At 44.4% G+C, this 576716-nt stretch overlaps 6 protein-coding genes, 1 non-coding gene and 3 pseudogenes across 21 annotated transcripts; 7 read left to right on the top strand and 3 right to left on the bottom strand.

The window, feature by feature from the left end:
- Window positions 1-7902: 7902 nt before the first annotated feature.
- Window positions 7903-9507, top strand: LOC138441760 (elongation factor 1-alpha 1 pseudogene; annotated as a pseudogene).
- Window positions 9508-15683: 6176 nt separating this feature from the next.
- Window positions 15684-21375, bottom strand: PROP1 (PROP paired-like homeobox 1). Its single transcript, XM_069591873.1, has 2 exons — window positions 17788-21375; window positions 15684-16833 (listed from the first exon to the last, which is right to left on the bottom strand). Exons 1-2 carry the CDS (start codon window positions 18070-18072, stop codon window positions 16495-16497), a joined length of 624 nt encoding a protein of 207 aa, XP_069447974.1. The 5' UTR covers window positions 18073-21375; the 3' UTR covers window positions 15684-16494.
- Window positions 21376-45938: 24563 nt separating this feature from the next.
- LOC138441195 (zinc finger protein 354A) lies at window positions 45939-72456 on the top strand. Of its 2 annotated transcripts, XM_069591819.1 has the most exons (6): window positions 46057-46259; window positions 46432-46573; window positions 47269-47356; window positions 52370-52496; window positions 53436-53531; window positions 70442-72456. In XM_069591819.1, the coding sequence occupies exons 3-6, from the start codon at window positions 47324-47326 to the stop codon at window positions 72004-72006; spliced, it is 1821 nt and encodes a 606-aa protein (XP_069447920.1). In that variant the 5' UTR covers window positions 46057-46259; window positions 46432-46573; window positions 47269-47323; the 3' UTR covers window positions 72007-72456. The 2 variants fall into 2 exon arrangements, with proteins under 2 accessions (XP_069447919.1, XP_069447920.1); XM_069591818.1 differs by lacking the exon at window positions 46432-46573 and having other exon boundaries at window positions 45939-46259.
- An 8636-nt stretch (window positions 72457-81092) lies between these two features.
- LOC138441567 (mitochondrial fission factor pseudogene) lies at window positions 81093-81789 on the top strand (annotated as a pseudogene).
- A 17982-nt stretch (window positions 81790-99771) lies between these two features.
- CLK4 (CDC like kinase 4) lies at window positions 99772-121542 on the top strand. 6 transcript variants are annotated; one of them, XM_069591835.1, is made up of 15 exons: window positions 99997-100135; window positions 103176-103336; window positions 104134-104200; window positions 106888-106946; window positions 108053-108275; window positions 109361-109451; window positions 109852-109918; window positions 113287-113403; window positions 113495-113661; window positions 113868-113962; window positions 114211-114340; window positions 117090-117172; window positions 120057-120136; window positions 120857-120947; window positions 121029-121542. In XM_069591835.1, the coding sequence occupies exons 4-15, from the start codon at window positions 106894-106896 to the stop codon at window positions 121167-121169; spliced, it is 1338 nt and encodes a 445-aa protein (XP_069447936.1). In that variant the 5' UTR covers window positions 99997-100135; window positions 103176-103336; window positions 104134-104200; window positions 106888-106893; the 3' UTR covers window positions 121170-121542. The 6 variants fall into 6 exon arrangements, with proteins under 6 accessions (XP_069447933.1, XP_069447934.1, XP_069447937.1 ...); XM_069591833.1 differs by lacking the exon at window positions 104134-104200 and having other exon boundaries at window positions 99951-100135; XM_069591838.1 differs by lacking the exon at window positions 109361-109451 and having other exon boundaries at window positions 100009-100135.
- Window positions 121543-142288: 20746 nt separating this feature from the next.
- COL23A1 (collagen type XXIII alpha 1 chain) lies at window positions 142289-529605 on the top strand. The gene is made up of 27 exons (XM_069591878.1): window positions 142289-142773; window positions 169036-169102; window positions 454519-454563; window positions 478136-478143; window positions 479756-479782; window positions 503516-503542; window positions 504965-504991; window positions 506342-506368; window positions 510423-510539; window positions 511533-511568; window positions 511926-511952; window positions 513596-513649; window positions 514616-514660; window positions 516056-516133; window positions 518432-518485; window positions 519094-519138; window positions 519958-520047; window positions 520816-520878; window positions 521172-521228; window positions 521495-521521; window positions 522457-522519; window positions 522603-522656; window positions 522818-522844; window positions 525639-525692; window positions 525958-526044; window positions 527981-528019; window positions 528460-529605. Exons 1-27 carry the CDS (start codon window positions 142483-142485, stop codon window positions 528460-528462), a joined length of 1539 nt encoding a protein of 512 aa, XP_069447979.1. The 5' UTR covers window positions 142289-142482; the 3' UTR covers window positions 528463-529605.
- On the top strand, window positions 170740-170812 carry TRNAK-CUU (transfer RNA lysine (anticodon CUU)). The gene has a single exon. It is a non-coding gene; the product is annotated as a tRNA-Lys (tRNA).
- Window positions 363657-364473, bottom strand: LOC138440323 (nascent polypeptide-associated complex subunit alpha pseudogene; annotated as a pseudogene).
- Window positions 529606-534562: 4957 nt separating the features above from the next.
- Window positions 534563-559656, top strand: PHYKPL (5-phosphohydroxy-L-lysine phospho-lyase). Of its 6 annotated transcripts, none has more exons than XM_069591841.1 (13): window positions 534563-534696; window positions 535512-535630; window positions 536912-537071; window positions 539952-540026; window positions 540628-540715; window positions 540793-540909; window positions 542395-542477; window positions 542730-542955; window positions 555974-556128; window positions 556491-556580; window positions 558287-558417; window positions 558942-559022; window positions 559420-559656. In XM_069591841.1, exons 1-12 carry the CDS (start codon window positions 534638-534640, stop codon window positions 558989-558991), a joined length of 1353 nt encoding a protein of 450 aa, XP_069447942.1. In that variant the 5' UTR covers window positions 534563-534637; the 3' UTR covers window positions 558992-559022; window positions 559420-559656. The 6 variants fall into 6 exon arrangements, with proteins under 6 accessions (XP_069447942.1, XP_069447941.1, XP_069447940.1 ...); XM_069591842.1 differs by lacking the exon at window positions 534563-534696 and adding an exon at window positions 534741-534989; XM_069591840.1 differs by lacking the exons at window positions 558287-558417; window positions 558942-559022; window positions 559420-559656 and adding an exon at window positions 557176-557707 and having other exon boundaries at window positions 534593-534696.
- A 106-nt stretch (window positions 559657-559762) lies between these two features.
- HNRNPAB (heterogeneous nuclear ribonucleoprotein A/B) lies at window positions 559763-566489 on the bottom strand. Of its 4 annotated transcripts, none has more exons than XM_069591851.1 (8): window positions 565725-566489; window positions 565418-565648; window positions 564526-564694; window positions 563699-563857; window positions 563395-563526; window positions 561422-561539; window positions 560637-560777; window positions 559763-560368 (listed from the first exon to the last, which is right to left on the bottom strand). In XM_069591851.1, the coding sequence occupies exons 2-8, from the start codon at window positions 565624-565626 to the stop codon at window positions 560298-560300; spliced, it is 999 nt and encodes a 332-aa protein (XP_069447952.1). In that variant the 5' UTR covers window positions 565627-565648; window positions 565725-566489; the 3' UTR covers window positions 559763-560297. The 4 variants fall into 4 exon arrangements, with proteins under 4 accessions (XP_069447952.1, XP_069447953.1, XP_069447955.1 ...); XM_069591852.1 differs by having other exon boundaries at window positions 565892-566487; XM_069591854.1 differs by lacking the exon at window positions 560637-560777 and having other exon boundaries at window positions 565892-566489.
- Window positions 566490-576716: the final 10227 nt, after the last annotated feature.

Raw genomic sequence — 576716 nt, 5'->3', positions numbered from 1 at the left:
ACTTTTTTTCTACATTTCTGCCTCTTAGTCACACAAGACATTTTTTTCTTAAACTCTAAGTTGCTATGGCAACAAACTACTTCTTCTAAGACTAACTTTCTTTAAGCCCAGAGCTATTGATTACACAACAAAATAACTCCTCTTGCTCAAGGGTATGTTTTTTCTTAAGCTTCATACTAATGATTATATAACAACAATGTATCTTGCTTGAGAACATGTTTCTCCTTCTTAAGAACCTTCTGGCCAATTCTGTTATCTTAAGATGTATATTGTGGGAGTGGATCTGGTAAGACCTTTCCAACTTTGAAACATTCTTTTGATCTATTGTTAGTAACCAATTGAAAAAACTATATAGCTCCCTTGCTAAAGACTAGTGATAGGGCACTCTCTGCCCTCTTCTGAGGTCTGTGTTAGAAGCTTTCTCTATCCCTTTTTCACTGTAATAAAACTTTTGCCATAGGAAACTCTGAAGCCACGTCTCTGATTTCTTAGTGAAATTCTGTCCTTTGCAGATCACAAGTCTGACCCAGTTCACCATAAAGTTATCATTATCCCAACCTTGAGTTACTGTTTCTTCCAAATCTGAGACTGATTACCTGTATTTACCAGGTCCCATGAACTTCAAAAATATTGACTTGTGATAGGGATATCTCCCAATATCTCTAGAAAATTAGTATTCCTCTCCTCAACAAGAAACCTATGTGTACATAAATTAACCAAATATAAAGGAGTCAGTTGGTTACAACAATAACAACAAAAAACTCTTTATCTTTTTCACAAATGGGGAAATGGATATAAAAGTACTATAACTTCACTATAGAAAAGGAAAGGACTCCTAGAGACAATTTACAGTGGAGAAAATATGTATCCAACAAACCCATAAATACATTCAGCTTCACAGATAACAAAATAAATGGAAAGTAAACATATTATAAAATTTCCTTTCATGTGAACACCCACAATGAGCTGTGTGTCTTGAGATGTGTGTCTCAAGAACTGTTGTTGCAAGAATACATTTTCCAGCATTCCTTGGACTGGGTTTTCCTCATTAATATGCAAACAGTCAAATATGCTCTGTCTAAAAAACCAAGAGAGTTCCAGAAAAACATCTATTTCTGCTTTATTGATTATGCCAAAGCCTTTGACTGTGTGGATCACAATAAACTGTGGAAAATTCTGAAAGAGATGGGAATACCAGACCACCTGACCTGCCTCTTGAGAAATCTGTATGCAGGTCAGGAAGCAACAGTTAGAACAGGACATGGAAAAACAGACTGGTTCCAAATAGGAAAAGGAGTACATCAAGGCTGAATATTGTCACCCCGCTTATTTAACTTCTATGCAGAGTACATCATGAGAAACACTGGACTAGAAGAAACACAAGCTGGAATCAAGATTGCTGGGAGAAATATCCATAACCTCAGATAAGCGGATGACACCACCCTTATGGCAGAAAGTGAAGAGGAACTCAAAAGCCTCTTGATGAAAATGAAAGAGGAGAGTGAAAAAGTTGGCTTAAAGCTCAACATTCAGAAAATGAAGATCATGGCATCTGGTCCCATCACTTCATGGGAAATAGATGGGGAAACAGTGGAAACAGTGTCAGACTTTATTTTTGTGGGCTCCAAAATCACTGCAGATGGTGATTGCAGCCATGAAATTAAAAGACGCTTACTCCTTGGAAGAAAAGTTATGACCAACCTAGATAGCATATTCGAAAGCAGAGACATTACTTTGCCGACTAAGGTCGTCTAGTCAAGGCTATGGTTTTTCCTGTGGTCATGTATGGATGTGAGAGTAGGACTGTGAAGAAGGCTGAGCGCCGAAGAATTGATGCTTTTGAACTGTGGAGGTGGAGAAGACTCTTGAGAGTCCCTTGGACTGCAAGGAGATCCAACCAGTTCATTCTGAAGGAGATCAACCCTGGGATTTCTTTGGAAGGAATGATGCTAAAGCTGAAACTCCAGTACTTTGGCCACCTCATGGGAAGAGTTGACTCATTGGAAAAGACCCTGATGCTGGGAGGGATTGGGGGCAGGAGACCTGGGAATGACCATTCCTGGTGCATGGGACAAAATGGTCATGTAATGCCCCCAAACCAAGGTGAGATTCATGATCTTGAAAGGGCTCTGCCCATTTGAAATTGGCACTTGCTAATATCTTTACAAAGTTTAAATCATGGCCACTGAAGCTGCTCACCTTCAACACTCCCTGAAAGGAATTCAGGGTGGAAATTAGGAATGAGGCACTCTGTGCTCTGGAAAAACTGCCTGAAGAGGACTTCAGATAGTTAGACACTTTCAGGAGATTTTTATGAGCCTTGATTCTTGCATCGTCTCATACCCAGAGAAACACTAACATTATTGACAGGGGCAGTTGCTTTGGCTATTAAGGAAAAATTAAAGTTAAAGTCAAAATAGATTAGCTATGAAAATAAGTAGGTGACACTATGGTGTGATTTCAGACAAGTCCTTGTATTGTTAAGAACTTGAGTTTTCTGAGCTGTGTCAGACTTAAGATGCCATCAGACATTCTAAAAACAAAAATGCCATCAGCAGGTGACTACAGCCTTATTTTTTAAAGGTCTTTTCTTATAACTCTTATATATTGTGACAATGAAATTGCTCTGGATCATATGTGGGGGGAAAAATGCATAATGACCAATAGCCACATTAAGGGTTAAGACCTACTTAGACAAACCTAGATAACTGGCTACCTGGCTACAAGTCTCCTCTTAAAATTAAGATTCAGGCTTAAATCTTAGGCTTAACTTTTTCTGTTTTGTCTATTAATGTTCAGGTTGCCATTCCTTCAATTACTTCTGAGTCCATTCCTTTGGAGAGGATGACCCAAGCACTGACCCTGCCTGGACCACAATCAAAACTGTCACCAAACATAACTTGGTTCTTATTCTCTCTTTGACCCCTAGTTACAACAACTCTTTTACTGATTTATAACCTCTGGTTTTTTTTTTTTTTAATATCTGTTAAGTTTTATCTCCCTCAGATGACAACAGATTTACATGAAGATAATTATGATGCAGAAAGAAAACCCATGCCCCAAAAAGATTACAGCTATTCCTCTGAACAGATCCTGCAGGAATAACCACAAAAGTCATCCTGGGGCCCCTTAATAAAACAGGGTGAAAGCTCTGTGACCCTAACTAAGTAGGGTCTATGAGCAGAAGACTGTCCATCTGTCCTTCATAACCTCAATTAAGATTTCTTGGGGTTCATGTCTCTCAAGGAATACTTGAAGTAGGAGATAGATGGGCCACTGGGCTAAACAGCTGGTGATTATCAAACAAAGCAAAACTGAAGTTTTGTCCTCAGCCAGATAAGAACAACACCTAGTTCCCTTCCTCCATTGATATGGAGGAAATACACTGACAGGGGGGAATTTGTTGCAGTGAAAATGGAAAAAGAGGAATGAGTTTTTCCCTTTCCTGAGAACAAAGAAGATAAAGAGAACAGTAAGCAGGCCTGAACATTTCTAGTTTTTTACTTGTGTGTGTGTGTTAGTAGCTCAGTCGTGCCGACTCTTTGCAACCCCATGGACTGCAATCCACCAGGTTCCTCTGTCCATGAGATTTTTACGTACCTACTCCTAAATCTGAAAGTCTGTAACTAAGCTTGCTTTTCTGCCCCTTAACTCTGCAGGAGCTACAATTCACATTTTTCCCTTTAACTCTATGCTAAATACATTCCCTATCTGGTGTTTACCTTTACAACACCCTTCCCCTTGTAGTTCCATATCAGAAAGAAGGCCTCAAAGCTACCAAATGGCCACACTCAATTACTCGGTTACTGACGCCAGTTTATGACCATATTTGAAGCAATGTAAGAGGAAGAAATCAAGATCCTATCACCTTTATTCCCCATCACAGACTCCTGACTGCAAGCTCTTGCCTTATATAAGCCCTTAGACTCCTCATGAAGGCGGGGGTGAGGGCCAAGGTTCCTGAGGCAAGAGCCTACTGTGTTCCCCTCTCTGCCAGCTGAGAATTAAAGCCACTTTTCTGTGTCCTCCAAACTTTGTCTCCATATTTCTCCATTTGGCTTCGGTAGGCAGAAAAGGCCAAGATTTTGGCCAGCAACAATTTCTGAAGAAGGAATTTGGAAAATCCTGAAGCTAACTGACAAAATTCAAAAGAGAGAGAGTCTTGGAGCTGCTCTTGTTACTGGGACTTTCGGTTCAGCTTTTGTTTCTAGTGTAGAAAAGAGTGAGCATTTTAATTACAGGAGAATTTGAGGGAAAAAATACAAACCTGACAAATAGCAGGAGGATTTGGCTAGGAGGAGTCCCTGTGGGGAAAATCCACCCAGTACAGTCTCAGAGCCTGGCACTGGGACCCCTACTCTGGACCCAGTGCTTTGAGGGCCCTCTTTGGTCCTCATCCAACTGTCCCCATCTCTACCAGTTGAGAAGCTCTTGGGGTCCATGATGCTTGCCACCTTGAGCCCTGGCTCCTTCTCCCTTAGATTTCATACCTAGGTCCCCTGTACCATGATTCCCTACCCAAATGGCACTGATCTTGCTTCCTGGGTCTGTAAGACCTATTTCTAGATGTTATCCTCTGAAGTGCAGCTGAGCCAAATGAGGGAGACATTGAATCAAAGAGGACGCTGTTTGCGCTGGTGGATGGTGGCGATTGCACCTAGATATGCAGTCTGGGAATTTGAGTGAACTGGAGAAGTCTCTCACACAGGAGAAACTAGTGTCAAGGTAGAGACAGCACAAGCTGGAATCAAGATTGCTGGGAGAAATATCAATAACCTCCGATATGCAGATGACACCACTCTTATGGCAGAAAGCAAAGAGGAACTAGAGAGACTCTTGATGAAGGTGAAAGAGGAGAGTGAAAAAGCTGGCTTGAAACTCAACATTCAGAAAATGAAGATCATAGCATCCAGTCCCATCATTTCAAGACAAATAGATGAGGAAAGAATGGCGACAGTAACAGAGTCTATTTTCTTGGGCCCCCAAATCACTGTGGATGGTGACTGTGTTATTGACTCCAGGCTCACTCTACTCACAGCAAGACAGGCCAATGAATCCAAGAGATGAGTTGTTGAGGCAAGGAAAATGACTTTAATCAGGAAGCTAGCAGACTGAGAAGATGGCAGGTTAGTGCCTCAAAATAACCATCTTATTGGGATCTGGATGCCAGATTCTTTTATGCCAGAGAGAAAGAAGCAATGAGTAACTAAAGTCAAAAGGCAGAATAAAGAGGGAGAGGCAAAGGGGAGGTAAAGTAAAAGGGTCTTCAGTCTTCCAAAACATCTCTAAGAGAATGGCCAGCCTTTGGAAGGGGTATGTGAATCTCTCCTGTTCACAGGTGGGCAGGGACAAACTGTCTCTCCATGAGCTGAACAAAGGCATTTTACTTTACAGTCAAGCAGAGAGGTAGAGTCCTCCAGTCACTGAGTATGATTATAATAACAAGAGCAATGAAAAGCAAGTCAAAGGAACAGTTTCCAACATAGAGTCAGAACTGGCTTCCTCCTTGCAACAATTTTAGCCATGAAATTGAAAGAAGCTTGCTCCTTGGAAGAAAAGCAATGACATTAAACCTAGTTGGTCATTAAACCTAGACAGTGTATTAAAAAGCAGAGACATTAATTTGCTGACAAAGGTCCATTTAGCCAAAGCTATGGTTTCTCCAATAGTCATGTACAGATGTGAGAGCTGGACAATATAAAAGGCTGAGTGTCAAAGAATTGATGCCTTCAAATTGTGGTGCTAGAGAAGACTCTTGAGTGTCCCTTGGACTGCAAGGAGATCAAACCCGTCAATCCTAAAGGAAATCAATCCTGAATATTCATTGGAAGGACTGATTCTGAAGCTGAAGCTCTAATACTTTGCCCATCTGATAAAAGCTGACTCACTGGAAAAGACCTTGATGCTGGGAAAGACCGAAGGCAGAAGAAGAAGGGGATGACAGAGGATGAGATGGTTGGATGGCATCACTAACTCAATAGACATGTTTGAACAAACTCCGGGAGATGGTGAAGGACAGGGAAGTCTGGCATGCTTCAATCCATGGGGCGGCAAAGAGTCAGACATGACTGAGTAACTGAACAAGAAAAGAGACATCAGACTAAACAACAAGAGACGCCAGGCAGGCAGTGGACGGGGTCTTCCCATGTTGTCTTCCCAATTTTGGGAGCCAGAACCCCCAGGTCTGGAGGAAAAACTGAAGATGTGCAGGGAGGGACTCCTCTCAAGACCCTTAAGTCTACAAGCTCAGAACCTGGAGACCTGGTCCTGCAACCTGAAGGCATCGGGTATTGTTTGCACTGGGCAGACAGCCAAGCTAGATCTTGGGACCAAGAAGTGTCTGGAGCACTTAGAAACACATTGCTTGAGCTCTCCCAGAGAGCTGAGGCTGGTAGAGCTAGAAGTAGCCTAAGACTCAAGTCCCCAGGTGTCTGGGAGGGGGGCCTCCTGCAAGATCCAGCCGACCTGGATAATTTCTCACATAAGCTGAATGTTTTAACGCCTCTGCTTTCTTAGACCCGGTTGTTTTACTGCATCACCATGCTCGCCCCACACGTTCCCAGTCCAGACCAGAAGGCTCTCTGGGACTGCACTTCCCAGCCCTCTTAGAGCATCCCATGAGCTCCATGGTCCAGTCCAGCAGTCTTCAGTAGTGAACTGAATGCCCTAATTGGTTTCATCACCAGGAGCCCTGAGCTCTGCTTCGCTACCCCAGAGCTCCTACCCTCTGCCTCTATGCTGTGTGCTAAGAGGCTTTAGTCATGTCCAGCTCTTTGCAACCAGATTGACTATACCTTGCCAGGCTCCTCTGTCCATGGGATTCTCCAGGCAAGAGTACTGGAGTGGGTTTCCATGCTCTCCTCCAGGGGATATTCCCTACCCAGGGACAGAACCCAAGTCTCTTATGTCTCCTGCATTGGCAGGTGGGTTTTTTTTGTGGGTTTTTTTTTTTGGTTTTTTTATTTTTTTATTTTTATCACTAGCGCCAGCTGGGAAGCCTATTCCAGGCTCATGTCATTTGGCTTTCAGAACTCAGATTTGAAGCCTGCTAGGAATGAATCTTCCTGAAAAGCCAGAAATTTAGACTTCCCAATGAAAAGACAAATTCGTGACATCTTTACCCTCACCTGGCTACTTTTCCTCTTTGGTTGATGGGGATGAGGGAGGGGATGTTGCTGCTTAAAAAACAGTTTTTGTTCCTTTTCTTTTCTATTTTTTTTTTAACCCTAACTGGGGCAAAGATTGCAATCTTCTGCCAGGAAGATTCCAGTCTTCCCAGGAAGGGAGGACAGAGGAATCCAAAGAGTTGAGGTATGCCTTGTCTTGCCTCCTGGGCTTTCTAAGACCAGCAGGGACACTGAGATGCCTTGTTAACCTAGCCAGCCTCAGCCCCTCAGTTCAGTCTCTGTACTCAGAGAGGCTGATGGTGGAGGGGGTCAGTGATGCAGAAATACCCTCTGCCTTCCTTCCCTGGCTCCTCTTCTCTCCCTTGTAGTGGGTTTGTGGTTGGGGCAGCAGGTGGGAGGCTGAGAGGCCTGGGGAAGGAAGGAGTGAAAAGCAGAGAACTTGACCATCAGTCTGCCAGCTCACCCTGTCCCCTGAAAAAATATAAGGGGCCTAAAAGTTGAGAGGTTTATTCAGTGGGAATCCTGAGGACTTCAAGCCCAAGACACAGCAACTCAGGTGACCTGGAGAGAACTGTTTCTCCAGGTGGGGGGTGGGTGGGGGCAGGTATGGTGAAGATTCAAACAAGGGGCAGGTAATCTGAATATTAAAAGATTAATTAAGAAAAACTATAACCGGGAAGGGTTTTGAATTCATCCTGGATTTGCTTCTGTGACTTTATCCCTTATCTTGTCACTTTTGTTATTATAGGCATACAAAATGGCCTGCCTCAGTGAGATAGCCTAACCCTGCCTACCTGGGGTTTCTGAGGTGACTCTGTGGTAAAGAATCCACCTACCAGCTTTTTCACAATGGGTTTGCCGTCAGGACACAGGTGTTGTGAAAACCACCATTAAACCTAAGAGAAAATGGGAAAGGAAAAGACCCACATCAATATCATTGTCATTGGACAAGTAGATTCAGGGAAGTCTACCACAACTGGCTATCTGATCTACAAATGTGGCTGGATCGACAAGAGAACAACTGAAACATTCGAGAAGGAGGCTGCCGAGATAGGAGATGGTTCTTCAAGTATGCCTGGGTCTTGGAGAAACTGAAAGCTGAACGTGAGCGTGGTATCACCCCTGATATCTCCCTGTGGAAATTTGAGACCAGCAAGTACTGTGTTACCATCTTTGATGCCCCAGGACACAGAGACTTATCAAAAACATGATCACAGGCACGTCCCAGGCTGACGGTGCTCTCCTGATTGTTGCTGCTGGTGTTGGTGAATTTGAAGCCAGTATCTCTAAGAATGGGCAGACCCATGAGCATACCCTTCTGGCTTATACTCTGGGTGTGAAACAACTAATTGTTGGAGTTAACAAAATGGATTTCATGGAGCCACCCTACAGCCAGAAGAGATATGAGGAAATTGTTAAGGAAGTCAGCACCTACAAAATTGGCAACTCTGATACAGTAACATTTGTGCCAATTTCTGGCTGGAATGGTGATAACATGCTGGAGCCAAGTGCTAACATGCCATGGTTCAAGGGATGGAAATTCACCCATAAGGACAACAATGCCAGCGGAACCACCCTGCCTGAAGCTCTGTATTGCATCCTGCCACCAACTCACCCAACTGACAAACCCTTGCATTTGCCTCTCCAGGATGTCTATAAAATTGGCGGTATTGGTACTGTCCCTGTGGGTCGTGTGGAGACTGGTGTTCTCAGACTTGCCATGGTGGTCACCTATGCTCCAGTCAGTGTAACAACTGAAGTGAAGTCTGTAGAAATGCACCATGAAGCACTGAGAGAAGCCCTTCCTGGGGACAATGTGGGCTTCAATGTCAAGAATGTGTCTGTCAAAGATGTTCGTCATGACAATGTGGCTGGTGACAGCAAAAAGGACTCACCAGTGGAAGCAGCTAGCTTCACAGCTCAGATGATTATTTTGAACCATCCAGGCCAAATCACTGCTGGATTGTCACACAGCTCATATTGCTTGCAAGTTTGCTGAGCTAAAGGAGAAGATTGACCATTGTTCTGGGAAAAAGCTGGAAGATGGTCCTAAATTCTTGAAATCTGGTATTGCTGCCATTGTTGATATGGTTCCTGGAAAACCCATGTGTGTCAAGACCTTCTCTAACTATCCTCTCAAGGGCCATTTTGCTGTGTGTGACATGAGAGATGGTCGCTGTGGGTGTCATCAAAGCAGTGGACAAGAAGGCAGCTGGAGCTGGCAAAGTCACCAAGTCTGCCCAGAAAGCTCAGAAGGTTAAATGAGTATTATCCCCAACACCTACCACCCCAGTCTTCATCAGTGGTGGAAGAACAGTCTCAGAACTGTTTGTCTCAATTGGCCATTTAAGTTTAATAGTAAAAGACTGGTTAATTATAACAATGCATCTTCCTCAGAAGGAAGGAGAATGTTTTGTGGACCATGTTTTGTGTATGGCAGTTTAAGTTATCAGTTTTTAAAATCAGTACTTTCTAAAGAAAACAACTTGACCAAAAATCTCACAGAATTTGAGACCCATTAAAAAAGTTTAATGAGGAAAAAAAAAATCCACCTACCAATGCAGGGGACACAGGAGATGTGCATTCAGTCCCTGGATTGGGAAGATCCCCTGGAAAAGGAAATGGCAACCCACTCCAGTATTCTTTCCTGGAAAATCCCATGGACAAAGGAGCCTGGAAGACTGCAGTCCATGGGGTCTCAAAGAGTCAGAGGCGACTGAGCATGCCTGTTCAACTCAGCCCACCAGTGACCGAGGCGAAACTAACACATCCCCCTGCCTGAGGCTTGCAGCTCTAGAAGATACTTGCAAGAATTGAATGGTCTTTTTACTTTGTTTCCTCACCTCCCCCATCTCTGATCCATAAAAGAATCTGGCATCCAAGCCCCAACAAGATGAGTTTTTTGAGTCACTAGCCTGCCATCTTCTCAATCAACCAGTTTTCAGAATAAAGTGCCTTCTTTATCTCAACACCTTATCCCTCAGATTTATTGGTATATCCTGGTGCTGGGAGCCAGCACGAGGAGTCTCGCCTGTGGCAAAGGTCATGAGGTTAAGGGGCCCGACAGGCAAAGGCGAGTCGGGCCTTAAGGGAGCCTCGCTGGATCTGCTCGTGCATCTGCCCCAAAAACCAGAGTCTGCCTGCCTTACTGCATTATGCCTTTCATCTATATTTCTGACATTATAGGGGGCACTGTCCCCCGCCACCTTTCTCTGGAAAATTAGAGTTCCAGTTAATAGTTTCCTGCATATAAAAGGAGTGTCTCAGCCCAAACCTCTCTGCTGGCAGACTAGCTTGTGTGACAGGATTACCCACACTCTTGCTACTACATACATGATTGTTTACAACCTCTCAACCATAAACCGCACAGAGAGTTTGGAATATTTTGAAAGTCTTAGTTAGTATAGGATTTTTCTAAAGATAAAAGTCATGTTGGTGAAGGGTTTCATTGCTGAGTTAATGAATGATTGCTGCCAGGCCTCTATATCCTTAGGCACCTGGGAGTATGTTAATTGATGTAATTGGAATGTAGAAAAAGAAATATAGTAGTTGTGATGTTAACAATACTAGACTTTTGAGTTAATGAATTTTCTTTTTGTTATAGATCACTGTACTCCTCTTTCTTTGTTATAAATCATTGTGTCCTTGCTATGTAAAAATGTAGCTTTATCACTATCTTAAGACTAAATAGATCTTAAGGAGAAATAAGTTTTCTGATCATTTAACTTTTATCAATAGAAAGAAAGGTGGGGCCATAAAATGTTAATTGGTCTCCAGACCAGAAGATATTGTGAACAAATATAAGACCCTTGTAAGAACAAAGATATGCTGATAAGGGTTGGAGCAGCTGACCCTGCGTCACTCTGTTTCTTATATTTATCTCTATGTACAACTAAAAGTATAAAAGTGGACCTGGAAAATAAAGAAACGGACCAGTTCCTAGAAAGACTGGTTTCCCCCATGTGGTCTTTTCTCGTTCTCTTCTTTTCTGGCTGAATTCCCATCTGGAGCGTGGAGGCTTGCCACGTCTACTTACTTGCCCTGGCTTCTAAGACCCGCGCTAGAGGGAGCCCAAGGCGGGGCACCCTTCTCTATTCAAGCGGGCGCCAGTGGCCTACGTAGGTGGTGCAAACTCCTTGTCTTGGAGTTTTATTGGTTTTCCACGTAAACCAAGTAATCAGCCTCTTTTTCTCCACTAATTTTCCTACTACACTATTCTTTGCTAATCTCTCTTTATATCTGTAATTAAATAAGTTATTTCCTAGGATGCCGACTCCGTCCCCACTTCGAATTACCCTGGGTCCACTGGGGCTGGACCCTGGACCCTGGCATCCTGGGGCAAGCAGAGCAAACTTGGGCTCATCAACAAAACCAGATCTCTCGTGTTAAGGGATTTAGCACTCTGATGCTGAAGCTGAAGCTCTAATACTTTGGCCACATGATGTGAAGAGCCAACTCATTAGGAAAGACCCTGATGCTGAGAAAGATTGAGGGCAGAAGGATAAGGGGATGACAGAGGACGAGATGTTTGGATGGCATCACCAATTCAATGGACATGAGTTTGAGTAAGCTCTGAGAGATGATGAAGGACAGGGAAGCCTGGTGTCCTGCAGTCACAAAGAGTTGAATACAACTAAGCGACTGAACAATGTATGGGAAGATACAAGTGTCCAGGCTTACTGAAATCATTTCTTTCATATGTATCTCAGATATCTGGAACCAAATGCTTCTTTTGATTGTTTGCATCCTTAATTCCTCATTAACCATAAGGGGTAATGGATGTGGCAGTTGGCTGCCTCCTGTGCTTTCTCACATCCTACCCCAGGTCCTCAGCCCTGGCTGATGGCTGCCAGATAGCTGGTATTGTTTCACTTGGGCTCAGAAGTTTACATTTGGAAGGCTGGAATCCCTGATGGCTGTGGCATGGCTTGTTTATTGGTATAGCAGAAAATATTTTATTTCACAAAAATATTTCATTTCACAACCAGCAGGAGACAAAAGGTGAGGGGGACCCCAGGTACATGCCAATGCTTGTATGATCCTGGAAAGCTACTGAGAGAACCAACTCTGGAGTATAGAACCAAGAATAGATTTTAAAACCTTCAGTTCATTTCAGTTGCTCAGTCATGTCTGATGCTGTGACCCCATGGACTGCAGCACACCTGACTTCCCTGTCCATCATCAATTCCTGGAGCTTGCTCAAAGTCGTGTCCATCAAGTCAGTGATGCCATCCAACTATCTCATCCTCTGTCGGCCCCTTAACCTCCCACCTTCAATTTTTCCCAGCATCAGGGTCTTTTCCAATGAGTCAGTTCTTTGCATCAGGTGGCCAAGTATTGGAGTTTCAGCTTCAGCATCAATCCTTCCAATGAATATTCAGGACTGATTTCCTTTAGGATGGACTGGTTGGATTTCCAAGGGACTCACAAGAGTTCTCCAACACCACAGTTCAAAAGCATCAATTCTTTGGCGCTCAGCTTTCTTTATAGCCTAACTCTCACATTCATACATGACCACTGGAAAAACCATAGCTTTGACTAGATGGACTTTTGTCAGTAAAGTAAGGTCTCTGCTTTTTGGTATGCTGTCATAGCTCTTCTTCCAAGGAGCAAGTGTCTTTTAATTTCATGGCTACAGCCACCAACTGCAGTGATTTTGGAGTCCAAGAAAATAAAGTCTGTCACTGTTTCCATTGTTTCCCCATTTATTTTCCATGAAGTAATGGGACCAGGTGCCATGATCTTAGTTTTCTGAATGCTGTCTTATAGATATGTACATAAATCCCATCCCGTAGAGTGTCAGTTGACTTCCCTCCTCAACCAGGAGACAATTTACCTCCATTTACACATTGATTTCACTATTTCTTATCTATAAATATGTTTGCTCTTTGTCCTATGAATTGGCTTTGACATCTTTATCATTCTTTGCCTTATTAGCAATGAGTTAAATAAAATTTTCATATCTGTGAGAGTCATGATTTTACCTTTTTCTGAGAATTATCTTTTAATGAGACAACTGCAGTAATGTTTGTGGTGGTAAAACGAAACAAAGTATCAAATCAACTGTGAGTCTCAAATGACAGGTGAATGGTTAAGTGGCTCATAAAACTGCCAGTTAATGGAATGAAAACAGTAAACTATGTGATCCACTTGAAAGATGTTTTTATATCTATATCCACTTATGGTAGGATCTCATTTTTATTTTTAAAAAGGAAAAAATTAGTGTGTGTATATCTATATATTTTTCTATGAGTAAATTAAGTTGTGGACAGATACACACTACTAATGTTGTTTATCTCATGTTGAGTTGAGTTTGCTTAACATGAGGTTTTGTGAATAATCCAGTTAATATATATAAATAGATATTAAAGGTAATATATATTCATATATATAATATATATGTCTTATATATATATAAATCTTTTGAGTTGACTGTTACAACCAGCATACTTAACTTTTGTAAGTTATAAAACTCCTATTAAAATTTTTTTATGGTATATGAAATCTAGAAAAATGGTACTGATGAAACTATTTGCAGGGCAAGAATAGAGACTCAGACATAGAGAACAGACTTATGGACACAGATGGGAAAGAGAGTGGGACAAATTGAGAGACTAGCTTTGAAATATATAAATTACCATATGTAAAATAGATAGGTGATGGGAAGTTGCTGTATAACACAGGGAAATCAATCTGGTGTCTGTGACAAACTAGAGGGGTGTGGTGGGATAGGAGGTGGGAGGGAGGTTTAAGAGGGAAGGAACATATGTATACCTATGGCTGGTTCATGTTGATGTCTGGCAGAGCCCAACACAACATTTTAAAGCAATTATCCTCCAGTTAAAAATAAATAAGTAAATAGAAAGATTTGTTTTATTAAAAAAATACCCAGAAGTTTCCTGAGGAACATAAGAAAAGGCTGGGAAAAAATGGCAAGATTCATCTTGTATTTTAATAAGGAAATTTAACATTTTAGAGATATCAATAATCCTTATAATGTTTGATAATTAAGACTCTATGTAACTGATACCAGAACAGAGAAGCTAATTGGTGGAAAAGAATTAGGAGTCTACAACTGTCCCATATGAGAACTTAGTATGTGGAAAAATGTTTTTACAAACCAGTGTTAAACTGTTAAACAAATTATTTTGGAAAAACCAGTTAGCTGATTGAGGGGAAATTAGATGACTATTTTACTGCACAAACTAAAATAAATTTAAGATGATTCAAGGCATAATATTTTGATCCAAATAATGAGGAAAATATGGGTGAAGCCAGGAAAAATAAGGGGAGATCTCTCACCTGTGGTTCCTGAAATACTAATAAAAGATGACTAGATCAATACACAAATATACAAATAACTCAGAGAAGCAATGCAGAAGAGAAAAGAAAAAGTAAATTGTCAATAAACATGAAACTATCTTCAACTTTCACTAGCAATTGATTAATGAAGACTGAAAAAAAAATAACCAGCAAGGAAACATCACTCTCAGGGAACAACTTTTCCAAAATGATCAATGTCAATCATTTTTGATACTGATACTGATATTTTGAGAGGCATGCAAACCAGTATTATCTTTCTGGAAGGCAGTCTGGCCCAAAGGGATAATTACATGGAAATGGAATTGTCCATCACAGAGGTTTTGACATTTTTTATGTACTATCAATACATATAAAAAATTGTAAACAAAATCCCTAGAGGCTTGTTTACTCAGAATTCTTCTATGGACCTACCCATAAGTGAGGTAGGCCTACATTTAAATAAGCTATGAGTAAAATAAGTACCTTATAAGCAACAAGGTATATAAACGACATCACCAACTAGACCACACCACGTTTCTGTTGGGAGAGCTCAGACTAAGGCACTTCACCAGGAATGACCTCTTACGAGCCTCAAGACTCATGGTTTGCGAATGGAAAAGTCTGCCCTTAATCAAATTGTTCCTTCTCTATCAGAAACTGAAACTGAGCCTCTCTAAAACTGAGTTCCTTTTTGTGAGTTTGTGATTAATCTCTCTATTCAAAACTTTATTCACTTTTATTCTGACCTCAGTCCTGTGTCAACCAAACACTAATCAATCAGAATCAGACAACTAAAATTGCTGTTGTCTATAACATTGTCAATGTACTAAAATTGCTGCTGTAGGTATTACTATTAACACACAAACTCAGGTTTGTTTCTCCAGAGTAGGATAAGCTCACATATGCCCCAGGCATGGACCACCTGACTAGAGAATCATAAACTAGAGATAGTCTTATTTCCACAACTATGATTAGCAGATGTCACTGAAATGTCGCAAGATGATGATTAATCTCAACTTATTTGTTCTTCTCCTTTAAAAACACCCCCAACTCAAAGACCAAGTTGCAGTGGATCTGACTTGCCTCCCATTCCCTTGCTTGGAGCCCTGTGATAAACCCTTACTTTGCTGAAAACATTCACTGTCAGAGTTTGGCTTTCTGTGCCACAAGAGCCTTTGCTTAATAACAAAACCACATTCAGTTGACTTAAAAGTTAGGTTGAAAGTAACACTGAAGATTCTTACAGGCTAAGTATGTGTTATATCAGTTATTATTTATTTATTGTTTATTGTTTATAACACATTGAAGAGCTAGTCTTGTATTATCAAATGTGCAAGGCCTGTTGGAAGTGGGAAAGACTGGACCTAAGGGAACCAAGAAGGAGGATTAATTAGAAAATGTGGGCCAGTAAAAGCAAAGTGTCTGCTGGAATAGAAAGGAGAGGAATAAATTCAGGAGCTGTTTTCAGAATGCGTGCATGCTAAGTCCCTTCAGTCATGTCTGACTATTTGCAACCCCATGGACTGTAGCCCACCAGGCTCCTCTATCAGTGGGTTTCTCCAGGCAAGAATACTGAAGTGGGTTGCCATTCCCTTCTCCAGGATTTTCAGACTAGAATGAACAAAAGTTAATGACAGGTTTGGGTGGTGGTGATGGGGAAGGGATGTATAAGTAGACTTATACATCAAATGCCTTACTGAAATCAGCTAGAAACAACAGAGATAAAGGTTCTCAGCTGTGATCTCAATGAGTGAAACCCACAAATTCTATACCCTACAACCATTTCCATTCAGCAGCAGCAACCATTGCTTCCCTCAATTCCACCCTTCCACCAGTCACCTACACTGGTGTTTTTTACCTACATCTTCCAGTAGTTTCACCTCCGTAAATTTACTCAGTCACCTTAGTGAGACTTTCATCATAATCTCCCATTTCTACATTCCAATCTCTGTGCTACCCCTCACCATATTTTTACTTCACCCTTAGAAAGAAAGGAAATCACCCAGTTTTCTCTGTTTTGTGAGGGTCACAGACTGGGAAATTACCTTATCAGTACTTGTTTACTTTAGTTCCAAGACTTTGGTGGCTCAAGGCTGAGGGGAAGCATGGGTGGGGGTGGAGGGCAGGGCAGATGACCAGCAGGGGTTGGGTGCAAGTTGGGGTACCAGTCTTCAGACTGGTAGGGTCGAGCAAAGGAACTACCTGTGGAGGACTGAGATGGAAGAGCATGGTTGTAGGGGTGAGGGAAGCAGGTCATTGGGGGAGGTGGTGTTGGGTAGGGGTACGGACAAGAAGGGGGCTCGGGCAAGAAACCAGAGAAGGTGGCAGGAGACAGGTGGGCCAGTGGCTGGAGCAGTGACCGCTCTTGCTTCCTCTGCTTAGCTCTGCGGTTCTGGAACCAGACCTGAAGAGGGGGGAAGAAGAGCCACATCAGAGCCTCTCTCTCAAATAGGTGGTATTATCACACGCACCCTCTCTCCTTGAAGACTGAAGGTACAGGGCATAAAATCCCCCCACATCCCCAGAGGAGGCAAAGCTCTTGCGAAAGGCATAACTGAGCCAGGCCTAGTGACAAAGTGAGACCACATCATTCCTCCAGCCCATGTCTAAATTTGCCCTGCTTCAATTTTAGGTGAGTAAGAAATGTCAACTTCCAACAGGAAAGAGATAAACATGAGAAAATGACATTTCCCTTCCCCAGAGAGTGGGAAACTTCCCTAGGGTTATTAGAGTTTAAGACTATGGATGAGTTTAATTGTCATAGACCAGGTTGGCTTTAGGGTATAGTTTATTCTAAGAGTAAGATTCCTAAGATATGGTTTCCCTCATGGCTCAGATGGTAAAGGATCTGCCTGTACTGCAGAAGACCTGGGTTCAATCTCTGGGTCAAGAAGATCCCCTGGAGAAGGAAATGGCAACCCACTCCATTATTCTTGCCTGGAGAATTCCGTGGATGGGCTACAGTCCATGGGGTTGCAAAGAGTCAGATACAGCTGAGCAACTAACACACACACACAAGATATGGTTAGAAATAAGGGAGTATCAGGCTGATCGAATTTCAAGGCCATGGTTAGAGACAAGGTTACATATGTATAGGAATAGTTAGGACTGCTGTTCAGGTCACTAGTAAGGTTGGGCGTCAATACTGGGGCTAGCTGTTGGAATTCAAGTTAGATTAGGTTAAACTCAAGTGACATTCCTGGTACAGATGAGGTTACCTTGACTGTTGGATAAGACTGTTCTGGTGAAGGTTTGGGTTAGAGTTATAATGCCCTGAGAATTTATGCCCCAGTAGTTCCCAAGCACCGAATCTGCATTTCTTCCTGGGGGGTGGAGGCGCGGAATTCTGGGCCATCACCTGGATTCTGGCCTCACTGAGGCCTGTGTCCTGAGCAAGACTTTCTCGTGCCCAAATGTCAGGGTACTGGTTCTTCCCAAAAGCTGACTCCAGCTGTTCCAACTGCGCTGGACTGAAGGTGGTGCGGTGACGGCGCCGGGAGTGTGGCCGACCCCTCTGTCCTCCTTGCAGGGAAAGCTTTGGTCTTCCCACTCTTACACCAGAGAGATTCCGGTAGGGCTGAGTGTTCATGTCTGAGGAGGAGAGGGGGGCGGGGAAAGGTTGCTGCCGCAGAGACCCATCCATCCATCCCAGACTACATATGCTGGAATCCCCAGAGTGTTGCTCATACACTCTGCCCCAGCCAGAAATTCTTCAGCTTTCAGAACCAGCTGAATCTAGCTCAGCCTTGGCTCCACTTTGCTTCTGAGTCCCATAACTCAGGCTGCCATCTCCAGATGAGGTCCACACCTCAGACTCGTTTGGGGCATTCACACTCTTTCTGCCTCACTTCTGCACCCATATGCCCACTTCCTATTACATTCCCCCAGATGTGTCCCCATGTAAGGCATGCCCCTCCACAGCCTTCCACCTCTCTGAGCATACATACCACCTTCCTGGATCTTACCCTATGTACCTTATGTTCACTCTGACACCGTAACAAATTGCCCAGGTCTCTAAGACCCCTATTACTTGCTCCCTGCTCTCATGGCTCACATGCAACTTAAAACTTTAGACTGTTCCCATCCTATACCCTTCACTTGGGAAGATGAAACATCCCTCCCTCTTCTGCTCAGATGCACCCTCCCCATGCATGCATTTCATCTTCTCCCCTATCCCACTGCTGGCCCGGCCACCAGGCTGCAGGAACCTGAGCTCGTGGGAAAGGCTTGCCTCTTCTCCCTACAGGCTTACTAAGCCCCCACACTAATTAGTCTGAGAGCCAGTCAGGGAAGAGAGAACAGGAGCAAAAGGAAACACCTGGAAGGCACACACTGAAAAAAACATGTCTGGAGTGAAGATCCCATCCCCATGGGGACCCAGGAGGTGGTCCCCACCTGGTGCTCAGTGTCCACCTCGGCCCCCTACTCTGCTCAGATCCAAAGCTCTGGTCCCTCCAGCTCTCTTCCTCGGAGAAGGCTATGCAGTCGGTGAACTCCGAGGTCAGGAGTGAGGAGACAGATTTCAGCTCTGCCTCTGCCCTCTCAGGGCAGGGCCTCAGTGACCCAACTCTGTAAAGCAGACAAGTTGTACCACCCCGTCCCTTCTAAGGTCCCCTTATTTTTAACATACTAGGATTCTGGGTTTCTGTTTCTCCTCTTCATCTTCCTCATGGCAAACAGTTGCCCCATGGAGCCCACACACCGGCTGCTTCCTCAGGAACACCACCCAAAAGATTCACTCACCCACCGAGGAGGTCACAGTCTCAGCGGCTGGGTAGCCCTCGGGCCACAGGCTGCTGCAAACTTGCTCCTTCGCTTGCTTAGCCTGTTCACTTCTCCCTTCTGTGTCCATGGCTCACAAAAGAGACCAAAGACAGTCCAGTCCCGGGTCCTAAGTCTCTGATTCTGGATCAGTCTTTCTAAGTTTCTGTTCCCCTCTGTGCCTGGTATCTTGACTGTTCTCCCTCTGTTTGTGCCTCTCTCTGAATCTCTGTCCTTAGGTAAATATATGTATAGATACAGATAGATATCTCTGCCTTTCTCCCTCTCTCCTTTTTTCTAACTTTGGTCTCTAATTTTCCATTCCCTTGCTTAAGTATGCTCTCCTTCTGTCTGTCTTGCCCTCACTCTTTTTCCTCTGTTTTAGTCTCCATTTTTCTCTCCCTACTCCTTCTCTCTGGGATGCCGTTCTCTCCCGTTGCTCTCAGCTGCCTACTTTCCCAGCTTGCAATCCCACACTACCTTTTTTCTCCCTGAGCCTTGGAGGAGTGACCTCCTCCTCACCCCTGTGGGCCCATCCAATCACTGCCTGGTCACCAGAGCCCCCATCATCAAGGGAGGATCACAAGCCGGATGAGAGAAGGTGCTCTGTTGGAGGGTCCAGGGACTGGGGCCAAGAGCTCATATTCCCAGAAGGCCAAATTCTTTTGTCCTTTTAAATCCCCTCCTGGGAGCAGACAGGGGAAGGAGGAGAAAATGCATTCTGCCTGAGACCCCTCCTCAGAACCCCATCATGAGAAGGGAGAGGAGGTACAAATGGGGGCCAGGAGTAGGGCCTGCCTGGTATCTCATTATACAGGTGATTCCTAAAGACTTCTTTCTAGGAAACTAAAAAGCTAAAAGACACAAGTACATTCTGATCCCTCCGAGATATGTTGATTCTCAGAATACTCTGGACACCCCTTCAGAACAACATAAAGCATAGGATGAGTCTTCTGGCAAACCATCAGTTCAGTTCAGTTCAGTTGCTCAGTCGTGTCCGACTCTTTGCGACCCCATGAATTGCAGCACGCCAGGCCTCCCTGTCCATCACCAACTCCCGGAGTTCACTCAGACTCACGTCCATCAAGTCAGTGATGCCATTCAGCCATCTCATCCTCTGTCGTCCCCTTCTTCTCCTGCCCCAAATCCATCCCAGCATCAAAGACCATTGTTCTCAAATATTCTCTGCTTTCCTTTCCCAAATGTCACCTCCTTATTCACCCAGAACCCCCCAGGACTCCCTGAACTTCCAAGGTTGTGCAGAACTTAAGAGTACCCTGACCCTGAAGAACATCTGAATTCCAGGTACATCCTGATTCTCCCAGACCCCAAAACTCTGCAGAAGACTGACATGTGATTCTTCAAGGAAACCTTGACACACCCAGCCTCCCTGAGCAGTCAGGACACCCTGACACCTACAATAGTCTGCTTCTTGAGATTACTTAGCTCCAGGAAATACATTCTGACATCCCTAGGACATTCTGACCCTTTAAAGACAACCCAGTATCCTAGGACTCTAGGGTCCTCTAGGACACACTGAAACGTAGAACATTTCACCTCTACTAGGAGATAATCCCTGTCACCCGCAATGAAGTTTTGAAATCTCAATATAGACTGAATCCATGAGAATACCTTATTAGTCTTGGAACACACTGTACCCATAGGATCCCCAAGGTCATGCTAATCCTTCAAGCATATCTTTAAAAATAAAATTCAATTCAGAAAACATGGTAATCTTTTAGGATTCTTAAGATTACAATATGATCCATGGATCAGAATAATAAGCAACACATGAAAGCTTGTTAGAAATGCAAATTTGGGAACCCCACTTGAGTCCTACTGAATCAGAATCTTCACTGTAACAAGATCCCCAGGAGAACTGACTGTACACTTGTCTTCATTAGCTCTGGCTGCCATAACAAAACACCAAAGGATGGGTGGTTAAAACAATAGATTTCCATTTCTCACATTTCCAGAGTCTGAGAAATCCAAGACTAAGTTGCTAGCTGATTCAGGTCTTGAGAGCCCTTTTCCTGGATTGCAGACAGCCAACTTCTGTACCTTCACAAGATGGAAAACTCAGTCCTGGTCTCTATTCTTCTTCTTATAAAGATACTAATCTGATCTTGTGGTCTCACCCTCATGATCTCTCTCAACGCTGATCACCTCCCATAGGCTCACCTCCAAATATCATTGCATCATATTGGGTTTAGGGCTTTAATATATGAGCTGATTGCTGGGAGAAATATCAATAACCTTAGATATGCAGATGATACCACCTTTATGGCAGAAAGTGAAGAACAACTAAAGAGCCTCTTGATGAAAGTGAAAGAGGAGAGTGAAAATGTTGACTTAAAACTCAACATTCAGAAAACTAAGATCATGGCATCTGGTCCCATTACTTCATGGCAAATAGATGGGGGGTGGGGACTGGAAACAGTGAGAGACTTTATTTGGGGGGCTCCAAAATTACTGCTGATGGTGACTGTAGCGATGAAATTAAAAGAGGCTTGCTCCTTGGAAGAAAAGTTATGACCAACCTAGATAGCATATTAAAAAGCAGAGACATTACTCTGCCAACAAAGGTCTGTATAGTCAAAGCTATGGTTTTTCCAGTGGTCATGTATGGAAGTGAGAATTGGACTATAAAGAAAGCTGAGCACCAAAGAACTGATACTTTGGAACTATGATGTTGGAGAAGACTCTTGAGAGTCCCTTGGACTGCAAGGAGATCCAACCAGTCCATCCTAAAAGAAATCAGTCCTGAATATTCATTGGAAGGACTGATGCTGAAGCTGAAACTCCAATATTTTGGCCACCTGATGTGAAGAACTGACTGATGGGAAGACCCTGATGCTGGGAAAGACTGAAGGTGGGAGGAGAAGGGGACAACAGAGAATGAGATGGTTGGGTGGCATTACTGACTTAATGAACATGAGTTTAAGTGAACTCCAGGAGTTGGTGATGGACAGGGAGTCCATGTGGCTGCAAAGAGTCAGACACAACTGAGCAACTGAACTGAGCTGAACTGAGAGGAGACACAAACATTCAACTCATAACAACATAAGAGTCAAGAAGCAGTGTCCAAGATGTGAAACTTCTCCCTCAACCCCAGAATATACTAAGACCTCCTGGAGGAACCTGAGCCCCATGGCAGATGAACCTCCCAAGTCTCTTGTAGCCAACTTGGTCCCACAAGCAGACACTGAATTCCCATACTCTTGCTGCCTCAAGAGACCCTAATCTTATAAGGGAACTCAGATTAGCCATCCAAAGCAGCCTGATAATCCCAGGACACTCAGATGGTACAAAGAAACACTACTACCCTGTTTCCCAAGGACACTGAGACATTACAGGTTTGACTTAACAACCCAGAATACCATTATCTCTTAAGAGGCTGGGATGCCGAGAAGAGTTGGTTTTCCAGGGCATCCTGTTTTCTACTTCCAACACTGACCTTCAAGGAAGACTGACACCCAGGATATTCTCACTGTACAAGAGGCAGGATGGTGTGGTGGGGAAGAGTACAGGTTCTGGAGCCAGACTGCCCCAAGTTCTTATATCAGCTATACTAGTTACTAGCTATGTGATCCCAAGCTAGGCTCATTGCTTATATCTCTGCACCTCAGCTTTATTATCTAGGGATAATAATACAATTAATTCTCTCTATGTCAGGTAGTTATATTCAATGAAGTCATGATAAACACTTAATCAGTGAATACTGAACCACTGCTATTAGGAGAAATAGGTTCCTGTGAACCTCTGCTCACACTGTTATTGGTCAACCAATCAATACATACCTTGTTGTATGTGTGTTTCTGTTTAAAGATACCTTACTTTAGTAAATTCATTAACATTGAACTGATAGCAAATAGCACTGTACCAGGTGCCTGAACAAAGATTATTTTCTCCATTAAACACATCATGGCCTTCCTGCACTTAGGAACAGTAGATATCATTGCAATACCATGCTTGGGAGCCATTCTGAATCAAAAAAGCAAGAGAGTTCCAGAAAAACATCTATTTCTGTTTTATTGACTATGCCAAAGCTTTTGACTGTGTGGATCACAATAAACTGTGGAAAATTCTGAGAGAGATGGGAATATCAGACCACCTGACCAGCCTCTTGAGAAATCTGTATGCAGGTCAAGAAGCAACTGTTAGAACTGGACATGGAACAACAGACTGGTTCCAAATAGGAGTATGTCAAGGCTATATATCATCACCCTGTTATTTAAATTATATGCAGAGTACATCATGAGAAATGCTGGGTTGGATGAAGCACAAGCTGAAATCAAGATTGCTGGGAGAAATATCAATAACCTCAGATATGCAGATGACACCACCCTTATGGCAGAAAGTGAAGAAGAACTAAAGAGCTTCTTGAGGAAAGTGAAAGAGGAGAGTGAAAAAGTTGGCTTAAAACTCAACATTCAGAAAACTAAGATCACAGCATCTGGTCCCATCACTTCATGGGAAATAGATGGGGAAACAGTGGAAACAGTGTCAGACTTTATTTTTGTGGGCTCCAAAATCACTGCAGATGGTGATTGCAGCCATGAAATTAAAAGATGCTTACTCCTTGGAAGTTACGACCAACCTAGACAGCATATTCAAAAGCAGAGACATTACTTTGCCAACAAAGGTCCATCTAGTCAAGGCTATGGTTTTTCCAGTGGTCACATATGGATGTGAGAGTTGGACTGTAAAGAAAGCTGAGTGCTGAAGAATTGATGCTTTTGAAGTGTTGTGTTGGAGAAGACTCTTGAGAGTCCTTTGGACTGCCAGGAGATCCAACCAGTCCATTCTAAAGGAGATCAGTCCTGGGTGTTCATTGGAAGGACTGATGTTGATGCTGAAATTCCAATACTTTGGCCACCTGATGCGAAGAGCTGATTCATTTGAAAAGACTTTGATGCTGGGAGAGATTGAGGGCAAGAAGAGAAGGGGACTACAGAGGATGAGATGGTTGGATGGCATCACCGACTCAATGGACATGAGTTTGAGGGAACTCTGGGAGTTGGTGACGGACAGGGAGGCTTGGTGTTCATGGAGTCGCAGAGTCAGACATGACTAAGTGACTGAACTGAACTCTGGCCTGTAGTGTTTCGTAGAGAAATCAGCTGATAGTCTTACAGGGGTTCCCTTGTAATTAACTCTTTAACTTTCTCTTGCTCCCTTTAGAATTCTTTCTTTAATAGTTAGTTACTTTTATTACACATAACGCATCCTGGTGTAAGTCTTTTTGGGTTCATCTTGTTTGGGACCCTATGTGCTTCCTGTATCTGAACATTTTCCTTCTTTAGGTCTGGGAAACTCTTATTCATAAATTCTTTAAATATATTTTCAATCCCCTTTTCTCTTTCTTCTCCTCTTGGAATTCCTATTATGCTTAGATTGGCTTGCTTTATATTATCCCATAGGTCTCTTACATTGCTTTCATTTTTTTCTTTTTCAAAATTTGGTTCTCTGCTTCTCTGATTAGGTAATTTCCATTAGTCTATCTTCCAGGTCACTTATCCTTTCTTCTGCATTGTTCATTCTACCATTCATTGCCTTGAGCTCAGTTTTCATCTTGGAAAATGAATTTTATAATTTTTTTGGCTCCCTCTTACAGTTTGTAGTTCCTTTTTTACAGTAATCTGTATTTTCTTCAATAGCCTTTCTTAATTCCTTCAGTATTTTCATTACCTCTCTTTAGGACTCAGTGTTTGTTAGACTGAAGAGTTCTGTTTCATTGCTCAAGGGAATATTCTTGGTCTTTTGACTGAAAGTGCACCCTCTGCTTCTTCATTTTGTTTGTATTTCTCTTATTATGTGAGTTTATGAGAAACAACTATTTACTGCAGTCTTGGAGGGCTATTTATAAGCGAGAGCATCCTTGTGTGGCTGGTGTGGGTTTAATATTTTTTTGGCATGAGGGCTGTTTTTGGTTTGGATGCTTGCTGTGTCTTGCCTCAGCATGTGCTGGCTGATATCCCCTCAATAGGGGGCATGCAGGTATGAAGGCATACAGCTTGTGCAGGTTCCCAGGAAGAGCAGGGGCTGAGGCTGGCTCTCAGGCATGGGTCGCTCTGCAGCAGCAGTGGTAGCAGTGGCAGATCACACATGTGGTTGGCACCAGGTTCCAGGGCCCTTGGCAGCAGTGACAGGATGTGTTGTCTCCCAGGAAGGTGGGGCAGTGGCCTGCAACACTCATAGGTGCCTTGGTAGTGGCACTGGCAGTGATCCACATCCACCTCTGAAGCTAAGATGGCAGCCATGACTGGCACCTGCCCCTGAAGCACATGTTGGCATGCCCTGCCACTGCAAGCAACTGGAGAAAGCAGCTCCTATGGCAGGCCCACCCCCTATTTGAGTATCCCTCAATGGTCCCTTGTATCCCTGAGACAAGAGAAATACAAACAAAATGAAGAAGCAGAGGATGCATTCTCAGTCAAAAGACCAAGAAAAAGCCAGGCCCAGGCTTCTCCCCATACTCCCTCAGTTGTGGTGCACTACACCCTAGCTCCCTCAGGCTGTCTTCATGTACCTAACCCCAGTCCACTCCCCAGGGTTTGAGCTCCAAAGCCCAAGCCTCAGTATCCAGTCCCCACCCAGTGCAGTCAGCCAGTGGACAAGTGTCTCAGAGTAGTGAGTGTCGGTTGGCACCGACACTTTTTGCAGATCTCTCTCTCTGCTTTGCCTTCTGCACACTTGTTTCTGTGCTCTTCTCTAAGGCTCCAAAACCCCCTCCATTCCTTATTCTCACCAGTTAGGGAACTTCTCAATGTGTGGAAACATTTCCTCTTTCACAACTTCCTCCTAGAGAGGCATTTTGCTGTGAAACTAACACTGATCTAAAAAAAAAAACCAAAAAACTATTAAAAACATTGGTAAAGGTAATGCTAAAACTAACTAAAAAACCAAAATAAACAAACAAAAAAAAATGTTGGTTTGGACAAGAAGATGAAATATCCAATTTAAAACATACTAAGTTTGAGACAGAAAACAAAACAGAACAAACACAGCACCAAAATCCACTCTCACCTTGTCTACTGCCTAAAGAGATCAAGCCCTGAGCCTTTGGAGTGGAAGCACTGACTCCAAGACCCTAGACTACCAGAGAACTAACCCTAGGGAGTATCAAGTACTGAGAATTCACACAAAGGGAGCCACTTGAATACAACATCTGGCATTACCCAAAGACCAGTAGCACCCTGTGCAGGACACCTACTCTAAACAACAAACAAAACAAAAAATACAAACCCAATCATCAACAGGGAGGATTACCACTTCACTTAGCCTTGCCCATCATAGGAAAAACAAACAACTCACCACAAATCTCACCCCATATGAAGCTTACACAAACCACTGGATCAAACTTAGGAGGGCAGGAATCAAAAGGAAGAAAGAATTCAACCTTGAAGCCCGACAAAAGGAGACCTCAAACACAATAAGTTAAAAAAAAATAATGAAAAGGCAGAGAAATACTACACAAATGAAGGAACAAACTAGAAAAACAGAAGTCCAAATAAATGAAGAGGAAATAGGCAAACTACCTGAAAAAGAATTCAGAATAATGAGAGTAAAGATGATTAAAAACCTTGAAAACAAAATGGAGAAAATGCAAGAATCAATTAACAAAGACCTAGAAGAATTAAGGAATAAACATAGAGACAAACAACACAATTACTGAAATTAAAAATACTCCAGATGGAATCAATAGTAGAATATCTGAAGCAGAAGAATGAATCAGTGAGCTGGAAGATAAAATGGTGGAAATAACTTCGGAAGAGCAGAATAAAGTAAAAAGAGTGAAAAGAACTGAGGATAGTCTCAGAGACCTCTGGGACAATATCAAATGCACCAACATTATGAGAAAAATTTTGAAGAGATTATAGTTGAAAATTTTGCCAACATGGAAAAGGAAATAGTCATCAAATCTAAGAGACACAAAAAGTCCCATACAGGATAAACACAAGGAGAAACATGCCAAGACACATACTAATCAAACTAACAAAGACTAAACACAAAGAAAGAATACTAAAAGCAGCAAGGGAGAACCAACAAGTAACATACAAGGGAAACCCCATGCACTTAACAGCTGATCTTTCAGCAGAAACTTTGCAGGCTAGAAGGGAATGGCAGGACATATTTTAAGTACTGATAGGGAAAAATCTACAACCAAGATTATTGTACCCTACAAGGATCTCATTCAAAATTGATAGAGATATAAAAACCTTTTCAGACAAGCAAAAGTTAAGAGAATTCAGCACCACCAAACCAGCTTTACAACAAATGTTAAAGTGGCTTATATAGCAAGAAATACAAGAGAAGGAAAAAGATCTACAAAATGAACCCCAAACAATTAAGAAAATGGCAATAGAAACATATATATCAATAATTACTTTAAATGTTAATGGATTAAATGCTTCAACCAAAAGACACAGATTGGCTGAATGGATACAAAAACAAGGTCCATATGTATGCTGTTTGCAAGAAGCCCACTTCAGACCTAAAGACACATATAGATTGAAGGTGAGAGGATGGAAAAATACATTCTATGCAAATGGGAACCAAAATAAAGCTGGAGTAGCAATCCTCATATCAGACAAAATAGGCCTTAAAGTAAAGATTACAAGAGATAAGGAAGGACACTACATAATGATCAAGGGATCAATCCAAGAGGAAGACACAAAATTGTAAATATCTATGTACCCAACATAGGAGCACCTTAATACATAAGACAAACACTAACAGACATAGCAAGGGAAATTGACAGTAACACAATAATAGTAGGAGACTTTAACACCCCACTCACATCAATGGACAGATCATCAAAACAGAAAATTAATAAGGAAACACAAGTCTTAGATGATGCATTAGATGACATGGATCTCATTGATATCTTCAAGACATTCCATCCAAATGCAGAAGAATACACCTTCTTCTCAAGTGCACATGGAACATTCTCCAGGATAGACCACATTTTGGGTCACAAATCAAACCTCAGTAAATTTAAGAAAATTGAAATCGTATCAAGCATCTTCTCCGACCACAACACTATGAGACTACGTATCAGTTACAAGAAAAAAACTGTAAGAAACACAAACACAGGGAGATTAAACAACACATTTATACATAACAAACAGGCTACTGAAGAAATCAAAAGAAATCAAAAATTTTCTAGAAACAAATGACAATGAAAACACAACAACACAAAACCTATGGGATGCAGCAAAAGCAGTTCTAAGAGGGAAGTTATAGCAATACAATCATGCCTCAAGAAAGAAGAAAAACAACCTAACTTTACACCTAAAACAACTAGAAGAAGAATAACAACAACAACAAAACCACCAAAATTAGTAGAATGAAAGATATCATAAAGATCTGAGCAGAAATAAGTGAAAAAGAAATGAGAGAAACAATAGTAAAGACCAATAAAACTAAAAGCTGTTATTTTGAGAAGATAAATAAAATAGACAAACCTTTAGCCAGACTCATCAAGAAAAAAGAGAGAAGAATCAAATCAACAAAATTAGAAATGAAAAAGGAGAAGTCACAACAGACAATGCAAAAACACAAAGGATTATAACAGACTATTATGAACAACTGTATGGCAATAAAATGGATAACCTGGAAGAAATGGACAGGTTCTTAGAAAAGTTCAATCTTACAAGACTGAACCAGGGAAAAAATGGAAATTATGGACAACCCCAATTACAAACTCTGAAATTGAAGCTGTGATCAAAAATCTCCCCAAAAGCAAAAGCCCAGGACCAGATGGCTTCACAGGAGAATTCTGTCAAACACTTAGAGTAGAGCTAATGCGTCTCCTAAAATTCTTTCAAAAAATTGCAGAGGAAGGAACACTTCCAAACTCATTCTACAAGGCCACCATCACCCTGATATCAAAACCAAATACAATACAAAAAAGAAAACTACAGGCCAATATCACTAATTAACATAGAAGCAAAAATCCTCAACAAAATTTTACCGAACAGACTTCAGCAACACACCAGAAAGCTCATACAGCATGATCAAGCTGGGTTTATTCAAGGAATGCAAGGATTCTTCAATATATGCAAATCAATCCATGTAATACATCATATTAACAAATTGTAAGATAAAAACCATATAATAATCTCAATAGATGCAGAAAAAGCCTTTGCAAAATTCAGCACCCATTTCTGATTAAAACTCTTCAAAAAATGGACATAGAAAGAACCTACCTCAACATAGTAAATGCCATATATCGTAAGCCTACCATAAACATTATTTTCAATGGTGAAATACTGGAAACATACCCTCTAAGATCAGGAACAAGACAAGGGTGTTCACATTCACCACTGTTATTCAACATAGTTCTGAAAGTTCTAGCTACAGCAATCAGAGGAGAAAAAGAAATAAAAGAATCCAGATCAGAAAAGAAATAAAGCTCCACTGTTTGCAGGTGACACGATACTGTACATCAGTTCAGTTCAGTTCAGTCGCGCAGTTGTGTCCGACTCTTTGCGACCCCATGAACCGCAGTACACCAGGCCTCCCTGTCCATCACCAACTCCCGGAGTTCACCTAAAGTCATGGCCATCGAGTCGGTGATACCATCCAGCCATCTCATCCTCTGTCGTCCCCTTCTCCTGCCCCCAATCCCTCCCATCATCACAGTCTTTTCCAATAAGTCAACTCTTCGCGTGAGGTGGCCAAAGAACTTGGAGTTTCAGCTTTAGCATCAGTCCTTCCAATGAACACCCAGGACAGATTTCCTTTAGAATGGACTGGTTGGATCTCCTGGCAGTCCAAGGAACTCTCAAGAGTCTTCTCCAACACCACACTTCAAAAGCATCAATTCTTCGATGCTCAGCTTTCTTCACAGTCCAACTCTCACATCCTTACATGACCACTGGAAAAACCATAGTCTTGACTAGATGGACCTTTGTTGGCAAAGTAATGTCTCTGCTTTTGAATATGTTGTCTAGGTTGGTCATAACTTTCCTTCCAAGGAGTAAGCGTCTTTTAATTTCATGGCTGCAATCACCATCTGCAGTGATTTTGGAGCCCCAAAATATAAAGTCTGACACTGTTTCCCCATCTATTTCGCATGAAGTGATGGGACCAGATGCCATGATGTTTGTTTTCTGAATGTTGAGTGTTAAGTCAACTTTTTCACTCTCCTCTTTTACTTTCATCAAGCGGCTTTTTAGTTCCTCTTCACTTTCTGCCATAAGCGTGGTGTCATCTGCATATCTGTGGTTATTGATATTTCTCCTGGCAATCTTGATTCCAGCTTGTGCTTCCTCCAGCCCAGCATTTCTCACGATGTACTCTGCATATAAGTTAAATAAGCAGGGTGACAATGTACAGCCTTGACGTACTCCTTTTCCTATTTGGAACCAGTCTGTTGTCCCACGTCCAGCTCTAACAGTTGCTTCCTGACCTGCATATAGGTTTCTCAAGAGGCAGGTCAAGTGGTCTGGTATTCTCATCTCTTTCAGAATTTTCCACAGTTTATTGTGATCCACACAGTCAAAGGCTTTGGCATAGTCAATAAAGCAGATATAGATGTTTTTCTGGAACTCTCTTGCTTTTTCCATGATCCAGCGGATGTTGGCAATTTGATCTCTGGTTCCTCTGCCTTTTCTAAAACCAGCTTGAACATCTGGAAGTTCACAGTTGATGTATTGCTGAAGCCTGGCTTAGAGAATTTTGAGCATTATTTTACTAGCATGTGAGACGAGTGCAATTATGTGGTAGTTTGAGCATTCTGTGGCATTGCCTTTGTACATAGAAAACCCTAAAAATAGTCTCAGAAAATTACTAGAGCTAATCAGTGAATTTAGAAAAGTTTCAGGATACAGAATCAATACACAGAAATCACTTGCATTTCTATATACTAACAATAAAAAATCAGAAAGAGAAATTAAAGAACAACCCCATTCACCATGGCAACAAAAACGATTAAATATATAGGAATATGGCTTCCCTGATAGCTCAGTTGATAAAGAATCCGCCTGCAATGCAGGAGACCTGGGTTTGATCCCTGGTATGGGAAGATTCCCTGGAGAAGGGAATGGCTACCCACTCCAGCATTTGGCCTGGAGAATTCCATCGACTGCATAGTCAGTCCATGGAGTCACATAGAGCTGGACACAACTAAGTGACTTTCACTCACTTAAATTTACCTAAGGAGACAAAAGAACTGTACACAGAAAATTATAAGACACTGATGAAAGAAATCAAAGACAACATAAACAGATGGATAGATATTCCATGTTTCTGGGTAGGAATAATCAATATTGTGAAAATGACTATACTACCAAATGCAATCTACACATTCAATGCAATCCCTATCAAATTACCAATGGCATTTTCACAGAATTAGAACAAAAAATTTCACAATTCATATGGAAACACAAAAGACCCAGAATAGCCAAAGCAGTCTTGAGAAAGAAGAATGGAGCTGGAGGAATCAACCTTCCTGACTTCAGATTGTACAACAAAGCTACAGTCATCAAGGCAGCATGGTACTGGCACAAAAACAGAAATATAGACCAATGGAACAAGATAGAAAGCCCAGAAATACACCCATGCTTCTATGGGTACCTTATTTTTTACAAAGGAGGCAAGAATATACAGTGGGGAAAAGACAGCCTCTTCAATAAATGGTGCTGGGAAAACTGTCAGACATGACTGAAGCGACTTAGCAGCAGCAGCAGGGAAAACTGGACAGCTTGAAAGAATGAAATTAGAACATTTCCTAATACTATACACAAATATAAACTGAAAATGGAATAAAGACCCAAATGTAAGACCAGAAACTATAAAATTCTTAGAGGAAAACATATACAGAACACTCGATGCCATAAATCAAAGCAAGATCCTCTATAACCCACCTCCTAGAGTAGAGAAAATAAAAACAAAAGTAAACAAGTGGGACCTGATTAAACTATAAAATTTTTGCACAGCAAAGGAAAAGACAACCCTCAGAATGGGAGAAAATAATAGCAAGTGAAACAACTGACAAAGGATTAATTTCCAAAATATACAAGCAGCTCATACAACTCAATGCCAGAAAAACAAATAACCCAGTCAAAAACTAAACAGACAGTTCTCTAATGAAGATCTACAGATGCTTAATAAACACATGAAAAGATTCTGAAAATCACTCATTACTAGAGAAATGCAAATCAAAGCTACAATGAGATATCACCTCACGCCAGTAAGAACGGCCATCATCAAAAAGTCTGCTGCTGCTGCTGCTAAGTCACGTCAGTCGTGTCTGACTCTATGCGACCCCATAGACAGCAGCCCACCAGGCTCCGCCATCCCTGGGATTCTCCAGACACTGGAGTGGGTTGCCATTTCCTTCTCCAATGGATGAAAGTGAAAGTGAAAGTGAAGTTGCTCAGTTGTGTCTGACTCTTTAGTGACCCCATGGACTGCAGCCTACCAGGCTCCTCCATTCATGGGAGTTACCAGGCAAGAGTACTGGAGTGGGGTGCCAGTGTCTTCTCCATCAAAAAGTCTACAAATGATAAATGCTGGAGAGGATGTGAAGAAAAGGGAACCCTCTTACTCTGTTGGTGGGAATGCAAATTGATACAGCCACTATGGAAGATGGTATGGAGATTTCTTTAAAAACTAGGAATAAAACCACCATATGACCCAGCAATCCCACTTCTAGTCGTATAACATAAGGAAACCAAAATTGAAAAAGACACATGTATCCCATTGTTCATTGCGGCACTATTTACAATAGCTAGAACATGGAAGCAACCTAGATGTCCATCGACAGATGAATGGATACAGAAGTTGTGGTATGTATGCACAATGGAATACTAGTCAGCCATAAAAGGAACACATTTGAGTCAGTTCTGATGAGGTCGATGAACCTAGAACCTATTATACAGTGTGAAGTGAGTCAGAAAGAGAAAGGTAAATATCATATTCTAACACACATATACAGAATCTGAAAAAATGGTACTGAAGAATTTATTTACATGGCAGCAGTGGAGAAACAGACACAGAGAATAGGCTTATGGACATGGGGAGAGGAGAGGATGAGATGCATGGAAAGAGTAACATGGAAACTTACATTACCATATTTAAAATAGATAGCCAAAGGGAATTTGCTGTATGGCTCAGGAAACTCAAACAGGGGCTTTGTATCAACCTAGAGGGGTGGGATGGTGAGGGAGACTGGAGGGGATTACAAAAAGGAGGGGATATATGTATACCTATGGCTGATTCATGTTGAGGTTTGACAGAAAACAACAAAATTCTGTAAAGCAATTATCCTTCAATAAAAAAAATTTTTTTTAAATACTGAGTTTGAGATACCTAAAGAGATACTTGCTGAAGGATAAAAATGATACTGCTAATTCTGTCAATTAACATTGTGTTTGGTATGTTAAATATTGTTATACTATTATTTGCTAGAAATTTTCCTATAAAAATATTACAGTTACTAAAAATTATTTTAATTAAAAAATCACCTGATTATTTAATAAATAAATTGGTTGTCAGTGGCTCATTTTCCAATATAAGTCCTGGTAACCAAGTATATACTAACTTGTCTTCTCTTCTGTATTAAAAAAGCTAACAAGTGCATTATTGTACTTTTGTAAGTTTTGTAAGATGTTGACCCTGGTGAAACATTAAAGTATATACAGGACCTCTTGTGTAATATTTCTGATAATTGCATGTGAATCAATAATTATCTCAAAACACAGTTTAATTTTAAAAATAACCAAAGAATAAGGGGATAGGTTATAGGTAAAAAGCTCAGGGAATCTTTTCTCTGTCTGTGATGAAAGAATTCTATTAATAGCACTCTATTAATAGCTCTATCCCCCAGGTAATCAACCAAGAAGTATGTCTACTGTTTCTTTCTAAGATCTTCCTGGTGGCTCAGATGGTAGAGCATCTACCTGCAATGCAGGAGACCCGGGTTCGATTCCTGGGTAGGGAATATCTCCTGGAGAAGGAAATGACAATCCACTCCAGCACTCTTGCCTGGAAAATCCCATGGATGGAGGAGCCTGATAGGCTACAGTCCATGGGGTTGCAAAAAGAGTCGGGCACGACTGAGCGGTTCTTTCTAATGGATCTTATTTATGGTTCTGATTGCCTTGGTAACCTGCTCAAAAGATTCATCAGCTGAATAATGAGGCAACATTGCTTAAGATAAAAATGACTCTTGATTGGTAAAGTTTATTTAGACTAGGAAAGTCTCCTGCAGGATCCCTGGAAACTAAGCTATGCTCATAGGTTGTTACAAGATACATTAGATTTGATGGGGCCTAGGGCTTCAAAACCATCATGAGTCTTGCTTCCTTGTACTTGAGCTATCACCTGAAACATCCAAGGAGACAGCTACTGAACAGCTATATGCACTTTGAAAAGACTATTCCCACTGAATGGAAATGTCTGACAAATACCAGCTGGCACATTGTGCTCCTTGTAGTCAAAGCATAAATGGAACAATAAAATGGTGTGAAATCAGCTGAAATTATGGCTGCTGGGCCAGAAGAGATATCTGGATACTTGGTCAGGATGATGGCCCTAAAATGAAACCTATCTAACCTTAACTATATATTCTTGGATAGAAGATATAAGATCTAAACTTTTCTGTATGTTAAGATGTATGGGCATATTTACTAATCATAATTTTCAATGTTTTCCTGTTGGGATGGAGAATGCTCACTTCAGCCAAGAGACTGTTTCTCAGATTTGTCCTTCTGTGTGGGCTCATTTTTACCTGGTGTCTGGAGTCCTTTAGAACACATAGAATCACATGCCTTATGAGCATACTGCTTTGGGCACAGGAGGAAATCTGTAAAGGATATCTTGAAATCTTTACAAAATATATGCTATGGTACCAAGAGATTAACATGCCACTGTTTGCTGCTATTTGATGTTTGCTAAACAAGTTATTGCTACGTGATTTTTGTTAATGAAGGGAACTCAAACTCTATGAATTTTTCTTCTTTAAAATATTATTCTTGTATCAAACAGAGGTAGCTAAGGTTGAAATGCTACTAGAGGTGATTTAAGACTAGAATTGTTTGTTGATTTTGTACCACTAGGTCACATTTCTTGGGCGGAGTATTGCTGAGCTGAGAAATGAAAGAAATTATTAATGTAATGTCATCAGTAACATGAATGAGAACAGAATAAGTGTGGATTACTTGTCAGAACTTGATCAATTGTAAATGTTTCAAAATATGGGCACCTTAAACCAACCAATAATTTTTGCTGAAGCTCCAGTATTTTGGTTATCTATGCAAACAGCTGACTCACTAGAAAAGTCCCTGATGCTGGGAAAGCTTGAGGGCAGAAGGCAAAAAGGGTGTCAGAGAATGAGATGGCTGGATGGCATCACCAATGCAAAGGACATGAACTTGGGCAAACTTTGGGAGATGGTGAGGGACAGAGAGGCCTGGTGTGCTGCTGTCCATGGGATCATGAAGAGTCAGACATAACTGGGTGACTGAATAACAACAATAGGACAAAATTAGATTTGTATTTCAAAGTTATTAACTGGTATAGGTACAAGGCAGAAAGCAAAGAGGAACTAAAGAGCCTTTTGATGAAAGTGAAAGAGAAAAGGTGAAAAAACTCACTTAAAACTCAACGTTCAAAAAAACTAAGATCATGGCATCCAGTCTCATCACTTCATGGCAAATAGATGGGGAAACAATGGAAACAGTGGCTGACTTTATTTTCTTAGGCTCCAGAACCACTCTGGATGGTGACTGCAGCCATGAAATTAAAAGACACTTTCTCTTTGGAAGAAAAGCTATGACAAATCTAGAAGCATATTAAAAAGCAGAGACATCACTTTGCCAACAAAGGTCCGTCTAGTCAAAGCTATGGTTTTTCCAGTAGTCATGGGTGGATGTGAGAGTTGGACCATAAAGAAGGCTGAATGTCAAAGAATTGATGATTTCAAACTGTGGTGTTGAAGAAGACTCTGGAGAGTCCCTTGGACTTCAAGGAGATCAAACCAGACAATCCTAAAATAAATCCACCCTGAATATCCATTGGAAGGACTGATGCTAAAGCTGAAGCTCCAGTACACTGGCCACCTGATGCCAAGAGCCAACTCATTTGAAAAGACCCTGATGCTGGGAAATATTGAAAGCAGGAGGAGAAGCAGATGACAGAGGATGAGATGATTGGATGGCATCACTGACTAAATGGACATGAGTCTGAGCAAGCTCCAGGAGATGGTGAAGGACAGGGAAGCCTGGCATGCTGCAGTCCAGAAGGTCACAAAGAGCCAGACAGGACTGAGCGACTGAACAACAACAACAACAGTACTGATTACAGATATATGTTGTTACGTATTAGGCAATTCAATAATTAAACATTATGATGCAAGGATTGGAACCACGGGGATGATGAGCAGTGTGACCCCTAAAGTCTACTGATAGAATGAACAGTGTGCTGCCAACTGGGATCATCTGAAGACACAGAGTTGTGGTCAGGTACACAGCTGAGCATGATGAACATAGCGTTTAATGAGAATGTAGAGTCTCTGCTCAGAATAAATTTCTAACAGCATGAAATAACTGAACTGAGTTGATAAGTTTTGATATCAATTTTTATCAATCTGAGTTTGAAACAATTCAGCCAGGCCTTACAAAGGAATTCCCTACCTACAGAACCATTGTTTGACACAACTAAATTTACCAGGGGAACTTTCAGTTCAGTTCAGTTCAGTTGCTCAGTCGGGTCCGACTCTGCGACCCCATGAATCCCAGCACGCCAGGCCTCCCTGTCCATCACCAACTCCCGGAGTTCACTCAGACTCACATCCATCGAGTCAGTGATGCCATCCAGCCATCTCATCCTCTGTCGTCCCCTTCTCCTCCTGCCCCCAATCCCTCCCACCATCAAAGTCTTTTTCAATGAGTCAACTCTTCGCATGAGGTGGCCAAAGTACTGGAGTTTCAGCTTTAGCATCATTCTTTCCAAAGAAATCCCAGGGTTGATCTCCTTCAGAAGATCTCTTTGCAGTCCAAGGGACTCTCAAGAGTCTTCTCCAACACCACAGTTCAAAAGCATCAATTCTTTGGCGCTCAGCCTTCTTCACAGTCCAACTCTCACATCCATACATGACCACAGGAAAAATCATAGCCTTGGCTAGATAGACCTTAGTCAGCAAAGTAATGTCTCTGCTTTTGAATATGCTATCTAGGTTGGTCATAACTTTTCTTCCAAGGAGTAAGTGTCTTTTAATTCCATGGCTGCAATCACCATCTGCAGTGATTTTGGAGTACCCCCCCAAAAAAAGTCTGACACTGTTTCCACTGTTCCCCATCTATTTCCCATGAAGTGATGGGATCGGATGCCATGATCTTCGTTTTCTGAATGTTGAGCTTTAAGCCAACTTTTTCACTCTCCTCTTTCACTTTCATCAAGAGGCTTTTTAGTTCCTCTTCACTGTCTGCCATAAGGGTGGTGTCATCTGCATATCTGTGGTTATTGATATTTCTCCTGGCAATCTTGATTCCAGCTTGTGCTTCTTCCAGTCCAGTGTTTCTCATGATGTATTCTGCATAGAAGTTAAATAAGCAGGGTGACGATATACAGCCTTGACGTACTCCTTTTCCTATTTGGAACCAGTCTGTTGTTCCATGTCGAGTTCTAACTCTTGCTTCCTGGCCTGCATACAGATTTCTCAAGAGGCAGGTCAGGCGGTCTGGTATTCCTATCTCTTTCAGAATTTTCCACAGTTTATTGTGATCCACACAGTCAAAGCCTTTGGCATAATCAATAAAGCAGAAATAGATGTTTTTCTGGAAATCTCTTGCTTTTTCCATGACCCAGTGGATGTTGGCAATTTGATCTCTGGTTCCTCTGCCTTTTATAAAACCAGCTTGAACATCAGGATGTTCACGGTTCACGTATTGCTGAAGCCTGGCTTGGAGAATTTTGAGCATTACTTTACTAGCATGTGAGATGAGTGCAATTGTGCGATAGTTTGAGCATTCTTTGGCATTGCCTTTCTTTGGGATTGGAATGAAAACTGATCTTTGCCAGTCCTGTGGCCACTGCTGAGTTTTCCAAATTTGTTGGCATATTGAGTGCAGCACTTTCACAGCATCATCTTTCAGGATTTGAAACACTCAACTGGAATTCCATCACCTCCACTAGCTTTGTTCGTAGTGATACTTTCTAAGGCCCACTTGACTTCACATTCCAGGATGTCTGGCTCTAGATGAGTGATCACACCATCGTGATTATCTGGGTAGTGAAGATCTTTTTTGTACAGTTCTTCTGTGTATTCTTGCCATCTCTTCTTAATATCTTCGGCTTCTGTTAGGTCCATACCATTTCAGTCTTCAGGGAAACGCAAATTAAAAGTACAATGAGATGCCATTAATACTCAATTAAAAGGCAAAAAAACAAAAAAGAGAGATGACAGTACCAAGGATTGGTGAACTTATGGGACAAGTGGAACTCTCCTACATTACTCCTGGATGTATAAAATGATACAATCACTTTGGAAAAATACTTAATAGTTTGTTTTAAAGTCAAACATTCCCTGTTTTTATGTACTAAATGTCTATGTCCCCTCAAATTCATATGTTGAAGTCCTAACCCCAATGTGATGGGATTTGAAGATGAAGCCTTTGGGAAGTAATTAGGGCTTAGATGAAGTCATGAGGGTGGGCCCTCGTGATAGGATTAGGGCTTTTATAAGAAAAGACACTAGACAGCTTGCTCTCTTTCTCTTTCCTGCACTCACAAAGAAGAGGTCATGTGGCAACAGCCTTCAAGTCAAGAGAAGAGGCCTCAGAATAAATCCACCATGCTAGTGCCTCAATCTTAGACTTCTCAGATCAGAACTCCCCAGGACTTCATAGCCTCCAGAACTGTAAGAAATAAATTTCTGTTTGTTAAACCACTCAGTCTGTGATATTTTGTTATGGCAGCCCAAGCACAGTACTACTCCTACCCCACAATCAGTTGTTCTATTCTTAGGTATTTACTCAAGAGAGATAAATGAATCCCCACCAAAACACCTGTGAGCCAATGTTCATGGCAGTTTTATTCATGGTAACTTGTTATTGTTGCTATTCAGTCACTCAGTTGCGTCTGACTCTTTGTGAACACAACGGCTGTATCTCGCCAGGCTCCTCTGTCCTCTACTATGTCTCAGAGTTTGCTCAAATTTATGTCCGCTGAGTCAGTGGTGCTGCCTAACCATCTCATCCTCTGCCTCTGCCTTCAATCTTGCCCAGCATCAGGGTCTTTTCCAGTGACTCAGCCCTTTGCTTCAGGGGCACAAATTATTGAAACTTCAACTTCAGCATAAATCCTTCTAATGAATATTCAAGGTTGACTTCCTTTAGGATTGACTGATTTGATCTCCCTGCAGTCCAAGGGACTTTCAAGAGTCTTCTCCAGCACCACAATCTGAAAGCAATCCAAATGTCCATCAACAGATGAATGAATAAACATTGTACATTTGTGCAATAAAATACTATACAATAATAAAAAGAAATATCAATATACAGACAAAATTATACAAAAGAATTAAATTCAAATTAATTAAATAAAATTAATACAAAAGAATTAATATCATAAATATCATGTTGAGGGAAAGAAATGAGACACAAAAAGTACATACTACATGGTTCCATTTATATGAAGTTTTAGAACTGGCAAGACTAATTTACAGCAAAAGATATCAGAACAGTGTTTGCTTCTGGGTGGGTCATTCTGAGTGGGAAGTAGTTTGAAGGAATTTCCTGGGATGATGAGAATGTTCTATGTTTTACTTGGGGTCAAGCAAATTTATCAACATTTATGAAAATGTATATATTTAAAAATCTACAGTTAAAAAAGAGAATAGATAAACTAAGAAGCATCATTAATAGGCTGCTTAAAGTTGCTGCTTTGGCTAGTTTGTGATATTGTGATTTATAAAACAAGTATATATATATGTGTGTGTATGTGTGTGTGTGTGTGATCTTCTTCCAGTTTCCCAAAACCCTTGGGATTTCCTAACTGATAAGAGTGATAATCAAATTCCACTGACCTTCAAAGTCAGAGTCCCTGGGGATTTCCAGTTTCTTTCCCAGATCCCCAGATTGGGAAGTCTGTTGTGGGGCCTAGACCTTTACCAGCAGTGCAAGAACCTCTTTGGTGTAACTGTTCTCCAGTTTGTGGATCATCTGCCTGGCAGCTCTATGGTAGGGCTAATGACGACCTCCTCCAAGAGGAGTTATGCCACAACACCACACCTTCCAGGACTGCTGCTGTCAGTGTCTCTGTCCCCACAGTAGGCCACTGCTGACCCATGCCTCCGAAGGAGACCCTCAAACATTCACAGGCAGGTCTGGTTCAATTTCTTGTGGGGGTCACCTCTCCTTTTCCTGGATCCTGGTGTGCATAAGGTTTTGTTTGTGCCTCCAAGAGTCTCTGGAAGGTATGAGGTTTGATTTTAACAGGACTGTGCCCTTCCTACAGTCTCACTTCAGCTTCTCCTTTATCCTTAGACAAAGGAGTGTCTTTTTTCCAGTGTCTTCCAACATCCTCCTGTCAATGGTTGTGTTGCAGCTGCTACTGCTCCTGCTAAGTCGCTTCAGTCGTGTCCAACTCTGTGCGACCCCATAGACAGCAGCCCACCAGGCTCCCCAATCCCTGGGATTCTCCAGGTAAGAACACTGGAGTGGGTTGCCATTCCCTTCTCCAGTTGTGTTGCAGGGAGGAAGCCAATTCTGACTCCATGTTGGCAACTGTTTCTTTGACTTGCTTTTCACTGCTTTTATTATTATAGTCATACTCAATGGCTTGCCTGGAGGTCCCAGCCTCTCTGCTTGACTGTAAACTAAAGTGCCTTCGTTCGGCTCCTGGAGATAGTTTGTCCCTGACCACCTGTGAATAGAAGAGATTAACACACCGCTTCCAAAGGCTGGACATTCCCTTGGAGATGTTTTGAAAGACTGAAGACCCTTTCACTTTACTTGCCCACTGCCTCTCCCTCTCTATTCTGCCTTTTGACTTTAGTTCCTCATTGCTTCTTTCTCTCTGATCTATAAAGGAACCTGGTATCCAGACCCCAGTAAGATGGTTATTTTGAGGTGCTAGCTTGCCATCTTCTCAGTCTGTTAGCTCCTAAATTAAAGTCATTTTCCTTGCCTCAACACCTCCTCTCTCAGATTCACTGGCCTGTCGTGCAGCAAGCAGAGAGAGCTTGGACTCACTAACAATTGTTCAGTAACTAGTTGAGAGTTTGGTGTTCTTGCAGAGATGAGCAAACGTCCCTTCTACTCCTCAAATTCTGGACAGTGACTCCAGCCATGAAATTAAAAGTGGTGTTGGAGAAGACCTTTCAGAGTCCCTTGGACTGCAAGGAGATCAAACTAGTCAATCCTACAGGAAATCAACCCTGAACATTCATTGGAAGGACTGATGCTAAAGCTGAAGCTCCAATACTTTGGCCACCTAATGTGAAGAGACGGCTCATTGGAAAAGACCATGATACCGGGAAAGATTGAAGGCAGGAGGAGAAGGGGGTGAGAGAGGATGAAATGGTTGGATGACATCACTGACTCAATGGACATGAGTTTGAGCAAACTTCGGGAGATAGTGAATGACAGGGGAGCCTGGTGTGCTGCAGTCCATGGAGTGGAAAAGAGTCAGACACGACTGAGTGACTAAACAACAACTACAAAGAGTGATAAATGTGTCTTTTGATATTCATAACACCCCGTTTTTGACCACACCAGATCTTATATTCTGGTGCTTCTCTGGTGGTTCAGATGATAAAGAATCTGCCTGCAATGTGGGAGACCCAGGTTTGATCCCTGGGTTGGGAAGATCCCCTAGAGAAAGACATGGTAACCCTCTCCAGTATTCTTGCCTGGAAAATCCCATGGACAGAGGAGCCTGGTGGGCTATAGTCCATGGGGTTGTAAAGAGTCAGACACAACTGAGCAACTAAGCAGCAGCAGACCTTTTGTTAATGAGGTAATTTCTGGAAAACACCTAAGGATGGGGGCTAACTGCCAGAGACCAAAACGTTATTAGAGGGTTGAAAGTAGCCCCACCCCATTCTCAGGGGAGGAAAGAGGGGCTGGAGATTGAGTTCAATCACCATGACCAATGATTCGATCAATCATGCCTATGTAATGAAAGCTCTATAAAATTTCAAAATGACTAGGGTTCCGAGAGTGAATCTGTGGAGGTGCTGGAAGGGTGGTCCTCAGAGAGAGCAAGAAAGCTCTGCATCCTTCCCCCATATCTCACCCTATGAATCTCTCCCATCGGGCTGTTACTGATTAACACCCTTTTCTAATAAACTGGTTAGTAAGTAAAATGCTCTCCCAAATTCTGTGAGCTACTCTAGCAAATTAATCAATCTGGAGGAGGGGGTGAAGAAACTTCTGATTTATAGCCAGTATGTTGGAGCCACAAATAACAACCTAAACTTGAGATTGGTGTCTGAATTGGGGGTGGGCCTAGGAGTGTGGGACAGTATTGTGGGACTGAAGCCCTAACTTGCGGCATCTGATGCCATCTCCTGGTAAGTTCAGTTCAGTCGCTCAGTCGTGTCCCACTCTTTGCGACTGAACTGCAGCACTCCAGGCTTCCCTGTACATCACCAGCTCCCAGAGCTTGCTCAAATCCAGGTCCATCGAGTCAGTGATGCCATCCAATCATCTCATCCTCTGTTGTCCCCTTCTCCTCCTGCCTTCAGTCTTTCCCAGCATCAGGGTCTTTTCCAAGGAGTCAGTTCTTCACATCAGGTGGCCAAAGTACTGGAGTTTCAGCTTCAGCATCAGTCCTTCCAGTGAATATTCAGGACTGATTTCCTTTAAGATTGACTGGTTTGTTCTCTTTGCAGTCCAAGTGCCTCTCAAGAGTCTTCTCCAACACCACAGTTCAAAAACATTAATTCTTCGGTGCTCAGCTTTCTTTATAGTCCAACTCTCACACCCATACATGCCTACTGGAAAAATGATAGCTTTGACTGGATGGACTTTCATTGGCAAAGTAATGTCTCTGCTTTTTAATATGCTGTCTAGGTTGGTCCTAGCTTTTCTACCAAGGAGCAAGTGTCTTTTAATTTCATGGCTGTAGTCAGCATCTGCAGTGATTTTGGAGCCCAAGAATATAAAGTCTGTCAGTGTTTTCATTGTTTCTCCATCTATTTGCCATGGAGTGATGGCACTGGATATCATGATCTTAGTTTTTTGAATGCTGAGTTTTAAGCCATCTTTTTCACTCTCCCACTTTCATCAAGAGGCTCTTTAGTTCCTCTTCACTTTCTGCCATTAGCATAGCATCATAACCTCAGTGTATCTGGGGTTATTGATATTTCTCCCAGCAATCTTGATTCCAGTTTATGCTTCATCCAGCCCAGCATTTCTCATGATGTACTCTACAGACTCTTTTTGACCCCATGGACTGTAACCTTCCAGGCTCCTCTCTCCATGGAATCTCCAGGTAAACTGTGTCACAACTGAATTACAGCTTGCTGGGTGTTATAAAAAAAAAGACAGGTCTGACATTTAACATCATCTCCTGTAGATGAATATTGAGCAGAGCTGAAGACAAAGTTGACATCAATGAATAAGCTCATTATGGCTCTCTGGTTGGCATCCATTTAGAAGTATTTTTCACATCATCTCTTGCAAAAGAACAATGCTTGCTTTAAAAAAACAAGTGGGTATGTGCCATTTAAAGCATTCAGTATTGTCTTTATCAGAGCCCTCATTGCTTTGGTCTCACCATACACTCTTTCTCAAAAGCAGTGCATTATTCAACGGTTTGTTGACTAGATGAGAAGTGAAGTGAAGTGAAAGTTGCTCCATCGTGTCCAACTCTTTGTGACCCCATGGACTATACAGTCCATGGAATTCTCCAGGCCAGAATACCAGAATGGGTATCCTTTCCCTTCTCCAGGGGATCTTCCCAACCTGGGGATCAAACCCAGGTTTCCCACATTGCAGGCGGATTCTTTACCAGCTGACCCACAAGAGAAGCCCAAGAATACTGGAGTGGGTAGCCTATTCCCTTCTCTAGTGGATCTTCCCGACCTAGGAATTGAACGAGGGTCTCCTGAATTGCAGGCGGATTCTTTACCAACCGAGCTATCAGGGAAGCCCTGACTAGATGAGAAGTCACTATTAAATTACCACCACTCGCAAATTGTTGAAGTATCTGGTTCCAGAGGCTGCTTAGGGCCTGCTGCTGCTGCTGCTGCTGCTGCTAAGTCACTTCAGTCGTGTCCAACACTGTGTTACCCCATAGATGGCAGCCCACCAGGCTCCCCCATCCCTGGGATTCTCCAGGCAAGAACACTGGAGTGGGTTGCCATTTCCTTCTCCAATGCATGAAAGTGAAAAGTGAAAGTGAAGCCGCTCAGTTGTGTCCAACTCTTAGCAACCCCATGGACTGCAGTTTACTAGGCTCCTCTGCCAGAGTCCAGCTCCAGCAGCCAGGGAATCAGCCTGAAAGGGTGAGCAGTGTTGGCGGACAATGATGTAGCCTCTGACTCATAGTATGGAACTACATGTTTATTTCAAGCTTCAGGTTCTCTTTTATACTTTGACAAAAGCATTAGGTCAGAGGCTTGACATTTTCAGTCTCCCCCATCCAGTTTTACTGTCTCCAGAAATCACTGTTGTCCTTCAAACAGAGTTCCTGCTTCAGCGATTCTCTCAGAATCAGCTTTACTATTATCTACTTTCTCTTATGTGTCCTATACTTAACTTGTGATTACATTGTAACTCATGCCACATTCCTCAGTTTATTTATTATCTTTCTAAATCCTGTTTGCCCCTAGCATCTTAAGATCACTATCTCTTAAAAAGGCTTCTAGCTTTTCTTAATTATTCCTAAAACCCTAAACTCAGCAAACTTCTTTTGCCATAATTTCCCTCACAAACAGGTCTCAGAAAACAATCCTTCCCATGGCCTCAAGCTGCGGCCTACATGCTCATCCTAGAACATTCTTTGTAAAGATCCTTGAACAAATGTCAGTGGTTAATTTATAGATTATTTTCTGGGCACAATTGCAGAAGGTTTTGTGCTTTCTCATGCTTCTCTCAAGCACCTTAACATTCTTTCCAGCCAACTCAACCAAAGAAAAGAAAGAACAAGTCAGAATCACAAGGCCTATCTCCTTCATCCCGAGGCCGTCGGTGCCTGCGAGATAAGATGGGGTTAGGGCCGTGCCTCCATTTTGTCAGTAATGCCTAATACGGCTCCCAAAACTCCTCTGTACATGGGATTTTCCAGGCAAGAGTACTGGAGTGGGGTGCCATCACCTTCTCCCGCTTAGGGCCTGTAAACCCCATTTTTAAGAGAAACATGACTGAGGTCAGGGAAGCCTCATATGTAGGGTCTTTCAGTAATCAGGGAACAAGTCTTCCTAGAAAAGATTCATTTCAGTATTCCTAGACTGTGGTACTCCAGAGTTTAACACCACTGGGCACTGCATAATTTTAAGAGTCCTCTGGTGACTGGGAAGAGGGCTATTTGAAGAGAAGTAAAAGAGAAGAGGACCTTCCTTACTCAGGAAAACAATGGAAAGTGTAGCCTAGACATTAATTCCCTTACAGCTAATTTTGTTGAAAGACCTTAGGGGAAATAGGTTTGTTCTTGACGGTGATCTACTTGACCTGACTATCATTTACACAGTTGCAGGGCTACAAGATACTGTCCTCGATGAACGTCCGTTTCCTCCCGGAAGAACTGGGAACCCAGGAGTCAGCAGCCCACAACAAACAAGTCAGCGACGACAAACAAGGGTCTGGGTTTGGGCGAGTGAGGAGCTCAAGGAGCTCTCTCCTCGCAGACAAGCGCAGAGAACTACACGTCCCAGAATCCTTGGGTTCTCGCGTGAACTACATTTCCCAGAGGGGTATAGCGACAGTCCCTGCCCCGCCCCTCCTGTACCTACTTGGGGTGCCTGGCTTTTGCAGCTGGCTTGAGCAGCCACCCGGCCTGAGGTTGGCCCAGGTAGCACCTCGGGCGAGTCCAACCCCAAGCTGCTGTCAGGCTGTGGCAGTTCCGGAGCCTCCCGCCTGCAGCCCACGGAACCCCAGAGGCCTAGGCGAGGTGAGCGGCGGAGGGTTGGCGGGATGCGGGAGGGAAGACCCGGCCTCGGGAGGATGCGGCGTCGGGGCGCGGGACACAGGCCCAGCAGGGGCGGGCTGGGCCTTTGTGGGCGCCAGCAGGCTGTGGGCCGGGTGTCTGGGCTCTGTCCGCCTGACGCCACCGCCTCCCACAGGCGTGCCCTGAACGCCACAAGTCGGACACTTCCTCCCTTTTGGCCGGACTCAGCCATCCTCCTGCTTCCTCCAGATAGGTTCCCAGCGCGCTACCTGCCCGGCTCCTTTCGGCGTTTGAATTGCTCTGGGCCGGCAGTAAACGTGAGAAAATAATTTCCTTTCCCTACCATCGCCGCGGCTCTCCCTAGTGACAGGCTTGTTTTGCCTGAGAAGTGAATCGCCGGCTTCCCCCAGTGGCAGAATCAGGACTGGAATCCAAGTCTCTGGTTGTCTGTACCTCGTTTCTCAAGACAGCAGCCTCCTCCGCCATAGGAGAACTGATCCTTTCCCTTTCCAAAGCAGTTTTCTCTAAAAATCTGGAAATTGTTTCCTTACAAGGAGGACGACAAGTTGGGTGGGAAGACTCAAAGTGCAGAAAAGTTGTCACATATGCATGCAGGGAGTTTAGAGCAGATGCCAGCCTCCCTGGCTGTGTGGACTGGGGCAAGTTGCTCCCACTCTGCCCTCAGTTTCCTGATCTGTAAAATGGGGGCTGACAGTGTCAACCGTGCTCAGTAATGCAGGTAGTGCCTGGCACTTCATGAGGCTCAAGGAGTTGCTGCTGCTGCTGTTGATTGAGTCCTAGGACGTTTTTCACTGAGCCAGGGAAAGAGCTGGGCCTGGAACAGGATGACCCAGCCCTTCTGTCTGGTCCTGTCTATCCCTGGCTGCTTCTGACTTCCTTCTCTGAGGGCACTTGGCATCATTCTCAGGGAGTGTAAATGATTCAGAGCTGCTGATTCAGAGGGGTGGAAAAGAGAAGGGGCTTCCTCCTGGCTCGCTTTGTCTTCCCTCAGATCTGGCTTCTGGAGACTTCACCCATCCTCAGGAGACACTGGCCAGAAAGAAGACATGGCTGCTGAACAGAGGGAAGCAAGGTCTCAGGTGAGTTCATTGTCATCTCTATCTTAGGGACAGGTGGAGTTTTTTACCCTCAAAGTAAAATTCTCTATCCAATACAGTTTTCACCAGGATTTGGTGAAAGAACTCTTTCGCCAGGATTTGGCGAAAGAACTCTTACAACTGGTCCACCGTGGTGGATGATGGGTTCAGTAGAGAATATTTGCCTTCCCCCTCCCCACCCCACCCTCCCCATTCATGTCTATTGCTTCTCTTTTTTTTCCCTAATAGATGCTCTTTTAGTCATTAACCTCAATTTACTATATGATTACTGGTTTGAGAAGTAAGATACCATATGTCTTATACCACTTGGGGTCAGAACAAACATACACCCTTGGCAGAGTTCCTTTCTGACATAACTCCCTTTGCTCACTCATGTCCCCTCCCTACCCTTGGCCAGAATGCTTTTCTTTTTCTTTCCACCCCTGAGAATCCTCATACTTTCCAAGGCTTTGCCCAGTCCATAGTTTTTAGTTTTTTCTCCTTCTTAACTTTCTGGATCATGCAGCTTGTTTCCATCACTGTCTTGAAAACTGATCTTGACCTGCCATTTTCATCTTTATGCTGTGAAAATAAGAGTGGGACTCCATCCAGGTGAGCCAATGTGCAAATAAAGGATAACCATGTTGGAGGGGACATAGATGGAGTAGTCTCTTGACTCCAAGAGTAGAGAGAAGACTCCTCAGGAAGCAGCAGTGAGAGTTCCGTAGGATATTGGTAGTGGAGGGCAGGGTATACAGTGATTACTGAGTGGTTCTTTTGAACTGTATGGCCAGGTTTGTGCCCGTCTTCTCTGTTGCTGTTCATGTGCCTCAGTTTCTTCACCTGTGAAAAGAAAACAACAACCATCCTACCTCCTAGCATAGATGAGAGGATCCTGGGAGTTAGCGCATGGAAAAAGTTTTGATCAGGGCCAGGCACATAATAGATGTTCAGTATGTGATGGCTGGGAGAAGGCAATGGCAACCCACTCCAGTACTCTTGCCTGGAAAATCCCATGGATGGAAGAGCCTGGTAGGCTGCAGTCCATGGGGTCGCGAAGAGTCAGACACGACTGAGCGACTTCACGTTCACTTTTCACTTTCATGCATTGGAGAGGAAATGGCAACCCACTCCAGTGTTCTTGCCTGGAGAATCCCAGGGACTGCGGAGCCTGGTGGGCTGCCGTCTGTGGAGTCGCACAGAGTCGGACACGACTGAAATGGCTTAGCAGCAGCTGCAGCGTGTGATGGTTGTGGTGGCTGAATGATATTAATATAATATATGATACTGTTATTGTTGGTAGATAGAAATGACTGTACAATGGCCTTCCTTTACTCATCCTCATCTAACCATAGTAGGTAATGTTGCTAGGGAATATCCCAAGGGCTTTAGCTTACTCTCATTGTTTTAGCAAAGTAGAAGTTATTACCCCCATTTTACACTTGCCGCTGAGGCTCAACAAAGTCAGGTAATCTGAAATCAAACCCAGGTTCTAAGTTCATGTTGGTTTTCGTCCAGTCATTCCTCTTGTACCTCTTTTCAGAACACAGGGCAAACCTAACCCCCAAGTTACCAGATCTGTCTGCAATGGGATATTGTATATTTTCTGGACCCGTGAAATGTGGTGGTTGATATTCTGCAGCTATGGCTATGACCTGCCTTTGCACATTTGGCTTGCTTTCTCATAAGGCTTTCACATTCCATTGCAACAGAGCCAAGCAGCTCTCTTGCCCCAAATCTTCCCTGTCCCTGTGTATGAGTCCTATATGACATTTCTCCCTAACCTCACCTGCTGCCTGTACATGAATACTGCATGGCTGCTGCTGCTAAGTTGCTTCAGTAGTGTCAGATTCTGTGCGACCCCATAGCCGGCAGCCCACCAGTATCCACCGTCCCTGGGATTCTCCAGGTAAGGACACTGGAGTGGGTTGCCATTTCCTTCTCCAACGCATGAGAGTGAAAAGTGAAAGTGAAGTCGCTCAGTCATGTCCGACCCTTCAGGACTCAGTGGACTGCAGCCTACCAGGCTCCTCTGTCCATAGGGTTCTCCAGGCAGGAGTACTGGAGTGGGTTGCCATTGCCTTCTCTGTATTGCATGGACTTGTGAATAAAACTCAGTGACAGGATGTTTAAGACTAGAGAGAGAATATACTCACCAAGTGCTGGGTTAAAAGAAAATTTCAGTTACTGTCTTGTCTCTGCCATGGATAAAGTATATGCCCTGGATCTTATGTTCCTCATCTCTAAAATGAGGATTAAACTAGGAAATGGTATATAGTCTTGTCCAGCAACACTTGTTTCTTTCATTGCTCAAATTATTCATGCATTTTTCCTGTCTGCCAATTGGATTGTTATTTCTTTTGAGCACAAAGATCATTTCTTGTATCCCTCCCCTGTGCCAATAAATAATCTTATTATATGGCACTTCATGTTAATGTTAAAAAAATTCAGAAAATAAAAAATACATATATAAAAAAGAAAGTAAAATCACTCTTACCCCAACATCCCCTGGGCAAAATAATGGCCATTCCTTCAATTTTCTATGCACCTTTATTATTTTTTATGTATTTATGTATGTATGTGTGTGTGTATTTTTCTTTTCTTTGCATTGTTCACTTAAGACTTCCTTTTCTCTCCTTGCTGTTCTCTGGACTTCTGTATTCAGTTGGGTGTATTTTTCCCTTTCTCCTTTGCCTTTCACTTCTCTTCTTTTCTCAGATTTGTAAGACCTCCTCAGACAACCACTTTGCCTTCTTGCATTTCTTTTTCTTGGGGATGGTTTTGGTCACCACCTCCTGTACAGTGTTATGAACCTCCGTCCATAGGCACTTCAGGCAGTCTACCAGATCTAATCTCTTTTAATTTTTCTTTTTTTTTTAAATTAAATTTTTATTTTTACTTTATTTTACTTTACAATACTGTATTGGTTTTGCCATACATTGACATAATATATACATAAGATTAAATTTACCACTTTAACCATTTTTGAGCATATAATTCATTGGTATTAAATACATTCACATTGTTGTATTACATCATTACTGTTTATCTTCACTGTATGAATTATCTCATTTATTTCTTAACCCTGTGAGATAGGCATTGAGAGGAAGTTTTGCAGAGCGGTTAAGTATGAAGCCTTGGATGTTCCCTGGATTGAAATTCTATCTCTACCACTGACCAGCTGTGATATTGTCACTTATAATATGAAGTATATATTTGGTCTTTGTCCTTGTTTCTGGTACATAATTTCCAAAACCCTTGTGATTTCCTAAGTGATTAGTAATAAATGATTTTTATCCCTGAAATTACTTCAGAGCAATGAAGGCAAAATGGATGTGCTTTGTTATTCATAACAAGCCCTTTCATTCACACCAGAGTTAATGAGGCGACTTTTGGACCCTACCTAAAGATGGGGACTAATTGCCAGGGAACCTTGATTAAAGGGTTGGAACTTTTAGTCCTGTCCCTCTATTACCCACCCACCACCACCCTAGGAGATGAAAGTTGAATCAGTTGCTAATGGTCAATTATTTAATCAATCTTGCCTATGTAATGAACCTTCATGAAAATCCAAAAGGGTTCAGAGTTCTTCCAGGTTGGTGAACATTTAAAGAGTCAGAGAGAATGGCAAATCCATAGTGCACCCCTTCCCTGTTCATCTCTTTCATCTGCCAGTTCCTGAGTTACATTCTTTTTATCATAAACCAGTAATCTAGTAAGTAAATGTTTTCCTGAGTTCTGTGAGCCACCCTGGCAAATTAATCAAACCTTAGAAGAGGGTTGTGGAAACCTCCAATTTATAGCCAGTCAGTCAGAAACACAGGTAACAACTTGGATTTGTGATTGACACTGAAGGGGGCCAGTGTTGTGGTACTGATCCTTTAACCTGTGGAGCTGACACTATCCTCAGTGTCAGAATTGAGTATCATTGTAAGACACCCAGCTGGTGTTGCACAATTGCTCGGTGTATGGAAAACCCCCCACATCTAGTGTCAAAAGTGAAATAGTACTGTATTAAGAGTCAAAGAGACTTACAAGAGGAGTGATTTTTTTCCTTCATACCAGCTTGTGACTTGGATAAATTTCTCCTTTGCTTTCTCATGTGTAAAATGGAGACAATTTCATAGGGTTGTTGTGAAGACAAAATAAAGATTTATGCTAAAGATTAATATAAAGCTCTAAGAGTAGTACTTGGCCTGAAAAAAGCTTTCAATAAATGATAGGTGTTTCACTTTCCATTGTTACTGTCTTCAAGTTTCAGGGAGCACAAAGATAGTGCCTTAAGTTATGTAAACTAATCCCTCTCAGTGATTATTTCTGTTTCCATTTCTTTGCTGTTACTAGGACGATAATAAACATCCTTTTATGTACATTTTTGATCACTGTTCATTATCAAACAAATACAGTAATTGGAGCCTTAAAGAATATGCACATTTTAAAGCTTGTAATGTGGGTTATCAAATCGCCGTCAGAAAGATTATTCTAATTGACACCCCCACTAATGGCATTAATACCGCCACACATCTTTTGTAGTGGTTAACAGGGCCTGGTTCATACTTCACGATGCTGCTGCTAAGTCGCTTCAGTCGTGTCCGACTCTGTGCGACCCCATAGACGGCAGCCCACCAAACTTCCCTGCCCCTGGGATTCTCCAGGCAAGAACACTGGAGTGGGTTGCCATTTCCTTCTCCAATGCATGAAAGGGAAAAGTGAAAGTGAAGTCACTCAGTTGTACCCTACTCAGTGACCCCATGGACTGCAGCTTACCAGGCTCCTCTGTCCATGGATTTTCCTGGCAAGAGTACTGGAGTGGGGTGCCATTGCCTTCTCTATACTTCATGCTACTCAATATATATTTGTCATAGGTCAGTTGTTCATTAAACAAATGATCTGGAAGTTTCACAACCCAAAATAGTATAGAAGCATTTCATGGTAGCCCGTCTACTACCCACTGCCACCTTTTTCACCCTGTGTGATGGGTGGTCCTGGCTGAGCTGGGATGGCTTGTCTCTGCAGGTGTCAGTGACGTTCGAAGATGTGGCTGTGCTCTTTACACGGGATGAGTGGAGAAAGCTGGCTCCTCCTCAGAGACACTTGTACCAAGATGTGATGCTGGAGAACTATAGTAATCTTGTCTCCTTGGGTAAGGAACTGTCCCCTGTAGATACAGAATTCAAAAATCTGGATACCTCAGTACCTGATTCCCTGGATAATTGCCCTGGGTCATTTAAAAACTTTATCTGAGGTGGGTTTTTTTTTTTTTTTCTGCCTTAGCACTGTACAAACTGGATCTCCATAAATAAATCCAAAAAACTTTTTCCCCCTCATAGGCATGGAACTGCCCCATGGGTGGGACAGTCTCCAGAGCTGCACATTAGAAATTCCCTCATTGTAGGCACTTCCCTTGTTTTCCCTCTAAGACTGAGCTATGATGTGTTCGTTCATCTCTTAACAGAGCATCCCTCAACCCTCTTCTTTGACCCAACACTTGCTTTTCTCAATTCTCTTTTACAGAGGTGAGCAAACTTTTTATTTAAAGGGCCAGGGAGTAAGTATTTTAGGTTTTGTGGGCCATATATGGTCTCTGTAACATATTCTTTTTTTTTTCCAACCATTCTTTGCTCAAGAGCCATACATAAACAGATGGTAGTCTAGATTTGGCATATGAGACCCATAGTTAACTGACCGCTGCCATCTTTCAAAGGGGTCAGATAGTGTTTCTTATTTTAAACAAGCTTCTTGATATATAATCCTTTCCATAGATACCTGTTACAAATGTTAATTTAGTCTGTATATGTAACAATGCATTTAACAGTGTATGCATATTCCCTCTTGTATAGAAAACTGTTTTCCCCTATTAATCAAGGCTGCACATTTATCATGCCTCACTGACATACAACTAAATGTTGTGTTGTCCCTTGCCTTTACCGTAACATACCCCCTGCCATTGTGGGGTCACAACTTAAGCACCCCACAGAAGTTCTTTGTATCATCCTTTGAGTTTTCTACTCAGATTTCAGATTCTTCTTTGCATCAAGGCAAAATCAAGTCTTTTTATTTTCTTTTTTTGCTCTATGAGCAGGACTCCTATTTCCCAAACCCAAAGTGATCTCCCTGTTGCAGCAAGGAGAAGATCCCTGGAAGGTAGAGAAAGAAAACCTTGGAGGCTCCTCTCTAGGTGAGTGAGTGGGGATTCTCTGCAGGCAGCAGTCTGGTAAATGAGTGGGTGTGTGACTTGAAGAAGATGGTTAGGGAAGTTTTTCTGGCTTCCCAGTGCCCAAGAAGTAGAGAAGGGATGCTAAGGCCCCCATTTGCAAGCTTCCTCTTTTTTCTCTGATACTTCACAGGTGAATCTCTCAGGATCTTTTTTCTTATTCTTTCCTAGTGTTTCAAAGGAGAGCTGCATTTTCAAGTATTCATTCAGCAAGCTTAGAGTATTGAAGGAACTGCAGCAGAATCATTCTGACTGAAACCCAGGGTCATGGGAAAAGAAAGATATGAGGAAGGAAATAGATTAGAAAGCCAGGTGGGGGCCACACTATGAAGCGCTTTGGTTCAGGTCTTAGGGATGGGAGCTGTCCATGGTTGACTGGAAAAAATTCAAGGATTTTAAACCAAAAAATTATATGGTCCTTGGTATTCTAGAAAAAATGGCCTCAGTCTGAGACACTATAGATAACCTCTGGTAAAATCATACCTAAAGATGCTGAGCGCATCTACACTGAGATAACACCACAGTCATAAAGAGCGAGCTCTGGTGGAGGCAGAGCTCCAAGGCATGTAAGGGACTAAAAAGCAAATTAGGGAGCATGATTATGACATGTCACCATTTATGTCTAGAGAAACTTACATGTATGTTTGTCTGTATGCGTACTAAGTGTCTTAAGTCCTGAGAGAAAAGTCAGGGAACACCCAACCTGGTAACTAGTTCCATTTGGATTAGGATTGAGAATGGACATGATGAAAAGTGACTTTATTTACATGTAATATAATTAAAATTTTCACAGAGAATATATTAAGTCCTTGTTTTGTAATTTGAATTTAATAAGAATGGTCATTTCAGAAACATTGTTGGGCTCAGATTTGAAGTGAGGAAAAACTAGAGGTGGGAACCTTCTGGAGATTATTGCATAATGTAGGCAAGACATTACCTAGAAGGCACATGCAGTGGGTTCAGAAGGAAAAAAATAGGGGCCCCTTTTTTAACGCTATAGGACAAGTTTGGTGTGGGATGGGTTTCATTTGAGATGTGAGCAAAATACAGGTACAGATTACCGGTAAACAGCTGTAGAAGAATTTACGAGTTGGAACTGAACAGGGAGGTCAGGGAGGCGTCAGTGCGAAAGTGGCATTTGCAGCCTTGAACTGAGCAGGTAAAGGAATAGAGGAGTAGACAAGAGTCCCGGGAAACCTCAGTGTTTCTGAGATGGGTTAAGAGGGAAGAATCTGTGATTGAGCCTGAGAAGTCACCAGCAGATGGACTGCAGGACAGGCTATATCCATCCCTAAAGCCCACACACCTTTAGAACACTTTCTTCCTAAGGTGAGATCATACAAGGTGAGATCTTCTGAGGTGGAAACCATACTTGTCTTTGTTTAAATCTTTTAAACGAATCTTTTGGGAGAAATACACTGATTTTGTGGGAATTTCTGGAGACCACCACAGAGTAAACAGAGAATTCAGGCAGCAAGGAACCAGTGGAGAGTTAGGAAGGATATTGGTCCCACTGTCAGGCGTGAGCTGAGTCTGGCATGAAAGATCAGAGGAAGAAAAGGAAGAATTGTTCCCTTTCCCTTCACCTCAGGAGACTCTGATCCATGAGGAGTTCCCCTTCCTGAGTGAAGTATTAGTTGGATTAAACTTAATAGAGAGTATGACCAGAGTCCAAAGCTGTCCACAGAGACCCCAAGGCCACATAGCAGAGATCTGGAGTCCTTCTCAGGTTTGGGAGGTTGAAGGAAAACTCTGAGTGGGTGTCTGGAGGAAGTAAAGATGTCAGGGCCAACCAGTGTGTGCGTTTCTCTTGATGCAATGAACTTCCTGTCTTTGGTCAAAGGTGGCAGTCAGATGGGGTGTCCTGGGAGTGCTGGCATGTATTGTGTCCCTCCTGCACCCCTGGTGAATCACCCCCTTCCTGGGCAAAAGTACCCTCGGAACAGTTTCCTTCCAAGAGGAACTCACTTCCTTGTGAGCTCAGGTTAAGGACCTGGATGTTCTTGGAAGCACTTCGATTATTAACTAGACCAGAGCCAAAAACCAACCCTGTGACAGAAAACAACCAGTGACAGAAAAGCTTATGCTTCCAAGGTAGGACTCCTAGGATCTCTGCTGCTGCTGCTGCTGCTGCTGCTGCTGCTGCTGCTGCTGCTGCTGCTGCTGCTGCTGCTGCTGCTGCTGCTGCTGCTTATTCGCTTCAGTCATGTCTGACTGTGCGACCCCACAGACGGCAGCCCACCAGGCTCCCCCGTCCCTGGGATTCTCCAGGCAAGAACACTGGAATGGGTTGCTATTTCCTTCTCCAATGCATGAAAGTGAAGAGTGAACGTGAAGTCGCTCAGTCGTGTCCGACTCTTCATGATCCCATGAACTGCAGCCTACCAGGCTCCTCTGCCCATGGGATTTTCCAGGCAAGAGTACTGGAGTGCTTCTCCGCCTAGGATCTCTAGTTGCCTCCAAATATGTTTTTTAAAATATTATTTTCACTTCAAAACTACTCACAAATAGGAAAAACAAACAAAAAGGGAAAACAAACTGTCATCCCTGGATCCATATGTTTTATATTGAGAGATAGGAGGGAATGGCTCAAAAGGTACACATCTCATCTGAGTCTCTTACTTAAGAAGTGAGTCCAAAGTCTATAATCAGTTTTCTGAAATATTATGTATATTATATGTGTGTATATGTGTATAATAGTGGTTCAGCCACTCAGTCATATCTGACTCTTTGACTTCATGGTCTGCAGCATGCCAGGCTCCTCTGTCCTCCACTGTCTCTTAGAGTTTGTTTAAACTCATGTCCATTGAGTCAGTGATGCCATCCAGCCATCTCATCCTCTACCATCGCCTTCTCCTATGCCTTCAATCTTTTCCAGCATCAGGGTCTTTTCCATTAAGTCGGCTCTTTGCATCAGGTGGCCAAAGTATTGGAGCTTCAGTTTCAGTATCGGTCCTTCCAGTGAATATTCAGGGTTGATTTCCTTTAGGATTGACTAGTTTGATCTCCTTGCAGTCCAAGGGACTCTCAAGAGTTTTCTCCAACACCACAGTTCAAAAGCACCAATTCTTTGGCACTCAGCCTTCTTTATGATCCAACTCACATCCATACATGACTACTGGAAAAACTGTAGCTTTGACTATATGGGCTCTTTTGGAGAAAGATATCTCTTTTTTAATACACTGTCTAGATTTGTCATAGCTTTCCTTTCAGGGAGCAATCTCATTAGATTGTTGCTATAGCATGCAGTGGTGTATATATATATATATATATATACACACAGGAATAATGTGATTAAATCAACTTGAACATCTCATGAGTTTGGTTTACACCCAATGTAAAAATATTCTTTAATTCAAAAATTTAAAAACCCAGTGATGATCTGGGTAAACAATTCCCTCCAATGAGAAAGTGCTTTTCTTTGTCTTTTTCTCTTCCTCTGTGTATTTATGCAAGAATTCAGGGCAGATTGAACCTGGCCAGATGGTCAGCTGAGCAATCATTTGTGGGCTGCCTTCAGCTTGCTGAGATCTGTTGGGGCTGCATCTGCACAGAGAGTAGGGGTCTTGCTGTAGAGGATATAGCAGCAATCTAATGAAAGAGCATGCAGTGGTTTTAAACAGTGGATTCCTTACAAGGTGAAAGTGTGTTTAATATGTTTAAGTTAGTCTTGTTCTTGTCCCCTGCCCTCCCCTCCTGCCACCAACATCTTTTTTCTTTGTAACTGCTAGAATGGTCTATTTAAAATGTAGATCAGGTTATCTTACTCTTATGCCCAAAGCCTCCTGTGGCTTCTGTCACATAGACCACACTATAAAGCCCCCAGCATGGCCCTCAGAGGCCTCTGTGGTCTGGTTCTGGCTACCCTTTCACCTTCATCTCTTTCCTCTCTGCCCTTTGTTGGAGAACTCTCATCACCCTGGTCTCTTTGTAGTTTGTCAGGCAGGCCAAACAGGCTCGCACCTCAGGGCCTCTGCACTTGCTTTTTCCTCTCCTGGGCCATTTTTCTTCCTGGCAGACAGGAGTCCATATGACTCACTTCCTTGTACTATATAGGTTTCTGCTCAGTTGGCACTTGATCAATTAGTCAACAGCTCATCTGAACATGGTCTTTTATCCTCCACATTCTTTTTTCCTTCACCATACTTTATTTTCTCTGAGTACTCCTCAGTGTAAAATAGTACATATTTATTTATTATCTGCTCTTACTCTGGATTGTAAGTTCCCTTATGCTGGATTGTCTTGTTTATTTCTTTCCCATCTCCTCAGTACCTAAAGTAGTGCTTGGTTAAAGTCAGCTTCCAGTTAGTGAATGCATGAATGACTTGGGTAGGTAGTGGTGACAGAGCTAGAAAAAAGGGAACCAGTTTCAGAGGTATTTGGCAGATAAAAGCAGCAGGACTTAGAGATGGATCAGATATGGAAGAGAGAAGAGATGGAGTTGTCAAGGATGCTTTGCTTGGTTTGTGGCCTATTCTGGGATGGACAGTGATATCATTCACTGAGATAGTGGTGCTAGGAGATCAGATTTGGGAGTTAGTATAAATATGGTTTTAGATGAATTAAATTGAATCATCTTTTGGTTGATCCAGTTATTCAAGTGAAGATGTCAAATAGTCTAGTAGATTTAGAGTTCCATCCCTCATAATATACACTGAGCATTAAATGTGAAGATTCTGTCACTAAAAGCTTGAGTTTAAGTTAACCTGTAGAGTGGATTCAGGGTACAGTGAGAGCAGGAAAGAGGATAGGACTCAATCTAGAGGAAACTGGCATTTCATGGCTAGTTAGAAATGAACCTGTAGGGACGATAAAGATAAGGTGTACTATAGAAGGAAACTCAGGAGTCTAGTGTCATTGAAGGCAAGGCTCATAAAGGATGGTATCAGTAGAGGTGGGGAAAATTAAATGAATTTGAGACTTATTTAGATGTTAGAAGAAATAAGTCTTGGTAATCGATTAACTGAGGGAGAAGTATGAAGGATGCCTTTTAAAGTTTTTGATGCAGAACTGGTGCCATTTATAGAAACAACACGTGCCATTTATAGGTTATACAGGTTGGAGGGAGGGAATAGTCATAAATTCAGTTTTAGGCATGTTGAATTTGAGCTGTCTTTGAGACATCTAATTGCTGTTTTGAGTAGGATGTTGTATAATCAGGTATGGAGAGTAGAGAAGTCTTGCCTGGAATATGTCTGTAGATGAGCCTGGCCTGTGGAAAGGGTACAGGGTGAAAAGAATTGGGGGCCTAGGACTCAGCCCTGTGGAACTCCAAGGATTAAAGATCAGGTAGAAGAAAAGGAGTGCACAAAGGAGACTGAAAAGGTGCAAAGGAAACTGAGGCTGCTGGACCGTGAGGAGAATGTGGAGGCGAGCTCAGGCCGAGAACTCCGGCAGCTACCTACTGTAGCTTAGGCAAAGAACTTCTCAGTGAAAAGGAGGAGTCACTATCGGCTGCTGCTGAAACGTGAGTTAGGTGAGGACTGAAGAGCACATCTTGCTTCTTTCACATGGAGGTCATTGTTGCCTTAAAGAGAGTGGTGGTAAGAACAGAAGCCGAAAATGAGCCCATGAGAGGTGCGTGAGGAAATGAACACATGTAGGATACTATAGAAGGTGAGGTGTGATGAGGAGGCAGCAGCAGCAGCTGGCAGAGCTCTTATATGGAAATATAAATACTTATTTCTTTTTTTCTTCTGTCCACTCCAATTATATTATGCAACATACATTATTCTACCCCTTTCACTTGGTATATATTGAAGCTCTTTGCATGTCAGTTCATAGAGAGCTTTCTCACTCTAAGGAGTAGTCCTATGGTCTTTGGCTGGCTCTCTTCTAGGCAGAAGAGGTGATTTTGATTGTATGTGGCTTTGGGTAATGTTAACCCAGTTAATCCAACTATCCATCAAAGAAATCTGGTTGAATAAACTGGGTACATTCTCACCAAGAACTTCTTTGCAACTGTAAAAAGGAATGAAGGGAGATCTCTATAAATTCCATTGTGGGATGATAATATTAATAAGTGAGGAAAAGTGCAGATAGCAAAGAAAAGGAGATGCCAAAAAAGAAAAAGTGTGTATTTGCTTATATTTAAAAAAAAAAGAAAAACAAACAAAAAAGGATAAAAGCAGATGAGTAAAGAACCCAGCTGCCAGTGTAGGAGACACAAATTCCATCCCTGGGTTGGGAAGATCCCCTGGAGGAAGGCATGGCAGCCCACTCCAGTATTCTTACCTGGAGAATCCTATGGACAGAGGAGCCTGGTGAGCTACAGTTCATAGGGTTGCAAAGAGTCAGACATGACTGAAGTTACTTAGCACGCACACACGTATCAATAAAAAAGGTTATCTGTAAGGTGAAAGAAGGAAAACAAAAAAGATGAAGAGAATAAGGACAGAATTAAATAAAACTGGAAAAAGTGTTCCATAAATATTAAAAGCAAAATGAAACAAATGACCCTAATAGTATATCATGTTGTTGGTTTAGTCACATAGAGAATTATCTCAATTGCCTTTAAATCACAGCAGTTTAAATAAAGATCCTTAGTGGTTTATATCAATGTTATGATTTATAATAAAAAATATATATTTGGTGCATGAGTGCTCAGTGTATCCGAAACTTCATGGACTGCAGCCCACAATACTCCTCTGTCCATGGAATTTTCCAGGCAAGAATACTAGAGTGGGTTACTTTTTCCTACTCCAGGGGATCTCGCCGACCCAGGGATCAAGCCTGCGTCTTCTGCACTGGCAGGAGGATTCTTTACCCCTGAGCCGCCTGGGTGCAGTTCGTAAAACTGTGGGCAATCCTAGGTGATGAGAGTCCCAAAGGTGTCTTTGTTATGTTAATAATGTTTCTCTTGGACCCTACCTTAGAATGGGATTTGGTTTCCAGGACCAGTCATGTGATGAAAGGGTTGAAACTTTTGTACCACACCAGGGAGGGGAGGGGGCCTGGAGGTTGAACTAGTTGCCAGTGGCCAATGATTTAATTAATCATGCCCATGTAATAAAGCCTCCATAAAACCCCAAAAGGACAGATTCAGAAAGCTTCTGAGTTGCTGAACATGTGGAGATTTGGGGAGAGTGATTCACTTGGGGAGGGCATAGAAATTCCATGCCGTTTCCCCATACATTGCCCTGTACATCTGTTCCATCTGGTTTTTCTCAAGGTGTATCCTCTTATACTTAACTGATGATCTAGTAAGCAAAAGTGAGTTATGAGCCACTATAGCAAATTAATCAAACCTAAGACGGGGGTCGTGGGAACCTTTGGTTTATAGCCAATTGGTCAGAAGTACAGATGAGTGAAGAGGAACTAAAAAGCCTCTTGATGAAAGTGAAAGAGGAGAGTGAAAAAGTTGGCTTAAAGCTCAACATTCAGAAAACGAAGATCATGGCATCTGGTCCCATCACTTCATGGGAAAATAGATGGGGAAACAGTGGAAACAGTGCCAGCCTTTATTTTTTGGGGCTCCAAAATCACTGCAGATGGTGACTGCAGCCATGAAATTAAAAGACGCTTACTCCTTGGAAGAAAACTTATGACCAACCTAGATAGCATATTCAAAAGCAGAGACATTACTTTGCCGACTAAGGTCCGTCTAGTCAAGGCTATGGTTTTTCCAGTAGTCATGTATGGATGTGAGAGTTGGACTGTGAAGAAGGCTGAGCGCCGAAGAATTGATGCTTTTGAGCTGTGGTGTTGGAGAAGACTCTTGAGAGTCCCTTGGACTGCCAGGAGATCCAACCAGTCCATTATGAAGGAGATCAGCCCTGGGATTTCTTTGGAAGGAATGATGCTAAAGCTGAAACTCCAGTACTTTGGCCACCTTATGTGAATAATTGACTCATTGGAAAAGACTGTGATGGTCGGAGGGATTGGGGGCAGGAGGAGAAGGGCACGACAGAGGATGAGATGGCTGGATGGCATCACTGACTTGATGAATGTGAATCTGAGTGAACTCCAGGAGTTGGTGATGGACAGGGAGGCCTGGTGTGCTGCGATTTATGGGGTCACAAAGAGTCGGACACGACTGAGCGACTGAACTGAACTGACAGATGATAACCTGGGCTTGTGACAGATGTCTGAGGAGGCAGGGGGAAGTCTTATAGAACTGAGCCCATAACCTGTGGGATATGATACTATCTCTAGATTTTAGTAGGAAATGGCAACTCCAGTATTCCTGCCTGGGAAATTCCATGGACAGAGGAGCCTCCTGGGCTACAGCCCATGGGGTCACAAAGAGTTGGATATGACTGAGCATGCATACTAGGTATTATAGATAATGTTAGAGTTGAATTGTAGGACACCCAGTTGGTATCCAAGAATTGTTTGTTGATGTTTTAACCACCCCTGAGAAGCACATTGGAATTGGAGCGAAGAACATTTACCATCTTACAGGCAAAAATAACTTCAAACAATTATGTTGATTTTGGTGGATATAGTAAAAGTATGTGGTTGGGTTTACAGGTGGAATTCTTATCTTTAAAAATGTGTTCTGAAATAGTGATGAAATTATATAATAGGAACAACAATGGAAGAGATGTAAGGGAGTTATATTGGGTTGGCCAAATAGTTCATTTGAGCTTTTCCATAACATCTTACAGAAAAACCTGAGTGAACTTTTTGGTTTTCTCAGCCTGTTCCAACAAAGTACCATGATTGTGTGGCTTTAAGCAACAGAAATTTATTGTCTCACAGTTTTGTGGGACCATGCTTTCTCTGAAACTCCGGATTGGGTCCTTCCTTGCCTCTCCCTACCTTCTCATGGTGACCAGCAGTCCTTGTTCCTTGGGTTGCAGCTGGGTCACTCCAGTCATGCTTCTGTTGTTATTTGGTGTTTCCAGGGGTATCTTGACATGATCTTTCTGTGCATCCCTGTGTCCAAATTTTCCAATTATAAAGACACCAGTCATATTAGATCCCACCCTAATCACCTCATCTTAACTTGATTGAATCTGTGAAGTTACTATTACCAAATAAGGTCATATTCTGAGTTATTGGAAGTTAAGACTTCAACACATCTTTTTGGTGATACAGTTCTACCCATAACAAGGTAATAATTGTAAGAGCATTAGTAATTGTCGATGCTGGCTTGGCCATTCATTGTACAGTTCACTCTACTTTTGTACGTGTTGAACATTTTCTGTAATACAAAGCTTTAAAAATTAGAATTACAAACAATAAAATTTTTAAAACAGCATTTCTCTTTTTCATCAACATATAAACATTATGGAATACATTTTCAGATCTGTAGTCCTATCCCCATTGTGGTATTATGTATAATTCTCAGCAAATAGCTCCCTCAGTTCTCTGACTGTGGAAAGTCTTGAGACTTCAGATGCATGTGACATTTTTATAGGAATAATTTTAAATCTGACCACCTGTAGAATAAGGTAGGGAAGGATATAGGTCTGGAAAGTTGACTTGGGTTCAAAGATTTTAATGCTGCCTTTAGCCTTCACACTACCTCCATCCATCTAGCCTATGGCTAAGCCTTTAAAATCCCATTTTAGACATTTAGACATTTCTTCCCCAAACTTTTGACCACACCTGTATGCCTTCCCTGCTTGCACTCACTACTATCTGAGGGTAGTTTGGATGCTGTTCTAAGCTCACATTTGTATCCATTTCTGTCTTGTGTTTTTGTTGTATAAATTATCACATTGCAATGTGATTGCCTACTCCTTTTATGTCTCTGATGCAAAAATAGTGAACTCCTTCAAGAAGTTAACTGTTTCTTTTCATTACCAGATCTGGAATGTTTTGTGGATCATGTACCTAGGATAGAGCCTAACATATTGTAGGTGCTTTTTAAATATTTGAAGAATGAGTTAAATAAAGTACAATCAATGCTTTTTGAAATAAGAGTTCTATATAGTAAGAAGGTTAAATTTGGTAGGAAGTAATATTGGAAAGGTGAGAAACAGATCAAAGGATTGAAGGTCAATAGCAATAGTCACTTGGAGAAGGAAATGGCAACTCACTCCAGTATTCTTGCCTGGAGAATCCCAGGGACGGGGGAGCCTGGTGGGCTGCCGTCTATGGGGTTGCACAGAGTCAGACATGACTGAAGCGACTTAGCAGCAGCAGCAATAGTCCCTATAGAGTAAGAAGTTCCCGAACTTGGATGTATTAATGATGGTTGTTAGAAACATCTTAGTGATACAATTTAAGGGGATTTGATGACTGACTAAGCATGGAATACAGGAGAGAGAAGGTTCTGAGATGAAACTAAGAATTTATGGCAAAGGAGCTGAGGAGGTTATGATATAATTCAGACCTAGGAAGCACAGAAAGAAAAGTTTTAAAGGAGTGCACTGGTTTCAGATTTGGACAAACTGAATTTGAAGAAAAATACACAAATGGAAAATCTAGCAGGCAACTGGTAGTAACTCTCTAAAGTGTTTTGAGAGTCAGTATAATCATTGACATTGGAGGTATGGGAGTGGATGAAATCATGTGGGAAGAGAAGATTGAAGAGAGATGCACAGAGATTCATAAGCACCAAGGGAAGAGAATCTAGACCTAATGCCAGGTTTTAGTTGGGGTGGTAGTCATTGGCAAAATCACCTGGTCTCTAAACTTCTGACCTAAGTTATAGCCTTGTTTATGACATAGCTCAGGCCCAGGCTTGACTCTTGAGAAGAGCAGAAGTTGAATGCACTTAAGGAGACACATCTGTAGACTTTTCAGAAACTTTAAACAGATTGTAAAGAACAGTTGGGATGTCCACAATCCAGGACTCATGTCCCCTTCAGCAGGAAACATGTTTGGACTAAGGTATTGCCACTTGAAGTAGAGTGAAATGAGTTTCCCATTATTGGTATGGAACCTTGTAGCTATAATTATTTCCATTAAAAAGTTAAAACTGCCCAAATCTGTTTTTCTATTCTCCTTTAAACAAAACTTTTCAAAAGCATGTCTATACTTGATGTTTCTCCCAGTGTTTCTTTTGTGCACTCAGTGGGTCTTTATTCCTGTTCCATGAAAAGTAGTTATTAAATCCCAGATAGTCTCCATCTTGGCACAATCGGGGTTAAGTTTTTAGTTCTTAACACATACAGTCAACTAGCAATTCCAGTTCTGTTAGTAGGTGATAAGAATGCAGTCACCATATACCTTTAACTATTGCTTCACTATTATTTACCATTTTCTGTCTTGCTCACTGCACTCTAGTAGCCACACAGCCTCTTTGCTGTGTCTCAGAAGTCACCACACTTCGATATTTGCTGTTTCCTTCGCCTAGAAGCTCTTGCTTCACACATCCATATGGTTGTCATTTATTTACTTATTATTTGTCACACCTTCACACACACAGACACACACACACACACAAACAAAAATCCAAGGTATAAGCTCCTTAAAGACTGAAATTCTTAGTCATCACATTCTCTACATTCCCTAGAACTTTACCTGGCCCATAGTAGGCACTTAATAAGTATTTGGGAATGGAAAGGATGTCTCCAGCATATGAAAAGATAACACATACACACACGAAAAAAAAATGTAGGGCTCCAGAAATTGCATGTAGTTCAGCATACCTGGCAAGAAGCCAGGGGAAGGAGATGAGTTCCAGCCTGAACAAAGGTTAGATCATGACAAATTTTGTTCACCATGTTAAGTAGTCTGTATCTTATAAGTTGAAGATAAGTTGGAAGATCTTAAGGAAATTTGCAGCATGGTAAAATGTGAATTTTAGAAAGATTACTCTGTTACAATGTGGAGACTGAATTGGCAGAGAGCAAGACTATACAAAAAAATCTTCATGACCCAGATAACCATGATGCTATAACCATTCACCTAGAGCCAGACATCCTGGAATGAGTTCTCAAGTGGGCCTTAGGAAGCATCACTACAAACAAAGCTAGTGGATGTGATGGAATCCTAGTTGAGCTATTTCAAATCCTAAAAGATGATGCTGTGAAAGTGCTGCACTCAATATGCCAGCAAATGCAGAAAACTCAGCAGTGGCCAACAAATGTGGAAAACTCAACAGTGGCCAGAGGACTGGAAAAGGGCAGTTTTCATTCCAATCCCTAAGAATGGCAGTGCCAAAGAATGTTCACACTACCACACAATTACACTCATTTCACACACCAGCAAAATAATGCTCAAAATTCTCCAAGCCAGGCTTCAGCAGTATGTAAACCATGAACTTCCAGATGTTCAAGCTGGATTTTAGAAAAGGCAGAGAAACAAGAGATCAAATTGTCAACATCCACTGGATCATCGATAAAGCAAGAGAGTTCCAGGAAAAGCACCTACTTCTTCTTTATTTACTACGTCAAAGCCTTTGTGTAGGTCACAACAAACTGTGGAAAATTCTCCAAGAGATGGGAATACCAGACCGCCTTATCTGCCTCCTGAAAAATCTGTATGCAGGTCAAGAAGCAACAATTAGAACCGGACATGAAACAATGGACTGGTTCCAAATTGGGAAAGGAGTATGTCAAGGCTGTATATTGTCACCCTGCTTATTTAACTTACATGCAGAGTACATCATGCAAAATGCTGGGCTGGATGAAGCACAATCTGAAGTCAAGATTGCCAGGAGAAATATCAATAACCTCAAATAGATGACACCACTCTTATGGCAGAAAGTGAAGAAGAATGAAAGTGAAAGGAGAATGAAAAAGTTGGCTTAAAATTCAGCATTCTAAAAACCAAGGTCATGGCATCCAGTCCCATCACTTCATGGCAAATAGATGGGGAAACAATCGAAACAGTGAGAGACTTCATTTTGGGGGGCTCCAAAATCACTGTAGATGGTGCCTGCAGCCATGAAATTAAAAGATGCTTGCTTCTTCGAGAAAAAGCTGTTACCAACCTAGACAGCATGTTAAAAAGCAGAGACTTTTGCTGACAAAGGTCTGTCTAGTCAAAGCTATGGGTTTTCCGGTAGTCATATATGGATGTGAGAGTTGGACTATAAAGAAGGCTGAGCACCGAAGAATTGATGCTTTTGAACTATGGTGTTGGAGAAGACTCTTGAGAATCCCTTGGATTGCAAGGAGATCCAACCAGTCTATCCTAAATAAAATCAACCTTGAATATTCATTGGAAGGACTGATGCGGAAGCTGAAACTCCAATACTTTGGCCACCTGATGTGAAGAACTGACTCATTAGAAAAGACCCTAATGCTGGGAAAGATTGAAGGCAGAGGAGAAGGGGATGACAGAGGATGAGACAGGTGGATGGCATCACCAACTCGATGGACATGAGTTTGAGCGAGTTCCAGGAGTTGGTGATGGACAGGGTAGCCTGGCATGCTGCAGTCCACAGAGTCGCAAAGAGTCGGACACGACTGAGCAACTGAACTGACTGAAGTCTAGAAGTGGTGTTGGTTGTTGTTAAGTTGACCAATCATGTCTAACTCTTTTGCAACCCCCATGGACTGTAGCCTGCCAAGATCCTCTGTCCAAGGGATTTCCCAGGCAAGAATACTGAAGTGGGTTGCCATTTCCTTCTCCAGAGGATCTTCCCAACCCAGGGATTGAACCCGTATCTCCTGTATTGGCAGGCAGACTCTTTATCACTGAGCCACCAGAATTAGGATACTATGGTAGAAACATTAAAGCATGAGAAGCAGGGTACCATTTAGGTACCCAACTCCAGTGCTCAAGAGCTCTAGTAAACTTGTTGGTCATAAAACAGCAGTCTTTACATACAGACCTATATAAAGGTATAGGTCTCTAACTAAGGCAGGGTCTCTAACTTTACATTATAAATGACAATCCACAATTTTGGAATTTTTCTGTCTTTTTCCCAGCACATATAGCCTGCAACCAACAGGCAAAGTACTCCAGTTTTATAACTGCCTCCCACTCTTCTACCCAAATAATGTTATTGAAAGTTGATATTTAGCAAGATTTAGATGGACAAGGAATTTGGAGGGTATGAACAGAAAATTTAAAAAAAAACAAAACAAAACAAAAAAAACCTCTTCTTTCCATAACAGTAAATAGGAAAGATGAGAGAGATTTTGAAAGAGCAGAAAGATTTTGTGATTGGCTAAGTGAAAAGAAGCTATTATTACACTAAATATACACTGTGGGCTTTTCCAGAAGATGTGATCCCTGATTGAATGAATGATTTATTGATACTTAGTTGTTGCTGTTTTTTAATGAGTGCTATTCTCACTTGCCCTGCATGGCAAATACCAGTGCCTTGGAAAAGAGGAAAAGAAATAGTAAAGACGGGTGCATATAAAATTAGTCAAAGATAATGTGTAGAGTGAAGGGAAAAAAATCCCAAACTCTAGAGAAAGCAATTTTTAAAGGGGGAATAGAAGAAGTTACCCATGAAGGAAACTGAGAAGTTGACTCTAGTAGAAGAAAAGAGAAAAGTAGAATATATTATGTTCACCAAGCAGAGACAATCTGTACACAGATTGTGAATGTCAAGTAGAAATGTCAAAATACAGTAAGATGCAGAGGAACCCTTGAAATGGTTACTCTAACCCAGGAGAAAATAAATAACTATATGTATACCTGTTCCCCTGGCAAAATTTAATATTCAGTTAGTTGCATCCTTACCCAGTTAAAGTTTATTTAACTTAATTCTGTTCTTTACCATGTTATCATGTTAGCCCTTTTTACCTTTTTTATATTTGATCTTTGACTCTTTTGTATGTTGCTTGCATAACCTCTCTTGCTTGATTCATTAGCAAGGTTACTTTTCTATCTTGCAGCCTTTAGTTTCATGCCTTCCTGTTGTTACCTCAGTTCAGTTCAGTTCAGTCGCTCAGTCGTGTCTGACTCTTTGCAACCCCATGAATCACAGCACACCAGGCCTCCCTGTCCATCACCAACTCCTGGAGATCACTCAGACTCAATGTCCATCGAGTCAGTGATGCCATCCAGCCATCTCATCCTCTGTCGTCCCCTTCTTCTGCCCCCAGTCCCTCCCAGCATCAGAGTCTTTTCCAGTGAGTCAACTCTTTGCATGAGGTGGCCAAAGTATTGGAGTTTCAGCTTCAGCATCATTCCCTCCAAAGAAATCCCAGGGCCGATCTCCTTCAGTTCAGTTCAGTCGCTCAGTCGTGTCTGACTCTTTGCAACCCCATGAATCGCAGCACGCCAGACCTCGCTGTCCATCACCAACTCCCGGAGTTCACTCAGACTCACGTCCATCAAGTCAGTGAGGCCATCCAGCCATCTCATCCTCTGTCGTCCCCTTCTCCTCCTGCCCTCAATCCCTCCCAGCATCAGTCTTTTCCAATGAGTCAACTCTTCGCATGAGGTGGCCAAAGTACTGGAGTTTCAGCTTTAGCATCATTCCTTCCAAAGAAATCCCAGGGTTGATCTCCTTCAGAATGGACTGGTTGGATCTCCAAGGGACTCTCAAGAGTCTTCTCCAACACCAGAGTTCAAAAGCATCAATTCTTAGATTGATCTAATTCCTTCCTGTTTGAAGTGCCTCTGAAACCCTCTCATTGCTTCTGTATGTACTGTCCTGGAGGCAACTGCTATAAGTGTTTGAATCGTGTGTATGTGTGTGAAATTAATATATAAGTTATTGAAAGTATTTGACATTGTTCAAAAATTTATATATAAATTGTTGAGAAAGATTAATAGAACATTTTGTATATAATTCAGATGCCATTAGGAGGATCTGTAGGTTAAAAGGGCATGCTAATCTGCTTGCAAAGAATACTTAGGATAGAAAAGGAAAGTGAAATATATTTAGATATAGGTAGATAAATAGGTATAATTACATGTATAGAATATATATATATATATATATGTACTGTGGTGAGTGCCTATAATAAGAGGAATGGACTGTGTAAACTCACAGTACCCCTGTGTTTACTATTTACAATAGCTCGGACATGGAAGCAACCTAGATGTCTATCGACAGATGAATGGATAAAGAAGTTGTGGTACATATACATAATGAAATACTGCTCAGCCATAAAAGGAATGCATTTGAGTCTGTTCTTATGAGGTGGATGAACCTAGAGCCTATAATACAGAATGAAGTAAATCTGAAAGGAAAAACAAATTTCATATATTAATGCATATATATGGAATCTAGAAAAATGGTACTAATGAACCTATTTTCAAGGCAAGAAGAGAGATGCAGACATAGAGAACAGACTTTGGACACAGCAAGGGAAGGAGAAGGTGGGACAAATTGAGAGAGTAGCATTAATGTATGTAGATTACCATGTGTAAAATAGCCAGTGGGAAGTTGCTATAGGCACAGGGAGCTCAACCTGGTGCTCTGACAACCTAGAGAAGTGGGATGTGGTGGGGGTTGGGGAAGGGGTTCAAGAGGGAGGGGACATGTGGATACTTATGGCTGATTCATGTTGTTGTATGACAGAAGCCAACACTATTGTAAAGCAGTTATCCTCCAATTAAAAATAATACTGTTATTTTCTACAAAACAATTAAAAACACTCAGTTAACTTTTGAATGGATTCTGACTGATACAAAGGAATTTGGCATGAGGGAAAAGGGATGAAGACTTTCCAGATTATGAATGATTATACAAATAAGAGAAATCTCATGAAGATAATTTAAAATTCTGTCATGGGCTTTGGACTCTGATCCCAGACTGCCTTTTCCAATTTATGGCTCCCCTTTTAATCCTTCTTCTCCATTTTTCCATTAACTGATTCTCCTGGTCACTCTTACACTCACCCTCTTTAAATGGGTTTGTTTAGTATTTTCTCCACCCTCTTGTTTTCAGCTTCTATTGGCTTATTTCTCTGTACTGCTTAATTAAATCTCCTAAGTTTTTCTTATTATCTTTTGGCCAGATATTGAGACCTTATTTGAATACCATCAATATTCAGTCTATACATTTAGTAGCCAAATGATGTATCACATGAAACATTTTCAGTTTTTTCTCTCCTCTCCAGGATGGAAGAACAGTTATAAAACCACAAAGTCAACTCAAACACAAGGTCATTCATTTCAGGAACTGATAATGAAAAGATCCAAAAGGAGTGGACCCTGGGACTTCAAATCAGAAAAACCCTGCAGATATGAAGGCAGATTAGAGAAAAAGCAGGAGAAAAAAGAAAGTGTGCAGATAGTTTCAGTCACTCACAAGAAAATCCTCACTATAGAGAGAAAACATAAAAATACTCAATTTGGGCAAAACTTGAGCCCAAAGTCAGTCTTTTTTAGGCAACAGGTAATCCCAAGAGAAAAAGCCCCACCAAAACGTGAAATACAAGGAAACAGCTTCAAACAAAATTTCAGTTTATTTAATCAACAAAAAACCAACACAGCTGGGAAACGTTATAAATGTAGTATGTGTGAGAAAACTTTCATAAATACTTCATCCCTTCGTAAACATGAAAAAAACCACAGTGGAGAGAAATTATTTAAATGTAAAGACTGTTCAAAAGCCTTTAATCAAAGTTCAGCACTTATTCAACATCAAATAACTCATACTGGAGAGAAACCCTATATATGTAAAGAATGTGGGAAAGCCTTCACTCTCAGTACATCCCTTTATAAACACTTAAGAACACATACTGTGGAGAAATCCTATAGGTGTAAAGAATGTGGTAAATCCTTCAGCAGAAGATCAGGCCTTTTTATACATCAAAAAATCCATGCTGGAGAAAACCCCTATAAATATAATCCAGGTAGGAAAGCATCTAGTTGCAGTACATCCCTTTCTGGATGTCAGAGGATTCATTCCAGAAAAAAGTCCTACTTATGTAATGAATGTGGTAATACCTTTAAGTCTAGTTCATCCCTTCGTTATCATCAGAGAATTCACACAGGAGAGAAACCTTTTAAATGTAGTGAGTGTGGGAGAGCCTTCAGTCAGAGTGCATCTCTTATTCAACATGAAAGAATTCACACTGGAGAAAAGCCTTACAGATGTAATGAATGTGGAAAAGGCTTCACTTCTATTTCACGACTTAATAGACACCGAATAATTCATACTGGTGAGAAGTTTTATAATTGTAATGAATGTGGTAAAGCCTTAAGTTCCCACTCAACACTTATTATTCATGAAAGAATTCATACTGGAGAGAAACCATGTAAATGTAAAGTGTGTGGGAAAGCCTTCAGACAAAGTTCAGCTCTCATTCAACATCAGAGAATGCACACTGGAGAAAGACCCTATAAATGCAACGAGTGTGGAAAAACATTCAGATGTAACTCATCCCTTAGTAATCATCAGAGAATTCACACTGGAGAGAAACCATATCGATGTGAAGAATGTGGGATATCTTTTGGCCAAAGTTCAGCTCTTATTCAACATCGGCGGATTCATACAGGAGAGAAACCCTTCAAATGTAATACATGTGGGAAAACTTTTAGACAAAGCTCATCACGTATTGCCCATCAGAGAATTCATACTGGAGAGAAACCCTATGAATGTAATACATGCGGGAAACTTTTCAATCACAGGTCATCTCTTACTAATCATTATAAAATTCATATTGAAGAGAACCCCTAGGAAGTAGAGTTGCATGTTTCTAAAACCAAAGCTTACCAGAATACATGAGAGTGATATAATAAATGTAATGGATATGAAAAACCTTTCTATAGTTTAGTCCTCATCCGATAATAAGTCCTAAGGACAAACCTATGAAATGCATAATGAGGAAGCCTGTCAGACAGTTTGTAATAACCTAAAATGAAGAATCCCTGACTGGAGACATTGACTTTGGGCATTTGTAAAATAATTGTTTTCTTTCTACAGCAGTGTAGTCTGTCTGTCATATGTAATTGTTATAAGCATCTAGGTGATGAGGGGAGGTGTGCACTCGATTTCCCATGGAAATAAATAAAATGTTAATGCTTTTTTAAATAACTGACATTGTAATAGCATATAACAGATGTGGTTAAAGAAATTATACTTTTTTTAGAAAAAAGGACCAAATAAAAGATAAAAATAAACTGTAAACTACCTCTCAATTTCTGGGGTTTGTCCTTCTCCTGACTTGCTGTCAAACTTTGTGCATGGATTTCATTTAAAAATAGAAATAAAAGTCTGTTCTCTTCTTCCTTTGTTCTTCTAATAATTGCTATAAACTGCAAATTTTCTACCCAGAATTTTTTCTTTTTTTGCTCTGAATTAATTTATTGTGAAATAATACTTTAGTACTTGCTAAATACTGTGAGCTGTCATCTTAGGGATATTAAATGGAAAAATAAGCAGTTTTCAAAGCTATTTACAGTATTTAATACAGTATTGAAAGTTATTAAATGTTTAATATATATGTATTTAATAATATAGATTCTAATTTCACACCAGAAGGGGCTGTCAAAGGTAGTTTAATGAATCTAGCATATGTGCCAAAATGTTGAAAGGTACATTGATCATGTCATAAAATAGAGGATGTTTTTCCTTCTTGATGTTCTTTAGTGTCAAAACAATTTCAGGAAAACAAAAGGAATAATTATAAACAACTCAGTGGTTGGTTTTTCTCCTAGCCTTGGGGCAGGTACTGTATTGCACACTGGAAACTTTAAGAAAAAAGTCACAGGCCTTTAAGAAACTATGAATGAAGTAAAGGGAATAGAGTTGAGGGACTATCAGATGAGTAAAGCAAATTATGTCAGTGTATACAGGTGTGGTTGTTTTAACAGGCAAATAGATTGTGAAAATATTTTGCAGTGCAAGAACATTGTAGCAATTTGGACATGAAGAAAGACTGAACCTAACTAAGGAAGCCTGCTCACAATAAACTGTGGAAAATTCTGAAAAAGATGGGAATGCCAGACCACCTGACCTGCCTCTTGAGAAACCTATATGCAGGTCAGGAAGCAACAGTTGGAACTGGACATGGAACAACAGACTGGTTCCAGATAGGAAAAGGAGTACGTCAAGGCTGTATATTGTCACCCTGCTTATTTAATTTCTATGCAGAGTATATCATGAGAAACGCTGGGCTGGAAGAAGCACAAGCTGGAATCAAGATTGACGGGAGAAATATCAATAACCTCAGATACACCACCCTTATGGCAGAAAGTGAAGAGGAACTAAAAAGCCTCTTGATGAAAGTGAAAGAGGAGAATGAAAAAGTTGGCTTAAAACTCCACATTCAGAAAATGAAGATCATGGCATCTGGTCCCATCACTTCATGGCAAATAGATGGGGAAACAGTGGAAACAGTGTCAGACTTTACTTTTGGGGGCTCCAAAATCACTGCAGATGGTGATTGCAGCCATGAAATTAAAAGACACTCCATGGAAGGAAAGTTATGACCAACCTAGACAACATGTTATAAAGCAGAGATTACTTTGCCAACAAAGGTCCATCTAGTCAAGGCTATGGTTTTTCCAGTGGTCATGTAAGGGTATGAGAGTTGGACTGTGAAGAAGGCTGAGCGCCGAAGAATTGATGCTTTTGAGCTGTGGTGTTGGAGAAAACTCTTGAGAGTCCCTTGGACTGCAAGGAGATCCAACCAGTCCATTCTAAAGGAGATCAGTCCTGGGTGTTCATTGGAAGGAATGATACTAAAGCTGAAACTCCAATACTTTGGCCACCTCATGTGAAGAGTTGACTCATTAGAAAAGACTCTGATGTTGGGAGGGATTGGGGGCAAGAGGAGAAGGGGACGACAGAGGATGAGATGGCTGGATGGCATCACTTACTCGATGGACATGAGTTTGAGTAAACTTTGGGAGTTGGTGGTAGACAAGGAGGCCTGGTGTGCTGTGATTCATGGGGTCTCAAAGAGTCTGACACAACTGAGCGACTGAACTGAACTGAAGGAAGCCTGATTACATCAGAGAAAGTTTTCCAGAAGCAATGATCCCTGAGTCAGGTTTTGAAAGAATAATAAGAACTATCCAGAGGTTGAGATAAGCTTTCCAAATAAGAGGAAAGGTAGAGATGGGTAATACTGTGACATCTCTGGAAATTCAAGTATAAAACTAATGATCAAGAGAATGGCAGATGTTAAAGTTTGAGTAGAAGGCAAGAGACAAGATAACAAAAGCCCTGTTTGCCATGCAAGGAAGTTTAGATTTTACCCTGAAATTGATAGTTAAAGACGTTAAGCAAGGGACATTGTTTTGGCAACAGTGTGTAGAGAATGTATCTAGGATTTATTCAAGCTGTGTAGACTGATGCCTAGAAATCTGAGCTATGATAATTCAAGTGATAGATGAATAAGAGTCCAAATTAAAACAGGAACAGCACATTTGGAGAGTAGGATACAATATATTAGAACAAATAAAATGGTGTTCAGAAGCAAATAAATGAGGTTGGTGGGTGAGAAGAAAGCTAAGATGGCAAATAAGTTTGACAGGTATCCTGTATATAGTGCATATGTCTTGTATGGACTGATTTTGAACTGCATGTTGTGTTGGTCTTTTTTACGTCTCCCTTAATGTAATTAGTTGTATTTTTTTCCCGATAATGAAAATTGAGCAGTTAGAGCTGTATTTCTGTTTTAATAATTGGCACTTAAATTCCTTAAATAGCAAAGCTAGCTGAAAATTGTACCTCCACAGAGATCTGAATAATTCTTTATAGTCTCTCCTATATTTTTGGCTGAGAAAAGACCAAAGTTGGAGGGGTGCAGGGTGAGGGTGGGGTATGTGCTAAACTTAGTCACATCTGGCTCTTTGCGACCCCATGGATTGTAGTCCACTAGGCCCTTCTGTCCATGGGGATTCTCCAGACAAGAATACTGGAGTGGGTTGCCATGCCCTCCTTCAGGGGTCTTCCCAGCCCAGGGATCAAACCCAGGTCTCCCACATTACAGGCAGATTCTTTACTGAGCCACCAGGGAAGCCTGGGGGGTAGGGTGGGAGAAGGTAACTGAGAATTGAAAGTCTTCTTTTCCATGTTAAAAAAAAAAGACTTTTTTTGGTCATAGTCTCAAGTTGTAAGCAAGTAATCACTATTAATTAGAGATTACTTTGGATCAGTACACATCCTCTAAAAATCAGCAGCAGTGGCCCCTGCATCTGACAGTTAGCAAGCTAATGAGACTCCAGCTTCTGAAAGTCAGCCAATTGTTTACCATCCCATGCCTGTAAACAAGTCAATCAGCAAATGCCTCAGTTCAGTAACTATATTTCTGAAAGTATGCCCATCAATAACAGCTTTATTCTAGTGATTACACTAACATAGTTGAAAGACTGTCATTCCATAAACACTCCTGCTTCTGAAAATCCACCAATCCTTGGACCAAGCTTCCCAAAACCTTGTACAAGATCAGCTGTGGCTTTCATTGGAGAGATTGTTCCTTGCAGATACAGCTCTCCTTTGCAGCCATATATGAAATTCATTTTTTCTGCAGCACATACCAAAGTTCAGTTTATTGACAGGTTGAAACCACTTCAACAGTTTAACCCCAATTTACTGTTATAAATTTAGCTTAATGAGTGACAAATACATTAATGATGCTATGAGACTATCAAATTCAATGTTTTCAATTTCTGTGCTGTTTGCTAAGATCTATTTTTTATTTGTGTATTTGAATCTTGAATGCAAACGTAGATTTGTGATTAACTTTCAGATCACTGGTTATCTATTAAATGAGGGGAAAAGTCTTTTGAAACATTTTTTGCAGTATGAAACTGTTCATTCAGTACAAAAAATGATAGAAAGTCAGTTATAAACAAGTATCTACTAACAGCTAAACCTAAGAGATATGTGGTTCTTCAGCTATCAAAAAAAATTAATTAAATTCAGATGAAAATAATCACAGCAGAAGTTTTAAGATTGTCCACATTGTGTATCATCATGATCAACCTTTTCAGCACAGATAACTGGTCAAACATTCCAGGAGTGTTTTCTGATTCTAAAATTGAAAGCAAATTTTAGGTGCCAGGATAAAATGCTACAATAATACAAAATGTAATAGCTCTGTTTACTATTACAGAGATTATTAAAGATCTAAAATACCTCATGTTTTTAAAACATAGCCCAACGTGCAGGTAATCACAATATCAGAAAAAAATTCCCTTTCCTTGTATGTTTTTCTTATGAAAAAGTCTTGCTTAGAAGGCTGCTGCTCACTTAATGAGTTAATGAGAAGTGTACTGCTTTTCATAGAGATAATACAAAATGCAAGTTTTGGTGTATACGCAGGAGTGCAAACAATTTAAAGTTGAATCAAAGTGTAGTGGATTCTATGCAAGGTGTTGGCTATCCTGCGCACAGTTCTGCACTTGTGCATTATTCTGCACAGACAAAATCTGACATTCTACTGACCCCAGAGTAATTATTGTGAAATTGTTGCATTACTTGAGCATTTAAACATTTAAGGAGTTAAAGAGTTTTTGTGATTTTGTTTGCATTTTATAATCTTCAATTTTCCAGCATTCAAAAACTTGTTTGGACTTCCTGATTTAGCTTCTATGCTGTGAACATCTTGAAAGTGATCACTCACATCCTTAGAACAAGAATAAGTTGGACAGGCTGAAAATCATTGACTTTCCTTTTATATTCCTGAGAACTGAGATTGCTGGGCAAATTGCAACACTGGTATGCAAAATCTGGTATGACAGGCATACCTGTATTCCAGAGAAATACAGATCTGCTTACCTGGAACAGAAACTACAGGAACCATGAAATGTTAGAAATATTAAATGCTCATTTTGATAAATTGCCAAAGGTTGAATGTGGACTGTCTTGAGAGTGAGAAATTCCTTGGGGGCTACAGTCTTAAGAGGTTGCCCACATTTCCTCTGCCATTAGATTCAGAAACTCCGATGGATTTGCGTGGTGGTGACCTGAGAAATACTCCCTCAGTGCTCTAAGAGATGAAGGATAACCACTGTGAAACACATCTAGAGTTCACCAAAAATGTCTGCTCTCCTGGGGAAAAGAGTTTACCAGAGTCTTATGCTAGCTGAGATAAGGACATTCCTCCTACTTTAGCCCCATCCAACCTTCCTGTCTCACTAAGGAGGGGGAAAAAATAAACATGGAGTTGGGGGGTGGGGGGTTATTCAAGGAAAAAGATTAGGAATGCTGCAGTCAGAGGAGAGAGCACAGGGCAAGGAACTTGGGAGAAAGCTGTACCACTGGATAAATATCTGTCCTAGACAGTCCCACTAAGACAGGTTTAATTGGAAAATTATAGACTCCACCACACCCTGACCCCCCCACCCCAGAACCTGCCATCACACCAGCAACTCTACAGATTACAGCAGAAGGAGCTACAAGATACAGACTCCTTGAGGAGTGTTCCACTTGCAGTGTAGGAGACCTGGCTTCCATCCCTAGGTTGGGAAGATCCCCTGGAGAAGGGAAAGGCTACCCACTCCAGTATTCTGGCCTGGAGAATTCTGTGTTGCAGAGCTGGACACAGCTGAGCGACTTTCACTTTCACTTCAGGAGTGTTTAGTGTTTTGTCAGTAGTGGAGACAAAGACAAGGATACTAGAGGAATTTGAAGACTCTGGCACCTATGGTTGCCCAACTCCTAGCCAAGTTAACAGAAATGTGGGATAAAAAACTATGACTGTGTGGGATTTATCCCAGAAATTGAGGATATGTACAACATAAGAAAATCAATCAATATAATGCACTGCACTGGTAGAATGCAGGCAAAACACACACACACCATCTTGATACAGGAAAAACGTTCCTCAAAATTCAGTAACCTTTCATGATAAAATTACAGAGCAAACCAGGAAGAGAAGGAAATTTCCTTCTATTCCTTAACATGATAAAGTACATTATGAAAAATCCACAGCTAATCTCATATTGAAGAATGAAAAACTGGCAGCTTTCCCCCTAAGATTAGGAACAAACAGGATGCTTGATTTTGCTACTTTTATTCAAGACTGTACTGGAAGTTGTAGTCAGAGCAATTAGGCAAGGAAAAGAAATAAAAGGCATTCAAACTAGAAAGCAAGAATTTTCTCAATTTTCAAATGACATGACTCTATATATAGAAACCCAAACAACCATCAAAAATCAATTTGAACTTTCAAGTGAGTTTACAGTGTTTCAGGATACAAGACCAGCACATAAAAATCAGTTTTATTTTTACATGCATGTAATAGAAAATATAAAAGGAAAATTCATGTACAATAGCATCAAAAAGGATAATGTATTTAAGGAGAAATTTAACCAAGTAAGCCCAAGACTTATACACTGAAAACTACAAAGCACTGTTGAAATATATTAAAGAAGACCTAGATGTAAATAAATGGAAAGAACATTTGATATTCATGAACTGGAAGACATAATATTGTTAAAATAACAATGCTACCAAAATGATCTACAAATTCAATACAATCATTATCAAAATTCCAATAGCTTTTCTGCAGAAGTGGAAAAGCAGATCCTAAAATTCCTATGTAATTGCAAGGGATCCCACACAGTGAAAACAATCTGGAAAAAGAACACATCTAGAAGAACATTTCCCAGGTTCAAAACTTACTACAAAGCTACAGTAATCAGAACAGTGTGGTACTGGCATGTAGAAAAATATGTAGTTTAATGGAATCAAATTGAGAGTCTACCAAAAAAATTGTAAAATTGATTTTTTACAAGAGTAAAAAGACTGTTCAGTGGGGAAAATAGTCTCATCAGTGGCTAATGCTGAAACTACTGGATATCCACATGCAAAAGAAAAAATGATTCTGGACACCTACTTTACAACACATACAAAAATTAACTCTGAATAAATCAAAACCTAAAGGTAAGTGCTAAAACTACTTTTAAAAACTATAAAATTCTTAGAAGAAAACGTAGGTGAAAATCTGCATGACCTCGAATTAGGCAACATTTTCTTAGATATGACACAAAATACAAGCAAACAAAGAAAATGTCAATGAATTGAACATCATTGAAATTAAGACTTTTGTGTACTAAAAGACACTGGCAAGAGAATTAAAAGGACATCTCATAGAATGGAACATGATATTTGCAAATATTTTCTAAAAGCCTCAAGTCTGAAACATTTTTTTAAAAATTCGTAATGCAACACAATTGAATTAAAAAACACAATGCCATTAAAAGGGGGGCAAAGTAGACACTTCCCTAAGGAAAATATACAAACAGCCAATAGCCAAATGAAAAGATGTTCAACATCATAAATCATAATGCAAGAAATGCAAGTCAAAACCACAATGAGATATATAAGATCCATTATGTGATATAATAAATCCAAAAATAGCACATGGCTATGTTTTAATAACAGATGTTGGTAAGGATGTGAAGAAATTGAACCCTTGTGCATGAATGATGGAACTGTTAAAAGGTGCTGCTGCTATTGAAAACAGTTTAGTCATGTTAAATACAGAATTACTGTAGACCAAGAAATTCAACTCTTAGGTATATACCCAAGAGAACTGAAAACAATTGTTTACACAAAAACCTGTTCACACTGTTCAAAGAAGCACTAATCATCATAGCCAAAAGATGGAAACAACTCAAGTATCTATCACTCAGTGAATAGATAAATAAAATGTAGTATATCCATACAGTGAAATATTATTCAGCAATAAAAAGGAATAAAATGTAGATACATGCCAAAACATGGATGACCCTTGTAAACATTATGCTAAGTGAAGGAAGTCAGACACAAAGGTTATGCATTGTATGACTCCATTTATGCAAAATATCCAGAATAGGCAAGCCAAGAGACAGGGTTTGGAGACACTTAAAGACACCATAAAACCTATCTGTAACTTGGTATAACTCTTGTTCTGATATCAGATGCCCTAAATATCAAACCTGGGTTTGGGCAAACTACGATTTTCCTTGACAACCTCGTGTCCCTTTAGTGCTAAAAGCTTTAGCAAGTGGATGCTGCCTTCCTGTGAAGAGGCCTGAGGACAGCAAAAAAGCAAATCATCCACATATTGCAACAAAGTAGAATTTCCGGGAACTTTATATTATCTAGATCAGCCTTGAGGATTTGTGAGAAATAAGAACTCTCAGTAAAACCCTGAGGCATTACTGTCCAGGTGAATTGGCTTTATTCCAAGGTGAAGGCAAAAATGATACACAATAGTCCATCAGCTGAAATACTAAAAAATGCATTGCATAAATTGAATTACAGTGGAACATTTACATCCAGTGGGAATGGATGTTAGTAAAGTATGAGTGTTAAGAACAGGGTGTGGCAAGATAACAACATTGTTTATTGTTCTGTGGTCCTCAGTAAACCTCCACCCTCAGCCCTCAGTTTTTCTCATTAGTAAAATAGGGATATTACAGGAACTATTCCAAGAAATGGGTCTTTGAGACTTGTAATGTCCTATCGTGGGCTTTATGCCATGAAAGGATTCTTTACTTATATTGCTTAATTCTGGGAAGGGGTTTTGAGGGATCTATTTGAATCAATGGATAGTACACTGTGAATTTTGTCAGTATCAGTTGGCAATTTTGTCTATAAGGAGGGCAGTAGTTGATTTAATAAAGATAAATGATCAGTGTTTCCAGAATCGGCTCAGAGACAGAGCTGATAAAAGATGTCAAAAAGGAGGGCCAGTGGGTGGTGGCCCTTGCTGGGGACCCTCCAGTGGACCCATGGGGACAGAAGTGGCTCTTAGTCCAGCACATGCATATTGAGGCAAGTTAAAGGATTTAATAGGAAGCTAAGAAGCAGAGAATGCCAGAAAGCAAGCAGTAGTTAGTATACATGTAGTGAGTGGGGCAGCATTTCCTTCTACTGCTGCTGAGATGGCAGAAATTAGTCAAATTCAGTAGGAAATGGAATACACCAAAGGTCAGTAAGTGAGGGTCCTGGAAAAATGAAAGATAGCACCAACAAATGCTGACCTGGAACAAGGATTCCAAGGAGTTTCAAATGCTAGTGTGATTATGCAGCTTCCAGAGAGAATTGTAGCAGGAAATAATGAACATTCCGTTTTCAAGACCAGCAGATTTCAAGACCAGACCTTACACAGTCAACTCCCTTTAAGCCTATGGAACTAAAAATACCACCTCCTGTACTTACCCTAAGTGAAAGACCACTACATTTTCTGGATTTAGAAGGACCTCCTCCATCCCCTCAAAATGAAGAAATCCATGCAGTTGGCAGGCTAAAAATAAAGCTCTCTATGAGTGAAAATGCTGTTCACCAAAATGGACAGCTGGTTAGAACTGACTCCATCTATGGCTTTTCAAATATATATGCAATGATTGAAGGAACTTCAGGAGACATGACAGTTGTAGATACAGCTTCATTATGACTACAGATAAACAGATGTCTGCAGCTTCTGGAAGAGGAGAACAAAGAACATGCTAAAAATAAATGGTCATGTATACTGTAGCATTCTGGCTGCTTAATAGCTGGCTCTGGTTTTGCTGCTAGAGGTAACTTCAACTCAGAAATGTTGTCTCAATAGCTGGAAATATAAAGAATTTGCAAACTTAAAAAAAAAAAAAGATGTCAAAGAGTCACTTAATTCATCTGGTTGGCTGCTTTGATGACTACTGTCAAATTCCAGAATTATTTTCCCTTTTCAGAAGAAAGTAATTTCAGCATGATACTACTTTAAGAAGAATTATTAGCGTAATATATGAAGGGCAGTAGAGGAACTAAGGAGAAAAGAGTGTGTGTCTCTCAAAGGGCCCAAACAACAGGGGATCAGTTCACAGACAGGAATCTCTTGTGAATCTCATTAGAGATCCCCATTATTTGAACTCAAGGAAGGGACTGCTTTCTAGTAGTGGGGTTGAGCATCAAGAGTGGCTCAGATGGACTAGAAGAGATCCATCTCAAATCTGGAGGAATGGTTCTCCAAGCTGATTAAGAGGAAGGATTGAGAAAAGCCCCTACAGTTCCTTGGAGCCCCACAACTTGAAATTGGGAAGAAGTTGGAAAGACCGGTTAGAGGGCTGATGGTGCCTGAAATGCTTGAGTCTGTTAACAATCTCTTTTCCAGTGTCCTCTTTGCACTAATAACAGAAACTAGGAAGGTTTTTGTTTCTTTTAGGAAATTTTATTTGCTGAAATTTAAGATTAAGAATTTTGGCAGTATTCCTTTTAGGTGACTCATCCAGAGTGTGAGAGAGCTGGTTTATCAGATTAACTAAATCTGGAGTGGACAGTTTCCCATTACACCCTGTTCATTTTTACTAGATCCTTGTTCAGACCATTAATAATCAGAGTTAAATCTACATGAGTGGGATCAACATCTGAAAGAAGACCAGAATTCTCTTTAAAATAACCTGAAGTTGATTATAATAGCGATGAACAGATTCATCAGATGTTTGTATGTAAGCATGAGTTTTGTTCCTTTATTCCAACCCTTAAGCTTTGGAAAAGTGCTAGGAATTGCCCAATGAAGTCATCTAGGGATTTCTTGGGCCTGATGGTATAAGTTAGAATGTTGCTCTCCTGGTTCTAATTCTAGACCTTTCAGGACTTTCCCAATCAGAAATTTTCATTCAATGCTGGCAATGGCCTTCACCAACAAGCTTATGATCTAACTGATATAGATCAAAGAAACAAGATTGGTAAGACTGACATTAAATTCCTTAGCAAATCTGTGAGGATCTTTGTTTACTTTGAGAAACACTTTGAAGAATGCTTACAGTTCAGTTTTAGTCCAAAGAATATAAAAATTTAAGAGTTTAACCTCTGGATTCTCAGAAAGCTTACTTAATTCAAAGGGACAGGTTCTGAGGGGTTCAGAAGAAAATGGGCTGAGGAGAGCTTCAGGAGGAAAGGGAAGTTCAGTGAGAAAATTAGTGTGGGGAAACTGAGGGTACAGAGGAGGAATAGGCAGTATAAAGGGGGAAGGGAAAAGGTGACCCTGGAGGCAGGGTCTGAGCACTAGTCCCCAGAAGAGGGGAACAAGACAGTGCTAGAGGCAGAGCCTGAGACAAAGAGGCTGGGGAAGAAGAACGTGAGTCTCCAGGAGCTATTTTATCTTTCTTTAATCATTTGTTTGCCTCAATTGATCTTAAAAATCTTACTTTGCAGAGAGGCAATTTTAGAACACCTGATCACCATCCTACACTGGGTCATTTGCCCCTTCTAACACAAACACAGGGCTCTATCATGTCAGGTTCTTAGCTGTGTGCAATAGAGGGTTGTGGTTTGTTTGTTTGTTTTCATCTCTCCTGTAGCATTTAGGAGGGCAGGAAATTGAGCTCAGAGCCCCACTGAGGTAAATTCGATTAGCTGTTGCTTGATTTCAAGTTTATTGTTTCTATGTCCAGATTGAGAGTCTGAATGAGTATATCTGATTCCAGAAGAGCAGTGAGGAGGCTGCAAATGAAAGCATCTGTTATTTTCTGGGAAGATTGTGTTATTTCTTTTGGGGAAACTCCTAAAACATAAGATAGAGGCTCAGACACCGAGAAACTGAAAGGATGGATGATGGGTTCTAGAGGGCCCTGCATACTTCAACGTATACAAAGAGGAATCACTGGAGACCATGCATGCCACCTGCCCTGGGATTTCCATTCTAATGTGCTGTGCTTAGTCACTCAGTCGTGTCTGACATTTTGTGAACCCATGGACTGTAGCCTGCCAGGCTCCTCTGTCCGTGGGGATTCTCCAGGCAAGAATACTAGAATGGGTTCCCATGCCCTCCTCAAGGGGATCTCCCAACCCAGGGACTGAACTTAGGTCTTCTGCATTGCAGTCAGATTCTTTACAGTCTGAGCCACTAGGGAAGTCCTTCCACTCTAATAGTTGACTTTATAGTTGTTGATGCCACAAAGCATGTGTTCGACTTGACAGTCAGCTAGATTGCCACACGGAGTTGCCATCTAGGTGAAAGCAGACACCAGCTTTAAAGGTCCCTGTAGGTATTTTGTCAAGGATACCATTGAGAAGAGTTGGCAGATCTGAGAGGACTGGCTGGCAATGAATAAGACAGAGAACAGGAGACATTGATCTTGGTCCAGAGAAGGTGAAAGTGGAACCAGCAAAAAGTGGACTACAGCAGCTCAAACAATGGGTAAACAAAATGTGATGTATCCATACATCATATATTGTTCACTCATAAAAGACATAAAGGGACAAACATTGCAGTATGGATGAACCTTGAAGACATTATGCTACGTGAAAGAAGCTAGTCCCAAAAAAGCCAATGTTATATGATTCCATTTATATGAAATGTTAAATAGAGCAAATCTGTGGAGACAGAAAGTGGATTAGTGATTGTTTAAGGCTGGAGGTGGGAGGAAGGAGTGACACTATTTCTTTCTTCTTTTTTTTGTTTTGTTTTTTTATATATATTCTCAGTATGCAAAGACATCACTTTTCTTTATTTTTTAAAAATGTAAATGAAATATTTATTTCAACTAAATAGCAAAGAATGTCAGACTACATATAAAAGCCATATTCAACTATATGCTACCAATAAAAGATGCGCTTTTTTTTTCATTTTTTTATTGAAGGATAACTGCTTTACAGAATTTTGTTATTTTCTGTCAAACTTCAATATGAGTCAGCCATAGGTATACATATATCTCCTCCCTTTTGAACCTCCCTCCTATCTCCCTCCCCATCCCACCCCTCTAGGTTGATACAAAGCCCTTGTTTGAGCTTTCTGAGCCATACAGCAAACTCCCGTTGGCTATTTTACATACGGTAATGTAAGCTTCCATGTTACCCTGTCCATACATCTCACCCTCTCCTCCCCTCTCCCTGTGTCCGTAAGTCTATTCTCTATGTCTGTTTCTCCACTGCTGCCCTGTAAACAGATTCTTCAGCACCATTTTTAAGATTCTATATATACACATTAGAATATGATATTTATCTTTCTCTGACTTACTTCACTCTGTATAATAGATTCTAGATTCATCTACCTCAAAAGGTGTGGCTGAGTAATATTCCATTGTGTATATGTACCACAACTTCTTTATCCATTCATCTGTCGATGGACATCTAGGTTGCTTTCATGTTCTAGCTATTGTAAATAGCGCTGCAGTGAACAATGGGATACATATGTCTCTTTCAGTTTCGGTTTCCTCACAGGGTATATGCCTAGGATTGGGATTGCTGGGTCATATGGTGGTTTTATTCCTAGTTTTTTAAGGAATCTCCATACCTCTTCCATAGTGGCTGTATCAATTTATATTCCCACCAACAGTGCAAGAGCGTTCCCTTTTCTCCAGGGAAGTTTAAATCATTTGTAAGAGGGCAGTCTTCCATGTCTTTGTTTTTCTCTGCCCAATCAACCTGCTTTGTTCTTTGACTCAGGGCCCTTCCCTCTGTGCATGCACATCCTTTAGCCAAGATGGATTTTCGCACAAGGGCCTTTGGAAGTTAGTAATACTTATTATGGTTTGGCATCCCCTCCCTTTTTGACCCCACAGAACCTTTCTGCACATGCGCAGTCAAGGTCTCCCTGACCCCAACGATGACCTCTTGATCTTTTACCCAGGCAGTGCTTAATCCCTGTCTGTCCCTGTCATTATTGTTATCTTAAAGTGTCCCCAAGAGACAAAGTCCAGCTATTTACCCTGTTCTTGTTGTTATTTCTATCTTGAAGTATAAACAGGAGGCTGGCTGTAAACTTCTGATCTGGAGTCCATCTATACTCTGCCTCAAGAAATATGAACAAGAGGCTAGTTGTAAATGTCTGGCCTGGAGCCCATCTATCTCCTGCCTCAGGTCTACACAGAAATGCACATGAGGAAGGACCACAGTTTTTAAACATAAAATCCAGTGTCCCTGTGGTTGAGGGAGGCAGGGGCAAATGCTCCTGCAAAATATTTAGGTAACTGGGATCCTATTTCCCAGAAGTTTTTCTCTAGAGTAGAACAATTTACAAAAAGCCCTAACAGCTCAAAAACCCTGCAGGCATTAACACGAGCCAGTTTCAAGGGCTCAGGTTGAATGCTTAACAGCACAGATCTGATAGAAGAGTCCCTGTTCCAAAAGGAATCAAGCTGAAAGTGAGGGAATTCCAGTTGGAACAGCTTGATTTCAAGTCAGGTCAATGTGCCAAAAGAGTACTTGAAGATAAACAAGGCTTTAATCAGAAAGGATAAAACTTTAATATAAAAATAATAATAATAACAATAAATAAATAAAAATAAAAATAAAAAAACTTTAATATAGATCCTGAATAAAACCTGGAGATCCGCAAAGCAAAGAGGGCAACTCCGATCCAGGAGAAAGACCTAACCTTCAAACCCCAGGGTCCCTAAGAAAAGCATCAAGCATCAGTGAGCTCAGTGCTGGTATCACAACTGTTTGAGCACCCACCTTCCAGTTGTTGGAGGTCTTCTCTGGATCCCTATGTGGGCCAAAAATGCTGACCTTAAATAGACTGACAGTTATTTCTCCAGCAAAAATGGGTTTGTTCATGATCATCAAAGAATTGCAATTTGGCATCAGCAACCATGGCAAGCCACATGAAATCTTTTGCAATAAAGAGAGAACTTATTTATTGGGGCAGGGTGGGGGTGGAGAAGGAAAAAAGAGTTCAAACTATAGTAGCTTCTCATTGATTGCACTGTAACCATCTTTCATTGACTCCTGCCAGGCAAGAGAAGTCTTTCACATTCCACTATGGTTGTAGGGTGTTAGAGCTCCCCCTTCTGGCCTCCTGCCTCCATTTTTATCAACAGTTGAGATTTCTGTGTATTAATTTTTACAGGCATCATCTTTTGGTTGAGCATTAGTAGGTCTTCTCAATCCTAAACCAGTGAGTTGTTCTATACAAGGTTCTAACTGTTAACTCATGACCCACATATAGGAACTAAAGAACCTCTTGATGAGGGTGAAGGAGGAGAGTGGAAAAAGCTGGCTTAAAACTCAACTTTCAAAAAACTAAGATCATGGCATCTGGTCCAATCACTTCATAGCAAATCAAAGGGGAAATGGTGGAAGCAATGACAGATTTCCTCTTCTTGGGCTCTAAAATCACTGTGGAATAGTGACTGCAGCCATGAAATTAGAAGACCATTGCTTCCTGGAAGGAAAGCTATGACAAACCTAGACAGTGTGTTAAAAAGCAAAGACATCACTTTGCTGACAAAGGTCCATATAGTCAAGGCTGTGGTCTTTCCAGTAGTCATATACAGATATGAGAGCTGGACCATAAAGAAGGCAGAGTGTCAAAATATTGATGCTTTCAAACTGTGGTGCTGGAGAAGACTCTTGATAGTCCCTTGGACAGTAAAGACATCAAACTAGTCAATCTTAAAGGAAATCAATCCTGAATACTCGGAAGGACTGATGCTGAAGCTGAAGCTCCGATACTTTGGCCACCTGATGTGAAGAGCCAACTCACTGGAAAAGACCTTGATGCTGGGAAAGATTGAAGGCAGAAGGAAAAGATGGCATCAGAGGATGTGATGGTTGGATGGCATTCAAGGGACACGAACTTGGGCCAACTCCTGAGAGATGGTGTGAGAGAGGGAAGCCTGGTGCGCTGCAGTCCATGAGGTCTCAAAGAATTGGACTACACTCAGCAACTGAATGACAACAGGCCTCCTGTTCCTCCTGGCAAATTTGCAACAGATGTTTCTTCCTTCACAGTTTCTTTGACAATATAACATGCTGCTGCAGCTAAGTTGCTTCAGTCGTGTACAAGGCAAAAAATATGAGAATTGCATCCCTTGTCCAATATTGCTTTCTAGGAGGAGATTATGAGTTTTGTGAGAACTCACTTGACTGTGTGGCCAACTTAGGGCTCCATTCACTAGTCCTTAAGGTGAAATATCCTTCAAGAAGGTCAAGACATTTGGGCCTGTTTGGGAAACTCCAAGTGATGCATGGGGCTCTGCCAGACCCCTTGGTTGTGTGCTAAGGACATGTTGGTAGGCCACTTAGGCAGGTGTAGTCACTGGCATCATGTCAAGATGTGATTGTAGCACTCCAATCTGGGCTCAGTGGCCCTTCCCCATGGGGCCTACTCACTGTGCCCTGAAGAAGATGCCCGGGGCTCCAGATGTTCCAAGGGTGCCAAGTCCTTCAGTGGCTCTCCAGAGATCAGGCAGAAGAAGCAGACCCAAACTCATCAAGGGCTCTAGGGGCTGCCACTGGGGTTTTCATCTAAGGGCAGAGGGCTTCCTGGGATGGAATGACCCTAACCCTCATTCATCCTGTCTCCATCCCCCATTTGCCACCGGATGCTAGCAACAACATTGCACTGTGAGAGAGTATAGAAGTCTCCAGGAGTCTCAGTGGAATACGACGACGCTCTGTTTGCATAATGACGCAGAGGTCAAGGGCATCCATCACCCCACATCCCCCTCAGAAACCAACCAGAGGAGTTGATGTGTCCCAGCTTTTAGAATGTGCTCAGGAGCGCCTGACTTACGCTCATAATTTCCTCTAACTATCTTGTACAAAGGAAAGAGTATATTTATAACTGATATATAAGGCCCTTGTCCAAGTTGGTCAAGTGTCTTCTGTGGATATGCTTCTATTGATCAATTCACTCTTGTTTTGTTGGGACCGAAGTATTTTACTTTTGAACTAAGGCAAATGCTGTCAACTTTTTTTTTAACTTGTATATTATAACTCATAGGAAGAAGGTTGTCACCCCCAAAATAACCACTGAATTTGGGAAAATAATTTACTTGTCCTTTTTTTTTTTTACTAATTTCAAGGAAAAAATAAGACAGAACTATAATTTTTTAAATTTTCATTGCACTTTTGTCTCTAGATTTCTTCCTATACATCAACAGGGCATCTTCATCCCACTTCAGGATCTAAGCATATAACATCCCCTGTCCTTGGAATGTTCTCCAAAAAGAAAGTTTTGGGGGGTCAACTTGTTTGTTTTTTAAATTTTTATTGGAGTGTGGTCAGGAAGATGCCCTGGAGGAGGAAATGGCAACCCACTCCAGTATTCTTCCCTGGAGAATCCCATGGACAGAGGAGCCTGGCGGGTTACAGTCCATAGGGTCACAAAGAGTCGGACACGACTGAAGCGGTTTAGCACACATGTAGTTGATTTACAATGTTGTGTTAGTTTCAGGTGTACAGCAAAGTGAATCATTTATACATATATCCATTAATTTTTTAGATTCTTTTCCCATATAGGTCATTACAGAGTATTGAGTAGAGCTCTCTGTGCTATACACTAGGTTCTTATTAGTTATCTATTTTATGTAGTGTATATTTTTTAATCCCAGTTTCCCAAATTACCCCTCCCCCTCCACCCTCGGTAACCAAAAGTTTGTTTCTACATCTGTGACTCTATCTCTGTTTTGTAAATAAGTTCTTTTGTAACATATTTTAGATTCCACATATAAACAGTATCACATGATATTTGTCTTGCTCTGTCTGACTTACTTCACTCAGTATGACAATCTCTAGGGGCATCTATGTTGCTGCAAATGGCATTATTTCAAGCTTTCATGTCTGAATATTAATAATATTACAATGTACCAATTTACATTCCCACCAACAGCATAGGAGGGTTCCCTTCTCTCCATACCCTCCCCAGGATTTATTGTTTGTGGATTTTTTGATGATAACCATTTTGACTGGTGTGAGGTGATATCTCACTGTAGTTTTGATTTGCATTTCTCTAATAATTAGTGATGCTGAGCATTTTTTCATGTGACTTTGGCCTTCTCTATGGCTTCTTTGGAGAAATGTCTATTTAGGTTTTCCACCCATTTTTTTCATTGGGTTGTTTTCATGATGTTAAGTCTCATACGCTGTTTGTAAATTTTGGAGTCACATCAGTTCAGTTCAGTTCAGTTCAGTTGCTCAGTTGAGTCCGACTCTTTGTGACCCCTGGACTGAAGCACGCCAGCCTTCTCTGTCCATCACCAACTCCCAGAGCCTGCTCAAACTCATGTCCATCAAGTCAGTGATGCTATCTACCCATCTCATCCTCTGTTGTCCCCTTTCTCCTCCTGCCTTCAATCTTTCCCAGCATCAGGGTCTTTTCTAATGATTCGGTTCTTCACATCAGGTGGCCAAAGTATTGGAGTTTCAGCTTCAACATCAGTCCTTCCAATGAATATTCAGGATTGATTTCCTTTAGGATGGACTGGTTGGATCTCCTTGCAGTCCAAGGGACAAGAGTCTTCTCCATCACCACAGTTCAAAAGCATCAGTTCTTCAGCGCTCAGCTTTATGGTCCAGCTCTCACATCCATACATGAAACATTGGAAAAACCATAGCTTTGACTAGATAGACTTCTGTTGGCAAAGTAACATCTCTGCTTTTTGATAAGCTGTCTAGGTTCATCATAGCTTTTCTTCCAAGGAGCAAGTGTCTTTTAAAGAATTTCATGGCTGCAGTCACCATCTGCAGTGATTTTGGAACCCAGGAAAGTAAAATCTGTCACTGTTTCTAGTCACATCAGTTGCAATTATTTTCTTCCAGTCTGTGGGTTGTCTTTTCATTTTGTTTAGTTTCCTTTGCTGTGCAAAAGCTTTTGAGTTTAAGTAGGTCCTATTTGCTTATTTTTGTTTTATTTCCATTATTCTGGGAGAAAGATTGAAAAGCATATTCCTGTGAACTATGTCAGAGAGTGTGGTGCCTATGTTTTCTGCTAGGAGTTTTATAGTGTTCCATCTCATATATAAGTCTTTAATCTATTTTAAGCTTATTTTTGTGTAGGCTGTTAAAGAATGATCTAATTTCAGTTTTTACATGTAGCTGTTCAGTTTTCCCAGAATAATTTGTTGAAGAGACTATCTCCAATATTGTGTAGTCTTGCCTTCCTGTCCTAATTTAATTGGCCATAGAGCATGGATTTATTTCTGAGCTTTCTATCCTGTTCCATCAATCTGTATTTGGTTTTGTACCAGTACTATACTGTTTTGACAGTCTCTTCAACAAGAGGTGCTGTGAAAACTGGACAACTACACAGAGAAGAATGAACTTAGAACACTTTGGGACACCACACACAAAGGTAAACTCAAAATGGATTCAAGATCTAAATGTAAGACCAGAAACTATAAAACTCTTGGAGGAAAACATAGGCAGAACACTCTCTGACATAAATCACAGCATCTCCTCTATGATACACCTCCTTAAAGTAATTAAAGCAATTAAATTAAAGTTATTAAAGAAATATCCTCTATGATCCACCTCCTAAGGAAATTAAAAAATAAACATATGGGACCTAATTAAACTTAAAAGCTTTTGCACAACTAAGGAAACTATAAGAAAGGTGAGAAGACAACTCTCAGAATGGGAGAAAATAATAGCAAATGAAACAACTGACAAAGACTTAATCTCCAAAATATATAAGCAGCTCAATGCCAGAAAAACAAACAACCTAATCAAAAAGTGGGCAGAAGACCTAACATTTCTCCAGAGAAAACATACAGATGGCTAATAAACACGATGCTCAACATTATTAGAGAAATGCAAATCAAAATCACAATGAGGTATCATCTTACACTGGTCAGAATGGCCTTCATCAAAAAGTCAACAAACAATAAATGCTGGAGAGGGAGTGGAGAAATGGTAACCCTCTTACACTGTACACATGTACCCCAGTGTTCATTGCAGCACTATTTACAATAGCTAGGACATGGAAGCAAACTAGATGTCCATCGGCAGATGAATGGATAAGGAAGTTGGGGTGCATATACACAATGGGGTATTACTTAGCTATAAAAATGAATGCATTTGAGTCAGTTCTAAGGAGGTGGATGAACCTAAATAAGTCAGAAAGAGAAACACAAATATCATATATTAATGCATATATGTGGGATCTAGAAAGATGGTACTTATGATCCAACATGCAGGACAGCAAAGAAGACGCAGGCATAAAGAATAGACTTTTGGACACAGTGGGAGAAGGAGAGGGTGGGATGATTTGAGAGAATAGCATTGAGGCATATGTATTACCGTATGTAAAACAGATAGCCAGTGGGAGTCTGACATATGACCTGCAGAACCCAAAGCTGGTGCTGTCTGACAGCCTGGAGCGTGGGGGGGAGAGGGGGGTGAGAGGGGTGTTCAAGAGGGAAGGGACACATGTATGCCTGTGATTGATTCATGTTGATGTACAGCAAAAACCACTACAATACTGTAAAGTAATTATCCTCCATTAAAGTAAATAAAATTTTTAAAATTATATAGCTTAAAATTTCCAAGAAAAAAAAATTGCGAGGAGAATAGGTCAAGTGCCAAGGTCTCAGATGCCAGCCAAGAGCCAAGCTGAAAGTAGGTCTTTCTGAAAAGAGCAGCTTCAGGCCTGCTATGTTAACACTTTTTTGCACATTGGTCTACTTAGTTTTCTATTATTGAGCTTGTTTTTTATAGTTTATATTTACCTGGAAAATAATCTTTGGCTTGGGCTTTTACATTAACTGTTATATTGTTGTCCATTAAATTCCATTTTTGTTCCTCATATTGTATGTGTCTCATTCCTAAAAATCACTCCAGTGTAAAGCTTACTTGTTAGTCTTTTCCAAAGAACAAGATCTTAGTTTTATTCTTTGACTTAATTTTTTATTTTTCTTTAACCTGTGCTTTGTCTTTATTGATTACTTCGTGTTTTACTTAGCTAGTTTTCTCTTATACAGTTGAACACCAAATTGAAATAAATACAAAACTGTAAAACCCATTAACAACTTTCATAGCAAAAAAAATTTTTAAAGAGCTGTCCCCTCATTGATAACATTGTTAAAAAAAAAACAACAACAGTGAAGTCACCAAAAAAAAAGCCCAAAAAATATTATTAAATACACTGTGGAAAAGGCACTTCTTTATAGTATGCGAGCTGGAACAAGAAGGCAGAGCATTGCCTTGCTTGACTTCAGGTGGGAATGTACACATTGATTGAGAAATTTTTTAGCTGCTGTGCTCACATCCATGAATGAGCATGAAGGCACTATGAGGATTGATTTGGGAGGAGAAAGGGGTGACAGAGGATGAGATGGTTGGATGGCATCATTGACTCAATGGACATGAGTTTGAGCAAACTCATGCTAGTGAAGGACAGGGAAGCTTGCCACGCTGCAATCCATGGGATTGCAAAGAGTCAGACATGACTGAGCAACTGAACAATAACAACAAATAAATTTTAATGAGTAGCTAAATTTGTAAATGGAGAATCCCCACAAATAATGAGGATTGGTTTTATGCAAGTATTTATTGGTATTTATTGGACATTTTTCCCCAATATATTGCAAAGAAAAGTTACAACATGAAACAAGCAAAACTGTGGAACTTTGTCCCTTATCATTCCTTCCTAGAAAGACAAGGTGGTGAAATAGAACAAAGAACACAGCCCTTGGATCTAGGGAAAAACTCTCACTGGTGGTGAATTTGGATGAGGTTCAGATAGAGGTCAAACACTAGCTTATGCAGTAGCAGGAAGCACTTGAATAGTATAGGGGCAATAGCAATTATAAGAATTATTGAGTTGTCTGCCTTGGGCTTCCCTGGTAGCTCAGAGGATAAAGAATCTATCTGCAATGCCAGAGACCTGGAATCAATCCCTGGGTCAGAAAGATCCAGGGAGAAGGAAGATGACTACCCACTCCAGTATTCTTGCCTGGAGAATTCTATGGACAGAGTAGCCTAGTGGGCTACCTTCCAAAAAAATCACAGAGTCAGACACGACTGAGTGACTACCACACACACAATGCCTTTGGTTAGCTGTTTTAAAAGCTTTAAAAAAGGAAAAAGACAAGATCAGGTCAGCCAGCTGTCAGCTTAAGGTACACTATAGAGTCAGCTGCCTTCTGTAACCACAGGGAAGATTGTCTTGAAAATTAGACACAGGATCTAATTTTAAGGGCCACAAAGCTACAGAGTAAATTGAGTGCATAGCCTAAACGGTCTTCTACTCTAATCAGAATTCTGAGAAGCACATCTCTAGCGTATTTAACACATTGCCCTTCCAATCTGCTCTCAAATCTTTATTTAAATATATATGTATCCTTGAAAATATGTAGTGTGGTTGGTGTTTTTAAAAATCTGCCTAAATGAGGTTGTGTTATAAATCACATTTTCTTGTTCACTCAACATTAAGTTTTTAGGTCTATTTGTAAATCAAGTTCACTCCTTTTAACTAATACACAATCACATACATTTTACTTATCTATTCCCCTAGCAATGGACATCTATGTTGTTTCCAATTTTTTCTTCCTATCAAAAAATGTCAAAATATCTTCACATACATGTCCGTATGGGGTTAAATGAGACTTCCAGTGGAGTTCTGTCTCATCTTCACATGACCAGCTTCTCCTCTTCTTTAGCCCTAAACTAAATGTCACATCTGCCAAGAACACTTCTTTTACCATCCTACGCCTACCCAGCCCTTCTCAGATATTCTTTTGGTTTCTAGTTTGTTTTCTTCATAAGATATATAAAGTGTTGAAATATTTATTTCCTTTTTTTTTCTTTCCCCACTGGAACCTGAACTCTAAAAAGGCATGTACTTTGTCTTGGGTGCTTTTTGCATCCTCAGAACCTAGGACAGTGTTTGGTATAAGTCAGTGCCCAATAAATATTTTATGAATGAATGAAGGCAGAAAGAATGACTAGAAAAAGGGAGAATGCTCTTGAGAGAAAATGTGAGGATGATCCTAAGGAACTTGGCTGGTTGAGTCCTAAGGATCTAAAAGCCAATAAGAAATTATCTGTGATGAGAAATGATTGGCACCTTCAGAACTGTGAATTCTGATACTAAAATATAAGTTCTTTTTGTTTCTGCACTGTACCTACCCAAGTATCCTCAAAATTTTAAGCCTATTCCTCATAAAAGCTACACAGTCTTTAGAAAACCAAGGAGAGTTCTGTGTCAATACTTGGTACAAAATGTTAGGAAGCAAGGATAGCTACTGCAGATAATATAGTATACAGGAACTGAGGGATAGAGCCAGGAATGGGAATTTAGAGAGGTGACAGGAAGCTCCAGAGAAGTTGACACCCTCTCTAGAAATCATCAGAATACTCTGAAGGATATTATACTTCCTACAATTACATAAAATATGAACTTGATACTCATAAAAGGTAAACCCAGAAGATTTGGAGACAAATATATGTGTTACACGTTTTCATATACAGGATTCTACAATATTCTTAAGAAGTTTAGAATGTAGGTAAATATGTTTTCCCTTCAATGGTTTCCCTGGATAGTTAACAGTTGAGACTATTGGTAGCATGTGTTGGCAAACTAATTTACTAACCTAGGTTCAATGCCCTTTCATACAGAAGTAGTGAAAACTGACAGTAAGATTGGAAAGATCAGTCTATCCTATTCCTAACACAACCTCTGAATTAAATCATTCTGGCACTCTTCCACTCCACACCTCATATACATGCTGCAAAGTGCATTGCGTATCAGGAGATGTTTCTGGCAGTGTTCTATGGGGCTGGATCCTGTTTCACAGTGTGCTGTGTGAATATCCCCACAACCAATCTCAGGAAATATTGGAGAAACCTGGGATGTTATCCATCTTCAGCAGCATGGGATGCATGGGAGACCCTTTATGACCTGCCGCTGAACAGTGAATATGGCACCCTGAGATCTTTGATGATCTTGATGTGCTGATGATAAACTAACTCATTGTTTCATCATGGGGAGCCTTCAATGATATATCATCTTGAAAAGTGGTATTTTTTTAAGGCAAACTCCTTTGGTCTTGCTGAAAGATGGACTCAGCCAGTTTTCCCTAATGGCTAAGTAAAGTAAGTTGCTATGTATCAATACTTTGCTATATGATTTGAAGCAGTCAGTAGAATGGGTTAAACACAAGAACTTTGAAGCAAGTAAAGCCTGAGATTGAACCTTGGTTCTGGTACTTGATAATTGTGAATGCAAGCCCGTAACCAATGATCACTTTATAGAGCTATTACGGTTATTAAATGAGATCATGTATACCAAATGGTTAGCACATAAATGAGTATAAACTGATAGCTAAAAGCACACAAAAACATACAATTAAATACAAATTATTAGTAATAACAACTTAGAAATTATAAACCCATAAAGGTTTATACCTTTGAAAAGGTTTCTCCATAAAAATGACAAGCTTTTGTTAAACTTAATTTACATAACGATACAGACTTTTACTCTGGAACTCTGCTTTTCCTATGTCTGAAGTTAAACCTGTAGAATATCTATGCTAGAATATACAATAAGAATATTCCTCTGTTTGTTCTTCAAAACTAAGATTTTCTTTATATATGGCTTACCTTAAGAGTTTCTTAAGACATACTTGTTCTTGTATTGAGATGAAAATACCAGATTACACAGTTTTTTTCTGGTGTTAGTAGTCATTGGTATTTAGTCGCCAAGTCATGACCAACTCTTTTGTGACCCCATGGACTGTGGCCCACCAAAGGCCTCTGTTCATGGGATTTCCCAGGCAAAAATACTGGAGCAGGTTGCCATTTCCTTCTCCAGGGGATCTTCCCAACCCAGGAATTGAACCTGTGTTTCCCACATTAGCAGGCAGATTCTTTACCACCAAGCCACCAGGGACACTTTGGTATTAGTAGTAGATTCCAAGAAATTTAGACAGATTTTTTTCATTAAATCCTCTGACTCAAGGTGTTCCCTTTCCAGGTAACTGACTTAATAGATTAAAGAGTTAAGATGTCACATAAGATTATTAAGCCAACTAGCAGAGGAATTTGGGGAGTAAATTTCAAACTTTGATTTAATTCAACTTAATTGAGCAAAACAGTCAAAAGCAGCTTTCATAAGCAACCTGCAAATATGTACTGAGTCGTAGCCACTAAGACACCAAAGATAATATAAATTAGGTTTCTGTCTCCATTCAAAGCACATAAGTTGCAGAGAGTAACTAGGAGCACCATAGATGTAATAAGAGAAATGCTACTCATATGACGTTCTCAGCCTCCTCCTGATCACAACACACTTTCAAATATTAGACCTTAATATTTAAGTGGCACACACATTTAAATACTCAAAATGACAGTAAAACAAGACAGCAACAACTACAAAGCAGACTCTGCTACCGGGTAACGTTTTGTGAGGTCTATTTATCCCTCTGTAGGTGTCCTTCCCACTTGGCTGTCTTTTAACTTTTTATATTGCTGTTTGAGCAAAACTGTGCACTTTCATGATCCTCATGAGACAAAGATCTTTCATGCTCCAGCAAAAATGGTAAGTTTTCTTTGATGCTAGCTTAATTTATGCCTCTGTATGCCTCAAGCTGAGTCCGACTTTACCTTGCAAGATGGCCCAGCCTACTCAGCTAAACATCCTAACTGATAAGATGTTCTTGAAACAGTAAGTATAATCAGATGTAGAACCAATACATTTCACTCTATGGGCAAAATTGGTCAGCATATTTTGGTGGCTCCAGGCACACCAGTGTGCCTTGGCCAGCTGTTTGAGGGCTTCATCTCTAACTGGAGTACTCAAGAAGAGGGAGCTGAGTGGGAACTAATGCAGTCGGGAACGGAATCTTAGAGACAGACATCGAAGGATGGCTGAGATTTAAAATTGTAAACACAGAAATGGTGGCTATTCCAGGTGAGGAGAATAAAGTTGTCTGTTTTATTCTACAGGATATCAAATTTTCACTTCCAACTTTCCAATTATCTTTTCAACTTCACTTCTTCACTTCTTGACATGGGATACAATCTCCATAACAATTCAGTTTATCCAAAGTGGGTGGCACGTGTTCTATGATATTAGATCATGAAATGGCATGCCCTCCTTTCACTCAATGAGGTACAAACTCATTCTATTTGGTTTAGGCCTACAACAGTCCCAACTCTGCCCTCTCATATTTGATTTCTGACTTTCTCTTTTATTCATGTTTGCCAGAACACAAAATCCTGACAGTTTTCAGCACCAACCCTTCCTGCCGCCTCTCTAGCATCTGTCACTGTCAGTCTTTTTCTCATTTAACCCCTTCTCTCCCTTACTCTGGGCTTCCTGGGCTTCCCAAGTGGTGCTGATGGTAAAAAAAAAAAAAATCTGCCTGCCAATGCAGAAGATGCAAGAGACAGGCGTTTGATCCCTGGATTGGGAAGAGCCCCTGGAGTTGTTGTTCAGTCACTAAGTTGTATCTGACTCTTTGTGACCCTGTGGACTGCAACATGCCAGGCTCCCCTCTCCTTCACTATCTCCTGGAGTTTGCTCTATTTCATGTCCATTGGGTCGGTGATGCTAATCTAACCACCTCATCCTCTGCCACCCTCTTACCCTTTTGCCTTCAGTCCTTCCCAGCATCAGGGTCTTTTCCAATAAGCTGGCTTTTCCAATCAGGCAGCCAAAGTACTGAAGCTTCAGCTTCAGCATCAGTCCTTCTAATGAATACTGGAGTAGGAAATGGCAACCCACTCCAGTACTCTTGCCTGGAAAACCCCATGGACAGAGGACTCTGGCAGGCTACAGTCCATGGAGTTGCAAAGAGTCAGACACCACTTAACGACGGAGCACACAGATCCTTACTCCTACCTTACTCTGACGCCAACTTTCGGTTCTCCTCTTCTTCTGATCATTCATTTTCAGGCTTTTTTCCTGCCCCGTAAGTGCTCCTTAGGGCTTAAATTTTGACCCTATTTTCTTACATAAAGCTCACAATGGGAAACGGTCCAGGGATTCTTACAACTGGGAAATATCTTGTTTTAACTGGGCTCACTAGTTCTCAAATATTATTCTCCTGGAAACCTGGGTTCGATCCCTGGGTCGGGAAGATCCCCTGGAGAAGGAAATAGCAACTCACTCCAGTACTCTTGCCTAGAAAATTTCATGAATGGAGGAGCCTGGTGGGCTACAGTCCATGGGGTCGCAAAGAGTCGGACACGACTGAGCGACTTCACATTGGTACTTTGAATAAAACCCACAGGGGTAAATAAAAGGGAAAACTTTGTTAGGGAAACTTTAGCTGCCAAATCTGCTCAGGAGGCAGGTAGGGAGTCTCAACAGAAACTTCTCTTTTTGTTGCTGTTTCTCTCAGGAGCATAGACCTTAAAAAGATAAGCACCTCTGAGCTTGTTTCCTAGGCTATCCTCTTAATTATCGGAGTCCATTTTTAGACAGGAAGTTGCAAGCAGGCTCAACTACACTATCCCCAGCACCAGTCTGGACCTGGTTACCGAGCCGATTTGGGGCTTGTCTCTTTCGTGATGACTGCCTGAGTTGAGGGATTGAGGGCCGGAGGAGAAGGGGACGACAGAGGATGAGATGGTTGGATTCCATCACTGACTCAATGGATATGAGTTTGAGTAAACTTCGGGAGTTGGTGATAGACAGGGAGGCCTGGCGTGCTGCGGTTCATGGGGTCGTAAAAAGTCGAACACGACTCAGCGACTGAACTGAACTGAGGTCCTCCGGTAGGCGGAAGGGAGGCAGCCAAAGTGCCATGGTGCGGCCCACTTGGGCGGAAGAGCAGGAAACGGAGCCTTCGTCGCCTCTGCTGAGAGGTGCAGCATTCAGAATAACCCCTCCCACAGCTGCAGGCAGGCGCCACAAGCTTAGGGCGTTTCCGCCCAGTTTGACCCAGGTGCTCCCAGAACGAAAACAATCTACGGCGCAGCCTCAACCAAAGCGGGTCTCAGGGCGCGGACTGCTGGGCGGGGAGAACTGCGTGGTGGAGGGCGGGGCCAGCCCTGACGTCACATGGAACCCGCCCCTTAGGGGTGGGGAGGGAGTGCGGGAGCTCTGTCACGCAGGCGCGTTTTCCTGGTGTGGGCGGTGCTAGAGGCTGCCGGGGGGTTGTAGGGAGACGGCGCTGCCGCCATTTTGTAGGGTGTTTGTCGCAGCTTTTGGAGAGAGAAGACGGCGGTTTGCCGACAATTCTCGGCCAAAGGGCCTTTTGTTTTTGCGGAGGTAAGGCTTCAGGCACTGTGTTCTGGGCTGGGCGGCTTCCCAGTTTTGTAAGTCTCGAAGCCAGGTGTCGGAAAAACGACGGGATTCGGGGCCTCGGCGACCGGGGTGCGCTTGGGACACAGCTCTGCTTATGACATTTAAAACCTAAAGTTGCCCGGGCGTCATAGTAGATTTAAAATCTTAGGGATAAAAGGCCTCGGCTCTGCCGCTAGGTTTTTTCAGAGCACCCAGGCCTCTCGCATCATGGCAACTTAGGCCGTGCTTCGTCCCGCCGGTCAGAGTGAGGACCTGTCTTGGAACCCTTCTAGAACCGCCTGGAGCAAGTATACTCCTAGGTCAAACCTTCCCCTGGGTACCTGTCCTCAGCTGTTGGTAGCATTCGGGGATTTTCCGGGGTCAAATCTCTTAAGTGCGCCAAAGGCCCTGGCCAAGTGCCCTGGCGGATAGGCTGGGGCTGTGGACTGGGCGTCCGAGGAACTGCAAGTCTGCGAGTTCAGGTGGAATTTAGCTCGTGCTTATGAGATGTAAATATGGAGAGACTCATCCATTGTGCAAACTTTTTAAAGTGGAGCGTGTCATTATTGCAGCAGATTTGCATTTCTGATGCTTTTGAATCACACTGTCTTTCATTACTTAAGCAACCGTGGTATGCTTATCCTGTCCTTTGGAAACAGCACTCCAAACTGACCGGGTCAATCTCCTGATCTCATTTTATAGCTATCTTTGTATGCTTGTGTTCCATACATACACCTTCAGGCTTTTTGTTATCAGGTACATCCTCTTGGAGCCATCTAATCATAACTTTAACCTTTATAGATATTTTAAAGCCATATATATAGATATAAAATTGTTGGGTAAAATAGAGTGTTAAAAGGCAGTAGAGAATCAGGTTTCCAAGACGGATATAGGCATATCTGGTGTTTTTTGTATCTGGTGTTTTTATTGGAAGATGTCTGATGGTTCTAACATGTAGAATTCTTACTAGTTAGAGGTAATGCAGTAATTTTAGGGGGTTGGGTTTTTGTTTTTGTTTTTGTTTTTTGTTTTGTATGTGAAGGAACTTAATTTGTGTAACCTGGGTCCGGGATTCTTTTCTTGGCCTCCTAAGAAAATAATTCTGAATAGCAGTGAAGGAGGGCTTCCTAACATGAATTAAAACAAAAGTAGTGAACTTGGCTAGAGAAATAAAAAACTTTGGCTCTCCCAAGACTGTTATTTTAATATTTGCACATTGATAACTGGTTATATAAGAATTACGTTTTGTTCACAGGTGAGCTAGTTTTGGCTGGCTGACAGTAGAAGGAAAAAACTGAAGCAGACATGTTTTGCAAAAACTATGTATTAGTCATAATAATAAGCATCAACGTCAGATGGGATTTCGCTTGGTATGATTTAAGAATGCTTAACTAAGCAATTTTAAAGTTCCTTTGTGATTAAAATACAGTTGGGGTAATCAAAGGGTCAGAAGAATTCCACTAAAAATAGAGTTCTTTTTATGGCTTTTCTGATGGTCTTTTTTGCTCCTTAATTTATAGTGTGATTTATTTCAGTTTCCCATATTCAAATGACCTATGAATAGGTCAAATCCAAATGCTCACTTACCAATTTCCAGTGAGAACCCTAACTAGAGTTTTAGAGCTTTTGTTTAACTTAACCAGTGCCTTGTCTGTCTTTTTTAAAGCAAGCTAAAAGAGAAGCTGCATATCAGAAGTATGTGTGATGGGCATAGCGTTAGAATCAGTAAGAGAAGTGAGTTAAAAGACCTGAGTATTAGTGGCTTCAGGCTTTGATGGCATTTTAGCTATATTTTCTTAGGAAATACCTCCCAGGAGATGCCTCATTTCAAAATCTTTTGTAAACCATTTGAAATCATTTAAGTTGTGTTACTTGAATTCATTTGCTTGTTACTGAGTCATTTGGTCAAACTGAAGGAGGTTAACTAAGCTGGCTTTGTTCCAGTTTACCTTTTTCAGCTCCTTGCTTGGTTGTGAAACTCAGGGCCTTCAACAGAGTTTGGACAGCTGTTAAAAACGAAGCTGCTTTGTGAAAGAGCTAAGATGTGGAGAGGCATAGAGATGACTTGTTAGAATACAGATCCTAAAAAACTTAATGAAGTTTGTAGGTTGCTGTCTGATTTCGGTGTGACCATATTCGTCCTTATAGGTTCATTTTCTTAGTCATGCCAGATCTACAACAGATATGTTTAATTTTAAGAAGGCTCCAGGATGATTTGAAAATAAACTTGTGGTTAGAAGAAATGAGTTCATAAAATGGCTTTTTATTGCTCTTCAGGTTCTCAGTTGAATACTGTGTTCTATTCACACCCTGAGTTCTATTCAAAGCTGAGAGTCATTCTCAGGATTTAGAGAATGGAACTCTTGACAGAGCAAAAGGATCTTCATTAGTGGCTCTTGCCTTTAAAACAAAGTCATCTCCTGTATTAGTATCCCTAAGTATTTCTCTGACTTCAGTTATTTGTGTTACAGTGTTTTGCCAAAGGTGCATTATACTTGGTGATACTTGTTTTAAACTAGCTCACCTTTAAAGTTAACATCAATAACTTAGAGTTTGATAATAGCAGTAATTTAAGAGGTTATTAGTAATTTACCATAGGAAAAAGGTAAGAAAGCTTCCCGGATGGTGCAGTGGTAAAGAATCCACCTGCCAAGACAGGAGACACAAGAGAAAGACTCTAAGCCTGAATCCTGACTCTTTATTTTTAAAATAGCAGTTAGCGAATGTTAGTTGAAGACAAGCACCAAACTCAGAATTTATCCAGAAGAATTGAAAAAGAAAGTATGAAGGTCTCACAGTGTTATCATTTAGTATCAGGATCTGTGTGCCACTTAGAATCAATCATCTGACATACCAGTGGGATAGTGCCCCCATGCCTTGAGAAACATTACCTACAAACATCTTAGAACCTCTGCGACCCCATGTCTTAGGTGTTTTTGTATTTAGTCAATATTAATGTAAAGTACCGTATTTACTAAACAAGCCTTCTCTGATTCCACAACTCACTTTTCATTTCCGTTAACAGATGCGGCATTCCAAAAGAACTCACTGCCCTGATTGGGATAGCAGAGAAAGCTGGGGACATGAAAGCTACAGTGGAAGTCACAAACGGAAGAGGAGATCCCACAGCAGTACGCAAGAGAACAGATACTGTAAACCACATCACCAGTTTAAAGAATCTGATTGGTAAATTACCCTTGAACTAGTACCATTTTAACACACATAGTTTAAATGATTTGCCATTAGATTGTATAGCTTTCATCTGTCAAATTGTTTTTATAAATCCGTCAACAAATACTCATTCAGAAAAGATCTCCTGAGTGTCTGTTATATGCTAGACATTACTGTGAGTAGAACAGAGTTCCTACCCTCATGAATCCATTTGGGACCTATGGGAGATAGTTGACCCAGTCTTGCTGCCAGTAACGGAGTGGTGTGAAACGAGACACAAAAGTGGTGATAGGACACACTCGAGTGAAGTGATTAAAGGACCAGCAAGTGCTTTCAATTTGTATGTGAATACTAGGCAGATGTGTACATTGGGCATTTATTTAGGGCTCCACAGATGAGAGAGAATGAAGGGTGGGGAGAGTTACCCAAATTAGAAAAATAGTGTGCCTGTGAGAATGTTAACATGCTCTGAGGATTAGTTGCTTATGCTGGATTGTAGATAAGACCAGTAAATATATTTGGGAATTTTCGAAGCTTGGCTGTTTTAAGAACCATTCCGTTGCGTAGGCAGTAGCCAGTAATTTAGGGAAGGGCCACGATAAAAATACCAAATGGCATGTGTCCTGTTTTAGTGTATTTTTACCAGTGTAAAATTTGGAGGTAATACATTTATGTAGAATTGGAGGAATTTTGTAAAGTTCCTAAATGATTAAACAAAGCCTAGGTGAGTGGTTTCTTTCATTTTGTCCTCCATTAATTTCCCTTTCTCATTTGTTTTTGTTGGTTCTATGTTTTCTCCTTGTTTTGTGCAGATGTTCCATTGGGACTGTTTGCCAGATTGCTTTCTAAATTAGCCAGCTGGGGTTACTTTAAAAAACAGTATGTAATTTTTTTCCTTTTCCATGCTAAAACAGACCTGTTCTGCAGAACAGTGAGCTTATTGGTAATCAATGCAGACTAATCGTTCTTTACATTGTATGAAAAGAGAATCTCTGCCAGGATTTCAATGACCTGAGCTAAATTAATGTACTATAGAGATTATCTGTATCCTATATTAAATACAAAATACTCTGTAAGGCATAACGTCATAATATTATTCATGTTTATTCATTATGTAGGTAAACAAGAACTGGTATGATTGATGAACAGTTCATTTATGTTATAATTGTATAAACATGATTGTGTAATAACCGCTAGACTAATAGTTTCTTCTTGGCACTAGAGATGTCTGGTGGTAGTTACTCTCCATAATCTGGAGTAGTCTAATAGTCTTTCTAAGATTCAAAACTTTACAAGAGTGTTTTTTAATAAAATTACTGAAAAAAATGAAAAATACAGAAATGTATGAAGGTAATTTTGATAGGATGCTAATCCCCCATTATTTGGATGTAAAATTATTTCTGATTATTTTTAAAAATACTTATGTGTACAAATCTTTGCCTCTGGTATTTCTTGCAAATAAATTCTAAGAAGAGACAGGACAGTTTAGAGTGACAGGACAGTTTAGAGTGTGAACTCTTAGAAGACTCTTGCTACATATTTATGTATTTTTCCAGAAAGTTTGTACCAAGTTATATTCCCTACAGCTTGCCCCTTCATTTTCTCATCAGTCTTGGTTATTTTGAAATGCCAAGAATAGTGTTTTGTTATAATTTGAATTTTTAAATTTCTGTTGAGTTTGTCCTCTGTCATATATTTACTGACCACTGAATATTATTTTTTAAATTGTAGTTCATTTTGAACATTATTTTTGTATTCTTAGCCTTTTTCTCTATTAAAGTGTATTTTCCTTACTGATTTATAAGCAGTTTTATTGTATATGAGTTACCGAACCTTTTTTCACATATATTGTGAAGTGTCTTTATTTTCCTGATTCGTAAGTAGCCTGTGAATTGCCCGGTTTCTACAGGCTTGATTGGTTAATTCTGCACAGGAAAACTGATGCAGCTGTGAACACTCATTTTGTACCCTTAAATGTCTTCCTGTAACATAGAGTTGTCACTAAATCCTGTCTGCACTCTTCTGACTGCAGCCCTCCAGGCCCCTCTGTCCATGGTATTTCCCAGGCAGGAATACTGGAGGGGTTACCATTTCCTTCTCTAGGGGTTCTTCCCAGCTTGGGTATTGAACCTGTGTCTCCTGCATTGGCAGAGGGATTCTTTATTGCTAAGCCACCAGGGAAGTCCCTGTAACCTAAGAATATCAAGCCTTACACAAGTGATTCTCAAACTGTAGTGTGAATAGGATCACCTTGGAGGTATGTTTAAAATGCATATTACCAGATTATTCAGTGAGCCTCACCTGAGGCCAGGGATCTTCATTTTAAATAATTCATTATTTTGATATTGTTAATAAACCATCCTCTGAGAAACGCTGTTTTAAGCTCTTCAGGCTGGCGTGCAAGATTCTGGATGATCTGTTCCCAGCTTACTTGCTTATGCATCCCTATTTGAAAATTGCGCTTGCTGAAATTATTTCCTAAGTAATATGTAGACAAACTCATCTCTGAGCCACTGTGGTTAAAGTGCTCTATAAATGTCAGATGGTAATATGCCATTTTTATCCCGTCTCGTTTCTTCTACTTTTTACTTTGTCCAAATTCTGATTTCCCTTTAAGATGTAAATCTTCTCTTTTTCATGAGACTTTCCGTGACCGTTTTAAGCATTTTGAGATTTTTTTTCCCCCTCTGTGACCCTAAGCACTCATACAGGCTTTTGGCATTTCCTGCATTGTTGAGTCATTATTTGTTGGCAGAGATTTTTGCCTCATATATATTTTTTATCTCCCACAGGACCTGTGTGGAAATAAAAAGGAATGAGCATAGCCTCATTAGTCTTGGCTATTTTGAAGAACTATAGTGAAATATTCACTGGGTGATTAGTGAATATTTTTAGAAATGAAATCAATCTGTTCATCCTGTTCACTCTGTCCATGTAGCCTTTATAATTCTGTAGATTTTGTTTATGTAATCTCTAAGCTTTGGTTGTTACAGGTTGAAGAAGTCCTCAGCTTTTTATTCTCATGGTATTACTTCACCCTGTCTGTGTTATTCTGAAGATTATGGTTATCAGCATCTCTAATCTCATGCACCAGTCCAGCTAAAGATAATTAGTGTTAGTTTTTTTTCTGATTAATTTTGGCCTTTTATGGGAAGGATGCCTTACAGGATTAAACAGGTGTGCCCTTCAGAGTATAGTAATGTCTAGCTTGATGTAGGTACCATGTGGTTCCAAGCAACTGATAGACAACCTAAAGTCTTACCCTAACATCCTGGATTGTTTCTCCAGTGGCTAGAACTTAAGGCTGACACTGGAGAAAGGGGAAAAGGGGTTTCTGCATCTCCCCAGCCTGGATTTGATGCCAGCCCTGTTGAGTAAGAGTTTTAGAGATGCTTCTCCTTTACTTCTGCCTAAACCAGCTCCCCTGTGAAAAAGAATGACAGCATATTCTGGGGAAAAGAAACCTATTGGTGAGGGCAATCTAGTCAACATCTGTCACGCCATTGCTTGTTAGGATTATTTTAGCTGATGTGTCTGACTGGGCAGGTGTCCCCTCTCTCCCTCAGTGCTCCATGTGCATCCCTCTTGAAGCTTCACACTCTGTTGAAGAGGACTCTCATCCCAGGTAGAGAGGGGGATGGGAAACTGGGCCAATTGAATGTGTGTCTTTTTCTTTCCGTCAGATCAAGGCTGCTTAACTGAAATCCACTTACTTCCTGAGGTCCATGGCCTCTGAAATATCTCGCCAAGTTTTGTTTATGCGTTTTTGCATTTCTTACAGGACAGGGTCCATATCTTTTATCAGAATTTCAAAGGGATATGTAGATTCAGAAGTTAAGCACTGTGGTACCAGGTGATGCTATTTTCCCTGAATTCTTGTTTATTTCTCACGCAGGAATGACAGGAAATTCGAAATACACAGGGAAGTAGGGGGTTAGGTAATCCTAAGCAAGCAATTACAAGATCTTTTTCCCATTTAAGAGGAATACATTTTAGATATCTTTGGCACGTGAAGCAGCCTTCAAAAACTGTGTTGTCTATTTCTTAGAGGATATAGGAAGCTGGGAATAGAGAAGATGGGATAGGTGAGGTGTAAAATTGGCACACACAATAGGATTTAGAATGTGCTCTTCAACCATAGCAAATCATTTTCCTTCTAGGGATCTTGGTTTAGCCATCTATAAAATGAAAGGGCTGAAATATATTTGATTATAGCTCTGATTCAGCTTTCTTGAGAAAATTCTCTGTGCCAGAGAAATCTAAAATTCACTTACATTATGAAAGGAATCCTTTTTGGCCTGTCTCGTATTGTGTATAGTTCTGAAAAAAGGAAGAGAGCTTAGTTACAGATGGGTATATCCTAAGACTGATGAGTTTCAGAAGAGCAGTTTTGTGATTTTTCTTTGGTCTTAACTTTGACCAGAAGATAAAGGGACTCTTAAGTAAGCACTGAATATGTTGAATGATTTGACTCAAACTATATTTCTTTATTTTCAAACTTTATTTCTTGATAGTAGTATATGTTAGTAGAAATATATGAACACATTTACTTGTTGGTTAAAGTAAAATTATTTAAGTTTTATGAGTTAAGTATAAATTGATCCATCAGTTTGTACTTTTTTCTTTTATTGAGTTAGCTGTTTAAACCAGCAGTACTTGAGAGAATGTTTTATTTTTAACCATACTATTCTAGAATGAAGAGTGTAATTTTTAATTTTAATGTGTTTGCAGTCATTATTTAGAAGCAAGGTCCTTGAATGAGAGAGATTATCGGGACCGGAGATACATTGATGAATACAGAAATGACTACTGCGAAAGATATGTTCCTAGACATTATCACAGAGACATTGAAAGCAGTTATCGAATCCACTGCAGTAAATCTTCAGTCCGAAGCAGGAGAAGCAGTCCTAAAAGGAAGCGTAATAGACACTGTTCAAGTCATCAGTCACATTCGGTATGATTCATTTTGTTTTTAGTTTGGGTGGATACTTACTTGTGTGTAAAAGCTCTTATTGGGCCAATAGTTTGGAAAAGTTTATGATACTGTATGAATATAATTGTGTTTAAATTACTTGAATCCTTAAAGGAAGTATCAAAATTCTTAAAACTAATCTGTATTTATTGCTATTAGTTAGCCCTCATTTACCTACATTTACTCATTTTCTGTAGACCAGATCGTGAGTTTCATAATTTTAATATTTAAAATATTTTTATGCTTTATAACAATCTTATAAAAAGAAAAGGCACCCATCTTTTCTTTCAAACTTTTTTTCTAAAAGAAACCTATTTCCCAATACTTGGAAACAAATATAGAAAGTTGCACTGGTGGATACTTAATCCTGAATATAATACAGTCCCATAGCACAGTGCATCATTATTGCAATTAGTTACATTGGAGTTCTGAAAGTGGGTGCTGAATGGGAAATTAAATGTCCAAAAAGCCTGTTCTTTTTTTAAATTCACATATCTTCACTTGTTTGATAAGTAAACTGAGTTAATTATTTTCCTCCCCAAGTTTTCTTCACTAGCATTGATTAGATTGAACATTGGAATTAACTAGCCTTTATTGTCCCCTTATATTTTAATCATGTATGTTTAAAAATATTGCTAAATAATAAATTTGTTGAACTAATATTGACATTTCAAAACATTTTTCTGACAAACTAGACATCCCAACTCACAGCATATGCTATTTTATAACAAGAGATTAATAGATCATGACATTTGCATTCTTTAAATTTCAGACTTCAATTAAGTCAGTATTTTAAAGAGACAATTGTGTTGTTTTTTTTCTATTGCCACTTTAAGTATCTTATCTGAAAATCTGTTCCTTGCCATGTTTTTCTTCTGTAACATAAACTGTGCCCTGTGAATTTCTGGGGACTGAATTTGAAATTGCTCCTGCCAACTGTTCGTGGCCTGGTGCTTATCTGAATGCCTGAATATCTCCCCGCTGAATGAATTGCGTATTCTGCCCTGAATTCACTCTGATATATTGATTGGCTGGACGATCTTGGTGCTGCCCACTTGCCGTTCCAGAAGAGCCACCGAAGGAAAAGATCCAGGAGTATAGAGGATGATGAGGAGGGTCACCTGATCTGTCAAAGTGGAGACGTTCTAAGAGCAAGATGTATAGAATATTTTTCAACACTTTTTAAACTTTGCAGACAGAATAATCTTTTTAAGAATAGTTTGTCAGCGGGGGGCTAAAGAACTCTTCATTGCTTTTTTGTTTTGTTTTTCGTGGGTTTGTTTGTTGTTCTTTTGTATTTCTTCTTTTCTATAGAGTTTAAATATTTCTACTCTAAAGTTCCAAAATAATCAGTGGAATTTGAGATTAGAGCAAGAAAGATAGCTCTGTCTGAATTGTTTTTGTAACAGCTGAAAATAAAATAATTTTGAGTGCTGAAACCTTAGTTATGCTTTGATAGAGATCATTTGAAAATATTCCACACTTAAGCTTTCATTGTTTGAATAACTGATAATTTGTGCTCAGGTACTTACACTTCTTTCTCCCCCCCTCACTTTAGATGAAATCGTGGATACTTTGGGTGAAGGGGCCTTTGGCAAAGTTGTAGAATGTATTGATCATGGCATGTAAGTTTGTTTTTTCTGTTTTGAATATTCTAATATTTTTGGTGGGGAAGGATCCATAATTTGGATGAAATTGAATTTAACTGGTAGCTATGTGTTTCCTGGTAGGTATAAGTATTCAAAATTTCTTTAACTGTATGATTTATTTACCATGAATGTGAATTTTGATCAGGCATGTTGAACATTATCAGATGGAGTCAGTTGAAATTAAAGTGAGTGGTCCAGTGAAGAGTTTCTGAGAACGTAGGCCCTTAGCTTTTTAAAAAAGATTTGGAGTGCTTTACCCCACTTCTGAATTGCAGAGACAATAAAGCATGGCTAATCTTGGTTAAAAAACCTTTATTTCCAAAATATATTATTTGCACATTAGGGTCAGCTTCTTAAACTATGAAGAAATTACTTAAAGCCTACAGAATAAAGTTCAGAGTGAGTTATACTAACCTTTTTGTTGCTTGATCCTCTCTGCTTCAGTTTTCATGTTTTGCCCTAGAATATGTATTCTGTGGTTGCAAGTTTTTTTGTAAGTGAAACTTGTAAAACTGTTGAGGGAAAAGTGCACATTTTTAAATTGACATCTAACTTTGTCATCATAAAATAGTTGAGGGTATAATTTCCAGCTTATTTTAGGTATTGATTTTTTTTTAGTAAACATGTATCCTTATGTTTAGGGGAATGTGAGTACAATAGCTTCATACTTCCTGTCATCCAGGAACAAACTTTTCTTGACTACTTAGAAATGCTTTTTCCTTGAACTTATTTTTATTCCACTTTTCATAAAGAACATTTTCCTAAATGTCTTGTTTTATCACCCTTTTCTCCCTACCACAAAGATGTGAACATAAAGTAACATTTTAAGATATTTTGAAATACTTTGACTTCGTGAAAGTGTTAGTCACTCAGTTGTGTCCGACTGTTTGTGACCCCATGGAGTGTAACCCGCCAGGCTCCTCTGTCCATGGAATTCTCCAGACCAGGAATACTGGAGTAGGTAGCCATTCCCTTCTCCAGAGGATCTTCCCAACACAGGGATCGAACCTGAGTCTCCTGCATTGTAGACCAATTCTTTACCATCTAGCCATCAGGGAAACCCCACTTTGACTTATCAGGGTTGCTAAAATAATCCAAAGAATTCCCATGTATTCTTCACCCAGATTCCACAAATTTAACATTTTATAGTATTTACTCTTTCATTCTCTATATTCGCGTATTATATGTATTTTCAAATTTTGTCTACTAATTTGCAGGTTAGATTCAGATTTCACTAATTGTCCCATTAAAATTTTCTTAAAATATCTTGAGATTCCAAGACTTGAGTATTTGAGACATTCCAATTAATAGTATTCAATTTGATCAAGTACACAAAGATCTGTTACAGATTTTGATACTAGACCTAAAATGGGTTTCACAAGGTGGCTCAGTGGTAAAGAATCTGCCTGCAATACAGGAGACCTGGGTTTGATCCCTGGGAGGAGAAGATCCCCTGGAGGAGGAAATGGCAACCCACTCCAGTATCCTTGCCTGGAATACCCCATGGACAGAGGAGCCTGGCGGGCTACAGTCCATGGGGTTGCAAAGAGTCAGACACAGCTAAGCACTCACCACGCATGGTTACTACAGTAGCATTAGCTAACAGTTACCCATCTTTCATTTTTATAGCTATTAGCCCTTAGAAGACTTGGCTGTACAATTAAACAGATGAGACAAGAAGTTTTGTCACAGCAGTTTTATAGTAATTCTTTTTTTAAATCCATTTATTTTTAATTGAAGGGTAATTGCATTACATGTTGTGTCGTTTTCTTCCATACATCAACTTGGATCAGCCATAAGTATACATAATGTCTTCTCCCTCTTGAACTTCCCTCCCCATCCCACCCTTTTAGATTGTCACAGAGACCCCGGTTTGAGTTCCCTGAATCCTATAGCTAATTCCCGCTGGCTATCTGTTTTACATATGGTAGTGATTATGTTTCCATGATACATGTAGTAATTCTTTTAAGCCTTGAGATATATACATCATAGGTTTTATAATCATCAAAATAATTTTTGAATGATTTACCAGCCTATAACTTCTTTAGGGCCTTCTTAAGCGAATTGGAAAGATTTGCTATCCAACCACTAGAAAAATTTGTTTGCCTCAAAGATTTTTCTTTTTTTTTTTTTGGACATCCTAGAGCACATACCTTGCCATACTAATCTTCACATCCATGAGGTTTTTTCTAACCTGAAAAGGCTATAGTGAAGAAAACAGGTTTGAATGCTGGCTTGTTTTCAAAAAGGTCAGCTTATTAGGAAGGAGGACAAAAGGAAGTTGCAGATTTGGAAACCTTTGTCCTCAAAAGCATTCAGAGATGTATCTTTGGCGGGGCGGGAGGAGGGTGGCTTCACATGGCTTGCAAGATCTCAGTTCATCATCAGTGATCATACCTGAACCCACGGCAGTAAAAGCCTGTGTCTTAACTACTTGACCACCACTTCCCTCTATACTTTGTAGGAAGTATTCCTTGGTGGCTCAGTTGGTAAAGAATCTGCCTGCACTGTAGGAGACCTGGTTCAGTCCCTGGGTCGGGAAGATCCCCTGTAGGAGGGCATGGCAACCGATTCCAGTATTCTTGCCTGGAGAATCCCGTGGTCAGAGGAACTTGATGGGCTATAGTCCATAGGGTCACAAAGAGTTGGACACGACTGAAGCAACCTAGCACACACATGCACATGGACGCCCCAGTCTAAAGCACACTGCCCTAGATTGTAGCTATTTCTACCTATTGGCATCCCTGAATGAACTAAATATTTTTTTCAGCTTCATGACTTAATGATGGTGTCTCTTTGCTGGAATTTTCTCCCAAATCTGATGAATTGACAGTTGTCTTTCAGGGCTCAGTTGTGTGTCTCCTCTTTTCTGAAGATGTCTAAACTGCCCTAACCCCAATCAATAGGTTCTTTCTTCTGTCTACTCCATGTCAAGCACTTGTAACCTTTATGATAAGTTGTTTGTATCTGTCTTTTCCATTAAACTGAGATACATAGGACAAGCCTTTTTTAATCACTAATATCTGTGCACCATCTGTCACAGTCAATCTCTCTTTGTGAATGACCAAATGCTTTCAGCAGTAGTATATTCTATTCAAGGTTTATATTTTTATCCTCCTTCTCCAAAAGGGGAAAAAAAATCTCAGTAAATTTAAGCTTTTGGAAACAAATATTAGCATTCACAGGTATTAAGAGACTCATCACTCCATGTAAAGTGAATTTTGTTCAAAATGTTTTAAAAACCATTAATATAGAGCTGCTATAATAATGCCCTGAAAGATTATTTTAAGACGCATGTCTTCAACCACCTCCTGTACATTCATCCTTCTCATTTTGTTTCTAAGGGATGGCATACATGTAGCAGTGAAAATTGTAAAAAACGTGGGACGATATCGTGAAGCAGCTCGTTCAGAAATCCAAGTATTAGAGCATTTAAATAGTACTGATCCCAATAGTGTCTTGTAAGTATAAACTTGGAACTGTGATCCATCACGTTATATGAAATAGTCAAAGTTCTAGGAACTGAATCATTTTTATTTTGATCTGTTTTAGCCGATGTGTCCAGATGCTAGAATGGTTTGATCATCATGGTCATGTTTGTATTGTGTTCGAACTCTTGGGACTTAGTACCTATGATTTCATTAAAGAAAATAGCTTTCTGCCATTTCAAATTGACCACATCAGGCAAATGGCATATCAGATCTGCCAGTCAATAAATTGTAAGTACACTTTGTTAAATTTTTAAATACCAGTAAATTAAAGTTTTTATTATATAAGTAACATATCAAAGCATTGTCACTAAAACTGCACATATTACAAGTAAAGATGAAACTGCTTTTGATTCCTACATCTATCACCAATCCTCCCATCCCCCAATATAGATTAAATTTGTCAGTGAAACTAATGTCTTTTTGTTCTTTTGTAGTTTTGCATCATAATAAATTAACCCATACAGATCTGAAGCCTGAAAATATTTTATTTGTGAAGTCTGACTATGTAGTCAAATATAATTCTAAAATGGTAAGTTAAAGACTTGTTTTAATTTGGGTAGTTATCTTTAAAATTAATTTAGCTTGATATGATGCTTGGATGAGAAATTTTACCTCTAAGACTAATTATATCCTGGTGTTTAACCCCAAAAGGATAATCCTTTGCCTTTCTCATGGGGTTATATTGAAAATCAAAAAGGCAATTCATGGGCAAGCCTTTTGGAATAGTGCTGTAAAGTATTTTATATATTGGTCTTTGTGTTTATTCAACTTTTCTAGAAACGTGATGAACGCACACTGAAAAACACAGATATCAAAGTTGTTGACTTTGGAAGTGCAACATACGATGATGAACATCATAGTACTTTGGTATCCACACGGCATTACAGAGCTCCAGAGGTCATTTTGGGTCAGTAGACACCAGACTTCCTGATACTTTAATTGAAAACGACATTTTTGTTCTGTACAGCTTCTATTGCGGGGGGCCAGGTAGTGGGTGGATAGTTGTGATTTTCTTAGCAGTGTACAGAAAATGTTTTCTGTTTCCATAAAAGCTGTCTGGTCATTGCTATAATTATTTTTCCTAAGTGGGAATAATATGATACCATCTGTAAAGATATTCCAAGTGGTCGTTATTTTTGAACAAGTCAGTCCTACGTGATGATAAGAGAACAAGTTCTGTTGGCTTAATTACATCATATTGTGGTTTTTGAAGTGATGGGAACACCTATTTTTGTCTCATCACTGAAGCTTGTTGCGGATGAAAATGCTGAAGATCTAGTGGGCAGACATCTGTATGCAGGGTGGATGATAAGAGGGAGCTTAGGGAAAGAGCATCTTGTGGCTCAAAATTTATAAGTTAATCACCAGGTCATGTTGATAGAGCTGGGAACTCAAAGACAGCTTTGAGGGGCTTGGAGACAGTGGGGAAAATTCAGATCAGGTGACACTGGGAGATATAATAGTTAAATGAAATAACCATAATACTTGGCTGAATATAAGTTTTGACTGAGGTTGGATAGTAAAAACATTTTCATGGAATCACTTTTTACCTTTTTGTCCAAGAAGACTGGTAGTTCAGAATAGGAGTATGAAATCAAGCTAATGATGTTTATCTAGAGTAGAGGATTGGTAAAAGTGTAAGGAAATTAAGAATATTTTGTAGAACTAGCCAGTAGAACTTTCCATGGTGATAGAAGTGTTGTATCTGTACTGTCCGATATGGTAGCCATTAGTAGCTGTAAGTAGACTACTGTGTACTTGCAGCGTGGCCAATTAATTTAAATTTTAGATTTAAATAGTGATGTGTAGCTAATAACTACTACATAGGACAGTGCGGGTTTAGAGCTTGTCTTTGAGGTTGATGTTACTAGGATTTCTGCTTAGTGTGATCTGAAAGAATCTGCTTCTGTTGCAGTAGTTTAGAAAGTATGTTCATGGTTGAGGACTGAAGGCTGCAGTGAAGGTAAGAGAAGTGTGTGGAAAGAGATGTGGATGGAGAGGTATTTTCAGAGCTTAAAAAGAGATAAACTTGCTGGAACGTCCCCAGTGGTTAAGTGGTTAAGATTCTGCTCTTCTACTGCAGTGGGTTTAGGAGACTTGAGATCTTGCGTGCTGTGCAGTGCAGCCAAAAAATTAAAAGAGATAACTTGCTGTGTTTTATTAATTTTAAGAAGCAGATTTTCTCCCACATTTTAACATATGGGAGAACACAAAACAATTGGCATTTTTTTCTTTGTTATTGGCATGGAAAACGGCAGTGTATCTTATACTCAGTTAATGGCCTTTTCCTAGGTTGGGTAAGATATAGTGATTCTTGGTATTAACACAGTCCCATGGGTGGCCAGGCTGTAAATAGTTGATACAAATCCGAAACTGGGGTTCTTGGTCTTCAGGAGAAAAAAGAAGAGATGGAAAAATTAGAAGCATTCATTATGTGTTTGTGTGAAGTGTTACTCCTGAAGATAAAGGCAGAATTAGATTGAAGAGGAAGTCGTAAGAGGAAGACAGTTGATCTTACATCTTGGGTGTGGGTAACAAACAGAAGTTGGGAAATTCTGGTAAAACTGAATGATGTGAAATTCCAGAGTGTTAGAGCTAACCCATAACAGAATGAGATGATGTACAGTGGTATGCTACAGAACGTTACAGTCATTTGCTAGAAAGCTGGACTGGGAGAAAGGAGTGATTGGAAAAGAAAACTTTTCATCTTAGGTCCAAGCTCTTAGTCATTTGCAAATTTTTTATGTGTTACTGTAAGTAGAAACAGACTCCATCTTCCATTTGTTCAAATGATGACACCCTGTGAGGGTTAACAAAAATGACCAAAGCAGAAGTTCCTTGCATATATCGTTCCTTCCTTTGTCTTTAAATTCAGTGATACTTCTAGAAGAAATTAAAATGTCTTTTAAAGTAGGTTTTTAGTACATTATTGTTGTATTAAGTACTTAAAACTTTGGAAGAGGAAAACATCTGTGGTTTCTTCGTTTCTTTCTAATTAAATATAGACTTAAGGCTAGGTGTCTTTTTCTTTTTTGAATAATATTACTATTGATAGTTCTGAAGGAGAAAGTATAATATAGAGCATGTATAGACAGTCTGAAAGTACATATATAGATACCTCTGTGTGAACTTTTAAATGACTGTATTTCTGCTTATGGGTGCTTAGAATATCTGTAATATCTATTATATATGTATCTATTATAATTCCTACATAATTTATGTGGTACAGTATTTCTTTTAATGGAAACAAACACAGATATCAAGCTGATAATTGATAGGGGGTTAGTAATTGCATTCTGAGGACAATTGTTGATCTATATTTGCATTAATGTAAAGTTTTATAGAACAGCCATGAACTGGATATAACAGAGTTCCTCTTTGCATAAGCAATTTAAAGACTATGAAACATTTGCTAGTCTCTTGTTTTACATAAAAAGCCTATTCCCCTAGGTTAAAATACTATAATTTGATATAAGGATGTGGAGGACTCAAAGGATACTGAATAATGTTTGCTATAAAACTAAAAACGTAAGCTGTGGATTTACTATCATTCTTCTAAATGGGCTATATAAAGAGAGCACCCACATAGGAAAAAATTTAGTGTATTAACAGTTAAATTGTTGCATAATAAAATGCTTGGTTTTGTTTTTAAATAGCTTTAGGTTGGTCTCAGCCTTGTGATGTTTGGAGCATAGGTTGCATTCTTATTGAATATTACCTTGGTTTCACAGTCTTTCAGGTATGTATTTACTAAATGTTATTTACTAATTCTTTGCTTTATATATGTATGTATTTTTGGCTGCAGTGGGTCTTCATTGCTATGCACAGGCTTTCTTTGGTTATGGTGAGCAGGGGTTCCTCTAGTTGCACTGCACTATAATGAGCTTTAAATGTTAAAGACCTGTTGAAGTTTTGGTTTCTATTTTGAAAAGTTGCCATTGTTTATCAGTAATCTTAAGATTAAAATTTGCATGTGCAAAATAGTCATCCTTTAAAACCATAATGAAATGAAATACTACTCTCAGTGAATGGTCATAATTCATTCTGCATGTGATTGAAGATTTTAAACACATGGTTCCTATTGAATATGAAAAACACGGTTCATGTGACCGTGATCCATTTTGTGTGTGTGTGACATGCTTTCATAAATTTATGTTAGTGCAACTATGGTCAGTTTTCATTCAGTTCTGGTTATGTTGCACTTGAATTCAGAAACAGTACGTTGTATCAAGCATCTGTGACACTTTAGGCACATTTCTAAGCACTACGTGTACAAAAATGAAAAGACAATCTCTGACCTCAAAGAGGTCATACACAAGATAGATAATGTAAGAACTGTTGAGTATAATGTGCTATTTGTTAAAATGGAACATTGTAAAAAGTGTGGTGGAAACCCAGAAACAGTGCACAGCTAAGTTTCCTTAGAGAAGGCATCACTGAGGAAAATAGAGAGTTTAATCCATGCTATGAGGAGGAGTAGGAGTTTGTCATAAGGCTAGAGTATGTGTGGTGGCCATATCAGGAAGAAGAAATTGTGTTCATAAATGCAGCGGGCATACAGAAAGGTACTCTAGTTGAGGAAGAATGAATAGTGCTATCAAGTGTTTTGGATAAATAGAAAAATAGTGTCAATAGGCAAGTACTGACACTTGTAGTGTACTCATTTGCCATAGAAAGATATTTGTTTTATCCTACAAGTCAGTTCAGCCCCTCAGTCAAGTCTGACTCTGTGACCCCATGGACTGCAGCATGCCAGGCTTCTCTGCCCTCCTGAAGCTTACTCAAATACATGTGTATTGAGTCAGTGATAAAATTCAACCATCTTATCCTCTGTCATCCCCTTCTCCTGCCTCCAGTCTTTCCCAGCATCAGGGTCTTTTCCAATGAGTCAGTTCGCTGATCCTGCAAGTCAGTGGTTTGCAGATACAGACTGGTCTAAAATGAAAATGATTTTGTACAGCTACCATTCTGGCTTTCAAATAGAAATTATCCCTCCTTGTTTTTTGTTGTTTGGTGGGTTTGGTGTTTTTTGTTTTTGTTTTTGTTTGGTATTAAAATGTCCCTTTTATGAGATGATAATAGTTATTTTTGAAAAAATAAAAGTCTTTACTTGGCAAAGTAAAAGGACAAAAATGTTATTTAGGTCTCCACATCTTTTCCTTGTAATTTTTCTTAATGTCTGAAAGCTCAAACTCTTGAAAGCTTCAAGTGGTGTAACCATTGAAGAATTTGAAATAGGGTTGTAATATGATCAAAGTATGTTCTGGGCAGGGTGAGGGCTGTTAGGGCGTTCCTAGCTAATTCTGTCAAGGTTGATTTGAGGTTATGACAGTGCAGGATGAGGAGGAAGCTGCGATGAATTAAAAGTCATTTAGGTGTCGGTTGCAGAATACATGTATTTACTACTGTGGGGCACGTCTTGCTGTAAAAGTACTCTAGATAAGTTTGATATCTAGAAAGTAACTGTTGTGCCATTCCTAGGAGGTGTTATCTGATTTTGTGGTAGTAAGCTGTAGGGTCAAGGGAAAAGTTGAGCATAGTGCATGCTTTCTTCATTCTGACACATAAAAAAATTTTTAAATGGTTTTATGGTTATAAATCACGGGATCTTAAGCATGGATTATTAACTTTGGTTTGAGATTCTGTTTATATTTGGATTCCACCCTCCAAAATGTCTTCAGCTAAGGTGCTTTGTGAAGATATAGAGCTTGTATTATTTATTCCTGTCATGAATTAAGAATATAATTTTGAGAGCAGTGTGCTAGGCACAGTAGTTAATGGGTTCAAAAAGCATTGCTCACAGACTGCTCTCCAGAGCAGAGGTTGGCAGACTGTATCCTGCCTGATGTCTGCTTTAAACAATGAAAAAGAATATGTGATAAAGACTATTTGTGACCATCCAAGCCTAAAATATTTGCTATCTGGCCCTTTATAGAAAAATTGCCAGCCTCTGCTCAAGGAGTGTACGGTTTCAGCTGTCAGTTTAACAGTTTATTCTACTTTAGCCAAAACTCTGTTACTATGTAATGTAAGAATAAAACTCACTTGGGTTCACAGCTCGTTTCCTCATTTATGAACTATATAATATTGAGCTAGTATCTTAACCTCTCTGAAAGTCATGTTCCCACATACTTAGCTCTGGGTTGTAAGAATTACTGGGATTGTATTTTTATTATCTAGGATTAGGAAGTGTTACAAGGTTGCTATCCATTCAGTAAATGGAGGTTAGTTAAGCAACTGATAAAATGAGACAGATTTTTGGTAATCTTCCCCAGGCATCTTAAACACTGCAGTAAATACAAATAAATAAGGAAAAACTGTTCAGTTTTACATTAAACAGATTATTCAAACTTTGGAAATCAACTCTACGGCAATAAAACACATTTTAAAAACCTGTTCACCATCTGCTATACAGCCCTTACTGATCCAGTTCAGAAAGACTTCAATTTTACTGGGCTTGCATTAGATAATACAGCTCATGCAGTTATAGTCCTCTGAAATGGAGTGTAATATGAGTTGTATAATTGTCTAACCTGGTCCTTTTACGGAAGCACTGTTTTGTTTCCCTTTATTGCATGTACAGAAATGGGAAGTGCTAAGTTTCTTTTTCCTACTTTTTTTAGACTCATGATAGTAAAGAGCACCTGGCAATGATGGAACGAATATTAGGACCCATACCAACACACATGATTCAGAAAACAAGGTATGTTTTCTAAGATTAAAGCCCTTGGGTACGTACAGTGGCCTATATTCACACTACAGAAAATCCATCTTTGTTATTGCTTATTCTGAAAACTTGTAGATTGTGGATTTTTTTCATGAAGTCAAGTTTTTTGAAAAGTAATTCAGTGTTTACTTTGTGATCTAGTAAATAAAATGGTGTTTTTATATTCAGGCTAACCTTTGCATAAATGTTTTCCTAGGTCAATACAAAAATAATACACAGAGTAGTAAAAAGACCTTGATTTTGGAGTCATATCAGTCTTAAGTTTGAATTCCACACTTTTGCTAACTAGCTATATGTCTTTGGACAAGATACTATATAAGAGGTTTCAAAACATAGCTTTACCACAAGTCACCCATAGAATTGTTAAAGATTTTCAGCCTCATTCCAGATCTAATGACATCAGAATTTACACAAATGGTTATAGGAACCTGTTTTTAAAGCTGGCATTGTTACACGTGGTATTTGGGAACAACTTAGGTGGGATACTAAAACCTTATAGGGTACAAGATTAAGAAAGATATAATTTAAGATATCTGATAAATAATTATTGTTGAGATTTTTAGAAATTGTGTGCTTATGTATATAGAGAGAGCTGCTTATGGTTCAGGGTTCTGTCTGTTACCCTGTTCTCTGGTGAGGGCAGGGTAAGCATGTGAATCTTTTTTTAAAACTAACCGAGACTTCTCTTTCCTGTAGAAAACGCAAGTATTTTCATCATAATCAGCTAGATTGGGATGAACATAGTTCTGCTGGTAGATATGTTAGGAGACGCTGTAAACCGTTGAAGGTAAGTTAAAAAAGATACGTGTTTTTTTTTTTTTTAACTTTTAAACTATTTTTTAATGTCCTTTAACATTTTTCTCCTCAGGAATTTATGCTTTGTCATGATGAAGAACATGAGAAACTGTTTGACCTCGTTCGAAGAATGTTAGAATATGATCCAGTGAAAAGAATTACTCTGGATGAAGCATTGCAGCATCCTTTCTTTGACTTATTAAAAAAGAAATGAAATGGAAATCAGTGGTCTTATTATACTTCTCTAGAAGAGATTACTTAAGACTGTGTCAGTCAACTCAACATTCTAATATTTTTGTAAACATTAAATTATTTTGTACATTTAAGTGTAAATACTGTATGTTTTGTATCAATAGCATAATTATCTTATTAAGCAAACATGGTCTTGATAATGAATGAAATATAAAAGCTAAAATTAATTTTCCTTTTTTGAGATTAATTACCATTTTTAAAAACCTTTGGAATATCCTTTGTGTCCAGTGATAATTGTGATTGACCTTGTGTTTTGTACATGAAAGTTGACTCTTTGAAGTGATTTTTTTTTCTTTTTTTGAGTAAAAGAAAATCTTGACTACTTCACTCTTAAATGACTATACCTCACACTTTTAATTTTTTTTCTGTAGTTGTTGAACAGGTAATAAGTATTCTTAATTCTCAGGCAGATATTAGAAACCAGATCCGATAGGAAATGTTTGCTGTTGAAATTTCATTAAATTTTAAGTACTGTGTTCTGTTTCCTTGGGTGATGTCAGTGGTGGTAAGTAGCATGGAAAGACATCAACTTGTGCATCGTGATAGGTTAAGGAAACCACATACACAGTTCATTTACGATTAAATGGGAGGTTAGCTTGGAAAGCCCTATTTTCCAATGGCTATTTATATCACATACATAGAAATAGAAGTTCTTATTACTGAGGTATTTAATGCCAAATCTTCTGGTGTTGAAACTGCTAGTATCTATTTCCTTATCATATGAAGTATAAATACTTAAACCTCAGCCTATGAGACTTTAAGGTTATTGTTAAGCAGCTTATATTTATGTTAACCTTTATTGGGGAAAAAAAAAAAAAACATGATTTGAATGGAAAACACCTGGATAAGAAAACTGCAGTTTTCAGACCCTATTTGGCTAACATGACCTTTTTGTTTGCCTGAAGGTATTTTTCCTTATTATTACTAATTTCACACTAAAAACGATATGGTAAACATTAGTTTTTTAAAAAAAAGTTGTTGATCAGTCTGCAAGGTAAAAATATTTTTGTTGTAAAATTCATGATCGATTATCCGGATACAGGTTTTTTGTTGAAGGTATGCCCATTTCTGAAGTGCATTACCAAAGACTTGAGTTTTATTGCTTTTGAACATTAAGTTTTAGTATGATAAATAGTGAAACCAAGGTGGGTTTCTGTATGGAATCCACTGGCAGCATTTGCACATACAGTAGAGATACATTCCTGAAGTTGGCTAGAAATTTTAAAGAGCTGAAATAAATTTTGGCAAAGCATCACTGCATAAATTATGTTAAGGCCCCTGATGCAGTCTACGTGTAATTGAACTATGTTATATGTAATAAGGTTTTTTAAAGGCGCATTTGATGAAAAGGTTTTTGCTGAACACAGTTATAGAAATTAAGGAGTCAGCCATCCTTTATTTTCCTCTCCATTTCCATACTGCTAGTGCCACCGAACTACCTAAGCATCCAACCTTTCCCTACAAGTACTTCCGAGTTCCCAAATGAATGTTTACATTCTCCCCTATCAGAAACTCAAATTTATTTAGCTGATACCAGGATATAGGAGGGAGGGGGAAGAAAATCACATTATTTCTTATGAATAAGTTAATGATTGCTAATCCCTTTCCTTTCTGAAAAACGTTTGCATTTTTTACTGAAGGATACTTGCTAGTTTCTAGGCCTAATTCATGCTGCTGCTGCTGCTGAGTCACTTCAGTCATGTCCAACTCGGTGCGACCCCAGAGACGGCAGCCCACCAGGCTACCCCGTCCCTGGGATTCTCCAGACAAGAACACTGGAGTGGGTTGCCATTTCCTTCTCCAATGCATGAAAGTGGAAAGTGAAGTCGCTCAGTCATGTCTGACTCAGTGACCCCATGGACTGCAGCCTTCCAGGCTCCTCCATCCATGGGATTTTCCAGGCAAGAGAACTGGAGTGGGGTGCCGTTGCCTTCTCTGGCCTAATTCATGGAAGTTTAGGAATTAAAATGAAACTTCAGTGAACTAGGTAGAAAAAGTTAAGTGGTGTGAGGATGGTACTCCATCACATGAGTGTCTACTAATTTTTCCTGTCTTCTGGAAACTTGGTTTCCTTTTGTTTTTTGGGTTTTTTTTGCTTTGCTGAGTCGGTTTTGTGGTGCAGCATGTGGGGTATTGCTGCCTAGGTAGCTCAGTGGTAAAGAATCCATCTGCTAATGCAGGAGATGCAAGTTCAGTCCCTGGGTCGGAAAGATCCACTGGAGGAGGAAATGGCAACCCACTCCAGTACTCTTGCCTGGATAATCCTATGGATAGAGGAACCTGGTGGACTACAGTCCATGGGGTCGCAAGAGTCAGACATGACTTAGTGACTGAGCCACACGTGGGATCTTACTAGGTTCAAACTTAAGTTTCAGACCATGAATTGTATATCTTTTTAACTAGGTTCAAACACATCATTATTAATCAAAATAGAAACCATTATTATCAACATGTTTTTACCAACAAGAAATAAGTTTATTCCTATAAAGTAAAAATACATGCTTTGGGATTCAGTAAATTTTTGGAAAGCATTTTCCCTGCAGAAAGCTGTTGAGATGTTTAAGAAGTCATTTGGCAAGAGGTCAGGTGAATGTGGTGGGTGAGGCAAACTTGGTAGCCCAGTTCGTTTAACTTTTTAGAAGTAGTTACATGATGTGCAGTCGGGTGTTGTGGAGAAGCACTAGACCTGTTGACCAGTACCTGCTGCAGGCATTGGAGTTTTCAGTGCCTTGTTGATTTGCTTAGCGTGCTTCTTAGGTATAATGGCTTCACCAGGATTCAGAAAGCTGTAGTGGGTCAAGTGGACACCAGAGCACCAGTGACATGACCATTTTTAGGTGCAAGTTTGGCTTTGGTAAGTGTTTCGGAGCTTCTCAGTCCCAACTACTGAGCTGGTCATCGCCAGTTGTTGGGTGTATAAAATCTACTTTTCATTGCACATAACAATACAAATGAGAAATGGTCCTTTAGTGGAAATGATGAGAATTTTTTTGACTTTCGGTCAGCTTGAAAGGCACCCACTTAACCGAGTTTTTTTTAACCTTTCCAATTTGTTCAGATGCCGAATAACCACAGAATGGTTGACTTTGAGTTCTTTGGCAGCTTCTTATGTAGTTGAGAATCAACTTTGAGCATCAGCTTTGCTGATTGCTCTCAGTTGGTCCTTGTCAACTTGCAATGGCTGGCCACTGCACTCCTCATCATCAAGGTTACTGTCTTTGCAAATGATGTTGCGAGTTTTCTCTGCTGTTTTATGACCTATTTTGAACTTGAATAAGAAAATTACTCAGTTTTCCTTTTTGTGTAACATCATCTCCCTAGTCTAAATATAAACAGCCAAATATTGTCATTAGAAAACCATAAAGCAAGGAATGCACATTAAAATGATGTGCATTTCTCATTTGTATAGCATAACCATATTTAAGAGAAAACCGCAATTAATTTTGCACCAACCCAACAGTTCCATGACCAGAGATCCCCCGTTCCCAGTATTAGAAGGTAGATTACCAGGTTTCTACTCTTGTCTTTTTCCTTGTATTTCTGAACTCATTTTCTGAAAGCACCAGGTTTTTATTTGAAAGTGTTGGGAGCGTCAGGACTAATGGGAGAGGTTTAGAGAATGGCCAGTGTATAAATGCACATCTTTTGTAACAATTTTCACTAATGATTTGATGTCTCATAATTTAGTATTTATAGAAATCTCATTGACATCAAACTTGGCTTTAAATGTGCAGCGAACTAGTTTATTTCCAGTGTTTAATGTGCTACTGCTTATTTTCTGAGGTCTTGCCCACAGTTAGGTACTGTGGTCATCTGAATTAAATTCACCCATTCCCATCCATTTTAGTTCTCTGATTTCTAAAATTTCAATGCTCAGTCTTGCCATCTCCTGTTTGACCACATCCAATTTACCTTGATTGATGAGCCTAACATTTCAGGTTCCTAAGCCATATTGTTCCTTATTTCATTGGACTTGACCTTCACGACCAGACAACATCCACAGCTCGGTGTCGTTTCCCCTTTGGCTCATCCTCTTCATTCTGGAGATATTAGTAATTGCCCTTCACTCTTCCCCAGTAGTATATTGGACACCTAGTGACCTGGGGTGCGCATCTTTCAGTGTCACACCTTTTTGCCTTTTCATACTGTTCATGGGGTTCTCAAAGTAAGAATACTGAAATGGTTTGCCATTCCCTTCTCCAGTGGGCCACATTTTGTCAGGCCCTGAAGGGACATGCCCTTCAGCTGCTCCACATTGCTAGATGATATGTCTGGCACTCTGGTTGTCCCACCGCTGGTCCTTGTTGAGTGTGTAAACCTTCACCAGCTGTTGGATGTTGATCATCATGCTGCCCAGGGGCTGAGGCAGAGGCCCTGCTGGAATCACAGGGAAGGGGGTCCAGGGAAGTCTGGAGCTGATGTTGGAGGCTGCGCAGGAGTGGACGGCTCCCTGCTGTCACTGCTGCCACTGGCCACCCTGTGGCCGATATGCTGCCCAGGACAGGGTGCCCTGGCCTCTCCACTGCCCATACTCTGCATTTAAGTTAAATAGAGTGACAATATACAGCTATGACATGCTCCTTTCCTAATTTTGAAATCGTCCGTTGTTCCATGTCTGGTTCTAACTTGCTAGTTGGCATGCATATAAGCTGCTCAGATGATAGGTAAAGTGGTCTGGTACTCCCATGCCTTTAAGAAGTTTCCTCAGTTTTTTGTGATCCACACAGTGCAAGGCTTTAGCGTAGTCAATGAAGCAAATGTAGATGTTTTTCTGAAATTCCCTTGCCTTTTCTATGATACAGGTGTTGGTAGTTTGACCTCTGGTTCCTCTGCCTTTTCTAAACCCAGTTTGTACATCTGGAAGTTCTCGGTTCACATACTGCTAAGTCTAGCCTGGAGGATTTTAAGCATTACTTTGGCATCATGTGAAATGAACACAATTGTACGATAGTTTTGAACGTTCTTTGGCATTGCCCTTCTTTGGGATTGGAATGAAAACAGCTTTTCAAGTCCTGTGGTCATTGCTGAGTTTTCCCCATTTGCTGGCATATTGATTGCAGCACTTTAACAGTATCATCTTTTAGGATTTTAAATAGCTTAGCTGGAATTCCACCACCTCCACTAGCTTTGTTCTAGTGATGATTCTTACGGCCCACTTTTTTTCTCACTCCAGCATGTCTGGCTCTACGTGAGTGATCACACCATCATGGTTATCTGGGTCATTAAGACCTTTTTCGTATGGTTCTATACAATCTTGCCACCTGTTAATCTCTTCTGCTTCTGTTAGGTCCTTGCCATTTCTCCTTTATTGTGCCCATCTTTGTATGAAATGCTCTCTTGGTATCTCTAATTCTCTAATTTTTTTTTGAAGAGGTCTCTAGGTTTTCCCATTCTATGTCTTTGCATTGTTTACTTAGGAAGGCTTTATCTCTCCTTGCCATTCTTTGGAACTCCGTATTCAGCTGAGTATATCTTTTCCTTTCCCCTTTGCTTTTTGCTTCTCTTTTTTTCTCAGCTATGTGTAAGGCCTCCTCAGATATCTATTTTTCATTTTTCTTTGGGATAGTTCTGGTCACCACCTCCTGTACATTGTTACCAATCTCCGTCCATAGTTCTTCAGGCACTCTATCAGATCTAATCCCTTGAATATATTTGCCACTTCCACTGTATCATCATAAGGAACTTTACTTAGGACCTGAATGGCCTAGTGGTTTTCCCTGCTGCTGCTGCTAAGTCACTTCAGTCGTGTTCGGCTGTGCAATCCCATAGATGGCAGCCCACCAGGCTCCTCCATTCCTGGGATTCTCCAGGCAAGAACACGAGTGGGTTGCCATTTCCTTCTCCAATGCATGAAAGTGAAAAGTGAAAGTGAAGTTGCTCGGTCGTGTCCGACTTAGCAACCCCATGGACTGCAGCCCACCAGGCTCCTCCATCCATGGGATTTTCCAGGCAACAGTACCGGAGTGGGGTGCCACTGCCTTCTCTGAGTGGTTTCCCCTACTTTATTCAATTTAAGGTTGAATTTTGCAATAAGAGCTCGTGACCTGAGCCACAGTCATCTCCAGGCCTTGTTTTTGCTGACTATGTAGAGCTTCTCCATCTTCAAAGAATGTAATCAACCTGGTGTTGACGATCTGTTACTGTCCATGTATAGAGTCATCTCTTGTGTTGTTAGAAGAGGGTGTTTGCTGTGATTACTGTGTTCTCTTAGCAAAACTCTATTAGCCTTTGCCCTGCTTCTTCATGTATTCCAAGGCCAAACTTACCTGTTATTCCAGGTATCTCTTGACTTCCTACTTTTGCATTCCAATCCCCTATGATGTAAAGGACATCTTTTTTTTTGGTGTTAATCCTAGAAGGTCTTGTAGGTTTCATAGAATCATTCAACTTCAGCTTCTTTGGCATTAGTGGCTGGGGTATATAGACTTGGATTACTGTGATATTGAATGATTTGCATTGGAAATAAATTCATTCTGTCATTTTTGAGACCACCCAAATACTGCATTTTGGACTCTTGTTGACTATGGCAGCTACTCTATTTCTGTGGCAAAGGAATTCTTTGCCACAGTAGTCGATATAATCATCTAAATTAAATTCACCCATTCCCATTCATTTTAGTTCACTGATTCCTAAAATGTCGATATTCAGTCTTGCCATTTCCTGTTTGACTACATCCAATTTACCTTGATTCATGGACCTAACATAACATTTCAGGTCCTATGCAATATCGATTTTTACTGCATCAGACTTTCACCACCAGACACATCCACAACTGGGCATCGTTTCCGCATTGGCTCATTCTCTTCATTCTTTCTAGAGTTATTTCTCTGCTCTTCTTTCCCTGTAGTATATTGGACACCTACCTGCCTTTGGGGCTCATCTTCCACTGTCAAATCTTTTTGCCTTTTCATACCGTTCATGGGGTCCTCAAGGTAAGAATACTGCAGTGGTTTGCCATTCCCTTCTCCAGTGGACCACATTTTGTCAGAACTCTTCACCATGTCCTGTCCGTCTTGGGTAGCCCTGCAAGGCGTAGCTCATGGTGCTGTGATCCAAGTGATCATGTGTCTCTTGTAACAGTTTATTTTAAGGTCTATTTTATCTGATATGGGTATTGCTACTCTTATCTTTCTTTTGATTTCTGTTTGCATGGAATCTTTTTCTTGCCCCTCACTTTTAGTCTGTATGTATCCCTAGATGTGAAGTGGATCTCTTCTAGACAGCATATATATGGTTCTTGTTTCACATCCATTCAGCCAGTCTGTGTCTTTTGGTTAGAGCATTAATCCATTTTCATTTAAGGTAATTATTGATATGTATTGGAGCTTCCTAGATGTCACTAGCGGCAAAGAATCCGCCTGCCAATGCTGGAGATAGAAAAGATAGGGGGTTGATCTCAGGGTTGGGACGATCCCCTGCAGGAGGGCATGGCAACTCACTCCATTATTTTTGCCTGGAGAATCCCATGGTCAGAGGAAAGTGATGGGCTACAGTCCATAGGGTCGCAAAGAGCTGGACACGAATGAAGTGACTTAGCATGCATACTGATATCTATTATCCTATTATCATTTACTTATTGTTTTAGGTTTGTTTTTGTAACTCTTCCTTACCTTGTATTTCCTGCCTAGAGAAGTTCCTTTAACATTTGTTGTAAAGCTGGTTTGGTGGTACTAAATTCTCTTAACTTATGCTTGTCTGTAAAGCTTTTAATTTCTCAGTCGAATCTGAATGATATCCTTGCTGGGTAGAGTAATCTTGGTAGTAGGTTTTTTCGTTTCATCACTTTAAATATATCCTGCCTCTCCCTTCTGGCCTGCAGAGTTTCTGCTTAAAAATCAACTGATAACCTTATGAGGAGTCCCTTGTAAGTCATTTATTGCTTTCCCCTTGCTGCTTTTAATATTTTTTCTTTGTGTTTAATTTTTGTTAGTGTGACTAATACGTGTCTTGGCCTGTTTCTCCCTCCTTGGGTTTATCCTATGTGAGACTCTCTGGACTTCCTGGACTTGGATGGGTATTTCTGTTCCCATGGCAGGGAAGTTTTCATCTATGAGCTCCTCAAATATTTTCTGATATACTTTTTCTTTTCTTCTCCTGGGATCCGTGTTATTTGAATGTTGGTGTGCTTACTGTTGTCCCAGAGGTCTCAGAGTGTTTTCATTTCTTTTCATTTTTGTCCCTTTATTCAGCTCTGCTTATTTCCACCATTCTTGTCCTTTATTCTGCCTGTTATTCTGCTAATGTATTTTGCTAGTGTATTTCTGCCTCAGTTGCTAGTATATGCCTCTAGAGTATTTTTTTATTTCGGTTATTGTGTTGTTCATTGCTGATTGTTTGTTCTTTAGTTTTTCAAGGTCTTTGTTAAAAATTTGTTGTATCTTCTTGACCCAGGCCTTCATTTTCTTTATCTCTGCCTCCATTCTATTTCTGATATTTGGGATCATCTTTGCTCTCATTATTCTGAATACTTTTTCAGGTAGAGTGCCTATTTCCCCTTATTTGTTTGGGGTTGTGAGTTTTTACCCTGTTCCTTCATCTGGTACATATTTCTCTATCTTCTCCTTCTATTTGGGGTCTTGTTTCTGCAGGCTGCAGGATTATAGTTCTTCCTACTTGTGTGTCTGCCCGCCATGGGTGTGCTTGTACCATTGCCTTCTGTAGACTTCCTGGTGGCGGGACTGTGCCTCTGCTGTGGTGGGTGGAGCTGAATCTTATCCCTCTGATGATCAGTGCTGCATCCAGTCGTGTGTTTTTTGCTGTCTGTGAACCTAGTATGGCTTTAGGCAGCTTGTCTGCTAATGGGTGGGGTTGTGTTACTGTTTTGCTAGTTGTTTGGCATGAATTATCCAGCACTGGCGCTTGCTGGCCATTTGGTGGAGCCAGGTCTTAGTGTAGTGATGGAAGCCTCTGGGAGAGCACTCACAAATATTCCAAGAGGTCTGGAGTTCTCTGGTGGTTCAAAACCCTGAACTCAGGTCTCCCACCTCAGTGGCTCAGGCCCAACCCCTGGCTGGAGCATCAAGACCCCACAAGCCACATGGCAATAGAAGGAGAGGGAAAAAAAAGAAAAAACAAAAACCAACCAACAAACAAGAAACAGACAAAACTCTAACAAATGGTGAAAGCAAAACTAAACATACAAAAACACATAAAGAAAGGCACTTTCACACTCACACAAAAAAAAAAGTCAACAAAAAAGAGCAATCAAATCAACAAACAAATCCATAAATGAAAACAAACACTAAAAACTAGTAAAAACCCCAAACCAAGAGCAAATCAAATGCAGAAAGCAAACTAGAAAAAGGCAAAGAAAGCATGGGCTGTGGGGATGCTGCTTGACACTGATCTCTTTGCAGAATTCTCTCTGCTTTGCCTTCTGCATACCTGTTGCTACAGTCTCCAAAGCTCTCCACTGTCCCTGCCAGTGAGGGGGCTTCCTAGTGAGGACAATTTTCCTCCTTCACAGCTCCTTCCCAAAAGCACAAATCTTGTCCCAATTCCTTCCTGTCTTGTTATGTGGACATGAGTTTGCCTTTTGGAAGTATGAGGTCTTCAGCCAGAGTTCAGTAGGTGTTCTGTAGGACTTGTTCCACTTGCAGATGTATTTTTGATGTATTTGTGGGGAGGAAGGTGACCACGTCTTACTCCTTTGCCATTTTGAAGAGACCCCTAAGTTACTTTAAAGTAATTGTACTTCCTTACTTGGAATTACTTATGGGTAATATCTGTGTTATAGGATGATTAAAAACATCTAGAAGATTACCTGGCTTTTAGTAGTCTCACTAGTAAATAGCAATTATGTACTTTGTTTTCTATAAATGCTTTAACCCAGGTTACTTCATTAAAAAAAAAAATTCCCAATAATATTGGTTGTTCCTCTTTATGGCACCAGGTCAGACAAAGCTACCAAGAATTCTGCTTTTGACTCCCTAGTATAGTAGTTTTTATTGTGACATTCCATGGAAATTGAAGGAGGAATAGAATTTTCAAAGAAAAAAATTTTCAACCAATCAAGAATGTCTGCTATTCAGATACATTTTCTTACATTCACTCCTTACCTGGATTCAGTTTGTTTTAAATGTAGTTCTGGAGAGAAGTTATATATAAGTAAAGACTTTAATGTAGGTTTAATTATAAAGAGCTGAAACCACCCTAAATATCCTTTGAGGCAAGCACCTCATAGCCTAGATACTATTAACAGCAGTTACATGTAATGAGATTAGTTAAAGATTAACTGTCATCTAGAGGAGTTCCCATGCATAGCCCCCCTTAGTGACTTAAAACGTTTCCCATTACAAATATAAATGAAAAAAGTTTTTTTAACTTAAAAAATCAGTGCTAATTTTTTAAATCATGAGCTTTGAAATGTATTTTTTTTGAAGTATAGTTGGTTTACAATGTGTTAGTTTCAAGTACACAGCAAAATGGTAATAAATGCATGGGTATATGTTTTATTTTCAGATTCTTTTCCATTATAGATTATTATATCAAATGTAGTTCCCACTGCTATACAGTAGGTCCTTGTTGTTTATTGTATATGCAGTAGTTTGTATATGTTAATCCCAAACTTCTAGTTTATCCCTACCTCCCTTTCCCCTTTGGTAATCATAAGTTTGTTTTCTATGTCTGTGAGTCTATTTCTGTTTTGTACATAAGTTCATTTGTATCATCTTTTTAGATTCCACATGTGATATAATATTTGTCTTTGCCTAAGTTAGCTTATTTAACTTATATGCAGAGTACATTTAACTTATATGCAGCAAATTTAGAAAACTCAGCAGTGGCCACAGGACTGGAAAAGGTCAGTTTTCATTCCAATCCCAAAGAAAGGCAATGCCAAAGAATGCTCAATCTACCGCACAATTGCACTCATCTCACCCGCTAGTAAAGTAATGCTCAAAATTCTCCAAGCCAGGCTTCAGCAATACGTGAACTGCGAACTTCCTGATGTTCAAGCTGGTTTTAGAAAAGGCAGAGGAACCAGAGATCAAATTGCCAACATCCGCTGGCTCATGGAAAAAGCAAGCGAGTTCCAGAAAAACATCTATTTCTGCTTTATTGACTATGCCAAAGCCTTTGACTGTGTGGATGATAATAACCTGTGGAAAATTCTGAGAGAGATGGGAATACCAGACCACCTGACCTGCCTCTTGAGAAACCTATATGCAAGTCAGAAAGCAACAATCAGAACTGGACATGGAACAGACTGGTTCCAAATAGGAAAAGGAGTATATCAAGGCTGACTATTGTCACCCTGCTTATCTAACTTATACGCAGAGTACATCATAAGAAATGCTGGGCTGGAAGAAGCACAAGCTGGAATCAAGATTGCTGGGAGAAATATCAGTAACCTCAGATATGTAGATGACACCACCCTTATGGCAGTGAAGAGGAACTCAAAAGCCTCTTGATGAAAGTGAAAGAGGAGAGTGAAAAAATTGGCTTAAAGATCAACATTCAGAAAATGAAGATCATGGCATCTGGTCCCATCACTTCATGGAAAATAGATGGGGAAACAGTGGAAACAGTGTCAGACTTTATTTTTGGGGGCTCCAAAATCACTGCAGATGGTGACTGCAACCATGAAATTAAAAGACGCTTACTCCTTGGAAGGAAAGTTATGACCAATCTAGATAGCATATTGAAAAGCAGAGACATTACTTTGCCAACAAATGTCCGTCTAGTCAAGGCTATGGTTTTTCCAGTGGTCATGTATGGATGTCAGAGAAGGCAATGGCACCCCACTCCAGTACTCTTGCCTGGAAAATCCTATGGACGAAGGAGAGTTGGACTGTGAAGAAAGCTGAGTGCCGAAGAATTGATGCTTTTGAACTGTGGTGTTGGAGAAGACTCTTGAGAGTCCCTTGGACTGTAAGGAGATCCAATCAGTCCATTCTGAAGGAGATCAGCCCTGGGATTTCTTTGGAGGGAATGATGCTGAAGCTGAAACTCCAGTATTTTGGCGACCTCATGCGAAGAGCTGACTCACTGGAAAAGACTCTGATGCTGGGAGAGATTGGGGGCAGGAGGAGAAGGGGACGACAGAGGATGAGATGGCTGGATGGCATCACTGACTCGATGGACATCAGTCTGAGTGAACTCCGGGAGTTGGTGATGGACAGGGAGGCCTGGCGTGCTCCACCAATTCATGTGGTCTCAAAGAGTCAGACATGACTGAGCGACTGAACTGAACTGAAGTTAGTCAATAATCTCTAGATCCATCACATTGCTGTGGCACTATTTCAATCCCTTTTCATGGCTGAGTAATATTCCATTGTGGATATATGCATATGTGTGTGTGTAGCTTTATCCACTCATCTATTGATGTACACTCAGGTTACTTCCATGTTTTGGCTATTGTAGATAGTGCAGCTATGAACATTGGGGTGCCTGTATCTTTTAAAATTAGAATTTTCATTGTTCCTACATATATGTCCAGGAGTGGGATTGCTGGATCAAATGGTACTTCTATTTTTACTCTTTTGAGAAACTTTGATATGTTTTTCATAGTGGCTGCACCAAATTACATTCCTACCAACAGTGTAGGAGGGTTCCCTTTTCTCCACACCCTCTCCAGCATTTATGTTTTGTAAACTTTTTGATGGTGGCCATTCTAAATGGGGGAGCTGATAAATCAGTAGTTTTGCTTTGTGTTTCTCTACTAATTAGCAATATTGAGCATTTTTTGTATGCCTGTTGAACATCTGGATATCTTCTTTGGAAAAATGTCTGTTTAGGTCTTCTGCCCAGTTTTTTACTTTATATATATATAGAGAGAGAGAGAAAGAGAAAGAGAGAGTGCTGTATGAGCTATTTGTACATTTTGGAAATTAAGCTTTTGTTAATCACATTGTTTGTAAACATTTTCTCCCAGGCTGTATGTTGTTCTTTCATTTTTTAATAGTTTCCTTTGCTGTGAAAATGCTTGTAAGCTTGATTAGGTCCCATTTGCTTATTTTTGCTTTTATTTCTTTTGCCTTAGGAGGCTGACTAATGCTATTATTCATGTAAAAGAATATTTTGCCTATGTTCTCTTCTAGGAGTTTTATGGTGCCATGCTTTATATTTAAGTCTTTAAGCTATTTTGAGTTTATTATTGTGTATGATGTGAGGGAGTGTTCTAACTTCATTAATTTACATGTGGCTGACTGTCCAGCTTTTCAACACTACTTACTAAAGAGACTGTCTTTTCTCCCTTGTACATTCTTTTCTCCTTTGTGAAAGGTTAATTGATCATAAGTGGTTTTGTTTCTGGATTCTCTATTCTTTTCCATTGATCCATATTTCTGTTTTTGTGCCACGACCACGCTATTTTGACTACTGTAATTTTGTATTATTGTCTGAATTCTTGGAGGGTTTATTTGTTTTTTATTCAGGATTGCTTTGGCAACTCTGTGTCTTTTGTGGTTCCATCTAAATTTTAGGATCATTTGTTTTACTTCTGTGAAAAATGTCATGGGTAATCTGAAATGGATTGCATTAAATCTGTAGATTGGTTCGGATAGTATGGCCATTTTAATGATATTAATTCTTCCAATTCAAGAACATGAGATATATTTCCATGTCTCTGAATCATCTTCAATTTCTTTTATCATTTATGTAGTTCTCAGCAAATAAGTCTTTCACCTCTTTGGTCAGATTTATTCCTAGGTTTTTTTTTTTAATGTGATTATAAAACATTATTTTTACTTACTTCTGATATGTCATTGCTAGTGTAAAGAAATGCAGCAGATTTCTATATATTAATCATATACATTACTGAACTAGTTCATCAGTTCTAATAACTTTTGTGTGGAGTATTTATGGTTTTCTATATATATATATAGAATTTATGGTTTTCTATAGAATTTAGTATTTCTAAATTCTATATAGAATTTATGGTTTTCTATGCTATATAGAAAACCATAAATACTCCACACAAAAATTATTAGAACTGATGAACTAATTCAGCTACCTGCATATAATGAAAATTTTGCCTCTTTCCAATTTGGATGCCTTAAAAAAAAATCCAGTGCTTTTAAAAACTAATGGATTTACTCTTAACTAAAGGCAACATAGGTAGGTACAGTTTTGAGAATAAATGCCAAGAACAAGCCTAAATGATTAGAGTATGTCATCAATAGAGAAGTTTTAATTTTAAAAGATGTTGCTATTTTTTATGTTTTTCAATTTTTTTAGAAACATTCCAATTATTTATGTATCCTCTACACTCATAGTTCAGTTCAGTTCAGTTCACTTGCTCAGTCATGTCTGACTCTTTGCAACCCCATGGACTGCAGCACGCCAGGCCTCCCTGTCCATCACCAACACCCAGAGTTTACTCAAACTCATGTCCATTGAGTCGGTGATGCCATCCAACCATCTCATCCTCTGTCATCCCCTTCTCCTCCTGCCTTCAACCTTTCCCAGCATCAGGATCTTTTCAAATGAGTCAGCTCTTTGCATCAGGTGTCCAAAGTATTGGAGTTTCAGCTTCAACATCAGTCCTTCCAATGAACATTCAGAACTGATTTCCTTTAGGATGGACTGGTTGGATCTCCTTGCAGTCCAAAGGACTCTCAAGAGTCTTCTCCAACCCAACAGTTCAAAAGCATCAATTTTTCAGTGCTCAGCTTTCTTTATGGTCCAACTCTCACATCTATACATAACTTCTGGAAAAACCATAGCTGTGACTAGACGGACCTTTGTTGGCAAAGTAATAGTAATATAGTCATAGTAATCCAAGTCTATGCCCCAAACACTAATGCCAAAGAAGCTGAAGTTGACCAGTTCTATGAATACCTACAACACCTTCTAGAACTATCACCAAAAAAAAAAAAATGTCCTTTCATCATAGGGGATTTTCCAATTTGCTGACATATTGAGTGCAGCACTTTAACAGCAGCATCTTTTAGGATTTTAAATAGCTCAGCTGGAATTCCATCACCTCCATTAGCTTTCTTTGCAGTAATGCTTAAGGCCTACTTGACTTCATACTCCAGGATGTCTGGCTCTTAGGTGACTGACCCCACCATCACGGTTATCTGGGTCATTAAAACCTTTTTTGTATAGTTGTTCTGTGTGTTCTTGCTAACACTTCTTAGTCTCTTCTGATTCTGTTAGGTCCCTACCATTTCTGTCCTTTATTGTGCTGCCCATCCTTGCATGAAATGTTCCTTTGATATCTCCAATTTTCTTGAAGAGGTGTCTGGGTTTTCCCATTCTATTGCTTTCCTCTATTTCTTTGCATTGTTCATTGAAAAGTTCATTTTATCTCTCCTTGCTATTCTCTGGAACTCTGCATTCAGGTGGGTAATCTTTCCCTTTCCCCCTTGCCTTTTCTTCTTTTCTCAGCTATTTAAAAAGCCTACCCAGACAACCACTTTGCCTTCTTGCATTTATTTCTCTTTGGAATGGTTTTGGTCACTGCCTTCTGTACAGTGTTACAAACCTCCATCCATAATTCTTTCAGGCACTCTGTCTACCAGATCTAATCCCTTGAATCTATTCGTCACCTCTACTGTATAAGGGATTTGATTTAGGTCATACCTGAATGGCCTAGTATTTTTTCCTGCTTTCTTCAAATTAAGCCTGAATTTTGCAAACAGGATCTCATGATCTCAATTACAGTCAGCTCCAGGTCTTGTTTTTGCTTACTGTATAGAGCTTCTCCATCTTTGGTCACAAACAGTACAATCAATCTGATTTTGGTATTGACCATCTGGTGCTGTCTATGTGTAGAATCGTCTCTTGTGTTGTGGAGGAGAATGTTTGCTACGATCAGTGTGTTCTCTTGACAAAACTCTATTAGCTTTTCCCTGCTTCATTTTGTGCTCCAAGGCCAAACCTGCCTGTTATTCCAGGTTATTCTATTATTATTCTCTTGACTTCCTACTTTTGCATTCCTGTTCCTATCCTGGGCTTTATACTGTTTTTGCCATCCATTTTACTTAGCCATATGTTAAAACCCCACAATACATTGCTATTTTGCCTTAAGCCTTCTATTATCTTTTAAAGAGACAATAGATGTTCTTTTTTTTTTTCATTTTTCAATCTTTTTCCTCTGTTTCATTTTGGATAGTTTCTATTGTTATAGTTTCAAGTTCATTAATCTTCTGCAGTGTCTGCTCTGCCTTTACTCCCATTCAGTTTATTTTTCATGTCAAGTGTTGTCATTTTAATCTCTAAATTAGATCTTTTAACAAAAATCTTTTGTTTTTCCTAAACATGTTCAATCTCTCCTCTTATTTCCTTGAACATATGGAATACTGATATAACTTTTAATATCCTTGCTATCATCTTTTCATTTCTGAGTTTGCATTGCTTTTTATCATATCATGCATCCTATTTTCTTGCTTATTTGTGTGCCCGGTGATTGTGGCTATTTGTTTTACCTTCTTGGATACTGGGTATTTTTATATTTACTTGAGCTTTATTATGCAACATGATTAAATTACTTGAATCATTTTGACCCTTTCAGGTTTGTGGTTTAAGCTCTATTAGACAGGACCAGAGCAGCATTTAGTCTAAGGCTAGTTTATCCCCACTACTGATGCAAAATCTTTAGAGTACTTTACCCATTGCCCTCTGAATTGTCAGGTTTTCCTTGCTGGTTGGTGGGAAGAAGAGCTATTCCTGGCCAGTGTGAGCTGTAGGGTTTGCTTCTTCTCTAATTAGAGTCTCATCCTTCTTAGCGGTTCTGTCCTGGCCCCGGTAGTTTCTTCACAAATGTGATGATCTCAGATGGAGAGTGCTCTCTCTGTCTGCAACTATGCTCTCCAGTCCTTTACCCTGCAAATTCTAACTGCCTCAGCTTCTCTGGGCTTGTAGCTCCTTCACCTTAGGGTGGCTGTGCCTAACTCCCCCTCCCTGCACTGTCACCTGGAAACATCTCTCCAGAGAGGAAGCTGGGACAGTCCTTGGGCTCACTTCATTTCCCCCCCATCTCCCAAGGATCACTGTCCTTCATTGTGATCACTGTCCAGTATCTTGAAAACTGTCATTTCATACAGTTTCTCTAGTTTTCTAGTTTCAGATAGAGTATATTTAGTCCTGGTTAGTATATCCATTTTACAAACTAGAAAATTGAGTGTCTGAAACAGTAAGTAGCTGTGAGCTATTAGTGGAACCAGAACTGGAATCTAGGCATTATAAGGCATTATACACCAAGATGCTGGTGCTTTTCCCATAATGTCATGCTGCCTTTTCTAGGTAACAATTACAATTTCCTTATGTAATTGAAGTTTACTCCTTTAAGCCTTAAAGCTTAAGCTAGCCATTTTTGTTGAAAAATTTTATAAAATGATTAAGTACTCCCTGCCTTCTTAAACATCTTCCCAGGTGGTGCCAGTGGTAAAGAACCCACCTGCCAATGCAGAAGACCCAAGCGGTTCTGGTTCGATTCCTGGGTTGGGAAGATCCCCTGGAAAAGGGCACAGCAACCCTCTCCAGTATTCATGCCCGGAGAATCCCATGGACAGAGGAGCCTTCTTAAACAGAGCATTTTGAACATATTTGAATCTCTACATTATTAATATTATTTATAATTTTCTGTCGTGGTTATCCACCCTATCTGACCTAAGTAATCCCTTTTTAATAAAATAGTTAATTAGTTTAATAGTTAATCCCTTTTGTCCTGAAACATCTGGACCCTTGACAATCACCAGGCTGGGACTACTGCACTTGCTGCAATTGTGATGGTAAAGAAGTGCTATCAGGTCCCTGACATAGTCCTCCCTTCCCCCTCTGTACTAAAATGGCCCTCCTCTCCCTGCTGATGAGGGTCAGTTACCCCTGTGTTCAGGTCCCTGGACACAGAGTTCAAAGTGCCCTGGGGGGCAGCCATAGCTTATAGTTGAATGGACTCTTGCTTGGGCCCTGGCAAGTGTAACCCTCTGGAGAAGTAGGACCTTCAACCCTGTAGGGCCCAGCTTTGTGAGGACAGCAAGGGTAACCCCACCACCACCACTGTGAGTCATGGGGAGTAACAGTGAATGGGGCTACTCTTGCTTCTACCCTTTGGTTCCTAGACCCACATATTATTGGGAAAGAAGCATCATTATCCCTCATTTAATGCATTGGCCACTTTCTGAAAAATGGCAGTGCAGTCTTTTAGTGTATTGACTCTGAATACTATGAGTGGGGGCTTCACTTGTGCCTTCAAAAGGTAGTTCTGGTGTTCTGTGAGGCTGGCTGCTTCTGGCTGGTGCAGGATGTAATATATAATATAACCAGTGTGTTCCATGGTCATGGGCTCACTCCCACACTTACTGTGCTGTAAAGTGGGTTTCCTGGTTGGATGCTATGTTATATAGAATAACTGTGGATTGCGGAGTCTATATAGACTGCTGGCTGAGGCTCTGCAAACAGGGAACACAAGCCGTTACCTAGAACAGCTATCCATCCCTGTGAAGAACAAATTGCTGGCCCTTCTGGGATGAAGGCAGTCTGAAGTAGTTGATTTGCCACCGAGTAGCCAGTTGGTCTCTCTGAGGATTAGTGCCTATCGCTGACAGGTTAGCCATTTCAGAGGCAAGAGTAGCTAGACTGACCTTGGTAATCTATATGCATGTTAGGGAATGCAGTGGATTCCCATACCCCAGATCTTCCCTCCACCACTCTGACTCAGCTCTGTGCCCTTAGGAGGCTGATCTCTGTTACTGCATCATCTGGGCTCCCCTGCCCTATAGGTTTGATCATTGGGAGGCCCAGCAGATCAGAGAGTAAGAGGAGAGATTATCTCCTAGCTTCTTATCTTCCAAGCCTTGGTTTGGCAGACCTGTCAAATGACACAGCTCCTTTTGAGCCGAACTTTGTTTAGCTCTGAGCATTCACAGGATTCCAACAACAGTTCCCTCTTCTCATTTCAGCAAGAAATAGTCATTGCCTCCTACTGTTTATACTCCAGAATGCTTCTTCCACATCCCCTGCTGGCTTCACTTAATCCGCCCCACCATATAAACAGTCTCTACAATCAAACTATCTTCAGTCTGAATACTGTCCCTTCCAGGGCCCTAACTGACATAAGATAGAGTTTTTTCTTCCTTGCCTCTGAAAATGATGTGTAGACAGTAAACAAAGATTCACCTTTCCTTAATTCACTTGACAAATATTTGCCAGATCCTGCACTGTTCTTTGAGAAAACAGTGGCGAAAAAGACAAAGGGGTAACTTTGTCTTGTTAATAAAGAGGTAACTTCAAACAGTGATAAATGATTCCCCTGAGTAATCCTTCTGAAGACTGTGAATGAAGCTTCCTTAGATTGGACAATCTGGGTAGGTCTTTCAGAGATAGTAAGGTTTAAGGACCTGAGGACCTTAACCTAAAGGAGGAGCTTGCTCAAAGATCCGAGAGTAGGGTATTCCAGATAGTGAGGCAGTAGGCAAGGACAAAGGCCAAAGGAACCAATGAGCTTGGCTTTTTTGATACACAGAAAGTTCTGGAATATAGTGAACAATACATGCAGCTGATGGGCAATTTGCCTATGTGTTTGTAGCAAGAACGAAGTGCCAGCTTATAATATGGTGTTGACCTCTTTTCAAAGAAGACAATCCAGTTTGCTGAGCAAATACTTCTCAGGCTATTTATTGGGCATACACTATATTTTAGCAAGTCCTTCTCTGTCTAACCACTCAACTGTAACCCCAAGTCATCTAAGGTCACAGCTATGAAGTTGCAGGGGTGAGGTGCCAACCATTTCTGTTTTACTCCATTCTCAGAAGTACTTTTCTCCTCCAAGTTAAGGGAGTAAGGAGGTCCTCAGCAGTTGTAAGAGCTTTGTAATTTGTCCAAAGAAGCTAATAAATCTGAAGATACCCAGAGAGGGAGCAGGAAGATATAACAGGTCTTCCCCCACAGAAAAAAAGCACTGCAGATTTGCCCACATTACAAAGATCCAAGTTGGTCTGTTGTTTTTATTTGACTATTACTGGAGTTAGTGGGAGACTATGTAGGACCAGTTTTAGGATATAATAGGCCAAGTAGGAATTTGAGCCAGCAGAGAATGCGCCTGACTTCAGTCTTGCCCCCCCTTTCTTAAAAAAAGACTGTTGTTCCAGCCACTTGATTATCACTCAGGCTTTCCTACTTTAACCACGTGTTAAAGAATATACAGAATCACAGTATAGCTTAAATGTGGTACATACTAGATGAATATTTTTGGCCATATTGTGTTTCCACTGGGCTTCACTGGTGGCTCAGATGGTAAAGAATCTGCCAGCAATGCTGGACACCCGGGTTCAATCCCTGGGTTGGGAAGAACCCCTGGAGAAGGACATGGAAACCCATCCCAGTATTCTTGCCTGAAGAATTCCATGGACAGAGGAACCTGGAGGGCTACCAGTCCGTGGGACCGCAGAGTCCGACACGAATGAGCGACTAACACTTTCTTGTGCTTCCATTACAGAATGAAGCTAAAAGCTCATCAAAAGTTGGAGTTCTTTCCCCCTATCTTTTGCACTTATTGAAAGTCTCAATTTTCTCAAAGGAAAGCCTTTACCTAGGTCAGTAATTGTAAGACTTATTACAATTGTCTGGCACATAATAAATGGTGAGAGTATTAAAGATTCTTAGACTCACGCCTCTGCCAGACGCAATCCCGATTAACTGCGTCTGTGTGACTGCACAAGAGGTCCCTTTCCGCCACCAAACGGCGCTAGGGCACCATCCAGAAACGATTCACTAAGTTGGCCCTAGGGTTTGAAGTTTTGAACTCTTAAAAAAAGTGTCAGAAAGGTTAATTCACAAGTCGAGGGGAATCTTCCCAAGAAATGAGTGATGCCGCAGCCAGCGGTGGGCTGCAGAAGGCGCTCTCAGCCTCTGGGTGCACCTCAGACCCCTTGGGATTTTGAAGCTGGAACTCGGGCTGGGGAGTCGCGGGGGTGCGGGAGCGGCAGTGGGCGCAGCCCGACGCCGAGAGCAGGTAAGGGCAGAGGTGAGTGCTGAGCGCTCTGGGCTCGCCCGGCGCGCTCGGGGGGTGCTCGGAGGAGCGGGCTTCCTTCCCGCTCCCGCCCCCTCGCCTCGCCGGGCCGCCGGGGCCGCTCCTCCCCTGGGTGGGTCTCGGCTCCTTTTCTGGCAGGGTCTATTTGCATAGAGGAAACTGCCCAAAGTGGCCGCTGTGGAGGAGCTGGCAGCGGGGAAGGGGGTGTGCGCCGCGGTCCAGCAGCTGCCCAGAGGCCGAGCCCCGCGCCCGGCCGACCTCGTGCCTCGGGCTCTCCCGACCGCTCCCACACGCTCAGCCTGCGTCCCCGGGCTCTGTGCACCGCCGGCTCCGAGAGCTCACGCTCGACGAGCGCGCCATGAGTCCAGGCCGGCGCGCCTGCGAGGACGAGCGGAACGGAGACCCGGCTGGCGGCGGCGGCGGACCCGTGAGCCCCGCGACTGGAGCGCGGGCCTGGGCGGTGAGCGCGCTGTGCCTGCTGCTCTCCGCGAGCTCGGCGGTCGCCTGCCTGCTGCTGGGCGTCCAGGCAGCCGCGCTGCAGGGCCGGGTGGCGGCCCTCGAGGAAGAGCGGGAGCTGCTGTGGCGCGCGGGGACTCCCGACGCCTTGGCCGCCTGGGCCGAGCCGCGGCTGGAGCGCCTGCTGCGTGAGGTGAGGCGCGGCGTGGGGAGCGGGGAGTGTCCGTGCGCCGGGAGCCGTGGCGCTGGGGAGGGGTCGCCCGCCAGCGGTGAGCGCCCGAGTGCGTCCCGGCAGGCTGCACCGGGAGGGGTCGGAGGCGGTGGAGGCTGGGGTGCAGGCGGCCGAGCGATCGGTCCTACAGTTCCCGCCGCAGCCTCAGGGTTGGCTTGCGGGAAAAACAAGCTTAGAAGGACTGTTTCGAGGACAAGCAGGGGGAGGAAGAGGAAAGACCGCGGACTTTGAAGTAACAGGTCTAGGGGCGAGTTTCCACGGGTGTGCGCGCTTGGACCGGTGGCTTCCCGCCTGCGTTAAGCGCCTGCACTCTTACCTGTGTCGGGATAATGAAGGAGCTCTTTCGGGAGGGGTCTGATGACTTGTCACTGGTAGCAGCTGCTATCCCCAATGCTGATATACTTGCAGAGGTGTGGGTCTCCAGCAGACCAGAGGATTCCTGGTGGCGGGAAACCTCTGTCAGACCCGGGCCAGGGTCCTTGGAGGGACATGGTCAATTCAGCCTGCCCTGTCCACCCTCTGAACCGTCAGGAAAGTGTTTCGGAGCAGCTCCATCTTGGGGGTGCTATGCTGTGCCTTGGTCTCCTTGGGCTCCGTGCGCACTCAGGGCGACGGAGACTTGGGGACGCCAACATCAGCTTGGCAGGTGAAGAGTAGAAAAAACAGGGCCAGAAAACCCAGATTCTAGTTTGCGTTGACTCCACCTGGGCGGTGCCGCCTGGGCATTGTGGACACAGCAGATCTTAAGTTTCCTTGCTAGAAGTGTCATATAAGATTCTGTGACACTTCTGATAAGGTTGCTGTTATACCTCTTCAAAGCAGAAGCCACATTCGGGACTTCAAACTTGCACCCATCATGTTGATCAAAACCTCCACCTTCTGTGCAGTGGGGCCCGTCCCAACAGAATGGTGGTGGTAGACTGGCCGGCACACCCTTGGCTGTGCTGTGCTCCCTTGCCTGAGCCATCCTCCACTTCCTAGGAAAGGCGGCTAACCGGAGATCCCAGCATACTCCCCAAAGTGTTAGTCACTCAGCCCTCTCCCACTCTTTGGGACCCCATGGACTATAGTCTTCTAGGCTCCTCTGTCCTTGAGATTTCCCAGTCAAGAATACTGGAGTGGGTTGCCATGTCCTTCTCCAGGGCATCTTCCCCACCCAGGGATTGAACTCTGGTCTCCCGCAGTACAGGCAGATTCTTTACCATCTGAACCACCAGGGAAGCCCTCAAAGGACATCCTTAACTACAGTGTGAAAAGCACTACAGAGTTTCAAGGTAGAGAAGAGGAAGGGTAGGCTTGTTACTGTGGAGTCCCCTGAATTGTGCTCATCTGTGATCTTTAGTAATGAGCTGTGTATCCACTGTTGAGTTGATTTGAGTTCTTTAAAGGGAGCAGGAGAAGACTGCAGCATGCCTTCTTGATCACCATACCTATTTCTTAGTCATTTTAAGCCAGTATTACATCTCTTCTATCTTGGTTTTGGACAAAATTGCTGCTTCGTAAAATGATTTTCTACGTTCCTCCTGAAAGTGCCTGTAGACTTCAGAAATCTTTCTGGAGCACTGCTGGCAACTCCTGGTATTGGTTTCATAGTTGCAGCCCATTATTTTTTGGCAAATCCTTAGAGACTAGGGTGTTGAACTGATTTATGGAAGGCTAGTAAAATTTCTACCTGTTAATGCAATAAGCATGGCTGTTCTTTTGAATAGGGGGCCCCTCTTACTTAGAAAAAAATAAACTACTAAGTTTGATTGAGTACATCAGAAATCCTGGTAAAACTTTTTATGAGGAACTTGCAAATTGTGTCCATTCCAACAGGGAGGAGGGTCCTAGGAAAGCAGCCACCACTGCGAAGTGTGGATTAAGTCCTGAACTACACAGATCATAGGAAAGACTGCAGTTGCTTCATCCTGCTTCCAAGGAGTTACTGGGCAGAGTATTCCATCTCTGTCTCTCTCCACCACCAGCCCCTTTTCTCTTCTTCAATAGTAAGGTGAAGGAAAATGTCAGATCCTGGGATTTTCACTTGAAATTTGCTGTTCCATTCTGCAGGCTATACCTTTAGCATAGGACACATCTCAGCTAACCAGACTTGATGTGGAGGAGTCTCTACTTGGAGCGTCTGAGATGCCATACTACAAGTGCTGTCAGGGTTGAGCTTCTGGCTGTTTGCGTGCCCCTGTGAAAAGGCATCTCTTTCCCAGGGCACCAGGCTGTTCCTTCTAGCCATTCTGCTCACAGATGTCGCTGGATGGGAAGTGTACACAGCCTGGACAGTGACCATGAGAGCCCCTGGCTGAGATGAGGGGACTGTGGGAAGTGCAGTAGTGGGAGTTGGTAATTGGCTTTAAATAGATCTGAATATAACTTAAAAAAAACTATTCAGTATGAAAGACAAACAAATGATGAACTGAAAAATCTCTTAAAGAAAGCACATTTGTACTTGAACATGTTTTTCAGTTCTAATTGTTCTCAGGAAGCATCCTTTCAGCCTGTGCTGAAGTGGTTGTGTATGTGAGGGTGCTTGCAGCTTGTCCTTTTACCAACAAGCTTGTTTTCAGAGAAGAGAAATCCTTGCCAACTATACACACTTTCATGTCAGAAAAATAAAAATAGGCCTACAAAAGCCACTGTTAACATGGAACCCACTGTCTTTGTTCCCTTGGGAACGGAACCCTGAAATAACTTCTTTGGGACTGATCGATGAGCCTGATAACATAAATACAGAAGCTACAAAAAAGAATATTCATGATAACTCATGATTATTAAAGACCCTTCCCATGGTATGAAATAAATGGTTTTCAGAAAATAAGCAAGACTTTGGAGCAAGAGTCCTTAACAATGTATCTTCAGTATGACCCCAAAATATAAATGTGAAACAAGCATCTGATATGATGCTTTTTAAGTGCTTTAAAAGCTTGCCTCAGTAATCAAACCTCCCCATTAGTTATACCTATAGTTAAAGTATTACAAAAGCTTAAATTTTAGAGTAAATAAAACAGCTGCTGCTATACCACAGTAAAAATTTTAATGCAAGGATTAAAGAAACATTTAGTATTAAAGGAAACTATTTCCAGCTTACAATGGATTTGTTGTTGGCTATTGGTCTTCCCTTGTCCAGACCAATCAGTTTGAAAACAAGAAAAACCCGAAGATTCAGGGGAAAATTCAAGCCCTTTCCTTCACTACCATCAACTATATATATATATATAAGTGAAGTTAGCATAAAACCTAGAATCAAATGGAGCTTTTTCGGCCTCTGTGGCAGCTTATCACTTGTCAGGATTGCTCTGTGGTATACTGGAAACGCTGTATAAATCATAGCTACATTTATTTCCTTGACATTTCCTGATTTCCAAACCAAAAAAAGTTTCTTTCCACTTACTTCCTGGCATGTTCACTTTATCTCTCCACTTTTTTTGGTTTTCTTTTTGCAACAGTTTAGGAGAGCTTTAAAATAACAGCAGCATGTTTAGAACAAGCCAACTGTCAGGGTATTCCTTTCACAACGTGTTTTGAAATTGTTGAATAGGACTTTTATGCATTGGCTTTAAAGATTTATAGCATCACTCCTGACATTGGGGATCTGTAAGCTGAATGAATTTATACCAGCAGGCAGAGAAGGGTAGATGATAAATGGGATTTCAGTCCCACAATTTACTAGTCCTGGCATCTAACCTCTTCAACTTCCTGAGCTCCAACTTCCTCTTTCCTAATATGATGGCCACAACTACCTATGCAGTGATGTGCAAATTAGGTAATGCAAAGTGTTGGTCAGTAAGCCTTTTGATGGCAAGTACCAGAATACCCTTGTGGCTCAGCTGGTAAAGAATCCGCCTCCAATGTGGGAGACATTGGTTCGATCCCTGGGTTGGGAAGATCCCCTGGAGAAGGGAAAGACTACCCACTACAGTATTGTGGCCGGGAGAATTCCATGGACTGTATAGTCCATGGGAGTCGAAAAGAGTTGGACACACCTGAGCGGCTTTCACTTTCATCAAAATACCCAAGTGTGATCTCTTAAACAATGCAGTTGTTGAATTTGCTTGCACAACCAGAGAAGCCTGAAAGGCAGGCTGCAGACCTTGGGTCTGTTCCATGACTTGGCCATGACTGGGTTCCAGATTATTATCTGCCATTCTCATGGCCCCAAGAGGGCTGCTGCAGCCCCAAGGATGTGTCATCACAAAAGAATAGCCAAGGTAGAAGGGAAGAGGGCAAGAAAAAGCCATCTTCTCGAGAGCCTTTCTCCTTTATTTGAGTCAGGGAAATGTCCTTATAGCCACCAGCCAGAATCGGGACCAGTGACCACCATCATCCTATCAAGGGTAATGGGCTTGCCACAGGAGACTCTGGCCGAGTTTGGTACATCCTCTGAGTCTGGGCATGTTGCCAGTGGAGGAAAATTGTAGCTTTGTGTGGAATGGAGCCTAGGAATGGCTATTAGGAAGCAACTAACAGTGGCAGGCGGTGCCCTAGAATGTTGCCCTATTAGGAGGACAAGAGTGGGGATAGAGGAGGGGAAAATCATCAAACTGTGGTGCCGCAGTTCTCATAACCATATCCTCTTCACTGCTGCACACTTTGGGAACACTCTCCTGCTGCGAAATTTCTGTTTCCTTCAATGTCCTGCTCTCCAGCTCTGCCTCTAGCCATAGTCGAAGGCAAGGTTGATTGTTTGGGATTCTCTCTGGCACAGTCCTATGCTTTGTAGTTTGTGATCTTGAACCCTTAAGCGCCTCCTGTTCTGATCCCAAAATGACTGGCTGGGGTGGGTGGGGATGGCGCTCTAGGGTTCTGCTTTCCAACTCCTTCCACATCATGGCACACACAAAAAATGATGACACCTGCGTATTACCGTGCAGTAAGTGGAAGAGGTTCCTCGGGCTGGAGGGAGCTGTCCTAGCGGCTCTGAGGACCGAGGAGAGCAGTAAACCTGAATCCACATGTGATGCCTTGTACCCATCAGATGTGCCCAGACAGCTCTGCTTCCCCTCCTCACCCCAGCCCCAACTATAGGCCCCCTTGGTTTTTTTCAGCATCCATATCTCACTGTGACCTCCAAATCCCCTTCTAAAGTGTGTACAGTTACAATCATGATCCCCAGAGCAGGATGTTTCTTTACCTTTATTAAGCATCATCTCATTAGGTTCCACCTTTCTAGTTGTCTTTGGATCCTTATTCTATCAAATAGCAATGTGACAGGACCCCAACTCTCACTGGCTTAATTAGAAAGGGAATTCATTGGCTTGAGTAACTGAAATGTCTGGGGATATGTCTGCTCAGGCACAGTTAGAGGTGCCTTGATTTTGTGTTTCTTTGTGTTGGCTCTGTGTCTGTCAAAGATCTGCTTACTCTTCCCATGAAATGGCAGAGCAGCTGCCAGCAGCTCCGAGTCCATATCCTCAGTGTTAGAGTTTCTCTTTCCCAATAGTTCCCCTGAATCACTCCAGTGGTCAATATGGTTTTTGCCTCAGCTGGTCACTGAGATGAGCCAGGCAGCGTCTCCAATCACAGGGTCTGGGGGTGGGGGATGGATCGTGCACCTGTGCACATCCGTGTGTACCCCACTGGAGCTGAAAGGACTGGGAGTGGAGGATGGTCCCTAAAGGACAATTTGGAGTGTGCTTATTAGAAGAGGAAGAAGACATGGGACCAGTCAAATCAAGCAAATGATCATCCAAGGAATAACAAGAGAGGGGCTTGGGCAACAAGCTGGAGCCACATACTGCAGAAATTCTTCCTCAATTACTTGACATCCAGCTAAAGGATTTTTGATCAAATGGGATAGGCTGTAGGTTGGTAGATACTTATTCTGTAGGTGTTTATGTATATTGATAAATCAGGGTTTATCTGTGGTTGTATCAAAATCTGTATTTCTCTGAATATAGTATGCTCACAAAACGTGAGCTTAATGAGTTATAGGATAACTTTAAATCTTAAAACTTCCCCACAACACCATCATGAATTTTGGAAGACAGAAGTTATTGCCCTTGTTTTACAAGGGAGAAATGTCACTGAGAGGAAGCACATGACCTGTTCTGGGCACACAGGCCAGGCCTAGGCTCTCTCAGGGCAGCAGAAGTCTTTGGCAGGAGGAGTGATAAGGGAGGGTGTGTCTTCTCCACCCTTTGTATGAGGTCCAGCCGAGGGTGGTCAGGACCGCCCGCTCCCAGGGCCCACCTTCCTCAGCCCACTTCCATCCGCTTCCCAGGGATTGTTCTCCCCATAAGAGTGTACTTGTGAGGAAGAAGGCTGTTCTCTGCCCTGGCTGAGGAGTGTTGGGGTGCCCTGAGTCTTGGTGACCTGGAGCAGTGAGGCCAGGAGGTTGCTCAGCTTTGCCTGGTGCTGTGGGTGATGGTGGCCTCGAGGGGCCTGAGTCTGAAGAGGAGGTACTCTGGACAAGAAATCAGCAGTCCACTGTCTTTCATCTGTTCAAGCTGCTGTTACAAAACTGGATGGCTTAAACAACAAATACTTATTTCTCACAGTTGAGGAGGCTAGGAAGTCCAGAATCAAGGTATCAGCAGATTTGGTGTCTGGTGAGGACCTGCTTCTGGTTCATAGATAGCTGTCTTCTCGCTCTGTCTTCATAGGGCAGACAGAAGGGTTGAGGGAGCTCTCTAGGGTCTCTTTTTTTGTTTTCAGTCAATAAGTTGTGTCTGACTCTTTGTGACCCCATAGATTGTAGCCCGCCAGTCTCCTCTGTCCATGGGATTCTCCAGGCAAGAATACTGCAGTGGGTTGCCATTTCCTACTCCACGGGATCTTCCCGACTCAGGCATGGAAGCTGCGTCTTCTGTGTTGGCAGGCTGATTCTTTACCACTGAACAACCTGAGATGCTGGCGTCTCTTTTATAAGCATACTAATTCCATTTGTAAGGGCTCCACTCCCATGTCCTAACCCCCTCAAAGCCCCCATCTCCTAATACCATAATATTCGGGATTGGGTTTCAACACATGAATTGCAGGGAGTGAGGGGCACACACATTCAGTTCATAGCAGCCTCTACCACCTGCTGGCTATGTGGCCCAGGCTGCTCCAGAACCTCAGTTCTCTACTCGTGACGTGGGGCTAAGAGCACTGCTCAACCTGTGGGGAGGGGCCATGGTGATTCAGGGAGAGAAGGGAGGGCTGGACAGAATATTCTGTGCAGCCCAGGGTGAACTCTGAGCCTTGGATCTCACTGTTCTTAAGTAACAAGGCCCCACAGACCTTTGGTATAATCCTGTACCTTCAAGGAGCCTTCTCTTTCACCACAAATTTCTATACATTTCCCCTTTTTCCCTTATAATTCTGACTCCTGACCCCCCACTAGGCATTGTTAGGTGTTGATGGGAGACAGAGTTCTTTCAAACCCTTTTCTCTTTGCTCAGGAGCTTCTCAACTCATCCTCCTTTAGGATGTTAGACCCAGTGTTGGGAATTAGCATGGCCTGCTTGGCAACCCTTCCCCTTCCTCCTTTTTTTTTTTTTTAAATTTAAATAACCAAGATGTATGCTATTCTAACATGTTATTGATGATCCCACCACCCTAAAACAAGGGCTATGTAACCTTTTGCATGATTTTCTCCAGTCTTTGTTTGGATGTACAGATTCATATATCTCTAAGTGTGCACACTGTTTACACCTTGCCTCTGTGTATTTTAACCTTTTTATCAAAAACATTTTTCCAAGTGCTGTGCGGTCCTTGTGGTCATGACCACATAGGATTTCATAGGTGGAATCTATATCCCTCTAATAACAGGATATCTAGGCCAGTCCACACCTTTGTTGGTACAGTACAGCTGATGGTTTTGTGGGGAAGGCATCTTACTTCTATTATTTTTTATGATGTAGAGCAACTGCCTAAAGAGGATTATTTTTAGGGCTTTGTATTTTGTCTTGATTTTGAAATGTCCAAGTTTGTCCGTGACGTACATGTTTATCCTCCTATGGAATTCCCAAACTGTTAAATCAAATGATTTTGTTATATCAAATTTAAATCATATTGTTAAATCAGGCTTCAAGTTTTATGATGGGAAAAGTGGATTCAATCTGTCTTTCGGTTGAGCTTTTATGTCAGTTACGTCTGTTGTTGTTGAAAGCCAAAGCAAAAAGCAAATGATAAAGAAGCCTGAAAATAAGATTTGGAAGAACTCTGAAGATTTCATTTCAGAATTAGGCTCATTTGTTGATTTGGTGCAGAATCGTCCTTAAGCAGTGCTGTGCGGAGCCGGGCACTGCACTCCGTCTGCGATGCAATTTCTAATTCTGTGAACAAATGTAACAGTGTTTGGTAAACTTCTCCATAGGCCACACACGACCTCCAGCTCTTCTCCAATTGATTTCTCCATGTGTAGAATCAGGATTAACCTTTGTTGACACAGGCATTTAGAAAGCCGCCCTTCATCATATCTGGAAACATATTTCAGTATTAAGCACCAACCATTGGGAGAAAAAAATAAGTTTGCAGATATAATTTTAAAAAAGTACTATGTCTGCCCTACCGGATTTTATTTTATCTTATTCTTTATTTTGGCTCAGATGGTAAAGAATCCAACTGCAATGCAGAAGACCTAGGTCTGATCCCTGGGTCGGGAAGATCCCCTGGAGGAGGGCATGGCAACCCGCTCCAGTATTCTTCCCTGGAGAATCCCATGAACCGAGAAGCCTGGTGGGCTACAGTCCATGGGATTGCAAAGAGTCGAACACGACTGAGTAACTAAGCACACATTATTTATTTATTTTTGGCCATACTGCGTGACTTGTGGGATCTTAGTTCCCTGACCAGGGATCGAAGCCAGACCCTCAGTGATGAAAGCTCAGAGTCCTAACCACTGGACTGCCAGAGAATTCCTTGTAGATATAGTTTTAAAGAAAGGCATGTCTATGTACTTCTGGAGGCTACAGGGGAAATGGTTAAGGGCCTTCCGGTGTACACCTTGGACAGAGGTTCACATATTTGTTCTTGTGGTATTTCTTAACAGCCCCATCCCAAGCCCTGCTACACAGGCTTCAGTCTCCCAGAAGGGGCAGTGACCAACTCCAGGTGGGAGTGGCAGTGTACACCCAAGCCTGGATGACCTGACTGAATCCCAGCTCTGCACCCTTTCTGCAGCCTCACAGCAGCCCCCCCAGGGAAACGATACCTTAGCTTTTCCTGTCAGTGTGGACATCCTCTGCAGGTGTTTGATATGTAGAGCAGCAGGGAATACTTTAGCTTTAAGCAGAACTGGGTTCACATCTGAATTCTGCCATTTCCCAGCTGTGGTGGTGTTGTTTAGCCGCTGAGTTGTATCCAACTCTTTTGCAACCCCATGGACTGTAGCCCATCAGGCTTCTCTGATCATGGGATTTCCCATGCAAAAATATTGGAATGGGTTGCCATTTCCTTCTCCCAGGAGTCTTCCTGCAGAGGATCAAACCTGCGTCTTCTGCTTTGGCAGGCAGATACCTTACCACTGAGCCACCAGGGATGCCCTCCCAGATGTGCAGATTTGGGTAGATGGTTGTTTTTCTAAACCTCAGTTTGCTTATCTACTAAATGGGGATTACTGTATTTGCCTCATAAGGTTTCTGTGGGGATTAAACCAGTTGATATGTCTGAAGAGCTCAACACATCGTATACATCCTGAAAATGGTTCTTTTTGTTGGAATACTTTCTTTGACTGAATCCAGAAGGAATGTCTTTGTCTGCTAATTGGACAGGAGGTCCTGTGGTTACAAGCACAATCTTAAGATCTTTTTACCACTGGGGTTCTGCCATCCTGTTAAGGACACACAGAACAGAAAAAGGTGTCAACATGTCCAGTCTCTGAGTCAGTGATGTGAAATGTGACTTGGTTGTTGAAGAAAAGCAGACTGCATTAGTTTCATTGCCCCATTTTTTTCAGTCTCTCCTTTGAGCAAAATGAGATTTTTCCATTTAAATTACAAATTTCAGTTTTGATCACAATAAAAATATAATTATTCATGAAAATTATTAGATGGATTTTCATTGTGAAAGGGCTCTCAAACACCCAATAAGTTTGCTTTAATTAATAAGTTAGTCTGCTTTCATGAATATGCAGTATGGCACAGGTACTCCAAATGCTCATGATTAAACCAGTGAGTTAAGAGGCCTCACACATATCTGTTTCGATTCATATTGGTAAATGAGAAAACCTTTGTTTTTCTGATGTAGTCACAAAATCGGGGACGTGGGAGTACCTTCCAATAGGTAATGTGAACTTTTAAAACAGAATTTGCTTCCAACTTTACGTTGTGAAATAAACCATAAAGTAGTTAGAATTCTGGTGTTTTCAGAAGACAATTTAAATAAAATCTATCAATACTTAACCTGGGCCTCCAAGGAGGATCATCACACAAAAACCAGGGTCTGTCCATTTACATAACTGGGCCTTTTTGTGTGATGTATGAGCTGTTAGCATCTTGTGTTCACACCCATCTTTTGGTTCAGATGAATGAAGGACAAGTTCACACAGCACTGGGATGTGTGTGTGTGTGTGTGTGAGGGTGAGCCAGTGCAAGGACTGGGAGAGCCTGAGAGTGTGCATGTGTATGGGTGTGTATGTGTATGAGCAAGTGTGCACACGTGTGAGCATGCTGCCTGTGTGTGTATACATGTGAGTGCACATATGTGTCTAAGTTATGTACGTGAATGTGTGCATGTGTGGGGGTATGTATGAGCGTGTGTATACACATATGCAGATGTTATGTTGTCTCGCTGATCATGCCTACTACGCCCATTGTCTTGCTATATCTCACTGTGCGCACTGTTTGCTGAACCCAGGATAGGCAAGGTGGAAACAGGGAAACTGGAAGAAAACTCAAAGAGCCATAGGAACTGCAGGCATGTTTATTTTCTCTGGGCTGGCAAAGCAGCCGTAGCAGCAGACATAACATGACCTCTCATAACATAACCTCTCCTAAAATAACATCCTCAGGGCTTTCCAGGTGGAACTTATATTTGCTTACAGAACAAAAGTAGCCTGTGGCCAAGCAAGTGTCTCATATCACACGTGCAATGCTATAAGTCATCTCAGCTGTTACATAATCACTATTCACAAAACATGGGGCAAGAGCACATGGGGCGAGAGGGCATGACCACGCCATCTTGGCTAACTTGTCTTTTTCCTACATATATGCACACGGGAGCTGGGAGGGAAGCGGGAAGGGCAAGACCAATGTAACCTCTTGCCTCCCCACAGAAGTTGTCCCACCTGGAAGCCTGGCACAACTCAAGCCATTGCTTCAGAGCTGGGAGACCTGGGTTTGAGTCTGGAGCTGCCTCTAAACTGACCACAGTGTCCTGGGACAAAGTAGTCAACTTTTCCAAGCCTCAGCTTCCTCCTCTGGAAAGAGGGTGATGGTGTCTGCTTCACTACGTTTCTGGGAGCATGGAGTAAGGCCCTTTCCCTGGGCTTCCCGAGGTGGTGAGGGGTCAGCACTGCCCTCCTTACCTCCTCCCTGCATGGCTAATCCTAGCTACGGGGCTGCCAGGGCTGCTAACATCAGCGTCACATCCTCCCTGGGGACAATTCCTCCTCCTCCTTCCAGCTCCTGTGATGAAGCTCACACCTTAGGAGTGGCCGTGAATGAGCTGAGCTGGAAGAAGCCCCATAGTATCACTCAGCCCAGCCGATCCAGGTTCTGCTGCTGATGTCTTCCTGGGCTTTTGTTTAATTAGTGCTCCCTGAGTCCATGCCCCAGACAGGTCTGGCTACTGATCATTCTTCCCATTCTTCTTCTTAAATATTCTCAAAGATGTCTCCCTCCCCTCACCCCCACCAACCCTCCATGCCTCTCATCACCTGTGGGCTCATAAGGTGAAAACGTCTCAGTTTGCCTGGCAGTCAGTGTCCTTTCAGCCTGCTCCCTGCCTCCTCTCACTTCCATGCACTTGGGGATAGTGGGGAAGTGGAATGGGGCAGGGGCAGGGGTAAGAGAGGGCACCCCATCTGTTTTAGTGTACTAGTGCTGCCCTAACAAATTACCAGAGTCAGGGTGGGGGAAAGAACAGATGTTTCCTTTCTCATCATCCTAAAGGCTAGAAGTCTGAGATCCACATGTGAGCAGGCTGGTTCTTCCTGGGGCCTCTCTCCTTGGATGGCCGTCTTCTCCCTGGTCCTCACATGGTCTTCCTTCTGTGTGTATATGTGTCTGAATCTCCTCTCCTTAAGGGGACACCAGTCATATTGGATCAGGGCCCATTATAATAGATTCATTTTAATTTAATTATCTCTTTAAAAACCCCATCACAAATGTAGACACACTCTGAAGCACTGGGGGGTTAGGACTGCAACACATGAATTTTGGCAGGGGACATGATTCAACCCACCAGCATCTAATTGGACTTGACACAAGAAATGCCAGATGTGCACTAAGGATAGGATCAAGAGGGCAGGGGTCAGCAAGAACAGGTGGAGCCCAGTGCGGGGGTGTGGAGAAGGCTTGGAGGCCCCGCGTGGGAGCAGTCGAGTGCTCTCTTCAACATACCGGAAGCCATGATGGAAGGAACTCCCTAGCGGTTCAGCGGCTAGGACTCCGCATTCTCACTGCCAAGGGCCCGGGTTCATTCCCTGGTTGGGGAACTAAAGACCCCACAAGGCACACAGTGTGGCCAAAAAGGAAAAAGAAAAAACAAAGCCATGATGGAAATTGTTCATCCCCCTCACATAGCTCACATAGGCGGTGGGATTTCTTTCTGTCACGCTGGTGTAATGAACCTTAGAAGAGGGGTTCTGATGGGAAGTGATGTGTGTGTCTTTGGAAAATAATGAATGGGAACATGAATTAACAATTCCTGGAGACTTGCATTTTGTTTGCAAACCACACCTTTCAAAACACACTTATGTATTTTGGGACTGAACAAGGACCCCTAAGGAAATGTTTGCCAATGTGGTTTATAAGAGTCATTCAGCATGCCAATGAAAGTCACTCATTAAACTCACATTCTTTAGAGAAAAGTTTCTGAGCTCCTGCCAAATGCCTGGGTTGGGCTAGATGTTCTCATTGTCTTTACCTGGCTCTGCCAGGATGTTTACCTGGCACCGTGGTGGAAGCTGAAGCTGAGGATGGTGAATGGATACCTCCTGAGCCCAGGATTCCTGCCCTGCCAGCCAGCCAAGCCTGTGGGAGCCAAGGACCTAGGCATCCTTGTCCTCCGGCTTTTGTTAGGTCATAAGTGACATGTAGTGAACTCCATATATTTGAAATGTATAATTTGCTGCATTTTGACACATGTATACACCTGTGAGATCATCTCCACAGTCAAGATAGTGAACACGCCCAAGACCATGACCCTCAAAACTTTTCCTCTTTCTTCCTTCCATTCTCTCCCTTCCATTCTCTCCCACCTGCCATCCAGGTATTGCTGATTTCTTTTCACAATTGATTAGTTTTCCTTTTTGTAAGATTTTTATATGATTGGAATCACACAGTATGCATTCTTTGGGGGTGGGGAGAGGAATCTGGTTTCTTTCAGTATGATTACTGACTCTTTCTTGGATATTTTTGCATACATTGTTAGTTCATTCTTTTCTGTTACTATTATTATATGGATTTGTCCATCCTAAAGGAGATCAGTCCTGGGTGTTCACTGGAAGGACTGATGTTGAAGCTGAAACTCCAATACTTCGGACACCTGATGCAAAGAACTGACTCATTTGAAAAGAACTTGATGCTGGGAAAAATTGAGGGCAGGAGGAGAAGGGGACAACAGAGGATAAGATGGTTGGATGGCATCACCGACTCGATGGACATGAGTTTGAGTGAACTCTGGGAGTTGGTGATGGACAGGGAGGCCTGGCGTGCTGCAATTCATGGAATTGCAGAGTTGGACACAACTGAGTGACTGAACTGAACTGAACCACAATTTTTTATTGCTTTCACCTGTGAGTGGATATTTGGATTATTTCAGTTGGAAACTATTACAAATAAAGTGAACATTCATGGACAAGTCTTTGTATGGAGTGTACTTTCATTTCTTTTGGGTATAAATACCTTGGAGTAGAATGGTTCATTGTCTGGTAGATGTGAGATTAACTTTTTAAGAAACTGCCAAACTCTTGTTCAAGACCATCTTATTATTTTACGTTCCCAGCAGCAGTATATGCAAGCTTCATTTGTTCATATAGTATGTCTCTTTTTTGGGAGGTGCTTTTAAGACTTTCTTTTTATCCCTGGTTTTAAGCAATTCAATTATGTTATGCCTTGGTGTAGTTTCCTTCGTGTCAATTTTGCCTAAGTTTTATTAAGATTCTTGAATCTGTGAGTTTATAGTTTTCCTCAAAATTTGAAAAATTTCTTGGCCATTTCTTCTTCAGATGCTTTTTTCTCCTCTCCTTTGTGGAACTCCAACTACATACACATAAGGCCACTTGAATCCAAAACTCACTGACATGCTCTTTTTAAAATAATTCTTTCTCTCTGTGTTCATTTTAGGTAGTTTCTATTACTGTTTACTAATCTTTTCCTCTGCAATGTTTCAGTTCAGTTCAGTCGCTCAGTCGTGTCCGACTCTTTGCGACCCCGTGAATTGCAGCACGCCAGGCCTCCCTGTCCATCACCAACTCCTGGAGTTCACTCAAACTCATGTCCATCAAGTCAGTGATGCCATTTAGCCATCCCATCCTCTGTCATTCCCTTCTCCTCCTGCCCCCAATCCCTGCCAGCATCAGAGTCTTTTCCAGTGAGTCAACTCTTCGCATGAGGTGGCCAAAGTACTGGAGTTTCAGCTTTAGCATCGTTCCTTCCAATTAATCCTTTCTGACCTGTTTTCCAACTCAGACATCATAGTGTTCATCTCTAGAATTTCAGTTTAGGTTGTTTAATATCTTTGATGTCTCCACTTAACTTTTTGAACATAGACCACACAGTTCCAATCCTTGTTTTAAGGTCTGTGTGTACTATGGCAGTTGTGGGTCGTTCTCAATTAACTGATTTTTTCTCCTTATTATGGGGCCTATTTTTCCTGCTGGTAATTTCTTGTTATATGCCAGACATTATGAGTTTTACCTCTCTAGGTGCTGGATATTTTTGTTTTTCTACCAATATTCATGAGCTTTGTTAGGTCATAGTTGTTACTTGGAAATAGTTTAATCTTTGGGGATTTTGTTTTTAAAATCCATTAGGTGGAATCAGAGCTACATTTAGTGTAGAGCTGATTATCCCCTACCCCTGAGGCAGGACCCTTCTTGGTCCCCTGCTCAGTGTCATAACCAGTGCTCTTCCCAGCCCCACGTGAGACCTGGGCACTGTTCCCTCTAATCCTTTCCTTACCTCAGGTCTCTTCACACACACGTGCCCTCTGCTGAATACCCAGTGAAGATGCTTGACGGCTTCCGTGGTTCTCTGTGAGCGGCTGTCACCTACCAGGCCCTTTGTTCTGCAAACTCTAGCTACCTTGGTATCCCTGGACTCCTAGCTGCCAGGTTCCACTCTTCTTCTTGTGCCACAGCCTAGAAAACTCTCTCCAGGCAAGAAGCCAGAGTAGTTTTTTGTTTTTCTGTGTCTTTGAGGATCATTCTCCTTCCTTGCTTTATCTCAATATCTTCAAAACCATTGCTCCGTATATTTTGTTTGTGGGATTTGTTGTTGTTGTTATTTGGATTTTTGACATTGCTTTAGGCAGGAGGGTAAGTCTAATCCTTCCTACTCCATCTTGCCTAGAAGTAGAAAGCCGTGATATAGCTTTAAAGATTTTTTAGAATAATTTTAGATGTATGTAGAAATATTGTGGGCTTCCCTCATAGCTCAGTTGGTCATCTGCCTGCAATGCAGGGGACCAGGGTTCGATTCCTGGGTCGGGAAGATCCCTTGGAGAAGGAAATGGCAACCCACTCCAGTATTCTTGCCTGGAGAATCCCACGGACAGAGGAACGTTGCAGGCTATAGTCCCCAGGATCACAAGAGTTGGACACAACTTAGCGACTAAACCACCACCAGAATCATTGTACGTGAATACATAACCATAGTGCATGCATGCTAAGTCACTTTAGTCATGTCCGACTCTGCAACCCTTTGGATTATAGCCCACCAGGCTCCTCTGTCCATGGGATTCTCCAGGCAAGAATACTGGAGTGGGTTGCCATGCCATCCTCCAGGGGCTATTCCCAACCCAGAGACTGAACCCACATCTCTTATGTCTCCTCCATTGGCAGGTGAGTTCTTTACCACTAGCACTACTTGCAAATCCCACAGAACCATAGTACATTTGTCAAAAGTAAAAAATTAAATGTGATGCAATACTCTGGAAGGCTCAATTCTAAGACTGCTCCTAAGATTACCATTCCTTGTTGTACACACTTTGTATGAGTCCCTCCCCAGGAGTGTAGGCAGAACCTGTGATTATGATGATAAGACTGAGTTACTCAACCTATGATTGAGTTACTAATCAGTTAACTGGGTTAATTTAAAAGTTTATCCTGGGTCTGAGTTAATTTAATTAGGTGAGTCCTTAAAAAAGATTGGACCCTTCCCTGAAGCATGAGAGGGTTTGTGGACAGGACCACATGGCAAGGAACTGGCAGCAGCCCCTAGCCAGCAGTTAGCAAGGGCTGGAGGCCTCAGACCACAAGGAACCACAAGAACTTGAAAGAGGACCCAGAGGTGCAGAAGCACTGAGTGACGCATTGATTTTAGCTTTTTGAGACCCTGAGCAGAGAACCAGGTTCATCTGTGTCTAGACTTCTGATCTCATAAACTATTAAGATAGTAAATTTTTGTTTTTAAAAACTTCTAATTTGGTGGAAAGTTGTTATGCAACAGTGGAAAATGAATATGATTGCTATTAACTAAAAAGAACCAGGTCAAATTCATGAGTAACAATAACCTACTATTCATCTAGAAAGATCTCAATAAAAACTAGTGTGAAAAACAAAAGACTCATGTGAAGGCCAGCATGAAGCCATGGACCTCTCTCATCACCTCCAGTTTTCAGGGTGCGTTTCACACTCTCATATTGTGGTTCAGTTGGAGACAGTTAGAATTCTGATCAAGAATGGATCTATTATATGAGAATATATTTGCAAATTATATATGTGATGAGGATATAGTATCTAAATATGTAAAGAACTCTTATAGCTCAACAATAGACAAAAAACCTAATGTAAAAATGGACAAGCAGCTTGAACAGACATTTCCTCAAACAAGATATGCAGATAGTCAGCAAGCACATGGAAAGGTGCTCAGCATCATTAGTCATTAGGGAAATGCAAGTCAAACCCATAATGAGATACCATTTCACATCCATTACGATTTGTTAGTGAGAATGGATCTTCATACACTGCTGGTGGGAATGTTAATTGGTTCAGCCACTGTGGAAAATTTTGGTGGGTCTTCAAATTGTTAAATATGGAGTTACTATATGACCCAGCAATTCTACTCCTAAATATACACCCAAAAGAATTTTAAAGTATTCAAACAGTACATGCACTTATACTTATGTTCATAGCAGCACTTCTGACAATAGCCAGAAGGTGGAAACAGCCCACATGATCATCACAGAATATATGGATAAACAAAGTGTGGTATGTATATACAAATGTAGTACTATAGTACTATTAAGCTGTAAAAGGAACAAAGTACTGACACATGATGCAAAGTGAATGAATCTCAAAAACGTTTTGGTAAGTGAAAGAAGCCAGACACAAGAGGTCACATGTTGTGTAATTCTATTTCTGTGAAACATCAAAATTAGGTCAGTCCATAGAGATAGAAAGCAGATTGGTGACTGAAAGGAGCGAGGAAAGGGAAGTTACTGCTTGATGGGCACAGGATTTCCTTTTGGAGTAATGGTAATATGTTGGAACTAGATGGAACTCCATAAAAGTGGTGGCTGCCCAACATTATAAATTCCCTAAAGGCCAGTTAATTTTTCACTTTAAAATGGTTAACTTTATGCTATGTGAGTTTTGTCTTAATTTTTAAAAAACAATAATCTGTTACAGAAAATAGCAAAGTTATATCCTAATCAGTAGTGAGTGAAAGCTTCTCAATTGTGTCCTACTCTTTGTGATCCCATGGACTGTACAGCCCATGGAATTCTTCAGGCCAGAATACTGGAGTGGGTAGCCTTTCCTTTCTCCAGGGGATCTTCCTAACCCAGGGATTGAACCCAGGTCTCCCACATTGCAGGTGGATTCTTTACCAGCTGAGCCACAATCAGTGGCTGCTGCTGCTACTGCTGCTAAGTCACTTCAGGCGTGTCCGACTCTGTGCAGCCCCATGGACAGCAGCCCACCAGGTTCTCCAGTCCCTGGGATTCTCCAGGCAAGAACACTGGAGGGGGTTGCCATTTCCTTCTCCAGTGCGTGAAAGTGAAAAGTGAAAGTGAATCACTCAGTCGTGTCCGACTCTTTGCGACCCCATGGACTATACAGCCTACCAGGCTCCTCCACCCGTGGGATTTTCCAGGCAAGAGTACTGGAGTGGGTTGCCATTGCCTTCTCCGACAATCAGTGGCAAGTGACTGTAATTCTGTTACCCTTTTTTTTTTTAAGTCTTTATTTAGTTTGTTACAATATTGCTTCTGTTGTTAACAGTCTGTTTTTTGGCCCTGAGGCATGTGGGATCTTAGAATCTTAGCTCCCCGACCAGGGAGCCAACCTGCACCTCCTGTATTGCAAGATGAAGCCTTAACCACTGGACCACCAAGGATCTGTACCCATTTTTTAAGTGAACCACAGACTGCATTTAGCTCTTCTCGCCAGTTTTTCTTCTAATGTTCTTCTCCTATTCCAGGACCCCATCCAGGAGACCACATTGCATTTAGTTGTCTTAGCTTTCCAACCTATGACGCCTGCTCAGTCTTTTCTTGTTTTTTATGACTTTGACAGTTTGAAGGCATATTGGTCAGGTATTGTGTAGAATATCGCTCAATTTGGACTAGTGTGATGCTTCTCATGATTAGACTGAGTTCTGAGTATTTGGGGAAAATCCATTCGGGTGGATTACCATTGTCACGACATCATGTCAGTGGTCTGTGATGTCAACATGACCTATCACTGTTGACATTAACCTTGGTCACTTGATTAAAGCGGTATATGCTAGATTTCTCCATTATAAACTTACTGTTTTCCTTTTCCTACTCTACATTTTGGAATTAAGTTCCTAAGTCCAGGCCATACTCAAGGAGAGGGGAATTTAGCTCTACCTACTGGAGACAGAAGTATCTACCTATAGTACTTAGAATTCTTCTGTAAGAAAGGTTTGTCTCTTGCCCCTATTTGTTTATTTACCCAATCATTTATATCAATATGGACTCATGGGTATTTAATCTGTTATTTAGGTTTTAATTCAATACTACATCCTTTATTTTGTTGCTTAAATTGTTCCAGCTTTGGCCATTCTGAATTCTTTCACTTTCTCCTGTTTCTTTGATGTACCTGCCCTCCCCACCCTTAAAGCGTTTCCTTATTTTTTGATACTACAAGATACTCCATGCTTGTCTTATATTTTTCCTGCCCTTGCTCTAGAAGCAGTCATTTCTCTGAGGAGTCATGGTTCTTTTCATTGGAGAATGGTATTTAGAAACCAAGATCTGGGTGCTGAATATGCTTATTGCTACTAGGGAGTCATTGGTTATAGGTCTTCTCTGCAAATGGCAAAGGCACAAAGAGTACATGTGTACTCTTTTATACTCACATAATTGTAATTATTTCTCTATGCATCTGTCTGTGTATATAACATAACATGACCTCATAGTGATGTCTCTGACCAATCCAGCACCACACTGTTCATTTTAGCTTTCCCCATTTGCTTATTTGTAACTTCTTTCTCTGACAGTGAGAAACCTGACTCCATTACCCATAGTTTATCTACTTATTTGCTCAACCCCAATATATATGCCTAGTAATTTCAAAATTGCCACCCTATACCCCTGTGTGAAAGTTATACCTACCAGAGTATTGCCTTTATAGGCAGTATCTTTGGTCTTCAGCTCACAGTTCTCAACTGAAACACTATTTTGCAAAGTGACTCAGGTCAACTGCACGTTTTTCCCCAACTACTTTCAGTGAGGTTATATCATGTAATTTTAATATAGTTACATTAATTTGTCTCAGTCTGCGTTCCATCCTGGACTTTTTCAACATCCTAGTTGTTTTTTAAAAAATTTGTATCCATTAAAGTTTCCTCTTTGTGATGTATGGGCCAATAGTTTTTGACAAATGCATGGAGTATATCCATCATCCCAGCACCATACAGAACAATTCTCTCACCTCACAGGTCCTCCATGAGTCTTTTTGTGCTTCATTTCTCCTGCTCCCTCAGTCTTTGGCAAATATTGACCTAATTTCTGTCGCTGTCATTTTGTATGGCTTGGATTTTTTACAGCAACTCTTTTTTATTAGACATGAAAAGTGCTTGTAAACAGAGGTTGTCTTACTTTGTGATTGAAGTTAGTCGATACCAGGGTTCTAGTCCAGTCCTGACGCTTACATTCCCCTGAGTCTCAATTTTCTCATCTGTGCTGCTGCTACTGCTGCTAAGTCGCTTCAGTCATATCCAACTCTGTGCGACCCCATAGACAGCAGCCCACCAGGCTCCCCTGTCCCTGGGATTCTCCAGGCAAGAACACTGGAGTGGGTTGCCATTTCCTTCTCCAATGCATGAAACTGAAAAGTGAAAGTGAAGTCGCTCAGTCGTGTCCGACTCTTAGCAACCCCATGGACTGCAGCCTACCAGGCTCCTCCGTCTGTGGGATTTTCCAGGCAAGAGTACTGGAGTGGGGTGCCACTGCCTTCTCCATCTATAAATGAGTCTAAAGCTTGTCCTAGCTTCATGGGATTCTTGGGAGGACTCAATAAGATAACAGTTGTTGGCACAGTGCCTGGCTCATAATAAGTAATCAATAAACGATGGTAATAATACTTTATATTTGTTACCCTTATCATCACCAAAATTGTCATGATCACGGTGGGATGTTTAAAAAGACTGTTAAAGAGACCAGGATATGCTGCTCTCTTGAGTTGCTGGTGGTTATAAGAATGTACCCATGGGCCCTTCCCTACAGGGATTGGAAGGAAGGCAGAGAGGATGTAACTATAGCAGGACTTTGATCTTCTGCAAGCCTTCCTCTGGTGTTTGTGGTGCCTGTGTGTTTTATCAGGGTTGATCCTGAAATTAGGGCTTCCTGAGAAGACAGAATCATGTCTGTCACTCAAAAATTGCACGAGGCAAGGACATTTTAGGGCTTCATTTTGGCTTTTCTCCTCCCCAGGATTTTTTTTTTCCCCCACTGAGAAGATATTACAGTGTGGGAAAAACTTTTTAAAAAGTAAATCACCATGATCCATACACCCAAGCGGGCAGATATTTTGGTAGTTGCTGCCATCCCATGGCTGCATTTTTACACAGATGTAAACATTATTTATTGTATCATAAACATTTTTCTGTGTTGCTACATAGTTTTCATAATGATTTTTCATGAAGATATGACAGTTTCATGATGGGGATTCATCATCCTTCTCTAAAATATACCCCCTGTTATGCAGTGTAATAGATCATGAATATAATTTTTTTTACTCCTAATGATTAATTTCCTTGGGATGTATTTCCTAGAGTAGGAATTTTCTGTCAAAGGATAGGAATGCCTTTGTGGCTTTATTTGTAGCACTTTGCAGAAATATAATATAATCCTTTTTGTATATTAATCTTTATTTCATCAAAAGGCAGCTGTTCAGGGATGTGATCAAATAACTGATGCAGTGTTTGAGACTAATGCTTCAATAGATCACTGATAAATTTTACCATCTGAAAATTTGGAAACCATGATTTTCCCTGATTAGTTTTCTCCCAGCTCTCACCACCCCTTCCCCCAACTCCAAGTTCTTCTCAGTTCTTTTGGAGGGAACTCCCAAAGTCTTGAGTCTTTTCTCTGAAATTCATTCTTTATTTACTTTTGGAGTTAGGACTTGTTTGCATATGTAAAACCAAGACCATATTGTTTGCAGATGCTGGGGTACGTATAAAAAGTTGAGGCTTTTGAGTCATTTTTACAAACCAGGACACAAAAGATTTTCTCAGGAATTTAAAGAAAAGGCATTGAAATAAAGATTATGGGATTGAGTTTCTAATACAGACATTTCACTTTTTTGTTCCTAGTCAGGTTGTTTCAACTCCAGAGTTAGGGACTCTAAAATGGGGAAAGAGTAGAGGACTAAGAGATAAAATTTTGCAGATTCACCATCTAATCCAGAAAAACAGATGCACAGAAGGAGTTAGAATAAATAACGAAACAAAAACTCAATCAGTTATTTGTGACTCCATCTACTGGCCTTAACAATACATTTTTCCCCCTTTCTTCAATAGGTTTCTGTTTAGTTTTTGTTTGAAGATAAGAGTAGCTTAAAAGTAATTGTGTTTCCTATCAGCATTTGATAAAGTCCCCTTCCCATCAGGGAGCTGCCCAGATGTGATGGCACTTGTTGAAAGCAAATTGTTTTTTAGCACTAAATTCTTTTGTTACTGAAAAAAAGGAAAAAAGAGTGTAGTTTCTAGTCTTTCTAGAAATGATAAAAACAGATGAGAACTTCTGGTTCAAATTGACTGGCTTAAACTAAAAGGCTGGATTATTTGTCCAAGTGAATTTTGAAATCTGTAATAGTACCTGCCAGTACAGTGAGGGGAAAGTGAGTTCTGAGGTCCTGGTCTTGTGCCTACAACAGGGCATCTTCTGTGGCATTCCAGTTCAGTGAGGATGGGCGTGGCTGGGATGCTTCCGAGTCCAGTGGGCATGGTGAGGTGGGGGTGGGAGAGGCGTCTGCTGCTGCTGCTGGTGTCACTTACCTGGTAGGAGACTGTGACAGCTGTGGGGAGACTTCTTTAGGTTCTCCGCCAACCCAGGCTGCTCTCAGGGTGGCTCTGAGCCAGGTGGGCAGTTCTAGGCAGAGGGTGTCAGGTTTGAGCAGGAGTGAGTGACAGGTGGGAGTCTGGAGCTGAGAACCTGGGGCCAAGAGGCAAGCCAAGGCCTTTGGTTGATGGGAGGGAGGGAGAGGATGGTGTGGGGAGGATAGAGAAGTTTTGTCGTGGTACTGTTTTCACAAACACCTGTGATAAAAAGGTTCATAATCGTACATCCTCCAGTTATACCTTGACCTTAACTCCAGCTCTTTTCAATCTCAGTCTTTGTGGCCCATCTGGAAAGTGAGGGTGAGGCTAGTAGGTTGGAGTGGAGGTGGAACTTGAAAAGTGCTTTGTAGGGACCAGAGCCTACCCTGTTTTTGTTTTTTTATCTCCGGCTCCTGGTGCTGGGCTGTTCAGCCCCATTTACTGATTGATTGATTGATGGCTGTGGCCACATGGCTTGCAGCATCTTAGTTCCCTGACCAAGGATTGAACCCAGGCCCTCAGCAGTGAAAGTGAAGAGTGCTAACCACTGAACTTTCAGGGAATTCCCTGTTTAGCCCCTTCTTGTGTGAAACTTCCAGGCTTGGTGGTCAAGGGCTCAAATCTGAGAGTGCCTTTCTTACTTCCTCTAAAACAGTGATTTAAAAATTACAGTTTTGTTTGTTTGCTGTGCTATTTTCCAGGTCTTTGTACTTGCATTTTTAAATTTTTATTGTTGAGGAAAATTACATTTTAAGGTTTGAACCTTCAGTAACCCTTTTAGTGGTGGTATGCATTTTTAACTCAAGTTAATACATTTGGGATTTGCTTTGCTCTATGTTTAGGAAGTTGTTTTGTTTTCCCCAAGAAAAAGGTTAATACTTTGTATATTCTTGTCAAGACTCGAGTCTTGGCTAGTTTTGGGATTATGGGTCATTGCTTCACTCCCCTAAATCCAGATATGGGGTTGGGGATTAATTTCTTAGTTTTTCCAAGCTTGTGTCGCCTGTGATGCAGGGACAATAATTCAGCCCTCACATCAGGTGATGATAATGCTAGGGCTGTACTGTGACTTGTCATAGTAGCAGAGCTGGGCCTTTTGATTACATGTCTATGGTAATTCTTTTCCCTTCAGCCAAATGTAGCACAGGGCTGGGCATGTGTAGAGATTCTTGTTAAATTGTGCTAAACCAGATTTCCTAGGCCAAGGTAAGAAAGAAGGAAAATATCGTCAGGTTGCATTAAGCCTAAGCCAGTGGGTCTGAAGACTATGGGCTAGAGGGGCTGCAGCCAAGGGGGCTCTGGGGTTCCTTGAGGTTCAATGGGGGCAGTCTCTGGATCAGGGATAGCTATTAGGAGTAAGCTTTTTTTAAAATTATTTATTTTTAATTGAAGGATAATTGCTTTACAATATTGTATTGGTTTCTGCCATAAAGAAACATGAATCAGTCATGGGTACACATATGTCCCCTCACTCATGAAACTCCCTCCCACCCTCTTTCCACCCCTCTAGGGTGTTACAGCAGAGAAGACAATAGCAACCCACTCCAGTACTCTTGCCTGGAAAATCCCATGGACGGAGGAGCCTGGTGGGCTGCAGTCCATGGGGTCACTAAGAGTTGGGCATGACTGAGCGACTTTACTTTCACTTTTCACTTTCATGCATTGGAGGAGGAAATGGCAACCCACTCCAGTATTCTTGCCTGGAGAATCCCAGGGACAGAGGAGCCTGGTGGGCTGCTGTCTATGGGGTCGCACAGAGTTGGACACAACTGAAGCGACTTAGCAGCAGCAGCAGCAGGGTGTTACAGAGCCCTGGTTTGAGTTCCTTGAGTCATACAGCAAATTCCCATTGGCTATCTCTTTTACATAGGGTAGTGTGTATGTTTCCATACTCTCTCCATTCATCCCACCCTCTCCTTCCTCCCTACTTCCCACATCCGTAAGTCTGTTCTCTATGTTTGCATTTCCACTGCTACCCTGCAAATAGGTTCATCAGTACTATTTTTCTAGATTCCATATATATGCATTAATATATGATATTTGTTTTTCTCTTTCTGACTTACTTCACCCTGTATAATAGGCTATAGGTTCATCCATCTCATTAGAACTGACTCAGATGTGTTCCCTTTAATGTCTGGGTAATATTCCATTGTATATATGTATCATAGCTTCTTTATCCATTCATCTGTTGATGGACATCTAGGTTGCTTCCATATCCTGCTGCTGCTGCTAAGTCACTTCAGTCGTGTCTAACTCTGTGTAACCCCATAGACTGCAGCCCACCAGGCTCCCCCGTCCCTCGGATTCTCCAGGCAAGAACGCTGGAGTGGGTTGCCATTTCCTTCTCCAGCTAGCTACTGTAAATAGTTCTGCAATGAACATTGGGGCACATGTGTCTGTCTCAATTGTAGTTTCCTCAGGGTATATGCCTCGTAGTGGGATTGCTGTGTCATATGGTAGTTTTGCTCCTACTTTTTAAAGGAGTCTTCATACAGTCTTCCATAGTGGCTGTATCAATTTACATTTCCATCAAGAATTAATATTGAAAATGACTCTACTACTAAATGCAATCTACAGATTCAGTGCAATCCCTATCAAATTACCAATGGCATTTTTCACAGAACTAGAACAACAAATTTCACAATTAGTATGGAAACATAAAAGACTCTGAATTGCCAAAGCAATCTTGAGAAAGAAGAATGGAGCTGGAGGAACCAACCTTCCTGACTTCAGACTATACTACAAAGCTACAGTCATCACGATAGTATGATATTAGCACAAAAGCAAAAATATAGGCCAATGGAACAAGATAGAAAGTCCTGAGATAAATCTGTACACCTGTGGGTACCTTATCTTTGACAAAGGAGACAAGAATATACAATGCAGAAAAGATAGTCTCTTCAGTAAGTGGTGCTGGGAGAACTAGACAGCTTTGTGTAAAAGAATGAAATTAGAACACTTCCTAACACCATACACAAAGATACACTAAAAGTGGATTAATTAAGGTTAATTAATTTAGATTAAGACTTGATGTAAGACCAGAAACTATAAAACTCTTACAGAAGTAAGTTTTGATTGACCCTACCTGGCCTCCCTCTGCTCTGGCCTCCTGTCTTCATATCAGGGACTGAAGGTCCCTTTGTCATTCCCGAATTTATATTTGAAAAAGTTACAAGGTAGAAACCTGCCACTTTCTATTCAAGGACTCCCAAGTAATTGCTTCGTGCTCATTTCTGTTTCTCCTCCCATTCTAAACCTGCCTATAGAATTTAATGATCGTTTAAAAACTGTTCTTGAGAGCACCAACACTGTAGATCTTTCACATACTGGCTTTTGCTGATTTTTCCACTTCTACCCCATGTTGTCCGAAACTCATCCTTATTTTTCCCCCCTTTTCTTCCTGATTCAGAAGTTGGAGGGACCAGTCAAGCTCCGGACAGTTCGAGAAGCACCGACAGACTGTGTCTGCCCCCCAGGTAAGTGGATGTTCAATCCTTGCTGGCTCCTGACTTCTGGAGACCTGGCCTTCTCTCTCCTGTCTGCTCAAAACTGCCAAAGCCATGGTCAAGAGAGTCATCTCAGGCTTCAGGCTATCTATGGCACCTTGTGGACCGTCCTTTCTCCCTACATCTTCGGCGGTAGGTGTGTCATAAATATTCAGGCAAAATTAACTGACTTGGTTAGATAAGGACAGTGGTATTGGTGGAGGAGCTAAAAACTCTTTGAGATGACTAATAATAAAGGCTCAAATGCTAGGAAAGTAGCAGCCATCCCTTTTTAAAGATGGGGAAAAAAAGATGGAGAAACAAGCATGAACCATCCATGCAGTGTTAACATTGTGTTCTTAGCTCTGTTTCAAACATAAGGGGGCAGATAGAGGGAATAATGGTAGAGGAAGAGGAAAGGAGCTGTAAACATGGTCTGATTTGTTCAAATAATCATGTCTCTTGGATTTGGGGGGTATAGACCAGGTGGCTGTGACTAGAAATGAGGATTTGTTGGTTCCTAGTCCATGTGACTTAAATCCTGATCCATATTAGGTCTTCTGGTTGTCCTTATTAGAGCTCTGCATGTATTATGATTGAGAATTTAGGGTGTAGTCTCAGCCCCACTGTGTTCAGGGTGTAAACTAATCCTCTCATAGAACCGTGTATAATACTAGTGAGTGAGTGAAAAATCATAACATTTCCCAGACATCTCACCATGCCAGACAAGGTGAGAGAACACAGGAGCTGAACCCAGGCTCCCTATTCCTTGCTATCATGCCTTCCATTAGACAGATTGCTTGGCGTTTCTGAAGCCATTTTACCTGGTCCAGAAACTAAGCTTGCTGCTTTTGCTGCTAAGTCACTTCAGTTGTGTATGACTCTGTGCGACCCCATAGATGGCAGCCCACCAGGCTCTCCCGTCCCTGGGATTCTCCAGGCAAGAACTGGAGTGGGTTGCCATTTCCTTCTCCAGTGCATGAAAGGGAAAAGTGAAAGTGAAGTCGCTCAGTCGTGTCCGACTCCTAGTGACCCCATGGACTGCAGCCCACCAGGCTCCTCCGTCCATAGGATTAGCCAGGCAAGAGTACTGGAGTGGGTTGCCATTGCCTTCTCCAAACTAAGCTTACCGATGGTTATTATCTCCAGGTTGGGAGATGCCCTGAGATTTGTACAAAGGTGGACCTGTGCTGTGGAAATTCAGTCTCAGTCTCTGGGGACCCAGTGGGAGTTGAGCTTGAGCTAGCCTTTGGTAGGAACTCTGAGAAGGAAATGGCAATCCACTCCAGTATTCTTGCCTGGAAAATCCCATGGACAGAGGAGCCTGTCAAGCTACAGTCCATAGGGTCTCAAAGAGTCGGACACCACTGAGCAACTTCACTTTCACGTTCTTTCTGAGATTTTAATAGGACAGAAAAGGACATGATAAGTAATGACATCATGAGCAGATCAGGAAGTCAGAAGTTGCAATTCAATGGGGGAAAAAAATTTCAGTTCCATCAATGAATTTCTGGCTGGTCTTCAAAATGTATAAAATAATCCCTTTGTTCCTTCCCTGTCCTTTCTGAGTATTGTATGGATGTAAAATCATGTGAATTATGTAGAGGAGATTTTTAAAAACTAGGAATTCCCTGGTGATCCAGTGGTTAGGACTCAGCACTCTTACTGCTGAGGGCCTGGGTTCAATCCCTGGTTGGGGAACTAAAAGCCCACAAGCTGAGCAGTGTGGCCAAAAACAAACAAACAAACCTCACAATGCATTTATGAGACTTGAAATCAGTTATGTGGGTTGTAGCCAGTGTTCTGAAATTTTGAACTAGCAGAGACTGGAATAGAAATACTGAGGATTTTGTTTCAGCTATTTATATTTGCAATTGCCAGTGTGAAATGGATTCCTTGCTGTGGGTTGCTGACTGAAAGTTTGAAAATCATCAATACAGATGATAGATGGAGAGGGAGAAGGGAGGCAGTGAGGCGACATGGAGCTCCCAAATATATCCAAACCAGGTCCAAATTTTGGCCAGCCATTCACTGTTTGTATCAGTAAATGATTCCAATACTGGAGTGGGCTCTGCAGGCTTTTTTGACGTTGTGGAGGAAATACAGGTCAAAGGCCAGGACCTGGAGACAGTCTTGTGTTCTGTCTTCCCCCAGGGACTTCTGACCCACCAAGAAGGTCTCTTGTGTGAGCTTGGAGGCTGAAAGCTGGTCAGAACCATGGTGACCTGCCCTTCTCTCCGGGCATCACTGTACTGTTGTTCATTGTCCGGGGGGCTTGTGGCTGTACCCAGGCCATCCTGGCAGGTGAGGCCAGCACAGCCCAGGGGGTGTGGCGTCACAGCCTGTCAGGCCCCAGTGCACACCCATGTCCTCATCTGCTTTTTCTCTCCTGTCATCTTGAACGGGAGGATTGATCTGAGCCCTTCAGACTAGAACCTTTTATCAGTGTGAAACCCCATAGGCTAGCACATTCACCTCTGCCATGAGAAGCACAGAGACCTTTTCCTCCAATACCAGAAGCCTTAACTCATTCCCCTTCTCTCTGGCTCTGATCTGCCCTCCAGAATTTTGGCATCTGGACACGGAGACCACCCTCTGTAACTTGGATCCCCATCTCATTTGAGATGCCCACAGATCTCCCGGCCCCAGTTCCTTCCCACGGCTCAGGGGACAGTGTAGTCTTTTGTCAGATCCTAGGATACAGCAGGCAGATAAGCCAGGCCAGAGAAGGGGGCGGCTCTTCTGTGTGTATTGCCCATTGTGAAGTGGGTGCTCGCAGAGCTCTGAGGCTGAAAGGAGGGGTAGGCTTTGGGCTGGAAGGTCAAGATTCTTCTCTTACTGGAGTCAGTGGTGGGATGAGTGACTGAACTGTGCTCTGAACTAGCCCTGTGACCTCAGGCAAGTGAGAGGCCCTTGAACTCTTTGTCTATAAAACAATATAGCTGAGGTTGAATTGTCCCCCCAGAAGATACGTCCCATTCCTAACCCCTGATCCTTGTGAATGTGATCTAACATGGAAATAGGGGCATTGCAGACATAATGAAGGATCTTGAGATGAGGTCATCCAGGATTTAGAGTAGGCCCCCAAACCAATGACGAATGTTCTTATAAGACACAGAGGTTTAAGCGACTCGAGACACAGAAACACCCAGAGGAGAAGTCCATGGGAAGATGGAGGCAGAAGCCAGAGAGATGCTTCTTCAAACCCAGGAAAAGCCAGGATTGTCAGCAGCCACAGAAACGGGAGAGAGGCATGGATGCAGTTCTCCCTGAGAGCTTTCAGAAGGAGCCAGCCCTGCCAACACCTTGATTTTGGACTTCCGACCTCCAAAACCATGAGAGAGTGGGTTTCTGTCATGTTAAGTCACCTTGTTTGTGGTCATTGGTTGTGGCAGCCTCAGGAAACTAAAATAAATGGGACTATTAATCACTCTAATTATGAAGTTGCTGAGATGATCAAAATGTAAGGGACATAGGAGCTTCCTGCACCACCAGGTGTGAATCAGGCGTGTGGGGCTGCCACCTAGGAGCCCCCTGATGCTGCTGTTTCTCATACACCTGCCCCAGAAGAGACTTCTCTTCCTTCAGCAGAGAGCTCCAGGCTGTAGATTCATGTAGCTTACCTGTGTCCCTGGGGATTCCAGTATCTTCTTTTCTTATGTTACTTATGTACTTAAATGTTTTAAAATGTGTTTAAAGTTTTTAAATGTTTATTTTTGAATAGGAAAATAATATGTGTACTACAAGTACTACAAAAGATGACATGTGAAAAATAATTCCCCTCCGCTTTTCTGCCCTGTTTCGCCTGCACCCCTTTCCAGGGGCCCTTTACCCATTTGCTGAGGTCCTTTTGAGCAGTCCTTTGCAATAGAACTTTCTGTGATGATGGAAATGTTCTTTCTGCTAATATAGCAGCTACTGCTAGCCACGTGGGGCTATCAAACACCTGAAATGTGGCTACTATAAGTGACAGACTGAATTTATAATTTTTGTTTCAGAATGGATAAACAAGGTCCTAATGTATAGTGTTATAAATAAGCCCCAACGGGAAAGAATATAAAAAAAGAATGTATGAGTGTGTGTAACTGAGTCACTTTGCTATTCAATAGAGATTAGCACAACATTGTAAATCGACTGTACTTAAATTTTACAAAAGCTTGTTTAATCTTAAGTTGCCATGTGTGGCTGGTTGCTATAGAGTTGGACAGCTCAGTTTTTGAGGTCATTTAGATCCATTTCAGTGAGTAGCTCCCCTCTTGGTTTTATGCAAATATGTTGTCCCTGTGTTGCCTTCTCGGTTTGCAGTTTCCCTCTGAGATGATCTGAATCAGTCCATGGATCAGAGAGCAATGCTGCCTCATTTTGGGTTAAATGAGGAATCCTATCAGGCTGTTGGGCAGTCCTATGAGGTACCGGGCCAGTCCTCCCCACCCCAGGGACATTTGAGTTGTTTCCCATCCTGTGTTCTTACAGACTGTCCTTCAAGGAAGTGTTGGGTGGGAAGGAGGCTTGTTGTCTTGCCCTGTCCCCTGCCTTCCTCTCGCTCTGTACTGAAAGTCATCACAAGGGAGAAACTGCTGCAGGGCTTTAGGTCACTGCGCTGAAAGGACAGGAGCCCTCAGTCTGTTTGGGGAGCTCCCTTCCCAGAGCAGCAATTCTGGAATGTTGCAGGAAGGGCAATGGCAGAGGGTGGCCCCAAAGTCGCCTCTGTGGGAGACTTGGGCACCACCTGGTCCCTACTGTGCTGTGAACACGTGAGCATCCCAAGGGATGGGTCGGGACTGGCACCCTAGAGCCTGAGAGGCCTGGGTTTGACTCTAGACTCTGCCACTTGAACAGCTGCCATGTAGGTACGGCCTGCACCTCCTGGACTTATGGACCATTCTGGTGTAAAAGCTCCTTGCCTTAACTAGCTCTTTTAATCATGTTAAAACAAAGAAACAAAGAGGAAACATATTAGCTCATACAACTGGAATGAAGAGATTAGAGACAGAGGTCAGGTATATCTGGGTTCAGGGGTTTCTCTCCATCTCTCAGCTCTTCCCTGTGTCATTTTCAGACACCATCTCCTTGGAGTGGGAAGGTGGCTACTAATGGCCCCAGCAGTAGATCAGACCTTCTGAGCAACCCCAGCAGGTAGAGTATTCTCCAGTCTCAAAGATGGCAGCATTGAGGAATGGGGAGTGTTATGGGCCAAACTGTATCTTCCCCAAATTCATGTGTTCAAGCGCTTACCCGCCCCCCACAACCCCCCCCCCCCCCCGCCGCCCCGCAATAGTACCTCTTAAAATAAGACTGTATTTGAGATGGAGGTCTTTAAAGAAGCAGGTAAGATAAAGTGCGGCCATTAGGGTGGGCCCTCATCCACTAGGACCGGTCTCCTTGTAAGAAGAGATTGGGCACAGACACTTACAGAAGGAAGATGACCTGAAGTCAGGGAAAAGATGGCCATCTACAAGCCAAGGAGAGAAGCCTCAGCAGAAACCAACCATGCTGACTCCTTGATCTCTGACTTACAACTTCCAGAATTGTGAGAAAATAGATTTCTGTTGTGTAAGTCACCCAAACCATGGTACTTAGTTTTGATAGCCCAAGCAGACTGATACAGGGAGTTATTGGTGCTGACTGGGCTTCCCAGCTGGCAATAGTGGTAAAGAGCCCACACCTGCCAATACAGGAGATGGAAGAGTGGCGGGTTCAGTCCCGGGGCCGGGAAGACCCTGCTGGAGGAGGGCAAGGCAAGGCCACCCACTCCAGTGCTCTTGCCTGGAGAATCCCATGGGCAGAGGAGCTGGTGGGCTATAGTTCATGGGGTCGCAAAGAGTTGGACACGACTGAAGTGACTTAGCACACATTTTTGCTGGGTACGGAGTTTACATTTGGAAAGATGGAAAAGTTCTGGAAAATGGATAGTGGTGATGTTTATACAACACTGTCAATGCATTAAATGCCATGAAATTGTGCACTTTTAAGTGGTTAAAATAGTTATTTAAACTTTGTCTATGTTTTACCATGGTTAAAGAAAGAAGTCCCAGAGCTCATCCTGATTTGCTGGCTTGGGGCAGATGCCTCTCTCTGGACACATTGATTGGCCAGGTGTGGGTCATGTGACCATCCTTTGACCTGAGGGCAGGCTGGTGGTGGGGAGGGCTGACACTAGCAGAATCATGTGTGCTGAGAGTGGGAAAGTGTGGTTACCTCAAGGACAATTAGGGTGCTGTTCTCAGAAAAAGAGAGAAGGGGTGTAGCTGGGTAGACACAAGTAATATATAACCACATTAGTCCCACTCCTGGGGGCAGCTGGCCAGACGTGTCCAGGAGCTCCTCAGCAGGGACCCCAGTTTTGACAAGAGATTTGCTTCTACTTCAAGCACGTAAGTCTTGTTCCTCTGTTGAACTGGTCCAACAGACAGTGCGGCTCCGTGATCAAACACTTGAATTTTGGACCCAGACTGCCTGATTCAAATTCTTTGTCCCTTACCAACTCCATGACCTCCTGTTGCTTCAGTTTTTCATTCTGTGAAGTGGGGTTTCTAATGGTTCCTACATCATGGAATCATGCAGGACTGAATGAGCTTGAAGAGCGTTTGTAACAGGGCCTGGCACTGCTTCCTGAAAGTGAGTTGGTGGTTAGGAACCCAGATCCCTTACCCCCAGGCCAGGCCAGATCCACTGTGTGCAGCCTCTTACCTTCCTGATTTTCACTGATGTCAATCAGTGCTGAACGATAGGGAGAAGGCGATTCAGAGTTGGCAGTTGGCTGGGAATATTCTAGAGGGAAACAACAGAGGCCTGGCAGACTTTCTTGGCATGTTCTTCTGGGACGTGGTGAGAAAATGCTAGTGACAGAGCCCAGAAGTAGGGAACTGGAAAGGAAAAGAAAACCTGTGGCCCACAAACTCTTGTCAGCCACTAATGGCGTATGAAAGACCTCATCATGCCAAACATGGAGCTCCATACAGTTTGCACTGGTTTTTAACCGGGCTCAACCTGCCCTAGAGAGTATTAGGAACTTTTCAGAAAAACAATTAATAGTTTTCATTTCCTTTTTGTGCCTTTTTGTGTCCTTGCATAATATCCCAGAGGTATGGCATGTGGTTTCCAAATGACAGGCACTGCGCTCGCAGTGTAGGTTTCCAGAAATTAATAAGCAGATTAATCATAGTTAGAAATCGGCTGGTCTGTGAAAATGTTTGGAAGTTTGAGCAGAGGAATGAAACTGCTTAGGAGAGCATGAAGTTCAATGGGGAAGTGATACAAAAGCTGGTACATTCTATGGCAAATGTCACATAGCGGAGCATAAATGGTCAGAGTTACTCTGTTCAGCCTGTTTACTGTATTGGTTGGCTTAGGAACTTGCTTCTTGTACTTTGAAGCAAAAAGTTGCTATCCCCTTTGAGTTATTTCTTATTTGTAGAGTTTTTTAAATGATACTTTTTTCCAACTTGTTAAATCCTCATTGACTTGTGTTTATGGTAACACTAAGTAGCTTAATGGCAGTTTATCCCACTATTCACACTGTACAAAGTTGAAGAAGATAATTTGTGTGTCTGATTTTTTTTTCCCCTGCCAGAACTCCCTGGAGAATTCATTCATTTGTTCATTCATTCATCTCTTCTACCCCCAATTTTGTGTTTGTCTTGTGGGTGATACTGTCTGAGATTGTTAGAGGACTTGCACCCCCAGTTGTTAGAGGGAAAAAGTCCCAGAGAAACTAAAAGAAGGGAGAGATCACCTCAGATCAAGGAGACCTGGGGGAGGAGACGACAGTTGGGCAGGGTTTTGAAGACTTGTTGGCATCTTAGCCATCTAGGGTTGGGGACACACTCCACAAGGTCTGGCAGCCTGAGCAGAGGCGGAGGGGAGCTCTGGGAGTGTCAGGAATTCTGTTTGGTTGGAGGGTGGTGAGGGTGGGTCTTCATTATGGAGGGATGTGGGCTTCGTTCCATGGGAGACGGTTGAAGGTGTGTCAGTAGAGTCCAGCTTTAAGAGGAGGACTATAGACACAGCTTGGTGGATGAACTGGACCACATCACCCACCGAGAGGGTGCTCAGGATAAGGCTGGTCTTGTCTTGCTGCCCTACGCATCCCCTGAGCCTAGAACAGTGCTGGAGTATGAAAGAGGGATAACAAATATCTGCTGAATGGCTCCCCTGGAGGAGAGGTCATGGGAACTTGAATGAGGGCCATGAGAGTTGATGGCAGGGAACAGCTGTGAGAGGCACCGGGCCGTGGGGTGGACAGAGCTCACAAACAGGATAGATGGGCACTGGAGGGAACAAAGATACACGAAGCTTCAAGCCCGGGGGGAGGAGATATCCTGAACAGAAACAGGAAATCCCCAAAGAGGGATTTAGAAGGGAAGATGATAACCATAGTTTTAGACAGTGATCTTATGAAACCAATTTGTCGATCCACTGATGGATGGAAGAAAATAATTAGAAGTCTTCTCTTAAGGCATTGTCTAGCCACTCTGAACCTATTAATTGTAAAATAGACTGTGTCCTATAAATAAAGGTCTTGAGGTTTAGCCATGTGTTGACCATTGGGATTTGAAGATTTTCTGTGACCACTAGAGGGAGCCCACTATATTCATTAAATTCTATAGAAATCTAACAGCATTTTTAAAAAGGATAATTAATGTTTTAAAAAATATATTAGAAAGTACACAAAACTCAAACCAAGAACAGTGAAATACAAAGTTAACCTTTCACTCTGGTGTTTTCTTCCTACTAAAACGGAAGATTGTCGAGAATTTTCCAGACTCCAGAATTGAGTGGTGTGTTGTTGATTTCAAGTGATGCTGATTATGTAAGTGGTAAAATAGCCACTAGCAAACATATTCCTAAAATAGTTATCCCATCCGACCAATATTTATTGAACACGTCTTGTTTAAACCCAGTAGAGACTTGCTGAAGCTGTGGGAAGACGAGCCTGCAAGTGTCTTGGCCATCTTGGCCAACTCCATGCCAACTGTTGGATGACAGGTGCAACTCTTCACTCTGTGAGGTGTCATATAACTTTGTACACTGGGATTATTAAATGTCTCACATATCAAGAGCTACGCACATGGTGGGACTGCCTTTTCCCAGGGGTAAGTTCAATGCAGTCATAATATTCCGTTTCTTAGTTCTTTTCTTATGCTAAAGTATATTCCCCGTGGACTGAAGGCTTAACTGTGAAAAATAAAACCATGGAGGGCAAGACAAAATACAATGGGTCACTTGTAAAAACTGTGAAGTGGAACTAGACTTTATGAGCATGGTACCGAAGTCAGAAACCACAAAGCAGCAGTTTTCAGCCAGGGATGACTTAGCCTTTGGAGGATTTTGACAATGTTTAGAGACATTTTTTTATTTGTCTCAACTTGAAGGGTGCTACTGGCATCTAGTGGGTAGAGGACAGGAAGGCTGCTAAACATTCTACAATGTACTAGAGAACACAAAGAATTATCCCACCCAAATGTCAGTGGTTCCAATGTTGAAAAATTCTGCTATAGAAGAAATGTTTTCTTAAATGTTTTAAGCTTAAAAGCTTAAATTTTCTGCCTAGAAAGAAGATTCCACCTTAAAGTTTACAGGTAAATGGTAAGCTGAAAAAAATTCAGTGTATATAGCAAGCACATTGCTAATATTCATGAGCTATAAAGCACTTTTGCAAAAGAATAAGGAAAAGCCAAGTATCTTAGTGGAAAAATGGACAAAGGATATGAGTAGGGAGTTCCTAGTAGGAAAATTACAAATGCTGGCACTTTCCTTTAGTGAATGCTTTTGGAGAACATATTCTGCTCTGGGACCTGGAAAAGATGGTCCACATCACAAATAATTGAGGAAATATATAGTAAAATGAGATGTTAGTTTTCACTGATCAGATTGATAATATTTATTTGTTTCAATCTTTCTGGAGGACAGTTTGGCATATAAACAGCATTTTTAAAAGCACAAACTTTTCCCAAGCATTTCCACTTCTAGTTTCAGGATATAAACTGACCACTGTGCACAGGTGGCAGTGATGTTTATCAGAGCATCACTTACGGTAAAAACGTGGAGAATAGCATTCATAGCCCTTTATGGGGGAAAGGCACCCACGATATTTCAAGAATGGGGAGAAAACTGATAGCAATATCACAGTGTGGACAGTGATGATCACTGAGTGATTAGATTTAAGCATCTGTTACCAGCATAATCGGGAACAAAAAGCAAAACAGCTGAAAGGTACGCATTCAAAAAGCAAAAACAGAGTTTGTTTCTAGCCCTGGGCTAGTCATAGGCCTGGCCAACTGTGTTACTGGGTCACACCCATCCTGCCTACCTCATCGTGTGCTGCGGTTGTCTCCTCGACCCAGGGACTGAACTCAGGTCTCCTGCATTGCGGGCAGATTCTTACCAGCTGAGCCACCAGGGAAGCCTAAGAATACTGGAGTGGGTAGCCTATCCCTTCTCTAGCAGATCTTCCCGACCCAGGACTTGAACTGAGGTCTCCTGCATTGCAGGCAGATTCTTTACTGGTTGAGCTACCAGAGAAGCCCCCTGGGAAAACAGCCCCTGCCTTATTTAATGTCCATGGTCCACACAGCAAGATACCTAGAATATCACAGGTGCACCAGAGGTGTTTGTATTTAATAAATATTATATTACTAAAGGATCTATTAAAGCGGAAAAGTGTGCATAGACACTGGTTAATATAGACATCCATGGGGAGAGATGGACAGTTCATCTTCTGGTGTAAAACAGACTTGGAGTTGAGTCCTGAATCTGCCATTTAGTGCTAAATGACCTTGGGCAGGTTATTTAACCTCTCTATGCTTCAGTTAGCCACTCTTTCATATTGATACCATAATCCTAAACTTAGAAGGTAGTTATTTGCTATTTTATTTATTCTTCATTCAAATGTACTTACCATGTTAGATTTTGAGGACACAGTGGTGAACAAGACAAAGTCTGTGCCACATAAAATTTACATTCCAAGTGTCATGGATGGGGTGGAGGGAACAGACAAATAAAAACAGATAAACGTACAGATAAATGAGATAATTCTGAATTGTGATGAGAGCTATGGAGGCACAGAGCAGGTGCTTCAGTAGAGGGTGCAGGTGGGTGCTGGCGTTGAGATTTTCTACTTTAGAAAGGGAGGTCATGGAGGCCTCTCTGACGAGGGAACATTGATGCCAAGATCTGCATAAGGAGAAGAGGCCAGGCACCCTAAGATATCCCAAGGCCCTAAGAACAGTGATTTGGTTCTTAGGTAGCCAAAAGTTTGGGGTGTCTTCTGGGGGTAGGGAGGGGTCAGTGTTTGAAGCAGGCAGGGATGGGCATGATGAGCAATCCAGTAGATGTGTCTGACCCTCTTGGCCACAGAGAGTGTATATTTCATCCAAAAAGCAGTGGGAAATCATTGCTGGGTTGAAATACTGGTGACATTGTCCAGTTTATGTTTTGAAAAGCTCAGGCTGATACAGAAGAGAGAATGTCTTGGAGGAGTGCCTGAGAGGAAAGTAGGAGCAGAGGAAGTGGGGAAACTACAGGGAAATTATTGCAATTGTCCAGACCAGATGAAGGCATGGTGGTGGTGATGGAAAGACACAGATGGATTTGGTGTGGATTTGGGAGACTACACCGACAGGACTTAGAGGTGGACTGAGTAAGGGGGAGTGATTGGATGACTCCTAGCTTTTGGATGACACCCCAAATTTTTGGGCAACTCAGTGGTGCCATTTGCTTTAAAAGGAGTGAACAGAATGAGGACTCTGTTCAGATCTGTCCATTTTGATGTGACTAGTGAACATCTTAGAGGACATACACAGTCAGCTCTTGGATTAAATGACACAGCAAAGGTGGGGGCAGCAGCGCAGGGCCTCACTTTGAGTGGGCCATGTGTCACAGTGTGTTGACTCTGAATGCACATGTTTTCATGTGAATTTGGCCTGGGCTGCAGTGTTGTCTTAGCCTGAAGTCTGGAAGATGTCTTTGTTCCTTACTGTATTGGTCAGGGTTCTCCTAGGAAACAGAACCAATAGGATATGTATGTCTATCTCTCTGTTTACTGGCCTGCCTACCTACCTACCTATGTAAACAGACTTGTTTTTTTTAAATTTATTTTTAATTGAAGGATAATCGCTCTACAATATTGTGTTGGTTTCTGCCATTCATCAACATGAGTCAGCCATAGGTATACATATGTCCCCTCCCTCTTGACCCTCCCTCCCCACTCCCACCCCTTCTCACCCATCTAGGTTGTAACAGAGCCCTGGTTTGAGTTCCCTGAGTCATACAGCGAATTCCCATTGGCTGTCTGTTTTATATAGTGTAGTGTCCATGTTTCTATGTGCCTCTTTCCATTCATCCCACCTCTGCTTCCTCCCTGCAGCCCGTGTTCACGAGTCTGTTCTCTGTGTCTGCAGAGAGACTTGTTTTAAGTAACTGGTTTATACAATTATAGAGGTTGGCAAGTCCAACATTTCTAGGATAAATTAGCAAGCTGGAGGCTCAGGAGATGTTCCAGTTAGAATCCTAAGGATGCTCTCTTCTTTGAGAATTCTCTTTTTGTTCTATTCAGACCTTCAACCGGTCGAATGAGGCCCACTCACTTTATGGAAGGCAATCTGCTTTACTCTAAGTCCACTTGTTTGAATGTTTATCTCATCCAAAACTATCCTCCTGGAGAAACACCCAGAATAATGTTTGGTCACATATCTAGGCACTGTGCATTCTTCCTCTTCTCTCTCTCTAGCCAATCAGTTCACTTATCTGCTTCCCACGCATTTAGGATCCAGTATGCATTCCATCTCTTCCCTGGTGGCTTGGACGGTAAAGTGTCTGCCTACAATGCAGGAGACCCGGGTTCGATCCCTAGGTTGGAAAGATTCCCTGGAGAAGGAAATGGCAACCCACTCCAGTATTCATGCCTGGAAAATCCCATGGACAGAGGAGTCTGGTGGGCTACAGTCCATGGGGTCACAAAGAGTCAGACACGACTAAGCGACCTCTCTGCACGTCTCTTCTCTTCATGCCTTCCGTACCTTGGTATTTGTCAATCTGATTCTTGCTTCCCGCTCTAGACCCATCTCTCAAATTGTGTCACCTTCCTAAGCCTATGGAATTTGTCTCTCAATCATGCCATTCACTTGGAACCTGCATGTCATTCTTTTGCTTGAAATGTCTCCCCTCCTAGCTTTTTACTGGAAGAATCCATATTCATTCCTCATGGACCAGCTTTGATCTTCCCACTTCTGGGAACCATCTTCATCTTCTAAGCAGAATTAATTGCCCCCTCCTCTGTGATCTGACTGTACTCTGGGGACCCCCTCAAACAATTCCATATTGTAGTTGGGGTCGCTTCACTTACCTGTCACCACTTCTGCCCCAGCCTGTGAAACTCTAAAAGGCAGGTGTTATATTCCATCTTTCCCTCACTCCTGCTACCCCCAGGATCATAATAGATCTTCCACTGAGTGTTAGATGGGGGTGGGGGAGGGGAGGAAGGCCAAACGCTGCTTTTACTATGGGAACACACAGAATTCAGCTCATATTATAAATACAGTTAAGTGATTTGTGGAGTGACAGTGACAAGTCTGTTAGAGAACTGTTACAGAGAAGGGATAATAAAAATCTATAAATAAAGCTGCTGCAGCCAACAACATCCTTCTTGAATTCCTCGTTGTCCAGGAACCAGGCGATCCTGTAAGGGCAGCTTCTCAATGCCTGTGGGGAAGCCCATTGATGGGATGTCCACCCCCTTCTTATTTTTAGACTTATCCTGACTCTCTTTCAGTTTTTCTCATACTTTCACCACGTGACTTTTTTTCTTGCGTATCTTAGACTGAACTCTAGCCAGGGTGCTCTGCTGAGTTCTGAGTTGGCCCCAGGGGCCAATGATTGGATGATTAAAGTTATTTGCATGTTGGTTTGGTGCTGGCCAGTGTCCCTTACACCTGAGTCAGATCCAGTCCTGCCAGCTTGCCTTGGGTACTTGCCTTTCTGTGTCAGAAATCTATTCCTTACAGGGAAAGAGTTTGAGAATCTCCCTGAGAAGCCTTCTTAACCATTTGCAGCTAATGTTTCTTGTACATTCTGTTCCAATCCCCAGATTGCCTAAACAGAGCAAGCTTTGGAAACTGTGTAGACTCAGGCATTCCCAGCCTCCTCCCGAGGTTGGAAGGCCTAGCCTCTGAACACGTATGTCTCCCTGAATTTCTTCTCTGTCCTTTGCCCACTGAGCCTATCCTCTTTCCCTCTTGTGGCTTCACCCTAGCTTGGAACCCACCCCCCCGCCCCCAACCCCCAAGTACCATCCTAAAGCTCGGACATACACAGCCTTCCAGAGGTAACGCAGGCATGCTCTGCCATGAACCTGGCACCGGTTGGCCTCAGCTTGCCTTCCATCCTGGTGGGGCTGGTTGAAGTGGGTGGCATGGACAGAAAGAACTGCCCTTGCTGAACTGAACAGATAGGATTAGCTGTGGCTGAAACACATGAAAGTGTCCCTCTTTCCCTGGTCTCTTAGTTCAACTCGCTCTGTCCCACTCTGCTGCTTCCATCATCATTTCTGTCCCTTTATAAACTTGTCTCGGGGGCTGGGCCCTGGGGTGAGCCCCCAGGCCTGACCAACCACGGGAGAGGCAGCTCTGGAGGGTAAATAACCAGACTTGCAGGGTCTGCGCTGTTCTGGGGACTAGAGATGGGGGAAGGAGGCTGGGAAAAGACAGGATGCAGGGCAGCTCTGGGAATCCAGCCAGCAGGAGCAGAGGGGCAGTACCCTGGGGAGTAAGAGGTGTCTTGCATGTGTCTGTATCAACTGTTTTTTTGGTTTATTACTCTGCCTGGGGTTCAGGGTCTCGCAACAGAGAGCCCTCCTGGGCAGCCCTGACTCCTGTGTCCAGCCCTTTACCTGGGGCTTCCAGATCAGGGTTGAGAGGTAAGAGCACCTCCCCAACAGGTGCCAGGGTGCTGCACAGCATAGGGGAGGGGAGTCTGGGTTTGATACAAGTAGACTTGGCTATGAATGCCAGCTGTGGTCGCCCACTGGCTCTGTGAACTCAGGTAAGTGATCTGATTCTTTAAACTCTCCATCTCCTTGTGTGTAAGATGGGAAAATATTATGTACCTCGGGGGTTTGTGCTAAGGATATACTGAGACAAGTTTATGTGGAAGTGTTTGGCATACCCTAGGCATCTCGTAATGTCTGTTCATTTATCCCTAGCGAAAATGGTCTGTGGTCCCCAGGGGGTGAGAGTCAGAAACAGACCATTATTACAGGGCAGGGAGTACTTAGTAAGTAAAGCCAGCTCTTTCCTTTTGTTGTTTCCTCCACAGAAAAGAAAGACATTTTTGCTTAGATTCTTGGTTCATTTAGTGTCAGCAAACCTTCTGCTTGAAGATGAAGGAAGAAAAACTCCTGGCTCCTTCAGGAGCCCTTGTACTTGAGATTCCTTCTGTTGCCTTATAGATTGTCAGCAGGTGTCTTGGTAAATCTTTTTCTCTTGGATGGCCCTGAGGTTTCCTTCCTGATCCACCAAAGCCTCTTCTTCCCTGCTCCACTGTTCTTTTTCATTTTTGTTTAGTCCAGCTTTTAGAAATAGGATGAAGGCAGCCAAGCTGCCTTCCTCACAAGGTTGTGATTTTCACGACATGATCAAGCTTGAGGTGCCTGTCATCTGGTCGTTTCTTTAGAAGTAGACTGTGTGGCCCACTAGCAGGGGAGCACAGGAAGGGGTTCAAAGCACTGGAGGCTGAGGTTCTGAAGGAAATGGGGACTCTAAGGAGAAGCCCAGAAAACAAAAGATGGTGTTGAGGAAGGGCCGGCTCCCCCATTGGAAGTGCACACTCCTCCCGTTGTGGGGCATTGTGAAAAATGCAGAGATGAGACCATGTGTCCCTGGGTGGCTGGGGGCAGTGGATGACCTGTAGGCAAAGCAGAGAATGGGCTGTACCACCCTCAGAAGGACTGGACGATGACTTTACCCCTGGGTGTCACCCCCGTTCTTGGCACTGCCTGCCCCACAGGTTGGGGTAAAGACAGACTGTGTTGGCCCAAGTGCTTGCAGAAGGGTCAGCTGTGCCTGGAAGCAGTGGATTTATTAGCTATGACCGTGGGGTCACAGTGCCCTGTGGTAAGGGGGCGTGATCTGGCCATGGATCTCGATACTTTCTCTCTGGGTGTGGAAGGGTGGGAGGCTCTAAGAAGACAGGGGACTGCCTCTTAGAAAGGCCAGGAGCAGCTGCCCAAGAGTGACCTCCCCCTCCCCTACATGACCCCCAAGGCAGAACTTGGGCTTAATGTCTACGAGGTCAAGGTAGTGCCCTCAGGCCGCCCCGGGCCTGTTTGCTCCCTAAAGTGCACACCCTCTCCTCTTGCCCCCCTCCCCTGCCACCCCTTTGGGATCCAGGAGCTCCATCAGGAGCTGGAGGTCGAGGGTCTGTGAGGGTCTAGTTCTGCTCCCTTGGGCACTCACCCTTCACTGCTGGGGGTGGTGTGTAGAAAAGAGCAGGAAGGTATATGTGTGGAGAGGGTGGGGGCACGGGGGTGAGGTGATAAACTCAGGAGGGAGGCGGTAGGGAAAGCAGGGTAGATCTGAGGTGAGAGAGGGGTAAGGGGGTGGTGAGAAGTGGAAGAGCGATGCGTGAACCCTGGTGTACCTGCCCAGTGTCTGTGGGGCAGGGACTCTTGAGCCCCCAGGGCTGGCTGTGGGAAGGTTCCAGATCCTCTAGCCAGAATCCTCGGAGCGACAACTCAGTTGGTCCCAGGTCCTTTCTTGAGAAAGGCTCATTTTCAACCTGGAACATACCATTTTCTTCTTCCTGAAGGTCCCCACTTCCCCACAGAGGCCCCCTTCTAGGCTTCTTTTATTTTTTAAAAATTATTATTATATAAGTAAGCTACTCTCTTAAAACTGTCCTATTCTCTCCCTCCCCCAGAGAAGTCTCTCTTGTACCCCCACCTCACTACCCTATCCAGTCCCAAGCCCTAGATGTATATGTTTGACCAGCTTAGTTTGCATTCTGCAGACCTTTTTCTGTGCTTCAACAAATAACATACATTGAAATTCTTACAGAAATAAAATAACGTGAGGTATTCTGTAAATTTTTTTAACTTCGCATTATAAGGGTACCATTCCCTATTGGTCCAACCTGAATGGGCTCCAGAGGTCCACAGACCACTCTTCATGGAGACCCATTGAAACAAACACCAGAACGAGACTCTAGGTGCCTGCCGTGGTTCTCAGTCCACTCCTTCCACCCTTCCCCTGAGCTCTGATCTTTTTGTTTCCCCTCCCTCTGCCTTCCTGGCCTTTTCCCACATTTCCTTTCACACCAATTGTTTTCACTCTTTCCTGTGTAGAAGTCTCTCTATGTTTCCCACTGCTCCTGGCGTTTCTGTTGTTTCTCCTGGTCAGTTCATCTGAAGCTATGCTCACAAGCGGGCAAGCGCAGGAGCTTCTGCAGGAGGTGCTAGAAAGGCAATGAATCCGCTCACATTTAATATTGTGTCCCTGCAACCATTAAGAGCTTTTGTCACTATAACATCAACATGTCTGTACGTCTGGTGTCTGCCTCATTATTTGTTTTAACTTTTTGTCAAATAGAAGTGACTACAGGCACGAGCACATAGCCTAAGTCTGGAGCCTGATGAATTTCCACAGCCAAAACACATCTGTGTCCAGATCCACAAACATGACCTGTTCTCCAGAGACCCCCAGCTACCTGTTTCTCACATAATAGACTAGGTTTGCCTGCTTTTGAATTTTATGTGGATAGAATCACATGCTGTAGACTATTTTGTGTCTTTAGTTGAGCGTTATGAGGTTTATCTATGTTGCTGCATGTAGCGGTGGATTGCTCGTTTATTTATTCACTGTATTATCGTTGGGCATTTGTGTTTCTTTCCAGTTTGGGGCTATTATGAGCAGTGCTGTTTTGAGCAGTCGTGTATGTGTTTTGAGGAACATATGTATGCATTTCTGTTGCATTTATATCTTATAGTGGCATCACTGGGCATAAACTATACAGATGTTAGATTTTAGTAGCTAGTTCCACGTCATTTTCCAAAGAAGGTGATAGTTCTGCCAAGCGTGTGTGAGAATTCCAGAATTCCAGGTGAGCAACTGAACAGCAACAACCGCTGCATCCTCGCCAACACTTAGCATTTTCTGTTTTGTTTCAGCCATCCTGGTGACGCTGCATGTCTGGGTCTGAACTGCCTTTTCTGTTCCATTATCCTGTTTGTCTATCCAGGAGTAATTATCACCTTATTTTAATTACCAGAGCTTCGCTGCTGGTATCAGGTGGTATTTTGTGCAGAACTGCCTTGCTGTTCTTGTTGTTCAGTTGCTGAGTCGTGTCTCACTCTTTGTGACTCCATGGACTGTATCATGCCAGGCCTTCCTGTCCTTCACTATCTCCCAGAGTTTGCTCAAACTCATGTCCATTGAATCAGTGATGCCATCCAATCATCTTATTCTCTGTTGTCCCCTTCTCCTTTTGCCTTCAATCTTTCCCAACATCGGGGTCTTTTCCAATGAGTCAGCTCTTTGCATCAGGTGACCAAAGTATTGGAGCTTCAGCTTCAGTGTTTGTTATTTTTAGGCCTTTGCATTTTCATACAAGTTTTACAAAATGTTTGCAACTTTGTATTAAAACAATGACAATAAAACCCCCCAACCCTGCTGTAGCTTTGAATGAGATTCACTGAATCTTGATAATAATTTAGAAAGAAATGACATCTTCACAATACCAAGGTCTTCAATTTATGAACATGATGTATTGTTCTGTGTATTTGGTCTTTAATTTTATTTGACAGTATTTTCAAGTTTTTAGTGTAGAGATCTTATACATATTTTATTATCTTTATTCCTAGGAATTTAATGGTTTTTCTAGATGCTATTTAAAAAAATAATATTTTAAAATTTGCTTTTCATGTTCCCTTGTTTTCAGTGTTCTTGCCACTTCAGTTTTTAACTCTAATAGTTTAATACTCTTTTAGATTTTCTGTGTATTTTCTATTATGTCATCAATAAGTAGAATTTAGTTTTTTTCCTATTCTTATATCTTTAGTTACTTTACTCATTGCTTTGGCAAGGACCTTCAGTGTGCTGAAGAGAATTATTACCAGTTCCATTGCAGGCATCCTGGTTTTATAACTGAAGTCAGAAGAAGCATTAAGTATGGCCATTGCTTTAGGTTTTTGTAGATATTGATCAAATCAAAGAAATTCTCTTCTTAGTTTGCTGAGAGGTTATTTTTTAAAGGTTATGATTGGATATTAAGACTTGTCAAGTGGTATTTCTATATTCAGGAGACGATTTATGATATTTTCTCTCTATTTTCTGTCAAAACACTGAATTACAGTGATTAATTTTAGAATGTTAACTACCTTTGCATTCCCAGAATAAACCCCACTTAGATGGGCTCTATTATTTTAATATGTTACCAGATTCAACGTTTTGTTTAGAGATTTTTGCATCTGTCTTCATAGAGAGATGGTCTGTGATTTCCCTTTCAGGTTGTCAGGTTTGGCTATCAAGGTTATGTTAGTCTCATAAAATGAGTTAGGAAATGTTACGGTGTTACCTGAAAGAATTTGTGTAAGATTTAATGTTGCTTCTCTTTTCAGTGTTTAGAAGAAATTACTAGTGAAAAATCCAGACCTAGGATTTTCTTTAGGTTTTAAATAATTTAATTAAGTTGTTTTAATAGCTATAGGACTCTGCTATTGTTAGAATTTTTTCAGATATCTGTGGAATAAAAAGAGCTGTCAAACTTAAAAGAACATACTTTATAAAAAATATTCATTTATTTCTTTGGCTGCATTGGATCTTAGTTGTGGCACAAGGATCTTTGTTGTGTCAGCCAGGCTCAACAGTTGTGGTGTGTGGGCTTATTTGCTCCTGTGGCATGTGGGATCTTAGTTCCCCAACCAGGGATGGAATCTGCATCCCCTGCATAGCAAGGGGGATTCTTAACCACTGGACCACCAGGTAAATCCTCTGCTTCATTTTTAATAACAAGTTTATTAAGATATAATTTATATATTGTATAATTTGTGTATTTAAAGTGTACAATTCAGTGATCTTTTTAGTATATGGACAGAATTGTGCAAATATCACCACAATCATTTTTAGAATCATTTTTGGAGCATTACTCCACTTGGAAATCCAGTTCCCTTTAGCCATCATGTTCTAATTCCTCTATCACTCCTAGCCCCCCGGAACCTCTCATCTACTTACTCTCTCTCTCTATTTGCCTATTTTAGGCATTTCATATAAATGTGGCCTTTTATGTCTGGCTTCTTTCACTTTGTATAATGATTTGCAGGTTTATCCAGCTGCATGTGTCAGTACTTCGTTACTTTTTATGGCTGAGTAATACTCCATTGTATGGATATACTGCATTTTGTTTACCCATTCATCCACCAAAGGACTTTGGATTGCCACTGTTCGGCTACTGTGAATAAAACTGGTATGAACATTTGTGAACAAGATTTTGTGGGTACATATGTTTTCGTTTCTCTTGGTTATATACTTAGGAGTGGAACTGGTGACTCATGTGCTTCATTATATTTTATTGCTAAACCATAATATGGAGATACCAAAGTATATTTAGCAACTACATTACTGATGGTCATTTAGATGTTTTCATTTTTGCTGTTAATCAGTGCTTCAGGCAGTGTTACTCAAAATGCGGTTTGTGGATGGGTGCCAGCCTTTGAAATGTTTGTTACAGATCTGTAACAAGATTTGGATAGAAACTGAGACTGTTTGGAAACTTTTATTGTCTTTTAACCAGTAATTTATGTCTGTTGAATCTAAAAATGTAAAAAATGGCCAATACTTTTATGGGTTTGGTTTTTAAATTTTTATTTTGTACATCATTTTATTGTATTTCACAAAAGTATTCAGGCAGTTCAGTCACTCAGTCATGTCCAACTCTTTGCAACCCCATACACTCAGCATACCAGGCCTCTATGTCCATCACCAACTCCCAGAGATTACTCAAACTCATGTCCATTGAGTCGGTGATGCCATCCAACCATCTCATCCTCTGTCGTCCCCTTCTCCTCCCGCATCTTTCCCAGCATCACCGTCTTTTCAGATGAGTCAATTCTTCCCATCAGGTGGCCAAAGTATTGGAATTTCAGCTTCAGCATCAGTCCTTCCACTGAATATTCAGGACTGATTTTGTTTAGGCTGGACTGGTTGGATCTCCTTGCTGTCCAAGGGACTCTCAAGTCTTCTCAAACACTACAGTTCAAAAGCATCAGTTCTTCAGTGCTCAGCTTTCTTTATAGTCCAACTCTCACATCCATACGTGACTACTGGAAAGGCAATAGCTTTCACTAGACAGACCTTTGTTGGCAAAGTAATGTCTCTGCTTTTTAATATGCTGTCTAGGTTGGTCATAACTTTTCTTCCAAGAAGCAAGTGTCTCTTAATTTCATGGCTGCAGTCACCATCTGCAGTGATTTTGGAGCCCCCCAAAATAAAGTCTGACACTGTTTCACTGTTCTTCCATCTATTTGCCATGAAGTGATGGGACCAGATGCCATGATCTTAGCTTTCTGAATGTTGAGTTTTAAGCCAACCTTTTCATTCTCCTCTTTCACTTTCATCAAGAAGCTCTTTAGTTCTTCACTAAGAGTTCTTCACTCTTAGTTCTTCACTTAACTGCCGTAAGGGTGGTGTCATTTGCATACCTGAGGTTATTGATATTTCTCCCGGCAGTCTTGATTCCAGCTTGTGCTTTGTCCCCCCCATCGTTTCTCATGATGTACTCTGCATAGAAGTTAAATAAGCAAGGTGACAATATACAGTCTTGACGTACTCCTTTCCCTATTTGGAACCAGTCTGTTGTTCCATGTCCAATTCCAACTGTTGCTTCCTGACCTGTATATAGATTTCTCAAGAAGCAGGTCAGATGGTCTGGTATTCCCGTCTCTTGAAGAATTTTCAACAGTTTGTTGTGATCCGCACAGTCAAATGCTTTGGCATAGTCAATAAAGCAGAAATAGATGTTTTTCTGGAACTCTCTTGCTTTTTTCGATGATCCAGTGGATGTTGGCAATTTGATCCCTGGTTCCTCTCCCTTTTCTAAATCCAGCTTGAACATCTGGAATTTTATGGTTCATATACTGTTGAAGCCTGGTTGGAGAATTTTGAGCATTATTTTGCTAGCATGTGAGATGAGTGTAATTGTGTGGTAGTTTGAGCATTCTTTGGCATTTCCTTTCTTTGGAGTTGGAATGAAAACTGACCTTTTCCCATCCTGTGACCACTGCTGAGTTTTCCAAATTTGCTGGCATAATGAGTGCAGCACTTTCATAACATCATCTTTTAAAATTTGAAATAGCTCAGCTGGAATTCCATCACCTCCTCTATCTTTGTTCGTGGTGATGCTTCCTAAGGCCCACTTGACTTCACATTCCAGGATGTTTGGCTCTAAGTGAGTTATAATACCATCGTGATTATCTGGGTCATGAAGATCTTTTTTGTACAGTTCTTCTGTGTATTCTTGCCACCTGTTCTTAATATCTTCTGCTCCTGTTAGGTCCATACAATTTCTGCCCTTTATCGAGCCCATCTTTGCATGAAATGGTCCCTTGGTATCTCTAATTTTCTTGAAGAGATCTCTAGTCTTTCCTATTCTATTGTTTTCCTCTATTTCTTTACATTGGTCACTGAAGAAGGCTTTATTATCTCTTCTTGCAATTCTTTGTAACTCTGCATTCAAATGGGCACATCTTTCCTTTTCTCCTTTGCCTTTCATTTCTCTTCTTTTCACAGCAATTTGTAAGGCCCCCTCAGACAACCATTTTGCCTTTTTGCATTTCTTTTTCTCGGTGATGGTCTTGATCCCTGCTTCCTGTACAGTGTCACGAACCTCTGTCTGTAGTTCTTCAGGCACTCTGTCTATCAGATCTAATCCCTTGAATGTATTTCTCACTTACACTGTATAATCATACGGGATTTAATTTAGGTCATACCTGAATGTATGGCTTTCCCTAGTGGTTTCCCCTGCTTTCTGCAATTTAAGTCTGAATTTGCCAATAAGGAGTTCATGATCTGAGTATTGGTCCCTGACAAACCGGAAGTTAGAATAAAAAACACAGCTGGCCCTCTACCACAGGTGAGTGGTACATCTGCTTGTCCATGTATGTTTCTGTGGGAATGATGGGCTGAGGCTACAATCAGAAGAACAAGAACAAGCTGTCTGGGATTCATTTGTGTGGGGGAAGGGGAGCTCCTCACCTCAGTTCCTCTGCATGAGTGAGGATGATAAATTGTAAACGCAGATAAATGGATAAACAAAACGTAGCATATACATGTGATACAATAGTATTCGAGTTAAAGAAGAAGGAAATTCTGATGTGTGCTACCACATGGATGAGCTTGGAGGACATTACACTAATAATCCAGCCACAATAGGACAAATACTATGATTCCACCTATATGAGGTCCCTAGAGCAGGCAAAGTTATAGAGGCAGAGAGTAGAATGTTGGGTTCCAGGGGCTGGCACGGCAGAGGAGAAGGGAAAAGAGCAAGTTGTTTAATGCAGTGGTCCCCAACCTTTTTGGCACCAAGGACCAGTTTTATGGAGGATAGTTTGTCCATGGACTGAGGTGGAGGGTATGGTTTCAGGATGATTCAAGCACATTGCACTTATTGTGCACTTTATTTCTATTATTATTATATCACAACTGTACCTCAGATCATCAGGCATTAGATCCCAGAGGTTGGGGACCCCCAGTTTAATGTATACAGAGTTTCAGTTTGGGACAATGAAAGAGTTCTGAAGATGGATGGTGGTGATGGTTACATAACAGTGTAAATGTATGCAATGCCCCTGAAGTGTACACTTAAAATAGTAAGTTTCCCATTACATATATTTTCATACCACAACCAAAAAAATGTTTTATTTTTATGGGCTCTGAGCCTCTTAGTTCCTCAATCACCATGACAGTCACTGTAGGATAAGGGAGTTAGAGAAGGCGAGGCTCGGAAAAAGAATGAGACCGGCCTTTACAGGAACAGATCACCTTTAATGTGGCAAGAAGGGGCAGCAGTCAGATTAGTGACCTGCTGCACTAACCCAAGAAAAGAGTAAGTATATATAGGCATATATGTGGAAATCTACTGTCTTAAGGGGGCCTGTTCTTCTCCAAGGTTGTTCGGATTAGTTATCTCTTAAATGGCTGGGCCAAGGAATTCTGGAGATCGGCCAGAGGCTGGCACTGGCTGGGAGTTGGGCGTAATCATTATGTCCATTTTTTCCTTTGGGTGACAGTTCTTTGTTTTGCATAGAATGATGGGGAGGACCCAGAGGGGAGTTTTAACTCCAGGCTATTTTGAGCCATGTAACTTTCCTTCAGTCACAATCTCATTTACCCTTACAACTCCTAGTAAGGTGGGCATTTCTCTGTCTACAGACAGGAAAAATTAGTCTTAGAGTGGGTAAGTGATTTGCTCCAGTGATGCAGGGGTAAGTGAGAGAGTGCCAGAGAGTCTTCTAGCCTGTTACCTCATTATATTGGTCTTCTCAGGCTGCAGTGACAAAGTACCATAGACTGAGTGGCTTAAAAAACATAAATCTACTTTTCACAGTTCTGAAAATCCAAAATCAGAGTACCAGTATGGTCGAGTTCTGGTGAAGACCCTCATCCTGGCTTGCAGACAGCTGCCTTGCTATGTGCTCACATGGTGGAAAGAGAGAGAGAGCTCAATCTCTTCCTCTTCTTTTAAGGGCACTAATCCCATAATGAGGGTCCCACCCTCTTGAACTCACCTAAACGTAATCACCTCCCAAGGCTCCACTTCTATAGACCATCCCATTGAAGGTTAGGGCTTCTACATATGAATCTGGGGAAGACACATTCAGTCCACAATACCTATTCACTTGTGTGTGGCCCTGGGCAAGTCCCTGCAATACCTTGAGCCTTAGTTTTCCTATCTGTAAAACGGGGACAGTAATAGCCAGACCACTCTTATGGGGGTCACCATATGGCTCAAGTGAATTGACAGGTGCAACTTTGTAAGCTGCAGCCTGAGGAGCTTAGACTTGTCTGAGATCAGCTTGAGTTTGTGTTTCCAGAGCTTTTTTCTCAGAACACCTTGGAGGCCCTGTTAGCTGAATGTATGTGGCACAAGGTGCTCTTGCTTCTCCATCTCCATAAGGCTGCTCCTAAAAAGGGCCCTTTCCATTCCCGTTTTTCAGATTAAGGCAGTCACAAAGTAAGCCATCTCCCAGGGCTCCAGACATTGGAGTTTCCTGTTAATGACTGATTATTTTTAAAGAGATAATATTAAATCACAGCCAGGTAAACAGCTTCAGCCAAAAATGTGCCTGCTGTAAAACCCCCAGTCAAAACCCTCAGCTTTTCAATTCTGCATGTGATCTCAGGCCCTGACTGGGGCAGGACCTGTGTTGGGGGTCTCTCTCTGAGTGAGCCCACCCATGTCAGCAGCCAACCTATGTGCATGGTCATGGGTGTGTGGGGTGTGGCAACATTTATTGGGAGCCTCCCCATTCTGGTTGTTAGTTCGGGTCTATGTAATCTGTCTAGTCACATCACTGAGGGCTTTGGCAGCCCAGGGTCAGTCTGGTGTCGTAGCTCAATGACTGCATGACTGAGAAAAGCACCAGGCACCTTTTTTTTTTTTTTTTTTTAATCCTTCTCTGGCCAGAGGAAATGTGTAGAATGCCAGGAAAGGCTTGGGTCAGCTTAGAAGGCTGAGGGTGAGTGAGGGCCAGCTTGCTGTGAATAAATGAGCATTTCTGGCAGCAAGTAGGGTAGTAGGGAGCTCTCTCAACTTGACCCCTTGACTTACAGCTCAGTTACAGAGTTTTTGGCAACAGTAGCAAAATAAGTTGGAAACACCACAGTAGGAATTTTCAATCCAGTGTAGTTCGAAAGCCAATGTTATCAGTTAGGCATGCATTTGGCTGCAGATAAGAGAAATCCCCATTTAAATGCATTAGGATTTATTTTCCTTGTATGATAATTCCAGAGGTAGATAGTCCAGGCTAGTGTGGCTGCTCAGGGATGTTTCTGGAACCCAGGCTCATTTTATCTCTCCATCCCTCCATCATTAGTGGCAGGCCTTCATCTGCACAGAGAGGTCAGGGAGAGGAGTCGGAATGAGTGGTGTGTCAGCTGATAGTGCAAAGAGCACTCTACTTGCAATCCAGATATCTGGGCCCATGTCCTAATCTGGTCACTTTGGGTCTTCTGGTCACTTTCATCTTCCAGACATTTTCCCACCCATAAGATGGACAAGTTGAACTATATCACCTCTAAAGTCTCTTCCATCTTGTTCCAGTTATCTATCTGTGGCTTTTATAAGCCACCTGAAAACCTTATAGCTTAAAATGTCTATTTTGCTCATGAATCTTCAATTTAGGTAGGGCTCAGCAAGGACAATTGACCTCTGCTCCACTCAGTGCTGGCGGGGAGGTGTCTGTCAGGGGTGCTGGGTATTGTCTGGGACCTCGGCTGGAGCTTGGCCAGATCATCTGCTCCTGCCCTTCCAAGTGGCTGCTTGGCTTTGTCACCACATGGTCACTGGGTTCTAAGGATGGTGTCCTGAGAAAGAAGCCAGGAGAGGCTGAGTGGCTTTTTCTTTTTCTTTTTTTTTTTCATATGGCTCCTGTTTTTAATTTTTTTTAATATAAATTTATTTATTTTAATTGGAGGCTAATTACTTTACAATATTGTATTGGTTTTGCCATACATTGGCATGAATCCACCACAGGTGTACACGTGTTCCCCATCCTGAACCCCCGTCCTACCTCCCTCCCCGTACCATTGCTCGGGGTCATTCCAGTGCATCAGCCCCAAGCATCCTGTATCCTACATCGAACCTGGACTGGCGATTCATTTCATGTATGATATTATACATGTTTCAATGTCATTCTCCCAAATCATCCCACCCTCTCCCTCTTCCACAGAGTCCAAAAGACTTTTCTATACATCTGTGTCTTTTTTGCTGTCTTGCATACAGGGTTATCATTACCATCTTTCTAAATTCCCTATATATGCATTAGTATACTGTATTGGTGTTTTTCTTTCTGTCTTACTTCACTCTGTATAATTGTCTCCAGTTTCATCCACCTCATTAGAGGAGATTCAAATGTATTCTTTTTAATGGTTGAGTAATACTCCATTGTGTATATGTACCACAGCTTTCTTTTCTATTCATCTGCTGATGGACATCTAGGTTGTTTCCATGTCCTGGCTATTATAAACAGTGCTACGATGAACATTGGGGTACATGTGTCTCTTTCAATTCTGGTTTCCTAGGTGTGTATGCCCAGCAGTGGGATTACTGGGTCATATGGCAGGTCTGTTTCCAGTGTTTTAAGGAATCTCCACACTGGTCTCCATAGTGGCTGTACTAGTTTGCATTCCCACCAACAGTGTAAGAGGGTTCCCTTTTCTCCACACCCTCTCCAGCATTTATTGCTTATAGACTTTTGGATAGCAGCCATTCTGACTGGTGTGAAATGGTACCTTATTGTGGTTTTGATTTGCATTTCTCTGATAATGAGTGATATTGAGCATCTTTTCATATGTCTGTTAGCCATCAGTATGTCTTCTTTGGAGAAATGTCTATTTAGTTCTTTGGCCCATTTTTTGATTGGGTCATTTATTTTTCTGGAATTGAGTTATAGGAGTTGCTTGTGTATTTTTGAGATTAGTTGTTTGTCAGTTGCTTCATTTGCTATTATTTTCTCCCATTCTGAATGCTGTCTTTTCACCTTGCTTAGAGTTTCCTTTGTTGTGTGAAAGCTTTTAATTTTAATTAGGTCCCATTTGTTTATTTTTGCTTTTATTTCCAATATTCTGGGAGGTGGGTCATAGAGGATCCTGCTGTGATTTATGCCTGAGAGTGTTTTGCCTATGTTCTCCTCTAGGAGTTTTATAGTTTCTGGTCTAATGTTTAGATCTTTAATCCATTTTGAGTTTATTTTTGTGTGCAGTGTTAGAAAGTGTTCTAGTTTCATTCTTTTACAAGTGGTTGACCAGTTTTCCCAGCACCACTTGTTAAAGAGATTGTCTTTTCTCCATTGTATATTCTTGCCTCCTTTGTCAAAGATAAGGTGTCCATAGGTGAGTGGATTTATCTCTGGGCTTTCTATTTTGTTCCATTGATCTATATTTCTGTCTTTGTGCCAGTACCATATTGTCTTGATGACTGTGGCTTTGTAGTAGAGCCTGAAGTCAGGCAGGTTGATTCCTCCAGTTCTATTCTTCTTTCTCAAGATTGCTTTGGCTATTCAAGGTTTTTTGTATTTCCATACAAATTGTGAAATTATTTGTTCTAGCTCTGTGAAAAAACCGTTGGTAGTTTGATAGGGATTGCATTGAATTTGTAAATTGCTTTGGGTAGTATACTCATTTTCACTATATTGATTCTTCTGATCCATGAACATGGTATATTTCTCCATCTATTAGTGTCCTCTTTGATTTCTTTCACCAGTGTTTTATAGTTTTCTATATATAGGTCTTTAGTTTCTTTAGGTAGATATATTCCTAAGTATTTTATTCTTTTTGTTGCAATGGTGAATGGAATTGTTTCCTTAATTTCTCTTTCTATTTTCTCATTATTAGTGGATAGGAATGCAAGGGATTTCTGTGTGTTGATTTTATATCCTGCAACTTTACTATATTCATTGATTAGCTCTAGTAATTTTCTGGTGGTGTCTTTAGGGTTTTCTATGTAGAGGATCATGTCATCTGCAAACAGTGAGAGTTTTACTTCTTCTTTTCCTATTTGGATTCCTTTTATTTCTTTTTCTGCTCTGATTGCTGTGGCCAAAACCTCCAAAACTATGTTAAATAGTAGTGGTGAAGATGGGCACCCTTGTCTTGTTCCTGACTTTAGGGGGAATGCTTTCAATTTTCCACCATTGAGGATAATGTTTGCTATGGGTTTGTCATATATAGCTTTTATTATGTTGAGGTATGTTCCTTTTATTCCTGCTTTCTGGAGAGTTTTTATCATAAATGGATGTTGAATTTCATCAAAGGCTTTCTTTGCATATATTGAGATAATCATATGGCTTTTATTTTTCAATTTGTTAATGTGGTGTGTTTCATTGATTGATTTGTGGATATTGAAGAATTCTTGCATCCCTGGGATAAAGCCCACTTGGTCATGGTGTATGATCTTTTTAATGTGTTGTTGGATTCTGATTGCTAGAATTTTGTTAAGGATTTTTGCATCTATGTTCATCAGTGATATTGGCCTGTAGTTTTCTTCTTTTGTGGCATCTTTGTCAGGTTTTGGTATTAGTGTGATGGTGGCCTCATAGAATGAGCTTGGAAGTTTACCTTCCTCTGCAATTTTCTGGAAGAGTTTGAGGAGGATAGGTGTTAGCTCTTCTCTAAATTTTTGGTAGAATTCAGCTGTGAAGCCATCTGGTCCTGGGCTTTTGTTTGCTGGAAGATTTCTGATTACAGTTTCAATTTCTGTGCTTGTGATGGGTCTGTTAAGATTTTCTATTTCTTCCTGGCTGTTTTGGAAAGTTGTACTTTTCTAAGAATTTGTCCATTTCTTCCATGTTGTCCATTTTATTGGCATATAGTTGCTGATAGTAGTCTCTTATGATCCTTTGTATTTCTGTGTTTTCTGTTGTGATCTCTCCATTTTCATTTCTAATTTTATTGATTTAATTTTTCTCCCTTTGTTTCTTGATGAGTCTGACTAATGGTTTGTCAATTTTATTTATCCTCTCAAAGAACCAGCTTTTGGCTCTGTTGATTTTTGCTATGGTCTCTTTTGTTTCTTTTACATTTATTTCTGCCCTAATTTTTAAGATCTCTTTCCTCTGCTAACCCTGGGGTTGTTCGTTTCTTCCTTTTCTAGTTGCTTTAGGTGTAGAGTTAGGTTATTTATTTGACTTTTTTCTTGTTTCTTGAGGTATGCCTGTATTGCTATGATCCTTCCCCTTAGCACTGCTTTTACAGTGTCGCACAGGTTTTGGATTGTTGTGTTTGAGTGGCTTTTTCTAACTGGCCCGGAAAGTCATGGAAAATCACTTCTGCATTCTCTTCTTTAGAGGTAAGTCACTAAGGCCAACCCCTGTTCAAGAGATGTAGAAGTAGACAGAAGTCTACAGGTTTAAAACCATCGTGCACCTGTAGGTTTCAAATTCAATGTTCCTCTTTTTTGTGTGTGCTTACTCTCACTATTCTAGAAGACAAGGGAGGATGTTTCTCAGCACAAGGATGGCAGGTAAACTCTCAAAAGGTTTTGCTAGTCTTGGACCACTTTGAAAAGCCTGGCCTGACCCCACTGGGACCAAGACTGGGACCTTCCTCAGTCTTAAAAGTGAATGATATCTGGTTCATTTGGAGAGCTCCAAAAAGACCAGCCCCAGTTGACTCCTGAAACAGAAGTCTTAAGAATACTTATTCAGCAGCATTTGAAAGTGAATAGTCTGATAACAGTTCATCAACTCACTTTCACTGACCATTTCTTAAGTGCCCAGCACTCAGGCCTGAGAGCTAGCCCCATCCCTTGCAAATTTGTAGTTTTGTTGGGGTGACAGACCTCTAGGGACTCCTCCATGTAGGTAAGTCAGCTATATCTGCTTTCAGTCTGTGTCCCCAGTGTCTACTAGAGATGGCATGTGTTACAGTATTGGTCAGTGGCAGAAACCTGACTCAGAATTGTAGTTAAACAACAAAAACAAGAGTTTTGTTTGTTTGTTTGGGGTTTGTGTACCTAGAGAGACTAGAGTAGATCTCTGACTTCAGTCATATATGGCTCCCAGGACTACAGTGATGACATTAAAAACCTTTCCTCTAATTGTCTAACCTGTGTATTAGACAATTACTCTGGTGGCTCCCAGTAAACCCAGTTTCCTAACAATCATGCTATGTGTAGCTCCCTCCAACACTCAGTCTGAACTTGGATATGCAGTTTGTTTTGGCCAATTGGACGTTAGCCAGTGTGGTACAAGTAGAAGCTTGATGAACTGCTTGTACACTGGGGCTGGCCTTCTTGGAACCTAGTCACCTAGCTGTGAAGAAGCTCTAGGCTAGACTGTTGAAGGATGAAAGGCCACATGGAAAGAGACCTTGGAGGATGAGGCCATCACAGACAATCTAGCCATCTCAGACAGGCTCGCAACTGAATGCAGCCACATCAGTGACCTCAGCTGTCACTGTGGTAACAAAACTGCTCATCTCAGCCCAGTTAATCCAGAGACTCATGAGAAATAATAAACACTTAGGATACTAAGTTTGGGGTCATGTTGTTATGTGGCCATAGATAAGACTATTATACCCTAAGTGTTGGCAAGATAACTGCCAACAGTTCTAGGCTCATAAGTCCCAGTGGACCTAGAGTACCTCTTTTCCATGGGATTGACTTATTTAACTAATACAAGTTGCTACTCGTCTTGGAACCAGTCACTGTGGCCAGGAGGTGAAGACCAGGCCAGAGATGTGTGCCCATCCTTGTAACAAGTGGAGGGTTGGATTGGTCCTACCCAACCCATGAACTGGGATAAGGTAGGGGAGAAAAGTGAGGCTGTTGTAACCAGAAAGTGGGAGAGTTGAGACTTAATCATCAGAAACCTCCACAGGGAGTGCATTAAATTGGTGAGGGGTGGGGGTTGAGTGAATAATCATGAGAGTGGCTTTAGTTGATGAAGAATTTTAAAAAATTTTTTATTTGGAAGAAGATTGCTTTACAATATTGTGTTGATTTCTGCTGTACAACAACATGAATCAGCCATACGTGCATGCATATTAAGTTGCTTCAGTCGTGTCCAACTCTTTGCGGCCCTATGGACTGGAGCCCACCAGGTTCCTCTGTCCTTGGGATTTCCCAGGCAAGAACACCGAAGTGGATTGCCATTTCCTCCTCCAGGGGATCTTCCCAACCCAGGGATAAAACCCACATCTCTTATGTCTCCTGCTTTGGCAAGCAGGCTCTTAACCACTAGCCTCACCTGGGAAGCCCGAATCAGCCATAAGGATACATATATCCCCTCCCTCTTGAACCTCCCTCCCACCCACCTCCCCCATCCCACTCCTCTAGGTTGTCAGAGAACATTGGGCTGAGTGCTCTGCGTTATACAGCAACTGCCCACTAGCTATCTGTTTTACATATGGTAAAATATATTTTCAATGCTATTCTCTCAATTCATCCTTCCCCCCGCTGTGTCCATAAGCCTATTTTCTATGTCTGCATCTCTATTCCTGCCCTGCAAATAGGTTCATCAGTACCATTTTTCCAGATTCCGTTTATATGTGCTGTGTTTCTCTTTCTGACTTCACTCTGTATAACAGGTTCTAGGTTCATCCACCTCAGTTCAACTGACTCAAATTCATACATTTTTGTGGCTGAATATATATTATATATACATACCACATTTTCTTTATCCATTCATCTGTCAATGGACATCTAGCTTGTTTCCATGTCCTGTTGTAAGGACACGGGAATAGTGCTGCAATGAACATTGGGGTACATGTGTCTTTTTGAACTATGGTTTTCTCAGGGTATATTGCCTGGTAGTGGGATTGCTGGGTCATATGGCAATTTTATTCCTAGTTTTTAAAGGAATCTCCATACTGTTCTCCATTGTAGCTGTCACTTTACATTCCCACCAACAATGCAAAAGGGTTCCTTTTTCTCCACATTCTCTCCAGCATTTATTGTTTGTAGATTTTTTGATGATGGCCATTCTGATTGGTGTGAGGCAATACCTCACTGTAGTTCTGATTTACATTTCTCTATTAATGAGCATTATTGGGCATCTTTTCATGTGTTTATTGGCAACCTGTATGTCTTTTTTGGTGAAATATCTATTTAGGTCTTCTGCCCATTTTTTGATTGGGCTATTTGTTTTTCTGATATTAAGCTGCATGAGCTGCTTGTATATTTTGGAGATTAATCCTTTGTCAGTTATTTCATTTGCAATTATTTTTTCCCATTCAGAGGGTTGTCTTTTCATCTTGTTATAGTTTCCTTTGCTTTGAAAATGCTTTTAGGTTTAATTAGGTCTCATTTGTTTATTTTTGCTTTTATTTCCATTGCTCTAGGAGGTGGGTCAAAGAATGTTCTGCCTATGTTTTCCTCTAAAAGTTTTATATTTCTGTCCTTACATTTAGGTCTTTAGTCCATTTTGAGTTTATCTTTGTGTGTGGTGTTATGAAGTGTTTTACGTTCATTCTTTTTCATATAAATGTCTAGTTTTCCCAGAACCACTTATTGAAGAGGCTATCTTTTCTCTATCGTAGATTCTTTCCTCTGATAAGGTACCCATAGGTACATAGGTTTACCTCTGGGCTTTCTGTCTTGTTACATTGATCTATATTTCTGTTTTTGTGCCAGTAGCATACTGTCTTGGTGACTGTAGCTTTGTAGTATAGTGTAAAGTCAAGAAGGTTTATTCTTCCAGCTCCATTTTTCTTTCTTAGGATTGCTTTGGCTATACAGGGTCTTTTGTGTTTCCATACAAATTTTGAAATTTGTTGTTCTTATTCTGTGAAAAAATGCCATTGGTCATTTGATTGGGATTGCATTGAATCTGTAGATTACTTTGGGTAGGATAGTCATTTTCACAATATTGATTCTTTCAATCCAAGAAGATGGTATATCTCTCTATCTGTTTGTGTCAACTTTGATTTCTTTCATCAGTGACCTATAGTTTTCTGCATACAGATCTTTTTTCTCTTTAGGCAGGTTTAATGCTAGGCATTTTATTCTTTTTGTTGCGCTGGTGAAAGGGATTGTTTCCTTAGTTTCTCTTTCTGATTTTTTCCTTGTTCATGTATAGATTTGAAAGAGATTTCTCTGTATTCATTATGTAGGGGAAGAATTTTTAAAAGGGCTAATATGTAAGTCAGGACTTATCACAAGTAAGAGACAAGAATTTCTAAGTGGTAGGCAAGCTGAGGGGTAGAACAGGAGGTAGAAGGTGGCCCAGAGTGGGAATTAAAGCTCTGGGTAAGTGACAGCTGGATGAGGATGCCAGACAGATCATGCATTGCCCTCTGAGATGACTGGATGTCTTAGCTGAAAGCTGTTGTGTTTGTTGAGACTCCAAATATGTCATAGACTTTTCCTCCTGAATGGAAAATTCACTTGTATTTTAAGGAAAAAAGTGTCCAGGTGTTTCTGATTTATTTACACTTAAACCATGTGTGTGTGTGTGTGTGTGTGTGTGTGTGTGTGTGTCTGTGTCTGTGTGTGTGTGTTTGACCACTTGCCATTTTGGACTGTTTATCTGAGGAGTGAGAGGCTACATTTGACTGGGACCAAGCTTCCTTCAGCTGTCCCAGGCTTGCGGCAGGAATCTTCTTGAGGTCTCAGTATCCAGGCTGCCCAAGAGGCCGAGCAGGGGCTCTGAGCAACAGCTTGCAGCTAGCAGGCAGCTGGCCCCAGGAGAGACCTCAGAGGGTGCCCTAAAGTGGGTTGCAGCCTACTGAGGACACACAGCTGTCTCAGCTCTTCAGAGACCGGGCAACCCCTCCCCCGCCTCAGCCCAGTTGGTCACCAAAGAATGAGGACAGTTTGTACCCAGTGATGTGCCCAGTGTTAAGTTTGTTACATACCATCCATCCAGGCCAGCCGCCTCCCGGAAATAGAAACAAGCAGGAGCTGTTCTTGTAGAAGGTAGAGGTGTGCCCCAGGGGCCTGTTGGAGCTGGCAGGCACCCAGGAATAGGAGAGGAAGGGTTGGGTACTTATCTCAGGAGAATTGGACCCATGGAGAGGGCCATGGCTGCTCCTCATAATGGGATCCAGGAGGATGGGAGAGACTGATGCCAAGACACATCTCAGGTTGAGTGCCATTCAGATCAGTGCTGGGGCTTCCTCCTGGCTGCTGTTGCTCATCTTGCCCACACCCCACCCCACCCCATTGTTCTTGCCCCCTGTCCCCTGACCATGCTGTCCATACCCCTCTGGCCGTACCTCTGATGACCAACACCCCCACCTTTTCCAATTTGGCTTTGACCCTGCAACTCTAGAGGCCCTTGGCACAGCTCAGCTTCTGGACCCAGTCCCCCCCTCTCTGCCTGGCCCTCAGTGTCCCAAGCAGTCTCTGCATGCTGTGGAACTGAGATGAACAAGGCCAGTTTTCTGGACGACAGCAATGTGAGGATGATTGATGACTTTACACATTATTTAATATAATGAACAGAGTCCAGGGAGCAGCAGAACTGAATCTTTCTTGAACTCTCACAGCAGCCATTTATCCACCAGGCATCTAGGCAAGTAAAGGCATGTGGCTGAGGGAGCACTGGACAGCAGCTCTGAGTCTGAGCTGCTTTTGGGGTTCAAGCCCTTTGTGGCCAGACTGACACCCCTCTATCAAAGTCCCCCAAGCTCAGCAATGGAAGCACCCCATCAAAGACTCACCAGCTGGTCCCTCACTGTCCCCCAAAGCTCCATGCTTACATCAGGACTCCTTTTATTGCAATCGATGGGAGCATAGCTCAAACTGGCTTAAGCATCAAAGGAACTGTTGGGAGTTCTAGGGGATGGTTTTGGGAGCAGCTGACATCCTTCTGGTGGGTTTGCCTGTCTTTCTGCTCTGTGTTCCCATGTTGGCTTCATTCTCAGGTGGTCTCTACTCCTGTGAGGGTGGAAACAGCCCCTGCCAGCTCTCACATCATACCAGCTGTTCTGCTCCAGTGATGCAAAAGACTTCCCCTGGTCTAGCCACAGCTGTGTGTTCCTCAGATTTGTTACTGTAGTTGAGAGAATGTGGAGATTTGCTTGGTCAGGTCTGGGTCATATGCCCACCCTCGAGTCAGGGATAGATCAGTACCATCTACACCCACATGAGCTATGTGCGGCAAGGTGTTGGCTTTCCAGACGCACTTGGGATGCTAATAAAAGAATGAGAGGGACACTGGGAAGGCAAAACCCACAGACGTTGACTCCAATGCCCACACCCATCTGGGTATCTTTCCCAGCCCTGAATCTGCCCTCTACCCCTTCTCCTCTAGGTTCTCCCAAGCTCACCTCCTCCAGGAAGCCATCTCTGATTTATAGATTGAACAGGCAGTATATATGAAAATGATGCCTAACAGAGTGCTGGACTCACAAACATCAACCACATATGAGTGAGTGAATGAATGCATGAATGGTCAGTTAGTTGCTGAACCACACAACTTGTAGGACTCTAGACAATGAAATTCTATAAGAAAAGAAAACCCTATTTCATGGTATGGAGGAAGCCTCAGCATAGACGGCTGGACCAGAGCCAGCCCATGGCTATATGCCCTAGGCTAGGAAGGTCTAGAAAGTGGGCAGGTCTGCAGAAGGATCAGCAGGTATGGTCAGCAGATATGATCAGGTAGCCCTATCTTGTGGAGAGAAGTCTGGTAAGGGCTGGGAGCTGGTCAGGTCAAGGCCAACCATTATGTTGATGTTTGCCTGTGCGGGGCAGCACCACATCTGTCCCTATTTCTTATGGTGAGAGAATCCTGGTTTTCCTGAGGCAAACACCCTTCTCTAGTCCCAGGCTATGGCTTGAGTGTAGGCTGACCCCACCATCTGGTAATTAGCACATGACCCATTTACCCGCAAAGAGGCAGATTTCAGACTTTTCCTGCACACTTTAGCATACAGAGTGTCTTTTCCCACTGAGGTTGCATTGATGGTAGAATGCAGTCCTAGAGCCACAGTATGGATAGCACACCCAAATGTCTGCCATAGATAAAGCCAACACAAAGAAACTAGAGCCGAGAGATGTGGAAGGAAAGTCCTGTTGAAGTCACTGGAGCACCTGGATCCTGCTGTACCTAAATCTTTGTTGATTTTTTTCAGTTAAAAAGAAGCAATGTATTCTTTGTTTTAAAAGTTAATTTGATCCTATTCTGACCTTTGACAATAAAAGTCCTGACTGATATACTACCCTACTAAAAGAAATTGTTCTGCAGAGATCCCAGCCATATGACACAGAATCAGTTTCCATATTGATGCTCACTTCCATGAGTATTTGCATTTTGAAGTCCTTGTTGGAGGTCATGCAAAGAAATGATCATAGAAAGGAAAGCAGGAGAGGTTCTCAGGAAATCAATAATACAGTGAATGAAAGCTGTGTTCAGAGCCCATGTACCAGAAATTGTCTCATTCTCAGTAACAGCACAGTGTCCTGTTGTGGCTCAGTCCCAGCGGCATCGGAATCTGGAACGTGTGTTGACCACATTGAGAAAAGTTTCCTTCCCATTATTCATCATTCAGGGTCTCATTTTGTTTTTTTCTGGGTATGCTCGTGCGTATTTCACATGAGCTGTTGGTTTGGTAATGGAAATAATTACATGCACTGATAAAGCATGGCAGCAAATGAAAGAGAATGATATAAAAGCACCACCCTCATGCTTCCACGGACACAGAAGATGAGAATTTCCATCCATGGTTAAACAGGAACAGAGCTTTGGAGCTGCTCTTCTCAGGCCATTTCCAGGGATACATCTTCAGCTCTGGGTCACATAGATTGCTGGGAACTTGTCCACACCATGCAGTTTTTTCAAATTCATGTCTGGACCTAGATAGGAAGCTGTCCTAAGGATGTTTAATATAGGGCAGGGGTTCACAGCTCATTACAGAAACTGCGCCAGGATTGTAATGTACTGGTGTCCAAGGGTTCAAGATGGACCTTCGTATTCTCAGGAGTGAGTAGGGGTTGAGGTGGAGACTGCAAAATAAGAGGAAGGATGCCATTTGGCAGAAGTAATCAGTGGTCCTTGTGAACTGACTCTGGTCCCTGGACTGTGCACACGTCTCAGTGCTTAGTGCCTGCCTGGATTATGCCTTGCGGTGTCAGCGACGTCATCAGAGACCCCATCCTGCTCTCCAGCACTGCCCCCTTGTCCTCAAATATTAACTCATCACCTCCCTTTGGGTACATTCTTTCTCAAAAGACTCCTGGACACAGCTCATGGCCTCAGATGGCTAGGAGAGTCCCAGTGCTCCCTGCTGGATGACTGAGGTTAGGATTTGTTCAGCCTTCAAACCATCTCTCAGACACCTGGTGAAGGTGGCAAGGGCTCTCTTGGTTTGGGGGTAGACTACTGAGACCAAACTGCTGTCCCTGTTACAATATGTCCAACTGGAATTCATGTGGGCTAGGTAAATACATCTTCATTTGTGATGAAAAACCTATGCCACGTTTGATTGTCTTCCAAAGGCATTAACTTGCCGAGTTACTTTTTCTCTTTCTCTTCTCTCTTGATCCCAAATTACAGAAAGAAAATATCCAGGTCATGTTTCCAAATTTCATTTCATAACTGAAAACACATTTTAGGTCTCAAAAGGCAAAAGACACCTTCATCTAGTTAACTCTGAGAGTTTTTAATGTTTATACAACAGGAAGCCACGTAACTCTTTTCTTTTTTATAAGCAAAGTAGGAGAATTGTTACTTGCCAAGATTTCTGATTCTTCTTTAAAAATTCTTTTACTGTAGTAAAACACATTTTTCACTTTAACAATTTTAAGGTCTACAGTTTAGCAGCATTAATTATAATGGTGTAAAACCATCACCACTTTTTATTCCCAAAACTTTCTCATTACTCCAAACAGAATCTTTGTAACTGTTTAGCAATAACTCTCCATTTCCCTCTACCCCAGGTCCTGGTATAACTTCAAATCTACTTTCTCTGTGAATTTGCCTAGTCTCTGTATTTCACATAAATGGCCTTTTCCATCTAGCTTTTTTCACTTAGTGTTTCCAAGGTTCAGCCATGTTTGAGAATGGATCAGTACTTCATTCCTTTTTATGACAGAATAATTTTCCATTCTATGTATATACCACATTTTGTATATCCATTCATCAATTAATGAACATTTGAACCTCATAATTCTTAAGTTTTGATCTTAAACAGTTATGGGGAGTAAATTTAATATCAATATTTTATTACTATAAAGTCTTCATTCATAATACCACTTGGACTGTTGTATAGAATAAAATGGAACTAATATTTGCTGATTGTCTTCTATAAAGCAGTCTCTGTGCAGAGCCATGCAAATAGTGTCATCTCATTTAATCCTCACAAGCAAAGTATGAAGCAGATGTTATCACCCCATTTTGAAGATGAAAACACTGAAGCCCAGAGATGATAAGGGATTCTTAAGGTCATGTAGCTAGTGGGTGGCTGAGCTGAACTTTGAACCCTGGTTCCCCTCACTCCCTGCTGTTAAAGTGATGCACTCAATATGCCTGCAAATTTGGAAAACTCAGCAGTGGCCACAGGACTGGAAAAGGTCAGTTTTCATTCCAATACCAAAGAAGGGCAATGCCAAAGAATGTTCCAACCACTGCACAAATGCACTCATCTCACAGACTAGCAAAGTAATGCTCAAAATTCTCTAAGCTAGGCTTCAATAGTACATGAACTGGGAACTTCTAGATGTTCAAACTGGATTTAGAAAAGGCAGAGGAACCAGAGATTAAATTGCCAACATCCACTAGATCATAGAAAAAGCAAGAGAAATACAGGAAAACATCTACATCTGCTTCATTGACTGTGCTAAAGCCTTTGGCTGTGTGGATCACAACAAACTATGGAACATTCTTAAAGATATGGGAATACCAGACCACCTCACTTGTCTCCTGAGAAATCTGTAGGCAGGTCAAGAAGCAATAGTTAGAACCAGACATGGAATAATGGATTGGTTCCAAACTGGGAAAGGAGTATGTCAAGGCTGTATATTGTCACCTTGCTTATTTAACTTCTATGAAGAATACCTCATGCAACATGCCAGACTGGATGAAGCACAAGCTGGAATCAAGATTGCCAGGAGAAATGTCAATAACCTCAGATATGGAGATGACACCACTCTTATGACAGAAAATTAAGAGGAACTAAAGAGCTTCTTGATGAAAGTGAAGGAGGAGAGTGAAAAAGTTGGTTTAAAACTCAACATTCAAAAAAGTAAGACCATGGCATCCAGTCCCATCACTTCATGGGAAATAGATAGGGAAAAAGTAGAAACAGTGACAGACTTTATTTTCTTGGGCCCCAAAATCACTATAGATGGTGACTGCAGCCATGAAATTAAAAGACCCTTGCTCCTTGGAAGAAATGCTATGACAAACCTAGACAGCATATTAAAAAGCAGAGACATTACTTTACCAACAAAGGTCCATCTAGTCAAAGCTATGGTTTTTCCGGCAGCCATGTATGGATGTGAGAGCTGGACCATAAAGAAAGCTGAGTGCTGAAGAGTTAGTGCTTTTGAATTGTGATGTTGGAGAACTCTTGAGATTCCCTTGGACTGCAAGGAGGTCCAACCAGTCCATCCTAAAGGAAATCAGTCCTGGATACTCATTGGAAGGACAGAGGCTGAAGCTCTAATACTTTGGTCACCTGATGCGAAAAGCCAGCTTATTGGAAAAGACCCTGATGCTGGGATAGATTGAAGGCAGAGGGAGAAGGGGACAATAGAGGATGAGATGGTTGGATGGCATCACTGACTCGATGGACATGATTTTGAGCAAGCTCCGGGAGTTGGTGATGGACAGGGAAGCCTGGCATGCTGCAGTCCATGGGGTCGCAAAGAGTCAGACACGACAGAGCAACTGAACTGAACTGAACTGAACTCTCCTCACTCCTAAATCCACATACTCCCATCCTGTCTGTTCTGTTTCATTAACCATAGAGATAAATTGGTTCATGCCAGTTTTTCACACTTAGAGATGTGACAAAGGTGCCTTCTTCCCAAATGCATCAACAGAACCTCAAGCCCTGGTCCAAAATGACCCAGATTTTTCCTTTGGCCTTAGAGTATCCCTTATCAACTCTTAGTGATGACTAGAATATGTAGGAGTCACATGAATACTGCTGTTAGAGAGGTGTTGAGGGAGTTTGAAAGAGACTTCTGAGTAACTAATATATCTATTTGCACTGCAATTGGGGAACCAAAGACCAGCTACCTCTCTGAGCTCTCTGATCTGGTAGCAAAGTCAAGGACTATCCAAGTCAACAAGTCAAGGACTTGTTGGTCACACATCAGTTCTCTCCCTTTCCCTTTCTCCCTCTTTTCCCATTACCTATCTATCTACCCATCCACCATCCATGAATCCATGCATTTATGCGTCTACCCATGCACCCACCCCTCCATCTGTACATCCAATCATCTATCCGTTCATCTCTTCACTCATCCATCCATCCATCCACTTATCCATCCATCCATCTAGATAATATTTGTTAGAGGCCTGATAGATGCTAGCTCCTATTCTAGGTTCTTGGATATAGCGGTGGATAGTACCAATAACCAATGAGATAAACACACTTTAATAGAGGGTGGATCCAACTAGTGTATGACAGAAACCAACAAAACCTTGTAAAGCAATTATCCTCCAATTAAAAATAAATTTTAAAAAGGTCAGGAAACTTTATTTTAAAATCCTGATTTCTGGCTTCTCTTGGAAAAAAATGCAGGACCAGGGTGCCCCAGGGCCCCATTTGCAATATTGCAAGTGCCAACCAGAGCTATGTAGCCCTGTGCAGAGCATTGACCTCTAGTTCATCACAGCCCTGGCTACTGCCTGTTGTCTTGTACCTGGATAATACTGCACGCATATCCTAGAACTGGATTTGCAGCAGCTGCTGCCTCGCTTCACAGTCTGCCCCAGCCTGAGACCTGGGCTTTGTTCCAACACATTCTGTCCCTGAACTTGCCATCCCATCATCTGAAAACTAAGGGTTGAGGGGGGTTGGTGAAGGTGATGAAGGATCTGTAGACTGTAACATGCTGTTCAAAAGAAGGGGCTGCTGTTGCTGAGAGCCTGTGCCTCTGGGAGAGAGGGAGAGAAAGGAACCTGGTTGACAGGCTGGGTGTTGGACTTAACAGGCTCTCTTGTTAGTTGGTTGGCATCCTTCCTGCACATTGCTTATTGCTGTAAGTGGTGGGCACGTGAGCCTGTTGCTCCTTCCAGACCCACGCATGGACAGGCCTCAGGGAGCTTCTCACCCTTCCCACTGAGTCTTTGATTCTGAGATGTTGGCGTTTGTCACTCCTTTCCCACTGGTGAGGGGTGCAGGTTGGCTTTTATCCACTCATTCATTCATACCGCAGATCTCTATTAAGCACTTATTCTAGACATGAGAATAAGATGGGCAATAGTGGAATAAGACTGACAACTCTTAAAGGGCTTACCTTTCCCCAGGAAGAAATGACTGCACATCCTGCCATGCCCCGCTGCACTTCTCTAGTTGTTCTTTGGCTGGGGAATTAGATGGATAGATGGGACAGTGGGTGTGTTGCTGAAGCTCTCCATCAACTGGAATCTCTGTCCCAGGTGGGTCCTGGCCCCAGGCTCAACTGCTTGCCATCACGGCCTCCTTAAGTCATAAGCACTGATGAGGGGACACGCCCACTAGAGCCTTGCCTGAAGGCTCATCTGTGCACAATAATGGACTCTTTGCAGGGGCACAGCCAGGATGTTTCAGCTTTGTACACGGGAAGACCCGCCTCTTCAGTTACCCAGCACATCATAATTCCTCATTCTTTTACTTAATGCTAATATTTAGCACTGGCATAAGTTTGAAGTGTAGGGACACCTGGAGGGCAAGATAGGCATGTCCCTGACCTCACAACATTTAGGGAAGACTGGAGGGACACTCAATCCAGGCCTGAGGTGTCAGGGCACTTTTGAAGGGAAGTGACGCCTACGTTAAGAAGGCATAAGTAGGAATTGGGAAAGGAGACCATAAAAGTCTTCTCTAACCCAGAGTGTTAAAGGATATGAGTTCAGTCAATATGGTTAGAAAGTGGAGTTTGTATATATGAAGGTTGGGGGAGGTGGGGACAAGAAGACAGGCAGGAGCAGTGATACTTGAAAGGAATGAGACTAGAAAGAGGGTTAATCAGCATTTAGATTATTTAGTGCTTGTACCACATTCAGGAGGTTTGAACTTATCCTAGAAGCTAGGGAGACCCTTGGGAGCTGTCAGTAGGGGATGCATTGAGCTCTTTGGCATTCTAGTTGGGTGAGGATGGGTTTGAGGACCCAGACCTTGGGCAGCAGCTGGTGGGTGAGCTGGGACGCTGCTCAGGAGTATGGGGTGAGAAGAGTATATAGTAGCTGATTCTTCTCCTGGTGCTTAGGAGTAGAATTGCCTGGGGCTTGGGCTTCATTAGCTGTGAGTGGGGAGGGAGGGAGGAGCATGGGCAGGCTCTTGGGTTGCTGGTCTGGGTGGCCGTAAGGAACAGGAAGTTGGAACAGGTTGGATGGAGAGAGGCTTGTCCAGGTGGAACATCACAGTGGACGTGCCCAGGATCTATTTCTCAGGCTCTGGATTGACAGTAAAACATCAGGGAGGAGGTGAGCTCTCTCACGAGGGCTCTACAGAGAGAGAGAAGAGGAGAGGGCTTGTCACGCAGCCTGAGGAACCCACCCAGATGAAGGGAAAGATAGAGGAAGAGAGGAGGCAGCAGACAGAAGCAGGGTGGCACCAAGCTCCAAAATGCGAACGCTGGGTTCAGCAACAGAGAGATCATTTTAGAACTTGGTGGGTTATCCTGGGGGGCAGTGGACTGAGGAATGGGTGGGAGGTACAGAGGAGAGGAAGAGGTGAGACCATGCGCAGCACCTGGGAGGGGCATGGGGCGCTGGGAGGTGCTCACGAGGGGAGGGGTGCTAGCGTGGTGGACAGCAGAGCAGCCAGGAGAACGTGGGAGACCAAAGGGTTGGAGCGAGTACAGCATCGAGGACCCTGAAGAGGTAGGAGGAGGTGGGGATCAAGACCCGGATGAAGGACAGGCGGTGGCTGGGAGACTGAGAATGCTGCCCCTGTGGCTTCTGTTTCCTTGATGAAGGGGGAGGTGTGCTGAATGCCTCAGAATAAGGAAGAGTCACAAAGTTGAGGAGACTGGAGCTGAATGTATGAGGAGAATGGATTCTGGGTGTTCAAGGGCTGTGGATGATTTGTGGGCCTGGTGTGCCTTCCCTCGCCACCGCCTCCTACTCTGGATGCTTAGGGCTCCCCACCCACCCCTGAAAAGCAAAGCACTGATTCTGGACCAGAGCTGCTCCTGGGCTGACCCTGCCTAGCAGGGTCACAGCAGTACTCACTTGAGCATGGTCCCATCCCCATCCAGGTAGGCAAGCTGCAGAAGGAGCCTGTGTGGGCCTGGAGGCTAGAAACTGGGGGCTGCTGCGGGGCACATAGATGAGCGGAAGAGGCCATAAGCAATGTGGCTTCCAGAGGAAAGTATCCTGAAGCAGATGTGCCCAGGAGGGCTGGCTGGGAGCTGAGCCTGGCAGGTCCTCCTCCACATCTGCAGCTCAGCTGCTCCAAGAAGCTTAAGCAGCACATGGCTCTCGGGTATCCATTAGAATAAGCACCAACTTTCTTCTGCATGGAGAAGTTTTGCTCAAAGAGAATGATTTTATTTTCATTGGACTCTGGGGGGAAATAACTCTAAAAATTAGAACCTTGGCAGAAAACACAAATGGAAATTGGTCCTTTTACTCAGCTTTGTCCCTAATTATTAAGCCATGCTCTGAAAATCCTAAGCTATAGTTGAATTTATAGCCAGTGTTATGTATTTGTGGGTGAGAGTAACCTTGTGCCCTATGAGGAACTGGGATTCTGAGGCTGGGAAAATGTGACCAGTCCCTAGAATGTGATGTTTTCCCTCCCATACATGTCAGTGACAAATGTGGATTTTCTGTGTTGGCCCACACCTTGAATTCCCAAAGTATCCCCTTTGTATGTTGCTGGGAGTAGCAGGCTGCTGTGTCAGCCTCCCCATTGGGCTGAGTCCCAGGTCAGTTCACGTCGTGGCTTTCAGGCCTTATGGGCTCAGGATGTGGCACTGGGTGTGATGATGGGTTTGGGATCAGTGGATCATTGGATGAACTAATGAATGTATATTTTTAAAAAAATCTCTGGGCTCCTCAAAGAGAACCATAGGCTACAGGGTTTGTTTCATGCCAGCTTTCAACCCCTCAATCTAAGCCATGTGCTGTCACCAGAATAGTCTTCCCAATGAAACCCTGCCTTCAGAGCCTATTCCTTTTCTCAGAACCTTCAGTGCCTCCTGGTTTCTTCAGCATCAAGTCAATAGATCTCAGCCTGGAGTGCCTCTGGAGCCTCTGGGCCAGCCAGGATGGGTTCCACCCTGCCCTCCAAACACACCTGCTTCCTCTGCCTCTGCATCTTTATCCCTAGGTCCTTGTACCCAGACCACCCTTTCTCAGACGGCATGAAATTAAAGGCATAGGCTGTGCATTAAGAATAGCTGCATTCAGAATGTAAAATGGTACAGCTGCTCTGGAAAACAGTACGGAGGTTCTTCAAAAAATGAAAAACCCAACTACCATATGATCCAGTAGTTCCGCTTCTGGCAGTTCTACATACCCACAAAGGATTGAAAGCAGAGACATGAAGAGATATTTGTACCCTGGTGTTCAGAGCAGTATTTTGCACAATAGCCTAAGAGTGAAAGCAACCCAAGTGTCCATGTATGGATGAATGGATATGCAATGGAATATTATTCAGCTTTCAAGAAAGTTCTGACATATGCCACAATGTGATGAACCTTGAGTACACTATGTTGAGTGAAATAAGCCAGTCACAGAAGGACAAATACTGTGTGATTCCTTTTATATGAGGTTCCTAGAGTAGTCCTATTCTTTGAAAAAAAATATAGAATGCTGGTTGCCAGGAACTGGGGAAGGGAAAAATAGGGAGTTACTGTTTGAGTATAGAGTTTCACTTTTGCAAGATGAAAAGAATCCTGGAGATGGGTAGTGGTGATGGTTTCACAATATGTATGCTACTGAACTGTACACTTTAAACTCATTAAAATTTTATGTTATATATATTGTTACCTTGATTTACAAGAATAACTTTTGCAAAAAATGGAAGACAATTGAGAAAGGTAAGTCAGAGAGGCACACTGTGAAAAGGACTCTGCCGCTGGTGCTGACTTTGAAAATGAAGGAAGGAGGCCCTGAGCAAGGAATACAGCAGCCTCTGGAAGCTGGGATCCACCCTTATTTCACCCTTATTTCAGAAAGAAAGAAATGTAGGACCTCAGTCCTATACCCACAGGAACTCAATTTTGCCAACAACCCGAATGACCAGACAGGAGATTCTCCTCTAGAGCCTCCAGGAGGGAACATAGCTTTCTGACATCTTGGATTTAGTCTGATGAGACCTATACTTGACTTCTGACCTACAGAACTCTTAGGGTAATTAGCCAGATAGGGGCAGGGGGAGACTATTTGGGTTGGAATCATGGCTCTATCACTTTCTAGCTGTGCGATCTTGGCTAAGTTTCTTAAGCTCTGTGCTTCGGATTCTTTATTGGATAGGGATACCTAAGAGTACTGCAAAATTTAAATGAGTTAATAGAGGTGCAGTGCTTAGTGCAGTGCCTGGCATCACAGTAAACCGTCGCATGTTGCTATTGTTATTGTTGCCACCACAGTCATCACTGTCCCTTGGGTCCTGTCACATGCTGCCATTCTCCGTGATTAACCTATGTCCATCTTGCTCTCTGAAATGAGGGAGTTTACTATGCAGTGGCATCTTGACTTCTTTCTTTCTCTCTGTCCCTCTGGGGTGTGAAGTTCCTCTCCAGCTTGAACTCCTGAAGCACAATGTACTCTTTTTCCATCCTCTTTACACTGGATGTGGTGCAGGGCAGTGAGCACTGAGCTCCCAGTACTAACCCAGATCTGCCTTCGACCGGCTATATGGAGGGAAACATGAATCAAGGATGGGGGGAATGGATGAGAAAATTCATGTGATCATGACATGAACAGAGCAGGCACAGGTCAATGTTAGTCCCATCAGATCTGGGTGCAGCTACTCAGTGAGTGCTCAGCTGTCCCAGCAGAAGCCCCACAGCCTGCTGGAGCTATGGTGAAGGGAAGAAGGAGGCATGTCCTTGGGGAGTTGCAGCTGCAGCAGAACTGAGAGTAACCCCTTTGCTCCTCTCCAGTCACAAGGCTTCTCACCCTCTCTGAGCTGAAATACAGTATGAGGGATTGCCCCCACCCTCAACCCAACAGTTCATTTTAGAGCCTGGGCCAGGCTGTTACATCTTTGGTGTATAGTGGCATGTTCCAGGAGTCTTTCTGTTGATCCCTTTCCCCTGCCAATCTTTGTGCATAGGTCTCTCCCCCAAGGGATAGGAGACGTGTTAATTCACCATTTATACCCAGGAAGTACTGGGTTAAGAAAAGTCCATAAATAATATTCTCCAACTGGATATCCTATATATGGTACATGCATATCTTTATCTAGATATATAGTCTTATCTAGATATATAGTCTTTCCTCACAAAGCAGAATCATACAGTAAATATTATTGCTAAAATATTAATAGCTCAGTATTCCATGACCATATCTTTATGTGATTAAATATACTTCTACAGCTTTATTATTGCTGAGTAAGATTCCATTGCAAGCCTGGGTGAAAATTTATGTACCAGTCCTCTACCATTAAACACTTTGGCTTTTTCCAGTTTCCTGCTTATAACTAATACCTGAACATCCCCTGTACATTCACATTTGCTCTTCTATCAAAATTCCTTCTGACAGATTTCCTCAGATGGATTTGCTAGGTCAAATGATATGCCAATTTTTATAGCTTCTGCTACACATTGTATTTCTAAATTGAGCTATCACTGGTCATGTCAGTATAGACTCCCACTAGTATATATGAGTGTCCATCCTCACTGATCAATGAATGGCATCAATTTAAATTTGTTTTCGTTTTAAGATAGGGCAGAGTGGAAGGATGTGTGCTCATCTTCTCTTGCAAGAGCACCAAAATTAACTAGCTGTTGAACAATCACTGACAGGAGGACACTGGAACCCACAAAACAAAAGATACCCCATGTCCAAAGACAAAGAGGAAGCCACAATGAGATGAGAGAAAGGGCACAAATATGATAAAATCAAATCCCATACCTTCTGCATGGGTGATCCACAATCTGGAGGACAATAATACTAACGACATTCTCCCCCTGTTGTAAAGGTTCTGAGCTTCATGTTAGGCTTCCCAGCCTGGGGATCTGCCAAAGGGACTGGGAATCCCCAGGGAACCTGACTTTGAAGTCCAGTGGGATTTGATTGCAGGACTTTTACAGGACTAGGGAAAACAGAGACTCCACTCTTAGAGGGCACAAACAAAATCTTGTGTGTGCCAAGACCCAGGGGAAAGGAGCAGTGACCCCATGAGAGACTGAGCCAGCCCTACCTGCTAGTATTGGAGGGTCTCCTGTGAAGATGTGGGTTGGCAGTGGCTTGCCATGGGTACAGGGGCACTGGTAGCAGTTGTGCTGGTAGGGGCCCCTTGGTGTAAGTCCTCTTGGAGGTCACCATTAACCATACCATAGAGCCCACAGACCCCAGGGCTGGGTCACCTCAGGCCAAACAACTAACAGGGAGGGAACACAGCCCCACCTACTGGCAGATAATTGGATTAAAGTTTTATGGAGCATGGCCTTGCCCACCAGAGGAAGACCCAGTTTTTCTGACCACCAGTCCTTCCAGCAGAAAGCTTATACAAGCCTCTTAGATAGCCTCTTCCACCAGAGGGCAGACAGAAGAAGCAAGAAGAACTACAAGTCAGCAGCTACCAGGACAAAAACCACAATCACAGAAAGTTAAACACAATGAAAAGGCAAAGGATTATATCCCTGATGAAGGAACAAGATAAAACCCCAGAAAAACAACTAAATGAAATGGAGATAGGCAACCTTTCAGAAAAAGAATTCAGAATAATGATAGTGAAGATGATGCAGGATCTTGTAAAAAGAATGGAGGAGATGCAAGAAATGTTTCCCAAAGACCCAGAAGAACTAAAATACAAAAAGAGATGAACAACACACTGGAAGGACTCAATAGCAAAATAACTGAGGCAGAAGAACAGATAAGTGATCTGGAGGACAGAATGGTGGAAATCAGTGCTGCAGAAGAGAATATAGAAAGAAGAATGATAAAAATGAAGATAACCCAAGAGACCTCTGGGAAATCATTAAATACATCAATGTTCACATTATAAGGGTCCCAGAAGGAGAAGAGAAGGAGGAAGGACCTGAGAAAATATTTGAAGAAATAATAGTTGAAAACTTTCCTAACATGGGAAAGGAAATAGTCAACCAAATTCAGGAAGCACAGAGTTCCAGGCAGGATAAACCCAAGGAGAAACTTACTGAAACACATACTAATCAAAATGATGAAAACTAAAGACAAAGATAAAATAGTAAAAGCAACAAGGGAAGAATGACAGATGACATACAAGGGAATTCCCATCAGGTTATCAGCTGATATCTCAACAGAAACTCTACAAGCCAGAGGGAATGGCGCCATATATTTAAAGTGATGAAAGGGAAGAACCTAAAACCAAGAATACTCTACCCAGCAAGACTTCCATTCAGACTTCAGAAATCAAAAGTTTTCCAGATAAGCAAAAGTTAAAAGAATTCAGCACCACCAAACCAGCTTTACAATAAATACTAAAGGAATGTCTCTGCAGTAGGTAGGAAACACAATAGAAGGAAAAAACCTACAAAAATAAACCCCAAACAATTTAGAACTGGTAATAGGATCATCTTTTTGGGTGTTAGTTCTAAAAGGTCTTGTAGGTCTTCATAGAACTGTTCAATTTCAGTTTCTTCAGCGTTACTGGTTGGGGCATAGGCTTGGATCACCGTGATATTGAATGGTTTGCCTTGAAAATGTACAGAGATCATTCTGTCGTTTTTCAGATTGCATCCAAGTACTGCATTCGGACTCTTTTGTTGACCATGATGGCTACTCCATTTCTTCTAAGGGATTCCTGCCCACAGTAGTAGATAGAATGGTTATCTGAGTTAAATTCACCCATTCCGTCCATTTTATTTCACTGATTCCCAGAATGTCAACGTTCACTCTTGCCATCTCCTGTTTGACCACTTCCAATTTACCTTGATTCATGGACCTAACATTCCAGGTTCCTATGCAATATTGCTCTTTATAGCATTGGACCTTGCTTCTATCACCAGTCTCATCCACAACTGGGTATTGTTTTTGCTTTGGCTCCATCCCTTCATTCTTTCTGGAATTATTTCTCCACTGATCTCCTGTAGCATATTGGGCACCTACCTACCTGGGCAGTTTCTCTTTCAGTATCCTATCATTTTGCCTTTTCATACTGTTCATGGGGTCCTCAAGGCAAGAATACTGAAGTGGTTTGCCATTCCCTTCTCCAGTGGACCACATTCTGTCAGACCTCTCCACCAAGACCCATTCGTCTTGGGTGGCCCCACATGGCATGGCTTAGTTTCATTGATTTAGACAAAGCTGTGGTCCGTGTGATCAGATTGGCTAGTTTTCTGTGATTATGGTTTCAGTGTGTCTGCCCTCTGATGCCCTCTCGCAACACCTACCATCTCACTTGGGTTTCTCTAACCTTGGGCGTGGGGTATCTCTTCATGGCTGCTCCAGCAAAGCACAGCCGCTGCTCCTGACCTTGGACGAGGTCATCCTTCCTGACCTTGAGTGTGGAGTAGCTCCTCTAGGCCCTCCCCTGTGTAGCTGCCGCTCCTTGGATGTGGGGTTACTCCTCTCGGCCTCTGTCCCTGACCTTGGACGTGGGGTAACTCGTCTCGACCGCCCCCCGCTGACCTTGGGCATTGGGTAGCTCCTCTCGACTGCCACCGCTGACCTCCGGCATGAGGTAGCTCCTCTTGGCCACCGCCCATGACCTCGGACGTGGGGTAGCTCCTCTCGGCCTCCTGCGCCCGTTGCAGCCTGGCACTCTCGGTCGCCGCTCCGACCTTAGGGTGGGTTCGCTCCTCTCTGCTGCGCTTTTGCGGGGTCATCCTAAAGGAGACCAGTCCTCGGTGTTCATTGAAAGGACTGATGCTGAGGCTGAAACTCCAATACTTTGGCTACCTCATGCAAAGAGTTGACTCATTGGAAAAGACCCTGATGCTGGGAGGGATTGGGGGCAGGAGGAGAAGGGGACAGAGGATGAGATCGCTGGATGGCATCACCGACTTGATGGACATGAGTTTGGGTGAACTCCGGGAGTTGGTGATGGACAGGGAGGCCTGGCACTGCCATTCATGAGGTCTCATAGAGTTGGACAAGACTGAGCGACTGAACTGAACTGAACTGAACTGAATAGGATCATACATATCAATAATTACCTTAAATGTAAATAGATTAAATGCATCAACCAAAAGACATAGCTGGCTGGGTGGATGAGAACATGTGCATGTATGTACTGCCACTTACCACATCACTCTACTTAACCTCCCAAATTGTATGTGATTGTGTGTGTTAGTCGCTCAGTCGTGCCCAACTCTTTGCAACCCCATGGACTGCAATCCACCAGGTTCCTCTGTCCATGAGATTTTCCAGGCAAGGATACTGGAGTGGGTTGCCATTTCCTTCTCCAGGGAATCTTCCCAACCCAGGGATCAAACCTGGGTCTCCTGCACTGCAGGCAAATTCCATTACAGCTTGCAACTGTAATTATCTTTTATTTTTTATCTGGTTATTGACTGTGGAAACTGATAAACATCTTTTACGATTGTGATTGTTGTTCAGTCACTCAGTTGTGTCTGACTCTTTGTGACTCCATAGACTGCAGCAGGTCAGGCTTCCCTGTCCTTCACCATCTCCTGGAATTTGATCAAACTCATGTCCATCAAGTCAATGGTGCCTTCCAACCATCTCGGCCTCTGTTGTCCCCTTCTCCTTCTGCCTTCAGTCTTTCCCAGCATCGGGGTCTTTTCCAGTGAGTTGGTTCTTCGCATCAGGGGGCCAAAGTACTGGAGCTTCAGCTTCAGCATCAGTTCTTCCAATAAATAGTCATGACTGATTTCCTTTAGGATGGACTGGTTTGATTTCCTTGCAATCCAAAGGACTCTCAAGAGTCTTCTCCAACACCACAGTTCAAAAGCACCAATTCTTCCATGCTCAGCCTTCTTTATGGTTCTACTATTGTTATTATGAAACTATTATTCACTTAATAACATTGTATCATAATTGGTCAACAGGAAATAATAGAATTCTGTATTACTAAAACTATCATTTAATAGAAAAACTTGCAGTCACTTTTAAAAATCCAGATGCATACAAATTATCTTGTACTTTTTGCAAAATACAAATGCTCAGGTATTGCTGTTGTTATCCAAAGCTCTAGATATGTTTCTAATGAACAACCATATTTAATTTAAAATCCACTGGACTATATGATGATCTTTTACTTTTACCTAGTTTGTTTCCCTTTTTTATTTCATATTCAGTCCTCCATTTCATTTAGTTTATGTTTTCCAATTTCTCTGTCTCTTTATATTATTGTTGTTTCTCAAGCCTTTGTCAACCATAGTAGAAAATCTTTTCTATACATGTGTGTGTGTGTGTGTGTGTGTGTACATAGGACTTCTCTAGTGTCTCAGATGGTAAAGAATCTGCCTGCAATGCAGGAGATCCAGGTTCCATCCCTGGGTCGAAAAGATCCCCTGGAGAAGGGAATGGCTACCCACGCCAGTATTCTTGCCTAGAGAATTCCAGACAGAGGAGCCTGGCAGGCTACAGTCCAGGGAGTTGCAAAGAGTTGAACACAACTGAGCGACCAACTGTTTCACTTTTATATATATATATATATAAATATATACATATATATATATATGTATGTATACACACATATGTGTGTGTGTGTACAGAGAGAGAATGTATAATAAAATATATATATTTAAGAAAATTTATGAATTTTGCCTACCTAAAAAAGTTATGATGTTTTGATTCCACTTGTTGACTTAATATGAATAGAATGTTAGATTGCTAATTTATATTCACTCTAAACTTGATGTAGTTTCATGTATTTTGGCATCTAGTATTACTGCTAAAAGCCTGGAAAATTTATTATCTTAGTGATTTAAAAAAAATTTTAATGAGGTTTGAAACTTCTAATCCAATTCTGAGAATATAGTGAAATATTATGTTATAAAAAAAATCAGGAAATTAACAAGTGACTGCAAGGAGATCCAACTAGTCAATCCTGAAGGAAATCAGTCCTGAATATTCATTGGAAGGACTGATGCTGAAGCTGAAACTCCAATACTTCGGCCACCTGATGGGAAGAACTGACTCATCTGAAAAGACCCTGATGCTGGGAAAGATTGAAGGCAGGAGGAGAAGGGGCTGACAGAGGATGAGAAGGTTGGACGGCATCACTGACTCAATGGACATGAGTTTGAGTAAGCTCCAGAAATTGGTGATGGACAGGGAAGCCTGGTGTGCTGCAGTCCATGGGGTCACAAAGAGTTGGACACGACTGAGTGACTGAACTGACATGACAGTATTAACTAAAGTACAGATTTTGTTCAAATTGCACAAAATTTTATGCTAGTGTCCATTACTTGCTTTTATATCTTATTCAAGACTCTATATTGTATTTAATTGCATTGAGCAGCTTCAGCTTCATGTAACAAATTCTGGTAAATTGCCTTTCCTTTCTTTTCTATTACAAATATTTTCTAATTTTCTTCTTAAATAGACCCATCATTTAAAAGTGGACATTTAACTTCCATAAACATGGGATTTTGTTTAAGTGTCTCTAATATTAATTTCTAATTTTGATACTAATTTCTCACTTAAATGCTTTTTTCTCTGCAGTCACCCTCTGTGTTTTTTTCAGTCTAACTTTACTGAGACTTTCAGTGGCTAAGTTGAAGATCTCTCTTGTTAAATGTCACATTGCATTTGAAAATATGTGGGTTATTTTCAAATATCTTTTGATATTGCTTTCTAACATAATTCTGCAGTGATAAGAGAACAGAATTTGCATATTTTCAAAACTTCTTAACCATGAAATTTTTGCATCTTGTTTTATATCCCTGGGTATATTCCAGTGTCTCCTAGTTTATGGGAACTTGAATAGAATTTGTATCCTGTTGTGTGAAAATTGTATAAGTCTTAAATTATGTTGAATTGGTTCACAGTGCTTTTCAGGTCTATTATATCCTTCTGCTTCTCTATATACTCATTCTATTAATTTTTGAGTTTGCCATTGAAACTCCAACTAAAAATTTTTATTTATCTACTTAAAAAATAATTGTAATATATAGTGGAATATATATGTAACCTTGTTCTGTATTTTCCAAGTCTCCTGTAAATATGTTATCATACTTAAATAATTTTTAAAAATAAAATAAAAAAATTGATAGGATATAACATATTTTTTAAAACCTTTTATTTTGTATTGGAATATAGCCAGTTAGCAATGTTGTGATAGTTTCAGGTGAACAGCAAAGGCACTCAGCCATACATATACATGTATCCATTCTCCCCCAAACTCCTCTCCCATCCAGGTTGCCACATAGCATTGAGCGGAGTTCCAGGTGCAATACAGTAGGTCTTAGTTGGTTATCCATTAAAATATAGTAGTGTCTACATGTCCATCCCAAACTCCCTAACTATCCCTTCCCCACAGCCTTCCCCCTGGCAACCATAAGTTCATTCTGTATACGTCTGTGAGTCTGTCTCTGTTTTTAGTGGTCTTTTTTAGAGATCTTTCTTGTCTACTACTGTGTTGCCAGTGCTTGGGAAAGTGTCCAGTGCATAGAAGATGCCAGTGTTTCTTGTTGTTGTTCAGTCACTGAGTCATGTCTGACTGCAACTCCATGGAGTGCAGGCTTCCCTCTCCTTCACTATCTCCCAGAGTTTACTCAAACTTGTCCATTGATTTGGTGATGCCATCCAACCATCTTATCCTCTGTCAACCCCCTCTCCTCCTGCCCTCAATCTTTCCCAGCATCAGGGTCTTTTCCAGTGTGTCAGCTCTTTGTACCAGGTGTTTGTTGAGTAAATAGCTAATCAATTAGCTATTTACAAATGAACTTATTTTCATTTCTTTTTAGATTCCACATATAAGGGATGTCATACAATATTTCTCCTTTTCTGTTTGACTTACTTCACTTAGTATGACACTCACTAGGTCCATGCATGTTGCTGCAAATGGCATTATTTCATTCTTTGTAATGGCTGAGTAATATTCCTGTGTGTATATGAATCACATCTTCTTTCTCCATTCCTCTGTTTGTGGACATTTAAAATGAAAGTGAAAGTTGCTCAGTCAAGTCCAACTCTTTGAGACCTCATGGACTATACAGTCCATGGAATTCTCTAGGCCAGAATACTGAAGTAGGTAGTCTTTCCCTTCTCCAGAGGATCTTCCCAACCCAGGGATCGAATCCAGGTCTCCCACATTGCAGGCGGATTCTTTACCAGCTGAGCCACAAGGAAAGCCCAAGAATACTGAAATGGGTAGCCTATCCCTTCTCCAGCAGATCTTCCCAACCCTGCATTGCAGATGGATTCTTTACCAACTGAGCTATCAGGGAAGCCCTGTGGACATTTAGGTTGCTTCCAAATCTTGGCTTATAAACACTGCTTCAGTGAACGTTGGGGTGCACATATCTTTCAGACCATAGTTTTCTCTGGATATATGCCCAAGACTGGGATTGCAGGGTCATATGGTAGCACTATATTTAGTTTTTTGAAGAACCTCCCTATTGTTCTCCATAGTGGCTGTACCAGTTTACATTCCCACCATCAGTGCAGGAAGGTTCCATTCTCTGCACACCCTCTCTAGCATTTATTGTTTGTGGACTTTTTGATCATGGCCATTCTGGCTAGTGTGAGGTGATCTCACTGTAGTTTTGATTTGCATTTCTCTAATTGTTAGTGAGATTTCTCCCAGCAGTCTTGATTCCATCTTGTGCTTCATCCAGCCTGGCATTTCACATGATGTACTCTGCATATAAGTTAAATAAGCAGGGTGACAATATACAGCTTTGACTTACTCCTTTCCGAATTTTGAACCAGTCCATTGGTCCATGTCTGGTTCTAACTGTTGCTTCTTGACCTGTAAATTATCCTATTAGGTTAGGGTTAGGGTGATGATCCTATTACCATTTTCTTATTTGTTTTGGGTTTATTTTTGTAGGCCTTTTCTTTCTCTTCTGTTTCCTGCCTAAAGAAGTTCCTTTAGCATTTGTTATAAAGCTAGTTTAGTGGTGCTGAATCTCTTTTAACTTTTGCTTACCTATAAAGCTTTTGATTTCTCATCAAATCTGAACAAGAGTCTTGCTGGATAGAGTATTCTTGGTTGTAGGTTCTTCCCTTTCATCACTTTAAATATATCATGCCATTCCCTTCTGACATGTAGTTTCTGTTAAGAAATCAGCTGATAACCTTATGGGAGTTTGCTTGTATGTTGTCATTTTTCCCTTGTTGCTTTTAATAGTTTATCTTTGTCTTCAATTTTTGTCAGTTTGATTACTGTGCCTCTCGGTGTGTTCCTCCTTAGGTTTATCCTGCCTGGAGCTCTCTGTGCTTCCTGGACTTGGTTGACTGTTTCCTTTCCCATGCTGGGAAGATTTCAATTATTATCTCTTCAAATATTTCCTTGAGTACTTTCTCTCTTCTTCTGGGGCCCCATATTGGGAATGTTGGTGTGTTTCATGTTATCCCAGAAGTCTCTTAGGCGATTTTCATTTCTTTTCATTCTTTTTCTATATTCTCTTTTGTGGCAGTGATTTCCATCTGTCTCCAGGTCACTCATCTGTTCTTCTGTCTCAGTTATTCTGTTAGTTATTCCTCCTAGTGTATTTTTCATCTCTGTTTGTCTGTCATTTAGTTCTTCTAGGTCTTTGGGAAACATTTCTTGCATCTTTTCCATTCTTTTTCCAAGATCATGAATAGTCTTCACTACCATTATTCTGAATTCTTTTTCTGGAAGGTTGCCTGTCTCCACTTCATTTAGTTGTTTTTCTGGGGTTTTATCTTGTTCCTTCATTGGGGATGTAATCCTTTGCCTTTTCATTGTGTTTAACTTTCTGTGATTGTGGGTTTTGTACTGGTGGCTGCTGGATTGTAGTTCTTCTCACTTTTTCTGTCTGCCCTCTGGTGGAAGAGGCTATCGAAGAGGCTTATATAAGCTTTCTACTGGAAGGACTGGTGGTCAGAAAAACTGGGTCTTCCTCTGGTGGTCAAGGCTGTGCTTAGTAAAACTTTAACCTGATTGTCTTCTAATAGTGGGGTTGTGCTCCCTCCCTGTTAGTTGTTTGGCCTGAGGTGACCCAGCCCTGGAGTTTACAGGCTCTATGATAGGGCTAATGACATCCTCCAGTAGGGCTCATGCCAATGGACACATCCCAGAACTTCTGGGACTGCCCTTGATCCTGCAATGAACCGCTGCCACTCCAGCCCTCTGCACGGACCCGCCAACACTCGCAGGTAGGTTTGGTTCAGTCTCTTAAGAGGTCATTTCTCCTTCCCCCTAGGCCCTGATACACACAAGATTTTTGTGTGTCCTCTAAGAATGGAATCTGTTTCCTCCTATCCTGTGGCACTCCTACAGTCAAATCCTGCTGGCCTTCAAAGTCAGATTCCTTGGGAATTCCTAGTCCCCTTTGCTGATGTGGGACTCAGAACCTTTACGACACTGGGAGAACTTCTCTGGTGTTATTGTTCTCCTGTCTGTGGGTCACCCACCCAGGGAGCACGGGATTTGATTTTATTGGGACTGTGCCCCCTTCTACCATCTCATTGCGGTTTCTCCTTTGTATTTGGCTGCGGCACAGCTTTGGTGAGTTCCAGCATCCTCCTGCTGGTGGTCGTTCAACAGCAAATTGCAGTTTCTGGTCTGTCACAGAAGATGTGCACATGTCTTTCTACTCTGCCATTTGAACCAATTTACCAGCGATAACATGTATTCATCATTGCCCTATCCCAGGAACCTTCAAAAATTTTCTCCTCTCATTTAATTTCTCCCTATGAGGAAAGCATAAATATCCCCATTATAGGCTCAGGGAGGAGGCTCAGGAACCTCTCAGGGAGCACATAGATTGGGGTCACTGTAGAGCAGGGGCCAATGGGTCACCAGCCTGGATAACTGGGCCCCAGGACTTACCACTACTATCAGCGTATGAGGGAAGTGAACTGGGGCTCCCTATGAGTGAAGTGCCAAAAAAGGGTTGGTACATGGGCTAAAAACTTTTTTTCAAGCTTTTCATCCTTTAATGAGTACACATTTCTCTGGCAGTGTGCAAACAGGGTCTTATTTTAGTGGGGATTGAGGGAAGAATGAATGACAACTCACAGCTACAGGTTATGGATTAACCTCTTTCAAGATGGTAATTTTCAACCTTGATATCTTTTGCTCTTTAGCTACTGAGAACTTCTTGATGCTGAGACTTTGGTTATTAATTATAATGTCACATCACTGTCAGATTCCACATAATGGCATCGTGGATGAACCTACAAAGAAAATTTGAGCTTTAATCTATTCCTAAGTGAATCTTTCTGTCACTATAAGAAGCTCGTGTTTTTATTTAATGAAAAGTTGCCAAAACGAAAAATTTTGGGAAAAAAAAGAGTACAGGAAATTAAACCCATTCTCACCATCTTAAAATACCATTTCTAATTTTTTGTTTCTTCCTTTTTCATTCTTATTTGCATATATTAGTTATAATCAATAGCATATGTTATTTTCTATTCCAATTTTCTTACCTAATATTGAATAAACATTTCCCTATGTTTGAATACAGCCTTCCTAATTATTTCAAATGGCTCCATGGTAGTTCATCAAATGGAGATATACCAATTCTCTAATGTTTGACTTTTATACCATGTCCAAGTTTTGCTCTCATTTTTTGCTCTCTTATAAATAAACTCTTGCTTTTGCTTTATTAAAATAAAGAAGTGGATTTTCTGAAAACATCATTTTGGTCCATAATATTTATTGCCAATATGTTTTCTAAAAAGATTGTGTCATTGTAAACTACAAAGCTTACATTGTAGTATGTGAGTACCAGTCATAGCACAATCTCTTCACGATTGGGTGTTGTTGTTTTTTTTTAAGTTTCCTTTTTAATATCTCAGAACAAAATATAGGCTTATTTATGCTCATTTTAAATATTGATGACTATAGCATATTCTGATTACTAACTGTAGGGACTTGAAAGCTGTACTTAGAGCACATTCTTGGTGAAAATGATTATGTATTCGAGTCTCTCCTTGTGTAGGGAACCAGATGAGGAACAGTAAAGCATGTGGTAGTCATGATCTTTGCTCTCTAGGAGCTTTCCGGGAGCTGTCTACATCCTCAGTTTCTGAAAAGATATTCAGTTCAATAAGAAAGTTCATTAAGAATACATGATACATGGTTTAAATAGTGGCTCAAGAAGAAAACAGGCAAGCTGTCACTAAGCAGATGATAAATCATCTTGCTAATGGTCTACAGATGGGTCATTTAAGGCATTTAAGAGGGTAGTTCAGGTTGTAGTGGTCAAAGAAAACACTATGCTTGGGATAGAGTGGGGCACGGTGGGATTGTGCTGCACCTTAAATAATGATTAGTATCACGTGGCCAGAGTAGAAAGGTCAGAGCACTTCAGCAGTGGTCTGAAGGTGGGAAAGTTCAAGGTAAGTAAAGTCCGGGCTGACAGTGGTCTTAAAGGTCACCCAGAGCACCACTTTTCAAACTTCCTTCAGCCATACTCAGCTGAGGGTCTTGTTAAAATGCAGGTTCTGATTCAGTATGTTACAGGGAAGGGCCAATATTGACTCCATGTTGGGTCTGTTTCTTTGACTTTATCCTTTGGTTTTCTTTGTTTTTCTTATTATAATCATTCATAATGTACCTTCCTCAAAGAACCCTGCCCCTCTGCCTGAATGTTAGATGAAAGTGCCTTTGTTCAGCTCTCAGAGAGACAATCTGACCCTACCTACCTGTGAATCGTTGCTGGAAAGAAGAAACTAGCATATCCCCTCCCCAAGGCTATCCATTCCAGGAGATATTTGCAATATTTATGACCTTTTTACTTGACTTCCTCACCTCCTCCTCCTCTCTGTCCTATAAAAGAACCTGGTATCCAGAACTGGAAAGATAGTTATTTTCAGACACTAGTCTGCCATTTTCTCACTCAACCAGCTTTCCAAATAAAGTTGTATTCCCTGTCTCAACACCTTATCTCTCAGATTTATTGGCATGTCATGCAATGAGCAAAGTGACCTTGGACTCAATAACAAGTAGGTTGAGCATGGTGTTGGATTCTGCATTAGTCACAAGCTCCCAGGGACTGCTACAGCCCATCCATTGAGCACCAGTGATCTACACCAATCCTTTTCTTTTAAAGATGGAGAAACTGAGTCCAACTGCAACAGGATTATAAACAATTTGAGCTAGAACTCAGGATTTATTTAGGAAATATTAGGATGTAATGTTGGAACTGATGAAGAAAAATAAGGAAGTTATTTATAGCATATGTTCTCAATGCCATGTACTTGACAGACTTTTATCTCACTTTCTCCTCATGACACTTTTACGTAATAAATAGTTTGGTTTTTATTTTCCAGAAGGAACGCTGAGCTTTTGACAGCCAAAGCAGCTTGCGCAAAGTCAAATTAGTGTCCTTTCAGATCATTCCATCACTACATCCATGACTTTTATTAGCACCTTCACTGCCATCAAAGGTATTAAAGTGTTTGCATCAGGCACTGTGACTATTTTACTGTGGCTCCACTTTGACATTTGAAACATAATTTATTTATTTGTTTATTTTTTATTGATGTATAGTTGATTTACAATGATGTGTTATTTTCTGGTATAAGCAAAGTGACTCATATATATTTTCTTCATATCCTTTTCCATTATGGTTTATTACAGGATATTGAATATAGTTTCCTGTGCTATACAGTAGGATCTGTTGTTTATCCATTTTGTATATAATAGTTTGTATCTGCCAATCCCAAACTCCCAATCTTTCCCTCCCCTACCTACTTCCCCATTGGCAACCACAAGTCCATTCTGTGTCTGTGAGACTGTTCTGTGAAACATTTTAAATGCTCCAAGTAACCTTCACTTATGGAAAGATGAAGGAGAGATACTTTTTCCTATTCTTCCTGCTGACAACAACTAAAAGCCTTGGACATTAAATAAGAAACCAACATAAGACAACTGGTATGGTGGAGAGAAGATGGGACCTCAGGACGCAATAAATGACAATGGGGAATTCCCAGTAAAAGCCTATTTCTACTAGCCATAGGAACAGGAAAGTCGCAGCCTTGCAAGAGAGAAAAGTTTAGATAATAACTGCTGGATTCCAGCCAAATGATGTCAGTGGAGCCTCCCTGAGGAGAAGCCCCACCCAGCCAGAATGGGATCAGTAGAAGCTGAATGGGGAGATGAAACTCCCACTCCCAACCCACAAGTACCAAGGAGACTATCCCCACTTCAGGTCTCAACAGAGGGCAGGTGAGGTCTACTCCCTCCTGTCAGTAATGAAAAGGTATCTCTTCTCCTGCTAGAATGCTATCAGAGGAGTCAGTTGAAACAGATGACTTACATATCTAACTCATGTAGAATGTTTTACATAGACTCTCATAATTCTATGTAAGATTTACATAGATTTACACAGAATCTCATAACACTCAAAATGTATGGTTTTCAGTTAGCAATGATTCATCATAACAATGGAGCAGGAAATGGCAACCACTGCACTGTTTTTGCCTGGAGAGTCCTGTGGACGGAGGAGCCTGGTGGGCTGCTCTCCATGGGGTTGCATAGAGTCAGACATGACTGAAGCAACTTAGCATGCATGTATGCATTGGAGAAGGAAATGGCAACCCAGTCTAGTATTCTTGCCTGGAGAATTCCAGGGACAGAGGAACCTGGTGGGCTGCCATCTATGGGGTCGCACAGAGTCTGACATGACTGAAACGACTTAGCAGCAGCAGCAGAAGCAGCATAACAAAACCAGGAAAATTATAACCTGAATAGAAAAAGGCAATCAATGCTCACAAGTATCAAGATGGCAGAGATGTTAGAATTATCTGCAATGACTACTAAAGCAGCCATCATAAAAATGCTTCAGTGAGCAGTTATGCTTGAAACAAAGGAAAAAAAATACAGTTTCAAAAAATATATATAGAAGAGATATACATATTTTTTGAAACTGTATTTTTTTTCCTTTGAACCCTCCTACACTGTTGGTGGGAATGCAAACTAGTACAGCCACTATGGAAACAGTGTGGAGATTCCTTAAAAAATTGCAAATAGAACTGCCATATGACCCAGCAATCCCACTGCTGGGCATACACACCAAGGAAACCAGAATGGAAAGAGACACATGTACCCCAGTGTTCATCGCAGCACTGTTTATAATAGCCAGGACATGGAAACAACCTAGATGTCCATCAGCAGATGAATGGATAAGAAAGCTGTGGTACATATACACAATGGAGTATTACTCAGCCATTAAAAAGAATACATTTGAATCAGTTCTGTTGAGATGGATGAGGCTGGAGCCGATTATACAGAGTGAAGTAAGCCAGAAAGAAAAACACCAATACAGTATACTAACACATATATATGGAATTTAGAAAGATGACAATGATGACCCTGTATGCAAGACAGCAAAAAAGACACAGATGTGTATAGCGGACTTTTGGACTCAGAGGGAGAGGGAGAGGGTGGGATGATTTGGGAGAATGGCATTGAAACATGTATACTATCATGTAAGAATTGAATCACCAGTCTATGTCCGATGCAGGATACAGCATGCTTGGGGCTGGTGCACGGGGATGACCCGGAGGGATGTTGTGGGGAGGGAGGTGGGAGGGGGGTTCATGTTTGGGAATGCATGTACACCCGTGGTGGATTCATGTCAATGTATGGCAAAACCAATACAGTATTGTAAAGTAAAATAAAGTAAAAATAAAAATTAAATATATATATATATATATATATATATATATATATATATATGAGATAAAGAAAAACAAAATGGAGATTTTAGAACTGAAGAATCAGAAACCAAAATAAAAAACTCAGTAGATGGTATCAGCAGCAGGATGGGGATAGCAGAAGAAAGACTCAGTGAACAGGGAGACAGAGTAATAGCAAGTACACAATCTACACATCAGAGAAAAAAGAACAAAACAAAAGTGAACAGAGCTTTAGGGACTTGTGAAATTACCACAAAAGATCTATCATTTGTGTTTTTGGAGTCCCTGAAGGAGAAAGGAAAGAGGGCAAGTTGAAAAGTACTCAAAGAAATAATGCCTGAGAACTTCCAAATTTGGCAAAAGACATAAACCCACAGTTTCAAGAAACTAAGTAAATCCCAAATAGGATAAACCCATAGAAATCCTCACCAAGACACAAGTCAAATTTCTGAAATCTCATGAAAGAAACAATCTTGAAAATCAGGGAGAAGCAACACCTTACCTAAAGAAAGAATACAATTTGAATGACAGTATATTTCTCATCAGAAACCATGAAGGCTAGAAGGAGGTGGCATAGTAATTTTCAAGTGCTGAAATAAAAGCATATGTGTGAAGGGGAATCAACAGGTTCTCAGATGAAATGAAAACTAAGACAATTTGTCACCAGCAGACCTACCCTAAATGTATAGCTAAAGGAAAATTTCTTAAAGGGAATAAAGGAAATATTAAAAGAAGGAATCTTGGAACATCAGGAAAGAAGACCAACAGAATGAGTAAAAATATTTTTCTTCTCCTGTTGTATTTTCTAAGTGCAGTAGTTGAAACAAAAATACTACACTGTTTGATGTGGTTTTAAATGTATGTAGAGGAAATAGTTAAGGTAATTATAAGGTCAGGAGGGTAAAGAAACTTAACAGGATATAAGGTTTCTATCTACATGTCATCAAACTGGTTAAATGATAACTGTGATAAGTTATGTTTGTATGATGTCATACCTAGAACAACCACCATCAAACTGGTTAAATGATAACTGTGATAAGTTATGTTTGTATGATGTCATACCTAAAACAACCACTAAAAATACTATACAAATTGATATATCAAAACCAGTAGACATATATCAAAATGGAATTCCAAAAAGGTGTTCACATAACCCAAAAGAAGACAGGAAAAGTAAAACAGAGGAATTAAAATTAAAAGTACACACTTAAGCCCTAACATAAGTAATTACATTAAATATAAATGTAAATATTCTAAATACGCCAACTAAAAGAGATTATCAGAGTGGATTAAAAAAAAAGTATGATCCAAATCTAAACTACCTACATAAATTCTCTTAAAATATATGAGGATAGGTAGATTGAAAGCAAAAGGATGGGAAAATATATGTCATGTAAACATTGATCAAAAGAAAGCATTAACTATATTAATATTAGATTAAGTTCCAAAGGAAATTATCAGAGACAGAGAGAGACATTATATAATGATAAAAGGGTTTATCCACCATAAAGAGACAAAAATCATGAATATGTATTCTCCAAAGACTAGAGCTAGTTTTTTTGAAGCAAAAACTAAGAGCTGAAAGGAGAAATAGACCAATCTACATTTACTGTTGTAGAGGGGTAGTGTGAGGAAGATCCTTATGATGACGAAACATTTCTGTATTTTGAGTGCAGTGATAGCAACACTAATCCACATCTGTGATAAAAAAAAAAAAGTGTACACACACAGTGCACCAATGTCAACTTCTTGGTTTTGATATTGCACTATAGTTAAGAGTAAAAAGCTTCGCTCGTAGCTCAGTCGGTAAAGAGTTTGCCTGCAATGCAGGAGACCCAGGTTCGATCCCTGGGTCAGGAAGATTCTCCTGGAGAAGGAAATGGCAACCCACTCCAGTATTCTTGCTTGGAGAATCCCATGGACAGAGGAGCCTGGAAGACTATAGTCTATGGGGTTGCAAGAATCAGACATGACTGAGCGACTCACCGCACACACAGTCAAAGGCTTTAGGGTAGTCAGTGAAGCAGAAGTAAATGCTTTATGGGCTTCCCTGATAGCTCAGTTGGTAAAGAACATTCCTGCAATGCAGGAGACTCTGGTTTGATTCCTGGCTCAGGAAGATCTGCTGGAGAAGGGATAGGCTACCCACTCCAGTATTCTTGGACTTCAGAAACCAAAGTGACAATGTAACATGCAGGACTGTGGAAGTAAGTGGAGGCCTCAGGATAAAATGCAAATAAATGCTGGTTAAGGCTGCACTTGGCAATGGAGCATTGCCTGTGACGACATGTTGCAGACTCTGATGGTCACGGACAGTGTTCCCCAACTTGCATCTGGGGAGGCTCCTATACTACCACCAACTCATTTGCATGCCGTTATCTGATTTCTGACATCACCTGGCTGACAGTTGTCCAAGTGAGATTCCCAGCCCTTCCTCAAGATCCAGAACTCAGCGTTCTAGTTTGGAAGTTGGGTTTGTTCTGATGATGGATGTCAGCCCACAGATGACCTTTCTTTAGTTAAAGCTACAAAAGAGGCTGACTGCTACCTTTCCTTAGGACCTTCCCGCATGATTTTCTCTTTCCTGGAAAGTCTTTCCTTCTCCCTCTAGTAACTAAGCCTCAGGCATCAGGCCTCCTCTGTCTCTCTGGCATGCTTAATGTAAATGAGAACCCAATTCAAACTTGCCTAGGCAGAAAAAGACTTTCTTTCAGCCCACTTAACTGAAATCCCCAGTGTCCAAGAGACAATGCTGAGAATCTGTCCTTCACCTGTTAGCTCTGATTTCTTCACATTCTCCCTTGCCATGTGTTGGCCCCTGGCAGTTCCAGGCATACATTCAATGAGATTGACATTCTGGTGGAAACTGAAAGAGCCTCTTTTCTAGTTCCTGGTGAGCTCCAGGACTGACCCCTCATTGGTTGTGCTGGGTCTTGTGCCTATTCTCGAGTCAATCATTTAGACCCTGGGAGGTCAGGCCTGGGTCATATGCAAACCTGGGGGACAGGGGTTGTTGCAACTTCTTGTGTTGAGAAAGGAAGCCTGGGTTGTGGTTTCCATAGGAAAGGGGTGGGTAGGACGGGCAAACCAGCTATCATGGACAGCCTCTCTGATCTCCAAGCATAGCTAATAAGCCTCTCTACTGTGATCCAGTAACACTTGTTCTTATACCTCTGGTAGCTAGCACTCAATGCATTAGGCAGCTAAAAATTTACATTTTTCTATCTCCTTCCAGACAGTGAACTTTTAAAGCCCTGGGCTAAAAGTAATTAAAACAGAATAGAACAACAGTAGCAGCAAACATTTATTGACTGTTCACTATGTGCTAGGCTCTGTGTGGGTATTTTAAATCATGTTAACTCATTTTGAACTGTGAGCTAGATACTATTATTATTCCCATTTTACAGATGAGGAGCCTGAGGTTTGGAATATTAAGTGACCCTCTCCCTGATGAGAGACAGAGGGTTCAAAATGCTGCCTTTTAAAAATAATGAAGTCATATATGAACAGGACTAATTTGCAGCACCATTTGCAAAGCTGAAGGTGGGAATCTCCCAAGAATTCACCCAGAGGGAACTGACTGGACAAACTGTGGTGTAGTGTGGAGCTGTGAGAGGTAATAAGGAGGGTCTGTATCACTGTAAAATTATTGTCAGGATACATTGCTAACTGACCAGGAAAAGACAGGATATAGAACTGTGTATCAGAGAAGGCAATGGCACCCCACTCCAGTACTCTTGTCTGGAAAATCCCATGGACAGAGGAGCCTGGAAGGCTGCAGTCCATTCGGTCTCTGAGGGTCGGACATGGCTGAGCGACTTCACTTTCACTTTTTACTTTCATGCATTGGAGAAGGAAATGGCAACCCACTCCAGTGTTCTTGCCTGGAGAATCCCAGGGATGGGGGAGCCTGGTGGGCTGCCGTTAATGGGGTCGCACAGAGTTGGACACGACTGAAGCGACTTAGCAGAACTGTGTATATAGTATGCTGCCTTTCATATAAGCAAACGGGAGATAAATATGTATACGGGCTTCCCTGGTAGCTCACCTTATAAAGAATTCATCTGCAGTGCAGGAGACCTTGGTTTGATTCCTGGGTCAGGAAGAGAAGGGATAGGCTACCCATCCCAGTATTCTTGGGTTTCCCTGGTGGCTCAGATGGTAAAGAATCCGTCTACATTACAGGAGACCTGGGTTTGATCCCTGGTTTGGGAAAATCACCTGGAGGAGGGCATGGCAACCCACACCAGTATTCTTGCCTGGAGAATCCCCATGGACAGAGGAGCCTGGAGGGCTACAGGCCATTGGATTGCAAAGAGTTGGACATGACTGGGTGACACACACACAGTCCAGCACACACACATACAGACACACACATATACATATATATAAACATGTATACACACACACACATATACACATATATGTATATTTGCTTATATTTTGAAATAGAAGCAATAGAAGAACAACCCACAGTTTTACGAACCAAGCAAGGTACGATGCTTCATAAGTTGGCTTTGGAGCCATGTAAACATTTTACATAACTAAAAACTAAATGAAACCAAAAGAGAATGAAAACCATCTCTTAACATCAAAAACACATTAAAACAAATGATCCTGATAGCATAACTTCACAGAGAATTGTTTCAAGTGACTTCTAAACACAGTAATTTGTGTATTACCAGTGGGACAAAGAGACAAAAAGAACCACAAACACTTACACAAAACCTGCATCCCATGTCTTGCTGTTGGTAATAAAAAAATGGTATTGTTTTTTGAAGCTATTATATATACAAATATACATATTTTAACCTTAAGTAATTATATTAAAGTCTTAGGGAACAAGGCTTTTTTTGTAAGAGAAGGGATACGAATACAAAATCTTGGAAATTAACTAAAGTCTTGTTGTCATAATAAGATTTAGAAACAGCAGTATGAAGTACTTTCTGTATTCCATAAGAAATTGTGTTAATGTCTTCAGGAGCAGCTGTAGCCCCAGACAAGGCCTCCTGCCTGAGTCAGACCTTCCTTCCAGCTGAGCCTCCATTTCTCCCACAGCCCTAGGCATTTATCGTCACTCATGATAGTTTGGGCCGATGTTCACTGGATGGACAGGAGTGAAAATTTCCATGGTTTCTGTGGCTCTGAAGTCTGTTTGGGGGACATGCCGTGGGTCCCTTGGATTTCCTGATCAAGTCCCCTGAATATAGGCAGCAGCTGCTCGCCATGTGTGCAGGCTGCAGCAGTGTGGGGCACCCAGGAACCTGTGGCCTCAAAGAGCTGTCAGTCATTTGAGCAGGCTGGAAACCACCCTCACCAAGGACTGGAAACACACCCAGGCTGAGCCTTGACTGCCAGGACAGGCTTCGGCTCTGAGGAGTGGCAGGGTAATTCAGGCCTGGTCAAGAAGTTGCTGCTGTTTTCTTTATCTTTCTTTATTTACTTGTTCAATCCGACTTCTCAAATCCTTCCGCAGATCTGGCTTCACAGGTGCTTCACAGGCTCTGGGTGCAGTACTCATGGGTATGTCCCATCAGAAGCCTCATTCAGGGTCTGAAGGCCCTGGCAGCCATGGATTTGACGGGCTGGCTTACCTGTGGTTCCTCAGCACCGTGGAGACTTAGTATAGGGTCACAGCCTGCCAGGCTTCCTGGCCTTGTGTATTCTTCTCTCAGCAGGTGCCCATGCCCTTGTTGGCAGACTCAGTCTGGCACAGATCCTTCTATGGATCTCATGCCAATGATTGGACACCCCATCCCTGAGTCCTGGCCCCACCCTGAGCCCCTCACTCTGGTTGTATCATGACACTCCTGGGCCTCAGTCACTGCTTAGATCATCTGATGATTACCCTAATGTTACATGTTGACCTGTGTCCTCGTTTGGGATTAACATGTTGAAATATTAATCCTCAGACCCATAAATGGGACCTTATTTAGAAATAGGGCCTTTGTAGGTGATCAAGATGAGGTCACTAGGGTGGGCCCTAATCCTGTATGCCTATGTCCTTATAAAAGGGGAGAAAGCTGGACTTAGACACACACACACACACACACACACACACAGGAAGAACATCACGTGACTGTAAAGGCAGAGATCGAGGTGACTTATCTACAAGCCAAGAAGCACCAAACACTGCAGCTGACCACCAGAAGCTGGGAGGGAAGCACAGGACAGAGTCAACTCACAGAAGGACCCACCCCCGCTAACAGGGTGATCTTGGACTTCCAGCCTCCAGGACTCTGAGAAGACACTTTTTGTTGTTTAAGCCATCCAGTCAGTGGTACTTTGTTATGACAGCCCCAGAAATGGTGCCTGGGTGGTGGCCATCACATATTCATGAGGCCTGCTTCTTGTTTTAGAAAACTTTGAGCCAATACTTATAAATCTGTAGATCTCACATAATATTCAGTTTCCCTTGAATAATCAGAGCAACTCTGGCCATTCTGATTCCAAAAATCAGAAAAAAAATCTATCAACTCTAGGCCATTCCTGCTTAGCCACAGGTCCCTGGACAGAGTCCCCCTTGGTCGGCCATAGATCCTACAGCCAACTCAGTGCGTGGTGACGCACATGTGTAATATAGACAAGGCGTTTCAGCCCCACCCCCTGGATGCCTTTGCTCACTCAGCAGACGACTGGCCTGGCCCCCATCTGAGTTTCTGATCTTTGCTCCAAGCACCTCCAGGACAGGGACTGCAGCTTCTTTTCCCACCCCCGCCCCCAGTACACTTCTCCTACAGCAGCTGTCACTGCCGCCCACTGGGATTCCAGCCTATAGCCTATCCCTGCACCCCTAACCCTGTACTTTTTGCTCCGTCTGGAAGGCAACCCTTCTCTCTGCATGGACCCTGCCCAGTGCTGTCCCCATCCTCCCGGCTCCTGTGTCCCTGCTGCTCCTGGGAGCTGCCCCACCACGGGTAGCCTATTGGCTTACAGGTCAGCGCTCATGACCCACACCACTGTGGGTGGTCATGTGGGCTTACTGTTTCCCAGACACAACAGTTGGTCCTTTCACCAAAGGGAGATTTTTATAAATTATTTTAAAACTCAAGAGTAGTAAACTGACCTGTCTGTCCAACTTAGCAGTTTCTCTTACACTTTTACTCTTCCTGCTCCAACCCAAAACTATCTGAAGGGAGGGATAGGATGGGAAGTTGTAGAATACATAAATCAAAGAAAAATATGAATCATTTTATCCTTCCAATGAAAAGATTCTAGGTATCAAGTATATATTCAGCACTCCAGTCAGTATCACCCTGAAATGTCTTTCCTGAGATGAGATGTTTTATTTTTTTATCTTTTCAACTATAATATTTGATTGCATGCAAATGACAGTGCCTGCATTATAAAGCATAATTATAAAGCATAATAATACAATGAACACCTGAGAACCTGCTTCCTACATCAAGAGTCAGAGCACAAAGGAGCAACTCTGGCCATTCTGACTCCAAAAAGCAGAAAAAAATCCCTCTAACCTAGCCCATTCCTGCCCAGCCTACCTCAAGCAGTTGTTATCCTGAATTTTGCCATTCCCTGTTCCCTTCTTCTTCTGAACTCCTTATTTTGGAAATAATTTCACATTTTCAGAAAATTTAAGAAAGTAAAAAGAGTACAAAAAATACCATTAGCCTGTACCCTTGATTCACCTATCATTAACATTTTACCCTGTTTTCTTTATCATTTGATCTCATTCTCTTTATCCTTACCTCTCCCCTCTTCCAATACACACACACACAGATTTGGGGGGAACCATTTGAGACTATCACATTATGTCACTCCTAAATACTTCAGTGTGTATTTGTTTTCCAACAGTAAGAATATTCTATTACTTAAACATCGCAGTTTTATTAACCTCATAGCATTTTTTGCCTCCAGTACTAGATGTACAATAGCTATGTCTCCTCAGCATTGTTTAAACAGGAAACACTTCCGCAGACTTTCTTTTGTTACTGTGGACCATGTTGCTGGGAACATCCCTGCACATCTGTTGGCATATGTGTGAGAATTTCTTTAGACTTTACCTAGAAGTAGAGTTGCTAGATCATCAACTGTGGAATGTTCAACTTTTCAAGATAATTTCAAGTTGTTTTCCAAAGTGGATGTGGTCACTGATCCTGTACTAGCAATGAATAAGAGTTCCTGTAGACTTTGAATTTTTTGGTCATATAGTGTATACAGTCTGTGTGAATTATTGTCTTGTGATGGTTTTAATTAGCACTTTTCTGATTACTAATGGTGTTGATCATTTTTTCATATTTTTTGAGCATGCGTGTGCCATTTCCTGTGAAATAGCAACAATACCACTGCTTGTTTACAACTTCCAAAGAACAACAAAAAGCCCTGGGCCTTATATATTAAACAATTCCAAAGAAAATGTAAGAGAGACTATTTTAAGCAAACACATAATTTAATCATAAAACAGCCTAATGAAATAGGTGCTATTTTCTATAACATAGGTATTTAGAATAGGTATTCTCTTTTCTGGGCTTTCCTGGTGGCTCAGGGGTAAAAAAATCTGCCTGCAAATGTAGGAGATACAGGAGATGCTGGTTCAATTCCTGGGTCAGGAAGATCCCCTGGAGGAGGGAATGGCAACCCACTCCAGTATTCTTGCCTGGAGGAACCCATGGACAGAGGAGCCTGCTGAGCTACAGTCCATGACCGAAGAGTCGGACATGACCGAAGCAACTGAACACGCATGCGTTTTCTTTTCTCTTCATGTATTTTTGCCCATTTTCCCATCAGGTTCTTTGTTTTATAATCCTTGATTCCTTTTACACTTCTGTTTTAGCTGACTTCCTCTGACACCGCCCGGGCAGGGGAAGGGGAGTAAAGGCAAAAGACAGGCACCCCCCTCCTCTGCCTCTCTTGACCCTCCAAGGGTCTCCCTGTGACTGCTGGGCTCAGTGGGAGTTCCAATACCCAATGTGGGTTCCAACAGTACCCTGGTGGGGCTCGTTACTGGCCTGTTTGGGTGAGTGTCCTGAGTCCCTTCTTGGCCTTCTCTGCCTCCGCTGCAGCCGTGGTATCAGTGCATCCTCATACATAGCCTTTTGAGGCTTGAATCTAGGCTCCGCACTCAGCCCTAAATGGCAGAACGGCCTCGGTGAGAGCAGAGTCGGTTTTTCCTGTGTGGTTTGGCTGAAGTAGAGAGGAGTTATCTAAAAGTCTTGACAGGATGCCCCTTTCCTGGTCCTTTGGCTGCAGAGAGCAGGTTTCTATTTGAGGCTCTTTTGACCTGTGCCGCTTGGTGTTTCCAAATTGCTGGCATCTCCAGTTCCAAGTCTGGGGATCTATGAGACAAAAAGAAAACTCACCAACATGTCGTTCCTTGGGTCTCGAGATACCTCACTGGTCTTCCTTCTTCTTTTCACTGTTAGAGACTTTTTGTGTTTTCTCTAGAACTGTTTTATATATAAGGCCCAGGGCTTTTTGTTGTTCTTTGTGGAAGAAATAGTAAAAACCGTATCCACTCCATCTTCCTAGAAGTAGAATCCTTATTACCTTGCAAGAGTTCTTTATGTATTCTGACTACTGATTCTTAGTCGAGGAGTTTGACACTCCTTGTATATTGAAAATATTTTCTCAGTTTGTGGGCGTTTAAAAACATTTCTTTATGATGCTATTGGCATCTGTTTTGTCAGATGTCCTTGATTTCACTGTAATTTCACTTATCAATCTTTTCTGTTTTTAGGTTAGTATTTTGTTTCTTGTTTAAGAAATAACACTTATCCCAAATTTAGAAAGATAATCTTTCATAGTGCCTTATAAACTTTTCAATGTTTTTACTTCTCATTTAAACTCTTAATCCACCTGGAACTGATTTTGGTATATGTATGTTTTGGGGTAAGGACCCAATTTCATGTTTCTAAATAGCCTCATTGAAGTATAAATTGATGTACAATAAAGAAAGCATATTTAAAGTGCACATTTGAATAAGTTTTGATATATATACATGAACACTGTGAAACCATCTCCACAATGAAGAAAATGAACATATCCATCACTCCAGAAGTTTTTTCCTGCCTGTTTATAATCCTTTCTCCCTCTACCTTCCCATCTTTCCTCTAGCCCTAGGCAATTTCTGATTGGCTTTCTTTTACTCTAAATTAGAATGAATTTGTGAGGTTTCTATATAAATGTAGCCATACAGTCCATACTATTTTTGTTTGGTTTGGTTTCCTTCATTCAGTACAATTGTCTTTTTATAATGTCAAAAGTTCTTTTTTTATTGATGTGTACTATTCTGTTGTATGTCTGTAACACAGTTTGTTTATCCATCCACTTGTTGATGGACATTTAGTTTTTTCCTATTCTGAGACTGTTTCAAATGCTGTGAACACTTGTATACAAGCCTTTGTATGGAATATGCTTTCCTTTCTGTAAGGTATAAGCATCTTGGAGTAGAACAGCTAGTTATATGAAAGAAATATGATTAACTTTTTAAGAAACTACAAAACTGTTTTCCAAAGTTTTACGTTTCTACCAGCAGTGTATGAAAGTTCCGTTTACTCCACTCTTTCCTCACTTTAGCCACTCTAACAGTGGTATAGTGATATCCCATTGTTATTTTAGTTTGCATTTCCCTAATGACTAATGATATTGAACATCTTTCTATGTACTTTTATATAATTTTCACTTAAATCAATATTTAATGTTATTAAATCTGTTCCAGCATTGTTTATTGTTGAGAATGTGTTCTGGTTTCTTTTTGTTTTGCTTGAAGTTAATATTTGCTTGGGGTTTGTATTTGCTTCATTTGTGTGTGTGTTTATTGCTAATTCTTCCCACATTGTTATCCAGTGGCATTCCCTTTTTGTCTTATTCTTTGGGTATCATGTCTTTGTCTTTTTTCTCTTATTTCATTGCTTTGGTGGAGCATATCCTCCAGGAGTTTTCTCAGGTTAAATAGTGGTATGGTGGTGAAAGGCATAACAATGGACACATCTCATAACACTGTTCCAATCTGGACTAATTGCCCTTTATGTTTGGTAACTCTCATTATCCCAGATGCTTTGTCTTTAATTTGGAGAGTTACTTATTTTTTTCTATATTACATTTTCTATTTTCTGTATCTCATGTCTATACCTTTCTTAATTTACCTTCTTATTTTGGTGGAGATACTCCGTGGAAGAAAAGTTATGACCAACCTAGATAGTATATTCAAAAGCAGAGACATTACTTTGCCGACTAAGGTCCATCTAGTCAAGGCTATGGTTTTTTCTGTGGTCATGTATGGATGTGAGAGTTGGACTGTGAAGAAGGCTGAGCACCGAAGAATTGATGCTTTTGAACTGTGGTGTTGGAGAAGACTCTTGAGAGTCTGTTGGACTGCAAGGAGATCCAACCAGTCCATTCTGAAGGAGATCAACCCTGGGATTTCTTTGGAAGGAATGATGCTAAAGCTGAAGCTCCAGTACTTTGGCCACCTCATGCAAAGAGTTGACACATGGGAAAAGACTCTGATGCTGGGAGGGATTGGGGGCAGGAAAAAAAGGGGACGACCGAGGATGAGATGGCTGGATGGCATTATGGACTCGAAGGACGTGAGTCTGAGTGAACTCCGGGAGATGGTGATGGACAGGGAGGCCTGGCGTGCTGCGATTCATGGGGTCGCAAAGAGTCGGACACGACTGAGCGACTGAACTGAACTGAACCTTCTTTTTTAAAATAAGTAAAAATATTTGACATCTCTTATGTCTGCAAATATTATTTTATTTTGACATTTCATGGGTAATTTGACTGGGTATAGAATTCTAGATTAGAAAGCATATGCCTTCAGAATTTTTAATGAATCACTCCATACCTTCTTGCTTTCAGTGTTGTTGAGAAATTTAAACTTGCATGGTTTTCTCTCTTTCCTCAGTGTTCTAAAAGGACTTATTAATGCTGGGTACTTAGTGGATTGGAAATTTGTATTCTTTGGTTCTGGATTTTATTTTATTTTAGAGGATGACTTCCTCTTCCCCTTGTTTCTCTCCCTCTCTCTTTTTTTTCTTGAACTCTTATTATTTGGATGTTAGACTGCCTTCTAAATTGCTTATCTTTTACTATTCTACTTTCAACATCTTTTTATTTTTGCTTTATTTTCTAGGATGTTAACTCTATCTTTCAACACTTTTAATGAGGTTTTTTTATTGTCAATTTAAATGTCTTTAAAAAAAACTTTTACTGGAATATAATTTCTTTACAATATTGTTGGTTTCTGCTGTATAGTGTTGTGAAGGCAATGGCACCCCACTCCAGTACTCTTGCCTGGAAAATCCCATGGACAGAGGAGCCTGGTAGGCTGCAGTCCATGGGGTCGCTACTAGTCAGACACGACTGAGCGACTTCACTTTCACTTTTCACTTTCATGCATTGGAGAAGGAAATGGCAACCCACTCCAATGTTCTTGCCTGGAGAATCCCAGGGACGGGGGAGCCTGGTGGGCCACCGTCTATGGGGTCGCACAGAGTCGGACATGACTGAAGCGACTTAGCAGCAGCAGCAGCAGTGTTGTGAATCAGCCATATGTATACATGTTTCCCCATCTTGAGCCTCCCTCCTTCCCCCCTTTCCACCCATCTAGGTCATCAGAGAGCACTAAGCTGACCTCCCTGTGCTATACAGCAGCTTTGCACTACCTGTCTTACACGTGATAGTGTATATATATGTCAGTGCTACTTTCTCAATTTGTCCCCCCTCCCTCTCCTGCTGTGTCCACAAGACCCTTCTCTGCATCCACACCTCTATTCCTGCCCTGCCAATAGGCTCATCAGTATCATTTTTCTAGATTCCATATATATGCAATAACATAGGGTATTTGTTTTTCTTTTTCTGACCCATTTCACTCTGTATGACAGGCTCTAGGTTCATCCACATCAACTGACTCAATTTCATTCCTTTTTATGGCTGAATAATATTCCATTGTACCATATCTTCTTTATCCATTCATCTGTTGATGACATCTAGGCATCTTCTATGTCCCAGCTATTGTAAATAGTGCTGCTATGAACATTGGGGTACAAATGCCTTTTTGAGGTATGATTTTCTTAGGGTATATGCATAGTAGTGGGATTGCTGGGTCATATGGTAGTTTTATTCCTAGTTTTTAAAGGAATCTCCATACTGTTCTCCGCAGTGGCTCTACCAATTGACATTCCCACCAACAGTGTAAGAAGGTTCCCTTTTCTCCACACCTTCTCCAGCATTTGTTGTAGATTCTTTGATAATGGCCATTCCGGCCAGTGTGAAGTGATACCTCATTGTAGTTTTGATTTGCATTTCTCTGATAAATAGTGATGTTGAGCATCTTTTCATGTGCCTCTTAGCCATGTGTATATCTTTTTTGGAGAGATGTCTATTTAGATCTTCTGCCCTTTTTTGATTGGATTATTTGGTTTTCTGATATTGAGCTCCATAAGCTGCTTGTATATTTTGGAGATTAATCAAAGAGTGTTTTCCTCTAAGAGTTTTATATCCTCTTACATTTAGGTCTTTAATCCATTTTGAGTTTGTTTTTGTGTCTGGTGTTAGGTAGTGCCCTAATTCATTTGTTTTAATTCTATTTATGCTTTTAATTTTAAAAAGCTCTTTTTTGTTATAAACAGTTTAATTTTTGAATAGATTTTAGCTTATAGAAAAATTGCAAAGATAGTATAGAGAGTTCCCATATACCCCACACATAGTTTCCCCTATTTTAACATCTTACATTACAATGGTACATTTGTTCACTTAATGAACCAATACTGATACATTATTGTTAATTAAATTCCAAACTTTATTCACATTTCCTTAGTTTTTACCTAATGTCCTTTTTCTGTTACAGTATCCCATGCAGGATACCATATTACAGGGGTCTGCAACCCCTAGACCAAAGACTGGTACCTATTAGGAACCGGGCCACAGAGCAGGAGGTGTGCCGTAGGTTACTGAGCAAAGTTTCATCTGTATTTACAGCCACTTCCCATCACTTGCATTACACCTGAGCTCCACCTCCTGTCAGGTCAGCGGCGGGATTTGATTCTCTTAGAAGTGGGAACTCTACTGTGAACTGCACATGTGAGGGATCTAGGTTGCATGCTCCTAATGAGAATTTAATGCCTGGTGACCTGAGGTAGAGCTGAGGAGATGATACTAGCAAGAGGGAATGGCTGCAAATACAGATTATCCTTAGCAGAGAGGTTTGATTGCACAGAGACCATTATAAATCAGTCACTTGCAGACTCATATCAAAACCCAGTCAGTGAGTGGCAAGTGGCAATTAAGCTGCATCCAGTGGCAGGCTTTGTAGTGGCAAGTGAGTTGATGTACTTCAATTGTACAGGCATCTGGTATAGATGCACAGGTGTCAGAATCTGACACTTATTTTGGTCCATGCAACTTCCACCCATTATTTTCTTTACCTCTTCTATCTGTGCCTCTGTCCCACACAACGCACTTGTATCGGTCACAGTACGTAAGCCCACAGGTTAACCCTAGACAGAATGAGGAAGAAATAAATGTCACTGGGGAGCTTCTTTGAAAAGGGGGTAAGACCCAGTGAGACAGCAGAAGACTCCCCAAGACTGCCAACGAAAAGAAAGCTGCATTGAAAAGAAAATACTGACTCCTGCTTAAACTATGGCTTCACTAAAACAGGTGATTCACATTCTTCTCCATGCCAGTTTTGTATATTATGTGGCAACCAGCAATGAGACCTTCAAATTGCTTTGCCACGTGGAGACCAAGCACCCTGCATTAAAAGACAAGCCTTTAGAGTTTTTCAAAAGAAAAAACCATGAAGAACAGAGCAGTTATTGAAGACCACTACTTCATCAAATATGTATGCGCTGACAGCATTATTCTTAATGTGCATGAGGATACGTTATGTGCACTTTTATTGCCAACCAACACCACGGCTGCAGAACTATTCAAGTCATCGAATGATTACATATCAGGAAAACTGAGCTGGTCATTTTGTGTTGTGTTTACATGGACAGAGCAGCTACCATGACTGGACTACTGAGGTCAAAGACGTTGCTTCTCTGTTAATATATGATATTTGTTTTTCTCTTTCTGACAAATTGTGAAAGTAGCATTGGCATATATATACTATCATTTGTAAAGTAGATAACTAATGGGGAGCAGCTATATAACACAGGGGGCCCAGCCTGGCACTCTATGATAACCTGGATGGGTGGAATGGGGTGGGGGTGGGCAGTGGGGAGGGAGGCTCAAGAAGGAGGGCATATATATGTATAATTGTGACTGATGGAGGTATGAAAGAGACCACCACAACCCTGTAAAGCAATTATCCTCCAATTTAAAAAAAGGGATCATTTCTGAATGTTAGTCTACACATTATGTCATCCATAAATGTTGGCTAGTAAAAAAAAAAAATTGCCACCTGAACTTAACGACGTTTTGCAGGATGTAATTAAAATTATCAACCACATTAGTGTACATGCCCTTAGCTCACATCTGTTCTCTCAGCTCAGTGAGAAGATGGATGCAGAGCACACACGTCTCCTCTCATACACAGAAGTAACATGGCTTTCTAAAGCAGATCACTAGCCAGAGTTTCAGAGTTATGAGAGCCACTCCAGAGATTTCTTTTAGAAAAAGTCACCACTAGCAGCACATTTCAGCGACACAGAGTGCGTCACAAAACTCGCTTACTTCTGTGACATATTCAACCCCCTCAGTAAACTCAGTCTGTCATTTCAGAGGAGAATGACAGCTATGTTCAAGTCAGCAAATAAAGTGGCTGCATGCAAAGGCAAGCTGGAGTGATGGACGAACTTTGGGATCTTTGACATGTTTCGAGCATTAGCAGAGATTTTGAAAGAGACTGAGTCATGGCATTCGTTTCCTAGCTGGTGCATGATCACCTGTCTAAGCTTTCAAAAGAGTCTGAGCATTACTTGCCAAACGCAAAAGACACCCAAACTGGAAAGGAATAGATCTGCAACCCATTTGTGAATAAGCCAGGTGAATTGACTTTGTCCATGCTAGAAGAGGCTCAGCTGCTTGAGATTGCAAATGAGAGTGGCCTTAAAGGTATGTCTGACACAACTTCAAGTCTCCATACATTCTGGAGTACAGTCAAGGTGGAATATCCTGAGATTGCCACAAAAGCACTGAAAAGCCTGCTTCCATTTCCAAAATACTGTCTTTGTGAAGCAGTGACAGTAACCAAAATGAGATTATGAGATTACGGAGTAGACTGGACATAAACAACACACTTTGGGTGTCACTGTCTTCCCATCACCCCCAAATGGGACAGTCTAGTTGGAGGAAAACAAGCTCAGGGCTCCCACTGATTCTGCACTATGGTTAGTTGTATAATTATTTCATTATATATCACAATGTAATAATAATAGAAATAGAGTGCACAATAAATGTAATGTGCTTGAATCATCCTGAAACCATCCTCCCCAACCAGTCCTTGGGAAAACTGTCTTCCGAGAAACTGGTCCCTGGAGCCAAAAAGGCTGTGGACTGCTGCTGTATTATACTCGGCTGTCACGTCACCTTAGGCTCCTCTTGTCTGTGACAGTTTCTTAGACTTTCCTCATTTTGATGACTTTGAAAGTTTTGAAGAGTAATGGTCATGTATTTTATAGAATATCCCTCAACTTGGATTTGTTTGTTTTCCTAATGTTTGGACTTGGGTTATGGATTTTTAGAAGGGAGGCCAAAGAGGTAACGTTCCATTCTCATCACATTCTATCAATAGATATAACTTCTCATTGTTAATCTTGATTATTTGTTTGAGGCAATGTGTCTGGCTTACCCGCTACAAAGTTATTCTTTTTTCCCCTTTCCATAGAAAGAGCTCTCTTTATTCTCTAATTTTAAAAATAGCATCTTGTCCCTGTTTTGTGGACATTTTTCTTATCTCTCTGAGAGTGTTGATGTTTGTTTTGAAGCATTTCATCGTTGTTTTGTTAGTATTTGTCAAATATATCTTTTCCCAGTTTTTTGCTTTTAATATTTCCATGCCCTTATGTTTTAGGCAATATATGTTTTCTCATTTTTTTGCTTTTAATATTTCCATGTCCTTATGCTTTCGGGATGTCTCTTATAAACAGAACATATTAGTTAGTTGGATTTTTTATTATCCAACTGTTTCTTTTAACTAATGAGTTTTGTCTACTTATTTACATAGTGATTTTTTTCTATAATTGGACTTGTTTCTTTGATCTTCTTAAAAGTTTTCTGTTTCCCTTTTTCTGGACTTTTTTACTTCTCACCTTTTGTTTCATTATTGGTTTTGTTGTCTATATTCTCTTTTTTTATGTGTTTCCTTTCTATCAGTCTATAAAATGCACACTCTACTACTGTGCTTCTCATTTTTTTTAATCAAAATAAACTTACTAATTAGTAAGATGCACACACTTTAAGTATATGGCTTGATATTTTTACTGAACACACAATTTCAGACCGTCATTTTCTTTTTAACACTTTGAAGATATTTCATTGGCTGGCTTCCAATGTTTGTGTTGAAAATTTTTTCTACTGTCACTCTATTAGTCATTCTTTTAAAGGTGAATTGCCTTTGCTATGCAGATACTTTTGAGATCTTCTCTTTGCCTTTGGTGTTGTGTAGTTTCAATGTACCTTGGTGTGGATTTCTTTTTATTTGTCTTTACTTGGAATATGTTTTATATCCTAGAGTTGTGGATTTTTTTTCCTATTTGACCCTAGGAAATTCATAGATATTATCTTTTATTTTCTTTTCTCCATTTTTTCTATTCTTTCTTTGAAGGATTCATTCTGTTCTCCACATCTCTTAATTTCTCATTTGTACTCAAAACCTGTCTTACTCTGTTGCATTCTTGGTGATGTATTTTGTATGTATTCCAATTTATTAATTCTCTCTTCAAAAGTATCTTTAACATATCTATTGAATTTTTTTTATTACAACCATTATATCTTTCATGTATGGAAGCTACATTCCCCCCTACAATTTCTGTTAATTCCTCATAGTCTTGATCCCAAAAGCTCAGCTTCTCTGTACACTGATGCTGAACTGAATCTCAGAAACAGAGTTTTGAGTAAAGTAGAAAAGTGTAGCTTTATTACTTTGCCAGGCAGAGGGAGACACAGAGGGCTCCTGCCTTGAAAAACTATGTATCCCCATCCCAGGAGGATTTGATAAGGAGTTTTATAACAATACTTCCCAAAGTTGAGATTACTGACAAGATTAGGGTGTGTACAGAGTCTCAGGATCTCCTAATCCTTTTTTTTTTCCTTTTTAATATTTATTATTATTATAATATTATTTTTTTGCCTATGCTGGGTCTCAGTTGCAGCACACAGGATCTTCAGTCTTTGTTGCAGCATGCTGGATCTTTAGTTGCAACATGTGGAACCTAGTTCCCTGACCAGGGATTAAACCCAGGCCCCCTGGTTTGGGAGCATGGCGTCTTAGCCACTTGACTACCAGGGAAGACCCAGGGTTCCCTGATCTTGATGAGCTTCTCTAATCCTTTTAATCTTGCCTCAAGTGGTTTCTTAACTGCTTCTCTCTTGATTAGCAACTGTTTGAATCTGCCCTTTGAACTCAGGGAAGGTCTTGCATTGTCTACAAGAAAATGGGGGATAAAAAAATAGGCCTCCATACTCAGGAACCACACAGGGCTCCACTTGGCTTCTCTGTTTCCCCCTTGCCTGGCAAAGTAATAAAGCTATCCTTTTCTACTTCACTCAAAACTCTGTCTCTGAGATTCTGCAACTCAGCTTGGGACTTAAGCCAATTTTTAAATTGATAAAACACACATGGTCTCAGGACTCAATGAAACTCAGGTTCTTGATGGTCTCATTGCAGCAAGAATTCAGTGAGAGACAAAGTGATAGGTAAGAAGTGGATTTATTTAGAGAAGAACACACTCCACAGGCAGAGTATGGGCCATCCCAGAAGGTGAGAGGCACTGAAATATGGTATGGTTAGTTTTTTATGGTCTGGGTAATTTCATAGGCTCCCTTAATGGATCATAGCAATGTTGTGGTGAGGGTGCTTGAGTAATTCAATCAAGCTGTTAATATAAGCCATGCCATGCTGGGCCACCCAAGATGGGCAGGATCACAGTAAAGAGTTGTGACAAAACGTGGTCCACTGAAGGAGGAAATGGCAAACCACTGGAGAACCCCATGAGCAGTAAGAAAAGACAAAAAATACAACACTGAAAATGAGCATCCCAGGTCAGAAGGTGTCCAGTATGCTGCTGGGAAAGAGCTGAAGGCAATTACTAATAGCTCCAAGCTCTTGGGCCAAAGCAAAAATGATGCTCAGTTGTGGATGTGTCAGATGGTGAAAGTTAAGTTTGATGCTAAAGAACAGTATTGCACAAGAACCTGGAATGTTGGGTCCTTGAATCAAGGTAAATTGGATGTAGTCAAGCAGGAGATGGCAAGATTGAACAATGATATTTTAGGAATCAGTGAATTAAAATGGACAGAAATGGGTGAATTTAATTCAGATGACCACTATATCTACTACTGTGGGCAAGAATCCCTTAGAAGAAATGGAGCAGCCCTCATAGTCAACAAAAGAGTCTAAAATGCAGTATTGGATGCAACCTTAAAAATGATAGAATGATCTCAATTCGTTTCCAAGGCAAATCACCATTCAAAATCACAGTAATCCAAGTCTATGCCCTAACCACTGATGCCAAAGAAGCCAAAGTTGGCTGGTTCTATGAAGACCTACAAGACCTGCTAGAATTAACACCAAAAAAAGATGCCCTTTTCATCACAGGAGATTGGAATGCAGAAGTAGGAAGTCAGGAGATACCTGGGAATAAAAGGCAAGTTTGGCCTTGGAGTACAAAATGAAGCAGGGCAAAGGCTAACCAAGTTTTGTCAAGAGAACATGCTGGTCATATCAAACACCCTTTTCTAACAACACAAGAGAAGACTCTACACATGGATATCACTAGATGGTCAATACTGAAATCAGATTGATAATATTCTTTGCAGACAAAGATGGAGAAGCTCTATACAGGTCAGCAAAAACAAGACCTAGAGTTGACTGTGGCTGAGATCATGAACTCCTTATTGCAAAATTCAAGTTTAAATTGAAGAAAGTAGGGAAAACCATGAGACCATTGAGGTATGACCTAAATCAAATCCCATATGATTATACAGTGGAGGTGATAAATAGATTCAAGGGATTAGATCAGATAGAGTGCCTGAAGAACTATGGATAGAGGTTTCTAACACTGTACAGAAGGCAATGAGCAAAACCATCCCAAAGAAAAAGAAATGCAAAAAGACAAAGTGGTTGTCTAAGGCGACTTTACAAATAGCTGAGAAAAGAGGCGATGTAAAAGGCAAAGGAGAAAGGGAAATATATACCCAACTTAATGCAGAGTTTCAGAGAACAGCAAGGAGAGATAAGATGGCCTCCTTAAAAGAACAATGGAAAGAAATAGAGGAAAGCAATAGAATGGGAAAGACTAGAGATCCCTTCAAGACAACTAAAGATATCAAGGGAACATTTCATTTAAAGTTGGGCATAATAAAGGACAGAAATGGTATGGACCTAACAGAAGCAGAAGATGTTAAGAAGAGGTGGCAAAAATACACAGAAGAGCTATACAAAAAGTGTTTGAATAACTAAAATAACCACAATAGGGTGGTCACTTACCTAGAGCCAGAATCCTGGAGTGTGAAGTCAGGTGGACCTTAGGAAGCATTACTATGATCAAAGCTGGTGGGAGTGATGAAATTCCAGCCTAGGATTTCAAATTTAAATTTTTAGAATTTAAAATCCTAAAAGATGATGCTGTGAAAGTGCTGCACTCAATATGTCAGCAAATTTGGAAAACTTGGGCAGTGGCCGTAGGACTGGAAAAAGTCATTTTTCATTCTAATCCCAAACAAGGGCAAAGACAAAGAATGTCCAAACTACTGTACAATTGCACTCATCTCATATGCTAGCAAGGTAATGCTTAAAATCCTCAAGCTAGGCTTCAGCACTATGTGAATCAAGAACTTCCAGATGTACAAGTTGGAACCAGAGATCAAATTACCAACATCTGTTGGATCATAGAAAAAGACAAGAGAATTTCAGAATAACATCTATGTCTGCTTCATTGACTATGCTAAAGCTTTTGACTGTGTGGATCACAACAAACTGTGGAAAATTCTTAAAAAGATAGGAATACCAGACCACCTTACCTGCCTCCTAAGAAACCTGTATGCTGGTCAAGAAGCAATAGTTAGAACCAGACATGGAACAATGGACTGGTTCAAAATTGGGAAAGGAGAACAGCAAGGCTGTATATTGTCACCCTGCTTGTTTAACTTATATGTAGAATACATGATATGAAATGCCAGACTGGATGAATCACAGCTGGAATCAAGCTGCCCAGAGATATAGCAACAACCTCACATATGCAGATGATACCACTCTAGTGACAGAAAGTGGAGAGAAGCTAAGCAGCCTCTTGATGAGGATGAAAGAAGAGAGTGAAGAAACTGGCTTAAAGCTCAACATTCGAAAAACAAAGATCATGACATCTGGTCCCATCACTTCATGGCTAATAGATGCAGAAAGAATGGAAACAGTGACAGACTTTGTTTTCTTAAAGGGCTCCAAAATCACTGCAGACAGTGACTGCAGCCATGAAATTAAAAGATGCTTGCTCTTTGGAAGGAAAGCTATGACAAACCTAGACAGCATATTAAAAAGCAGAGACATCACTTTGCCATATAATCAAGCCATGATTTTTCTAGAAGTCATGTACAGATTGAGAGCTGGACCATAAAGAAGACTGAGCACTAAAGAATTTATGCTTTTGAATTGTGGTGCGAAGGAGACTCTTGAGAGTCCCTTGGACTGCAAGGAGATCAAACCCTCAATCCTAAAGAAAATCAATGCTAAATGTTCATTGGAAAGACTGACGCTGAAGCTGAAGCTGAAGCCCAATACTTTGGCCACCTGATATGAAGAGCCAACTCAATGGGCGTTAGCTTGAGCAAACTCCAGGATATAGTGAGGTACAGGGAAGCCTGGCATACTACAGTCCATGGGGTCGTAAAGAGTCGGACATGACTTAGCAACTGAACAACAAACAGTAGCAACCAATATAATGTTGTTGGAATTTTAGGAATACATTTTTATATAGTTCAAAAGGTTTTTGAAGGTCCAAGTCCCATCACTTCATGGGAAATAGATGGGGAAACAGTGGAAACAGTGTCAGACTTTATTTTTGGGGGCTCTAGAATCACTGCAGATGGTGACTGCAGCCATGAAATTAAAAGACGCTTACTCCTTGGAAGAAAAGTTATGACCAACCTAGATAGCATATTCAAAAGCAGAGACATTATTTGCTGACTAAGGTCCGTCTAGTCAAGGCTATGGTTTTTCCTGTGGTCATGTATGGATGTGAGAGTTGGATTATGAAGAAGGCTGAGCACCGAAGAATTGATGCTTTTGAACTGTGGTGTTGGAGAAGACTCTTGAGAGTCCCTTGGACTGCAAGGAGATCCAACCAGTCCATTCTGAAGGAGATCAACCCTGAGATTTCTTTGGAAGGAATGATGCTAAAGCTGAAACTCCAGTACTTGGAGAAGAGTTGACTCATTGGAAAAGACTCTGATGCTGGGAGAGATTGGGGGCAGGAGGAGAAGGGGATGACCGAGGATGAGATGGCTGGATAGCATCACGGACTCGATGGATGTGAGCCTGAGTGAACTCCGGGAGATGGTGATGAACAGGGAGGCCTGGCATTCTGCGATTCATGGGGTCGCAAAGAGTTGGACATGACTGAGCGACTGAACTGAATTACCAGAGGCATATGGTAAATTCTGTATCACATGCCAAAGTCCTCTTCATCTATTTCATTTATTTACATATGTCTATTGGATGTTCATTTGAGCCGACTCATTGGAAAAGACCCTGATGCTGGGAAAGATTGAGGGCAGGAGGAGAAGAGGGCAACAGAGGATGAGATAGTTGGATGACATCATCAAAACAATGGACATGAGTTTGAGCAAAGTAGAATGCAAAGGATAGGGAACGCTGGCTTGCTGCAGTCCATTGGGTCACTGAATGTCAGACACCACTGAGTGACTGAACAACAACAATTGGTTGCTCACTATTCTTACTTTGCTAAGGGCTGTGGATCCATGGGGTCAATGTTTGACATCTTAAAGATACCCCATTTATCACAGACTCTTTACAAATACATTCTGTTATCCGTTGAAAAGAAATAAAGCATCATTTCTGGCCCCCTGATGCTTGGACTTTGAGAATCTAGACATATAAGCAGCCATAATGTCACATGGTCATTATTAGTATTCTCCTGCAAAAGGTCCATGGGATGGGAGGCAAGAAGCTCTGTCTAAGTTAGGAAGGACTTCACAGAGAGGAATTCGGAGCTGACCTTGAGTGAGAACTGGTCCTTTTTCCTTTGATAAAGTCCTCTTCCTTTGTTTGGTGTTTTTGCTTTGCTTTAATATAGTTTTCATTATAGTAAACAGAATGAAAACAAGCTCCCTTTGAAAATCTCTTACCTAGCACAGGATTGGTGCCAGGATATAAAGTGTTCTTTAGTACAAGGAAGCAAGTGGGCATTGCTGAGTCTATAATCTTTTTCCTTTTTTGCACATACTGACTACAGTATAAAAGTTTCCTTTTAAAGGCAAGGCCCGTTGCTCAGTGCTGCTTACCACTTTGTGGAGTAAAGATGGTCAAGTTGGAATTGAAACCCACAAACAAATCAAACTGAACCTAATATTGGAAAGAGAGACCCAAACCAAAACAAAATCAGAGGAAAATAAAACAAAACAAGCAAGGGAGGGATCTGTATGCACAGGGATAAAAGCTAAACTTTTCTGAATATGCCTTGTGGTTTTTAGATTTGACTTTGGAAACATGTACATATTTAAACATATAAAAAGCTAAATGATTTTTGAAAACCGGACCTCATACTTCTTATTTTTTCACATGTGTCTTTCCACTTTAAGTGGTAGTCAATCAAGCTACCAGAGGGGGAGATATGAACAGAGAGAATCTACAAGTTTCTTATCTTGAAATAGTTTATTCCTGTGCAGCCCCTTGTTCCTTGGAGCTGAATTTCAGTAGCATCTCACTGGGGATGCTGTCCAAGTTCAAGGCCCCACCCTTTGGAGAGTCTTTTTATTAAAAAAAAAATTTCTGTTTCATGGGACAGTTAGTACCTTTTCTGATAAATTCCTATAAAATTGTCTCCCTAATAATACATTTTGAAGGAGAATTATGTAAATGCTTAACTCTAAGTGTCTTAATAGCTCAGAATTGATACTTTACAAGCCTTACCAATGTGCCAAAATGGGTATTAGTGACCTGTTTATTGGCCCTATTTTTTGTGTGTATGGTAGAATGTACATAACACGCAAGAGAACTAAGAGATGTGGATTCAATCCCTGGGTCAGGAACATCCTCTGGAGGAGGGCGTGGCAACTCACTCCAGTGATCTTGCCTGGAGAATCACATGGATAAAGGAGCCTCGTGGGCCATAGGCCTGTGCAGAGTCGGTCACAACTGATGCAACTCAGCACGCATGCACACATGTACATAACATAAAATTTACCTTTTTAACCATTTTTAAGTGTACAGTTCAGTGGCATCAAGTACAAGTACACTGTGCAACTATCACCACTGTCCATGTCTAGAACTTTCTCATGTTCCCCGACTGAAACTCTGAATCCACTAAAGAAGAGCTTCCTGACAACCACTATTCTACTTTCTGTGTCTCTGAATTTGACTCCTCTGTGTACTTCATGTAAGTGGAATCATACAATATTTGTCTTTTTGTATCTGGCTTATTTTGTAAGCACATTAGCATAATGTCTTCAAGGTTCATCCATATTGTAGATGTATCAAAATTTCATTCCTTATTATGGCTATATAATATCCCATTCTATGTACTATAAATTGAATATTTGTGTCCTCCTAAAATTCATATGTTGAAATCCTAATCCCCAAGGTGATAGTATTGGAAGTGGGGCTTTGGGGAGGTGATTAGGTCATAAGGGCAGAGCCCTCGTGAATGGGATTAGTGCTCTCATAAAAGACGTTAGAGCTCCGTCTCACCTCTTCTACCATATGAGGATATAAGAAGTCAGCAGTCTACACAAGGAGGACTCTCACCAGAACCTGACCGTGTAAGCACCTTGATCTAGAACTCTTAGCAGTAAATTTCTGCTAATTATAAGCGACTCAGAATGAACTAAGCGATGTTGATATAGCATCCTAAATGGACTAAAACAACATGTATAAACAACATTTTATTTATCCATTCACCTGTTGAGATTGTTTCCACCTTTTGACTATTGTGAACAACGCTGCCATGAACATTGGTGTAAATGTATCTGTTGTGAGTCCCTGTTTCCTTTGGTATATAGCTAAAAATGGAATTTCTGGGTCACGTGGTAATTCTATACTGGTCGCATGCACATTTAACTTTTTGAGGAGCTGCCAAACTATTTTCCACAGTGGCTGCATTGCTTTTTACATTCCCAGCAGTTCTGATTTCCCCATATCTATACCAATACTTGTTGTTTTCCTTTTTTAAACAAAAACTCATAGCCACACTAACAAGTGTGACATGATATCTCACTGTGGTTTTGATTTGCGTTTCAGTAGTGACTAATGACTCTGAGCATCTTTCATGTGCCTAACAGAACATTTGCATATCTTCCTGGGAGAAATGCCTCTTCAGGTCTTGTGCATTTTTCCTTGTGTTTCTTGTCCTGTTAAGTTTTAGGAGTTCTTTATACATTGTGGACATTAATCACATCAAATATATTATTTGCAAATATTTTCTTTAATAAGGTTGTCTTTTCACTGTATTGATTGCGTCCTCTGGTACACAGAAATTTTTCGTTTTGATGAAATCTGGTTAATTTTTTCCTTTGTTGCCTCTGCTGTTGGTGTCATATCCAAGAAATCATTATCAAACCCAATGTCATGAAAAATATCCCATGTATTCTTCTAAGAGTTATATACTTTTAACTCTTATGCTTAGGTGTTTGATCCGTGTTGAGTTAATTTTTGTATAGCGGTCACATGCACTTTTGATATTAAGAATGTTTATGAATATCCCTGGCATTTTATACAAGATGGAGTTACACATTCACATCGTTATTGACTAGACACCAGGATGTTATCTGTGATAAATAGAAACTTTGACTTTTACCTTGGAAATTTCCACTGTGAAATTACTTTTTGCATTTGAATGCATTTGTTGCACGCAAAATAACTGAGACCCTGCTGCTGATTGCGTTGCAGTACAAAGACGTATCATTCAAGGCAGGAGACTGAAAATCCCTGAAGAGTGTTCATAGACCGGGTGTTTTTAAATGAGTTGCAGTGGTATGGCAGCGGTCTTGGGATGGAGTGGAGTATATCCAGTTCAGGAGCTCCAGAAACTGGGCTGTGGGCCAGGGTCCAGCTGGTTGAGCATTCCCTCAGCCTCCTGGGGAAACTGCAGTGAGGGGCCTGGGGTGGCCGATGGACCCAGGACAACAGGACTCGTTCCGGAACCTGCCTCATCTGAGGTAGTGAAAGTGAATCTCTCAGTCGTGTCTGACTCTTTGTGACCCCATGAACTGTATAGTCCCTGGAATTCTCCAGGTCAGAATATGGAGTAGGCAGCCTTTCCCTTCTCCAGGGGATCTTCCCGACCCAGGGATCGAACCCAGTCTCCTGCATTGCAGGCAGATTATTTACCAGCTGAGCTACAAGGGAAGCCTGAGAATACTGGAGTGGGTAGCCTATCCCTTCTCCAGCGGATCTTCCTGACCCAGGAATCGAACCAGTAAATAGAGTTTAATTTGGTTTAGAGAATAATCTTACAATCCCCTGATCAACCCACCCCTCCAGCTTCAACAATTATCATCAGTTTGATCTGGCTTCATCTATCATCTCTACCTGTTTTTTTCTGGAGTATTTAAAGCAAATCCCAGACATCTTATATTTCACTTGCAGGTACTTCATTGTGCATTTCCCAAGGATTGGAACTTTTCCCCCTTATAACCACAATACCATTATCACACCTAAAATTAACATGAATCCTGAATATCATATAAATCCAAGTTCAGATTTCTCTACTTTTCCCAAATGATATATCATCAGACTCCCTCTGGACACTTCCTGGGAACTGGTTCCACATCCTCTGGCCTGAAGGAGCCAGAATTCTTCCTATAGTATAATTAAAGAGTTGAAAGTGAAAGTGAAAGTTGCTCAGTTGTGTCCGACTCTTTGCAACCCCATGGACTATACAGTCCATGGCATTCTCCAGGCCAGAATACTGGAGTGGGTAGCCTTCCCCTTCTCCAGGGGATCTTCCCAACCCAGGAACTGAACCCAGAATTGCATGCAGATTCTTTACCAGCTGAGCCACAGGGGAAGACCTGTGAGTTGAAGACACCTGTTTTGTTGTATGAAACATACCTATTGTATGTGGTATGAAAACACCTGTTGTATGTTGTTCTGTGCTGGGGGGAGATGGCTGGGGATATTCTGGTGTCCCCAGTGATAGGACAAGTGAGGCTGCCTGTAGGAAAACCAAGAAGAAAGGGGAGCCAGCAGCTAGCTAGAGGTGTGTATGTCTGTGGTTAGGAGCAGGGGCTTGGGATAAAAAAACCTGTGTTCAGGTCCTGGAACCCATCCCCAACACCTGTTTGACCTTGGGCAGGTGGTTTTATCTCCATGAACCTCCATTTCTTCAGTTATAAAGTAGGGATAATGAGTACTTGCTTCATCCTAAATAAAGCACATGAAGGACCTGGACAGTGCTATTAAAGTATTCAGTACAGGCTGGCTGTTGTCATCAACAGTGCCATCACTATCATCCTTATTAGGGTGATCATTATTATCCTGGTGAAGATCGTGGGCTGCTAAAGTTCCCCTACCATGGCCCAGGGAAACCAGGGTGACAAGGAAGCCCAGTGTTTTGAAAAGTGGTCCCCCTTGGAAGACCAGTGGTGTTTTGATGCCCAGAATGGTGTCCACATCCAGAAATTCTGGCAGAGTCTCTCTGCCAGCTTGCATTTTGGGACCCTGGCATCTCTGTGCTCTTGTTCTCTGTGGAGGTGGAGGGGGCGGGGTGTGGGGCTGGAGGCCCTTGGACAATGTCTTCGCCACATCAAGGGGACAAATGGAAGGCACTGATATCTTCAAAGGGTCGTGTTACCTTCTTTTGCAGCTATTTCTCTTTCAACCCAAGTATATCTAGCTTCAAAGATAAAACGACTGGCCTTGGCTTTCCTTCCCAAATATTAATTAAAAATATTTATTTGATTCTCCCAGACAGTCTCTCCATGGACATAGGAAGGGAGGGGATTGGCACAGGAAATATTTGCCACCCAGACAGGACCCATGCTAGAGGATCCCACCCAGATACTCGCCATGCAACGGGACTTGATGCTGATATGAAAGATACTAGAAAGAAAGAGCAACTTCTAAGTAAAAGGGACCAGAGCTAGGAAAAAAAAGGACAATAAATAAATAGCATGTAGGTTATATAAGAAACAACAGCTATTGTTCTGAATCTGGAAGTCATTCTTCCTGCAGTAGTCAGACACATAGCCCAGGGGAACAGTTGTTCCAGTTAGCCCAGAATAATCCTGGTTTGCTTCCATCATGTCCCAAAACTTCACTAAATTCTCCCGACCCCCTCAGGCACTTGGCAACCATTGGTTCTTCTGGCTAAACCCTGGTATCTTCCCATCTCACATGTACACTTTCTGAACAGGGCTCAGAAAGAGCTTTCATCTTTAATGCCCCAGTGTGGATCATTGGGGGCCTGCCAGGGTGCCCAAGGCACCATCGGGCCTTACTGGGTTGAACCCTGCCAGATTCCCAGCCCTAGCACTTTCCCACCGACTCTCCCCATGGCTAGAGCCTCTTCTCTTCAGCCCTGTGCCCTGTGTGCCCAGTTATGTCCTCACTCTGAGGCCTCCCAGCCCTCATTTTGGTAGGTAGTTGTCACCTACCTTCTTGTGTTTAGTTCTCTCTGGGCCTCAGTTTCCTCATCTGTGAAATGGGGATGATCATTCCTGTCTCAGAGTACTGCCGTGAGTTTCAGCATGGCAAGCTTCACCCATTCGAATCAATATCCATAATAGTCCTACTGTGTAAAGCAAATTTCTTGTACTTCAAAACATTTTTCTCCACTGTATTTTATGTTCTCTTGGGAAGAGATGGAAAGGAGGAGGAATATGTTGACAGTTGTAAACATACATGTTTTCACTTGAAGAGGGTTCAAGCTGTTTTGCATTTCCCAGAGGAGCCTTCAGATGATACATGTCCTTCAAGGTCTTTGCTTCCCAATTAGGCAACATGCACAGTAATTTACCACCCCTCCTTTTGAGGCCAAATTGTCTAAAAGACCCAGTGGCGCCTAATGAGGAGCATAAGAGATACTCCTTTGGGAACAGTTCTGCTTACACTGTCTGCTTTTCATTTAAACAAGTCATTTGTTTGCAGGCAAGATGGATTGCTGGGTTACATGGGTGACTCAGTGCCCTGCATGAGTCTGGTATCACTGGAAGATTCTACTCATTTGTGTTTGCCTTGAGTTTGCCCAGCCATTCTGCTTCTGCCAAAGAATTGATGCCTTTCCTCAAGCCCGAGTCTCTGTTTCTCCTGCTCAGAGCTTTATGATCAAAGCTGACTTCATGGTTTGGCTGCTCTCTGAAACTTTGGGTTGCCCAGAAAACAATTTCTTCCAGTAAATGAAAGTAAAAGTGCTTAAAAGTAATGTCCACAGCCACAGTCACTCAGCCTTTTTTGGCCTTTGCTGTTTAGAAGCTGCAGTTGCTTGGAGAATCCAAACACTCGTCCTGATAGGAAAGAGGCACAGATATTCTGTTAACTCCACGATAGCAAATGAAAGTCACTCAGTTGTGTCCAACTCTTTGCAACCCCATGGACTGTAGCCTGCCAGGTTCCTATGTCCATGGAATTACTCCAGGCCAAAATACTGGAGTGGGTTGCCATTCCCTTCTCCAGGGGATCTTCCCAACCCAGGGATTGAACCCAGGTCTCCCACGTTACAGGCAGATTCTTTATTGTCTGAGCCACCAGGGAAGCCTGCTGCATGAAAGGGCAAACTACTCAGAGGACTTGGGTGACACAGGTAGAAAGTAATAAAGCTGGAACTAGAATCCTGACTGTTTGATTGGTGGTTTAGTCGCTCTTGCAATCCCATGGACTGTAGCCCACCAGGCTCCTCTGTCCATGATATTTTCCAGGCAAGAATACCGGAGTGGGTTGCCATTTCCGGGCTCCCCTGGTGGCTCAGATGATAAAGAATCCACCTGAAATGTAGGAGACCTGGGTTCAATTCCTGGGTTGGGAAGATCCCCTGAAGAAAGGATAGGCTACCCATTGCAATATTCTGGCCTGGAGAAAAATGATACAGAGAACTTTTTGATACCTTGAGTTCAAATCCTAGTCCTATCTTGGTATTTAGGACCTTAGAGAAATAATTTAAGTCATTCAAACTGTAGTTTCCTAATCTAACAGAGAAATTAATAATGCCAGCATTGAAAGGAGGTTTAGATGTACATACAAAGTCCCTAGAATGGCTGGCACAACCACATGGGTGCTGCCCCTCTGCCTTTATTCTTGCTAGCTGCTGCTAAGTCACTTCAGTCGTGTCCGACTCTGTGCGACCCCATAGATGGCAGCCCACCAGGCTCCCCCGTCCCTGGGATTCTCCAGGCAAGAACACTGGAGTGAGTTGCCATTTCCTTCTCCAGTAGATGTGATAAAGGTTACTAACAAACTGAGTTTGAATTAATCAAAAAGGAGATTATCCGAGTGCATCTGACCTAATCAAACACTTCTTCAATTTGGATCTAGAAGTCAGAGACAGAAGTTAGAGGATTTGAAGTAGGAGAGACCTTTGGAGGGGGCCACATGGCTAGGAACTGTGGGTGGCCTCTAGCAACAGCAGTGGACCCTGGCCAACAGCAAATGACAAATGAGGACCTCTACCCTACAACTCAAGGAACTGATATCTGCCAACATCAGCAAGAACTTGAAAGAGGCCCTCAAGCTCCAAAAAGGAACATAACCCTACCAGCACTGTGATTTCAACCCTCTCAGAGCTTGCAGATCCTGAACATAGTGCCCATATTAATGACCTGCAGAGAGCAGCAATGGAGACACAGACATTGAGAACAGACTATGGACACGGCTGTGGTGGGGAGAAGGAGAGGGTGGGAAATATGGAGCAAGTGCATGGAAACATATATTTCCATATGTAAAATAGATAGCCAATGGGAATTTGCTGTATGACTCCCAGAACTCAAGCCAGTGCTCAGTAACAACCTAGAAGGGTGGGATGGGGAGGCAGGTGGGAGGGATGTTCAAGCCGGAGGGGACATGGCTAAACCTATGGTTAATTCATGTTGATGTTTGGTAGAAACCAGTGCGATACTGTAAAGCAATTATCTTTCAATTAAAAATAAATAAATCAAAAAAGAAAAAAATGATCTGCAGAAACTGAGTTAAAGTTTTAAGTTGTCAAGTATGTGGTAATTTGTTTTCAGCAATAGAAAAGTAATATAACAGGCAAGGCTGCTGCAGGGTGACCATATTAGTTATCTGTTGATGCAAATAAATTACCACAAAACTTTAATGGCTTAAACCACAAACATTTATTATCTCACAGTTTCTGAGAGTCAGGAATGCAAGTTAATTGGGTGTCTCTGCCTCAAGGCCCCAGATGTCTTCTGGCTCATTCTTTCACTTCATTTTTGTCTCTGCTCCAATGACACTTCCTTCAAGAGACCTTCCCAACATGCCAGCACCCATCACTCTCTGTCTCCCACATAGTCAGTTGACCTTTTTCATGACACTCGCTGTAGGACAAACTGTATTCCCCAAATATATGTGTTCGTATATGATAGTTTTCTCTTTCTTACTTCACTTTGTTTAACAGGCTCTAGGTTTGTCCACCTCAGTTCAACTGACTCTAATTCAGTCCCTTTTTATGGCTGGGTAATATTCCATTATAAATATGTACCACCATCTCTTTATCCATTCACCTGTCGATGGACATCTAGGTTGCTTCCATGTCCTGACTGTTGTAAATAGTGCTGCAGTGAACATCAGGGTACGTGGACACAGCAAAGGAAGGAGAGAGTGGGATGAATTGAGAGAGCAGCATTGAAACATATACACTACCGTATGTAAAAAAGATAGTTAGTGGGAAGTTGCTGCGTAACACAGGCAGCTCAGCCTGGTGCTCTGTGATAACCTAGAGGAGTGGGACAGAGGCTCAAGAGGGAGGGGATATATGTATATTCATATCTGATTCACGTTGTTGTGGGCTTTCCTGGCGTCTCAGTGGTAAAGAATCCGCCTGCACTGCTGGAGCTGCAGGAGATGCAGATTCGATCCCTGGGTTAGGGAGATCCCCTGGAGGAGGGCATGGCAACCCACTCCAGTATTCTTGCCTGGAGAATCCCATGGACAGACAAGCTTGGCAGGTCAGACCATAGGATCGCAAAGTCGGACACAACTGAAGCGACTTAGCACATATACTCGCATGTTGTTGTATGATAGAAACCAATACAACATTGTCAAGCAGTTATCCTCCAATTAAAAGAATTTGTATCCCCTGCTACAAAGATATGTTGGAGCCCTAGCTGAGAATGTGTCCTTGTTTGGAAGTAGGATCTTTGTGGATGTAAGCAAGTTATGAGGTCATGCTGGATTGGATTAGGATAGGCCCTAACCTTATGACTGGTGTCCATACAAAAGGAGGAAATTTTAAACACACAAGCACGTAGGGAAAACACCATGTGACAAGTGAGGCAGAGATTGAAATGGTGCACTTACAAGTCAAGGAATGCCAAGGATTGCTGGCAACCACCAGAAGCTAGGAGAGAGGCAAGGAATGATTCCCCTCTAGGGTTTTCAGAAGGCCCTACTGACACCTTGATTTTAGGCTTCTGGCCTCCAGAGCTCTGAGACAATAAATTTCTGTTATTTTAGCCATCAAATTGCGGGTATCTGTTACAGCAGCCACAGGATACTAATATAGTGCTCATCATTATTTTCTATCTATCTATCTATCTAGCTTATGGTTTATAGTTTATGGCATGTAGTTTCTTGGGAGCAGTTGACTTTCTTTTGTCCCAGCGGAATCCCCCTAGACCTAAATCAGAACTTAATAAAAATGTGCTGAGTGAACTGATGAATACTTATTTAGTTAAAAAAAAATAGTGTCTATGATATAAATCCTCTCTATGCCACATTGTTCTACAGTTAGAAAGATTAAGAAAGATCAGTGGCAAGTTCCATTGATCTGTTTCAATATGAATATTTTATTTTTTACTTCTCGCAGGGGAAGAGAAGATACTGAATCTTTAAGAAAAAGAATATTTTCAATAAAAACCTCAGACATGAAATCCAATAAAACAATCATTTATTATGAATAAGATAAAGGAATAGAACCATTTAGAATTTATTTTTTATGTAGCCTACTGTAATATTACCATAAAAATTTTATAAACTAAATTTCACAGCCTGCTTTTAGAGCAGGTCATAGCTTCATTGAAAATAAGAAAAAGGAGGAATAACTCTTAAAGTTAATTAGGAAAGAAATTAAAACAAAATTCTGACTTTTGAGGGGGCTCCTTTGAAAATCTGATGAAAGCTAAGGCCTTAGACAAAAGTGCCCATTCATGTAAAAATCTCACATGTAATTTCAGGGTTTGAGGATTTGCTGAAGCCGAGTTCTGAAGAATTTATCAAAGCAAGTTCATGTTCTTGACTGGAACTGACTCCAGTCCTTTTGCTGAGGTCCAGTTTCCTTTGGCCGGGGGTGAGATGGGGCTGGTGCCTACACATCAAAGCTGAGCATCATTTCTTTAAGTGCTAGTGAAATAAAAGTGATTAGATCTCATTAAGGGAAATGAAGTTATTTAAATGCAAAATGAATAAATAACCTTGTGTGGCTGTTCAGCATCTTTCTTTCAAAGCTCTCAAGGCACTTATTTTTTAAAACAATTATAAAACAAAACCCCATAAGGGATGCTGAATAACAGTGTAAGGGTCATGAGAGGGCCACTCAGTGAGGTTTGGGGACGTGCAAGGGTGTTTTTAATCAGTTGCAGGCTTGATTGTTCAGAGGTAAATGTCAAAAAGAACAGGAAAAACAGTACCAGTTTTTGGGTCAGACTCAAAATCACAGCTTTCCCACTGACTAGCTATGTGCCCTCAAACGAGTTATTTAAGCACCCTGAGCCTCATTTTTCCCATCTATATAAGGTGAGAATAACACTTACTGTAAGAGCTGTGGTGGAAATTAGGAGTTATACATTACAAGCACCTGCTTGTGAATGGTAGCTATTACTGCTGCTACTGTTATTAATATTGACAAATACCTTACATTTTGTAATGTATATCTGATATCTGGCTGTGCATCAGATATATCTATGAAGCATTTAGGAAAAATTCCCAGGCCCCGCCCAAGAACTATTGATTGAATGAGACTTTCTTAGGTCAGTGCCCAGGGTGGGCAAGCTGAGTAAGTTTAAGATTGCCTGGTTTGAATAATTTTGGCAGGCTCTGGGCTAAAGGGATGATCCTGGCTCTCTAGTACCTGGCCCTGAGGTGATTTAGGGCAGGGGAAATATTGGCTTGGTGTATGAGCCTCTAAAAGAGGTGGTGGTAACAGGTATGGCCTTTAGATTGGTTGGTTTGCATATGAAAAGCATGCTGGAGGCAGGCTGGTTGCTATCTTTGGGAATTAGCAAACACTGAGAGGGGTAGTCTCGTCCTAGTCAGCAAAGCATCAGATGTCACAGCATCATAAAATATCAAAAACATATAAGTAAGTCTATGGGGAAGGAAGATGTGGAGACAGCTGCAGCATGGTGCAGCTGGGAATGGATGGATCTACAGGCTTTGTGGGTGTGAGGAGGGGCTCCTGGGCTTTCCCAGGCATTAACTGCAGACCTCAGACTGGCTTCTCCTAGAAGCGTTTTTGGATTGGGCAGCTGTTCCACGAAGTCCCAGAGCAGAAGATCAGCTCTTCAGAATGGGGTGTCTAGGTCCAGTGTTCTGAGGGAAGAACTACTTTCTTTCAGTGAGATTCTGTGAGAATCCAAATGATTCCAGGCAGTAGGTACCCAGGAACAGTGGGGACATTTCTGGATTTTCTGCCAAGTGGGGTGGTTCTGTAGCATGAGCCAGACCTTGCTTTGATCCACATTGCGGTGTTTACCCCCCTCCCTGTCTTGCTTCTCCATGTTCTTCTTTCCCCTCTGGTTGATCAGTGAGCTTAGGTTTAGACCTTCCCCATCTTTCCCCCAGCGTCTCCTGCTGTTTCATACTCTGCGCTTGCTCTGACTTCTGCATTCTGGCTCTGGGTGGGAAGCTGGAGCCTTGATGGCCTGGGCACAGGGTGGGGGTGGGGTTGCCCAGCTCTGTGGTTTTGCATGATTTTTCTAGGCAGGCTCTAGAGTCAGGAAGACAGTACTAATCAGTGGGCTGGCTTTGCAGGGATCCATAATCACAGGAGCCCTAGCCCTCTTGGCTGGTCCGTGAGCACTGGCTCCTGGCTACAGAAGGATGCAGGAGCAGAGAGGGTGAGGCTAAGTGAGAGCCAAGAGGTCCAAAATAGCTGCGCTAGAGGAGGAAGGATCGTCAAAGCCTAGACTGTCAGCTCAAAGCAAGCTACAGTTCTGAAGAGAGGACTGAGGAAGGGCTGAGCCAGATGTTGATCACCCAAGTGTGCGTGCGTGCTAAGTCGCTTCAGTCGTGTCCGACTCATTGCAACCTCTTGGACTGTAGCCCACCAGGATCCTCTGTCCATGGGATTCTCCAGGCAAGAATACTGGAGGGGGTTACCATGCCCTCTTCTGGGGGATCTTCCCCACCCAGGGAGCAAACCTGTACCTTTTCTATCTCGTACATTGGCAGGCAGGTTCTTTACCACTAACACCACCTGGGAAGCCCTGATCAACTAAGACTTCCTGTTAATTTATGAGTGTGGCCTGACAACTGCTGTGTGTTTGTCAGGCAGATGTCCAACGCCAAACCTCCAGTCTCTTGAAGTGGAGGGGTTGAAGTCTTTGGAATGTGAAGGGTAAGTTTCAAAGTGGTTCAGCTGCCTGGAATAACCACTTGCCCTATTAGACAAACTGGGCAAGGTGGGGGGAGAGGGTGGAGCTACATTTTTAAATGAATGGCCTTTATTATGGTGATTCCTATCAGAAAGGCCAGTGAGAGGAGATGCCTAAGAAAAATAAATTAAAACCATGTTAGTGTGATGAAAGCCCCATCTGGACCTCTGTATAAGGGGCTGGCAGGATGAAATGCTAGTGGCCCATCCCTGCTTTTAGGACTGGAAGGTCCTGTCCATCCTAGGACTCTCAGGAGGGAACATGCCCTCTCCTCCATGACCCAGTCTGCTTATCACCAGTTTCCACCAGTGTGGCTAGGATACTGTTTGACTGGGCAACTTGACTACTGTGTTGACAAGCAGGGGCTCTCTGAAGAGGGCAGCAGGTGACAAGATACTCCACGTCTATTAGCGGTGCTGACAGACACAATCGTGGGTCCCAGCTACCTGTCTCACACTCTGCTCCCACAGGGGCATGTAGCTAACTGGAGCCTTTCTCCAGGATCCGGAGTACCGAGTGCCCCATCTCCTATTTCTGGAACTGATGCTCCTTCAGAATGTATGTATAGCATGTATTGAATGTGTAGAATGTGATGGGGCTTATAAAACAAGACCTCAGAGAAAGGGTGTGAATCCTGCCCAGGCAGACCAGGCTGGGATCAAAGAGGGATGGACAGAATGGAGGGAGCCTACTCCTGAGCAGCATCCCGAAGATAACAAGGGCCTTTCTGATCATGTTTAAGCTGAGAATGTACCACTTCAGGGCATACACTCAAAGGACTTGAAAGCAGGAACTCGAACAGATAATTGTACACCCACGTTCATAGCAGCGTTATTCACAACAGCCAAAAGGTGGAAACAACCCAAGTGTCCATCGAGGGATGAGTGGGTAAGCGAAAGGTGATCTATTCATACAATGTAAAATATCTAACATTAAAACAGGAAGGAAATTTCAGCATATGCCACAGCATGGATAAACCTTGAAGACATTACATTAAGTTAAATAAGCTGGTCACAAAAGGACAAACATTGTATGAGTCCACTTACATGAGGTCCCTGGAGTAGTCAGATTAATAGAGACAGAAAGTAGAATGAGGTTGCCAGGGGTGGGAGTGGAGAGAGAAAGGGGAGTTATTGTTTAACGGGGACAGAGTTTCAGTTTTGCAAGATTAAAAGATTCAAGATGCTGGTGATAGTTGCCCGACAATGTAAATATATTTAACATCATCAAACTGCACTTAATAATGGTTAGAATGGTAAATTTTATGTTCTGTATATTTTACCATGATAACAATGTTGTAACATCAGGTCCTGTCCCCAGGCACACCTTGAATGGGTACGGTAGGCTCCACCACCACTGCCCTTCCCTCTGAGCTGCCTCCCAGGCAGAGGAGCCTGGAGGCCTGAGGGAGGTGGAGCATTGGTGCTGATGAGCTCTTACCTCTGCGCCCAGCCCCACAGTCAGCATCTCTGCCTCACCTGGTCCTGCTGGCCACCCCGGCTGCCCAACTCAGGGGGTCAATGGTGGTAGGGGTATGATGCATGAGGTGAATCAAGTGCAAGGACAGTTTGGAGGGTTCCACAGAGGAGGGGGGCAGTGTGGGAAACAGTCTCTGAAGCTTGAGGCCAAGAACTACAAGGTCTCTCACAGTCAGATAATATGCTCCTCTACCACCTCGTCTCTCACTGTTGAGGCCAGGAAAGGATTAAAGTGAGATGATGCTCTCAAGTCCTGAGGGCAGTGCCTGACCCCCAGGAAGCCTTCAGTAAAGGAGAGTTATGGCTGTCTTTGTTATTCTTGCACTCATCATCATCTGCACCAGCTTCCCCCTCACCCCCTGAGCTCTGTCCATTTCCTCCCCAAACACACAGCCACTCCTGCAGGCCCCCGCCTTTGCCAGCTACAGCAACTTCTCCCCAAGCGAGGGCTGTGCACTCCCAGGAGAGGATGTGATGGGATGCACACGCGGGGCGTTAGGTAACATCATCTTACTTTGGAGAATGTTGCCCTCTTCTGCTTCTTTCTAGAGGATGTTGAGGAGAAAGTCTCATGTTGGTGCTGGTGTGTCCTTGACACCTCTTGAACTCTCACAGGTTCCCCTTTGTCCCAGATGAAGAGCGTAGGCCTCAGACTCTGAGACTCCAGCAAGCTGCAGTGTCTGGTTATAATTTAATAACTTCCTCTCCTTGTATTTACTTTTAGGGTTTCTCTCTATTTTTGGCAAATGGAACTGGTTTTCTATTTACTGTGGTATATAACATTTACTTTTAAAATAGCTTTGAGTGGAAAAAAAAAACCCATGTATCAATTTAAAGAGAAATATTAAATCAGTAATAGAAGAAGCTTGTGACTCTGGCAGGAATGGGGGGTTGTAGAGCGGGGTGCACCCTAGGGAGTTTTTACATCTCTTCCCAGTGCTTGCTCAAAGGTAACCTCTTTCCTCTGTAGTTTTCCCTGATGTCCTACCCTCCCACCCCGCTACAGACAAGACAGCACAAATAGCAGCCGATGTTCATGGCACATACCCCACTATATGGAACTTGAGTCTTTGCAGGTGTAAAGAACACACTTCCTAAGACAGGGAACACAGCAGGGCCATCACTGGGTCCCCAGCCTCGAGCTCAGAGCCGGCCCAGGGCAGACATGAAAGAGTGTTTGTCACTTCAAGACTCCTGGCTGACAGGGATGAAACGGTCTCCTTGTAGGAACAGGGACCTGTCAGACCCTGTTTCTGTAAGGTGAGATCACCTTCTCTTTTTCCCAAAGACTCTCTTGGTCCAGGCAACAGAAAACCCTGTTCGTGACTTAGAACGGGAACAAAGAGTTCCCTGTGAGAGTGAGGTAACTGAAGCTCATGGAAAGGACTCCAACTCAGTCTCCAAATCAGGATCACTTTAGTCCTTTAGTCCTCATGCCTCAGTTCAGTTCAGTTCAGGCGCTCAGTCGTGTCCGACTCTTTGCGACCCCATAAATTGCAGCACACCAGGCCTCCCTGTTCATCACCAACTCCCGGAGTTCGCTCAGACTCACATCCATCGAGTCAGTGATGCCATCCAGCCATCCTCTGTTGTCCCCTTCTCCTCCTGCCCCCAATCCCTCCCAGCATCTGTCTTTTCCAATGAGTCAACTCTTTGCATGAGGTGGCCAAAGTACTGGAGTTTCAGCTTTAGCATCATTCCTTCCAAAGAACACCCAAGGCTGATCTTCTTTAGAATGGACTTGTTGGATCTCCTTGTAGTCCAAGGGACTCTCAAGAGTCTTCTCCAACACCACAGTTCAAAAGCATCAATTCCTCAACTCACCTTTGTGCACTTCTTCAACTTAATCTTGTAGTAACAACAGTAGTATATGTTCCTATGCCATTTTCTGTTTTATACATATATTTTGCATGTATTTTTAAATTTTTCTTCCAAATAAGCCCCTGATGGAGGGAATGTTATTCCCATTTTACATCTGGGAAAGCTGAGGCTAGCTTGCCGCACTATCGTGCAGCTAGAAAAGGGACCCACTCTGCCTTCGTCTGATTCCCACTCTTGTTCATCTTGCTCCCTGGCCTCGGCCTGTGTTATCAGCTAAACTTCCAACAAGGCTGCACCATACCTGGCCTCAGCTAGTGGGGTTACAGTTGCTCTGGCGGCCCCTCTCAGGTAACAGAAAATGTTAAGGACTCCATACAGACATACGCTCAGTTCCAAATGAACGATAATGGTGGCTCTGACTTTTTCCAGTGTGGCCAAGAGGCAGCGGGTGCAGGGTCACCACTCCCAGCTGCAAGGACCCAAGAAACAGCAAAGTGCCCTTGGACTGTGTCAGGATCCAGAAGGAGGGGTCCCTGACATCTGGGCCAGGGAGAAGTGTGTGGCCTCATCATGCCAGAGGCCCCTGGAAAGCACGAAGCCTGGCACACCCGGGCCAGTCTTGGTTTTCCGCAGCTGTGTTTGAAAGTACTGGGATGCTCAGAGTGATCACACAAAGAAAAGTCAGCTCTTACTGGAGCGGGGTGCCATTGCCTTCTCCAATAGAAAAAGGAAAAAACTCAGCTTTAAAAAGCAAGCTACTGCAACAACTGCTCCTCCTCCCACTAACGGCCAGCATACTGATGTGTCCACTCATCTCACCTCCACAGCAGCCCACGTGTCCTATTCATATTCTATTTAGTTACTCAGTCATGTCTGACTCTTTGCAACCCCATGGACTATAGCCCTCCAGGCTCCTCTGTCCATGGAATTCTCTAGGCAAGAAAACTGGAGTGGGCTGCCATTCCCTTCTCCAGGGGATCTTCCCAATCTGGGATTGAACCCAGGTCTTCTACATTACAGGCAGACTACTGTTCGAGCCACAGGGAAACCATTCATGTTCTGTTTTAGAGATGTGGACACAGGCAAAGCAAGGGAAGAGGTGGAGAGGAGTTTAGAAGGAGGGCCAGGCAGCCCTTGGGGACAGTTGATGACGGTAGTGACTTCATGGCTTGAAGCTTATCACTTGGAAGGCAGATGCATTTCATCTTTTATTGACATGGGGTCCACAGTGGAGCAACTGGGAGGCCTGAGAAGTGGCTTGGTGAGGACTTGTAAGAGCCTTTCTCCAAGATATTCTGGTGTTTTGTTTTTTGAAGTGTGCGTTGCACGTGAAGGTCTGTCTGGAGTTGATCAGGAAGCTGGACTGAGTTTCCAAGGTCATGATGGTCCCCATGTTAGTCACTGGTTAATATTTAATATCACACAGGGGGACAAATCCTACGTGATCCCATTTGTATTAGGAATCTAAAATAGTCAAACTCATCAAAGCACAGAGTGGTTGGCAGGGGCTAGAAGGAGGGGGAAATGAGGAGGTGACAAAAAGTGTGAAGCTACAGCTATGCAAGTTAACTTTTATGTTAACAGTTATGCAAAAGAAGTAAGTTCTGGAGATCTACTACCACACAGCGCCTGTAGCTCACAGTACCATATGGTATACTGTAATTGTGCCGAGTAGGTAGATCTTGTGTTTAGTGTTCTTACCTCTCACACACTAATAATAATAGAGAGCAAGAAGAGACTTTTGGAGGTGTTGCATCTTCTTTTGGCATAGTTGTGGTGGTTTCACAGATGTTTAACTGATAGTCACTCAGTCGTGTCTGACCCGTTTCTGACTCTGTGCGACCCCATGGACTGTAGCCCACCAGGCTCCTCTGTCCATGGAGATTCTCCAGGCAAGACTACTGGAGTGGGTTGCCGTTCTCTTCTCTAGGGGATCTTCCCGACCCAGGGATCGAACCTGAAGGCGGATTCTTTACCATCTGAGCCGCCAGGGAAGCCCTGTGTATGCTTACCTCCAAAATCAAATGTACACATTAAATATACGCAGCTTTTTGTATGTCATTTATATCTACAAAAAGTGGCTTTAAAAATATATTTACTATCACAGGTCTCTCTACTTTCAGCACTCCAAATCCCTCATAACACTCCCTAGATAAATGTTCGATGTTATCACATTGCCCTCTTCCACCCATTTCCTGTGAGAATGTGGACTCCAGGAGGGCAAGACTCCCTGCCGTTTTGTTCACTGCTGTTTCCCCAGCATTAAGCAGTTCAGAACCTGTGAGAATATGCTACAGGGTCCAGAAGGCACACCCAGGCCAAACCAGGCCTTTTCTCCAGCCCCAGGTGGACAGTGTGGGAGCTGTACCCCCAGGCGGGGCTCGGCCCTGCTGCACAGCAGGCCTGCTAGGAGCCGGGTGTCGGGGGGTTATCTGCAGCTGTGTGAAGAATGCTTTTAAACCTGTGGCTGGGTTCCTGACCTTTTAAGAGAGAAAACAGATGCATTGTTTAACCCCTTCTTGCACGAGAAGAGCCCTATCATCTGGGGTTTTAGGAAGTGGGGTCAAGCTAGAGAGTTTCTGGCCCCTGGGCCCCAAGGATTAATGAGAGCCTGGTGTTCCCAGGACCTGAATCGTGTGAGTCCCAGAGCTCTCAGCAGGATTTCTGAAGGCCAGTCTCCTCAGAAGCCTGCCGCCTGTCAGGGTCCTGATTAACAGAATGCAAGGCTTGTTTCCTGATGGATTCAAGGTACACATTGTGCAAGGTCGTGAGGTGGAAGAAGTATTTTCTTTTAATTTTTATTGGAGTGTATTTGATTTACAATGCTGTGTTAGTTTCAGGTGGAAAGCTAAGTGAATCAGTTATGCGTATACATATATTCACTCTTTTTTTTTTTAAAGATTCTTTCCCCATAAAGGCCATTACAGGATATTAAGTTGAGTTCCCTGTGTTATACAGTAGGTTCTTATTAGTTATCAGTTTTATGCACAGTAGTGTATATATATATGGGCTTTCCAGGTGGCGTTATTGGTAAAGAATCCACCTGCCAATGCAGGCAGAGACCCAAGAGACGTGGGCTCAATCCCTGGGTCAGGAAGATCCCCTGAAGGAGGAAATGGCAACCCACTCCAGTATTCTTGCCTGGAGAATTCCATGGACAGAGGAGCCTGGCAGGCTACAGTCCGTGAGGTCACAAAGAGTCAGACACAACTGAGTGACTGAGCACATTGTATTTATGTCAATCCCTTCTCACAATTTATTCTGTCCCTGTTTCTTATCCCCTGGTAAGCATAAGTTTGTTTTCTACATCCACAACTGTACTTCTGTTTTGTAAATAACTTTATTTGTACCCTATTTTTAGATTCAAAATATAAGCTTTATCACATGATATTTGTGTTTCTGTGTCTGACATTTCACTCAGTGTGATGATCTCTAGGCCCATCCCTGTTGCTGCAAATGGTGTTATTTTGTTCTTTTTATGGCTAAGTAATATTCCATTGTATATACACACCACATCTTCTTTGTCCATTCCTAATGTTGATGGGCATTCCCATGTCCTAGCTATTGGAAAGAAGCGCTGTTTTCTTTTGCCACCAGGAGATCAGATGCACCCCATACGACCTGTGTCCGGGCTTTGGATATGTTTTCCAAATCTAGTAAACATTTAGGACTTTATTCAGAGTCACTTAAATATGTGGCCCACGTTGTCATTTATGAAGCATTTTCACAGGGGAAATGCAACACATAGTGTTTTGGAAGGAGATTGAGCTTAGAGCTGAAGACTTTTCCTCATGTACGGTGCTGCCGTGTGACCTTGGTCTGTTCTCTTAACCTCTCCAAGCTATGCTTCCTCGTCTATAAAACTTGCTGCACAGAGTTGCTATAATGTCTTGGTCACAAGGGGGATCTACCAGACATGGTGTTTTAAAGCATTGGAAGTAACAGTTTAAAAATATGGGAGATTTCCCTTAAAAATTCCATTTGCTATGTCCTTTAATAAGTGGGCAGCTCTAGCAGCACAGCTGGTACACCTGCTTTTCCACGGTTAAGGCTGAGTGACCACCAAAGCCTTCACATATAGCCCAGGAGGGACAGTGCATTGTAAATAGTGATGTGCTGTAATCACACATTACACTGAGGAGAAGATACTGTTTCTAAAACGGATCCATGAACAAAGAAGCAACCCAGTGTTCCTCAGTGGATGAATGGAAAAACAAAATATGGTCTGTACAGACAATGGAGGATTGTGTGTGTGCTCAGTCGTGTCTGACTCTTTGCGACCCCATGGACTGTAGCCTGCTAGGCTCCTCTGTCCATGGAATTTCCCAGGCAAGAATACTAGAGTGGGTTGCCATTGCCTCCTCCATGGATCTTCCCAACCCAGGGATCAAACCCATGTCTCCTGCATTTCCTGCATTGCAGGCAGATTCTTTACAGCTGAGCCATCAGGGAAGCCCATGGAATACTGTTCAGCCTTAAGAAGAAGGAAATTCTAACACATTCTACAACACAGATGAACCTACAGGACAGCATGTTAAGTGAAATAAACCAGTCACAAAGAAACTGGTATCATATAATCCCACTTATATGAGGTACCTGGAGTTGTCAAACTCATAGGGACAAAAAATACAATGGTGGTTCCCAGGGCCTAGGGGAGGGGCAAAAAGGAGTTACTGCTTAAGGAGTTTCCCTTTGGGATGATGAAAAAGTTCTGGAGAAGGATGGTGGTGAGGGTTGCAAAACAGTGTAAATGTACCCAGTGCCACTGAGCCGTGCACTTAAAATGGCTAAGATGGTCAATTTTATGTTATGTGTATGTTCCCACAATAGAAGGTGGGGGGATACTTGAACATGATTTGTTAATCGATGCCCTTAGACCGGGGCGTCACTTTCAGCTCCTCAGCCTGCACTCTTGCCCAGGCCAATTGTTGGAAACCCTGTGCAACTAGAGACATGCTTCTCTCCCTGACCTCTCCATAACCAGGCTGGTTTCCCAAAGAGGGAGGCCTCCTGGTATTTATGCCACGTGGCCCAGGCAGGCCAAAGGGCCCGTACCTGCACAGTGTCCAAGGCTGCACGGGAAGGACCAGATGTTTGAACTCTTCCTTGTTTATAAATGAAATGTCTGTTCTCATCCAGACCCTCTGTGTTTACACGACAGTAGAGGTTGGGGGTAGCTGTGCGTATTTGGGAAGCATCTCTGGGCAAGTGCTCGAAGGCACTCACCGCTCACTCTTTAGCTGTGGAGCCTTACAGGGGTTCATCCCATAGAAACGGGAATGGCTACCGGCTCCAGTATTCTTGCCTAGAGAATCCCGATGGACAGAGAAGCCTGGTGGGCTACAGTCCATGGGGTGGCAAAAAGTCAGACATGACTAAGCGACTAACACGCACATAGGAGTTCATTTCTTCTCTTACCTGTTTCTTCATCTGTAAAACAGAGAAACTAACCTCAGAGGGCACTGTCTCAGGGAATGTTTGCAAAGCACTGTTCTCAGTGCTGCTGCTGCTAAGTCACTTCAGTCGTGTCCGACTCTATGCGACCCCGTAGACGGCAGCCGAACCCTGAGAACCGCGCAGGCAGCTGCAAGCTCCGAGTACATGTTCATTAGCATTATTCTGCCCCCTCTTTTCCTGACTTTTTCCCTTCTTGTTTCTGCTGCCTCTTTCCAAACACAATAACAGTTTTACTCAGCCTCCGGCAACAACTCAGGAAGAGAAAGCCAAATCCATGGACATCTTGGTCTGTGAGAAAATAAACTCATCTGTACACATTTAATGAAAAGCAGAGTTTTTAAAAACACTTAGAATTCAGAATGTTTGTTTACTCTCCGGTGGTACAGAAAGAAATCTATATTTCTCTCACATATTACCTGCTGTAAAAAAAAAAAATCTTTGTCATGACTAAAAGGTGTGTGGCTCTCAAAATCACTGGAATCCCCACAGCAAAATAGCCCATCAGAGCGGCTAAAGTTCAATTACACTTAAAAAAATATTTCCCTTTATTTAGCTGTGCAGTGAGGCATGAAATTGCACCTAACCATCCACTTGCTAGGCCTTTTGAACATTTCATCCTCCCTAGCATTTGGGCAAGGTACATGGGACTAGCCTTCAGCTGGTTCTGCTTTGCTAGTTATTCCAAATAAATAGCAAATGCTCCTTCCTTTTTCTCTCCTTTTTCTGCAGTTGTCTGCTGTTCACAAATGTTCACTAATTTTCACACCAATTTCCATTTTGGCTCTAGTTACGAAGAGGGATCCATGGGGACGTTTGTTAATGAAAAATCTGGGAAATTTGATTTGGGAACCATTCTTTTTATATAAGCATTTAATTGCTGAAAGGATCTGACGTGTAATTTGTAGTTAAATTTGTTAAATCCTGCAAGGTTTTGATTTTTGTTTTTGTTGTTCCAGTAAGGCAGAGTCAAAATTAAGTTTAAAAAGTTTCCAACTTTGTGTTTGGCTTGGTTTTGTGTTTTCATCAGTTGTTGTGGATGGGGGATATTGAATACACAGCAATAGTAATTTAGGGATTTCAGAGCTCGATGGGGATGATTTATAGAAACCTAAAGTTCTTACCATAATATTTTGTTAAAAATGTTTCCTCTTATTGTGCCTGATTTAATACAGATTCTTCTCTTTTGTTCTCTATTTCTTCAAATGCTGAAATAAGTTAAATGCATACAGGTTTATCTTACCCTCAAATGCAAAGATAAAAGGAATCAATATGAAAAACTCCCTGTAAGTTATATCATTGACAGAAGAATGTTGAATTTTCATTACTGACCCGGGTAAATGCCTCAGCTGCTTTTGTTTAAAAGCTTTGCTGGGGATTGGACCTGATTGCTGGGGGGGAAACCTCTGACTTAACCTCCTGGAGACCCAATGCCATCTGTGAAATGGTAGTAATAAAAGGAGAGTTAAATTATGTGGAAATGTTTACCATGCATGGCAGAGAGCAAGTGTTGGATAAATGACTGCTTTTATCATAATTCCTTCCATAATGTTGAATAAGCTCCTACTATGTTCCCGGAGTTATGCTAGGTGCCAAGAATACACTGCTGAGCAAACTCACCCATTCAGAACTCAATTTGTAGGACTGTGTCTGATTGCTTAGGCAGGAACTTTTGGAGCAGCTTTTTCTTTCTTTTTAACTGGAGGATAATTGCATTACAATATTGTGTTAGTTTCCGCTGTTGAATCACCGATAAGTGTAAATGTATCCCCTCCCTGTTGAGCCTCCTGCTGCTCTAGGTCATCACAAAGCACGGAACTGAGCAGTTTCTTTCAAGTATAACTTGTCCATATCTCCCCCTCAGGTTTTTCCTGAAGTCCTGTCTTGACTGGTTTAGAATTCTCTGTGTTTTCTAGTTTGCATTCCTGTTATTCTGAATAGGATTAAAAAAAAAAACTACAACAAATATCCCTAGTGCTTATTGAGACAACACAGTGTGGTGGTTGCTGAGACTGCTTCATACTCATATCCTTATTGCTTCCTCTCATAAACTCCCTATGAGGAAAATACCATTGTCTTCCTCAAGTTACAGAAAGGGAAACCATGGCCCAAAGAGGAGAAGCAAATTGCCCAAGCTTGAAGGAATTTCTAGATGGGGCACCTCTGTATAAACATTTGCAGGTCGGCTACTCAGGTGTCTCCAAAGTAGAGAAATGGTTTAAAATATCCCAAAGCATTCCCACAGTTGTCCAAGCTAGTAAAAGTTGGTTCTGTTTTTCCAGAGAGCAGTACTCATTCACCTTGCCACCAAGCAGCCCTTCCCTGGGTAGAATCCAGCCCCAGCGCCTGCTAGAGCCCAGCTGGGGAAAGCAAGAGGCACAGAGTTGTGGCTTGCCCCATGGCCCCTTCCACCCAGAACCTCTTCTCTGCCCTGGGAGCTTTGCTGCCCCTTGTGGTGTAAAGCCATTACAGTCAGGAGAGGTGACCAGGAGATGGCCTGCCCATTTCTCAACAGTGACCAGCCTGAAAACACACACTGCACCTCTCTGGAGGGTCCTTTTGGCTGTAATGTCAGGAAAAGTGACCTGCCCCCTAGGGGCAAGGCAGCACCAGGAATTCAGCTCTGGGCTGCAGCCAGTTCCCATCCCTGCACAGTCACACAGAAGGTACCTGGCCCTGCTGCCAAGACGGTGAAGTGGCTTGTTTCTGCTTGCCAGCCTTCGTTAAAGAAGGGCTCTCTTAAAGGTGATGCCATCCAGACTTTCCCATGAGAATTTCTCCTGTTTATTTCCTTAAGTTTAAAAAAAAAAAAAAAGGTGCTGGTATGAACTGAGATGTCCCACCCACAGGCCCCCAAAACTCAAATATGACAAAATATAGGGAAGGATTCCAGGAGCTGTGTGATCTGTCTTTCCAGTGCCAGTGGACTGCAAACATACCAGCAAGGTCTGGGATTTACTTTTCTTCCTCCATAGGTCCTAAACACATATGGTTGGTAAAGCTGATAAGACCTTTTTTAAAATGTGAAGGACAAAAAATATATACATTTGTTTTTCACAGGCGAGCAAGTATAAGGCAAGAAAAAGAAAATGGATTTTATGGGCATGTCTATTTCCATAGGAACACAAGGCAGCTAGGGGGGTAGATACGTGTTAGACTAGATGGCAGACCATTTTGGAAACTAGGCTTTCACATTTTGAATCTTAAAGTGGGGAGACAGGCCACACACAATGAACATCCTTAACTGTGTCACTCTCTCACAGAGCCTCTTCTGATGCCTTATAGTATGTTTTCTCCTTGGAATTAGCAGGTTATTAGAATTGGGTTTTTTCATTGAACAGAACTTTCCTTACAGGTTTTGTGCATGTTAGCATGGGCCTGCTGCCTGGTGCTGTTCTGTCCCTGTGGGCTGCAGGCCCCTGCTGGGCCCTGGGCTGGGGCCAGCTCTCCCCTACTGGGAGGGGCACTGCTGTGCTCATCTTTGCAAAGGATTTCTTTCTGCTTGGTTAGTTTTCCCTTGATGTAAAAAACTGTGGGCTCTGTAAAACCTTCTCAGCCTGAGAAAGGTACTTCTGTATGAGGTCTGCTGTACAATGTTTATGTTATTAAGTCTGGGATTCTCTCTCTGCACTGAAAAAAATCTCTGGTTCGTGGCAGTTCCAGAGACTGTTGGGACTGGTTAGGCCAAAGCAGAAATAAACACCCTATGAACATAATAAATTTGCTTTCCCAGATAAATTCCAAGTTAAATGCTTTTAAAATATATTTGTGTAATTATAAAGGAAGGCCTCCTGACTGCAGAAAACTGAAAATATAGGAAGTGAAAACCACCCATTACATCGCTATAAAGAGAGAAGACTTGTTATTAACTTTATATTGGATTTTCTTCTTCTTGCTTCCGAATTCTTTACGTGTGACAGCACTATTCTGTAGGTTTTTCCATCATTGCCATATCATGAACATTTCTCCATGTCACTAAATCATTTTGAGAAAAATCTCATTTAAAATGTTTCTTAAATCTATTAGTTTAGAAAATTTCAACCATTTTATATACGTAGAGAAACTAGTATGAACTCCCAGGTGCCAATCAGCAGGTTTCAGCAATTATCAAATCATAATCCATCTTGATTCATCTAGAACTATGAACCACTTGGGATGTTTGGAAGCAAATTGCAGGCATCACATCATTTTCTGGGTATCTTGGTATAAATATGTAAAAGTCAAGGGCATTTTTTTAAAAAAGAACCAAGATACTATTCCTCATACCTAAAAATTTCTTAAGTTAAAAGTGCTTAAAACCAATTAAATATCCAGTTGGTGTTCAAGTTTCCACAATTGTTTCACAGGTTTTTAATAGTCTGACTCAGGATCCAAATAAGGTTCCCCTGTTGTGATTGGTTGATGAGTCTAAGTCTCTTTTAGCCTATAAGATCTGCCTTCTCTTTCATTTATTCATTTCAGTCTATTATTGAAGGAGTTGGTCATTTGTCCTGTGGAGTTTCCCACTGTCAGAATTTTGATGGTTGTATTCCTGCAGTATCAATTAAAATGTTCCTTTGCCCCTGTATTTCCTGTAAAGTGATGAGTAGATCTAGAGGCTTGATAGGATTCAGGTTTGGTTTTGGGTAAGAATACTTACTAAATGGTGATGTGTGCTCCCACCAAGAAGCATTGGGTGAATATGTTTCTTTTGTGATATGAATAGTCACTGGTGATTATTGCCTAGATCCATTATTTTATTAGGGACGTGTAAAATGGTAATATTCTAATTCTGTTATTTTTCTTTCTTTGTTATCCAGAATACTTCTATGAAGATAAACTGTTTGATTACACTGTGGTAGAGTTCACTTAAGAACAGCAGGATGTTTTATTTTTTTCCAGTTGTTTAACAATTTTCATAATAGTGAGTTGGTTCCCTAGCGCCCTCCAATGGTGACCACTGAATTTTATTTTCAGTCCAATATGACCACATGCACACAAGCATATTTGGTGTATTTTAATTCATTGCAGTTATTTTTATTGATGCCTGATGGGGCCCCATCTTTAGTCAGTGGGAACCTCTTCAAGTTGAGTCATGAGTCCTTTTGTTATGACCCTTGTAGTTTCTCGTAGTTTATTTGCTCTTACTGTGACCATGTCCAGACTCATCTTATATATTCCTTTAATTAGGAAATATATAAAGATCATAATCTGGGTGTTGTGAGTAGCTGTTGGTTAGTCGTTTCTTTTTAGGCCTTGTTAGTGGAAAGAACTAGAAAATGTTTATCTGTTTCTATAAAATGTACCCTGAGCACATGTTGCTAATTCCAGTTTAAATTCAGGGCTAAAGGTTTGTATTTATTTATTTTTTATTGAGGTAACATTGATTTACAACATTACATAAATTTTATTGTGCATTATATTTCTACGTCTGTATACACTACAATGTGCTCACCACCAAAAATTCAGTCAACAGTGTCACCCTACAATTGATCTCTTTACCCATTTTGCCCTCCTCCTTCCCTTAACCTGTGGTAGCCACTACTCTGTTCTCTGTATCTACAGTTTGTTTTTGTTTGGTTTGGCTTGTTCATTTATTTTGTTTTTTTTGTTTGTTTGTTTATTTATTTAATATGATCTTTTTCTTATGCTGAAAAACCTGCCTCTCAACAACACACAGCCAATTCACTTGTTTATCCTATGATACACAAACATGCCTACAGTACATACACATAAAACAGTCTCAGAATAACAGTGTCACACTGCTTCAACAACAGGATTACTAAACACATTTTTTAGCATTTCTTTTGGACCTTAAGGAAAATCTTTCTGATGGGGTCATGATAGTCCATATTTGATGTAGAAATTTCTCTCCTTGCGGACATTAGGCTTGCCTTCACATTTTTGCTACTATAAAGAATGCTGTGATAAACATACTTGCCTTTGTCTTTTATTTCTAATCAGTTCTTTAGGCCAGACTTTAAGGAGTGACATGAGACAGTCAGGGGTAGTGGACATGTCTAAGCACCCCCTGCCCTGCCATCCACCTCCCTGCCCTCACAGTTCCCAGATCCTTTTTCAAAACCGTCTGTGCTTGGAAGAACCTGCATCCCTGCACCCTGATCAACATTTTTCATTACTATTAGTAATTAATGTTATTATTGTTTACCAAACAGATCAAAAGCAGGGTACCTTGTGGTTAATGGGTTTTTTTTTTTACTATTATCAGTCATATATTTATTGCACAGTTATAGTTCTATTTTGCATTGTCTTTGGGGTGAGCAGTCCAGTTTAAGTGTTTTTTCCCTATTGATTTGCAACGTCTGGGGGCGGGAACCACACTGCATGGCATGTGGTATCTTAGTTCCCCGGCCAGGGACTGAACCCTCGCCCCTGCGTTGGAAGCACAAGGTCAACCACTGGGCCTCCAGGGAAGTCCCAATTTGCAAGGTATTTTTAATATCTTAAGGACAACTATCCTTTGCTGTTTGTTACAAATGTTCTTCTCACTTGACATTTGACTTTCAATTTTATGGGGAGAGTTAATGTTATAAAATTTGAAAACTTTAAGCAACCAAATTTGTTGATCTGTTTTCTTTCACTGCATTTATAGAGTCCCACCTGATATTTGTTAAATATTTACCTTTCTTTCATTCAAGTTTATGTAATATTTCATGTATTTTTCCATCTTTATTGTTTCTTTCCTCTTATTTTAAAAAGAGTACTTGTTTACTATAAAGGACAGGGTGGGATGGGAGGGAGGCCCAAGAAGGAGGGGATAATATATGTATGCCTGTAGGTGAATCACTTCATTATACAGCAGAAACTAACACACTATTGTAAAGCAATTATATCCCAGTAAATTTTTTTTTTAATTTTTAAAAAAGGAAATAAAGAAGGTGTGGTCTCTGCACCTGAAAAAATAGCTTATGGGAAATATGGAAGTCTTATTTATTTTTATGCTTAACTACTTTTTAAATCTATAATTTATTATGGTACACAATGTGAGGAGAAGATCTAACTTGAGAATCTTCCTAATAAGTAGTTATCTCAAAACCATTTGCTGAGCAGCCTGTTTTTCTCTTGAATTGTACAAGAAATTATTTGATACATGAACACCTTTTTCCCAAAATATGTACCCCTTCCAATTTGTTTTAATTCCTGTGGCTATGTAATATTCCTTAACAGTTCATATCACTTTCTTATTATTTTTCTTCTTCAAAAACACCTTAGCTAATTCTTGTCTATTTATTCTTTTAAATACACATGAAATTATTTTTGTCAAGTTATACCAATGACAAACTGATTGGAATGGCTTTAAATGGGATTTGGGCTTTCTTCTGGTGGGTATGCTGAACTGAGGTGAGTTTTGGACAAGGGAGTGATGTGCTGGGGTCTGTGTTCCCCATGGCTCCTCTGATCTGATACTATGTGGGGCATGGGTAGGAGGTGCCACAGCTTTCCAGGAGAAAGATGCTAGGCTGAAATGACACAGAGGAAGTACCTTACAGAGATAATAAGGAGGGGGATGACATTGTGCTTGGGTGTAAAGACTGGAGCAAAAGGGAATCTAGGATTATCCCTTAATCTCCCATTTGCTCAGCTGGGTAAATCATGGTGCTTTATACCAAGATAGAGTTTGTGGCTCTAAGTTTCTGCACTTTTGCTACTTGAGAAAAAATGGACTACGTGCTCTGGGCATGGGTATGTGCCAGTGCTTATCCAGGTAGTGAAGTGACATTATTCTTTTCACATAGGAGGAACTGAGGCCCACGTTGGTAAATGACTTACTCTTGGTCAGACAAAGTGTATGTGGTGGGCCTGAGATTCACACCCTGTTGGGTCTGCCAGAGTTGAGGCTGATCGTTATACACAGAGTAAACATTGTCTGGCCCCTCCCAGCATCACTCTGTGCCAGACTCTCTTTTCGCCAAAGAAACACTGAGCAGAAAAGGTCTAGAGCAAGTGCTTGGTCTTCTTTGTCACCCTAACATCGATGGACTCAATAAAGGATTGCTCAGTCTGGATTGTGTATCCCCAACAGATGTCTTAAAGTCCTAAGCCTCACTCCTTCAGAACGTGACCTTATTTGGAAATGGAGCCATTGTCGATGTATTGTAATTGGTTAAGATGAGGTCATAGTGGAGTAGGTGGACCTTTGGTCCACTATGGCTGATGTCCTTCTAATAAGAGAGATGACAGACACAGGGAGAATGCCTCGCGATGACAGAAGCAGAGACCAGAGTGATTCCTGCCTTCATAGGAGGAAGGATGTGTTGTCTGTAGTCATCCTGTGAGTTGGGAAGAAGGGTATTCTGATGCTGAGTCCCTGCTGGGAGCCAGCTTCTTAGTCCTTAGCAAGTTTGCTCATGTGAGCCTCACCATTCTGTAAACAGGGTATTATTATCTCTATTTTACAGATGAGTACACTGAGGCCTGCAGACATTAAGTGTCTCACCCAAAGGCCAGCTCTCCGCTTCTTCCTGGCTACACTCAGCTGAGTGCTTCTGCTCGTCTGCCGTTGCCGGGGGGCTGCGGGGATCCGGCTGTCACACACGTGTGTCAGCTGGCAGTGTGCAGGCCTATGGGCTCAGTTATTAGTACATTTGATAATCATAAAGAAAGTGGTCATTTTGTTCACTTTTTGATCTGAGCTACTTTTTATAGGCTTTTAAATTTAGAAACTGGTTTGAATGAAGTACTATCATGAGCTTTTTAATTTCATGTCAGTAATTCTTAAACATTGCCTGAGTTTGTTAACCCAGTATTTGAGGTGGGATGGGGGTGGGGGGAGAGGAGAGGGAGTAGGGAGGGCTGTGTGTAAAAAAAGAAAAAAAAGCCCTTTCAACTTCATCTGTGATCACTTTTCAGGGCTGCTACTTAACTACCCAAATGTTGAGTCTAAATGTAATAATTACTGTGCTCCATTTTGTGAAGAGAGAAAGCAAGCTTGCAAAAGCAAAAGTAAATGTCTCCTTATTCTGAGAGTGTGATACTTGAACTCTATGAAATGACTTTATTCTATATTTACCTGGGCACAAATAGTAACTATACCCCCGTTCCTAAACAGAAGCTCCTGAAATATTGGGGGTGATTTTTTCTTTTATTTTAATATCTTTGGTTCAACACACGCATGACAGAGTGGACTTCGAGCATCAGTATGGAATCATGGTGAGAAACAAGACAGACTCCCTGGATCTAAATCCCTACGCTGACATGATACTACCAGAGGAAAATAAAGTGGCTGTGGGCAAATCATTTCCCTTCACTGTGCCTCAGTTTCATTATCTATGAAATAAGAATAAAATCAGTCAGCAGCAGCATCTTGAGGCTGAACTTTCATCTTCATCATGGCAAACTGGTTGATTGAAAAAATGAACTGGTCTCTAATAGGTATATTGTGGACCACTCTTAAGAATCCTCTTAACTTTGTGCTCTGGGATTCTATCAAAGTTGAAAATTTTTAATTAAGGGGCAGATTTTACATCCAACTAGAACTTGGGTGCTTGAGGATGAATATTGCAATTAACAAACAGAATTGGAAAAAGATTCCAGATCCGCATTGCAGTTACCCCATAGCACTCATAACAGTACCATGTACATACAAAGTACCCAGAAAGTTAGTGGTTCAGTGAGATAAGAAGTGCTACAGTATGTTTGTTTTTTAATGGATGAAAAAATTTGGTAGGTCAAAAATTGTTGAGGTATGTAGAATGTACTGTGTATAGTGTTGTCCAGATGTGCAGTTATCTTCCCCACAGAACATGGCGCTTCAGTTTTATTGTATATGCCTCCAGAGATATTTTACACATGTAAGAGCATATATCAGTGTGTATCTCTTTCCCCACTTCTATACATAGCTCATGCTGCTCCGTACCTGTTTCCTTCATTTAACAATACATTTAACAATATTGGAGGTATTTCCCTACTAGGATGTAAAGAGCTTCCTCATTCCGTTTTCTAGTTGTATAGTATTCCTTTGCATGGATGTGCCCTACTTGCTTTAGCCAGAACCCTGTTTATAGATGTTTAAGTGTGTCTGCTTGCTTGCTTTTACAAAAAATTCCCTGGAATAAATTCATGTATCCATCATTTCCCATTCATAATATAATGCATCTGAGTAATTTTAGTGGATAGCAGGGGTCAAGGACATACACACATTACTAATCTTGCTGGATGTTAACAAATTGCCTATTATCAAGGGTGCACCATTTTACACTCCTGGTTTTACCCTTGTGTTATCAGTGTGCTATGGGTCTGGGCCATTCTCGAGTAAAAAATAATATCTCAGGGAAGTTTTAATTTGCAGCACTCTTATTTTGGGTGAAAGTGAACATCATTTCCTTTCTGTAAATTGTGTCATTGTAGCTTTTGTTTCTATTAGATTGTTGGGCTTTTCCCTAACAATTTGTGGGAGGTCTTTGTGGATGAGGGAAATAAGCTCTTTGTTAAGTGAACTGAATATATTTATTTTCTGTGTGTTATTATTCTTTTGATTTTGCTTATGTTAGTGTTTTGGTCTGCAAACATTCTTAATTTTATAAACAGTCATCCTACTTTATCCCCAGGTTCTCTTTACATGGTTTCAGTTACCTGAGGACTACCAAAGTCTAAAATATTAAATGGAAACTTCCACAAATAAGCAATTCATAAGTTTTATGTTGTGTGCTGTTGTGAACAGCATGATGAAATCTTACACTGAAATCTTACCCATTCCATCCCACCCAGGACATGAATCATCCTTCTGTCCAGCGTATCCCGCCTGTTGTCACTCAGTAGCCACTTATCAGATCAAATCTCTGTATCAGTGCTTACATTCAACTAACCCTTATTTTACTTATTGATGGCCCCAAAGTACAAGAGTTGTGATGCTGATAATTTAGATATACCAAAGAATAGTTATAAAGTATTTCCTTTAAGTGAAAGGTGAAAACTTCTCAATATAAGAAGGAAAGCAAAAAATGTATGATTGTATGCTGAGATTGCTAAGATCTACAGGAAGAATAAATCTTTTATCCATGAAATTGTGAAGAAAAAAAATAAATTTGTGCTAGTTTTGCTTTTGCACCTCAGACTACAAAAGTTATGACCACTGTGTCTCTTAAAAGGACAAGGCATTTAAGGCGTTTAAGATGGAAAAGGCATTAAATTTGTACATGAAGATATTTTGGGAGAGAAAGAAACCATACTCACACAACTTTCTTTACAGTAATTGTTGTAATTGTTCTATTTTATTATGTTATTGTTGTTAGCTTCTTATTATGCCTAATTCATAAAGTAAACTTCATTGCAGATATGCATATATAGAGAAAAATATGGATACACAGTTTGGTACCATCCTAGGTTTTAGGCACCCATTGTGGGTCTTGAAATTTACCCTGCACAGATAGTAACAAGGGGAAAATTATAGTCCATTTTATCAATTCTATTTTTTAGATTTTTTATTGTATTCCATTGATCTTTCTATTTGTGGGTCAATGCTAGATTTAATTATCATGATTTTATTATACATTTTAATATATGATGGGACTGTGCTGATGTGCTTAGTTGCTCAGTATTGTCTGACTCTGCAACCCCATGGGCTATAGCCCCCCAGGCTCCTCTGTCCATGCGGCTTCTGCAATGGTTCAAGTCTTATTTTGTATCTCTTAGAAGATTTAAGATTCTTCATGTACATATTGTAAATTTCTTTTTAAATCTATCCCTAGGTATCTTGTATTTTCAAATAGGATAGGATAAAATAGAATAGAATTAAGGTCTTTTCTATCATTATCTCTCCTAACTTGGTTATTTTAATGTAGGAAAGCTATTTACTTTATATTAAACTTCTATGTCACCATATTACTGGATTCTTTCATTGTTTCTGATTCTCCTGGGATTTCTAAATAAGCAATTATATTGAGAATCAAAGAGTTTTGAGCTAAAACTTGGATAGTGAAGGAAAATAGATAAGAATTATACTGATTTAACAAGAAAATTGGAATTTCGGAATTACGTGAACTGATGTTTCTCCTTTGGGAGAATGTATTTTGAAAACACCAGTTCTTGAAACATAAATAGCTGTTTAATAGATTTAAAGGTTTCCCTTTTTTCTTCTTTTTAATAGAAAACCTTGGTTTGAAAATGAAGTCAATGTAGAAGTTGAAGTTTCAGTTCTGATAGGATTTAGCTTTAATCAATAGATATCTATAATTCCTTATACTATTTGTGGCTCAGAAATTTTGACTTCGAAGTGGTATGCTCTAAAAAATAACCTGGTAGAGAGAAAAAATAACTCACTTAGAGCAAGTAAGTACCCAGTGCAGGGTAATAGGAACAGCCCAAAATTGAAAGTTTAAACCTTTGAGTTCAAGCCATGGCTCTGTCAACAGTTCATTGCAGTGTTGTCCACCTCGTTGGGCCTGAGTTTCCTATCTATAAAATCTATAAAATAGGACTATCTATAAAATAGGACTGATGATAACTACCTAAGAGAGTTATTGTGAAAGATCAGCTGAGATCATATATATTGGGAGCATCTGCATGGCACATGGCTTATATACAACAAATGGTGGCTATTATTATTAATACATCTATTAATTTAAGTCATCCTTGGTGTGTTAAAGATACAGATCAGGCTGCTATAACATAGACGCCTATATACTATAGTTATGGAAATGTTTTCTGCTTGTGTAACAATACAAGCAGTATACTGGCACCAAGGTATTGCACACCCAGGTTCTCAGTGTGCTGTGACCCTACCATTCTCAACACATGGTGTCATCCCACGGTCCCAGAAGACTGCTGCAGCTCTCATCATTGCCTGATCGCTCAGCCTTCAGGAAGTGAGAAAGAGAAGGCAGGGTGCACACACTTTCTCTTTAACATCATGCCCAGGGAACTGCTCACATGACTTCTGCTCGCATGCCATTGGCCATAAGCTAATCACATGGCCACTCCTAACTGCAAGGGAAACTGGGAAATGTAGGGTTTATGCCCTTCTAAAATAAACATCAGGGACAACTAGCAATTGGAGCCATGCTTGGCGTATGAAAACGACACTTCCCACATACCACCAGATATCCCTGTGTCTGAGCCCATTTGTGACCTACTTTGGTGTGGATGTGGTCTGGGGCGGGGGGCAGTTGGCGGTTACAGGTACTGAAAGCCTCAGGATCTGGTATCATGCCTTATTTAACTGTAGTGTCATGAAGGTATATAACTACCATATCCAAATCAGCCTTGCTTGTTCTCTGGGACTTGCTTTGGGAGGTTGCCTTTTCATGGTAAGTGGATCTTATGGTGATGAGGCAAAACCTAGACTCAGCATCTTTTTTTTAGATGAACTTTATTTGTTTGGTTTCTTTGGTTGTGCTGGGTCTTCACTGCCGTGCAGGGCTTTCTCTTGTTGCCGAGAGCGGGGGCTACTCTCTAGTTGTGGTGCACAGGCTTTTCGTTGCAGTGGCTCCTCTTGTTGCAGAGCACAGGCTCTAGGGCTCGAGGGCTTCAGTAGCTGCGGTTCCCAGGCTCTGGAGCACAGGCTCAATCGTTGTGGCTCACCAGCTTAGTTGCTTCACAGCATGTGGGATCTTTCTCTTTAACATCATGCCCAGGGAACTTCTCACATGACTTCTGCTAGACCAGGGATCAAACCCATGTCTCCTGTTTCAGCAGGTGGATTCTTTACCACTGAGCCACCAGGAAAGTGCTCAGCTATCTTGATATTTGCTAAGATGTGGTAGACACTGTTGGCAGAGGTTGAACCTTGATTGTTTTTACTACCATCTGAGCGCATGGACAGTGCCAGGTATACAGTAGATGCCTGTACATGTTGATTGATGACAACTAGACTGATTCTAATGAAAGGATCATTTGGACACAAACGATGAACCTCAGTTCACATCATTTGCTAAACAGCTGTGGATGTGATCATATGCCAATGCTTTTATCTCAGGAGTTGTAGAAGAGAGTGCTTTATGTATCAATCTTCTTCTTAAGACCAGACAACAAAACCTTCCCTGTCTCTCAGACCAGTTCTCTAATGAGGAAAAGTAGTAAGTAAAAAGTTGGGGAGGAGTGGGGGAGGTACGGCATCTTTCCGCTTTGAAAGCTGTATTTAGGCTGGAACAGTTGTGCCTGTAATTATCCTGTCTGAATTGACTTTAATAAGCATTATTTTTAATGCTTTCCTTTCAAAGGGAAAAAAGTGATTTTTGCATCCAAGTGTATAAAACAGCTTTATTCACTAAGCTTAAAAGACATAGTCATCACTGTTCGATCTGTAGCGACTCTGAGCCAGAAACCTCATATCAGAGCCTGGGCCAGAAGGTAAGAGTTGATTGCTTTCAAGGAATCACAGGATTCAGGCTGGCCCAGGTCCCCCTCCTCTTCCCATGACCATCTCCCTGTGGTAGACATGTGGGAAAACAGTGCTGGATGCAAGGCAGGCAGAATCAGCCTCTTGAGAACCTGACATTTAAACCATGTCCTCTTTCCAGGTTTAAGGCAGCACCATCTGCTCATTACCCCAGCTAGAAACCTGGGTCAATCCCTTTAACCCTACATTCCCGACCAGGCTAATCAGCACCCTCCCTACCTTACTTCAGACCCTTCACATTCTCCTGCTTCCATTGCGTTTTCTATCTTGCCACCTAACTTACCTCTTCTTTTCCTTCTCTTCAATAAACAGTTTTTTAAAAAGAATAAAAGTGATATGACTACATCTGGAGAACAGAAAAAAGTAAGAAATAATCATGTACAATACTACGTCATAACAGCTATCATCAACTTTTATAACATTTCCTTGTAGTATTTTATTTATTTATTTAAACCACACTGCGACATGTAAGATCTTAGTTCCCCAGCCAGGGATCAAACCCACACCCTCCTGTATTGGAAGCAGAGTCTTAACCACTGGACCACCAAGGAAGTCCCTATTTCTCGTATTTTTTAATCATAAGCATAATTATTCTTATAATTTTAATTATAGTTTATAAACAGCCTTTTATCTCAATGGGTTCCAAAGCCTTTTCCAAAAAATTCTAGCCAGTTCTCTAGATGTATCATTTTTTGTTTTATAACTCTCCTATTATGAGATACTTTGGTGGGCTTCTAATTTTTCATATTTACAAATAGCACTGCAGTGAACATTTTCACTTGCATATGCATAACCTTTTCAGTGTTTTGAATTATTTCTTTGGGATAGATTCACAAGTTCAAAGGAAATAAAGTTTCTAATATTGCAGAATTGATGTTCAGAAGTTGTATACCAATTTGTAATGCCATAAACAGTGTTTGAAAAACTTTTAATATCTATGAGTATCATGATCTTTCTGAATGTTTGTTGTTGTGGAAAAAAAAAAAGGTAAAATTATCCACAGAAAAATTTTGTTTTATTCTCATTGGAAAATGTAATACATAGTTGTATAAAATGAGAAAAGCCAAAAGAAAACTAAACTCAACTATAATTTTGCCCTCAGTGAACCATAAACACTGGTAATATTATGGTCTGTATTCTATCTGAAGTTTCAAGCAAATGTATATATAATTTCTTTTGCTTTCATTCTTTCATTTCCCTTTTTTTACATTGACTAGAAATATTTTCCACATAACAGTTTTATGCTATGTTAACTTTTTAGGACATTGAATATGGTTTTCACACAATTCCCCATTTTTGGAAATGTATATTATTTTCAATTTTCTGCTATCTTAAATAATATTGTATGACCATGTTTATAACTAAATCTTTACATATTTTAAACAAATGAATAGATAAAAAAGTTGTGGGCATTTATTCAATGGAATATTACTCGGCCATAAAAAGGAATAAATTTGAGTCAGTTGCAGTGAGGTGGATGAACCTAGAGCCTCTTATACAGAGAAAAGCAGGTATCATATATTCATGCATATATGTGAAATCTAGAAAAATAGTACTGATGAACATAGTAGAGAATGGACTTGTGGACACAGCTGTGGAAGCTGAGGGTGGGACGAATTAAGAGAATACCACTGACATATACACACTGTCATATGTAAAACAGATAGTGGGAAGTTGCTGAATAACACAGGAAGCCCAGCCTGTGAGGACCTAGAGGGGTAGGATGGGGGGAAGGGAGGGGGTTCAGGAGGGAAGGACTATATATGTAATATATATTTATAAATATATAATGATGACTGATTTGTATTGTTGTACAGCAGAAACAAACAAAATTGTAAAGCACTTTTCCACCAATTAAAAAATTAAAAAAAAAATTTTTAATGGAAAAAAACCCTCTTGTTTGTAAGTACTCTCTCTGACTTGTGTCTTCTGCACTGGATATTTATTATAATGTTAACAAAGATATACATTGGAAAACTTTTAGGTAAAAACCTGTCTTGTTTGACTTGTAATGCATGTAATTAAAGAGGCAAAGACTTTTTCATATGTTTATTGGACAGTTGTACTTCCTTCGGAATTGTTTATTTGTTACTTTCTTAAATTTTCCACTGGATGTTTTAACTCTTTCCTATTTTGCAAAATAATTTTCAATTTTTAAACCACCTTCCAATTTTATTTATTCTGGTTGACTTCTTTGTTTATTTGTGGTTTATTTTTTAAATTCTAAATCTTGTTCTTCATGGCACCTATGTTTATTGTATATCCTGGAAAGGTCTTTTGCCTCTCAACATCACAAATATTTTCTTCTACTACTTTGAAGGTTTAGTTTTTTACACTTAAATCTTTAAATTCTCTACTCTTCATCTAGCCAGTTGTTGAATGTGGATTATAATCATTTCTTCTCCAGATAGGTAGTGAGGAGTTCCAAATGGTAATGTCATAGAGATCACTAGCTGGTTACTTTAAATGTCAACTCTTTTCAAATTGATATGTACATTTTGTATGATTTCTGTCAATCTTAATGAGATATTTTGGGAATTTGACAAAATGAGTCTAAATTTTATCTAGGAGAATAAATATTTTAAGAACAACCAAGAAAATTTTAAAAGGAAAAAGTTTCAAAAGGAGAGATTTTAGGTTATCAGTAAAATATAGATATAATAATGAAAATGAAAGTGTGTAATCAGTATAAGAACAGTCAAATCAATGAAACAATAGAAATTTCAGAAACTCAAGAACACAGAATTTAGTATAATTTAGTATAGCATATCATTAAGAGTGGGGCTTCCCTGATGGATCAGATGGTAAAGAATCTACTCACAATGTAGGAAACCTGGATTTGATCCCTGGGTTGGAAAAATCCCCTGGAGAAGGGCATGGCTACCCACTCCAGTATTCTTGCCCAGAGAATTCCATGGACTGGCAAGGCTACAGTCAGTGAGGTTGCAAAGAGTCAGACATGACTTAGCAAGTTAACACTTCCACTTTTCACTTTAATCATTAGAGTAAAATAGTTCAGATCAGTGAGAAAAGAAAGGATTGCTTTCATATTGAAATTTCATCCTTACAATTCTAGAATAAATAAGATTTGGACACCATGTATTATTCTTTTAGTCTGTGTTTAAATTGGATATTCGATGTTTTATTTAGGACATTAGGTGCCACTAGTAAGTGACACTGATCCATATAGCTATAAAGTTTGGGTATCAGAATGGAATCTGATATCTCTAATCATCCTCCTCCCTCCCCCATTTGCCAGGAATACAGAATCATCATATCTCCCGCATTTCACAAAGCTATCTGTCCCCTCATTTCTCACTGCTCTTCCCTGAGCTCCCCACTTCCACTTAAGCTTCTGCCCCGCCCATTGTCCTAATAGCCACATTGACTTTTTTTGCATAAAATGTCTATTTGTTAAGTTTTATAATCAGAAGTGTAAGTTGCTTAATTGGCTTTTAAAATATTATTATTGAAGTGAAATACATGCAAAAGCTACCACTGTAACTGTTTTAAAATGTACAATTCAGTGGCATTAAGTATATTCACAATAATGTGCAACCATCACCATTATCTAGTTCCAGAACTTTTTTAATACCCCGAATGGAGATTGCATGCTTATGAAGCAGTCACTTCCCATTCTCCCCTACCTCCAGCCTCTGTAACCACTCATCTGCTCTTTGTCCCTATGGATCTGACCCACCATGGGTAGTTCATATAAATGGAACCATACAATACATGGTCTTGTGTGACGCGCTTATTATTTAGCATGATGTTTGCAAGATTCATCCATGTTAGAGCATATATCTGTACTTCATTCTTTTATTGCTGAATAATATCTCATTGTATGCATATATCACATTTTCTTTATCCATTCATCCATCAGTGTTGTTTGGGTTAATTCTACTTTTTGGCTATTGTGATAAAGCTGCTATGGACATTTGTGTACAAGTATTTGCTTGAGCATCTGTTTTCAAACAATGGACCTGTTTTTGATGAAAGAATGGAGTTGCTGAGTCATATGGTAATTTTATATTTAGCTTATTGAGGAACTGCCAAACTATTTTTCAAAGCAGCGAATCATTTTACATTCCTACCATCAATGTGTGTATGAATGTTCCAGTTGACTCTACATCTTTTCCAACACTTACTATTTTCCTTTTTAAAAAAGTTATGGTCACCCTAGTGGTTATGAAGTGATATTCTCATTCTTTGGATTTATATTTCACTGATGACTAATCATGTTGAGCAGTTTTTCATGTGTTTTTGACAATTTGTACATCTTCTTTGAGGACAATCAAATTCTTTGCCTGTCGTTTAATTGGGTTATTTTTCTTTTTTGTTGAGTTGTGAAAGTTTTTTATACATTCTGAATACTACACTCTTACAAGACATATGATTTACAAATATTCTCTCTCATTCTGTGGGTTGTGTTTTCACTCTCTTGACAGTATCCTTTGATGCAAATAGTTCTTAATTTTGAAGTCCAATTCATCTATTTTTTTCCTTTGGTTACTTATTCTTTTGATGTCATATTTAAGAAACCACTGCCAGATTCAAACAGTTACTGTTTAGAGTGAGGGAATGCAGAAACAATGAAAAGGCAGTGGAGAAACAATGGTGCAATGATGGGGAGGTTCCTCCGGTTCCTCCTTAAGGGATATACATAACAATCTGATACAAATTTCTGAGTTCTTCTACAGGACCTAAGGCCCCCACTTAGGTGGAAGGTGGTAACTTCAGGCTGAGCACAAGCACTTGGATCCCAGACTATTTGGTACCACAGGTTGATGATTGAGATTCCTGTTATCTCCCTACTAACCAATCAGAGGAAGGTCACACACCCTGCAGACCTCACCTCAGATTTTGCCTATAAAAATCATTCCCTGAAAATGATCAGAGTTTGGGTTTTTTGAACATTAGCTTCCCTGGCCTCCTTGTCTGGTGCCTTACAATAAACACTGCCCATTCCTTCAAAAAAAAAAAAAGCAAGAAAAAATAAAAAGAAACCTTTGCCAAATCCAAGGTTTAAAAAAAAATCTCCCCTCTGTTTTCTGCTAAATTTAGCTCTTAAATTTAAATCTTTGATCCTTTTTGAGTTAATTTTTGTATATGGTGTGAGGTAAGGGTGGAGAAGGAAATGACAACCCACTTCAGTATTCTTGCCTGGGAAATCCCATGGACAGAGGAGCCTGGCAGGCTGCAGTCCATGGGGTCACAAACAGTCAGACATGAGTGAAGCGACTGAGCATGCATATGTAAGGTAAGAGTCCAGCTTCATTCTTTCGCATGTGTATACCCAGTTCATCTGCTCCGTAGGCAGAATGTGGCCCATCTCAAAAGGTGAGAGCAGCCCTAAAATATGGGGTAGTTAGTTTTTATGAGCTCAGTAATTTTATAGGCTAATACATGGAAGGATTATTCTAGCTATTTTGGAGACAGGACAAAGATTTCCAGGATTTGGGCTACCACATACTTTTTGGCCTTTAATAGTTAGCCTCAGAACTGTCACGGTGCCTATGGGATGTCATTTAGCTTGCTAATGTATTAAAATGAGCTTATAATAAGGCTCAAAGCCTGCTGGAAGTCTAATCTTCCAGCATCTTGGGTGTAATTAGTTGTGTTTTATCCATAGTGGTTCTACCATTTTTTTTTAAAGATTGTGCCCTACCCACTTCCCTCCTGTTTCAACTTGAGGTCTCCTCAGGCCCATAAAACTCTTTACTGCCCCAGGGCCTTTGCACATGCTCTTCCCTCCACCTTCCATATCTTTTCTTGTTGCATGTCACCTAGTTAAGTGTGACTCATCTTCTGGGGAGCCTTACCTAAATCATCAACCTACATATAGTAGTTAGGTTTCCTCTGGTTATTCTCTTTCATAGTTCTTTGAAGTTTCTTGATAGCAGTGACCTCTGTTGTAACTCATTATTGATGTGGAGCCCAGCTGGCTCCTACTGGGGTCTTGGGGAGGGGTAGCCTGGTATGCTGCAGTCCATGGGGTTGCAAAGAGTCAGACACGACTGAGAGACTGAACAACAACAAGGGTGTGGTCACTAATTATTGATATGACTTTTGGTTTAGTCTTGCTTTTCCCATGGACTTTTGGTATCATGATGGTAGGTGCCATGTCTGTCTTTAGTTCACCACTAAAACCTCTGCCTGGCCAGATGTTTTTCACATGATAGACACTTGGTCAATATTTACCCAGAGTATGAAGGATGACAGTAGCTAGCAAATAGAACTGGGAAGATTTCTATATTTCTTAAGATGTAAAAATGGTTACAGTAATTTAAAATTGTCTATTCCTTAAATAGACAATTAAAAGACACTTGCTCCTTGGAAGGAAAGTTATGACTAACCTAGACAGCATATTAAAAAGTGGAGACATACTTTGCCAACAAAGGTTTGTCTACTCAAGGCTATGGTTTTTCCAGTAGTCATGTATAGATGTGAGAGTTGGACTATAAAGAAAGCTGAGCACCAAAGAATTGATGCTTTTGAACTGTGGTGTTGGAGAAGACTCTTGAGAGTCCCTTGGACTACAAGGAGATCCACCAGTCCATCCTAAAGGAGATCAGTCCTGGGTGTTCATTGGAGGGACTGATGTTGAAGCTGAAACTCCAATACTTTGGCCACCTGTTGCAGAGAGCTGACTCATTTGAAAAGACCCTGATGCTGGGAAAGATTGAGGGCAGGAGGAGAAAGGGGAGACAGAGGATGAGATGGTTGGATGGCATCACTGACTCAATGGACATGGGTTTAGGTAAACTCTGGGAGTTGGTGATGGATAGGGAGGCCTGGCATGCTGCAGTTCATGGGGTTGCAGAGTCGGACACGACTGAGCGACTGAACTGAACTGAACTGATTCCTTAAATGGCTCAAGCAACATGCTTAAAAGCGTAGTTGATCCCCAGACTGGTCAGTTTTCATAATACTTATTTTTGTTTTAAAAAAAGGTTTTTAAATGCTGGAGAAGGTATGGAGAAAAGGGAATGTTGATGGGAATGTAAGTTGGTGCCCCCACTGTGGAAGACAGTATGGAGGTTCCTCAGAAAACTAAAAATAGAATTACCATATGATCCAGCAATCCCACATCCAGACAAAACTGTAATTCAAAAAGATACATGCACCCCTATGTTTACAGCAGCACTATTCATGATAGCCAAGATACGGAAACAACCGAAATGCCCGTTGACAGATGCGATGGATAAAGAAGGGGTGGTACATAGATACAACGAAACTTTACTCAGCCATAAAAAATAATGGAATAATGCCATTTGCAGCAACATGGATAAAACTAGAGATTGTCATACTAAGTGAAGGAAATCAGAAAGAGAAAGACAAATATCATGTGGTATCACTTATATGTGGAATGTAAAATATGACACAAACGAACCTATCTATGGGACAGAAACAGAATCAGGGACATAGAAAATAGACTGGTGGTTGCCAAGGGGGAGGGAGTTGGATTGGGAGAGGGTTGGACTGGGAGTTTGGAACTCGCAGATGCAAGGTGTTGTATAAAGGATGGATAAACAACAACGTCCTGCTGCATAGCACAGGGAGATATGTTTAGTATCCTGTGATAAACCAGAGTGGAAAAGAATATGAAAAAGAATGTACATATAGGTATGTATAACTAAGTCACTTTGCTGTACAGTTGTAATTAACACAGCATTGTAATTCAGTTATAGTTCAATAAAAAATAAATTTTAAAAATGTTTTTTGAGTTGTATGTGGTATTCTGCATTTTCCTGTCTCTCATACCTCTAACTTTCACTGTTAAGTATAGTGATTTTACTCTGTTTATTCTTAAATAGGCTTTCCAAAAATATATGGTTTCAGTTCAGTTCAGTCACTCAGTCGTGTCCGACTCTTTGCAACGCCATGAATCGCAGCACGCCAGGCCTCCCTGTCCATCACCAGCTCCCGGAGGTCACTCAGACTCACGTCCTTCGAGTCCATAATGCCATCCAGCCATCTCATCCTCGGTCGTCCCCTTCTCCTCCTGCCCCCAATCCCTTTATTTATGTGCAACTGAAGCTTTGATTTTCTTTTGGACCTAAGCATTTTAATAGGTTTTCTTTAAATTACAAACTCTTTTTACATTTACACTTTTACTATTTGCTTTTAGTTGTAGAGCCTAATGGTCAGCCTATGTCCTTTCTGATATTGGAGCTATACTGTAACTTAATATATGGCCACCTATAAAAATATATTATGTTCAGATATGGAGAAATATCAATTCAATACTTTTCTGAAAATATCAAGATAGATCTCTTCTTATTAATTTTACCTGATACTCAATGAGACTTTTTGAGCTTAAGACTCAATTTCTTTCATAGTTATTTTCCTATGTTCTTCCCTGAAATTTCTATTTTGAATTTGTGTAGGTAATACATTTTCCCTCCATGTCTCTTTTTTTTTTTTAAATAAGAGGCAAATAGGATGAGGCAGTAAGACAAGACAGTTTACTGGACATAAGGCAAATTATTTAAACTCTTTCTGCTCAATTCTCCATCTATAACATTGGGATAGGAGAGTACCTACATCATGTGAGGATTAAAGGAGATAAAGCGTCATTTGCAGTTTGTCTCTGAGAAGCAGCCATACTTGGCTGGTGCTGGTATCTCCAGTTCAAAGCAAGAGTCACATGGGCCTGGGACCTAGAGTGGAGACCAACGTTTCATGAAATGGAAACATCTTCATGTCCTCTCTGACTAAATTGAGTTCAGCTGCTGAAGAAGGTAGGCAGGAGATATGGTTGTTGGGTAAATGTTTGAACTTGGTTGGCAGTCTTTTTCAGAAGGCACCTTATATATCTAGTATACCTGGGTATCATGAGAGACTTTTTCACCTGACTATTGATTCATCATCAGTCCAAATGTGATAAATAAGGGACACTCTGCTTATACTATGCCCATGACATTGACCTCACTGTTGAGAAACAAGACATGGCTGGTTTGTAATGATTTTGTCCTTAAGGATGCACAGCACTTCCAGGACTCACCACTGTCTGGCTTCAGTTTTGTGTCTGCTGGGTTTGTTCACTCTGCAACCCACCCAGCCATCTCTAGCTGTGTATCCTCCTTCCTCAGCATCACCTGTGAGTCAAGAGTAGAGATAAATGATGAAGCCTCTGAGTGGAGTTGCTCTTTTCTTTGAGACCCAATAGGTAAAAAACTTGCTACTCTCATGTTCTTGTTCTGGGGCTAGGTCACTGGAAGTTAGTTTTAGTAGTAAGTTTCCTGGATGATGTATAAGCCAGCCCATGACTACGCTGCAACCTGGCAAGAGGAGTTTTTTTACAACTGGTGCACATGCAGAGAGGCATGATCATTTGTTTGACTGACTCAGTGTTGGCCTTTTGCTGTGTGCCATCACCATGCTGAACTTGGTATGCGTTAAAAGATAAATTAGAGGCTGCTGCTGAAGCAGGGGGAATACTGGATATGAAGTTAGGAGACCTAGGTGGGAGTAAGATAAGCCTCTTAATTTTTCCACCCTCTAGTTTTCTTGACTGTAAAATGAGAATAATAATATCTACTTTCTTGTGCTATTGTGAAAATTAAATAAGATGATGGATATGAACTTATGGAATTTAGTGGGCATTCAGAACACCTGAGTTGATTGAATAAAATGAAGCCCAAACCCTCATGGGGAGATAGCACACATTTGAACAACTTTATTACATGGTAGTAGAAAGTAATAATGCTGTGCTTTAAAATTTCTGGCCATGTAAGACTGGTTCAGTGTGCTAAAATCAGTCAATGAAATCCACTATGTTAACAAATAAATAAGAAAAATCACAATTATATTAATAGATGCAGAAACAGAATTTTATAAAGTTCAACATTCATTCACAATAAATACTCTTAACAAACTAGAAGAGAAGTAGGAAGAGACTCTCAGAAATGGAAAGAAATGCCTTTAACCTGAGGTAGATCTCAAAAGCTGTTATTCCATTTGCATGACATTCTGGAAAAGGCCAAACTTGTAATGATGGATCGGTGGTCTCCAGGGTTAGGGGTCAGGGGCTAGAATGATTGATATAGAGCATCTACCAAAATTTGCAGCTAACATCATACCGCATGGTGAAAAGTTGAATGCTTTCTCCCATAATCAGAGAGAGAGCATTCCTATTCATTATTGTACTGAAAGTCCTAGCAAGTGCAATAAAGTAAGAAAGAGTAATTGAAAGCATTCAAGTTGGAAAGGAAGAAATAAATTTATCTATACTCATATAAGGCATGATTGGTTACATAGAAAATCCAAAGAACTATTAATAAAAAGCTCTTGGAACTAAAAAATGAGCCGTATTATGGGATATAAGGTAAACACTAAAAAAAAAAAAAAATTGGAAACTGAAATTTAACATGCAGCCCATTTACAATACTCTCCTATTTTAGACATAAATATAACAAAATATCTGCTGAAAACTATAAAATGTTGATGAAATAAGTCAAAGAAAGACTAAATAAATGGGGAGACATACCTGATTCATGAACTGAAAGATTCAATATTTGCTGTCAATTCTCCCCCAAGTGATCTATAGATATAATGTAATCCCAATCAAAATCCAAGCAAGATTCCTTATAGATAGCAAAAACTTTATTCTAAAATTCCTATGGGAAGGCAATTTTGAAAACAATTTTGAAAAATAAGGACAAATTTGCCAATAAGGTAATATTGGCAAAAGGATAGTCACATTGATCAATGGAACAGCATAGAGAGCCCAGAGATAGACTCAGGCAAATAGAGTCAACTAATTTTTGACAAAAGGACAAAGGCAATTCTTTGAAGAAAGGACAGTGGTTTCAACAGTGGTTCTGAAATTGTTGGACTTACATGTGCAAAAAAAGTGCCTCCCATCCTAAACCTCAGACCATATCCAAATATTAAATCAAAACGGATCAGAGGTATAAACACAGAGCATAAAACTTAAAACTCTTAGAAGAAACCATAAGAGAAAATCTTCATGATTTTAGATTAGGCAGAGAGCTCTTAGAGATGACAAAAGTGCAATCCACTTTTTAAAAAAAAGTTAAGTTGAACATAAGCCAAATGTAAAACTTCTGTTCTGCGAAAGTGAAAGTCTCTCAGTCGTGTCTGACTCTTGGCGACCCCCTGGACTATACAGTCCATGGAATTCTCCAGGCAGGAATACTGGAGTGGATAGCCTTTCGCTTCTCCAGGGAATCTTCCCAACCCAGGAATCAAACCCAGTCTCCTGCACTGCAGGCAGATTCCTTACCAGCTGAGCCACCAGGGAAGCCCTCTGTTCTGCAAAGAACTTCCTAAATAGAATGAGAAGACAGCCCAAACACTGGGAGAAAATACCTGCAAATCACATAATGAACAAAGGAATTGTATCCAGACTATACAAAGTATTCTCAAAATTCAACAATAAGAGACCAAAGAACATGATTAAAAATAGGCGAACGTTGTTAATCCCTGGAAGTCCAGTGGTTGAGACTCTGAGCTCTCACTGCTGAGGGCCTGGGTTCAGTCTCTGGTTGGGGAACAAAATCCCACAAGCTTCATGGAGCAGTCAATAAATAAGCAAAAGTTATATGGAACACAAATAAACCCATGGAAAGATGCTTGACCTCATAAGTCATAAGGAAAATGTAAATTAAGACCACATTAGATACCACTATACACCTATTAGAGTAGCTAGAAAAATACCAACAATGCCAAGAGGATGAGGATGTGCAGCACCTAGAATTCTCCTGCTTTGCTAATGAGAATGAAAATGGTTGAAACCCTCTGGAAACAGTTGGCAGTTTCTTAGGCAGTTTCTTAGGAATTTATTCTTGGCAAATGACTTAGCAATACTTCTCCCAGGCCTTTATCCCAAAGAAATGAAAACATATGCTTACACAAAATCCTACATATGAATATGTACAATAGCATTATCTATAATCACCAAAAATTGGAAAAAAACTCAAATGTCCCTCAGTGGGTGAATGGATTAAAAAAAAAAAAAAACTTGTACATTCATATAATGGTATATTACTTAGTCATGAAAAAAGAACAAACTATTAATGCATGTAATAACTTGGATGAATCTCAAATATACTATATACTAAGTGAAGGAAACCAGTTTCAAAAGGTTATATACTGTATGATTTCATTTATTATTATGTCACATCCTGGAAAAGGCAAAACAGTAGTAATAGGGAACAGATCAGTGGTCACCAGAAGTTATGGGTAAGGGGTGGTCTGACTGCAAAGGAATTGCATGAGGGAATTTGGGGTTTTGATGGAAATGATTGTCCTTTGTCCTATGTGTTAGTCATTCAGTCATGTCCAACTCTGCAACCCCAAGGACTGTAGCCCACCACGCTCCTCTATCCATGGAATTCTCCAGGCAAGAATACTAGAGTGGGTAGCCGTTCCCTTCTCCAGGGGATCTTTCTGACTCAGGGATCGAACTCGGGTCTCCTGCATCGCAGGCAGATTCTTTACCACTGAGCCACCTGGGAAGTTCTCCTTTATCCTATAGTGAAGTCGCTCAGTCGTCTCCAACTCTTTGCAACCCTATTGCCTGTAGCCTGCCAGGTTCCTCCACCCATGGGGTTTTCCAGGCAAGAATACTGAAGTGGGTTGCCATTTCCTTCTCCAGGGGATCTTCGCAACCCAGGGATCAAACCCTGGTCTCCCACACTGCAGGCAGACTCTTTACCGTCTGAGCCACCAGGGAAGCCCTCCTTTATCCTATAAATACTAGCAATTACTTACAAGAATTACAAGAATCAATGCATATCTTAAAATTCATAGAATTGTACAGTCAAAAGTTTTTATTGTGTTTTAATTTTTTAAAACTCTGGCCAGAATCTGAACAAAGAGAAGGCAGGTGGACACAGGGCATTGGCCCCTATGTGTCTGGTGTTGAGTCACCTTCCTCAGGAAGGGGGTTCAGCTCTGAGTTTGGTAGCATGCTCAAGCCTCTCAAATTCAGCTCCCTTTAAATGTGGGGTTCGTTTGCTACCTCAAACCAAAATGGCGCATGGTAAATGTTTTCACATGGGTACCATTTCTGTGCCTCTAATGGGTTTCAGGGAAACGCTGTAGGTGGGTTGGGGTGCAGACATGTGGATGAGCTTTCTCCGACTGAGGACTGCAGGCCACACAGGCCTGAGTGAATGCAGTGGCACAGATGGGACTACACTGGGACCACACAGATGCACAACCTGCTTCGAATCTTTCAGAGCCAGAAATTCCCGGCAACTAAAAGGAAACAGAAAGGCAGCCTGGGGTGCTGGAAATATCACTGGCCTGGAGACAAGGGAAGGTTTGGTGAGACAGTGGGCTGGGTAATAAAAGGGATGCAGGAAGTCAGGACTAGGATCCCTGTGCCCAGTAACAGCCAGAGCTGTTACACTCTGATTCTTTTATAGACTGGGCCTCTGCAAGATGCCTTCTATTTGAAGAGCAGCTTTCTACTGCTTTAAACAAGGTTTAATCACTACAGGGGGCTTCCCTGGTAGCTCAGCTGGTAAAGAATCTGCCTTCAATGCAGAAGACCCTGGTTTGATTCCTGGGTCAGGAAGTTCCCCTGGAGAAGAGATAGGCTACCCATTCCAGTATTCTTGGGCTTTCCTGGTGGCTCAGATGGTAAAGAATCCACCTGCAATGCAGGAGACCTGGGTTTGATCCCCAGGTTGGGAAGATCTTGTGGAGGAAGACATGGCAACCCACTCCAGTATTCTTGCCTGGAGAATTCCCAAGGGCCAACCTGGGTGGATGGATGAGGCTGCAGGACTTGCCATCAGTTGGATGACCCTGAAGACAGGCCAGTAGGTCGGGTGGAGGGGGGTGGTCAGGTTGAAAGTCAAAGGCCTGGCAAACAGATGGGGATTCAGGACAGAGAAACTGAAGCATGGACTTATTGATGGACCCTCTGCCCAGTCATGCTCTGGCTGCAAAGTCCAGTTTCTTTTGTGAAGTCCAAATCCTTCTGTTATGGATGATTTGGGGCCCCTGTCAAACATTTGATGGGTTTCCTTTGTCACTGCCACACATTGGGGCAGGTTGACTTCCGAAATCTGGGCAAACAGTGCCACAGGTTAAACCTGAAGACAGGGAAGAAGACTTTGTGGTAATGCTGAATCTGCCAGCCCTGTGTCATCAGTTAGAGCTTCCTTGGCCATTTTTCAGTTTGTTTCTGAAGCATTTTTGAACCCTCTGTACATCAGGAGTTAAGTGAGATCTTGCCCCACACCATTAAGACCAAGAAGAAGCACTTATAAACTCCTCCTCACCTCAGGTCTTATGAGGTCTTTGTGAGCTGGGGTCAGAGCCAGCCTTCATGGGCGAGACCCTGTGACCCTGCACTCAGAGGGCCCCCTCTTTGGTGTAATGCTCTGTTGTCATTAAATTCGTAAGACTTTTTGAATGAGAGGATCCAAGTTTTTATTTTGCGCCAGACTCTGCAAATTGTAGCCAGTGTTGCCTGGCATTTTAGGCCTGAATTATTGCTATTACATTTTAATTTTTATGTTGTATATCTTTACTGTCAAAAGTGTACTTGAAAATTATAGTCAGTCTTATAACTCAGACTTACAGTGATTATTTGACTTTCTTGCCCAACTTGCTGCCAATCTAACTGTAGGAGAAGGTGGACGGTGAGCCAACAAACAACTTTTTAAAATCCATGTGTGGGCTGTGGTCATGGAAAAAAATATAAGACACAAACAGATATATAATTGAGTTTTGGGGGGATTTTTACATTCACATGAAACCACTCTTTTGTTGAGCAGACACTATATTGGGTGACTTTTGGGTTCCATGCCCTGTGCTGAAGAAGGGAATACAGAGAGACATAGCGCAATGCCTGTCCTCAAGGAACTCCCTGTCTAATTAAGCATTTTTCAGACTTTTTAAACATCAACACAGAGTATGGAAAAGCCATGTGTCCACATACAGAAAAGGTGAAACAGTAGTTTCACAATACTACTTAAGTGAAACAATACTACTTATAGTACATTCTATTTTTTATTCTGTTTCATTTTTTTTTTTAAATGCTGGTCATACCACATGAGGTTGATTTCACAACCCATTAGCCTAAGTTTTAAAAGCATTGCTGTGGGACTTCGCTGGTGGCCCAGTAGTTATGACTCCATGCTTCATACAGGGGGCATGGGGAACAAAGATCCACAGGCCATGTGGTATGGCAAAAAAATTTCTTTAATTTTTAATAAAAATAAAAAATAAAAGCACTGCCATAATGGGAAAGATTAATGTGTAAGCAAATAATATTTTGATAATAGGTAAGGGTGATGTGGACTTCACAAATGAGTGTTATTTGCTCTGAGTCCTGAAGAATAAGGAGTTTTCCAGGGTGAGAAGGTGGCTATGGAAATGAGAAATTCCAGACCCAGGGGCCATGTCTGTGACTGAAGAAAGGTAAGCATTCCGCGGGTCGTGGGCACCTGGGAGTTGTCCTGGAAAGGAACATATAGTGGGAGGCTCAGCATGCCAGGCAAGGAGCTCCTTCACTATCCTGTGTAAGCCATCAGAAGACTTTTTAAAACAGTTTTATTTGAAGTATCATTTATACATTGTAAAATTCACCCATTCTAAGTGTACAGTTTCTTGATTTTTAGTAAATTTATACAGCTGTGCAACCACCTCCATGATCCAGTTTTAAGACCTTTCCATCAGTCCAGAAATTTCGCTTGTTCCCATTTCCAGTCAATCCCCAATCGTACCTCCAACCCCAGGCACCACTGATCTGCTTTTCATCTCTATAGATCTATCTTTTCTAGAAATTTCATACAAACTCATACATTACATGATGTTTTATGTCTGGCTTCTTTCCCATGACATCATGTTTCTGAGATTTATCCGTGCGGTTGCATGTATTAGCATTCCACTGATTGGATATACCACAGTTTATCCATCGGCCAACTGATGGACGTTTGGATTGCTTCCAGTCTGGGGCACTGCGAGCCTTTGCATCCAGGTCTTTGTGTGGACGTTTGCTTTCATTTCTCTGGGGCAATCCTAGGAGTTGAATTGTTGCCACAGCGGCTTCTGCAGCGGCTGCACCATTTCACATTCCCGTCAGCAACCTCCAAGTGTTCCAAGAGTCTCCATGTCTGCTGGGGGTTGTGAGCAGAGAAGAGACAGGATGGGGATAGCTTTTAAAGAGATTGCTCCAGCTGCAGGGTGGGGGTTAACTGGGAGGGAGAGGGAGGGGGCTGAGGCAGAAGCAAAGGGAGAAATCAAGGACTTGGGCTCAAACTAAGGCTGTGGGTGCTTAAAGAGGAGAGATGCACCTGCTGGGGCCAGGAGTCAAAAAGACAGGAGCCACAGAGCACTTCTCCTACTGGCTCCATGGCACACAGTTAATAAGAGGGAGAGAGAAGGTGATGACCTGAAAGCAAAACTTGCATCTAGACTGAAGCGATGGCGCCGAAGCCCCTGGCCCATCTCGGGTTCCATCAAGTAAGTTGGGCTCAGCACTCACATCCCTCAGGACTGTTCACAAATCCTGTGAAGGAAGTGGTTTCCAGCCCTGGATTCCATCTGAACCACCTGGGAAACTCTAAAATCTGCTGACTGGTCCTGGTGATCATCATGGGTGCAGCCAAGACATAGAAAGGTTTAAATATGCCGGGTGAGTGCAGCGTGGACCTGAGTGAACACCACCCTCCAGGCAAGTTCACCAACTCTAGTACACATGCTGTTAACCCCTGGGGAGTTTGACAAGCTGCAGATGCCTGGGTCTTATCCAGAACTTTTGGTATAATTGGCAAAGGGTGACCACCAGAACTTAAAAAACCTCCACAGGTGATCATATTGTGAGGCCAAGTTTGAGAACCACTGCTCAAGGCAGTTTGTTTGGAACCAAGAGTCAATTCTGAGCAGATGCTTCCAATGCCAGCATTTCCTATGTGTGTTCTTGATTCTCTTGGATTTCAGAAGTAGATCAAGAAATCTTTTTTTTTTCTTTTGAAATGCACAGATCATTTTTCCAAAGCAATGTTATAGTACATGTTGTTGAAAAAAATAAAATCGGATTCCAGTGTACATGTTCTATAAATCCATCTGGTTTACGTATATTTACAAATACAGATACCAAAAGAATTTAAAGATGTTTGTGGGTAAGGAACCAGCATATTAGCTATGTGTTGCCTACTCTGTGGTCTACACAGCTCATGTGTACATAAACACACATCAGACACTTATGATGAACTGAGTAACTATAGGTAAAACAGTTTATTTTGCCAGGATCCCAGATCATAATGGAAAGCTCATTTATGCATACTTTTCTGGCCTAAGTATTTTCAGACAGCAAATTAAATAAACAAAAATGATGGCTTGTACCTTTTAGTTCCTCCAGGTGTTTGGCACTTGTGCATTTCTACCCATGAAACTCAAGTATCTTTTCACTCTTACAGCAGTAACTTAATAAAGAGGCTGGTTTTATTTTTTTAAGTTGGGTTGTTTTACCAAATGCCCTGCATATTAAGTTCTCTAGGTACTATTTGCAATCTTCAAACTTAATGCCTTAATCCCTTGGTGTGGTCCAGAGCAGAATCTCAGGGGGAGGCAAGTGCCACAGAGGAGCCTTGCCTCTGCTTGTTTTCGGCCCTGGGATTATGACACATTGGCTAAGGTTTTTTGAGGCCTGACCAGAAGCCTTGGGTCAATTTTAGGTCAACTTCAGTTTTTATTCACTGTGGCCATCAGGGACTTCTAAGCCTATAGTGGGCACATAGACCAGTTCCCTCAGGCATAAGCGGAGGCCTACGCCACCATTCTCCCTCTGCCTGGGTCCAATTTCTCAGTGACCTCAGGCCTAGGTCAGTTTCTTGACTTCTGCATCTGGAACAATGGAAATGATCCTGAGCCTGGCCTCAGAGGGGGCTGATGAGTAATGGAGAGCACAGGGTCTCTGCTGCTGCTGCTGCTGTCACTTCAGTCGTGTCTGACTCTGTGCGACCCCATAGACAGCAGCCCACCAGGCTCCCCCGTCCCTGGGATTCTCCAGGCAAGAACACTGGAGTGGGTTGCCATTTCCTTCTCCAGTACCAGAAAGTGAAAAGTGAAAGTGAGATCGCTCAGTCGTGTCTGACTCTTTGCTACTCCATGGACTGCAGCCTTCCAGGCTCCTCCATCCATGGGATTTTCCAGGCAAGAGTATGGAGTGGGGTGCCATTGCCTTCTCTGCTAGGGGGCCCCAAATGGGACAGTGGCATCCTCAGGGCCTGTTTCCTCGGAACTCAGAACAGCGCCAGGGCTATAGGCTCACAGGCTGGGTTCCCTAATCAGGACTGCCCCCCACCCCCACCCTACCACACCTTCACTCTCCCACTAGGAAGGCTCATGGGTGGGGCTTGTACTGGATCCAGGTTGACGTAGATGAGGGCCAGCTGCTGAGCCCTCCAGCTTCTGGTCACTGTGCTTCCTTCCTCACCTCTCCCCTCTGCCCAGGCCTGTTTCATCCAAGGTAAAGCATAGAAAGTCAGAAGGTGATTATGACCACACCACCACCCCACCTCCTACCAGGAATGAGATGAAAGAGCAAGAGTGTGGTCCACGGAGGTGGAGGCGATTGTACTGTCTCAAGGAACATTGTACCTGGAGACAAACACCCCAAGTTCAAGTACCCTTTCTGTCACTTCAGAGCTCTGTGATCCTTGGGGAGCAGATGGCTGGGAAGGAAGGAGTTCTCATGCAGTGAGGCTCCGAGAGTACTCTGTCAACTGCATCGGCTAGACTGACCCTGATTCCACTACCTTCCGCTGTGCAGCTTTGACTGACAAGGTGCATACTTCCTTTGCAAAATGGGGTATCTCCCCTCAAATATTAAATGAGTGGAACCCATCAGGAGTTTAGCACAGTTTCCAGACAGTTAAGCACCTAGTCAATGTTAGCTGTTAGTTCTATGCCCTATACAGGTGCACTGTGAGGTAAGCAGGGCTCATCTCTGGGTTCCCACCCTCTTAGCTCAGTATGGATGGCTTAACTGTGTCACCAGAGGCCACACAATAACACCATGAGAAAAGCGGCAGCTCATCCGCCATCCTGGTGCTTTTGTTCTGAGGCATTCCTGGTGAAACCTTGATTACGGTACAATCTGGGGAAAGCAAATGGGGCATTTCCAGGTGATTTTCAGCAGAGATGGTGTTCTGTGCATTCTCTCTATGAAACACAGCATCACCGCCCAGTCTGCCCCTCTGCCTCTGCTCTTCCTGCCCTTCCAACCACCCTGATCCCCCAGGTCTTCTGTCTTCTCAGTCTCCCTGCCTCAGCCCTGGCCTCGGGCATCACTGGCAGACACCCAACTTAGCGCCCTGCCTCTATCTCTGTCTCTCCACACCATCAACACAGCTAAACACCAGGCACGTGAGTCTGGGACTCAGAATCCCCCTCCTGAGATGGCATTCAAGGCCACTGGCTTCCTCACCTCACTTCTTTGCTGGATGCTCTTCGTGCCCTCTCTTTCAACTCTTGCCAACCTCTGAATGCCCTGCCCTGAGCCCTGGTGTGTCCACTGAGGCTCAGTTAAAATGTTACCAGCTCTATGAAGCCAACCCTGGATGCCCAGGAAGAATTAAACTGATTATCTCTGCCCTCTCATAATGCTTGGCACACTGTGATGCTGTTATAATGACCTGTATGGCTGCCTCTCCCGCTCTTTTGTGAACCTACCCAGTATCCTATATTAACAAATACAACAGTAAAAAGAATGACAGACAGTATATTCCATGCTAACTAGATGGCAGACATTGTGCTAAGCGATTCTCATACAAGATCTGATTCATTCCTCTGAAGCAAGGCCAGGAAGTTGCGGGAGGCTAAGGGGAGCCTTTTCTATGGCCGCCCCCAAAACATACCATCTAAGTAAAAACAGTGCCCTTGCATGCAACTGAGACTTCAAAAACAGCTCTCACCTCACCACCCTGAAACCAGATTGCCTCCCTTCCCTATACTTTTCCTAATGAGAAATTCTGGAATGCTAGGGCCTAGGTGATAGGTCCTATTATTGTCCAGTCCTAGAGATGAGGAAACTGAGTCTTAGAGAGCTGAAATCCCCGCCCCCAGGTCACAAGCCAGAGCAAGAACTGGAATCCCACGTGTCAGCCACCATAAGCCTGTAGTTAAAACCAGGGGCCTCAACTGCCTTTCTGTGTGCCCAGCTCTGGGCTCAGCTCCAGGCTTAGCTTTGCTGAGTTGAGGTTTGAACTTGGGACTCCTGAACCATCTCATATACAGTTGAAGATCACTTCTGGTCCCAGTGGAGACCCTCTGCTCCCTGGGTTCCATGTATGCAAATAACCAATTCAGAGTGAACTTTGGCCAAGGAGGTAATTCAGCTCCAATCTCTTGCCCTTACCACTTTCCACTTCATCTGCTGATTAAAAGGGAAGAGAAAAAAATATAATACACACATCCCCCAGGGGTCCAAAGCTGCAGGATCTGGTTCCAGAAAGAGAAAGCTTATTAGCTGTCAAAGAAATTTCTCTGTGACCCCAAAGTAATTTCCCCAGAGAGACACAAATCTCCAGAAGCCAAGAGGAGATGAAAAGATTATCGCTCATCCTGCTGGGCTAGCGGCCCCTGATTCCGGCACCATTCAGAGTCTGGACTGGTGCCTACCCCCTCCCTCAACCTCAGAGGCTCCTGTGAAACTTGGGGTCCACAGAGCCAGCTGCAGGATCAGTTGTGGGGTGCCCTGTGTGAGCCTTACTTTGGGCGCAGAGATAGACGTGACAGGTTGGGCAGGGCACTCTGCAGTTCAGAAGGGAATCATAGCCTTTCAGGAAGGGCTTGGAGCTTTGAATTCAGACTGGGTTTGATTCCACCTCTATTAAATTCTAACTCTGTGGTCCTGAGAAAATTATATCCTCTCTGCACCATCAGCCCAGGCCTCAGTTTCCTGGGCTGTAAAATGGATGTGTGGGAAAGGTGCCCAGTCTCTCTCAGAGCCCAGTTCTCCTTCAACTGCACCACCACCGAAGTCCTCTGCCCAGAACTGCCCACATGATGGTGACAAGGTGAGGTCACCAGACTTGGGTCCTGAGACATGTCCCCCAGAGGAAGCACTTACTCTGGGCTGAGGCTCAGCCCAGGCTGGTCTCTGGGCTTGGCAGCCTCCACTGCCCTTGGCCAGCCTCACCATTTTACAGATGAGGAGTGAAGTTCCATTCCCATCAGTCACACAGCCACCACATGTTCCAAGTCTGGTCCAGTCATTTCTCCCAACCCCACTGCAGGGTCTATCTTGGTGGGGGCCACAAGCACGTGAGGCCACAACCACGTGGGGCCACAGCATCTGTCTAGAGAGGAGCCACCTGGGGCCACTGAGAGTGTGCTGAGGAGATGCGGGAAAAGCAGCAGATTAGGCAGATCGTGTTCCACCACTTTCCTGTGATGCAGCTTTGAGTGTGAGTGCTTGACCTTGGGCACACTACTTAGCCTCTGTCAACCTTGATTTCCCCATCTGTAAAGCTTCCCTGGTGGCTCAGACAGTAAAGAATGCCTGCAATGAGGGACACCTGGGTTTGATCACTGGGTTGGGAAGATACGCTGGAGAAAAGAGTGGCAACCCACTCCAGTATTCTTGCCAGGAGAATCCCATGGACAGAGGAGCCTGGCTGGCTACAGTCCAGGGGGTCGCAAAGAGTCAGACGCAACTGAGCAGCTAGCACTTTCTTTTCACTTTCAAAGCAGAGATAATAATATTATCGGGTGTTGGGAGGGTGTATTTGTATATTTGGGCTGTCATTACAAAATAGCACAGACTGGGTGGCTCAAACAAGGTAAATTTATTACATCACAGTTCTAGAGGCTAGGTATCCAAGATCAAGGTGTTAGCAGGTTCAGTTCCTTCTGAGGCCTTTCTCTGCCTGAAGATGGCCACCTTTCTCCCTGTGATTTCACATGGTGTTCCCTCTGTGATTGTCTGTGTCCTGATCTCCGCTTTTTATAAGGACAACAGTCATTGGGTGAAGGACCACCTTAATAATCTCATTTTAACTGACTGCCTCTTGACTGGCCCTATCTCCAAATACAGTCAAATTCTGAAGTTCTAAGGGGTGGGAACATCACTGTATGAATTTGGGGCAACATAGTTCAGCCCATAACAAAGCGTTAAAAGAGGGAGAGTATGGTATATGGAAAATAAACAGTTGGTCTTTGTCCCTGGTTCCTGGTACACAGCTCTTAAAACCCTTGGAATATCCAGTGTTAAGTCTTTTGTGGGACTTCCCCATAGCTCAAATGGTGAAGAATTTGCCTGCAATGCAGGAGACCAGGGTTCAGTCCCTGAGTTGGAAGGTCCCCTGGAGAAGGCAATGGCAATCCACTCCAGTTTTCTTGCCTAGAGAATCCCATGGACAGAGAAGCCTGGTGGGCTACAGTATGTGTGGTCACAAAGAGTCAGACACGACTGAGTGATTAACTACAAACTAAGGCAGTTTCAGGTTCAGAGAGCCTTTGGATTGGTGGACATATCTATGTGCCAGGAGAGTGGTACACCCCAACTGCATGGGACAGAAACTCCTGCACTCGGGCCTTCCCAGACCCTTCCATATGTATAACCTCTTCATCTAGCTATTCATCCAGACCCCTTATGGTAAACCAGTGAACATAAGTAAAGTGGCTTCCTGAATTCTGTAAGCCACTCTAGCAAATCATCGAAGCTTGAGGGTGGGTCATGGGGACCCCCAGTTTATAGCCAGTCCATCAGAAGTACGGGTGGCCCAGTACTTATGACTGGCGTCTGAAGTGGGGGCAGTCTTGTGGAACAGAGCCTTTGAACCTGTGGGGTCTCTGTGCTAACTGCAGTTCAAGTTCGTGTCTGAATTTAATTGAGTTGAATTGTAGTACACCTAGTTGATGCTGGAAAGTTAGAGAATTGGAAAAGACACCATAGTTTTGGTGTCAGAAGGGCAAAAACCTCTCAGTAAAAAACACCCAGTAAGCTTGAGTTTTGATGGTCTCAGCAGTTCAGGGCCCTAGTGGGGGTTGGAGGGTGATGGTCCTTAAGATTTGAGTTGGCTGATGCAGGTGAGGGGGGCTCTGAGGGGAACTAGCAACCAGTGCAAGGAGGGTAAGGGCCCTAAACAGAGCAACTGAGTAGCATCAATGGGAGTCTGTGACTGGGACAGAGCTGGCAGAGCAGGAGAGAAGCTAGGTGCACACAGCCAAGAGAGGTGCTCAGGCCTCAGGTCTGCCAGTGGGGCGGAGGTACTTGCTGTCCCCTGTCCACAGGATTTGCCTGCTCTCTTCTTCCTTCTGCTTCTGCCCAGCGTTCCTCCTTCCCGGCATGAATCTCTTTAGTGGGAGGGTGACATAGGCATCACTGGGCCCAAATCTATGGACCCAGCTCTGGGTGTTTGAGAGTCAGTACATGACTGTGCCTGTTTACAGTCAGACTGTTCCTTCTCTGCTCTGATCATAGAACGACTGAGCTCTGAAGACTGTGTTCCCCTGCCTCTGGGGTCTCCTGAATTCCTGCTAGGTTTGGAAAAAGAGAGTGCAGGAGGAAGGTTAGAGGATGGGAGAAGAGAGAAACTGCCTGCCTGCCTCCCCGCCATGGGCTACACTGCCTGCTGCAGCTCCAGCTTTTGTTGGCGACCTCAGTCCCTGGGCTCCAGTAACACAGGCCCCTCTCGTTTGTCACTCTCACTTAGGGGTGCTAGTAGCTTCCTCTATAAACTTTGGGTTATTTTAAATGTCATCTCTTTGGCTTCTCAGCTTCTCCAACACCTGTGTAACTGGCTCCCTGCATTGTATTCCCTCTGTTGTAAATACCTGTACTGGGTTTCTCTTTCCTTTGTTAGATCCTGTCTACATAAGTATCAGAACTTTGTTCTGAAGCCTTCAGAATAAAAGGAGAGTGTTCTAGAAGTTGCTTTGAACGTATCAACAGTGATTAATGGCAGCCAGAGTCCTAAACGCTCAAGGAAATGCCAGTTCTTTATTCCATGACCTTAAAAGCACATTGGAAAAACCCCTTTCTTTTTCAGCAGGACTTTTAACTTCTTATGTTTCTAATCAGAATTTGTAAATCATTTCTTATTTCTTGTGGACTCCTGATTGATTTCTGTTCTCTACTTAGAGAAAGTTTAGGTAAAAGATTGTTTTCCCCATCCCATGTTTATTTTACTTAGCTGAGGTTATCACCCACAACTTTGATATAATCCTTCTCAGAGTGAGATGTTTTCATGGCTGGCAACTTGCAGCAATTCAAGAAGGGTCTGTATTAGTTTTCTGTGATTGCTGTAATGAATTACCACAGACTTGGTGGCTTCAAACATCATACATTTATTCTCTTAAAGTTGTGGAGGCCAAACATTCAAAATGAGTCTTACAAGGCTAAAATCAAGGGTCAGAAGAACCGGTTCCTTCTGCAAGGGAGAATCTGTTCCTTGTTTCTCCTAGCTTCTGGCGGCCACCAGCATTCCCTGGCTTGTGACCACATTAGTTCAGTCTCTGTTCTGTGGTCGTATCGCCTTCTCCTCTTCCAAGTCTAACCTCTTTTTGCTCCCTTCTTATAAGCACACTTGTGGCTCATGTGTGCATGAGCTGCAACCTGAATCTCACAGCCTGACACAGAGCAGACAGGGAACATGAATTGTTTTGACTCGACCAAGCAGATAACCTTGCTCTCATTTAATCAGAATGCCCTAGCTCCCAAGTTGCCATTTAAAGGAATCATGTAAATTCTGTTGGTTTCCTTTCTCAACATCCTACCTGGTGGTTGAGAATGAGCCCCAGTATCCCCTGTACACTCACGTGTGTGTGTTTTTATTACATGTGTACACACGCAGGCCTTTCCTACAAGGTGGACAAGTCAGGGAGTTGACAGCTCCCAGGAATAAAGTTTACCTTTTAAAACTTCTAAAAATTATTTATTTATCTATTGGCAACACAGTGAAGCTTTCAGGGTCTGAGTTCCTGGACCAGGGATTGAACCGGGGTCTGGCATTGGAAGCTTGGAGTCCTAACCACTGGACCACCACGGAGCTCCCAAGTTCACCATTTTAGAAAACAAAACTACTCTTCTTTCCCTTGTCTTCCCGGGGCCCATTTTGTCCTTTCCAGGGAACAACCATTCACATCCTTGGGAAATCAGAACCCACTTCTGGAAGTCTTGGCAACAAGTGGCAGAATTCCAGTGGGTGGAGGTCATGAAACTTTGGCCCATGGGGAGATCACCTGTGTGTCTTTGTTAACTGCTTGCAAAAAAGAAATTCCTCATGGGGTATGCTTACTTATTCCCAGCAGGAGGAGAATTAAGACACAAGCTCTCAGGAGATAAGAAATGAATGTACAGTTGAGATAATGCAGTACACTTTGGATTAAGCAACCTACATTCAGACTTCAGGATTCAAAGTGACAGTTCTACCTATAAGTATTTAACGCTCTTAAAATTCAGCATGGTGGCAAACCATTGCACAAATGTCTTTCTGGGTAGAGGTCTAACCTTTCTGTGGAGAGGCCTGACCTCTGGCAGACCTCCCTGACTGAACAACACAAGGTATGAAAGCTGACTCTATAGCCTACCTGGCCAAGGAATGTGGAAGGGCAATACCAGCAGAAGGAAGGGCCTGGCCAGCGGGAACAGACTGAACCTGAGCTCTTGCTGTGCCTTGGAAGGGCCAAGCGGGTAGGAGGGTTAGAGCCAGGCCACAGGCCACAAGGAAGAAGTAGAACCATCCCACCCAGTGAAACCCTCTCACAAGAGGCTGAGACACTTGGCACCCAGAAGGAGCCGTGGGGAGCCATGGCAGATAGAGTAGGGGAGAGGGGACAAGGTCAGGGCCACAAGCTCAAAAAGTCCCTCTGTCATCTGTTTGGAAATATGCTGGGGGAGACAGTTAGAGGTCTTTGCAGGGTCCAGGCAAGAGACCATACAGCCTCACCAAGAAGATGGGGCCTTAGATAGGAACTCTGGGTTACCCCTAGCATGAGTGCCCCCTGGGCCTGGATTACTGTGAAGCTCAGATCAAGGGAGGCTTCCCTGGTGGCTCAGTGATAAAGAACTTGCCTGTCAATTCTAGAGACACAGGTTCAATTCCTGGCTCAGGAAGATCCCCTGGAGAAGGAAATAGCAACCAACTCCAGTATTCTTACCTGGAAAATCCCATGGACACAGGAGCCTGGCAGGCTACAGTTCATGGAACTGCAAAAAGTCTAATATTAATGAACGACAACAGATCAAGGGAGAAGAGGAAAAGAGAGGAAAGGAAAGGAAAGGTACTGTACTCTTGGGGTGTTGAAATGGGGAGCTGTGGTGTGGTGGCAGACGTGTGGGCCTAAGGCAGGCATACCTGGTCACCCAGCTGCCCTTTGTTTTCTGAGATGCATCACTATGCCTTCCTTATCTTCCCTGGTGGCTCAGATGGTAAAGAATCTGCCTGCAATGTGGAAGACCCAGGTTCAATCTCTAGGTTGAGAAGATCTCCTGGAGAAAGAAATGGCAACCTACTCCAGTATTCTTGCCTAGAAAATCCCATGGACAAAGGAGCCTGGTGGGCTACAATCCATGGGATCACAAAGAGTCAGACACAACTGAGCAACTAACACACACACGTGCATGCACGCGCACACACACGCACGCACGCACACGCACACATGCTATGCCTTGCTGGAGGGGCTTAGACCCACCCATCTACCCACCCCCACCATCTCTAGAGTGGGGATGGCACCCACCTCCCAAGGCTGTAATCGGCAGGTGTCCGGTCCAGGCCAATGCTCCTGCATACTTGCTTGTTCCTCTCAGTCTCCCTCCCACACCAGGGCCAGGGAGCAAGGTTGTGCACATCAACAGATACCAGTGAGGATGCTGGCCTGTGTGGGAGTAGGGTGCAGCAAGGTCTCAGGAAGCCAACCAAGGGGCTGCTGCATGTACATGCTGGCCCTCAAGAGCCCTGGATGTGGGAAAGGAGTTGGTTGGGCAGCGATGCAGGTGCCGCGGCAACCCCCTCCCTCACCAGAACACCTGAGGCCTGAGCTCATGGCTTCTGCTTCCACAGCCCCCATCTTGGCAGCAGAAAGGTTAGAGTCCAGATACTGGGCCTTGTTTAGGAACAAAAATGAGGCACTGAAGTGAATTGCTGCAGGCACAGAGAGTGACAGTGTCCTGGAGGAACAAGAGACAGCCTGTCCTCAGCCCAGCTCAGCCCTCACACACAATCTGGGTGCTGACATAAGGAGATCAGGAGAAATAGCTGCTGTCCTGGCTCAAGGCCTGCTGCCAGCCTCGAGAAACCATCCAGTAGGCCAGGCTGTGGTGTTCAGCTGTAGGTCCAGCTTTGCGTTCAGCTTTTATATTATTGCTCCATGTAATTAGGTTTAATTGCTTTATGTTTTGAAAAAATAATGAGAAACATTCAGTCTTATGAGACTCATCTCATCCTGGTCCCACAGTGTCCAACTGGTTAAAGTGTTTTTTTTGTTTCATAATTTTATTTGTTTATTTCTGGCTATGCTGGATTTCTCTAGTTGTGGCAAGTGGGAGCTACTCTCTAGTTGTGGGGCACGGGCTTCTTTTTGCAGTGGCTTCTCTTGTTGCAAAGCACAGACTCTAGGGTGCATGGGCCTCAGTAGTTGGGGCTCCCAGGCTCTAGAGCACAGACTCAATAGTTGTGGCACACGAGTTTCATTGCTCCGTGCTTTGTGGGATCTTCCTGGATCAGAGATCAAACCTGTGTCTACTGCATTGGCAGGGGGATTCTTTACCACTGAGCCACCAGGAAAGCCATGGTTGAGATTTTTAAGAAAAGTATTTTGAATGTTTTTGGTTGAGGATGGCTTCTTAACATTCTTCTTCTTTCAGTTTATAAAACAAAAGAGCTGGCGCAGGTTCCCTCAGCTTTTGGCAGAGGTGGCCAGCCTTGGCAGCTGCCCAGGCACCTTCTTGCTTGGGTGGAAGTTGAGTTGGGCAGTCAGAGGCCTCCCTCCCAGCAATGCCTCAAGGAGCTGGGAGTGGAAGACTCGGTCACTTTGCCAGCTCAGCCTTGCTCACTTGAAGAGCTGGTTGTGCCTTCCTGAAAGGTTTGCAATGATCCTTCCCCTCCTCACCAAAACCATTCCGCTGAGCCTTGAGGCTGCAGGGCCTTCAGCCTTGCTTGCCGTGATGTCTGGTTCTGATGAGGACAGTACCTCCCTCTCTCCCGTGATAAGGTCAAGAGGAAAGGGCCCTGGATTGGAGTCACAATGTCTGAGTTCAGTTCTGTTATTAATCAGTCGTCTTATTAATCAGTTGTGATGCAAATCACTACCTAGATCCAGGTAGTGATCCAACTACCCCTGCCCTTCGTCTCTTTTTTGGGCTTCCCTGGTGGCTCAGATGGTAAAGAATCTACCTGCAATGCAGGAGACCCAGGTTCAGTCCCTGAGTGGGGAACAGCCCCTGGCATAGGAAATGACAACCCACTCCAGTATTCTTGCCTGGAGAATTCCCTGGGACAGAGAATTCCCTGGGACAGAGTAGCTACAGTCCATAGGGTCACAAAAAGTCGGACACCACCAAGCCACTGACACTTTTACTTTTCAGTCTGTTTACCAGAAAAATGAACTCAATGGCACAACTCAGTGGGGCACCCAGAGGGTGCAAATAATTTAGTGAAAACACAGGTAGGGACCTCCCTCCATGCTGGTCCCTCTGCCAGCTGGCCCTTCATCCACCTAGCACAGTGGGAGTTGATTGCACTATGCAGGTTGCCACTTCCTGTCTTTGGTCTCAGTGGTTCCGGGGCAAACTCCAGAGGAAACGGGGCTTGAGGAAGCCACAGGAAGATCTTGGAACAGCCTCCCCTGTGTGGTTACCGGTACACTGGGACTTTGGGATGTTCAGCTCCCAGTCTATAGCAAGGGTGACCGTGTAAGTGTTAACACAGTGTTGTCGGTCTGGATTTCAGCCATTCTAATAGGCGTGCAATGATTTCTCATTTTAATTTGCATTTCCCTGCTGATATATGATGTGGAACATCTTTTTGGGTGCTTATATGTCATTTTGTGTATCTTCCATGAAGTGTCTATTAAGGTCTTTGCCTGCTTGCTTAGTTAGTCGTGTTCAACTCTGCAACCCTTTGGAATGTAGCCCACCAGGCTCCTCTGCCCATGAAATTTTACAGGCAAGAATACTGGAATAGATTGCCATATCCTTCTCCAGTTAAGATCTTTACCCATCTTTTAACTGGATTGTTTGTTTTCTTACTGTTAAGTGTTAAGAAGGGTTTGTAGATTTGGGGTAACTGATTTTTTTTTTTTGGTCTTCACTCGGTCATCATTGCTTTTGCTTGGGCTTCCTCTAGTTTCAGTAAGTGGGGGCTGCTCTTCCTTGCAATGCTTGGGCTTCTCATTTCAGTGGCTTCTCCTGTTGCAGATCACAGGCTCTGGGTCCATGGGCTTTAAGAGTTGCAGCATGTGAGCTTAGTAGCTTTGGCACACAAGCTTAGTTGCTTGGCAGCATGTGGAATCTTCCTGGACCAGGGATCAAGCCAGTGTCCCCTGCATTGGCAGATGGATTCTTATCTGCTGTGCCACTGGGGAAGTCTGGTAACAGTGTTTTATCCGATGTGTCTTGCAAATATTTTCTCCCAGTTTGTAGCTTGTCTGACAGCCTAAATGGTTGTTTTAGATCCCGCCCAGTAGAGAAACTAACAGAGTCACATGCTGACCACTTTTGACAGTGGGCAAAAGTAAGGGATGTGTCCGAGCAAGACCAGGATCTATGCCCTGATTTCAGCACTGAGTGTGACAGGAAATGCAAGCCAGGTCAGTGATCAACAGAGTGTTCATAGGGTAGGCACATGAGAACACCATGGCCCCGGGCATTTCTCACAGGGAAGCTATTAAAAACGGTATTTATGAAGATGAGGACACAGTGTGGGAAAATGTGAGTCACCAGATAATGTAGCAGAGAACACAGGCCACAGAAAGGCATGAGCTCCAATGAAAACTCCAGGAGTTTTGTGCATGAGATCATAGACTAGAAGGGAAAGCACCAAGAGTTCTGTTGGGTCAATGGACTTGAAAGTGAATTTTTCTCTTTCCATTTTCCAAAGGAAGGATAATGGTCTAATATAATTGTTTATAATGATAACTTTTAATTAATATCTATTTATTTTTAATTGGAAGGTAATTGCTTTACAATGTTGTGTTACTTCTGCCATATAACAACATGATTCAGCCATAAGTATGCATATTTTCCCCTCCCTCTTGAGCCTCCCTCACAGCCACCGCAGCCCCCATCCCACCCCTCTAGGTCATCGCAGAGCACAGGCTGAGCTCCCTGTGTTCTACAGAAACTTCTCTCTAGCTAGCTAGCTTACACACAGCAGTGTATGTATGTCAATGCTACACTCCTGATTGTTCCACCCGCTTCTTCCCCAGCTGTGGCCACAAGTCCATTCTCTAAGTCTGTTGTTCGCTGATGTATCTCTATTCTTGCCCTGCAAATAGGTTCATCAGTACCATTTTTCTAGATTCCATATATATATATATATATATATATATATATATATATGTATATATATACACACATATATGTGTGTATGTTAATATATGATATTTATTTTTCTCTTTTTGACTTACATTACTCTGTATAACAGTTTCTGGGTTCATCCACCTCAGGTCTTCTTTGGAGAAATGTCTCTAGGTCTTCCAACCATTTTTTGATTGGGTTTTTTGTTTTTCTGATATTGAGCTGTATGAGCTGCTTATACAGTTTGGAGATTAATCCTTTGTCAGTTGTTTCATTCGTAATTATTTTATCACATTCTGAAGGTTACATTTTCATCTTGTTTATTGTTTCCTTTGCTGTGCAAAATCTTTTAAGTTTAATTAGGTTGCATTTGTTTATTTTTATTTCCATTATTCTAGAGATGGTCAAAGAGGATCTTGCTATGATTTATGTCAAGAATGTTCTGTTTTCCTCTAAGATGTTTATAGTTTCTGGCCTTATGTTTAGGTCTTTAATCCATTTTGAGTTTATTTTTGTGTATGGTGTTAGGAAGTATTCTAATTTCTTTCTTTTATATGTAACTGTCTACTTTTCCCAGCACCACTTACTAAAGAGGCTGTCTTTTCTCTCCATTGTATATTCTTGCCTCCTTTGTCAAAGAAAAGGTGCCCATAGGTGTGTGGGTTTATTTCTGGGCTTTCTTTCTTGTTCCATTGATTTATCTTTCTGTTTTTGTGCAAGTGCCATACTGACTTGATTAATGTAGTTTTATAGTATAGTCTGAAGTCAGGAAGGTTGATTCCTCCAGCTCTGTTTTTCTTTCTCAAGATTGCTTTGGCTAGTCAGAGTCTTTTGTGTTTCCATACAAATTATGAAATGTTTTGTTCTAATTCTGTGAAAAATGCCATTGGTTATTTGATAGGGATTGCACTGACTCTGTCGGTTGCTTTGGGTAGAATAGTCGTTTTCCCAATACTGACTCTTCAAATCCAAGAACATGGTATATCTCTCCATCTATTTGTGTTGTCTTTGATTTCTCTCATCAGTGTCATTGTTCTCTGCTACAGGTCTTTTGTCTCCTTAGATAGGTTTATTCTAGATATTTTATTCTTTTTGTTGCAATGGTGAATGGATTTGTTTTCTTAATTTCACTTTCTGATTTTTCATTGTTACTGTATAGGAATGAAAGGGATTTCTGTTTATTAATTTGCTATCCTGCAACTTTACTAAATTCATTGATTAGCTCTAGAAATTTTCTGGTGATATCTTTAGGGTTTTCTATGTATAGGATTATCTGCAAACAGTAAGGTTTTACTTCTTCCTTTCCAAACTGCATTCCTTTTATTTCTTTTTCTTCTCTGATTGCCATGGCTAGGACTTCCAGAAGTATGTTGAATAATAATGGTGAGTATGGGCACTTTGTCTCATTCCTGATCTCAGAGGAGATGCTTTCCGTCTTTACCACTGAGAATGTTTGCTGTGAATTTGCTGTATATGGCCTTTATTATGTTGAGGTAGGTTCCTTCTGTGCCCATTTTCTGGACAGGTTTTGGGGATTTTTTAATATCATAAATGAGTATTTAATTTTGTCAAAAGATTTTCTGCATCTATTGAGTATATCATATGGTTTCTATCTTTCAATTTGTTAATATGGTGTATCACATTAATTCGAATGTTGGTGCATTTAATATGGTCCCAGAGGTCTCTGAGACTGGCCACAATTCTTTTTGTTCTTTTTTCTTTATTCTGCTCTTTAGCAGTTGTCGTCCAGCTCAATGATCCATTTTCTCCTCAGTTATTCTGCTATTGATTTCTTCTAGAGTATTTTTAATTTCAGTAATTGTGTTGTTTGTCACTGCTTGTTTATTCTGTATTTCTTCTAGGTCCTTGTTAACTATTTTAAATGATGTTTGCATTTTCCCCTTACTATTTTCAAGATTTGGGATCATTTTTAATATCAGTACTCTGAATTCTCTTGCAGGTAGTTTGCCTATTTTCTCTTTGTGTATTTGGTCTTGTGGTTTTTACCTCGTTCCTTTGTCTGCACGATAGTTCTCTGACATTTCATTTTTGTCTACCTTACTGTATTTGAGGTCTCCTTTCACCAGGCTGTAGGGTTGCAGCTCTTGCTTCTGGTCTCTGCCCCCAGTGGGTGAGGCTGGTCTTGTGACTTGTGTAGGCTTCGTGTTGGGAGGGACTTGTGCCTGCATTCTGGTGGGAGAAGGTGAGTTTTTTCCCCTTCTGTGGGCAAGGCCGTGTAAGGTGGTATGTTTTGTGGTGTCTGTGGGCAGCCTGACTGCAGATGGTTGGGTTTGTGTTCCTGTCTGGCTTGTTGTTCGCTGATGTATCCAGCACTGGGTGCTGCAGACAGTTGGGTGATGCTGAGTCCTGGGTTTGGGTGGACGCCTTTGTGGGAGTTCACACTGATTAATAGTCTCCCGGGCTCAGGAGTTCTCTGGCGATCTAGCATCTGGACTCTGTGCTCCCATTCCAGAGGCTCAGGCCCAACTTCTGGTTGGGGAACCAAGCCCCACCCTCTGAAGCCATTTGTCATGGCAATAAAGAGGATTTAAAACAAACACACACATACACACACACACAAATGAAACCCAGACAAATGGTAAAAGCAAAACCAGGCAAGCAGAAACAAAACAAAGGAACATACATGCACATTCATACAAACACACTAAAGAAACCAAAACAGACTAAAGAAAACAAAGTACAAGAGAGCGACCCAGCAAACAAAAGAAACCAAAAGATATCAACCAATGAAAGCAAAACTAACTAAAACAGAAAACAAAAACAAAGCAGAGCGCTAATTGAGGAATAAAGCAATGAAAACAAAACGAACAAAAATGGTGGAAAAGTTAGAAAAGCAAAGTTAAAATAGAAGTACATAAAAAAGATCATATATATTGAAAAACAACAAAAAAAGAACCAAACACTTTTTAAAAAAAGAAACAAAGGATAAAAAGCACAAAACAGCAGAAAGTCAAAATAGAAGTATTAATAGAAATATATAAAAAAAGTAAAAAAGTGTGACTTAAAAAAATCCCCAATGCCTAAATAGAAATTTATGATAATAAATACAATAACTACAACAACTGAGAAACAAAGAGAAAAGGAAAAGAAAAAAACAGAACAACAGCACAAATGAAAACATAAAAAATAATAGCAAACAGAAACCTGCGGTATCGGCTGTCAGTGTCCTCACCCCCGTGGTGAGCTACAGTGCCCCTCCACCTCCCTCGGAGGCCCTCCAGTGCTGGGGAGGGCTGGTGTCTGGACCTGCTGTAGGGACAGCTCAGACTGACCTGGCCCTACTCCTGCATGTGCTTACCTCCCATGTCCACAACTTCCAGAGCTGAATCTTTTGTGGATACATTGACCATCCTTTTATACATTCCATAGACACAGAGCCTACCTAGTTGATCATTCGGATTTAATCTGCAGCTTGTGCAGCTGATGGAAAGATTTTCGATCCTCTTCCTTAGTTGCTCTGACCCTGGAGCTTCACTGCGGTTCTATTCCCACCTCTGTGTGGGGGCCGTCCACAGGAGTCTTCCCTGGAGGACGTGGGTCTGCCTCAGTAAAGACAGAACATGGAGGTGGCAGGGCTGCTTGGATCATGGGGATGCTCGTGGCACAAGGTACACAGGGAAGCCGGTGTCCACGAGCCAGGAAACATGGCTCTATTAGGAGTCTTTTCTAGTCTCTGGCAGCTGGCACTCAAAGGGCCACCCTGGCTGGTCCTTCTCTATTATGTATCTGCCAGTCCCAGCACGTGGGGAGAGAAAGGCTACAATGGCGGGTCCACCCCCTGTATGTGACTCAGCAGTAGCGCCCCGCTTCCTTGGCAGCTGAGTTTTCCTCCAAAGGCATTCCCTGCTGGGAATTTCCTCACTCCTGTTCCCTCAAGCCATCTCCTGCAGTCAACAGCAGTCTTTCCCGAGAATTGCTCTCAGTTTCCATGCTCCACCTGCCAGCTACCTTGCACACCAACGGACACGTATCACTATCCAGGGTATATAGGGCCTTGGCATGGATTGTCTGTGTGGCTCTCACTCTATTCAGACTGTCACAGATCAGCTGCCTCACCCTCCGACAGCCTCAGATGCTTCCCTTCCATCCCAGCCAGTTTCACCAGATGCAGGAATCTCTCCCCTCCTCCAGCTCCCCAACACCTGGGCACAGGTCTGGTCCTGCTGGCTCTCCTCCTCCTCTTCCCTTCCTTCTTTCATCCTACCCAACTATGCGTAGATTCATATAATCCTTTCCAGTGGTCAGGGACTTCTGCCAGTATTCAGCCGGTGTTCTGTGAGAGATGTTGTATCTGTACATGTATTCTTGATGCATTTGTGGGGAGAGATATACTCCACATCCACTTACTTTTCAACCACCTTGCCTGAAGTCATATCAGTCGTGTCCAACTGTTTGCAACCTTCTGAACCATAGCTCTCCAAGCTCCTCTGTCCATGGGACTCTCCATGCAAGAATACTGGAGTGGGTTGCCCTTTCCTTCTCCAGGGGATCTTCCCAACCCAAGGATCAAACCTGCATCTCTTAAGTCTTGGGCATTGGTGAGCAGATTCTTTACCACTAGCGCCACCTGGGAAGCCCCCCTGGAACAACTATTTATTCAAAACAACTGATTCCTGAAGCTTCTGCTGCCATTCTTGACCATGCTAACCATGAGTTCTACAGTGGCATTGAGGGAAGAGCCAGGAATGGGAGCTCCCCCTAGCTGTACCCCCATGCTCTGGAAAGAATAGAGAAAGGAGTTCCTGCCCCTGAACTGTGCGGCCTCCCTGGGGGTATATTCAGGGAAACAGAAGTAGGTGGGGGGAGCTTGTTTCTTGCCCTCTGTCACCTGTAAACACTGTGCCACTGTGCTTTCAGGACAGAAATTTCTCATGCTTTCCCAATTGGCTGATATCAAATCATCTTTCCAAATAAAAGCTGAGGCCAGATAACAAACCAGTAATTGGAGGCAGGCACTGATGGTGGCTCTTGTGTTTTTTAAAATTGCAAATGACCTCCCCACCCCATAATTCATCTCAGCTCCTCCAAGGCTGCCTACAAACCCACACTCTACATTAATTGAGCACCCATTGCATGCCAGACACATGCTAGCTGTTTCCATAGCTGTCATATCATTTGATTTTCACCCATCTCAAAACAGCCTGTGGTGTCAATGTGAGTATTGCTATTTTGCAAGTGAGGAAATTGAGGCAAGCAGTAAGACTGGAAAAGAGTATCCCTTTGCACAGTGCTTTAAACTTTACAGATAGCTTCATATTTTTCTCTCCTGGTTTTCTCAGTGATCCTGCCAGAAATTCATTGGAATCCCTACTCTACAAAGGAGGAAAATGAGGATTAGAAAGGGCCCCAAGGCAAATAAGTAGTAAGTAAAGATAGACTCCAGAGAAGGGCATGGCAATTCACTCCAGTATTCTTGCCTGGAGAATCCCATGGATAGAGGGGCCTGGCAGGCTGCAGTCCATGGGGTCGAAAAGAGTCGGACACGACTAAAGTGACTTAGCACACACACACAAAGACAGACTCACACCTCCCCAGTTGGTTTCCATTTCTGCTTCTTCCTACCCTGACACTACCTCCTGAGAAGGAAGTAAAGGCAGGACCCCTCTTTGGTTTCCTCAGATGAGAGGGGTACCTTAGGGTGTTAGCTGAAGCCTTTGCACTGTACATTTTTATACCCGAGTTCTCACTGAATCCTCGAGATGACCTAGGAGCGTGGACGGGGGAAGAGATTACAATCTGTGTTTTATAGATGTCGTGTCTGAAACTCAGAGGATACATAACCTACATCTAGCTGGCAGTATTAGAACCAGAGCCATAACTATGACCACTCAGATTTAACTGAGAAATTGTTATTTTAAGGAAGAAACTCAAGGACCCTTAATCCTGGCCTGTAGAACACCAAATGACTACAACCAGCCAGATAGTTCAGTTCTGAGAGTTAGTGGATTGTCTTGTCCTGGACCTAACACTGACTCCAGAGAACATTCAATGTTCTCCCTCCAACTGATGTGTACTGCCTCTTCCAAGGCAGTGACAAAGCAGAGAACACAACTGGGCCCTGGATCAAAGGGTTTTCCCTGAAGCCTCGCTGTTCTGTCTGTGTCCAGTGGAACAAGCACTCAGCATGGGCGAGCGGGCCAGACTTTAGATTCACAGGACATTTCCTGCTCAGTGCAGTGAAGCTGCTTTAACAAGCGCTTTCATAGCCTTTGTCTTGGAGAGGATTGTAGAATTGCTTTGGCATGTAACACAGGGGAAGCCACTGTGAGTGAATCAACGAATGCACGATGCTGGAACTAACGTGCGTTTGCCCGCCAGTGAGGCTGCATGATTTAGTTCCAGGCCACCACCTTGTGGCAGGGAGTGAGCAGGAAATTCCTCCAACTATGATGTCATCACTGCTGTAGACAGGAGAAGGCTGTGGTTTCTGATATTTAGTTGTGTGATGGATTAAGGAAGTCACTGAGCTCTGCCAAGACTCACCGCTGCTGCTGCTGCTGAGTCGCTTCAGTCGTGTTCGACTCTGTGCAACCCCATAGACAGCAGCCCACCAGGCTCCGCCGTCCCTGGAATTCTCCAGGCAAGAACACTGGAGTGGGTTGCCATTGCCTTCTCCAGCCAAGCCTCAGTGTCCTCAAGTAAAATGGGCTTTTCCCACCTCTTGGTCCTCAGCCCTCCTAATTATCTGCTAGATCAGGAGAGTGGGAGCCCCAGCTACACACTTCCCTGAATCTTAGTCTCTGCAGTTCACGGACATCTCTGCTTGGAAGGAACGAGCCTCCTGACCTTAATATCCTGAGCCTGATTGTGAGACACAGAGCCAGGTGCCCACCCTGCTGGCAGCCTTCACTGCCTCAGTCTCTTTGTGGTACAATAAGGATGGTAAATGTCCCTACAGGATCACTGAACTAGAGTGAGGACCAAATGAAGGGAGGAACATGCTAGGGCTTTGCATGTGTTTATGGTTGCATTTTTATATCGAATCATCATTTAATTATAAATACTACAAGTGCTGTTTCATGTCATGATGACATACTCAGGTAAGGGCTGAAGGACAAAGAGCAAACACACATAGAAATGCAGAATGTCCATATTCCCAGCATCTTGGTAACCATTAGGGTGATGACAAGACACACAAGCTTGTCAGGGATGAGTTAGCAGGATTTGTGGGGGGTGTTAACAGATCCTGTTCAACCACCTCCCAGGAGCTGTGACTTGGTGTGCCTACCAGGTGGGCCACACTTGGGCACAGCCAGCCTCTGAATGGTCCGTGTGGCCACTGCCTGCTGGCTATTCTGTCCCTAGGTTCTCTGAGCTGAATGTCTTCTCCAACTTGATTTTTGCCTCTAGTTGCGTAGGAACCTGTTGCTCTCAAGCCTGTTTTTTTGTTGTTGTTGTTTGTTTGTTTTTGTTTTTGTTCTTTTGTCTTGTTTTTAGCAAAAGTTGATACCGCTTTGGAGCAAGTACAGCTGGGAAGTAATGATTCCATGGGGGACGGGAGACCTTGGTACCTGGAAGATGTCTAGTGTTTGACAGTCCCTTCAGACAGTATTGTTCTTCACAGAGTTGGGAACTGTCCCCCCTTGCAGCACCAGCAGCTCACATGTTATACAAATGCTGTATGCTTCTAAATCTGAATGGAGACGTGGGGATGGGGTTAGCTAGCTTTTTATACAAACTTAGGACTGGGGAGTGTGGAGAGCCCTGAGATCAAGCCCAGGTCCTTATTGTACAAGAGAGACTGAGACCTGGAGGGAAGGGGTGAGTCCACGGTCACCCACAAGGAGCCGTCTGCTCGAGACGAGACCCCGGCGGCCCCTGCACCATCTTTGTGCTGTCTCTCCGCTGTCCTCAGCTTCAGACTTGCCCCCAGTCTGTCCCGCTAATACAACGAGCCTCACATCCTACCAACCAAGGGCAGCTGGTGGGGCCTCTGCAGAAGTGTGTGACACCAGCGGAGGGGTCACCTCAGGCTGAGACTTTAATTCATCATCAAATTCAGCTCCCAGAGCAGATATAACTATCTGCATTTTACAGAGGAGAAAACTAAGCTCAGAAGGACTGAGTGATCTAAGCAAGACCACACAGCTAGTCAAGGCTTGGAAATCCAGACCCTTCCAATGTCCATTCAGCCGACTCTCCAACATGTTTATTCTACAGAAAAACGTTTTCCTCATGGAACATACTCATTAGTCAAGCAGTATCTGTGAGATCATGACTGTTGTTACTGAACACTGTGGACATTTTTAACACTTACAGAACCTTTTTCTCAGCCTAAACTACTTATTCAGCAGATAGTGTTTTCAGCTTCCCAGTAAACAAAGAACACTAGTTATCATCTCCTGGGTTGGGAGTCTGTGACTGCCCTCTGGGGGAGGGGAATTCTGTTTTTATTTCTGCTTCCATGGGGGTTTTTCTTTGAGACTGGAATTCTGTTTCTTGTCCTACAAGTAAAGTGAAAACAACGAGGGCCCTCTGAGTTCAGCCCTCCCCACAGGGGCATGACAACCCCCAGAAGAGCCCAGTGTTTCCCATTTTGGGGGACATTCTTTGCCCTTTTGAGGCCCAGAGCCCACGTTCCCCTTGTGCTGTAGCCAAACAGGAAGTAACATCTCACAGCAGGGAAGAAGGAATTGGGACCTGTTCTGTACGAAGCTCTGTGCTTGTTTAATCTGCACCACAGCCCCATATACACACATCCATACATGCTGTGACTTCACTCATGTCCGACTCTTGCAACCCCATGACTGTAGCCCACCGGGCTCATCTGTCCATGGGATTCTCCAGGCAAGAACACTGGAGTAGGTGTCCAGGGGGTCCTCCCAACCCAGGGATCGAACTCACATCTCTTATGCCTCTGAACTGGCAGGCAGGTACTTTACCACTAGCGCCACCTGGGACAACCCCACAGAAGTGCTTTATTATCCCTGTTTCACAGAGAAGGAAACTGAGAAACATGACATTATTCCCCTCCAGTAGAGGGGCTGTAAGTGATGGACTGGGACGTACACTCAGCCTTGCTGACAACTGGACTCTTTGTTGAGCCCTTCCCTGACTCTGCAAGCAAGGCAGGGAGAAAGGGCTGAGACCCCAACCCCGGGGATCTGGCTGGTGCATTGAGGGAGGCAGCAGAGCACCGGAGGCAGTGCTGAGTCTGGGTCCCACTGCCTGGGTTCAAGTCTAGCTCTGCAATTTACAGCCCTGTTCTTGGCCTGCTGCTTATCTCCTGGTACTTTCCCTCTCAACCTACAAAATGAGAGTAATAGTAATACCTACCTTGTAGATTAAAAGAGATAACTCAGGTTAATGGTGCCTAGCACAGTGCCTGGCACAAAACAGATTTTCAGTAATTATTTATGTGTTAGGATCAATGACTTAAAGAGATGAGAATATCACACCACCTTACCTGCCTCCTTCAAAACCTGTATGCAGGTCAAGAAGCAACAGTTTGAATTGGGCATGGAACAACAGACTGGTTCCAAATTGGGAAAGGAGTACAGCAAGGCTATATATTGTCACCTTGCTTATGTGACTTATATGCAGAGTACATCATGAGAAACACTGGGCTGAATGAAGCACAAGCTGGAATCAAGATTGCCAGGAGAAATCTCAGTAACCTCAGATATGGGATGACACCACCGTAATGGCAGAAAGCGAAGAGGAGCTAAAGAGCCTCTGGATGAAGCTGAGAGAGGAGAGTGAAAAAACTAGCTTAAAACTCAGCATTCAGAAAACGAAGATCATGGCATCCGGTCCCATCACTTCATGGCAAATAAATGGGGAAACAGTGGAAGCAGTGTCAGACTTTATTTTGGGGGGCTCCAAAATCACTGCAGATGGTGACTGCAGCCATGAACTTAAAAGTCTTGCTCCTTGGAAGAAAAGATGTGACAAGCCTAGACAGCATATTAAAAAGCAGAGACATTAACTTTGCCAACAAAGATCCGTCTAGTCAAAGCTATGGTTTTTCCTCTAGTCATGTATGGATGTGAGAGTTGGACCATAAAGAAAGCTGAGTGCTGAAGAATTGATGCTTTTGAACTGTGGTGTTGGAGAAGACTCTTGAGAGTCCTTTGCCTGCAAGGAGATCAAACCAGTCCATCCTGAAGGGAATATTCATCGGAGGGTCTGAGGTTGAGACTGAAGCATACTTTGACCACCTGATGTGAAGAGCCGACTCATTGGAAAAGACCCTGATGCTGGGAAAGATTGTAGGCAGGAGAAGGGGACAACAGAGGATGAGATGGCTAGATGGCATCAGTGACTCAATGGACATGAGTTTGAGCAAGCTCTGGGAGATGGTGAAGGATGGGGAAACCTGGCGTGCTGCAGTCCATGGGGTCACAAAAAGTCAAACATGACTGAGTGACTGAGCAATAACAATGAATCAGTGACTTCAGCCTTGGTACTGAATGGCTGGAAACTTGCCTCACTCAGCTCTGCTGGTCTCTCCTTGTCCTAGGGCAGTGACCCATGGTGTGGCCTTAGCCAAGTCAGACACCACAGGCATTGCCACTCACCTTAAAAACTAATGCCGAGACCTGGATGGAAGGAGTCAAAGATCACACAGTGTGGGGGGCAACTGTATTCTCTTCTGTCATTTTACATTTTCTTGAGCATCTACTACAGGTCAGACATCATTCTGACCACTAAGTAGTAGATAAGGCAATGGGGTCTTTGTTCTCCTGGGCTTGCATCCTAGAAAGAAGAGGCAGGGTATAATTTTGCAGTTTCACAATCTAGTCTTTGCAGAACACCTAGGTCTCTATGGGGCTTCCCTGTGGCTCAGGTGGTAAAGCATCTGCCTGCAATGAGGGAGACCCAGGTTTTATCCCTGGGTCAGGAAGATCCCCTGGAGAAGGAAATCGCAACCCACTCCAGTACTCTTGCCTGGAGAATTCCATGGACTGAGGAGCCTGGTGGGGTACAGTCCATGGAGTCGCAAAGAGTCAGACATAACTGAGCGACTTCACTTAGGTCTCTCCAGTCCTGCTAAAACTGAAGCCATGCGGTTTCCTATCTCTGACCAAGGATTTAGGGCCTGGCTGCCTCCAGATCCAGATAAGAAAAGGCTAATAAATGTGTCTGAGGCTTGTTTTCAGATTCTTTCTCTGATTTTCTCATCTCCATCCTACTGCCTTCAGAGGGCCTGAGTGGGACATGAGGTTAGAATCAACATTAAAGTAAGTCTTTGTAGGGCTGGAGGACTGGCTGAAGAGTTAGCCAGCTGACCAGTACCCCAGCCGCAGTGGGTTTAAGTAGAGTTAAGGGCTGAGGTCAGAGGCCCTGCCTAGGGCCAGCAGGCCGGACCAGGCAACCAGGGTCAAGCACCACTCAAACTGGAGTCAGGCATACAGACAAGGCTGAGGCATATGGCTGAAATGCACACAGGGGCTAATTCCAGTTTCTCGTTAAAGGGGCAACAAGGTCAGAGTCTGACCAGGAGGGCAAAAATTTAACTAAGGGTGCTAGTCCATGGAGGAACTTTAACAGGACAGGAAAACTGAGACTGGAGCTCAAACAAGAAACTTGAGCTAACTTGATAATAATTATCATGATCTTAGTCATAATAGCCAACCCTTACTAAATGCATAAGACCCTAGTACTTCATGTGTTCTAACCCTCTGAGTACATGCTATCATTGTTCACAGTTTTCAAAGTATGACATAAAGACCCAGAGAAGTTAAGTAACTTAACTGAGTCACACAGCTTCCTGACTGACAGAGCTAAGACTTTCACCCAGTGAGGACAGGGCCTGGAGCCAGGCCCTCCAGACACTGGGTCCTCCGCACAGGACTGACTTCCTGCAGTCCTACTTGCTGGCAGCCAAGGGCTGCTTCCCCAGGGCTGATTCTAGTATTAGGGAGCAGCCTTGACAGAGAAGCCCAAGACTGAAACTTGAAGCCAAATAAATAACAGGCCCTGCATAAATGTTTGTTAATTGAACTGGAAGGGAAAATGCCATTTTCTTTGGGCCCCAGTCAGATGTTGTTGCTGCAGCCCAGGTTCAGAATGTCCTTGTTTCTGCGGGTAGTTTGTTATCTTTATCCTTAGGGTAGAGAAAAGCCACATCTGTTCTGCTAATGAACCCAGTCTCCTTGGCCTGGATGAGGGGGGCAGCAAAGGGGCAGGGGCCTAACTCCCTATAAAAACCGTCTAATCAGATGCTGGTGTTTCTGGGCATCCTTTCAAATGTCCATTTATCATCAAGGGTTCGATTTCCCTCTGATACAGACCCCATGGTTTTCTGCTGTATAAGGATATCTCACTGGGGGAATGTAGGGTGGAATGAGGGAGCAGTGCTGTGGTTTTCTCCCAGATGAAGAATCCAGAAAGTTGCGTGCCTGGTTTGAAAGTGATAGTCACTCGGCCGTGTCTTGATTGTTGCGACCCTATGAACTGTAACCCACCAGGCTCCTCAGTCCATGGGATTCTCCAGGCAAGAATACTGGAGTGGGTAGCCATTTCCTTCTCTAGGGGATCTTCCTGACCCAGGGATCAAAGCTGCGTCTCCTGCATTGCAGGCAGATTCTTTACCGAATGAGCAACCAGGGAAAACCATAAAAATATCGGCAGTAACTAAAAGGTATTCATAGCAAGGAGGCAGAATTTCTCAGCATTGATCCAAAGGCCACAGTCAGTAGGATGAAGCCTCCTAGTTAGATTGTGCATGTGTACGTGTGTGTCTTTGCGTTGTGTGCCTGTGTGTATATGTGTCTGTCTGTACTCTTTTATGGGCTTCCCAGGTGGCGCTAGTGGTAAAGAACCTGCCTGCCAGTGCAGGAGAAATGAGAGATGCAAGTTCCATCCCTGGGTCATGAGGATCCCCTGGAGGAGGGCATGGCAACCCACTCCAGTGTTCTTGCCTGGAGAATCCCATGGACAGAGGAGCCTGGTGGGCTGTGGTCCATAGGGTCACAAAGAGTCAGATGTGACTGAGCATGCACACACATACTGTCTTACAGTGTACACGTGCCATGGGTATGATTGTATTTAGGCTGTTTGTGTGCATGCATGTCTTATGCACATGTGTGTACATGTGCATGTTCAGAAGAGGAGGAATCATTCTGCCTTCCTGCCCCACATTCTAATAAGCTCTAGTCTCGTTTCAAGACCAATGTTACTGACACGGTCATAGGAATGATTCATTCAACAAGCACTGTTTGTCAGCAGGCTTCATGCTGGTGCTTGACCACATGAAATCCCTTACTCCCTAAAACTCCTGCTCTGATGGGGAAGATTCACACCTCCCGGAGGGATAGGAAATGAATATGAGGCCAGACCTGGGGTCATGGGTCAGGTGGTGATGGACCTGGACATCAGCAGCCTCTTCTCACCATCACTCCTCCTCCTGCGCAATGAGCTCCTGCCCACCCATATACCGGGTCTTCCTCAGCAACTTATTCTCCAGATCCCATTAATCACCTGCTTCCCGTGTGTAACTCAGAAAGTGAAAGTAAAAGTTGCTCAATCCTGTCTGACTCTTTGAGACCCCATGGACTGTACAGTCCTTGGAACTCTCCAGGCCCCAATACTGAAGTCGGTAGCCTTTCCCTTCTCCAGGGCATCTTCCCAACCCAGGGATCAAATCCAGGTCTCTTACATTGCCAGCGGATTCATTACCAGCTGAGCTACCAGGGAAGCCCGTGTGACTCTGAACAAGTTACTTAATCTCTCTGAATGTCAAGTTTTCTCAACTGTAAAATGGGAATGATACTATTACTACTAGCTGTGAAGATTGAGAGCTGTAAAAATGGACGTCATTATTGTTTACTGTACCTCCTCAGTACCTGTGTAATCCACCCACCTCTCTCTAAACGAACTACATTAGCCTGTCCAGGCGACAGCTCCTTCCTGTACCCGCTGCTCAGGCAGACCATCAGCACTGCCACCTTAGTGGTCTTCCCTAAGGCAGATCTGATCCAGGCACAAAGGAGGAGATAGGCGCTGACTGCCAGCAGCCAGCCAGTGGATGGAAGCAGAGTGACTCGGCCTGCTGCAGCCCAGCTCCTCAGCCACCCGGGGGGCTGGGTGAGTGAGGCCAGCTGAGTGTGAAGGGTCTGTTCCTTTGCTTGTCTTTAAGATTATAACGCTCTCAAGGACGAGGGTGCTCATTCTCTTCACATCAGTGCTTGGCAAATAGTATGCGCTCAGTTTATAGTCTGCTCAAACTCATGTCTGGGAGATGGTGAAGGGCAGGGAAACCTGTTGTGCTGTAGTCCATGGGATGCAAAGAGTCCAGACACCACTGAGCGAATGAACAACAGCAATTTATATTCAGTGAGTGAATGAATGCATGAATGAGCAAATGGGAGGGTCTAGACTGAGTGGGGAGAATGGCATCAAGGCACCTGATGCTTGAGAATTTCATGACCTGGCAAATTGCCTCTGAACCTCTATTCACAGTCCACTGCTGAGGGACCCTGGTATACCCTGATCCCTTGCCACCCTTCCACTCACCTGTTGGCTATGACATCCCCCACTCCCTGAAATTTCACCCTGGCCCTGTCTAGCACCCTCGGCTCTGCAGCAGGCCCCCCTCTTGCGGTCCTGCCTTCGAGGAGCTCACAGTCTAATTGTCGCTCAGAAGTTTTGGCACAGATGTGGCATCATGGCCTCTGCTGACTGGCCACCTCACTGACCACCCACAAGGCCACCCTCTCTTTGTGGAGACAGAGATGGGTTCAGAACGGATCTTTGAGTTTTCACCTCCAGACTTTCCCAGCAGCAGTAAACACACCTCATGCCAGCAGTGGGTTTGTTTACAGTGTGTCTGAGAGGAATGTGCATCCTCCTGGCTGTGGAGACTTCAGCTGAGAGTAGAGATGTTTGTGGAGGTGAGATCTAAGCAGAGCAGGTGCCTCGTGGAAGGAGGAGGAAGGCAGGGTAGGTGGTGCTCCAGAAGGGATTGGCCCTGAGGGGCAGAGCTGAGTAAGCCTGCAGCCTGAACTCTGGGTCTGTGGGACACGTGGCTGCTTGTAGACATGAACCTCATTTGGAACCCTGAATATTCATTGGGAGGACTGATGTTGAAGCTCCAATACTCTGGTCACCTGATGCCAAGAGCCTACTCATTGGAAAAGACTCTGATGCTGGGGAAAGATTGCAGGCAGGAGGAGAAGGGGACAACAGAGGATGAGATGCTTGGATGGCATCACTGACTCAGTGGACATGAGTTTGAGCAAACTCCAGAAGATGGTGAAGGACAGGGAAGCCTGCTGCAGTCCATGGGGTCACAAAGAGCTGGACATGACTGAGCAACTAAACAATAGCAACTGGTTCAGCACCCTGGACTCAGGGTCTTCAGCCCCCCACTGCTGGCACAAACCACATCACTCACCCTGCAAGGCAAGCTCATGCTCCGCACCTTGACCTACACACCACGTAACCAACTAAATGAGGACCTCAATCAGGGAAAAGTGTGTTTAACTGTACCAAGCAGATGTCAGCATCACTGACTGGATTTTAACTCCTTCCAAGAGGATCAGAGGCTGAATCCAAGTAGCTCTGCTCCCTGCAGGGGAGCAGAGAAAGTGGGCAGACTCTTCAACCACCAGCCCTCATCTTTTCATGGGAGCCAAGAAACAAATCAGCCACACCTGAATTTTGGATTCCAGAAGCCCGACCCTCCCCTCATGCACCACACCACCTAGGTGGGCTGAGTGATCTTGCTTGTCTTTAGGCAGGATCATGGGCTGTGGGTTGCAGCTGCCTTAGCTGTGTTGGGGGTCTCTGCAAAGTGGACCCAAAACAGGGCGTTCTGTTTTTCTGATTCCCTGTTTCCACATAGACATTTACCTGCCATTTGAGGAAGCAGGAAGTGGGAAGGAAAATTGTCTAGTTCTTCTTCTTTTTTTTTAAGAATGTGTGTGTGTGTGTGTGTGTGTGTTATTCGTTCAGTCATGTCTGACTCTGCAACCCCATGGGCTGTAACCCACGAGGCTCCTCTGTCCATGGGATTCTCCAGGCAAGAATACTGGAGTGAGTTGCCACTCATTCCCTTCTCCAAGGGATCTTCCCAACCCAGGGATAGTTAGTGCTTAATGCCAGAGCCTGAGCACTCTCCCAGGCCCCTTCCTGGCTGGCGATGTTGCAGGGCATAGTTCCTGCCCTCGGAGAGCTCACACTCCCGTAGATAAATCACATGGTAGGTGCTCATCTGATAGCAGTGCTGTGGCTATGGGAGGAGCCAAAGTCACGTGATGCTGGCCCAGCACAGGAAGGCTGTGTCTACAAATAAAATCCACAGAGATATATCAGTGTGGCAGCCGAAGGCCCAGGACCCCCTACCTCAGTACAACTGGTGTCTCCCCATTACCCAGCCCAGGCCCAGTATGTTCAGTGTCCTCCTAGTTACCCCAGTTTGAGCTCCAAGCTCAGAGCAGACATAGAAAATCTGTCACAAATACTAGTGGAATAGGATGGGATCTAAGGAGTTCCTGAGAACACACATTGTCTGTTGGTAGAAACAGAGCCTACATAAACTAAAGAGGAAATCTCACCCCCAACCCCCATAATGAAGCAATAGCACAGAGCTTATACAACAACAGGACTTCCCAGGTGGCACTAGTAATAAAGAACTCACCTGCCAATGCAGGAGACATAAGGGACATGGGTTCAATCCCTGGGTCGGGAAGATCCCCCAGAAGAGGGCATGGTAACCCACTCCGACATTTTTGCCTGGAAAATCCCCTGGACAGAGGAGCCTGGCGAGCTACAGTCCATGGGGTTACAAAGGGTTGGACACGACTGAAGCCACTTAACATGCTCTCACACTTAATGTGCTTTACATTTCGTGTTGGGCTGCTATTGACTCATTACTCATCTTTTTCAGAATTATCAAAGCTATTTTATGTGTTTTCTCCAGACGAACCCTGGTATTATTTTAAGTTACAGAGTAAGATTATAGATATGCTTTGCTGGTCTCTCATCAATTTTATAGATTAATTTAAGGAGCATAAGCATCTTTCAATGTTGAGTATCTGTTTAGCTCTCTAAGTCCAAGAATGCTTTCCATCATACTTGCAATCTCAATATCCCTCAGGAGAATCATTTTAGGTTCTCTCCCTATAGATCCTTTGACTTCTTGTTGAGTTTAGTCTATGGTGTTTTATCCTTTTCTTGTAGCTATTATATAAATGGAACACTTTTCCATTATGCCTTCTAACTGGCTATTATTTGTATATGGGAATGCCATTCATTTTTTCAATATATTCTATTTATTTTATGAAGTATAGTTGATTTACAGTGTCATGTTAGTTTCTGGTATATAGCGCAGTGATTCAGTTTTACATATATATAAAATATACATGTATATCTATTTATATGTATAATTTTTTAGATTATTTTCCCATATGTGTTATTTTAAGATACTGAATATAGTTCGCTGTACTATACAGTAGGTCCTCATTGGTTATCTGTTTTATATTCAGTAGTGTGTAATAGTTAATCCCAACCTCCTAATTTATCCCTGCCTTTCCCTTTGGTAACCATAAGCTTATTTTCTATGTCTGTGAGTCTATTTCTGTTTTGTAGTTAAGTTCATTTGTATCTTTTCTTTTTAGATTTCACATATAAGTGATATCATAAGATTTGTCTTTCTCTGCCATTCATTTTTACGTATTAAACATATATCCATCTACTTTAGTATATTCTCTCATTATTTCTAGTGGTTTTTAGTTTGTTCTCATGCACCTGAGGTATCAAATCATACCATGTGTTTATAATTATATTTTTCATGATCCACTCCAACATAGCATTCCTTCCTTTCTTGTGGCCTTCTAGAAAGCTGTTCAGTAAAAGTGGAGGTGGAGTACCCTTGCCTGGTTCCTCACTTTAATGGGGCTGCTTTGCATGTTTCAGCATTAGGTGTGGTAGCATGTTGGACTGTGGTTTGTGATACTTTTTTTTTTTTATATCACAGGGGAAAGGACTCATCCATTTCTATTCTTATCAGAATGTAATAAGCCAGACATGAATAACAAAAGTGTTTAGACATATAAAAACTGCCATCTGGAGATTTTAAAACACTCTCTTAAATAACTAACTATTGGGTCAGAAACAAAATACAAAAATTGAATTGCAGTGTGTTTAAAGAATAATCTAAACAAGAATAGAGCTGTATTAATCAGAAGTCTTAGAACATATAACAACTTAAACTAGCTTGAGTAAAAGGGGGAATTTACTGATTCACAAAACCAAGCAGCAGAAACATCAGGGTGCAGGTGGCTTCAGAGTATGGCTATGATTCATCCATCATGATTTTCCAGGACAAACACAGAACCGAATATGCTGCAGGCCTACAAGCCCTTCTGGCCCCAGGGCTGCTGGTGGCCTGCGGTGCCTGTGAGGGAGGTCAAGACAGGCTCTCAGGGACACTAGAGTGTTGAGCTCAGAGTGGGACCACTGAGACACCTGGTGCAGGAGCATCGTGGGTAATGTGGTGTCAGTAAGTAGTGAAAGGACCAGGCTTTGTGAATGAGTTCCTTTTCTTTTCTAAATGAAAGCAAAATCAAGGGTAGCAGCATAGTGGCTTCATTCTCACACCCACCTTGTCCTTCTGTGTTTTCCTGAGTAGGAGAGGGAGGAGAAAGTTACAGCCGGTGCCCGCAGGGGAATGCAGAGGGTATGGGCCCAGGTTGGCATGTGAACCCTGAAAGCCTCCTTGCCTTCAGTGTCATTTGACCATCTGCCTTTCTGCGGGACAGAGGAAGCAAAGGGTCTTGTTCTCAGTGATCTCCGTGTCCCTTGTAGCATAAATTTATTAAGTACTTACTGTGTGCAGTAGGGATCAGGGATCACGGGAGCCAATGGAGGGGCCAGTCTGGGCTCACTTCATGGCCCTTCCTTTACCCCATACTCCCACTAGAAATAATGACTTGTATTTCCCCAAACCGTTCTTGTTATTTCATACCTCAGTGCCTTTGTATATGTTGTTCTTTCTACCCGAAATGACCTTTCCTTCCTGGCAAACCCCTCCTCCTCACAGACTAAGCTGAAGAGTCTCTTCTTCCATGAAGTGTCCCATATCTCCCAAAGCTGACTTCTTCCTCCTGGGGCCACCACAGACCTGGTGCCCATCTCTACTCACTGCCCACACTGCAGTCTCCTCCATGTCCCTTACTGGACCAGGGACCTTCATTGCTAAGTGGAGTAAATGATGATGGTGATCGTTATGACCTAGCTCATTACGAAGGTGCCAACACCAGCAGTATGGCCACTCCTTCTGATGGGCATGGTGTCCCAGGGGGTATCTGGGAGAGAACCGAAAACTGGAGGGGAACCTTGCTTGGCACACAGTAGGCTCTCAGTGAATGACTGCTATATATTCCAGTTCTGACTGCTCAGCAAGCGAATGGTGGCAAGGTGACTAAAGGGCCATGAGAAGACACAGGGTACGAACACCCCAATCTGAGCCTCTGTCTTCTTTGCCTTTCTGTCTCCTGGAATCTCACCAAAGGCAAGAAAAGACCCTTTGAATTTCCCTTTAGGAAATTCTCTTGTTCTTTGAGACCTTCATTGTGAGAAGTAGGATGAGCCTGTGGTTTCAAAGCCTCAATGGCAGCCTCCCACATCTGTCACTTTCTGAGTTGCCCCAAAAGGCTGGAAAGCACCTTCAGATCTGTGCATTTTTTCACAGAAGTGTTTGTTCTTTTCTTTCCCTCGCCCTCACATTGTCTTTCCTGGAAAATGTTGCAGATGTTGGGCAAAGTTGACAGAGGGAAGGATCTTCAAAGAATGACTGCACATTTCAGAGGTATCCCAGCAAGGAGTCAGAGGGACTACTAGGGCCCTAAGGCTTCTCTGTCTTAGCTTTTGTTTCCAGTGGGCATACCTGATGCTCAGGCCTTGTGTCTGAAAGTAGCAGTTTGCACACTGTGAACATGGTGGGCTGTGGAAAGCTGTTGGGCCTCTGGAAGCAGATGACCCAGACTCCAGGGCCTGTGCCTCTCACTGGTGAATGAACCTCACCTATAAAATGGGAAGGATAATCCTGCTTTCAAAGGGATGTTGCAAATAGGAACAATGCATTTAAACTCTCCAAGGGCAGGAGGGAGAAGCTATATTTGATAGCACCCATCTGTGTATGAGGGAGGCACATGACATGGTGGGTCGGAGCCTGGGTTCAGTGTGACTCAGCCATTACTAGCTGAGGGACCTTGGGCAAGTGATTTCTCCACTCTGGGCTTAAGTGTCCTCCTCACTATATTCGGGGTAACATAAGGATTAAGTGAGATAATACTTAAAAAGCTGTGAAGACCATGTCTGGCACACAGTAATACTTTGATGTATCTCTGATTTATAGAAGATCTAAGTTATAGTTTTCATTCATTCACTCACTTCCTACTATTGTAATTATTCTATTACTTAGGACTGGCAGTTAGTGGATACTTAATGGATTTAAAAAACAAAGGCAACTGACAACTGCAAGTTTAGCAAGGATGTGGACCACCGAGAACTCTCATAGACTGCCAGTGGGGATGCACAATATTTGGGGGATGCAAAATAGTTCAGCTACTTTGGAAAAGAGTTTTGGAAGGCAGTGTCTCACAAAGATAAACATCCACTTCTCATATGACTCCACAATCCCACACCTAAGTATTTACCCAAGAAGAATAAAAGTTTATGTTCGCACAGAAATCTGTATGAAAACATTTGTAGCATGTTACTCATAATCCTCCAAAATTAGAAATGACCCAAAGCCCCTCAAATGAAAACTGGAAAAACAAATTGTGGTATACCCATATAATGGAATCTCATCCCGCAATAAAAAAGGAACACACTATTGGTACATGCAACAATATCAGTTTAGTTCAGTTGCTCAGTTGTGTCCAACTCTCTGTGACCCCATGGACTGCAGCACGCCAGGCTTCCCTGTCCATCACCAACTCCCAGAGTTTACTCAAACTCACGTCCATCAAGTCGGTGATGCCATCCAACCATCTCTTCCTACCTTCAATCTTTCCCAACATTAGGGTCTTTTCTAATGAGTCAGTTCTTCGCATCACATGGCCAAAGTATTGGAGTTTCAGCTTCAGCATCAGTCCTTCCAATGAATATTTAGGACTGATTTCCTTTAGGATGGACTGGTTGGATCTCCTTGCAGTCCAAGGGACTCTCCAACACCACAGTTCAAAAGCATCAATTTTTCGGCACTCAGCTTTCTATATAGTCCAACTCTCACATCCATACACGACTACTGGAAAAACCATAGCCTTGACTAGATGGACCTTTGTTGGCAAAGTAATGTCTCTGCTTTTGGATATACTATTTAGGTTGGTCATAACTTTCCTTCCAAAGAGTAAGCGTCTTTTAATTTCATGGCTGCAATCACCATCTGCAGTGATTTTGGAACCTAGAAAAATAAAGTCTGCCACTGTTTCCACTGTTTCCCCATCTATTTCCCATGAAGTGATGGGACCGGATGCCATGATCTTCATTTTCTGAATGTTGAGCTTTAAGCCAACTTTTTCACTCTCCTCTTTCACTTTCATCAAGAGGCTTTTTAGTTCCTCTTCACTTTCTGCCATAAAGATGGTGTCATCTGCATATCTGAGGTTACTGATATTTCTCCCGGCAATCTTGATTCCAGCTTGTGCTTCTTCCAGCCCAGCATTTCTCGTGATGTACTCTGCATATAAGTTAAATAAGCAGGATGACAATATACAGCCTTGACATACTCCTTATCCTATTTGGAACCAGTCTGTTGTTCCATGTCCAGTTCTAACTGTTCTAATGTAACAATATGGCTAATCTCAAATACAGTATGCTAAAATAAGGAAGCTGCTGCACTCAGAAAGGAGAGGGTGGAATGTATGCAGAGAGTAACATGGAAACTTACATTACCATATGTATAATAGATAGCCAATGGGAATTTGCTGTATGACTCAGGGAACTCAAACTGGGGTTCTGTAACAACGTAGAGGGGTTGGATGGGGAGGGAAGAGGGCAGGAGGCTCAAGAGGAAGGGGACATGTGTATATCTATGGCTGATTCATGTTGATATTAAGCAGAAACCAACACACACAATTCTGTAAAGCAGTTATCATTCAATTTAAAAATAAATGTTTAAAAAATAAAATAAAATCCTACAGACTATATCCTGTATGCTTCCATTTATATGACATTCTATAAAAGGCAGATGGTAGGGACAGTAATTGAAAGTAGGGACTAAACAGAATTGATGCTTTTGAACTGTGGTGTTGGAAAAGACTTTTGAGAGTCCCTTGGATTGCAAGGAGATCAAACCAGTCAATCCTAAAGGAAATCAGTCCTGAGTATTCACTGGAAGGACTGATGCTGAAGTTGAAACTCCAATACTTTGGCCACCTGATGAGAAGAACTAACTCATTGGAAAAGACCTTACTGCTGGGAAAGATTGAAGACAGGAGGAGAGGGGATGACAGAGGACGAGATGGTTGGATGGCATCACCAACTCAATGGACATGAGTCTGAGCAAGCTCCAGGAGTTGGTGATGGACAGGGATGCCTGGTGTGCTGCAGTCAATGGGGTTGCAAAGTGTCAGACATGACTGAGCAACTGAACTGAACTGTATGATTCTACTTATATAAAGTTCCTATAGGAGTCAAATTCATAGAGACAGTTCCTGGTCGTTGCCAAAAGCTGAAGAATAGGAATGAGGAATTATTGTTTAATAAGAACAGAATTTCTGGGTGGGTTGATGAAAATGTTCTGGAAATAGGCTGTAGTAATGGTTACACAGCATTATGAATATATGTAATGCCATTGAATTATACACTTAAAAACAGTTAAAATGGTAAGTTCTATGTTATGAATATTTTACCAGTTTTTTTTTGTAGTTTTTTTTTTAAGAAAAACCTAGGGACAGAGAACACATTGGTAATTGCCAGGGATTAAGGGCGAGAGGTAGGGTAGGATAATTTGGGGGATGATGGACCTATTCTGTGCCTTTATTATCATTGTGGTCATGTGACTATTCATTAGGCAAGAGAACTGTACACCAAAAGAATGAATTTTACTCCATGTAAATTTAAAATTAAATTTTAAAAAAGACCAGAGTCCTGCCAGCTGAGCTCTGGCTCTTCACGCTGGTTCATTCAGCAAACATTCAGTAACTCCACCTGTGCATTCGCACAGCACTAGGAACACGTGTCCCCTGAGCCCCAGGGATGGGCGTGGAACCCTAGGGGTAGATCCTGAGACAGCTGAGCAGGAAGAGATGAGAACAATGTGTCTTAGTATCATTTTGATAAAAATCACACCAGTAAGTTTTCCCCTGGAGGCCAGTTCTGAAATCTGGTGGCCCTGGATGGTTCACTATCATTTTTTAGATAAGTATGTTTATACAGCCGCCCTTCACATCTGCCTCCTTTTGACGCTCTAGTTTTAAAAACCATCTCTGGCTTTTGTTTGGATTTGTTTTTTTAAAACTAGGAAAACAGCCCATGTTTTGGGGGCTTTCCATGAGCCTCCTGGACCTTTCCCAAGGCAAAGGCTGGGGTTTTGTCCCCCAGGCCACTGTGTTGAGCCTGCTGTCAGCTGCTCCCTGTGTTCCCAGAGATCAGATAAAAGACAGTTCAATTACAAGTGAGAGAGGCTGGCTTCAACAAAACAGAGAAAGTGCTGACTCATGAAACTTAAAGGCCCAGGCTGGGCTAGCTTCAGTCATGGCTGGACCCAGTAGATAATTAGTGTCTTTAGGATTCTCTGTCTTTGTCTTTTCCTCCTTCTCTCTCCCAGAGTCCTGGCCCTTCCTTTAACTCCCAGCCTCTTTGCTCTGTACTGACCACTCACAGCCACAGCTCCTCAGTTAGGCACTAGGGAAACTGACCACACTCCCTGTGGTCATTTTCCTTTCATGATTTTCCTCATGAGAAGCAATTTGTCAGGGTCTGTTTGGAGGCCGGCGTCCATGCACATAACAAGGGAACATGTCCGCCTGCTTAGTGTGTGTCCATCAATTGCACAAGGACTTCCCTTCCTCTTCAAAGTCTCTCAGCCCAACACAGCACTTAATTAAATCCACAAGCACCAGAGCCCCCATGCCACCCTGCAGGGACCTTCCAAGCCCACTTCTTCAGATCCTGAGCAAACATCCAAGAGTGACACAGAAATGCAGTTGTTTCTCCATTTCTTTTTCATTCATCTGCTTAACAGACCTTGCAGGAATGTCCACTATATTCTAGGCTGCGTGGGACCCAGGAGTAAAGATGAAAAGGTTACTCCCTGCCCTGAGAGCATGGTCTAAAGAGAGACAGATCTGCAGAAAAAGGCATGCTCAGGAGGTCCTATTATGTAAGGACACTGGGGCCCAGAAAAAGGCCTTTTATTTCCATAGAAAAGAGTGAAATAGAAAGCTGAAATAAACTCATTTTTATAATATCTCATATTTAACTATGTTGAAGTTATAATTTCAACTCTTTGAGAATTTGTCAATGAGAAAAGAATTTTTTCTTTTTGGTTGAGTTTTACCAAAAATGTTACATGAAAGCACAGTAAGGTTTTTCTACAATTGAGTGTTGCCGCATGTCAATAAAGAGAATCATTCCCAAATCAGTCTTCAAGGGCTGCTATAATCAGTTTTCCCATCAGTCTTTCTCAATCTTCTTTTTACCTGAATCTCCCTCTTTTGAAGAGGCCACCGTGTCCTTTTCCTTGGCTTGCTTCTCTGCTTCGGTCATTACCCGACTGGCTTGTCCAGAGTCAGCCCCGTCTGTGGACGTGTGATCCCAGCAGTCCTCCAACATCATGGTCATCAGCTCCATGAAAGTCTGCACCTTTTAACGAGGTTTGCAATTCCTCTTGTAATGTATTTACCTCGTATGATTTACAGTCACAGATAACCACTGCAAACAGCAGGTACATTTACAACAAATAGACATCGCCCAGACACAGCCTAACAAAGACAGGGACAGAATGAGTGGGCCCAGGAGCTGGTGCTACCAGGCAGGTGTGCCTGACAGGGGATGAGCTTGTAAATGATCTGCACGGTTCTCACTGTTCCTGTGTTGTGGTATCTTGGTTTCTCTCTGTGAAGCCGCAGATATTGGATGGTCATGTGAGGACCTGCACAGTGCCTGAGAATGTTCTTTCCTCCTGCAACATAAATCTGATCCATTGCAGCCTTTAGCTCCTTACACCCCTGCCCAATCTCAATCCTCCAAGACCCCTTCAGTGAGGCCCCAAGGCAAGTCCGAGCTCCTAGCACAGCCCACAAGGCCTCCACAAGCTGCCCAACTTGGCCAGTCCTGTTTCTTACTGTTTCCCCATTTGGCCTATGCTGGTTCACATCTCAGTGGCTTCATTCACACGTTCCCCCCTCCTTGAATGCCCTCTGCCTTGACTCCCTTGACAGTCTTCTCCTCCTTCCAGATCCCCCCACCAAGGATCTCTTCCTTCATGAACCCTCCCTGCCCACCCTGGCAGGGTTGATTCTTCCTTCCTGTGGTTCCCACAGGCCTGGTTGTCACCACTGTCCTTGAAAGACATCTTCCTCTTTCACCAGACTCCTTGTGCCCAGGGCAAAACACAGAATATTTATTCAATTAAAATGAAAAAGGGGAGGAGTAAAAACATTCATATTTTGTACCCATGAATAGCTTTAGCATTTGAGCCTTAAAGTCTTTCCCAGGCTCCCAGGGGCCAGAGCAATAAGGGTCAGTGTGTCCCCTCTTCCCCCATGGGGTGCTGTGGTCTCCAGCCTAGGGTGCCCATACCTATGTGAACATCAGAGTCACCAGGAGCCGGTAAAACACAAGTTCCTGGACACATCTCCTAAAGGTTGTCCTTCAGCCTGTCTGGGGTAGGGCTTAGGAGTCTGTATTTCTCGTTTTCTTTTTTTCTTTTTCTTTAATTAAGGTATAGTTGATAATATACATGTTTCAATGCTATTCTCACAAATCATCCCACCCTCACCTTCTCCCACTGAGTCCAAAAATCTGTGTCTCCAATGCTGCCCTGAATGTAGGATCATCAATATCATCTTTCTAAATTCCATATATATATGTGTTAATATGCAGTATTTGTCTTTCTCTGATTTATTTCACTCTAAATAATAGGCTCCAGGTTCCGCCACCTCATTAGAACTGACTCAAATGTGTTCCTTTTTATAGCAGAGTAATATCCCATTGAAACATGTACATTACCGTATATAATGTAGATGGCCAGTGCAAGTTCTGTGTCAAGCAGGGCACCCAAAGCTGGCACTCGGGAACAACCCAGAGAGGGAGGTAGGGGTGGGGTTCATGATGGGAGGGACACATGTTGTATACCTAAGGCCAGCTCATGTTGATGTATTGCAAAAACCATCAGAATACTATAAAGTAATCATTCTCCAATTAAAATAAATTAATTAAAAATACTTTTTAAAAGGTATAATAGATTTTTCAGTATTATGTAAGTTTCAAGCATACAACATAATTGATTCATAATTTTTAAAGGTTATACTCCATTTATAGTTATTATAAAATATTGGCTGTATCCTCTGTGCTATACAGTATATCCTCGTAGCTTATTTATTTTACACATAGTAGTTTGTACCTTTTAATCCTCCATCCCTATCTTGCCCCTCCCTGTTCTCTCTCCCTGCTAGTTACCACTAGTTTGATTTCTGTATCTGTGAGTCTGTTTCTTTCTTGTTATATTCACTAGTTGTTTTATTTTTTAGATTCCACATGTAAGTGATAACATACAGTATTTCTCTTTCTCTGTCTGACTTATTTCACTAGGATAATACCCTCCAGGCCCATCCATGTTGTTGCGAATGGCAAAATTTCATTCTTTTTATAGCTGAGTAATATTCCCAATATTCCAAAACAAATTAGAAATTAGTATTTCATATACCACATCTTCTGTATCCATTCGTCTATTGGATACCTAGGTTGCTTCCATATCTTTACTATTGTAAATAATGCTGCTATGAACATTGGGGTGCATGTATCTTTTTGAACTAGGATTTTAATTTTTTTCTGCTGTATACTTAGGAGTGAAATTGCTGGATCGTATGGTAGTTCTATTTTTAGTTTTTAAGGAACCTTCACACTTTTCCACAGTGGCTGTGTCAAATTACAATCCTACCAGCAGTGTGGAAGGGTTCCCTTTTCTTCCACATCCTCCCCATATTTGTAATTTGTGGTCTCTTTAATGATAGCCATTCTAACAGGTGTGAGGTGATATTGTGGTTTGTATTTGCATTTCTTTGGTGATTAGCAATGAGGAGCATCTTTTCATGTGCCTGTTGGCCATCTGTATGTCTTCTTTGGAAAAATATCTGTTCATATCTTCTATCCATTTTTGATCAGATTTTTAAAAATATTGAGTTGTATGAGCTATTTATGTAATTTGGATATTAATCCCTTAATCAGTCATATCATTTGCAATATTTTCTCCCACTCAGTGGGTTGTCTTTTCATTTGGTTGATGGTTTCCTTTGCCTTGCAAAGCTTTTAAGTTTAATTAGACCCAATTTGTTCAATTTTGCTTTTGTTTCCTATGCCATATGAGACAGATCCAAAAAAATACTGTTCAATTTATACCAAAGAATGTTCCACCTATGTTCTCTTCTAGTTTTATGGTTTCCATGCTTACATTTAGGTCTTTAATCCATTTTGAGGGTTTTTTTGTTTGTTTATGTTATAAGAAGATGTTCTAATTTCATTCTTTTATATGAAACCCCCCACAAGGGTTTCCCTTGTGGTTTCCCTTGTTGGTAAAGAATCTGCCTGCAATATGGGAGACCTGAGTTCAATCCCTGGGTTGGGAAGATCCCCTGGAGAAGGGAAAGGCTACCCACTCCATTATTCTGGCCTGGAGTTCTTACATTTAGGTCTTTAATCCATTTTGAGTTTATTTTTATATATGTCATAAGAAAATATTCTAATTTCATCCTTTTATATTTAGCTGTTCAGTTTACCCAACACACATTAAAGAGACTATCTTTCCTCATGGTATGCTCTTGCCTCTTTTGTCATGATTAATTAACCACAAGTGTGTGGGTTTATCTCTGGGCCCTCTGTGCTGTTCCATTGGTCTATGGGTCTGTTTTTGTGCCAGTACCATGCTATTTTGATGACAGTAGCTTTGTAATACAGTCTAGGAGTCTGTGTTTCTTAACAAACCATGCGAAGAGGTGAAGCAGCTTAGCCTGGTTTAGACCTATCTGGGTAAGTCAGTAGCCTCCGCTGTACACCAGCACTGTCAAGTGACTTAATTGTGCTCATTTCCTGGAGCTGCTGGAACAAATTGCCATAAACTTGATGGCTTAAAACAAGGCCAATTTATTCTCTTGCAGCTCTAAATGGTTAGACATCCAAAACAGGTCTTGAGGGGTTAAAATCAAGGTGTCAGCAGGACTGGTTCTTTCTGGGGTCTCTAGAGAATTTATTTTAGAAGCTGCCTGCATTCCTTGGCCTGTGGCTTCATCACCTCAGTATCTGCTCTGTCCTCATATCACCTTCTCCTTTCTGACCTCCTTCCTTCTCATAAAGACCCTTGTGATTACACTGGGTCCACTTGGATAATTTAATCACACCTGCAAAGTCCCTATAGGTATTTTTGTAGGTATTCCTTTCTCAGTACTGCCACAACAAAGTACCACAAACTTGGTGGCTCAAAACAGCAAAAAGGTGTTTTCTCCACTCTTGAGACTAGAAGTCTGAAATCAAGCTATAGGCAGGGCCATGCTCCCTCCAAAGGCTCCTGGGAAGAATCCTTCCTGGCCTCTTCCTCGCTTCTAGTAGTTGCTAGCAATCTTTAGCTTTCCTTGGCTTGTCACTCTTCATGTGAAAACTGAGATTCAGAGATAGTCCTTGATCTGCCCAGGGTCATGTTCTATGAATGGCCAAACCCTGTCTTGAACTGGGTCTTGAGTCCCTGGGTGGTCCTGCCAGCCTGGCCAAGTGCTGCAGAAGCTCTGCCCACTCCCTGGAGCCTGTGTGCGCAGCTGGCTGGGGCAGGGCAGGCTGGTCTCAAAAAGCCTCCACCCATGTGACAGGTGGCCCCACGGGCTGTTCGCTCAGTGAACACCAGAGAAACCCCAGATGCTCAGCTGTCCTGGTTCTTTGAAATCCACACCAAACCACATTGAGCAGGAGACCCTAGTGCCTGCGGCACAAGGGGAGAGAGCCTCGCGGGGTAGCCTGGGAGCTAGAGCTGAGAGCTCAGCGCAGCCTAGTAGGCTTCAGTCCTGCTGACTTGCTCAGCCCTTGCCCGGCACCCAGGGGCTTGGAATTGCAGCCCTGTTGCTGTGCAGCTTATAATTCAGGGAGTCACTTTATCTCTCCAGGTTGTAGCCTGAGAGGGTAATGCTGCCAACACTCCCCTCTTCTTGTCAAGATGGGCGCAGGAAATGGGAGCTGACCTTTGAGCAAGAAACTCTAGTTCAGGCTCATTTCTGGTTTCCCTAAAGATGTGACCCTTCAGGCCACATGTACACATGTGGCCTTGAACAACCTGGACACCACATTCAGGACAGCACACCAAGGCTTTGGAAATGAATTAATTTCTTGGGGTATAATATAAACCAGTCCTCTAAATACAGTTTTATTAGCTGGACATCTTGGGAACTGGAGCTAGGAGAGGGTGAGTAGAAGCCAGCCTTGGCCTTCCCAGGGGGAGAGCAGCATGCAACAGAGTACAGATTTGCTATAAGCAGTTGACTCGGCAGCATGTGCCAGGAGCCCGATCTGTGCCAGCCCCGAGCTAAGCACAGGGCGCAGGGTAAACTCTGCACAGGGCCTGTCTCTGGGCATCTCCAAGCCTCACAGTTCAGAAGACATGGCCAGGTAATGGTTGTAAACTCTTGCAGGCGTCAGAAGGCTTGGGCCACCTCCCTGCCTGTCTTAGCCCTGGGGATAGCCTTGTCCTCAAGCAGATCCTACCCCCTCTCTGTTCCACCCTCGGAGTCCTCACTCCTGCCCTCCAAGACTTGGATGTCTTTCACTCCAAGTGTTAATGAGCTGTGGCCATACAATGTACCTGCTGCCTTCGAACAAAGGGGTTATGTCCTGTCCCTCCTTCCTCACTGACCACAGTGGGCAGGGTGATGGGTCCTCCCCACTCCTCAGCGCCCAGGAGACAGTGGTTGAAAAAAAGAAGACAGTCCTAATTGATAGTTGTTATCAATTCACTTCCCCACACATCGCACTTCATCATCGATTGGTGCCCAGACTTCTTTTGAGCCAAGTGTTTTATACACATCCAACAAATCATTAAACAATATGGTTTGAATTAGAGGACCATGAATTTGAGCTGTTTTCCATCACATGCCTACTGTGGGTGGGTGCTCAGGCTCCTCTCCTCTCTGAGCCTTGATTTCCTCTGTAAAACACAGATGCCTCAGCAGATGATTTCAAGCATCCCATGTCACGAGAGGATGGAGGGCAAGGCACTGGAAAACCTTCTGGATGGCCTACCAGGATGAGGTGGGGGTGGAGTGGGGGACTGTCACACTTGCAGCATGGTGCCCAGACTCTCCAGAAGTGGTTTTCTTGTCTTCAGACACTGCTGGCACTCACTTAATCCACATCTGCATTTCCTTTCTTGCATGAACACATGGTTGTTCTCCCAGGGCCTCTTCATCAGAGATGGCATCTTCTACTGAACCATCCATGCAGCTGTGTGTGAGAGGTGGCTCACTAGCACGCAGATGCAAATATAAAAAGCTGCAGGTGGGTGACCTGTCCTGGGAGCTACTGTTGGGCTAAGATGGCAGCAGGTGAGAATGCCCTGGCATGCTACTATCCTGGGTGTGCACACTCTTTGCCCCACTGTGGTCCAGTTCACTTTGCACCAGCTCACCCTGGGCTCCCATGCTGATTGACAACTTCTCCATGCAGCTGCTTATCAGCTATGTTATTCCCTGTTAGGAGCTAGCTTGAATTCTCATCTGGAGTGTGCTAAGGCCACACTGCTTTGAGCCAGGCCATCCTTCCATTAGAACTTCCCTCATAGCTCAGTTGGTAAAGAGTCTGCCTGCAATGCAGGAGACCTGGGTTCAATTCCTGGGTCAGGAAGATCCTCTGGAGAAGGAATGGCAACCCACTCCAGTATTCTTGCCTGGAGAATCCCATGGACAGAGGAGCCTGGCAGGATACGGTCCATGGGATTGCAAGAGTCAGACACGACTTCGCAACTAAACCACCACCATTGAAGCTGAAACTCCAATACTTTGGCCATCTAATGCGAAGAACTGACTCCTTGGAAAAGACCCTGATGCTGGGAAAGATTGAAGGCAGGAGGAGAAGGGGACAACAGAGGATGAGATCGTTGGATGGCGTCACTGACTCTATGGACATGAGTTTGAGTAAGCTCTGGGAGTTGGTGATGGACAGGGAGGCCTGGCGTGTTGCAGTCCATAGGGTCACAAACAGTCAGACACGACTGAGTGACTGAACTGAACTGATGCTTCCATTGTCAAATCAGTATCACTTTAGTTCTCTGAGACTGAAGCTCTCCAGATACAACTTTTTCTCCAAACTTACTCATTTGCAGCAGGAAACCTTCTTCAAAAAATTTTCTAGGTCCAGGATGGCCTTCCTGAAATAAATGAAAAGCCAAATGATCAAGCACAGGACCTCAGTCCTCTGTCCCAATACAGACAGGCAGATCCCCATGGATGACCCCCTCTCATGGGGACAGTGCTTCCTTAGTCCTACCCGGGGCCACATCTTGGCAGTCACCCTCTTATGGATTGAGTGATCTGGTTCCAGGGACAGGTAGGAGAAGTAGGTGATCTGCTTCTTAAATGCATGGGGATCAGGGATGGAGGTCCTGAGTGGGGTGATTTGGCTTCTCCCCACTTATTTCAGGAAGGCAAGCCAGAACTGCTCTGACAGTCCTAGTATCAGCTATGCTGTCTGACCCGTGCTCCATCATCCTATGCTCATGTATCACAGTAAGAAGGCAGAGAACATGTAGTTTCCATTCCTTTGTGTTTCTGCCTGTATTAGAAATTGTTTATGTTCTGACAATCATCGGTGGCCTCTGCCTGTGAGCAATCCTGTTTGGGGGTTTGTTTGTTTGCTGTAAGATGTGCCCCATAGATTCAGTTTCTTCCATATTTTAGAAGAAGGATGGAAGTGCAGTAGGTTTGCTGTTGGAAAGATAGAAGATGAATGTGCCTTGAGACTCCTGAGGGGCAGAGCATGATGCCATCTCCATGCTGGCCTAGCATTTTGGGTAGGTTTTGTCGTGTGTCAACCTTATAGAGATTTATTTTACTTACTATACAATTTATCACTAAAAACACTTTAGTGGTTTTTAGTATACTCACAGAGTTGTGCATCCATCACCACAATAAGTTTTAGAACAGCTCATCAACTTGAGGGAAAATCCCCTGGAAGAGGGCTTGGCAATTCACTCCAATATTCTTGCCTAGAGAATCCAATGCACAGAGGAGCCTGGTGGGCTGCAGTCCATGGGGTTGCAAAGAGTCAGACATGATTGAAGCAGCTTAGCATCAACTTGAAACAAAAGCCCACACCCATTAGTAGTCACCCACCATTTTCCCAGAAACCCCTTCAGTTCAGATCAGTCACTCAGTCGTGTCTGACTCTTTTGACCCCATGAATCACAGCACGCCAGGCCTCCCTGTCCATCACCAACTCCCAGAGTTTACTCAAATTCATGTCCATCGAGTCGGTGATACCATCCAGCCATCTCATCCTTTGTCATCCCCTTCTCCTCCTGCCCCCAATCCCTCCCAGCATCAGGGTCTTTTCCAATGAGTCAGCTCTTCGCATGAGGTGGCCAAAGTACTGGAGTTTCAGCTTTAGCATCAGTCCTTCCAATGAACACCCAAGACTGATCTCCTTTAGGATAGACTGGTTGGATCTCCTTGCAGTCCAAGAGACTCTCAAGAGTCTTCTCCAACACCACAGTTCAAAAGCATCAATTCTTTGGCGCTCAGCTTTCTTTAGAGTCCAACTCTCACATCCATACATGACTACTGAAAGAACCATAGCCTTGACTAGATGGGTCTTTGTTGGCGAAGTAATGTGTCTGCTTTTCAATATGCTATCTAGGTTGGTCATAACTTTCCTTCCAAGGAGTAAGCATCTTTTAATTTCATGGCTGCAGTCACCATCTGCAGTGATTTTGGAGCCCCCCAAAATAAAGTCTGACACTGTTTCCACTGTTTCCCCATCTATTTCCCATGAAGTGATGGGACCAGATGCCATGATCTTCGTTTTCTGAATGTTGAGCTTTAAGCCAACTTTTTCACTCTCCTCTTTCACTTTCATTAAGAGGTTTTTTAGTTCCTTAGAAACCCCTTGCTGCTGCTGCTGCTGCTAAGTCACTTCAGTCGTATCCGACTCTGTGTGACCCCATAGATGGCAGCGCGCCAGGCTCCCCCGTCCCTGGGATTCTCCCAGCAAGAACACTGGAGTGGGTTGCCATTTCCTTCTCCAGTGCATGAAAGTGAAAAGTGAAAGGGAAGTCGCTCAGTCGTGTCCCACTCTTCGCGACCCCATGGACCGCAGTCTACCAGGCTCCTCTGTCCATGGGATTTTCGAGGCAAGAGTACTGGAGTGGGGTGCCATCACCTTCTCCAAGAAACCCCTTAGCCCTAGGCAATCACTGTCCTTTATAGATCTCTCTGCTCTGAACTTTCACGTGAATGGAATCATATCATCCAAGGTCTTTGTGACTGGCTCCTTTCCCTTAGTGTGTTTTCAGAGATCATCCATGTTATAGGGTGTATCAGTACGTATTCCTTTTTATTTCCAAATAATACTCCATTGTATGGGTAGACCACCTTTTATTTATCCATTCATCATTTGATAGACATTTGGCTTGAACCTACATTTTGACTATTATGAGTAATGTTGCTTTTTGTGTACAGGTTTTTGTAAGTACATGTTTCATTTCTCTTGGGTAATTACCAATAGGAGCGGAATTGCTGGATCATGCAGCAGTCTATTTTTAACCATGTGAGAAACTGCCATACTGTTCTGAGAAGTTGCTGCACCATTTTACATTCTCACAAGCACTATCTAAGGGCTTCAATTTCTCACCAACATTTGTTATTATCTTTCTTTTTGATTCTAGCCATCCTGGCAGTTTTGAAGTGGTGTCCTTTGATTTGCAATTTCCTGATGACTGATAATTTTGAACATCTTGTAATGTGCTTATTGGCCATTTGTTTATATTCTTTATAGAAATGTCTGTTCAGGTCTTTTGCCCATTTTTTAATTGAGCTATTGGTGTTTTTTTCTGAGTTGTAAGGGTTCTTTATATATAATCAATATAAGTTGCTGGGTTGCCTTTTCACTTTCCTGATGGTATCTTTTTTTAATAACACCAAAAACATTTTGTATTGGGGCATAGCCAATTAACAATATATTGATAGTTTCAGGTGAACAGTGACGGGACTCAGCCATACATATACATGCATCCATTCTCCCCCAAACTACACCTCCCACCCAGGCTGGCACATAACATTGAACAGGGTTCCATGTGCTATACAACAGATATTCATTGGCTATCCATTTTAAATATAGCAGTGGGTACATGACCTTCCCAAAGTCCTTAACTATTCTTTCCCTGCTGACAACCATGAGTTCATTTTCTAATTGCCAAATCCAAGGTCATAAAAAATTATGCCTATGTTTTATAATAGAATTTTTATACTTTTAGCTCTCATATTTAGGTCTTTGATCCATTTTTAGTTACTCTTCTGCATGTGGTGTGAGGTGGGTGTCTTTTGCATTTGGATTTCTGGTTGTACCAGGCTCATTTGTTGGAAAAAACAACTTTTCCCCATTTGATTTTCTTGGCACACTTGTCAAAACAAACAGGTTTCAAGAGCCTTACTGAGTGTAGACTGGCAGCTACCATGACATGGCGAATGGGTAGGCTGGTGTCCACACAGCACTGGGAGAGCTTACAGGGCCCTCTGATGAGCTGTCTCTGCCTCATTAAGACCTTTATACTTTGGGGAGGGAGCAGAGTGGGGTCTGGGCTGGGGGAAGACCCTTGGGAGGGGAGTTGGTTAGAATGGACAGTGTCATGTTGTCCCTGACATGACTACACCTTTATGCCTGGGAAGGACACACTTGGTGACCAGGGAATGCCACAGCATGCCTAAAGAGCACCAACAGGTGGCCTGCTGCAGAGCAGGTACCTCATTGCTCCTCACCACCCTCCTCAAGCTGGTCATAGCTAAAATGACCATGTGTTTTATATGTGTGTGTGTATATATATATGTATATATATGTATGTATATATATGCACACATATATACACACACACTATATTGGGACAGTCTCAATTTATGCCTATGCTTCCCAAATAATGATTAATCACCCTCTTTTTCTCTTAAAATACCTTGGTTTGAATGATAAACTATACAGTCACCCTAGTCTTAGAGCAAGCACTTGGGTGTGAATGCCTTTGTGATTAACCCAGATAGACAGCTTACTGTTGTCCTGGCCCAAGATGCTGACTCTGCTTCAAAAAGCATGTACCTGGAACCCAAGACTGGCCTTTGAATCCTCCAGTAGCACCGACAGGGAGAACTGTGAACTTGCACCTCAGAGTCTGCAAAGTCTCAGCAGATGTGGTCTGGATCCCACATATCCACCCATGAGTACAAAGGCTAGCAGGATTGACAGCCTCTGCAGGCTCCTTCAGCCTTCTCTGGGAGCTTTCAAGATTAACTCCAATGGACAGCTTACCGATGTCCTGATCCAGGCTGCCGGCTTGGCATCAGAAAGCATCAGAAGTGGCAAATATAGCTGTCCCTGCCCACACCACCTGTGTGTGCCTGACCCATCCTTGAGGATGTGGCTAGCCTTGTTTATCCACACCCACCTTGGGTTCCCCATGGCCTCAAAGAAAAGACACGTGTCCTGCAGCTGTGTGTCACTCACCTGCCCCTAAATGATAAATAAGACACCTTGGGAGGAACCCTCAGACTAAGAGGGGAAAGACACTTGCACATAGGAGGAAATGTGGTTTTTGTTTGTTTGATTTTTCACTAGATTGACTCTTTTATTTTACTTTATTTTCATTTTCCTAATGAATTTTTAAGTGATATATAATTGACATATAGCACTGTACTAGTTTTAGTATAACATGATTTGATATGTGTATGTATTGCGAAATGATTTCTACAGTAAGTTTAGTTAATATCACCACACATAGTTACAAAAAAAAATTTCATGTGTGTGATGAGAACTTTTAAGATCTACTCTCTTAAAACTTTCAAATAGCCAATACAGTATAGTTAACTATAGTCACCATGCATACTACTTGTACATTACATCCCTAAGATTTATTTATCTTATAACTGGAAGTTTGTACCTTTTGAGCCCTTTACCCATTTTGCCCACTCCCCACCCCCCAGAATATTGTATACACACACTTAACTGATGCAAACTCAGATATAACTAAGCAAAAAGGAAAAAAGTGCAGATGAAGTAGGGAAAAAATAGAGGCAAGTAATTTAAGCACTGCTAGCAGGTCCCTCTTTTAGGGAAGTATGAGAATCTACAGTCCCCACAATGGGCATCAGCTCCTTGGACCCCATGTGAACATCTGACCACCTGAATGAACGCTAAAGTTGTCATACAGCTTGTCCTTTAAATGCAGACTAAAGAGTCACTGTGACTGCAAGCAACTGTCACTGTGGGCCCTGACTCTGTGTAACTGTCACACTGGGAGAAAGTGTAGCAAAATCCCGATACAGAAAGGGAGTGGGGAAGGGCTTCCTGGAGGAGGGGACCAGGGAGCTCTGTTGGGAGGAGGAGTGGAAAGGAGAAGGGAGGGAGCCTGGTGGAGCTTCCAGGCAGCAGAAACATCGTAAAGCAAGTACTGAAGCTGTGCAGGAGTGTAGGGGGAAAAAAGGTGAGACCAGGCTATGCAGACTTCAAATGCTTTTGTAAAGAATGTGAGTTTTAGCCTTTATTCGTTAGTGATTCCTGAATCAGTGTCCCTGAAACACATATGTTGCAGGGACAAAGGATTCCACTGTCACACACATTTGGGAAATCTCACATACAACCCCCCCACCTACCCAAATCCCCACCTTGGAGAGTTGCAAGGAATGTTAGCATACTAAAGGACCTGCGAAGTCTTGCAGTAAGCACTCTTTTTGGCTGATTACTCAGGACTTCCTTTAAACCATCCTGTAGCCTTTGTGCTCCAAAGGAAGTACAGCTCAGGTGTTATGCCCAAGGTCCAAATCCCCAAAATTGAGAGAACAAGACATCCACGGCAATGCAAACGCAAAAAGGGAATTTATTGCTAGCTCGAGCTAGGGCCCCGGCCACATCCAACACAGTGGAATAGAGCCAGAGCCCCGAGCCCTGGATTACAGTAGTATTTATAGGTTTAGGACAAAGACAGGGAATTGGCAAGGTTGGATTGGTTACAAGGGTTTCTTTGCATCTACTAATTGGCTAGATTTTTGTGCGCGGGCTTTCTTAGGAGATTTCTATCCTTGTCCCGATTGGCACAGACCAGGCTACAGGGAGCATGCTGATAGGCTGAGTCCTCCCGTCACCGGCGGGGGTAATTTTGATCCCACCTGGGCAGTGTCTCAGCTGTTTCTGGGATGCTTGCTCCAGCCTATTTTAGTCATGGCCTCTATCAGGCCTCAACACAGGCAGTAGGGAGCCAGTGCAGATTTCAGTGCAAGGGCGTGACTAAATCAGATGCCAGTGACGGGGGTGGATGGCTGATTTGTGCTGCGGGCAGAGAGAACACTGGGCGCTAGTCGCTGGCTAGGTCAGAGGTTCATCTCAGTAGCTACCTCAGTGTCTGGGAAAGACCCAGAAAGAGTCAACCACAGAGAACGGGAGAGGCAAGCAAGAAGGCAGAAGCCACCTTCCGGGCACTGCTGATGCCTCCCCTCTCATGCAGCTGTCAGTGGCCACAGTCCCCTGCAATCTTCGGAGGATGTGGAGAGAACAGTTGAAGACTTTCTACTGCCGATGTATGTTTATGTTCCACAAGTGCAGGTCATGTATCCTGAGCTCTTCTCCAGAAGTTTCCAGGGGACACCTGCTCCCAACAGGGTGCATCTGCCTTTCTTCAGTTTTCAAGAATAGGGAAAACATAGGATTAAAAGTGATACATACCCATGCCACCCCAAGCCCTAAAAACTCTTTTTTTTAATTTATTTTTTAATTGGAGGAAAATTGCCCTACAGTGTTGTGTTAGTTTCTGCCATCCAACAGTGCAACTCAGTCATAATTATGCATCTATCACCTCCCTCTTGGGCTCCCACCCCCTTCCCACATTCCACCCCTCTGGATCATCACAGAGTGCCAGGTCAGACGTCCTGTGTTACATAGCAACTTCTAACCAGCTGTCTGTCTAACACATAGAAGTGGATATATGTTGATACTACTTTCTCCATTTGTCTCACTTTTTCCTTCCCCTACAAGTCCATTCTGTATATCTGCGTCTCCACTCCTCTCCTGCAAATAAATTCATCAACACCATTTTTCTACATTCCGTATATATGGGTTAATATACTATATTTATTTTTCTGTTTCTGAATTACTTCACTCTGTATAACAGGCTTTAGGTTCGTCCATTTCGCTAGAACTGGCTCAGATTTGTTCTTTTTTATGGCTGAGTAATAGTCCATTGTATATATGTACCATATCTTCTTTATCCATTCATGTGTTAATGGACATCTAGGTTGCTTTCATGTCCTAGCAATTGTAAACAGTACTGCTATGAATATTGGGTTGCATGTGTGCTAAGTCACTTCGGCCATGTCTGACTCTCTGCAACCCTATGGATTGTAGAATGCCAGGCTCCTCTGTCCATGGGATTCTCCAGGCACGAATACTGGAGTGGGTTGCCATGCCATCCTCAGGGATCAAGCCCACGAAGCTTCAGTCTCCTGCATTGGCAAGGGGGTTCTTTACAACTAACACCACCTGGGAAGCCAAATATTGGGGTACATGTGTCTTTTTCAATTATGGTTTTCTCAGGGTATATGCCCAGTAGTGGGATTGTTGGGTCATATGATAGTTTTAGAAGCTTCTCAGGTGGTGCTAGTGGTAAAGAACTCACCTGCCAGTGCAGAAGATGGGGAGACGTCAGTTCGATCCCTGGGTTGGGAAGATCCCTGGAGAAGGGTAGGGCAACCCACTCTAGTATTCTTGCCTGGAGAATCCCATGGACAGAGGAGCCTTGTGGGCTACATTCCATAGTGTCAACAAAGAATTGAACATGAATGAAGTGACTTAGCACACACACATGTACCCATGATAGTTTTATTTCTAGTTTTTTAAGGAATCTCCATACTGTTCTCCATAGTAGCTGTATCAGTTTACATTCCCACCAGTGATGCAACCTTTTCTCCACATCCTCTCCAGCATTTATTGTTTGTAGATTTTTTTTATGATGACCATTCTGACTGGTGTGAGGTGATACCTCATTGTAGTTTTAATTTGCATTTCTCTAACAATGAGCAGTGTTGTGTATCTTTTCACGTGTTTATTAGCCATCTGTATGTCTCTTTTGGAGAAATATTTGTTTAGGTCTTCTGCCTATTTTTTTGATTGGGTTGTTTGTTTTTCTGATATTGAGCTGTATGAGCTGTTTATACACTTTGGAGATTAATTCTTCGTCAGTTGTTTCATTTGCAATTATTTTCTCCTATTCTGAGGGTTGTCTTTTCATCTTGTGTATTGTTTCCTTTGCTATGCAAAAGCATTTAAGTTTAATTAGTCCCATTTGTTTATTTTTGCTTTTATTTCCATTACTCTAGGGGTGAGTCAAAGAGAATCTTGCTGTCATTTATGTCAAAGAGTATACTGCCTGTGTTTTCCTCTAAAAGTTTTATAGTTTCTGGCTTTACATTTAGGTCTTTAATCCGTTTTGAGTTTATTTTTGTATATATGGTGTTAGGAAGTGTTCTAGTTTCATTATTTTACATGTTGCTGTCCAGTTTTCCCAGCACCACTTATCAAAGAGGCTGTCTTTCCTCCATTGTATATTCTTGCCTCATTTGTCAAAAAGAAGGTGCCTATAGGTGTGTGGGTTTATCTCTGGGCTTCCTATCTTGTTCCATTGGTCTGTATTTCTGTTTTTGTCCCAGTACCATACTGTTTCAATGACTGTAGCTTTGTAATATAGTCTGAAGTCAGAAAGGTTGATTCCTCCAGCTCCATTTTTCTTTCTCAAGATTGCTTTGGCTGTTTGGGGTCTTTTGTGTTTTGAAATAAATTGTGAAATTTTTTGTTCTAGTTCTGTGAAAACTTTGGCAGTTTAATAGGGATTGCATTGAATCTGTAGATTGCTTTGAGTAGTATAGTCGTTTTGGGATTGCATTGAATCTGTAGATTGCTTTGAGTAGTATAGTCGTTTTCACAATATTGATTCTTCCAACCCAAGAACATGATATATCTCTCCATCTGTTTGTGTTATCTTTGATCTCTTTCATCTGTGTCTTACAGTTTTCTACATACAGGTCTTTTGTCTCCTTAGATAGGTTTATTCCCAGACATTTTAAATTTCTTTTGTTGCAATGGTGAATGGGATTGTTTTCTTAACCTCTCTTTCTGATTTTTCATTGTTAGTGTATAGGGATGCAAGGGGTTTCTGTCTGTTAATTTTATATCCTGTGATTTTACTATACTCATTGATAGTAATAGCTCTAGTAATTTTCTGCTGGCATCTTTAAGGTTTTCTATATATAGTATCATGTCATCTGCAAACAATGAGAGTTTTACTTCTTCTTTTCCCATCTGGATTCTTTTTTATGTCTTTTTCTTCTCTGATTGCTGTGGCTAGGACTTCCAAAACTACGTTGAATAATACTGGTGATGTGATATACCATGTTAACAAACTGAAAGATAAAAATCATATGATCATCTCAATAGATGCATCAAAATCTTTTGCCAAAATTCAATACCCATTTATGATTTTTTAAAAAACTCTCCAGAAAGTAGACTTAGAAGGAACATACCTCAAAATAATAAGCCCATATGTGATAAACACATGGCAAACATTATTGTCAACAATGAAAAACTGAAGGCATTTACTCTAAGATCAGGAACGAGACAAAGGTGCCCGCTCTAGCCTTTAAATTCTTGGAGTGGAGAACTGAACTTCCCGTGGGATTATCAGAACACTAAAAATACTTCTTGCATTTTAACTAGACATGGTTGTTGGCAGGAGACTCACATTTCAGGAATAATTGTCCATAAGATATTTATCAAGCGAGGGAACATGTGAGCCTTTGAGACAGGGAATGGAATATTCAGCAGTAACTTACAGATCCTCACAAGCTGCCTCATAGAAGTTTGTACCATGCAGAGAGTGGGTTTGGTGGGAGGGTGGGAGTGCGCAGAGTAAAGGTGTGGGTGGGTGGGGGTGGATGAGACCACGAGGAGGCTCTCTACATTATTCTGCTCCCATTTAATGTTTTCTGTTCTTAATCATGGCAATTTTTGTCAATGTTGCTCTGGCTCTGAAATCTCAGGAGAAATCCTCAAGGGCAGTTTGCTTACAGCTCATTGTTTTCTATTTTTCTGTTTCTACAAGGCTTCCAAGGGTCTCCAAAGATCTGGTTTCTTCCCTGGGCGTGAAAGCAGGGAGAGAGTGGAGCAGGACACTCAGCTGGAATGACACAGGGCTATGATGGTTCCACATGGTCAGCAGGGAGAACTCAGACTCACTCCCCCATTCAGTCATTCATCACCTGTTTATTAAGTGTGACATTTGGCCTGATCTTTGTATTTGTGTTTGGGATAAAAGAACAGTGATGGGCTTCTGGGAGTTCTTGGTCCAGGAGGGGAGTCTGATGAGTAAGCCTCAAAACACAGTCCATGTGAGGAGCTGCACGACAGGACTGTGTGCACAGGGCACTGAGACACAGCAGACGATTCCTGATTCCACCTGGAGAGATTGTAGGCAAGAGGCAGAGCAGGGCTGATGCTGGAGCTGAGATTTGAGGAGAGAAGTAGGAATGTGGGTGGGCAGGCTTTGGTAGGGGTGTTCGAGGTGGAGGAGTCTGGGTGTGCAAATGCATGCAAACTTAGATGAGCACAGTGTCTAGGGGGCTGTGAGTGGTGTGGTTTGACCAGAGCTTGAAATGTGAAGGTTATGTGAAAGATGATTTGGGGAGTCTGGGCCCAGGGAACTGGGGGCTTGATAACCAGACTAAGGAGTGTGGCCTTTGTCCAGGAGGCTGTCTTTGGGGAGCCATTAAAGGTTTTTGTTTTTGTTTTTTTTTTCATCCAACAAGAAGCCATAACTTTATTAATGATAGAAACAGTACAAATTTCAAACCCAGCTGCAGTTACTCTTCTGAAACACCAAAAAAAAGGTCCTCTTTTCTGATGGTTACATTGTTAATTCCATAATAGCATTTACAATATCATTGCTGTTGTTCTTCAGGGCTCGGACTGCCTTTGCTCTCGACACATTTGCTTGTGACATGACCAATTCTATGTCCTTAACTTCCACGCCTGTTTCATCAACCTCTTCCTCTTCACTCTCCTCTTGTACAGTTGGAGTCTGTGTGTTTTCTTGGATGTTTGAGACAGCTTCACCTTGAACTTTGAATTTCTCAGCAGCTGCTAACTGTGCTTGCTGAGATAAAGCCTCAATCTTGGCTTCCCCAAAAACAATGTAGGTATCTGAAGCTGGGCTCTTGTACACATCTGGTTTTGTGATGACAAAAAGGATATTCTTAGATTTCCGGATAGTGACTCTAGTAACCCCTGTAACCTGTCGAAGACCCAGTTTGGACATAGCCTTCCGTGCCTTCTTTTCACTCCGGCTCTGTTTTGCTTTACTGACTGGTTCTTCATCGATTTCAGCTGCTGCTGCCAGCTGAGCTTGTTGTGTGGTTGCCTGTGTAGAATCCTGTTCCTCAAGCTCTGGGACTGATTCATCACTATCAGATTCTGTTCCAGACCCTGTCTCAGCCTGGGGCTGTGGCAACTCCTGCTCTGTAGCAGGGACGGTTTCTGTGGCTTCACCGGGCATTTTGTGTGGGGAACGCGGAACCAAGATGGCGGCAGAAAGAGGCCATTAAAGGTTTTTGGATGGGATGGTTATGACTATCAGTATAGAGCTGGATAAAACAACAGAGAAAAGAGGAACTAGGGTGATGCCGGCTCCAGAAAGGGAAAGGGGAAGCCTCCACAATAAGCGGAGGAATCAGGATAATGTGGAAGCCTTGGCAGCAGGAAGTCCTGAGCAGAGATGAGCATCAGAGCTGAAGTTTAAGGGCAAAACCAAGGTCGCATGGAGACATTTTGATGGTGTAATAATGAAAGCCACTTAGATGTCTGATAAGGGGGAATGGCCAAGTAAATCATAAGGGGAAGTATGGAGCTGTTAAACGTTTTGCAAAAGAAGGCTGTCTCAAAAAAACTTTTTTTAGTAAACTTAAATTTTTGGTGGTGTGCACACTGTAGTGCATACAGTACAAATTAAAAAAAAAAAAAAAAACACGATCCTACATGCAGGACAGCAAAGGAGACACAGATGTAAAGAACAGACTTTTGGACTCAGTGGGAGAAGGCAAGGGTGGGACGATTTGAGAGAATAGCATTGAAACATGTACATTACCATATGTAAAACAGATGACCAGTGCGAGTCCCATTCATGAAGCAGGGGACCCAAAGCCAGTGCTCTGGGACAACCCAGAGGGATAGGGTGGAGAGGGAGGTGGGAAGGGGTTCAGGATGGGGTGGACACATGTATACCTATGGCCGATTCATGTTGATGTATGGCAAAACCATCACAATATTGTAAAGTAATATTCTCCAATTAAAATAATTAATTTGAAAACATTAAAATAAAACAAACAAGGCTGTCTCCTTCACAGCTGTATGGACTGTGGATCTCACTGTCTCCTGGGCTCTTCCTACCCAGGAACTGAGCCACAGCCCCTCCTTCTCCTGAAGCCCATGGTTTCCTCCCAGAGTCTTCTGATGGCTCAGGAGTAGGGGGAGATGGCACAGTCTTCTGCCCCACTGATGCTTTCCTTCCCTGGGGCATGGGCGCCCCAGGCCTCAGTGAACTGTGAAGGCAGGAATTTCAGGACAGGAATCAGATCCCCACTTTATCAAACATCATTCCTCCACGCATGCCCACAGGTCGTCATGTCAACAGGCTGGAAACAGATGTCCAAAAATGGAAATATTTATGCTAGGTTGATGGGATTGTGGGTAGGTCTTATTTTTAAAATTTCCTGGAGTTGATGGGATTGTGGGTAGGTCTTATTCTTAAAATTTCCTGGAATAGTATATTGCCTTTTTAATAATAATATTGAAAAAAAATTTTCACATATACAATAAGCCCTGGTTGGGTACAAATGCAGTATTACATGCCCACCCACACAAGCTTTCATTTTTCCAGCTGTCATTAATTACAACCTACGAAGTCATAAATTCTGCATGTCTTGCTTTGATAGTAGATGGTCAGGACACATGGATTTTCATTTCCCAAGAAAAGTCAGGCTTATTATGAATGTAGGGGAAATTGATAAGATATTATATGCAATCCAGGCTGAAATGGACTGAGTACATCTCTTAAAAATCTTGGCAGCTGACACAGGCATTCTGAGCCTGCATTCCCAGTTTTATCATCCATACCATTGAAGGCGGGTGTGGTGGGCCAGGCTCTGGCCTCTGGGAAGTGGTCACATTGGGTTTGCTGTTCCCTCCATCAGTTTACTCTGGGAACACAGGTGTGAACCAAGAAGTTACAGCAGATTCTTTGGGTAGAGTCCACAGAGAGCAGACCAGCCATCTGTGGAAAGCTTCAGAGGAAGGGCCCAAGAGTAACTGCCCAGTGGGAATGCTGTGGAGTGGGCCCATACTGCTCTCAGAAGGGCAGGAAGAATGTGGCCATCCAGGCTCTGTGACCACCATCAGGGTGGAGGCAGGCAAGCCTCCTGGAGCCCCAAGAGCCTGGGACTCATGCCCCTCAGACGAGTAACCGAGGCAGAACTAGCACAAATATTTCTATTTTTGATCATCTGCTTCCAGCCTATTGACATGAAGACACGTGGGCATGGGCAGAGGGATGATGTTTGATAATGTGGGGGGTCTGCTTCCCCCCTCCCCGAACTTCTTGCCCTCTCTGGGTCACCAAGACCTGAAGCACCCATGCCCCAGGGAAGGGAGGCATCAGCAGTGCAGATGGGTCCCCCACCACCTCACACCCAGTTCTTTGGTAGGGAGACCCTTGGGATAGTGAGACCCACACTTCATAAGGTCGTGGGTGAAACAGGAGCTGCTGCTGTGATGGTCTCCAGGGACAACCCCCACCCCACCTCGACCAGTTGTTGCCAAGCTACGGGCACATGTCCAGCCACCAGCAGACTGTCCCAGAGGTCCCACCCCTGTCAGAACCTGCTTTAGTCTCTAGAGGTGGAACCCCTGTCAGAGGATGAGGTGGACACATCAGTCATCCTGGTTTCATTTGGGGCTCAGAGCTGTCCATGTGGCCTCCATGAGGCTGAGGGCTCAGGGGACCAAGAGAGGAGAAATTGGTCTTTGAAAAACTGTGGCCTTGTTTATAACCTGGACGAACATCTCTAGGATTTCCTGAGGCTTCATCTCATGTCAAGATGGAGGAGCCAAGAGCTCATGAAAGTTGTTTTATGAGAAAACAGCCAAGCCAGGTGGAGGTAGTAAGGGGGCCAACTTTGAAGCCACATGAAGTGGTTAACATGGTAGGTCTGCAATCGTGAGCTCGGTGTGTTTGATGTGTCCAAGTTGACATCCCTCTTGTCACTAATAATGACTGTTATTTCTAAAAAAACACCTCCCTCTCAACCCTGGCCTCTGGGTCTTCTCACTGGTCAGCCTTGTTTTACGAATCACTCCCTTTTAGAAATGAGGAGCATCTGTGGAGAGGTGAGATCTTCCCCTGGGGACATCTTAAAGTGGCACTTAGTATTCACAGTTGTACAGCCATCACCACTATGTTGTTCCAGACCTTTTTCATCTTCCTGAAGGGAAATCCAGCTCTCACTTCCCATGCCCACCCCCACCCCCCAGCCCCTGGGAGCCACTGCTCCGCCTCTGTCTCTATGGATTTATCTATTCTGGACATTTAATATAAATGGATTCATACAATACGTGACCCTTTGTGTCTGTCTCCTTTCACCTAGCATAATGTTTTGGAGGTTCATCCATGGTGTAGCCTGAATCAATACCTCATTCCTTGTTAGAGCTGAATAATATTCTACTGGGTGAACCTACCACATTTTGTTTGTCCGCTCTTCAGTTGAGAGACATTGGGTTATTTCTGCTTCTTGGCTCTTGTGAGTAATGCTGCAGTGATCATTCATCTATGGTGTTTTTTGTTCTCGGTTTATTTTTCAATGATAACAGTTTATGAAGCCGTAAATGGGTTTACAGGGCTTCCCTGGTGGCTCAGTGGTAGAATCTGCCTGCCAATACAGGAGATGTGGGTTTGATCCCTGAGTCGGGAAGATCCCCTGGAGAAGGAAATGGCAAGCCACTCGAGTCTTCTTGCCTGAGAAATCCAGCCTGGTGGACTACAGTCCATGGGGTGACAAAAGAGTCAGACACAACTTAGTGACTATACAACAACAACGAAAGATGGATTTACACAGATGATTTCATTTAACCTCAGGGAACCCTACCAGGTAGGTCCCATAATGATCTCCATTGTACGATGAGAAAACTAAAGTATAAAGAAATTAAATTGTCCAAGATCACATGGCTGATGGGTAAGACATCAATACTGAAATGAGGTTGGTCCCAGTGCCTCCTACCACTGAGGCCTTTAATTCATGGTTCCAATGTGCCAACAGTTTGGGGGTTGCCCCCACGTCACATGTGCAGCATGCCTCAGCCTGACAGTGGTCCAAACTGACCTCTCCTCTGACCCAGAAGAGCAACCAGGAGATGTGAAAGACCCTACTGAATCCTTCCTCGAGAAGTCAGGGATGGATTCATGTGGCCACTCACCTTCACCCAAGCTATGAGGCGAAAGCCTTGTTCTGCCTCCAAGGGGAAGGTCCAGGTTTCCACAGAAAGTCCTGGGGCCCAAGGTCACAGCTGAGTGAGAACTTCTGAAATCCCCAGCCCACCTCCCAAGAAAGAACAGGAAAGTCTTCTGGGGCTGACAGAGTCCCTGGAGGACAAGGTAGTCCCCAGCCCATGCAGAGTCTTGGGCCTGCAGAGACGGCAGGGAGCAGCTGAAGCTGGGGAACAAACCAGGCTTGAGCCCTCTGTGTGACTTTGTCCTGGGTTTACTGACACAGACAAAAATGAGGTTAGGGCTGGGCCCTTGTTTGGGAAATTCTAATCAGATGGGGCAGGGGTGACCAGTCCCTGTGGGACAGGCTGGTTCCAGCTGGAGTGGAGCATCAGGCCTAGAGCATGCGTGCATGCTAAGCTGCTTCAGTCATGTCCAGCTCTGTGCGACCCTATGGACTGTAGCCTGCCAGGCTTCTCTGTCCATGGAATTCTAGAGCAGTCATTCTCAAAGTGTGGTCCTCAGACCAATGGCAGCACCAACATTGCCTGGGAAGGTTCCAAGAATTAGAAATGGAAATTATCAGGCTGCATCCAGACCTAGCTTGGAGGTGGGGGTCGGGTTGAGGGATGAGCAATGTGTGTGTGAACAAGTCTGTGTGTGAACAAGTCTGATGCTGCTGACACGTCCCAAGTCTGAGAACCCTGCACCAGAGGCCAGTGGTCCTGATGACAGAGACCCTCCCTGCTCCTGCCAGTTTTTCAGGGGCCAGGCCAGAGACTGAGGCCAGCTGTCTGCTCTCACTCACCACTTCCCAGGTCTGCACTTAGGGGTGCCTCTATCTCCTCCCCTTCAGCTTCCCTCCCCCCAATCCTTGCAGACCCTAATTGCTAACTGGATTCACTTTACTTCCCAACCAGTAGAGGAGTAAGGTTTTCCTAAATCATAGCTGGCCTGGAGTGGCTGCGGGTCAGGGGGGCTTTTGGGGGTGGGGGGTGGTCAGTGGGAAGAGTGGTCATGCAGGAGAAGCCAGGCTGGACTTCTCCATCTGCAGTCCCACCTGAGTCCTTGGGTCTGGGCTCTGGTTTCCACACCCCTGCGGCTTAAGAACACGCTGGTACCTTGGATGGGGGTGGTTCCCTTGAGCTCAGTGAAGCCCAGAGAATACTGCAAAGCCCCTGCCCCACAGGCTCCCTTCCTGTAGTCACAGTGAAGCATCTGTGCCCCTGCCTCCCCAGAGGCCCCCACCTCCTCACCCGACCCCCTGCTCTGTTAGTCCCTATCATGTGAGGAGGAGGGAGAAGATGGATTCCCAACTTTACCCTCGTTCCAGTGTTAAGACATAAACTTGAGGCCTGTTCAGGATTCCCAAAAGAACCAATGCGAAAACAAACCTGGGAGTTGACCTTTTTTTTTTTTCCCCTGAACTTTTCATCCCCACCCTAATAACCTGACTTTCCCTCTAGACAATACAGGTGCCTTTGATCAGGAGCCAGGGTGCTCTCTGGCCCCAAACAGCTGATGCTGTGGCCCTGTCCCTGCCAGCTGTGTGACTTTGAGCAGATAGCCCAATCTCTCTGGGCTGCAGCCTCTCGCTTTAGAAATCGCAGTCCCACAGGGACTGTGCCGGAACCATGCTTTCCAGACAGACTCCAGGGTAGTGTGAAGCCCCAAAACAGGCATTTCTGTGTCGGTCAGACCATGTCATGAGGAGAGTCAGGGTCAAGACTGCTGCTCTCAGGAAGTCCCTGGTTTCTTCATAGGAGAGAATATGCCAATTTAATCAAAGCAGTCCAGGCCAGGGCACCCTTCTTTTGGTTAGTGCTGGAGAGATGTAATACCATGGCCATTGCACTTTCTGGGCAGTATAAGGAACTTTCCAGGTAATTATTAACCTAGCCACTCCCTTCATATGCCCCTTTAGGTGCTAATTTCCCAACAGGAGGGCCTTCATCATGTCTTTCTGGGGGCAGCCAGGGGAGCCTGTTGGGTGCCCTTCCTGCCCAGCTAGTGGAGGTGGGGACAGAGTGAACTGGCAGCTCCCACCTCACACAGCCTCCATACTTCCCTAAGTCCTGGCAAGAGCTGACTGTTGACTTTACTATCTTCTCCCTGGAGTTGAAAGGAGCCTGTGAAAGCCACTTGCTATTTCTTCTCCTTCATGGATCACAGCCTTGTCGTGGTGAAGGGGCTTGTGTAACTCACTGAAGCCATGAGCCATGCCATGCAAGGTAACCCAAGATGGACAGGTCATAGTGAAGAGCTCTGACAAAAAGTGGTCCACTGGTGTAGCAAATAGAAACCCACTCCAGTATTGTTGCCTGGAGAATCCCATGGACAGAGGAGCCTAGCAGGCTATAGTCCATGGGGTCGCAGAGTCGGACACAACTGAGCAACTAAGCACAGTATAGCAGCAGGGTTAGGTTCAGCATATAAATCTGGGAGGGACACAAATTCAGTCTATAGCACTTTAATATGTATGTTGAATATATACAATATGTACTCTCTATATAATATATAGATCTATAATATATACAAATATATTTATATAAATATATTCACATTTACATCATGTGTGTATATTTATGACTTTCCCAATGGCTCAGTGGGTAGAGAATGCACCTGCAATGCAGGAGACGCAGGTTCGATCCCTAAGTCTGGAAAATTCCCTGGAGGAGGGCATGTCAACCCACTCTAATTTTCTTGCCTGGAGAATCCCATGGACAGAGGAGCCTGGTGGGCTACAGTTCATGGGGTCGCAAAGAGTCAGTCATGACTGAGCATGCATGCACACATATACATATTATTTTACATTTTCTACACATAAATATATACATATATACATTTTATTCAATATACTTTGGCATTGAATGCCAAAGTCCACCTTTATGCGTCCGTGATCTCTGTCCCCTCAGGTTCCACTATTACCAGATTTGTGTGGGGACAATGCAGGCCTTTTCCTACACATTTATATACACATGTGTGCACAGCGCATGTAGAGACCTTTATTTAGTAGTTTTCCACTTTCTTCACTTTTCTAACGTCAGTGCCTAGAAAAGTGCCTAGCTTACTAGAGACTTTGCAATTTTTTGTTACATGATTGAATTATTTTTTTAACTTATCTCTATGTCTTTGAGATCTTTCTGTATTTTGTTTTTGACTGCCAGACAGATGTATAGTAATTTAATCAAACTTACCCTAGTACAGTTCACAATCTGTTATCTTCTCCATTGGGACTTGATGGGTCAGAATTCAAAACCATTCTACAATAGAAGGTAATATCAGACATGTACAAGGCAGCCCCCGTAACCAGATACATTAACATTTCTGCAATGAAATGAATAAATATGCCCCCAAAGTGAAATAAAGTAAGTCTTTAAACAGCCTCACATAAAGTCAGACTTACCTCTAGATCAATCTGCAATTGAAGATAGTCTTTCTGCTTAGAGCTTCTGGGACTTAAAGTAGGACAAGGAGTGTGGGCTTTGGCACTGAGTCCCTTGTTGGGCAAACACGGCTGAGACAGGGTCCCACTCACCTCTCGCTCCTTGGTCTCATGGTCTCTGTTCTTCTGGCCTCTGGGAGCTGGCGGTGAGGGGAGGGAGTGCAGTGTGGGAGCTGGAGAGGATAGCTACTGCAGGCCCTCTCCCAGCCCCACACCACCTCAAGACAGATTTGCTTACTCTCGTCTTCTACAGAGGGACTTTTCCATCTCCATGACTGCCTTTTCCCTCCTGGATTGCCATTAATTTCAGCTTTAACCCTCTCTTTGGCACTGTTCTTACCACTTGGATCTGGCAGGAATTTACCAAAGACCTTTGCGTTATCACAGGGTGTTTCCCAGACCCCCACTTCTTGTGCTCTGCCTCCGCTCAGTCATCTTCCACATGCTTCTCAGGCACAGGTACAAGGGTGGTCTTTTCCTACTCGATGAGACCCACTTACCATAGGGCAGCAACAGCGCCATTCAGGGGGCTGCTGCTGCTGCTGCTAAGTCACTTCAGTCGTGTCTGACTCTGTGATCCCACAGATGGCAGCCCACCAGGATCCTCCGTCCCTGGGATTCTCCAGGCAAGAACACTGGAGTGGGTTGCTATTTCCTTCTCCAGTGCGTGAAAGGGAAAAGTGAAAGTGAAGTCGCTCAGTCGTGTCCGACTCTTAGCGACCCCATGGACCTTCCAGGAGCCTTCCAGGCTCCTCTGTCCATGGGATTTTCCAGGCAAGAGTATTGGAGTCGGTTGACCATTGCCTTCTCCAAGGGGGCGGATGAATACCCTGAAATTGGAGCAGATGGTCTGTTTGGACACGTGTACGCATTCTGGGAGAGGGGATGCTCCGTGGAATTAGTTAACCCCTTGGAGGGTTAACATCGAGGATATGGGGTAAAGCCCTGCTCACTCGACCCTAGCCTGCCTCTCCAATGTCTTCTCTGGCTCCGCACAATGGGCCCTGGGACTCCTGCTACGGGCACAGCGTCACTCTCCATCCCCTAGAACCGTCCTCTCCTCTCTGCAGTGTGCCCAGTCATGTCCGACTCTTTGCAACCCCATGGACTGTAGCCCACCAGGCTCCTTTGTCCATGGAATTTTCCAGGCAAGACACTGGAGTGGGTTGCTACGCCCTCCTCCGGAGATCTTCCTGTCCCAGGGATTGAAGCAGCGTCTCCTGCGTCTCCTACATTGGCACGTGGATTCTTTACCACTGTGCCACCTGGGAAGCCCCCTCTTCTCTCTGCCTTGGCATAAACGATTTCCTCAGCTCGGGCTGCCCTTCCTCCTGTCCTGCCTGCCTGCACTCCGTCCATCCCTACCATAGCTGCATCAGTCTCTCTCCCATCACAGGATGTTCATTCACATTACAGTGCTAGTGGCTCTACCGTAGGACCGATACAGCATCGCCCTGCGCTGCCCGATGCTGACGCAGACGTTACCCTGTGAAGGCGCCCGTGTCTTGCCGTCAGTCCTGTGCAGCTTCCTTCCAGATCCCATAAAATAGGCTTTGGGACAGTTGAGTGTGTCCTTGAGCCATCCCCCCTGGAGTGACCCCCATCCGAGGACTGATTAGTCAGGTTACTGCAACCCTTGGCCTGCCAGATGGAGCAAGGGCCCTTTCCACAGCGTTGATGGCTTCTACAGGGAAGATAGAAGTGGCGGGGTTTGCTCTGAGGATGTCCTGAGAGGCTGCCTGTTGATGTTCCCCAACTACCCCCCATCCTGGGAAGTCCTAATTTAGCTTCCTGAGCACTCTTTTCATCTATGGGTGCTTATCTTGTGGAAGTAAACAGGACGTGACTTATACATTAGGAGGAGGGGAGAAGCTCAGTTGCATCTAGAAGGCTCGCTCGAAACCCCTTTCTATAAATAAAGATTCACTAGGCACAGGGCCTTGGGCAAGTCCCACAACCTTTCTGAGACTCCATCTCCTTTCTATTAAGTGGACATAAAAGCCCAAACATGCAAAATCACTTCAAAGTAGTGAAGGGGTAATGAAAGCATCTAACTCAATGCCTGTTTCATAAAGAGCAGCTGCTGTCCCCTGGTCTCTGATTTGAGGAGTCCAGTGGCACCTCTGCAACACAGAGGGGGGTCCGTCCTAGCACAGGCAGCCCTGGACTCCTCTCCAACTCCCTTTGCCAGCTAGGGGGTTGGGACTGGGGGGACCCCTAGAGAGGTTATTTCACCTCTTCCAGTCTTTGTTTCCTCATCTGAGAAGTGGGAATAATAAAACCTACTTCTCAGAGATGTTGTGAAGACAAAATGCTCTGCTTTGCAATAAATGTTTATTAAGTGCCTGCCGATACAGCAAGAGGATACATAAATTAACAAAACAAAAATCCCTGACCTGGTGGAGCTCCCATTAAGCAGGAAAGTGAAAATATAGTCACTCAGTCGTATTCAACTCTTTGTGACCCTCATGAACTGTAGCCCTCCAGGCTCCTCTGTCCATGGAATTCTCCAGGCAAGAATACTGGAGTGGGTAGCCATTCCCTTCTCCAGGGGATCTTCCCGACCCAGGGATCAAACCCAGGTCACCTACATTGCAGTGGATTCTTTACCATCTGAGCCACCAGGGAAGCCCATGCAGACAATAAATAAGCACTAGAATGAGTACATTGCATAGTATTTTAGAAGATGACACGTGCTATGGAAAAGAGCAGATAGAGGAAGGCAAGCGGGACATGGAACATACATTCCCACCAACAGAGTGTGTCGTCCATTTCTCCGCAAGCCACCAACACTTGTTATTGTCTGACGTCTTGGTTCTAGCCACCCTAGGGGTGGGGGTAGTACCCACTGTGGGTTCACCTAACAGGTTTTCCGTGCTTGCTAAGGCCAGAGGCTGTCAACACCTTCAGTGCCTACACTCACCCAGCCCTGCAAGGAGATGCTTCTCCCAGCCCCACCTTCCAGATGAGGACACTGAGGCATAGAGCAGTCACAGGGGGCAGAGCTGGGATGCAAACCCAGGAGGGCTGGTTCTGACCATGCCCAGATCCTCACAGAGCACTGGGAGATATGCCATGAACTGCTGTCCACAGAGTAACTCCATAGGTGCCCTGGCACAGGAATGCAGGAAAGCCTGAGGGGACAATGAGATGTCAAGGAAGAAAAGGGGTGATAGTGGAAGTGGGCCTGGAAGGGCGAGTAGGAGTGTGTCAGGTGGAGAGAGGTGACTGGAAGAACACTGCAGAAGCAGAAGGGTGTGCAGAGACTGGGAAGAGCAGAGGTCTGGTTCAGGTGATCAGGTGGCAAGACCCTTGCCACCTCCTCCTTACAGCCCTTGCTAGTCTGTCCTCCACTTCAGCAGAATATCTTTAGATCAAATATTTCAGTTCTGGTAGAAGCCAGTGTGTGCTGAAAAATTATAGCCTCCAGGGTCCACTTGATTAAAGTTAAGTGAACAAATTATTTGAAGACCTCCTGGCGTATGGCATAAGGGCTACCCTGGTGGCGCAGGTGGTAAAGAATCTGCCTGCAATGTGGGAGACCTGGGTTCAATCCATGGATTGGGAAGATCCCCTGCAGAAGGGAATGGCAACCCACTCCAGTATTCTTGCCTAGAAAATCCCCATGGACAGAGAAAGCTGGCAGGCTACAGTCCATGGGATCACAAAGAGTCTGGCATGACTTAGCGACTGCATTCGAATTGACTTGGCATATGGAGGACTCAAACATGCAAATCCAACCTAAGCTAACCCCTCCGTATGCAACCAACAGAAAATCAAGACAGATGGTATCTAGCACTGGCGTACTAACCACCCTCCTGTCCCAAAGTGCTTCTGTAGTCCCTGAACTGAGTGAAGGCAAGAAGGAGGGGATTCACCCCTACCTGAGCAACAGATCAGCCCCTGAGCAGGCCATGCCTCTTCCCAGGTGAGCATCCTGCTCGGGCATGTTTAAAGGTAACTCTGACTGCTCTGCTTTTACCCCATGTAGTGACTTTAGTACTCGCCCATCCTGTGGGAGGGCCCCCAGCAGAACAAGGTAAGAAGTATTTGTGGGGATTGTGCCTTAAAATGGATTTTGTCCAGGTTGATCTCATATGACCAAACTATGGCGCTTAATACCTACAGGGCTACCTCCAGCTGGTGGCAGCTGTGTTGGGACTCACAGACCCAGGTCTACCACACCCAGGTGCGCAGCGAGGGTCCCGCCCCTGAGAAATGGCCTGAGTCCTACTGCTCAGGTGCAGGCAGGCTTTCGCATCATGCTTTCATCTCATCTCCACAGCAACCCCATGCATTCATCTTATGCCCATAGCATCCCCCGTCTAGTTGTTGTTGCTGTGCTCATTTTATAGCTGAGAAAACCAAGACTAGGAGAGATGCCCAACCAACCCCATCCCCACCCCCATGGTTGGGGGGCGGGGGCTGGTGGGTTGCTGGAGAGTACAAAGCCAGCTGATGAGTGGTAGCCCTGATGTTCCAGTTGAGACAGAAGTAGTTTCGAGGATCTTTTAAGCCTTCATTTCTTTCCAAGGAGGTTGATTTCTTGCTGCTACGGTAGTCTTCAGTTCCCCTAAGAAATCCGAAGTTCCTTGCAGTCCTTGTAGCTCCTGCTTCCCATCCCATCCTCTCCACCAGCCCGCCCCCCACCAAACTCTCCCCTGATATTTTACTCCTGTAGATGCTGCTCTGGTTTCTTAGTCACCTTTTCCCCCTTTGGCATCATTTGTCCTTCCTCCTTCATTTCCTCTTGGCTGTATATTTCTGTTTAATAAGGCCAGGGCTAACTCTGGCACCAGAATCAGCAACTAAACCCTTTGCCTAATAGCTTTAATTAGAAACAGAAAGCTGGAGGAAATAGCTCTCCTGCCAAGTCTGTAAATTACACCAGGGCTCGCAGCCAAGTCAGGTCTGTGCTGGGAACTTGGAATGTTCAGCGCTACTTCTCTCGTGAGCCGCACTCTCCCTCAATGCTTCCTGGGCCTGGTGGGGCCACCCCCTCCTCCCCAGTACCCACCTTCACCCCCCTGAGTCAGTCCCCATCCTCAGAGGGTTAGCCTCTGCTGCCTCATCAACTTATTTCTTAAAGAGGAGCCAGAAATCCTGAGCTGTATGCAAAATTGCCATTTAACTCTGGGCAATGAATTCACGTTTTTAAAACTCTCTGCAGGCCAGACAAAAATATGTCTGTGGGCTCTCACTGCACAGCTTCTAATCTAAAAATTTTACTGGATTTCCTAGTGTAAAGTTGGTCAGATTTATGTTTGTTTTTTTTTTCCCCCAAATCCCTCTTAACCAACATATTAGATCTTCAAAACTATAGTTCTAGAGTTTAAGCTAAATCAGAAGAATTTAACCCTGGTTAATAATAGCTATAAAATTAACACTTAGAAGCATTTTCTGGCTCAGACTCACAGTTGGACATAATGGTATGAAACTCCATGGTGTGCTGGGGTAGAGTGAGAGCTGGCTGTGTGTGGAGAGGACATTAGAGGCTCAGCTGGGGGTCAGGAGATGGTGGGCTCAGAGATGAGAGGCAGGGAAGATGTTTCCACTTTGGTAGGAAGTCGATCACCCAAAAGGGACCCTGGAATTTGGGCTCTCCTGGAGAGGCAAGTGGGTAACAGAGCACTGAGTCCAAGGTGGGGATGCCAGGGTCAGCCCACCCCGAAAGCCAGGGATGGTGCCCCAGTAGGAGGCTTGGGCTACTCGAGTCCTGGCCCACCAGTGTCAGCCCGGTCAGGCTGATGTCACTGAGCTCAGCCAAGGAGCCTGGGGAGCTGAATCCCTGGAGACCCACCTGCAGTTAGAAAAGTAAGGCCCACAACTCATGTCTCTTTCACCTGTCCTCTCTGCTCAGCATCCCTTAATATAAAGGTCTTAGAATAAATGGACCAGTGATGCAAACTTGGGCACATCATTTTGCCCATCTCAGCCTATAAACAGGAGATGTGGCCCCTGTCTTGGTTTGGGGGCTGCTGGCTGGTGATGCTGCTTGATCCCACTTAGGATTAGGAAGTACAGACACTCGGATGTGTGTTTCAGGTCCTGACTCCTCCTCATCAAGTCTGCACAGAGCATTTCCTTTGAGACTTTAAACATGAAGAGAAAAAAATCATGCTCAGGGTCTACAGCCTGACTCTGCACACTCCTGTGGGGCGGTGGGGGAAGGGGGTGGTGGTGATGGGGATGTCTTTTTAGCAGATTATCCCATGTGTCCTTCATGATTCCTTTAGCTCAGCACTGCCCAACTGATGAGAGCTGTGCCCAAGGGTCATTGTGTTCATCACAGGGAGGTTGATATAGGATCCTACTGTGGGGACACTTGGCATCAATTTGGTTCTGGCCTCAGGGCTAGAACTAGCTGTGCTAGGTTCCTGGCTGGTTTTTATGCTATGTATGTTGTAAATGGTTTCAACGGCTGGGTTTCCGTATCGACTTCACTCTGTAAATTGGGACCCATGTCTCAAAAGGGTAATCCTTAAAGAGCCACAGCACATGAGCAGTCCTTCGTTTCCCTTTCTTCTCCCCACTCCCACCCATCTGTGTTACCACGCCCTATCTCAGGTTATACCAGCCTGGGTTTGCTGCAGTGAAGAGCAGTCCCTTTGTGCTGGGGGGAACATATGTCTGCCAGCAGGAATCTGTTATCAGGCAAGGCCACATCAGAGGAAAAGCATGTTCATGACCTTACAGCCCAGGAACAATAAAAAAGAATCTAGTATCCAAATAAACAGCCATACTTGGCTTGGAGCGACGCCAAATGCACCAGGTCTCCCTGGAGGAACTTCGTCACCTCCGTGATGCTTGCTGGTTGCGCTTCTTCAGAGGAGTATGGCTTCTGATGGCCCAGCCTGGTCCTGCTGCTCCCCTGCACAAAACACTAGGCCCTCTCTGCCCAGCCTATGGGATTCCCTCTCCTTAGCCAGCTATCCTGGCCAGGTACATTTGATTTTCCATTCTGCCTTTCTCACACCACAAGTTACAGACAAAAATGAGTTGATCCAGGCTTACCTGCTTCCAGGTGCATGTGCGCTCAGCCGTGTCCAGCTCATTACAATCTCACCAACTGAAGCCCACCATGCTCCTCTGTCCATGGGATTTTCCAGGCAAGAATACTGAAGTGGCTTGCCATCTCCTCCTCCAGAGGATCTTCCCAACCCAGGGATCAGACTGGCATCTCCTGTGTCTCCTGCATTGCAGGCAGATTCTTTACCACTGAGCCACCAGGGAAGCCCCACCTGCTTCCGTATCTTGTCTCAAACTGTCTCTATGGCTGTTCTTTGCTTACCCTCTCAGCAAATCTAAGACCTTCTCACTCCCAAAGCCCTGCTCCAGTATTGTCTTCTTGATAAAGCCTTCCTTGAGCCCTTCTGTGCAAAAACAAAGCCCGCTGACCCCATGAATTTCCTTGGCACATTGTGGCATCTCCCTTAGAGCAGCTCTCCTACATGCACCACCTGCCACCTGGCCTGGCCCTGAGCTCCTCAGGGCTGGGAGCGCCTGGCTCTCGTCCGTCTCACTCCCTGCAGCGCCCAGGTCAGCTGGGGCCCCAGGAGGGTGGTGAGTGTACCCCTGAGAAGCCCTGAAGACTAGCATTCAGGTGTACCTCTACCTGCAGGTGCCCCAGAATGCCTTCTGAATTGGGGAGCAAGAAGTCCCCATGTGGGGAAGAGGGAAGTGGAAGAGGGCGCATTTGGAAAAGGCAAAAGAAAGGAAAGACATGGTTGTGTGATGACAGCCTGCATTTGTTCAGAACCAGCATAGGATGAGTCCTCTGGAGCCTGCTGGGCCCCCAAACCCCCAACACTTGGGGGCTTCCAGCTTGTATTATACAGTGAGATCTCATGTCCAGCTCTGGGTCTCCTCCCTTCAACGTGGTGGTGAGACCAGGTGCTCTAGCCCACAAAGGAGCACACCTCATCTACAGTGGGCTCAGAGCTCAATATGCGCGTACAGAAAACTTGATTTCAAACTATGGACTGCTTCAAGAAAATGGAGGTCAGTTCATGTTTTCTGTGAACTGGCTGATAAGCCTGCCATGCTCCCTCCCTGCTACAGAGAAGCAAGGCACACAGAGGGCTGGCCTGCTCAAGGCCAAGCACCCCTGTGAGACTTGGAGCTCCTGTCAGCTCAATTATAGAAATGCACTTCAGTGCAGCAGCCCACATCTGGACATCATCAAGCAGCTTGGAGCCAATGCCATCGGTTGTTTCCAAGCAGATGGAGATAGGGCTAATTTCTATCCCAGCGGTACCCTCGGATAATGATTTGGCCATAGGAAAAAATTTGACCTGACCACAACTGAATTTTGTCTAATAGCAAATGGCCAGTTTAACAGTCAGACTGGGCTTCCCTGGTGGCTCAGGGGTAAAACAATCTGCCTGCAATGCAGGAGACTCAGGTTTGATCCCTGGGTCAGGAAGATCCCCTGGTGGAGGGCATAGCAACCCACTCCAATATTCTTGCCTGGCAAATCCTGTGGACAGGGGAGCCTGGTGGGCTACAATCCCTCGGGTCACAAAGAGTCAGACATGACTGAAGTGACTTAACATGCACATATGCACAACAGTCAGACTAAAACCTATTCTGAGAAGGGTCTTAAACACACACTGTGTAAAACTCAGTTTCAACAAACAGTCGCCAAGTGCCCATTCCATTCCAGACCTGGATGAGATGCTTTCTGGTCTGGAAAGCATGGCCCAGCTATATGGCCAAGAAGGCTGGCACGCAAAGTATGGATACAAATTGGATCTCCTGGGCTGGGGAGGAGGGTGAGATCTGCTCCCTGATTGGAGGAGAGAGCCAGAAAAGTCTTTATGGAAGGGATGATTTCTGCTCTGGGCCTAAACAATAGATATGATGTTGACAAGTACAGGGACAAGAAAGGAGGAGGGAAATGCCTCCAGGAAGATGGGAGCAGCTCTGAGTGGCCACACTGGATCGGGGCAGGAAGCTATTCAGTTCCAGGAGAAGCTGAAGTGGTTGGGGGTCAGGTAGAGAGTTATGGGCACTTGTTCCAGTTGCAGTGATGGGTTTTTGAGGAGGGGTGCTCTGAAAGCCCTCTCCTGAGGACAGGGTGGAAAATGGCTGAAGGGTTCCGATGGGTTGCAGGTATTGAGGAGGCTGTGGACAAAAGTATATGTGACAAAAGATGGGGCCAAGTGGGGCAGCTCAGCAGATGAGGAGGAGGGCCAGCGGAGGTATGGAAGCTGGACGGAGCCGAATGAGCTCAGAGTGAAGGTGACCTCATGCCTTAGAGGATGGAGGAGGTCATATCAGTCCATCACATGGTACAGAGGGAAGCCTGGGCACAGGCAGGAACTGCCCTCTTCTGCAGACAGTTGGGCTGGGTTAGGAGCAGCCCCTGCAGCCAGCAGAGTTCCTGAGTGACCATCTGGGCCCAGCTGGGAAGGAAGAGATAAATCAGACTCAGCTCTGTTGTGGGGACTCACAGGGAATATGAGTCTTCAACAGATGGGCTACCCACTCTGGGGCTTCCCAAGTGGCCCAGTGGTAAAGAATCCACCTGCCAACACAGGAGACACAAGAGACGTGGGTTCTACCCCTGTGTCAGGAAGACCCCCTGGAGAAGGGGTAGGCTACCCATTCCGGTATTCTTGGCCTTCCCTGGTGGTTTAGATGGTAAAGAATCTTCCTGCAATGAGGAAGACCTGGGTTCAATCCCTGAGTTGGAAAGATCCCCTGGAGGAGAACATAGCAACTCTCCAGTATTCTTGCCTGGAGAATCCCGTGGACTGGCGGGTCCATGAGGTCACAAAGAGTCAGACACAACTGAGCGACTAAGCATGTACACACGCACCTACTCCAGTATTCTCGCCTGGAAAATTCCACAGAAGAGCCTGGTGGTCTGTGATCTCAAAGAATCAGTCACAACTGAGTGACTGAGCGCGTGTGCACACGTGCACACACACACACACACACACACAAACTCAGACACTGATGGAAGGAGGGAAAATAGTGCCAGATGATGCCTGTCACTGAGAGGATCATGTTGCAGGCTTTAAGGAGTGGCCCAGCTGGTGAGAGTGTGAGCAGGGTTTAAACCCAGTGTGTCTGCCTCCAAAGCTCTTGCTGCCCTGACCACTGCCCTTCTTGCCTCAGTCCTTGACCCAGCCTGAGAGGACCGAGGCTCTGCCCTCAGTGAGCTCCCAGTGTGGCAGGGAGACCATTACCAGGCAGAGTGGGGAGAAGGTAATATCAGAGCTGGGCTCAGAGAATAAGGAAGAGAAAGGGTCAGGAAACAGAAGGGTCTATTTCTGTCAAGGAGGGAAAAGATCACCAAATACCCCACTGGGCCGAACTCAGGTCATGTGGTAGAGTCTGGGAAACAGTTAGATGGGCCCAGGACAGTCCTTAATACCTCCCAAGAGGTATGTATGGGCTTCCCTGTAGCTCAACTGGTAAAGAATCTGCCTGCAATACAGGAGACCTTGGTTCAGTTCCTGGGTTGGGAAGATCCCCCGAAGAAGGGGTAGGTTACCACTTCAGTATTCTTGGGCTTCCCTGGTGGTTCAGACTGTAAAGAGGCTAAAATGCCGAAGACCTGGGTACTGTTCAGATGGTAAAGAGCCTGCAGTGTGGGAGAACTGGGTTCAATCCCTGGGTCAGGAAGATCCCCTGGAGAAGGGCATGGCAACCCACCCCAGTATTCTTGCCTGGAGAATCCCCATGGACAGAGGAGCCTGGCGGGCTGCCATCCATGGGGGTCACAAAAGAGTTGGACATGACTCTTAGATACGACTAAGAATCTAAGACACGTGCTTAGACATGGCTGAGCGACGAAGCACAGCACAGCACAAGAGGCATGTATGTGGTCAAGAGGACACGGGAGGGCTTGGTTGAAGAGGAAGGCACCATGTGAGTAAGAGGGGAAGGAGGCCAGTGGGAAGCTGAGCCACAGATGGTGGAGCCTGGGCCTCAGGAAGGCCTTTGTGCCCCCAGGATGCCCCCATACTGCACATCAAAGTATGGCCTCCTTCTCCCACACTGCTTGCACAGGGTTTCCTGTGACCAGCTGGGGCTGGATCTTGGATGAAGTCCCAAGAAAACAATTTTGCTTATTGAAACAACAACACAGTAACATTGCAAAGCCCACCCCCAAAGAGAAATTGTAAAAAAATCATTATGGCCCCTGCTGTTTATTGCTCCATTGATTTATCTGTTTATACATATGTTTATTGGCCTGACTGGATGGTCCCTGTTGCTTAATAAGCCCAGGCTGTATTTACAAGGGTTGTGGAAGTAAAGCAGCCCCTAGCTCAGGCTTCCAAGCCCTTAGTCAGCACAACGTAATGGAAATACTAGGCTGGGCACCTGGGCATGCTCTATGAGCTTACCCTGGACCCTAGCAGTTGGTGCCCTGTGCCAGGTGCCAACTACCCTGTGGTGGTGGGAGGGTGGGGGGCTCCCAGTGAGGCTCATCAGCAGAATCTTAGCACCTGGAGGTTCTTTTTATAGATACAAGTGCCTGAGATCCACCCCAAACCTCACAGCTCAGTCTCTGTGATGGAGACAGGAAAAGCCCTCCAAGTGATGCTGCCAGCTAAGGTGCAACTGCTGGACTGGGTGATGTCCAAGGCTCCCCTTTCTAGAACCATAATCTAGCGTTTCTCAGTGTTGGAGATGGAGGGGCTGGATGAAGGAGACATAGACTGTGAGGAACCACCCTGACCCTCAGCACTACCAGGTGAAGGGGCCCTTGCATTTCAGGGGCAAGGCTGTGGTCTCTCCACACAGGGGGTGCCCTTGTGAGCTTCCTCCACCACTAGCTCACCATCCTGGGGACCTGGAGCTGCTGCCCCACAAACCAAAAGATTCATACCCTGCAAATTAGGATAGTTGATGTCAAGATGTTTGAAGGAAAAAAAAAAGAGCTTCTCCTATGGGATGGAGGATGCACGAACTTACTTCTCAGACGTAGAAAGGGGGTGTGTGTGTGTAGACAGGAGGAAGAGGAGCAGGGCCAGGGCCCAGAAGAAACAGGCCCAGGGATGGCAAAAATGTGCAGAGAGCACACTTGGCTTTTTAAAGTCTGTTTGGCATAAGGAGAAGAAAGGGGAGCCAGACATGTGGCCAGAACGCCACGATGTGGTTTTAACAGGCAGCAGTGAGAGCAAATGATGGCTCGGGTCCTGTGTTCCTGCTTCCAGTCTAGGTAGAGAGAGTGAGGGGGGCAATTGTAAGAAGCTCTGTCACAAGTCACATGCAAAAAGCATTTGCTGGGTTTCATTGCATGAACTTGAGTCTCTAGATCCAAGTGAATTGTTCCTGGAGCACAGGAAGAACTTGCCAGTGTGATTGTAGAAATATGGTCTTGGCTTTAAGGAAGAATAGAGGACAGGATGTAACGTCAGAACTGTCCTGTTTTCAGAAGAGGGATTTCTGGAAACCCCAGGTAGCTGAGCCAGACAGGGACCTGGGGCTGCTGTCTCAAGCAGAGGAGGATGCAAAGGACCCATGAGCCCTGTGACCAGTGGACAGTGAGCCATTCACTGTCATTCACCGAGCTGGTCCTTTGCATGACCTCAGGTCAGGGGAGTGTTTAATCTCAGTGCCTTTGGACTTCAGATGGGTTGACAAAATGTCCGGTCTTTTTGTCTGAGAATTAGTCATTCGGACTAGAGTCAAGCTAGGAATGCAGCTGTTTGGTTAACAGTCACAGCAGTCTAATCAGATCATGAGTTGCCATAAGAGGGCTCAATAAACACTGAATGAATGATTGAATGAGTGGGCCACTGTCAACCAGGAGGCAATTTTCTTCTTTTGGACTATAGATTCATACTTAGGCCTAATTTGTTCATGGTTTTTGATAACTTGGAAACATAAAATGTGTCCAGTGACCACATTTGCAGATGACAGGAGGATGACAGTAACTATAGCAGAGGACAGAATTAAAATTTACTAAAGCCTTGATAAACTATGAACTATAAATGGTAGTTCAGTTCAGTCATGTCTGACTCTATGCAACCCCATGGACTACAGCATGCCAGGCTTCACTGACCATCACCAACTCCTGGAGCTTGCTCAAAATTATGTCCATCAAGTCGATGATGCCATCCAACCATCTCATCCTCTGATGCCCCCTTCTCCTCCTGCCTTCAGTCTTTCCCAGGATCAGGGTCTTTTCTAAAGAGTCAGTTCTTCACATCATGTGGCCAAAGTATTAGAGCTTCAGCTTCAGCATCAGTCCTTTCAGTGAATATTCAGGACTGATTTCCTTTAGGATTGACTGGTCTGATCTCCTTGCAGGCCAAAGGACTCTCAAGAGTTTTCTCCAACACCACAGCTCAAAACATCAATTCTTCAGCACTCAGCTTCCTTTATGGCCCAACTCTCACATCCATACATGACCCCTGGAAAAACCATAGCCTTGACTAGACACACCTTTGTTGGCAAAGTAATGTCTCTGCTTTTTAATATGCTGTCTAGGTTGGTCATAGCTTTTCTTCCAAGGAGCAAGTTTCTTTTAATTTCATGGCTGCAGTTACCATCTGCAGTGATTTTGGAGCCCAAGAAAATAAAGTCTGTCACTGTTTCCATTGTTTCCCCATCTATTTGCCATGAAGTGATGGGACCAGGTGCCAGTTTCCTGAATGTTGAGTTTTAAGCCAACTTTTTCACTCTCCTCTTTCACTTTCATCAAGAGGCTTTTTAGTTCCTCTTCACTTTCTGCCATTAGGATGATTTCATCTGCATATCTGAGGTTATTGGTATTTCTCTTGGCAATCTTGTGCTTCTTCCAGCCCAGCGTTTCTCATGATGTACTCTGCATAGAAGTTAAATAAGCAGAGTGACAATATACAGCCTTGACATACTCCTTTCCCAATTTGGAACCAGTCTGTTGTTTCATGTCCAGTTCTAACTGTTGCTTCTTGACCTGCATACAGGTTTCTCAGGAGGCAGGTATGATGGTCTGGTATTCTCATCTCTAAGAATTTTCCACAGTTTGTTGTAATCCACACAGTCAAAGGCTTTAGCACAGTCAATGAACCAGATGTTTTTCTGGAATTCTCTACCTTTTTATATGATCCAGTGAGTGCTGGCAATTTGATCTCTGATTCCTCTGGCTTTTCTAAATCCAGCTTGAACATCTGGAAGTTCTTGGTTCGTGTACTGTTGAAGCCTAGCTTGGAGAATTTTGAGCATTACTTTGCTAGCATGAGCATTACTTTGCTAGAGATGAGTGCAATTGTGCAATAGTTTGCACATAATGGTTTGTATCATAATGGTAGGTAATGGAATAATTTTTTTTAATTAATGTGAGATAGTTGTGCCATGTGGGTCCCCCTAAAGCTCCACTTACCTATTAGGATATGTTTTGTGGCCTGTCACAATAAATCTGACTCAAACTGGTTTAAGCCAAGAAAGAAAAAAAAAAAATGAATCACTGATTTGACTTCAGTAGGATGGGTCTGGGTGCTGCCCTGGTGACATCAGAATGCCTTTGTCTCCAGTGCTTGGGTCTGCTCTGCTGTGCACTGGCTTCAGAAAGTGGGGCCCTTAAAGCTCACTCCTCACTCCTTTCTTGTATCTCAACCAAAGACAGCCTCTCTTTCCCAGCAGCAGAAGTCTCATGACTAAGTCTCCTTGGTGGCATGTCCATCTCTGAGTCGATCATTGTGGCCAGAAAGACAAGAGTGTGCTGATAGACCAAGCCAAAGTTACATACCAGAAGCCAGGGCTTACCAAACCCACTGAACTGAGAGGAGGGAAGAGGGATGGCTCTCCAAGGAAAATTGAGGTGCTAAAGGTAAAAGAAGAGAGAGAAAGGTAGACCAGGCACCCCCCGTGCAAGGTTATCCATGGCTTAACCTGGATTCTGTGCGTTCAGGGTTCAGTGGGTACTCCCACCTCGGGTTTACCTCCAGGCTGGGACCCCATCATTGAGGCTTCCTATCCTCTTTCTGGCCCTAGTTCAGTCGTTAAGCTGGGATTCAAGCCTTTATCCATCTGTCTCCAAATTCAGGTTCCCTTCATTCCCTTAATCTCTGGATAGAAAAGGGACAAGTGTGTTTCCACCTACTGGCCCCCAGTCAGGGGCAGGAGGATTGGCTCAGGAGGATTGGCTCAGGAGGATTGGCTCAGGAGGATTGGCTCAGGAGGATTGGCTCTGAAGGCTCGCCCTGAGCCTCCTGGCTGTCAGTTGTAGAGGGGGCACTCAGGCATGCTTCCTACCACATGTCCCTGCAAACCTGCAGTGTGTCAACCAGAAGAAGCTGGACCTAGGAGCTTCCCCACTGCCAGTAATAATGGCCTCACATCCTAAGGGAGGAAGAGAGAAACCTTTGTATAAATATCAAAGTCCTTTATCTCCCACTCAGTATTTTCTAGGCAATGCCTGTGGCTCTCTGTGTTATTTCAGCTTGTGGTTTGCAGAGAGAGGTCCAGAGTGATGTGGTGGGAAGACTTCAGAGGGAGAGCGGGAGTCAGGATATGGCACTTGCCTGGGTGTCAGCCAACTGTGGGACCCATACCTGTCAGCTAGTCTCTCTGGACCTCACTTTCCTCATCTACAGAAGGGGACAGTAAGAGCTTGTGCATAGGTGTGAACATACATATGTGAAAGCATCTGTCTTTGGGGTGACTGTGTGCCTGAAGAGGATGGAGGTCCTGCACAGAATGGGTGACCCTCAAAACAGGGAGAGGAGCAGGTGGGAGAGAGAGCAGAAACAGGAATGCTCAGCGTGGAATTTCCAGGAGAAGCTGCAGGAAGAAATATGCCTTGCAGGCAGGTGTATGAAGGAGACAAGGATGAGGGACCAAGGTTTGGGTTGAAGGTGGAGGTGGGGAGAAGAGCCTTAGAGGAGGGAGACAGAGCCTGTAGAGGAGTGGCAAGGAGATGTACGATGAATGAGAATCCAAGGGCATTTGTTTTTACATCCCTCAGGCCGTGTGCTGTGCTGTGCTTAGTCACTCAGTAACTCTTTGCAACCAACTCTGCAAGCCCACTAGGGGCACCTGGGCTTCCCAGGTGGTGCTAGTGGTAAAGAAACCGCCTGCCGATACAGAGGACGTAAGAGATACCGGTTCTATCCCTGGGTTGGGAAGATCCCCTGAAGGAGGGCATGGCAGCCCACTCTAGCATTCTTGCCTGGAGAATTCCTGTGGACAGAGGAGCCTGGTGGGCTATACAGCCCATGGGGTCACAAAGAGTCAGACATGACTGAAGCAACTGAGCATGCACACATGGGCCCTGTGTGCCCTGGTTTATACCAGGGCATTTTCAGGGCAAGTTTTGCTGAGCAGGGACACAAGAGCATTATTAATTCAGTATCAAGGCACCAACTCTGTATCAGAAAGCCCTTTTTCAAATCTTTCAGTCCTTCCAGTTGGCCCAAGAGCTTGATCAGTTTGGTCCTACTGTATCTTTAACATCCGTTTAACACTTGTTACTCTCCCTTTTTGCAAAGAGAACAGACTACAGGCTAAGTGCTTTCAGGCAAGGGTTTTGGCTAAAATTTGTTGCACTGTGTAGCTTTCATTGTATTTTTTTTTTAACTGTAACCATTTTATGGCATGGAAGACTGGTTTTCCTTTTGTGGAAGAGATGGAATTTTATTTCTGAACATATTTGCTTAAATAAGAAAAATTAGTTTAAAAAATAAAGTATAAAAGATGGTACAAATGGCACAAGAATGCTGAAAGATCTAGAAACAGTCTCTCACAGAAGCTCCCAGCAGCCTTTGCTTGGATATGGCAAAAATGGGACCAAATTATGTCCTGGAGAGTTCAGTGCCAGTCTTGTTTATGGACTCTGAAGCTGAATGTCAGAAACTCATTCCGTTGTCCTTGACTAGCTTCCGACCCAGTAAAGACCATAGAACTTGTTCTTGCTCAAGCCCCCAAGCGCGTGTTTTCTCTCTCATCATATTTGCTCTGGTGGCCAATTTCCAGCCCACAGACCTAGAACCTCTGTGGTGCTTTGAGGTTACTGGTTCCCCAAAGGAGTTCACTGCAGAAACACAGCAGTCAATGGAAACACCTACCCTCAGTATGACAAGGACACCATTTCCTGAGCACCTCCATGGATTGGGCACTGAGTGCTAATTTCTAATATGCTTCTCATCTGATCCTCTCTACAACCCAGCTAGGTAGGTATTATCATCATGCCCATTTTTAGGGTCGGAAAACTGAAGCTCAGAGAGGTGCTTACCTGAAGTTATACAGATAGCACACTGTGTCAGGGATTCAGATTTTGCAGGCTCTTTCCTCATGCTCTTTGCCTGGCAGTATGTAGCCTCTGCCTGAGACTCACTCCATGCAGGACCTCAGCCCTCCTAAGTGAGGCCCAGCCAGGCTCCGCAGGAGGACATGTTTTCACAGGTGGGAGAATCTGTGTGCTCGTCATCCCTTCGTAACTGGCAGCACTGTAAACTGACCTGTCCCCACTGAGGAAGATTTTGCAACCTGATAAAGAAATGTTCACTAGCAGCAGCAGCAGCAGCAGTGTTAGTCGCTCAGTTGTCTTGGACTCTTTGGGACCCCATGAACTGTAACCTGCCAGGCTCCTCTGTCCATGGGATTCTCCAGACAAGAATATTGGAGTGGGTTGCCATTTCCTCCTCCAGAGGATCTTCCCCACCCAGGATTAAACCTGAGTCTCCTGCATTACAGGCAGACTCTTCCCTGAGCCACCAGGGAAGCCCCAAAGAAACGTGTATTTCCTTAAAAATAATTTAGCAGTTTCTGTTCTTGTTCCACCTTCCATGAAATTCACAATGATTGACATTTCCTAACCAGAAATCCCTACCCTTGGTCTAATAAAGAATTTGAGGCCATTTCTGGCAGGATGGGGGCTTCCCTTGTGGCACAGATGGTAAGGTGTCTGCCTGCGATGCGGGAGACGCAGGTTCGATCCCTGGATCAGGCAGGTCCCCTGGAGAAGGAAATGGCAACCCACTCCAGTATTCTTGCCTGGAGAATCCCACGGACAGAGGAGTCTGGTGGGCTACAGTCCATGGGGTCACAAAGAGTCAGACACAACTGAGAGACTTCACTTTCTTTCTTTCTGGCAGGATGGGCTCTCAGGGAGTCGTGGTTTGCATGTTAGAGGGCTGGCATCCCAGGGTATCTGGGAAGCTTATGGGGCCCACCAAAGAGAACTGTGGAACTGGAGCTGTCCATAGCCCTGTGCCTTGAAGGCATGCCTTCATGTCTCACAGGAGGCCACAGTCTCACAAAAGGCTTTTCTGCTTCCATAACTTCACCCTTAACCCCAGCCCTGCTCCCAGAAATCCTTCTCCACAGCCCACTTCTTCCTCCATCTGGCTCCCCTGCTCCCCCTCCCTCCACTTCTCGAGGAAGGAGCTTCATTTCTGGGAAGCATTCTAGCCCTGTTCCATGTTCTCCCCAGAAATCAGCTAAGCCACTGGTGGATGCTGAGGCTTACAGAGGTTAAGTGGTTAAACCACCCAAGGTCACACTAATAATTACTTCAGTGCCAGCATCAAAGCCAGGTCTGACCTAGAAAAGCCACATTTCTCCACCTGCACACAGCTATGTACTCTGCACCATCTCTCCCCATAGATCACCCTTCAGTCTCCCGGACCAAATCAGAAGTCTTTATTAGAACGATATGACCTCTCTCCTGGAACAAAACACAGCGAATTTTAAACATAGTCATGTAAAGATAATGAAATCATAAATTATTTTTTCCCTTTATTTAAAATTTCTTTTCACTGGAATTTTATAAAGAAGCATTTTAAATATATTATACATGTAGCTCTTTTATATGTGTATGGGTTTTTACACATATGTTAAGTTTGACATGGGCGTGTCATGTTTCAACAGACACATATTCACATATTTTAAACTTGACATGGTATTTAGCAAAATAAAAACTAAGAATTTCAGTGGGTGGGTAGATTCTTTTATGTTTGGGGCCAGCATTTTGAAACTGAGGGGAATTTTCACCATTAGCATAACTCTAGCCTAAAGCAAAGGGCGACCTCTGAAGGGTGCCTGCCCTTGTGGTATCATTCAGAGAAAATTCCAAAATATATCTTCCTTTAAAGAATTCACTAAAGAGTTTCCTCAGCAGACAGTTAAAACCTCAAAGGCACACAGTTCCTCAGAGTGTGGTATTCCCAGCAAGACTGCCGTCTCTCCCTGGCCTGAGCCTGCATAGCCTCATTTCATTGCGAATGCTCTCAGAGACAAGGCTGCGCCGCAGTGCTGCAGCCACACTGCCCAGCACTTGGGGGCACAGGCCTGCTTCTGCCCCCTCCGAGCTCAGAAGTGGTCAGTCTTTTATAAAAGCATAGACGAGGCATTCTTCCAAGGGCCAGTCCGGGCCAGATGAGGAAGCCTATGAGAAGGGAAGGTCACATTGGAGGGGACATGTCACACGGGACTTCAGAGAGCGGATTTCTAGGCAGGCAGACCTCCCAACCAGGGAGGGAACTCGAGCTTAATGCAATTAGGGACCGGAATAGCAGAAGGGAACGGGCAGTGTCTTGTAAAGGGAATTTAATCATTTCCTTCATTCAGAAAATAATTTTATTCAAAGCATTTAAAAATAAATAAATAACAAACCCAACCTCAGTTTTATCAAGCACTTCCTAGAGTCAAGTTCAATGCTAGGTTTTTTCATTATTTTATGTATTTTTGGTTGTGCTGGGTCTCTGTTGCTGCGCAGGCTTTTCTGTGGTTACAGCGACCAGGGGCTACTCTCCAGCGGTGGTGCACAGGCTTCTCGCTGCAGCGGCTTCTCCTGTTGCGAAGCATAGGCTCTAGAATGTGCGGGCTTCAATTGTAGCACGTGGGCTCAGTAGTTGCGGCTCATGGGTTTAGCTGCTCCATAGCAAGTGGGATTTTCCTGGATCAGGGATCAAACCCGAGTCCCCTGCATTGGCAGGCTGATTATTCACCACTGAGCCACCAGGGAAGCCTTAGATTGTTTTTTATACACAGTATTTCAGGTTAGCTGAAGAAGCAAGCACAAGTATCCTGGTTTGACCAGAACTGAAAGAGACACACATACCCCAGTGTTCATTGTAGCACTGTTTACAATAGCTAGGACATGGAAGCAACCTAGATGTCCATCGGCAAATGAATGGATAAGGAAGTTGTGGTACATATACACAATGGAGTATTCAGTTCAGTTCAGTTCAGTCGCTCAGTCGTGTCCGACTCTTTGCGACCCCATGAATCGCAGCATGCCAGGCCTCCCTGTCCATCACCAACTCCCAGAGTTCACTCAGACTCACGTGCATCGAGTCCGTGATGCCATCCAGCCATCTCATCCTCTGTCGTCCCCTTCTTCTCCTGTCCCCAATCCCTCCCAGCATCAGAGTCTTTTCCAATGAGTCAGCTCTTTGCATGAGGTGGCCAAAGTACTGGAGTTTCAGTTTTAGCATCATTCCTTCCAAAGAACACCCAGAACTGATCTCCTTTAGGATGGACTGGTTGGATCTCCTTGCAGTCCAAGGGACTCTCAAGAGTCTTCTCCAGCACCACAGTTCAAAAGCATCAATTCTTCGGCGCTCAGCCTTCTTCACAGTCCAACTCTCACATCCATACATGACTACTGGAAAAACCATAGCCTTGACTAGATGTACCTTAGTCGGCAAAGTAATGTCTCTGCTTTTGAATATGCTATCTAGGTTGGTCATAACTTTTCTTCCAAGGAGTAAGCGTCTTTTAATTTCATGGCTGCAGTCACCATCTGCAGTGATTTTGGAGTCCCCCAAAATAAAGTTTGACACTGTTTCCACTGTTTCCCCATCTATTTCCCATGAAGTGATGGGACCAGATGCCATGATCTTCGTTTTCTGAATGTTGAGCTTTAAGCCAACTTTTTCACTCTCCTCTTTTACTTTCATCAAGAGGCTTTTTAGTTCCTCTTCACTTTCTGCCATAAGTGTGGTGTCATCTGCATATCTGAGGTTATTGAGATTTCTCCCAGCAATCTTGATTCCAGCTTGTGTTTCTTCCAGTCCAGCGTTTCTCATGATGTACTCTGCATAGAAGTTAAATAAGCAGGGTGACAGTATACAGCCTTGACGTACTCCTTTTCCTATTTGGAACCAGTCTGTTGTTCCATGTCCAGTTCTAACTGTTGCTTCCTGACCTGCATACACATTTCTCAAGAGGAAGGTTAGGTGGTCTGGTATTCCCATCTCTTTCCGAATTTTCCACAGTTTATTGTGATCCACACAGTCAAAGGCTTTGGCATAGTCAATAAAGCAGAAATAGATGTTTTTCTGGAACTGTCTTGCTTTTTCCACGATCCAGTGGATGTTGGCAATTTGATCTCTGGTTCCTCTGCCCTTTCTAAAACCAGCTTGAACATCAGGAAGTTCACTGTTCATGTATTGCTGAAGCCTGGCTTGGAGAATTTTGAGCATTACTTTACTAGCATGTGAGATGAGTGCAATTGTGCGGTAGTTTGAGCATTCTTTGGCATTGCCTTTCTTTGGGATTGGAATATTACTTAGCCACAAAAAGGAATGTTTTTGAGTCAGTTCTAATGAGGTGGATACAGAGTGAAGTAAGTCAGAAAGAGAAAGACAAATAGTGTATATTAACACATATATATGAAATTTAGAAAGACGGTACCAACAATCCTACAGGCAGTGCAGCGAAGGAGATACAGACATAAAGAACAGACTTTTGGAGAAGGCAAGGGTGGAATGATTTGAGAGAATAGCACTGAAACATGTACATCACCATATGTAAAATAGATGACTAGTGCAAGTTCCATGCATGAAACAGGGCACCCAAAGCCAGTGCTCTGGGACAACCCAGAGGGATAGGGTGGGGAGGGAGGTGGGAGGGAGAGTTCAGGATGGGGGGACACATGTATACATGTGGCCGATTCATGTTGATGTATGGCAAAAAGCTTCACAATATTATAAAGTAATTATCCTCCAATTAAAATAATTAATTTTTATATAAAATTTTTTTAAAGTATCCTGGTTTGGAAATGGAGGCTCAGAGAGGCTAAGTGGACAGAGGACTGGGCCTTAGCCAGCACCAGAACCTGAGGCTGGAAGCCCAAGCTCTTTCTCCTGCTCTGTAGCCAGTCCACAGGCCAGGGACAGTTCTGGAGTCTGAGATCACAAGATGAAGGAGGTGAGTTCCTGCTCTGCTACAGACCTTTCTCCATAAGAAGACAAAAAGAAACATCTTCTTTTTTAAATTGTTTTTAACAAAAAGAGAAATTGGTTTTGTCTGACTTTGGATTTAAACAGTCAGCCATCAGTACCCTGTGTGTTTGAAAGGCTAAAGGGAAGTTTGGGTCAGCAAAGTAAAGTTCTTGAGTATCTCAAATAGACCGTGAAGGCAATACACCACTCTCTCAGAGAGCTCTAAGCTGAAGGAAACAGCCTTAAGGCGGGTGTCCAGCTCTGACCTGGTGCGCAGTGTGAGCTCAGCCATGTCATTTGTCTTCCTAGACTTCTGTTTCCTCAACTAGAAAATGAAGGGAGCAAATAGTCCAAATGTTCCATTAGATGGAATGTCACTTCTAGCCAGGTGATGAGTTCCTCAGCATAAGACGTAAGCAAAAATAAGCTGAAGAGCCATGATGGAAAGGAAGTTGTATTAGACTCCCTTAAACTGGCCTCATGAATGGGGCCAATTCTGAATTGTATCTCTGGCATGAAGTCTGCTGTTTGACAACACGTGTGTATATGTTAGTCACTCAGTCATGTCTGACTCTTTGCAACCCCATGGATGCAAAAGCTCCTCTGTCCATGGAATTCTTCAGGCAGGAACACTGAAGTGGGTTGCCATTCCTTTCTCCAGGGGAGCTTCCTGACCCAGAGATCGAACACAGGTCTCTTGAACTGCAAACAGTTTCTTTACCATCTGAGCCACAAGGGAAGCCTGACAACATAATAGATACTAAATAAATGTTGGATGAATGGACACACTTCCTGCTTAGTGGGAGGTTGACACTAGATGGCCATGAAGGTCCTCCCCGCCTGAGATCACTGACTTCCTTGCCATTCTCCCGGAAATCCTGACTCACACAGCTTCTCCCCAGTATCTGAAAGTGGAGGCTTGGATTGGAAACACTGGGCTCTGTGTGAGATGTTCCCAAGACTTGTCATGAAGGCTTGGAGGTGAACTTCCTGAAGATTAAACAAGGCAGTGGGTACTAAGTGTCAGGCATGTAGAAATCACTGGGGAGTTTTCGCTGCCACTGCTCATGTTGCACGAGGTGGAGGGAAATGGGGGAGATGAAGGTGATGATGGGGAGGGAGGAAGAAGACAATGGTGAGGACCATGGCTCAAGCACGCTCTGATGGGAGGCAGGTAGCCCGATTCTCTTTCTGGTGCTCTCCATGTCAGGGCCTGTACCTGAAGGAGCAGGGCATGTACTTGTTACTGAATTGCTCCTCTGTATCCTGTGAATGTCTGCAAACTTGAAGGGTGGCTTCAGTGGAATGAATACTTGAGCTCTGAGTCTGTAGATTTGTGTTGTGTGCTGGGTCAGCACTGACTTTTTGGTGTGACTTGAACAAAGTCATCTAACCTCCCTGACCTTCTATTGTCTGTACCCAGTTATTATCAGCTTTATTGCAGGGGCCTAGAGGGGAGGCCTGCAGCTCTAGACTACACACTGTGCCATGCCTGGGACAGCAAGTAGAGCCCCATCTTTAACACTGCTGGAAAAGGTCCCATCATTTGGAACCTTAAATGGGCACACTTTCTCCCTCCATGGCTCGTATCACTGCAGTCAGTCTCTAGGCTCAGTGGGGCTCACATAGCCTGTGGAAAGTGGCCGCCTTCTCTGCTACAGGATCACCCACTCGTGTATTTCCTAAATGCACACCAAACCACACAGAAAAATGCCCCTCTTTCAGAAAAAGCTGTGTATGCCTTACACACTGTTCTGCACCTGACCTTTTTTAAAAAATGGCTTTATTAAGACATAATTCATATACCATACAATCTACTCAAAATGTACCATCAACTCAAAGCTGATGGTTTTTAGTCTATTCACACAACTGTGCAACACATAACCACAATCAATTTTCATCACCTCGAAAAGAAGGCCTGGACCCATTTGTAGTCACTGCCCACCCCCAGCTTTAGGAAACCACTAATCCACTTTCTATCTCTATAGATTTGCTAGTTTTGGACACTTCATATAAACATAATCATACAATGTGTGGAGTTTTGTGCTGCTCCTTTCATCCAGCATGTTTTCAAAGTTTACCCATGTTGTAGTATGTTCAGGTACCTTGCTGTTAATACTTCAAGGTAAATTGGAAATATCCCTTATCAGAACATATAAATCTGCCTCATTCTTTTGATTTTATTGTAGTAATTTTAGTAGGCAAGATATTTATAATTCAAGATTCCAGTGGTGTCAAAAGGTATTCAGAGAGGAAAGTCCTTGTACCTCTGTCCTGTAGCAACCCTTCCCTAGTCATTTCTCGTGTATCCTGTTAAGGGTGTTTTTGACCCATCTAAACAAACACATGTATAAATACAGTCTTTTCCAGGTCTTTTTTAACTCAGTGCTAATAACAAAACACACATTGTTTTGTCCCTTGTTTCTACTTAATAGAATACCTGAGATGTTTTTGTCTGTTAGACAGAGCTTCCTCATTCTTGGTTGATTATTCCCATGTTAGGGATGGCTCAGTGACCTTCCCAGGTGGTTCAGTGGGTAAAGAATCAGCCTGAAAATGCAAGAGACTCAAGAGATGTGGGTTCAGTCCCTGGAACAGGAAGAGCCCCTGAAGAGGAGGAAATCATAACCCGTTCCAGTATTCTTGCCCAGACTCTCCCATGGACAGAGGAGCCTGGCAGGCTGTGGCCCATAGCCTCTCAAAGAGTCAGACAACTGGGCATGCGTGCATGTTAAGGAAGTTTTCAGCTTTTTATCGCTTCAGATATTTTCTCAGGTCCTTCCTCTCTCTCTGTTCTCCTTCTGGGACCCCAATAATGTGAATATTCACACATTTAATGTCCCAGAGGTCTCTTAGGCTGTCTTCAGTTCTTTTCATTCTTTTTCCTATACTCTACTCTGTGGCTGTGATTTCCACTATTCTGTCCTCCAGGTCATTTATCCATGCTTCTGCGTCAATTATTCTGCTATGGATTTCTTCTAGTGTATTATTCATCTCTGTTTGTTTGTTCCTTAGTTCTTGTAGGTCTTTGGTAAACATTTCTTGCAGTCTACTCAGTCTTTGCCTCCATTCTGTTTCCGAGATCTTTAATCATATTTACTATCATTATTCTGAATTCTTTTTCTGGAAAGTTGCCTATCTCCACTTCATTTAGTTGTTTTTCTGGGATTTTATCTTGTTCCTTCATCTGGGACGTAACTTTGTGCTTTTTCATGCTGATTAACTTTCTGTAACATAGTTTTGTTTTATTCACTGTGGGATTGTGGTTCTTTTTGCTTCTTCTGTCTGCCCTCTAATGGAGGAGGCTAAGAGGCTTGTGTAAGCTTCCTGATGAGAGGGACTGGTGGTGAGAAAAACTAGGTCTTCCTCTGGTGGGCAGGGCCTTGCTCACTAAAACTTTAATCCAATTATCTGCTGATGGATGCCTCCCTCCCTGGTAGTTTTTTGGCCTGAGGCAACCCAGCCCTCTGGTCTACAAGGGCTCTGAGTGAAGTGAGTGAAGTCACTCAGTCTGACTCTGCGACCCCATGGACTGTAGCCTACCAGGCTCCTCTGTCCATGGGATTTTCCAGGCAAGAGTACTGGATTGGGTTGCCATTTCCTTCTCCAAGAGATCTTCCTGACCCAGGTCTCCTGCATTGTAGGCAGACACTTTACCATCTGAGCCATGAGGGAAGTCCAAGGGCTCTATGGCCTGGTTAATGGCAACCTCCAAGAGGGTTTATGCCAAAGAGGATGTTCCCAGACAGCTGCTGCCAACCCCCCATCCCTATGGTGAGACCCTGCTGACCCATACTTCCAAGGAGACCCTCCAACACTAGCAGGTAGTTTTGGTTCAGTTTCCTGTGCAATCAACTTCTCCTATCATGTGAGTCTTGGTGCACGCAAGGCTTTGTTTGTGCCCTCCAGGACTGGAGTCTGTTCCCCCAGTCCTGTGGAAATCTTATAATCAAATTCTGGCCTTGAAGGTCAGATTCCCTGGGGATTTCCAGTCCCTTTGTCCAGCTCCCAGGCTGGGAAGCCTGATTATGGGGTTCCAAACCTTCACAACAATGGGAGAACTTCTTTGGTATTATTGTTTCCAGTTTGTGGGTCACCTACCCAGAGGTTATGGGATTTTATTTTATTGTGATTGTGTCCCTCCTACTGAAAACGCTTACCACAGATTGGGTCTTGAACCCATGTGGCTGAGACTCGAACTCAGCCAAAACCGTGCTTGGAACTTGAATCCACATGGCTGGGACTGAAACCCAGCCAAAACCCATGGTACCAGGTTTCGTGACCTAGTGAAGCCCAGGTTCTTGATGTCTCATTGCAGAAAAAATTCAGTGAGAGACAAAGTGATAGGTAAGAAGTGGATTTATTCAGATTCAGAGAGAAGCACACTCCACAGAGTGTGGGCCATCCCAGAGGGCAAGTGCAGCCCCAAAATGTGGTTAGTTTTTGGGTTTTTTAATGGGTAATTTCATATGCTAATGAGTGAGAGAATTACTCCAACTATTTGGGGGCGTGAAAGTGACAGTGAAAATTGCTCAGTTATGTCCGACTCTTTGCAACCCCATAGACTATATGGTCCATGGAATTCTCCAGGCCAGAATAGTGGAGTGGCTAGCCTTTCCCTTCTCCAGGGGATGTTCCCAACCCAGGAATCGAACCTAGGTCTCCCTCATTGCAGGTAGATTCTTTACCAACTGAGCCACAAGGGAAGCCCAAGAATACTGGAGTCGGTAGCCTATCCCTTCTCCAGCGGATCTTCCTGACCCAGGAATTGAACCACAGTCTCCTGAATTGCAGGCAGATTCTTTACCAACTGAGCTATCAGGGAAGCCCTGTTGGGAAGGGATGGAGATTTCCAGGATTTGGGCCACTGCCCACTCCTTGGTCTTGTGACAGTGCTTTGGAACTGTCACGGCACCTCTGGGTGTGTCATTTCACTTGCTGATTTGGGATCAAGGTCTAGTCTTGTCTGCCATCTTGGTCTCATTTGATTCTAATCAGCTTATGTCGTGTCCTTGGGCTATGTCATTCTTTCAAAAGTTGTGGCCTGCCCCTTCCCCTCCTGTTACACTACCATCTCACTGTGGCTTCTTCTTTGTCTTTGCATGTGGGGTATCTTTTTTTGATAGGTTGCAGGTCCTCCTGTTGATGGTTGTTTAACAGCTAGTTGGGATTTTGGTGCTCTCACAGGAGAACATGAGTGACCATCCTTCTACTCTGCCATCTTGAACCCACAGAGCTTCCTCATTCTTCTGAATGCCTGCATCCAACGGTGTGCATGCTGGTGACTATATTTGAGCAACTAATTCCTCGAAGTGGGATTGCTGGATTAGAATGTTTTGCAGAGAGTACTGATCCACTTCAACATCCACCCCCTTCTTTCTCAGTGCTTTTCCAGGCCCTACCAGTCTGCTACTATTTCACTGTATGTCATTCTAAGAGATGAGAAACAACATCCCAATAGAGTTTTAATTTGCAATTCTCTTTGACTAAGGCTGAGCATTTTTTTCATATGTTTCAGAGAAACTTCTGTTTCATTCTCAGTGAATGGCCTGATCCTATTCTGGGCCCATTTTTCTCTTGAGTTGTTCATCTTATTGATTAGCTTTAAGGAAATTTTCATATGAGTTGGAAATATTTTCTCAGTTTTATACTATTTCTTTGCATTTGTTTTTTCATTTTCCTTTTGGGTCATGCAAAAAAAATTTAATGTAGTCAAATTTATCAGCTTTCTATTGTATGGCTTCTAAAGTTTGTGTCGTATGCAAGAGTCTTCTCAAATCAGAGAAGATAAAAGAAATGTATGGCTCCTTTTAGTACTTCTATGGCTTCATTTCACTTCATTCTTTTTAAAGGCTACCTGGAGTTTCATTGTATGAGTATGTCATAATTTACTTCGCCATTCTTCTGTTATTGGGCATATGGCTTTTTCCAATCTTTTCCTATTAAACATGATGCTGCTGTGAATCCCCTCCTACCTCATACTTTGGTGCACATGTGGAATATCTGAAGAGGCATTCCTAAAAGTAGAATTGCTAGATCAAAGAGTATATGCATTTTAGATTTTGAAACATATTGCCAAATTACTTTCCAAAGAGACTGTCCTGTATTCCTTCTTTCAGTTGTTTAGGAGAGGGCCTTGCCGCTCTTTTTCTTAATGGGAAACATCTTCGTTTATTTTCTTCTCAAAATATTCAGTGCAGGGATTATGGACAAGGAGACATGCTGGAGTGTTCAAACAGAGACCTTCCTCAGCAGGCTGTGCTAGTGAGTGTTTATCTTATCCTGATGCCTGCTGGGCAGCCTGTGGCTCAAAAAAAAGAGAAAGAAATGCCAAATATATACATGTCTTAAAACAATTATCCTTCAATTAAAAATACGTAAATTTAAAAGAAGAAGAAAAAAATAGTCTTTAAAAGATTTTAGCATAAGTTGTCTATTGGGCCACAAGAAACTCAATGCTCCTTCTCTCTTAGCTGGATGCTGCCTTCCTCTTTTTCTGGAAGAGAAAGTGAAAAAGGTTTATCTTTATATTGTATTGAAGACAGAAGTTTGAAAGAGCTGCGCATCCATGTTTTACCTTTAATTAAAACCCTTCTTGATACCAAATTAGTATTCATTATGCACATTTTAAGAATAATCATTCTAAATACTTGAGGCCATTGGGTTTTGTCTCATCCCCTCCCCCTTCATCTTCCATCTCTTTAGCATAACTGTTGTGTCATTAGCTGATGTCTATTTTTATTTGTTAAATTTGAATAATAGCATTTCCATCTTGCTAATTGAAAAGGTAGCCACTGTCTCTCTTTGCATTTAAGAGAGAAAAGACCCAAAGCAAGAAGGTGTTTTTACAGCTGTGCTCCTAGCTCTGCAAACTTGATCGAGTTGTCAAAGTCCTTTGTCTTCTTTGCTCAGAGTGAGGACAGTGAAGATGATGGGCTGCCTGGAAACTGAGAGGGAAAGCTTGAGTGAAAGTATCTAACTTACGGCCCAAGTTATCAGTCTGCTCAGGCTGCCATTCCCAAATACCACAGACTGAGGGCTTAAATGCAGAAATTTATTTTTTCACATTCTAGAGGCTAGAAATCCAAGAACAAGACATCATCAGAGTTGGGGCCTGCTGAGAGCACCTTCTTGCTGGGTCCTCATGTGATGGAGAAAGAGAGTTCTGTTATCTCTGTCTCTTTTTAAATGCACACCAGTTTTATCAGATCAAGGTCCCACCTTTATGTACTCTTGCCTGGAGAATTCCATGGACTGAGGAGCCTGGCAGGCTACAGTCCATGGGATCACAAAGAGTCAGAGTTGGGCACGACTGAGGGACTTCAGTTTCAGTTTTATGACCTCCAGTAACCTTAATTTGGGCTTCCCTGGTGGCTCAGTAGGTAAAGAATCTGCCTGTAATGCAGGAGACCAGGGTCCGATCCCTGGGTCAGAAAAATCCCCTGGGGTAGGAAATGGGAGCCCACTCCAATATTCCTGCCTGGAGAATCCCATGGACAGAAGAGCCTGGTGGGTTACAGTCCATAGGGTCGCAAAGAGTCAGACGTGACTCAGTGACTAACACTTTGAACCTTAATTACCTCCCTGAAGCCCACTGGGGAAGGGCTTCAATATATGAATTGGGGGATGGAGTGGGGGACACAATTTTTTCCCTAACATCCTGGGACACAAAATGCAGCCCACGGGCTGAGCATCATGAAATTAGCATCTCCCCCACTGAGATAAAATCCACGGTCCCCATAGTGAGCCCAAGTCTGGCTCCTGACTGTGCTGCCAGCCTCATGCCTCCCCTACACTGCAAACACACCACTTTCTCTCAGATGCACCCTCAGACCATAAGCTCCCCTGCTTTGAGCTCCTACATGTATCCCTCACCTATATATCCTCTCCTCATCTAAACCCTAGACAGTCTTCCTGACCCCCAAGACCTGGTCAGGCCCCAGGCTACCCACCTTGAGAGCCCCATGCATGTCCTTCTGAGCACCACTTGTCCCATCTGGAATGGCTTTCCACTGAGCTAAGTTCCCTGAGCAGAGGCCTGCTGAGCTATCTCCAGCATCCCAGAGGCTAGCACAAGCTGGACGCTCAGGCTGTGCTTGCTGTCAGACCACCTGCACTGTATACAGATGTTATCGCGCTGATGGCAGAAATCTTAGTTCTTCCCCGCTCGTCTTAAACTGCTGGTTAACTGTTGGCACCAGAGCTGAGAGCTGTCCTTCCTCAGTCCTTATCACACTTTGCTTCTCCTCCCCTCCTTCTTTACCTGGAGTCAGACTCCTCCTTGCCCCACCTCTGCAGCCGGCTGTGTGGCTCTGTCTTGGTTTGTTACTGAGCGATCCAACACCACACAGGTAGCTGGTTACCGAGACTCCAGCCTGGTGTGGCAAGAGGTCACTTCTGCACCAAACTGTCAGACAGGTGATGGAGTGCCGAAGCACCTTTGGTCCTCTTGGCACCCCAGAGGACAGCCCCAGCTGGCTTTGTTGCAATCTGGAGAGGAGGCTCCTGCCCCTGTGGTGTGATCATGGAAGTGGCTACTGTGGCCACTCCTGTGTTTTTAAAAAATGCAGGGTGGACACAACTGAGCCCATGGCCAAGGAGAACAGCTTGAGTGCTGGAGGAAAGGCCTGAGCCCTGGGCAAGTGCCCTCAGACAAGAAATAAGCCACCCTCGGTCACAGTCACAGAGCCAGAGCGGGCAGGCTATGCACAGGCCAAGGGAGAAAGGGATGGCAGGTGGCCCATCCAGCTCTCCCTCTCTATATCCAGTCGTGTTTTTTGCCTGTTCCATCCCACCCTATGCTGGGTGCTAGGGTGATGTGCTGGCCACGCTCCTCTTTCACACATCAGCCCAGCAAACCTTCTGTGAGCACTTGCTGTGTGCCAGATACTGTGATGGTTCTGAGCTCCCAGGAGCTCTCACTTGGGGAGCCAGTGATATCCAAGCACCAAGGACTGTGATGGAGAAATAGGCTTCAGAGCAAAGTCGGTACAGGAAGAAGGAGGAACAGAGGGGCAGGACCAGGAAGGCTTCCTAGAGGAGGTGACATGAGCACTCTGCCCTGAGGCATGAGTAAAAGCCAGCTAAGTGGGACAGTTCTCATGGTCATTCTAGGCAAGGGAATAGTAGGTCCCAGACCTAGTCTCTGGGGGTTCAGCCAGCTCTGCTTATGGAGCGCTTAGATTAGCTCTGCTAACCTGATCATGGAGGTACCTGGAGAAGAGGAGCAGAGAGCCTGAGGACCAAGAAGGCCAAGAAACAAGCTTAGGACCAGGTCCCTGTGTGTGCATGCTTCACTGGGTTGTGAAGGCCTTTCCCAACTTACACTCTCTCCAGCTCTGAAAGAAAAAAACCCAGGGGGAAATAGAGGCTAACCCCCATCAGAGCCACTGCAAGGGGCTGTCTCCACCAAGCCACACCCACTAGTGAGACACCCCAACCAAAGAGGAGGAACCGGGTGTCCAGGTTGGGGCTAGAAAGGCAGGAGAAGGACTCGGTCACTCATTCGTTCATGCATGCAGTCAACAGTCCCGCATCCCCCTGTGAGGCTTGCCTGCTAGCAGGGAGACTGAAATCAGAAAAACAGCCTCTAGTGACATCTGATGCCCATAGTACTGGGGAGGAAAATAAGGGCAAGAGAGACAGAGGAAATGGCAGACCGGGCACAGGGTGATAAGGGCTGCTAGGGACCACGTTTTCTTGCTGCCAGTTCCATCATGACCTTAATAAAGTGAGAAAGGAAGCCAGTCCCAGCATCTCCATCATCACTGGTTATCTGCCTGCTGGGCCTTTGTCTCCCACTAGCTCAGCTGGTAAAGAATCCGCCAGCAATGCAGGAGACCTGGGTTCGATCCCTGGATTGGGAAGATCTCCTGGAGGAAGGGCATGACAGCCCACTCCAGTATTCCTGCCTGGAAAATCCCATAGACAGAGAAGCCTGGTGGGCTACGGTCCACGGGGTCGCAAAGAGTCGGGCACGACTGTGAGGCTAAGCACAACACAGCAGTCCTAAAGAGTGAGAGACTGCCCTCCACCTCAGCCCATCTTTTGGTCTGGTTGCCCCCAGCTCCCCCCGGCCCCACCACCACCCAACTGCCTGTCCCCTCTGCTGTTTCTCTGCTCTCGACTCATCATGGATTTTTACCTTGGGAGAAAAAAAAAAAAAACAAGCATGGAAATCTCTTAATACAAACCAGATGAAGGGGCCTGGTCAAAATGTTTTTCTCCGCATCAATCACCCTGGCCCTTGCTGTGCTGAGAATTTGGTAAACCCTCATCAGAGCTCCTACCAAGAATCCCTTCCAGACTTTGCCTGAGGAGATGCCAGAAACAGTGCCGCCTTCTGTGTGTTAGTGCAGCACCTTTGCACGCGTGCTCATCCCCACTCCCACTTGGATCCAGGTAGGATTTGGGGATCAGCCTTTCCTACTGGTGATGTCACGGGGGCCTGACCCTCTGCAGCGAGGAGAGCTGCAACGTGGAGTTGGGCCTCCCTTCCACCAGCAGTCAGTGGCCCCATGGTCCCTCCCCTCACCCTCAAACCCTATGCAGTGCCTGACGAGGGGTCAGAGATACGAAAGGCTGGGTTTAGGGCAGGTGGCCAGCAGGTCCTGGGATCTCTAGGAAGCCCTTCCTCAATTAAGCTTAGGAGTGCAGGAGCCAGCCAGCATCCACAAGGGCTGGTCCTGGAAGGGGAGCCTGCAGACTTTCTCCCACCCTCCTCTCCCAGGGCTGAGCGCTCAGCCCAGAAGCCAAGAAGCCATATTTTTTAAAATAAGATATAATTCACACAACATAAAATTCACCATTTTAAAGTGTTACGATTCAGTGGGTTTCAGTATATTTACAATGCTTGCTACCATCTCCAGTCTCTGATTCTAGAACATGTCCATCACCACAAATAGAAACCCTAGCAGTCACTTCCAACCCCCCTTCCTATGACTCCCAGCAACCACTGTTTCTGTCTTTGTAAATCCAGAGTCCTATTCTGGACATTTCATATAGACGGAATCAGGCAGTGTGTGGCCTTTTATGCCTGGTTTCTTTCACTTAGCTTAATGTTTTCAAGTCTCATCCATGGCTACTTTAATTAAAGTTCAATGAAATTTAAAATGTAGCTCTTTAGCTGAGTTGGCCACAGTTCAGATGCTCAATAGCCAACATGTGGCTTTTGGCTTCCACATGGGGCAGTCTGGCAAACTCGTCCATCATCACAGAAAGTCCTGTGGGGCCGTGCTGCTCCACAGTGCCCTCAGTGGACAGTGAAGACAGTGAGGAGTGACAGGGGATGTGAACAAGACCCACTGCTCAGGTCCCTGAAGGTCACAATGGGATCCACCAATGAATTTTGCTATTTCAAAAACTGATGAAAATCTTGCCTTACAAGGAAGCAGCTCTCAAGCCAACCCAACACTATGTTTCTTGGCTTTCTGCCAGAGTTCTATCAGCCCGATGTGGGAGTCTGCCTATCTGAAGGCACCAGAGGCTCTGACTGGCCGCTGCAAATGACTCTGATTAATAATGATGGGAAAACAAGTTAACTGTTACTATGTAAATGCAACTTGGGACACATGATCTTTTGGAGGGGAAGGAGAATAATAAAAAGGACCCTTGTGTGCTTTTACCATCTAGAGGCAAACGTTATTAGCATTCTTATTAATGGTCTCAAGATTCAGATGTGGGGGAGCGTGTGAGGGTATACACATAGACACATGCATAAATGTATGATATTAATATGTATATATATTTGTGTTTCATTTTAAAAGGTCAATTTGTATACACAGTTTAAACATACAAAACACCCCTGCCAATTTACAATGATCTTTCTAAGTAGAAATTTGGGGCATTTCCAGATGCAATACTATATCATTACCCAATAAAACCAATTCCTCCAAGCTCATTTCTATTTAACCATTTCTGAAAGCTCAAGTGATGACACAGGGCAAATAAAAGCAATTCGTATCTGTCTTGAACTTTGGGAGAAGAGAGAAATCTTGGTCAAAAACATGCTTTTTTAAAAAAAGCATTTGTAATGGAAAAACTCAAATGTTTGCAGAAGTAGACAGGAATAGCATAATGAACTCCCACGGACCAAATCCAGCTCCAACGAATTTCAGATCTACCCCATCCATCCCCTTCTCTTCATTACTTCAGTTTATGGCTTAACTGTCTGTCTTGTAAAAAGCCTTAGCCAGATTTTGTATTTTATCCAATCAGCCATCTGCCATTTTTACTGAGAAGTTTATGGTTTCAGCTTGCCTCTGCTTTTTCTATGATGCTTTGTTAATCCTTTCTTTTTTCTAAATAAAACTTGTAATCCATATGTGCCTCTGTCAAGGCAGAAATTTCCTGTACCCTCATGTACCCTATATCCCCTCCACCTAATTCCCATCATGTAGTTAGTCCTCTGTTTTCTTTCTTGGTCTTAGCTAATGAGGTCATAGGGTGGGGGGACCAGCAGTCTTTAGGGAGTCTGCCCACTCCTTGGTCACATTCCTTGGGTTTGTCTCTTCTCTTGTCTGAGTTCTTCCTCCAGGATGTTTTCCCATGAGGGCCTTTGTGTGGCAGAACATCTAGGGCCTTCTGTGTTTGACACTGCCCTGGTCATCTCCTCACACTTGGATGCAAGTTTGACTGGATGTAAAATTCCCGGGTTCAAAGTTCAGTGCTTAGAGCTTCGATACTCACGTTGCTTCCCAAAACCATTGCTCCTTCATCATCTTGCAGGCAATGCTGTGATCGGAAAGCGTGGTGCCAGTCTGTGTTTCATTCCTTTATCACATGATCTGCTCTCTCTGGAGAATTTTAGGCCTCTCTCTGTCTCTAATAGTCTCCAGTTTGTGGAGACTGCCGCAAGTTGAAGCATAAATTTTTTCTTAACTCTATTTAGTGTTTTGTGGACTTTCGCAGTTCGAGCGCTTTCATCTTTAATTCTGGAAATCTGTCTCTATTACTTCCCCTCTGTTTTAATCATTTCCTTCTACAGCTACTATTGGTGGTCTATATATTAATATTAATAAAAATTGATTTTTTATTTAATAAGAGTACATATAAATAGAAAGAGGGGCTTGCAAAAGAAAGGGTTGAGAAATGTTGGTATATCACAGCCATCTTCTTTTTAAAATAAATAAATGTTCCCAAGAGCCTGGTCCATCCTCCCCTTGTGCTGGCTCTGTGTGGGGGTTTTCTCATTATCACTCTCATGAGCGTCTCATAGTAGGTCCTGCTTTGCAGACAAAGAGAACACAGCACTAGGAGGTGAAGGGCCTGTCTAAGGCCACACAATTGGACATGGGCAGTGATGGGGAAGTACCTCTGTCTCTGACTCCATCAGCAGAGCTCTTTGATTGGCAGGGGACTGTCAGAGCTGCTGAACGGCTTCTGCTGAAGGCTGCTGGGTATCATTCTGTTCCCCCATGACCCAAAATGAAGGGACATTTGCAAGAGAGCAGTGTCTCTCACCTGGAGCTCTGTGGCAGGTCTGAGATGAGGAGTACCCTCTGACCAGGTTACAGCTCACTTTGTGAAATCTCTGGCAACAAGGACCCTTCTCCTTGGGCCACACGACCTCTCCAATATTTGCCCCCCTGAGCCTGTTTCTCCTGGTCTCACCATCCTTGTCCCCGCTGGTGAGCAGGTGGCCTCCCAGGAGGACATGCATCCCTGCCACATTCCTGATCATGCCAACCCAGGTCCATTCAGCCTGGCAGGGCATGCAGGCCTCCTTCCATGTCTGCAAGTGCCCTGGGTAGAGGCACCGATTGCTGCTGTAGGTTGAGTGATGCTGCATTGCCCATGTCCCACTGGCTGGAGTATCTGAGGCTACCTGCTGGGCTTGTCCACTTACTCTACCCAAGCTTTTGCAAGTGAAGACACAATGCAGTGAACTGCTCATTAAACTTTTAACGTGGAAACTACCACCCCCTCCCCAGACCTTCTCTGTCCCAGATCAGCTGCTCATGTTGAACATACTTGGCACCACACCACACGTGTTGTGTGGGGCGCCTTACATACTCACACCCTCTGGCTCATATATCTGGTTCACAAACCTCAGTTCCCAGAGGGCAACCATGTGGGCATCATAAGCCAGTATTGGTTTTTGTTTCTTTTTTTTTTTCAATTTACTTATTTTAATTGGAGAATAATTGTTTTACAATATTGTATTGGTTTCTGCCATACAGCAACAAGAATCAGCCATAGGTATATGTATAGGGTATATGTTTCCCCTCCCTCCTGAACCTCCTTGCCACCCCCCACCCCATCCAACACCTCTAGGTTTTCACAGAGCCCCTGATTGTAGCTCCCTGCATCACACAGCAGATTTCCACTGACTATTTTACATATGGTAATGCATATGTTTCCACACTACTCTCTCAATTCATCCATCTGTTTTCTATGTCTGTGTCTTCATTCCTTCCCTGCAAATAGGTTTATCAGTACCATCCTTCTAGATTCCATATATATGCATTAATATATGATATTTGTTTTCTCTTTCTAACTTACTTCACTCTGTATAAGTAAAGTCGCTCAGTCGTGTCCGACTCTTTGAGACCCCATGGATTTTAGCCCACCAGGCTCCGTCCATGGGGTTCTCCAGGCAAGAATACTGGAGTGGGTTGCCATTTCCTTCTCCAGGGGATCTTCCCGACCCAGGAATCGAACCCATGTCTCCAGCATTGCAGGCAGATGCTTTAACCTCTGACCCACCAGGGAAGCCCAGGCTCTAATTTCCTCCCCATCATTAGGACTGACTCAAATGTGTTCTTTTCTATGGCTGGGCAATATTCTTTTGTATATACGTACCACAATTTCTTTTTCCATTCATCTGTCGATGGACATCTATTAATAGGCTGCTTCCATGTCCCAGCTGTTATAAATAGTGCTGCAACGAACATGGGTTACATGTGTCTTTCAGTTATGGTTTTCTCAGGGTATATGCCCAGAAGTGGGATTGTTGAGTCGTATGGAGATGAATCCTTTGTCAGTGATTTCCTTTGCAATCATTTTCTTCCATTCTGAGGATTGTCTTTTCATCTTGTTTATCATTTCCTTTGCTGTGCAAAAACTTTTAAGTTAAATTAAGTGCCATTTATTTTTGTTTTTATTTCCGTTACTTTAGGAGGTAAGTCAAAGAAGACCTTGCTGTGATGTATGTCAAATAGTGTACAGCCTATATTTTCTTCTAAGAGCTTTATAGTTTTTGGTCTTACATTTAAGTATTTTATCTATTTTGAGTTTATTTTGTGTTTGGTGTTAAGAAGTGTTCTAGTTTCACTTTTTATATATAACTGTCCAGTTTTCCCAGCACCACTTAGTGAAGAGGCTGTCCTTTCTCCATTGAATATTCTTGCCTCATTTGTCAAAGATAAGATGTCCATGGGTACGTGGGTTTATCTCTGAACTTTCTATCTTGTTCCATTGGTCTATATTTCTGTTTTAGTGCCAGAACCATACTGTCTTGAGGACTGTAGCTTTGTAGTATAGTCTGAAGTCAGAAAGGTTGATTCCTCCAGCTCCATTTTTCTTTCTCAAGATTGCTTTGGCTATTCCAGGCCTTTTGTGTTTCCATGCAAATTATGAAATTTTTTGTTCTAGTTCTGTGAAAAACACCCTTGGTAGTGTAATAGGGATTGCATTAAATCTATAGATTCCTTTGGGTAGTATAGTCATTTTCACAATATTGATTCTTCCAGCCCAAGAACTTGGTATGTCTCTCATCTGTGTTGTCTTTGATTTTTTTCATCAATGTCTTGCAGTTTTCTGCATACAGGTCTTTTGTCTCTTTAGGTAGGTTTATTCCTAGGTATTTTATTCTTTTCGTTGCCGTGGTGAGCGGGATTGTTTCATTAACTTCTCTCTGAATTTTCACTGTTAGTCTATAAGTGTGCCAGGGATTTCTGTGTATTAATTTTGTATCCTTCAACTTTACTGTATTCACTGATTAGCTCTAGTAATTTTCTGGTGGCATCTTTAGGGTTTTCTATGTTTATTATCATGTCATCTGCAAACAGTGAGAGTTTTACTTCCTCTTTTCTAATCTAGGTTCTTTTTATTTCTTTTTCTTCTCTGCTTGCTGTGACTAGGACTTCCAAAACTATGTTGAATAATGATGGCAAGCACCCTTGTCTTCTTAATCTTAGAGGAAACGCTTTCAGTTTTTCACTGTTGAGAATAATCTTTGCTGTGGGTTGTCATGTACGGCCTTTATTATGTTGAAGCAGGTTCCTTCTATGTCAGGCCTGTACTGTTAACAAATACCGATTAGGTGCCTTCTGTGTGCTCGGCACAGGTCTGAGCCCTGGGGAAATAGTAACAAAACAGATAGCAATCCTTGCAGTATTCTTTTGGGGAAGATAGGCAGTAAAGGTTTCAATATGTTAGAAAGTTGGTGTGTTATAAAAAAAAGAAAGAAAGAAAGGACAGCCTGGAGTGTTGGCGTGGCAGAGTGAGGAAGATGTGACAGCTTTCAATGAGAAGAGTGACATTTGAGAAAAGAAGTGGAGGAGGTGACAGAATTTACCAGGTGGCCGTCTAGAAGAAAAATACTCCAGGCAGCAGGAACACTGAGTGTAGAGATCAGGAGGTAGGAGATGGTGCCTTGTTTGGAAGAGCAGCACACAGACTAGCGTGCTAGAGGTGAGTGAGAGAGGAAGCAGAGAGTGGCAGATGACGTCAGGGGATGGCAGAGGCCTAGACCACTCAGGAGTTCAGATGGAGAGGAACTGGCCTGTGGTCCCTCAGGCAAGCCACACATGGGGACCCAGCATCAATACTCCTGATCTCCCCCAGCCTCCACCACCGAGAATCTGGAGCGAAGCCCAAGGCACAACTCTGCATGGAAAAACTTGTCTTTGTCAGCTGTGTTTACGTGTAGATTTTGAGAACACACTGCGTGCTCTGTGGCACAGGAAGGCAGAGGCTCATGAGTGCTCTGCAGCACTGACTTGAACAGGAGCCTGGGAGAGGGCTCAGTGGTCCTTGAGCAACTGCAGGGCCCACAGGAGGTCTCAACTCAGGGCGGATAAGGGCTGTTTTCACAGGGAAGCAGGAACTGTCTTCTGTCCTCTCTGTAAAGATCAGCAGAGAGGGCACGGAACAAGGAGTAGAGAAATGGGGTCTGCCCTGCACACCGTCCATGTGGCCTGGGGGAGCACAACCCAAGTGTCTCAGCACAAGGGACATAGCTTCTTTGTCATCAGAATGAAGGAAAAGAGCCAGTGGGTGTTGTTGGTGAGAGGTCTAGTGTGACCTGAATCCAGACTTTCATCTCAGCTCCCCTGATCAGTGCACATTAACGCTGGGTGCTTTATTTCACAGTCCTTTTCCACAAAAAGAACAATGATGGTGTGACTTTTTAAACAGAAGATAGGAACATCATGTAGGAAAAGCTGGGCCTGTCCACCTCTGTGCTGGAGACTAGACTCACTCTATTCACCTGGGTGAGACTCACAATTATACCATCCTATTTGTCAGGCCAGGAACCTTGATAGATAGTCCCTGTGCTCTTGGCCACGCACATCAGCTCCTCCTAGCAGAATCTGCAGCCTTGCCCCAGATCTCTGCCCTAGACCTGTATTATAACAAGACCCAGGTGAGTTTGAGAAGCCATGACCTAGAGAATGGGGAAGGGGAGGGGGAGCAACCACGACTGCAGCCAAAAGCTGACTTATTGCTGGAGTTGGATGTATTGAGTGGGCTTATTCCTACCTCCAAGGCAAAAAATGGGAGTGAAAGTTAACAGCCCAGATGACCAGCTTTCATTACTTTTTGTATTACTTCCGCTCTAGAGATACCAATAAGGCTGTTCTGACACACACCTTTTGGAAAACTGTCTATTATTCTCATGTGGGTGCATTTTGGTGATGCTGGTCAGAGAGGTGTCCTAATTCTCAACCAGGCCCATCCTTGCCTCAAGCTCCAATCCCATCTTCCCCCACCCATCCATTCATCATGCATCCATGCAGCCAGACCTTCTCCTGAGAAATCCCAGTGACTAGACTGTGCCCTAGAGATATGGGTAACCAAAATATATGACCCCTGCCTTCCCAGGGGGCAGGTACAAAATAAGCCATTGTTACAAAGTCATGTTTTAGGTGGGATCTTTGTTCTAAAGTCAATACAGAAGGCAAAAATTATGCATAGTCCAAATTCTTTCAAAAATCCTTCAGGTCACCCATAAGAAGCTAGAATGCACCTCTCTCCAAAACTCTATAGAGCCAAGTGTTCGCTCCAGTGCTGGGGGGAAAAATGATAAAACTTTAAAAAAAGAACAGCTTGAACTTGCATTCAGGAGTCCTTGAGTAGTAGAAAGTCCTTACCCACCAAACTCGGGACCTCAGCTGGAGCACACACCTCACCCCACACAAGGCCCACTAAGGAGCTGGCAGACTTACGTCCCCAGCTTATGTTGACTCCAGTGCATAAGTGAAGATTTGGTATTTAAATCGTCTCTTGTCTATCCCCAAACATCCCTAGTTGGCTGTGAATCAGTGAGAATGCTGTCCACTGCACAGCCAGGGACACCGAGCCAGGGACATCATTCACTCAGCCTGCACCTTCCCATTCTTACCTCCATACCAGATCAGCTGGACAGAAACAGGGTAGACCTGTGCACACTTTATATATGTGTGAGCTGAGGCTCGGAGAGGGCAGCCTCAAGGCTTGGGTGAGAAACTCATCATGGCGTTGACTGCCTATGTGTCAGGGTAGGACCTGAGACTGTATTAACAGGGGCATATACCTTCAACAAGGAAGAGTGTTATTCTGCTCCCCTGTGAAGCTTGCCCTGAGAACTCAATTCTGGGAGCCGTGGTGTAGAGGGAAGGATGCTATTAGATGGGGCAGGGCTAGAAGAAGGCTTCCAGGATGGCAGAGGGTTAAGGAACGCACATCTCCTAGAGATGCAGAACTAGGGTTGTGGCTTTGCCTGTCAATTTGCAGCCTTTGCGAAGGGTGGTTGGGTTCATTCTGTATGATCCCTAGGGAAAAGAGGGATCATCTAGGGTTTAAACACATGGTTTCCACTAGACACAAGCGACTGTTTCATCTGCTGTTGGTGCACACTCCAGAGCAACCAGCTCTGGGAGGAGCAAGCCTGCTGCTCTGTCTCCTTAAGGAGTTGAATGCTGTTTCAAGCAGTACATCTTCCTCAGGCTTTCCAAGAGGATTTCAGCCCTGGCTGGTTCGGCCTGACTCGCTACCTCCAGACCTAGGCCACTGCACTGCGCCCTTGAGGGAAGCCCACCCTTGGTGTGAGTTGCACAGGCTGGAGGTGGGAGGACAGCGCCTCTGTGTCCGAGGCATATCTGGATGCTGGATTCACCTTTCTTATCTCCCTGCACCTCCCAGTGTCATAAAAATTCAGCTCGGAGTGACCAGCTGAGGTTTTACTGACTGCTGGAGTGAGTCTGACTTTCTCCTCTGTGTTCTCTGTACTATCTGGCTGCCTCCAGGGTGGGGTGCAAAGAAGCTTTGGAAGCACTGAGGGTTCAGGGTGTAGAAAGTCATAGTTAAGAGCATGGCCCCTGGAGAGAGACTGCCTGGGTGGAACCCCATCCCTCCCCTACTCACCTCTACCTGGAATAGCCAGACACACACCTGGACCACACACCTGGACCACACAACCTGGGGAGTTTGAACCCAAGGTACAGGACCCTGAGTACTTCATTCAGCCTCCCCAACCCTCAGTTTCCTCAATGATAACAGGGGGATAATGGTTCCTACTTCTTGGAGTTGTCTCAAAGCCTGCATGCAGTGATTCACACAAAGCACCTAGCATGATGCCCACCAGGTGGTAACTGCTCAATGAATACCAGGTACCCTAATTATCATTGTTATTATTTTGACCCCTCCATGACCCCATGAACCTCTTTTCATCACGGAAAACTAATGGTCAACAGTGAACGATGCTTTTGTCCCCAGAGGAAGCAGGTTGGTGAAGCAGGCCCCCTCTGCTCAGAGAAGGCACCTCCAATTCTTGGGTGCCGCGGATAGCCCTGCAGTGCCCCCTCCCCGAGAATAGCCCCACACCACAGTGCCACTCCCGCCCTACAGAGCCCACATACCTCAGAGCGGAGACTCAGGGATCGGGAAGGAGGCAACTCCACTCCCTCTCATTCTGGAGCTTGGAGAGCCTGGCAGCCAGCCCAGCTTGTGGAAGGGTCTCACATGTTTGAATTCACTTCGTTTTATGGAACTAATTTTTAAAGTGGAGAGAGGTGATGTCTGGACTTTGCCATTGGAGCCTCCCTCCAGTTTGAAAATGTGGGAGAAACCTGTTCACATACAAAACACGCCTCCTGGAGGCTGGCAGGGAGTCAGGTGGCCAGGGAGCCCTTTTCCCCATACACCCATGTCTCCACACTCAGACCCATCTGAGAAGGGCAGCCCCCCACAGGCTACACCCACCAAGCTGCTGATTTTCCCGATGTTCTCTGAGCCTCCCTCCCTGGAAAATTGAGCTCCCCTGTGGACCAGCACAGAAGGAACAGATCTGAGTGATTCCTGTATCTGCTGTTCTGAGCCACTGGCTTTGCTAGAGAAGCATTTTTATTCTTTACAAGTGAAAACCAACCCTCAGGAAAACAGAGGGACTGGAAAACCAGCTGCACCAAAGCTGCACTTGTTTTGACTTTGCTTTTTTTCCCCTTCTACTCTCTTACCCTAACCAGTTTCCCATCTCTCCCCATTTAATTCTGGTTTATTTTTAAAAGCATCATTAGAGATGAAGCAGAGGCTGTACTGCCAGAAGCAAGATGAACTATTAGCTGGATTCTCTCTTTTTAACCATTAAAGTGAAATTCACCTAACACAGAATCAGCCAGTTTAAGTGAATAATTCAGTAGGAGTTAGTAAAATCAATGTCATGTGACTATCATTCCTATTCAGTTCAAAAACATTCAGCACTCCAAAAGGAAACCCTATACCTGTTAACAGTCGCTCCTCACCCCCCATCCCCACTCTCTGGCCAATACTAATCTACTTTCCATCTTTCGGTTCAGTTCAGTTCAGTCAGTCGTGTCCGACTCCTTGCGACCCCATGAATCGCAGCACGCCAGGCCTCCCTGTCCATCACCAACTCCCAGAGTTCACTCAGACTCACGTCCATCGAGTCTGTGATGCCATCCAGCCATCTCATCCTCTGTTGTCCCCTTCTCCTCCTGCCCCCAATCCCTCCCAGCATCAAAGTCTTTTCCAATGAGTCAACTCTTCTCATGAGGTGGCCAAAGTTCTGGAGTTTCAGCTTCAGCATCATTCCTTCCAAAGAAATCCCAGGGCTGATGTTCTTCAGAATGGACAGGTTGGATCTCCTTGCAGTCCAAGGGACTGTCAAGAGTCTTCTCCAACACCAGAGTTCAAAAGCATCAATTCTTTGGCGCTCAGCTTTCTTCACAGTCCAACTCTCACATCCATACATGACCACAGAAAAAGCCATGGTCTTGACTAGACGGACTTTTGTTGGAAAAGTAATGTCTCTGCTTTTGAATATGCTATCTAAGTTGGTCACAACTTTTCTTCCAAGGAGTAAGCGCCTTTTAATTTCATGGCTGCAGTCACCATCTGCAGTGATTTTGGAGCCCCTCAAAATAAAGTCTGACACTGTTTCCACTGTTTCCCCATCTATTTCCCATGAAGTGATGGGACTGGATGTCATAATCTTCATTTTCTGAATGTTGAGCTTTAAGCCAACTTTTTCACTTTCCACTTTCGCTTTCATCAAGAGGCTTTTTAGTTCCTCTTCACTTTCTGCCATAAGGGTGGTGTCATCTGCATATCTGAGGTTATTGATATTTCTCCTGGCAGTCTTGATTCCAGCTTGTGCTTCTTCCAGCCCAGCATTTCTCATGATGTACTCTGCACAGAAGTTAAATAAGCAGGGTGACAATATACAGCCTTGACTTTAGATTTGCATATTCTGGGTATTTCATGTAAGGAAAATCATACAATATGCGGCCATTTGTGTCTGGCTTCAGCAAGCTCTTTTCAAGGTTCATTCATGTACTGTGTATCCATACTTTATTCCTATAGCTGAATAATATCCCATTGTGGATTTGCAACATTTTATCCATTCATCCATTAATAGACATTTGGATTGTTTTCACCTTTTGGCTATTGTGAATAATACTGCTATGAACAGGCTAGTTTTCAGTTATTTGGTCTATATGCTTAGGAATGAAACTGCTGGGTTTTATGGTTACTCTATGTTTAACTTTTTTAGGAACAGCTGGATTACTTAGATGTTACTGACCACCTAGAGTGCATTCTAACCTGCTATTGGCTGAATGTATTATGTCCCCTCAAAATTCAAATGTTGAAATCCTAACCTCCAGTGTAATGGTATTAGAACATGGGGCCTTTGGGAGGCAATTAGATGGTGGGGGTGGAGCCCTCATAAGTGAGATTAGTGCCCTTATAGGAGAGCCTAGAAGCAATGGCACCCACTCCAGTACTCTTGCCTGGAAAATCCCATGGACGTGAAGCCTGGTGGGCTGCAGTCCATCGGGTCTCAAAGAGTCAGACACGACTGAGCGACTTCTCTTTCACTTTTCACTTTCATGCACTGGAGAAGGAAATGGCAACCCACTCCAGTGTTCTTGCCTGGAGAATCCCAGGGACGGGGGAGCCTGGTGGGCTGCCGTCTATGGGGTCGCACAGAGTCGGACACAACTGAAGCGACTTAGCAGCAGCAACAGCAGAGAGCTTTCTCACCCCTTCCGTCTGCCCTGTGAAGACACAGCAGAAGACAGCTGTCTGTAAACCAGGAAGGAGGCTCTTGCAATCTGCTGGCACCTTGGTCCTGAACTTCCCAGCCTCCAGACCATGAGAAACAAATTTCTGTTGTTTATGAGCCACCTAATCTATGATATCTTTCTTATAACAGTTCAAACAGACTAAAACACAGCCTGTATCAAGTCCTGACTTCACCTTCCCTTCCGCAGAGCACCAAGACTCTGTGCCTCTCTATTTATCCTACTCATGTCACAGAGGGCTTTTTTCCTCATTAGCCTACCAGCTGATATAAGGCAACACAGAGCTCAAAACCAGACACCAGGCATGGCAACCTAAGAAGCTAGCAATCAATCAAAGTTAGTTGCACACCCTGAATCATTTGGAATTCTTTGCAAAGACATGGTGGGTTAATTATAGCTCACATATGATGAGCAAACTAGCATTTTTCAATAACTTTGCAGATTATCACAGTGTCCAAACATTGATTCTAAGTCCTCTATGCTTCTTGCAGACCCTCCCTCCTGATTTGTCAGTCTGTACTGACAACAGGCTGAGCAGAAACTCCTTTTGGAGCTTACTTCTTCCCTCTAGAGAGATACTGAAGCTGCCATTTCATATATGGCTGGAAGCATTGGCCAATTCTAGCACGAGGGGCTCCGTATGTTAAATGTAGACCATACCATTTGTCCTGGCTCAGAGGTTCAGGAGGAAATAACCAGTGTGTGCCCAAGTATATCCAGTTCATGCAATAAGCAGGAGTCGTGATCAGCAGCTGCTGCCTTTATTTTTGTCTTCCTTGGTCCTTACATCTGCTCAAGGGGAACATTCTCCCCCAGGCACTGGATGAAACCTCCATTATGCCCCCACAAAATTCCTAGTCCCCAAGGGATAGCAGAAAGTTCTTCTATCACTTTAAGTCTAACAGCACAGTTTTGATTTGGAAATTACATTATCTCTTCAAAATAATTATGAATTTTATTCAAAGGTCTGAGTGGGTAAGAGGTTCAAAATGTGGCATTCCTATGAAATCCAACCTTTTGTTTAATTAGAAAACTTTTTGCTTCTGAAAGCCCCTTTTGGTTGGTGCACAGTGGCTGGCCTTCAACAATCAGAAACCTTGCCTTCTCCTCTTGCTCCATCTGTCTTTAGTCATGACCAGCTCTGGGTCTGGCACAGGGCCTTCCCACCAGCCAAGTCCCCTTGCCTTAGGGCCCACCATCTCATCTACTGAGGGAACAATTTTTGCCTTGAAGAAAATTGGGACTGTGCCCAGGCTGATCCAGGCCCAGGGTGTGGGGAAGGAAGTCCGCTGCCCTGACTGGGAGTCCCAGCACCATCTGTTACTACGTGTGTGACCTCAAGACAGCCTTGTCTTTGGGCTCCATCACCTTATCTGAAAACGAATAATAAATTAGTAATAGTATCTGCACCTCCTAAGGGTTTGAAAGGCCACAGGAGACAACATAGGAAATACGAGCACTACCGTAGATGCTTGGTTCCTGTCATCCGTGAGGCTCATTGTTGTCCAAGTGCAGAGGAAGGTTAAGGTCAAGGGCCGGTAGTGCTTTTCTAGGGCAGTTGTCCCCCACTTCAGATTTCCTACCTTCAAAAGAAAGCTAAACACAGGAAAAGCACTCCAGGGGTGCCATGTATGTAGCACTCCCCAGCTAGAGGCTCTCATGTTCAGGGGGCAATCATGGAGCCACCTCCTGTGAAATGCTGAGCTGGACATGCTCCCAGGAACTTGACTCTGTTCAGGGCAGAAGATGTGGAAAGGTGGGCCAGGCCTCCTGATGGCTGCCCTCTGGCCCCACAGCCAAGAATCATTTCTCTTGGAAAGAGGGCAGGACAGGCATCAGGGCCATAGTCAGGCACATACCTTAGGTAGGTCACTTCACCACTCTGAGCCTGGGCTTCTGTAAAACGGGCATGAGACCAGCATCAGGCATCATTGTGAGGCTTCCCTGAGATATGGGTGCACCCTGCACTCTGCCAGGCAAAAAGCTGGAGCTTCATAACTGTGAGGTGAACCTAGTTAGAGTTGGGTGAACTGAAATGCATCGCCAGCCGACTCAGGAGGACAGGAGGAAGGCAAATCTGCAGTTAGAGAGGGAGGCGGGGATGGAACAAGGCCACCCATACTACGTCCTGAAAGCGTGAGGTGGAGGACAGGCACAGGCCATGTGCTTGCCCAGCTCCTCCTCAGAGGAGAAAGGGAAACTCTCTCCTGAAAGTGCGCGTATGTTTCCAAGATCTGGAAGGAGGGCTGGCCAGGGGCTCACTCATTGGACAGTGAGGCCAGCCGAACCCCACACATCCCATTCCACTAGGATGGATACCCCCTGAGACCTGAGAAACAGCCCACCTCCTTAGGGGACCACACAGGCTTTCTCTTAAGGTGGACAAGCTCCTGGCACTGGGCTGGGGAGACAAACGCCCTGGTGATTCTCATGGAGTGAGAAACTGCAGGATGAAAGGACATAGAAGGAACTGCGGGAGCCCCAAGACTGAACATCTGGAATTCAAGAGATGGGAATACATTTCACAAAGGATTGATCATTGGGACGATCTTAAAGGATATGTGGGTGTTTTGCCAGGTGGGAGAATAAGGAAAGAAATGAGGCATAGGGTAAGGGGTCTGTGCATGCAGCTGTCGGGGAGGGCAGGAAAGGAATGCGTGGGAGGAAGTGAGGTTGGATTTATGTAAAATGCCATAATAAAGAGCTGGAGCTTGATCTGATGGTCACAAAGGGGCAACCACAGGCCAAACTCAGATTGAAAGCTGTTGCTTCTATGGTTTTTTTGTTTTTGACCCTCATTATGTTTGCAAAATGATTAAAGATATGGGACATCCTGATTTCAGCCTTCTCTTAGAAAATGGAAGGATCTAGAAACAGTCTGTTGTAACTACCTAGTAGTCGCCCCCTTAGAGTATACTTTCTCCAGTGTGCCCCAGTCCCCACTACTCCTTATGGAGCTCTGGTCCTGCAGTTGACTGTCAGTCCCCACTTTCTTTGCAGCTTGCACTCTCTTTTCTCGTAGTAAAGAAAGCCTTCTTTGAATCATATCACTGTCAAAAATCAAACATAGACCAAAATGGCAGCCTTGTGATATTTGCTACATGTGTTCTATTTAATCTGTATAAGCTGCTTATGCCTGCAGGCAGAAGATTTTAAAACTCTGCCAGGGAGTCTTTGGAGGAGTTTGTCAGGATTCACGGTTGCAGACAACAGAATCCACTCCCAGCTAATTTAAGAAGAAAGGAAAAAGATTTATTAAGGGATACAAAGCCCTAGGTGGAGGAGCTTTTGTGAATGGGTCCCTGCATCACATCTCTGAACCAGCCTACCAGGACCACTCCCAGCAGATCAGGAAGCTTCCTCAAGGCTGCTGGCTTAGAATCACACTACTTCTACCTGAAGACTGGAAGCCCTGAGCCCTGCTTCCATCTGCACCTAACTCAGCTCTGAGTCAAGTGGATGTGAGCTTAGAATGTAGATCTCACCTACCCTTAGCCCTAAGAAAGCAGAGAAGTTTCCAATCAATGTTGGAAAGTTGGGTTTATGTTCTGGGAAAGCATCTAAATGTAAGGAGGTGACCAGAGGTTTAGAGCAGCCACAAATGACCACTGACCACTCCAGGCTCTGGGGAAGGGGGTAACCTTGGTATCTGGGAGGTCACCCAACTGGGACCTAGCCAACCCACCCCTCTTGCATCCTGGGGTGGTCTTGGAACTTCACACCGCTTTGGCTCCCGAGTTCCCAAACACAAAGGCACTCTTCAAAGAGATGACTCCCACCAGCCTTTGACGTTCCAGAGCCCAGGGTGGTCCCTGGCAGGCCAACTGGTTAGCCTCCTGGCAGCTGTGCCCACCCTCCTGGCCAAGGGCCTTTGCCTGGCTTTCATGTGCCTTCTTCCAGCCTAGCCCTGCCCCTGCCAGTCAGGCAGCTGTGTCACCCTCTCAGAACTCTTTGTTCTCTTCTTGGATTCAGAGAAACATTCTGACAGCTTGGAGTCCGGCTCTGCTCTTCCTAGCAGCTGATAACAGATGACATTAAAAGATGAAAAACCATGCAAATGTCTGAAATTGCACACCCAAGTGTGTTTGTCCACACTCTTGAGCCTGTGGCATTTGTGCCCACCATGCCCTCCTGCTGGCAGCTGTCGCTGTCCTCAGAGCCCTCCCCTGATAACCCTGCCCAGTGTGGTCAGGGTCCTCCCCATCACCTGCTCCCGAGGACGCTGATTCCCTGCAGGCCGCTTATAGAGCCCTGGGGGCACACGGCCTGGGTGGTGAGCTCCACATCTCAGCCCCTGGCAGGCAGAGCAACATTTTCACTTTCATTGCAACATCACCACGTGCCAGGCCTCTGTTCAGTGTTCAATACTCCAGTCTTGCACAAGCTTCACAAGTTGAGAAGGTAGATGCCGTGTAATCCCGGGTTGACAGCCTGGGAAACTGAGCCTTAGGGAGAACAGGTGAGCTACCCAGGGCCACTCAGCTAGTGAGTGGCAGAGCTGGGAGTCAGTCCAGGTTTGCCTGGCTTCCAAGTCTCTACCCACAGCTACTGCACTTTGTTCTACAACCACATCTCTGCAAGATAAGCCTTTCTGCCTTCCACAAGGTTCTTTTGACCAGGAAACAGTCATCAGAGTACGTGGCCACGCAGTTACCCCAAGCTGGGTACCAGGCCTGCGTCCAGGCCTGATAGACCTCTGTCAGCTTGTGATGTGGGGCGAGTCACTTCCCTGCAGGCCTCCATTTTTTCATTTCATTCACACAGCTAATATTTCTGAACTCAACTCTATGCCAAGCACTGGGAAATAAGAGAGACAAGATCTTTCCTGTGGAGGAACTTATGTTCTAGCAAGAAGAAGGTCTGTGTGGTTAATTGGGGTAGGGGGATTTGAAATGAGGTCAAAGGTGTGGTGACCACCAGACCGATCTGACAACGTGCTTAGGCCAGGGCAAGGTGGCGGATTTTGACCCCAGTGCAGAGGAGGACCCGGGGCACTTGAGCCGGAGAAGAATGTGCCCTAAGTGACACAAAAGGTGTGAATAACACTGCACAAGGTGGCTCTGTAGATTGAAGAAGTAGAAGATCAAAGCTGATAGAAATACACTATTTAGCAGGGGGTGGGAGGGGCTGAGGGTGGGGGAGGTCGATGCTTTATAAGCGAGAGGTAGGCCTTTAAAAATGGGCAGAAGGCAGGAGTCCCTAGGCCCTTCTCCCACAGGCCCTGCTGAAAGAGGACAGCTGTACTTGGATCCCAGAGTCTGCAATGCTTGCAGGAACCATATCTCCCATCAAACAGGTGCTTTCCTGGGACTAACCAGCAGGAGGAATTGCACAGGCCTCCAGTTCCTGTCATGTCACATGTCACATGGGCAGCTATGTGGGCAGCCTTTCATTTGAGCCTCAAAAGTGTTAATTGTTCAGTCATGTCTGACTCTTTGCAACCCTAGGGACTGTAGCGCAGGCTCCTCTTTCCATGGGATTCTCCAGGCAAAAATACTGAAGTGGGTTGCCATGCCCTCCATGAGGGGATCTTCTGACCCAGGGGTCAAACCCGGGGTCTCCTACATTGCAAGCAGATTCTTTACCATTCGAGCTACCAGGGAAGCCAAGCCCCATGTGAGCCTCATCCTGTGTCCAAATGTGAGTGGACTGAGACTGAAAGGGACAGGGAAGGTCTCAGGAGGCAGGCATGACTCAGGGTTGATGAAGGCCTCGTGTGGCGCCTTTTTGGACTTTTGTTGGCTCTTATCATGGCCACGAAATAGCAGCCTCTCCCACTAGGGAACTGGGGAGGCTTGGGTGCTTTGCAGGGTCTGCTGTTGACTCCCTCCTTCTGTCAGGAGGAGCCTAAAGCCTGGCGAGGCCAAGGCTGGCTCACTCCATCCGTTGAGATTCAGTTGAAATTGAGGCTTTGTTCAGTTGTCTTAGAAATGGAAGCTGACTCTGATGGATTCTAAAGTCAGACACAGCAGATTTCCATCTTGGCTGAGTCATCCACAGAAGAAATCAGATAGAGTAGTTTTCACCTGGGAATAAATTTATTTCACAAAATTTAGAAATCAACTTGGCAGCGAACTTTCAGGCAGGTTCGAGGAGACTAGGAACAGAAAATCCAGCTGACACTTGAAACCTGAAATTGACCACCTGCAGGAGGGCTTTCCGACTGACAAAAAAGCTGACAGTGCTCGTTGGCTGGGGAGCCTGAAATCTGATCCGGGACCCCCAAGACCAGAGCCCCCAGGCTCCTGCATACTCTTTGGCTCTTGTTGTCCTCAAGCCATATTCAGACCTGCCTGTCTGCCTTGCAAAACCATCCTGCTCTTTCCACTGAGTCTCTTACCAGGGTTAGTGAGGCCCCATCCTCTACCCACTGCTTTGCTGCAGGAGGTGCCTGCCCATCCCCCTGCTCCCAGCCCTCTAGTGGCCTCTGAACATGAGCATCCAAGTCAATACTCATTATCAGGCCCTGCACAGCCCACAGTAGGTGGGCACCTGGAAGTTTGTTAAGCTCGGCCAGTGCCCAGATGATTCTCCCATTTGAGAACCACTAGCCTGAAGAATCGGAGAAGGCAATGGCACCCCACACCAGTACTCTTGCCTGGGAAATCCCGTGGACAGAGGAGCCTGGTAGGCTGCAGTTCATGAAGTCACTAAGAGTAGGACACAACTGAGCGACTTCACTTTCACTTTTCACTTTCATGCATTAGAAAAGGAAATGGCAACCCACTCCAATGTTCTTGCCTGGAGAATCCCAGGGATAGAGGAGCCTGGTAGGAGGCCATCTATGGAGATGCACAGAGTCAAACACGACTGAAGTGACTTAGCAGCAGCAGCAGCAGCAGTAGCTTGAAGAATAAAATACAAATTCCTTCTGACTGGGCTCTGCAGATATTTACATCAGTGCTTCTCAAACTCTGGTTTGGGAACAACAGCATCAATATCACCTGGGAATTTTTAGAATTTCAAATTCTCAAACTTCCTAAATCAGAGATTCTGAGGGTGAGACCCAGCCATCTGTTATAAGATCTCTTAAGGTGATTCCAATGGGGGTGCAGAGTTGAGGCCCTCCTACCCCTCTCACTGCAGACCCTCTGTGCCTGCTGTTCCTTCAGCCTGAAATGTTCTCCACTCTGCCCAGTCAGAGCATCTCTCTGACCTTATCTCAAGCACAGGTTTCTCAAAAAAGCCCAGACCTTCCAGATCAGATCATGTTCTCTTATCACGTACTGTAAGAGGTCCCTGCACTTTTCCTGCATAGCAACTGTTGTTCAATAGCTAACTCATGTCCAACTCTTTGTGACCCCATGGACTGCAGCATGCATGCCAGGCTTCCCTGTCCTTCACTATCTCCCTGAGTTTGCTCAAACTCATGTCCATTGAGTCGGTGATACCATCCAACCTTCTCATCCTCTGTTGTCCCCTTCTCCTGCCCTCAGTCTTTCCCAGCATCAGGGTCTTTTCCAATCAGTCTGCTCTTCATATCCGGTGGCCAAAGTATTGGAGCTTCAGCTTCAGCATCAGTCCTTCCAGTGAATATTCAGGGTTTATTTCCTTTAGGATTGACTGATTTGATCTCCTTGCAGTCCAAGGGACTGTCAAGAGTCTCTCATAACGCCAGTTTGTAATTTTATACATTATTTGACCAGTGCCTGTCTCTCTTACTAGCCTAATGATGGTAGAGACTGTGCTATCTTATTTCCATTCTATGCCCAGTTCCTGGCATAGCACCTGGCCAATAGTGGGGTTCTCTTGGTAATTATCACCTTTCTCTAAATAACATGAATATCCTGCAACTTCTTGATATTTCCGTTTTAGGCCTTATCTATTAGAAATCCAAAGTCTTCCTCTTTTCTCAGTCCTTTGTGTGAAACCTGCTATTTCTCTCTGGGCGTTTTCAGAATCATGTATTGAACCTCAGAGTTTTGAAATTTCAAGATGAAGTACCCTAGCAAGATCTATTTTCTTTTTTATTATTAATAATTTTACTGGACTATAATTGTTTTACAATGTTGTGTTGGAGTCAGTGATGCTGTTTAATCATCTCACCATGCCCCCTTCTCCTCCTGCCTTCAATCTTTCCCAGCATCAGGGTCTTTTCCAGTGAACTGGCTCTTCACATCAGGTGGCAAAAGTATTGGAGCAACAGCTTCAGCAACAGTCCTTCCAATGAATATTCAGGGTTGATTTCCTTTAAGACTGACAGGTTTGATCTCCTTGGAGTCCAAGGGACTCTCAAAAGCACAATTCGAAATTATCAATTCTTCAGCGCTCAGCCTTCTTTATGGTCCAGCTCTCACATGTGTACATGACTATTGGAAAAACCACAGCTTTGACTATATGGATCTTTGTTGGCAAAGTGATGTCTCTGCTTTTTAATACACTGTCTAGGTTTGTCATAGCTTTCCTTCCAAAGAGAAAGCATCCTTTCAATTCATGGCTGCAGTCACTGTCCACAGAGACTTTGGAGCCCAATAAATAAAAGCTGTCGCTGCCTCCACTTTTTACCCTTCTATTTGCCATGAAGTGATGGGACCAGATGCCATTATCTTAATTTTTTTGAACGCTGAGTTTTAAGCCAGCTTTTTCACTCTCTTCTTTCACCCTCAACAAGAGGCTCTTGAGTTCTTCACTTTTTGCCATTAGAGTTTCTGCTGTACAGCAGAGTAAATCAGCTATATGTTTACATATACCCCCTTTTTTGGATTTCCTTCCCATTTAGGTAACCACAGAGCATCGAGTAGAGTTCCTATGCTATACAGCAGGTTCTCATTAGTTATCTATTTTATACATAATATCAATAGTGTATATACATCAGTCCCAATCTCCCAGTTCATCCCACCCTCCCCTTCCCCTGCCCCTGGATCCGTTTATTTGTTCTCTATGTCTGTGTTTCTATTTCTGCTCTGCAAATAAGATCATCTATATCATTTTTCTAGATTCTCCATATATGCATTAATATGCAATATTCGTTTTTCTCTTTCTGTCTTACTTCACTCTGTGTGACAGTATCTCTAGGTCCATGCACATCTCTACAAATGGCACGATTTTGTTCCTTTTTATGGCTGACTATTAGTCCATTGTATATAGGTACCACATCTTTTTATCCATTTCTGTGTTGTTGAACATTTAGGTTGCTTCCATGTCCTGGCTGGGCTTCCCAGGTGGCTCAGGATAAAGAGTCCACCTGTCAATGCAGCAGCTACAGGAGACTCGCGTTTGATCCCTGGGTTGAGAAGACCCCCTGGAGTAGGCAATAGCAGCCCACTCCAGTATTTTTGCCTGGAGAATCCCATGGGCAGAGGAGCCTGGCGGGCTACAGTCCTTGGGTCGCAAAGAGTCAGACAGACACCGCTGAGCATGCATGCCATGTCCTGGCTACTGTAAATGGTGCTGCAGTAAGCACAGCAGTACATGTACCTTTCAGAATTATGATTTTTTCAGGGTATGTGCCCAAGAGGTGGATTGCTGGTATATGGTATATGCTATCACCATATGATAGTTCTATTTTTAGTTTTTTAAGGAATCTCCAAACTATTCTCCATAGTAGCTATAACAATTTACACCAAGAGTGTAAAAGTGTTCCCTTTTTCCACACCCTCTCCAGCATTTATTGTTTGTAGATTTTCTGATAATGGCCATTCTGACTGGTGTAAGGTGATAGCTCATTGTAGTTTTGATTTGCATCTCTCTAATTATGAGTTATGTTGAGCATCTTTTCATGTGTTTGTTAACCATCTGTTATGCCTTCTTTGGAGAAATGTCTGTTTAGGTCTTTTTCCCACTTTTTGATTGGGTTGTTTGTTTTTCTGGTATAGAATTGTATGAGTTGATTATATGTTTTAGAAATTAATTCTTTGTCAGTGTTTCCTTTGCTATTATTTTCTCCCATTCTGAAGCTTGTCTTTTTACCTTGTTTGTCGTTTCCTTTGCTGTGCAAAAGCTTTTAAGTTTAATTAGGTCCCATTTGTTTATTTTTGTTTTTATTTCCATTATCTAGGAGGTGGGTCATAGAGGATCTTGCTTCGATTTGTGTTGTCAAGTGTTCTGCCTGTGTTTTTCTCTAAGAGTTTTATCATTTCTGGTCTTACATTTAGGCCTTTAATCCATTTTTAGTTTATCTTTGTGTATGGTGTTAGGAAGCGTTCTAATTTCATTCTTTAACATGTAGCTGTCCAGTTTTTCCCAGCACCACTTATTGAAAAGGCTATCTTTGCCCTATTGTATATTCTTGCCTCGTTTATCAAAATAAGGTACCCATAGGTGTGTGGGTTTATCTCTGGGCTCTCTATCTTGTTCCATTGGTATACATAGTTTTTATTTTGTTGAGGTAGGTTTCTTCTGTCCCCATTTTCTGGATAGTTTCTATTGTAAATTGATGTTGAATTTTGTCAGAAGCTTTTTCCTTCATCTATTGAGATTTATCATGCAGTTTTTATTCTTCAGTTTGTTAATATGGTATATCACATTGATTGACTTCTGTATATTAAAGAATCCTTGCATCCCTAGGATAAACCCACTTGATCACAGTGTATGATCCTTTTAATATGTTGTTGAATTCTGTTTGCTAGTATTTTGTTGACGATTTTTGCATCTATGTTCATCAAAAATATTAGCCTGTAATTTTCCTTTTTTGTGATATCTTTGTCTGGTTTTGATATCAGGGTGATGATAGCCTCTTAGAATGCATGTGGGAGTGTTCTTCCCTCTGCAATATTTTGAAGAGTTTGAGAAGGATAAGTGTTAGCTCTTCTCTACATATTTGATAAAATTCACCTGTGAAGCCATCAGTCTGGCCCTGGACATTTGTTTATTGGAAGATTTCTAATCACAGTTTTAATTTCATTGCTTGTGATTGGTCAGTTCATATTTTCTATTTCTTCCTGGTTCAGTCTTGGAAGTTTGTACTTTTCTAAGAATTTTTCCATTTCTTCCAGGTTTTCCATTTTATTGGCATATAGTTGCTTATAGCAGTCTCTTATAATCCTTTGTATTCTGCGGTGTCTGTTGTAACTTCCTATTTTTCATTTACAATTTTTTGATTTGGGTCCTCACCCTTTTCTTCTTGATGAGTCTGGCTAATCGTTTAACTGTTTGTCTACCTTCTCAAAGAACCAGCTTTTAGTTTCATTGACCTTTGCTATTGTTTTCTTTGTTTCTATTTCATTTATTTCTGCTCTGATATTTATGATTTCTTTCCTTCTACTGGCTTCTTTCTCTAGCTTGCTTGTTCTTCTTTCTGTAGTTGCTTTAGGTGTAAGATTAGGTAATTTGATGTTTTTTCCCAATTCTTGAGGTAGGATTGTATTGCAATACAATACAATAAATTGCAATAAATTGCTCATAGAACTAATTTTCTGCATCCCATAGTTGTCACGAAACTAAGTTTCTGCATTTTTGAGTCATCACTTTTTTGTTGTCATTTGTTTCTAGGTATTTTTTTTTAATTTCCTCTTTGATTTCTTCAGTGATCTCTTGCTTATTTAGTAGCATATTGTTTAGCCTATATGCATTTGTATTTTTTACAGGTTTTTATCCCTGTTATTGATTTCTAATCTCATAGCATTATGGTTGGAAAAGATGCTTGATATGGTTTTAGTTTTCTTAAATTTACCAAGGCTTGATTTGTGTGATCTGTTCTGGAGAATGTTCCATGTGCACTTAAGAAGAAAGTGTCTTCTGCTGCTTTTGGATAGAATGTCCTATAAATATCAATTAAGTCTATCTGGTCTTACGTGTCATTTAAGGTTTGTGTTTTCTTATTAATTTTCTGTCTGGATGATCTATCTATTGGTGTAAGTGAAGTGTTCAAGTCCCCACTATTATTGTGCTACTTTCAATTTCCCCATTTATGGCTGTTAACATTTGCCTTTTGTAGTGATGTGCTCCTATTTTTGGTGCATGAATATCTACAGTTGGTATATCTTCTTCCTGGATTGATCCTTTGCTCATTATTATTGAGCCTTATCTCCAGTAATTATTATCTTTATCTTAAAGTCCATTTTGTCCCATATGAGTATTGCTACTCTGGTTGATTTCCAGTCGCATGAAATATCTTTTTTTCCATACCCTCACTTTCAATCTGTATGTATCCCTAGGTGTGAAATGGGTCTCATATAGACAGCATATACAGGGTCAAATTTTGGTATCAGCCAGTCTGTGTCTTTTGGATGGAACACTTAACCCATTTATATTTAAGGTAATTATTCATATGTATGTTCCTATTACCATTTTGTTAATTGTTTGGGGTTTGTTTTTGTACATCCTTTTCTTCTCTTGTGTTTCCCATCTAGAGAAGTACCTTTTTTGTTGTTCTGTTGTTCCATTGCTAAGTCATGTCTGACGCTTTGTGAATGTTATGCCCAAGTCGCAAAATGTCCCAATGACCACCAGGGAGCCGATATCCGATGCAAAAGCAAGAGAGTCTTTACTACCAAGCTCGAGCTGGGGCTCCCACCATTACCGACACAGCGGCTATAGGGAGGAGCCCTGGGTTTTGGATTACATTGCTTATATAGGGAGTGTTCATGAAAAAAAGAATTTCTAGGTAGGGGGACGTCTGATTGGTCACTTTCTTTTGAAGGGTTGTGTGTTGGTTTCTGATTGGTCCCTATTACCTAGGCAGACCACAAGTTCCTGAACGTTAAGTCAGGAGATTCTGGTCTGGGGTCCGATTGGCTCGTGGGTGGTGGGGTGAGGTCAGGGGATTTCCAAAGGCTCTTTTCCCGGAACCTTACAAAATGGAGTTTTTCTGTTAACAAAATGGAGTAGCTTAGGTTCTTCAGTGACCCCATAGACTGCAGCGCACCAGGCTCTCCTGTTCTTCATTGTCTCCCAGAGTTTGCTCAAATTCATGGCCACTGAGTCAGTGATGCTATCTAACTATCTCATCCTCTGCCACCTCCTTCTCTTTCTGCCTTCAGTCTTTCCCAGCATCAGGGTCTTTTCCAAAGAATCAGCTCTTTGCATCAAGGGGCCAAGTATTATAGCTTCAGCTTCAGCATCAGTCCTTCCAGTGAATATTCAGAGTTGATTTCCTTAAGACTGACTGGTTCTATCTCCTTGCAGTCCAAGGGACTCTCAAGAGTCTTCTCCAGCACCACAATTCAACACCATCAATTCTTCGGCACTCAGCCTTCTTTATGGTCCAACACTCACATCCATAAAGGACTACTGGGAAAACCATAGCTTTGACTATATGGACTTTTGTCAGCAAAATGATGTCTCTGATTTTTAATACACTGTCTAGGTTTGTCATAGCTTTCCTTCCAAAAATTGTGTCTTTTAATTTTGTGACTAAAGTCACCATCCACAGTGATTTTTGGAGCCCAAGAAAATAAAATCTGTCACTGCTTCCACTTTTCCCCTTCTATTTGCTATGAACTTGTGGGACCGGATGCCATAATCTTAGTTTTTTGAATGTTGAGTTTCAAGCCAGCTTTTTCACTCTTCTCTTTTACTCTCATCACGAGGTTCTTTAGTTCCTCTTTTTGTGGCATAAGAGTGTTATCATCTGCATATCTGAGGTTGTTGATATTTCTCCTGGCAATCTTGATTCCAGCTTATGATTTATCCAACATTTCACATGAGGTACTCTACATAGAAGTTAAATAAGCAGGGTGACAACATACTTGTACTCCTTTCCCAAGTGAACTTTTCCAGGCCTGTGGCCATTTCTGAGTTTTCCAAATACAGGAAAAACCCAAGGAGAAACACCCTGAGACACATATTAATCAAGCTAACAAAAACTAAACACCAAGATGTAGAAGAACTAAAGAACCAACAAACCGTGATGAAAAACACAATAACTGAAATGAAGGATACACTCGAAGGAATCACGGAGTTTTTTACTTTGCTCCTTCATCTGTAACATATTTCTCTGTTGTCTCATTCTGTCTTAACTTAGTTTTGTTTGCTTGTTTTGGGTTCTCTTGTCCAACTCCTTGTGTTTATGGTCTCCTTTCTGCAAGCTACAAGGTCGTAGTTTTTCTTGCTTCTGTTGTCTGCCCCCTGGTGGTTGAGGTTGGTCCCAGGGCTTGTGTGCGCTTTCTGGTACAAGAGACTGGTGCCTGTGCTCTAGTGGGTGAAGCTCAGTCTTTTCCCTCTGATGAGCAGGGTTGCATCAGGTGGTGTGTTTTATGGTGGTATCTCTGAGCTTAGTATGACTTTAGGCAACCTGTCTGCTGATGGGTAGGGCTGTCTGTGTTCCTGCCTTGTTGCTTGTTTGGCTTGAGATGTCCAGCGCTGGAGCCTGCAGGCAGTTGGGCAGAGCCAGGTCTTGATGTCAAGATAGATACTTTGTCGTACCTTCCACAGACCATCTGCTGTGTTCTCCTTTGATCCCCCAAAGGTCCCTATCTGCCTCAGCTAGTTTACCCACCCTGCTGCTGCTAAGTCGCTTCAGTCGTGTCCGACTCTGTGCGACCCCATAGACGGCAGCCCACCAGGCTCCCCCATCCCTGGGATTCTCCAGGCAAGAACACTGGAGTGGGTTGCCATTTACCCACTCTAGGTGTAAAAAAGCGGAGGGGGGGAAGCAGTTTCTGAGTGCAGGAACCTCTTCTCATGTCCAGCTTCCTGCCAGGGTTCAGTCAGTCAGTCATTCAGTCACTCAGTCGTGTCCACCTCTTTGCTACCCCATGGACTGCAGCACGCCAGGCTTCCCTGTCCATCACCAACTTCCAGAGCTTACTCAAATTCATGTCTATCGAGTCAGTGATGCCATCCAACCATCTCATCCTCTCTCGTCCCCTTCTCCTGCCTTCAATCTTTCCCAGCATCAGGGTCTTTTCAAATGAGTCACTTCTTCGCATCAGGTGGCCAAAGTTTTGGAGTTTAAGCTTCAGCATCAGTCCTTCCAATGAGTATTCAAGCCTGAGTTCCTTTAAGATTGACAGCAGTTTAGGATTGGATCTCCTTACAGTCCAAGGGACTCTCAAGAGTCTTCTCCAACACCAGGATCCTCTGTGACCCACCTCCCAGAATACTGGAAATAAAAGCAAATATAAACAAATGGGACCTAATTAAAATTAAAAGCTTCTGCAAAACAAAGGAAACTATAAGCAAGGTGAAAAGACAGCCTTCAGAAGGGGAGAAAATAATAGCAAGTGAAGCAACTGATAAAAAACTAATCTCAAAAATATACAAGCAACTCCTGCAGCTCAATTCCAGAAATATAAACAACCCAATCAAAAAATGGGCCAAAGAACTAAACAGACATTTCTTCAAAGAAGACATACAGATGGCTAACAAACACATGAAAAGATGTTCAACATCACTCATTCTCAGAGAAATGCAAATCAAAACCACAATGAGGTACCATTTCACACCAGTCAGAATGGCTGCAATCCAAAAGTCTATAAGCAATAAGTGCTAGAGAGGGTGTGGAGAAAAGGGATCCCTCTTACACTGCTGGTGGGAATGCAAACTAGTACAGCCACTGTGGAGAACAGTGTGGAGATTCCTTAAAAACTGGAAATAGAACTGCCTTATGACCCAGCAATCCCACTGCTGGGCATACACACAGAGGAAACCAGAATTGAAAGAGACACATGTACCCCAATGTTCATCACAGCACTGTTTATAATAGCCAGGACATGGAAGCAACCTAGATGTCCATCAGCAGATGAATGGATAAGAAAGCTGTGGTACATATACACAATGGAGTATTACTCAGCCATTAAAAAGAATACATTTGAATCAGTTCTAATGAGATGGATGAAACTGGAGCCGATTATACAGAGTGAAGTAAGCCAGAAAGAAAAACACCAATACAGTATATTAACACATATATATGGAATTTAGAAAGATGGTAACGATAACCCTGTATGAGAGACAGCAAAAGAGACACAGATGTATAGAACAGTCTTTTGGACTCTGTGGGAGAGGGAGAGGGTGGGATGATTTGGGAGAATGGCATTGAAACATGTATAATATCATATAAGAAATGATTCGCCAGTCTAGGTTCGATGCAGGATACAGGATGCTTGGGGCTGGTGCACTGGGATGACCCAGAGAGATGGTACTGGGAGGGAGGTGGGAGGAGGGTTCAGGATGGGGAACACGTGTACAGCCATGGTGGATTCATGTTGATGTATGGCAAAACCAATACAGTATTGTGAAGTAAACTAAAGTAAAATTTTAAAAAAAAAAAGAAAGCTGTAGTACATATACACAATGGAGTATTACTCAGCCATTAAAAAGAATACATTTGAATCAGTTCTAATGAGGTGGATGAAACTGGAGCCTATTATACAGAGTCAAGTAAGCCAGAGAGAAAAGCACCAATACAGTATACTAACACATATATGTGGAATTTAGAAAGATGGTAATGATAACCCTGTATGCAAGACAGCAAAAGAGACACAGATGTACAGAACAGTCTTTTGGACTCTGTGGGAGAAGGAGAGGGTGGGATGATTTGGGAGAATGGCATTGAAACATGTATAATATCATATAAGAAATGAATCCCCAGTCCAGGTTTGATGCAAGATACAGGATGCTTGGGGCTGGTGCACTGGGATGACCCAGAAGAATGGTATGGGGAGGGAGGAGGGAGGGGGGTTCAGGATGGGGAACACGTGTACACCCGTGGTGGATTCATGTTGATCCATGGCAAAAACCAATACAATATTGTAAAGTAATTAGCCTCCAAATAAAATAAATACATTTAAATTTTTTTTAAAAAGCATCAATTCTTTGGCACTCAGCTTTCTTTATAGTCCAACTCTCACATCCATACATAACTACTGGATAAACTATAGCCTTGACTAGACGGACCTTTGTTGGCAAGGTTATGTCTCTGCTTTTTAATATGCTATCTAGGTTGGTCATAACTTTTCTTCCAAGGATCAAGCATGTTTCAATTTCATGGCTGCAGTCATCATCTGCAGTGATTTTGGAGCCCCCAAAACTAAAGTCTGTTACTATTTCCATTGTTTCCCCATCTATTTGCCAGGAAGTGATGGGACCAGATGCCATGATCTTAGTTTTCTGAATGTTGAGCTTTAAGCCAACTTTTTCATTCTCCTCTTTCACTTTCATCAAGAGGCTCTTTAGTTCTTCTTCACTTTCTGCCATAAGTGTGGTGTCATCTGCATATCTGAGGTTACTGATATTTCTCCCAGCAATCTTGATCCAGTTTGTGCTTCATCCAGCCCGGCATTTCTCATGCTTACTCTGCATGTAAGTTAGATAAGAAAGGTGACAATATACAGCCTTGACGTACTCCTTTCCTGATTTGGAACCAGTCTGTTGTTCCTTGTCCAGTTCTAACTCTTGCTTCTTGACCTGCATACAGATTTCTTAGGAGGCGGGTCAGGTGGTCTGGTATTCCCATCTCTTGAAGAATTTTCCAGTTTGTTGTGATCCACACAGTCAAAGGCTTTGGCATAGTCAATAAGGCAGAAGTAGATGTTTTTCTGGAACTCTCTTGCTTTTTCGATGATCCTATGGATGTTGGCAATTTGATCTCTGGTTCTTCCTCCTCATCATCCAGCTTCCTGCCAGGGTTGCTGGACCCTCTTTTGATTCCTCTTTTCTTTTTTTCTTTCTTTTTTCTACCTTGTTGTGAGGGAATTTTTCTTGCCCTTTTAGGTGTCTGAAGTCTTTTGCTTATGTACAGCAGGTTTTCTCTGAGAATTGTTCTGTTTGTAGATGTATTCTTGATGTACTCATGAGGAGAGACAAATTCTGTGTCCTACAGTTCCACTATCTTAACTTTTCTCCCCACAAGCTCTGCTGTCTTTTACTGAGCTGGGCTCTCAGAAAACCGAATTTCTTGAATTTTTTTAAACAATTTCTTCCCCATATTTCTCTGTCCCCTCTTTCTGAAGATTTTTGTTTGTTTGGCTTGGTGGTTGGGTGGGTGTCTGTTTTTGTTTTTGCTTTGTAAGATTGTTTTTTATTGAGGGGCAAAGAAACAGGGGGCAGTCCCTTGTCAAATCATGATTTCCTGGACTGATTTTCTTATCTCCTCTTTCCAATTATCTGCATCTGTTTGTCTTGTTCTCCTTTCTTAATGACTTCCCCCAACCTTTCTCTCACAACTCTTTCTCATGGAATTTCAATCTTTGCTATCATGTTTTTAATTTGAGAGGATTTTTGTGCAAATGTTCTCTTTTCTCTGAGAATTCCTTTTTAATAGCATCCTGATCTTGTTTCGTGTATATTATATCCACCATTATCTCTGAGCTTATTATGTATGGATTTTTAAAGTTTTGAAAGCCAGTTTCCTCTGAGTTACTTTCTCCATTTGTTTTGCCCTCTGTAAGAGGTGTCCAGTACCTTAGATTTGTTTTTCAGAGTATAAACCTAAACAGCTGACTGGTAGCTCCACTGACCCAGATGGAACTACTTACTATGGCTCCACAGGAGCATGAGCTTGTTGCGTCTTTCTCCTGGGCTGATCACATTCCCACATTCCCACCTCCCACCTGGCAGCAAAGGAAGGGATCTGTGTCGAGGAGAAATATGTGGGCCTCCATATTCCGTGTGTAAGCTTTCACTTAGTGGTAACCCTCCCTCGTTTGTGCCTGGCTTCCTGCATGTGCTGGAGACTTTCCTCTTTCCTCTGTCTGGAAAACAAACCCCAAGCTTCTGCACAGTTTGAAGAGTGACAGCTGTCCAGATCAGAGATTAATACAATCTCCATCGCAACTACTTAACTCTACCTTTGTAGCATAAAAACAGCCATAGGTAGTTCATTTTTTTAAAAAAATGAATATGGCTGTGTCCTAATAAAGTTTTATTTACAAAAATAGAGGGTGAGCAAAATGTGGCCTGTGAGCCATGGCTTGAGACTCCTGGTCTAGATTCCAGCTCATCACTGTATGGTGTTTCCAGTTTCTGGGCTTTGGGTATTTGTTTTGGTTGCTTTTGAGGTGTCCCAAATCCTGGCTTAAAATATTGGTTGTCCCATTTCTGCATACGCAGTGATCTCTCATTTATCTACTCCCCAGCTTCCTAAATATTGTTGCTGGTGTTTCCTCTCCTGACCTATTTTGCCCTTGGAACTCAGGTTTCTGGAAGTAGTAGAAATAAACTCCATCTCCCACCCTTAAGTTCCTGGATTCTTTTATTTTTTTTGTTAATATATCCGTAAGGTTACCTCTTTAAGCATCTAGAAAGAAAGTGAAAGTGGTAGTCGCTCAGTCATGTCCGACTCCTTGAGGCCCCGTGGACTGTAGCTCGCCAGAATCTTCTGTCCATGGGATACTGGAATGAATACTGCAAACAAGAATACTAGAGTGAGTTGCCATTCCCTTCTCCAGGATCTTCCCCACCCGGAGATCAAACCCAGGCCTCCTTCATTGCAGGCAGACTCCTTACAATTTGAGCCACTAATCTCAGTTACTCACAATCTGAGTTACTAATTTGTAACTAATGTTAATTAGGAATGGTTTAGGTTGTGTATTTTTACCAAATGGTACTTTGTTGCTATTTTTTTTAATAAATTAATTGAGCTATACCACATGAAATGAAAAGCTTCTCTAAAGACTTGAGTATAAAATGACTCCTTCCTTTCTGAGGCATTGTTTTGGGAAAAAGCTTTACTTTATATTGCAGCCATAATTCTAACAAAAACCGCTTTGTGAGAAAGGTATTAATATGCCCATTTTATATATGGGGAAACTGAGGCCCAGAGTTGCCTGAGCTCTCTGGATAGTATGTGACAGAGCAGAATTTGAACACATAACTCTTTTAATGATCCTACTTCCGTGTTAAGGAAGTGGCCATGGGCTTTGATGTTCTCTTAAGGAAGAATGACATGGCTAGATTTAGAAACGTGCCTCGGATGGGGGAATCAGGGAAGACATTGCATAGGAGAAACAAGCCTGGGGAAAGGGAGGCCCATGAGGAGGCTGCTGTAGATGGTTGAGAGCAGTGAGGCTGAGAGGGCCCGTTTGACAGGGATTACAGAGACCATGGGCAGGGCTTATAACTGAATTGGGGTATAGGGACAAGGGAGGCGTGGAAGATGACCCTGTGATGAAAACTCAGCCAGAGAGAGCAGAGGGACTGCCTTACCCGGTGGAGGGAACACCCAGCCATCCTCGCCCAGGCCAGGCAATGTTGGGCAGCCCAGCACCCAAAATGCTTGTTGCACCATGGCCATTCTCTGCAGGTGCCAGAGCCTAAGGCTTGGCCAGAGCCTAGAGTTTGAGAGGCATGGCCCCTGCTCTGCAAGCAAGATCCTTGTTCTCGGCCCTTGGCATGGGGCCAGGAGAAGGGAGGTGCTGAAATATCAGGGTTTGAGGGGTCCTTTGAGCACTCTGCTTCCCAGAGAGGGACCACAACTTATCTGCCAGGAATTTCTAGTTAGCTCTGGGACAAATGGGGTACAGATAGAGCCCGGATCCCAAGCAACTGGGCCCGAGTCCCAAGCACTCTGGAAGCTTTCAAGTGGGAGTAGATAAGCCAGAGTTTGGTGCTGTTCTGAGGGCTAACCACTGGCCAATGGCTGCAGCAGGCTGCAGGGGCTGGCCACCCGTCCTCAGACTCTGATATAAAGGTTCTGCCGATTCTTTCTGCCTACCCCTCCTCCTGAGCCCCAGTTTGTCCTCTGCAGAATGGGAATGCAGGATCACTAGGGAATGCATCTGAGTGGGCCCCATCAAGAAGTGTATTTCTGACAGGAAATGTCTGCAAGGCAGAAGTGGAATGGCTTTGGGAGACTCTTGATTCCATTCACCCCAAGTTGCCACCCCATTCATTCTAGAAGATGGGGAAGATGGGCATGTTTTCTACCTGTGGATGGCTCTATCTCCCCTTCTGTACTGGAACTGGATCCCAGGCATCCACGCCCCTTCCCCAGACCCCCCACAGCACCTTCGCATCTAAGATCACTTCCCACTCTGTGCTGTAATTGACTGTTTGCATATCATACCCCAGAAACTTGTGAGCTGCTTAAGAACAGAACCAGATGTATTTATTTGAGTATCCCCAGAGCCTGGCACAGAGTGGGCTAATGTTGGATGGATGGCAAGACAGACAGACGGATGGTTGAATGGATGGATGGGTGGATGGGTGATCAAAAGGAAGAATAAACAGAGATTAATAATTTAACAGCTGGATGGATAGTGGAACAAATATTTAGGTGGATATTTGATTGTCTAGATGAATAACATCTTTCATTCATTCAGAACTATGTAGTGAGCAGTTTTTCTACAGCAGGATATATGGATGAGCACATGACTAGAAGGAAAGAAAGGGAAATTGGGATGGAGGGAGAAACAGCATAGCAGGTGAATAAACTGAGGAGGAACTAGAGAAATGCCTGGGCAAAGAGATGGCCTTCACACGTTCACAGGTTCACATTCTCCTCTGAAGGTGTCAGTGTCTGTGAGCCAAAGGAGTCGTTCCCAGGGTCTCAAAGGGGAGGGGTTAGGAGAAAGAATTCACAAACACTCTCTTTCTGTCTACTAAAAAATTTTTTTTCTCTAAATAAACTTTGAATCCACTTCCAAGTATGTTTAGAAAGACCAGTGGTGGCTTTCATGAAGGATGAATTATAAGTGCTTCATTCGGAGCTATGTTTAGGGACCCTCAGAAATACATACAGTCACCAAAGCGAGTGCTAAAATGCATATGAGACAAGAAACATATGCCGGGGGTGATGATGTCAAGCAGGCTTACTGCAAGCATATGTGCTGTACTGCTGATGGAATACTCAGCAAGTGTTCCAGAAAGAGGCCTTTCCTGAAAGGGAGGTCAATGAGAATACTCCCCCTTCTCATAAATCTTTGGGGGAAAAACAGGCCTGTCTCCCACACACATGCAGCTAATTATCTGGGGGCTCAAGGATCTCCCCAGGGAGTGGTTAAGAGCAGTTTACTAGAGCTAAATCTGCCCCAAGTGATTTCCAACAGCCCTAGCTAAAAGATCATGGCAGGGGGCCCTTGGTTCATCACTGGACATCTTCCTACCCCAGTGGGCAGAATGGGTCAAGCACAAGTGCTCAATAATTAAAAAGACAAATTTACATCTTTTCCTTTTCCAACCCCCAGCAAAGAACACAAAGACTCTGAGACAAGCTGCTGATGGACACCTGAGAGTCCAGAGCATTTTTGCCTGGCTGCTGGTGACCATCCATCTTAGTCCAGTTTAACTGGATTTGACCTGAGCCAGGGCCAGGCTCTCGGAGGACCAAGGCAAATTGAATGCGGCCTCCACTTTGTGAGGCTCACAGTTCTAGCAGACAGACAGAGATAGAGCTGGGCAGACAGCTTCATCCCAGTGCACTATGTACGGAAGCAAGTAAATATCCCTGGCCCAAGAGTGGTAGCCAGGAAGGCTTCCCAGGGAAGGGTCCATGACTCAGCTGGGTCTTGAAGGACGAATAGGAATTATTCTGGCCAGTACTTGAGAAAGGACATACAGCTCAGGGGCCTTGATGTGTTCTGGGCCAGGAGTAATATATGGAGGACAAATAGGAGATAGGCAGCTCAGGCCAGAGTCTGGCTCAACCTGGAAGGGCCTTGGCCAAGGAGCTCAGACTGTGGCCCAAGGTCAGAGGGGAGCCTGTGAAAGGCTTTAAAGGAAGCGCCATGATCAGGTTTGTGGTTTAGAAGGGCTGTACTGACTGTGGGACAGAGAAGGAAAGCAAACAAGGAAGCCAGGGACGAGGCTGTGACCACTGACCCAGGGAGAGATGCTGGCACCAGACCCGGTAGGAACAGAGAGGGGCAGACTCTGGTTCTTTCTCTTCTGACTCTGTCATCTGGTGCATGTTCTTTCACCTTTGCTATAAAATTGGCATAATAGCCCCCACCACATGGAGCTGTTGTGCGGTTCACAGTAATACACTTAAAATGCCAGGACAAGGCCAAGACCTGGTCAGCTCCTCAGGAAGTGTGAGTGGGATCCACCCACATTCCTGAGGGCTCCTGGGTAAATGGTAATGCTGTTCACAGAGACTGGGAATTCAGATAGAGAATTGGGGTGGGGGTAAGAACTTTGATTTAGGCCATTCCACCAGCTTCCACTAGGACTCATAAGGGGCTTCTGCCCCACCTCATCTAATCCAGAAACAGAATAGCCTGTGGCTCAGAGCATGATCTCTGGCACCAGACCACCTGGTCAAGTCCTGACCTTGCCACTGATAGTGACTTCAAGCCAGTGACTTGTCCTCTCTGGGTCCAGTTTTCTCCTCAGTAGAATGAGGTTTAGGGTTCAGTTCAGTTCAGTCACTCAGTTGTGTCTGACTCTTTGTGACCCCATGGACTGCAGCACGCCAGGCTTCCCTGTCCATCACCAACTCCCAGAGCTTACTCAAACTCATGTCCATTGAGTCAGTGATACCATCCAACCATCTCATCCTCTGTTGACCCCTTCTCCTTCCACCTTCAATCTTTCCCAGCATCAGGGTGTTTTCAAATGAGTCAGTTTTAGCGTCAGGTGGCCAAAGTATTGGAGTTTCAGCTTCAGCATCATTCCTTCCAAAGAACACCCAGGACTGATCTCCTTTAGAATGGACTGGTTGGATCTCCTTGCAGTCCAAGGGATTCTCAGGAGTCTTCTCCAACACCACAGTTCAAAATCATCGATTCTTTGGTGCTCAGCTTTCTTTATAGTCCAACTCTCACATCCGTAGTGTAGCTATGAAAATTACAGGAGGATTGACATGACAGAGCTCAGAACAGTACCCAGGACACAGTAAATTCTGAGTGTACACTGCAGTAATCCTGGTGGTGGTGGTGGTGGAAATAATGGCTGGTGGTTTATGAACCCAGAACTGGTGTCCCTTGGGTATTATAAACTCAGAACTTGGTTCCAACCTCCCCATCCTTTCAGACTAAAAAAGAAATGAAATAAATACGCCAGGTAGAGGTAAGTGACTGTAAGAAAATAAAATAAGAAAACATGCCAGAGATGGTGACCAGGAAAAATAGGCCTTGAGAAAAGACGAGGCCTGGCTGGCTTGAGCAGAAGCAAGACGGCGTGGCAGGAGGTGTAGGTGTGGAATGAAGGGAGACGGTGGGAGATGGGACTGTGTAGAGAGCCTCCTCACAGGCTGCCCGCTGAAGTGACCAACCATCTGGTTTGCCTGGGACTGTCCCTCTTTTAAAACTGAAAGCCCAGAAAACTTCTTAGTCCTGAGCACACTGGGATGACTGGTCACTTGATTGCTCACTTGCTGCCCTCACTTCCTGGATGTGGACGTTAAAGCACCCCAGGCCTTGCTGGGGGCTGGCATGCCCTTCCCTCAGGAGAGCTCTGTTCTCCTGTCCCCAGGAGTGGGAGGCCTAGGTCCAAGGCCTGCAGAGTCAAATTACCTCGGAGCAGAGTGGAACAAGCTGAGTAGCCAGCTTTTCCCTGTGGATCACTTCCTAAGTCCATGACCACAGCATGTTGGCCGTACTCTGAAGGCCTCACTTGCTCTTTTCTAGAACTTTCTGACTGGACTTTTAACACATAGGTTAGGAGGAATTCTCTTGGAAATCAAAGCTCACATGGATGGCTTTTAAGTTTAAAAAAAAAAAAAAGCTTTTCATTCTCTGAAAGCAATAAATCCTGGCCTTCATTAAGTTTGAGGGGATACATTGGCCCATGTGTCAGTGATTAAGGCTTTGGGGTGAATGGAGAACTGAGGAATTTGGTGTCTTTGGGGTGTGCTGGTTTCTGTGATGCTTCTCTGGAGTCTGTCTTCCAAATGAAAACAGAATCCCAGGAGATGATAGGCTTTGGGAAGAAGCCAGTTCTCACTAGCACAGATCTGGGTCTGACTGAGCCCCAGAGACCTGCGCTAGGCTCTCCCACTCACCGCTGACCACCCAGCACCGACCCCTCATAGCCGATGCCTTGGATACACGTGCCGCCTGCACAGGAACCAGCAGTCAGGAGCCACAGTTTCTTTGCAGGCCTTTCTTAGCCTGGGCACCAGCTCTTTCCACGTTCAGGTTAATCTGACTCTACCTTCACCCTTGGGGAGCTCAAGAAAGTCCTTCTCCCTTTCCTGGAACTTCCCACTTAGCCCTTCCAGTCCAAGCCAACTGGCCAATCAGGGCCTCTCCAGTCCTGGAGATGTACTCATGGCCTTGAGCCCAAGAGAAAAGATGGGCCATTGTCTCTCTCTGTCCCTCTGAGGGGCTTCTCACTCTTCATGCAAGTTTACTCAGCCCTCCCTTCAGCTGCCTGAGCCAAGGGTTGTGACTTACCCATCTATCACCTAAAAGAACCCCTTCAAATAGTGCCTTGAAATCTCCACTCTAAGGCACAGAGGCCCTTTCCTGAAAGCCCTTCCATGAGCCCTGTTTCTCTGACCCAGAAATCATGCACTAACACCTCATCCCCTCCACTTGCATTCTGCTTCTCTCCAGGTCCTCTGGGAGAGGCAGTCCCTTTTTTTAGCTCTGGTGCCTATACATGGTCCATTTTCCCAAGAAGGAGACACTTAGGAGTGTCGTGCTAGTGCCAACAAGAGCTCTGGTCCAGCTCCTGGCTCCTGACCAGCCCTGACTTGAACAGGTCACCTCATCTTGGGCCTCGGTTTCTTTGCTGTGAACAAACCCATTGTGTACACATCTCAGAGTTGCCAACAGAATCAAAGAGACAGTAAAAGCACCCAGCATATAGCCTGCATCGGCTCAGCATTTGTCAGCTGCCCCACTGCCCCCAGGCCTGCTGCACCCCGTCTTCTGAGTGCCCTCCCACTGGGACCCTGGGGTCCCTCAGGAGCTGGCTCTTGGGTCTGGTGTGCTGCCAGCGTAAGTTATGGGTCTGGACTCCTTGATCCCATTTAAAATGCCTTATTATGATGTATGGCAGAAACCAACACCACATGGTAAAGTAATTCTCCTCCAATTTAAATTTTTTAAAAAGAAAGAAAAAATAAAAAGCAAAATGCCTTATTAAAGTTGCTCCTGACTTGGGAGAGAAACCAGCCTGGAAACAATAGATATTTCTGATGGGCATGCCAAAAGCAGGCCAGAGTCTGCTCCAGTGTTGGCAGCATGTGGTCTTTTATTTCAGTATTTAACTCACAGACTTCTAAGAACCACCTCTGGGCCCCTTCCATTTTGTGTGGTTCACAGTATATTTTTTTTAAATAATAATAACAAATGCCAAGAACTGGGTATAAAAATTGTGACCCATTCTACCTGCCCACCTTCCACAAGCATCTTCTGTAAGAGGCCAGTGGCAGGGTTGGGATGCCAGGGCTCAGGATCTCAATGCTCGGCCCCACCCACACCAGCTGTCTAACCTCAGAGCTCAGTTAATCTCTCTGTGCCTCAGTTTCTCTATCTATGAAATACAGATCATAATAGTAGCTTTTCTCCAAGGTTAGATGTGAAGAATATGAGTTAGTACCATGGAATCGAGGTTAGTGCCATGTGTAAACGTTCAGTAAATGGTACCACCTGTCTCTAGTTTTTCTTGAACAGAGTTAGAGGGGCTGCTGTGTCTGTCCAGAACTGTCCACTCCTTTTGAAGGAAGCATCAGCATTCATATCTGAGGCCCTTAGGGAATGTGAGTTTGGGGCCATCCACCAGCCCTGGCCCAGCCCCCTACCCCAAGGTGGCCTCTGTTCCTTTGGCATGATGTTAGGTCTGATCACTGGGGCAGTAGGGGTCTTCATTCACCTGGACAACCATCGTAGTTCCAAACAAACATTTGCCTTACAACCCCAGCAGCCTGTGGCATTGCTTCTCCAAACTGCTTCAGGACCTTACAACAAGCCGTTGGGCTTACAAGTGTGGTGGATGGTGGAGGAAGAGCCTGCAGGACCTAAACGTCTTTGAAGTGAGCTGTACTTGCTGAGCAAGATACTGTGATTTTAATTCCTGGAGGACAGCATTACCTCTGGAACCCAAGCAGCCTGCCAGCTAGCCAGCCTATCCCAGGGTCAGTGTCCCCCACCAAGTGCAGTGTCCCCCAGGCCCTCCCAGAGGCATTCACAGGATACACTGCCTCCATCCTCCGAAGGACAGAGGGCCCTGTGAGGCCAGGCTGGAAATGAGCATGGTGGAAGTTTCCAGCTCCGAGGTTGGTCTGAAATTTGTAAAACAAAATGATCTGGGGAGATGTTTTAATGATGTGGTCATGGAAGCTCAAATCCAGGAATTCCCCCTGCCTTCCATGCTCAAGGTACACCCCCACAATGGCCCTGGGGCCCTGGGCAATCTTAGGGAACGCCAAGCTGAATGTCGAGGGGATTCAGAACCACTCTCTTCCTGGAGTCCTGGGAAGAAGGTCAGATAAAGGAACCTCCAAAGCCAGAGGACCAGGTCTGAAGACCTCGGAGGATGTGGACACATTTGGGGACAGCCTTAATCACAGTAGCTGAGGAGTTTGGAGGACAGGCCCTGGAGTCACACAGACCTGCCACCTCCGTCCCCTATGACCACACAGTTCCAGGCTCAGCAGATGCTCAGTGGCCTCATGATAGCTGTGCTGCTAACAGCATTACCATGGTCTCCACGAGGCTGACCTGAGTTCACATTTCACTCTGGCCCTTGGTGGCTGAGAACCCAGGGAGCATTTTTCTTGTTTTTAATTGTGGTAAAATACACATAACTTAAAATTACCATTTTTAAGTATATAATTCAATGGTATAAGGTACATTCACATCATTGGGCAACCATCCCCACCATCCATCTACAGAACTTTTTTCATCTTCCAAACCAAAACTCTGTCCCCATTATACACTAATTCCCCATTCTCCTCAACCACCCCCTCCAGCCCCTGGCAACCACCGTTCTTTCTGTCTCTATGAATTTGACTACTCCAGATAACTCACAGAAGTGGAATCATACAGTATTTTTCCTTTCGTGATTGGTTTATTTCCTTCAGTATAGGGTCATCAAAGCCCATCCATGGTGCAGCATGTGCAGGAATTTCGTTCCTTTTTAAGACTGAATAAAATCCCATTGCACATATATATTGCAATAAATTTTGTTTATTTGTTCACCCATTGTTGGACATTTTAGTTGCTTCCACCTTTTGCTGTTGCAGCTGGGAAACTTTCTTGATTTCTCTGAGCCTCAGTTTTCCCAGTCTTTAGAGAAGGAAGAGTGGAGAGGGTTTAAAGCGTTTTTCAAAACTGAATATAGATTCAATTAGATAAGTTGCACAACAGCTCCTACCCTTAGGGACTTGCAGATGGAAGGAGCGGGGGCTGGCTGAGGGAGGGTGGCTGAGTAACCGTTGGATCCAGGGGAAGCGAGAGAGGGAGAGTGTTGGCCCCAGGGTTGTGAGAGGACAGGAGTAAGGCAGGCATTGCTGGAGGAAGCATGCTCAGAGGAGGGAGCTGCCCAGAAAGATTGAGGGAGATCAGCAGGGCTTCACTGCTCAGGCCTTCCTGGAGCCTGTCAGGGTTCAGGCCCCCTTTGAAGTGGTCAGTGACACGAGTTCTCCAGCCCAAGCAGAGATCAGATTTTTATCGGTTAGAAATGATTCCACTTTGTCTGGTCTCAAAGGGTGCTTGAGAAAACCATTGGCCTCCCTGGAGTTACTTAATATGCAGATGGTTGTCACAAGCAGAGCCCTCTCTAGCCCATGCTATGCCTGAAACTTCAGGATTTGTTTCAGAAATCTCATTCCCAGACCATTCTACCCACGCATCCTGATCCCCAGGTCCGCAGACACACTAATCAGGTACGCGGAAAGGCTCCAGACTGGCCCTGCTCTTGTGGGCTCAAGGTCAGGGTGTAATTGAGGATTCAGCCAGCCTGAACCTGAACTCAGACCCTGCCCACTACCCCATACTTGAGCTAAACTGAAGTATAGCTACCCTGTCTCAGGCTTCACGCACCTTGGGAAGCATGTAATCCAGGTACATCAAATGCCCAGATGCTAATGCTCCAGAGGCCCCTGTGTTATTTCTTTCAATCCCAAATAGGTCCCTCTTTTGTGCCCCCACGCTGGTGTTTCTGCTGTCAACTCATCTGTTAAATAGTTCTGCAAGGCAGACGTGGTTGCCATCACCCCTAAACTTTTATCCTTGTCGATTGGGAACCCAAAGCACAGAGAGGTTAAACAGCTTCTTGTCAGTCATGTTTTATCCCTTTCTGCACCAGCATCACCTGTGGGTGTCTGTTGCTCAAAGCCTCTGGAAAGAAGCTTTGCAGACGCCACCACAGCGGCACCCACTGTGAAACACCAGGGTCCCCACGACCACCAGCCCCTGATCCAGAGCTGTGTGGGTCACACAGAGGTGAGGACAGACCAAGCTGGTCTTCATCACCTGGAGACTGTCCAGCTGGGACTGTTCTCACAGCAGCGTCCTTGGGCAAGACCTTATTGTCTCCATCTGTACATCAACAAGTTGATCAAGAGAGACTCCCAGGTGCCTTCCAGGGCAGCCTAAGTGTCTGAGTCTGCGCCAGCAGTGGGAAACGTTGTCCTACTGTGGAAAGGAAGGAGCAGAGGAAAACCAACAGGTGGAAAACTCTGGGCAACACTACTGGGCCAAAAGCCTGGTTTTGCTTGTTTGGAGAACATCTGAGCTGCAATCAGCTGGCCCAGCTATCCCTGGGAGCCCAGGCAACATACTATAGGCCTGGCCCAGATTTAGATGCCAGGGGGGTGGCCCGTCTGCCCTGCTGCTCACCCCAGGGTAGCCGCCCCTTCCGTTGTCAAGGCTGCCTGCCTAGGGGGTTGACATATCTGGCACAACTGCCCTTACACCTTAGGGATCACAAACTGATGGTGAAGGGCTCCCCAGAGCACCAGCTGTGTGGCCTTATATGCAGGCATATGTGCCAAGTCACTTCAGTCGTGTCCAGTTCTTTGTGACCCCATGGCCTATAGCCCATCAGGCTTTTCTGTCCATGGGATAGGCAAGAATACTGGAGTGGGTTGTCATGCTCTCCTCAAGAGTATCTTCCTGACCCAGGGATCGAACTCATGTCTCTTACATCTCCTGCATTGGCAGGTCATTCTTTACCACTAGCACCACTTGGGAAGCCCCTGTGGCCTTAGGCAGGCAAGTCTTTTAGCCTCGTTTAGCCTCAGAGTTCCCCTCTGTACAAGCATACAAGAGGGATGAGCAGGGAATGGTTGAGCTCCTTGGATGAGCCACAGGAGACCCGGAGCACAAAGGGTTCCAAGTTTATGTTTGCTAGATAAGTAGCTGGAGTGGTGCCTAGTAGATGCTGAACCAGGGCTTCTGCCCCTGACCAGCCCTCAGCACCTGACAATCCAGAAGTTCATGAAGGGCCGTGCTTCCTGCCGCTCCACTCCACCACCGCCCCCACAACTGCAGGTTTCACCATGCAAGCTTCTTGTGTGCAAGGCCTCTCTATTTGCAAAAGAAGCAGACGGGGAGACTAGTAGTCAGCATGAGGCTCAGCTCCGGCACTCCCCACTCCCAGGGCCTCTATTTATCAAGCATGGCAGGCCTCACCACCTGCATCTCCTGCTGTGGGAAGAAAGGAGGAGGAAAAAGTGTCCCTCATCTCAACATCCCTGGGCATCAAATTAGGTCGTCTTGCATCTCTTCTAAGCCCTGGATCTCTTTGGATTTGACAGTCGTTTAAAGAAAATGCCAAGAAATAGGAGGGAACTTAGGCTGCACACGATGCAGACTGCAGGCTGCAGTGGGCTATCTTCTGTTAGGAGGAGAACAAGCAAGGCATGGCAGGAAGGGTAGGTGGTAGAGGCTAGGTGTGGGGGCAGCCTTTGCCTGATGCCAATGAGGAAGAGGTCTCAGGTATGGGGAAAGGAGGATGCTACAGATAGCTTCCACGTGATTTTTGGCTTGGCTCCATGGATACTGGTGATCCCTACACTTAGGTGAGAAGAGAACCCTGTCAGGGAGCACGTGGAGAACTGGGAGATGATTTTGGCTTTGGACATGTTAGCTTTCAATAGAATTATCCTGGAGGCAGTTGAATGTTTGAGTATGAATTTCAGAAGAGAGGGTCAACCAGCTGTCTATTGGTGAGCTGTTCACACAGAGGCTGCCGGGATCTGATTTGGGCTGGCTGCAGAGGGTTCACAAGCAGCAGCCTCAGTCTCCTTCACTTAGGCCATTTCAGTTGGGAGTCCTGTCCAGCCTGTCAGGCCTACAGCCCCACAGACCATGTGCACTCCTCAGTACCCAGGCTCCTCGCCCACTCTAGGCCTGCTGGGAGCTTCCCTCAAAGGCCCTGGGAAGCGGGGGCACCCCACCATGCCTGGACAGCTGCCTACCCACTGAGCATCCTCCTTACTGGGCCTTCTGCCTAACTGTGCCACCCAGAAGAACCACCCAGAAAAATCCATTAGTTCAGCTCCCTCAGCAATAACAAATGTCTTCTTCATCTGGCTCGAGTTACCCAGACAGATAATTTTTACAGTCATACCCCATGATGACCATCAGAAAACCATGGTGCTGCTTTAGCTTTCAGATCCAGGAAGAGCGTGGCTTACTCTCCCACTCTTGGGGCCCTTTCCTGCCATGCCGCACACCTCAGTCTGAGGCCCAGGACAGCGAGCAGCCTTGTGGGGCCAATCACAGGCCTTCTCTAGCCTGGTGAGAGCAGAGAACCCAGGGGTCAGTTTGCTGGGCCTCCTCCCTTGTAGAGCCAGGGGAGCAAGACCCCAGGGTGCCGGTGGAGTTCCTGTTCCCACACCCTCACTCACCCTCCAGCGCAGAGGATCCAAACACCGACCAGCCTCACAAAGTTCCCAGGCACCGTCAGCCCCACAGAGGAGCTGCGAGGAGAGCAGGATGTATGTTTAGCCATGAGGGGTCTGAGGTAGTGGTGAGACACCCACATGTAGGTGTTGGAGGCGGTTGGACGTGCAATGCGGTGTTTCAGGCCTTGGCTGAGATCATGGACCTGGAGGCTGGTTACACTGTTTACACTACCGTGAGGAGATGTTGCCAGTTATGGGGGTGCCAGAATCTTAGCCTGGCCAGTGAATACAGTCCTGAGCCATTCCAGCATGAAACTCTAGGTCTCTGTCTGGTATCAGGAAAACTCGAGGGCCTCAAGGGCTGTGTAACTGGCATGGATCTCTGCTCTCCAAACTCAGGGGTGGAACTTCCCTGATGGTCCAGTGGTTAAAGAATCTGTCTGCCAGTGCAGAGGACGCAGGTTCAATCCCTAGTCTGGGGAGATTCCATAGGCCTTGAGGCAACTAAGCCCATATACCACAACTACTTAGAGTCCCATGCTCCAGAGTCCAAGAGCGGCAACCACTAAAGCCTGTATACCTAGAGCCTGTTCTCACTGTGGTGGCGTCTCTTCCTGCAGACCATGGGCTCTAGAGTGTGGGTTCAGTAGCTATGGTACATGGGTTTAGTTGTCCCTTGGCGTGTGGAATCTTCCTAGACCAGGGATTGAACCCATGTCCCCTGCATTATCAGGTGAATTCTTAACCACTGGACCGCCAGGGAAGTCCCAGAAGTTTCCAAGTTTGATGTAGCCCAATTTGTTTATTTTTAAATAAACAGTATTTTATTTAAAATACTGTTCAAAATATTTTAAATACTGTTAAATATTTATTTAACAGTAGTCGCCCCCACTCATTGCAACTAGAGAAAGTCCATGCACATCAATTACGACCCAGCATAGCCAAAAATAAACAAATAAGTAAATATTTATTTAAAAAAAGAAACTCAGGGGAGCATCATTTTTACGGTCAGATGGTTTTAAACAAAGGCACCAAGGCTACACAATGGGGAAAAGATAATCTCTTCAATAAATGCTATAGAGAAAAATTGGATATCCACATGCAAAAGAATGAAGTTGGGCCCTTACCTTATATAATGTATATAAATTAGCTCAAAAGGTTAAAAGTTAACTTAATGGTCAAATAGGTAAAAATGAACAAGTTGGGCTACATCAAACTTGGAAACTTCTGGGACTTCCCTGGTAGTCCAGTGGTTAAGAATTCGCCTGACAATGCAGAGGACACGGGTTCAAGGAAGATTCCACACGCCAAGGGACAACTAAACACATGCACCACAGCTACTGAACCCACACTCTAGAGCCCATGGTCTGCAGGAAGAGAAGCGGCCACCATGAGAAGTCCATGTGCCACAATTGCAGGGCGGTCCCTGCTCGCCACAACTGGAGAAAGCCCAGGCACAGCCACAAAAAGCCAGTTCAGCCAAAAATAAAATTAAATAAGTAAGTAAAATTTTAAAGAAACTTCTGCACAGCAAAGCAAATTATCAACAGAGACAGAAGGCAACCTACAGAATGGGAGAAAATACTTGCAAACTCTACACCTAAAAATGGGATAATATCCAGAATATATAAAGAACTCTAAAACAGCAATAGAGACTGAGACATAGAGAACAGACTTATGGACACAATGGGAGAAGGAGAGGGTGGAGAAAATTGAGAGTAGCATTGAAACATACATGTTACCATATATAAAATTAATAGCCAGTGGAAATTTGCTGTATGATGCAGGGAACTCAGTCCAGTGCTCTGTAACAATCTACTGGGGTGGGTTAGGGTGGGAGGTGGGAGGAAGGTTCAAGAGGGAGGGAACATATGTATACCTATGGCCAATTCATGCTGATGTATGGCAGAGCCAAATGCAACATTTTAAAGCAATTATCCTTCAACTAAAAATAAATAAATAGAAAACCCCTACAGCTCAGCAACAAAAGAACAATTCAACTTAAAACTGGGCAAAAGATCTGAATAGACATTTCTTCAAAGAAGATATATAAATAGCTAACAGGTACACAACATCACTAATTATTAGAGAAATGCAAGTCAAAACCACAAGATATCACCTCATACCCATTAGGATGGCCACTATGAAAAAAAAAAAAAAGACAGAAAGTAACAAGTGTTGGCAAGGATGTGGAGAAATAACAAAACACACGTACACTGTTGGTGGGGATATAAAATAATGTAGCCACTATAGAGAACAAAATAGCATTTCCTCAAAAAATTAAAAATAGAATTACCATATGATCCAACAATTCTACTTGTGAGTATGTTTCCCAAACAATTGAAAAAGGATCCTGAAGAGATACTTGCACACCTATGTTATTGAAGCATTGTTCACGAGAGGTAGAAGAAACCCAAGTGTCCATCAACTAATAAGATGAATGGATGAAGATAGGACTTCCCTGGTGGTCTAGTATTTAAAAATCCACCTTCTAATGCAGGGGATGAGGGTTCAATCTGTGGTCAGGGATCTAAGATCCCATATGCCCGTGGGGCAACCGAGCCTACACACCACAATTAGAGAGCCCATGTACCACAGTGAAGACCCCGAACAGCAAAAAAAAAAAAAAAAAAAGATGGATGGATGAAGAAAATGTGGCAGACACACACAATGGACTATTGTTCAGTCGCTCAGTCCTGTCCGACTCTTGGCGACCCCGTGGACTGCACACGCCAGGCTTCCCTGCCCTTCACTATTTCCCGGAGTTTGCTCAGATTCATCTCCATTGAGTTGAAGATGTCATCCAACCATCTCATCCTCTGTGGCCCCTTCACCTCCTGCCCTCAGTATTTCCCAGCATCAGGGACTTTTCCAGTGAGTCGGCTCTTCACATCAGGTGGCCAAAGTACTGGGGCTTCAGCTTCAGCATTAGTCCTTCCAAAGAATACCCAGGGTTGACTTCCTTTAGGACTGACTGGTTTGATCTCCTTGCTGTCCAAGGGACACTCAAGAGTCTTCTCCGACACCACAGTTCAAAAGAATCAATTCTTCGGCACTCAGCCTTCTTTATTGTCCAGCTCTCACATCCGTACATGACTACTGGAAAAACCATAGCTTTGACTATACCAACCATTATTCAGCCTTAAAGAAGAAGGACTTCCCTGGTGGTACAGTGGAGAAGACTCCGTCTGCCAATACAGGGGACACGTATTCAATCCTGTTCCAGGAAGATCCCACACGCCACAGAGTAACTAAGCCTGTGCACCACACCTGCTAAGCCCACACTCTGGAGCCCATGCTCTGCAGCAAGAGGTGCCACCGCAGTGGGAAGCCCACGCCCCACAGCTGGAGAGCAGCCTCCACTCCCCACAGCTGGAGAAATCCCGGCAACACAACGAAGACTCAGCACAGGCAAAGATTACTCAAGTGTTGGCAGTGGCTGACTCTTTGTGATCCTACAAACTGTAGCCCACCAGGCTCCTCTGTCCATGGGATTCTCTAGGCAAGAATACTGGAGTGGGTTGCCATTCCCTTCTCCAGGGGATCTTCCTGACCCAGGGATCAAACCCAGATCTCCCGCATTGCAGACAGATTCTTTACCATTGAGCCACCAGGGAATAAATTTAAATATATATATTTATTTTATATATATATGTAAAGTTTTTTTAAGGAAATGAAGTCTTATCATATGTTGAGACGTGGATGAACCTTGAGGACGTTATGCTAAATGAAAGAAGCCAATTACAAAAAGACAAATACTGCATGATTCCATGTGTCTGAGATACCTGAAATCGTTAAACTCTTAGAAACGCAAAGCAGAACGGCAGTTTCCAGGGGCTGGAGAGAAGGGCAGAATGGGAGTTGTTCAGTAGATACAGAATTTCAGTTTTGGAAGCTGAAAAGTTCTAGAAATTTGTTGCATGACAGTGTGTGTTTAATTAGCACTACTATACTATACACATAAAGAAGGCTGAGACAGTAAATTTTATGTTTGGAACCACAATAAAAACATTTTTAACTACAAACTCAGTAGTGCAAGAAATAGCAGGTTTCTCACTTTTTAACGTTTGTTTAACCTCCTAAGCTCAAGCCCCCCAGTCCATAAGGCTGACATGAAATTCATTCTTAACTCACCCATGGGGTTTGCAAAGGTCTCAGAGTCTAATGTGTAACTAAGGGGCCTCCTCCCCCCTACAGGGGTCTCTCTCTTCCTCAGAAACCCTCCGTCCTCCCCATCCAGGACGCTCCCCCTAACAAAAGTCGGAAGCACCATTGACCTGGGGCTGCCTCTGCTTTTCTGCTCTGTCCCAGACCCCCATTTCAGGGGCACAAATGGTAGTGTGTGTGTGTGTGTGTGATAGGCGCTTGGACATGTCTGACTCTGCGATCCCATGGACTGTAGCTCACCAGGCTTCTCTGTCCATGGGATTCTCCAGGCAAGAATACTGGAGTGGGTTGCCATGCCCTTCTCCAGGGGATCTTCCTTATGCAGGGATCAAACCCAGGCCTCCTGCATTGCAGGCAGACTCTTTACCATTTGAGCTACCCAGGAGGCCCACAAGTGGGGATGACTACCTGCTTAAAAATGAAGAGAACAATAAAGGGAAACGCACACAGGCGCACTAATTTCTCAGTGAGCCATCCTGCCACAGACCTGGTTCATGGCTAGTCTCTGCCTCTGCTCTGCGATTGTTCCAGGAATTTTCGAGGGGGTTTAAAGTTGGCTTTTTTTTTTAAGTATTTTTTTTTATGTGGACCATTTCTAAAGTTTATTGAATTTGTTACAATATTGGTTCTGTTTTCTGTTTTAGTTTTTTGGCTCTGAGGCATGTGGGATCTTAGCTCCCCCACCAGGGATCAAACCTAAAACCCCTGCATTGGAAAGCAAAGTCCTAACCACTGGAACATCAGGGAAATCCCCTTAAAGTTGACTTTTACAGGAAAGAACAGTGCTTATGACACAGGCTGTTCCTCAGTTGCCTCCGGGCCCAGCCCAGAGCTGGGAGCACACTGAGGGAGGGGCAGGATGAAGAGAGGTATAAATTACAGTCTAATGCCTGTGACTTCGTTTCTGCACACCTTCTCCAGCACCTGAGAAAACAGGAGAAAGAACCAGAGGTAGTTAGACTAACGGGGAGTGAAAAGACAGCCAGGGAGGGGAAGGCAAGGAGGCATGAGCTCCGCCCTCCACTCCAAGGCCAGGTGAGCTGTTCTCTGAGCCCTGCCGCCTGTGCCGGTACCCAGAGCCCTCTCCTTCTTCAGCATCTCGGTCACTCTGGTCTTGGGGGCTGATATAGGCCCCGGGGCAGAAGGCGAAGGCAGGATGGTCTACATCAGATTCGGAAAGTGCAAAACCATGTGAATGAGACTGGATAGCAAAAAGCACGTGCATCAGTGTGCACATTATGTGCAATAAATCACAAACTGTATGTGTCTCCCTAGAGCTGTGGGGAAGGGGAGGGAGGTGCCACAGTGTTTAGTGAACAGAGGAAGGAGGTAGGTGGAGAGGACAGAGCCTGTTATCACTGAGTTTAAGCATCTGAGATGCCATGATAGTGTCTTTTGGAGAAGGGCATCAGATGGTAAAGAATCGCCTGCAATGCGGAAGACCTGGGTTTGATCCCTGGGTTGGGAAGAAGCCCTGGAGGAAGGCATGGCAACCCACTCCAGTATTCTTGCCTGGAGAATCCCATGGACAGAGAAGCCTGGTGGGCTACAGTCCATGGGGTTGCAAAGAGTCAGACACGACTTAGCGACTAAGCATGTACACACGACAGTGTCTTTATGTGGTGTGCTCTCTCTGCTGCTTTATTTTAGTGAATATTAAAAAGCATTTGTCCAGGCTTTCATAAGATAACTGCCATCCTCAGCCTAATTTTTCTTGTAAGTCTGAAGTTTCTCAGTGGCAATCTCCTGCCTCAGGAGTTTCTAGGCAGTATACAGTTTTGAATGGGAAAGGACTTGTGAATGAAATAATAAACAGATAATTGAATAACTAAATGAATGAGTGGGGGATGAGAATGCAACCAATAAGGATGATCCAGGGGAGCGGGGGTAAGGGAGGGGCAGGAGACAGAGCTTCACACTCCTCTCCACTCTCCCAGCCAGGAAGGTGGTGGGCAGGCTATCCCCCTGGCTGCTGCAATGCGTGTGAGTTGGAGGCAGCTGGCAGCAGGCAGGCTGTCCCCAAGCCCACTGGCTTCCCATCTTAAAGAGTCCATCCTTGTTTTCCTGTCTAGGCCCCCCTGGACGGCGTGGCAAGCCCGGAAGAAGAGGTGATCCCGGTGAGTCCCAGGTTTTCTTAGTTCCTAAACCTCGACCTGGAAGTCTGCCCTTGACCTGGAACCTGGCTGGAGGTGCCAGTCCCTGCACCAGCCCATAACCAAGGACCAGGTCTCTGTCTCCCCCTCCACTTCCAGCCACTGTCCCCAGAGCTGCAGTGCCCAGTGCTGCCTTCTTGACATCATTCCAGTGTCACAGTTCCAGTGACAGTCCCCTCTATGCCCTCGGCCACTTCCGGAACCTCATTATCAGCCTCAGAAATTTTAATCCCCCATCTCCCACTCTGAAATGACCTCCTGTCTTTGTGGGAATAAATGGTGATTCCACCACACAAGATGGTTCTCCTCTGTGTCCCTGTCCCTCCACAGACTTGGCCGGTCCTTCCCTTGGCAGAGCCACCAGGAGAAGACCCTTTCACTTTCCTGCCATACAAGCTGCAGACCAGCGTGCCCTTGCTGCCAGCCTCCCTCCTGCCATCTTCCTTTCACCCAAAATGCACTCTTTCATACCCTTCCCCCAACTCACCGTGAAGCTTCCCTCAGAGGCTGCACACCCCTGTTGGGCTCCCATCTCCTCCACCTTGCCTTCCACTCCTCCCAGCCCCTCCAGTCTCTTCTCACTGCCGCTCCATTCACATCATTTTGGCCAAAGGTTACCACTGACCTCCTGGTGGCCACACGGGCAGACGCAAATGCATTGCTGTCTCTCTTCCTGAGCCTCACATTGGCTGTTCCCCCTGGCCCCCCACTGACTCTAGCCTATGTTTTCACCCACATCTCTGACCCCTTCTCATATACCTTTCCTATGGGACCCCACTTGCCTCTTAAATGGATTTGCCTTTGACCTTCTTTCTCTCCCACCCCTGTGGCTCTGGCACCCCCATAATGCTGATAACGCCCCTCTTCCTTCCTCTAGCCAAGTCATCCCCTCTCGACCCAGAGATTGAACCTGGCCCCACTGAACCCAGCACATCCCCTAGCCTGCTTTCATCCAGCTCCCCATTGCAGGGAGGGGACCTCCAGCCACCTGCTTCCCTATGCAGACAAGGGGCATCCTCCTTGATCCCTCCCTCCCCACTCCCACACCAAACCCCCCATCTGTCCACCTCAGTCTGTCTCAGCACAGCCTCATTGGCATAGTTCTCACCACTACTCCTCCCATGCCCCCCACCTCCAGCTATATCCAGGGTCCTCCTCCTCTGAACCTGTGCTCATATCCTCCCCCACCCAGATCTCTCCTCCTGTACCTGGACTATAACCCCAAGTTCACTATACTTTGTCCTTTTGGCCTAGCTCAAGCATCTCCTCCAAAGTCTTATCTAATCCTTCTGGCTGGGGATAAGTCTAGAGCACGCAGTTAACAGCCTGGTGCAGAGGAGCCTCCAAGGAATGGAAATGCACAGAACCATGAATGAATGAATGCACGCATGCTCAGCCCCTAGGCAACTTCATAAGGAGACCATGGTGGTAACCATGCTCCACCATCAGGAGGACCCCAGGCAGACTGACTCTGGGAGAAACAAGGCAGGCTCTCTGTGAAGCTCAGATTCTTCTTCCTGGCCCTGGGCATGGGCCTCCTGTCCCCTTGATTTGCTGCATGCTTACCCAGTCTAGTTCCTTACAAGATAAACTCCCCAGAGTCCACTGGCAGGAAATGCCTTTCATGGTACTCTGTTTGCTTTGACTTCCAGAAACTGGAGACTATTTTGTATTTGATTATAATGGATTTTCTGTGTAATCACCCCCCCTGCACCACTCCCTGCCAAATACACACTTCATCACTCAGTTCTCATTTCTGCTCTCATAGAAGATTTTATTGCCTTTTATTGTAAGCTCCTGATGTCCTTTTTGGGAGAAAAAGAGGAATAGATGGTGACTTTTTTTAGGACAAAGTATAATATTACTCAAAAACTCATCAGAATTATGACTCCAGTTCATAACTGATCTAAAAGTCAAGGGAAAATCAAGGACTCAGTGGACCCCTGACCCCATGCTGTGTCCTCTCAAGTCCTTCCTCTCATGTGATCCTCACAGAGCTCTGCAAAAGATAAGAATTTGTTATTATCCCCATTTTGTAGATAAGGAAACTGATGCTTCAGGGGGAGAAATGTCTTGTCTAAGGTCAGCTGCTGGGCAAGGGGTGGGCAGCCCCTCCTCCCCGTCACTGCCCTTTCCCACACGGTGGCCTGTGGTCTGCCCATCACAGAATGGTGTGAGTGGCACAGAGCAGACGTCCCTCTCTGATTAGCTTTGGCTGGGCCTCGTGTTTATTTCTAGATAGTTTCACATACATGCACCTCTTGGCTTTGGTTCCTTCCCCTGTACAAACCAGGCTTTTCTTGAGCCCCAGGGAGAAAAGTTTGTGTTTGTTTGCCTGGTGGGACAATATCTGGCTGAGAGGGTTTCTTGCTGCTGCTGCAAGACAGAACTGACCCAGCCCACCTGTGGAGATGGGGCCTCTCCAGCTCCCAGTGGGAGCCTTTGCCTGGAATATACTTCACAGGTCCTTCAGTGTGTTTGTAGGTTTATCATAATAGAACGGATTTTTCGTCTCCCCAGTAGCCTGTTTCTCAGCTCGGGAAGCCCAGCAGTATCCTTGGGATCCTCTTTCTAGGGAACTTAAGCAGGATTTTTTTCTCCTTCTGGCTTCCCCTTTCTCCATGAGCATCGATCAGTCTTTCCTGGCTCCCCCAGCCCTAGATGCCTCCCTCGATCCCAGAACTCCCTGAAGTGCTGGTGGTCTGCTCTGCAAACATGTCCTTCTCCACCAAAGTATGGGCTCCTCAGAGCAGGAGTTTGACCCCAAGCACTAAAGAGATGACCAATAAATTCTTATTGACAGGAAATAGGGAGGAAAGGGAGGAGAGAGAGAGAGAAAGAAAGGCTGATGGGCAAATGAAGGATAAAGGGTTAGGAGGCAGGAAGGGACCAGGATGAAAACAAATTTTGCTTGGCTGTGCTAAATCTATAGAGACAAATGGAGCCACTCACCAGATCTCTGCAGGTGCCAGCCTTAGATCAGCAGTTTTAGTGTTAAGGTTTTCTATCTACCCTGGTCCACTTTCTAAAAATACAGCAGAAGCACTGCCGGAATGGTAGAGTAAGGACCTCTGAAAATCAACTCCTCCATAAAAGCCACAAGAACGCTAGGAAGAAAGTGACCTTTTCCGAATTCTGAAAATCAATGTCTGGTAACAACCTAAGAAATGTTAACTTTATAAAAAAAGGTCTGAACCTTGCTGAGAGCAGTGAGGTTTGTAGCTTTTTAATTTGCTCATCTCCCCAGCCCCATGGTAACCCTAAAACCATCACACCCTCACAATCACAATACCTGTGAAAATGAGCAGCCACGGGAGATGGCAGAACAAGTTTGAAGCTCCTCAAGTGCTCATTCTCCAAAACCTGTCACTGTCAGCTCCCTGGAAAAGCCCATACACATGACTCGTCTTTTTTTTTTTTTTTTTTTTTTGAACTGATGCAGAGCTCACTCACTGGGAAAAACCATATCCTAAGAGTGTTTGCCAGAAACACTCAGCAACAACTGTTTAACATTGCAGCTGCCTAAGGTGGCAATACCAGTTGGAGCAACAAGAAGCTGACCCAGCAACTTAAATGAAAATCAAGGGGATGAACTGTCCAAAGAAGCTTTAAAACGCTCCAACAGATACCTGGGGATCTAGAATACACATGCCTGTGTAGGGAAAGACCTAAAAGAACCCCAGTCTCTCACCTCTCACTGACCTTGAGGCTCCATTCAAGCAAAAAGTGAAGGCAAAGGCAGAGTTGTAACCTGATAGAGTGTTGAAATTATGCTCAACACACACAAAGAGTCCCTTGGCACAGAATGGGAGATCTACCAGTTCAAGGCATTAAAGAAAACCTCTGTCCTAAGCTGACAGTTAAGCAAACTAAGCAGAGAATTCAGTAACTGCCATAACAAAGAGTACACATTTCAGAGAAAATGGATACACATTCAGCTCAGAAAAGCCCCTGAACAAACAACAACAACAAACTCTGGAAAGGAGGAGGAGCATCTAATTTCTAGAGTGGCCACATTAGGCTATTTGAAATACTGTTTTTAACAAAAATTATGAGACACACAAAGATATAAGAAAGTGTGGAAAGGGGAAACGATGGGGAAAAGCAGTTAAAACTATCAGTGAGTAAGCCCAGATGAACTTACTAGACAAAGATTTTATAATGGCTATTGCAAATATGTTCAAATAACTAAATGTAATCATGTCTAAATAATTAAAAGAAACTATAAAAATTATGTACCACCAAATGGAGATTACCAATAAAAAGACAGAAAGTATTTTTAAAGGAACAAAATAGAAATTCTGAAGCTGTAAAGTACAATACTGAAATGATTAATTCACTAATATGGCTCAAAAGTAGATTTGGGCTGGCAGAAGAACCAGCATACTTGAAGATATGTCAACTGAGATGATCCTGTCTAAGGAAGAGCGCCTTCTCCACACACACGTGAAAGAAAGAATCTTGAAAGCAGTGAAAGAACAATGACTCATCACAGAAACGGAATCCTTGATAAGATTAATAGCTGATTTCTTATCAGAAACACAAAAGTCGTAAGGCAGTTGGTATGACATATTCAAAGTAATAGGAAAAAAAATTGTCAACAAAGAACTCTATAACAAGAAAAACTATTCTTGAAAAGTGAAAGAGAAACTGAGACATGCCCAGGAAAGCAAAATGAAGAGAATTCATCACTAGCAGTCTGCTCTACAAGAAATATTAAAGGGATTCCTTCAGTCTAAAAATTAAGGACATTAGACATTAATTTAAATCCACACACACAGAATTAAAGAGTTTCAGTGAAATAACAGATAAATATGAAAGAGTATAAATGTACTTTTCTTTTTCATTTTTGGCTGTACTGTGTGGCATATGGGATCTTAGTTCCTCAACCAGGGATCAAACCCACACCCCCTGCAAGGGACCCAGGTTCGATCCCTTGTCAAAGAATTAAGATCCCACATGCTGCATTAGCAGGCAAAAATAAAAAGATATAAGACAGACAGAAATTAAGTAGCAAATTGATACACATAAGTCCTACCTTCTGAGAAATTATACTAAGCATAAATAGATTTTTCTATAGATCTAAGAATCAGACCCAGACATATTACAGCAAAATACTGAAAGTCAAAGAGGAAGTCTTGAAAGTAGCAAGAGAGAAATGACTCATCCATACAAGAGAACTTCAATAACATAAAAACCCTGACTTCCCACCAGAAATAATAGAGGCTAGAAGGCAATCGGATGACCTGACCTATTCAAACAACAAAAAAATACAAACTACCAACCTAGAAGCATACATCCAGCAAAACTCTCTTTCAGAAATGAAAGGTAGGGCTTCCCTGGTGGCTCAGCGGGAAGAATCATTCTGCCAGTGCAGGAGAGTTGGGTTGATCCCTGATCCAGGAAGATCCCACATGCCGCAGAGCAACTAAGCCTTTGCACCACAACTATTGGGCCTGTGTCTAGAGCCTGGGAGCCACAACTGCTGAACCCCATTCACCCTAGAACCTGTGCTCCACCACGATGAGGAGCCCAAACAGCACAACTGGAGAGCAGCCCCTGCTTGCCGCAGCTAGAGAAAATCCCTCATAGCAATGAAGACCCAGTGCAACCAACAGTAAAAGTACATACACACATACATGAAATTATTTTTAAAAGACACATTCTGTTTTTTTTTTAAATGAAGGATAATGAAAATTTTGCTTTATTGACAACGCCAAAGCCATTGACTGTGTGGATCACAACAAACGGGAAAATTCTTCAAGAGTTGGGAATACCAAACTACCTGAGCTGCCTCCTGAGAAATCTGTATGCAGGTCAAGAAGCACCAGTTAGAACTGGACATGGAACAATGGACTGGTTCCAAATCAGGAAAGGAGTACGTCAAGGCTGTATACTGTCACCCTGCTTATTTAACTTATATGCAGAGTACATCATGAGAAACACTGGGCTAGATGAAGCACAAGCTGAAATCAAGATTGCTGGGAGAAATATCAATAACCTCAGATATGCAGATGACACCACCCTTATGGCAGAAAGCAAAGAACTGAAGAGCGTCTTGATGAAAGTGAAAGTGGAGAGTGAAAAAGTTGGCTTAAAATTCAACATTCAGAAAACTAAGATCAAGGCATCCAGTCCCATCACTTCATGGCAAATAGATGGGGAAACAGTGGAAACAGTGACAAACTTTTTATTTTGGAGCTCCAAAATCACTGCAGGTGGTGACTGCAGCCATGAAATTAGAAGACGCTTACTCCTTGGAAGGAAAGTTATGACCAGCCTAGACAGCATGTTAAAAAGCAGTGTCATTACTTTACCAACAAAGGTCCATCTAGTCAAAGCTATGGTTTTCCCAGTGGTCATGTATGGATGTGAGAGTTGGACTGTGAAGAAAGCTGAGCGCCGAAGAATTGATGCTTTTGAACTGTGGTGTTGGAGAAGACTCTTGAGAGTCCCTTGGACTTCAAGGGGATCCAACCAGTCCCTCCTAAAGGAACTGAGTCCTGAATGTTCATTGGAAGGACTGATGCTAAAGCTGAAACTCCAATACTTTGGCCACCTGATGTGAGGAACTGACTCATCTGAAAAGACCCTGATGCTGGGAAAGATTGAAGGCAGGAGGAGAAGGGGACAACAGAGGATGAGATGGTTGGATGGCATCACTGACTCGATGGACCTGAGTTTGATTAAGCTCTAGGAGTTGGTGATGGACAGGGAAGCCTGGCATGCTGCAGTCCATGGGGTCGCAAAGAGTCAGACATAACTGAGCGACTGAACTGAACTGAACTGAAAGAAAATTACACGATGATGATGGTTACACAATTCTGTGAATATATCAAAAATTACTTGTTTATGCTTAAGAGTGAATTTCATGGTATATGAATTACACTTCAATAGAACTAGTTTCTTTTTTTCTTTAATCCAATGAGTTTACTTTCCACTTAGGCTTCTAATTAGCACCACTGCCTGCCCTGCACAGAGTCTGACTAGGGTGATTGCCAGAGCAAACCTCCACGCCAAAATGCTGGAGAGCCGTCTCAGGTGCCGTTTCAAAACGAGACTCTTTAAACCTGTTGTGCAGTCAGTGTTTGTTCGGCAACATGAACCAAACAATGGAAAACCACCATCTGTGTTTCTCTTCTTTCTGTGTGTCTACGTGTGTGTCTGCACAGAATGCACGCATGTGTTAGAGAGAGGAAGAACGCTGTACTGTAACTGCAGCCAGCACTGGGCTTTGGCGCCTCCTCTGAGCCACTGTTGTCCTGGGCACTTTATGTGCACACAGTATCTTAGTCAGTCCTCGTAGCAGTCCAGAGAAGCAGGATTGTTACTCCCCATGTTTCTCCCAAGCAGACTTTGCCTCCACCAGGACAGGTGCTTGCTCAAGGTCTAGAGCTCAGGAGCTGGAGAGCCAGGTTCTAAGGCCTCCACACTTTCTGGCAGTATTGCCCTGATTAAATCCAGGGCCTGAGGCCTGACCTAAGCACTTGGCTTGCTGACTCAGTACTGGCTCTCGATTTTCCAGCCTCCAAGCCTCATTTCATCTACCTGCAAACTCAGTTCAAAAGCCTTGGACCACTCTGCTCCCCTGGGGAAAGCCCCAGAGAAGCATGACTGAAGGTCATTTCCTCATGGGTCAGTGGGCTTCCAAGAGTCAAGAGCCAGGCCTTGGAACCCAGGCTGCTGAGTGGGAAGAGGCAGAGGCCTGGGTAGGAGCCAGAGCCTGTTGGGCAGAACAGGGAGCCGGCAGAGTGGGAGTCAGTAGTCCAGGCACAGGCCAGAGGGGCAGGTGTGGGTTGTGAGCAGGGACAGTGACCCCAGCAGCCTTATGCACCAAGGCCAGCCTCACCTCCAGTGTGCAGGCCATGTACTTGCCAGACTGTGGGAATTCTTTCCAGTTTGCTTTTCTGGGAATACAGCCTTTGGGAAACACTCAAGAAATGATCATCCCCAGAAGGGTTAGAGCTCTAGGTAGGTAGGCGTTGTAGGCCCCAGGCCCTCCGCCCACCTCTGCTTGGCTGTCAAGGAGCAGGTCCTGCACCCTTCTAACCCTGAGGCGTGAGAAGACTTGGCTCCCCACTTGGGAAACACTGTCCCTGTCAGGCTGTATCAGTTCAGTTAAAGAGGCTCCAAAGCCATCGAACCCTCTGCTCCCTCAGACCCATTTTATTTCCCACGTTATCTGACTCCTATTAATTGCTCCCACATTCCCAATAGCAAACAAAGCATATCCAGCCAATGCCTGAAACGCATACTTGAAAACCGTGTGCAGAATGGAGCCAGGCCCTGGCCGGACCACCACGTGGCCTCCTGGAGACCCTACAGCCAGCCTCACTTTCTAAGCAGGGAAACCCCTGGACAGCCCAAGCCAAGCCGTCTCCAGAGGCTGCTGGTGGCCACTGCACAAATCCTGTATGGTTTGCCCTCCATGGAGTTAACCAACCATGTATCAGAATTTTAATTTCCAGAAGGTTCCAAAAGGCAAAACTTGAATTTCCTGTGCATCAGCAACTATTTACATAGTATTTACACTGTATTTACATTGTATGAGGTATGACAAGTAATCTAGAAATGCTTTCAAATATACAAGAGGATTGCGTAGGTTATATGCAAATATAACTATTTTATACAAGGGATTTGGGCATCTTTGGATTTAGGTATCTTGGAGAGCCATGGAACCATTCCCAACCTTAGATATCAATGATTGACTCTACAATGAAGTCAGGAGTCAAGGGCTCGGCTCTCCTGACCTTCTCCCCTCCCATCCACTCAGCATGTATTTACAAAGTGCTTGTGTCTGCCAGGCCCTGTTCTAGGCCTCAGCGAAATGGTGGGAAGCCAGACACACAGAGCCCCAGCTCTCAGGGAGCTGCCTTGCTGGTGGGGCTGACAGACAATAAACAAAACACACATAAATGGATTTCAGGAGTAAAGACTGTGATAAGTGCTTGAAAGAAAATAGCAGGCAGCTGTGATGGAAGCAAGGGCAAAAGGTGAGGAGATGTCTTCAGTTTCACGGTTGTGAAGTCAGGTGTGAATGTCCTGGGTTTGGAGAGAGCTGGGCCCTTGGGGAACTGAGAGAGAGAGACAAGTGAGACCCAGTGCGTAGCTAAGCCTGATAGAGCAAGTAGCAGGGCCACACAGGAGTGCTGTGTCTCCTGAGTCTAGGTGTTGTTATTCCATGTGAATGGGAAGCCCTGGGAAGGGGTGAGCATTTTTTAAAGCCCCTCTGGGTTTCCCTGGTGGCTCGTATGGTAAAGAATCTGCCTGCAATGCAGGAGACCTGGGTTCAGTCCCTGAATGGGGATGATCCCCTGGAGGAATTCATGGCAACCCACTCCAGTATTCTTGCCTGGAGAATTCCGTGGACAGAGGAGTCTGGTGGGCTACAGTCCGTGGGGTCAAAGAGAGTCAGACACAACTGAGCGACTAAGCACACAGCACCTGCTGGTTGGTGGGACTGAGGTGCCCAGAAGAACGAGGTTGTAATGCTAGTGCCAGTGCTAAGTGATGGTGACTAGTGATGTGGTGCCAGAAGGGCTCATGAGAGGTGATGGTGTGTTTAAAGTCTCTCAGCTGGGCTAGAGGGCTTCCCTGATAATTCAGATGGCAAAGAATCCTTCTGCAATGCAGGAGAGCACAGTTAGATTCCTGGGTCAGGAAGATCCACTGGAGAAGGGATGGGCTACCCACTCCAGTATTCTTAGACCTCCCTTGTGGCTCCAGCTGGTAAAGAATCTGCCTGCAATGCAGGAGACCTGGGTTTAATCCCTGGGTTGAGAAGATCCCCTGGAAAAGGGAAAGGCTGCCCACTCCAGTATTCTGGCCTGGAGAATTCCATGGACTCTATAGTCTGGCAAAGAGCCAGACACCACTGACTTTCAGCTCACTTCACTTCAGCTGGGCTAGATGTGTCCTGTCCCACCAGTGATGGGACCGGTCTCTGGAATGCTGCCATTCCCACTCCAGCCACTCTTCTGAGGATGGTGGAAGGTGCCACCACATGGTTTGGGGTCCCATAGCTCTGCTCCCACCCACTCCAGTGTTCTTGCCTGGAGAATCCCAGGGATGGTGGGCTGCCATCTATGGGGTCGCACAGAGTCGGACATGACTGAAGCGATTTAGCAGCAGCAGCAGCAGCAGCTCTGTTTCCAGCCTGAACTGCTCGCCACTAGCTAAGTGACTTCCGACATGCCACACACCCTCACTCGGTGAATGTAAGAGCTCTTTCTGCCAAAACAGTTTGCCCTTGGTTAGACTTGAAGTCAGGCTGCCTGGATCATGCTGGGTTCCAGCAGGCCGTGACCAAGGCATAATAACCTTTCTGAGCCTCGGTTTTTTTCACCTGTAAAGTGTGCAAGTGCAGGGGCAGCAGGGGCTAAATGAGATGTTTGAGAAAAGGAGATAGTGGAGTTCCCAGAGCATGATGAGCCCTAAGTGGCTGATGGATACTTTTTCTTTTTTTTCTTTTTTTTGAGAGAACTCATTTTTAAGCTTTTGTTTTATATTGAAGTATAGCCAATTAACAATGTGATGATAGTTTCAGGTGGGCAGCATAGGGACTCAGCCATGCATGTACATGTATCCATTCTCCCCCAAACTCCCCTCCCGTCCAGCCTGCCATATAACATTGCACAGAGCTCCCTGTGCTACCCAGCAGGACCCTGCTGGTCATCCATCCTAAATATAGCAGTGTGTGCATGTTGATCCCAAACTCCCTGACCATCCCTTCCCCCATTCTTCCCACTTAGCAAGTTTGTTCTCTAACTCTGTGAGTATTTCTGTTTTAAGGATGACTTCATCTGTATCGTTTCTTTTTAGATTCCACATATAAAGGATAGCATACGATATTTCTCCTTCCCTGTCTGACTTATTTCACTCAATATGACAGTCTCTAGGTTCATCCATGTTGCTGCAAATGGCATTGTCTCATATCTTCTTTATTCATTTTATCCACATCTTTATCCATTCCTCTGTTGATGAACATTTAGGTTCCCTCCATGTCTTGTGTTGTGCTTAGTCGCTCGGTCATGTCCGACTCTTTGTGACCCCATGGACTGTAGCCTTACAGGCTCCTTTGTCCATGGGGATTCTCCAGACAAGAATACTGGAGTGGGTTGCCATGCTCTCCTCCAGAGGATCTTCCCGACCCAGGGATTGAACCCAGGTCTCCTGCACTATAGGCAGATTCTTTACCATCTGAGTCACCAGGGAAGCCCATTGTAAACGGTGCTACAATGAATATTAGGGTGCATGTATCCTTTTGGACCATGGCTTTCTCTGTATATATGCCCAGAAGTGGATTGCTGGATCATATGGTAGCTCTAGCTCTTAGTTTTTTAAGGAGCCTCCACACTGTTCTCCATAGTGGCTGTACCAAATTACATCTCCACCAAGCAGTGTGGGAGGGTTCCCTTCTCTCCACACCCTCTCCAGCATTTATTGTTTGTGGATGTTTTCTTTTTTATCATAGCCATTCTGACTGGTCTGAGGTGATACCTCCTTGTAGTTTTGATTTTATATTCTTTAATCATTAGCAATGTTGAACATATTTTCATGTGCCTTTTGGCCATCTGTATGTCTTTGGAGAAATGTCTATTTAGGTCTCCTGCCCGTTTTTTGATTGGGTTGTTTATTTTGATGATGTTAAGCCTTATGAACTGTTTGTAAATTTTGGAGACTAATCCCTTTTTGGTCACATCATTTGCAGATATTTTCTCCCAATCTGCGGGTTGTCTTTTCATTTTGTTTATTGTTTCCTTTACTGTGCAAAAGGTTTTGAATTTAAGTAGGTCCCATTTGTTTATTTTTGTTTTTATTTCCATCTTTCTGAGACATAAATTGAAAAAGAATTTGCTGCAATTTATGTCAGAGAGTGTTCTGCCTATGTTTTTCTTCCAAACTTAAAATTTTTAGTTTGTATTGGGGTATAGTGGATTAACAACGTTGTGGGAGTTTCAGGTGAACAGCAAAGGGACTCAGCCATACATATACACATATCTGTTCTCCCCTAAACCCCACTCCCATCCAGGCTGGCACATAACATTGAGTAGAGTTCCATTTTCTATACAATAAGTCCTTGTTGGTTATCCATTTTGAATGTAACAGTGTGTATATGATCTTCCCAAGGTCCCTAACTATGTCCCTCCCCCCACCCCCACTCCCGGCAACCATAAGTTCATTTCCTAAGTCTGTGAGTCTCTTTCTGTTTTGTAAGTAAGTTCATTTGTATCATTTCTTTTCCCACATATAAGGGATGGCATATGATATTTCTCCTTCCCTGACTGACTTACTTCACTCAGTATGACAATCTCTAGGTCCATCCATGTTGCTACAAATGGCCTGTGTTCATTCTTTTTAATGACTGAGTAATATTCCATTGTATATATGTACAACATCTTTACCCATTCCTTGATCAATGGGCACTGAGGTTGCTAAAATGTCCTGGCTATTGTAAACAGTGCTGCAATGAACATTGGGGTGCATGTACCCTTTTGGATCATGTTTTTTCTCCAAATATATGCCCAGGAGTGGGACTGCAGTGTCTTATTGTAGCTCTATTTTTAGTTTTGAAGGAACCTCCATACTGTTCTCCATAGTGGCTGTATCAATTTACATTCCCACCATCAGTGTAGGGGGGGTTCCCTTCTCTCCACACACTGTCCATCATTTATTGTTTGTGGATTTTTTGATGATAACCTTTCTGACCAGTGTGAGGTGATATCTCATTGTAGTTTTGATTTGCATTTCTCTAATAACTAGAGAGTTCCAGAAAAACATTGATTTCTGCTCTATTGATTATGCCAAAGCCTCTGATTGTGTGGATCACAATAAACTGTGGAAAATTCTGAAAAAGATGGGAATACCAGACCACCTGACCTGCCTCTTGAGAAATCTGTATGCAGGTGAGGAAGCTACAGTTAGAACTGGACATGGAACAACAGACTGGTTCCAAATAGGAAAAGCAGTACATCAAGGCTGTATATTGTCACCCTGCCTATTTAACATCTATGCAGAGTACATCATGAGAAACGCTGGACTGGAAGAAACACAAGCTGGAATCAAGATTGCTGGGAGAAATCTCAATAACCTCAGATATGCAGATGACACCACCCTTATGGCAGAAAGTGAAGAGGAACTCAAAAGCCTCTTGATGAAAGTGAAAGAGGAGAGTTAAAAAGTTGGCTTAAAGCTCAACATTCAGAAAACTAAGATCACAGATTCTGGTCCCATCACTTCATGGGAAATAGACGGGGAAACAGTGTCAGACTTTATTTTTAGGGGGCTCCAAAATCACTGCAGATGGTGATTACAGCCATGAAATTAAAAGACGCTTAGGGCTTGGAAGGAAAGTTATGACCAACCTAGACAGCATATTTAAAAGCAGAGACATTACTTTGCCAACAAATGTCCGTCTAGCCAAGGCTATGGTTTTTCCAGTGCTTATGTATGGATGTGAGAGGTGGACTGTGAAGAAAGCTGAGTGCCGAAGAATTGACGCTTTTGAACTGTGGTATTGAAGAAGACTCTTGAGAGTCCCTTGGACTGCAAAGAGATCCAACCAGTCCATTCTAAAGATCAGTCCTGGGTGTACTTTGGAAGGACTGATGCTAAAGCCTAAACTCTAATACTTTGGCCACTTCATGCAAAGAGTTGACTCATTGGAAAAGACTCTGATGCTGGGAGGGATTGGGGGCAGGAAGAGAAGGGGATGACAGAGGATGAGATGGCTGGATGGCATCACCGACTTGAAGGATGTGAGTTTGAGCGAACTCCGGGAGTTGGTGAAGGACAGGGAGGCCTGGCATGCTGCAATTCATGGAGTCGCAAAGAGTCAGACACGACTGAGCGACTGAACTGAATTGAATGACTAGAGAAATGCTGAACATCTTTTATGTGCATATTGGCCATCTGTATGTCTTCTTCGGAGAAACGTCTATTTAGGTCTTCTGCCTATTTTTGATTGGATTGTTTGTTTTGATGATGAGCTGTTTGTAAATTGTGGAGACTAATCCCTTGTCAGTCACATCATTTTCAAATATTTTCTCCCAGCCTGTGTGTTGTCTTTTCATTTTGTTTATTATTTCTTTTGCTGTGCAAAAACTTTTGAGTTTCAGTTAAGTTCAGTCGCTCAGTCGTGTCCAGCTCTTTGCGACCCCATGAATCGCAGCACCTGTCCATCACCAACTCCCGGAGTTCACTCAAACTCATGTCCATCAAGTCAGTGATGCCATCCAGCCATCTCATCCTCTGTTGTCCCCTTCTTCTCCTGCCCCCAATCCCTCCCAGCATCAGAGTCTTTTCCAATGAGTCAGTTCCTCACATCAGGTGGCCAAAGTATTGGAGTTTCAGCTTCAGCATCAGTCTTTCCAATGAATATTCAGGACTCAGTTCCTTTAGAATGGACTGTTGGATCTCCTTGAAGTCCAAGGGACTCTCAAGAGTCTTCTCCAACACCACAGTTTAAAAGCATCAATTCTTCGGCACTCAGCTTTCTTTATAGTCCAACTCTCACATCCATACGTGACCATTGGAAAAACCATAGCTTTGACTAGATGGACCTTTGTTGGTAAAGTAATGACACTGCTTTTTAACATGCTGTCTAGGTTGGTCATAATTTTCCTTCCAAGGAGCAAGCATCTTTGAATTTCATGGCTGCAGTCACCATCTGCAGTGATTTTGGAGCTCCAAAATATAAAGTTTGTCACTGTTTCCGCTGTTTCCCCATCTATTTGCCATGAAGTGATGGGACTGGATGCCATGATCTTAGTTTTCTGAATGTTGAGCTTTAAGCCAACTTTTTCACTCTCCTCTTTCACTTTCATCAAGAGGCTTTTGAGTTCCTCTTCACTTTCTGCCATAAGGGTGGTGTCATCTGCATATCTGAGGTTATTGAGATTTCTCCCAGCAATCTTGATTCCAGCTTGTGTTTCTTCCAGCCCAGCGTTTCTCATGATGTACTCTGCATAGAAGTTAAATAAGCAGGGTGACAATATACAGCCTTGATGTACTCCTTTTCCTAGTTGGAACCAGTCTGTTGTTCCATGTCCAGTTCTAACTGTTGCTTCCTAACCTGCATATATTTTGAGTTTAAGTAGGTCCTATTTGCTTATTTTTTTTCTTATTTCCATTTTTCTGGGAGATGAATTGAAAAAGATCTTGTGCAATTAATGTCAGAGAGTGTTCTGCCGATGTTTTCCTCTGAGAGTTTTATAGTCTCTGGCCTGTGTAGTTGGATACAAAAGTATTCTTACAAATCCACTCTAAAAATGTCAATAATCTAATAGAAAAATGGTCAAAAGATATGAATAGAGAGTACACAGAAAATACAGCTTTTAAGTATGCAAAGAGCTGTTGAGGACTTTAATAGTGATGGTCACTATTGCAGCTCCTCCTCCATCTCCTGAGCTGAACCTTACACCAGGCCACAGGCTCCTATCTCAGGCGCCCAGGCCCTCAGCATGATAATCACAGTCTGAGCTTTATTGAAGGGAGCTTAGAAGTGAGTGTGAGGAAAGGCAGCAAAAGCTGGAGGACCAGACAAAAACACAAGTGCTGAATCCAGCCATTTTTAAGTTAAAGTTATTGCTTTGTCTGACTTGGGAGCTACACATGTGTATCCGATGGCACCAAAGAGTCCATGGTGAAAAGATGTCTCTCCCCACCTCTCCTGTTCTCTCAACTCTTCCCCTACTCGAAAGCAACTTAATGCAAATTCTTCTGACCACATGGAGATGTTCCACATTTATACAAACAAAAGTCTACCAGTTTTTTTAGTATAAATGGCTACCTATTAATATAATGTTATATGCCTTTTTTTAATGTAACAATATACCATGTCAGAACATACAGAACTACTTTAGTCTTTTTCAAAGCTGCTTAGTATCCCACTTTCATAAGCATCCCATCATTTCTTTAAGCCATTCCACTTGTGCTATTTCTAATGTCTTTACTATCTCAACCAGTTCTGCAGTGAGATTCTTATACACCTTTCATCTTATGCATATGTTAATATATCTATGGAATTCATTTATAGGAGAATCATTGTAGCAATTGGTACAAAAATTTCACATCTTAATTAGTATTGCCAACTCTCTACAGAGAATATACCAATTTATCCTCCCAACCAATGTGTGAGGTGGCTGTCCTCATTTCCCTTGACATGATAAGCCATCAGATTTTTTCACTTTTTCTCATCTGATATGATATAGTTTTAACTTTCTTTTATTGAGAATAAAGATTTCTTGTTTCACATACTTAAGGGCTATATTTTCTGTGTACTCTCTATTCATATCTTTTGACCATTTTTCTGTTAGATTATTGATGTTTTTAGAGTTAATTTTTAGGAATACTTTTTTTTTTGACTGTGGATATTTTATTGTGGTTTATAACAATACAAAAACTGATTTCACAACATCTTATTGACATTATGGATTTTTAGGAATACTTTTATATCCAACTATCTAGCCTTTGTGACATAAGTTGGAAATGTTTCCACCCTGGCTTTTGACTTTCTGCCTTGCAAACATTTTTGCTTTTATATGGTTGGATCTGACTTTATGGCATAGCTTCTAAATTATGAACTGTACTTGGGAAAGCTTGCTCCTCTCCGTGGTTGGAAAGAAATTTCCCCACATTTTCCTTTAGGATTTTTATGATTTTTTTTTGACGCTTGTAAATCTTTGATCCTTTTGGAATTTATCCTGATTCATGCAGTGATATGAATCCAACCTGACTTAGTCCCAATAACCACTAGCCTGCCCACCACCTTCTATTAATAACAGCTCTCATGCCAGCAGTTCGATGGGCTCAGGTGAAGAGGCATGGGCAGCCCACAGTGAAGACAGGGCTTTGGATCTGAGCCTCTGTTTTAAGAACAATGGGAAAGTGAGGATTGGAGGGACAGGCCATGATCAGACTTGCAGATCGGACTTGCAGATCGGACAGCCTCTGAATGGAGACTGGAGAACATGAGGTCTACATATTTGAGGCTGTCTCTGATCCCAGGCACATCACTTTCACAGCTAGTGGGTTTCAGTTCCTGGGTCTCCAGTCCTCTTTCCAACACCACTTCTAGGTGAACTCCTGGGGATCTTGATAACCTCATAGAAGCCCCTCACACCCTCAGCCACTTAATCCTCACTCGTCACTCACGGCTTCAGTTCCTACTTCACCGGCACAGTTGGGGCAGTTGGAGGAGAACTTCCACAAATCCCACCTGCAAGGCCACACACCTGCATGCTCTCCCTCCCTGCCCATTTCCACGGATGGATTGTCCAGGCTCCCCCCACAGCTGTGCCAGTGCCAATCCCTCTTGCCTCCTCAAGGGCACCGTTCCAGGAATCCCCCTTTCTCCAACACATCAGGTCTTCCCCTTCCTGCTGATGACTTCCATTGTGCAAACATGCTGCTGTACTTCTCATCCTGGAGAAATACCCTGTCCCGCTGCCTCTCTCTTTCCATGACACTATCCTCTCCCGGGTGATGTACCATTGTTTATGCTTATTGTATCTCAGCTGTCCCCTCACTAGCAGGGATACTCCTTAGGACAGGGATGCTTGTCACTTTCACTGCTGTATCCCACTTTCCCAGAAGAGTGTCTGGAATGGTGGGCACTCAGTGAATGTCTGTGGGGTGAGTGAAGTGGGAGATGGGTGAAGAAGCTAGTGCCGCAGCCAGGAGACGCTGGTAACATGGGTGAGGTTGTGGTACTAGGGAGAGACCCACGTGGATGAGCTCCAGAGCAACAAGCAGGGAATGTGCCAAATAGATTGTGCCAAGGAGGACTCCTCATTTTCCTGTTCACCAGCTGGAAAGGAGGGGATGACATCCGCTGAGTTCAGAAGCTGGAGAGGAGCATGTGTGAGGGCAGGAAATCATGACCATGACTACGCATTCTGGTTTAAGGAATCATGGGATTATTCAAGGGGAAATCAAGCGGGCAGCTCAGAAAGGGAGCCTGGACTTTGAGGTATGGTCAGCACTGGAGATATACACTTGGGACACTTCCACCTAGTGTAGCCATGAGTGTGAAAGAGCTCTTTGGGGAAGATGGAGAGAGGAGACTGATGAGCAGATAACTGAAGAAAAGAAACCTTAGACTTGAACCTTGAGGAGCCTCAGCATGTGGGGCTGGGAGAGGAGACTGAGGCAGCTGAACAGTCAGGGAGGTGGAAGGACGTGTCATCTTGGAAGCCAAAGAAGGAGAGCGCTTCTAGAAGGAGGAAGAAGATAAGTTCAAGGAGAAGAAATCCTTGTCAGGATTATTGACTGGAGGAGGTCCTTGGAAATTTGGTGAGTGACATTCTGATGGAGAAGTAAGAATGAAAACCAAATCGGAGGGTCACGCGGTGAACGGAAGGTGAGCAGAGGAGACCCCTCTTTCCAGCAGTGCATCTGTGAGGGAGAGGAGCTGGGGCAGGAACAGAGGAGGCCGTGCAGTGAAGGGTGGATTCTCATGTCCAGATTTATGGGGAAGGCTGTGCTTGAAAGTCAGGCTTGACGGTGACTGGGGGAGCGTGGGGACAGCAGGGTCCCAGGAAAAAGGAGGTGGGTCAGCTCCCCTGAGTTGTCCACAAAAATAATCAATAAACAGTCTATAAAAGGAATAGAAAAGAGTTTTATTTGAGCCAAAGTGAGGACGGTAGCCTGGAAGCCAGCCTCCCAGATAATTCTGAGAAACTGCCTCAGAGAAGCATGGTTTTCAGCACACTTTTCTGTCATGTCAGAACGAAGACCCTCCATTAAAAGAACAATTGTAAAGATAGCTTATTCGTATGAATATCATTCAAGCACTGAAAAGCTATTCTGATTTTGAAGGGTGTTTTAAGTTGATTTTTTTCATATTTACTTATTTTTATTCATTTGATTGCGCTGGGGCCTTAGCTGTGGCATATGGGCTCTGGTTCCACACCCAGGGATTGAACCCAGGCCCTCTGCATTGGGAGCCCAGAGTCTTAGCCACTGCACTACCAGGGAAGTCCAAAGTTGGTTTTTTAAATTGTCGTTTTTGTACAAATGTCAACTAAACGTATGCAATGAGGTGTGTCCATATGCTTCAGGTTTTTCTATTTGAAATATTAGTGATTACTATTCCTAAAGAATGTGTTTATTCTAACCTGATAATAGAGTTCAGTAATGCTAACACATTAGTGTTAACTAAAACAGTGATTATTTTAGTGTTCTTTTAAAAATCTTTGCACATGCATAAGTAAAATACTAAAACACTGTTTATAGATTTGTCTATTACTACATGACAATCTAAAAATGCATATGCGAATTATTGAATAGAAAGTTGTCTGGAAAAACATAGCAAAATTTTACTGTATTAATAGATCAGAAAAGAAGGGACTGCTGCTATTTTCTGCCTTTAGAATTTTTAAAGCAACATATAAACAACAGAGGGTGTTTTAAAGATACAACCATTTTGTGTGCCTGTCTTCATCGTTACCTATTGACATCTTGGAGGTGCTGGGCTATTGCATCCAACTCCGTACTCCCAGTGACTGTTACAAATCTTTTTTGAGTGATCCTGAAGAGCCTGTGACTTAGATACTAGTGCGGCAGAGAACTGTACACGGTGAGACAAGAGTATTCCCTTATCCACAGAAAGAAGGGAGAAGATGGGATTTGAGGTGAACATGATGAAAGAAAGACCTAAATAATCTGAGATATCTGTCATCATCGGGGACATTTCTCTCCCTTTGGAGTTCCTTAACGTATAAATCCCAACTGTAAACCACAGGGAGATGGCAGTTCCAAGAGAAGATACTTTTGTCTTCTTCGTTTCTAACCTCAGCAATTGGTGCCACCAGACCTGATGCAGTATTCCTCATTCCAAACGCTCTTCACCCCCACCTCTGGGCCCAGGAGAACCCCCTTGGTGATAATGATTGTGACGACTAAATAGGGAAACTGATGCCACTGCTTCTACCACCATCTTCAGTAAAGCCAAAGACAGTCTTCATAAAGTATGGAGAGTCCTCATCAATGTGTTGCAATAGACACTCCCTGCAGATCAGAAACAGGGAAGGCAATGGGCACCCCACTCCAGTTCTCTTGCCTGGAAAATCCCATGGGCGGAGGAGCCTGGTGGGCTGCAGTCCATGGGGTCGCGAAGAGTCGGACATGACTGAGGGGCTTCACTTTCACTTTTCACTTTCATGCATTGGAGAAGGAAATGGCAACCCACTCCAGTGTTCTTGCCTGAAGAATCCCAGGGATGGGGGAGCCTGGCGGGCTGCCGTCTATGGGGTCTCACAGAGTCGGACATGACTGAAGCGACTTAGCACAGCAGCAGTAGATCAGAAAAACAGGCTGAGAAGGCTCAAGTTTGAAAGTGACCTAAAGGGTGACACTGGAGAGAAGAGTAACCAGGCAAGTTGACTGTTTTGTTGCTGCCATTGGACTATGTCTCAGGAGCTTGAATGATGGAGATATTGTTACACTGCTCGGGATGGTGTATCGTCAAGGCTTCATTTCAGTGCTCCTGTAACTGCATATATTTAAATTTTTAACTTATCACAGGGAAATTTAAAATTAATTCATAAAAAATCATCTTTTTCAAGATTTCAAAGGATATGGCAATTTGTGAAGTGTAATATTTTACTTATTGAATGGCTTTTTTCGTCCTCTAATTCTGCCACTTCTATCTGTGTTATCTACTATTAATGAAATCTTGTGCACATCCTTCTAGATTTATTGATAAATTAATATACATGTCATTTGGGGGGTATGTATATTAGCTACAAATTTTCTATGTGGTAAACATGGTTTATATAGATTAAATTTATCTGACTAATTTGTAGAAATAATTCCAATAAATTGAAACTGCTAAGACTAAGGATACCCAAATTTTATAATTCTGAGTCCACACTCAGAATTTGGACTGAGTTTGAACTTAGAATTATAGATTATATAATTAAATTATAATATTTTTCCCTACTATATAGATAGGACTTCATCAATCTTTTCCCCCAGTGTTTATATGGGTATGTTTCCTGAAACTGCACAAATGTTACATTTTTAATCTTTGGCAATGTGATATTACAAAGAAATTGCTTTTCTTCTGTTTTAATTCAGCTCAGTAATCTTCACATATGCTTAATCCTTACTAGTCACTTTGTTATTTCATTTTCTTTCTTTTTTTTTTTTCATTTTCCTTGGTATATCAGTGTCTTTGTTACTGGTTTCTAAGAACTCATAACTAGGGATGTTAGCTGTTTTCATGCAATGCAAATGAACTACCATATTTCATTTCCATCAGTTTACTATGGTGTTTTGTATTTTGGTTGTATATTCAAATATAATCATGTTGTGTTTTAAAAAAGAACAAAAAACCTCAAACAAGTCAGGGATACATTCTTTCAAGGTTTAAAAATTAAAACAGATCAGCAGGTACCTGGTGGGTCAGTATGGCCTTGGCACCTGGGAAGCTGTCTTGTCAAAAGAGTACCAGCATTGGCATCCCAGGAAGGGATGCATTTGCTCTTTATTTTTAACATGAACAGTCTTTACTTCTTGTCAATGCATCCTTTTCTTTAATAATTAAAGCAGAGGTACAGTGTACTTTGATTGGCCATAAGTAGGATGTTTTAGCTAGCAGAAAATCCAAGTTAACATGTGTAAGCCAGAATGACTTCCCCACACCTCAATATGTGAACATGTCTTCTATCAGAGTTAACCAAACACGGAGTAGGCCAGGCACAGGTGAAGGTGCGGGCAGGTGTGTGCATGTGGCATCAGAAAGGTGATAGTAAGTCCATCTGGTGGCTTTTCTCTTTTTGGTAAAACAGAGAGTGGGGCAGTTGTCTGAAAGTGCGATACCAGCAGTGCAGATGTCCACATGGCCAACAACCCGCCCCGCCCCAGTATAGATTTAGGGTGTGCATAGAACACACCCACCCCAATCAGGTTACATTCTCAGACATTAGCACATCATGCATCAATTTCTGAAGCGAAAAAGCTTTGTCTCATCTCTCTCCTTTCTCTGTCCTATCACCTCTTCACTCACCCTCCACCATTAAATCCATGAACAAGTTCTGTCTGCCCTCACTGGCCAGTCCATCTGACTCACTTTTCTTCATCTCCTCCGCCAGTCCCCAAGTCCAGGCCACTGTCACCTACAGGGGGACAACTGCAACACATCCTCAAGCCCACTTTTACCCCCTCAAATCACTCCTCTGTGCAGAAACCTTCAGTGGCCCCCGCTGTCCTTCAGATCACACCCCCCCACCCCCAGATGATGACATGGAAACAAGACACTGTGGTCTGGCTGACTTGCCTTCTCCCCAGGTCTTGCCCTCCTGCAGCCGGCTCAGCTTTGCCTGAAGCCTAGATGCCCAGTGACTTGGTGTGTTTGGAGCTCTTCCTCTGCCAGATAACCATGCCTCACCCTCTGGACTCAGCCTAGCCTCCCGTCCCAAGTCAGCCCAGTCTGGCTCTGGTCTCTCATGATGTGCTGGGAGCTTCTTGTGCTTCCTTCCTGTGTCGTTTTCTCAAGTATCAATCCATCCAAGGAGAATTCTGTGAGTCAGAGATCTTGGCCTCTTTCATACCTGCACCCAACACTGATCCATGAAAATGTGGGGGTGGCTGACTGCCGAGGGCCGCCTCTGTGTTCTGGCCTCGCCCTACTGAGGTCTGGGGTTAGAGAAGAGCAAGCAGAGGAGTCAATGGTTTGGCAGCACTGTGGCTTTTAGTGGAATATGTGTAAGATCTGAGAATCGGGAGACTTCCTTCAGGCATAAATTCCATCCCTAACCAACAGCGTGTCCTTAGATGAGTCACTTCCTTCGCTCTGAGCCTCTGTGTTGTCATCTGCTGCATGGGTATGTTTGTCGTACCTCGGAGATTACTGAGTAGGTCAAATGCTGTCATGGCTGGGCAGGGTGGTTTGGGCACTCTAAGGTGAGGAACACCTGCATGTGCTCTATGGGGCAAGCCTCAGCTTGCTGCACCAGCCTTCCTGGAGCTGCCACCTGTGCTTCCAGACTGGCCCCCTTCAAATTTCCCTACACACAGCCAGGCTCAGCACCGCTAACCCCAGAGCTGGGCTATGGGCCCCCTCCACCTCCTTACACATCTGCTCAGCCACACAAGCACATATCCAGTGCCTGTTAGGAGTATTCTTCCCTCTGCCCAAAATGTTTTCTTTCTCAAGTATCTCCCTTTCCACAGAAATGAACCAACTCTCATTGAGCTCCAAAATGTATTCTTCAAGAAGGAACAGATCTGACTCCTACCCTGCCTGCCAAAGCCCAACACGGTGCCCCCAAGCAGGAAGCCACAGCAGCCTCGTGTCATAAACGCACAAACCAGACCTTGCTGGATTGTCATCACCACGCACATGCCCATCCAGTCCCTCCAAGGGCAGAGGTGCTCCCTCTGCCCTGACACTTGGCCTTGGGGCTGACGACAGCAGCAAAGCCTTGCAAGGAGGGCTGACCGGGAGCTGTGCAAGGAAGGGGCTGGCCAGGGTGAGGGGACCCTCTCTCCCTTTGATACTTACTATGGCTTCTCTGCTTGTGTTTTGCAGGTCCTCCTGTAAGTGTCCTGGATTATGTTCTCTCCTCCTGAAAGATAAGATATTTTGTTTTCTCTCTGTGTAGCACTTCTATGAAAAGAATATTTGATTAGAGAGGTGTATTCTTTACAAAAAATTCAGTCTCAGCCAGGGGACATGTTCTTTTGGCATTTGTAGATGAATGCAAGCACAGGATTCATGTACTTGACTTGCCCAGTGAAGCATCCTGTGACCATTATCCTTCCAAGAGAGCTGCCACAAACCTGGCTGCTCCTCATCAACATCTCTGGCTCAAGTTTTTTAACTTGGTGCACAGAAGCGCAAGCACTATGCCTGTATTTCCTAACCCTTCTGCAGCAGTTGATCTGCATAAACATTTTCATCTCACGTGCTTTGGCAGAAAGGACTCTGAAATCAGGCAAATATGTCAAGAATAAGTGGGGCTTAACCACTAGATTCTGGGGTCTGTTTTCCTTCTTTGCCAAAATATTTAACTCTCTGGATTGGGCAACAGAGACCTTGAGAATACAGCTGGCCAGTAAGGGTGCTGAGTCGGAGAAGGATGTGAGGGAGGGGGTAGCTACTGGATCCACAGCAGCCCCAGAAATCCCATTCCTTCTCCAAGACCCATGACAAGTTCGCCTTTGATTCATCTTGGCAGTTTTTCAGAGCCTGATAAATCCCAATGAATTCATTCAAGAAACGCAATGACGGTCTGCTTGAGCCAAAATTAACCTTCTAAAGGAATTCCTTTCAGATGAGCAGCTTCATTTTTACTTCAACTTAACCATGATTCATTTCCCAATCCGCACCGTTCAGAATCGGAACGTCTTGGTGCATGTAGCAGCACCCCATTGAGGAAGAAAGCCGGAATGTGTAGATTTATGGGCCAAGAGCAGTTTTACGCAGTTGAGTCATTCCTGTCATGTGGAGGCTAGCCTGTGTGAACTCGCCAAAGTGCAGAACGCAGAGGGCTATGGAGCAAATTTGTCTTGTTGTGTGCATGTTTGTGTTTTTCAAGCTGGCTGTAAAATGACCAAGTGAATTAAACAGATGCAGAGTTCTCAAGCTGCATGTGGCAAAGACCCCATGGGATTCTGGAAGCTGGCTCCATAGCTACCATGGCAACCTGAAGTGGAGGCCAATATGTGGCCCAGTGTCTGGGCAGCCACTACTGCAAGCACATGGAGTCAGAGAAGCATCCGGTAGCAGTCAACGTGTCCCCATACCTCTGACTTCCAAAGGCTGTCTTCCTCGGGTCACCCCATTCCCAGGGGCAACAGACAGGAAACCCGTGAGGCCCATGAAGGAGTGTTGTCCGTGGTAGCTAGGATGCCACCTCCTAGAACTCCACAAGGTCCTTGCCATGTGCCTCAGGTGATGTGAGGAAGACACTGTGGTGTGTGCCCTGGTGACCCCTCCAGCCAGGTCAGTGAGCTGGGGACTAGGTGCTCCATCCCCCAGACCTGCTTCAGCCTTGCGTTCCCCTTGAAGGAGTCCATCAGCAGCATCTGCTGCAAACCCCACAGACACAGGGGCGAGGGGGATCTGGGGCCCTGATTGAGTTCTAAGTGTTGCCATATGGTTTTTCTACCGAAGGTCTAATTATTAACGACATATTAATTACCACAGGGGCAATCGGGACGAGATGGCTACCCGGTAATTTGCCATTTATTTTTTTTCTCTCTTTGCCCTTCACTCTCTAGCCAATCTTCTTCCTCTGTGCCTTTATTTAACTGTCTGCACCCCTCTCCTCCCGCTCCTCCAGCTCTGCTCCTCAGTGGCCACAGTCTCTCTGTGGATGGATTAGTGTTAGTTCTGTGGAGTTGTAAAATGTGCGGGTCTGCAAGGCCCTGTCCTGGCAGGAACCGTCTGCCCCTCCAGCAGCCCTGCAGACAAATCAAATAGCCTTCAAGAGTCTCATGGGCATGCTGAGACCACCCAACACTGCTCTTCCCAGCCCGTGTGTCAGCCCTGAGCCCAGGGTCCAGTCCTTGACCATGGAGTGAGTGCTCCCACTCGGGCTTGGATGTCATCCTCTTCCCAGGGAACAGGAGACTCCCTGTCCCAGCCCCCCGTGCCCTGTCACCGCTCCAGAACCAGAGACTGGTTGGTTCCTGTTTGGCCTCTTTGGAGTCATTGCTTCTCAGATCTTTTACAGTTAAACCTAAAAGCTAGCTTATACCTGGAATGGACGTCCCCAGCCTGAGCCGAGTGAGCACCACAGCAGAAGCACGGTGACATGAGGTTGTGCCGCTGTGGGGTTCTGCCCATGACAGCAGCATCCAGAAGTCCTGATAAAGACAGAGCAGGGGGTGAGCCAGGTGAAGGGGAGTACAAGGACCATCCTGCCAGGAGACACGTTTGTCTTGTGCTCAGGCCAGGAGGATGCAGGGAGGGTAAACGTCGATAAATTCAGGGGCCTCTCTAGTGGCCAGCTCTGTCCACACTCAGGATGGGCTGGCAGGGGAAGGCAGGGGCAGAAGGTGGGTCCCCAGTCTTGCAGGAGTCGCCTTCCAAGGAGGCTGTGGAGGGAACTCCAGCCCCAAGCATTAGGGAGACCTGAGCATGGGTTCCAACACTGCTGTCTCGTATATGGATGACCTTGGGGAAGGCTCTGGCCCTCTGTGAGCTTCAGTTTCCTGTTTTGTGACCCAGGGTGATTCAAAGTCTCCCTTATAGCATTGGAGCTGGTGTTAATTAAGGCAGAGGAGGTGATAGCTGCACAAAATGTGTCACAAACCTAGCCTACAAGACTTGGTGGAAATTTAGGGGGCATTTCCCTCATGTCTGGAGTGGTCCATTCTGAGTCCAGAGTGGAGTTTGGAACCTCCTGGCTGGCCAGGGCAGCTCCCCCAGCAGCAAGCAGCCTGGACCCTCAGATTAGAAACACCCAGCCCTGCGTGGGTTAAGAATGAAATGTGAAGCCAGCCAGGATCCACCTTCATCCCGCAGGAGCACACGGCGGGTCAGGGCGCCACCACCTCCCAGCAACTTTTCCTGATGCGGGAGGAAGGAGTCAGGCCTCACATTCCCAGACATGGCAGCCAGGGTCTTGGGGAACTAGAAGCTTTTGCTAAAATATTTCACCTTCATGTCTTGGGCCCACTCGCTTCGCTAGCCCAGGAGCTCAGGACAGTTTCCGACAGAACCACTCCTGGCATTACCGTGTTGCCTTTTACACTCCAGGGTTACTGTTTTTTTGGCTGGGCTGGGTCTTCGTTGCTTCGAGGGCTTTTCTCTAGTTGTGAAGAGCAGGGACTACTCTTTGCTGAAGTGTATAGGCTTCTCGTTGCGGTGACCTCTCTTGTTGAGCACAGGCTTTAGGGTACGCGGGTTTCAGTAGCTGCTGCACGTGGGCTCAGTTGCGCTTCCCAGAGTCTAGAGCACAGTCTCAGTAATGTGGTGCACGGGCTTAATTGCTCCGAGGCACGTGGGATCTTCCCGGACCAGGGATCGAACCTGTGTCTCCTGCATTGGCAGGCAGATTCCTTACCACTGAGCCACCAGGTTAGCCCCAGGGGAGTGAGTAGTGGCTCTTCCCCTATTACTGTCTCCTCTGAGTGCATGACACCCAGAGGTTCTTTCTCCTTGGCTGTGAGCATCAGAGAGGCTGCTGGCTGACTGTGGAAGTCATTTAGCCCGGGGAAGGGGCAGGGAGCTCTACACCAGCTGCCAGAGGGTCCAGTCTGCCTCCCACAGAGCCTCAACTCCCTCTGCCGCCATCCCTGCCCTTCCTCCCAGGACAGAGCAGGCTGTGGGGATGGTCAGCAGGCTCTGTGGGTGACGGGCCAGAGTCTCCCTGCAGAGTTCGGCAGCTGGGAATTGAATCCCACTCACTCGCTGTGAGGCAGGGGCAAGCCCCTCAGCAGCACTAAGAATCTGTTTCCTTCCATGTGAAGAAGAGAGCTGGGATTAGGTAAAGCGAGATTCCAGTAAACAGTGGCCAAGTGAGTGGGGTTGTTATAGGGCTGGCAGGAAACTAAGCCTGGGATTTGGGGCTTCCCTCGTAGCTCAACTGGTAAAGAATCTGCCTGCAATGGAGGAGACCTGGGTTTGATCCCTGGGTTGGGAAGATCCCCTGGAGGAAGGCATAGTAACCCACTCCAGTATTCTTGCCTGGAGAATCCCCATGAACAGGAGTCTGGCGGGCTACTGTCCATGGGGTCCCAGAGTTGGACATGACTGAGCAACTAAGCATATAGCATGTGAGGTTTTTGGTGCTGAGCCCAGGTCAGAGATAGGGTCTGTGAATCTGAGAGGAGGAGGCCAAAGGAGAGGTGTGTTCACCCGGTATGAAGTTGGGAGCTTTCTGGAAAGGAAGCAGGTTAGAGCCCAGCAAGCCCTCCCCACTGCCTGTTTGCAGGCAGCGCTGGCAGCCTGTGCCGTTGTGCCCTTGGCCCCTTAGGCTTCTTGTCTCTGGGTAGCCCCGAGCAGACTGTGCTGGGTGAGAAGCTGGTATCACACCCACAGTTACCCCAGGGTTGCATTGCTCCTTTTCCTGCAGTCACCCATCCCCAGTTTGCATGCAACTCCTCGCTTCCGAATTCCCATGTGACGCTAGTGATAAAGAACCCTCCTGCCAATACAGGAGACATGAGAGATGCGGGTTGGATCCCTGGGTCAGGAAGATCCCCTGGAGGAGGAAACGGCAACCCACTCCAGTATTCTTGCCTGAAGAATCCCATGGACAGAGGAGCCTGGCAGGCTGCAGTCCATGGGGTCACAAAGAGTCGGACAAGCTGAAGTGACTTAGCATGCGTGCACCATTCCACACAGATGTGGGCAACTTCCCTGGGTGGGCTGGCCTTGCTTGCTGCTGAGTTCAAGGTGTCCATGCCTCCAGTGCCGGGAGCCAGTCAGCTCACCCAGCTGTATGCTTCTGAGCACCCTTGTTCCAGGCCTCCGAGGCTGTCCCTTTAGTGGGCCCCCAGGGTGAAGGTGACACCCTGCCTGGCTTCCCTCCATAGGAGGGAAGCAGACCTATGTGGGCTGGGGGAGGTTGGAAGGGAATTCTGCAGGCTCAGAGTCCATGTGTTTTAGGCTGAAATTCGGACCTCTCAGCTGATGGAGGCCCTAGCTTCCAGCCCGGGCTCTGCTTACAGACGGTTCCATGTGGTCACCCAGGGGTAAGGTGACCTCTAGCGTGAGGGGGATGGCCGCCCGAGAGGTACCTCATGTGCTGAGTATTTGCAGGCTTTGAATCTGTCTGACCCAAGTCCTATCCTGGCTCAGCGTGGTGAACTGGGGTACTTGGAACCTGGGGAAAACACATCGACGGAGCTAATGGTTTAAATGGGAGAATACACCCAGAGCCCAAGTGTAGGATGTCAGGTGGCAGCTCCTCAATAATACCTCTATCTTCCTCACCTCACACAACCTTGATGGAAAGAAAGACAGGCTTAGGAAATTTATCCACCGACACACATTGGCAGCATTTAGAAAGGAAAATGGCTTTGAGAGCAGTCAGTTTTCTTTCTTTTTTTTTTTTTTTGGCAGTGAGGAAGTTTATTGAAAGGAAACAGAAAAGGCTTCTGACATAGATATCAGAAGAGAGTAAAGGAGATTACCCTTGTCGTTAACTTGAGCAGAGCTTTATATACCTCCTAGCGGGCTACCAACAACAGGTTAAACAAGCATTTCAAAGTTGTAAAAGTTTTACTGAAACCCTGAGAATTGTCAGTTTTAGAAAAAGTTTTAGGGGCTTTTTTCTGCAATTTAGTAAACTTCAAGACCAGCCTCAGGGAGGTTTTTCTTTTCCTTTGTGCTAAAAACATGTCACTTCCTAAAGGGAAGTAAGAGCAAGGAAAGACTTAAGCAGGGTGGCTGTGGTGAAGACTGTGCCAGCTGTGTGTTCTGGGTTAATCCCGGGTGCCCCTCCCCACCCTGTGAGGAGAGCAGCTGAAACTAAGTCCATATGTGGACCCAGTAGGGGCAGCAGAGGGACAGGGGCATAGAAGCTGAGTATGTACATGGGGCAGGTTGTGGACCGAAAAGGGCCTCTGGTCACCTTGTCCACAGTCTCCCTATACAGAGGCCAGCCTGTCCTTTTCTACTGCAAGGGTTAATGAATAGCTCTTTGCTGATGACGAAAGAAGCATGTTTTTTATAAAAACCTTCCCAAAATAGAGAAAAGCACAAAAAGAAAAAAGCAAGTATCCATAATCCTACCACCCACAGATAAGTCCACTCAATATTTTGGTGTTTGTTCTTCCCATACTTTTTGTATACAAGCTTGTTTTTATTTTTATTATTATAAAAATGAGATTACAATGGACATACTTTTTTGTGACCTATGTTTTTCACTTAATATAGAATGAGAGTTTCCTACATCATTAAAACATTTTTATAGAAGGTAATAGCTGCATAGCATCTTGCCATATCTATAACTGATTTAACCAGTCCCCAAGTCATGTTATTTATATTGACAATCTTTCACTCTTGTAGTCAACATGATGGGAATAAATCTAAGCTTATTTCCGTAATTATCTCCTTAGAATAAACGTCTAGAAGTTGACTTGCTGGCCCAAAGGGTTTGCACATGTTTAAGGCTTTTGATGTGTACTGCCAAATTGCCCTCCCAAAGGCTGTGCTGATTTACATTCCCACCAACAGCACATGAACGCTACTTGTTTCCCAAAGCCTTGGCCAATCGAGGGTATTATACTTTTAAATCTATGCCAATATGATAGGTGAAAATTTATGGATGTAAGTGTAAGTATGTATCTTGTTTTAATTTCGAGTATACTTTCATAAGAAGCAATCGCAGATGAAATTAGTTTTGATAAAATTCATGTAGTCCTAACTGCCATCTGGTGGTAGAACTTGGAATTACAGGGATAGAATTTCAAGAGATCACCAGGCATTTAAGAATTTTCGAGTTTCAGTTGATCCAGGGACAGCAGACATCATGAAATGAGCAGCACAGGGGGAATTCTAAACTCAGAACATTGCCAGTCCAAGGTGGGACCTGTAGAGGAGCCCTTGATACAGCACTTTTATATTTAGGGGTAGTAATCAGCATTCATGTTGATAAAGTGAGTTTGCCATCTCATAAATAGCAGAATTGGCTCTGCTCAACAAATCCCAGAGGTGTGTTGTGTATGAGGGTGGCACAATGAGAATCAGACCCAGCTGCAGTCTTTGGGGAACTATGGGGGAGGGGTAGCCAACAGCCAATTTACCATGGGATAGAGAGGAAGGGACAACTAGGAGCCGCTGTGGCCTTCCTGGAAGTTTCTTACAACACTCTCCTTTTTCCTCTCCAAACTGTGGCTTCTGTCTAGGACAAAAAGACTTGTCCCTCATGCAAGGTTCAGCCTTGTCTACGCCTTGACTTTCGCATAGAAAACTTCTCACCATCTCCTATTTACAACATCAAAATCCTCACATTTCCTCTTCTTTTGGTATTTGGACTTTTTAACTCTTAACACTGAGCTTTAATGACTTTCAGGTTTGTTTTACGCCTTCAGAACACAATTTAAATAGTTATTGAAAATGTGTATTTAGTAAACTTTCCAGAGCTTAAGATTTGTGTATTTGAATGTATGAGGAGAGTGATAGGCCGTGAGGCCAGAGGCACATAGAAATGATGAAGCCCACTGAGGGCCAGTGGTGCAGAGTCCCTGGAATAGGGGAGTGTGCCCACTTCAGAAACACCGTCGGCCATCGTCTCTCTACCAGTTTCCTGGGTTTTTGGCCTAGCACCAAACAGGAGTGACAAGGCCCCTCCCTGCAGTGATGAGAGAAACAAAGAAAAGAAACCAACAAAACAGTAAAATGTCCTAGACAGAGAATAAAGCAGGGAACGTGATGAGAGGGCTGCCTGGGTGGGATAATGTGGATTATCAGAAAGCTCTTGGGGAAGATGACATTTGAACTGAAACTCGTATGATGAAAAGATGTCACAGTTTGGAGAGGTGGTGAGACATGCTCCTGGCAGAGGAAAAAGTGTACAGGTCATGAGACTGAAGCATGTGTCGTGTGTCCAGAGTGTGTGTGAGGCCAATAGGCTGGAGTGAGTGAGCAAGTGCCAGGAAATGGTAGAAGGGGGAGTTGGAGAGGTCTCCAGGGCTGCATGGAGTAGAATCTTGTAGGTCACGGTGAGAGGCTGACCGAGGCAGGAGGCCAAGAAAACTTGGCTCTATGTTTACTGAAACCACCTGTCCACAGGGGCAGGCTGCCTTGACAAATGCTGGAAGACTCTCTCCTTCCAGTGCTTAGTCGCTCAGTCATGACCAGCTGTTTGTGACCCTTTGGCCCATAGCCTACCAGGCTCCTCTGTCCATAGGATTTTTCAGCAAGAATACTGGAGGGGGTTGCCATTTCCTCTTCCAGGGGATCTTCCCCACCCAGGGATGCAACCTGCATCTCCTGGGTCTTCTGCATTGGGAGGTGTGTTCTTTACCTGCTGAACTATGGGACTGTCCACTCCCATCCCCCCCAGAGGCTTTTCCAACATGCCAGGAACTACAAGGACTGTAAGTGCATGGACTGAGTGTTTGCTGGAGACATGCTGGCCTGTGTTCACACCCTGAGAGATTGATGGTCTTGGCCTTGCTGCACAGAGGAGGAAGCTGGGCTCAGTCCATGATAGGACTTGGCTGAGACACCAGGCTCACCCTCATGGCAAAGCCTGAATTAGCACAAAGCCTGCAGACTCTCCATCACACCAGCCACCCTATCAGTAAGCTGGCTGCAGCAGCAGATCAGGGCTGACTGTCTGTGCACTGGCAGAAGGGTCTTTCTCCTCTCATCACCCAGAGAAACAGATATTTAGAGTGAATGTTCTCCTCATCCCTGTTTCTATCTGGCCCTGGGATTCTCACCCCATTCTACCACCCCTCCCCCATTATCAAATTGTTAGGACCCTTTCCTGCTTTCCATTAAAAAAACAAAACAGAAAACAAGGTCTAACTTAAAGAAGAAAATGTCTTCATCCCATCTTCTCTCCTATTCCTCATCCATATATCTGTCAAACTCCTACTCATCCCTCAAAACAGGCCCCAATTATTAGAAATTCGTGGTAGCAAGAGGGGGGAAGTCTTCCTTATGATGAAATGTCTAATTCCATTTCCCTGGCCAGGAGCAGCTGAGGGAAGCGGGGAGACCACAGCCATAACTGAGCCCTCCCCACCCCTGCCCCTAGGCATCCACTTAGCCCTTCTGTCCACATTTGCAGTGTGCAACTTGGCCTGGATGAAAACATGAGGGATCAGATCTGGGCAGCCCTTCACAGTTTCAGAGTACATCCTATCCCTGGACACCACGACTTGTGCCCGTTTTGTGGACTGAAAAAACCGAAGCTTAGAGTGGCCCTGCCCCTTTGCCGGCTCTCACAGTGGCAAGCACGAGGGGCCTGGCTTCCTCCTGAAGGCTCTCTAGACCTTCCCACACAGAGATCTTTATGGCACAGCGGGTAAGGCTGTAATGCAGCCAGACAAGGCCCCGGACCCCACAGAGGAAGGAGGAGCTAACTCCTCCTGGGACGGGGAGGCCTCACAGTTGGGGCCTGTTTTGAGGGATGAGTAGGAGTTGACAGGGGGACAGGGTAGCTAGGCATTCCGTGCAGGACCAACACAGGCACAGTGAGAATGCAGGGCCAAAGTGTGGCCCACGTGCCAGCGGACGGCGACCCTGCGGACGGGCAGGAAAGAGGAGGATGACGCTAAACGAAGGGCCCCCACTCACCCAGAGGGATGAAGATGGATGTGTATACTGGAAAGGCCTCCCTGGCTGCAGGGCAGAGACAGGGGCAGGGTGTAGGGGAGGTCCAGACAGAAGGTGGCTATCAACACCAAGCGGCTGAAACAAGTCCCAGTAAGGATGAGATGAAAGAGGGAAGACTGGAGAAGAGAGGGCTGGCAGGAGTTGCAGCCTGAAGCTGACAGGTGAGAGGCCAAAACCAGAACTCCTCATGCTTGGCAGCAGCCAGTTCCCCAAGCATGCTCTAACTGGGGCGGGGTGAAGGGCAGGCAGAGCTGCCCATCGCATGCAGAGTCAGTCATGGGGGGCGTCGACAGCCTAGGCCCCAGGAGACCAGCACAAGCCCTGCACTGAAATGCAGGATAGGAGACAGGGTCTCTGCCTGGGACCAATTTTGAAACGAATAACTCAGACTGTTTGGAATTAATCAAGTGAACAAAAAAAGGACCACCAGGCACCATGCATTCATAGGCTTCTTTGCACCCTCATAGTTCAAAAACAGCTTTGATTGTAAAAATGTAATTAGTTAAATAATTCATCTGTAATATCCCAAATTCATCTGTTTTTGGACTTAAGCATTCCACATCTCATTTTCATCTGACCCCTGCAGGGCTGCTCCCCAGTTCTCCAGATTCTGGGTGGAGCAAATGAAAGCAGATTTCCTGAGCAGCCCCTGCTAATGGTCCCCAGATTGGAACCATGGGGAACCACAGTTGGGCCCCAGGGAAAAGGCCACCATGCTGACTTTCCCTTCCTCTTCCCCAGGGTACCCTCAAAAGCCCAGTACAGGTGCTCCTGGACCTGGGCTCCTTGCCTTGGGCCCATGTCCCTCAAGTATCACACGCGGAGCAACCAAAAGAACAGAAGGTTGAGCTGCCTCTCCTGCCCCTGGTCTCTAGAAGCCCTACTTATCCTTGCAAGCATTTTGCATCTTCCAGGCAGTGGCCCAGGAGCCCCCTGCTCCTATTACAAACCTCCAAGGGAGGTACCATCTTCCCATGTCTAGTTCTGGGATTGCTTACAGCAGGAGCAGCCCATGGGAGGCCAACAGAGGTTTGTCCGGCTCTTTGCAGGTGTTCCTGTGACACCTTTGCAGAGTGATGCCCTCCAGGCTGGTCTCTGACCCCCTTTCTCCCCAGGCAGCGAAGCACCCTCACCACATTGCCAGGAAGAGCATGTTCACAGACCTGCACTAGGCCACTGGGGCAAACTCAGGTCTTTCAAGCGAGTAGACTTGAAAGAAAGCAGGTATTTGGAGTTTGAAGCTGGTCCACACAGTATCCTCCTGAAATCAAGGACTGGCCCTCTGTCCTGCCCATGCAGTGGAGAGAGAGTGGGCTTTGGGGCTCCATAGACCATGTGACCCATCTTCAGGCATCTGGGGAGCCAATTAACTGACCCCATGAGCGCCCTAGCACTGGACGTACAGATGGGGTTCAGTGAGTGACAGTTCCTTCAACCACGGTGATCACCAACCCCAGCAGGGGAGCCCTTGAGGCTGAAGGAGCCCCTCCCAAAGCAGTGTCCCCAGCACTCAAGGTGTGGCCCAGAAGGACAGGAGTCAGCTGGTGCCTGACGGGCCAGGAGCGCCCTCTGGTGCTCCCAGGCCAAGCACTGGTGCTAGTAGGGAACTTATAGAAGAATTCACTTGGCAATTGGTTCACTCAATAAATATTTCTTGTGTCCTCACTTTGTGTGACATTTGGGATACAACTAGTGAGACATACATCCAGGGCCCATCCCCTCATGGAGGAGGGGATTGAGTGGGAGAGAGAATCAAACTTCAGGGCTGAGAAGGTGCAGGTTGCTCCAAGTGTCTGTGACCCAGGCCAGGCTTGGTGGGGGTCAGGGCACCATCCAAAGGAAGAGAGGTGTGGGCCGAGTTTGGAAGGCAGAGGAGGGGCTGGCAGATGGGAACTTCAAGGATAATGTCCAGAGAGAAGGTGCACCCAAAACAGGCCAGGCTGGGAGGGAACAGGAGAGGAAAGTCAAGGCCAGCAGGCCTGGAGCACTCAGCTTCATTGACAAGTCAGTTGCCTCCATAAAGGAGGCACAAAGTGGAGAGAACTCGCAATAGCATCCAACCTGAGAAGGTCCAGGCTTAACAGAAACCTTGCAAATCCATCAGGTTGCCCAGGAAGCAGTGAGTTCCCTGTCACTGGAGGCATGCAAGCCTGTGCTACATAACCACCCTTCAAGAGGGGCTTCTTGGGAGAGACTGGCCCCAGTGGGTCATCTCCCTACAAAGGCAGGTCCTTCTACTCACGTGCGTGCTAAGTCGCTTCAGTCACGTCCGACTCTTTGCAATCCCATGGACTGTAATCTGCGAGACTCCTCTGTCCGTGGGCTTCTCCAGGCAAGAACACTGGAGTGGGTTGCCATTTCCTCCTTCAGGGGGATCTTCCCAACCTAGGGATTGAACCCACATCTCAGATCTCCTGCATTGGTGGGCAGGTTCTTTACCGCTAATACCACCTGGGAAGCCTTTTGGGGCTACTTAGACCCAAACTCGGTGGGACAGGATGGCGCAAGCCCATCTAGAGAAGGGGGCACTTCAAATAGTCATAGACACGCTTCAGAGGCAGGCCTCTGGTGGGCACCAGATCCTCAGGGAGAGTCACAGTGGGGACGGGAGGTGGCGGGAAGGCAGTGCAGTGGGTCAGTTACTGAGGAATTGTGTGGCTGAGGAAAAGGTGAGGAAGACTTCTCAGAGGTGACGTGTGGGTCTGGAAGGAGTATCGTAGGGGCAGACAGGGGGTTCTTGAATGTTAGGCCAAGGGAAGCTGCAGCTCTGCCCTGAGGGTGGGGGTGAGGCCGTACGCGGTGCAGCCACAGGGAGATGGTGAGGTGGGAAGCATGCCGGGTTTAAGCAGGAAATTCAGGCTTGGGTCTCAGGCCAAATTGGCTATGCCTAGCCTCGCCAACCTTCAGTTTCTTTATCAGTGGAATGGAGGTAATAACGGTATCTGCCCCACAGGGCTATGCTTAGGGTCAATGACTTCCAGGTGAGAAGGCAAAGGGGTGTGTGTGTGTGTCTTTTAGCTCTGCCCCATTTCCTGGACTTTTACACCGAAGCTGGCCCAGCACATTACAGTCACATTCATTCAAGCCCCTGGGTGCCCAGCTCTAGTCTGGACACTGTTACCTATAGGAAATCATTCCATCCACACCACACCTACTTTACAGAGGAGGAAACAAGAGGTGTAATGGACATACGTGTAATTGCTTCCAGGGCACACAGCGTGTTCACTGATCATGTCTTCTCCCCAAAATAGAAGCCAGCTGGCTTTCCGGCCTCACAAAATCACAGAGCTAGAGACCAGTGGGTTTTCTAGGCCAAGGGTCACAAAGCTAGATGCCCCTACAGAGCTGGCAGGTCACTTCAGCAGGACAGTAGGCCAGTTGCGAGGTCCTGGGAACTGCGCTGGGCCCAGCAGCCGTTGCCAGGCATGTGAACCCAGCTGAACCCATCTTCAGCTTTTCAATAAAAGTCCATGCTCCAGATGTTTATGTTTTTAAATGTTGCAACTAAACCAATTTTTAAATGTTGCAACTAAACCAAACCTGGCTCCAGGCCAGCCCTGCCCTCCCTTGCCCAGACAAGGAGTGAGAGGGGGCAGCATGGGAGGGCCAAGTGAAGGGCAGGGCTCCGACCTTGGCAGGCTCCTAGGTCCCCGCACAGCTGGACCCCACAGCTCACTCTGAAGTGTAGCAGGTGACTGCAGAGACCACTCTACAAAGGGCCTGAGATCCCAGGAAGGGGTTCTCCAGAAGGCACGTGCCACCAGCAAGACACAAGCTGCAGCCAGCCTGGACGTAAGAATGGGGTTCTTTCTTCCCTTACCCTACAATGAAATTCAAGTCTGGGAAATCGCTAAGCCTGGACAGTCGTGCTGTGGCCCGTGTGTATGCAAACAGCCTGACCTGAGAAATCAAAACCACATGGTAATGACCTGCCCGAGGGCGCTGCCCATCCACCCCCTTGCCCACTGGACAGCCCTAATGAGAGAGCCTTTGCACAGGAAAACGCACGTCCCAGGCTGGGACTCTGGGCCCCAACAGCCTTGTAATTTGATGAACTGTCAACATCTGGGCCATAATTACTGGACCTGGACTGATAATCCTGGTAAGCCCCCCATCCAGGGGCCCTGTTCTGGTGCATTTGGAGGGGGCTTCATTCCCTGACAGGAGCTGTCAGCGTTAATTACAACCAGAAAGCAAGATAGTCACCCAGCTCCGGCTGGTCTGAGCATTTACTCCTGTCTCTGTCTAAACACGGCCAGTATATTGATTCAGTTCCATACAACAGATACTCTCGCCAGTTGGGAGGCCTGAGCCACAGCTAACAGGGAGGAACAGAGCCAGCCTCACACGGAGCAGTCTGCACAACTTCTTTGCCTCGGGGACCCTCCAAGGCTTTGTTCCATGGCCACATTGAGAAGCTCCAGTGACAGAGTTGGCACACTCCATGGCCCAAACTTACTTCACCAAGAAACCTCCTCTCTTTTGCCATACTTGCTAATATTTTTTTTGAAAGATGGCTCCATGGAACCCTGCTTAGGAAATACCCAAGGGGTGAGGGAGGGAGCAAACCCACAAAGGTAAGAGATGTCGGCAGTGGCACAGCCTGGCATCTCACTGCCAGCCACTCAGAAGGCCACACAAACATCCCTCCCCAGCGCTGCCCACTCCAGGGCCAGTGCAGACTCCACTCCATGCCTGCTTACCTGTAGGTCTCACAACTTGGGTTGATCTGAAAGAGGAGACCAAGGAGACTATCTTGGGACCCATGTTGAACTTGTCATTTGAGAAAAAGGCATTAAAAAAAGAGAGAGAGAGAAAGGCATGACCTCCATTTTACAGATGAGGAAACTGAGGTTCCAGGCTGCTCAGGTTGTGGAACGAGGCAAGGGGATGGGCCAGCATGGGGGCTCTGTCCTCCTGGCCTGAGATTCAGCACAGAGCGAGGTTCTGTTTGCTTCTACACAACCAGAATCGCCCTGGAGCTCAGCTGATCTGCACCAGGGAGGAGTGATTTAAAGCATAACCCAGGCTTGTAAACAGCTGTCTAGCTTCGTGGAGGGCAGAAAGCGTTGAAAACCTCTGGTGAATTCCACGGCTTTGATCAGGCAGGGGAAGGAGCCAGCAGGGACCGAGCGCCTCCAGGCACAGTGCTGTGGCATCTGACCCTCAGGATCACCCGTTCTGTGGGAGCTGAGGCTCAGAGAGGGGATTTGAACCCAGGGAAGGCCCACGTCCTGCCTTCACTCTGTGGGCTGCCCAGTGTCATTCCTTCTGTTCCTCTGGTGGGAGAGGCAGGGAGAGAAGCAGCCGGGACTGCCGAGAGTCGGGGAAGGGAGGGCTGTCTGGACAGGATAAGACCCCCTGCCACCAAGGCCCTGCCACCACCCCGTCTGGGGCTCTGCTCTTCAAGATGGCTTGGCTTCCCAGTACATGACCCTCCTGCCCAAAACCAGCTTGTCAGCAGCTGGGGCACTCAGCCTGGACTTGCTCCAGCCCATCTACTAGACCTACCCTTCCCCAGAATGTTTCTCTTCCTCACAGAGCACTCAGAGCCAGGCTTGGACCTCCTTCCAACTCATGGAAACACCAGGTTCATCCACACAGCCTGCCATCACAGTTGCTTTGCAAAGATTCAGCCAGGCCCTGAGACAAGGGATCCAGTGAAGCTGGGAACATTGCCTTCTGGGAGACCCACAAGCAGAATGATGGCTCAGGCAAGTCTTGCAGGAAAGAAATCTATTTCACAGGGTATAACTCCTTACTTCACTGTGGATGGTGACTGCAGTCATGAAGTTAGAAGATGATTGCTTCTTGGCAGGATAGCTATGACAAACCTAGACAGTGTATTCAAAAGCAAAGAAATCACTTTGCCAACGAAGGTCCATATATTCAAAGCTATGGTCTTTCCAGTAGTTGTGTATGGATGTGAGACTTGGACAGTAAAGAAGGCAGAACGCTGAAGAATTGATGCTTTCAAACTATGGTTCAAAAAAGTCTGCTATGGAGAAGACTCTTAAGAGTCCCTTGGAAAGCAAGGAGATCAAACCAGTCAATCTTAAAGGAAATCAACTCTGAACTCTTTGGAAGGACTGATGATGAAAGTGAAGCTCCAATACTTTGGCCACCTGAAGCAAACAGTTGACTCAGTGGGAAAGACCCTGATGCTGGAAAAGATTGAAGACAGGAGAAGAGGGCAACAGAGGATGAGATGGTTGGATGGCATCACCTGTTCAATGGACATGAACTTAGGCAAACTCTGAGAGACAGTGAGAGACAGGGAACCCTGGAGTGCTGCAGTCCCTGGAGTCTCAAAGAGTGGGACACAACTTGGTAACTCAACAACAACTCCTTACTTGACCATAGAATTCCTTACCCCAGGCAAGCCTGTTAACACCCTGCAAGACACCAGTGTTCCACCGACATCAGTTTGGTAAAAGCAGTATTAGGGTGACTGTGGGCAGGGCCCATCCTCTAAGGGTCACAGCCCAGGCCCCAGCCTCTCCCAAGATAAGAGAGGTCAGAATCATGCCCCAAAGCTGGGCAAGTCCATCTGACTCCAAAGCCAAGCTGTTTTCTCCTCCACCCCACCCTTCTGTGAGTCCCCTCCTCAGTGACTCCCCATGACCCGTGGTCACTGAGCAGCCTCTCCACGCATCAGTTATTTCCCCAGACAGAGAATTCAAGGGTCTGGGCATAACCTTCCTGCCCCGATGTCATCAGAGATGAGCCCAGAGCCACCTCCACAGACCAAAGCCATAGCTGTGGGTCAGCTCCATCCCCGAAGTCAGGCCAGCACCCTCTGGTCTCTAAATATCTGCACGTCACCATTCTATGTTTGCCAAGGGAATCTTCTTGGCATCATATCTAACCACGTGCATGCTAAGTCATTTCACTCATGTCTGACTCTTTGTGACCCAATGAACTGTAGCCCGCCAGGCTCCTCTGTCCATGGGATTCTCCACATACAGCTCCAGCTTTGAGTCCCTGAGGAATTCGTAACTTTCCTTCAGCCTCACCGTGGACATTTCCAAGGTTGCTGCTCTTCATGCCCCCTCTGCCATTATTCTGAAACTACAAACTTTATCAAGTCCCAGGAGCCAAGGGCCCTGTGACCCCAAATACAGGCAGGACCCCGGATTGAAAACTTGGTTTTCTGCCATGTAGGGGGCTTCTCACAAACTAGCAAGCTGGGAACCAAGGCTGCACTGTCAGTGATCCACTGGGACAGTCTTGGAGGTGGCAGAAAGGAGCATCCTGCCTGGAAGGCAAGAGGCCCCTCGTCACTCCTTGGAGGGGGCTGCTGAGGTCTGGCCTTCAGAATGCTCTCAGAGACAGTTGGTGGCACTGAGTTTTCCCCTCTGGGGTCAAAGCCAAGAGAACATCCGCAAGCTCCCTTCTGCAGCAGTCATTTCTAGAAAAGCGGGGCACCATGGCACTGCATGCCTCACGCCAACTGGAACTGGGCCTGGCAGAGGGTCAAAGTGAAAGAGGGTCCAGAGAGCCCTGCGTCTCCTCACTCAGAGAGTCAGAGGCACCAGAAATCCTGGAAGGAAGGCGGAGCCTATGAGGCTTCTCCCCAGATTCCCTGGATAGCCATCCATCACTCCTGCTATCCTGGGCTGCTGGAGAGAGAGCATTGCATGGAGAGCAGGGCCTCTTTCAAGCCCTTGGACAATTCCATTGGCTCAGTTTCTTCATCTGTAGGAAGAGACATGGCACCAGTCTCCCAGAGCTGTGGCAAGGGCAGACCCTGCAAAGAAAAGGGAGTCAAGTCCAAAGCAAGCCCTGCTCTGTACCCTGGCCTTTATCAGGAGTGTCTTGAATTCATCATGCAATCTAGTTCCAAGGCCAGCTCATGTCACCAGCTGCTGCTGTGTTCTGCCCCCTGGCATTTGAAGAAAAGAGCTTCATTTAGTTCTAAGCTACACCTTAGTCTCTGTTTTGTTTTGTTTCTTGTGGTGAAGAAGATCTACCCTCTTAGTAACTTTCAAGTATACAATACAGTATTGTTAACTGGAGTCATCATTGCTGTACGTTACATTCCTAGAGCTTATTTATCTTGTAACTTGAAGGTTGTACCTTTTGACACTTTCTTCCATTTCACCCACTCCCCTACTTCTGGCAACCTTCAGTGTGTTCTCTCTATCTATAAGCTCATTTATTTTGTTTCCACATACAAAAAGAGGGCTTCCCTCATAGCTCAGTTGGTAAAGAATCCGCCTGCAATGCAGAAGACCCTGGTTCGATTCCTGGGTTAGGAAGATCCCCCAGAGAAGAGAAAGGCTACTCATTCCAGTATTATTGTTGTAGCCACACGTTCTGGGAAACAAACTCACTCAGAAGGACAATGCAGATAGCGGAGTACAGTTTATTACACTGGCGGGTCCAAGACAGAGTCTCCTCTTAGCCAAGGACCCTGACTAGTTTTTCTGAAAACCTTATATACCCTAAGTGTACGTGCCCAAACCCACCTCCCCAAATTCCCTGAAACTAGTCTGAACAAAGGAAAAGAAAGATACAATCAAAGTTAACCCATAATACGTATGCCTTAAGCCTAGGTAGTTAACAGGGGACAATTATCGATAGGCCTGTGGTCATACCCCAATAAGCATAACAGAATGTATGATTCTATTCGGTGACACAGATAATTCGGGTATTCTTTTAGGCAACAGAGAGTCTAGGTACGAGCCCTGGGGCTCTTCCATCCTGAGGGCCTGGTTTTCCAGTTGGTATGTCGTTTCCATAGATGCTGGGCATAGAGCTCAAAGTCCACAGTCCGGCCCGAGATGGAGTCCTGCTTTCAAGATGGAGCCTGTTCTGTCTGTTTCCTCCTTCATTCCCCCCTCTCGATGCTCTTAACTCATAGTATGAGCATCATTCATAGGGGTATATTGCACCCTGACTCTCCCACCTCCAATTTAGGAGAACAACATCAACCTTTGGGTTACAATTTCATAATACATTGCAAAATAAAGGGTCCACAAAGCGGAACTATCAAGGCAACTATAACAATGGTAAATATAGTTTTCCACCCATCACTCTTCACCCAAGATAGGACCAAAGTCCAAAAAGGAAGATTATCATCAGACATAACTTTTACCTGGCCTTTCATGTCATCTAGGGTGGCTGATATATAGCCAGATAAATCAGGAATATATACACAACATTCAACTTTTAATTATAGCACAGGTCCCTCTTTGTACTGAAACTATGGTTAGTCTCAAGATGATACCAGCAAGTCCTTGTAGCAGCAGTTGATTGCAGAGCTTCATCTCTGTTTCTTCTTTAAGATGATCTTGGTTTCACGGGGCCCAGTGGGGTCCTTCTGTGTAGTCCACTCGGCGCTCTCCAGGTCTGCCTGGTATGCTCTCCTCACCCTCATGTGGTGGATCCAGGGAGTGACACCTGCAACTTTAACTGCCGTAGGGGTGGAGAAGGCAATGGCACCCCACTCCAGTACTCTTGCCTGGAAAATCCCATGGACAGAGGAGCCTGGAAGGCTGCCGTCCATGGGGTCACTAAGAGTCGGACACGACTGAGCGACTTCACTTTCACCTTTCACTTTCAGGCATTGGAGAAGGAAATGGCAACCCACTCCAGTATTCTTGCCTGGAGAATCCGAGGGACGGGGGAGCCTAGTGGGCTGCCGTCTATGGGGTCGCACAGAGTCGGACATGACTGAAGCGACTTAGCAGCAGCAGTAGCAGCAGGGGTGGTTAGAAAAACAATATTTGGACCCTTCTAATGTGGGGCCAAGGAGTCATGTTGCCAGTCCTTGACCACACCTGATCCCTGGGCACAAATTCGTGAATCTGTTCCCCAAGAGGGAATGGCACCCTTTCTTGTACAAACTTAGTTACCTGATTTATTACCTTACCCAGTTGTTGCATCTGCTGTGAAATCTCATCTCGCCTTACCTGAGACAAATTTGTTGACACCTGTTTTATTATGGGAGGGGACCTCCCATACACAATTTTGTATGGAGAAGAGCCATGGGACTGTGGGGTCATCCTGAGTCTGAGCAGAGCCTTTGGAAACAAGTCCACCCAGGAACAGTCAGTCTCTAAGATCCACTTGAGAGTGTCTCTTTAAGTGTCCAGTTTGTTCCTTCCACTGTCCCAGAACTCTGCGGCCTATATGCTGTATGTAATTTCCACTTAATGTTTAAAGTTTTGCTTACTTGTTATACTAAGTCAGCTACAAAAGCCAGGCCATTGTCCAATCCAATACTGGTAGGAAATCTAAATCTGGGAACTATCTCCCTAAGCAGGCACGAGGCTACTTTTGATGCTCTATCAGTCCAGGTAGGAAAAGCTTCTACCCATCCCGAGAATGTACATACCATGACCAGCAGGTAATGGTAGTGTTGGTGAGGTTTCATTTCAGTGAAGTCCACTTCCAGGTGTTCAAAGGGCAGCGTGCCTTTTACCTGAATCCCTGGAGGTTTCTGTCTGTGCCGAGAGGCAGCATTGACCTGTGAGCAGGCGGTGCAGTTCTGAGATTCTGTCCTTTGGACAGCTGGAGGGCCTGGATTAGAGCATAGAGTTCGGCCTGTTGAGCGGACCACTGTGACGGCAGAGAGCTAGCCTCAACAATGGTTTCTTCCACGACTACTGCATATCCCGACAGTCATTGTCCTTGTTTCACCAGGCTGGTGCCATTGGTGTACAGGAGCAAATCTGGGTCCAGGATTGGCTGGTCTCTCAAGTCAGATCTGCTGGCATATTTCCTTGCAATCATGTGAGGGCCCACCTTCTCCCACAAGAAAGAGAGTGACCAGATTCAGGGCCTGACAAGGCTCAGTAGTAACATGGGGGTTCTCACATAACAGTCCCTGGTATTGAGTAATCCAGGATGTTGACAGCCATTTATGAGGGTCCCCTTGCAGGAGAGTGTTGACCTCATGCGGGACTTTTACAAACAAATCTTGGCCCAAAGTCAGCTTGGCTGCCTCCCGAACCAGTAAGGCAACTGCAGCAACTGCCCATAAGCTTCCCAGCCACCCAGTGGCAACATTGTCCAGCTGACTAGAGATAAGTCACTGGTCTGTCCCATGTCCCCACAGTCTGGGACAACACTCCCATAGCCACCTTGTCCTTTTCAGTCACGTAAAGAGTAAACGGCTTAGCAAGGTCTGGCAGGCCCAAGGAGAGTGCTGGGGTAGTTGTACCGGGTTTGAGTTCTATTACCAGTGGGACTTGTTTCGCAAGCCTGAGGGGGGTTGTCTTCCACCCAGACCTCAGGGAATTGTTGAGTTAACTCTCTCTTGACTGTTTAGCCCGTCCGGTTTCCTTTCCGGGAGATTGTGCAACCTCCATTCATCTTGAGGGGTTACAGGAGAGGTGGATACAATTTAGGAGGTCCAGCTGAGGTGGAATTCTGGGGGCATTGACCAGAGGTCTCCTTTGCTGGGGTTGGAGCCTGCCAAAACGGCGGCTCTACGAACTCCGGGAGAGCTGGTGGAAGAGCAGTGGTTGCTCAGGAACTTCACCTGGCCCTGGTTCAGGCATTAAGGCGGCCTCCGGTCCTGGTGGAGCACTGGGCGGCGGGCGCGTCATTATCCGGTGTGGGGGAGGGGTCAGGTCGTCCCTGTCCAAATCCTGTAGAATTTTCTTTTTTATCATCAGTCAATTTTTGTGCCATTAATATTTTTCCCTTTCCCTTCTGAATTCAGAATCTTGTCCAAGTAGGAGGGTCTTAAGCTAACCCTAGCCTGAGTCAATATATGGATATTGATCCAGGTGCCCTGGCTCTCCTGTGACTACTGCATAGACTGCTTCCAGTATTTTTAAGTTCATGGTGCTCTCTGGTGGCCATCCTACTCCCATAGGGGGCCTTTCGACCTCACAGAGTATGTGGAGGCGGTTAGGCTTCATCTTCACCCCATAGTCTCCTCCTAATCCCTTCTTTAAACTTTTAATCATGCACTCCAATACAGTTGCCTTAGATTCACTTCCCCCATCTTGCTTACCTTCTCATACCTTCTACTTTTCCTTTTTATTCTGTCTACGAAGTCTGGGAGTTGGTGATGGACAGGGAGGCCTGGCGTGCTGTGATTCATGGGGTCGCAGAGTCAGACACAACTGAGCAACTGAACTAAACTGAACGAAGTTCTCAGTACCCTATGTACTTCTGATATTTCCACTCAATGACACTTAAATTGCCATTCTGCCTCCTTCCTAATTGGGGTGAGAAGAGCCTTACCTGCCAGATCCCAAAGGGAGAAGGGGGGGTCAGCGTGTCTTCACCTGCTGGTCAGCACACCCAAACCAGAACACCACGTGGTCCAAGACTGTTTCTCCCTTACCTTTTAAAGTCCATTCTGCCTTGGTGGGCTTGATCAGGTACGGATGAAAACACAGATGGTTTAAATATCCCACGTCCCAGGCTGTCTCCAGAAGAGCCAATTCGTACTCACTTATGTATCCCCCTCCTTCTAGCCTGACAATTCCGAGTGGGTTAAGAATTTCATAGCAGATGGGACACCTCCTTGGGGAGGGCAGAATACGAGCATACAAAAACCAAGTTTCTTCTCCCAAAAATCCCCTGGCAATTGCTTGGTAATAATTTTCCCCAAGACAGCGTGGACACCACTTCCTAAATAACCTTCACAAATTTCCTTCCTAAGCCCTAACACACTCTTCAACCTGTGTACCAAGCAATCGTTGCCACCTGCCTATTCCAGGCTCCTATGGGTCTGTGCCCCATCTAATCCCCCCAGGGTGGTGATCAGGCCCCCTCTTCCACCTTACTGGGTGGGTTCCTCGTCACCTGAGCGCTCAGTTCCCCTGCTGCCATCCACTACCTGCTAATGTGAAAGGTCCAGGCATTGAGAAGCAGAATCCTTCCAGAAGGGCGAGGTGCCTTTTCCTCTCTAGAAGATTCAAGTCTCAAGGCCTCAGAGTAGTCCTGAATGGGACTTGTCTCCTCAAAGTGAGGAATTTCCCGGCCCATGCACCAAATGTTGTAGCCACATGTTCTAGGAAACAAACTCACTCAGAAGGACAATGCAGATAGCGGAGTGCAGTTTGTTATACCAGCGGGCCCAAGGTGGAGTCTCCTCTTAGCCAAGGACCCAGACCAGTTTTTCTGAAAACCTCATATACCCTAAGTGTACGTGCCCAAACTCACCTCCCCAAATTCCCTGAAACTAGTCTGAACAAAGGAAAAGAAAGATACAATCAAAGTTAACCCGTAATACATATGCCTTAAGCCTAGATAGTTAACAGCGGACAATTATCAATAGGCCTGTGGTCATACCCCAATAAGCATAACAGAATGTATGATTCTATTCGGTGACACAGATAATTCGGGTATTCTTTTAGGCAACAGAGAGTCTAGGTACGAGCCCTGGGGCTCTTCCATCCTGGGGGCCTGGTTTTCCAGTTGGTATGTCGTTTCCATAGATGCTGGACATATAGCTCAAAGTCCACAGTCCGGCCCGAGATGGAGTCCTGCTTTCAAGATGGAGCCTGTTCTGTCTGTTTCCTCCTTCATTATGGCCTAGAGAATTCCATCGACTATAGTCCTTGGGTTCACAAAGAGTCAGACACAACTGAGTGACTTCCACTCACTCACTCACTTATAAATGAGATCATATGGTATTTGTCTTTTTCTGCCTGGCTTTTTCACTTAGCATAATGCACTTCACAGTCCAGCTGTGTTGTTGAAAAGGCAAGCTCCTCTCATTCTCTTTTATGGTTGAATAGTATTTCTGTGTGTGTGTGTGTGTGTGTGTGTGTGTGTGTGTGTGTATACCACATCTTCCTTATCAGTTTATCCATCAGTGGACACGTAGGTTGTTTCTCTGTTCATCATTGTGACAAATGCTGCAATGCAGGTGCAGGTATCTTTTTGAATTATTGTTTTCGGGTTTTTTTTTATAAATACCCTGACGTGGAATTGCCAGATCGTAAGGTGGTTTTGTTTTTTATTATTTGAGGAACCTCCATACTGTTTTCCCTAGTGGCTGCACAATTTACTCCCGTCGGTAACACACAGGGCTTCCTTTTTCTCTGCATCTTCACCTTCTTATTTCTTGAAAAGGAAAGAATGTTACTTAGTTCTAAGCTGCATCTTCGTCTCTTTTTAATTTTCATCTGCATTATGATTTTTTTAGACCATGCAGCATAAAGAGGGGCCAAGTGTGCACTATGTTTGGGCTCAGGTCGGCAGGACGGACAGACACACTCAGGGCCTGGGCACAGAGTCCGCAATGGCAACCACTCTGGACAAGCTGACTGGGGGTCCAGGGACAGGCAAGATCCAGTGGGCAATGGGACAGAGCAAGGAAAGTTTGAGCAGAGGAATACAAGGGCAGACAAGAGGGAGAGAGAGTGGCCAGAGGCCAGGTGAGACCACTGCTAGGGCTTGAGTGTAGTATAGGCTTCTGTGTCCACAGAGAATTGAAGTCCCTGCCATGTGGGCTCCAGTCCTGACTTCTTCTGGCTACCTGGCCTGGGGCAATGCCTTCCCCTCACTGGGCCTCAGCTTCCTCCTCTGTAAGATGAGAATGATAACACCTGCCTTACACAGGGCTTCTGTTATGATTCAGGCAGAGTATGGAGGCCACCGATAGCCCCAGAAGAGACCCAGGATGGGACTGGGCCCTCTGTGTTATGGCAGCTGGGAAGGCCAGGCCAGGGTGAGGAGTCTTAGGTAGAGATGCCCAGAGGGACATGGCCTTATCAGGGCCGGAGCCCATGTTAGGTAGATGGGGGCAAGGCCCACTCTTAGTGGACTGCTGAAGAGAAGAGCCCTTTCATACGGATCCAGGTCAAGATGGCCAGGAGCTGGCCGGAGAACAGACCAGCTCGTGCAGCTCCGGCTGAGCTGCAGATGGTGGGGACTGAAATTGCACCTCACCAGGAGACTCCAGGGCCTGAGCCCTTGAAATGACCCCATTCCCCCTTCTCCTGGGATCCCAGCTGCCCCCAGGCCATTGCCCTGACATCCAGACCCTTGACTTGAATGTAAAGCGAGTGGCCGGAAGCACTTAGGGGACCAGTTTTAAGAACTGCCCTGGTTTCCTTCCTGGAGTGAGGGACTTGAGCAAGGGCACCAAGGGGTAGCCTTGTCACAGCATCTGGGGAGCTGGTGGATGACTGTCTGCCAGGGCAGCCTGGAGACCAAGCCAGGGAAACTGACTGTTTATAGCTGGGCCCAGCGGGCAAGGGTTGGTCAAGACCAGGCAGACCCAGTCCATGGCACCCCCATTGGATCTGTTCCCCCACAAGGAGGTGGAGCTCAGCAAGGTTTTGTCAGGTGTGTAGACAGGTGAGAGGGAGATGGCGGAGGCTTCTGTGCGGTGGTCACTGGCCATCGGCAGACACCACAAAGCTAAAGCTCCACCATTCAGAGCCTCGGGCATGACACTCATTCCTGAACCACTCAGCCTGGCGGAAGGAATGTGGTCACATGTCCAAATCCTGTGGGGTGATGGAGGCAGGTGGCTTTGAAGGAGAAATGGGCTCTGTTTTTGGAGGAGAGGATTCTGGGCAACAAGCAACACAGGGATGCCCCAGCCTGAGTCCATGTGAAATGTACCCAAGACCATGAACTCCGGGCAGGCTCTGGCCTCTTGTCACTCAGGGCCTCTGGGTCAGAAAACACAGAAGAGATATAACCTCTGTGCTCTCTCTGTCTCTCTTTCTCGTTTTCCAGGGGCCACTGGGTCTGGATGGAAAGCCTGTAAGTGATAACAGGGCAGTTGTAGGTGTCCTGGGCTGGGGCTGCCCCTGGGGTTGGGAATGACCATGGGCTCCAGAGGGAGGAGCCACTGAGAATGTGGTTCACCATGGAGAGAGCTATCTGACTGTCAGAGCTGACTTCAAATCCAGCCCCACCCGCTACTGGCTGTGCAGCCTTGGGGAGGCCTTTTCACCTCCCAACCATGAGCCTTCTTTTTCTGTCAAACAGTCATATTAACTCTCCCCACAGGGATGCTGGGGATGCAAAAAACTGTGAACAACACTGTCCCTGGAATTTGGTCAGCCCTCAAAACACCTGCCCTCCCAGCAGGCCCTCAGCACATAGCATCCCCTCATACAGTCTCAGGAGTTGGATGGTGGACACCACGCTTAAGAGTTTTCAACACCTGGATCAGAGGTGGTCCATGGGCGTCCTTAGCAGAATAAATAAGATGCACACAGATAGCATAATTAAATTAATTGGATATGGATGGAAGAAAGGAAGGACAGATGGATAGTTAGATAGATGGACAGATGGACGGATGAGTGGATGGATGAGAGGGTAGATGGAAGGACAGTCAAGTGAGGTAATGAATCAAACACTGTACAGACAGTTGGATACAAGCAAGAGGAGATGAGTTTGTGGATGTATAAATGCATGACGGTTGGGCAGACAATTGAGTGAAAAGCGAACGGACTAGCAGATGATTGGAGAGCTGACTGAGGCTGGGTGCATTATTAAAGGATGGGAGGAAAGAACCCAGTACCTAAACGGATGAGTTGTTCAAAGAGTGAATGAGCAAATTCAATACTAGCTGAAGAGAACACGATTTGGGATGAAGTGATCCATCCCAGTGATCGAGGCCCCTGACCAAGAGTGTGAACACCAAACTGGCCCCCCCACAGCTTAGCCCCCACCCCAGGGTCTCTGAGCCCCACAGTCTGTGCCTTGTATGTGACCTGACCCGCTTCCCTAGAAGTCCTGGTATTAATAACTTGGCAAGACTGAAAAAGACACATTTCCCTGCAGCCAGAGGGTGACGGCAACCACCATGGCCTGCCAGGAGCCTCCTCCACCTTCTCACACCCCCAGGCCCAGGAGTCAGTGACTCCTCACTGGTGTCTGGGCACAGCGAGGGCTGAGCGGGGAGAGCTCTGTTCTCTAAGGGGAGTGACTAGCACACTTGCCCCTGTTCAGAGAGGATGCCAGTGACTGCCCCAGTGCCCTGTCTTCCTCATGGTGAGGACTGAGATGCAGAGCTTCCTTGGGGCCAGCACAGGCAGCTAAAGGCTGATAGGCTCACAGTTCTTTTCACTCAGCCACCCACAGCTCTGCTCAGCCTCACAGGCCTCAGGGAAACCAGAAGGGGGTCAGCCTAGTCCTCTCACTCACCCATGTTCTTTCTCTATCTTCCTTCTCCAGGGACTTCCAGGCCCCAAAGGGGAAAAGGTAAGTGATGCTGGAGGCTGTCCGGATATGGCAGGCTGAAAAAGGAGGCCAGAAACCTGCCTTCAAACTCCAGTCCCAGGGTGTGACCTTGGGCAAGTCACATCCTCTCCTGGAGCCTCAGTTTCTTCATCTGTGAAGTGGGGTTAGTGGTGCCTACCTCCTAAAATGGTTACGAGGCTTACGTGTGACAAGTTAAAGTACCTGGAGGATTGGATCTGAATTCTTCTGGCACCAGAGTGTAACAAATCTCAAAGCACAGTCTATCCAAAATGACAGGTTTCCAAAATTATCAATCCTGAAAAGAGGAAGTTACCAGAAAAGCCTGGGGAATCGACACTGTTGATGGCATTCTTTGTGGGGAGAACACCTCCCAGGAAAACAAATGGTAGAGAGCTACCCCCAGGATATTTGCAGCCCTTTGTGAGAAGGACTCCCCTGGCATTTGGGCACTAAATGTCATAGTCAGACTCCTGGAGGGCTGGGACTCCGGTGCCTTGGAGGGGAGCAGGAGAGAGGGGAGACCTGTGTGTCCCACAGTGGAGTCAGGGGCCAGAACAGCCCTGGGTGTGATAGAACCGACAGACACTTCTTAAGCAGGACAGGGCCAGGCAGTTCGGCGCCACCCACAACCCCCATTACCACGTACCCCGTGTAGGTCAGAATAGCCAGGGTTCCCGTCCACCATCAGGGCTGAGCAAGGCGCAGGATCTGGTGTTTGGAGCCTCAGATGTGCATTCCAGCTCCACTCCAACCGTGTCATCTTTGGTAAGTTGCCCAGCTCTGTGGGCCTCACTTACTCCATCTGTAAATTAAAACCAACTTCTCATGGGGAAGACTGTGCATGGTAACGGAATAAGTGTTCTTTGTAGATGAACAAAGAATAAGCACCAGTTGGCAGGTGGAGTGGTTGCCTTCATGCCAGCTCTGGCTAATGCCGCTGAGTCGTAGAAATGATGAAGGCAGGGAGACCTCTCTCTTGAAACCAGAGAAAAATTGTTGTCTTGGCATCTACTGCTACATAGCACACTGCTCCAAAGCTTGGTGACTTCAAGCAGTGAATCAGTTACCATCCATCATTATTCGGAAGCTCGAGGGTTCTACTTCGCTGTGTCTGGAGGCTGGCAATAGATAGCAGACCGCCTCACTCCAAGCCCTGGATCTGCTAGCTGTGTGACCTCTGTGGCTCAGTTTCCTCCTTGGATATGGAGATAAGGTGGAGTCTGTATGTTATTTTTGTTAGGATTGGAGTGAGACCATGTGTATGAAGCACTGAGCACAGGGCAAATGCTCCACACATGTGAAGAAGTAATAGAAGTGGTGGTGATAGGTCATCCTGTTTTTTGTTTCTAGGGTGCACCAGGAGACTTTGGCCCCCAGGTAAGAACCGAGCAAGACCCTCCCCTGACTCTACATGGTTTGTTTTATGTCATAATAAGTATTTCTTCTGGGTCCCTATGCTTATCACAGAAAGAAGTGAGTGACAGCCCCCTCCCCACTCGTGGTCCATCTTGCTGCCTGTTTTTACTTAAGCAGCCATCGGGTAGAAGCTCCAAGCTCCTTGATTTGGCCAAAGCTTCCATTCTCTGCACAGACAAGCAGACATCCTGGTCACCCTTATCACCATAGATAGGCAGAAAGTGGGACTGGCACCGGGCCCGGACTAGAGACTGGTCTTCCTGAGAGCAGCTGGCACCCAGGAAGAGGGAAGGCTGTGGTTGGAGCTAGATGCCCTGAGCCCAGAGTTCAATTTTGCCACTTACCAGCCGAGTGACGTGGAGTGAGTCACCTCCTCCTCTGAGACTCAGTTTCTCTTGACATCCTATATCCCAAGCCCCTGAAATGAAGGTTCATGGCAATCAGGAAAGTGGGTACCCAGCTGAGTGGGAACAGTAGGTCGGAGTCTCCTCTAGCCCTCCATGCCCCCTGGGCCCAGGTACCCAGCCGTGCGTGCCTCCTGCCAAACCAGAGGTCTCCTCAACAGAGTCTGAAGCAGAGTGGGGACTCCTGCTGGGTGGGCTCCACAAAGCATGTCTTGGCAATTCGTGTGGCTATTGGTGGGGAGCTCAGCCAGAGATGCCCGCTCATGGATCTCTGTGTAGCTCAGGCCTCTCCCAGCCTGGTGGGAGAAGGGCCATCCCAAGAGTAGCATTCCAAGAGGCAGGAGGCCAGTTAAGAACCACCTCCAGAAGGGACACAGCGCCATGTCCACAGCATTCTGTTGGTCACAGAAGTCACAGGACCCACCCAAGTCAAGAGGGTGAAGAAATGGACTCCAGCTCTTAGGGAGGGTGAGGTCCCTTTGCAGAAGAACCCGAGGGATGGGATCAAGCATAGCCGCCCTCTTTGGAGAGTGTTAAAAGATTGTTGATGAACCACGAAAGACACAGGGATTCTTGGCCTCTGGAGGAGAAGAATTCAATCGGGGGCCAGTGACGAGGCTTGATCACTCAGAGCTTTTGCGTAATAAAGTTTTATTAAACTATAAAATTGATAGAGAAAGCTTCTGACATAGACATCAGAAGGAGGCAGAAAGAGTGCCCCTCTGCTAGCGTCTAGCAGTATGTTATATACCTATCAGTGAGCTGTTGATTAGAGAAAGGAGGTGTCTCAAAACTCAGAGTGGCACCAGGCCCCTCACCCACAACATATCTTTTGAGATAACATTGGCACCAGGTGAGTCATCCCAGACCATAAAACGATTGACATGAATCTGGAAGAAAGGCAGGTTTCCAAGTAAATATATCGTTTCATTAACATAGATTAGGAGAACAATGTATGAGTGAAACACACAGGTTTGTTGAGCCCTTATCGGTTCTGAGTCTTAAGCAGAACCAACCTGAAGAAAGACAGAGTCTAGGGTAAATACATAGTTCATTAACATAGCTGAAGACAAACATTTCCATAAGAAAAACACCTTGGTTAGCTCAAGGTTTGAGAAAAGTTAAGTTCAAGTGGAGCCGGGTGTCATCATGGCAACACAAAATTTTAAGAGAAACCTCTTTTTAAATTTGTGTAGAGAAGGAAAAGAATTTGGCACTTGTTTGTTTCCTCCTGATGCTTAAGAGAAAGAAAAAAAATGTCTGACACTTGGACCCTGTTTCCTCCATTTGGAGACCCCTGGCCTCCTCCCTGTTATCCTCTCACTGTGGTCCGTCACTTCCAATGCCCTTCCTCTCTCCAGGCTGGGTTAAGTGGTTTTGCCTCCAGAAATAGCCTAGCGGTTTCCAAATCACCCTCCTGCCTTTCTCATCAAACACCTATTTGCTGACTAGATGGTTTTCCCGAGGCTCAATCCGGACTTTATAAGTAGAGACCATCACGTGTACAGTCGCCGCATCCTCAAGGTAGACTGGCCGAGTCTGGGCTGCTGGTGTGCACGCTCCCCTCGACTCATCCCGCGTTCCTAGGGGGAGACCTCAGCCATCCGATCCTGGGGGGAGAAGGGTGTCCAGCCTGATTCCAAGTAACTCAGGAGAAGTTAAACACCCTCTAGAACACGCGCGAGTGTCGACATTCATTTTCTGCCTTGATAAGGAGAGTCCATATCAGTGGTGCCCACCCTGAGCCTTTGAATTGTTTAGCAGCTGATTCCTAACACACAGTGAAATGAGACAGGAATCACCCACCACCACGGCCACTCTGAGCCACTGTCTTTTGGCTGGAGTTCTATTCTCTTGGTCAGGACCCTGGCTAAGTCAGACTGGTCAGAAGATCTGTGTGGTGGACATTGAGAACTTCAGTTACTGTTTTAATTGGGAAGACAAGTGAGCTACGTCATATGTGCCATGGTCTAGAGAGGCAAGTTTTCTCATGGCGTGGGGTCCACAGATGAAAAAAAAACTGTCTAAAGGAGACTCTTGCCTCAGTAGCCAGAAGAGACCCTACCTTTCCTTACCCTGTAACCCTGGGTAAATTGTCACACTCTCTAACCCCTGGCTTCTTCATCTGTTAAAAAAGTAGCAGTGCCCTGGCCAGGAGGTCACAGGGTCGGGTGAGACAACCTCACCCCTCAGCGCTGGGCATGCAGCAGGGGCCCAATCTATAAAAGCCTTCTTCCTTTCTTGGCAACAGGTGGGTTGGGAGTTGCTGGCACTGTGAGCCAGGGATGCCCCCTGACTGTGCCCTAAGCCAGTACTGGGCAGGCACCCCCGAGAGCAGCAGGAAGTGCCAGGGGCTCTGCAGTCTCTCCCCCTTGTGGGGACATGCCGCAAGGTGAGGGCTCTGGCTGCCTGAGGTCTAACCCGTTACTAACACAGCCAAGAGTCAGAGACTGGGTGCTGCAAGAGAGAGACGGTGTGGCCCTTTGTCGCTTTTTGGTTTTTTTAAGATAATTATAGATTCACATGCAGTTGTAATAAATAATACCTCATGTACCCATCATCCAGTTTCTCTCAATGGTGACATCTTACATCGCTATAGTACAACCACAACCAGGAAGCTGACATTGATATAACACACCAACCTTATTCCAGTTTCACCCATTTTACTTATTTGCGCATCTGTGTGTTTCCATGCAATCTTATCACTCTTGAGATTTGTGCAACCACCACACAAAAAGCCCTCCTGCTCTATAGCTGTAGTTATCTCCCTTCCAGCCCCCATCCCTAACCCCTGGCAGCCGCTGATCGGTGCTCCATCTCCACAAATTTGCATTCCGAGAACCTCGTGTAGCTCAGCCATCTAGTAGCCATCTTGAGACTGGCTTTTTTCGCTCCGCATAAATCTCTTGAGACGCATCCAGGCTGTTGCATGAGTCAGTGTTCTGTTTCTTTTTATTCATTGCTGAGCAGTGTTCTGAGATATGGACGCACCCCAGTTGGTTAGCCATTCACCACTGAGGGACATCTGGATTGTTTCTCATGAGGAGCTATTGTGAATAAAGCTGCTGTGAACGTTCACGTATGGGTTTTTGTGTGGACATGTTTCTAATTTTCAATATTTTCAGTGTTTCTCTGGGACCAATGCCCGAGAGTGTGCCTCTAGCACTTAATAAAGCCAGAGCTGAGTGACCAGGAAGGTCTTTCAGGAGGCAAACAGTCCCCTCCCTTCCAAAAGGAAGGGGGCTGTTTGGGCACGTGTGCTTTGTCCCACACTTAATATGTCTCATCTCTCACCTAAACTCCGTAGCTGGGCTTCAGGCACTGAGATGGAATAATGATGCATACGGGGGAGGGTACGAGATCCTACTGGCCCCTCATGCAGAGGTGTAGGTCATGTCCCTTTATATACCAAGGGACTTGTCCTGTCCCTTTGTATACCAAGAAGTAGCAAGAGGCCGAATAACAAGCCCCTTTCCTCCAAGCCGGCCGCACGCTGGGAAGGCGAAGACATCTGGCCGCCCCTCTGAGGAGGCCTCTCTCTCTCTCACTCTCTGGAGCCCAGAACTCCCTCCACCCACCCTCGGAGTCATGCTGGGCCCCATCTCTTTCAGGGAGATCCAGGGCAAGATGGAGCTGCTGGGCCTCCAGGGCCCCCAGGACCCCCTGGGGCCCGGGGCCCTCCTGGCGACACTGGGAAAGATGGCCCCAAGGGAGCACCAGGCCCAGTGGTAAGAGAGGACGTGGAGCTGGACCACGCGGGACGTGATTACCAAACCTCCCAACCCTGATCCCAGAACCAACCCCCACCCTATCCTATCCCCAGCCCCAACCCAGACTCCTATTCCAATCACACCTTAATCTAACACAAACCAGGTCCTTGACCCCAACATAGGCCTTGATTCCAAGTGAAAGAGAAAGTGTTAGTCACTCAGTCATGTCAGATTCTTTCTGACCCCATGGACTGTAGCCCGCCAGGCTCCTCTGTCCATGGGATTTCCCAGCAAGAGTACTGGAGCGGGTTGCCATTTCCTTCTCCGAGAGATCTTCCCGACCCAGGAATCAAACCCAAATCTGACCCCAAATTCATTTCCAAATCCAAATCCACACCCCCAGTTCAGACTGTTATCCAAACCCCACTCACAGCTACAGACTCTGACCCAGCTCTTCACCCCACTCTCTAACCACATAGATTCTCACCTTGGTTATAATCTCAGTCCCAGTCCTGACCCTGAGACCCTGTCTCTGCAGCTCTCTACCAGCCTCTTCTCCCTCTCTCTGTCTCTTTTCTCTCCATCTCTCTCTTTCTCCCTAGTATGAGGCCACTGTTGTGCCCCCTTAGTCCTAACCCAAACAGCGGGGTCAGACCTCATTGCACCGCCCCCTGTCCTCCCCCAGGGGCTCAGGTTGGACTGTGCTTCCTCTAGTGCAGAGCTGGCATGCCCCCTACACTGCCTCCAGGGTCCCCTATCAGGGCAACTGCTCAACTGGCTCACCGATTCCCTGTCGTGCTGAGCACATAACTCCCTGAGCCTCAGCTTTCTCATCTGTGAAGTGAGGACAGTGACACCCACTTTCCAGAGGTTTGGTGAGGACAAAAATGTACTTGCATGAGAGGACGTACATGCAGCCCCAGCCCAGGGTCTGGCAGGAGATACAGGGTCAGGCAACTGTGACACCGCCCCCCCACCCCGCCTCAGTGCTCTTCTCTTATGCCTCCTCAGGGTCCCAAGGGAGAAGCTGGACAAAATGGTGCAACGGTCAGTATCCAGGGCATTTCAGAGGCCTGGGCAGGCAGGGCCGTGGTTCGAGTCCCGGAAGCTCCTCTCCCCTGCACACCCACAGCGGGGCTGGGAGTGCAGCCCAGTGTGCATACCTGGGCAACATTCTCACAACCCCACACCCCTGGGAGAGAGCCTGCAGTCCACTCATCATGGCTTGGGATCTAATACAGATTTCTGTCCAAGATACGAACACGTGGCTCAGCTGGGTTCCAGAGACAGCCCTGCCACCCTCTGGGACTTGATGTCACCCTTTATAAAACAAGGATGTTAAGGAAGACAGCCCAGGTGCAGCCTCTGGGATGATGTCTAACACGCCTTCTTCTCTTGTTCCAGGGCCCAAGTGGACCCCCAGGGCCCAAGGTGAGTGCCTCTCACTCCTGTCTCAGGCCTGGACATAGAAGGCTCCTTCACCCCACCCCTTTTTCCTCCTCCTCCCCCACTGAAGCCAAAGCAGCAGGGTTAGACTTCACCTCCTCTCTGGGCCTCAGTTTACTCCTCTGTCAAAGGAGATCATGATAGACGTTTCCTGCCTTACCTTCACAGCAGGCTGTGAGGATTGAATAATGAAACCCGTTAGCTTGTCAGCTCTCTTTTCTTCCTTAAGCAGCACCTGCCAGGGTGGAAGGCAGGCTATGGTCCTCCCTGCAGGAACCAGGGCCCCTGAACTGGGCAGGAGAGAAAGTGGGGGGAAGGAGCTATCTTTAGTGAGCATCTTCTGGGAGCTGAGGGCCTCCAATGCATTCCCTCTAATCTCGCAACTTCCTTCTGAGACGGGGGGCATCATAGCCCCCATGAGCAGTGACTTGCCCAGGATCACTCAGCTTGGGAAGGACCAGATCAGGGTCAGACTGGAGTCCAGGACTATCAGCCCCATCACCCACGCGAATCTCTCTGAGGAGCTCAGGGTCTATGGGCTATGCTGGGTGGAGGTCATCAGAGCCACTTCTACCAGAGGAGGAGGAGGCTGGTGTCCAGGTGGCTCTGACCAGGGTAAGCCCAGTGTTTCTGGGGACAAGATGGGGGTGGCTGTGGAGGGCCTTCTTGGCAGGGATATGGGAGGTGGCTGGGGATAAAAGCAGGGGCTGGGCACAGCGGGACCAAATCCAAGTCCTCGCTGTGAGTGGCTGCTCTTACCTGTCTCAGAAGCCAGGATCACATTCATTCATTCATTCATTCATTCACCCATTCTTAGAGAAATACACCAAACACAGAATTACTCAGGCAGATCATTTGTTCCCACGTCAAATTGGTTCTCAAAGTGTGATCTCTGGACCAGCAGTATTATCAGCATCATTGGGTCTCGTTAGACCCTCGTGTTTGGGGCCCAAAGGCACTGAGTCAGAGACAGTAGAGGTGGGCATGCTCTGTTCAAGCAACCCCCAGTGGTGCTAACGTGCCCTCCAGTTTGGGAACCACTGACCCAGATTCATCTTCCCCCATTGTTTCCCATGGCCGGGCCTCCTCCTCGTACTGGTCTCAGCAAAGCTGTGCCCTCCTCCAAAGGGCCATCCCCAGCTACCTACTGAAGCACACACTCTCCCTGAGTCCCTCTCTATCCCACCATTCCTTTATATTCTCATCCGGGCACATCCACTACCCAGCATGAGGCTGTGAATTTTTCTGGATATTTCCTGGCCCTTGGTCTCCTCTGACCCACTGAGCAGGGATCTTGTCTGCCTGGCCTATAGAGGGTGCTCAGAGATGTTTGTTCACAGAGGGAATGAATTACCTCTCCTTCAGCCAATCCAGTCCTTTTGCACACACCTACTGAGCTGTGTTCTGGGCTAGTGGGGGCAGGGGATGGAAGTGGGTCTTACCCCACCCCTGCCCAAGAGAGACAAGGAGGGAAGGGAGCACTGCCCTGACCCAGTGTGATCAGTGCTGCTATCAGGAGTGGACTGGCGTGCTAGGAAGCACAGAGAGGGGATGGCCAGCTGACTGCCAGAGGACCCAGCCAACGTGTCCAAGTCTGAAGGCTGCAGCCTCCACTGTTCTTTCTTCAGGGGGATGACGGGATACCAGGCCAACCAGGGCTCTCTGGACCCCCAGGGCCCAAGGTAGGTACCCAGCCCTCCTCCAGTGTTCCCCCTGCCTCCCATCTCCCCAGTTCCCACCTGCCTGGTGAAGCGCCTACCCAACCCTTTTACATCGCAGGCACGTGGGCTGATTACCAGGGCAGGCCAGAGGGAGGCCAGCAGGAAGGCCAGGGTCGCACTCACCAACAGGCCTGGCAAATCCCCCAGGCCACTGGGCTCCCCTTACACCCTCAAGTCCTCTGGCTCCCATCTCAGGTGGCCCCACCCTGCCCTTCCCCCAAGCCAGGAACCGGCTGTGCTCCTTGGCCCCTATCCCCTTAAGACACAACCAAATCCTGGCCAGGCTTCCTCTAACCTGACTAAGCCCCCGAGCTTCTCCAACCATGGATTAAGACCAAGCCAGAAGGGGGCCTGGGGCCTGAGTCCTGGGGGCTGTACTGAACTCACCACACCCACCCCAGGGTGGGCTCAGGCTCAGGACCTCCTCTGGAAGCCCGCAGAGCCTGGAAGCTCCACAGCAGACACCTCTGTTGCAGGGCCAGTCAGGGAGCAAAGGGGCCGCAGGTAGAGAATGGCACAGACAGAGCCCTGGGGCCCAAGGTGACATCATGTGAGCTGCTGGTTCCTGAAGGCCCATCCTGTTTGGGGGTGGGGGGGGGGGCTGGTTTCACCTCTACCCTACCCTTTTAAGCTGGTCCCTGGCCCAAGGGTCTGGGCCTTGGCAGAGGCTGGCCTGGAGTCAGGTGGCAGGTGGTCTCAAGTAGCGACAGGGCCTTCACCGTGTAGCCTTGGGCCCCTGGGCCTCAGTGGTCCATCTTGTCTACACAACAAGGGGTCAGAGGAAGGTCCCACAGTTCCTCCCTCAACTTGGGAGATGCCAGTCACATCCATTCGGCCCTGTGCTCTTTGGGGAAGAGGGCACTGGAGAGGGCGGGGGAATTTTGGCTTCAGCCATACACATCTAGCTGCAGCTATGTGTCTCCACAGGGGGAGCCCGGCCACCCAGGCACTGATGGAGCCACGGGGCAGCGGGTAAGCAGTTCCCCCACCCCAGCCACACCAGTGAGATTCAGGGACCTCATTCCTTCTGAAGCTCCTGTCCCCCAGATATCCCAGAGGAGCAGTGGGGCTCCAAGAACTTGGAGTCTTTTTTTTAATACTAATATTTCATTAGTGGGTTGGGGTTTGTTTGTTGTTTTTTTTTTTTGCTTTTTAATTCTTAATACATGCTTTGGGTAAAATGTTTAATTATGGATGTGAAAAGGAGAGTCCCATCCTCCTCCCTCTTCTCCTCCTCCCCAGGCAAGAGTCTGCCCTCCTAAACTCTTTTCCTTGGCACATTCAACATAGACTTCAATACGTCACGGATGGCGTTATCCTACATGATGTATGCCTTGCCTTTCCCCCAGCCCCACTTCATACTTCACCCCTGTCGCTGGAGCACACCACAACTGGTCCCAGATCTTTTGTGATGAGCCCCTATCAGCACACCTTATTCTTGGCCCTGTGATCTCAAGCAATCACATCCTCCCCCATGCTCCCACAGACTGCCTCCCTCCTCGAAGACAGAGGTCTAAGCGGGCAGCCGGGTGGTGCGAATGGCCGGGGAACTGGATTAAACACTGAGCGTGGCAGTTCAGTGGACACCTTCCAGTTCCATAAAGGCCATGACTATGGGGACAGCTGGCAAACGAGGCCCTGGCCGGGTCTCTCCTCCGGTGCAGCCAGCTGCAAGCCTGACCAAAGTGCTCACACTCCCTGCTGCTCTAGCAGAGAAAAGTCGAGAGGTGGGGGGAGGTTCCGAGGGGAAAGGTGAGGCCAGCAGCAGAGCACACGTCTGTGCCTGTGTCGACAAGTGCGTGTGCAGACACATCCGTGTGGACATGTGCGTGGGTGGGTGTGGACTCAGAACCAGGAGTGAATGGGAGTGTCAGCGCCTGCTGGGTGCAGCCTCCCCCCGGGGTTAAGAAACTGAGGTACGAGGGCAGCCTCCAGCTGGCAGGTCTGTAGTTGGCCTGCACAGTATTTTGGAGGGTTTGGGTGTTTTTGTTTGCCAACATTTAAAAATCTGAAGAACTTCGCATCAAAGTCAGGCTCTCCATTTTCTCTCAAGGACGAGCCTCAGTGAAGGCGAATCACAGCCACCTCCAGACCTCGTGGAGGTGTTTTCCTCACTTGGCCCCAGGCCTCCCCTCTCCCTAGTGTAACCGCCCCTGCCTGGCCCCCAGAATGCTCACTCAGTGAGCCAGGGTGCCAGTTCCTGAGAGAATTCCAGAAGATACCATGCTGGGGGCCCCCCAGGGTCCAGCTGAGAGAGCTGGCCCGCAGTTCACAGGCCTGTGTACAGCCCCTGTTACTAGGTTCTCGGGGTGAAACGAATGCCCACCATGCTCTTCCCTGAAATTCTTCCTCTTCTTCCTGCCTCAGGGTCCCCCAGGCCTCAAGGGTGAACAAGGAGACACAGTGGTAATTGACTACGATGGCAGAATCTTGGATGCCCTTAAGGTAGCGTTCCTGGTGGACCCCTGGCGTTCCTTTCCTGAGGGAATATCCACTCACTTTGCGCCCTTGTTTACACAAGGGACCAGGGGGTAGCTTAACACAGAGACTTAACACATATTAGGTAACTTCACCAGGTACCTAATATGGAAATCAGTACTGTGTGGAGTCCCACACGATGCTGAGAGAGCCACTGTAAATGCGCCCATGTGGCCCTGAGCTCCTCAGAGGCTGAGGCAAAAAGGGCAGCTCAGCATTCAGAAGCAAGAGGCAGGGCCTCTCGGGGCCTTTCTAGGAACTAGAGGCTGAGGCAAAAAAAGGGCAGCTCAGCACTCAGAAGCAAGAGGCAGGGCCTCTCGGGGCCTTTCTAGGAACTAGAGGCTGAGGCAAAAAAAGGGCAGCTCAGCACTCAGAAGCAAGAGGCAGGGCCTTCTCGGGGCCTTTCTAGGAACTAGAGGCTGAGGCAAAAAAGGGCAGCTCAGCATTCACAAGCAAGAGGCAGGGCCTCTCGGGGCCTTTCTAGGAACCAGAGGCTGGATCTCCTAATAACCACTGGGCGAGAAAGAAGAGTGTGGCAAGGCCTGCTCCAGGAGACTCGGGAGTTGTGCAGCCTCAGCCCTGTCCCAGTGCCGGGCAAGCCCAGGACCCATCACCAGCTGGAGAGAAGGGTTGGGGGCCAGCTGCTCAGAGGTACCAGGAGAGGAGCTGGGGTGGGGAGAGGTGGTCCGCAAAGACTGGCTGTCAGCACTGAATCCCACCTGAGCTTCGATTTCAGTTGTCTCCCACAGGCCTCAGGGAAGCACGAGCTGATGATAACGGTTCCCACCCCAGGCCTGTGTGGCGTGGTGTGGCATGGCATGGCCCAGGGCTATGCCCGTGCATGGTTGCAAAGCTGCAAGGAGAAGCCCTGTGGGTGCAGAGAAGGGGGGAGGTGGATTGTGGATGCCAGGCGGGGACGATGACTGGATTCGTTGGGCAGACACAGAGGGGTAAAGTCGAAAAACACATACTGAGGGGCAGGCTAGCTGGGGAATGGTGAGGAAGGTGGGGTCACTGGAGGCAGACAGGCCACCAGAGAAGCAGGTGCTGGGCCTGAATCTGGAGGAGGGTGGCTGGAATGGAGGAAGGAGTAAGACCAGGGCATCTCAATGGAGGCACCGACAGGAAGGGGCAAGTTGCAAGATACGGAAGCAACCTTAGTGTCCATCAACAGATGAATGGATAAAGATGTGTATACACACACACACACACACACACACACACACACACATACACACACACACACACACAGTGGAATACTGCTCAGCCATTAAAATGCCATTTGCAGCAGTATGGATGGATTTGGAGAGTATTGTGCTAAGTGAAATAAATCAGACAAAGACAAATACAATATGATATCACTTATATGTGAAATCTAAAAAAATACAACAAACTAGTGAACATAACAAACAAACAAAAAAAAGCAGATGCACAGATATGGAGAACAAACTAGTGATGACCAGTGGGGAGAGGGAAGGGGGAAGGGATGATGGGGGAAGGGGTGAAGAGATACAAGCTGTTACGTATAAAATAAGCTACGAGGATATACTGAACAACACAGGGAATATAACCAATATTTTACAATAACTATGAATGGGTATAACCTTGGACAGGGATTTGAAGCACTATATTCTAGTGATTATAATATTATATAATATTGTATGTCATAGATAATATTGTATATCAACTATGCCTCAATTTTTAAAAAGGAGGGGGCAGCTAGGTGAGAGGAGGTGAAGGGAAGAGGCCTGCCTGGGGCTTGCTGGACTGGGGGCTGAGTGACAGCAGCCTTTGTGAAGGGGCCTGAGCCGGGGTGGGGGGCAGGTGGCCTGAGGGAAGCCTGGGCAGGGACGGGAGCTCAGGAGTCAATATACTGTCCCCTCCCCATGAAACCAAGGGATGCCCAGGAGCAGCGGACAGCACCAGAGGTCGCAGGAGAGGCAGAGAGCACAGTGCTGGGCCTCTGCCGGGGAAACGGTTTGGGGCTGGCTTTGAGTGCCAGCGGGGGTTGGTTTTACATTTGCTTCCAGAGGCAGTGCAGAGCTGTCATGGGATTGAGCAGAAGTGTGTTGTGATGAAACGTATCGTGAGGGCAGAGGGATAGACACTGTGCTGTCTTACCCGATACCTGGTGCCATCTGCCAGGCCTCCCCCAAGACACAGGCCTGACCTGACTAGGTGGTCTACAGCCTCAAGATAGAGAGATGGGTGGGCAGTGATGGGGAGGCCCCACCTAAACACTGACCCCTTGACTTTCACACACAGGGTCCTCCTGGGCCACAGGGGCCCCCAGGGCCACCAGGGATCCCCGGAGCCAAGGTCAGTACAGACGTAACCGTGTGGTCCCCCGGGTCTCTGTCTCCAGGGCCGCCTCCAGGGTCTCCTCTCTGCCTCTGCTTCTCTCCCAGCACCTTGGCCTGGCCTCTAGGGCTCAGAGGAAGTGGCGCTGCTCCTTCGTAACCAAGCGGGGTGCCTTCTTCCTGGCCCTGGCTTCTCCCTGCAATGCCTCATTCACACATATAATCCATAAATGGGCCCCTCGTGATGTTACAAAGTCCTGTAGATTACAGAGCCGTTTCTATGGCCTGTGTATATCGTTCACACCTGCTCACTTGGCTCAGGAGAAGGATCCCAAGACTTTAAAATCAGGCAGGATCTGGTCCCAGCCATCATCCCTGGGCTCTGTGGACCCTCAGCTTCCACCTACCACAGCCACGGCCGCAGCTGTCCACAGGGGCTGAGGAAATGGAGGAGGGGTGGCTTGTGCCTGGCACTGTGCTAGGCACGCAGTGAGCTTCTTCCCGATGGTCCAACCTCAGGGACCCAACCCAGGGCCAGCGTGCTGGTCAGAGGGGGCAGCCTGGCCGCAAATCCCTGCCAGGGGCCGGGGCACCGTAACCCCCACCTTGCTGTCTATTCCCTTCCAGGGTGAACTCGGATTGCCTGGTGCTCCTGGAATCGATGGAGAGAAGGTCCCTAGGCTTTTCATTTCCTTGGTGATGCTATGCCTGATGCTGTGTCAGGCTGAGTGTGTGTGTGTGTGTGTGTGTGTGTGTGTGTCTGCACGCGTACATACAGTTCTAGAAAACAGAACATTTGCTCTGGAGCCTATGTACAAATCCCGGTTCTGCCCATAGGCGTCAGGCAAGCTACTCGCTTTCTGGCAGCCTCAGTTCCTCAGTCCCTCAGTTCCTGAAAACAGTGAAAGGCTGAGGGTTAAATAACGGCACGTGGAACACACTCGAGAGTAGTGCCTAGCATGTAATAGCAAAGTCATCTCGCTGTCGTTATTAGTGTTAGTGTAAGTATACACGCATGTGTATGATCCTGCGTGGACACAACAGTGTCCATGGGTGTCACTTAATGCTCGTGGCTGTGCCTTTGGCACTGGGTCCCTAGTGCGACACAGAGTGGACGGTATACAATCAGCTGAATGAAGGACTGCAGCAGCTGGTTGGGTGACCGAGGGATGGTTGGTTGTATATGGGGTTGGGGGCTCTCACCATTGGCTCCTGAGATGTGAGCACCAGGTTGGCCCTGACCCCATATGTACCCCCTCAGTAGCTACTCATTCCCACTTGCCCTGCCCCCTGCCCCACCCTGCAGCTCTGCTTGCAGTAAGACAGGCGGGGACTGCCCCTTCTGTGTTGCCAGCCAGGCCGCTCTCTTCATGCATCACTTGGTCTGGAGCAGAGGACCCACAAGGAAGAAGGGAGGGTCTGGCCTGGCTTAGAATAAGCTCTGCATGGAGGGGCGAAAGTGCCTACTGTATCTTGTTCTGTGGTTTTCAGGGTCCCAAAGGACAGAAAGGAGACCCAGGAGAAGCCGGACCAACAGGACCCAAAGGGGAAGCAGGAGAGATGGGCTTGTCAGGCCTCCCGGTAGGTGGCTGGGTAAGCCCCCCTGCTACTTGCCCATGTGAGGGTCCCAAGGTAAATGTGGGCCCCCCACGGTGGCTGCCAGGGGCTGGGACTCTGCGGTCCTAGTCTCAGCCCAGTCTCAGCCCCAGCCCACTGGGCCTTTGTAGGGAAGCGCTGGGATGCCCTGACTCTGAGCCCCCACTTCCTCCCCGACAGACAGACCTACCACTTACATCAAGAGGCCTCCTTAAGGTAAAATAAGGAGGCCCCGCCTAATGGCAGATGACTAGATGGGGAGCTCTGATAGCCTGTTTGCATCCTGCTCCATCTCACTGACTCTGGAACCCAGCACACGTGACCTAACCTCCCTGGGCCTCAGTTTCCTCAGCTCTAAAATGGGAGTGATAACCTGCCCCTCCCACAAAGGGACACACGGGCAGGGCTGAGAATAGGGACCCCCTGTCATCGTCGCTTTTACCATTGCTTCTGTCATGCGTAGCCAGATGCGAAGAGCTGCCACCACGTCACATCCATTGTCCATCCACGAGGTTCATGTGGCTAGAGAGCTGGTGCCAGGATTTGAACCCCAGATCTTTGCTCCTAGAGCCCCTGGCTGCCCCACAGGAAACAACTTATACTGCTGTTAAGATGCTCTCTGAATACCCACTGATTTAGGGAAAGCTACTGAAGTTGCACCGCTTGACGGAGGAAGGAAGGGGAGGTGCTGAGCCCCGTGGGTGGCAATTTTGGTGATAGACGGAAAGGGCTCAGGGCCATCCTGTCCCGCAGGGTGCCAACGGCCCCAAGGGAGAGAAGGGAGAGTCGGCATCTGACAAGCTACAGGAGAGCCTGGTAAGGGCACTACTGACGGTCTCTGCTGGGGGCTGGCTGGGGCCCTGAGCTTTGGGACACAGGGCCACCTGGCCTGACCAAGCTCAGGGCAGTGGGGGAGGGGGAGCCTCAGACCCATCTTTGAACCCAAAGGCCAGCACTGGGCTTCCCACCCAGCAGTGCCTCTTGGGGGCAGTGTGGAGCACAGTACCCAGCACCCAGGGAGTGCCCCTCCAATGTCCGATGAGCTCAGGTGTGGGTAAGTGAACAGTGGTGGGGCAATGGGCAACTAATCCACCTCTGACCCTTCCTAGGCCCAGATCATAGCAGAACCAGGGCCCCCAGGCCCTCCTGGTCCCCCAGGCCCCATGGTAAGAAAGTTTGGCTTGAAGCAGCTGGGATGTGGAGAGGGTGGTGGGCTTAGGCCCAGAGGACAACAGGGTAGCCCAGCGGGGAGGAGACACATCAGGCAAGCCGAGCAGAGCCCAGGTCTGGGCTTGGGAGGCCACAGAGTTCAGAGCCACAGGGCCAGGGAGTGGCCTGGAAGCCTTTGCGGCCGCTGCAAGAGGGCCTGGCTGGGAGGTCTGGACCCAGCCTTGTGGCCTTCCTAATCTGGGGCTTTCTCCTCCTTCTCCAGGGCCTTCAGGGGATGCAGGGTCCCAAGGTGAGTTCTGAAGCATGGATGGGAACCCCGGCCCCTACTTACTGTAGGCTCACAGCCTGGTTGGTTCCCCAAATTCTTGCTTGTAGGCAAAGTGAGGGCCCCACACTCGGCCCTGGACCAGCCCTGCGTCTTCCCACGGCCTGGCCATTCCCAAGCCCCTGCCAGTGTCCTCAGAGCTGGTGCTCCCGGGCCCACAATCAGCCTCTCCGTTCCTTGCCCCCTACCCTCTTCACCCCTCAAGCACACATCTGTCTCTCAACTGCCCACAACCTGGATACAAAGTCCTGGCTTTGGTGTATATTACATAACATCGTGTCCTCTGTTCTCCAATTAAAACTGAGTGTGGTCTGCCCGTGTCCCCTCACCCAGGGAGGCCAGCTGGCCTCACTGCATCTCCCTCGTTTACCCTGGGGGAGACCACATCTCCGCATCCCCAGCTCAGGGGCCAAGCGGGGCCTCAGAGCCTTGGAATCCAGAGCTGTGTGGGGCCGACCATGTAGCTTGAGCAGATGTGCGGCTTCTGGTTCTGTTTTATTCCAAGGCCTCCCCAGATCATGTTTAGGATAAGCAGCTGCTGTCAGGGATGAGGTCCAAGACAGGGACTCAGAAACCCAGTGGCTGCTCAGCCCTGCCACTTCCTGGCTGTGCAAGTGGGCCTGTCCCTACCCCTCTCTGTACCTCTGTTTCCTCATCTGTGAAATGGGTGTGACTATAACCCACCTTCCAGGATTACTGGAAAAGCCCATGTGTAAGAAAAGATAAAACATGCACACCTACATTCTGATATTTGCACAAGAAGGAAGTCAGGGCTGGGCCTGTCAGAGCCTGGAGTCTGTCCCTCTGCCCCGCATACCTCGGTTCCCGGTCAGGCCCCAGGCTTTCCTGTTCTGCCATCTGTCTGACCCCCTTAACTGGTACCTCCCCTTTGCTTCCAGGGCTTGGATGGAGCAAAGGGAGAGAAGGGCTCCCCGGGTGAGAGAGGACCCAGCGGCCTGCCTGTGAGTGTCATGAGCCTTGTTCGTCCTTAGAGGGACTAATTTCTGTAATTGTCATGACTCTTGATCATTCCTTTTCCATCCAGGGGCCAGCTGGCCCACCAGGCCTTATTGGGCTGCCAGGAACCAAAGGAGAAAAGGTAACCACCTTCCTTTAATGTCCCCCAACTATGGTATCACTCAGTCCTGGGGGCTCAACCCCTGAGCTTCACTGGTCTCTGGGGCCAGAGTCCAGGTTCTGAATTGTGTTCCCAACGCCTCCTTCTCAGCCTCCTCACATCTCCTCTTTGTCTCTTCTCAGGGCAGACCCGGGGAGCCAGGACTAGATGTAAGTAGCTCACCGTCCACTGTGGCTGGCTCTCTCCCATTTGTAACTTTTGCCCTCATGCTGCCCTCTGGATGGCCTGGATGTGTCCCCATTCCCCATGGCTAGGACCACAACTGGCTGGTTCCACCTCTGTCCACAGTGCAAATCCAACACATAGCCAAGAGTAGGTGCTTTCTTGATGATAGATGGGCAGTTGAGTGGATGGTGGATGATGGATAGAGTATGGAGGATGGGTGGGTGGAGGGATGGGTACAGGAAGGACGGGTGGATGGCATGTAAATGAGTGATGGATATAAGCGAATGATGGATGCTGGATGGATGGATGATAGCTGGACAGATGACGGATGGAGGATGATTGAGGATGGAGAGTGGATCCATTGGAGTAGGGAGGTAGGAAGAGCAATGAGGAGCATGTTGCAATATCCTGGTGAGAGATAATAAGGCTTCAGCTATGACAGTACTGCAGGAAGGAGAGGAGAAGTATTAATCCATTGATTGGATCAGGTATCTTTTGGTTGCAAGAGATGGGAAACACAAGTTAAACTGGTTTAAACTGACTCATAACTGAAAAATCCATATGTGTGACACATAGATCCAGGGCTCAAGTATGTCAACACAACCCAACCTGTCACCCTCTCTTGTCTCTTCTTCCTCTTGAATCATTCCAGTTTCCACACAGTGATGAGATGGAGCCAAGAACTCCAAACTTGCATCCCTCTAAGTCCAAATCCTGGAGAAAGGCGTTTGCCTCACTCTCTACTCTTTGGGGAAAAGTCTCATCGACTCTCATCGGCCCCAGCTGGGCCAATGCTGAAATGTCACTCGGCCATAAGAATGCAGTTCCTAACTGGCCAGACCTGTTCATAATGCTCCATCCTGGAGCTGGGGGTGGAGTTGGTGAATTGTGAGAAGGGAGAGTGGCTCCCAGGAAAATCAGATGGCTATTGCAAGGGAAATGGTGACCAGATGCAGGTAGGGCTGCAAGGACTCTGATGCCTACCCTAAACTTTAGGGAGAAAGTGTCACCCTACAGACAGGAAGAGGAAGAACTCTAGGCTGAGTTTCTGACTGGAGGGTTCCATTGATGTTCCAGGAGAAGAAGACACTGCTGAATCCAGCTCAGGCTGTGGACCCAGAGAGGTAGTGGTGGTGGAGCAAAAGGGACTCTATGCCCCCAATATTGTGGCCACTTTGGTCCAGTGGTTAAGGCTGCATACTTCAGTCAGGGGGCAGAGGTTTGATCCTGATCCCTGGTCAGGGAACTAAGATCTCACATGCCATATGGTGAGGCCAAAGTAAAAAGTCAACCCACTCCAACGGGCCCAGCTGAAATGGGGAGTCTGCCTGGAAGCATTTCCTGACCTCACACCTGGACAGAAGAGCCCCTCTTCCTGGTACCCGTGCTGTCTGGTTCAGATCTCTATCACTATGAGTATTGATCATCATCTTTTGCACCCCACTGCCTGTCATGTTAGACTCTGTAGCTTTGTACCTGTGGGGTTCTAACTCATGGAAGTGACTTAGTGACAACACAGGTCAAGTGCCTTTGAAAGAAGAGCGTATTACTTACAGCTCTCAAGGAAAGGGCATGACCCACATGGGACCACATGGAGACGCAGCAGGTTTGGTTGGCAGGCAGGAAGGAGTCGGGGAGAAACCTAGGGCAGGGATTTTACTGGCATTTCTCTGGGGAAAGCAAGGCAGAGCAGGGTCAACAGTTTAGGACTGGCCAGTTTGAATAATCCTGGCAGGCTTTGGGCTCTAAGGATGGTCTCTGGTTGCTTGCTACCTGGCCCTGGGATGATTTGGGGCAGGGAAAATATTGACTTGGTGTGTGAGTTAGATAGAGGAGGTTGTTCCAGGATTGGTTGGTTTACATCTGAAAGGCATGCTCCCTGCCTAGCTCTTTGCTATATCTAAGGGTTGGCTACCTCTAGGAGAGGCAGCCTCTCCCCAGCCAGGAAGATTTTGATGATATCAATACATCAGAAGATACAGAAAATAAACGGCATAATAAATATAAGAGTGTGCTTGCTAAGTCACTTCAGTTGTGTCTGACTATTTGCAACCCCAGGGACTATAGCCCACCAGGCTCCTCTGTCCATGGGATTCTCTAGGCAAGAATACTGGAATAGGTTGCCATGCCCTTCTCCAGGGGATCTTCCCAATCCAGGGATCGAACCCATGTCTCTTATGTCTCTTGCATTAGCAAGAGGTTCTTTACCACTAGTGCCACCTAAGAGGGAATTCACCAAATCTGGCTTTCTGCCCTCAGCATTCAGCCCAAAGCCCAATTCCTAGTGGATGCTTAGAAATGTTGACTGGGAAGATGGGCAGATGAACAAATGGATGGATGGGTAGGTGGGTGCATACGAGTTTCAGCCAAGTGCAGAGAACAGAGAGCACCATTCTTGGTCTGCTGAAGATGGTGATATAAACCTCCATGGGTTTCCTGTGTCTCATCCCCCAACCAAGCCTGGGCCAGTGTCTGCTGCACCTGACTTGACATAAGACAAAGCTCTTTGCTAGCAGTTCTGCCTGAAGGCTTCCACCCAGAAACAGCAGTCGTATTCTACTTTGGAGGAAGCCGTGCCGGTGTCCTGAATGCAGGCTTTTCTCTGCATCATCCTCATACCCAGCATCTGTGTCCCCTAGGAGCCAGGGATGGTCCAGCTTGTAACATGGATATGTGCGGAGGGAACGGGCAGAGGTGGGTGGGAGAGGTAGAGAGATGAAGAGATAACCAGAGCACACCTCAAACTTCGTCAGGTTTAACCTTTAATCTTTTTCACAGGGTTTCCCTGGACCTCGAGGAGAAAAAGGAGACCGGAGCGAGCGTGGAGAGAAGGTGGGAAAGGTGGAGAGAAAGTGAGGGACAGGAGGAGAGGAGGGAGGCAAGCAAAGAGAAGGAGGGAGCAGGTGGAGAGGAAAGGACATGGAGGCAGGAAGCAAGCAGAGAGAAGGCGGGGTAGGTGGGGGAAGGAAGGCTGCAGAGGCTGGTCTGTGGGCAGCAGGGCAGGGGGCTGCCGGTCCCAGGCCCATCTCTCTGAGGGACATTGGAGGTGCCCTGGGCCTGGCAGCCACCATCACACCCCATCTTCCTTCTTGCCCAGGGGGATCGCGGTGTCCCGGGTCGGAAAGGAATGAAAGGCCAGAAGGGCGAGCCGGGACCCCCAGGCCTGGACCAGCCGTGTCCTGTGGTACGTGTTGGTGAGACATGGGAGCCCCAACCCAGGTCTTTGCAGTCCTCGGAGCTCAGTTGCAAGTCCCAGAGGCCCTGTGTGCCCTGCCCTGGGGTGTCCACACTGCTGGGCTGCCCTCTAATCGCTACCATCACGAAGGCTCCTCTCACCCTGGTCGTAACCCCTCCCTGGCCCAGGGACCCACTCCGTCTAGAAGATGGAAGCCTGGTCAGGGATGGAGTCTGCCAGATCACTGTTCCTCTTTACTCAGCTTCCTTGGACCTAAAGGGAGATGGACCCACCCTTTCCTCTCTGAGGGTCTGTCCTGTCCCAGAGGAGGCTTTTGCTGGTCTGGGTAGCTGCACATTCACCCCTTGCATCTCCTCCGCGTGTCCCAAAGCCCTTTCCCCTCACAGCCTTTCTCCTTTCCTGCTTTTTTACCACAGCTTCTTGTGGCCCACCAGACCTGATACCTGAAATAACCAAAGTTCGGTCCTCTCCTTCTAGAAGGCAGGGAAGGTTTACATGTCAAACTCTTCCAGTGGAACTCAGAAAAGACAGGAAAAACAACTGAGTTTCCATACTGAAACTCAGCAGTTACTCACATCCCCCCATCTCTGCTGGGGTTGTCGTGTGGGAGAAGCCATATTGTGTATCCCCTTCCAGAGGGGCAGGGCCAGGGATCCCCAAAGTCCAATCTTCTGACCTCAAATGGATCATTTAGCCCTCTGTTCCTTAGTCTCCTTATCCATGCAACAGGTTCTAATCTCTACCTCCAGATGGCTTGGAGAAGGCAATGGGAAAAAACAGGAAGAGCAGGGGGGAGGCAAGGACCAGGGTCAGCAGGGAGACAGGGTGGCCCAGCCCCAAACCCAAGGCCCTGGGTCAAGACTTCCCTCCAAGTCATTAAGCCTTTGTCTCTGAAACAGGAGAATCTTAGATGCAGAGGCAGGCGAGGGGCGCCAGGTTCCAGGGGCCTGGCCAGGGCCGGTGGACCCTGCCCTGCGGTATGCAGCCTGGCCTGCTGTGTGCTGTGTGCTCTGCTGTGCTGAGCATTCTGCGCTGCCTGTGCCCACTGCCCTGCCCTGCCTTCCTTTCCATTCTGTCCCTCCTCCCCACTTCCCCTTGGGTCCCAGCCTCAGCCCCCAAGGGTGCATGAGCGTGCTGGGGTGGGGGGCATGCTCCCCCATGTCCATGGTCTGCCTGTGTGCTTCAGAACAGAGTGAAGTGTTGTCCCCTGTGGCGTCCACCAGGGACGCTAGGCTGACTGACGGGTCAGCCTTGGTCCATCACTAGCTCCCCACTTTCAGGCCACTGAGGAAACTCACCTCCCTGCTTGTGTCTGATGGCTCCAGACTATCCCCACTCCAACCTCCCCACACACACACACACACACACACACACACCTCCCCACGCTGGCCCAGTGTCCACCCTGACCTCAGCCCATCCTGTCTGCTACTCAGATCCAAACACAGGAACCAGGACAGGCCAAAAGGGAATCCCATTTCCTGGACTGTCCTTCAAATATTCTTGGACACATGTCTGAAAGCTCTCAGGACCACAGGGTGAGCTACCAGAACCACCATCACAGCTGCCAGACAGAAAGACACACAGGTGCTCAGTGGGACCAGGGCCAGGCCTGCTCCTGGCCTGGGGATGTCTAGCACGATGCTCTATACTCCGTGGTGTCCTGGTTCCACCCACAGCTACTCATGTCCCAGCAAAGCCCATGGGGGCATGCTTAGAACAAGCACGGAGGGGGGCTGTCATGTCCTATGACCTGACTACCCAGGTGGACAGGGCAGGCATTCAGGCCCTGCCTCAGTGGGGTCCAGTGGCCTCAGGTGGCAGCTCCCTGGGCTGCAGCTAGCTCCTCTGGGGCAGGAGTGTGCGGAGCACAGGGAGCTGCTGACCAGCCCTGCCTCCTTGTCACTGAAACCTTCTTCCTTTCCAGGGCCCCGATGGACTGCCTGTGCCTGGCTGCTGGCATAAGGTAACTTTCAGGGAAGGGTCTCCAGGGCAGGCTAGGAGGAGTCGGGGAGCCAAGGGAACCCTGGGGCTGAGTGCCTGCTGCTCCCTACATCGTGATGGAACAGCCGGGTCTCCCCAAATGACCCTAGATTTGACTCTCCCATCGTGTGGCCCAAGACCCAGGGCTGTGATCCTGGTTGTGAGCAAACCACCCTCTTGGTCATACAGGGCTCACTCAAGCCCTGGCCCAGCCAGGGCAAAGCCATCAGCCCCTGAGACTTTGTTCATACTGTCCCTCCCCGACCCCAAGAGGGGGTGGAATTCAGGAGGTTGGGATGCGAGGATCGGGGGGCCATACTTCTTCCCAAGGAAATAAGCAGGACAGGGATACCCAGATCAGAGGCAGGGCTTCTGGTGCCCCCTAGTTCCCTCCTCACTTTCAATCTTTCCCTCCTTTTCTAGTGATCCTGAGCACGCAGTTCACAACCTGTATAGATCCTTGTGGACATTTTTAACTTTTGTAAAAACAAAACAGTAATATATTGATCTTTTTTCACGGGATGCAACACCAATACTTGTGGCCTTTTAACATATGAGAGCATGCCCAGCCCAGCCCCAGGACAATCAGTGTGTGAAGCTGGCAGGAAAGCGGACAGGCCCGCTGGGGACACTGTGTACTTGCAGGGCTCCCTCAGGGCTTGGCTTTCCCAGGAAGAAGATGAAAGTAAATTGCCTGGCTCAGGAGAGGCTGCAGAGAGGCCAGGTTGAGCTTTCGGTCACCTGAGAGCAGAGACTCTGGCTGTTCCGCTGCCCTGCAAGAGCTTGCCCTCTGAAGCTCTGGAGCCCCGGGGCCATGCCATCCACAAAGGCTCGTGGCATGAATAGCAAACACAACTGATCTTGGCCCCTCTGGCCTCTGCACTCAGCCACAGCCAGCTGCCCACCACTCGGGGCCCCCTTGGGCCCTGGGTTCACCAGGGCAGGACAGGACTTCTACCCAGAACTCATAGCTGGAGCTGTGGGAAGCAACCTAAGTGGGCTGAGCTCCCATCGAGTGCTGTAGGCCTCAGGAACCAGCCTGCCTGCTATGAGAACACGTGTCCTCTGGCCAGGAGTAAAGGCCAGGCTCTGTGATCACTACCACGTGGACCTAGCACCAGGGAGCCCTCTGATCCTAGAACACAGAGGTCCCAGGCTGGAAAGTCTGCTGTTTCCTGTTTTTCACCACACCCACCACATGAGGGATGTGATGGGACTGCCAGCCTGAGAAGATGGACTGCCAGCTCAGAGTTTGGGCCTCAATGACCCCAAGTCTTCCCACCCAGGGGAACTCTGGTCAGCCTGCCAAAAATGAGTCCTCTGAGTGAGCTATGTAAATGAAAAGAGCCTCAGGGCTGCTTCCACGCCTGTCTGAGTAGGTGGCCTGTGCCCTCAGCCAATGATGCTCTGAGAAGAGGTTCCCCTCCTCTGACAAGGGGCCCCAGCCACCGGCTCCAGACCAACTACTTGCCTCCCCCTCTGTGTAGATGGATATTGCTGTGTGTAATAAATCACAAATGTGTGTCTGGGTATGTCTGTCCTTGCAGACTGCCCCAAGGGCTATCCCTAGGTGAGGTTTCAGCTTGGTCATTGCTGTGTGGGGAGGGATAAGAGAACTCTCCCTGGGCCAGAGCCACCTCCAGAAACCAGAATAAGTATTTCAGGCTCAAGGCAAAGATGGGGTTCGGAGTTAGGAAAACACAGGCTCAAGGCCTAGCCCAGCTAACATACAAGCTGAGCCCTCTGTCCAGTCACCCATGTCACTGAGCCCCTGTGTGTTCTCTGATCTGATGAGCCATGACTACTGCATAACAAATCACCCCAAAATCTGTTGCCTTAAAACAATGATCCTTGGGAATTCCCTGGTGGTCCAGTGGTGAGGACTTGACACTCACTGCCAGGGCCTGGGTTCAATTCCTGGTTGGGGATCTAAGATCCCGTAAGTCACGTGGCATGGCCAAAAACAAACGAGCAAACCAAAAAAAAAAGAAAAAAAAGATCCTTTCTATTTCTGTCTTATAGTTCTGGGAGTAATGGGCTCAATTCAGCGGCTGTCACTCAAGCTTTCCCACATCCGGCAGTTGATGCTGGCCGGCCTCTGGTGGCCAGCACACCTCTCTGTGTGGTCAGGGCTTCCTCACCGTAAGGCTGTTGGATTCCCAGGATGTCCCAGGTGGGCCAGAAGGAATCTGTGTCACCTTTTACAACCAAGAGTCATACGGTATTACTTCCTGCCAGAATCAGAGGTTCACCCTAATTCAAGGGAAAATTGTCAATGACTTCACTTTCACTTTTCACATTCATGCATTGGAGAAGGAAACGGCAACCCACTCCAGTATCCTTGCCTGGAGAATTCAAGGGACGGGGGAGCCTGGTGGGCTGCCGTCTATGAGGTTGCACAGAGTCAGACACGACTGAAGCGACTTAGCAGCAGCAGCAGCATATTTTAAAGAGAAAATGTGGGATAGGAGATCTTGTTTCAGCCATCTCAGAAAATTCTACATCCCAGCTGGTCCTTAATCCTGAGTGAGAGGCCCAGCAAGAGTGCCCATTTCTCAGGTGGCAAAACCAGGCACGTGACAGGGCCTGCCATGATGGTATCCCAGCCTTCTCCCTCCAAGAACTGAGGTCTAAGGAGGCCATAGTATGAGCAGTACCCCCAGGCCCCCACCATGTGGCCTCCTAACTAACAAAACAGGTCCAGCTACCTGCTGGCTCAGGAGAAGGAACAGGTCAGATCTCTTCCCCTTTTTCTCTCAGTTGCTGGGAATAAATGGCAGGCCATGCTGCTCAGCCAGTCGTGTGGGTCACCAGGGAAGTCAGTAACAAGAAAATGAAGGAAAACACAGAGGGGCTGTGATGACTGACGGAGACCACTGGACATCCAGATGTCCTTTGGCGCTCCAGCATCACTGCACACATCCCATCAGTCATCACTCCAGTATTCTTGGGCTTCCCTGGTGGCTCAGACAATTTAAAAAAATCCGCCTGCAATGCCGGAGACCTGGGTTCAATCCCTGGGTTGAGAAGATCCCCTGGAGGAGAACGTGGCAACCCACTCCAGTGTTCTTGCCTGGAGAATCCCCATGGACAGAGGAGCCTGGCTGGCTACAATCCATGGGATCACGAAGAGCTGGACACAACTAAGCAATTAAACACAGCACAGCACACCACCCAGGTAACTCACTGGATCCCCTCACCAACCTGGAAAGGGCGTATGTGGTTGGTATCACTATTTCTGCCTTACATGTGGGGAAAATGGGGTTCCAAGGAGTTAGTCCCCTGCCCAGGGATGCACAGTCAGCACATGGTAGCAGGCTTGGGGCATCAAACTGAGGTTCTTGGATGTCCTCCAGTTTGTCTTTCCAAAATTGTTTGGCAGGGCATGGAGTCTATGGGGAGCCCCAAGATGCTGGGTGGGCAGAACCTCATGCAGGTAGAAGCCACGTGTTCCCCCTTCCCCAGACACCTGGGTGTGGGGGTGGGGGAGAGAGGGGGTCTTTCCCGCTCCTTTGGCCAGGACAGGGCCATTCATGGTCCATTGCTGCCCTCTTCTGGCCTTGTGCGGTATATTCTCAGGTTTTGCAAACTTCAAAATTGAGAGTCTGCAGAGTCCTCCAAGAGCTGGCGGTAGGGGCAACAGACTATGCAAGAGTGACTGACTTGCTGCGGTCCCAGCAGAGACACGGGGAGCACCCTGCCTCAAAATTGAGCCTTCAAGATTGGGGACCTCATGTTCCTCTGCCAAGAAGGGCAGCTGTGCCTCAAAAGAACACATTTTTGGAGCCCCATTGTGTGCCATAGCATGTAAACTAGTCACAAAGATGACTTCCCCCTTTTGCAGATGAAGCTGAGGCCAGAGAGGAGTGGGCTTACCCGGGTCTCCATCCTCCTGATCCCTAGAATACTACCAGAAATGCATGGTTTGCTTTTGGTCACCACAATGACTCGGGGACACTCCTGGCATTAGTGGGTAGGGCCAGGCACATCAAACATCTGAAATGCGTGGGACAGTCCTGCCCAGTGATGAACCATCTCAGTGAGAATGCCAATGCTGCCTGCATTGAGAAACAACATGCCCTAGCTTCAAATCTTGGCTCAGCTACTTTCTCTCTTCCCCTGCCCCACTGGCCTCCAATGCCACCTCAAAGGTCGGACATGAGAGAATGGACACAGGAGTGCTTAGCATGGGGCCAGAGGAAGAAAAGAGTAGGCTTTTCTGAGCAGGAAGAGGGGAGGCTTCCTGGTGTTGTCCTGTCCCTCTTGTAGATACTTTCAGTCCAGGAAATGACCAGTCCTGGCCTAACTTCCACCCTCCCGACCCTGGACATCCCATGAGTGGGTGAGATGTGAGCTGGGTCTGACTGTGGCCTTCTTACCCTCTATATCAAAGCTGGAAAAGTTCCTGAGGTAACCTGACTTCTCTGAGCTGTCCTGAGTCACAAGACAGGCTTATGTTGGGCTCAAGACAGGGCCAAAGATAGGCCCCTCACAGGACTCTCAGACTCCCTCTGCCACACAAACACATACACACTAGCATACACCTGCCTACCTGCTAAGTTGCTTCAGTTGTGTCTCTGTGACCCCCGTGGACTGTAGCCCACCAGGCTCCTCTGTCCATGAGATTCTCCAGGGAAGAATACTGGAGTAGGTCGTCATGCCCTCTTCCAGGGAAATCTTCCCAACCCAGGGATCGAACCCACTTTTTTTATGTCTCCTGTATCAGCAGGCGGGTTCTTTACCACTAGCACCACCTGGGAAGCCCACAGGCATATGCATTACATATACAAAGCTGGAACTGCATGATGTACAGACATCTATGGGTCTCTCTACCAAAGAAGGGGGTCAGACCCATTGAGAAAACCAGTGACCACATTTGACATGCAGGGAGGGGGGCTTGGCCCTCAGGAAAAAACTACAGGCCACAAGCAAACCTGCTTGGTTAATTTGAGAGGAATTTTTTTCAAGAATCATACCTAACGTTTAATTCAGCTTTCCATTTAAAAGTAAGAAACTTCATTCTGTGTGTGAAGATGAAAAAGTTCTGGAGATGGATGGTGGTGCTGGACGCACCTGAGTGTATGCCGTTGAACTTGTACACTTAAAAATGTTAAAATGGGGACTTCCTGGTGGCCCAATGGTTAGAATCCACCTCCCACCACAAGAGATGCGGGTTAGATCCCTGGTAGGAGAGCTAAGATCCTGCATGCCACAGGGCAACTAAGCCCTCACGCCTCAACTAGACAGCCTGGGTGCTGCAACTAAGACCCGACACAGCCAAAAATAAAATATTTTTTAAATGTTAAAATCGTAAATTTTGTTATGTGTATATGTTACCACAATAAAGAAACTCCAAATATTCTTTAATAAATGCCTTAAGTGGGAATTCCTTGGCAGTCCAGTGGTTAGGACTCAGAGCTTCCACTGCCAGGACCCAGGTTCAATTTCTGGTTGGGGAACTAAGATCCCACAAGCTGCACAGTTCAGCCAAAAAAATGAAAAAGCCTTAAGTCTGGGAGAAGAGACGAAGAAATCAGAAATGAGGGGGGTGAAGCAGAGGGCTGAGACTCATGAAGAGGGGACAAGAGGGACAGCAGGAGCCTCCCCTTTCTCCAGCCTGCTCAGGCCACCCAGCTCAGGCTGCAGCCTCCCGCCCTGGTTCTAGGGTTCACCAGGGCAGAAAGTTCCAGGAGGGGCTATCTCTCTGTATCCTGCTTTCCAATCCCTTAAGGGCGTTCTCTCACTCCCTAGAGTTGGGAGTCCAGCCCCCGCTTCACTCTTGCTATGTGTTTAAGAACAAGCCATTTCCCTGTCTGAGCCTCCGTCTCCTGGCCGTGGATAAGGCTCAGGAGACGGCCTACCTCTCTTCCTAAACACTGTAAGATTCTCATAGTGGTTCTATAACTAGGGTTCACTCTGCCTGGATTCCAGCAGGAGTCCCAGAAGTCACGCCCAGGACCTCCTCAGCAAGCCCCAGCAAGTGGCCCTGTGCTCTCCTGCCCTTTCTGCTGCTCCTTCACAGGACTGTGCAGTGGTGCCCTTTCTGCTGTGCCTGCCTTGAGACCCGAACCATGCTGGGAGCCTGTCACACGTTCCCAGGGGAAGCTTACGGTGCATCCCATTTTATACTCGGGGAGGAGGGCCGGGGGTTGGGGGGGTGGGGGGGAGGCAACTCAGGGACTCGGCCTGAGGCTCCAGGTGAAGCCTCCCGAAGCTCAGAGCCCCTTCGGGTGCAGGAGCAGCGGCGGGATCACCAGGGTACACTTCCCGAGGAAGGAAACCACAGCGGTCGGGAGGGCGAGGTCAGTGATTTGGTGATTTGTCCGGAAACCAGAGCTGGGGCAGCACTAGGCAAGGCGAGCACAAACCCAGCTTCCGCTCGGGACTGTCTATGGAACTTCGCTGGGGTGAGGAGCCCACCAGACCCTAGCCAAATTAATTAAGGAACAAATTCCTAATAGACCCCCTGGGGGCGGGGCCGCGGGGCAAATAGGAGCTCTGAGTCGGGCTTTGCGATGGGCGGGGCCCGCTGCTGGGGCGTGGCTTTGGGCGGAGCCCGGGCGCTCCGCCCAGCGTCTCGGAGGGACTGCCCGCGAGCGCTATGGCGGCGGATCAGCGAGGGAAGGCCGCGACTCTGGCCCTGAGGCGGCGGCTGCTCAGGTACAGAGACAGCAGCGTGGGGGCGGCGCGTACGACGTACGCACGTCCGGCGCGGAGCCTGCAGGCCTCAGCTCCGCCGGGTCTCGTCCGGCTCCCGAGCCTACGGCCCCTGAGACCCTGCGGCGTTCAGCCTGTGGCAGGCGGTCGCTTCCTGCGCCTCCCCCGCAGCGTCTTATCCACCCTCGCAGCTGCAGCCGGGCGCCGGGGAAGACCTCCCTCAGTGGTGGCCTGCTCTCTGGACCTGGGGCCGGCCAGACAGAGACCCAGGAAGGGATTGAAAGTCCAGATGAAAGGTGGGGGTGGGGGGAGTCGGCTCACAGGCATCCTTAGAGAAAGTCTACCCTTGACCTGTGTCTGAGGGGCTCTTGGTGAACGTGGAGCGTGAGGCAGCCTTGGGCTAGAGCTTGGGCCTGGCCCCCAGCAGGGCAGCAGGCTTGGCAAGCAAGGACCATTAGGGCCGAGAGCCAGCCCTCTTCACTCTCCCAGCAAAGAGACACTGCCCTAGGGAGTCCGTGGGTCTGGAGCAGCCACTTTTTCCAGGACCCAGGGGACTCTGGGCACATTCATTCATATATGTATGAAGCCACATAGTCTTCAAATGACAAGCAATTTTAGTTTTAGCAACTTCTTAACCCATCCTTCACCTTTCCAGCCACCTGTGGAGTGGGGGAACTGGAGGCAGGGGCACAACACCTTGCCCTTCAAGCTTTTGTCCTTTCCAGAAACTGGGAAGATGTTGGGGGAGGCCTGTGATGGGTGGATTTCATCCTTCAGATCTTCAGACATGGCTGTCCATTTGTTGCCTGTCCCTACAGCAATTCCTGCAGACTCTTTTTTCCTGAGGATCCTATTAAGATTGTCCGGGGCCAAGGGCAGTACATGTATGATGAACAGGGGGCAGAATACATCGATTGCATCAACAATGTGGCTCACGGTCAGTATCACACTTCAGGATGGGGCAGAAGAGGATGCCAAGACAGAACCTAGTTCAGGGGTAATCTTCAGGTTGCAGAGAGGTTCAGGGAACTCAGGTTCAACTTAGCCAGCATCCATGTGCAGAGGAGACCCAGTCTTTCTATGGAAACTGTGGAAACATCCAAACACTAGCTGTGCTAAAATGCTTCCCTGGTGGCTCAGATGGTAAAAAGCCTGTTTGCAGTGCGGGAAACCCGGGTTCAATCCCTGGGTTGGGAGGATCCCCTGAAAGAGGAAATAGCAACCTACTCCAGTATCCTTGCCTGGGAAATCCAATGGACGGAGGAGCCTGGTGCGCCACAGTCCATGGGGGTCACAAAGAGTCAGACATGACTGGGTGACTTAACACCACTAAAGCTGTGCTAAACCAGCAGGAGTCAAAGACCTAAGTCTAGCGGTTCAGTTCCACTTGGAACTGATGGTGAGTTCAGAGAACAGCAGTCAGCCTAGCCATGATCAGCAACCCAACAGGACCCTGGCCAGGCCCTGGCAGTCACAGCAAGGCTTTAGCCCTGGTAACCATCTCAGGTCCTGGACGAGGAAACTTAAGTAGGAATTCAGTTAACCAGATGAGGCCACCAGAGCTGGTGGAAGGAACAGGAGTCCAGTGACCCAGTAGGGAAATTAGAAGTTAGTAGAGCTGAAAGCAGGGGCTTTAGTTTCATTCTTCCTGGGTTCATATCCCTGTCCTCCACTTACTCCCTCTGTGGTCCTGGGCAAGCTTCAGTCTGTTCGGTTTGCTCATTTGCAGAATGGACATGATGATACTAGGTACACACCTCCAGGCATTTGGAGGGATTGAGTTAATTCACGTAACTTGCTTTGAGTGTGCCTGACACTTGGCGAGCCGCCAGTCATCTTCATTCTCTGGTTATAATCCTTGGCTGTTGGCCCTCATTACCTCCAGCCTCCCTAACTGGTAAAGTCAAGCAGACACCCCAATGCCATCTTCATCCCCGAAATCCTCCCCCCACATCTTTGTCAAGAGCAAGGCCTCAAGAAGCTTCTTCTAGATCAGGTTTCTGCTAGAGAACTTTGCCTTCTGCCAGAATCTCAAGGTCTCCTTTCTAGGGCTTCCCTTCCAGACTGGCACCTCTGTCTTCAGACTCCCCTCTTTCCTCTGTACCTCTCCCTCCATAACTGCATCTCCTCTAGTTGGGTTTACAGATTGGGGCTGGGGGAGGCCTGGAGGGATTGGCTGATCGGAGCCAGCCGTATGATAGAGGTGGCCCTCTTGCAGTTGGGCACTGCCACCCTCTCGTGGTCCGAGCAGCACACGAACAGAACCAGGTGCTCAACACCAACAGCCGATACCTGCACGACAACATTGTGGATTATGCGCAGAGGCTGTCAGAGACCCTGCCAGAGAAGCTCTGTGTGTTTTATTTCCTGAATTCTGGGTAAGTGCACTATGGTATGGCCAGCCCCCAGTAAAAAGATGAGGCAGCAATTTGCTCACATGGGCAAAGCATAGTGTAGCCAACTGAGTCTGGGGAGAGGCAGCCCTCAGTGTGCTGGGCACTCACACTTCCCAGCTGCAGTCCCTGCTGCTTCTCTGTCAGATCCAGTTTCCTGTTCTCTTTGTAAGGGATGCCATTACCTCCCTTGTAGGATTGTTTTTGGGGCTTACCAAGGTAATATGTATCTTTGTTTGCTCTAAGAATATAGGGGCATGGTGCTGGGAGCTACAGCCAAAATCCCAGCTCCATAAGGAACAGAAACATCCAAGATTCTTCAGAGAAATACAAAATAACAAGGAGGAGTCTTGGTCTAGAGGAAAAGTACAGAGAATCAGTACGCTTGCCTGGAAAATCCCACGGATGGAGGAGCCTGGAAGGCTGCAGTCCATGGGGTCGCTGAGGGTTGGACACGACTGAGCAACTTCACATTCACTTTTCACTTTCATGCACTGGAGAAGGCAATGGCAGCCTACTCCAGTGTTCTTGCCTGGAGAATCCCAGGGACGGGGGAGCCTGGTGGGCTACCGTCTATGGGGTTGCACAGAGTCCGACACAACTGAAGTGACTTAGCAGCAGCAGAAGCAGTGAGGGGGGCTGGCCTCCTCTGAGAGGGTTGGGGAAGACTTCCCTGAAGAAGTAATGTTAGGCTAAGCACTGACTGGGGGCTACCTGGATGAGGAGGAAGAAAGGTTGCTGCCAACTGCATTTGCAGTATTCTTGTCAAGGTTGGTCATCACACAGAACAGCCTGTGCAAAGGCCCTGTGGCAGGACGAGTATTTGCACAGTTGAACTGAAAGACAGCCATTGAGGGAGGGCAGAGCGTGGGAGAAGACACTGGGGAGGGAGGCAGGGCCTGTCACTCAGGGCTTCTTTAGTCAAGTAAGGTACTTGTTTATCCTAAGAGCATTGGGAAGCCATCAGAGAGCTTTAATCAGGTAAGTGATGTCACCAGGGCTGGAGGAGAGCAAGAATGGACACCGTTAGGCACCAGTTTAGTGACTGGGTGACAGGAGATGCTACGCTGGGAGTAGTGATGGCAGGTGAAGGCATGTACACAGAACCAACCCAGTGTGCCCTGGAGAGAAGAGTACAGAGAACAATGAGGCATAGGAGTGCAGAGACCTGGTCTCTTTGCTGCCCTTGTCTTCCTGTGTCTCTCAGTAATATTGATAGTTAGCACTCTCTGGAAGTGCTTTCTGGTCTTGCTGCCAGAACATTTCATGCTTCTGGTTTTCTGCCAGCTTCTGGCTGCTACTCTATCTCCTTTGCCGATTCCTCCCCTTCCATTTCTCAGGGCTGATCTTCTCTGAGGTCCTCTCCCTTCCTGATCTCATCCATTCCTGTGTATTTTATATTGTCCACATGCTGCTGACTCCCACATTTGTATCTTAGACCCAGATGTTCCCTGTGTGTTTCTGCCTCAAGGCTCCAACCACCCACGTGATTTTGGAACATGTCTAGCGTCACCTGTCCAACAGACACGAGAGTTGACCGACTTCACTAACACCTGGCATGGGACTGTGGCATTCGCTCTCCCTGACGTTCCCAGGCAGCTGCCCCAGACCTTCCCCAGAAGGCCGGCTGTGCCTCACCACCACCACCCTCTCTCTCCTGGCAAATGACAGAAGAGTGTGCACCTCTGCTCACGTTAGCAACACGCCCTCCTTCCAGTCCTGCATTAAGCCCGTCACATCTGTCTGCACGCTGGCTCCTAACTCCATCCGACTCTCTCCATCCACATGGCCACCACCTGCTCTCATCTTTGTGTCCTTCTTCTAGTTCTCCTCACTTGCACCTTAATTGCTTTCTACTCCATTAGATACACAGAGAGGCTTCCTCCTCATATGGGAGCTGAATCATGTCCCTTCTCTGATTAAAACTTGACGATGGCTTCATCTGGCACTGAGAAGAAAACCCAGGCTCCTTCTGCAGCCCTACCTGTCTTCCTCACTTCCTCTCTCAGGCTTCTCCTGGCCTTTTTTGTCGTCTTGTGGTTTCCCGAGCTCTTTTCCTTCACAGGGTCTTTGTGTGCTGCTCACTCTGCATAGGAACTTTATTCTCAAGACTCTACAGGTATGGCCTTAGTCAGCTTTGGCTGCCATAGTAAAACACTGCAGACAAGGTGGCTTAAACAGAAATGTGTTGTCTCATAGTTCTGGAAGTCATAATCCAAGATCAAGGTGCTGGCAGGTTTGGTTTCTTTGAGGCCTCTCTCCTTGATTGCAGGTGGCAGCCTCCTCGCTGTCTTCACATGGCCTTTTTCCAGTCATGCACAATCCTTGACGTCTCTTTGTGTGTCCAAATGTCTTCTTTTAAAGACACCAGTCATATTGGTTTAGGGGCACACAAATGGGCTCATATTAAGTTAATCGCCTCTTGAAAGGCCCTGTCCCCAAATATAATCACATTCTAAGATATTAGGAGTTAGGGCTTCAACACATGGATTTTGGGGGACATCCCTTATCAAAGGTAGAGCCCCTTCTAGTTCTTGACACCCTATGTCCATTGTAGTGCTTACCAAATGATCGTTCTGTCTTCATTTTAGGGCTTCCGTGACACATACTAGAACGTAAGTTCCAAGAAGGCCAGGGCCTGCCTGTTTTACTTAATATTTTCGCCCCCAGCTCCTAGCACATTGAAGGCATTTGATACATATTTATTGAATGAATAAGTGAATGACTAACGAATGGTGTCCTAAGAATCTTCTTGCTGCTAGAAGGGTTCCTCCATTCCCCTCCAGGTTTCTCTATAGGAAGCAGTTATCCAGGAGGGAAAGGCCTGAACAGCTGCTCAAGAAGTGTTCACCTTTTCTGTCATAGGTCAGAAGCCAACGACCTGGCCCTGAGGCTGGCACGCCAGTACACAGGACACTGGGATGTGGTGGTATTAGATCAGTAAGTGCCATTTCCAGAAGCATGGGCATGCCGCTTATTGGGAATCAGTGAGGCTCTGACTTTAGGTGCCTTGGGAAGGAAAGATGAGAGGCCTGGGCCTGCAGAGGATCACGAGGACCTGGCCACAAAGACACCCCCATGCGGATACCCAGCGTCTCTTTCCCCTGGCATCTCTTCCATTATGACAGCTTCTGGGAAGCAGAGAATGCTTTAAAAGGTGGTGAGAATTGGTCCCACATTTTAGGTATTAAAACTGTAACTCCCAGTGTATTTAGTATCTGCTGTGTGCAAGACCCAGGCACAGGGTTAGAGCATTATCACATTTAAAATCACAACCACAAGAGAGAAAGAGCACCCTGCCCCAACTTTACAGAGGAGAGAACTGAACCCAAAGATTTTAACAGTTAGCCACCATTACATAGCTAATGAGTGGCCTTGTAGGAAGGCTTGCTGACTCCAAGACCTGTGCTCATTCCTGGCCCCAGGACTTGGGCTGTGTCAGAAAGCTTGGTCTTGCCTGACTGTTTCCTGAGATGGATGGACAGTGGTCAAGCCACCCAGGAGGTACGAGCCTAAGTCCCCTCTCCTTTTTCCTCCCCAGTGCTTATCACGGTCATCTGAGCTCCCTGATTGACATCAGCCCCTACAAGTTCCGGGACCTGGATGGGCAGAAGGAGTGGGTCCACGTGGTATGCGCTGCTCAAGTGGGCAACAGGTCGGTGCTTGCACCCCAGCCTGGGTGACGTGGCGCTGTCCCTCCCCACAGGCACCTCTCCCAGATACCTACCGGGGCCCCTACCGGGAAGACCACCCCAATCCAGCTGTGGCCTACGCCAGTGAGGTGAAACGTGTGGTCAGCAGCGCACAGGAGAAGGGCAGGAAGGTAACCGTATCCATGCAGCTCTGGTCCAGCAAGCTGCAAATGTTGCTTGCCCTGGACTGGATCTTGGGAACCCTGAGAGAAATTGGAACCAGGGCCTGCCCTGTGGGAATCTAGGAGTGGGGTTAATTGTTCAGTTGAGAGTTTAGGTAGAGATATATCCTGGACATTACTAGAGTCCAGGGGTCCAGGCTGGACTGGTGTGGGTGTGAAGGTGGGCCTGTCGGGGGAGAAGCAGGTACTGACTAATTTTAGTAATAGAAGGTAAGTAGGCATTAGCCACTCAAGGCAGGGTAGGAGGTAGACAAAGGCATCTTCAACAGCCCAGTGGCCTGTGCAGAAACCATGTGACTGCAGAGTCAGGTTGTGCAGGCAGAAAATAAGCCTAGAAAGGCAGGCGGGACCATAGGTCAGAGGACTGCAAGTGCCCTTCTAGCCGAGGGGCTAGAGGCTATAGGGGACCTTTACAGAATTTTAAGAGAGAAGGTAATGGGACCAGGGGATGCACTTGAATGGTGTCAGCCTGACATGGTGCCCTGCAAAGGCCCTGTTGGCCTGAGCAGTGGGGAGACGAGAGATTGTCTTACCCTGGAAGAGCAGCAGCCACAGCAACAGTAGAAGGGAGGCAGCTAGCAATTGGTGTGAAGGCTCTCTAGAAGACTTTGCTGAAACAGTGGCAACTGAACACAGGATATACAGAAAAGACCAGCCAAAAAGGTTGGCAGAATCAGCTGGGAAACTTGGCTTACGCATTTCAGATGCTCTGCACCTACTTGTATTAAATCAAGTAGATTTAATAAGAGATTGCTCTGAAGGTTAGCATGGGTGGGTGACCAGTTTCCCACCCCACTAGTCCTTTCTTTATCGCAGCAGTAGCCTCTGAAACAGCTCCAAGGCAGAGCAGAGTTTGGAAGTCATTGCCGTAAGCAAAAGGGTTGGTGATGGGTTTTAAATAGGACAATGATGAGCTCAGTGTCTGGGTTGAGGCATTACCCTGGTGGCCAGTGAAGGATGGACTGGAAGAGATGTCCAGTTAGAAAGCAGCTGCAGGAGGGCAAGGCAGAAACTAGCAGATCTGCCCAGGAGGGGGAAGGAGGGTACAAAGATGTTACAGGGATAAGAGTCAGAAGCTGTGCCAGCTGATGGGTGAAGAAGGTGGCTGGATCAAGGATGGGGCCAGATTTCTGTCCTAATTAGGAGGAATGGGATTCACCTTATCGGGGGAAGGAAGGAACAGGTTTATGGTGGAGAAGTCAGTGAATTTCATCTGGAACACACTAAGTACAGGGGGTCTTACTGCCAGGTGGTAAAAATTGATTTGAGGCCTGAAAAAACTTCATTGCAAATATTCAGATAGGATGTGGAGCCCAAAGTGGGGGCACGGTGATAACAGTAACTCATGTTTGGAGCCAGCACTGAGCCAGCATCAGAAGATGCACCAGCTTGCCACTCAGCCCCACCACAGTGCCACTCCCTTCTCCTCCACAGATTGCAGCGTTCTTTGCTGAATCTCTGCCCAGTGTGGGAGGGCAGATCATTCCCCCTGCTGGCTACTTCCCAGAAGTGGCAGGGTGAGTAGGTGGGAGAGGCTGCCTGAGGGTGGGGTCTCCTAGCCTTGCTTCCAAATTCCAACCTCAGCCTGGCCTATTTGCCAGAGTTGTCAAAGTCCCTGAAGAAATAGTGGCTCCCAAAAGGCCAGATACCTGCCTCAGGACCCCACCTTACTTTTGGCAACACCAGGATTCAGAGTCCCAGGACATCTCAGCTCCTGGTTTACACCCTCTCACCACAGTCTCCCATCAGCCGTGTGTCCTCTGCCACAGGCACATCCGCAGGGCCGGAGGGGTCTTTGTTGCAGACGAGATTCAAGTGGGCTTTGGCCGAGTAGGCAAGCACTTCTGGGCCTTCCAGCTGCAGGGGGAAGACTTCGTCCCCGACATTGTCACCATGGGCAAGTCCATAGGCAATGGCCACCCTGTAGCCTGCGTGGCCACAACACAAGCTGTGGCAAGGGCATTTGAAGCCACTGGCGTTGAGTACTTCAACACGGTGAGTAAAACCTCCAGACCAGGAAGCACCATGGTAGCTTCTGTACAAACAAACTCACTGCTGCTGCTGCTGCTGCTGCTGCTAGGTCACTTCAGTCGTGTCCAACTCTGTGCGACCCCATAGACGGCAGCCCACCAGGCTCCCCCGTCCCTGCGATTCTCCAGGCAGGAATACTGGAGTGAGTTGCCATTTCCTTCTCCAGTGCATGAAAGTGAAAAGTGAAAGTGAAGTCGTGTCCGACTCTTAGCGACCCCATGGACTGCAGCCTTCCAGGCTCCTCCATCCATGGGATTTTCCAGGCAAGAGTACTGGAGTGGGGTGCCATTGCCTTCTCACTACTACTCACTAATTTTTTGGTAAATATAATTATTTTTCATCAATATTAATAGATATAACCCATATAAACAAAACCTTTTCAGCTTCCTCACAAATTTGGGGAGTATAAAAGGTTCTAAGACCAAAAGTGTAAGAACCACTACATTATCATTCAATTCTAGTTTTTTCAAATCTTTTTATTAACTTCTGACTTATTACCACTTTTTCTTTTGATATTTTTTCTATAAAATATGGTGAGGTGATCTGGTATTTGATTGTTCTACATGTCCTTAGGAAATTGTGGGTTCTCTAAATGTTGTTTGCCAGACTCTCTGAATATCTCTTGAGTCACACTTGTTAATTATGTTGTTTGAATCTTCTATATTCTTGCTGGATTTTTTTTTCTACTTAATCTACTAATAATTAAGGATTATTTAAATATCACACTATGATGAAAAATGATCAACTTTTTCTCATAATACTATTAATTTTTACTTCAGATATTATGAAGCTATTAAGTGTGTGTGTATTTTTAAGGGGTGTCATGCCACTTGGCTTGAGGGATCTTAGTTCCTCTACCAAGGATTGAACTTGTGCCATTAGCAGTGAGAGCACAGAGCCCTAACCACTGGACTGCCAGGGAATTCCCAGTATATGTGTATTTTTGTTTTTGTATGTTCATTGGGAATTGAATCTTTTTCTTGATTGAGTTATAATTGACATTTGTTTCAGGTGTACAACATAATTCAGTACTTGTATGAAAGTAGTGAAAGTGTTAGTCACTGGTGTCTAACTCTTTGCAGCCCCATGGACTGTAGCCCTCCAGGGCTCCTCTGTCCATGGAATTCTCCAGGCAAGAATACTGGAGTGGGTAGCCATTCCCTTCTCCAGGGGATCTTCCCGACCCAGGAATCAAACTGGGGTCTCCTGCATTGCAGACAGATTCTTTACCAGCTGAGCTACCAGGGAAGTCCATTGTACAGGCATTACCACTGTCTTAGTTTTCGTTATTATACATTTTCAATCACCCCCCAAAGCATCGCCATACCCATTAGCAGTCACTCCCCATTGCCTTCGCTCTACAAATCCTGGCAATCACTAACTTTCTTTCTGTCTCTGTAGATTTGCCGGTTCTTGACATTTCACATAAGTAGAGCCACACAATATGTGACTGTTTCTGTCTGACTTCTGTCACAAAGCGCAGTATTTTCAAGATCCATCCATTGTCATAGCATGAATCAGTTCTTCATTCCTTTTTTTGAATGAATAATGTTTCATTGTATGAGCATATCATGTTTCATTTATCTGTTCTTCAGTTAACGTTTTAGCTATTTGCCTTCCTTGGTTATTATGAGTAATGCTGCAGTTGACCATTCAGTGTGGATGTTTTGGTATGGACATATGTTTTCAGTTCTTTGGAGCATATACCTATGAATGAAATTGCTGGGTTACATGGCAACTCTAAGTTTAACTTTCCAAGGAATGACAGACTTTTTCCAAGCAGCTATACCACTTTACATGCAATTTATGAGGGTTCCAGTTTTTCCGTATACTCTCCAGCATTTATTTTCTATCTTTTATCATAGCCATACTAGTGAGTGTGAAGTGGTATCTTAATGTAATTTGCATTTGCCTGATGGCCAGTGGTGTTGAGAATCTTCTTATGTGCTTATCGGCCATACACACACACACACTCCAATGTATATGACATATATATTCCAATATGTTGTTGTTCTTGTTCCGTTGCTAAGTTGTGTCCAACTCTTTGCGACCCCAAGGGCTGCAGCGTACCAGGCTCTTCTGTCCTCTACTCTCTCCCAGAGTTTGCTCAAATTCATTTCCATTGAGTTGGTGATGCTACCTAACTGCCTCATTCTCTGCCACCCACTCTTCCTTTAGCCTACTATCTTTCCCAGCATCAAGTCTTTTCCAGTGAGTAGACTCTTCACATGAGGTATCTGAAGTATTGGAGCTTCAGTTTCAGCATCAGTCTTCCAATGAGTATTCAGGGTTGATTTCCTTTAGGATTGACTAGTTTGATTTCCTTGCAGTCCAGAGGACTCTCAAGAGTCTTCTTCAGCACCACAATTCAGAAGCATCAGTTCCTCAGCATTCAGCCTTCCTTATGGTCCCACCTTTCACATCCATCTATGACTAGTGGAAAAACCATAGCTTTGACTGTACAGATCTTTGTCAGCCAAGTGATGTCTCTGGTTTTTAATAAGCTGTCTAGGTTTGTCATAGCTTTCCTTCCAAGGAGCAAGTATCGTTTAATTTCATGGCTGTGGTCACAGTCTGCAGTGATTTTGAAGCCCAAGAAAATAAATCTGTCAGTGCCTCCATTTTATCCCCTTCCATTGCCGTGAAGTGATGAGACCACATGCCATGATCTTAGTTTTTTAAATGCTGAGTTTCAAGCCATCTTTTTCACTCTCCTTTTTCACCCTCATCAAGAGGTTGTTTAGTTCCTCTTCACTTTCTCTAGAGTGGTATCCTCTTCATATCTGGGGTTGTTGGTATTTCCCCTGGCAATCTTGATTCCAGCTTGTGATTTATCCAACCCAGCATTTCTCTTGATGTACTCTGCATATAAGTTAAATAAACACAGTGACAATATACAGTCTTGACGTACTCCTTTCCTAATTTTGAACCAGTCTGTTGTTCCATGTCTGGCTTTAACTGTTGTTTCCTGACCTGTATACAGGTTTCTCAGGAGACAAGTAAGGTGCTCTGGTATTCCTATTTCTTTTAAAGAATTTTCCACAGTTTGTTGTGGTCTACACAGTCAAAGGTTTTAGAGTAGTCAATGAAGCAGCTGTAGATGTTTTTCTGAAATTCCCTTGCTTTCTCTATGATCCAACAAATATAGGCAGTTTGATCTCTGGTTCGTCTGCCTCTTTGAAACCCAGCTTATACATCTGGAGGTTATCGGTTCACATTCTGCTGAAGCCTAGCCTAAAGGATTCTAAGCATAAGTTTGCTAGCATGTGAAATGAGCACAGTTGTTTAGTAATTTGAACATTCTTTTGCATTGCCTTTCTTTGGGATTAGAATGAAAAGTGACCTTTTCTAGTCCTGTGGCCACTGCTGAGTTTTCCAAATTTGCTGACATATTGAATGCAGCACTTGAACAACTTTGTCCTTTAGGATTTGAAATAGCTCAGCTGGAGTTCTGTCACCACCACCAGCTTTTCTCATAGTAATATTCCTAAAGCCCACTTGACTTCATACTCCAGCTTTTGCCCATGAAGCCTTTGCCCAGCTTCATGTCCAGCTCTAGATGAGTGACCACACCATCATGATTATCTGGGCCATCAAGACCTTTTTTGTACAGTTCTTCTGTATATTCTTGCCACCTCTTCTTAATCTTGTCTGCTTCTGTTAGATCCTTACTGTTTCTGTCCTTTATCATGCTGGTCCTTGCATGAATGTTCCCTTGATGTCTCCAGTTTTCTTGGAGAGATCTCTAGTCTTTCCCATTCTATTGTTTTCCTCTGTTTCTTTGCATTGTTCATTTAAGAAGGCCGTCTTATCTCTCCTTGCTATTCTCTGCAACTCTACATTCAGTTTTGTGTATCTTTCCCTTTTTCCCTTGCCTTTCACTTCTCTTCTTTCCTCAGCTATGTATAAAGCCTCCTCAGACAACCACTTTGCCTTCTTGCATTTCTTTTTATTGGAATGGTTTTGGTCACTGCCTCCTATACAGTGTTACAAACCTCCATCCATAGTTCTTCAGGCACTCTGTCTACCAGATCTAATCCCTTGAACCTATTCATTACCTCTACTGTATAATCATAAGGGATTTTTTTTTTTTTAGGTCATACCTGAATGGCCTAGTGGTTTTCCCTACATTCTTCAACTTAAACCTGAATTTTGCAATAAGGAGTTGATGATCTGAGCTACAGTTAGCTTCAGGTCTTGTTTTTGCTGACTGTATAGAGCTTCTCCATCTTTGGCTGCGAAGAACATAATCAGTCTGATTTCAGAGACTGAGTCATCTCTTGGGTTGTTCGAAAAGGGCATTTCCTATGACCAGCATGTTCTTTTGACAAAACTCTGTTAGCCTTTGCCCAGCTTCATTTTGTACTCTAAGGCCAAACTTGCCTGTTATTCCAGGTATCTCTTGACTTCCTACTTTAGCATTCCAATCTCTTATGATAAAAAGGACATCTTTTTTTGGTGTTAGTGCTAGAAGCTGTTGTAGGTCAACTGGTCAACCTCTTTGGCGTCAGTGGTTGGGCACAGACTTGGATCACTGTGATGTTGAATGATTTGCCTTGGAAACAAACCAGGATCATTCTCTTGTTTTTGAGATTACACTCAAGTACTGCATTTCAGACTCTCTGGTTGACTATGAGGGCTACTCCATTTCTTCTAAGGGAGTCTTGCCCATAGTAGTAGATATAATGGTCATCCGAATTAAATTTGCCCATTCTCATCCATTTTAGTTCACTGATTCCTGAGATGTCAATATTCATTCTTCCCATCTCCTGCGTGACCATGTCCAATTTTCCTTGATTCATGGACCTAACATTCCAGGTTCCCATGCAATATCATTCTTTACAGCATCAGACTTTACTTTCACCACCAGAAACATCCACGACTGAGTGTCATTTCCACTTTGGCACAGCTGCTTCACTCTTTCTGGAACTATTAGTAATTGCCCTCTGCTCTTCCCCAGTAGCATATTGGACACCTTCCAGTCAGGGGGTCTCATCTTCCAATGTCGTATCTTTTTGCCTTTTCATACTGTTCATGAGGTTCCCATGGCAAGAATACTGGAGTGGGTTGCCATTTTCTCCTCCAGTGGACCACGTTGTGTCGGAACTGTTTACTGTGACCCGTCTGTCTTGGGTGGCCTTACAAGATGTGGGGCCATAGCTTTATTGAGTTACACAAGCCCCTTTACCATGACAAGGATGTGATTCTTGAAGGAGATTCCAATATATATGACATATGTATTTGAAATAATATATCCTTTGCACATTTTTAAATTGGGTTACTTGTCTTTTCCTTTTTTTGCTGAGTTTAATATTTCTTTATATATCCTAAATACTAGTTTTTTTATGTTTTTATCAAACGTAAAATTTTCTCCCTTTGAGTTGTCTTCTTTTGAAGCACAAAAGTTTTTAATTTTGATGAAGTCCAGTTTATTTTTTCTCTGGTTGCTTGTACTTTGGAGTCATAGCTAACAAACCATTACCTAATCAAAGATCAGGAGGATTTATACCTGTATTTTCCTCTAAAAATTCTCTAGTTTTAGTTCTTATAGTTAGGTCTTAGATCCACTTTGAGCTAATTTTCAGATGGTATGAGCTGGAGTTACTCAGCTTGGCATCCAGTTGTCCCAATACTTTTTTGCTGAAAAGACTATTCTTTGTTATATTTTACCCCATTAAGTGGTCTTAGCACCCTTGTCAGGAATCAATCAATCATAACTATATGGATTTAATGGTTTCTTTATAAACTTTCAGCTGTGTTCTATTGATCTGTATATCTACCCTCTTGCCAGTTCCACATAGTCTAGACTACTATACTTTGTAGTATGTTTTAAAATCAAGAACTGTTAGTCCTCCAGTCTTTGTTCTTCTTTTTGAAGATTGTTTTGTCTGTTCTGGGTCCCTTGCATTTCATTGTGAATTTTCAGAATCAGCCTGTCAATTTCCATCTAAAAAGCAGCTTGGAGTTTGATAAGTGATTGCATTGAAGCTGTAGATCAATTTGGAGAGTATTGCCTTTTTAGCAGTATTAAGTCTTCTAATCTATAAACATATCTGTCCATTTATGTAGGTCTTTTGATTTTTTTCAGTGATGTTCATAATTTTCTTCATAAAATGATGAAAAAAAATTTGGGGCTGCACTACACAGCATGCAGGATCTTAGTTCCCTGACCTGATATCAAACCCGCACCCCCCGTAGTGGAAGCATGGCGTCTTAACCACTGGACTGCAGGGAACTCCCTGTAAAAGTCTTGAACTACTTGTATTAAGTTTACTCCTAAGTATTATTTTTTATGGCTTTATAAATGGAATTGTTTTCTTCATCTTACTTTAAGATTCTTCATTTATGGTATATAGAAATGTAGATGATTTTTGGATATCAATCTTGTATCATGCAACCTTACTGAGTGCATTTATTAGCTCTAATTGTTTTTTACAGATTCTTGAGGATTTTCTATGTACAAAGTCATGTCATCTATGAATAGAAATAGTTTACTTGTACCTTTCTATTCTGAATGCCTTTAATTTCTTTTTCTTGCCTAACTGCCCGAGAATCTCCAGTATAATGTTGGCTAGAAATAGCAAAGGTAGACATCTTGTCTTGTTCCTAATCTTAGGGAAATAACGTTCAGTCTTTCACCATCGGGTATAATATCAGCTGTGAGTTTTTCTTTTTTTTTTTTAGCTGTGAGTTTTTCATAGAAGCATTTTATCAGGTTGAAGAAGTTCCTTTTTTCCCTAATTTGTTGAGAGCTTTTATAATGAAAGGCTATTTGGGGTTTTTGGGGCTGTATTGGGTCTTAGTTGTGATCCACAGGCTTTCCTAGGGTGCACGCTTTTCTGTAGGTGTAGAGTACAGGCTCCAGAGCATACAGGCTTAGTAGTTATGACACACGCGCTTAGTTGCCCCACAGATCTAGTGTGAGATCTTAGTTCCCCAACCAGGAATCAAACTCATGCCCCCTGTTTTGGAGGGCAAATTCTTAACCCCTGGACCACCAGGGAAATCTGGAAAAGCTGTTGAGTTTTGTCCAATTCTCTTTCTTCATTTATTGTAATGATTGTTTGATTTTTTTTGTCCTTCATCCTATTAATATGGTTAGTATTTACATTCCTGAGATTAAGTCCACATGATCATGGTGTATAATCCTTTTTATATGTTGCCAGATTCAATTTGTTATTATATTTTTGGAGGATTTTACATCTAGTTCTTAAGAGATATAGATCTATAGTTTTCTTGGGATATCTTTGTCTGGTTTTGGTATCAGAGTAACACTGGTTTCAAAAAATGAGGCAGGAAGTGGTCATGCCTCTTGTGTCTTCTGGAAGACTTTCTGAAAGATTGGTGGTAATTCTTTAAACATTTTGGTAGAATTCACCAGTTGCTTTGTGGGATTTTTTTTTTTATTACTGATTAGTTGCTTTTACTTGCTTCAGGTCTATTCAGATTTTCTATTTCTTCTCAAAGCAGTGTTAATACTTTTTATCTTTCTGGGAATTTGTCTATTTCATCGAAGTTATCTAGCTTGTTGACATATGTTCATATTATTCCCTATAGGAACTCATTTTTACTTGTATAAGATTGGCAGTGATATATCCTCTTTCATTCCTGATCTTCATAATTTGACTCATTTTTATCTTTGTCAGTCTCACTGATGTCTGTCAATTTTGTTGATTTTCTCAAGGAATCAGTTTTTGGTTTTGTTGATTTTTTTTTCTTTTGTTTTTCTATATTTGTTTATTTCCACTATATAGTCTTTATGATTTTCTTTCTTTTTGCTTTGGGTTTAGTTTGCTCTTCTCTTTTATACTTTATTAAAGTGAAAGTCAGAGAAGGCAATGGCACCCCACTCCAGTACTCTTGCCTGGAAAATCCCATGGACGGAGGAGCCTGGAAGGCTGCAGTCCATGGGGTCATTCATTCGAGTTTTTTTTAACAAAAGTATTTACAGATGCCAAGTTTTCTGTAAGCAGTACTTTTATTGCATCCCACGAGTTTAGGTATGTTGTGCTTTTTTCCTTTTTCCTTTATCTCTAAATATGTCCTAATCTTCCTTATGACTTCTTTGACCCATTGTTTCAGTTAATTTCTACATATTTTTTAGTTTTTCTTTGTTCTTTGTTTCTAGTTTTATTCTGCTGTGGTGAGAAAAGATACATTCTAGGATTTCAGACTTTTAAAATATATCAACACTTGTTTTATGGTCTAATATATATAGTCTATCATGGAGAATGTTCCATGTGCACTTGAGAAGAGTATTTATGCTGCTTTTTTGAAGTGGAGTGTTCTGTATATATCTGTTAAATCTAATTGGCTTATAGTGTTGTTCAGGCTTATTTCCTGGTTGATCTTCTGTCTAGTTTCTTATTGAAAATGAGAGATTGAACTCCCAACCATTTTTGTCGAGTTCTATATTTCTCCTTTCAGTTCAGTTTTTGTTTTATGTATTTGGGGGCTCTAATTTTTTTAATATAATTTATTTATTTTAATTGGATGGGGGCTCTATTGTTAAATACATAACTCTTTTATCATTATAAAATGTTTTTCTATGTTGCTAATAGCAGTTTTAATCTTGCAAGTCTTTTATGTCGAATATTACAATAGCCACCCCAGCTCTCTTGGTTTCTGCTTGCATGGCATACATTTACTCTCTCGCTTTCAACCTACTTGTGGGATTTGAGTTACTGTCTGATGTCCTTTCACTGAAGAAATACTGTTAGTATTTCATGTAAAGTAGATCTGCTGCTGACAAATTTTTTCAGTTTTTTGATTATCTAGAATTATCTTAGTTTCTCCTTTATCTTTTTTGAAAGTTTTTTCCCCACACCATGTGGCTTGCAGGATGTAGGCTGTTAGTTTCCCTATAGGGATTGAACTCAGGCCCTTGGCAGTGAGAACGTGGACTCCTAACCATGGGACCCCCAGAGAATTCCCATCTCCTTTATATTTGATGGATACTTTTACTTTATATAGAATTCTGGACTGACAGTATTTTTCTTTCATCACTTTGAATAGGTCAGCCCACTGTCTTCTGGCTTTTAGGGTTTCCAAAAGGTTTCCCTGGTAGCTCAGTGGTAAAGAATCTGCTTGCCAATGCAGGAGACCCAAGTTTGATCCCTGGGTTGAGATCCCCTGGAGAAGAAAATGGCAACCCACTCTAGTATTGTTGCCTGAGAAACCCCATGGACAGAGGAACCTGATGGGCTACAGTCCATGGAGTCACAAAACAGTCGGACATGATTTTGCGACTAGAAACAACAATGGTGAGGAATCAGCTATTAATCTTGTTGAGGATCTCTTGTACGAGATGAGTTGCTTCTCGATAATTTCAATTTTTTTTTTGAGGTATAATTAACATACAACATCATATTAGTTTCAGGTGTACCATATGATTCACCATCTGTGTATGTTGCAAGATGGTAACCACAGTAAGTCTACTTGGCATCCCTCACCAAAAAGGTAGTGTTTTTTCCTTGTAATGAGAACTTTTAAGGTCTGTTCTCTTAGCAGCTTTCAAGTATACAGTACAGTATTACTTGTCTGCCTGCCTGTTTGCTTGTTTTGGCCACACCACGGGCATGTGTGATCTTAGTTCCCCAACCAAGGATCAAACCTGTGCCCCTTGAAGTGAAAGTAGAGTCTTAACCACTGGACTGCCAGGAAAGTCCCCAGTACTGTTAACTGTAGTCACCGTGCTGTGCAGCACATGCCTGTGATTCATGTATTCTATAACCCACTTCACCCACCCTCTTGGTTTTTGTCTTTCGATAGTTTGGTTATGTTGTGTCTAGGTATGGAGTATTCTACTTGGAGTTCATTGAGTTCCTTGGATGTTTAAATAGTTGTTGGGGTTTGGTTTGGGGGTTTTTTTTTCGTCAAATTTAGTAAGTTTTTTACCATTGTTTCTTCAAATATTCTTTTTGCTCCTTTCTCCCTCTCCTCTCCTGGAATTCTCCTTTGTATATGTTGGAATGTTTGGTCCCACGTCTCTCTGAGGCTCTGTTCATTTTTTTGTCATTCTTTTTTCTTTCTGATTTTCAGACCTGACATATCTTCAAGTTTACTGATTCTTTCATCTGCCTGATCACATCTACTGTTGACCTCTTAGTGAATTTTTCATTTCAGTTACTATGCTTTTCTATTGAGTTCTTTTTTTATAAATTCAGTTTCTTTATTGATATTCCAAATTTGGCAGGACACTATATTCATGCTTAGCTTTTTAGTTCTTTAGATACTATTTCTTCTAGTGTTTAAGCATATTTATAACATCTGATTTAAAGTCTTTGTGTAAAAAAAGAAAAAGTCTTTGTCTAATGAGGCCATCACTGAGCTTCCTCTAGAACAGTTTCTCTTGATACTACCCCACCACTACCACTGCTCCATATATGGACCATGCTTTCATGATTCACAATTTTCTGTTGAAAATTAGACATTGAAAATAATATAATGTAGCAAATCATTTTTCTTCCTCATGGTTTGTTGTTTGTATATTGCCTTTTCTAAACTAGTTCTGTAAAGTCTGTGTTGTCATGTGTGACCACTATAGTCTCTGCTTGGTTAGATTTGAGATCGTCTAATGACTAGACAGACATCTTACATTCCTGAAACCAAGAGCTGTGTCAGTCTTTGACAAGGGGCCCTATGTGTGTGTTGGCACATGCCTTCAACACTCAGCCAAGCAGTTGACAGCTCTGCCTTAGCCTTTATTTCCTTCTTCTGTGAACCCTCAAGTTAGCTGGTGGTAAGAGCTTAGAGCTTTTCCAGGCTTCCTGAACATGCACATAGCATGGGGTATGAACATAGCCCTACACATCTGCATGGCCTTTTAAATGCCCAGGACTATGGGCATTTAGGAAAAAGCCCAGGGCTTTTTCATTTTCCTTCTATTGTTCCCCTGTGGTGATCTTGGGGAAAAGACCTATCTGCTATGCTAGTTCAGCATGTTGACTAGGCCACAATTGTAAACCAAAGATGCTGTGGGTAGGGACTTCGCTGGCAGTCCGGTGGTTAAGACTTCACCTTCCAATTCATGGGCTTGATCTCTGGTCAGGGAGCTAAGATCCCGCATGCTTCTGGGCCAGAAAACCAAAGCATAAAACAGAAGCAATACTGTAACAAATTCAATAAAGACTTTAAAATTGTCCACATCAAAAAAAAAAAAACAAAACACAATGACACTATGAGTGGAACATACCACCTTGTAATGAGTTCACAGTTGGTAATAATATACAGTTAGTAACCTCAATTCATCCCCTGTGTCCATTCCACATATAATTTGTTGTGACATTATCAGAAAGCTGCCTCATAGCAGAATCACCTAGGAAGGTTTTTATGATCTCAGGTATGAGATTCTGCACCCAAATTTCCAAGATGGTCTACAGGATACCACTACATACCCATTAGAATAGCTGCAATTAAAAATGCCACAATTCCAAATGTTTTTGAGGATGTGGAGTTCCTGGGATTTCATAGACTAATGGTACAAGTGTAATATGGTACACAACCACTTTGGAAAACAGTTTCACATTTTTTATAAAGTTAAATGTACATTTATCAAGCAGTCTAGCAGTTCCGTTCCTAGGTATTTACCTAAGAGAAATGAAACCATATGTTAACAAAAAGACTTTATTATAAATTGATAAGTTTTATTCATAAATAGACAGAAATCAAAATAAGCCGAGTCTATCAGTAGGAATTTGGATAAACAAATTGTAGTATGTCTATACAGTGGAATACTATACAGCCATAAAATGAACAAACTACCAATACACATATTAAGTTTTTAAAAACATTGAGCAAAAGCTAAGCACAAAAGTGTTCATATTTTGTGATTCTATTCATATAACATTCCAGAAAAGGCAAAACTGTGGCGAGAAAGCAGGTCAGTGGTTACCTGGGCCAGTAGTGGAGAGGGGCACAAGGAAGCTTGGGGAATGGTAGAAATGTTTTATATCTTCATGGTAGTGGAGCTTCTACAAGTATATACATTTGTCATATGAGGTAGACACAACTGAGCAACTAAGCATAGATTTGTCAAGTCACACTGAACTATATACACTTAAAATATATGCAGTTTATTGTATGTGTGTTGCTTCAGTCGTGTCCAACTCTTTGCGACCCCATGGACTATAGCCCACTGGGCCCTTCTGTTCATGGAATTCTCCAGGCAAGAATACTGGAGTGCATTGCCAGGCCCTCCTCCAGGGGATCTCCCTAACCCAGGGATCTTATGTCTCCTGCATTGGCAGGTGGGTCCTTTACCACTAGCACCACCTGGGTATGTATACTATACCTCAGTAAAGGTTTTAAGATACACTTAAAAAAAAAAAAAAAGATGGTCTGTAGGAGGTCCCCTAGCCAGATAGTCTAGGTTTAAGTCAGACATAACATATTTTTATGTGAAGTCTCTTCTTTTAAGACATTAATACCTAATTCAAAACCTTTAATTATGCCACACAAGCCAAACAAAATGAATCCTCAGGCTCCATTTGGCTCACAGGCAGCCAGCTTGTGATGTACGCCGGTAAAGCTGTGAGCTAAAACTACAGAGTGACTTTTCCTGGGTGTGGCTCTGGCATGTTGCTCTTGATTCTCCTTGGAAGAGGTGATGGGTAGTACAATGAAGTGGGCCTGGGTCCAGTCCATGAGATGGGACCCGGAAGCCTTCTGACAAAAACCAGTTCTTTGAGAATGCCCAGAACACCCTCTCTTCTGATTTTTGCATCTTCCTGGGGAACCTACTGCACCCCTGGCTTTCTTACTGGATCCCTGCTAATGCATCTCCATTAGTACCTGGAAAGGTGGGGATGACCCATGGGGCCTCAAGAGAACCCCATCTGCTGCCCAGAACACTTGAGTCATTGGTTCATGCCTGTCCTCATCTGCCTTTGGAATGTGTGTGGCAGTTCTGCTGCCCCTCACGCTCCCTGGGGCATGGCCCACTCTGCTGGGCACCTGAACTGCCCTTTGTCCCCTGGCTTAGTTTGGGGGCAGCCCAGTGTCCTGTGCTGTGGGGCTGGCCGTCCTGGATGTCTTGGAGAAGGAGCAGCTGCAGGCTCACGCAGCCTGTGTGGGCAGCTTCCTGATGGAGCTCCTTGGACAGCAGAAAGCCAAACATCCCATTCTTGGAGACATCAGGTGAGGCTAAAAACAGCAGTCATTATCTGCCAGAGGCCTGGTATGGTTCCTTCATTCACCCTGTCACCCCACCTGGGATGGTGGCAACTTTTATTGAGGAGAAACTGAAGCACCTATAGGTGCTCTTGCCCAAGATGGCACCTGGCGGGAGGTGGGGTGGTAAAGCCAGAATCAGACTTTACTCTGTCCACACTGAGGGTTCCTCCCTATCATTTAGTTCCTGGCACTGACCACCCTCTGAGGGTTCCTACAACTCTCAGCCTCCCTAGGAGGTAGAGGTGTGAGCCCTGGTCAGCTTTCTGACAGGGGCTTGGCTGAGACCCAGGCAGCCTTGTCTCCTGAGATGTCACCTTCTGCTCCAGGGGTGTTGGGCTCTTCATTGGTGTGGATCTGATCAAAGATGAGGCCACAAGAATGCCAGCAACCGAAGAGGCTGACTACGTGGTGTCCAGGTATTTTTTCCTTGAAACAAGTTGCCTTTGTAGTATTTACTGCTCTGACTGGGAAAGAGCTCCCCCCTTGCCTCTCCTTTTTGACCCACGCCCCCAGACATGCTGGGCCCACAGAGTGCAGGCCATTCCCAGCCTGAGCAGCCACTTCGACCAAGACAATACCAAAGCTGCTGGAGCTCTCAGACCCAGGCAGCCACAAGCCTGCATTTCACAGCCCCAGGCTGCCTGAGAGAAGCAGCTTCTCCAGAGCCACAGCTGGGACTGTGGCAGAAGCAGACTCCCTATTGCTAGAGGTTTTCAGATGGACTCCTGCTCATCTTGGCGGGGAGTGTCTGAGGACTCGGCATCTCAAGACTCAGAAGCCCTCACCCCCGACCCTGGCTTGCATGTTCACTTGAGCCCCAGGACCCTTCCCCTTCTTGTTTAGTTATTCCCTTTTTTCTTCCATTCTTTACTCCTACCCACTTCCCCCACCTTGGAAAACCCATCTAGTGTTTGATGTGTATTCTTATTCAGGTTGTAAAATGTGCATCCATTCTGTTTTGAATTCATACAAACTATATTGATGTAAAAATCTCTCCACATGGATTTGGAGGCTGACCCCTCCTGCATGGCCACCCAGCCCTTGCCTTTCTGCTGAAGCACATCCACCAGCTTGCCCACCAGTTCTCTCAGGGAGCCTCAGGACTCGGGAATTCAGAATGATCTCTGGGAAAGAGGGAGCCAGCTCTTCAGCCAAGCCTGCCTGCCTCCACCTTACAAGCACCCCGCTCTGCACCCCACCCCCCAGCCCCGTGTAGTTTCTCCAGTTGAGTGACAGCAGTGCCAGTGTTTCACCGGCAGTCACCCTGCTAGGAGGAGCCGGAGCCGGAGCCGGATTTGAAGTCAGAACCTGGGCGTTCTAGCATGGCTGTCAGTGCCAGGAAGACCGGGATGGGATAAGGGAGCCAGAGGCAGGCTGAGGACTGTTCCTGATAAGACTTACATAAAATACACTTTAAAAATGAGAGCAGTGGGTCAGAGAATGTAAACAGTCACATCAGACCCCTTCTCTGAGAGGCCAAAATACCTTCCTGGGTTAAAAGTGTAAATGTGGACTATTAAAAGTTATTACTAGGTACCAGTGACAATGCTGAAGAGAGTAAAGTCATCTTCCAAAAAGAACTGGAAATTAAAACTGGATAGTCCAGCCTGGAGTTACAAGATAGTCTGGGGGCAGGGTAGAGAAGGGGGTGGCAGGAGTTACTGAAGCTAGGTTACATGAATTCACTGCACTATTCTATTTGTGAATGCTGGACCCTTCCTATGACAAAAAGTAAACCATGCAGGACATAAACCATACGTCGAAATGGAAAAAGCAGGGCATCTTGACATCCACATTGTAGCCCCACGGCCATTCTGTTTGGCTTACACTGGGCCTCTAGGGATGGATGAAGCAAGACCCCTGCTCTGGGGGCGGAGGTTGGGGGGTGGCAGCAGCCTCAGGGCACCTCAGATGGGATTGCTGTGCTTGTCTTTGATGCTAGGCCACAGAGTTGGGCAGGAATCTGGGTGGGGGTTGGCCAGTGCTGTTATTTTGGTGGGAACTGGCTTAGGTGGGTTCTGAGAGCAGTATGGCTGCCAACACCAGGCTGAGAAGTCTGAAGATCTGTATGAAGCGCCCTTGGCCGGTGGGCAGCAGGATCTGCTGTGTCCTACCCTCACAGGCTTAAGGAGAACTACATTTTGTTGAGCACCGACGGGCCTGGGAGGAATGTACTCAAGTTTAAGCCCCCGATGTGTTTCAGCTTGGACAACGCACGACACGTGGTAGCAAAGCTAGATGCCATCCTGACAGGTGAGCCTGGAGCCACAACCTCCCAGTATGCCCAGGGACAGGGGTCTAACAGCTGAGCCAGGTGTCCTCTGAGCAGTACAAGGAGTGGGGAGGCCTATTCCTGCCTGTGCCCCCAAAACTCGGAGCCCTGGGCAGGCACCAGTGTGGCATGCAGGACAAGGGAAAGCAGGGCTGGGCCCAACTGTCAGAACCACAGTGGGAGATTTCCATTATATCTTAGCTTCTTATACCCTCATAGCTTCCCTAAGACAGGTGGCAGCAGCTTTGTTTTTCAGTTGCTAAGTGGCTAAAATGAGATGCGCTCAGGACAGATTCAACATGAAATCCCTTACCACATTGGTCTCCCGTCGACTCCCCTACAGCCCAGGGGCAACCACCCCACCATCCCCAACCAGATTACTTTCTACTGTACTGCCCCCAGTTCTCCCTAGTAGAGACATTTGGAAGTGGAACGGGACCTGCTGGGAAAAGGGAATGTATTTTTGAAGGTGGACCATTCTGAGTGGTCCTGTGGTATTTTTCAGACATGGAAGAGAAAGTGAGAAGTTGTGAGACCCTAAGGCTCCACTCCTGAGGCAGCCCTGCTGAGAGTTATCTTTCTCTAGGTAAGTGGCCTTGCTTCTTGTTCCCAGAAGACTCAGAGCTGGCTTCCTTACCATCCATCAGCAGCTCCTGTATTTGTTCCAAGTGGTGTATCTTTCCCACAGGTTAATTTCAACACTGGGAGGCTCTAGGTGCCTTGAGCTCCACATCGCTCACCCCTGAAAAGCTATTTCCTTCCCCAGCCAGTTCCTCTATAAGATACAGAACTTTTGTGAGGCTATATCCACCCAGGCCCCAGACAAGGGCTGCATCTTAGCTATCTTAGGTCTCAGTCCCTAGACTTGGCGCTCCAGCCAAGCCAGCAAATACCACTGCCAGATGGGGCCGTTACATGACAACCAGGAGGGACACTGTTGCCCAGATCCAGCTGGTCCTTTGTGTATCCCCTCTCGTCTTCAGGTTTCACAACTTCGCTGGGATAGAATCCCGTTTTCAATGGCAAGTCAACACAGGTGTTCCAGGGTGCTCCAGACTCCAACTGGCCTGGGCCAGCATCCCCATTCAAGGTGGTAACCCTCACTGTACTGTCTTCATCTCCTTGAACAACTGCCTCAAACCTCTGCCGCTCCACTTTCTTTAAAGCTGTGCAAGTCCTACGCAGGGCCAAGTCATTAAAGGAAACTAACCAAAGACGAAGACAGTGTGTGGTTATGCCTGACAGGATGCCTTAGGAGGTCGTGGAGGATACTGGAGCTCTGGAGCACCTGCCCCCCTTCACAGTGTACCCCACACTCACCCAGGCTTGGGGGTTTTTAAATTTTTATTTCAAAAGCTTGGATAGCTTCAATATCCAGGTCGTGGCAAAATCAGGACACGTGTAAAATACCTTACAATACATTAGATTCCTGAAAGGTACCAAAAAGTACAGTAAAATTAACACTTCCATTATAGGAAATGTATGACACAAATAATATAAAACTAAAAGGTGAAAAAAAGGTGACACTGGTTTTCTAAGATACAATTTACTCTTTACAACCAGGGTCCACAGGTCCAGGCTGCAGAGCGGCAGCAGGAAGCAGACCCTCCAATCTGGTTCTGGGTAACCCAGTAATAAAAATCAGCCCATAATGCCGCTCTGGCCTCTTGAGAAACCACACGCTGCCTAAACAACTAGAGCTCTGGAAATATTAAACAGGAGAGTGATTTCCAGGGGGGAAATTTTAAATAAGATGCACATGGGACAGGCCATAGAAAGTTTGCCAAGTTAAATTTGGTACATAATTGTGTTCACTCGATATCCAAACAAAGCGTGTGTGGTCAGTCATCCTGCTGAAGCCTCAGTATGGCTTGTAGTTATTCTGATGGCCACCGCGTCGCTGGCTCTTCCCGTAATTTGTACTACCCTGACCTAGGGACAAGAACAACAATGAAAGTAGCTACAACTTGCTGAACATTTACCCCTGTGCCAGGCGCTTGATATGCATCCTCACCAGAACCAACAACTCTGTTGGTAGGATATCACCCCACCTTGTTGAAACCCAAAAGCTCAAAGTCCACTCTCAGACAAAAGCCCAGCCTGTCCGACTCCAAAGCCCCTGCTGCCAACGGCCCCTGCCCTGTCTTTCCTGCCTCCCGGGGTGGGTGAGTGGATGGGGGCCTCCCTCTCTCCTACTTACTGTAGTCGTAGCCGGGGCCGTAGCTGTAATAGCCATAGGGCGAGTAGTCGTAGCCGCCATAGCCGGGCCCGTAGCCCTGCTGGTAGCCGTAGCCCTGGTTCCAGTAGCTGCCGTAGCCCTGATTCCAACTCTGACTCTGACCTGTGGGGGGAGCAGGGCACAGGGGCCCATGGACCATTTAGCACACGCAGGAGCTAGGATGGAGGAAATCCTGCCCTTTGGGTGGCGAGGTTACTATGGCAACTCAGAAAAGCCAAGGGGCTGCTGTCCTGGTGTAGAGGGCCTGAGAGACCCAAGCTAGAGCTAAGAAGGCCAGGCCAGAAAACTGACTTCACTGGGGCAACCAAGGCAGCTCACTTTCATTCAAATCACCCACTGATCACCGCCACCTTCCCTGGCAGCTTGGCCGTAAAAAGGATGGAGTTCAGGCTTTGGAGTCAGAGGGGCCTGGGGATGGATGGAGGATAAGCGCCTGGCACAGCAATGCCCTATCCTTCAGCCCGCCCACCCACGGGTATACCAAGTCTCAGGACAGCTACAGAGCCAAGCACACTCCCACCTTGCCCCATGTCAAAACTTGGAATGTGATGCAGAGGCCTGCTCTGCCCTGGGGCCCCAGACCACATGAGAAAGATGGGCTCTTCCAATCCAAGCAGCAGCACAGCATTGACTCAGGAGCCATTCCTGATCGCGCCCACCCTGCTGCAACGAGCACCCCCAAGACGAACACAGAAGCTCCATGCAGGCAGGGAAACAGGACCCGTCTTCATCTGGGTTCTACTCACCTCCACTTCCACCGCCGCCCCCACTGCCTCGGTTCCCTCGATTGCGATTCCCACGGCCCCCAGAGCCATACTGCTGCTGTTGATAAACCTCTTTGGGCTGAGCCACCTTGATTTCACACTGAAAGTCAAGAGAACAGTGGGTCATGCCAATGGGACAAGCCCTAACCAGGGAGTGTACACAAAAGCCTTCAATGATGAGCATTAAGGTGGTAGATCTTATCTGCTCAAGACATGCTGGAGTAGGAAACCATACTGGGACTAGTTCAGAACTTCAACTAAAACTCAGACCAAAATTCACACTGGCCTTTTTTGCTCAAACCTTTTCCCAGACTGCTTGAAAAACAATGAGACACACCCACAGGTCTGCTGATGGTCACCCTTCGCCACTCTATACCTTAACAAGTGGGAGGAGAGGGACAGCTGGGCCAGTGCCAGTCCAGTGTAGCAAGACACCACCTTAGGCAAGGAAGTCAGAGAAGGCTTTCCCAGGTAAGGGATTTTAGAGAAAGCAGGTTCTTTCCCACCCCTCCCCTGCCCCCACCCCAAGAAGAAATAAAATATTCCACTCAAATATACTACTGAGGTGGCAACCCTGACCTCTATCTTACAGAGGGAAAAAGCCACTGGGGCTCAGGACAGCATTCCTTAAGGCCATCCCGCTGCTCCTTCCTCCAAACATTGATCTACTATTGGGATGGGCCAGGTGTATCTCCCCGGCTAGGGTATAAGAGTCAATTTCCTCTCTGCTCAAAACTCTGCCTACTGTGGGTGGAAACGCCATGGACTTTCCTGTGCTCCTGCTTTTAAGTGTATTTTTAAAATAAACTTCAACATTGGTCTCCCATTAAGACCAATTAAAAACCATTCTATAAGATGTCCTCATCCAAGCATAGTCAAAAATTGGCAGATTACCCCCAAGTGATGCAATCTCATGTTCTCTATCCTACTAGGTTAAAACTGAATACAACCACCTAAACTACACTTATTTCAAACCAATCAGCAGCAGTTTGACTAATAGCACCGCAAAACGGGCACTTCATGCCCATTTCACATATGGCACAAAGAAAAAGGCCTGTTTCCATGTCAGTGTCCGCTAGGTAACAATGGCTCTCAACCCAACAGCCCCCTATGATCCTCTCTTACAGAAAATTTAATGGCCCAATCACAAATCCAATCTTTCCAAACTCCCAGCCAGGACTGAGACTTCCAGGAGCCCCACCCTACCTGTCCCACCTTATCTGGCTGCCACTCCTGCTCAGGCAAAGCCTACCACACCCTGCCAGTGGGTCACACCCTCAACTCCCAACTGCCTCAGCTACCAGAACACTTAAGGTGCGGAACTAGCTAACCTTTCTCTTGTCCAGAGTTCAGGAGAAAGAGATGCCCCTCACTGCAAAGGACTCTGCTCCTTTGAAGTCAAAACTGGCCTTGGATTTAAGGTGGCCAGGACCCGGGGAGCTCTTTGGAAAGGATCTTTGGACTAGGGGTTAATTTAGCCAGCGACCAAAGGGGATGGAAATGAAGAGATGTGGTTGTGGCTGGAAACAGATAAGAGAAAAGCTCTGCAACAATGTCCATAGCAGGAGAGGCTTCACCATAGAAATCACTAAGTGGCAATTTTAAAATCATCTGAGACCTTAACTGCAGGACCTACACACACTGCATTCTAGATCCGGAACACCTTGCCCTCTAGCTTCAATTCTCTTCAGGAACTGAAGAGACTGCTCACACACTACCCGTCCCAGAGGGGCCGCCCATGCTCCAGTATTCTCCCGCCTCCCTCAGGTCCTGTCCTGCCAGCCTGGGAGCGCTGAAGGACAGGACCACTGGTCCCTATCAGGACAGCAGGCACTGCACAAAAACAGTCCGGTCCACCCTGGAGAACTCTTGGAGGTGGTTCAAGCCCTAGTCCACACCTGCAAAGGCCAGTTCCAGCAGAAGGCTAAGTGCACACACAGCTGGGGACACCTTACCTTACTTCCACTGATAGTGTGGAACTTTTTCTCCAGCACTTTCTTCACAGGTTCTTCTTCTTTAAAGGTAATGAAAACAAAGCCTCGTCTTTTGTTCGACTTTGGATCCATTGGAAGCTCAATGGCTTCAATCTGCAAACATAGGCAAAGCTCAAGACTCTTACCTCAGAGCCTATAGGGAACTCATAGGAAAAGGCCCACAAACACCAGAGTGAAAAAAAATCCAGTCAGCCAAGGTGTCGAGCGCCAGTAAGAAGGCACCATCACTGCGGCTGGCAGACCACCGTGGGGACCACACACTCACCTCCCCAAACTCGCCGAAGTACTCCCTTATCTTCTCCTCAGTGGCTTCAGGATTCAGACCCCCTACAAAAATTTTCTTCACTGGGTCTTTCTTCATGGCCATGGCTTTTTTGGGGTCAATGACGCGGCCATCCAGCCTGTGCTCCTTCTGGTCTAGAACCTGTTCCAACGGAAGGGAGTTGGGGTCTAACTCAGCAGCATGACCCAAAACAAGGACCTTTCTCTCAGCCATAAGACTCCCAACACAGGCACACGAAACTGCTTCATCCCCTCCAAACTCTACCCCCAACCTGACTTCCCAACCCAATCTCCAGACTTAACCTGGTTTATGAAATCTATCAAACCACCCCCAAGACTTTTGACCATGCCCCGCACCCCTTTTCTTGCCTAGCCAATTCCATAAACTTAAAGCACAGGCTAAAATTAGGCTGCTAGGGCTGGAATCCTCACAATCCACCCTTTACTGGCTATGTGATCTCTTCTATTTAATCTTCTGTTTTTTGCAAAATGAGGTTAAAGTAATGCCTATCTCCTAGCAACTGTGGGCTCTCTTCTAATCTTCTCAATGAAATGTTTGCTTTAGCAAGGTCCAGAATAGGCACAAGATAATAAATGGTCCACTATAAACCTTCCTTGATCACCCCTGCCCATACTCACTCCTCCACTTAATCTCTACTTTTAATCCCCTGGAAAAGAACAGGATAAATTCTCAACCTCTCTGCTCTTCCCAGAGCATTCAGCTGTGCAAAACACATAAGCCAATCACAGTCTAAGAATGGTTATCTTGGAATACACTGAGACTCCTGATTGTGAACTACCCCAGCTTACCTTCTCCACACTGGCTGCATCTTTGAAGAGGATAAATCCAAACCCTCTTGACCGGCCAGTGTTGGGATCCATTTTTATTGTACAGTCAACGACCTCTCCAAATTTGGTAAAATAATCTTTTAGATCCTTTTTGCTGGTATCCCAGCTTAGGCCACCAACGAACATTTTTCTGAAATAGTGAAGTGAGACATACAGCAACAAGCCTTATAACCAACCCGTGATTTTGGAAGGATAGACCCTGACAAAGCTCTCACTGAAAGGATTAGAAAGCCACCATTCGGAACAGGGCTCTACCTCTGGAATATGTTAACGAGTCTCCCCTACCCTTCCAAACTCAACCTTGACCCTAATAAAGCCTCAGGTGACTCCATACCCTAGGCTGGTTGAGGAAAGAAAGCACAACCTGGCCGGAGAGCTAGGACCTGAGGTCTCACAACCGGAAGGAATCTAATTTGTCTAACAACTATGTATCAAAACACTACAGTCCCTGCCACCTCCGATCACTTCAAGGAACTCGAGGCTTCCGGGGCCGAGTGAGAGTTCAGACCAGGACTCCGCCCCCGGCAGGAGCCGGAGGAGGGAGGCCCGGGTGCGCGCCAACTCCGCCCACGCAGCCTAGGCAGCGCGACCCGCCAGGCCCCGGCTCCGAGCTCACTCCCCTTCCGGGCCGCCTGCCGCAGGTCCCCGCGCCAGCGGCCCCGGGGCGGCGCTAAAGTCGACCCAACAAACTCTTGCAAACTCCAGCGCGCGCCGTAAGCGGGCGGCGCGGAGTTGCCGGTCTGCGGGCCGCGAGCAGGCCCCGGCCGCCCGCCCCTCCCCCCGCCGCGTGGCGCCAACAAAAGGCGGCCCCGGAACAAAGGCGGCGCCCCCGTCGGCCCGCAGCAGCACTTACCCCGCGTCCTCCTCATTCTTGCTGGCGTTGATCTGGTCACCCTCGGCGCCGTTCTGGTTGCCGGCCTGGGGCGCCGCGCTCCCGCCTCCAGCGCCCGCCGCAACGCCGGTACCAGTGCCGGCCGGCGACTCGCCTTCGGGGGCAGCCTCATGTCCGTTCTCGGTGGCTCCCGTCGTCTCCATGGGCTGCTCTTCACCCGCTTCCGACATGCTAGGCCGAGGCGCGCGGCTCCTGCAACGAGCAGCCACAGCGCGTCAGGCCGGCGCCACTCCCGCCCAGGCTCCCGCCCGCGGGCCCGGCTGCTCACCTCGCCGCCGATGACGCCGCGGGGCCCGCTCGTCCCCACCCGCCGAGGAGGCACCCGCGGGCTCGGCCGCGCTCACGCTCGCGCTGCCGGGCCTCTCCCCCGTCTACCGACGGAGCCGCTGGGACCTCGCGCTAGCTTAGTCCGCCTCCGCAGCCACAAGAACCCACCGACTCCAAAGCTCGCCCCGGCCGCGCGGTGCCGCCGCCTGACAATGCCGACTCGTGGCGCTCTTTATAATGCCGGAGCCAAGGCCACCTCGCAACAAGGTGCATGCTCATTGGCTTCGCCGGTCTGTCACTCATCCCCGTGCCGGCTTCCCATTGGCCGCAGCGGCGCGCGCACGGTAGATCCGGGCGGGCTTTGTCCTCATTTTAGAATCCGCGCGAGCCGGGGCCTTGCGGAGGGTGCTTGGGTCTGGTGGCTTGACGGTCCCGTCCCGAGTGGCCGGTGGTCTGAGCCCCGCACCGGAGAGGCGCAAGCCTGACCCTTCGCCTCTGAGGCCGTAGACCCTGGTCCCCGTGCGCCCTAAACCAGCACTGGCAGCCTTGGCCATTCCATTTCCCAAAAGAGGAAACTGGACTCCAGGAAGTCTCGGAAACCAAGGTCGCCCGACTGGAAGTGCAGAACCCGGCCTTCGGAGATTGGGCGCGTAGTGTCCTCCAAACCCCAAGAAACTGGGACGGAACCAGCCGTCCCCCTTGACCTTGGTGCCGTCCAAGCCACTCGATCCAGCCCCTTGTGCCGCTTCCCCCCGAAGCGAGAAGCGAGGAGGGGGCGGAGTTCGCCGGGTGGCCAATGGTGCTCCACGCGGGAGAAACTGTGGGACTGCGGTGTTGCCCATTCTTAGGTCGCTTGGCACCACCTTGACGATTAGCATCACATTTTTACTTTGGACTACTTAATATCTTCAATTCGTTTATTTTTGCTGAAATCTGTTTTTAAGAATACACCACTTCCTTGAAATCATGCAGTTTTGGGGAAGGGAAGAATAGTTCTCTTTTTCTAATATACAAAATACTTATTTATCTTCTTGACCAAGCTTGAAAGGCCTGTATAGTCATGATTCCTTTTAACCATATGGGTGAGAAATACCAAATGAAGAAGGATTAAAACTTCTGAAGCTCGGGGGTTGCCAAATAACAGCAGAACACAAGTAGCTGACATCTCCCGCTGGGATCCTGTGGCCGGGCCCAGGGTGGTGGGCTGGGCGTTCTGTTTTCTCATCTGGTCTCTTAACCCTATGGAAGTTGACAACCAGTTTATAAAGGAGAAAACAAGCCCAGAGCTCTGGTCTGAGGCTCACTTCCTAAGCCAACCTGCTCAGTCGTGTCCAGCAACCCGATAGTCCCAAAGAGCCTGACTATAGTTGCTACTGTCTCCTCTGTCCATGGAATTCTCCAGGGAAGAATACTGGAGCCCCTTCTCCAGGGGCTCTTCCCAATCCTGGGATCGAACACAGGTCTCCTGCATTGCTGGCAGATTCTTTACTATTGCAGGCACCAGGGAAGCCCAGTGAAGTTGCCATGAGAATGTAAAATGTCACAATTTCACGTTTGGAAAAAAAATAAATTTCAAAAAATCTGAAGGTTTAGCCACACAATGCTGCATCTCCCCCAAGGTAGAGCTGGGACACCCACCCCCAAGTGAGCAAATGCCACTGGTTCATCCCAAGGCTCACCTGACCATTTCACTTTCAGGCTAGATTCACATATCTCTATAAAACCTTGGTCACTGCATAAAACCTTGGTGGTAAGGCTTGCAGAGAAGTCCCTAATAAACTCTCCACCCCAGTCTTTGCTTACCTACAGAAATAAGAACCAGGGTTTTGGGTCACAGGCAATGATGGGCACAACTGACCTAGCAATGAAGAAAATTCAGGTAATCAAGGTCAAGTGTAGCTGCAGGACGTAACCACTTATTTTTGTGTGTGTGTCAGTCACTCAGTTGTGTCCAACTCTGCAGATCGATGGACTGTAGCCCACCAGGCTTCTCTGTCCATGGGATTTTCCAGGCAAGAATACTGGAGTGGGTTGCCAGTTCCTTCTCTAGGGCATCTTCCCAACCCAGGGATCGAAACTTGGTCTCCCACATTGCAGGCAGATTCTTTACCATCTGAACCACTAGGGAAATCTGCTCTTGTCCAGTTGGATTCCATTAGCACAATTTGGGAAATGCTTTCAATGACATGTCAAGTCTGAAGGATGACAACAGTTGGATGGTGCTTCACAGTTGGCAAAATACCTTCACCAACCTTGTTTTTTTAGAGCTTCAAAATAACTTTGTATGCAATTATCCATAGTTTAGACACAAAAACACTGAAATCACACAGCTAAAATCTTAGCCACAAAGTCAACACTACAGCACTTCCAACTCTCCATTGTTTCCAGTGCTCCTGACTACTGTAGGACAAGGGGGCTCTGAGCTGCTGAGTTCTTTGGTCTAAATTAGATCTCAGATTAAGTGATTTTGAGGCTCAAAGGAAACGTACTTTATAAAGAACTGCAGAAAAATGGGGGTCAGTCTCAATACAGAATGTTCTTATATTGTACTCAAGAGTGCTTCTGACAAAGGCAGGTCACCAGGCTGTTTGGAACCAGCAGGAAGTCCCTTTGACACAAGGGACTCTTGTTATTTGGTCTGAATTACAGACGAGTTGAGGGCATCTTCTAAAACAATGAGGTTCTCAAATCAGCAAGGAGCCCAGTAACAACAGCGTAGAAAAGAGAGGACAGACACAAAATGAATTTTGAATGTTGTTTAAATTACATGAACTTTTCTATTGATTGATTGATTAACTGATTGAGTCTGGGCCTACAAGGTAGAACCTGCGAAAGTTAATTGCAAATATGCTGACTGTTGTAGCTGACTCCCATATGGGCCACTTCCTTCACCACAGCTCCATGGGCTTCAGCTCCTTTGCTTCTGGGCTGACTCTGGCTCCAGCTGGAGAAGACTTCCTAAAACACAAGTCAGATCTTGTCACACTCTGCATGGAAACTCTGGCTGACTCCCCAGTACTCTAAGGATGAAGTCTTAACCCTGAATACGGGTAAGAGAGACAGCTGAGGCTCACAGAAATCCTTTCCCTCCTCCCTCCAACCTCTCTTCATCTTCAGTAGAAGAGTCAGTTGAGATACCTCCTGCCAGTTGGGCACCTCCCCCAGATCTCTTTTTTCCTGGACACCAGGTGTTCTGCCTGGAAGAGATACATTATAGAGAAGAGCTGTTTCACCCACATCAGACTTGATGTAAGAAATGAACCTGTGCTGGGTCAAGCCAGTGAGATCTCTAATTGCAGCCTAGTCACACCTGACCATTCCACATGGCTGGAGCCACCCCAGTCACATCTCATGCTCAGCTCTCCATGCTAGCCATGCTGATTTCTTTTATTTCCTGGAACTCACCTGCACTCATCTCTTTCCACATGCTGTTCCCCCTACCTGAAATACTCTCCCACCGATTTCACCTGCCTACCCTGCATATCTGTTTTGGGTTGAATTGTATCACCACGAAAGATCTGTTCAATTCCCAACCTGTGGTACCTGTGCCTGTGACTTTATTTGGGACTAGGGTTTTGCAGATGTAATCCAGTTAAGATGAGGTCAGACTGAAGTAGGTGGCCCCTTAATTCAATAAGACTGGTGCCTTATGAGAAGACACAAAAACAGACATGAGGAAAGCATTGTGTGACAACGGAGGCAGAGACTGGAGTGATAAATCTGCAAACCAAGTGCCTTGGTCAGTTTAGGCTGCTATAACAAAATACTATGGTCTGGGTGCCTTAAACAACAAACTTATTTCTCACATTTCTAGAAGCTGAGAAGTCCAAGATCAAGATGTCTGATGAGGACCTGCCTCCTAGTTTGCAAATGGCTATCTTCTTCCTGTATCTTCACATGGCAGAAAGCACAGAGAGAAGCAAGCTGTCTCATACCTCTTCTTAAAAGGGCGCTACTTACATCATGAGCACCCCACCCTCGTGACCTCATCTAAACCTAATTGCCTCCCAAAGGCCCCACTTCCAAATATAATCACAATGGGAATTAGGATCTCAGCATATGAATTTGGAGGAACACAAACATTCAGTCCATAACACAAAGGGATACCAAGGATTACTAGCAGCACCAGAAGCTAGGAGAGAGGCATGGAGCAGATTCCCCCCTAGAGCCTTCAGAGCAAGTGTGGCTCTGCCAACACCTTGATTTTGATCTTCTAGCCTCCAGAACTGTGAGACAATAAATTTCTATTGTTGATACACCCCTCAGCTGGTAGTGCTTTGTTATAGCAGCCCTAACTGATTAATCAAACATACATCAGAATTCAGCTTCCTCCAGAAAGTGCTGTCAGGCCCCAAGGAAGGGAGCCTCTCAGAACACATACCACACGGTATTGACACTGACCATGAGCTCAATGAGATCCTGCACCAGGGCTGTCTCCGTCACCTGGACTCCCGCAGTGGGAACCACAATACTCGCAGAATGAATGAAAGAATCTCCTAACCCAACGGACACATGGATTCCCAGTGGGCTGAATCTGACTTTCAGATGTGTTTGCTTGCCTATACAATGTCTTGAACATTGTAAAAAATATATATTTGCCAACATTTATAAAGCATATTTCTACAAAATATCACATTTCCAGGTACTTTGGAAAATTTTTAGATGAAGTCACACTGGGCCACAGTCTCACATGTTCACACTCAGCAGGAGCTGAGTCATACTGCTCCTCAGCAGGTGGAGCAGGTGCTGTCCAGCTCATTCCAGCCCCTACACGGGCCCAGTGTCTTGCTCCTGGGCCCTCTAAACTCATCTCATCAACTGAAATCATTAGGGGTGCCAATCCCTAGCTAGGCCTCCATGAAACTCAGCTTCTTCATCTGTAAAACAGGGATGACAACACCTGCCTCTCAGCACTCCTGCAGGGATCAGGGACTGTTTGCCAAGAGTTTAGTATAGTGCCAGTAGATATAACTGAAATTGTTAGTGCTAGGACTGCTGACAATAATAATATTAGCTCTCAGGGACAACTCCTTCACTTGAGGAGCTTCCCATCACAATCGAATCCCAAACAGAAGTGGAAGACCTGGAGAAGCTCTTCTAGCCAGTATCCCTCACCTGCTAAGATCACATTCTTGCAACAGCCACCTGTGCCTAGTTTGAGTCCCAGAGACAGCCTCTGCCTAGCAGAGACCAATCGGAATTGCCTAGGACACCCTTCTGTAATCAGACCTTAATGGAATATGTGGTTCACGTACAGACCTAACCCTCCCAATCTCCTCTGAGCTCGCAAGGCTGCATTCAGTGGCTACAGCATGCAGAGGGGCCCAGCCTGGCTTCATGTCACAGATCTCCTGTGTAGCTTCTAAGACTACTACTATTTAGAGCCAAAAGGTGGAAGGGACGTGGGTCACTAAATGACCCTGTGGAAGAACACCGCCTCTCTAGCCTGAATACCACCTGGGACTGTTATCTGTAAGAAAAGGACCCACATCCCTTCCATCTTGTGGCCCTAAATCGAGGCCCCCGTGGCTAGAGTCTCACTTTTTACAGTTTTCTGAGCACAGACCATTAGATAGGGATGGATTCAGGACACAGTGCTGCTGACCACGTCAGGGAAAACCTATGAAACCAGGAAACACCCATCTCCCCTCTGAAAGGCAGCAACACCTACTCATCAGAGCAGCCTTGGAGGCTTTTGTGTGTGTGTGGTTTATCCCTGCCACTAAGTCAGGGTGGCCCCAGGGGTCTCTCCATTTGAACTGTAGTATTTGATTACATAACAATTCATATATTCATTCATTTACTAACATCTTGGGCTTCAATTGCCATCAACGTGCCCCTCAGGACAGATCTGTTTTTTGAACTGTAAACCCACATGATTCACTATCTCTCAACATCTCTCCTGAAATGTCCCCAAGGCCACTCCATTTCAGCATGTCTGTTCCCCTGAGCCCAGACCCTCTGCCAGTGCTCTTGGCCGCAAAGAATGCCTCTGCCACCCACCTGTGCAAGCCAGGAACCTGGCTGGACCAGCCTTGATGCCCCTTTCCCCACTCCTTCCCTATCCAATCCATCACCTGGACCCCAATGTGCCTTTATGACTGTCACCTTCACTAAGGTTTGCACTGTGGGAATATCAGTCAGGGCAGGATACCCTGTGTACCAAATATATCGAAACGCCATGGAAGATTTTCTTACAGATAACAGTCCCAGGTGGTATTCAAACTAGAGAAGCGGCTCTCTTCCACAGGATCATTTAGGGACCAGTGCCCCTTCCATCTTATGGCTCCACCAGCCCCTCAGGCCTTGTCATCACAAGCAGCTGGCAGAAGGAAACACACAGAGAGGAACTGGTGTGAAGCTTGATGGCCCAGGCCTGGAAGTGGCACCTGTGGCTCTCACTCACTCTCCATTGGCTGGAACTCTGCTTGTGGCCTTGCGTGACTGCAAAGGGCACTGAGAAATAAGCCGAGGTACTTGCACAGGGAAGGCAAGTACAGAATGGGTGCCCAGTTTTTCACACTAGGCTTCCACAACTGCACATTAGAGACAGTGACTGGAGACTAGAGGAAAGCTTTCCGTCGGTCAGCCTGCCTTTCAGGCACCGTCACCAAGTGCCGCAACTATCAGAGGCCGCCCCTGCCCTGTGCTGGGAGCAAGTCTACTTTCTGCGTGGTAAGATGAACACCGCATCAGGGACGCACAGGAGAGAAAGGAACCAAGCCCAGGAAGCCGGCGGGAAGGACAAGGCTTTCACAGGAGCAGATGCTGGGCTGTGCCATGGAGACTGAATGGGGCTTCTTCAGACAGGGATCGGGGAGAAGGGGTGCAAGGCAGAGGAGCCCGGCTGAGCAAAGGCTCAGCACCTGAGAAAGCAGACTGTTTAGAGAACTGCAAGTAGCCCTACGTGACAGAGAGGAGTTGAGACTGTGGTGCTCGGCAGTTTTACAAGCCATGACAAAGGGTTTCATTTATCTACAGGAAACAGGAAGCCAGTGAGTTCTGTGATGGCAATGGTCCATGAAAGGAGGCGGTGAGGAGAGACATTAAGGAGGGTATGTGACTATAATCCTGACTCCACGCATAGGGGTGAGATGGGAAGTAAGGATGGAAAGTTGGACCAGAACCACCAGGTGGAGGGCCTCGAATGCCAGGCCTGACAAGGAAGGCAGAGGGCGAGCACTGTCTGCCTCTCTCAAGGAGAAAACCATCCCACCACAGGTGATGACCCCCTCGCTCCCTTCCTATGCCCGCCTCCCGCAGCACAGTCTGTTTGTCCATTTCTTCTAGTACATCAGTCCCTAATGGCTAGGAAAGGATCAGGAGATGACCCGTTTCAAAGATGAAGTCCAAATCACTCATCACCAGGGAAGAAAACGAAAGGTCAGGGAAGGGAGACTCTCTTAGTCCATTCAAGCTGCTATAGCAAACTGGTTCAAAATTGGGAAAGGAGTACATCAAGGCTGTATATTGTCACTCTGCTTATTTAACTTATATGCAGAGTATATCATGTGAAATGCTGGGCTGGATGAAACACAAGCTGGAATCAAGATTGCCGAGAGAAATAGCAATAATCTCAGACATGCAGATGACACTACCCTAATGGCAGAAAGTGAAGAGGAACTAAAGAGCCTCTTGATGAAGGTGGAAGAGGAGTGTGAAAAAGCTGGCTTAAACTCAACATTCAAAAAACGAAGATCACTGCATCCAGTCCCATCACTTCATGGCAAACAGATGGGGAAACAATGGAAACAGTAAGAGAGTTTATTTTCTTGGGCTCCAAAATCACTGTGGATGGTGACTGCAGCTATGCAATTAAAAGGCATTTGCTCCTTGAAAGAAAAGCTATGACAAACCTATACAGTGTATTTTAAAAAGCAGAGATAGCACTTTGCCAACAAAAGTCCGTATAATCAAAGCTATGGTTTTTCAAGTAGTCATGTACGGATGAGAGTATTAGACCATAAAGAAGGCTGAGCATCAAAGAGCTGATGCTTTTGAACTGTAGTGTTGGAGAAGATTCTTGAGAGTCCCTTGGACTGCAATGAGCTCAAACCAGTCAAAATAAATCAACCCTAAATATTCACTGGAAGGACTGATGCTGAAGCTGAAGCTCCAATACTTGGGCCAACTAATGCAAAGAGCTGACTCGTTGGAAAAGACCCTGATGCTGGGAAAGGTTGAAGGCAGGAGAATGGGATGACAGAGGATGAGATGGTTGGGTGGCATCATCAGCTCAATGGTCATGAGTTTGAGCAAGCTCCAGGAAATGGTGTAGGACAGGGAAGCCTGGTGTGCTGCAGTCCGTGGGACTGCAAAGAGTTGAACACAACTGAGCAAGCAACAGTTAGAACTGGACATGGAACAACAGACTGGTTCCAAATAGGAAAAGGAGTACATCAAGGCTGTGTATTGTCACCCTGCTTATTTAACTTCTATGCAGAGTACATCATGAGAAACGCTGGGCTGGAAGAAGCACAAGCTGGAATCAAGATTGCCAGGAGAAATATCAATAACCTCAGATATGCAGATGACACCACCCTTATGGCAGAAAGTGAAGAGGAACTAAAGCCTCTTGATGAAAGTGAAAGAGGAGAGTGAAAAAGTTGGCTTAAAGCTCAACATTCAGAAAACGAAGATCATGGCATCTGGTCCCATCACTTCATAGGAAATAGATGGGGAAACAGTGGAAACAGTGTCAGACTTTATTTTTGGGGGCTCCAAAATCACTGCAGATGGTGTCTGCAGTCATGAAATTAAAAGACGGTTACTCCTTGGAAGGAGAGTTATGACCAACCTAGAAAGCAAATTCAAAAACAGAGACATTACTTTGCCAACAAAGGTCCGTCTAGTCAAGGCTATGGTTTTTCCAGCAGTCATATATGGATATTAGAGTTGGACTGTGAAGAAGGCTGAGTGCTGAAGAACTGATGCTTTTGAACTGTGATATTGGAGAAGACTCTTGAGGGTCCCTTGGACTGCAAGGAGATCCAACCAGTCCATTCTAAAGGAGATCAGTCCTAGGTGTTCTTTGGAAGAAATAATGCTAAAGCTGAAACTCCAGTACTTTGGCCACCTCATGCGAAGAGTTGACTCATTGGAAAAGACTCTGATGCTGGGAGGGATTGGGGGCAGGAGGAGAAGGGGACGACAGAGGCTGAGATGGCTGGATGGCATCACTGACTCGATGGACGTGAGTCTGAGCGAACTCCGGGAGTTGGTGATGGACAGGGAGGCCTGGTGTGCTGCGATTCATGGGGTCGCAGAGTCGGACACGACTGAGCAACTGAACTGAACTGAGAAACTGAAGAACAATAGACTACATGACCTATAAATAACAGAATGTATTTCTCTTGGTTCTGGAGGCTGAGAAGTCCAAGATGAAGCACCAACAGACAGGATGTCTGGCAAAACCCGCTTCCTGGCTCTCAGATGGCTGTCTTCTCCCTCTTACTCCTTTCTCAACTGGCAGAAGGGATAAGAGAGCCCTGTGGGGTCTCTTTTATAAGGGCACTAATCCCATTCTAGGTAGTTCTACCCTCATGATCTAATCACCTCCCAGGCCCTACATCTTAACACCATCACCTTGGGGAGAGGCAGAGGGGCAGTGTTAGGATTCCAAGATATGAATTTGGTGGGGAGCACAAATATTCAGTCTGTAGCAGGGAGTAATATGTCCAGTGACATCAGGCCTAGAAGCCAGGCCTCTGTGTGCCGTGTTCTCTCAGCTCCTCTGGCACCCTCCAAGCTCTGAGCACTTGGGAGACAAGAGACCGGAGGCGTGCTGAGGATTTCATCCTGCCACCTCAAGTGCTGAGTATAAGGGGCCACAGATATGAACAGGGAAACCCCACCTTTCTCCTACAAGCTAAGAAACAGGAATGCACACACAGGTACCATCTCCTTGGCACCTCCCACCCTCTTCTCCTCCTAGAGGTCCTGGCAAAGCTAGCTCCTGGGTGCGACCACCGAGTGCCTGGAGCCACAGCTCTGACCGTCATGCCTGCCCCCAGCACCAGGCCAGTGCGGGCAGGACTGCCAATGCTGGGCGGAGGGGGCTGAGGAAAGAGGAATGATCTCTAGCCACGAGACTCTCCTGATGTGAAAAGCAAGGATTGGGGGGTAGATGCTGCCACTTAATATTCTGTTTCCACATTCTGCCAGTGAACTGGCCAAACCACTTCTCCAAGCAGGGAACACCATCTAGGCTCAGAACAGAACATAAGTGCATACTGTCTCCTGATCCAGGGGATCTGAGGGATGGAAGCTCCTCAAGGTAAGGTCCTCATTCCACACTCCCTCACCTGGCTGACTGCTTGGGAACCTCTTGCATCTCAGAAGCTGTCTTGCCCTCCAACTTCTCATGGCTGCCCCCTGAACAACTCAATCTCACTGCTCAATCCCACTGCAGCCCCCTGACCACTGCCAACCTAGGCCTGCAGAAGCCTCCTTGGTCTGCATCTCCATTTCACCCTGGCCTTCCAGCTCTCCTTAATGAAAACCAAGTCCCCACACGGCCCCACACACCACTCCTGAATGCCTCCTCTCACTTCCCTCAACACAAGTGGACGGAGGGGCCGTCTCACCCTGCTCTCCCCAGTCTCACTCTTTGAGCAGCACTACACTACAGAAGCATGACGCATACCACGAAGGCAAAAGCAGGGACAATTTAACATTTTCTAATAGCCACATTAAAAGACTATTACAAAATTAGCAAAATAGTAAAAAAAAGAAAGAGGTGAAACTAATTTTAATAATATATTTGATGTAGACTAATCTACACAAAATATTATAATTTTAATATGTAATTAGCATAGAAAATTATTGAGGTATTTTGCTTGTTTTTTTTAGATTGCCTGAAATCCAGTGTATATTTACACTCACAGTGCATCTTAGTCCAGACTACATGCTTTTCAGGTGTTCAGTAGCCGCATGGGGCCAGGGGCCACTATGCTAGACAGCACAGACCTAGACCAGGGGTTGGCAAACCTAG

Source organism: Ovis canadensis, chromosome 5 (genome assembly GCF_042477335.2).
Source record: "Ovis canadensis isolate MfBH-ARS-UI-01 breed Bighorn chromosome 5, ARS-UI_OviCan_v2, whole genome shotgun sequence".
In the NCBI taxonomy this organism is placed as follows: Eukaryota; Metazoa; Chordata; class Mammalia; order Artiodactyla; family Bovidae; genus Ovis; species Ovis canadensis.
Note: the sequence above shows the minus strand (reverse complement) of the source record. Positions and strands in the feature narration are given on the sequence as shown.

Coding starts and splice junctions, on each gene's coding strand:
- CLK4 (XM_069591832.1), top strand. CDS start 103,176: ATGCGGCATTCCAAAAGAACTCACTGCCCTGATTGGGATAGCAGAGAA. Junction 103,337..108,052: donor CAGTTTAAAGAATCTGATTG/GTAAATTACCCT, acceptor ATGTGTTTGCAG/TCATTATTTAGAAGCAAGGT. Junction 114,341..117,089: donor AGCTCCAGAGGTCATTTTGG/GTCAGTAGACAC, acceptor GTTTTTAAATAG/CTTTAGGTTGGTCTCAGCCT.
- HNRNPAB (XM_069591851.1), bottom strand. CDS start 565,626: ATGTCGGAAGCGGGTGAAGAGCAGCCCATGGAGACGACGGGAGCCACC. Junction 563,858..564,525: donor ATGCAGCCAGTGTGGAGAAG/GTAAGCTGGGGT, acceptor CCGTTGGAACAG/GTTCTAGACCAGAAGGAGCA. Junction 560,369..560,636: donor CGGCCCCGGCTACGACTACA/GTAAGTAGGAGA, acceptor TCTTGTCCCTAG/GTCAGGGTAGTACAAATTAC.
- PROP1 (XM_069591873.1), bottom strand. CDS start 18,072: ATGGATGGGTCTCTGCGGCAGCAACCTTTCCCCGCCCCCCTCTCCTCC. Junction 16,834..17,787: donor TCAGTGAGGCCAGAATCCAG/GTGATGGCCCAG, acceptor CCCCCTCTTCAG/GTCTGGTTCCAGAACCGCAG.
- LOC138441195 (XM_069591818.1), top strand. CDS start 47,324: ATGGCTGCTGAACAGAGGGAAGCAAGGTCTCAG. Junction 47,357..52,369: donor AGAGGGAAGCAAGGTCTCAG/GTGAGTTCATTG, acceptor TTGTCTCTGCAG/GTGTCAGTGACGTTCGAAGA. Junction 53,532..70,441: donor CCTTGGAGGCTCCTCTCTAG/GTGAGTGAGTGG, acceptor TCTCCTCTCCAG/GATGGAAGAACAGTTATAAA.
- PHYKPL (XM_069591839.1), top strand. CDS start 534,638: ATGGCGGCGGATCAGCGAGGGAAGGCCGCGACTCTGGCCCTGAGGCGG. Junction 540,910..542,394: donor CACAGGAGAAGGGCAGGAAG/GTAACCGTATCC, acceptor TCTCCTCCACAG/ATTGCAGCGTTCTTTGCTGA. Junction 542,478..542,729: donor TACTTCCCAGAAGTGGCAGG/GTGAGTAGGTGG, acceptor CCTCTGCCACAG/GCACATCCGCAGGGCCGGAG.
- COL23A1 (XM_069591878.1), top strand. CDS start 142,483: ATGAGTCCAGGCCGGCGCGCCTGCGAGGACGAGCGGAACGGAGACCCG. Junction 479,783..503,515: donor CGGGACGAGATGGCTACCCG/GTAATTTGCCAT, acceptor CTCGTTTTCCAG/GGGCCACTGGGTCTGGATGG. Junction 514,661..516,055: donor ATGGAGCCACGGGGCAGCGG/GTAAGCAGTTCC, acceptor TTCCTGCCTCAG/GGTCCCCCAGGCCTCAAGGG.